General features: G+C 45.9%; 6 protein-coding genes across 8 annotated transcripts; 5 read left to right on the top strand and 1 right to left on the bottom strand.

The window, feature by feature from the left end:
- Positions 1–19189: 19189 nt before the first annotated feature.
- On the top strand, positions 19190–20620 carry LOC138666214 (uncharacterized). Its single transcript, XM_069754729.1, has one exon. The coding sequence runs from the start codon at positions 19190–19192 to the stop codon at positions 20618–20620; it is 1431 nt and encodes a 476-aa protein (XP_069610830.1).
- Positions 20621–41048: 20428 nt separating this feature from the next.
- On the bottom strand, positions 41049–86729 carry NUP155 (nucleoporin 155). 2 transcript variants are annotated; one of them, XM_069745938.1, is made up of 35 exons: positions 86443–86729; positions 81907–82044; positions 81599–81695; positions 81332–81402; positions 81143–81235; positions 80480–80640; positions 77641–77746; positions 77303–77376; positions 77146–77237; positions 73731–73828; positions 69280–69432; positions 68910–69010; positions 68080–68250; positions 67575–67685; positions 67392–67486; positions 67214–67302; positions 66862–66924; positions 66628–66778; positions 66113–66179; positions 65424–65539; positions 64952–65055; positions 64642–64775; positions 63708–63899; positions 63469–63607; positions 61221–61356; positions 60957–61110; positions 60548–60652; positions 60305–60459; positions 47038–47164; positions 46652–46765; positions 45995–46115; positions 44302–44412; positions 43421–43557; positions 41736–41842; positions 41049–41427 (listed from the first exon to the last, which is right to left on the bottom strand). In XM_069745938.1, the coding sequence occupies exons 1-35, from the start codon at positions 86585–86587 to the stop codon at positions 41283–41285; spliced, it is 4173 nt and encodes a 1390-aa protein (XP_069602039.1). In that variant the 5' UTR covers positions 86588–86729; the 3' UTR covers positions 41049–41282. The 2 variants fall into 2 exon arrangements, with proteins under 2 accessions (XP_069602039.1, XP_069602040.1); XM_069745939.1 differs by having other exon boundaries at positions 67392–67483.
- Positions 86730–86963: 234 nt separating this feature from the next.
- On the top strand, positions 86964–431545 carry WDR70 (WD repeat domain 70). 2 transcript variants are annotated; one of them, XM_069745936.1, is made up of 18 exons: positions 86964–87221; positions 178883–178945; positions 179113–179196; positions 182743–182842; positions 209566–209725; positions 226987–227046; positions 239966–240099; positions 257450–257603; positions 269783–269859; positions 330562–330736; positions 357160–357259; positions 360984–361068; positions 362855–362993; positions 381634–381734; positions 385193–385272; positions 399714–399830; positions 417022–417184; positions 431349–431545. In XM_069745936.1, exons 2-18 carry the CDS (start codon positions 178891–178893, stop codon positions 431434–431436), a joined length of 1872 nt encoding a protein of 623 aa, XP_069602037.1. In that variant the 5' UTR covers positions 86964–87221; positions 178883–178890; the 3' UTR covers positions 431437–431545. The 2 variants fall into 2 exon arrangements, with proteins under 2 accessions (XP_069602037.1, XP_069602038.1); XM_069745937.1 differs by lacking the exons at positions 86964–87221; positions 178883–178945; positions 179113–179196; positions 182743–182842 and adding an exon at positions 191307–191425.
- Positions 129527–131735, top strand: LOC138659833 (lamina-associated polypeptide 2, isoforms alpha/zeta-like). The gene is made up of 2 exons (XM_069745934.1): positions 129527–130304; positions 130383–131735. The coding sequence occupies exons 1-2, from the start codon at positions 130278–130280 to the stop codon at positions 131715–131717; spliced, it is 1362 nt and encodes a 453-aa protein (XP_069602035.1). The 5' UTR covers positions 129527–130277; the 3' UTR covers positions 131718–131735.
- Positions 143304–145511, top strand: LOC138659817 (lamina-associated polypeptide 2, isoforms alpha/zeta-like). Its single transcript, XM_069745933.1, has 2 exons — positions 143304–144082; positions 144161–145511. The coding sequence occupies exons 1-2, from the start codon at positions 144056–144058 to the stop codon at positions 145493–145495; spliced, it is 1362 nt and encodes a 453-aa protein (XP_069602034.1). The 5' UTR covers positions 143304–144055; the 3' UTR covers positions 145496–145511.
- On the top strand, positions 154105–156312 carry LOC138659801 (lamina-associated polypeptide 2, isoforms alpha/zeta-like). Its single transcript, XM_069745932.1, has 2 exons — positions 154105–154883; positions 154962–156312. The coding sequence occupies exons 1-2, from the start codon at positions 154857–154859 to the stop codon at positions 156294–156296; spliced, it is 1362 nt and encodes a 453-aa protein (XP_069602033.1). The 5' UTR covers positions 154105–154856; the 3' UTR covers positions 156297–156312.
- Positions 431546–452543: the final 20998 nt, after the last annotated feature.

The raw sequence follows: 452543 nt of genomic DNA, 5'->3' as shown, positions 1-452543 counted from the left end.
CACAATAGGTGATGTCACAGCTCACCTCCCCCTCATGTACAATGACTGATAACACCTCTATATACAGTAGATAACACAGGATCCACCATTCACAATAGCTGATGTTACAGCTCACCTCCTCCTCCTGTACAATGACTGATAACACCTCTATATACAGTAGATAACACAGGATCCATCATTCACAATAGCTGATGTCACAGCTCACCTCCTCCTCCTGTACAATGACTGATAACACCTCTATACACAGTAGATAACACAGGATCTACCATTCACAATAGGTGATGTCACAGCTCACCTCCTCCTCCTGTACAATGACTGATAACACCTCTATACACAGTAGATAACACAGGATCTACCATTCACAATAGGTGATGTCACAGCTCTCCTCCTCCTCCTGTACAATGACCGATAACACCTCTATATACAGTAGATAACACAGGATCCACGATTCACAATAGGTTATGTCACAGTTCACCTCCTCCTCCTGTACAATGACTGATAACACCTCTATATACAGTAGATAACACAGGATCCACCATTCACAATAGGTGATGTCACAGCTCACCTCCTCCTCCTGCTGTACAATGACTAATAACACCTCTATATACAGTAGATAACACAGGATTCACCATTCACAATAGGTGATGTCACAGCTCACCTCCCCCTCATGTACAATGACTGATAACACCTCTATATACAGTAGATAACACAGGATCCACCATTCACAATAGCTGATGTTACAGCTCACCTCCTCCTCCTGTACAATGACTGATAACACCTCTATATACAGTAGATAACACAGGATCCATCATTCACAATAGCTGATGTCACAGCTCACCTCCTCCTCCTGTACAATGACTGATAACACCTCTATATACAGTATATAACACAGGATCCACCATTCACAATAGGTGATGTCACAGCTCACCTCCTCCTCCTGTACAATGACTGATAACACCTCTATATACAGTAGATAACACAGGATCCATCATTCACAATAGGTGATATCACAGCTCACCTCCTCCTCCTGTACAATGACTGATAACACCTCTATATACAGTATATAACACAGGATCCAGCATTCACAATAGGCGATGTCACAGCTCACCTCCTCCTCCTCCTGTACAATTACTGATAACACCTCTATACACAGTAGATAACACAGGATCCACCATTCACAATAGGTGATATCACAGCTCACCTCCTCCTCCTGTACAATGACTGATAACACCTCTATATACAGTATATAACACAGGATCCAGCATTCACAATAGGAGATGTCACAGCTCACCTCCTCCTCCTGTACAATGACTGATAACACCTCTATACACAGTAGATAACACAGGATCCACCATTCACAATAGGTGATATCACAGCTCACCTCCTCCTCCTGTACAATGACTGATAACACCTCTATATACAGTAGATAACACAGGATCCATCATTCACAATAGGTGATGTCACAGCTCACCTCCTCCTGTACAATAACTGATAACACCTCTATATACAGTAGATAACACAGGATCCACCACTCACAATAGGTGATATCACAGCTCACTTCCTCCTCCTGTACAATGACTGATAACACCTCTATATACAGTAGATAACACAGGATCCACCACTCACAATAGGTGATATCACAGCTCACTTCCTCCTCCTGTACAATGACTGATAACACCTCTATATACAGTAGATAACACAGGATCCACCATACACAATAGATGAAGTCAGAGCTCACCTCCTCCTCCTGTACAATGACTGATAACACCTCTATATACAGTAGATAACAGTGGATCCATCATTCACAATAGGTGATGTCACAGCTCACCTCCTCCTCCTCCTGTACAATGACTGATAACACCTCTATATACAGTAGATAGCACAGGATCCACCACTCACAATAGGTGATATCACAGCTCACTTCCTCCTCCTGTACAATGACTGATAACACCTCTATATACAGTAGATAACACAGGATCCACCATACACAATAGGTGATGTCAGAGCTCACCTCCTCCTCTTGTACAATGACTGATAGCACATCTATATATAGTAGATAACACAGGATCCACCATTCACAATAGGTGACGTCACAGCACACCTCCCCCTCCTGTACAATGACTGATGACACCTCTATATACAGTAGATAACAGTCGATCCACCATTCACAATAGATGATGTCAGAGCTCACCTCCTCCTCCTGTACAATGACTGATATCACCTCTATATACAGTAGATAACACAGGATCCACCATTCACAATAGGTGATGTCACAGCTCACCTCCTCCTCCTGTACAATGACTGATATCACCTCTATATACAGCAGGTAACACAGGATCCACCATTCACAATAGGTGATGTCACAGGACACCTCCTCCTCCTGTACAATGACTGATAACACCTCTATATACAGTAGATAACACAGGATCCACCATTCACAATAGGTGATGTCACAGCTCACCTCCTCCTCCTGTACAATGACTGATATCACCTCTATATACAGCAGGTAACACAGGATCCACCATTCACAATAGGCGATGTCACAGCTCACCTCCCCCTCCTGTACAATGACTGATAACACCTCTATATACAGTAGATAACACAGGATCCACCATTAACAAGAGGTGATGTCACAGGACACCTCCTCCTCCTCTTGTACAATAACGCCTCTATATACAGGTCCCATTGCAGAAACCACACCTAGTATGCACTTAGGACAGAAATGCAAGAAAAATCCATCATTCCCGTTGAGACTGACAAACTAAAGCCCTGCTCCTAATGCAGTGTCAGGACTTTGGAGGCAGTGATTGCCGCCTGCAGCTTCAGTGGCACAATATATCATTTTTTTTGCAGGTTCCAGAGTCCTGCCTGGCTGACTGAGCATCGCAGCTGGTCAATGGCTTCCTCTGCTTCCATGCAGGTTCCAAGTAGCAGGAATACCTCCCCACTTTAGACAAAACCTGCATCTGTGGCTAATCACAGATTCTCCCCTGCCTCTGCTCGGCCCCCTACACATACATGTTCAGCCTGTCCATGTTCTCAGGAAAGCAGGTGCATGGGCATAACTATAATAGGTGCAGGGGTTGCAATCGCACCCGGGTCCTGGACCCTAGCGGGGCTTGTAGAGACACGAGGGTCAGTGGGTGCTCTCGTCTGCTGGTCCGAGACCGCACGGACCAGGACTCATCCCACTGAATGGCCACTCTCCTTTCCCATTGGTAGAATACTACTCAGAAAACACAGGGTGAGGTTAAAACAGTGTGGCAATACTTTATTGAACCACAAAACAGGCAAATAACAGACAGATCAGGCCAAGCAAATACACAAGATGGTGCAAATTAGAGTCTCACCTTTATGCTGACTCACCCGGATAAGAGCAGCTGTGACTTCGGGGCTTCCAGGGCCCATGCCCCCACCATTGGCACCCTGCTTTTGGCTGGCACCCATAGAGAGGAGGTAACGACAAGATTAAGAATATTGACAGTCCATTGAGGCTTGTGGCCAGATGACTGGAGGGTCCCAACCTGGCTTCTCCGAATGTATCCATGGGGCCAGGTGACTGGAGGGTCTCGACCTGGTTTCCCTAAATGTATCCATGGGTTCAGTGATGGTCAATGGAGCAGATCTGTATCTCTCCGACTAGGGCCAAGGTCCCCTAAGCTTGCTTCCTGTAGAATTTTCAAATCTGTGTTCCCCTTGATGGAGCTATGGTGTCCTAGCTGTTGTTTTGTAGACTCTCACTGGAAACAGAGGCAGATTTCCTTTAGGCAATTTTCCACAGGATTGAGAAGAAGGTGGCAGGAGGTCAACTCTCATTGTTTGAGTATTTAATCAATCTGCATAATTTGATCCTACACTGTTTTGCATGTCAACAAGCTACATGATACAATGTGTAATCAACATACTAGCAAACATTGATTGTTCAATGACTCTGTGTACCTGTCCGCCAAGGATAGTAACAATAACTTGTAGGAGCTGATGTAAGAGGTAAACAGGAGCCATTCAACAATTCACAAACATTAATTTGAAGAGTCAACGTTCACACTCATATGACAAGTCTATGTTTCTTGACCCACCGAAGAAAAACACATAAATTTAATAGTCAACGTTCAGGTAATAGTTACCGTATGTCTCCTGGCCTGCTGAAAATATACATTTTGCATAATTAACCCCTTTACCCCCAAGAGTAGTTTGCACGTCAATGACCAGGCCAATTTTTACAATTCTGACCACTGTCCCTTTATGAGGTTATAACTCTGGAACGCTTCAACGGATCCTGGTGATTCTGACATTGTTTTCTCGTGACATATTGTACTTCATGATAGTGGTAAAATTTCTTTGATAGTACCTGCGTTTATTTGTGAAAAAAACAGAAATTTGGCGAAAATTTTGAAAATTTAGCAATTTTCAAACTTTGAATTTTTATGCAATTAAATCACAGAGATATGTCACACAAAATACTTAATAAGTAACATTTCCCACATGTCTCCTTTACATCAGCATAATTTTGGAACCAAATTTTTTTTTGTTAGGGAATTATAAGGGTTAAAAGTTGACCAGCAATTTCTCATTTTTACAACACCATTTTTTTTTAGGGACCACGTCTCATTTGAAGTCATTTTGAGGGGTCTATATGATAGAAAATGCCCAAGTGTGACACCATTCTAAAAACTGCACCCCTCAAGGTGCTCAAAACCACATTCAAGAAGTTTATTAACCCTTCAGGTGTTTAATAGGAATTTTTGGAATGTTTAAATAAAAATGAACATTTAACTTTTTTACACAAAAAATTTACTTCAGCTCCAATTTGTTTTATTTTACCAAGGGTAACAGGAGAAAATGGACCCCAAAAGTTGTTGTCCAATTTGTCCTGAGTACGCTGATACCCCATATGTGGCAGTAAACCACTGTTTGGGCGCATGGGAGAGCTCGGAAGCGAAGGAGCGCCGTTTGACTTTTCAAAGCAAAATTGACAGGAATTGAGATGGGATGCCATGTTGCGTTTGGAGAGCCACTGATGTGGCTAAACATTGAAACCCCCCACAAGTGACACCATTTTGGAAAGTAGACCCCCTAAGGAACTTATCTGGATGTGTGGTGAGCATTTGACCCACCAAGTGCTTCACAGAAGTTTATAATGCAGAACCGTAAAAATAAAAAATCATATTTTTTCACAAAAATTATATTTTTGCCCCCAATTTTTTATTTTTCCAAGGGTAAGAGAAGAAATTGGACCTCAAAAGTTGTTGTCCAATTTGTCCTGAGTATGCTGATACCCCATATGTGGCAGTAAACCACTGTTTGGGCGCATGGGAGAGCTCGGAAGGGAAGGAGCGCCGTTTGACTTTTCAATGCAAAATTGACAGAAATTGAGATGGGACGCCATGTTGCGTTTGGAGAGCCACTGATGTGCCTAAACATTGAAACCCCCCACAAGTGACACCATTTTGGAAAGCAGACCCCCTAAGGAACTTATCTAGAGGTGTGGTGAGCACTTTGACCCACCAAGTGCTTCACAGAAGTTTATAATGCAGAACCGTAAAAATAAAAAATCATATTTTTTCACAAAAATTATATTTTTGCCCCCAATTTTTTATTTTCCAAGGGTAAGAGAAGAAATTGGACCTCAAAAGTTGTTGTACAATTTGTCCTGAGTACGCTGATACCCCATATGTGGCAGTAAACCACTGTTTGGGCGCATGGGAGAGCTCGGAAGGGAAGGAGCGCCGTTTGACTTTTCAATGCAAAATTGACAGGAATTGAGATGGGACACCATGTTGCGTTTGGAGAGCCACTGATGTGCCTAAACATTGAAACCCCCCACAAGTGACAACATTTTGGAAAGTAGACCCCCTAAGGAACTTATCTGGATGTGTGGTGAGCACTTTGACCCACCAAGGGCTTCACAGAAGTTTATAATGCAGAGCCATAAAAATAAAACAAAATTTTTTTCCCACAAATATTATTTTTTAGCCCCCAGTTTTGTATTTTCCCTAGGGTAACAGGAGAAATTGGACCCCAAAAGTTGTTGTCCAATTTGTCCTGAGTACGCTGATACCCCATATGTGGGGGGGGAACCACCGTTTGGGCGCATGGGAGGGCTCGGAAGGGAAGGAGCGCCATTTGGAATGCAGACTTAGATGGAATGGTCTGCAGGCGTCACATTGCGTTTGCAGAGCCCCTAATGTACCTAAACAGTAGAAACCCCCCACAAGTGACACCATTTTGGAAAGTAGACCCCTCAATGAACTTATCTAGATGTGTTGTGAGAACTTTGAACCCCCAAGTATTTCACTACAGTTTATAACGCAGAGCCGTGCAAATAAAAAATATTTTTTTTCCACAAAAATTATATTTTAGCCCCCAGTTTTGTATTTTTCCAAGGTTAGCAGGAGAAATTGGACCCTAAATGTTGTTGTCCAATTTGTCCTGAGTACGCTGATACCCGATATGTGGGGGGGAACCACCGTTTGGGCGCATGGGAGGGCTCGGAAGGGAAGGAGCATCATTTGGAATGCAGACTTAGATGGAATGGTCTGCAGGCGTCACATTGCGTTTGCAGAGCCCCTAATGTACCTAAACAGTAGAAACCCCCCACAAGTGACCCCATATTGGAAACTAGACCCCTCAATGAACTTATCTAGATATGTTGTGAGAACTTTGAACCCCCAAGTATTTCACTACAGTTTATAACGCAGAGCCGTGAAAATAAAAAATCTTTTTGTTTTCCCACAAAAATTATTTTTAGCCCCCAGTTTTGTATTTTCCCAAGGGTAACAGGAGAAATTGGTCCACAAAAGTTGTTGTCCAATTTGTCCTGAGTACGCTGATACCCCATATGTGAGGGTAAACCCCTGGTTGGGCACACAGGAGAGCTCGGAAGGGAAGGAGCACTGTTTTACTTTTTCAACGCAGAATTGGCTGGAATTGAGATCGGACGCCATGTCGTGTTTGGAGAGCCCCTGATGTGCCGAAACAGTGGAAACCCCCCAATTATAACTGAAACCCTAATCTAAACACACCCCTAACCCTAATTCCAATGGTAACCCTAACCACACCTCTAACCCTGACACACCCCTAACCCTAATCCCAACCCTATTCCCAACTGTAAATGTAATCTAAACCCTAACCCTAACTTTAGCCCCAACCCTAACTGTAGCCCCAACCCTAACCCTAGCCCTAACCCTAGCCCTAGCCCTAACCCTAGCCCTAACCCTAGCCCTAACCCTAGCCCTAACCCTAGCCCTAATCCTAGCCCTAACTCTAGCCCTAACCCTAACCCTAGCCCTAACCCTAGCCCTAACCCTAGCCCTAACCCTAGCCCTAACCCTAACCCTATCCCTAACCCTAGCCCTAACCCTAACCCTAGCCCTAACCCTAGCCCTAACCCTAGCCCTAGCCCTAACCCTAGCCCTAACTCTAGCCCTAATGGAAAAATGGAAATAAATACATTTTTTTTATTTTTCCCTAACTAAGGGGGTGATGAAGGGGGGTTTGATTTACTTTTATAGCGAGTTTTTTAGCGGATTTTTATGATTGGCAGCCGTCACACACTGAAAGACCCTTTTTATTGCAAAAAATATTTTTTGCAATACCACATTTTGAGAGCTATAATTTTTCCATATTTTGGTCCACAGAGTCATGTGAGGTCTTGTTTTTTGCGGGACGAGTTGACGTTTTTATTGAAAACATTTTCGGGCACGTGACATTTTTTTATCGCTTTTTATTCCGATTTTTGTGAGGAAGAATGACCAAAAACCAGCTATTCATGAATTTCTATTGAGGGAGGCGTTTATACTGTTCCGTGTTTGGTAAAATTGATAAATCAGTTTTATTCTTCGGGTCAGTACGATTACAGCGATACCTCATTTATATCATTTTTTTATGGTTTGGCGCTTTTATACGATAAAAACTATTTTACAGAAAAAATAATTATTTTTGCATCGCTTTATTGTCAGGACTATAACTTTTTTATTTTTTTGCTGATGATGCTGTGTGGTGGCTCGTTTTTTGCGGGACAATATGATGTTTTCAGCGGTACCATGGTTATTTATATCTGTCCTTTTGATCGCGTGTTATTCCACTTTTTGTTCGGCGGTATGCTAATAAAGCGTTGTTTTTTGCCTCGTTTTTTTTTTTTTTTTTCTTACGGTGTTTACTGAAGGGGTTAACTAGTGGGACAGTTTTATAGGTCGGGTCGTTACGGACGCGGCGATACTAAATATGTGTACTTTTATTTATTTTTTTTTTTTTATTTATATGAAGAAATGTATTTATGGGAATAATATATATATATTTTTTTTTCATTATTTTGGAAATTTTTTTTTTTTTTTCAATTTTTTTTTACACATTTGGAAACATTTTTTTTTACTTTTTTACTTTGTCCCAGGGGGGGACATCACAGATCAGTGATCTGACAGTTTGCACAGCACTCTGTCAGATCACTGATCTGACATGCAGCGCTGCAGGCTTCACAGTGCCTGCTCTGAGCAGGCTCTGTGAAGCCACCTCCCTCCCTGCAGGACCCGGATCCGCGGCCATCTTGGATCCGGGGCTGGAGGAAGCAGGGAGGGAGGTGAGGAGACCCTCGCAGCAACGCGATCACATCGCGTTGCTGCGGGGGGCTCAGGGAAGCCCGCAGGGAGCCCCCTCCCTGCGCGGTGCTTCCCTGCACCGACGGCACATCGCGATCATGTTTGATCGCGGTGTGCCAGGGGTTAATGTGCCGGGGGCGGTCCGTGACCGCTCCTGGCACATAGTGCCGGATGTCAGCTGCGATAAGCAGCTGACACCCGGCCGCGATCGGCGGCGCTCCCCCCGTGAGCGCTGCCGATCGCTATGACGTACTATCCCATCCAGGGTCAGATAAGCCCAGGGCACCTCGACGGGATAGTACGTCTAAGGTCACAGAGGGGTTAAGGTTAAATACTGTGTCATCACATTGCTCGCCCATCTTTTTTTTTTTTTTTAAATCAGATATTTTTTATTAAACCATAAATATTGTACATAGACAATAAAAAGGAATACTTTGTTATCAGCAATATACAGATGTATAATACTTTTTTAGAAAACTTATTTAGTCCCAAACCAAACTCCCACCCCCCTTCCCCCCACCCTCTAGAGACCTGTCAAGAGTCGCCCCCCCCCTACTACATCATATATAAAAGTACAAGAAAAGAAAGATGACTTGTCAATAATACTCCCAATGGGGCAAAAGGCCTTTAGATCACATTGATTCAAGCCACGGGTTCCACAACCTGTCAAAGAGGTCCATCTTGTTCCTCCTAGCGTAGATACTCCTCTCCAAAGCAATAATATGGTCCACTTGCTTCATAAAGTCTCTCCTTGTTGGTGGCTCTTCCCTAATCCAGAATTTGGCGATCAACTTTCGTGCAATAAATAACAGTCTAGCAATAAACATTTTATACAACTTATCAGTTATAATCTCCTCCACATAGCCCAAAACACATACCAAAGGATCCCGCGGCACAGTGCAACTGTATGCCAGTCCCACTTTATTCAGCACCACCACCCAGAAGGAGGACAACCTGGGGCACTGCCACAACATATGAAGGATGCCCGCCTCGGACTGCGAGCATCTAGGGCATTCTGAATCAGGTCTCAAACCGGCTTTGAATAATATGTCCGGGGTTCTATAAGCCCTATGAATAACAAATAATTGTGACAGCCTCCCAGGCTCGCTCATTGATATCCTGGGCACATAGTCCAGTACTGATTCCCAGTGGTCATTATCAATCGCCCCCAGGTCAGCCTCCCATTTCGCCCTTGCTCTGATAGGGTGCTCCTCCAAAAAAAGAGAATAGAAGGAATTCATATATTCCCGAGATCACCCCCTTCGTGCCTCCCCCTACAAGGATAAAATCCAGCATAAGATCCACCTGGATCTCCACGGGTCCTCTCCTACACTGTGCTCGGCATGCGTGAGAAAGACGGCGGTATTGAAACATCTCAGAGTCCGGGAGTAAAAACTCTTCCTGCAATGCCTCAAAGTTTCTAATTCTGCCCTGGTGTAAAATCTGGCCCATCCGAAAGATGCCTGCCTCCTTCCAAATATGAAATCCCTCCATCTGTCTAAACTCTTGTAGGAAACAGTTATTCCAAATGGGTGAGAATCTAGTAAGTGCCCGCACTCCCCTATTCCCCTTAACTTTGTCCCAAACCTTGTGGGTGAGCCTAATAGTACAAAATTTAGAGCCCTTCTCTCGGAAATGTCCCCCCTCCAGACCCTCACTCAATACCTTCGTCCCAATCAGTGATTTCAGGCTGCAAGGTGCCCGCGTCCCACCTGACACATCTCCCCATCCCTTGAAATGATGACACTGTGAAGCCAAAAAATACAACCACGGATTAGGCAGTGCCACCCCTCCCTCCGTCTTTGGTCTTTGTAGAGTTTCCTGTTTAAATCTGGGGCTCTTTCCACCCCCTATTCAGCTCGCCAAACAAAGATCTAATCCTCCGAAATCTGTTCTGCGATATCCATATAGGGGAGTTGTGCAGCACATAAAGTAGCTGCGGCATCACAATCATCTTTATCAGGTTTATCCTGCCGATTACTGATAAATGTAACTTTTTCCACGCCTGGACCTTAGTACGTATTTTACGCAAAAGAGGTGCCAAATTCAGTTCCTCAAAACTAGTCAAAGGGAGAGCGATCTGGATCCCCAAGTATTTAAATTTATCAACTAGCCTCAAGCTTGTGGAAGAGTCCCCCCCTCCACCGACACCACAATCCCCATCTATCAACATCATATTCAATTTTTCCCAATCGATCCTTATGCCCGAGTAACTCCCGAATTCCTCAATAATGGCTTCCGTCTTAACCAGGGTCTCCTCAGAATCCTCCAAGAAAAGCAGAATATCATCAGCGTATAACGCTACTTTTTCTTCTGCCTCCCCGTACATAAAACCCCTCACCTCCCGGGACCCTCTGATCTTCGCAGCGAGGGGTTCCACCGCCAAGGCAAAGAGCAGCGGGGACATAGGGCAGCCCTGTCTAGTACCCCTAGACAAAGAAAAGGTCTCAGTGAGAGCGTCATTCACTCTAATTTTGGCCACCGGAGAAGAGTACAACAGCCGCACCCACGAAATAAATTTAGGTCCAAACCCCATTCGTTCCAGTACTGACCACAAATAGCTCCACTCCACGCAATCAAAAGCCTTATGGGCGTCTAAGGATACCACAACCCGTTTACCGACATTATCAGAAGGGATTTGCAAATTTAAAAACAACCTTCTCAGATTGAGTGCCGTTGATTTGTTGGGCATAAAGCCTGACTGATCCGGGTGAACCAGTCTGTCAATCACCCTGGACAACCTATTTGCCAAAGCTTTTGCCAGTATCTTAATGTCGGCCATCAAAAGTGAGATTGGTCTATAGGATTCTGGTAGTTGTGGGTCCTTGTCGGCCTTAGGGATAACGACCACAATAGCCTCTCTCATTGATAAAGGTAGCTCCCCTCTTTCCAATGATCTATTATACACCTCCGACAATTTGGCCAACAAAGTTTCTTTCAGTACCTTATAAACCTCAGCTGGAATATCATCCGCCCCCGGAGCCTTACCCCCAGCAACACCCGCCAAAGCGGCCCCCAATTCTTCCTCCCCAATCGGCTCCTCCAACACCTCACATTCTTCTCTGCTCAACCTAGGCAGGTCAATCCCCTCCAAGTAACCCGTCATGTCCTCAGCCCCCCTCTCCACACTAGAAGTATATAATTTATCATAGAATTTTCTAAACACTTCCAGAATTTGCTCCCCCCGAGTAACCAATGTTCCATCCTCCGTCTTAATGGAGTAGACATGCGAGGAGTCCCTCTGTGCGGCCGCCACTACCGAAAGTAAATGCCCCACCTTTTCCCCCTCTGAATAGAAAGATGCTCTTTGAAAAGCCCGCAATCTCTCCGCCTTTCTCAAATATAATTGGTTGACTTCCTGTTGAGCCTTTCTCATCCGACTCTGAGACTCCCTAGTGCAATGGGCCCCCAATGCCGCCTCAGCTGCCTTCAGTTCCTCCAGGACAGCTTGATCCTGTACTCTAGTCCTTGTCTTGTGTCGTGAAATGTCCCGAAACAAAATGCCCCTTAAATACGCCTTCATAGTGTCCCATACTACATGACATTCCGCCCTACCATCGTTAATCTTAAAAAACTCCTCTATCTCAGCCCCTACCCTTTCCATGTCCAAGAGTTGTAATCAGGAGGGGTGAACCTTCCATCCCATCTTCCGTGATCCAACCTGTTCTGATAGCTTTAATGAGACCTGAACTGGACTATGATCTGATAGAATCCTGGGACTATATTCCACCCCACTTAACAGTTCGTTCATCCCATCATTACCCAAGGCGACATCGATTCGAGACATAGAACCATACGTGGTCGAGTAACAGGAGTAAGAATATGTATTAACATTGCGAACCCGCCATAAGTCAATCCAGCCTGTTTCTCTAAGATAGTTCCCAAAAGGAGTGCCGTTCCCGTCCCTGCGTAGTGGAGCGTGATTACTCTTATCCCAGTGGTCGTCAGCAATGTTGTTCACATCTCCCACCACTAGAAGGGGAACCCCGACCCACCCTCTCATATGCTCCAAAATCTCTTGAATTTTCTTACCAGAATACGGCGGGGGTATATATAGTGAAACAATGCAAATCAAACTGTTAAAAACTTTACACACTAAAAGGACATATTGACCATCTTTATCAGTTTTTACCTCAACTTCCTCAAATGGAGTACTTGTATGGATCAAAACAGACACCCCCCTTGCATAATTAGAGAACGTCGAGTGATACGCCCTGCGCACCCATCGCTTCTGTAACATATCAACTTTTTCCTCCACTAAATGAGTTTCTTGCAGGCATATCACCGAGGGCCTTTGTTTCAATAGGTACTGAAATATTGCCGCACGCTTAGTAGCATCCGCTAGCCCCCTAACATTCCAACTTATAATATTAACATTCCCTCCCATTTCCTTAAAGAAAGATATAAGATGAGAATCGTCTCTCCCAGGTCTCCACCAGTTTTTGCACCGATGCCGAGTAGTCCGGATAAATGGAGATCCGATTTCCGTTTATGCTCAGGCCGTCACTGAGCCTAGCCTTCCTGAGTAGGGTTTCCCGATCCCAGTAGTCCAAAATTTTTGCCAATATAGCTCGAGGGGCAGAGCCAGGCGGCAGAGGGCGAGTGGGGACTCGATGAGCCCTCTCCACCGAGAAATGGTTGGTAATGTCTGCTCCTCCCACCGAGTTCTTAAGCCATGCCTCAATATATTCAGTGGGGTTGTTTCCCTCCACCTTCTCCGGCACCTCGATTATTCTTAAATTGTTTCTCCGAGATCGATTTTCCAAATCATCTGTCTTGAATTCTAACTCTGCGATTCGTTGAATATATTTCTTTTCTCTTTTTAACAGTTCGTTTGTCTGATCCTCCACACTGCCCACGCGCTCCTCCACCACCTCCACTCTTTTCTCCACTTTGCGCATAGCAGAGTTAAGGGACTTCATTTCAACTGTCAGATCATCCACCCTTAGATTCAGCGCGGCCAAAGCAGATTTGCAGTGTATAACAACAGAGAAAATGTCATGCAGCGTTGGTTCCCCCATACTTGGCTGCTGCACCTCATCAGAATTATTAGTCTGCACAGGGCTAGCAGCAGGTGTCACATTTTCTGCACTGTGCACTCCCTGCGCCCTCCCTGGGGAACGTTGCACCTCCACTTCACTGGGGCTAACTTACCCTCCTCTTTTCTGCCTCATCAGGGTTTCCTCCTCACCAAGCCCCTCTGGACCCAGCAGCAGGGCTCCCCCCTCCTCCGTGCGGGCAAATCGCACCAGCTTGGCTATTACCTCCAGCCTCCGGCGGTATGAAGCGCTGGCTCTGGCCGCCTCCTCCTCTGCCACGGCGCCATTTTGGGTTCTCGCGCCGGCTGCAGGCGCCGACTGCTTTCGGCGTGGCATCTCCGCTCCTCAACGCTCGTTGTCTCTGGTGCTTTCTCCCTCTCGCCGGGGACTTGCGGGGCCTCTCTGCCCGGTTTTCGGCGTTCGGCGCACCCATCGCTTCTGTAACATATCAACTTTTTCCTCCACTAAATGAGTTTCTTGCAGGCACATCACCGAGGGCCTCTGTTTCAATAGGTACTGAAATATTGCCGCACGCTTAGTAGCATCCGCTAGCCCCCTAACATTCCAACTTATAATATTAACATTCCCTCCCATTTCCTTAAAGAAAGATATAAGATGAGAATCGTCTCTCCCAGGTCTCCACCAGTTTTTGCACCGATGCCGAGTAGTCCGGATAAATGGAGATCCGATTTCCGTTTATGCTCAGGCCGTCACTGAGCCTAGCCTTCCTCAGTAGGGTTTCCCGATCCTGGTAGTCCAAAATTTTTGCCAATATAGCTCGAGGGGCAGAGCCAGGCGGCAGAGGGAGAGTGGGGACTAGATGAGCCCTCTCCACCGAGAAATGGTTGGTAAGGTCTGCTCCTCCCACCGAGTTCTTAAGCCATGCCTCAATATATTCAGTGGGGTTGTTTCCCTCCACCTTCTCCGGCACCCCGATTATTCTTAAATTGTTTCTCCGAGATCGATTTTCCAAATCATCTGTCTTGAATTCTAACTCTGCGATTCGTTGAATATATTTCTTTTCTCTTTTTAACAGTTCGTTTGTCTGATCCTCCACACTGCCCACACGCTCCTCCACCACCTCCACTCTTTTCTCCACTTTGCGCATAGCAGAGTTAAGGGACTTCATTTCAACTGTCAGATCATCCACCCTTAGATTCAGCACGGCCAAAGCAGATTTGCAGTGTATAACAACAGAGAAAATGTCATGCAGCGTTGGTTCCCCCATACTTGGCTGCTGCACCTCATCAGAATCATTAGTCTGCACAGGGCTAGCAGCAGGTGTCACATTTTCTGCACTGTGCACTCCCTGCGCCCTCCCTGGGGAACGTTGCACCTCCACTTCACTGGGGCTAACTTCCCCTCCTCTTTTCTGCCTCATCAGGGTTTCCTCCTCACCAAGCCCCTCTGGACCCAGCAGCAGGGCTCCCCCCTCCTCCGTGCGGGCAAATCGCTCCAGCTGGGCTATTACCTCCAGCCTCCGGCGATATGAAGCGCTGGCTCTGGCCGCCTCCTCCTCTGCCACGGCGCCATCTTAGGTTTTCGCACCGGCTGCAGGCGCCGACTGCTTTCGGCGTGGCATCTCCGCTCCTCACCGCTCGTTGTCTCTGGTGCTTTATCCCTCTCGCCGGGGACTTGCGGGGCCTCTCTGCCCGGTTTTCGGCGTTCGGCGGCGCCTTCAAAGGTGAATTTTAGGAGCGGTGCGGGGAGAGAGATCCGTCGCACGTCCGCTCACATTACTCGCCGCTCGCCCATCTTTATTAGCCAGACGTGTCTATGGACACCAGTCCCCTGCATCTTCCCGAATGCTGTGTCCGTTACAGAGCCCAAAAGGTGCCTATGAGTAATTTGAAAAGACTTACGCTATTGAAGACCTATGATAGATGTGTGCCTTGTTGGAGATTTTGCATTGGGGTCCACAAGCTTCAAGTTATGTCACTGGCCAGGAATTTCAATTCGCCCAAACTAGTCCGCAAACAGATGGTGCAATAATGGCCCGCTGGGCAAGAGTGATGTCCTCCCCACTGGTCAAATCATCTTAGGTTCCCTGGAAACGTTATGCATGTGCTCAACCTGTTCTTCATCCATGAGCTGTGCACTTCCAAAGCCCCATCGTTGCACTGAACCTAGTCAGTAAACCAGAGTGATGCCATCCAAAGACGAATTGGTCAACGGGGAGGACATTAGTCATGCCTGGAGGTCTATGAGTACAGAATCTGAGGCTAAAATGGTCTGGGTCAAGAACCTCCCCACTGGACTAGACATAGGTCTGATTTGGCACGGGTCTGAATGGTTGGGACATTGAGGACTTTGGGAGGCTTAGGAGACCCGACAGGTTACCATTACCTCCTCTTCCAGTGTCAGTCTGTGATTTGTGTCGGAGTTTAGATCCTTGTCCTTAAGAGGGATCAGTCTGGTTATGGTCCAGGCTGGAGGAAGGAGGTGATACATGAGAAGGACTAGCTCTTAAAAGGACACTCCTGAAAACATAATTAGCGCAATGAGAAGGTCCATTGGGAAGGAGGAAAGGGAAGTTAAAAACAAACAAAAAATGACAAAGTATTGAGAAAACCACATTTTTTGTAAAAATAAAAATTGGCAAAATACAACAATCTAGAAGGAAAACCATTGTACAACCTTCAAGATTTAAGAGGGGTCTGTGCCCCAAGGGATCAGGTGCGGACATTTGGAGAAGAAGCAATGGCTATTAGCTCTTGGAAGAGAGAGGGTAAATTAAAGAACCAGAACTGTGTCCCAAAAGAACAAAGGATAAAAAAAAAAAGAAAAGGTCATTAAGCAGAATTGTTCAGGGCAGTTGTCAGGAGATTTGCTCTGCATGGTCCATGCCGGTCTTATCTAAAGGAGAACATGGGACAAGTTGATCCCAATCCAGTAATGACCACGCTGTTTACTGGAAACTTGTGCAGAACTTAGGTGGGTCATCTGCAGTTTGGAAAATAACCGAACGACCACCTTTTTTGGCAGTGGAAATCCTCCAATATTTTGGACATTTTAAAGCAGCTGGAGCTTAATGAGGAGAGAACTGTGAATAGCTTGTTCTCATAAAGCCTACTGATCGTATTGTATTTGGAGAAAGCTGTGAAGCAGAAAATGGCATTGCGTGTCATCCAACATGAGCTCCATCTAGCTGTAAGTTTTTCGGGAAATCCAGTATTTAGTCAGCTCTGCAAGACTTCTAACTCTAATGTTTTGCCGGTGGCCTCTGATATCCAGGTCCTCTAAGTGTCTAACTAATTCTCCGAGGGAGCCTTTGAGAGTCTGAGGTGCTCTTGCACCCTGTACTTTTGTGAGTTGGTTGCCACCAAATCCTTTGACTTATCCTCTGGCCCAATAGGACATTTGGTTTTGTCGGTAAGATCAGACTAAGGATGGCACAACTTGATTGAAACTAATTGAAAAAGGGACCACCTACATGTTATAGGTCCCGAGCATAGAGAAAAAATAAAATCTATAAAGACATCTCCTGAGAGAACATATATCACCCTCACATCGAACATATGGAATTAGTTATAACTGCAGAAGTGAGAAAGAGCTGACACGTCAATCTCCATTGAAGTAGGGACATCCTGCAGTGACCAGGTAATTACAACAGATCTGCTCTGAGAGCCAGCCACCAAGAAGCAGATTCATTTACTCAGAGGCAGAGAAATACACTTCCAAGGCAAGATCTTCCTCTGTTCAAAGCACTGATCGCAGAACTTTTGAAGCTAGTGGACAGTGCTAAATATTGGAGTTTGCATTGATTCGATATTTATGGGAGATATATCTGCAGCGTTGTAGTGAAGGGACGAATATAACGCATTCACTCACATCACTGTAAAGCCATTCTAACCCCTCCATCTTAATATTGGTCCAATGGATGATGCTATCCTTGCCATGTTTCATCTCTATAGAAAGGTAAAATTGCAATAGGAAACATGACAAGATTTATAAAAATTTAACAGCAGAGTTCTTCTTGTTCTGTAAACCACACCCCTGAAGCCATACACTACCTGTTCTGGGTGTCCAAACGGCCTGTATAAATGATTGGTGGTAGCAGCTACTAGTTCTTTCTATTATTGTGGAGCTGGCAGTGACCGTACCGGGCTACATATATATTCCATGCATTGGAATTGAAGGTGTATGTGCCGTAGGCTCACTGTGAGTTCCTCAATAACCAGCCTAGTAGTGGAAGCAGCCGCAGCCTCAGCCTCGTCCATCACTCGTCAGTCAATTGCATAATTATCCTGATAAATGCAAATGGCGGAGTTGCGTCACTTGATAAACTGGTGACAGCGGTGGGATCTGCGTGATCGCTCCGGTGTCCTCCCTTGACAGTACGTAACAACTGCAGCAGAAAAGGATAATCAGCCCTCAAAGTAGAGATGAACAAGTAAAGTTAAGTCTTTAGGACATCTGTGCGATTTTTTAATCTCAGCCCACCTAAACGATCTGGATATTACTCTGCCCTCTTCTTCTCTACCATCTACTTGGCACAAAAGACAACATCACATCTCAGAGCAAGATGGTTTTGCTCATTATTGATGAGTGGAGGAGCTGCAACGGGTATCTGACTTCTCCAGAAATATTGCAGTTAATTCAATGATATAGCAAAGCTGAGTTTGAGTCCAAAATAGAGCAAATAGAGCCAAATTAAAGTCAAACGCCGGGACTGTGATAAGGCAAGGGTCCCCAGTGATGTAGCAAAGCTGAGTTTGTCACAGAGTCCTCAGGACAGCTGGCCAGTGGTATAGCAGAGTTTCCCAGTGATATAGTAGAGCTGGGTTTGTCACACAGTCCATGGCAGAGGTAACCACCGGTATGGCAGTTGTAGAGCAATTTAGCTTGGCTTGCTTTGTCAAAAAGTTAAATTCATTAATTTTAACAGAGGTAACATTACATTGCATTCTTCTTGGTAGATCATCTATTAAATGTGGAGCAGCGTCCTCCTGCAGTGGTTCCCTCCATTTTATCCCACTTTGAACTGCTCGACCTATTTGGGTTGGATTGTATTTTCACCTACAAGTGCAGCTCCATGACCGTTCTCAGAATTCACGTTTTACATTTCCTTTGTCTGATTCAGTTGTTAATACAAAAGTCTGACTCTTGTTTTGTATCCTCTAAGTGTTATTTTTTTTTTTTTTTTTATAATCACTGAAAATATATATACATTTTATTAGAAAGCTGTGTAACTTTTCACCTATACGGTAATTAGACTTTAGTTTTATAAAACCGGGAAAACACCTTTAATTTGAGGGCACATTTTGGAAACTTATTTGCCAGGTTTCCTCATTAACAGCCTCATTAGCACTTGGACACTTCTCTGATGTCCCAGCTGATATGTGTACAGGAGGCAAAGAACTATCCTAATCACCTACATAGTATCCCCTGGATGGATTATCAATCGGATATACAGATGGATTAGATTTATACGTAGCAACTAGCAACAAATTGGACGGCGCCTTCTAATTAGAGAAGGTCGGTAAAGGTTTCGAATGCTAGGGATGTAGTCAGATACTACTCTTGAAGGATTTCTACATATCAAATATCATCGCGATGAACATGGATGGGTCTAAGCTTACAGAGATTTGCTTCAGAATATTGCTTTGCATATTCGGCATCTTGGGAAATTCGTTGTTATTTTTCTTCGCAATCCCCAGAGTGAATCGCAAGATGGAACCATACAAGATCCTTCTCATCAACCTCGCATTGTCAGACCTTCTCACAAACTGCATGGTGGACATTCCCGGCCTCTTGGTGGAGATGTATGGAACTTGGTTCCTGGGAGACTTATACTGCAAGATATTTTGGTTCACCGCCAGCCTTTCCATCACCAACAGCATCCTCACCACTCTTGCCATGAGCATATTCTGGTTTCAGAAGTTAGTTGGAAGCCGACCCATAAACTGCCCTGCCGTCCGATCAGCGGAGCTACGACTCTTGCGGATATTTGTCTTTCTCAGCTGGGTGGTATCCGTTACTTTTAGCATTCCCTTGTTGTTTTTTTCTAGTGTGTTTATGATGAACACTGAGGATGAGGAGCGAGATCAGCAGAAATCCCAACTAAATATTTGGGGATGTCAAAACACCTTTCCTTCCAGATCCCAAAAACATATTTATGAAGTCCTGTATCTGGTTCTGGCCAACGCTCTTCCCATACTTGGAATACTTTTCATCAATATGCGAGTCATCATATTTTTGATACGCAATAGGAAGCGTGTTTCCGCCCTGAAATGTCCAAAGACTAAAACAGCAATGGCCTCATCAGTGCTCAGTCGTGAAGAACATGGAATGCCCAAGTGTCAACTTCCTGGAGGACAAGTAGGAAATGAGCTTGTGTCTTCGATTTCTCATGGGCTTGAGTTTTTATCGGCACAAACAATCTGGACATCCATGGAAGGTCCTCTTAAAGATAATATCAAGAACATAGACAAGGAATACCTTATCAAGCAAGTCTTACAATTATTGGAAAAAGACACAATAGGCGACGAGGAACATAAACAGCCACCCGCAAGTCTGATTTACAATCCATGTGCCTTTACGGAAAGTACCCAGACCACCGATCTCTGTGTTACTCACTTAGTGCTTGCCCCAGAAACAGATATCATTTGCAGAGATGGCAAATCATGTACGCCAGGTAAAGACTTTTCTACTAACTCTATCTGTTCTCAGGACCTCTGCATAATGGGAAAAAGTGAGGACAAGCTCCCCGAACTTCTTAAGTCCTTAGATACAAATGGTCGGATGGCAGGAAAGTCTCCAACAAGACACCTCGTTGCCACGAAACAGGTCAAAGCCGCCCTAAGCATCATGGCAGTGGCAGGAGTGTTTTTAATATTCTGGGTGACACATCTGACTCTAAGAATCACAGAAGAGGCCAAGGAGTCCGAGCAAGTGATTGATACTGCAAGTCTAATAGCCGCGTCTTACACCACAATCGTGCCCTACATATTTATCTTCGGCATGAAAAAGTGTCGATGTGGGTAGAAGAATAAGCAGTGATCATAAGAAGAAAATTCCCTCCAGGTCTGTCTGCTCCTTGAGAAGCTTGGTGACAACCAATATGGCCTTTGATACAACAACCAATTGGGCTCATCCCCCAGTGTCCTGAAGGCGCGGTCTACCCTGTTGTGGAAGACGTGTATCAATTGGGTAGGTTTCCTATCTGAGAAAAACTTCAGTGGCCGCTCCACTAGGGATTGGCTTATTGGTCATCACCCAGATTTCCAGAAGCAGATACGACTACACAGCTTTGCATAGTTAGTATTTATTTTGTACATTTGTGTTGTTCTTGATACTAAGTTGTATATGCGATGAATAAATGTGTCATGTGATGATCTTCTAGATACTTTTATAGTGCAAAAGTTGTGGATACAAAAGCGATTGATTGTTGATTATGGGTGCAGATTGTATAAATCACAGGAAATGTATAAAAGTTGTTTGGCAGCGTATACTACTGGGCTCATACCCATTACAGTGAAAATAAACGGTCCGATTTCGGTCCAGAAAGATCTGACGAGTGTCATGTGAGTACAATCCGATTAACACCTAGCATCTGATTTACATGCGAATGTGATCCGATTGTAAAAGCTTACTTAGCCTTACTCTTCCCACTTGCCCTGGTGCGGTGGAAAATGGGGTGATAGCTGGGGGTGGGGTTGATGTCACCTTTGTATTCTCAGTGACATCAAGCTCAGAGGTTAGTAATGGAGGTGTCTATAAGACGCCCCCATTAATAGCCCCATAGTCATATTGTTTAAAGGGAACCTTTCACCCCAAAAATGGAAGGTGAGATAAGCCCACCAGCATCAGGGGCTTATCTACAGCATTCTGTAATGCTGTAGATAAGCCCCCGATGTATCCTAAAAGGTGAGAAAAAGAGGTTAGATTATTCTCACCCAGGGGCGTTCCCGGTCCCGGTCCGGTCCGATGGGAGTCGCGGTCTGATTGACGCCTCCTATCTCCATCAGATGATGTCCTCTTCTTGTCTTCACACTGCGGCTCTGGCGCAGGCATACATTGTCTGCCCTGTTGAGGGCAGAGCAAAGCACTGCAGTGCGCAGCTGTCGGGCCTCTCTGACCATTAACGGCGCCTGCGCACTGCAGTACTTTGTTCTGCCCTCAACAGGGCAGACAAAGTACGCCTGCGCCAAAGCCGCAGCGTGAAGACAAGAAGTGGACGTCATCGTAAGAAGATGGGAGGTCCCGGACCGGACCGCGACGCCCATCGTAACGGGACCGCCCCTGGGTGAGAATACTCTAACCTATTTTTCTCATCTTTTAGGATACATTGGGGTCTTATCTACAGCATTCCAGAATGCTGTAGATAAGCCCCTGATGCTGGTGGGCTTAGCTCACATTCCATTTTGGGGGTGACAGGTTCCTTTTAAAAATAACACACCCTGAATATAGTCTTTTAATTGAAAGAATGACACACTCATTTAATTAATCTAAATTAAACCATACTCATATCATCGCCCAATCCAAGGAAGCCAATGTCCCCTGTAAGAATTAAAATAGTAACCAACCATATTCTTCACCTGCCTGCTAAGATAATCCATTTGTCTCGCGACATTTCTAGCTCTGCTACATCTAGATGGCAGGCTGCATTGTTGCATGATGCGACTATACAGCCTGTCATATTGCAGAGACACTGAGCTGTGCATGCTCATTGTCCCGTGGTGAACTCCTTTCATCTCACTGTCACCGTGGGGACGTCAGAAAAGTCCTGTGAGTTCACATCCAATGAACTCAGTTCAACGCACTCATATCAACGTGAGTGCTATTATAACTTTTCCCACAGCGCTCGTGCTGACATAAGTAAGTTAAACTGAGTTAATTGGCTGTGAACTCATAGGACCTTTCTGATAGCACCGTGAGCGTGAACTTTCTCTCGCTCGTGGTGACGTCAGTATGGTAAAAGGAGTTCACCACGAGGCACTGAGCTGAGCAATCATGCACAGCTCAGTGTCTCTGCTGGATGGAACGCTGTTAAAACACAGACACACCAAAGACATTATTCAATTAAAATATTTTAAAAAATGTGCATATGCATAACATCAATCGTCATGGTGCTCTGTGAGACAAAGTGGATGCCACTAAATTAGGAGAACAACCAAAACAATCAGGAACATAGACTGCCAGAAGAATACCAATCAGGAGGTAGATTCTAAAGTGCCTTTATTAGGTAGCAGTGGCAGTAAGTAAAATACGCACACAATTTTATTGTATCAGGACGAAAAATCACATATAAAGATACAAAAAGCCAGATGATAACGGCAGACCCAATTATTTACAAAAATATTCCTCAATTGTTCAATTCAAAATATTGAACACATTCATGGTGGTAAAAAAAAATCATGATATACTGTACAAAAAATAATAAATAAATAATTCAATCAATGTGGTTTTATATATAGGATAAAAATCACAAAAAATGTGCCAAAAAAGTGCAAGGTGTAAGGCAAGGAATAAAACAGGCCGTTATATGGTCACAACATCCAAATAATCCAACAACAAATAAAGTGCTGCGTGCTGGAAGTATAAAAGTATACGAGTATATACCTTTAAGGGTCGAAACGTCTAGTAATCACGCACCCCGATGTGCGTTTCGGAAAGCTTCCTTCGTCCGGGGTCCCTTCGTCCCTAATGAAGGAAGTTTTCCGAAACGCACGTTGTATTCCTTGCCTTGCACCTTGAATTTGTTCAATATTTTGGATTGCACAATTGAAGAATATATTTGTAAATAATTGGGTCTGCTGTTATCATATGGCTTTTTGTATATTTATATGTGATTTTTTGTCCTCATACGCACTTAATTTTATTGTATTTTACATACTGCCACTTCTACCTAATAAAGGCACTTTATAATCTACCTCCTGCTTGGTATTCTTCTGGCAGTCTATGTTCCTGGTTGTTCTAATTTATTTGGATGGAACGCTGTATAGTCGCATCATGCAACAATGCAGTCTGCCATCTAGCTGCAGCAAAGCTAGACGCATCGCGGGACAAATTATCTTATTGGCGGACAGGTGAGGAATATTGTTAGTTCATTCTGTTACAGGAGACATTGGCTTCAGTGGACTGGGTGATGACGTGAGTATGGTTTACTTTAGATTCATTAAAGGAGTCTGTTATTCTTTCAATTAAAGGACTTTATTCTGGGTGTGTTTTCATACAATATTCCTATGAGGCTAGTAATGGGGGCATCTCTGACATCAACTCCCCCAACAATTGTCGAGGTCGTCACGACAATATCCTTCCTTCACCAGTCATTCCAAATTAGATTATGTGAGCATTGGTACCGGATAAGAATGAGTCAGACAAAGGCTGGTTCAAACTCAGTGCATGCTCGTGTGTCTACAAGGTGTAGCAACGTCACAGCAACTGAACTCTTTATTTCCTATACACAGCATTATATGGTCTATTGGGGGAAGGTGTGCAGAGGGCGGGGTTAGGCGGGGTTAAGCAATATGTCTAGTATTCAGTCTTTCTGGTTGGTCCTGACGTCATCTGATGGATCCTCCTTTCTCCACGTCACTTTAAGTTTCGACTTCAACAGAAATGATACTTAGCTTCTGGAATATGAAACTTGCTTCTTTAGCAGAAGCAGAAGTAGGGCAAAAGTGAATACTGGCAGCCATGTTAAATACAGTTACATTTGCATTAGCAAGCAAAGGGAAAAAAATTATTGTTTCACAGCATAAGAAAATATAAAAGTACAAAAGTGTATAAAGATATATATTTTCACCTTGACAATCCCCCCTAAACACTAAGTTTTTTCCTAAAAAGAAAGATCCTTCGAGACTGTCCATGTGATGGGGAAAGGGGAGGTGGATTTCTTCATCCAGACACCTCAGAAGCTCTCCCCTTGCGAGAGGCCTCCAGGCAGCTGAACCCTTCACTAGCTTCACATGGAGTTCTCCCACTGTCCCTAAACTAAATCTCTTAGCAACATCTGAGAATAAGGGGTTTTGTCTAATTTCTTAAGGGGGACATACTTAGGGATCTCCCCTGGATCAGTGCCATCATACTCTGGTGGGTCTACTTCTTGGTTGAGGAAGGTGCCAGTCGGAGTTGCCTCAGTGATAACCTTTTTATACAGGGGAATAACACAACAGAGGATTATCGATCCAACTACAAGAAGAGCAATCAGTACCAGACAAGCTTGTTGAAGAAATCCTTTGAGCCCACCCAACCAACCGGAAAAGAATGATGTGTCTACTCCAGCATTAGTTTTTAATTCTGCTGCTAACCCATTTATCTTTCTAAGGGCTATCATGGTCTTTCCATTTACCCCAGAGTTCTGAGGGATATAGGTACAACATTCCTCTCCCACCATCCCACAGACTCCTCCTTTCTCAGCTAAGATCATTTCAAGGGCTAGTCGGTTTTGGAGGGTCATTCTACTGTTAGGGCTCTATTCCTCAACTATACCCTGGAAAGCATCACAGGTAAAATTGACAAACCTTTGTTCACTGTAATATATATAATTGATCCAATCAACATTTTTGTTAATCTGCACCTGTGGGATTATGGAAGCAAAGCCAGCATAGATCTGGTTCTGGACTTTAAATTGGTCAGGCACTCCCCTTCGCACTCCAATAGCATCAACATATACTAATGGATCTTCTTCATAACTCATGTGGAGCTGATCGAGACTTCTCCTCTTTCTGGTATATTCATCAGGTGTCTCTGGATCCCAAGGTAAAATCTTGAACTGCACAGCTAGTTTAACAAGGGTACATTGACCTGTCCAGGTATTAGGCAACCTAGGACGGAGCTTACCATCTCCACATAACCAATAAATGTCGTACATATACTGTGTATGATTAACTAGCAAATCAGTATCTAGGGAACTGTTCTCTTTGCAGAAACCTGTCTCGAAGACCCCTACTGATGTACCTGTAGTGTCGTGGGAATTATAGCAGGTATAATTATCAGCTAATACGGTTATCCCTCCTAGGACCTTTAGTTTGGGTTCTTCATGAATTAGTGGGACATAATCTGAGCAATCAGTGGACTTTAGGCCCTTCAACAGATTCATAACACAGGCAGTGGTATTGTCATCAGGAAAAGACAATGCATGTGTGTATAGATGTGTATTCGCTGCAGCACAAGCAATACATCCTACAGAGATACTCTGGACTCTTACATTGTATCTTACCCATTCTAACCATAAATTTTTCCTTGGGGCTGTTTGTGTTTCTATGGAGAAGACTTCTAACACATATATAATACTGGATGATTCCCTCTACCACTCGTTGAGTCTCGGGGCACTTGACTACATCGCAGAAATCAAATCGCCAGATATTTACCGGGGCCGTTAGGTTTACCCAGAGAATAGTGGCACCGGAATTCTTATTTACAATAGGGGCCGAAAAGGTAGGGGCGAGGATGACCCCCAGCCCCAGGACCAAAAACAACAACAACATTTTTCTTTAATCACTGCTGCGACTAAGCGCTGGTCCGGTCTCTTTTACAGTGTGAAGCGTGGATCCAGGTGTTCTTTCCTTCAAGTTTTACTGACATAGGAGTGATGAGGAAGACTTGGTAGGGACCGTTGTACAAGGGTTCTAGTCCGTGCTTTCTGACTGGCTTTTCACGACCATAAAACCACCAGGCTTCAAATTGTGACAAGTGTCGGTTTCTGCTGAATCTGGAAGGGAAGAAGAAACTAAAACATGGGTGTTAGCAACATTTTTACTAAGCTGAATAACATATTGAACAGCACGGTCAGTTTCTTTTGATAACTACTGAGACTGAAAATTTGCAACTGAGAACCTAGCACCAAACAATATCTCATATGGGGACAGGCCATGTTTTGCAATAGGGGTAGTATGAATATATAAGAGCCCTGGCCATGGAGCCGTAGTCTCCTGCATCATTTTGGTCAATTGTCCCTTCAGTGTGCCAGTCAGCCTCTTAATTTTCCTACTAGATTGTGGATAGTAAGGAGTATGGAGAGCTACAGTGGATGCAAGCATTGTCAGAACCTCCTGATACAATACACATGACAAGAAAAGGCCGGGCCTTGGTCACTTTCAACGACTTCTGGAACACCATATCTGCATATAACTTCCATCACCAGTTTCTTTGCTGTGGTCTTTGCAGTCACGTTGGTAACGGGGAATACTTCTGGCCAACTGGAGAACATGTCGACAACCACCAGACTATATTCATACCTTCCAGACTTAGGCAACGTGAGGTGGTCCACCTGGAGCTTTTGGAAAGGATAGTCGGGCTTAGCAAGATGATTCGAGGGTACACGTTGAAGTTGTAGGTCTGACAGATATTACATGCACGGTTGAGTGCTGTCAGGACTGTAGAAACACCTGGAGTCCAGTAGAATTTTTGTACCAGGGCTAGGGCCTGTTTTTCCCTCGGTGTGTGGGCCCTTGTGCCCACGTGGCAATAGCAGAGTACATCCGCTTAGGGAAACACACAAGTTGGTCCTTTTTCCAGAGACCATTGTCCATACATGCTCCATCAGCTTCCACTGTTTCACTTCTTCCTTTGGAGACATTCTCTGCATCGTCATTAAGCGGTCTCGCGGGGTCTGGCAGAAAACTTCAGTCTGTCGTGGATCATCAGGTTCCTGTAGAGTCAGTGTTTCTTGTAACTGTTTACGCTGAGAGCGTGTGGTTACCATAGTTGGTATGGTCTGTTCAACGGGTAGGAGAGCAGCGGCTTTTGCTTGCATATCTGCAGAGGCGTTACCAACAGTCTGTGGACTGCTCCTAGGACCATGCTCCTTAACTTTGATAATGGCCACCTGGGTAGGTAATTTGATTGAGTCCATGAGGGTTTTAACAGCTTCAGCATTCTTCACTGGAGTCCCGGCGGCAGTAACAAACCCTAGATTGGCCCATAGAGCTCCGAAATCATGAGCAATACCAAATGCATACTGTGAGTCCGTGTATATATTAGCCCGCCTGTCTTTGGCCAGAACACATGCAGTAGGCAGATCCTGAAGTTCTACTTCTTGTGCTGACAGTGAGGGAGGGAGTGCAGCTCCTTGCAATACAGTATCTTCTGTAGTAACAGCGTATCCGGTGTGGAATCTGCCAAACTCATCATATCTTGAACCATCTTTCAGGGCTTTGTAGAGAGGTAGCATTATGCGGGATGCGTCCGGTATCCACTTACAACAATAAATACATAGTCCAAGGAAACGCAGGAGTTCAGTCTCATCTTTTGTAGCTGACTGCTATTTTTCTTTCTTCTGTGAGGTGTCTGGCACCCTGAAGGAGACAGTGACCCAAAAATATCACTTGACCAAGGCAGAACCGAAGTTTCGAGGCCGAAACCCGACAGTTCAGATCTGCCAGATACTTGAGAAGGCTAACAGTGGCAACAATGGCTTCCTGCTCTGTCTGTGCACACAACAAAAGATTACCCACATACTGAAGCAGCATGACATAAGGATATTCTAACTGTCAGTGTTAAAGACAATCGCCCATATTTTTTTTTTTTTTTGCAAACTGATTGGGACTGTTTTCGGCCTTTGTGGCATAACTGTCCACATCAATTGTCGTCCCTGATAAGTGAATGCAAACAGAAACTGGCAATCTGGGTGTAACACTTTTACTGGTTCTACAGGCATTATTGGGGGTGAATCTGGGCTTATCAGGGCCATCATAACCGTGGAAAGGACGTGTAAGATACAGATCTCATTATATTCATCTGCATAGGGGTTATATAACGTAAATACCGTCAGACCATCATCTTGGAATTATACTCTGGAGCGGAACTGTGATAATAAATCTGCCCCCAGTAAATTTACCGGACATGAGGGAGAGATTACGAACTGAGCAGTAACTTCAGGGAAAGGTCCCACAGGGATGGGTTTTGTGAGAGTATATTTATTGGGTCTGCCATCTACTCTATTTAAAACAAGCTCTTGATCTGAGAATTAACATGGCGAGGCTTGGGAGGGAGATTTCCAGACATAGGGTTAAAATGGATATTGGAGTATGAGACTGGATTTGTGTAAGGGAGGGGGGCTGGAGCTGGAGCCTGGGTCACTGATAACGAAGGGAGCTGTGTCCTTGAAGCTGCGGTTCCTAAACCTTGGAGCTGCGGTGGGGGCTAGAGAGCGAGTAGAGATCACTGCAGCTGCTGATTTAACGTCTAATTTCTCTGCTGATACAGAATGGGTTAAGTTCTTCTGGAAACTTTGTACTACTTTTTTTTTTTTTCAATGCATCGTCCGGAATGGAAATCTCAATATCGGATCTGACTGACATTATTGCCTCTTTCAATTCAGGTTTAAGGCTGGGACATCAAAGCTGCCACAAAAAGGTGTGAATGGGCTTTATTATACAGTGAAAACCCCAGATCTTTAAACACTACCATAAGATGCCCATAGAACTTCTCGTCAGTCTAGGATATATTGGTACCTTGGGGTTAAGGGGCATAGGGCTTACAGTCATGAGAAGAGGCTTAATTTCCTGAGTAGGGACCATATTACCTAACAGGGAGCCCCCCTGTACCAAATTTCTTATTGTTTGCTTTCCCAACACATTAATCTCAGTCACTTTCTCAGTTCCTTCCTGCACCACAAACATCCAGTTTTTTGTCATAGTAATAGACAACTTTCCTTTTTCAACGTGACAAAAACAGATCCGAATTCACTTGCTCTATTAATCCTTAATTTGCTATATATCAACCATTCAACTTGAAGCAGGTGAATCTTTTACCAATCTTTCAATTACACTGATAACCAAACGATCTCTTACAAATTTCCTTCTAAAACAAGACACCATATTTTACTTTAAACTTACAATAATTATTTCTAATTCAATACAATATTGTACTATTGCTTTAAACAAAACACAGATCTCCCAGCACATACTACACAAGGATAGAAAATTCCGAGAGGACGCAGCGACTCGCCCCCTCCATACCAGAAACACAGAACAGATAAGAACATCACAGCATTCCTCAACACAAAAGAAAGCAATAGCGCAGCTGTTTGACTCCCTCCTCCCATCGGGTGTCCTACACACAGTAACAGAATACAGCAGTTCTCAGACTCAATTAATTTCTACGAAACCTTCACACAATTCATATGCCAGAACACCTTAGAAAAACCAATGATTGAGGTATTTTATAAACAAACACGGGCTCTGCATCCTCTGATCCTCCCTCTCCATCAACCTCTTTCCATCCCTCGTTCTTTAAGCCTCGCGCAACTCGCAGATGAGCTTGCGCTTGTTCTAACAATCCTTTATCTTTCAACATGCCCTTTTTGTTCTCTATGAGATTGTGCCATGTAGACAGCTGCAATCTCCCTGACGAGGGCAATCCTACATGCTTGTACAACCTCTCAACATTCTTGACTGCCTTCTTGCCCTCCCGTGACTCTACTATTGTCTTGACTTCCACAGCATCCTCACCTAACTTGTGGAGCACGGACTTCTTCTGCTTTAAGAGATGCAACATGACTCACAGAATACTACGCCCTTCTGCAGCAGGCCGCTGACAGCAACAACAACACTTGTGTCCTAAACACGGAACCTCTCGTTCGACGTGCTATGAATAAAGAGCCTCGCGCTCAATATTTTTCCCTAACCTGAACACCAGTGATTAGTCTGCCCTGTCACGATATTCTAAACGTTGGGAGGCGGTCTCCTAGTCAGAGCCCTCCCCGGAAATGTAGGTGGTCCCCTCTCGGGACGTCTTAATTACCTATCTGGACAATATCACAGAGGCTGCGTCTCCTATCCCTTTCTCTAAGCCGCCCCCAATCTACAACTTTCTCAATCTTTCACTCTATTTCGCTACTAGGCAATAGTCACGGGTGGGGTGGTTGAATGGAGTACAATGACCGGTGGAGGTGTGGTGTACACGAGGACGCGCAGAATGCGACGTCTCTCAGCTGCTGGTTCGAAGCGTGGCAGGGGATCGCACTCGGTCTCACCACTCGACCGGTCACACCTTGGACCCAAGGAGACCACAGACAAACCAATAATGGCTGAAACACTAGCAAGTGTGACACATACATAGTATGTGATTTCCACTTACCGTGTTTGGAGGGTGATCAGTCCTCGAGGTCAGCCACTACGGGTGTCGTCCACGGACGTCCAGGCATGGGTCCAGGGGGTCTCGGATCGCCGGCCACGCCCCACGTTGGGCGCCAAATTGTCAGGGTCGTCACAACAATATCCTTCCTTCACCAGTCATTCCAAATTAGATTATGTGAGCATTGGTACCGGATAAGAATGAGTCAGAGAAAGGCTGGTTCAAACTCAGTGCATGCTCGTGTGTCTACAAGGTGTAGCAACGTCACAGCAACTGAACTCTTTATTTCCTATACACAGCATTATATGGTCTATTGGGGGAAGGTGTGCAGAGGGCGGGGTTAAGCAATATGTCTAGTATTCAGTCTTTCTGGTTGGTCCTGACGTCATCTGATGGATCCTCCTTTCTCCACGTCACTTTAAGTTTCGACTTCAACAGAAATGATACTTACCTTCTGGAATATGAAACTTGCTTCTTTAGCAGAAGCAGAACTAGGGCAGAAGTGAATACTGGCAGCCATGTTAAATACAGTTACATTTGCATTAGCAAGCAAAGGGAAAAAACTTATTGTTGAAAATATAAAAGTACAAAAGTGTATAAAGATATATATTTTCACCTTGACACTATCACCCCACTTGCCACTGCACCAGGGCAAGTGGGAAGAGCGAGGCTAAGTGACAGAACTGGTGCATCTTATGGACGCACCTTTTCTGGTGTGGCTGATTGCTGATGTTTTTAGTCTGGGAGAGGGCCAATATCCATGGCCCCTTCCCAGCATATTAGTATCAGCCCGCAGCTGTCTGCTCAGCTGCATAGAAATACATGCAGCCACATGCTACGGCCCCGAGTGCCGCATATTGAGATGCGAGACTTGTGCGAGTTTCACGCAAGTGTGATCCCGGCCTAAATGTAATTTCCAGCTCAGGAGAGGGAGGCCACACCCCGGCTTGCACAGAATGCAAAAATACAAAGAAAAAACACAAAATTTGAGCTGCAAATTACATTTTTTTAAATAAAAAACAGGATTACTAAGAACCCTGTGTTATTTAGATACAATTTTGCTTGTTACTTATTTAGTTACAGCAGGGTTTTTGCTCATTTTGCTTTTTGTAGGTTCTGTATGCTTTATGGCCAATGTGAACATGTGTTTATGTGCTGCATGTGTATCAACTTAAACAAAGCTCAAATTTTGAGTTTTTACTAATGATATTAGTAGGTGGAAGAGAGAACTATTGATAATTGATCAGACAAAATAAATACGGTGCTGAGAGATAAAGAATCTTCTAGCACTGGCAGCAATCTCCGGAATTATACCTCAGCTGCAACTCAGCATTAATGTTAGAAAGTATCATCACGGCTCTAACGATCATCGCATCACCAGTCTCAGCAACATCACAGATCTGCAACCCAGCTTTCCCATCCTCAGCGGTCATCTCACAACGTCTTATCACAGAGCTGCAACCCAGCTTTCCCATTGTCAGCAGCAGTCTCAGGACATATCACCACCGAGGTGGAACCCAGGATTCCCAGAAAGTGACAGTGCGCTCATTAATTTATAGGCAGCACCTCAAGGTGCATAGAACTTTCTTACATTATTCCAAATGTGGCACAGATCCTGGGAAAGAGGCGATTCTCTAAGTCACTAGAAAACTAATGAGCAGATTGCTGTACGCAGATTCATGATCCGCCCTATTTGTATCATCAGGACAGTGAAAATCAGATAGGCCGAGTCTGGTCACCCGTCACAGCAGTGACACCACTGCGGGCAATGATTGCTCACATCATGGAGTCTTCACCTGGAAGGGTCGGAGACTGGTTGGTGGAGGACTCGGGAGCAGTACAGAGGGACGTCTGCGGGTAGGTTTGTTTTTAAAATACTGCACACCCGCCTTAACAGCATTGAGAAATAACCCTTCATAAAGGTGACCAGACATCAGTTACGGTAAGTTGAGCACGCATGTGTATGGGGGAGGTCAGGAAGAATGACCGTTGGCCAACACCTGTTGAATAGCTGCCTTAAAGGGGATGTCCAGCGCTGCTCACTTCTACAGTGGAAAGTGCACGTGCTTTTCACCTCTCAATGCAAAAGTGAGTGGCGCCAGAAAACTCATTTTATGCCTCCTCCATCTAAACCCTAAACTCTTGAAGCAGCAATGTTTTTTTTTTTTTTTGTCAGTTTACATCCTGATCTTCTTACTGGCTCTTCCCGCTAGACAACATTTCCCAGGAGGCAGCGCTCTATCCACCCCACAGATCACCACCTACCAAGCACCATCCTGAGACATCTGGAGTCTCAAGACGGATAAATTGCTGCATATCCTGCCATGAATAATGTTACAGGTGCTGGATACTGGCCTCACACAGGCTCATTGTACTGTATTATAATGCAATCTACAACTCGAACACACAGTTCCATTCCCTCTGGTCTAAGTCCATAGTTAATAAGCCTACTATTCTCTGTGGATTCTCCTCTCATTCCCAGTGCACAACCCCAGGCCACGCCTCCCATGACATCATTATTAAGAGCCCACTGCACAGCTGCTGGTCTCCTGCACTCAGGGTTCTACTGACCAGGCCCCCCATTACATCAGCATTCAGGGATCACTGTACTGACTACCATATATGGAAATGAAGTTGGAATGGACCAATTACAAAGTGACTAGCTGTTCAGAAGTTGTGCGACCCCCATTTCCTGTCTGTAGCATGGTCTTTTGTTCTGAAAATAAAGCAGTTGTGCGCAAGCCTTTGCTGAGAGAGTGTGTATCTGTCTCTGATACATTCTTTGCCTCTAAGCTAGTACTCGGCTATATTTGGTCAGGTACAGGCAATGATTTAGATCTCCTATTAAGAGATCACCCTCACACCAAGACTTCATTCAGACCTCACTGCAGAGCTGCTGGCCTCCTGCACCAAGGGTTCTACTGACCACGCCCCCATGACATCACGATTCAGGGCTCACTGCACAGCTGGTGGCCTCCTGCACTCAGGGTTCTACTGACCACGCCCCCATGTCATCATCATTCAGGACTCACTGCAGGGCTGCTGGCCTCCTGCACTCAGGGTTCTACTGACCACACCCCCATGACATCACCATTCAGGTTTTACTGCAGAGATGCTGGCCTCCTGCTCTGTGTTCTACTGACCACGCCCGAATAACATCACCATTCAGGGCTCACTGCAGAGCTGGCCTCCTGCTCTCAGCATTCTACTGACCACGCCCCCATGACATCACCATTCAGGTTTTACTGCAGAGATGCTGGCCTCCTGCTCTCAGTGTTCTACTGACCACGCCCCAATAACATCACCATTCAGGGCTCACTGCAGAGCTGGCCTCCTGCTCTCAGCGTTCTACTGAACACGCCCCCATTACATCACCATTCAGGGTTTACTGCAGAGATGCTGGTCTCATGCACCCAGGGTTCTACTGACTACACCCCCCCCCATTACATCAGCATTCAGGGCTCACTGTAGAGCTGCTGGCCTCCTGCACTCAGGGTTCTACTGACCACACCCCTATGACATCATCATTCAGGGATCACTGCAGAGCTGCTGGCCTCCTGCACTCAGCTTTCTACTGACCACGCCCCCCCATAACATCACCATTCAGGGCTCACTGCAGAGATGCTGGTCTCCTGCACTCAGGGTCCTACTGACCACGCCCCCCAATGCATCACCATTCAGGGCTCATTGCAGAGCTGCTGGCCTCCTGCACTCAGCGTTCTACTGACCACGCCCCCATGACATCACCATTCAGGGCTCACTGCAGAGCTGCTGGCCTTCTGCACTCAGCGTTCTACTAACCACGCCCACATGACATCACCATTCAGGGTTTACTGCAGAGATGCTGGTCTCATGCACCCAGGGTTCTACTGACTACACCCCCCCCCCCATTACATCAGCATTCAGGGCTCACTGTAGAGCTGCTGGCCTCCTGCACTCAGGGTTCTACTGACCACGCCCCTATGACATCATCATTCAGGGTTTACTGCAGAGATGCTGGCCTCCTGCACTCAGGGTTCTACTGACCACGCCCCCATGACATCACCATTCCGCTGTCCTTGACTGATATATTCTGTTCAAAGCAAAGACAGGAAATCTTTCTCCTCTGAATGGACTGCAGCAGGAAGTCAGGAGCCGGAGATCACATAGGCCTTACAATTTCTTACCAATAAGTGTGCCTGGAGAACCCCTTTAAGCAGAAGCCAGCAATTCAGTATACTCCTCAGGAAATATTGGCTTTTGCAATGTTTGGCAGATGCAGGAGGAAAACAGGATTTTTGGTTGCTTACCGTAAAATCTGTTTCTCGGAGCCTTCATTAGGGGACACAGGAACCATGGGTGTATGCTGCTGCCACTAGGAGGCTGACACTATGCAAATATAAAAAAAAGTTGGCTCCTCCTCTGCAGTGTACACCCCACCGACAGGAAGAAAGATCTTCAGTTAGTGAGAAAGCAGTAGGAGAAGCAACGTGTAAAAGAGAAAGAATAATAATATAATAATAAACTTTATATAGCGCCAACAAAATCCACGGCGCTTCACAGATTAACAGATTCAAACACCCAAAGAGTGTTCAAAGAACTCAAACGTATACAGTAAACAGAGCTGTTCAACTTGGGAGGGTGCTGTGTCCCCCAATGAAGGCTCCGAGAAACAGATTTTACGGTAAGCAACCAAAAATCCTGTTTTCTCTATCGCCTTTCATTGGGGGACACAGGAACCATGGGACGTCCCAAAGCAGTCCCTGGGGTGGGAAAAACAGACTTCCATCAGGTGAGAGGACTCACCACTGCCGCCTGCAGGATCCTTCTGCCCAGGCTGGAGTCCGCCGTAGTTCGGCGAAACGTGTGGATGGAAGACCAGGTTGCCGCTTTGCAAAGCCGTCGGCGAAAGCCCTGTGACGTACCGCACTGGAAGCGCCGACTGCCTGGGTAGAGTGAGCCTTCATCTCAGGAGGGGCCCTCCGTGCTTGACCCGGTAAGCTTCCAAAATTGCCGTTCTGATCGAGCGAGCAATCGTCGCCTTGGAAGCCGGCAGGCCTCTACGCACGCCATCAGGGATGGCGAAAAGAGAATCCATCTTTCGGAAAGCGGCCGTGCTAGCCAGGGAGATCCTCACTGCCCTGACGAGGTCCAGCCTGTTCAACGATCGCTCCAGAGGATGAGTCGGAGCTGGACAAAAGGAAGGTAGAACGATGTCCTCGTTGAGGTGGAAAGATGAAAACCACCTCGAGAAAGGAAGGAAGGCGGAGGCCTGGGACCACCTTATCCTGGTGGAAAATCAAGAAAGGAGGTCGGCAGGAAATGGCCGTCAACTCAAAAACGCGGCGGATCGAAGAGATGGACCTGAGAAAAGCCACCTTCCGAGATAGAACTGACAGGGAAAACTCCCTGAGAAGCTCAAAAGGGGGAACCCCTAAGAACAACCAACACAACCTTTAAATCCCATGAATCCACAGAGGCCCTGTACGGAGGGACAGCGTGGACTACTCCTTGAAGGAAGGTCTTAACCTGTGGCTGAGAAGATAAAGTCTTCTTAAAGGGAAGAAGAGCGCAGGAACCTGGCCCTTTAGGGAACTGAGAGCGAAGCCCGAATCCAGTCCTGCCTAAAGGAAAAACCAAATGGAAGGCAGGGAAAAAGGACATAAGTGAAAAGCGGTTGGACTCGCATCAACGAAAGTAAGCCTTCCAGGTACGATAGTAGATCCTGGAAGAGGACGAAGGCTTCCTAGCCTGGATTATAGTGTGACTCATCCGGGCCGAAAGGCCGGACGCTCTTAAAACTGTGGAGTCCACAGCCACGCCGTTAAACTGAGCGACCGATATTTCGGGTGGCAGATCGGACCCTGAGACAGCAGATCGGGTCTGTTTGGAAGGCACCAGGGGTGTCCGCGAGAAGAGTGACGATGCCTACAAACCAAGACCTCCTGGGCCAATCCGGGATGATCAGAATGACTGACACCCATCCCGCCTTGATCTTTTACGACAGCTTGGAAAGCAAGGGAAGGTGTGGGAATCAATAGAGGAGCAGGAACTGCGACCAAGGAATGGCCAAAATGTCAACACCACTGCGAGAGAATCGCGGGACCTTGGGACGACCCGATGGACCTTTCTGTTCAATCGGGACGCCGTGAGGACCACCTCTGGAGTCCCACAACGAAGAGCAATCCGATAAGAGACCTTCTGAAGTAAGGACCATTCCCCTGCCGCGAGGCCCGAGGAAGACGGCGGCCAAAATGTCCACGCCAGGGACCTGCACTGAGGATCTCACCAGGACCGTTGCCTCTGTCTAAAAGAGGATCCTGGAATCTCGGCCAAGGCCAGAGAACTCCGCGTCCACCCCTGGTGGTTGACATATGCCATTGCTGTGTCATTGTCTGGATTCGAATTGGCAGGCTGCTGAGAATCCTTACCCAGTGAAGGAAAGATAGAAAGAAGATCCGGAACTCGAGGACATTGATTGGCAGAGAGGACTCCTGTGCCGACCAACCACCATGAAAAGAACAGGTGACAAAGCCCCACGCCTCCGCCGAGAAGGCTGGAGACCGTCGTCACCACCTGCCAGGAAACTGGAAGGAAGGATATGCTGTGAGGTATGTGCTCTGGGATAAGAGCAGGGACCTCGGCCACCAGTGGAGGAACCGTTTGATCCCGGTAGAAAGACGGATCGGACGATGCAGGGAGAAGACAGACCTGTCCTCCTGTGATAGAATAGCCTGCTGAAGAAGTCTAGAATGAAACGGGCGAAAGGAAAAATTGCTTCCGATGTTGCAACCAACCTCCTTAGGACCTTTATGGTCCATCAGAAAGGAGGGGAGCCGAGAACCCTGGAGCAACAAGACGGAACTTCTTCCTGTTGACGAGCTACCGCAACGGCTAGACTGTCGGGGAAGAGGGATAGACTTTCGGGAGCCTGAAACCGAAATTCCTGAGCCTCCATGGAAGTGATTACTGAACGAGGGAATATCAACCTGAAGAGTCTCAGACGAAACTTCCTGTTCAGCAATTTCAGATCCACACTGGGACGAACCTTGTCGTCCTCTTTCAGTACAAATAGGTTCGAAGAGAAGCCTGTGAACCGTTGAACCGTTCCTGTTCAGGGACAGGAATGTTACCCCGGATTTAAGGAGGGAAACAATGGCTGTAAAGAAACCCAGGACTAGAACGGGTTCTCTTGGAGGTTGGGATTAGAGAAAACGATCCCAGGACCGTGAAATTAATCTATTTTGTCTCCAGAGGATACAAGTTCCCTGGCCCATGCGTTCTCTGTTGAGGAGACAAAGACGTCCCTGGGGAACAGGAGAACGGCTGCCCAGCCTAGGAAACGGGCTGGGGCCTAGTCGTGGGTCCTGCCTAGGTGGAATTTCCAGTTCTGGAAATGGAGAATCCACCTTAGGAGTAGCGGGAACGCCAGGAAGGAGTGAGTCGAAGACTACCTTCTTCTCTTAACGTGCCTGTGGCCTCTGCTGTTGCGAAAAAGGGGTCAGATGCCGCGAAAACGACGAAAGAGGGCCGAAAGGACCGAAGTTGCCGCCTAAGGAGAGAACTGGTGCCACCAGTGGCATCCTTGATAATTTAGTCCAGCTTGGAACCGAAAAGACGTGATCCTTGAAAAAGGCAGGCTCGTAAGGGACTTCTTGATGACCCTTGAGCCAAACAGAGCGAGTAATCTGGGTGGCAACTTTCGCCAGCAAGTCTGGTGGAGCTCCAGCCTGAATGCCCCAACGGAGTTGTTTAGCCGCTTCAGATAGACTTCGAAACCCAAATGGAAGCGAAAGCCGGACAGAGGGATGATGCGGCAGCTGCGAAAACCGAATTCACGAAGGATTCCATGATCTTATTGATGGAATCTGTCAGATTCGCCCCACCGGACAGCGTGAGGACTGTGTTGGTGGCAAGTCTAGCAGTCGGCGGATCCACAGAGGGAGAGGTCGTTCTCTATCGCCTCTCGTTCCGGTTGGCGATGAGATCCGGAGGAAGGAAATATGAGACTCCAAGACGCTCGCCTCTTTGAGAATGTCTGGTCGAATTCTCTCTTTCTCTGGCCAGAAGCTCCTCGAGTCAGGATGAGGAGCGAATCCCTTGGGAGGTAGTTTAGACCGTCTAAACGAAACCGCCTGATCTGCAGGTTCCGTAGAGGGATCTTTGATGCCACAGGTCAGATTGGACGCTCCAATGAAGCTTTGAACCATATCCCTCATGCTATGATTTGGTTCAACTTCGGCCCCAAATTATCCTCCGAGGCCTCGCCTGACTCCGGGAAGGGGATCAGGGGGAAGTCGACCACAGAGAAGGACCGTGAGGCGAGATGGACCGAGAAGAGAACTCAGACCGGCGTTCCCGTCTGGATCTTTCGCGGCCTGCATGGAAGACTCGGACGGAGCTTCTAGCGACCCGCTGGCTACTACGGAAGTCTGCAGGGGCAACTAATCGAGCACGGACACAAGGGTCTGGGACACCCGTGTGAGATTCGCTACTGAAAGAGACAGAGGGGAGGCCCAGCCTGGGGAGGGAACTTCGCTCTGAGGCGGAGCAGCAGGGAAGTCTTAGGCGGTGAACATAATGTGGGTTGCTGCGGGCCTGCCTGAGGGAAGCTTGGGGTTACAAGACGAACCCTGAAAGTGTTTCAGTAAGGCACAGGACAAAGTAGGAGGCCGGGAGAGACCACCTTTAAAATTAGCCCGAAGGGGCCCCTGAGGGAAATGTCTGGAGAGTAGGGGACGGGGGGGGTGGGGGGGTGGTCTGGCAGGGGATTAAGTAAAACTGCGGTGTAGAGGTACTCACGGCAGACGCTGCGGTTTCCGGATGGAAGGCTGCACGGCTTGGAAGATGCTCCTCAGGAACGATAGCCCCTAGGAGAACAGGCAGACATCTGATGCACTCTCTTGTCCGATGTAGCTTGCCTGCAGGCCAGTGGGAGATGTGAGGACGCCAGAAAATTGCGCTCTTAAGATGGGCAAAGAGAAACGTTCCTGGCTCAGAAATAAGTATCTGTGGCTGCCTGGGAGTGGTGGGCGGGCTTAACCGCCAGGCCAGGAGCACCAAGATGGCGGCGGTGGGCGGAGCTTGCCGTGATAATCGGGCGGGAGAAAAGCCCGCCCGAGAGAGAGGAAGTGGGAGGGGACGCGGCGTTGGAAGTAGGCCCCGGAAGAAGCCGGGGCCTAAATTTGAGGCCGGTGGCCGCCAGGAAGGGCCGCGGCGGCGGGAAAAACGGCGCGGTTGCCTGCAAGGCTGCCGCGCCGCGGCAAAATGGCACGGTGTGGCCGGAGGAGGAAGCCGGAAGTAGGCCCCGGGAGAAGCCGGGGCCTAAATTTGAGGCTGGAGGCCACCCGGAAGGGCCGCGGCGGCGGGTAAAGTGCCGACGCCAGGAAAAGCGGCGCGGTTGCCTGCAAGGCCGCCGCGCTGAGGCAAAAGGGCACAGTGTGGCCGGGAGAGGAAGCGGCGCGGTGCCAGCAAAGCCGCTGCGCCAGAAGAAACGGTGCCGCCGTAGAAAGCGGCGCGGCTGCCAGCGAGCAGAAAAGTGCGGCCGTAAGAGGGAATCGGCGCGGCTACCTAAGGCCGCCGCGCCGGGGCAGAAACAGTGCGGCCGCAGGTCACACGGCCGCCGCACCAGGCCAGAGCACAATGCGGCCGGGGGAAAAAGGACAACGCGGCCGCCTGTAAGGCCAATAACAGCGCAGCCGCCATAGCGCGGCTGCCACGCGAAAGGGGCGAAGACCCCCGCCCCATGTGAAAGTGAAGGCAGCCTGGAAAAATATCCCAAGGGACCCCCAAATGACTGCCCTGGGACTGAGGAAGGACTCAGAGGTACTTTGGAATACTTACCTAAAACATCCCACGCTGTCCTTACTAACCTCATTCTGGGGAAAATTTCAGACGTCCAGGGAGCTGATGGACGTCCTCGTCTCCTCCAACCGACAGGCTCTGGTGGGCGAGTGGGTGGGGGACGGATGCAAGACCGGACTTCTGAGCACGCTTGTGTGCTAGGATCTTGGTCCTGGTGAGGGGTCTATGAGGATACGGGGTGGCAGTACACGCCGTACTCATAGTCCGTATTGTGGGACTACAGGTGTGACTGCTCACCCTGTATCCCTTCCGGAAAACCTGAAAAGGAACGACGCACATTGAGGTAGATAAGGGTCTAATGAAAGACCCGTGTCCACCTCCTACTGACACTAAGCTAAACTGAAGATCTTTCTTCCTGTCGGTGGGGTGTACACTGCAGAGGAGGAGCCAACTTTTTTTATATTTGCATAGTGTCAGCCTCCTAGTGGCAGCAGCATACACCCATGGTTCCTGTGTCCCCCAATGAAAGGCGATAGAGAAAAGGGAGAGAGATGCACACAAGTCACATTGAGCACTTCCAGGATAATCAAGCTACATCTGGACGACGTTTTACAGGCAATATCAATCAGGTTTATTCCGATCAGAGACGTACATTTCGCCGAGTCTTGTTTTTTATTTACATGACTTATGTTCTTATTGCAAAAAGAGAAGAATACAAAATGCAGATCCATGCCGTCCTCCGATCCCTTTCCAAGTGCTCTCTCTGCTTTCCACCATCATCAATCTCTCAGTTCAAGGTCGTTTTAGAAAACCCAGTTAAAATAAAATGTCATCTCAAATATTAGTTAAAAGCTAATCTTTCTATTTTGGCTTGTAAAGACTTGAAGTTTCCGACGGCCGCCTGTACCGCCAGCGTGGGATCCATCGAATGCAGCTCGACTAGATAGTGTGAGATGGCGTCCAGACACATGACGTTAAACAGCCGCCTGCGGAGATGAAAGACTGGGATTAGAGGGGTCACCTGGAGAGAAAACACTTAGGTCATCAATATCTGATCAGCGGGAGTCCGACACTTCAATGGGCTGTTTGCATGTCCTCCAGCTCCATGTGAAGGGGCCGTTCCTGGGTACTGCAGCTCAGCTCCTATCCACTTCAATGGGAGCTAAGCTGCAGCACCTGAGAACGGCCACTGCATAGTGTAAAAATGCATGAAAACCTTTACCACTGACATCCCGCTGGCTCATAGAATGCAGTGTTGCAGAAATCCACCTCATTTATTAAATGGTGCCTCTACCTTTCATGCCTCTGGACTCTGTTGGGGTCCTGCGCATATCCAGTCAGCAGCACGTGTATACAGTCCAGTAGATGTAAGGGTTTCTTTACTTTGGTCCAAAATGGATCCTGCAAAATTGAGTCCAATAGTTACCCTGACAAAGGTGACGGATACATGAGGAGCTCACTTACTGCCAACAAAAGTGACGGACATGCGAGGAGCTCTTCCAACAAAGTTGACGGACACGCGAGGAGCCCGCTTACTGCCGACAAAGGTGATGGACACACGAGGAGCTCTGCCGACAAAGGTGACGGACACACGAGGAGCTCTGCCGACAAAGGTGACGGACACACGAGGAGCTCTGCCGACAAAGGTGACGGACACACGAGGAGCTCTGCCGACAAAGGTGACGGACACACGAGGAGCTCTGCCGAAAAAGGTGACGGACACACGAGGAGCTCGCTTACTGCCGACAATGGTGACGGACACACGAGGAGCTCACTTACTGCTGACAAAGGTGACGGACACACGAGGAGCTCACTTACTGCCAACAAAGGTGACGGACACACGAGGAGTTCGCTTACTGACGACAAAGGTCATGGACAAGCGAGGGGCTCGCTTACTGCCGACAGTGGCGACGGACACACGATGAGCTCGCTTACTGCCGGCAAAGATGACGGACACACGAGGAGCTCGCTTGCTGCAGACAATGGTAAAAGATACACGAGGAGCTCGCTTACTGCCAACAAAGGTGACGGACACACGAGGAGCTTGCTCACTGCCGACAAAGGTCATGGACAAGCGAGGAGCTCGCTTACTGCCGACAATGGTGACCGATACGAGGAACTCGCTTACTTACTGCCGACAAAGGTGACGGACACGCGAGGAGCTCATTCACTGCCGACAAAGGTGACGGACACGCGAGGAGCTCGCTCACTGCCGACAAAAGGCAACGGACACATGAGGAGCTCGCTCACTGCCGTCAAAGGTGATGGACACGCGAGGAGCTCGCTTACTGCTGACAAAGGCGACGGATACACGAGGAGCTCGCTCACTGCCGACAAAGGTGACGGACACGAGAGGAGCTTGCTTACTGCTGACAAAGGTGACGGACACGCGAGGAGCTCGCGTACTGCTGACAAAGGTGACGGACACGCGAGGAGCTCGCTCACTGCCGACAAAGGTGACGGACACGAGAGGAGCTTGCTTACTGCTGACAAAGGTGACGGACACACGAGGAGCTCGCTTACTGCTGACAAAGGCGACGGATACACGAGGAGCTCGCTCACTGCCGACAAAGGTGACGGACACGAGAGGAGCTTGCTTACTGCTGACAAAGGTGATGGACACGTGAGGAGCTCGCTCACTGCTGACAAAGGTGACGGACAGACGAGGAGCTCGCTCACTGCCGACAAAGGTGACGGACACGAGAGGAGCTTGCTTACTGCTGACAAAGGTGACGGACACGCGAGGAGCTCGCTTACTGCTGACAAAGGCGACGGATACACGAGGAGCTCGCTCACTGCCGACAAAGGTGACGGACACGTGAGGAGCTCGCTCACTGCTGACAAAGGTGACGGACACGCGAGGAGCTCACTTATGGCTACTTTGTGAACAAAAGAAAAAAACAAACTGAAGAATTTCCTCCTCTCCTCCTTAAATTTCAAACATTTAGTCCGCAAGCGCCCCACAGACTGACATCTTACCTTTTCTTTAAACAGGTGATCGTAAACTTCTAGCAACTTGTAAACGGACACATCAATCTCTTGCATGGTCTGGGATACAAAACCCACGTCCCAGTTTAGGGTGCAGACTTGTTTTTCCAGTTGTTTCACTAAAAACTCTGGAAGTGAAAAGAAAACAAGGAAATTTATAGAATCCAAATTCATAGATTCCCCTCATTGTTGGCCCATAAATATACAGAAATCTGCAGCCCTGGAGGGTTATAGTCTGTGTCATGATGGTGCAGCATGTCCTTGTGTGCACAGAACAGGGGCTGCAACAGCAAAGCAATGCCTGACTATTGTATAATCACACCCGAAGTGTAGCGCAGCTTTTCAGCACGAGTTTAGTCTAGGTTTTATCTTCATGAGCTTTTCCGTCTTGAGCAATTCCCAATAAATGAGCTCCCAGAGGAGGGGACCTGGGTAATGCGTCACCTTCTACAAGCCTCTCTGTCCTCAAAAAAACCACTGCAGGAGACGGGACATATTCACTTTGTGTTTGGCAGACCTGTTGGGCTTTTGTGCACCAGATAAAATCCTATGACTGAGTCATGGGGAGCAGCTTTTCACATAAAGTATAGTTGGATCGGAGTGTGTACTACCTATCGCCATATTCCCCATTGCTGCAAGACTGCTTCTTGGAGGAATTGAATGGAGGACTAGTCGCACGCATGGCCAGTCACTCCTGAGAAATCATCAAGCAGTGGTATTGCAGTCAGCGCTGAGAAAATCGTGGAAAAAAAACGGTGTTCCGGTGATCGAAGGGGGTTCCACGAATAGGACTTTCCATGCCATGTAAGCCACATGGAAATAGTAGCACTATGCGGCATATGGCCGATGGCAAAATAAAGGGTCTCTCTTACCGAGAGGGAAGTACCGCGGTGTGCTGGCGTAGATCCTGCCCAACGAGGTCAGCTTCAGATTTAACACTTGCATCCGCTCGGCCGGGATCATTCCTAAGCTGTCGTTTAATTCTGAGGAAACAAAGCACAGAATTATTACAGAAAAGCTCATGTCTAACGTGACTGATGGGCCCCTCAATGTAAATGCTGCTACTTATGTATTATGGCTCATGCAGAGGTCCATGCACATTGCTCCGATCTTGCATGGACTGGACATGGCTCTCCCGACACAAGCGTGACAGCTTAATGTATTTCTATGAGGCCGTCACAATCGGTGGTCAGACTGTACATTAGCTGTCTGAGCTCGGACGTCTGCATGAGCCCTTATCCCTCTTTCACACTTCCGTCTTTCTTTTTCCATCACAATCCGTCGTTTTGTGAAAAAAACGGATCCAGCAAATGGTGCTGCTGGATCCGTTTTTTTCTCATACACTTGTATTAGCGACAGATTGTAACGGATGGCCACACGTTTCATCCGTCGTGCGCTGGATCCGTCGTAAAATTGCTCTCCGTCAGGCGTAGACAACGCACAGAGGAACGTTTTTTCTGCACGTCGGAAAATCGCTCAGCGACGGATCCTGCGCTACCCGTCGTTGGCTATAATTGAAGCCTATGCCGCATCAATAGTAAAAAGACATAATATTAAAAATAATTAAAAAAAAAAAAAAAAATCGTGATATTCTTACCTTCCGGCGTCCCCCCGATGCTGCCGGCAGCTCCGGTTCCCAGTGACCGCTATGTCATCACAGGTCATTGTCTCGCTATGCATCACTGGGAACGGAGCATTGGGAACGCTGCAGGGGATGCGCGGGATGCCAGAAGGTAAGAATATCACGATTTTCAATTTTTTTAAATTATTTTTATCATGGGTTGTGTTGTGTATGTGTTTTCGCAGCGAAAAACCATGGCAAAGACGCATACACAACAAGTGCACATAGCCTTCTAGGATGCACTGGAACCATAAAAAAAAAAAAACTGCCCAGTGCATCCGTTTTTTACAATCAGCACAGGATCCGGATTGTGACTGACTGTAAAAAACAGAAGTGTGAAAGAGGCCTTACAGTCTTACAGTACTGAGGAAAATGATTTGCAGGACCCTAGGTCCAGTGGCCATGTCTGTGGTCTATTGCCACTGGACCAGAGCGCATGCACCTCCTCCTACTTGCAGCCATCTCTCCAGAAGAGTAGGTCTGGCGTAAAGTCACATGTGTTGTACCGGTCCTACTACTCAGAAGAGGGATGCCAGCATTGAGGAGGAGGTTCGTAGAGTCATGGTCCAGCGGCCATGGACTACTGACATGGCAGCTGGACCAGAACTCAATACTACAGTCTTATGATCTTCTTTGATCGCCAAATAATTATAGGCAACCCCTTAAAAAAAGGTGGCTGAAGGGTCAATCATCTGAATGTCCTTGTGTCTCAATCTGGAACCAGCCGGGCATATATCCTGCAGTACTACACGGTAGTCATTCAGATAAACGGCTGGCCATGTAATACAAAGACGTCTTGAGATTTACATACAGGAGTTGCTTCCATTTAGGCTGATGGAGGATGATGTGGAGTGGGAGACTCACCTCCTTGACGGCCGTAAAGACAGGGTTGTCTTTACAAGACGCATTTAACAAATAATAATGAAAAAAAAAAAAAAAGTTACCTCTTTCTATAATTTCTTCCCACAGACTCTGCACCAAGATGGGGTCACAATGGCCGGCACAGTGAATGATTGCCAGCTTGCACTCCGAAAGCTTGAACGGGTCTGCGAAGTCTCCGTACAACTGCAAATAAGGATTGTTACATGGTTTATATCGGAGGAGTAAATATCAAAGTGGTTTTCTCATGATCTGTATTAAGGAACGCTCGGCACCCCTGTCTTCCAGCGGGCGGTGCGCTCTCAATTCGTTGACAGCAACATTGAACGGCTGTGCATAGTCTGATGCTGCCAGCAATGGCAGCTCTCGTCTCTTCAGCACCAGCGGAGCATGGCGGAAATAATCCGGCCAGCTTCAGAGCAGCGCTCTATAGCTGCGCTTATTACCTAGGAGACTGCAGCGGTGGCCGGTAACCTCAGCAACAAGTAGTAAACTATAAAGTCTTAAGTCGTAAAAAGCAGGAAATTGCGTAGTTACTTGTATTTTTTTTTACAAGCACTTTGCAGTTTTAAATCATTAAAGAAATTGAGAACAACTTTTCAGCAGATTTCTTCCAAACTAAAAAAAACCTGGGTTATGTCTTATGTCGCTACGTACATAAAGATCTGTCAACAAAAAAAAAAAAGTTTGTCATGTAAAGCAGCCGTAAAGGGGGGACATACCTTCGTAAAATCCATTAATTGTGAGTCGAGCAGCGCCACGGCGTTCTGTGTTGTCAGTTGGTTGGAGTACCTTCTGATTAGCGTACCCTGGATTTGTAGCTGTATTCTAGCCACCTATGGGGGACACAAATGAGCTTAAATAAATAGTGCGTAAAGGGAAATAAAAAAAAAGTTGCACCCACAAGAGTAAAATTTGGTCCAGATTTGCAACCAATCAATGCATTCTAAAAAAAAAAAATCTAGATAAAAATTTACCATTTGGTATCTACAGCTTTTATTACTGTATCCGCATTGAATGAGAACAGACTTCCTACTGGCCTAGAAGGTAAAATATATTTCTAGTCTTCACCCTTTTACATGTGTTCATCGAATGTGCGGGAATTTACCTCCATTTTCTCTTCAAGCTCATGCAAGAATTCTCCGTCGGAGAGCGTGGAGATGCCGGTGGAACTTTTTGCACTTAGGATGGCTATCGACAAATACTCTATCCTCTGTTTAAGGGATATCTCCGTGCTGGAAGGACAAATTAAAAAAGAAATTACCGTATATATATATATTTTTTTATTGCAAACGTTACATGGTACGGCAAGGAAAAAACATCCCTAAAGTCCACATAATTGAGTTTTCTACTACATCACCAGAATCACTTACTTTACAATTGGCAGTAATTTGGACAGTCGCAGGAAGTGAAGGGGGAAGTTTGCGGCCGTGCTGAATTCTGTGCCTGCCTACATAAGCATCTATTATACAAAGTCCCAAATTGGGTAATCGCTGGTACGGCACGTTACAGATTTACCGTATATACTCGAGTACAAGCCGACCCGAGTATAAGCCGACCCCCCTAATTTTGCCACAAAAAACTGGGAAAACTTAATGACTCGAGTATAAGCCTAGGGTGGAAAATGCAGCAGCTACCGGTAAATGCCAAAAATAAAAATAGGTGCCAATAAAAATAGGGATTTTTGTGTACTCACCGTTAAATCCTTTTCTCCGAGCCCTTCATTGGGAGACACAGGAACCATGGGTGTATGCTGCTGCCACTAGGAGGCTGACACTATGCAAATAAAAAAGTTAGCTCCTCCTCTGCAGTGTACACCCTACCGACAACCGACAGGAAGTAGGATATTCAGTTAGTGAGAAAGCAGTAGAAGAAACGTGTAAAAGATAGAAACTCAAACTTTGACAATATAACACAATAAAACAGAGCTGTTTAACTTGGGAGGAAGCTGTGTCCCCCAATGAAGGCTCCGAGAAACAGATTTTACGGTGAGCAACCAAAAATCATGTTTTCTCTATCGCTTCATTGGGGGACACAGGAACCATGGGACGTGCCAAAGCAGTCCCTGGGGTGGGAACAGCAGAAAAACTCCATTCAGGTCGGAGAACTCACCACTGCCGCCTGCAAGATCTTTCCGTCTAGGCTGGCAACTGCCGAAGAGTAGGTATGAAGCTTATAAAATTTGGCAAATGAGTGAATGGAACACCAGGTTGCCGCCTTGCAAAGTTATAGGGCGGATGCCCCATGGTGTACAGCCCAAGAGGCGCCCACTGCCCTGGGCAGAGTGAGTCTTAACCCCTTCCCGACCTTTGACGCATACGCTGCGTCATGAAAGTCGGTGCCATTCCGACCCATGACGCAGCATATGCGTCATGGAAAGATCGCGTCCCTGCAGGCCGGGTGAAAGGGTTAACTCCCATTTCACCCGATCTGCAGGGACAGGGGGAGTGGTAGTTTAGCCCAGGGGGGGTGGCTTCACCCCCTCGTGGCTACGATCGCTCTGATTGGCTGTTGAAAGTGAAACTGCCAATCAGAGCGATTTGTAATATTTCACCTAAAAAACTGGTGAAATATTACAATCCAGCCATGGCCGATGCTGCAATATCATCGGCCATGGCTGGAAACACTTATGTGCACCCACCCCTCCGATCGCCCCCCCAGCCCCCCGATCTGTGGTCCGCTCCCCTCGGTCCTGTGCTCCGCTCCCCCGTCCTCCTGTCCGCTTCCCCCGTGCACCAATCACACCCCCCGCGCTCCAATCAAACCCCCCCGCACTCCGGTCCCCCCCCCGCACACAGCGACCCCCCCCCCCCGTGCTCCGATCCACCCCCCCGCACAGCGATCCCTCACCCCGTGCTCCAATCCTCCCCCGTGCTCCAATCCTCCCTCCCGTGTTCTGATCCACCCCCCCCCCGTGCTCCGATCCACCCCCCCGTGCTCCGACGCCCCCCCCGTGCCCTGATCTCCCCCCCCCTTATACTTACCTGGCCGCCCGAGGTCCGTCCGTCTTCTTTCCTGGGCGCCGCCATCTTCCAAAATGGCGGGCGCATGTGCAGTGCGCCCGCCGAATCTGCCGGCCGGCAGATTCGTTCCAGAGTGAATTTTGATCACTGAGATATAACCTATCTCAGTGATCAAAATAAAAAAAATAGTAAATGACCCCCCCCTTTGTCACCCCCATAGATAGGGACAATAAAAAAATAAAGAAATTTTTTTTTTTTTCACTAAGGTTGGGGTAAGAACTAGGGTTAGGGTTAGGGGTAGGGTTAGGGCTAGGGTTAGGGTTTCGGTATGTGCACACGTATTCTGGTCCTATGCGGATTTTTCCGCAGCGGATTTGAAAAATCCACAGTGCTAAACCGCTGCCGATTTATGGTGGATTTACCGCGGTTTTTCTGCGCATTTCACTGCGGTTTTACAACTGCGATTTTCTATTGGAGCAGTTGTAAAACCGCTGCGGAATCCGCAGAAAGAAGTGACATGCTGCGGAATGTAAACCGCTGCGTTTCCGTGCAGTTTTTCCGCAGCATGTGTACAGCGATTTTTGGTTCCCATAGGTTCACATTGAACTGTAAACTCATGGGAAACTGCTGCGGATCCGCAGCATTTTCTGCAGCGTGTGCACATACCTTTAGAATTAGGCTATGTGCACACGGTGCGGATTTGGCTGCGGATTCGCAGCAGTGTTCCATCAGGTTTACAGTACCATGTAAACATATGGAAAACCAAATCCGCTGTGCCCATGGTGCGGAAAATACCGCGCGGGAACGCTGCGTTGTATTTTCCGCAGCATGCCAATTCTTTGTGCGGATTCCGCGGCGTTTTACACCTGTTCCTCAATAGGAATCCGCAGGTGAAATCCGCACAAAAAACACTGGAAATCCGCGGAAAATCCGCAGGTAAAACGTAGTGCCTTTTACCCGCGGATTTTTCAAAAATGGTGCTGAAAAATCTCATACGAATCCGCAACGTTGGCACATAGCCTTAGGGTTGGGTTGGAATTAGGGTTGTGGTTAGGGTTAGGGGTGTGTTGGGGTTAGGGTTGTGGTTAGGGGTGTGTTGGGGTTAGGGTTGTGATTAGGGTTATGGCTACAGTTGGGATTAGGGTTAGGGGTGTGTTGGGGTTAGTGTTGGAGGTAGAATTGAGGGGTTTCCACTGTTTAGGCACTTCAGGGGGTCTCCAAACGCAACATGGCGCCACCATTGATTCCAGCCAATCTTGTATTCAAAAATTCAAATGGTGCTCCCTCACTTCCGAACCCCGACGTGTGCCCAAACAGTGGTTTACCCCACATATGGGGTACCAGCATACTCAGGACAAACTGCGCAACAATTACTGGGGTCCAATTTCTCCTGTTACCCTTGAGAAAATAAAAAATTGCTTGCTAAAACATCATTTTTGAGGAAAGAAAAATGATTTTTTATTTTCACGGCTCTGCGTTGTAAACGTCTGTGAAGCACTTGGGGGTTCAAAGTGCTCACCACATATCTAGATAAGTTCCTTGGGGGGTCTAGTTTCCAAAATGGGGTCACTTGTGGGGGGTTTCTACTGTTTAGGCACACCAGGGGCTCTGCAAACGCAACGTGACGCCCGCAGACCATTCCATCAAAGTCTGCATTTCAAAAGTCACTACTTCCCTTCTGAGCCCCCACGTGTGCCCAAACAGTGGTTTACCCCCACACATGGGGTATCAGCGTACTCAGGAGAAACTGGACAACAACTTTTGTGGTCCAATTTCTCCTGTAACCCTTGGGAAAATAAAAAATTCTGGGCTAAAAAATTATTTGTGAGGAAAGAAAACGTATTTATTATTTTCACGGCTCTGCATTATAAACTTCTATGAAGCACTTGGGGGTTGAAAGTGCTCACCACACATCTAGATAAGTTCCTTTGGGGGTCTAGTTTCCAAAATGGGGTCACTTGTGGGGGGTTTCTACTGTTTAGGCACACCAGGGGCTCTGCAAACGCAACGTGACGCCCGCAGACCATTCCATCAAAGTCTGCATTTCAAAAGTCACTACTTCCCTTCTGAGTCCCCACGTGTGCCCAAACAGTGGTTTACCCCCACACATGGGGTATCAGCGTACTCAGGAGAAACTGGACAACAACTTTTGGGGTCAAATTTCTCCTGTTACCCTTGGGAAAATAAAAAATTGCGGGCTAAAATTCATTTTTGAGAAAATAATTTTTTTATTTTATTTTCATGGCTCTGCGTTATAAACTTCTGTGAAGCACTTGAGGGTTCAAAGTGCTCACTACACATCTAGATTAGTTCCTTTGGGGGTCTAGTTTCCAAAATGGGGTAATTTGTGGGGGATCTCCAATGTTTAGGCACACAGGGGCTCTCCAAACGCGACATGGTGTCCGCTAATGATTGGAGATAATTTTCCATTTAAAAAGCCAAATGGCGTGCCTTCCCTTCTGAGCCCTGCCGTGCGCCCAAACAGTGGTTTACCCCCACATATGGGGTATCTGCATACTCAGGACAAACTGGACAACAACATTTGTGGTCCAATTTCTCCTATTACCATTGGCAAAATAGGAAATTCCAGGCTAAAAAATCATTTTTGAGAAAAGAAAAATTATTTTTTATTTTCATGGCTCTGCATTATAAACTTCTGTGAAGCACCTGGGGGTTTAAAGTGCTCAGTATGCATCTAGGTAAGTTCCTTGGGGGGGTCTAGTTTCCAAAATGGGGTCACTTGTGGGGGAGCTCCATTGCATAGGCACACAGGGGCTCTCCAAATGCGACATGGTGTCCGCTAACAATTGGAGCTAATTTTCCATTCAAAAAGTTAAAAGGCGCGCCTTCCCTTCCGAGCCCTGCCGTGTGCCCAAACAGTGGTTTACCCCCACATATGAGGTATCGGCGTACTCGGGAGAAATTGCTCAACAAATTTTAGGATCCATTTTATCCTGTTGCCCATGTGAAAATGAAAAAATTGAGGCGAAAATAAATTTTTTGTGAAAAAAAAGTACTTTTTCATTTTTACGGATCAATTTGTGAAGCACCTGAGGGTTTAAAGTGCTCACTAGGCATCTAGATAAGTTCCTTGGGGGGTCCAGTTTCCAAAATGGGGTCACTTGTGGGGGAGCTCCAATGTTTAAGCACACAGGGTCTCTCCAAGCGCGACATGGTGTCCGCTAACGATGGAGATAATTTTTCATTCAAAAAGTCAAATGGCGCTCCTTCCCTTCCGAGCCTTACCATGTGCCCAAACAGTGGTTTACCCCCACATGTGAAGTATCGGTGTACTCAGGAGAAATTGCCAAACAAATTTTAGGATCCATTTTATCCTGTTGTCCATGTGAAAATGAAAAAATTGAGGCTAAAAAACTTTTTTTGTGAAAAAAAAGTACTTTTTCATTTTTACGGATCAATTTGTGAAGAATCTGGGGGTTTAAAGGGCTCACTATGCATCTAGATAAGTTCCTTGGGGCGTCTAGTTTCCAAAATGGGGTCACTTGTGGGGGAGCTCCAATTTTTAGGCACACGGGGGCTCTCCAAATGTGACATGGTGTCCGCTAAAGAGTGCAGCCAATTTTTCATTCAAAAAGTCAAATGGCGCTCCTTCCCTTCCAAGCCCTGCCGTGCGCCCAAACAGTGGTTTACCCCCACATATGAGGTATCAGCGTACTCAGGACAAATTGGACAACAACTTACGTGGTTCAGTTTCTCCTTTTACCATTGGGAAAATAAAAAAATTGTTGCTGAAAAATCATTTTTGTGACTAAAAAGTTAAATGTTCATTTTTTCCTTCCATGTTGCTTCTGCTGCTGTGAAGCACCTGAAGGGTTAATAAACTTCTTGAATGTGGTTTTGTGCACCTTGAGGGGTGCAGTTTTTAGAATGGTGTCACTTTTGGGTATTTTCAGCCATATAGACCCCTCAAACTGACTTCAAATGTGAGGTGGTCCCTAAAAAAAATGGTTTTGTAAATTTCGTTGTAAAAATGAGAAATCGCTGGTCAAATTTTAACCCTTATAACTTCCTAGCAAAAAAAAATTTTGTTTCCAAAATTGTGCTGATGTAAAGTAGACGTGTGGGAAATGTTATTTATTAACTATTTTGTGTCACATAACTCTCTGGTTTAACAGAATAAAAATTCAAAATGTGAAAATTGCGAAATTTTCAAAATTTTCGCCAAATTTCCGTTTTTATTACAAATAAACACAGAATTTATTGACCTAAATTTACCACTAACATGAAGCCCAATATGTCACGAAAAAACAATCTCAGAACCGCTAGGATCCATTGAAGCGTTCCTGAGTTATTACCTCATGAAGGGACACTGGTCAGAATTGCAAAAAACGGCAAGGTCTTTAAGGTCAAAATAGGCTGGGTCATGAAGGGGTTAAAGGGAACCTGTCACCCCGAAATTCGCGGGTGAAGTAAGCCCACCGGCATCAGGGGCTTATCTACAGCATTCTGTAATGCTGTAGCTAAGCCCCCGATGTTACCTGAAAGAGGAGAAAAAGACGTTATATTATACTCACCCAGGGGCGGTCCCGCTGCTGGTCAGGTCAAACGGGCGTCTCTGGTCCGCTGCGGCGCCTCCCATCTTCATTACATGACGTCCTCTTCTGATCTTCAGCCACGGCTCCGGCGCAGGCGTACTTTGCTCTGCCCTGTTGAGGGCAGAGGATAGTACTGCAGTGCGCAGGCGCCGGAAAGGTCAGAGGCCCGGTGCCTGCACACTGCAGTACTTTGTCTGCCCTCAACAGGGCAGAGCAAGGTATGCCTGCGCCGGAGCCGTGGCTGAAGATCAGAAGAGGACGTCTTGTAATGAAGATGGGAGGCGCCGCAGCGGACCAGAGACGCCCATCCGACCGGACCAGCAGCGAGACCGCCCCTGGGTGAGTATAATATAACGTCTTTTTCTCCTCTTTTAGGTAACATTGGGGGCTTATCTACAGCATTACAGAATGCTGTAGATAAGCCCCCTGATGCCGTTGGGCTTACCTCACCCGCGAATTTCGGGGTGACAGGTTCCCTTTAATCCCAGGAGGAGTCACTCTGTTCTTGACCCGGTAAGCCTCCAGAATAGCAGTTCTGATCCTAGAGAGCAATCGTATCCTTGGAGGCCGGCAGACCTCTTGGCGCACCGTCTGGAATGACAAAAAGAAGGTCCGTCTTCCTAAAGAAGGCGGTCCTAGACAAATAGATCCTCACCGTCCTGACCAGGTCTAGCCTGTTCAGCGAACGCCCCAGAGAATAGGTCGGAACAGGACAAAAGGTGGGAAGGACGATCTCATTCAAGTAAAAGGAGGACACCACCCTGGGAAGAAAAGGCGGAGAAGGCCGTAAAACTACCTTATCCTGGTGAAGAACCAAGAAATGGGGTGACAGGAGAGAGCCACCAACTCCGAGACGCACCTAATGGAGGTGATGGCCACCAGAAACGCCACCTTGAAGGACAGAACAGACAGTGAGGCCTCATAGAAAGGTTCAAGGAGAGGTTCTGAGCTTCCAGAACAAGATTGATGTCCCAGTGATCCACGGGAGTCCAGTATGGGAGAGCCGCATGCTTGAAGAAAAGTTCTTACCTGAGACCGGGACGGATATAAATCTTTGTACCGTGATAGCCAGCAGATAGACAAATATTTAGAATTGTATTAGCCTAAGCCTGATGAAGAGTCCTGAGAAGTCTCGAAGGTTTGTAATTTGCTAACATCTTTTCAGTTAGCCATTAAGAGGTATCAACCACCGAGGACTCTCAATTCTAAATATTTGACCTGAGAACGGGAAGCTAAGGACTTCTGAAAGGGACTTCAGAAAGAGAATGGAAAGGGTTGCTACCTGACCCTTTAGAGATCTAAGGGCAAGGCCAGCATCAAGTCCCACCTAGAGAAAAGGCCAAAATGGAAGGTTCCAACAGCAAAGCTGTTAAATTGAGCAACCAAGAACTCTGGCGGCAGATCGGTCATTGGGACAGAAGATCTGGCCTGTCTGGGGGCCTCCAGGGGGAGTCTGAGAGGAGATTGACGATCTCTACGAACCAGAACCTTCTGGGCCAATCTGGTGCGATCAGAATGACGGGCACCCCCTCCGCATTGATCTTCAACAGCCTGGGAAAAAAGGGAAGGGGAGGAAACAGATAGGGAAGTACAAATTGCGACCTAGGAATGACCAAAGCTTCGGTATCCACTACGAGAGGATCGCGGACCTGGAAACAAATGGTGGAACCTTCTAAGCAGTCGGGACGCCAAGAGATCCGCGTCCGGAGTTCCCCATCAAAGGCAAATCTGAAGGAAGACCTCCTGCTGCAGGGACCACTTTCCCATGCCGTAAGGCCCTCGCGGCAGAGAAAAACACCGCGGCCTAGTTGTCCACGCCGGGAATATGCACTGCGGATATTGCCGGAACCGTTGCCTCTGCCCAGAGGAGGATCTTGGATACCTCCGCCATTGCCAAGAGACTCTGATTCCCTCCCTGGTGATTGACATATGCCACAGCCGTGGCATTGGACGTCTGGATTTTGACTGGCAGACCTCTGAGAAGCCTTTCCCAGTGACTCAGGGACAGAAGAATGGCCCCTATCTCAAGGATGTCGATCGGCAGAGGACTCTTGCTCCAAACAATGCCCCTTTCACTGTCTGATGTCGAGAAACCGCGCCCCACCTGCCATGGGCGAGAAGGAAGGACCAGACCTGGGGAATGACAGCCACCAGCTGAGAGACCGTTTGGATCGTCCGATTTGGCTTTCTGTCCGATTCTGAGACAGCACAGACCTGTCCCACTGAGAAAGGATGGCCTGCTGAAGTGGTCTCAAGTGGAATAGCGCAAAAGGGAAAGCTTCCGATGCTGCCACCATTCGTCACAGGACCTTCATTGCTGAACGGAAGGAAGGCAGCCGAGGGCCTTGCAGAGAGCGAACTCCATCCGGGAGAATTGCCTGCTTCTCCTCGAGAAGAAAAACCTTTGACTGACGGGTGTCGAACAGCATGCCTAAGAAGATGAGGCGCTGACTCGGAACAAGACAAGACTTTGTTCTGTTGACCAGCCACCAGAAATGGGATAGGGAATCGAGGACGATGATCAGACTATCTTGGGCCTGAGAGAGGGGCGGAGCCTTGATGAGGAGGTCTTCAAGGTACGGAATGAGCACTAGGCCCCTGATCCTTAAAATGGCCATAAATGTTGCCATGATCTTTATGAAGACACTAGGAGCGGTCGCAAGACCGAGCAGCAGAGCGACAAACTGGAAATTACTCTTCTGCGCCGCGAAACGCAGGAAACTCAGGTGTGCTGGGAAAATCAGAACATGGAGAAAGGCGTCTTGGATATCTATGGAGCACAGGAATTCCTGTGGTTTCATGGAAGCCAATACCGAACGGAGGGACTCCATCCTGAAATGCCGCAGGCGGAACCTTCTGTTCGCTAACTTCAGAACCAGGATGGGTCGAACTGCGCCGGCTATTCTTCGGCACTACAAGCAGGTTGGAATAGAAACCTGTGAAGTGTTCCTGCTCTGGGACGGAAACGATAACCTCCGAACAAAGAAGAAAGGCAATGGACGCAAAGAAACCTGGGATCAGAGTAGGATTTTTTAGAGGGCGGGATTCAAAGAAGCGATTCCTGGGCTGCAAAGCGAACCCTATCTTGTATCCAGAGGTTACCACCTCCCTGACCCAAGCGTCCTCCACCGAGGCAAGCCAAACGTCCCTGAAAAAAAACAGGAGACGCCCGTCCAAACTGGGAGGAACGCTGAGCCTTTAGCACGAGTTATGCAGAGGAAGATCTGCCAGGTCTGGGCCTGGTGGACGTACCATGGGAGTTGCGGGAACGCCAAGAAGGGGTAGGCTTGAAGGAAGCCTTTTCCCTAGCCATGCGAGTCCGCGGTCTGTGCTAGCCAGAGGAATCTTCCATCGCCACGAAACAGCGAAAGGACAAAAAGGAGCTGAACTGCCATTTCAGGGGAGACCGGCGAGGCTTGGAGGGAACTCGTGCGTCCCATGGCGTCCTTAATAATTTGTTCCAGCATGTAGCCAAAGAGACAGGCCCCCTGGAAGGGAAGGCTGGTAAGGGACTTCTTTGAAGACAAGTCCGCCTGCCATGTCTTGAGCCGAATATTCTGCCGGATGGCCACCATATTACTGGACGCCTGAGCTGCACAAGACGCGCATCTAGGGAGGCTGTTACCAAATATTTCCCTGCATAGGAAATCTGGTCCGTCAGGTCGGCTAGCTCCCCCGGAGGAGCTCCAGCCGAGATGCACTTACAAAGATGTTTGGTCCATCTAGCTATGGTCCTTGAGATCCAGGTAGAGGCAACGGCCGGGCACAAAGCAGAAGCAGACGCTTCAAAGGCTGATTTTTCCAGCGATTCTATAATTCTATCCTTAGAATCCATGAGGGATGCTGCATTAGAAAGTGGAAGGACCATGCTGGTGGACAGTCTGGGGACTGACAAGTCCACTGCCGAGGAATCAGTCCAGTTAGCTCAGGGGAGAAGGGATATAGGATGCAGAGACGCTTCCCTGCCTGAAAGCATCTGGTAGGGTTCACCTTTCCCCAGGCAAGTACCACCACAAATTCAGTGTGTGGGGCAAAGACCTTGGAAGTTGGTTTTGACCGTCTAAACGAAACCGCCTATTCTGCGGGTTCCGTAGAGGTATCCATGATGCCTAAGGTCTGGTTGACCGCAACAATAAGGTTTTGTAAACCATCACTCATGCTAAAGGCCTGTAGTGAAACCAAGTCTGAATCTTCCTCTGAAAACGTGACCGAGGACGCCCATCTGACTCGGGAGAGGAGGATCTGGAAGAGGGATCTCACCGTGCCAGACCAGAGAGCGAGATGGAGCAGGAAAAGGAATTTCGCTCCTGTCTGGATCTCTTGTGGCCTGTGTTGAAAGGGCCGGACGGAGAATCCTGTGACCCACTGGCAACTGCCGGGGCTGGGAGGGACAATCTGTCAAGCACGGACAACAGGGTCTGTGACAGGACCATCATGGGTGCTGCAGGACAGACGTATGAGGATACGGGGTGGCAGTACACGCCGTACTCAGTCTCTGCGTGGGAATACAGGTGTGACTGTTCACCCTGTATCCCTCCGGAAACCTGAAAAGAAACGACGCACATTGAGGTAGATAAGGGTCTAATGAAAGACCCGTGTCCACCTCCTACCGACACTAAGCTAAACTGAAGATCCTACTTCCTGTCGGTGGGGTGTACACTGCAGAGGAGGAGCTAACTTTTATTTGCATAGTGTCAGCCTCCTAGTGGCAGCAGCATACACCCATGGTTCCTGGGTCACCCAATGAAGCGATAAAGAAAGTAAAATTAATTAAAACATCAGTAGGTTAAGTGTTTTTGAATATACATATTGAATCAGGAGCCCCATATGATGATCCATACAGTTCATGATGAGCTCATAAGATGCTCCATACAAAATACACCCCATATAATGCTGCATAGTTTATGACGGGCCCCATAAGATGCTCCATACAGATATTTGCCGCATATAATGCTGCACAAATGCTGATTATGGCCCCATAAGATGCTCCACAGAGATATTTGCCCCATATAATGCTGCACATGGCCCCATAAGATACTCCATAGAGATATTTGCCCCATATAATGCTGCACATGGCCCCATAAGATGCTCCATAGACTATTATGCCCAATATGCTGTTGCTGCGATAAAAAAAAATAAAAAATAAAAATAAAAATCACATACTCCCCTATCGTCGCTCAGGCCCCCGACACTTGCTATATTCACCTTTCCCGTTCCACCGGTGTCTTCCGCGTCCTCTGCACTGACTGTTCAGGCAGAGAGCGGCGCGCACACTAATCGTGTCATCGCGTCCTCTGACCTGAGCATCACTGCAGAGGACGCGGAAGACGGAGCGGTGCCGACGGTGGAACGTGGGAAAGGTGAATATGCCCCCGTTATACTCACCTGCTCCTGGCGCAGTCCCTGGTTCTCTGGGCGCCGGGAGCTTCTTCCTGCATTGAGCGGTCACATGGTACCGCTCATTACAGTAATGAATATGCAGCTCCACCCCTATGGGAGTGGGGTCCATATTCATTACTGTAATGAGCGGTACCGTGTGACCGCTCAATACAGGAAGAAGCTGTCAGCGCCCGGAGAACCAGGGACCTGCAGGGACCGCGCCAGGAGCAGGTGAGTATTATTAGACAGCTGCCGCTCCCCCTCCCCTTCCGACCCCTGGGAATGACTCAAGTATAAGCTGAGAGGGGCAATTTCAGCCTAAAAAATGGGCTGAAATTCTCGGCTTATACTCGAGTATATACGGTAGTTTACTTTTAAGCATGGGAAATGATTATGGCCGAGGAGGGTGCAAAATATGTATTTTTCTAAATACAATGCATTACATTTCAGCACAGACCGGCTGTTTAATATCTATGCATTTGCAGACGCAGCGTCTTGCTCTGTCTCCCAGACTCCTGCATACAGTATCGAAGTCAGTGCTGCAGAATGCAAGGCGATCATACTGCACTGGCTCTCTTACTGGATACAGCAGGCTAGTGTCTCCTAATGCATAAACATGAATTCCCCAGACAGAATCTGCAAAGCTTTTATACAACACTGACTTTCTTATTGGACACAGTAGGATAGAGTCTCCCAATATATAAAGATGCACTTCCCAGTCTGCAATGCAATTTCTTTATACAGCACTACTCGCTTACTGGATTACAGCAGGCTAGTGTCTCCTAGTGCATAAATATGCACTTCCCAGACAATCTGAGATGCATTTATACAGCACTGCCTTTCTTACTGGATACAGCAGGCTAGTGTCTCCTAGTACATAAATATACACTTCCCAGACAGAATCTTCAATTCAATGTATTTATACAACACTGGCTCTCTTACTGGATATGGCAGGCCAGTGTATCCTAGTGCATAAATATGTACTTTCAAACCAGAATAAGCAATGCATTTATATAGCACTGACTTTCTTACAACAGGCTAGTGTCTCCTCGTACATAAATATGCACTTCCCAGACAATCTGCAATGCAAAGTATTTATACAGCACTACTCTCTTACTGGATATGGCAAGCTAGTGTCTCCTAGTGCATAAATATGCACTTCCCAGACAATCTGAAATGCATTTATACAGCACTGCCTTTCTTACTGGATACAGCAGGCTAGTGTCTCCTAGTACATAAATATACACTTCCCAGACAGAATTTTCAATTCAATGTATTTATACAACACTGGCTCTCTTACTGGATATGGCAAGCTAGTGTCTCCTAGTGCAGAAATATGCACTTTCAGGAAAGAATCTGCAATGCAATATATTTAGAGACTTTATTATTGTGCACACTCCCATCTATTTGCACAGACACTATAAAATGACTACAAGGTTTAGCATCGTCCCAAGCCCGATCCATCCCCAACCCCCACCTGTCCATTACTGCCAGTTCGGCCACCACTTTAGCAGCGCTGCTGAAATTCCTGTTCTTCTCGTAGTATCTCCACAGAAGATCCATGCTCCGCACTTTGTTCTGATCGATCTTAGACATCCGCTCAAGATGAGGCTCCAGATAGGGAGAGTTCAACTAAGGGTGGGGGAGAGCAGATTCCGGTTAGGTTATGGTAGGTGGTAGAAGGTATTTCTACGGTTCATCTAGGCCTGTACCCCCTCACCTCTAGCAGCTTGTCTGCAAGATCGGCTTGTATGAGCCAGTTGAACAACGCTATGTTGAAGAGTTCGTCAGAAGATCGCTGAGCCAACTTCAGCATCTGCTCAAACTGGAGAGGAAAATGTGGTGTCAATGAGACATTGCAGTTAGGAAGCGGGCGATTGCAGAGCTGACGTTTTTCCACCCTGGATAGTGAAATATAAAGAATTCAGTGATACAATGCAGACACTAGAGGGAGCTCACTGCAGAAGGAGGTACCTGGTGCACGCACCTCCATGACTACTGAAAACAATGGCTGGTGACGGAATTGCAAAGGTGCCGCCATTTCAGGTAATGTGAATGCACGCTGCTTGTGTGCAAATATGGTGGGAACAATATCAGGAGTGCTGGGGAGAAAAATTAATATCACATACATGAAGTCCAGCCTCTTCGTTGCTGAGCATGTTAGGGTCCGAAGACAGGACTGGAGGGCCCGGCTTTTTGGGCACACTTGGAGACTGAGGAGCAGCTTGGCTTTGGTTTACCAGCTCTTGCAGAGTATCTGTGATGCATTTGTAGCAGTTTAACCTGTCAGAAAAAAAAAAAAGTAAAAAAAAAAAAGGACGTGAGCAGAGCAGCTGTAAAGGGCTGCCTTCGTAAAGGAGAGACCGTCATTTTTAAATTACGAAATTACACACCTCTCCTGAAAAGCTTGTAAGCCGGCAGCGTCCTCCTCCGGCTCCCCATTCTTGTGGAAGTGCAGCCCCAGACCTTTAGGATCCTTCTTCTCGGCTGCAGTTAGACAGAGCTCAACGACGCCCTCGTAAAATCGTACTGGAAAAGCCAAAAAAATAGATATTTAACATATATGAAGAATCATTTTATATTATATATATGTTTTTTGATGAACACCTTTGGGTTCAGAGATGACCATTCGCCTGAGAAGAGAGACCCTCACGACTTAGGAAGTTGGCGGCCCAGTTGTGCAAGGTTGACATTGCTGTAATCCACTGCTCAGCCCAAGACAGGATCCGAGAAACCACTGACATGACTGCTTTGCTCCACGTCCTGCCCTGATGGTTGTATCCTCTTGGATGGCAGGACCATATCCTGACCCAGTCGGCATTCAGGTACTGGTGCAGATAGCCCTTGCCCTTTGTTTCCTATCCCTCAGAGTGTGGCGCATTTTAAGGGGCAGAGATGATCCAGAGTCAAGACTCTTGACGACAGGTGAGTATTAACCCCTTGCCTGCATCCTATTATGTTGTGCTGGCTGTCCATGGTTTTTGGCCCGCGTTCCGTGGTAATGTCACCTGACTTTTTTTTTTGTCCCAGGGCAGCCCTTCTGCTTGTCTTTGGTGGACCCCCCCCACTTCCCCTTCCTCTGCCAGTTTCCTAAATTGCTCCACAAGGTCAAGTCGGAAGGGGTTTCAGTCGTCCTCATTGCCCTAAGCTGGCCCAGAAGATCCTGATACGCAGAAGTAATCAACCCCCTCGCAGACGCTCTGTGAGATAGCGGGATCGTCCAGATGTACTTTACTTTATTCTACTTGTATTCGCGGTCGCTCTCTTTATCAGCATAGCCGAAGAAGGCACAGTTGTAAAGTCTGCAATCTTCTCGATCAGGTCGCTCAGGATTAGAGCACAGAAACCTTCCTTGTCATGAATCTTCGTACTTGGAAGCCCCCTTTTATCTTTGGTAATGCATCCAACCATGACCATGTGCACCTATGTTCTTTTCTCTCCCAGATCTTCTCGCTTTCTGCAGCTGAGTCTTGAGAGTTCCTGTTGAGGGGCCAGTTTTCAGCCCCTTCTATTCCTTTTCAGAATAACCTAGCTTCCAGGCCTCAAATCAGGGCTTTCTTTCCGAGTGTGGGACCCAAAGGATTTCACTTTGACAGATCAGGGACATCTTCCTTCTCTTGTTCTCCTGGAAGGTCGCTTCCTAGGTAGCATTTACTTCCATTAGCCCAGACGGGAACTCTTTCCCGTCACTCTCCATTCCTTGCATCTCTGCAGGATAAGGTGGTCTTCGGCCAGTACCTTCCTTCTCACTAATGTAACCTTCAACCTAAATGAGCAGGTTGTTAAAACTTTCCTTCTGTCCTTCCCCCTCTCATCCAGCTGAATGATCTTCATACAAGTTGGAAATGGTCACTACCTGTCGGTAACGGCCTCATTCACTTTTTCGTCCCTTTATGCCCTTGTAGAGGTCTCCAACTAAGGCTACAGTTCTGCAGTTAGGGCACGGGGGTCCTCCTGTACCGATCACCATCAGGCTTCTATCTGGCAGCTCTGCAAGGCTGCGACTTAGTCCTCTTTCCACATGGAGGCCCACCCAAAACTGGATAGAACAGTGTTGCATTGACTATGGCTCAGGTTTGGGTCGAAGGAAGCTTCCTTACCATCTTTTATCTCTTTGTTCTGGTGTTCGTCGGTTTCCCACCCTTGGGACTGCGGTAGGACATCTCACTGTGTCCCCCAATATGGCGTTTGAGTAAAGAAAACATTTGGTACTTAACCATAAAATCTCTTTTGCATACCCTTCATTGGGGAACACAACACCCACCCTTCTTGTTGTCCTCGTTTAGGTGTGTGTTCTAGTTTCTTATGTTGCTTCGCCTACTGCTTTCTCACCGAGTAGCTTGGTGTCAGTAGGCGGATGTAGAAATTTGGGGTTGAGACAAATTTTTATTTAAGTTTAGCGTCGGCTTTCCTACTAGTGCACAATGACTGCAACCATTTAAATGCCTCTGTCAGAAAATAACTGCGCCATCTAAATTGCTAAACAGCATTAATCGTTGCAAGTGCCGGCTGTATAAACACATCTCCTGACCCCGCTCCATACACCTGCGACCCATGTAGATGCGTGTCCTACATCAGGAAGGGGTTAAAAATTGTAAAAGAAGGTGCAGAAACAAGACAAAAAAGGACACAAGGCAATACCTTGTCTGTACTGGCCACAAACATTAGGCAAATCCACTTGTTGACTTATTTTCTGATATTCCCGCAGAGACTCTTGAAGCATCAACTCTTTATCAAATTTGCTCTGTGCCTGGCGGGACCACTGCAAAAGCTCATTTGCCTACAATGGAAACAAACAAAAACAAAAGACATTGCTTCCTTTGACTATTGTGTTAACAACTGAAAAATAGTAATGAAAAACGCAGGATTGGGTTTTGTACCTTCGAGCATGTGGCATCGTCGGGGCTGTAGAAGAGCGGGCAGACTTCTTGTAGACGAGAGCTGATTCCATCCACGGAGGCGTTATCACGGATGTAGTGATTGATCAGCGATGCCACGAGGGCTCCGGTCAGCTCCTTGTCTCGGGTCACTAGATCCCTAAAGGAAGTGATCGTCAATTGCTCCTGCAGGTCCTGGTAATGGAAGCAAAAAGAATGCACAAGAGTGAAGAAAAAAAAATATCAGGGAAAAGATTTGGTTTGTGCCACCATTTTTTTTTTAAACCCAGAGCTTTAATTTTTCCATGGATGGGCCTGGTTTTATTTCGGCAACATGTTGACATTTATATTGGTACCACTGTGGGGAGAGAAAAAAAGTTTCACTCTGCTTCATTTAATTTTTGTATTCGGATCCCGAAATACCAAATATGTTTGTTTTTTTTAAATTAATAAAAAAAATAAGAGGGCGATTCAAATGTTGATTTTTTTTTTCCATCCCCCTAGCAAATAAGCTTATTTTTTATTAATTAAAAAAAAAAAAGAGGGCGATTCAAAAGTTTATGTTTTTTTTTCCATCCCCCTAGGGGACTTGTGCTTGATTGCTTGTATTGCAATACTTCTAAGTATCACAGAATACAGTGCCATTAACGATCTAGTATGAAGACCACCCACAGGCCTGGACATGACACAAGCTCAAAGACAGCATCATTATTTGCTTTCAGAAGGACCACTCCAAGGCTATGGCAAACAATCAGCGTGGCAAGGAGGTGAGTGATGGGTGCTAAAATGGGAACGCATGCAGTCTGGAACCATTTAAATGTTGCTCTTGCCCTGATGGAGGCAGCCGGCATCCATGCTGTATGGAGTGGGCTTATTATGGTGGGTGTGATAGGGATATATACAAATAACATTGATGCTTTAAGGAAGCAGGACAAACCTTCTGCAGGTCGGACACGATGTGGTGTAACTGGTGCTCGCAGAGCAGTTTCCACAGAGCCAAGGCTTGACACGTCTTTCTGACCAAGAGGTGGATCCCTTGAAGAGACGTCTTCTCTATGAGCTGGGCTTCAGCTGGAGGACAGAAGAGAGACCTGGTGTTACAGCCATGAAGAGGTCATGGAGCACACTGCACTACATCAAGCATTACACCGTGTGCCATCTGCAGAGGTTACATCGTACAGATGGATTCCACATCTAGTAAGAGGCTAAATAAAGTAAAATGGTTGCTAGTCGCTCGTTGGTCTTACTGTGGAACTTTCTCTGAAGTTCTTGCTGGACTTGCTGAGAACTTCCCATGTCATGACGGCCCATGGCACCCAAACGCTGCTGAATATTGACCGGCGTTCCAAAACTGCAAACGATTAGGGAATAGAGAGATCAAGAAATCAAAATCAAACCCCTGTGCCTATGTTACCGGCCACCGCTGCAGTCTATCAGATGTGGGCGCTTTCTTAGGTACGGAGATCTGCCGATGCTACAGAGGCACATGCTTGCTCCATGAGCATGCGCACAGTTTGGACCGGCGGCTCAGCCGTCATCGGGAGCGCACCGTTCCCTGACAAGCAGGAAGCTGATGGGCACGGGGAGCAGCGCGTTCCTGAAGCGTTATATTCAGAGAGTCAGAACGGTGGATACAGAGAATAAAAGTAACCCGCTTGCTCATGAGGTTGTTACTTCAGGGGTTTATTAGCCTCCGCTGCTTATATTATTACACCTTACCTTGGATTTCCTAAGGAACCGGCCCCGAACTGAGAGTTTCTATCCATAAACTCCAGTAACCCTTTGAGCTCCTGTAGAACTGACTGCAAGACGTGGGGGGAGATGCTGCTGTCAATCTGCAGTGTACAGAGAGAAAAAAAAAAAAAAAAATCAGATAACCTTTTAGAAAACTTAAAATCGTAAACCATGTCCCTGGCGCTCATGCGATTTACTGATGTGACCACTTTCCCTTCTGCACCAACGCTGAACGTTTTTGGCGCTTGCGGAAAATGTCTTGTATCTGTGCAATGACGCAGAGGATACGGTCGGTGTAGTGGTCAACACGTGGTTAAATCACATGACGACCGCCATATAGAGCACAATGGACTTTACACATAGACAGCAAAAAAGCTTATAGCTGCATCAAGTTGGTGGCAATGGGCTAAACCATCGGCATCCTGTGAGTGCAATAGCTGGTGATTGAGATGGGCAGCAGCAAACGGAGGTAGCTCCAGTTGCTGCTGTTACAGATAGGCTTTCGATGGATCAGACAGCAAGAACATGCCCTGCGTGGTGTTGGGGTCTTGCAGTAAGGACGAACAGGGGCTGGAAAACCCGTTTACCGATGGGTGGGGGGTCCGATCAATCAGGCAGTTATCACCGATCACTATTTGTTGAGATAATGCAGATGGGGGAACATGCGGCCTTACCCCTATGACGTTTCGGTTTTCAATCTTGTAATTCCTTTCCACAATCATGCTTCCGTCCCAGATGTTACTAGAAAACAACGGCGCCCGTGGGTGAGAATCAAATCCAGATATTAAACGGGGTATTCCCATTTCCAATATCCTATCCTAATATGTAGTAGGTGTAATAATAATAATATAGCAAATACCTCCGATTAGAAGTAGTATAGTTCTCCTGATTCGCTATGTTGCGTTCCCCATGTGCAGGGCATTGCAGTAGCTTAGGTATCCATGGTTACAAGCACAAACAACTAACTCTCACTTTGAGTGGTTGTAACCATGGATACCTAAGCTATTGCAATGGCCTGCACATAGGGTAAAAACATAGTGAATCAGAAGAACTTTACTACATTTCTAATTGGAGGTATCTGCTAATTTTATTATTATTACATCTACTACATATTAGAATAGTATCTTGGAGAAGGGAATAACCCTTTAAAGAAGGTGGAAAAAAAGGGCATTGGGTCAATTAGTCTCACTTGATAATGCGGGTAAAATAGATGCAGATTCCATTGTGTTTTCCAGAAAAGATGATTTCTGAGCCTGGTATTACAGGCAGAGGTGCGGTGGACTGATAGGCCGGAGAAGCAGCAGAATACACCGGGGTAGATATATTGGGTGGATAGACGCCTGAAATAAAAGGGGAGATTGTGACGCACGAACCAACGTGATGACAAGAATGAATGATAACATAGATATACGTGAAGACTTGCCTTGAGCGGGTGTAGCCAGGAAGCTGGGCATTGCTCCCGGACTGCTGATGGGCATGGGTGACCCTGAAAATCAAAGGACACCGTGTGTGAACCAGTGGCAATGCTGCTGTAATCACAGGACTATTCATTTGCTTCCTTAGGTGACAGCAGCAGGTTATGGTCGGCAACAATTCAAATCCCCTCTTATTCTGTCCCACATGAAAATCATTGGCGTGGGCAGCCTACAAGCCAATTAAAGGGGTTCATTAATTGAAGTGCAAACATTTTAATGAAACCCAACTGCAATAAAATGTAATAATTTGTTGCGTTTACTCTTTCCAATTTTCGGTATACCGAGATGATTTATTCTTACCGATTGGCATAGGCGAACCAAACATTGCTCCGGCATTAGCAGGGGCCGGGAGCGAAGGCTGAATTCTCATCTGCGCGTCTCCTCCATACCTATAGCGATGGGGAGTGTTATTTAACCCTTTCAATGTTCACGTTAAATATTAGAAAACAGGACAACTTTATACAAGTGCTGCGACTACCTGAAAAAAGCCCGAGTAGCCCAGACAGAGATTTCGCGGTCAGACGCGGCATGAGAACAAGCGAGTATTAAACAGGTTGCGCACGCCTGATCCTGCTTAAAAAGAAAAGCATAAAGTGAAAATTTAAAGTAGAAAGTATTTTTTTTTTAAAAAAAGCCTTAAAATAATAATAAAAAAAAGTACCTGGTGTAGTTTGAAGAAACGCTCAATATCTTCTCCTTCTCCTCCGGCGCTGCTAACGAGAAGATGTCGGAGCTGGTCTACTGGCCGGAGCTTGTGGAAAATATGACTTCCCTACATATTTAACATTAATAAAGACAGAAACGGGTGTAAATTGAGGCGCACATCCATGACCCCCCTCCATAAGTACTTTAATAGGGGAAATTACTACTGACTAGTGATGAGTAAAGTACGGTCGTGTCCTAATATTTTTGGCATGCTCGAAAAAAAATGCTAGAGTTGCCACGCCTGCTGTTTGACAGCCGCAATTCATGCAGGGATTGCCTGTTTGTTAGTTCTGTTTACTAGGCAACCCCTGCATGCGTTGCAGATGTCGATCAGCCTCGAGACATGCAGTCGCAGAGACGCTAGCACTTTTTTCAAGCACACTGGAAATCCTCGATTAGGACACGAGCATGCTCAGATAACACCTTACCCGAGAGCACGCTCGTTCATCACTACTACTGACCTTCGCAGACAGCAGCACAAACTTCTTGGGTGGAACGACGTGCTGTCGTGTCATCACCGGCGGGTCGGTCACAGGGATTAAATCCATGTTTAGCGGAGTTATAACTTTCTCAACCTTCACTTCATCAATAGAATTGAGAGTCCAAGAATGGCCATCAACGGCGACCGTCACCTGAAAATTTGTAAAAAAATAAATGTCAAGATTTTTCACCACAAATCAAGCGACAAAGAAATGGGACCCCCAATTCAAATGCTCATTGGTGGGATAAAATCAGAAATTTTAAAAAGCGAAAGAGACTGCACGCTCGAATCGGCGCCAATGCTGCTGTGATCACAGGACCACAAAATCTATCGAAAGAACTTGTCTCAATGACTCATGGCCATGCAATCGATGCTCTCCTTGGTAATCATATATATATATTTTTTTTAAAGAACAGCAGCAGGGAGGAAATTCTAGCCTCCAATAATTCAACATGAAAATTAATTGGGTCAGTAACTTGCAAGGGGAAGCTCCAGTGCTTTGTCATTGCTGTTAGGAAGAATTGGGGCTCAGTAGCATGGTCTAGTGGATCTGCGCTGGGACCCTTCCTAACAAACAGTCATTTATATCCCTTAAAAAAAAAAGAAAGAAATAAACCGAGTGTTTGAATCATTGCCAATGCTGCGGTGATCACAGGACAGGAATTTTCATTCTTTGGGAAGAAAAGGGCTACAATAATTAAAATCAGTTAATTTTAGATTAGAAAACATAAATTAACACTAAAAGTGTAAGATCGTAAAACACATATGAATGGACCATCGTAGATTCGAATAAATGGCGAATGCTCTCACCTGCATCTCCATCAGTGGTCTCTGAAAGGGAAAGGAGTCGTGGTTGATGCACCATAAAATGTCATGATCTTCGTTTTCAGAGGCCGCCATGAGCAAAACACCTAAAAAAAAAAAAAAAAAATGGGAACGATAAAAGACTAAATGAATTCAGTATTGGATAAAAGGGAAAAGAATGTTCAGTATTCTGCATTCACAATGCCGGATGTTATGGTCCGAGGCGAGTGTGGTTTCCTGATCCACACGATTAGTCTCATGTGTGGCTAGGAGGTCAGGGCAGGAGATCAACGGTGGACTGGGCATTGCAGCACGATCACGGACCGTAAAATCCGCTGGTGTGAACGCACGCACTGTACGTGTCTCAGCCACTCACCGTTGTTGTACAGGGCTTTGTGAACTTTTGATGGCTTCTCCACTGTGGAAGATGCAGAGAATCCGGGTGGCAAGCGGACATGCACCAAGGACAACATACTGGGGTGGGCTGCAGGCTGTTTAAATGGCCCGGTACTGAAATAAAGACGGACCCCTGGAATAGAAGACCACACATTAAAAAAAAAGTGAACTCCTCCCCAGCAGGAGGAACCAAGCAATCCTGCATAGCTTAGTGTCATGAAGGAGGCAGACCAGGACTAAGGAGGTGTTTTTTTATTTTTACCAATTTTGCCTTTTCCCCTTTAGCAAAACAGATTGTAAGTGACTTATATAACACATACGAAAGGCAGAGAAGAGTAAAGTGACAAGTTGGGTAAGGACACAGCAAGCGGTAGTCACCCAGGTTTTATCAGCTTCAGAGGTAACAGCGGAACCAGCATCTACAAGTCGTATGCAGCAGAGACAAGTGCCATTAAAGAGCTTGTCCCCTTTCAGAAAACTTTTCTCCATAGGCTCAGATAGTTGTAAAATAAACAGCGCTTCACTCGCTCTCCCCAGGTCCAGAGCCAAGTCTCTGCCGCTGCTCCAGTCTTTGATGATAGGATGCAGCGGTGACGTCATCCAACACAGATCGCAGCAGCGGTGCCGACTCAGCGCTGGACCCAGGGAGAGCAAGTACAGCTCTGTGTGTTATTTTACAACGATGCGAGCCTATGGAGAAAATGTTCAGGAAGTAGACAACCCTTTAAAGTAACAAAACTAATAAAGGAGGGTTCAGCAAAGCTCAGGCTATGTGTTTAGGCGCACAAGGCAGGAGTAGAGGAAACTGAGCTTTTAGAAGATGCAGTGAAAGTCGGTAAGGAGGTTGAACGAGGTGCTTCCTTCTCCCGCCCTGTGACCTATGTAGAGGTGCTTCCTTCTCCTGCCCTGTGACCTATGCAGATGTGCTTCCTTCTCCTGCCCTTTGACCTATGTAGAGGTGCTTCATTCTCCTGCTCTGTGTAGAGGTGCTTCCTTCTCCTGCCCTGTGACCTATGTAGAGGTGCTTTATTCTCCTGCCCTGTGTAGAGGTGCTTCCTTCTCCTGCCCTGTGACCTATGTAGAGGTGCTTCCTTCTCCTGCCCTGTGACCTATGTAGAGGTGCTTCCTTCTCCTGCCCTTTGACCTATGTAGAGGTGCTTCCTTCTCCTGCCCTGTGACCTATGTAGAGGTGCTTCCTTCTCCTGCCCTTTGACCTATGTAGAGGTGCTTCATTCTCCTGCTCTGTGTAGAGGCGCTTCATTCTCCTGCCCTGTGACCTATGTAGAGGTGCTTTATTCTCCTGCCCTGTGACCTATGTAGAGGCGCTTCCTTCTCCTGCCCTGTGACCTATGTAGAGGTGCTTCCTTCTCCTGCCCTGTGACCTATGTAGAGGTGCTTCCTTCTCCTGCCCTGTGACCTATGTAGAGGTGCTTCCTTCTCCTGCCCTGTGACCTATGTAGAGGTGCTTCCTTCTCCTGCCCTGTGAACTATGTAGAGGTGCTTCCTTCTCCTGCCCTGTGACCTATGGAGAGGTGCTTCCTTCTCCTGCCCTGTGAACTATGTAGAGGTGCTTCCTTCTCCTGCCCTGTGACCTAGGTAGAGGTGCTTCCTTCTCCTGCCCTGTGACCTATGGAGAGGTGCTTCCTTCTCCTGCCCTGTGAACTATGTAGAGGTGCTTCCTTCTCCTGCCCTGTGAACTATGTAGAGGTGCTTCCTTCTCCTGCCCTGTGACCTATGGAGAGGTGCTTCATTATCCTGCCCTGTGAACTATGTAGAGGTGCTTCCTTCTCCTGCCCTGTGAACTATGTAGAGGTGCTTCCTTCTCCTGCCCTGTGACCTATGTAGAGGTGCTTCCTTCTCCTGCCCTTTGACCTATGTAGAGGTGCTTCATTCTCCTGCTCTGTGTAGAGGCGCTTCATTCTCCTGCCCTGTGACCTATGTAGAGGTGCTTTATTCTCCTGCCCTGTGTAGAGGTGCTTCCTTCTCCTGCCCTGTGACCTATGTAGAGGTGCTTCCTTCTCCTGCCCTGTGACCTATGTAGAGGTGCTTCCTTCTCCTGCCCTTTGACCTATGTAGAGGTGCTTCCTTCTCCTGCCCTGTGACCTATGTAGAGGTGCTTCCTTCTCCTGCCCTTTGACCTATGTAGAGGTGCTTCATTCTCCTGCTCTGTGTAGAGGCGCTTCATTCTCCTGCCCTGTGACCTATGTAGAGGTGCTTCCTTCTCCTGCCCTGTGACCTATGTAGAGGTGCTTCCTTCTCCTGCCCTGTGACCTATGTAGAGGTGCTTCCTTCTCCTGCCCTGTGACCTATGTAGAGGTGCTTCCTTCTCCTGCCCTGTGACCTAGGTAGAGGTGCTTCATTCTCCTGCCCTGTGACCTATGGAGAGGTGCTTCCTTCTCCTGCCCTGTGAACTATGTAGAGGTGCTTCCTTCTCCTGCCCTGTGAACTATGTAGAGGTGCTTCCTTCTCCTGCCCTGTGACCTATGGAGAGGTGCTTCATTATCCTGCCCTGTGAACTATGTAGAGGTGCTTCCTTCTCCTGCCCTGTGAACTATGTAGAGGTGCTTCCTTCTCCTGCCCTGTGACCTATGGTGAGGTGCTTCATTCTCCTGCCCTGTGAACTATGTAGAGGTGCTTCATTCTCCTGCTCTGTGACCTATGTAGAGGTGCTTCCTTCTCCTGCCCTGTGACCTATGGAGAGGTGCTTCATTATCCTGCCCTGTGAACTATGGAGAGGTGCTTCCTTCTCCTGCCCTGTGAACTATGTAGAGGTGCTTCCTTCTCCTGCCCTGTGAACTATGTAGAGGTGCTTCCTTCTCCTGCCCTGTGACCTATGGAGAGGTGCTTCATTATCCTGCCCTGTGAACTATGGAGAGGTGCTTCCTTCTCCTGCCCTGTGAACTATGTAGAGGTGCTTCCTTCTCCTGCCCTGTGAACTATGTAGAGGTGCTTCCTTCTCCTGCCCTGTGACCTATGGAGAGGTGCTTCCTTCTCCTGCCCTGTGAACTATGTAGAGGTGCTTCCTTCTCCTGCCCTGTGACCTATGGAGAGGTGCTTCATTATCCTGCCCTGTGAACTATGTAGAGGTGCTTCCTTCTCCTGCCCTGTGAACTATGTAGAGGTGCTTCCTTCTCCTGCCCTGTGAACTATGTAGAGGTGCTTCCTTCTCCTGCCCTGTGACCTATGGAGAGGTGCTTCATTCTCCTGCCCTGTGAACTATGTAGAGGTGCTTCATTCTCCTGCTCTGTCACCTATGTAGAGGTGCTTCCTTCTCCTGCCCTGTGACCTATGTAGAGGTGCTTCCTTCTCCTGCCCTGTGACCTATGGAGAGGTGCTTCATTCTCCTGCCCTGTGAACTATGTAGAGGTGCTTCCTTCTCCTGCCCTGTGACCTATGGAGAGGTGCTTCATTCTCCTGCCCTGTGAACTATGTAGAGGTGCTTCATTCTCCTGCTCTGTCACCTATGTAGAGGTGCTTCCTTCTCCTGCCCTGTGACCTATGTAGAGGTGCTTCCTTCTCCTGCCCTGTGACCTATGGAGAGGTGCTTCATTCTCCTGCCCTGTGAACTATGTAGAGGTGCTTCATTCTCCTGCTCTGTCACCTATGTAGAGGTGCTTCATTCTCCTGCCCTGTGACCTATGTAGAGGTGCTTCCTTCTCCTGCCCTGTGACCTATGGAGAGGTGCTTCATTCTCCTGCACTGTGAACTATGGAGAGGTGCTTCATTCTCCTGCCCTGTGAACTATGTAGAGGTGCTTCCTTCTCCTGCCCTGTGACCTATGGAGAGGTGCTTCATTCTCCTGCTCTGTCACCTATGTAGAGGTGCTTCCTTCTCCTGCCCTGTGACCTATGGAGAGGTGCTTCCTTCTCCTGCCCTGTGAACTATGGAGAGGTGCTTCCTTCTCCTGCCCTGTGAACTATGTAGAGGTGCTTCCTTCTCCTGCCCTGTGACCTATGTAGAGGTGCTTCCTTCTCCTGCTCTGTCACCTATGTAGAGGTGCTTCCTTCTCCTGCCCTGTGACCTATGTAGAGGTGCTGCCTTCTCCTGCACTCTGATCTATGCATCACAGCACATTTCTGTTAATAATCGGACAGAACGCTTTATGTTGGTTCTGCCAGCTCACTAAGAAAGCATTCAGGATTGTCCGGCATTACACGGCCCCCGTAATGTAGAATATAAGACGCAGGGACATGGACCATGTAATTGCTCAGACTAATAAAAGTCTTGGTGGTGCAAAGCAGCGGTGACAACCTGCTTTGCCTTCTCGCTATGGTCCCTGGCCTCCTCGGACAGGTAGAGACCTGATCTGCTCCTTCTATGAGTTTTAATGCAGTGACGCCAAGACATTGGGCGGTTGAGAGCAAGTTATTAACTTCAGATGATTACAAAATAAATGTGAATATCTGACATAACGCCGACTGTAAGACTCACCGGCATGGGTAATAGCTAGCAGGTGACAGTTCACAGATTCGGATCTCTCGATCACGGCGATCTGGACGATGGGTTTGAATACTGAGCGATCTATTGTTCTAATAAGGAAAAAGGAGAAAAATCAAGATCCAGATGGACGATGTGTACAGAAGGGCCAATGCGCAGGACTGCAGTAGGTAACTAGACTGCGGCTGCACATCAGCCTCAAGTAGCTGCAATGGAAAATGCAAATAAAGGACCATAAAACCGTGATGTATGCAAATGTTGTTTAAACAAACAGTGTTTTTTTTCTTTTATTCTTACCGCATACTGAACACCGCATTGACAAAACATGAAACACAATATCAGACATTTTTTTCTTGGTTGCTTCATTGTAGAACACCGGAACCTAGGGTGTGCGCTGCTGCCACCAGGAGGCCAACACTAAGGATTACAGAAGTCGTCCCCTCTCATGCAGACACCCTAGTGTCACGAGGGAGGCACACAGATCTGAGGCCCAGATCCGTTTTCACATTTGTACTAATGTTTTACTTTTTTCTTCTTTACATTAGGGAAACCAAAGGTGATGTCCTCTCTGTAATCCCAACATAAGATGGAGAGAGCAGTCTGCCCGGAGTCAGGGTGCACCCTCGATTGTCTGGAAGGAAGGACCATATTAACTCGATGCAGTCAGCCCTTGCCTATTGTCTTTTGCCTGACCGCCACCCAAAGAGTGCACGGAGTAAAGATGGATCCAAGACCACTAGACCAAGTGTCTTCAGGAAAGGCGAGTATAACTTGCCTCCTGGATCCCCCTGCATTACTCAGACTCCGACATGCGCTATGTTCCTGGCTGTCTTCGTGCACCGACCTACCTTCTCCTGGCACCATGGACTCACCATCTCTGCAGTCAAGCCCCCCCCCCGTCTGTCCTTCCGTGGTGCCTAGTGCAGAGACCTCCCAGATGGGCGAATGTCAGCAAGTCAGCCCGTCCGACCTCTCCATACAGCACATCACACCAGTGCTCTGACCACCTCCTGAGCAAGTCAGCCCCTCCGACCTCTCCATACGGCACATGACGTCAGTGGTCTGACCACCTCCTGAGCCAGTCCGACCTCTCCATATGGCACATCACACCAGTGCTCTGACCACCTCCTGAGCAAGTCAGCCCGTCCGACCTCTCCATACGGCACATCACACCAGTGGCCTGACCACCTCCTGACCAAGTCAGCCCCTCCGACCTCTCCATACGGCACATCACACCAGTGGTCTGACCACCTCCTGAGCAAGTCAGCCCCTCCGACCTCTCCATACGGCACATCACACCAGTGGTCTGACCACCTCCTGTGCAAGTCAGCCCCTCCGACCTCTCCATACGGCACATCACGTCAGTGCTCTGACCACCTCCTGACCAAGTCAGCCCCTCCGACCTCTCCATACGGCACATCACACCAGTGGTCTGACCACCTCCTGAGCCAGTCAGCCCCCCCGACCTCTCCATACGGCACATCACACCAGTGGTCTGACCACCTCCTGACCAAGTCAGCCCATCCGACCACCTCCTGAGCAAGTCAGCCCGTCCGACCTCTCCATACGGCACATCACACCAGTGGCCTGACCACCTCCTGACCAAGTCAGCCCATCCGACCACCTCCTGAGCAAGTCAGCCCGTCCGACCTCTCCATACGGCACATCACACCAGTGCTCTGACCACCTCCTGACCAAGTCAGCCCGTCCGACCTCTCCATACAGCACATCACACCAGTGCTCTGACCACCTCCTGACCAAGTCAGCCCGTCCGACCTCTCCATACAGCACATCACACCAGTGCTCTGACCACCTCCTGAGCAAGTCAGCCCGTCCGACCTCTCCACACAGCACATCACGTCAGTGCTCTGACCACCTCCTGACCAAGTCAGCCCCTCCGACCTCTCCATACGGCACATGACGTCAGTGGTCTGACCACCTCCTGAGCCAGTCCGACCTCTCCATATGGCACATCACACCAGTGCTCTGACCACCTCCTGAGCAAGTCAGCCCGTCCGACCTCTCCATACGGCACATCACACCAGTGGCCTGACCACCTCCTGAGCAAGTCAGCCCGTCCGACCTCTCCATACGGCACATCACACCAGTGGCCTGACCACCTCCTGAGCAAGTCAGCCCCTCCGACCTCTCCATACGGCACATCACACCAGTGGCCTGACCACCTCCTGAGCAAGTCAGCCCGTCCGACCTCTCCATACGGCACATCACACCAGTGGTCTGACCACCTCCTGAGCCAGTCAGCCCCTCCGACCTCTCCATACGGCACATCACACCAGTGGTCTGACCACCTCCTGAGCAAGTCAGCCCGTCCGACCTCTCCATACGGCACATCACACCAGTGGCCTGACCACCTCCTGAGCAAGTCAGCCCGTCCGACCTCTCCATACGGCGCATCGCATCAGTGCTCTGTCCATCTCCTGACTGAGTCAGTCCCTCCAACGTCTCCAAATAGCACATCTCAGCAGTGCTCTGACCACCTCCTGAGCAAGTTAGCTCATCTGACTGCTCCATACAGCACATCACACCAGTGCTCTGACCACCTCCTGACCGAGTCAGCCCCTCCGACTGCTCCATACGGCACATCACATTAGTGCTCTGACCACCTCCTGACCGAGTCAGCCCCTCCGACTGCTCCATACGGCACATCACATTAGTGCTCTGACCACCTCAGCCAACAAGCAGTGAGAGCTTATTATGGCGATTCCCACAGGCAAACCAGCTTACAGCGAGTCATATCTACCAACAGTGACACCTCAGTATGGAGCATTTGAGCGCTTCGCTAAGTGCAGGCCGGAGTCCAACTACTGGGAGAGACCCCTTGGCTTGGAGTTGCCCCCTAGTGCAGCTGGCCGCCTTCCAGCTTTATTGCTGGCAGACGTTTACTCCCAGGATTCAAGATCCAATCCCAGCATGGACCATTCCTCTAATTAACGCTCACATTACAGATGATGAAAGTTGATGCGTTTCAATTTCTTACACCCTTCTTTTCTATCACTGGGACAGGAGTGCAGAGAAGTCCTATTTGCAGGTCACGTCGTATTCTCTGGCAGGTGCTGTAGTGTCTGCAGGGACGAGCTGACTTTTTTTTTAATACTTAATGCCAGCCTTCTGGATGCAGCCTCGCACACCCAATGGAAGCTACAAGAAAAAGATTTTAACCATTTTGCTCCACTTTATTTTTTACCCTTATTAATACATTACCTGGTGAAGTGAATAATGATATAGAAAACTACAACTCTTCCCGCACAATACAAGCCCACGCTACTGCGTCCCCATGTTATTAAAGAGAGGGGGAGGTAAGGATTAAACACTGAATGGTTCCCTATGGAAACAGTTGACGTCCTCCCTGATAACAGCTGCCCCAGGTTCTGGACAAGGTGTTCTTTACCTGGCAATATTCCCAGCGGCGGAGACGATGGAGTTCTGCGACACGGAGGCCACTCTGCTCATCCCGTTACCATCATACCCCAAGTCATATACCTGGAAATACAAAATGACATTATGTTTTGTGCCCTTCATACTTACAGACCAGCGGTGTACGTTACCTGTAGGACGCCTTTCTCTGAACGGGTGTAAAGGATGTTCCTCGAATTGTCCACAGCGATCTGAACGATGGGGTCTGCCAGGTAAAAAACACGACAATCATTTTGTCTACAAACAACTCTTGTATTGTCAGAAATACATTTACCAAGTGATGGAAAAAAGTCTTCGTTATTAGAGAGATAAGTAGCAATATATTAACAGCCGTATGTCATTTACAGGAGACCAGGAGCAGCCTGAAGGATCTCGGACAACCCGAAATCGTACAGGATGATGGAGACCTGGTGTTGTCAGAGCCAGGAGAAAGTGGAGGAACATATGTAGCACGTAAATCTGGACTTACCATCCTCTGAAAACGAGAACTGAAGCACCGATGGGACGAGGAAGGACAGAGTGCTCTTCGAATGGTTGATTTTCCTGCACCTCGGACTGAACCATCCAGCTTCAGCCTAAAGAAAAGAAAAAAACAACTGCTCTAAAGAACTCGCCGAGTGCCAAATTCATCAACAACTTCTAGAAATGCTGGCTGCTGCTTCAGATAATTGAGATGGCTAGAGGCCTTATAGAGATTCTCAAATTTGGAAGTTATCGCCAGTCCGTAGGATAAGTGTATAACTTCCCGATCGCTGGGGGTCCGACCGTGCCGTGTGCAAGGAGCGGTGATCAATCGTGCACATTGCTGCTCCATCCATCCTTAGTGTGATCGCCGGAGATACAGCTGCGCTGTAATATTCGGTACTGCCATAAGAATTAATGGAGCCTCAGTGCACACAATAGACCACCGCTCATTTTACACCGGTCTTGTTCTTGGGATCATTGGGGATCCCACCGGTTGGGAAATTATTCCCTATCCAACAGATAAGATAATGAGTGTACCAAATCCACTAGAAAAAAGAAAAAGACAACATTTGTATTGGTAATGGCGGATGCAGTTATATCAGAAGTTTTTTTAAGATGTGTATTTCATTAGAATGGCTTTTTAATATGAAAAACAGGATTTTTGATTGCTTACCGTAAAATCTGTGTCGGAGCCTCCATTGGGGGACACAGGAACCGTGGGTGTATGCTGCTGTCGCTAGGAGGCTGACACTATGCAAATAAAAAGTTAGCTCCTCCTCTGCAGTGTACACCCCACCGACTGGCATTATACACTTCAGTTAGTGAGAAAGCAGTAGGAGAAAAAACAACAAGGTTGAAATAACAACCACAAAGATGAGAACTGTAAACATGAGAACAGTCATAGAACACAGAACCACAGAAAACTGCCCAACATGGGAGGGAGCTGTGTCCCCCAATGAAGGCTCCGAGAAACAGATTTTACGGTAAGCAACCAAAAATCCTGTTTTCTCTATCGCCTCTCATTGGGGGAAACAGGAACCATGGGACGTCCCAAAGCAGTCCCTGGGGTGGGAAAAACAGACTTCCATCAGGTCAGAGGACTCACCACTGCCGCCTGCAAGATCCTTCCGCCTAGGCTGGCGTCCGCCGAAGCGTAGGTATGGACCTTGTAAAATTTGGCGAACGTGTGGATGGAAGACCAGGTTACCGCTTTGCAAAGCCGTAGGGGGTGGGGGGGGGATTTTGGAAGCCCTGTGGTGTACCGCCCAGGAAGCGCCGACTGCCCGGGTAGAGTGAGCCTTTATCCCAGGAGGGGGCACTCTGTTCTTGACCCGGTTGGCCTCCAAAATTGCCGTTCTGATCCAGCAAGCAACAGTCGCCTTGGAAGCCGGCTGGCCTCTGCGCGTGCCATCAGGAATGACGAAAAGAGAATCCGTCTTCCGGAAAGCGGCCGTTCTAGCCAGGGAGATCCTCACTGCCCTGACGAGGTCCAGCTTGTTCAACGATCGCTCCAGAGGATGAGTCGGAGCTGGACAAAAGGAAGGTAGAATGATCACCTCGTTGAGGTGGAGAAAGGAAGGCGCAGGTCTGAGGACCACCTTGTCCTGGTGGATAACCAAGAAAGAAGATCGGCAAGAAAGGGCCGCCAACTCGGAAACGCGGCGGATCGAAGTGATGGCCACAAGAAAGGCCACCTTCCGAGATAGAACTGACAGGGAAAACTCCCTGATAGGCTCAAAGGGGGGAACCCCTCAGAACGTCCAGCACAAGCTTTAAATCCCATGAATCCACAGAGGCCCTGTACGGAGGGAAAGCGTGGGCTACTCCTTGAAGGAAGGTCTTAGGACCGGACTTCTAAGCATGCTGGTGTGCTAGGATCTTGGTCCTGCTGTGGGATCTATGAGGATACGGAGTGGCAGTACAGGCCATACTCATAGTCCATAATGTGGGATTACAGGTGTGACTGTTCACCCTGTATCCCTCCGGAAAATCTGAAAAGGAACGACGCACATTGAGGTAGATAAGGGTCTAATGAAAGACCCGTGTCCACCTCCTACTGACACTAAGCTAAACTGAAGTTCATAATGCCAGTCGGTGGGGTGTACACTGCAGAGGAGGAGCTAACTTTTTTTGTGCATAGTGTCAGCCTCCTAGTGGCAGCAGCATACACCCATGGTTCCTGTGTCCCCCAATGAGAGGCGATAGAGAAAAATGTACTTTTATTTAATAACACGTCACAGTTTTTTATCTTATTTTTTTTCTCCAATATTTGTTGGTCCCACAGGGAGAATTGAGCGCATGATCTCATTGGTAATACTCAGTACACTATTAGTGTAACACTGACCGCACAGCCTATTAGGCTTTTATTTCAGGCAGACCTGGGTGGTCTTGCACTGCAGGGAGCGTCAAAAGCGAGCAATCTCTGTCACTCTATTGTTGCTGTGCTTTCTGTGACAAGTATGTCGGTAGAGTGCAAAAAATACGTTCGATGCTCAATTCCCTCTGCTACATCTCTGCTAGCAGGGGATATTGAGTGATGCTAGGCTGCGTTCATCTCGGGATCACTATCTCAGCCCTTTCACATCCTAATGGAAAATGGCCTTGTCCTGTAGGATGTGAATAAGCAAAGCAGCGATGGGAACGGGCTCAGCCGCGCACCACTTTTTACAAGTACAAATGAATGACCCAGTGTTGTAAAATCTCCCGCCATATGACCTTCTAGCAAAGTATTCATAGCAGCGGAGCGTGCAAGCCGTGCATCTATCTGCTTTATACAGTGCCACGTAGTAGATCTAACCCCGTCATCTGCACTATTTGCAGACCCCCTTTAAAATAAACCTTACATGGTATGCTACTTCATACAAGCAGCCATCTTTCCCAGATAGGAAGATGCGCCCGTTGCTGGTGGAGGTTATGCTGATCACATAGGTATTATCTGTGGAGATGGAGTAGAGCGGGTCTGGAAGGAGCTGCATCCCAGCGGACAGACTGTCATTGGGGTTTCCTAGTATCACACGAAAAAGGAAACGTAAACATGGTTAACGGGGTTCATTTAGCACCGTACACCAATACTATGATGACATTTCGTAAAGTGATCCATAGGATAAGAGTTAACGTGCTAATTCGCTGGGGTCAGATCAGCGATCCCGAGAAAGGGGATCTGCAGACTGGTGCTGAATGGAGCAGAGGTATGTGCGCTCGGCCTGTGATCCCTTCATTGTCTATGGGACTGCCTCGCACAGCGCTCAGCTATTTCTTTCTACCCCACAGACAATGAATAAAGCGGAGACGGCACAGCTCTGATTCATTCAGGACAGGGCTGCTGTGATCCATTCTCATGGTTTCAAAGCCCCGTTTTTGTTGGGGGTGACTGGGGGTAATCAGTAAGTCATCCCACATCCTATGAATAGCAGATAACTTGAAAAGTTATTAACAAAAAATAATGTGATTAACCTATTATAAAAAGATCCTTCTAAGAGCAGGGACATTGCCCATTGTACACTGACCTGTCTGCAAATTGGAGAAGCTGACTCCTAAAATAACGACGTCCACAGGAGTTGCGAGAACCAGCAAATAGCGAATGTGAGGCTGGAAAATACCTGGAAGACACAGAAACAGAGGCCAAAGTGGCAGCTGCTCGACCTGTAGTCTACGGAACTCCCCCTGGACACAAGAGCCGCTCATTCCTCGCTCACCTTCCTTCGGCTTTACAAGTCCAACAGAAAGAATCGTCTCGCTGAGTCCATCGAAATAAGCAACGTCGCCTCTAGAAAAAAAATCAATAAAAAAATAATAAAAATCAGGCTTTTAGATATTTATAAGACAAGAAGAGAAACAGACTCAGCTTCAATATCAGTGGAACCTGTGGTAACACTACAACCCCCAGCATGCCCAGACAGCCGTGGCGTCTTTCTCTCGCCTATGTGACGCTTCTCTGGTGTTCACCCGTCCTCTATACGTACCCCTCCTCGTAATTCCACATGAATATATCGCTGTCGATCGTTAGCCACGCCCGGCTGATTTCGGGGAATACCCCCATCATGCAATTGCACTGCATCCCTACAGCTCTGATGTAAGGAGCACTCACAGTGTTGGAAAGACGACAGTTGTCAGGCAGAGGGTCCCTTGCACAGCCCACCCTATCTGCTCGCAGCCGGGCAGTAACTGTGGAGAGCCGGTGAGACCCTGCCAATACTCATTTAAAACTTCAAATTTAGTCATTTTGGGGTCTTTGCTGCGTAATAGAAGTAAGTAGTATATATAAGGATACGTCCAAACTGTTCTACCAGCTCCGGGGGGAGCGGCACTCGGCGGATGGCACTCAGCTCCGGAAGGCTGGGGATGCTCATCAGGCTCGGGCCCTGCAGGGGGTAATCCATCTCCGTCATTCCTGACACCGTGGGACAATCTGCAGTAGGAGAAAAAGAAAAGGAAATATCTGGACGGATGAAGAAGTGGGAGAACAAAGCTTATAATCATAGAAAGTAGCTCAAATACACAATCTCCTCCTCTCTCGTCACCATCCTTCTATAGCTGTGTTTCCCATTACCCCCTCCTCACCTGTCTACCCTCCTGAGTCGCCCCCCCCCCCCCATATCTTATCTATGGCCTCTCTCCAGTACCTCCCCCGTCTCTAGCTCCTGTGTCTCCCCACATATCCATCTTTTATCTCTCCCGTGTGTCTCCCCGTCTCTGGCTTCTCCATTCTGCCTACCGCACCTCTGATTTCCCTCCTATCCTAAGTCTCTTCCCTCTGACCCCGATCCAATCTATGGTCTCTCTTCCCCTGTGTTCCCCACCATCTCCAGCCTCTCTCCCTTGCCCACCCCATCTCCAGCCTCTCTCCGGTGCTCCCCCCCATCTCCAGTCTCTCTCCCGTGTCCCCCCCATCTCCGGCCTCTTTCCCATGTCCCCCCCCATCTCCAGTCTCTCTCCGGTGTCCCCCCTCATCTCAAGTCTCTCTCCCGTGTCCCCTCCATTTCCGGCCTTTCTCCAGTGTCCCCCCCCATCTCCGGACTCTCTTTCGTGTCCCCACCCATATCCAGTCTCTCTCCCGTGTCCCCCCCCCCCATCTCCAGCCTCTCTCCCGTGTCCCCCCCATCTCCGGTCTCTCTCTCTCTCGTGTTCCCCCCATCTCCGGTCTCTCTCTCTCCCATCTCCGGCCTCTCTCTCCCGTGTCCCCCCCATCTCCGGTCTCTCTCTCCCGTGTCCCCCATCTCCGGTCTCTCTCTCCCGTGTCCCTCCCATCTCCGGTCTCTCTCTCTCCCGTGTCCCCCCCCATCTCCGGTCTCTCTCTCCCGTGTCCCCCATCTCCGGTCTCTCTCTCTCTCCCGTGTCCCCCATCTCCGGTCTCTCTCTCTCCCGTGTCCCTCCCATCTCCGGTCTCTCTCTCTCCCGTGTCCCTCCCATCTCCAGTCTCTCTCTCTCCCGTGTCCCTCCCATCTCCGGTCTCTCTCTCTCCCGTGTCCCTCCCATCTCCGGTCTCTCTCTCTCCCGTGTCCCTCCCATCTCCGGTCTCTCTCTCTCCCGTGTCCCTCCCATCTCCGGTCTCTCTCCCGTGTCCCTCCCATCTCCGGTCTCTCTCCCGTGTCCCTCCCATCTCCGGTCTCTCTCTCTCCCGTGTCCCCCCAATCTCCGGTCTCTCTCTCTCCCGTGTCCCCCCCATCTCCGGTCTCTCTCTCCCATGTCCCCCCCATCTCCGGTCTCTCTCTCTCTCCCATCTCCGGTCTCTCTCTCTCTCCCGTGTCCCTCCCATCTCCGGGCTCTCTCTCTCTCCCGTGTCCCCCCCATCTCCGGTCTCTCTCTCTCCCGTGTCCCCCCATCTCCGGTCTCTCTCTCTCCCGTGTCCCCCCCATCTCCGGTCTCTCTCTCTCCCGTGTCCCCCCCATCTCCGGTCTCTCTCTCCCGTGTCCCTCCCATCTCCGGTCTCTCTCTCTCTCCCGTGTCCCTCCCATCTCCGGTCTCTCTCTCTCCCGTGTCCCTCCCATCTCCGGGCTCTCTCTCTCTCGTGTCCCCCCCATCTCCGGTCTCTCTCTCTCGTGTCCCTCCCATCTCCGGTCTCTCTCTCTCCCGTGTCCCCCCCATCTCCGGTCTCTCTCTCTCCCGTGTCCCCCCCATCTCCGGTCTCTCTCTCCCGTGTCCCTCCCATCTCCGGTCTCTCTCTCTCTCCCGTGTCCCTCCCATCTCCGGGCTCTCTCTCTCTCCCGTGTCCCTCCCATCTCCGGGCTCTCTCTCTCCCGTGTCCCTCCCATCTCCGGGCTCTCTCTCTCTCCCGTGTCCCTCCCATCTCCGGGCTCTCTCTCTCCCGTGTCCCTCCCATCTCCGGGCTCTCTCTCTCCCGTGTCCCCCCCATCTCCGGTCTCTCTCTCTCCCGTGTCCCCCCATCTCCGGTCTCTCTCTCTCCCGTGTCCCCCCCATCTCCGCTCTCTCTCTCCCGTGTCCCTCCCATCTCCGGTCTCTCTCTCTCTCCCGTGTCCCTCCCATCTCCGGGCTCTCTCTCTCTCGTGTCCCCCCCATCTCCGGGCTCTCTCTCGTGTCCCCCCCATCTCCGGTCTCTCTCTCTCTCCCGTGTCCCTCCCATCTCAGGTCTCTCTCTCTCCCGTCCCTCCCATCTCCGGTCTCTCTCTCTCCCGTGTCCCCCCCATCTCCGGTCTCTCTCTCTCCCGTGTCCCCCCCATCTCCGGTCTCTCTCTCTCTCCCGTCTCTCTCTCTCTCGTGTCCCTCCCATCTCCGGTCTCTCTCTCCCATGTCCCCCCCATCTCCGGTCTCTCTCTCTCTCTCCCGTGTCCCCCCCATCTCCGGTCTCTCTCTCTCCCGTGTCCCCCCCATTTCCGGTCTCTCTCTCTCCCGTGTCCCCCCCATCTCCGGTCTCTCTCTCTCCCGTGTCCCCCCCATCTCCGGTCTCTGTCTCTCCCGTGTCCCCCCCATCTCCGGTCTCTCTCTCCCATGTCCCCCCCATCTCCGGTCTCTCTCTCTCCCGTGTCCCCCCCATCTCGTCTTTCTCTCTCCCGTGTCCCTCCCATCTCCGGTCTCTCTCTCTCCCATGTCCCCCCCATTTCCGGTCTCTCTCTCTCCCGAGTCCCCCCCATCTCCGGTCTCTCTCTCTCCCGTGTCCCCCCCCCATCTCCGGTCTCTCTCTCCCGTGTCCCCCCCATCTCCGGTCTCTCTCTCTCCCGTGTCCCCCCCATCTCCGGTCTTTCTCTCTCCCGTGTCCCCACCATCTCCGGTCTCTCTCTCTCCTGTCCCCCCATCTCCGGTCTCTCTCTCCCGTGTCCCCCCCATCTCCGGTCTTTCTCTCTCCCGTGTCCCCCCCATCTCCGGTCTTTCTCTCTCCCGTGTCCCCCCCCCATCTCCGGTCTCTCTCTCTCCTGTCCCCCCATCTCCGGTCTCTCTCTCCTGTCCCCCCATCTCCGGTCTCTCTCTCCCGTGTCCCCCCCCCATCTCCGGTCTCTCTCTCCCATGTCCCCCCCATCTCCGGTCTCTCTCTCTCCCGTGTCCCCCCCATCTCCGGTCTTTCTCTCTCCCGTGTCCCCACCATCTCCGGTCTCTCTCTCTCCTGTCCCCCCATCTCCGGTCTCTCTCTCCCGTGTCCCCCCCATCTCCGGTCTTTCTCTCTCCCGTGTCCCCCCCATCTCCGGTCTTTCTCTCTCCCGTGTCCCCCCCATCTCCGGTCTTTCTCTCTCCCGTGTCCCCCCCATCTCCGGTCTCTCTCTCTCCTGTCCCCCCATCTCCGGTCTCTCTCTCCCGTGTCCCCCCCATCTCCGGTCTTTCTCTCTCCCGTGTCCCCCCCATCTCCGGTCTTTCTCTCTCCCGTGTCCCCCCCATCTCCGGTCTCTCTCCTGTCCCCCCATCTCCGGTCTCTCTCTCCTGTCCCCCCATCTCCGGTCTCTCTCGCCCGTGTCCCCCCATCTCCGGTCTCTCTCGAGTCCCCCCCATCTCCGGTCTCTCTCTCCCGTGTCCCCCCATCTCCGGTCTCTCTCCCGTGTCCCTCCCATCTCCGGTCTCTCTCTCCCGTGTCCCCCCATCTCCGGTCTCTCTCTCCCGTGTCCCCCCATCTCCGGTCTCTCTCTCTCGAGTCCCCCCATCTCCGGTCTCTCTCCCGTGTCCCTCCCATCTCCGGTCTCTCTGTCCCGTGTCCCCCCATCTCCGGTCTCTCTCTCTCCCGTGTCCCCCCATCTCCGGTCTCTCTCTCCCGTGTCCCCCCATCTCCGGTCTCTCTCCCGTGTTCCCTCCATCTCCGGTCTCTCTCTCCCGTGTCCCCCCATCTCCGGTCTCTCTCTCCCGTGTCCCCCCCATCTCCGGTCTCTCTCTCCCGTGTCCCCCCATCTCCGGTCTCTCTCTCCTGTCCCCCCATCTCCGGTCTCTCTCGCCCGTGTCCCCCCATCTCCGGTCTCTCTCGAGTCCCCCCCATCTCCGGTCTCTCTCTCCCGTGTCCCCCCCATCTCCGGTCTCTCTCTCTCGAGTCCCCCCCATCTCCGGTCTCTCTCTCCCGTGTCCCCCCATCTCCGGTCTCTCTCCCGTGTTCCCTCCATCTCCGGTCTCTCTCTCCCGTGTCCCCCCATCTCCGGTCTCTCTCTCCCGAGTCCCCCCCATCTCCGGTCTCTCTCTCCCGTGTCCCCCCCATCTCCGGTCTCTCTCTCTCGAGTCCCCCCCATCTCCGGTCTCTCTCTCCCGTGTCCCCCCATCTCCGGTCTCTCTCCCGTGTCCCCCCCATCTCCGGTCTCTCTCTCCCGTGTCCCCCCCATATCTTGCTTATCCCTTGTGCCCCCCATCATTGCCCCCTCCCATCTCTGTCCCCCTCACTTACTATGTGCCGGGACGTTGAGGAGGTCGGACAGGTCGGGGTGGGCTCTCTCCTCCTGCAGTAGCCGCTCTATGACTCTCCCGGCTCCCTCCAGGGCTTCCTGCATGGCGGCGCTGGCTGCCGGGGGCCCCGGAGCTGCACTCGGCATTCTCCACAGACTTTACACTATATGTTAATTAATTCAGTGCTGAACTTAAAAAATCCGGAGCAAGAAGCGAAACCTCCGTTTCAAAACAACGTGCAACATACGGAAACCGCGCAAAGTCAAGATGACGTCATCCTCCAGAGCCGGCAGTCAGCTCTCGGCGCGCACTGATGGCGTCACGTCTCCAAGGAGACCATCCTATCTGGCGGCCATGTTGGATGTGGGCAGAGAGCACTCAGCACATTCTTCAGTGAGTCGCTCTAGCAAGTTTCTGTATTTCCCATTACTGGTGACGCCGGCATTGTGATCAGTAAGCGACGTGTAACAGGACAGCTGGGAAACTATGAATCATTACTAAGTTTGACCCTTATTACTCCCTGTAGCCCGGCCGGTTACCCAGGTGACGGACTGGGCGGCGTACCGGCCATGATTAGTAAGGGCAACCAATTAAATCGTGATGTAGCAAAGTTTCCGCGCATTCGGTGCCCTTAGTGCTGCTGTGTGTGAACGGTGAGCTGGGCTCTGGCATTAACAACAGAAGCGCGGAAAGCGAAGACTGAGTGTGACCCTCACCGCTTCCTGTAGAGCATCAGGAACTGTGTGCAGGGCCGGGAATTCACCGGAGAGAGAACCACAGGTAAGAGGAGGTGAAACTGACCGCAGGGGGCGCTGTCTGCCGGAATTACACCAGTATAGCGCTGTATAGTGGTGTTAGTACAGTACAGTATAGCGCTGTTATGTGGGCTGTATAGTGGTGTTAGTACAGTACAGTATAGAGCTGTTATGTGGGCTGTATAGTGGTGTTAGTACAGTACAGTATAGCGCTGTTATGTGGGCTGTATAGTGGTGTTAGTACAGTACAGTATAGTGCTGTTATGTGGGCTGTATAGTGGTGTTAGTACAGTACAGTATAGTGCTGTTATGTGGGCTGTATAGTGGTGTTAGTACAGTACAGTATAGAGCTGTTATGTGGGCTGTATAGTGGTGTTAGTACAGTACAGTATAGCGCTGTTATGTGGGCTGTATAGTGGTGTTAGTACAGTACAGTATAGCGCTGTTATGTGGGCTGTATAGTGGTGTTAGTACAGTACAGTATAGTGCTGTTATGTGGGCTGTATAGTGGTGTTAGTACAGTACAGTATAGAGCTGTTATGTGGGCTGTATAGTGGTGTTAGTACAGTACAGTATAGAGCTGTTATGTGGGCTGTATAGTGGTGTTAGTACAGTATAGAGCTGTTATGTGGGCTGTATAGTGGTGTTAGTACAGTACAGTATAGAGCTGTTATGTGGGCTGTATAGTGGTGTTAGTACAGTACAGTATAGAGCTGTTATGTGGGCTGTATAGTGGTGTTAGTACAGTGCAGTATAGAGCTGTTATGTGGGCTGTATAGTGGTGTTAGTACAGTACAGTATAGAGCTGTTATGTGGGCTGTATAGTGGTGTTAGTACAGTACAGTATAGAGCTGTTATGTAGGCTGTATAGTGGTGTTAGTACAGTACAGTATAGAGCTGTTATGTGGGCTGTATAGTGGTGTTAGTACAGTACAGTATAGAGCTGTTATGTGGGCTGTATAGTGGTGTTAGTACAGTACAGTATAGTGCTGTTATGTGGGCTGTATAGTGGTGTTAGTACAGTACAGTATAGTGCTGTTATGTGGGCTGTATAGTGGTGTTAGTACAGTACAGTATAGTGCTGTTATGTGGGCTGTATAGTGGTGTTAGTACAGTACAGTATAGAGCTGTTATGTGGGCTGTATAGTGGTGTTAGTACAGTACAGTATAGAGCTGTTATGTGGGCTGTATAGTGGTGTTAGTACAGTACAGTATAGAGCTGTTATGTGGGCTGTATAGTGGTGTTAGTACAGTACAGTATAGTGCTGTTATGTGGGCTGTATAGTGGTGTTAGTACAGTACAGTATAGAGCTGTTATGTGGGCTGTATAGTGGTGTTAGTACAGTACAGTATAGAGCTGTTATGTGGGCTGTATAGTGGTGTTAGTACAGTACAGTATAGAGCTGTTATGTGGGCTGTATAGTGGTGTTAGTACAGTACAGTATAGAGCTGTTATGTGGGCTGTATAGTGGTGTTAGTACAGTACAGTATAGTGCTGTTATGTGGGCTGTATAGTGGTGTTAGTACAGTACAGTATAGTGCTGTTATGTGGGCTGTATAGTGGTGTTAGTACAGTACAGTATAGTGCTGTTATGTGGGCTGTATAGTGGTGTTAGTACAGTACAGTATAGAGCTGTTATGTGGGCTGTATAGTGGTGTTAGTACAGTACAGTATAGAGCTGTTATGTAGGCTGTATAGTGGTGTTAGTACAGTACAGTATAGAGCTGTTATGTGGGCTGTATAGTGGTGTTAGTACAGTACAGTATAGAGCTGTTATGTGGGCTGTATAGTGGTGTTAGTACAGTACAGTATAGTGCTGTTATGTGGGCTGTATAGTGGTGTTAGTACAGTACAGTATAGTGCTGTTATGTGGGCTGTATAGTGGTGTTAGTACAGTACAGTATAGAGCTGTTATGTGGGCTGTATAGTGGTGTTAGTACAGTACAGTATAGAGCTGTTATGTGGGCTGTATAGTGGTGTTAGTACAGTACAGTATAGTGCTGTTATGTAGGCTGTATAGTGGTGTTAGTACAGTACAGTATAGAGCTGTTATGTGGGCTGTATAGTGGTGTTAGTACAGTATAGAGCTGTTATGTAGGCTGTATAGTGGTGTTAGTACAGTACAGTATAGAGCTGTTATGTGGGCTGTATAGTGGTGTTAGTACAGTACAGTATAGTGCTGTTATGTAGGCTGTATAGTGGTGTTAGTACAGTACAATATAGAGCTGTTATGTGGGCTGTATAGCGGTGTTAGTACAGTACAGTATAGTGCTGTTATGTGGGCTGTATAGTGGTGTTAGTACAGTACAATATAGAGCTGTTATGTGGGCTGTATAGTGGTGTTAGTACAGTACAGTATAGAGCTGTTATGTGGGCTGTATAGTGGTGTTAGTACAGTACAGTATAGAGCTGTTATGTGGGCTGTATAGTGGTGTTAGTACAGTACAGTATAGAGCTGTTATGTGGGCTGTATAGTGGTGTTAGTATAGTACAGTATAGAGCTGTTATGTGGGCTGTATAGTGGTGTTAGTACAGTACAGTATAGAGCTGTTATGTGGGCTGTATAGTGGTGTTAGTATAGTACAGTATAGAGCTGTTATGTGGGCTGTATAGTGGTGTTAGTACAGTATAGAGCTGTTATGTGGGCTGTATAGTGGTGTTAGTACAGTACAGTATAGAGCTGTTATGTGGGCTGTATAGTGGTGTTAGTACAGTATAGTATAGAGCTGTTATGTGGGCTGTATAGTGGTGTTAGTACAGTACAGTATAGTGCTGTTATGTGGGCTGTATAGTGGTGTTAGTACAGTATAGAGCTGTTATGTGGGCTGTATAGTGGTGTTAGTACAGTACAGTATAGTGCTGTTATGTGGGCTGTATAGTGGTGTTAGTACAGTATAGAGCTGTTATGTGGGCTGTATAGTGGTGTTAGTACAGTACAGTATAGTGCTGTTATGTGGGCTGTATAGTGGTGTTAGTACAGTACAGTATAGTGCTGTTATGTGGGCTGTATAGTGGTGTTAGTACAGTACAGTATAGTGCTGTTATGTGGGCTGTATAGTGGTGTTAGTACAGTACAGTATAGTGCTGTTATGTGGGCTGTATAGTGGTGTTAGTACAGTATAGAGCTGTTATGTGGGCTGTATAGTGGTGTTAGTACAGTACAGTATAGTGCTGTTATGTGGGCTGTATAGTGGTGTTAGTACAGTATAGAGCTGTTATGTGGGCTGTATAGTGGTGTTAGTACAGTACAGTATAGTGCTGTTATGTGGGCTGTATAGTGGTGTTAGTACAGTACAGTATAGAGCTGTTATGTAGGCTGTATAGTGGTGTTAGTACAGTATAGTATAGAGCTGTTATGTGGGCTGTATAGTGGTGTTAGTACAGTACAGTATAGTGCTGTTATGTGGGCTGTATAGTGGTGTTAGTACAGTACAGTATAGCGCTGTTATGTGGGCTGTATAGTGGTGTTAGTACAGTATAGAGCTGTTATGTGGGCTGTATAGTGGTGTTAGTACAGTATAGCGCTGTTATGTGGGCTGTATAGTGGTGTTAGTACAGTACAGTATAGTGCTGTTATGTGGGCTGTATAGTGGTGTTAGTACAGTATAGAGCTGTTATGTGGGCTGTATAGTGGTGTTAGTACACTATAGAGCTGTTATGTGGGCTGTATAGTGGTGTTAGTACAGTACAGTATAGAGCTGTTATGTGGGCTGTATAGTGGTGTTAGTCCAGTACAGTATAGTGCTGTTATGTGGGCTGTATAGTGGTGTTAGTACAGTACAGTATAGCGCTGTTATGTGGGCTGTATAGTGGTGTTAGTACAGTATAGAGCTGTTATGTGGGCTGTATAGTGGTGTTAGTACAGTACAGTATAGCGCTGTTATGTGGGCTGTATAGTGGTGTTAGTACAGTATAGAGCTGTTATGTAGGCTGTATAGTGGTGTTAGTACAGTACAGTATAGAGCTGTTATGTGGGCTGTATAGTGGTGTTAGTACAGTATAGCGCTGTTATGTGGGCTGTATAGTGGTGTTAGTACAGTATAGAGCTGTTATGTAGGCTGTATAGTGGTGTTAGTACAGTACAGTATAGTGCTGTTATGTGGGCTGTATAGTGGTGTTAGTACAGTATAGAGCTGTTATGTAGGCTGTATAGTGGTGTTAGTACAGTACAGTATAGAGCTGTTATGTGGGCTGTATAGTGGTGTTAGTACAGTATAGTGCTGTTATGTGGGCTGTATAGTGGTGTTAGTACAGTACAGTATAGTGCTGTTATGTGGGCTGTATAGTGGTGTTAGTACAGTATAGTGCTGTTATGTGGGCTGTATAGTGGTGTTAGTACAGTACAGTATAGAGCTGTTATGTGGGCTGTATAGTGGTGTTAGTACAGTACAGTATAGTGCTGTTATGTGGGCTGTATAGCGGTGTTAGTACAGTACAGTATAGAGCTGTTATGTGGGCTGTATAGTGGTGTTAGTACAGTACAGTATAGTGCTGTTATGTGGGCTGTATAGTGGTGTTAGTACAGTACAGTATAGCGCTGTTATGTGGGCTGTATAGTGGTGTTAGTACAGTATAGAGCTGTTATGTAGGCTGTATAGTGGTGTTAGTACAGTATAGAGCTGTTATGTGGGCTGTATAGTGGTGTTAGTACAGTACAGTATAGAGCTGTTATGTGGGCTGTATAGTGGTGTTAGTACAGTACAGTATAGAGCTGTTATGTGGGCTGTATAGTGGTGTTAGTACAGTATAGAGCTGTTATGTGGGCTGTATAGTGGTGTTAGTACAGTACAGTATAGCGCTGTTATGTGGGCTGTATAGTGGTGTTAGTACAGTATAGAGCTGTTATGTAGGCTGTATAGTGGTGTTAGTACAGTACAGTATAGAGCTGTTATGTGGGCTGTATAGTGGTGTTAGTACAGTATAGCGCTGTTATGTGGGCTGTATAGTGGTGTTAGTACAGTATAGAGCTGTTATGTAGGCTGTATAGTGGTGTTAGTACAGTACAGTATAGTGCTGTTATGTGGGCTGTATAGTGGTGTTAGTACAGTATAGAGCTGTTATGTAGGCTGTATAGTGGTGTTAGTACAGTACAGTATAGAGCTGTTATGTGGGCTGTATAGTGGTGTTAGTACAGTATAGTGCTGTTATGTGGGCTGTATAGTGGTGTTAGTACAGTACAGTATAGTGCTGTTATGTGGGCTGTATAGTGGTGTTAGTACAGTATAGTGCTGTTATGTGGGCTGTATAGTGGTGTTAGTACAGTACAGTATAGAGCTGTTATGTGGGCTGTATAGTGGTGTTAGTACAGTACAGTATAGTGCTGTTATGTGGGCTGTATAGCGGTGTTAGTACAGTACAGTATAGAGCTGTTATGTGGGCTGTATAGTGGTGTTAGTACAGTACAGTATAGAGCTGTTATGTGGGCTGTATAGTGGTGTTAGTACAGTACAGTATAGTGCTGTTATGTGGGCTGTATAGTGGTGTTAGTACAGTACAGTATAGAGCTGTTATGTGGGCTGTATAGTGGTGTTAGTACAGTATAGAGCTGTTATGTAGGCTGTATAGTGGTGTTAGTACAGTACAGTATAGCGCTGTTATGTGGGCTGTATAGTGGTGTTAGTACAGTACAGTATAGTGCTGTTATGTGGGCTGTATAGTGGTGTTAGTACAGTACAGTATAGAGCTGTTATGTGGGCTGTATAGTGGTGTTAGTACAGTATAGTGCTGTTATGTGGGCTGTATAGTGGTGTTAGTACAGTACAGTATAGTGCTGTTATGTGGGCTGTATAGTGGTGTTAGTACAGTACAGTATAGTGCTGTTATGTGGGCTGTATAGTGGTGTTAGTACAGTACAGTATAGTGCTGTTATGTGGGCTGTATAGTGGTGTTAGTACAGTATAGTGCTGTTATGTGGGCTGTATAGTGGTGTTAGTACAGTACAGTATAGCGCTGTTATGTGGGCTGTATAGTGGTGTTAGTACAGTATAGTGCTGTTATGTGGGCTGTATAGTGGTGTTAGTACAGTATAGTATAGTGCTGTTATGTGGGCTGTATAGTGGTGTTAGTACAGTACAGTATAGCGCTGTTATGTGGGCTGTATAGTGGTGTTAGTACAGTACAGTATAGAGCTGTTATGTGGGCTGTATAGTGGTGTTAGTACAGTACAGTATAGTGCTGTTATGTGGGCTGTATAGTGGTGTTAGTACAGTACAGTATAGCGCTGTTATGTGGGCTGTATAGTGGTGTTAGTACAGTACAGTATAGTGCTGTTATGTGGGCTGTATAGTGATGTTAGTACAGTACAGTATAGTGCTGTTATGTGGGCTGTATAGTGGTGTTAGTACAGTACAGTATAGAGCTGTTATGTGGGCTGTATAGTGGTGTTAGTACAGTACAGTATAGCGCTGTTATGTGGGCTGTATAGTGGTGTTAGTACAGTATAGTGCTGTTATGTGGGCTGTATAGTGGTGTTAGTACAGTACAGTATAGAGCTGTTATGTGGGCTGTATAGTGGTGTTAGTACAGTACAGTATAGTGCTGTTATGTGGGCTGTATAGTGGTGTTAGTACAGTACAGTATAGCGCTGTTATGTGGGCTGTATAGTGGTGTTAGTACAGTACAGTATAGCGCTGTTATGTGGGCTGTATAGTGGTGTTAGTACAGTACAGTATAGTGCTGTTATGTGGGCTGTATAGTGGTGTTAGTACAGTACAGTATAGTGCTGTTATGTGGGCTGTATAGTGGTGTTAGTACAGTACAGTATAGTGCTGTTATGTGGGCTGTATAGTGGTGTTAGTACAGTACAGTATAGCGCTGTTATGTGGGCTGTATAGTGGTGTTAGTACAGTACAGTATAGAGCTGTTATGTGGGCTGTATAGTGGTGTTAGTGGAGTACAGTATAGGGCTGTTATGTGGGCAGTATAGCGGTGTTAGTACAGTACAGTATAGCGCTGTTATGTGGGCTGTATAGTGGTGTTAGTACAGTACAGTATAGTGCTGTTATGTGGGCTGTATAGCGGTGTTAGTACAGTACAGTATAGAGCTGTTATGTGGGCTGTATAGCGGTGTTAGTACAGTACAGTATAGAGCTGTTATGTGGGCTGTATAGTGGTGTTAGTACAGTATAGAGCTGTTATGTGGGCTGTATAGTGGTGTTAGTAGAGTATAGTGCTGTTATGTGGGCTGTATAGTGGTGTTAGTACAGTACAGTATAGCGCTGTTATGTGGGCTGTATAGTGTTAGTACAGTACAGTATAGAGCTGTTATGTGGGCTGTATAGTGGTGTTAGTACAGTACAGTATAGAGCTGTTATGTGGGCTGTATAGTGGTGGTAGTACAGTACAGTATAGAGCTGTTATGTGGGCTGTATAGTGGTGTTAGTACAGTACAGTATAGAGCTGTTATGTGGGCTGTATAGCGGTGTTAGTACAGTATAGTATAGAGCTGTTATGTGGGCTGTATAGTGGTGTTAGTACAGTACAGTATAGTGCTGTTATGTAGGCTGTATAGTGGTGTTAGTACAGTACAGTATAGAGCTGTTATGTGGGCTGTATAGCGGTGTTAGTACAGTATAGAGCTGTTATGTGGGCTGTATAGCGGTGTTAGTTCAGTACAGTATAGAGCTGTTATGTAGGCTGTATAGTGGTGTTAGTACAGTACAGTATAGAGCTGTTATGTAGGCTGTATAGCGGTGTTAGTACAGTACAGTATAGTGCTGTTATGTGGGCTGTATAGTGGTGTTAGTACAGTACAGTATAGAGCTGTTATGTGGGCTGTATAGTGGTGTTAGTACAGTACAGTATAGAGCTGTTATGTGGGCTGTATAGTGGTGTTAGTACAGTACAGTATAGTGCTGTTATGTGGGCTGTATAGTGGTGTTAGTACAGTATAGAGCTGTTATGTGGGCTGTATAGTGGTGTTAGTACAGTACAGTATAGAGCTGTTATGTGGGCTGTATAGCGGTGTTAGTACAGTATAGTATAGAGCTGTTATGTGGGCTGTATAGTGGTGTTAGTACAGTACAGTATAGAGCTGTTATGTAGGCTGTATAGCGGTGTTAGTACAGTACAGTATAGTGCTGTTATGTGGGCTGTATAGTGGTGTTAGTACAGTACAGTATAGAGCTGTTATGTGGGCTGTATAGTGGTGTTAGTACAGTACAGTATAGAGCTGTTATGTAGGCTGTATAGCGGTGTTAGTACAGTACAGTATAGTGCTGTTATGTGGGCTGTATAGTGGTGTTAGTACAGTACAGTATAGAGCTGTTATGTGGGCTGTATAGTGGTGTTAGTACAGTACAGTATAGAGCTGTTATGTAGGCTGTATAGCGGTGTTAGTACAGTACAGTATAGTGCTGTTATGTGGGCTGTATAGTGGTGTTAGTACAGTACAGTATAGAGCTGTTATGTGGGCTGTATAGTGGTGTTAGTACAGTACAGTATAGAGCTGTTATGTGGGCTGTATAGCGGTGTTAGTACAGTATAGTATAGAGCTGTTATGTGGGCTGTATAGTGGTGTTAGTACAGTACAGTATAGAGCTGTTATGTAGGCTGTATAGCGGTGTTAGTACAGTACAGTATAGTGCTGTTATGTGGGCTGTATAGTGGTGTTAGTACAGTACAGTATAGAGCTGTTATGTGGGCTGTATAGTGGTGTTAGTACAGTACAGTATAGAGCTGTTATGTGGGCTGTATAGTGGTGTTAGTACAGTACAGTATAGTGCTGTTATGTGGGCTGTATAGTGGTGTTAGTACAGTACAGTATAGTGCTGTTATGTGGGCTGTATAGTGGTGTTAGTACAGTACAGTATAGAGCTGTTATGTGGGCTGTATAGTGGTGTTAGTACAGTACAGTATAGAGCTGTTATGTGGGCTGTATAGTGGTGTTAGTACAGTACAGTATAGTGCTGTTATGTGGGCTGTATAGTGGTGTTAGTACAGTATAGAGCTGTTATGTGTGCTGTATAGCGGTGTTAGTACAGTATAGAGCTGTTATGTGTGCTGTATAGCGGTGTTAGTACAGTATAGAGCTGTTATGTGGGCTGTATAGTGGTGTTAGTACAGTACAGTATAGAGCTGTTATGTAGGCTGTATAGTGGTGTTAGTACAGTACAGTATAGTGCTGTTATGTGGGCTGTATAGTGGTGTTAGTACAGTACAGTATAGTGCTGTTATGTGGGCTGTATAGTGGTGTTAGTACAGTACAGTATAGAGCTGTTATGTGGGCTGTATAGTGGTGTTAGTACAGTACAGTATAGAGCTGTTATGTGGGCTGTATAGTGGTGTTAGTACAGTACAGTATAGAGCTGTTATGTGGGCTGTATAGCGGTGTTAGTACAGTATAGTATAGTGCTGTTATGTGGGCTGTATAGTGGTGTTAGTACAGTACAGTATAGTGCTGTTATGTGGGCTGTATAGTGGTGTTAGTACAGTACAGTATAGAGCTGTTATGTGGGATGTATAGTGGTGTTAGTACAGTACAGTATAGTGCTGTTATGTGGGCTGTATAGTGGTGTTAGTACAGTACAGTATAGAGCTGTTATGTGGGCTGTATAGTGGTGTTAGTACAGTACAGTATAGTGCTGTTATGTGGGCTGTATAGTGGTGTTAGTACAGTACAGTATAGAGCTGTTATGTGGGCTGTATAGTGGTGTTAGTACAGTACAGTATAGAGCTGTTATGTAGGCTGTATAGCGGTGTTAGTACAGTACAGTATAGTGCTGTTATGTGGGCTGTATAGTGGTGTTAGTACAGTACAGTATAGTGCTGTTATGTGGGCTGTATAGTGGTGTTAGTACAGTACAGTATAGAGCTGTTATGTAGGCTGTATAGCGGTGTTAGTACAGTACAGTATAGTGCTGTTATGTGGGCTGTATAGTGGTGTTAGTACAGTACAGTATAGAGCTGTTATGTGGGCTGTATAGTGGTGTTAGTACAGTACAGTATAGAGCTGTTATGTGGGCTGTATAGTGGTGTTAGTACAGTATAGTGCTGTTATGTGGGCTGTATAGTGGTGTTAGTACAGTACAGTATAGTGCTGTTATGTGGGCTGTATAGTGGTGTTAGTACAGTATAGAGCTGTTATGTGGGCTGTATAGTGGTGTTAGTACAGTATAGAGCTGTTATGTGTGCTGTATAGCGGTGTTAGTACAGTACAGTATAGTGCTGTTATGTGGGCTGTATAGTGGTGTTAGTACAGTATAGAGCTGTTATGTGGGCTGTATAGTGGTGTTAGTACAGTACAGTATAGAGCTGTTATGTGGGCTGTATAGTGGTGTTAGTACAGTACAGTATAGAGCTGTTATGTAGGCTGTATAGTGGTGTTAGTACAGTACAGTATAGTGCTGTTATGTGGGCTGTATAGTGGTGTTAGTACAGTATAGAGCTGTTATGTGTGCTGTATAGCGGTGTTAGTACAGTACAGTATAGTGCTGTTATGTGGGCTGTATAGTGGTGTTAGTACAGTACAGTATAGTGCTGTTATGTGGGCTGTATAGTGGTGTTAGTACAGTATAGAGCTGTTATGTGTGCTGTATAGCGGTGTTAGTACAGTACAGTATAGTGCTGTTATGTGGGCTGTATAGTGGTGTTAGTACAGTACAGTATAGAGCTGTTATGTGGGCTGTATAGCGGTGTTAGTACAGTACAGTATAGTGCTGTTATGTGGGCTGTATAGTGGTGTTAGTACAGTACAGTATAGAGCTGTTATGTGGGCTGTATAGTGGTGTTAGTACAGTACAGTATAGAGCTGTTATGTAGGCTGTATAGCGGTGTTAGTACAGTACAGTATAGTGCTGTTATGTGGGCTGTATAGTGGTGTTAGTACAGTATAGTGCTGTTATGTGGGCTGTATAGTGGTGTTAGTACAGTACAGTATAGAGCTGTTATGTGGGCTGTATAGTGGTGTTAGTACAGTATAGCGCTGTTATGTAGGCTGTATAGCGGTGTTAGTACAGTACAGTATAGAGCTGTTATGTGGGCTGTATAGTGGTGTTAGTACAGTATAGTGCTGTTATGTGGGCTGTATAGTGGTGTTAGTACAGTACAGTATAGAGCTGTTATGTGGGCTGTATAGTGGTGTTAGTACAGTATAGCGCTGTTATGTAGGCTGTATAGCGGTGTTAGTACAGTACAGTATAGTGCTGTTATGTGGGCTGTATAGTGGTGTTAGTACAGTATAGAGCTGTTATGTGGGCTGTATAGTGGTGTTAGTACAGTACAGTATATCGCTGTTATGTGGGCTGTATAGTGGTGTTAGTACAGTACAGTATAGAGCTGTTATGTGGGCTGTATAGTGGTGTTAGTACAGTATAGTGCTGTTATGTGGGCTGTATAGTGGTGTTAGTACAGTACAGTATAGCGCTGTTATGTGGGCTGTATAGTGGTGTTAGTACAGTACAGTATAGTGCTGTTATGTGGGCTGTATAGTGGTGTTAGTACAGTACAGTATAGTGCTGTTATGTGGGCTGTATAGTGGTGTTAGTACAGTACAGTATAGTGCTGTTATGTGGGCTGTATAGTGGTGTTAGTACAGTACAGTATAGTGCTGTTATGTGGGCTGTATAGTGGTGTTAGTACAGTACAGTATAGTGCTGTTATGTGGGCTGTATAGTGGTGTTAGTACAGTACAGTATAGTGCTGTTATGTGGGCTGTATAGTGGTGTTAGTACAGTACAGTATAGCGCTGTTATGTGGGCTGTATAGTGGTGTTAGTACAGTACAGTATAGAGCTGTTATGTGGGCTGTATAGTGGTGTTAGTGGAGTACAGTATAGGGCTGTTATGTGGGCAGTATAGCGGTGTTAGTACAGTACAGTATAGCGCTGTTATGTGGGCTGTATAGTGGTGTTAGTACAGTACAGTATAGCGCTGTTATGTGGGCTGTATAGCGGTGTTAGTACAGTACAGTATAGAGCTGTTATGTAGGCTGTATAGCGGTGTTAGTACAGTACAGTATAGAGCTGTTATGTGGGCTGTATAGCGGTGTTAGTACAGTACAGTATAGAGCTGTTATGTGGGCTGTATAGTGGTGTTAGTACAGTATAGAGCTGTTATGTGGGCTGTATAGTGGTGTTAGTAGAGTATAGTGCTGTTATGTGGGCTGTATAGTGGTGTTAGTACAGTACAGTATAGCGCTGTTATGTGGGCTGTATAGTGTTAGTACAGTACAGTATAGAGCTGTTATGTGGGCTGTATAGTGGTGTTAGTACAGTACAGTATAGAGCTGTTATGTGGGCTGTATAGTGGTGGTAGTACAGTACAGTATAGAGCTGTTATGTGGGCTGTATAGTGGTGTTAGTACAGTACAGTATAGAGCTGTTATGTGGGCTGTATAGCGGTGTTAGTACAGTATAGTATAGAGCTGTTATGTGGGCTGTATAGTGGTGTTAGTACAGTACAGTATAGTGCTGTTATGTAGGCTGTATAGTGGTGTTAGTACAGTACAGTATAGAGCTGTTATGTGGGCTGTATAGCGGTGTTAGTACAGTATAGAGCTGTTATGTGGGCTGTATAGCGGTGTTAGTTCAGTACAGTATAGAGCTGTTATGTAGGCTGTATAGTGGTGTTAGTACAGTACAGTATAGAGCTGTTATGTAGGCTGTATAGCGGTGTTAGTACAGTACAGTATAGTGCTGTTATGTGGGCTGTATAGTGGTGTTAGTACAGTACAGTATAGAGCTGTTATGTGGGCTGTATAGTGGTGTTAGTACAGTACAGTATAGAGCTGTTATGTGGGCTGTATAGTGGTGTTAGTACAGTACAGTATAGTGCTGTTATGTGGGCTGTATAGTGGTGTTAGTACAGTATAGAGCTGTTATGTGGGCTGTATAGTGGTGTTAGTACAGTACAGTATAGAGCTGTTATGTGGGCTGTATAGCGGTGTTAGTACAGTATAGTATAGAGCTGTTATGTGGGCTGTATAGTGGTGTTAGTACAGTACAGTATAGAGCTGTTATGTAGGCTGTATAGCGGTGTTAGTACAGTACAGTATAGTGCTGTTATGTGGGCTGTATAGTGGTGTTAGTACAGTACAGTATAGAGCTGTTATGTGGGCTGTATAGTGGTGTTAGTACAGTATAGTATAGTGCTGTTATGTGGGCTGTATAGTGGTGTTAGTACAGTACAGTATAGAGCTGTTATGTGGGCTGTATAGTGGTGTTAGTACAGTACAGTATAGAGCTGTTATGTGGGCTGTATAGTGGTGTTAGTACAGTACAGTATAGTGCTGTTATGTGGGCTGTATAGTGGTGTTAATACAGTATAGAGCTGTTATGTGTGCTGTATAGCGGTGTTAGTACAGTATAGAGCTGTTATGTGTGCTGTATAGCGGTGTTAGTACAGTATAGAGCTGTTATGTGGGCTGTATAGTGGTGTTAGTACAGTACAGTATAGAGCTGTTATGTAGGCTGTATAGTGGTGTTAGTACAGTACAGTATAGTGCTGTTATGTGGGCTGTATAGTGGTGTTAGTACAGTACAGTATAGTGCTGTTATGTGGGCTGTATAGTGGTGTTAGTACAGTACAGTATAGAGCTGTTATGTGGGCTGTATAGTGGTGTTAGTACAGTACAGTATAGAGCTGTTATGTGGGCTGTATAGTGGTGTTAGTACAGTACAGTATAGAGCTGTTATGTGGGCTGTATAGCGGTGTTAGTACAGTATAGTATAGTGCTGTTATGTGGGCTGTATAGTGGTGTTAGTACAGTACAGTATAGTGCTGTTATGTGGGCTGTATAGCGGTGTTAGTACAGTACAGTATAGAGCTGTTATGTGGGCTGTATAGTGGTGTTAGTACAGTACAGTATAGTGCTGTTATGTGGGCTGTATAGTGGTGTTAGTACAGTACAGTATAGAGCTGTTATGTGGGCTGTATAGTGGTGTTAGTACAGTACAGTATAGTGCTGTTATGTGGGCTGTATAGTGGTGTTAGTACAGTACAGTATAGAGCTGTTATGTGGGCTGTATAGTGGTGTTAGTACAGTACAGTATAGAGCTGTTATGTAGGCTGTATAGCGGTGTTAGTACAGTACAGTATAGTGCTGTTATGTGGGCTGTATAGTGGTGTTAGTACAGTACAGTATAGTGCTGTTATGTGGGCTGTATAGCGGTGTTAGTACAGTACAGTATAGAGCTGTTATGTAGGCTGTATAGCGGTGTTAGTACAGTACAGTATAGTGCTGTTATGTGGGCTGTATAGTGGTGTTAGTACAGTACAGTATAGAGCTGTTATGTGGGCTGTATAGTGGTGTTAGTACAGTACAGTATAGAGCTGTTATGTGGGCTGTATAGTGGTGTTAGTACAGTATAGTGCTGTTATGTGGGCTGTATAGTGGTGTTAGTACAGTACAGTATAGTGCTGTTATGTGGGCTGTATAGTGGTGTTAGTACAGTATAGAGCTGTTATGTGGGCTGTATAGTGGTGTTAGTACAGTATAGAGCTGTTATGTGTGCTGTATAGCGGTGTTAGTACAGTACAGTATAGTGCTGTTATGTGGGCTGTATAGTGGTGTTAGTACAGTATAGAGCTGTTATGTGGGCTGTATAGTGGTGTTAGTACAGTACAGTATAGAGCTGTTATGTGGGCTGTATAGTGGTGTTAGTACAGTACAGTATAGAGCTGTTATGTAGGCTGTATAGTGGTGTTAGTACAGTACAGTATAGTGCTGTTATGTGGGCTGTATAGTGGTGTTAGTACAGTATAGAGCTGTTATATGTGCTGTATAGCGGTGTTAGTACAGTACAGTATAGTGCTGTTATGTGGGCTGTATAGTGGTGTTAGTACAGTATAGAGCTGTTATGTGGGCTGTATAGCGGTGTTAGTACAGTACAGTATAGTGCTGTTATGTGGGCTGTATAGTGGTGTTAGTACAGTACAGTATAGAGCTGTTATGTGGGCTGTATAGTGGTGTTAGTACAGTACAGTATAGAGCTGTTATGTAGGCTGTATAGCGGTGTTAGTACAGTACAGTATAGTGCTGTTATGTGGGCTGTATAGTGGTGTTAGTACAGTATAGTGCTGTTATGTGGGCTGTATAGTGGTGTTAGTACAGTACAGTATAGAGCTGTTATGTGGGCTGTATAGTGGTGTTAGTACAGTATAGCGCTGTTATGTAGGCTGTATAGCGGTGTTAGTACAGTACAGTATAGAGCTGTTATGTGGGCTGTATAGTGGTGTTAGTACAGTATAGTGCTGTTATGTGGGCTGTATAGTGGTGTTAGTACAGTACAGTATAGAGCTGTTATGTGGGCTGTATAGTGGTGTTAGTACAGTATAGCGCTGTTATGTAGGCTGTATAGCGGTGTTAGTACAGTACAGTATAGAGCTGTTATGTGGGCTGTATAGTGGTGTTAGTACAGTACAGTATAGAGCTGTTATGTGGGCTGTATAGTGGTGTTAGTACAGTACAGTATAGAGCTGTTATGTGGGCTGTATAGTGGTGTTAGTACAGTACAGTATAGAGCTGTTATGTAGGCTGTATAGTGGTGTTAGTACAGTATAGCGCTGTTATGTGGGCTGTATAGTGGTGTTAGTACAGTACAGTATAGAGCTGTTATGTGGGCTGTATAGTGGTGTTAGTACAGTACAGTATAGAGCTGTTATGTGGGCTGTATAGTGGTGTTAGTACAGTACAGTATAGAGCTGTTATGTGGGCTGTATAGTGGTGTTAGTACAGTACAGTATAGTGCTGTTATGTGGGCTGTATAGTGGTGTTAGTACAGTATAGAGCTGTTATGTGTGCTGTATAGCGGTGTTAGTACAGTACAGTATAGTGCTGTTATGTGGGCTGTATAGTGGTGTTAGTACAGTATAGAGCTGTTATGTGGGCTGTATAGTGGTGTTAGTACAGTACAGTATAGAGCTGTTATGTGGGCTGTATAGTGGTGTTAGTACAGTACAGTATAGAGCTGTTATGTAGGCTGTATAGTGGTGTTAGTACAGTACAGTATAGTGCTGTTATGTGGGCTGTATAGTGGTGTTAGTACAGTATAGAGCTGTTATGTGTGCTGTATAGCGGTGTTAGTACAGTACAGTATAGTGCTGTTATGTGGGCTGTATAGTGGTGTTAGTACAGTATAGAGCTGTTATGTGGGCTGTATAGCGGTGTTAGTACAGTACAGTATAGTGCTGTTATGTGGGCTGTATAGTGGTGTTAGTACAGTACAGTATAGAGCTGTTATGTGGGCTGTATAGTGGTGTTAGTACAGTACAGTATAGAGCTGTTATGTAGGCTGTATAGCGGTGTTAGTACAGTACAGTATAGTGCTGTTATGTGGGCTGTATAGTGGTGTTAGTACAGTATAGTGCTGTTATGTGGGCTGTATAGTGGTGTTAGTACAGTACAGTATAGAGCTGTTATGTGGGCTGTATAGTGGTGTTAGTACAGTATAGCGCTGTTATGTAGGCTGTATAGCGGTGTTAGTACAGTACAGTATAGAGCTGTTATGTGGGCTGTATAGTGGTGTTAGTACAGTATAGTGCTGTTATGTGGGCTGTATAGTGGTGTTAGTACAGTACAGTATAGAGCTGTTATGTGGGCTGTATAGTGGTGTTAGTACAGTATAGCGCTGTTATGTAGGCTGTATAGCGGTGTTAGTACAGTACAGTATAGTGCTGTTATGTGGGCTGTATAGTGGTGTTAGTACAGTATAGAGCTGTTATGTGGGCTGTATAGTGGTGTTAGTACAGTACAGTATAGAGCTGTTATGTGGGCTGTATAGTGGTGTTAGTACAGTACAGTATAGAGCTGTTATGTGGGCTGTATAGTGGTGTTAGTACAGTACAGTATAGAGCTGTTATGTAGGCTGTATAGTGGTGTTAGTACAGTACAGTATAGAGCTGTTATGTGGGCTGTATAGTGGTGTTAGTACAGTACAGTATAGTGCTGTTATGTGGGCTGTATAGTGGTGTTAGTACAGTACAGTATAGAGCTGTTATGTGGGCTGTATAGTGGTGTTAGTACAGTACAGTATAGAGCTGTTATGTGGGCTGTATAGTGGTGTTAGTACAGTACAGTATAGTGCTGTTATGTGGGCTGTATAGTGGTTAGTACAGTACAGTATAGAGCTGTTATGTGGGCTGTATAGTGGTTAGTACAGTATAGAGCTGTTATGTGGGCTGTATAGTGGTGTTAGTACAGTATAGAGCTGTTATGTGGGCTGTATAGTGGTGTTAGTACAGTACAGTATAGAGCTGTTATGTGGGCTGTATAGTGTTAGTACAGTACAGTATAGTGCTGTTATGTGGGCTGTATAGTGGTGTTAGTACAATACAGTATAGAGCTGTTATGTGGGCTGTATAGTGGTGTTAGTACAGTATAGAGCTGTTATGTGGGCTGTATAGTGGTGTTAGTACAGTACAGTATAGAGCTGTTATGTGGGCTGTATAGTGTTAGTACAGTACAGTATAGTGCTGTTATGTGGGCTGTATAGTGGTGTTAGTACAATACAGTATAGAGCTGTTATGTGGGCTGTATAGTGTTAGTACAGTACAGTATAGTGCAGTTATGTGGGCTGTATAGTGGTGTTAGTACAGTACAGTATAGAGCTGTTATGTGGGCTGTATAGTGGTGTTAGTACAGTACAGTATAGAGCTGTTATGTGGGCTGTATAGTGTTAGTACAGTACAGTATAGTGCTGTTATGTGGGCTGTATAGTGGTGTTAGTACAGTACAGTATAGCGCTGTTATGTGGGCTGTATAGTGTTAGTACAGTACAGTATAGTGCTGTTATCTGGGCTGTATAGTGGTGTTAGTACAGTACAGTATAGAGCTGTTATGTGGGCTGTATAGTGGTGTTAGTACAGTATAGTGCTGTTATGTGGGCTGTATAGTGGTGTTAGTACAGTACAGTATAGAGCTGTTATGTGGGCTGTATAGTGGTGTTAGTACAGTACAGTATAGAGCTGTTATGTGGGCTGTATAGCGGTGTTAGTACAGTACAGTATAGCGCTGTTATGTGGGCTGTATAGTGGTGTTAGTACAGTACAATATAGAGCTGTTATGTGGGCTGTATAGTGGTGTTAGTACAGTATAGTGCTGTTATGTGGGCTATATAGTGGTGTTAGTACAGTACATTATAGTGCTGTTATGTGGGCTGTATAGTGGTGTTAGTACAGTATAGTGCTGTTATGTGGGCTGTATAGTGGTGTTAGTACAGTACAGTATAGAGCTGTTATGTGGGCTGTATAGTGGTGTTAGTACAGTACAGTATAGAGCTGTTATGTGGGCTGTATAGTGGCGATAGTACAGTACAGTATAGTGCTGTTATGTGGGCTGTATAGTGGTGTTAGTACAGTACAGTATAGAGCTGTTATGTGGGCTGTATAGTGGTGTTAGTACAGTACAGTATAGAGCTGTTATGTGGGCTGTATAGTGGTGTTAGTACAGAACAGTATAGTGCTGTTATGTGGGCTGTATAGTGGTGTTAGTACAGTACAGTATAGAGCTGTTATGTGGGCTGTATAGTGTTGTTAGTACAGTACAGTATAGAGCTGTTATGTGGGCTGTATAGTGGTGTTAGTACAGTACAGTATAGAGCTGTTATGTGGGCTGTATAGTGGTGTTAGTACAGTACAGTATAGAGCTGTTATGTGGGCTGTATAGCGGTGTTAGTACAGTACAGTATAGCGCTGTTATGTGGGCTGTATAGTGTTAGTACAGTACAGTATAGTGCTGTTATGTGGGCTGTATAGTGGTGTTAGTACAGTACAGTATAGAGCTGTTATGTGGGCTGTATAGTGGTGTTAGTACAGTATAGTGCTGTTATGTGGGCTGTATAGTGGTGTTAGTACAGTATAGTGCTGTTATGTGGGCTGTATAGTGGTTTTAGTACAGTACAGTATAGAGCTGTTATGTGGGCTGTATAGCGGTGTTAGTACAGTACAGTATAGTGCTGTTATGTGGGCTGTATAGTGGTGTTAGTACAGTACAGTATAGAGCTGTTATGTGAGCTGTATAGTGGTGTTAGTACAGTATAGAGCTGTTATGTGGGCTGTATAGTGGTGTTAGTACAGTATAGAGCTGTTATGTGGGCTGTATAGTGGTGTTAGTACAGTACAGTATAGAGCTGTTATGTGGGCTGTATAGTGGTGTTAGTACAGTACAGTATAGTGCTGTTATGTGGGCTGTATAGTGGTGTTAGTACAGTATAGAGCTGTTATGTGGGCTGTATAGTGGTGTTAGTACAGTACAGTATAGAGCTGTTATGTGGGCTGTATAGTGGTGTTAGTACAGTATAGAGCTGTTATGTGGGCTGTATAGTGGTGTTAGTACAGTACAGTATAGAGCTGTTATGTGGGCTGTATAGTGGTGTTAGTACAGTACAGTATAGAGCTGTTATGTGGGCTGTATAGTGGTGTTAGTACAGTACAATATAGAGCTGTTATGTGGGCTGTATAGTGGTGTTAGTACAGTACAGTATAGTGCTGTTATGTAGGCTGTATAGTGGTGTTAGTACAGTATAGCGCTGTTATGTGGGCTGTATAGTGGTGTTAGTACAGTACAGTATAGAGCTGTTATGTGCGCTGTATAGTGGTGTTAGTACAGTACAGTATAGAGCTGTTATGTGGGCTGTATAGTGGTGTTAGTACAGTACAGTATAGAGCTGTTATGTAGGCTGTATATTGGTGTTAGTACAGTACAGTATAGTGCTGTTATGTGGGCTGTATAGTGGTGTTAGTACAGTACAGTATAGCGCTGTTATGTGGGCTGTATAGTGATGTTAGTACAGTATAGTGCTGTTATGTGGGCTGTATAGTGGTGTTAGTACAGTACAGTATAGCGCTGTTATGTGGGCTGTATAGTGGTGTTAGTACAGTACAGTATAGAGCTGTTATGTGGGCTGTATAGCGGTGTTAGTACAGTACAGTATAGTGCTGTTATGTGGGCTGTATAGTGGTGGTAGTACAGTACAGTATAGAGCTGTTATGTGGGCTGTATAGTGGTGTTAGTACAGTATAGAGCTGTTATGTGGGCTGTATAGCGGTGTTAGTACAGTACAGTATAGCGCTGTTATGTGGGCTGTATAGTGGTGTTAGTACAGTACAGTATAGAGCTGTTATGTGGGCTGTATAGTGGTGTTAGTACAGTACAGTATAGAGCTGTTATGTGGGCTGTATAGTGGTGTTAGTACAGTACAGTATAGTGCTGTTATGTGGGCTGTATAGCGGTGTTAGTACATTACAGTATAGAGCTGTTATGTAGGCTGTATAGTGGTGTTAGTACAGTACAGTATAGAGCTGTTATGTGGGCTGTATAGTGGTGTTAGTACAGTACAGTATAGCGCTGTTATGTGGGCTGTATAGTGGTGTCAGTACAGTACAGTATAGAGCTGTTATGTGGGCTGTATAGTGGTGTCAGTTCAGTACAGTATAGAGCTGTTATGTGGGCTGTATAGTGGTGTTAGTACAGTACAGTATAGCGCTGTTATGTGGGCTGTATAGTGGTGTTAGTACAGTATAGAGCTGTTATGTGGGCTGTATAGTGGTGTTAGTGGAGTACAGTATAGGGCTGTTATGTGGGCTGTATAGTGGTGTTAGTACAGTACAGTATAGGGCTGTTATGTGGGCTGTATAGTGGTGTTAGTACAGTATAGTATAGAGCTGTTATGTGGGCTGTATAGTGGTGTTAGTACAGTATAGAGCTGTTATGTGGTCTGTATAGTGGTGTTAGTGCAGTACAGTATAGCGCTGTTATGTGGGCTGTATAGTGGTGTTAGTACAGTATAGAGCTGTTATGTGGGCTGTATAGTGGTGTTAGTGGAGTACAGTATAGGGCTGTTATGTGGGCTGTATAGTGGTGTTAGTACAGTACAGTATAGTGCTGTTATGTGGGCTGTATAGTGGTGTTAGTACAGTACAGTATAGAGCTGTTATGTGGGCTGTATAGTGGTGTTAGTACAGTACAGTATAGTGCTGTTATGTAGGCTGTATAGTGGTTAGTACAGTATAGAGCTGTTATGTGGGCTGTATAGTGGTGTTAGTACAGTATAGTGCTGTTATGTAGGCTGTATAGTGGTTAGTACAGTATAGAGCTGTTATGTAGGCTGTATAGTGGTGTTAGTACAGTACAGTATAGCGCTGTTATGTGGGCTGTATAGTGGTGTTAGTACAGTATAGAGCTGTTATGTGGGCTGTATAGTGGTGTTAGTGGAGTACAGTATAGGGCTGTTATGTGGGCTGTATAGTGGTGTTAGTACAGTACAGTATAGTGCTGTTATGTGGGCTGTATAGTGGTGTTAGTGCAGTACAGTATAGCGCTGTTATGTGGGCTGTATAGTAGTGTTAGTACAGTACAGTATAGTGCTGTTATGTGGGCTGTATAGTGGTGTTAGTACAGTATAGAGCTGTTATGTGGGCTGTATAGTGGTGTTAGTACAGTACAGTATAGTGCTGTTATGTGGGCTGTATAGTGGTGTTAGTACAGTACAGTATAGAGCTGTTATGTAGGCTGTATAGCGGTGTTAGTACAGTACAGTATAGTGCTGTTATGTGGGCTGTATAGTGGTGTTAGTACAGTACAGTATAGAGCTGTTATGTGGGCTGTATAGTGGTGTTAGTACAGTACAGTATAGAGCTGTTATGTGGGTTGTATAGTGGTGTTAGTACAGTACAGTATAGTGCTGTTATGTGGGCTGTATAGTGGTGTTAGTACAGTACAGTATAGAGCTGTTATGTGGGCTGTATAGTGGTGTTAGTACAGTATAGAGCTGTTATGTGTGCTGTATAGCGGTGTTAGTACAGTACAGTATAGTGCTGTTATGTGGGCTGTATAGTGGTGTTAGTACAGTATAGAGCTGTTATGTGGGCTGTATAGTGGTGTTAGTACAGTACAGTATAGAGCTGTTATGTGGGCTGTATAGTGGTGTTAGTACAGTACAGTATAGAGCTGTTATGTAGGCTGTATAGTGGTGTTAGTACAGTACAGTATAGTGCTGTTATGTGGGCTGTATAGTGGTGTTAGTACAGTATAGAGCTGTTATGTGTGCTGTATAGCGGTGTTAGTACAGTACAGTATAGTGCTGTTATGTGGGCTGTATAGTGGTGTTAGTACAGTATAGAGCTGTTATGTGGGCTGTATAGCGGTGTTAGTACAGTACAGTATAGTGCTGTTATGTGGGCTGTATAGTGGTGTTAGTACAGTACAGTATAGAGCTGTTATGTGGGCTGTATAGTGGTGTTAGTACAGTACAGTGTAGAGGTGTTATGTAGGCTGTATAGCGGTGTTAGTACAGTACAGTATAGTGCTGTTATGTGGGCTGTATAGTGGTGTTAGTACAGTATAGTGCTGTTATGTGGGCTGTATAGTGGTGTTAGTACAGTACAGTATAGAGCTGTTATGTGGGCTGTATAGTGGTGTTAGTACAGTATAGCGCTGTTATGTAGGCTGTATAGCGGTGTTAGTACAGTACAGTATAGAGCTGTTATGTGGGCTGTATAGTGGTGTTAGTACAGTATAGTGCTGTTATGTGGGCTGTATAGTGGTGTTAGTACAGTACAGTATAGAGCTGTTATGTGGGCTGTATAGTGGTGTTAGTACAGTATAGCGCTGTTATGTAGGCTGTATAGCGGTGTTAGTACAGTACAGTATAGTGCTGTTATGTGGGCTGTATAGTGGTGTTAGTACAGTATAGAGCTGTTATGTGGGCTGTATAGTGGTGTTAGTACAGTACAGTATAGAGCTGTTATGTGGGCTGTATAGTGGTGTTAGTACAGTACAGTATAGAGCTGTTATGTGGGCTGTATAGTGGTGTTAGTACAGTACAGTATAGAGCTGTTATGTGGGCTGTATAGTGGTGTTAGTACAGTACAGTATAGAGCTGTTATGTAGGCTGTATAGTGGTGTTAGTACAGTATAGCGCTGTTATGTGGGCTGTATAGTGGTGTTAGTACAGTACAGTATAGAGCTGTTATGTGGGCTGTATAGTGGTGTTAGTACAGTACAGTATAGAGCTGTTATGTGGGCTGTATAGTGGTGTTAGTACAGTACAGTATAGAGCTGTTATGTGGGCTGTATAGTGGTGTTAGTACAGTACAGTATAGTGCTGTTATGTGGGCTGTATAGTGGTGTTAGTACAGTATAGAGCTGTTATGTGTGCTGTATAGCGGTGTTAGTACAGTACAGTATAGTGCTGTTATGTGGGCTGTATAGTGGTGTTAGTACAGTATAGAGCTGTTATGTGGGCTGTATAGTGGTGTTAGTACAGTACAGTATAGAGCTGTTATGTGGGCTGTATAGTGGTGTTAGTACAGTACAGTATAGAGCTGTTATGTACGCTGTATAGTGGTGTTAGTACAGTACAGTATAGTGCTGTTATGTGGGCTGTATAGTGGTGTTAGTACAGTATAGAGCTGTTATGTGGGCTGTATAGTGGTGTTAGTACAGTACAGTATAGAGCTGTTATGTGGGCTGTATAGTGGTGTTAGTACAGTACAGTATAGAGCTGTTATGTAGGCTGTATAGTGGTGTTAGTACAGTACAGTATAGTGCTGTTATGTGGGCTGTATAGTGGTGTTAGTACAGTATAGAGCTGTTATGTGGGCTGTATAGCGGTGTTAGTACAGTACAGTATAGTGCTGTTATGTGGGCTGTATAGTGGTGTTAGTACAGTACAGTATAGAGCTGTTATGTGGGCTGTATAGTGGTGTTAGTACAGTACAGTATAGAGCTGTTATGTAGGCTGTATAGCGGTGTTAGTACAGTACAGTATAGTGCTGTTATGTGGGCTGTATAGTGGTGTTAGTACAGTATAGTGCTGTTATGTGGGCTGTATAGTGGTGTTAGTACAGTACAGTATAGAGCTGTTATGTGGGCTGTATAGTGGTGTTAGTACAGTATAGCGCTGTTATGTAGGCTGTATAGCGGTGTTAGTACAGTACAGTATAGAGCTGTTATGTGGGCTGTATAGTGGTGTTAGTACAGTATAGTGCTGTTATGTGGGCTGTATAGTGGTGTTAGTACAGTACAGTATAGAGCTGTTATGTGGGCTGTATAGTGGTGTTAGTACAGTATAGCGCTGTTATGTAGGCTGTATAGCGGTGTTAGTACAGTACAGTATAGTGCTGTTATGTGGGCTGTATAGTGGTGTTAGTACAGTATAGAGCTGTTATGTGGGCTGTATAGTGGTGTTAGTACAGTACAGTATAGAGCTGTTATGTGGGCTGTATAGTGGTGTTAGTACAGTACAGTATAGAGCTGTTATGTGGGCTGTATAGTGGTGTTAGTACAGTACAGTATAGAGCTGTTATGTAGGCTGTATAGTGGTGTTAGTACAGTACAGTATAGAGCTGTTATGTGGGCTGTATAGTGGTGTTAGTACAGTACAGTATAGTGCTGTTATGTGGGCTGTATAGTGGTGTTAGTACAGTACAGTATAGAGCTGTTATGTGGGCTGTATAGTGGTTAGTACAGTATAGAGCTGTTATGTGGGCTGTATAGTGGTGTTAGTACAGTATAGAGCTGTTATGTGGGCTGTATAGTGGTGTTAGTACAGTACAGTATAGAGCTGTTATGTGGGCTGTATAGTGGTGTTAGTACAGTACAGTATAGAGCTGTTATGTGGGCTGTATAGTGGTGTTAGTACAGTACAGTATAGTGCTGTTATGTGGGCTGTATAGTGGTGTTAGTACAGTACAGTATAGAGCTGTTATGTGGGCTGTATAGTGGTTAGTACAGTATAGAGCTGTTATGTGGGCTGTATAGTGGTGTTAGTACAGTATAGAGCTGTTATGTGGGCTGTATAGTGGTGTTAGTACAGTACAGTATAGAGCTGTTATGTGGGCTGTATAGTGTTAGTACAGTACAGTATAGTGCTGTTATGTGGGCTGTATAGTGGTGTTAGTACAATACAGTATAGAGCTGTTATGTGGGCTGTATAGTGGTGTTAGTACAGTATAGAGCTGTTATGTGGGCTGTATAGTGGTGTTAGTACAGTACAGTATAGAGCTGTTATGTGGGCTGTATAGTGTTAGTACAGTACAGTATAGTGCTGTTATGTGGGCTGTATAGTGGTGTTAGTACAATACAGTATAGAGCTGTTATGTGGGCTGTATAGTGTTAGTACAGTACAGTATAGTGCAGTTATGTGGGCTGTATAGTGGTGTTAGTACAGTACAGTATAGAGCTGTTATGTGGGCTGTATAGTGGTGTTAGTACAGTACAGTATAGAGCTGTTATGTGGGCTGTATAGTGTTAGTACAGTACAGTATAGTGCTGTTATGTGGGCTGTATAGTGGTGTTAGTACAGTACAGTATAGCGCTGTTATGTGGGCTGTATAGTGTTAGTACAGTACAGTATAGTGCTGTTATCTGGGCTGTATAGTGGTGTTAGTACAGTACAGTATAGAGCTGTTATGTGGGCTGTATAGTGGTGTTAGTACAGTATAGTGCTGTTATGTGGGCTGTATAGTGGTGTTAGTACAGTACAGTATAGAGCTGTTATGTGGGCTGTATAGTGGTGTTAGTACAGTACAGTATAGAGCTGTTATGTGGGCTGTATAGCGGTGTTAGTACAGTACAGTATAGCGCTGTTATGTGGGCTGTATAGTGGTGTTAGTACAGTACAATATAGAGCTGTTATGTGGGCTGTATAGTGGTGTTAGTACAGTATAGAGCTGTTATATGGGCTGTATAGTGGTGTTAGTACAGTATAGTGCTGTTATGTGGGCTATATAGTGGTGTTAGTACAGTACATTATAGTGCTGTTATGTGGGCTGTATAGTGGTGTTAGTACAGTATAGTGCTGTTATGTGGGCTGTATAGTGGTGTTAGTACAGTACAGTATAGAGCTGTTATGTGGGCTGTATAGTGGTGTTAGTACAGTACAGTATAGAGCTGTTATGTGGGCTGTATAGTGGCGATAGTACAGTACAGTATAGTGCTGTTATGTGGGCTTTATAGTGGTGTTAGTACAGTACAGTATAGAGCTGTTATGTAGGCTGTATAGTGGTGTTAGTACAGTACAGTATAGAGCTGTTATGTGGGCTGTATAGTGGTGTTAGTACAGTACAGTATAGTGCTGTTATGTGGGCTGTATAGTGGTGTTAGTACAGTACAGTATAGAGCTGTTATGTGGGCTGTATAGTGTTGTTAGTACAGTACAGTATAGAGCTGTTATGTGGGCTGTATAGTGGTGTTAGTACAGTACAGTATAGAGCTGTTATGTGGGCTGTATAGTGGTGTTAGTACAGTACAGTATAGAGCTGTTATGTGGGCTGTATAGCGGTGTTAGTACAGTACAGTATAGCGCTGTTATGTGGGCTGTATAGTGTTAGTACAGTACAGTATAGTGCTGTTATGTGGGCTGTATAGTGGTGTTAGTACAGTACAGTATAGAGCTGTTATGTGGGCTGTATAGTGGTGTTAGTACAGTATAGTGCTGTTATGTGGGCTGTATAGTGGTGTTAGTACAGTATAGTGCTGTTATGTGGGCTGTATAGTGGTTTTAGTACAGTACAGTATAGAGCTGTTATGTGGGCTGTATAGCGGTGTTAGTACAGTACAGTATAGTGCTGTTATGTGGGCTGTATAGTGGTGTTAGTACAGTACAGTATAGAGCTGTTATGTGAGCTGTATAGTGGTGTTAGTACAGTATAGAGCTGTTATGTGGGCTGTATAGTGGTGTTAGTACAGTATAGAGCTGTTATGTGGGCTGTATAGTGGTGTTAGTACAGTACAGTATAGAGCTGTTATGTGGGCTGTATAGTGGTGTTAGTACAGTACAGTATAGTGCTGTTATGTGGGCTGTATAGTGGTGTTAGTACAGTATAGAGCTGTTATGTGGGCTGTATAGTGGTGTTAGTACAGTACAGTATAGAGCTGTTATGTGGGCTGTATAGTGGTGTTAGTACAGTATAGAGCTGTTATGTGGGCTGTATAGTGGTGTTAGTACAGTACAGTATAGAGCTGTTATGTGGGCTGTATAGTGGTGTTAGTACAGTACAGTATAGAGCTGTTATGTGGGCTGTATAGTGGTGTTAGTACAGTACAATATAGAGCTGTTATGTGGGCTGTATAGTGGTGTTAGTACAGTACAGTATAGTGCTGTTATGTAGGCTGTATAGTGGTGTTAGTACAGTATAGCGCTGTTATGTGGGCTGTATAGTGGTGTTAGTACAGTACAGTATAGAGCTGTTATGTGCGCTGTATAGTGGTGTTAGTACAGTACAGTATAGAGCTGTTATGTGGGCTGTATAGTGGTGTTAGTACAGTACAGTATAGAGCTGTTATGTGGGCTGTATAGTGGTGTTAGTACAGTATAGCGCTGTTATGTAGGCTGTATAGCGGTGTTAGTACAGTACAGTATAGAGCTGTTATGTGGGCTGTATAGTGGTGTTAGTACAGTATAGTGCTGTTATGTGGGCTGTATAGTGGTGTTAGTACAGTACAGTATAGAGCTGTTATGTGGGCTGTATAGTGGTGTTAGTACAGTATAGCGCTGTTATGTAGGCTGTATAGCGGTGTTAGTACAGTACAGTATAGTGCTGTTATGTGGGCTGTATAGTGGTGTTAGTACAGTATAGAGCTGTTATGTGGGCTGTATAGTGGTGTTAGTACAGTACAGTATAGAGCTGTTATGTGGGCTGTATAGTGGTGTTAGTACAGTACAGTATAGAGCTGTTATGTGGGCTGTATAGTGGTGTTAGTACAGTACAGTATAGAGCTGTTATGTAGGCTGTATAGTGGTGTTAGTACAGTATAGCGCTGTTATGTGGGCTGTATAGTGGTGTTAGTACAGTACAGTATAGAGCTGTTATGTGGGCTGTATAGTGGTGTTAGTACAGTACAGTATAGAGCTGTTATGTGGGCTGTATAGTGGTGTTAGTACAGTACAGTATAGAGCTGTTATGTGGGCTGTATAGTGGTGTTAGTACAGTACAGTATAGTGCTGTTATGTGGGCTGTATAGTGGTGTTAGTACAGTATAGAGCTGTTATGTGTGCTGTATAGCGGTGTTAGTACAGTACAGTATAGTGCTGTTATGTGGGCTGTATAGTGGTGTTAGTACAGTATAGAGCTGTTATGTGGGCTGTATAGTGGTGTTAGTACAGTACAGTATAGAGCTGTTATGTGGGCTGTATAGTGGTGTTAGTACAGTACAGTATAGAGCTGTTATGTAGGCTGTATAGTGGTGTTAGTACAGTACAGTATAGTGCTGTTATGTGGGCTGTATAGTGGTGTTAGCACAGTATAGAGCTGTTATGTGTGCTGTATAGCGGTGTTAGTACAGTACAGTATAGTGCTGTTATGTGGGCTGTATAGTGGTGTTAGTACAGTATAGAGCTGTTATGTGGGCTGTATAGTGGTGTTAGTACAGTACAGTATAGTGCTGTTATGTGGGCTGTATAGTGGTGTTAGTACAGTACAGTATAGAGCTGTTATGTGGGCTGTATAGTGGTGTTAGTACAGTACAGTATAGAGCTGTTATGTAGGCTGTATAGCGGTGTTAGTACAGTACAGTATAGTGCTGTTATGTGGGCTGTATAGTGGTGTTAGTACAGTATAGTGCTGTTATGTGGGCTGTATAGTGGTGTTAGTACAGTACAGTATAGAGCTGTTATGTGGGCTGTATAGTGGTGTTAGTACAGTATAGCGCTGTTATGTAGGCTGTATAGCGGTGTTAGTACAGTACAGTATAGAGCTGTTATGTGGGCTGTATAGTGGTGTTAGTACAGTATAGTGCTGTTATGTGGGCTGTATAGTGGTGTTAGTACAGTACAGTATAGAGCTGTTATGTGGGCTGTATAGTGGTGTTAGTACAGTATAGCGCTGTTATGTAGGCTGTATAGCGGTGTTAGTACAGTACAGTATAGTGCTGTTATGTGGGCTGTATAGTGGTGTTAGTACAGTATAGAGCTGTTATGTGGGCTGTATAGTGGTGTTAGTACAGTACAGTATAGAGCTGTTATGTGGGCTGTATAGTGGTGTTAGTACAGTACAGTATAGAGCTGTTATGTGGGCTGTATAGTGGTGTTAGTACAGTACAGTATAGAGCTGTTATGTAGGCTGTATAGTGGTGTTAGTACAGTACAGTATAGAGCTGTTATGTGGGCTGTATAGTGGTGTTAGTACAGTACAGTATAGTGCTGTTATGTGGGCTGTATAGTGGTGTTAGTACAGTACAGTATAGAGCTGTTATGTGGGCTGTATAGTGGTGTTAGTACAGTACAGTATAGAGCTGTTATGTGGGCTGTATAGTGGTTAGTACAGTACAGTATAGTGCTGTTATGTGGGCTGTATAGTGGTGTTAGTACAGTACAGTATAGAGCTGTTATGTGGGCTGTATAGTGGTTAGTACAGTATAGAGCTGTTATGTGGGCTGTATAGTGGTGTTAGTACAGTATAGAGCTGTTATGTGGGCTGTATAGTGGTGTTAGTACAGTACAGTATAGAGCTGTTATGTGGGCTGTATAGTGTTAGTACAGTACAGTATAGTGCTGTTATGTGGGCTGTATAGTGGTGTTAGTACAATACAGTATAGAGCTGTTATGTGGGCTGTATAGTGTTAGTACAGTACAGTATAGTGCAGTTATGTGGGCTGTATAGTGGTGTTAGTACAGTACAGTATAGAGCTGTTATGTGGGCTGTATAGTGGTGTTAGTACAGTACAGTATAGAGCTGTTATGTGGGCTGTATAGTGTTAGTACAGTACAGTATAGTGCTGTTATGTGGGCTGTATAGTGGTGTTAGTACAGTACAGTATAGCGCTGTTATGTGGGCTGTATAGTGTTAGTACAGTACAGTATAGTGCTGTTATCTGGGCTGTATAGTGGTGTTAGTACAGTACAGTATAGAGCTGTTATGTGGGCTGTATAGTGGTGTTAGTACAGTATAGTGCTGTTATGTGGGCTGTATAGTGGTGTTAGTACAGTACAGTATAGAGCTGTTATGTGGGCTGTATAGTGGTGTTAGTACAGTACAGTATAGAGCTGTTATGTGGGCTGTATAGCGGTGTTAGTACAGTACAGTATAGCGCTGTTATGTGGGCTGTATAGTGGTGTTAGTACAGTACAATATAGAGCTGTTATGTGGGCTGTATAGTGGTGTTAGTACAGTATAGAGCTGTTATATGGGCTGTATAGTGGTGTTAGTACAGTATAGTGCTGTTATGTGGGCTATATAGTGGTGTTAGTACAGTACATTATAGTGCTGTTATGTGGGCTGTATAGTGGTGTTAGTACAGTATAGTGCTGTTATGTGGGCTGTATAGTGGTGTTAGTACAGTATAGAGCTGTTATGTGGGCTGTATAGTGGTGTTAGTACAGTACAGTATAGAGCTGTTATGTGGGCTGTATAGTGGCGATAGTACAGTATAGTGCTGTTATGTGGGCTGTATAGTGGTGTAAGTACAGTACAGTATAGAGCTGTTATGTGGGCTGTATAGTGGTGTTAGTACAGTACAGTATAGAGCTGTTATGTGGGCTGTATAGTGGTGTTAGTACAGTACAGTATAGTGCTGTTATGTGGGCTGTATAGTGTTGTTAGTACAGTACAGTATAGAGCTGTTATGTGGGCTGTATAGTGGTGTTAGTACAGTACAGTATAGAGCTGTTATGTGGGCTGTATAGTGGTGTTAGTACAGTACAGTATAGAGCTGTTATGTGGGCTGTATAGCGGTGTTAGTACAGTACAGTATAGCGCTGTTATGTGGGCTGTATAGTGTTAGTACAGTACAGTATAGTGCTGTTATGTGGGCTGTATAGTGGTGTTAGTACAGTACAGTATAGAGCTGTTATGTGGGCTGTATAGTGGTGTTAGTACAGTATAGTGCTGTTATGTGGGCTGTATAGTGGTGTTAGTACAGTATAGTGCTGTTATGTGGGCTGTATAGTGGTTTTAGTACAGTACAGTATAGAGCTGTTATGTGGGCTGTATAGCGGTGTTAGTACAGTACAGTATAGTGCTGTTATGTGGGCTGTATAGTGGTGTTAGTACAGTACAGTATAGAGCTGTTATGTGAGCTGTATAGTGGTGTTAGTACAGTATAGAGCTGTTATGTGGGCTGTATAGTGGTGTTAGTACAGTATAGAGCTGTTATGTGGGCTGTATAGTGGTGTTAGTACAGTACAGTATAGAGCTGTTATGTGGGCTGTATAGTGGTGTTAGTACAGTACAGTATAGTGCTGTTATGTGGGCTGTATAGTGGTGTTAGTACAGTATAGAGCTGTTATGTGGGCTGTATAGTGGTGTTAGTACAGTACAGTATAGAGCTGTTATGTGGGCTGTATAGTGGTGTTAGTACAGTATAGAGCTGTTATGTGGGCTGTATAGTGGTGTTAGTACAGTACAGTATAGAGCTGTTATGTGGGCTGTATAGTGGTGTTAGTACAGTACAGTATAGAGCTGTTATGTGGGCTGTATAGTGGTGTTAGTACAGTACAATAGAGCTGTTATGTGGGCTGTATAGTGGTGTTAGTACAGTACAGTATAGTGCTGTTATGTAGGCTGTATAGTGGTGTTAGTACAGTATAGCGCTGTTATGTGGGCTGTATAGTGGTGTTAGTACAGTACAGTATAGAGCTGTTATGTGCGCTGTATAGTGGTGTTAGTACAGTACAGTATAGAGCTGTTATGTGGGCTGTATAGTGGTGTTAGTACAGTACAGTATAGAGCTGTTATGTAGGCTGTATATTGGTGTTAGTACAGTACAGTATAGTGCTGTTATGTGGGCTGTATAGTGGTGTTAGTACAATACAGTATAGCGCTGTTATGTGGGCTGTATAGTGATGTTAGTACAGTACAGTATAGTGCTGTTATGTGGGCTGTATAGTGGTGTTAGTACAGTACAGTATAGCGCTGTTATGTGGGCTGTATAGTGGTGTTAGTACAGTACAGTATAGTGCTGTTATGTGGGCTGTATAGTGGTGTTAGTACAGTACAGTATAGCGCTGTTATGTGGGCTGTATAGTGGTGTTAGTACAGTACAGTATAGTGCTGTTATGTAGGCTGTATAGTGGTGTTAGTACAGTACAGTATAGAGCTGTTATTTGGGCTGTATAGTGGTGTTAGTACAGTATAGAGCTGTTATGTGGGCTGTATAGCGGTGTTAGTACAGTACAGTATAGTGCTGTTATGTGGGCTGTATAGTGGTGGTAGTACAGTACAGTATAGAGCTGTTATGTGGGCTGTATAGTGGTGTTAGTACAGTATAGAGCTGTTATGTGGGCTGTATAGCGGTGTTAGTACAGTACAGTATAGCGCTGTTATGTGGGCTGTATAGTGGTGTTAGTACAGTACAGTATAGAGCTGTTATGTGGGCTGTATAGTGGTGTTAGTACAGTACAGTATAGAGCTGTTATGTGGGCTGTATAGTGGTGTTAGTACAGTACAGTATAGTGCTGTTATGTGGGCTGTATAGCGGTGTTAGTACATTACAGTATAGAGCTGTTATGTGGGCTGTATAGTGGTGTTAGTACAGTACAGTATAGAGCTGTTATGTGGGCTGTATAGTGGTGTTAGTACAGTACAGTATAGCGCTGTTATGTGGGCTGTATAGTGGTGTTAGTACAGTACAGTATAGAGCTGTTATGTGGGCTGTATAGTGGTGTCAGTTCAGTACAGTATAGAGCTGTTATGTGGGCTGTATAGTGGTGTTAGTACAGTACAGTATAGCGCTGTTATGTGGGCTGTATAGTGGTGTTAGTACAGTATAGAGCTGTTATGTGGGCTGTATAGTGGTGTTAGTGGAGTACAGTATAGGGCTGTTATGTGGGCTGTATAGTGGTGTTAGTACAGTACAGTATAGGGCTGTTATGTGGGCTGTATAGTGGTGTTAGTACAGTACAGTATAGTGCTGTTATGTGGGCTGTATAGTGGTGTTAGTACAGTATAGTATAGAGCTGTTATGTGGGCTGTATAGTGGTGTTAGTACAGTATAGAGCTGTTATGTGGTCTGTATAGTGGTGTTAGTGCAGTACAGTATAGCGCTGTTATGTGGGCTGTATAGTGGTGTTAGTACAGTATAGAGCTGTTATGTGGGCTGTATAGTGGTGTTAGTGGAGTACAGTATAGGGCTGTTATGTGGGCTGTATAGTGGTGTTAGTACAGTACAGTATAGTGCTGTTATGTGGGCTGTATAGTGGTGTTAGTGCAGTACAGTATAGCGCTGTTATGTGGGCTGTATAGTAGTGTTAGTACAGTACAGTATAGTGCTGTTATGTGGGCTGTATAGTGGTGTTAGTACAGTATAGAGCTGTTATGTGGGCTGTATAGTGGTGTTAGTACAGTACAGTATAGCGCTGTTATGTGGGCTGTATAGTGGTGTTAGTACAGTACAGTATAGAGCTGTTATGTGGGCTGTATAGTGGTGTTAGTACAGTACAGTATAGAGCTGTTATGTGGGCTGTATAGTGGTGTTAGTACAGTATAGTGCTGTTATGTGGGCTGTATAGTGGTGTTAGTACAGTACAGTATAGAGCTGTTATGTGGGCTGTATAGTGGTGTTAGTACAGTACAGTATAGAGCTGTTATGTGGGCTGTATAGCGGTGTTAGTACAGTACAGTATAGTGCTGTTATGTGGGCTGTATAGTGGTGTTAGTACAGTACAGTATAGAGCTGTTATGTGGGCTGTATAGCGGTGTTAGTATAGTACAGTATAGAGCTGTTATGTGGGCTGTATAGTGGTGTTAGTACAGTACAGTATAGCGCTGTTATGTGGGCTGTATAGCGGTGTTAGTACAGTACAGTATAGTGCTGTTATGTGGGCTGTATAGCGGTCTTAGTACAGTACAGTATAGAGCTGTTATGTGGGCTGTATAGCGGTGTTAGTACAGTACAATATAGTGCTGTTATGTGGGCTGTATAGTGGTGTTAGTACAGTACAGTATAGAGCTGTTATGTGGGCTGTATAGCGGTGTTAGTACAGTACAGTATAGTGCTGTTATGTGGGCTGTATAGTGGTGTTAGTACAGTACAGTATAGAGCTGTTATGTGGGCTGTATAGTGGTGTTAGTACAGTACAGTATAGTGCTGTTATGTGGGCTTTATAGTGGTGTTAGTACTGTACAGTATAGTGCTGTTATGTGGGCTGTATAGTGGTTAGTACAGTACAGTATAGAGCTGTTATGTGGGCTGTATAGCGGTGTTAGTACAGTACAGTATAGAGCTGTTATGTGGGCTGTATAGCGGTGTTAGTACAGTACAGTATAGTGCTGTTATGTGGGCTGTATAGTGGTGTTAGTATAGTACAGTATAGAGCTGTTATGTGGGCTGTATAGTGGTGTTAGTACAGTACAGTATAGAGCTGTTATGTGGGCTGTATAGTGGTGTTAGTACAGTACAGTATAGAGCTGTTATGTGGGCTGTATAGTGGTGTTAGTACAGTACAGTATAGTGCTGTTATGTGGGCTGTATAGTGGTGTTAGTACAGTACAGTATAGCGCTGTTATGTGGGCTGTATAGTGGTGTTAGTACAGTACAGTATAGTGCTGTTATGTGGGCTGTATAGTGGTGTTAGTACAGTACAGTATAGAGCTGTTATGTGGGCTGTATAGTGGTGTTAGTACAGTACAGTATAGAGCTGTTATGTGGGCTGTATAGTGGTGTTAGTACAGTACAGTATAGAGCTGTTATGTGGGCTGTATAGTGGAGTTAGTACAGTATAGAGCTGTTATGTGGGCTGTATAGTGGTGTTAGTGGAGTACAGTATAGGGCTGTTATGTGGGCTGTATAGTGGTGTTAGTACAGTACAGTATAGTGCTGTTATGTGGGCTGTATAGTGGTGTTAGTACAGTACAGTATAGAGCTGTTATGTGGGCTGTATAGTGGTGTTAGTACAGTACAGTATAGTGCTGTTATGTAGGCTGTATAGTGGTTAGTACAGTATAGAGCTGTTATGTGGGCTGTATAGTGGTGTTAGTACAGTATAGCGCTGTTATGTAGGCTGTATAGCGGTGTTAGTACAGTACAGTATAGAGCTGTTATGTGGGCTGTATAGTGGTGTTAGTACAGTATAGTGCTGTTATGTGGGCTGTATAGTGGTGTTAGTACAGTACAGTATAGTGCTGTTATGTGGGCTGTATAGTGGTGTTAGTGGAGTACAGTATAGGGCTGTTATGTGGGCTGTATAGTGGTGTTAGTACAGTACAGTATAGTGCTGTTATGTGGGCTGTATAGTGGTGTTAGTACAGTACAGTATAGAGCTGTTATGTGGGCTGTATAGTGGTGTTAGTACAGTACAGTATAGTGCTGTTATGTAGGCTGTATAGTGGTTAGTACAGTATAGAGCTGTTATGTGGGCTGTATAGTGGTGTTAGTACAGTATAGCGCTGTTATGTAGGCTGTATAGCGGTGTTAGTACAGTACAGTATAGAGCTGTTATGTGGGCTGTATAGTGGTGTTAGTACAGTATAGTGCTGTTATGTGGGCTGTATAGTGGTGTTAGTACAGTACAGTATAGAGCTGTTATGTGGGCTGTATAGTGGTGTTAGTACAGTATAGCGCTGTTATGTAGGCTGTATAGCGGTGTTAGTACAGTACAGTATAGTGCTGTTATGTGGGCTGTATAGTGGTGTTAGTACAGTATAGAGCTGTTATGTGGGCTGTATAGTGGTGTTAGTACAGTACAGTATAGAGCTGTTATGTGGGCTGTATAGTGGTGTTAGTACAGTACAGTATAGAGCTGTTATGTGGGCTGTATAGTGGTGTTAGTACAGTACAGTATAGAGCTGTTATGTAGGCTGTATAGTGGTGTTAGTACAGTACAGTATAGAGCTGTTATGTGGGCTGTATAGTGGTGTTAGTACAGTACAGTATAGTGCTGTTATGTGGGCTGTATAGTGGTGTTAGTACAGTACAGTATAGAGCTGTTATGTGGGCTGTATAGTGGTTAGTACAGTATAGAGCTGTTATGTGGGCTGTATAGTGGTGTTAGTACAGTATAGAGCTGTTATGTGGGCTGTATAGTGGTGTTAGTACAGTACAGTATAGAGCTGTTATGTGGGCTGTATAGTGTTAGTACAGTACAGTATAGTGCTGTTATGTGGGCTGTATAGTGGTGTTAGTACAATACAGTATAGAGCTGTTATGTGGGCTGTATAGTGTTAGTACAGTACAGTATAGTGCAGTTATGTGGGCTGTATAGTGGTGTTAGTACAGTACAGTATAGAGCTGTTATGTGGGCTGTATAGTGGTGTTAGTACAGTACAGTATAGAGCTGTTATGTGGGCTGTATAGTGTTAGTACAGTACAGTATAGTGCTGTTATGTGGGCTGTATAGTGGTGTTAGTACAGTACAGTATAGCGCTGTTATGTGGGCTGTATAGTGTTAGTACAGTACAGTATAGTGCTGTTATCTGGGCTGTATAGTGGTGTTAGTACAGTACAGTATAGAGCTGTTATGTGGGCTGTATAGTGGTGTTAGTACAGTATAGTGCTGTTATGTGGGCTGTATAGTGGTGTTAGTACAGTACAGTATAGAGCTGTTATGTGGGCTGTATAGTGGTGTTAGTACAGTACAGTATAGAGCTGTTATGTGGGCTGTATAGCGGTGTTAGTACAGTACAGTATAGCGCTGTTATGTGGGCTGTATAGTGGTGTTAGTACAGTACAATATAGAGCTGTTATGTGGGCTGTATAGTGGTGTTAGTACAGTATAGAGCTGTTATATGGGCTGTATAGTGGTGTTAGTACAGTATAGTGCTGTTATGTGGGCTATATAGTGGTGTTAGTACAGTACATTATAGTGCTGTTATGTGGGCTGTATAGTGGTGTTAGTACAGTATAGTGCTGTTATGTGGGCTGTATAGTGGTGTTAGTACAGTACAGTATAGAGCTGTTATGTGGGCTGTATAGTGGTGTTAGTACAGTACAGTATAGAGCTGTTATGTGGGCTGTATAGTGGCGATAGTACAGTACAGTATAGTGCTGTTATGTGGGCTGTATAGTGGTGTAAGTACAGTACAGTATAGAGCTGTTATGTGGGCTGTATAGTGGTGTTAGTACAGTACAGTATAGAGCTGTTATGTGGGCTGTATAGTGGTGTTAGTACAGTACAGTATAGTGCTGTTATGTGGGCTGTATAGTGTTGTTAGTACAGTACAGTATAGAGCTGTTATGTGGGCTGTATAGTGGTGTTAGTACAGTACAGTATAGAGCTGTTATGTGGGCTGTATAGTGGTGTTAGTACAGTACAGTATAGAGCTGTTATGTGGGCTGTATAGCGGTGTTAGTACAGTACAGTATAGCGCTGTTATGTGGGCTGTATAGTGTTAGTACAGTACAGTATAGTGCTGTTATGTGGGCTGTATAGTGGTGTTAGTACAGTACAGTATAGAGCTGTTATGTGGGCTGTATAGTGGTGTTAGTACAGTATAGTGCTGTTATGTGGGCTGTATAGTGGTGTTAGTACAGTATAGTGCTGTTATGTGGGCTGTATAGTGGTTTTAGTACAGTACAGTATAGAGCTGTTATGTGGGCTGTATAGCGGTGTTAGTACAGTACAGTATAGTGCTGTTATGTGGGCTGTATAGTGGTGTTAGTACAGTACAGTATAGAGCTGTTATGTGAGCTGTATAGTGGTGTTAGTACAGTATAGAGCTGTTATGTGGGCTGTATAGTGGTGTTAGTACAGTATAGAGCTGTTATGTGGGCTGTATAGTGGTGTTAGTACAGTACAGTATAGAGCTGTTATGTGGGCTGTATAGTGGTGTTAGTACAGTACAGTATAGTGCTGTTATGTGGGCTGTATAGTGGTGTTAGTACAGTATAGAGCTGTTATGTGGGCTGTATAGTGGTGTTAGTACAGTACAGTATAGAGCTGTTATGTGGGCTGTATAGTGGTGTTAGTACAGTATAGAGCTGTTATGTGGGCTGTATAGTGGTGTTAGTACAGTACAGTATAGAGCTGTTATGTGGGCTGTATAGTGGTGTTAGTACAGTACAGTATAGAGCTGTTATGTGGGCTGTATAGTGGTGTTAGTACAGTACAATATAGAGCTGTTATGTGGGCTGTATAGTGGTGTTAGTACAGTACAGTATAGTGCTGTTATGTAGGCTGTATAGTGGTGTTAGTACAGTATAGCGCTGTTATGTGGGCTGTATAGTGGTGTTAGTACAGTACAGTATAGAGCTGTTATGTGCGCTGTATAGTGGTGTTAGTACAGTACAGTATAGAGCTGTTATGTGGGCTGTATAGTGGTGTTAGTACAGTACAGTATAGAGCTGTTATGTAGGCTGTATAGTGGTGTTAGTACAGTACAGTATAGTGCTGTTATGTGGGCTGTATAGTGGTGTTAGTACAGTACAGTATAGCGCTGTTATGTGGGCTGTATAGTGGTGTTAGTACAGTACAGTATAGTGCTGTTATGTAGGCTGTATAGTGGTGTTAGTACAGTACAGTATAGAGCTGTTATTTGGGCTGTATAGTGGTGTTAGTACAGTATAGAGCTGTTATGTGGGCTGTATAGCGGTGTTAGTACAGTACAGTATAGTGCTGTTATGTGGGCTGTATAGTGGTGGTAGTACAGTACAGTATAGAGCTGTTATGTGGGCTGTATAGTGGTGTTAGTACAGTATAGAGCTGTTATGTGGGCTGTATAGCGGTGTTAGTACAGTACAGTATAGCGCTGTTATGTGGGCTGTATAGTGGTGTTAGTACAGTACAGTATAGAGCTGTTATGTGGGCTGTATAGTGGTGTTAGTACAGTACAGTATAGAGCTGTTATGTGGGCTGTATAGTGGTGTTAGTACAGTACAGTATAGTGCTGTTATGTGGGCTGTATAGCGGTGTTAGTACATTACAGTATAGAGCTGTTATGTGGGCTGTATAGTGGTGTTAGTACAGTACAGTATAGAGCTGTTATGTGGGCTGTATAGTGGTGTTAGTACAGTACAGTATAGCGCTGTTATGTGGGCTGTATAGTGGTGTTAGTACAGTACAGTATAGAGCTGTTATGTGGGCTGTATAGTGGTGTCAGTTCAGTACAGTATAGAGCTGTTATGTGGGCTGTATAGTGGTGTTAGTACAGTACAGTATAGCGCTGTTATGTGGGCTGTATAGTGGTGTTAGTACAGTATAGAGCTGTTATGTGGGCTGTATAGTGGTGTTAGTGGAGTACAGTATAGGGCTGTTATGTGGGCTGTATAGTGGTGTTAGTACAGTACAGTATAGGGCTGTTATGTGGGCTGTATAGTGGTGTTAGTACAGTACAGTATAGTGCTGTTATGTGGGCTGTATAGTGGTGTTAGTACAGTATAGTATAGAGCTGTTATGTGGGCTGTATAGTGGTGTTAGTACAGTATAGAGCTGTTATGTGGTCTGTATAGTGGTGTTAGTGCAGTACAGTATAGCGCTGTTATGTGGGCTGTATAGTGGTGTTAGTACAGTATAGAGCTGTTATGTGGGCTGTATAGTGGTGTTAGTGGAGTACAGTATAGGGCTGTTATGTGGGCTGTATAGTGGTGTTAGTACAGTACAGTATAGTGCTGTTATGTGGGCTGTATAGTGGTGTTAGTGCAGTACAGTATAGCGCTGTTATGTGGGCTGTATAGTAGTGTTAGTACAGTACAGTATAGTGCTGTTATGTGGGCTGTATAGTGGTGTTAGTACAGTATAGAGCTGTTATGTGGGCTGTATAGTGGTGTTAGTACAGTACAGTATAGCGCTGTTATGTGGGCTGTATAGTGGTGTTAGTACAGTACAGTATAGAGCTGTTATGTGGGCTGTATAGTGGTGTTAGTACAGTACAGTATAGAGCTGTTATGTGGGCTGTATAGTGGTGTTAGTACAGTACAATATAGAGCTGTTATGTGGGCTGTATAGTGGTGTTAGTACAGTACAGTATAGAGCTGTTATGTGGGCTGTATAGTGGTGTTAGTACAGTATAGTGCTGTTATGTGGGCTGTATAGTGGTGTTAGTACAGTACAGTATAGAGCTGTTATGTGGGCTGTATAGTGGTGTTAGTACAGTACAGTATAGAGCTGTTATGTGGGCTGTATAGCGGTGTTAGTACAGTACAGTATAGTGCTGTTATGTGGGCTGTATAGTGGTGTTAGTACAGTACAGTATAGAGCTGTTATGTGGGCTGTATAGCGGTGTTAGTATAGTACAGTATAGAGCTGTTATGTGGGCTGTATAGTGGTGTTAGTACAGTACAGTATAGCGCTGTTATGTGGGCTGTATAGCGGTGTTAGTACAGTACAGTATAGTGCTGTTATGTGGGCTGTATAGCGGTCTTAGTACAGTACAGTATAGAGCTGTTATGTGGGCTGTATAGCGGTGTTAGTACAGTACAATATAGTGCTGTTATGTGGGCTGTATAGTGGTGTTAGTACAGTACAGTATAGAGCTGTTATGTGGGCTGTATAGCGGTGTTAGTACAGTACAGTATAGTGCTGTTATGTGGGCTGTATAGTGGTGTTAGTACAGTACAGTATAGAGCTGTTATGTGGGCTGTATAGTGGTGTTAGTACAGTACAGTATAGTGCTGTTATGTGGGCTTTATAGTGGTGTTAGTACTGTACAGTATAGTGCTGTTATGTGGGCTGTATAGTGGTTAGTACAGTACAGTATAGAGCTGTTATGTGGGCTGTATAGCGGTGTTAGTACAGTACAGTATAGAGCTGTTATGTGGGCTGTATAGCGGTGTTAGTACAGTACAGTATAGTGCTGTTATGTGGGCTGTATAGTGGTGTTAGTATAGTACAGTATAGAGCTGTTATGTGGGCTGTATAGTGGTGTTAGTACAGTACAGTATAGAGCTGTTATGTGGGCTGTATAGTGGTGTTAGTACAGTACAGTATAGAGCTGTTATGTGGGCTGTATAGTGGTGTTAGTACAGTACAGTATAGTGCTGTTATGTGGGCTGTATAGTGGTGTTAGTACAGTACAGTATAGCGCTGTTATGTGGGCTGTATAGTGGTGTTAGTACAGTACAGTATAGTGCTGTTATGTGGGCTGTATAGTGGTGTTAGTACAGTACAGTATAGAGCTGTTATGTGGGCTGTATAGTGGTGTTAGTACAGTACAGTATAGAGCTGTTATGTGGGCTGTATAGTGGTGTTAGTACAGTACAGTATAGAGCTGTTATGTGGGCTGTATAGTGGAGTTAGTACAGTATAGAGCTGTTATGTGGGCTGTATAGTGGTGTTAGTGGAGTACAGTATAGGGCTGTTATGTGGGCTGTATAGTGGTGTTAGTACAGTACAGTATAGTGCTGTTATGTGGGCTGTATAGTGGTGTTAGTACAGTACAGTATAGAGCTGTTATGTGGGCTGTATAGTGGTGTTAGTACAGTACAGTATAGTGCTGTTATGTAGGCTGTATAGTGGTTAGTACAGTATAGAGCTGTTATGTGGGCTGTATAGTGGTGTTAGTACAGTACAGTATAGTGCTGTTATGTAGGCTGTATAGTGGTTAGTACAGTATAGAGCTGTTATGTGGGCTGTATAGTGTTAGTACAGTACAGTATAGTGCTGTTATGTGGGCTGTATAGTGGTGTTAGTACAGTACAGTATAGCGCTGTTATGTGGGCTGTTTAGTGGTGTTAGTACAGTACAGTATAGAGCTGTTATGTGGGCTGTATAGTGGTGTTAGTACAGTACAGTATAGAGCTGTTATGTGGGCTGTATAGTGGTGTTAGTACAGTATAGTATAGAGCTGTTATGTGGGCTGTATAGTGGTGTTAGTGCAGTACAATATAGAGCTGTTATGTGGGCTGTATAGTGGTGTTAGTACAGTACAGTATAGTGCTAGAGAACTACTTATGATATTTCATACCATATCGTGACAGTACAGTACAGTATAGAGCTGTTATGTGGGCTGTATAGTGGTGTTAGTACAGTACAGTATAGAGCTGTTATGTGGGCTGTATAGTGGTGTTAGTACAGTACAGTATAGAGCTGTTATGTGGGCTGTATAGTGGAGTTTGTACAGTATAGAGCTGTTATGTGGGCTGTATAGTGGTGTTAGTACAGTACAGTATAGAGCTGTTATGTGGGCTGTATAGTGGTGTTAGTACAGTACAGTATAGAGCTGTTATGTGGGCTGTATAGTGGAGTTTGTACAGTATAGAGCTGTTATGTGGGCTGTATAGTGGTGTTAGTACAGTACAGTATAGAGCTGTTATGTGGGCTGTATAGTGGTGTTAGTACAGTACAGTATAGAGCTGTTATGTGGGCTGTATAGTGGAGTTTGTACAGTATAGAGCTGTTATGTGGGCTGTATAGTGGTGTTAGTGGAGTACAGTATAGGGCTGTTATTGTCACGATTCCCCTGACCGCTGTCACCAATGGGTCAGGATTCACACCGTGACCGTCACCCCTACGTCACGGATTGAGGTGACTTCAGGCCAACAGACGGCTATCACATGTGCAGGGGGCTTTTCCAGGACGTCCCCCTGACAGCACATTGGAGGACGTCCTCCTCCTCCTTGCAGGGACAGGAAACACAACACGAGAGGTTAAAAGGTCCCACTCCACCCCCTTTTCCTCAGTGTTTTTCCTGTCCCTGCATGGAGGGACACACGAGAGAAGGAGCGCTATACTAGCGTGAAGACTCACCAGTCCGGAGGCTCGGGGGATCGTGCGGCTAACGCCAATATCCTTCCCCCGCTCCACTAAGCCCCAGGCAGAAACTTCCCGGTGGGGAGTCCCTCTGCCATAAAGACCAGTAGAGCGGATGAGCTCCTGGGTCGAACCGCTTCCTCCCGGTGGGGGGCTCTCGGTTCGGGCGCCAGGAGAAGAGGCGCCGCTAGAGGATCCAGCAGCGTGCGTTCCACTGTGTGGAACGCGGAAGTAGGACTAATAAGACAGGCGCGATACTTCCGGTGTCAGGCGCAGGTAAGGTGACGTCACATCCGGGGTCGGGGCCATCTCGGCGTGCGTTCCACCTGGTGGAACGCGGAAATGAGCAGACTTAAGAGCGCAAAGAGGGGCTCTCGCAGATGTTTCCAGTGCTTCCTCTAGTGGTAAGAAGCGCTAGAGGGCATCCCTGGAGAAATTGGCTACAGGACACAGTAAGGTCCGTACGACCAGATTGCTGCAGACATGCCGGAGTCTAAGGGTGAGTGCAGCAGTCGCTGCTATATCCCTTTTTTACATCTGTTACCATAAGGATCTCTTACTTATAGTGGCATTTCTCCACAGAAGATATGGAGAACAGGAATGAGGAAATGGGGGTAAGTGCGCAATGCGCAGAGTACTCAAATATACGCCTGCACATACTGAGCCATTCTTGTCCTTATTATTACATTTAGGATAAAGAGGCCAGTCAAGCTCCCCTCCCTCAGTCTAAAAAGTCTGGCAAGGTATTGACTAAATCTAAGAGGTGCTCTCTTTGTAACACAAAACTGTCAGAAACATACAAGAAGGATCTGTGCAGCTCTTGTATTAAGAAAATTGTCAGAGAAGAACAACCATCAATGTTGTCCGAAATGAGGAATATAATCCGGGAGGAGGTCCAGAATTCCTTAGCTTCAATGTCACAACGGGAAGTGTACAGTCCGGGCCCGGCTCGTAAAAGACCAAGGAAAGATCCAGAACAGGAGGTTCAGGATGGTTCGTCGGAGGCGGAATCAGAATATAGAGGTTCTGATCAAGAAGAAGGAGAACTGCCAGTAGAAGAACAAGAAGGGAAAAGGTACTACTTTCCAGTCGAAGAAACAGAAGAACTGGTCCAGGCGGTCAGACGTACTATGCAGGTGAAAGAAGACCCCCAGCCGAGGTCTAGACAAGATCAGATGTTCGGAGGGCTCACATATCAGGAACGGACGGTGTTCCCGGTGAGTGAACACATACGTAAGATGATCTCACAAGAATGGAAAGATGCGGAGCGAAGATTGGTGATGTCCAGAGAGTTTAAAAACCGTCTTCCGTTTGATTCAGAAGAGATCAAGACATGGGAAGAGATTCCGAAGGTAGATGTCCCTTTAGCCAAGGTGGCAAAGAAAACATCCATACCTTTCGAAGATTCATCTAGTCTTAAGGATGCAATGGATCGCAAGGCGGATATCCTTTTACGTCGAGCCTGGGAGACTTCAGCAGCTTTAATAAAAACTAACATCGCAGCTACTTCTGTAGCGAGATCCATGTTCCTGTGGATGGAACAGCTGGAAGAACATTTAATTAATAAGACTTCACGGGCGGATATAATTGCTTCTCTGCCTATCATTAAGTCAGCCACGGCCTTTATGGCAGATACATCAGCTGAATCTGTGAGATTTGCGGCTAGAAATAGCTCCTTGTCCAATGCAACACGAAGGGCTATTTGGCTTAGATCTTGGTCGGGGGATAATGCATCCAAAAATAAATTATGCGCCATTCCATTTTCAGGTTCCAGAATATTTGGTCAGGCTTTAGATGACATCCTAGAGTCAGCAGCTGATAGTAAAAGAGGGTTTCCCGAGGATAAACCCAAGAAGTTTCAGCCCTTTCGGAGGAGGCCTCTCCCCCCTCCCCCTCCCCCCCGCAGATTTCCAGAGTATAGAGAACAATGGAGATCAGGTAGAGGATCCTTTAGGAGTTCCTACGCTCAGAATAGAAGGGGTAGGAATTCCTTGTTCGGTTCTGGCTATAGACCAAGGAAACAATGACGCCATAGGAATAGGCGGGAGATTAAAGGTACTGTCACACTAGACGATATCGCTAGCGATCCGTGACGTTGCAGCGTCCTCGCTAGCGATATCGTCCAGTGTGACAGGCAGCAGCGATCAGGCCCCTGCTGGGAGATCGCTGGTCGGGGAAGAAAGTCCAGAACTTTATTTCGTCGCTGGACTCCCCGTAGACATCGCTGAATCGGCGTGTGTGACACCGATTCAGCGATGTCTTTGCTGGTAACCAGGGTAAACATCGGGTAACTAAGCGCAGGGCCGCGCTTAGTAACCCGATGTTTACCCTGGTTACCAGCGTAAAAAAACAAACAGTACATACTTACATTCAGCTGTCTGTCCCTTGCCGTCTGGTTCCTGCAATGACTGCTGGCCGTAAAGTGAAAGCAGAGCACAGCCACAGCGGTGAGTCACCGCTGTGTGACTCACCGCTGTGCTGTGCTTTCACTTTCACTTTACGGCCAGCAGTCAGTGCAGGAACCAGACGGCAAGGGACAGACAGCTGAATGTAAGTATGTACTGTTTGTTTTTTTACGCTGGTAACCAGGGTAAACATCGGGTTACTAAGCGCGGCCCTGTGCTTAGTTACCCGATGTTTACCCTGGTTACCGGGGACCTCGGGATCGTTGGTCGCTGGAGAGCTGTCTGTGTGACAGCTCTCCAGCGACCAAACAGCGACGCTGCAGCGATCCGGATCGTTGTCGGTATCGCTGCAGCGTCGCTTAGTGTGACGGTACCTTTAGTTTCTTCCTCAAACAATGGAGTCAGATCTCAGACAACGATTATGTCCTCAAGATAATCTCAGAAGGTTACAGAATAGAGTTAATATCCCGCGTACCTCAGAGGTGTATCTTACCAACAATGTTAGCCAAAGATTCCCCTATGTTTCTAGACCTACAAAAACTGTTCGACTCCGGGGTTATAGTTCGGGTTCCTACTCCAGAAATAGGTGCAGGTCACTATTCCTCTCTTTTTTCTATTCCAAAACCGTCAGGGGAATCCCGTACAATAATAAATTTAAAACCTCTGAACGTTTTCGTCAAATACAAACGGTTCAGAATGGAGTCGATCAGGTCCATCATTCATCTTATAAACAAAGATTCGGTAATGTGCACTCTCGATCTGAAGAGTGCGTATTATCAGGTCCCGATACATCTCTCTTCTCAGGAGCTTCTGAGATTCTCGGTAAGTCTCTCGGACATGACCTGCCACTTCCAATTTCAATGCCTCCCTTTCGGTCTAGCATCCGCCCCAAGAATTTTCACCAAATTGGTAGCAGAGGTGGTGGCTTTCTTAAGAAACCAAGGAATAACAATAATTTCATACTTGGACGATTTTCTGGTTGTGGCACGTTCAAGGGCCATTCTGCTACAACACAGAGATCGGGTCATAGCAGTATTAGAGGAAATAGGATGGGTGGTCAACAGAAAAAAGTCACATTTAAAGCCAGAATCCCAGAAGATATTTCTAGGAGTACTCTTGGATTCTACAACCAGGCAGTCCTTCTTACCAAGGGACAAACGAACCTCATTAAAAAAGATGATCTTAGAATTCCAAAGAAGTCCAGTGACGATAAGAGCAGCTATGAAAGTCTTGGGGAAGATGACAGCATGCATTCCGTGTGTCAGATGGGCTCAGGCTCACTCAAGGCCTTTACAAGAACAGATACTCATGGTATGGGATCGACGTCGTTCCACATTAGACAAGAGGCTAGAGCTATCAATGAAGACAAGAAGATCACTACGATGGTGGATCCAGGACTACAATCTAAAAAAGGGCATCCCTTGGATATCAACCCCTTGTGTGATAATCACCACAGATGCAAGTCAGTGGGGATGGGGAGCGCACCTGGAAGGAAAATTCTTTCAGGACAAGTGGCCCGAGGAGATCAGTCAGATGTCGTCAAATTACAGAGAATTATACGCAGTCTGGGAAGCTCTCAGAAGAAACCGTTCATGCCTAAAGGACAAACATGTAAAAATCCTATCCGACAATGTAACAGCGGTATCCTTTTTGAGGCATCAAGGAGGTTCCAAACACAAAGCGCTTCAAGGTCTAGCGCAGAGAATATTTGCCTGGGCAGAAGACGTTGTCTTATCTATAACAGCAGTGCATCTAGAAGGGTCACAGAACATACTAGCCGACTATCTAAGCAGAAAGAAAGTTTCTCCAACCGAATGGGAACTAAGTCAAGAAATGTTCCAAATTCTTTGCCACCGTTGGGGAACGCCCAGGATAGATTTATTCGCCACAAGGAAAAATTCAAAGGTTCCCAGATTTTATTCCCTCAACCCTCTAGACATGCCGGAAGCAGTCGACGCCTTAAGTCAAGCATGGAGCGAACCTCTGTCTTACGCATTTCCACCAATAGCACTTATTCCAATAGTGCTCAGGAAGATTCAGGAAGACCAGGCAACAGTGCTGACAATTGTACCATTCTGGCCAAAGAGAAGTTGGTTCCCATTGTTGGGGGCCATGGCAACGGGAGACCCTATCATGCTCCCGTTATGGAAGGATATAATTCATCAAGGGCCTGTTTTACACCAAAACCCGGAGAGACTGCATCTATCAGCATGGATCCTGAGAGGGACATCTTGAAATCCAGAGGTCTTTCAGATGAAGTAATTACAACCATCCAGGCTAGTAGGAAGCCTGTCACCTCAGCCATCTACCACAAAATCTGGAAAAAATTTTGTATGGGAAGTGGCGGGTCAGCTGTGATTCCGGGGGTCTTGGATGTTCCTAGAGTCTTAAAATTCTTACAGGCAGGCTTTGACTTGGGGCTCAGGCCAGGTACAATTAAAGTCCAGATCTCGGCCCTTAGTACTTTTCTGGATTATCCATTAGCTTCCCATCCCTAGATAATCAGATTTGTGAGGGCTATCCAAAGATTACGGCCTACCTTGAGACAGCTAGCTCCCACATGGGACTTAAATTTAGTCCTTAGGGCTCTATGTAAAGATCCCTATTCTCTAGAGGAGGACATGCCTATTTCAGTTCGTACCTGGAAGACGGCCTTCCTAGTAGCGATTACAACAGCTAAACGCGTAGGGGAAATTCAGGCTCTATCAATTAAGGATCCATATCTTCAAGTCAGAGAGGATCATATAATCCTAAAATTAGACCCAGCTTTTATCCCAAAAATAGCTTCAGCAAAAAATCGAGATCAGGAAATAATTTTACCTTCCTTTTGTGAGAACCCTTCTAATGAAAAAGAACAGGCTTTACACTCCCTGGATGTTAGGCAGGCAGTATTAAACTATCTAGAGGCCACTAGCTCCTGGAGGAAGGATTCTAATCTTTTTATCCTATTTGGAGGTAAGAATAAAGGTAAAAAAGCTTCCAAGGCGTCTATAGCTAGATGGATTACTACTATAATTTCAAAAGCCTACGCATCAGAAGGGATAGCGTGCCCAACAGGGATTAAAGCTCACTCTACTAGGGCTGTTTCAGCATCATGGGCTGAGCGAGCAGGAGCGTCACTAGATCAGATTTGCAAGGCAGCAACTTGGGCCAGAGTAAACACGTTCTGTAAGCACTATAAGCTAGACGTAGTAGCAGCTCAGCAGACGTCTTATGGGAGGAAAGTTCTCCAAGCAGTTGTCCCACCCTAAACGTAGTTTTCTTTGGTATTCTCCAATGTGCTGTCAGGGGGACGTCCTGGAAAATGGGTATTATTACCTACCGATAATTCGGTTTCCAGGAGTCCATCCTGACAGCACCGTTATTTCCCCCCCTATGAATGCCAGTTCATATGCTGTAATATGTTTGGTCTAATAAAGTTTCAAAAGTATATCTATCCATGGTGTGGTACTTGTCAAAACACTGAGGAAAAGGGGGTGGAGTGGGACCTTTTAACCTCTCGTGTTGTGTTTCCTGTCCCTGCAAGGAGGAGGAGGACGTCCTCCAATGTGCTGTCAGGATGGACTCCTGGAAACCGAATTATCGGTAGGTAATAATACCCATTATCTTAGTTATCCCTCCACTCCACGATGTGATGAAAAAAAACCACACACAAGGCTATTGACCTCTTAGTTTACAGCAGGGGCTTATTCTAGGTATCCCACTGCTTTCAATATACCACAAACTGCAGGGATTTATGTATATCCCGCTTACAGTTCCACTTAACACTTGCAGCTCTCTGGCGCCCCCTTACTTTCAGGTCAGATTAGGTACTGCACCCTGGGTAATTAGTCGCCAGAAAGGCTGCCTGCTCTGTACTGGCTATTGGGCACGCTGCAGCGACGCGATAACTACTCCCACACAGGCAGGAACAATAATTAACCCCGCAGTCGCTTCAGCGTCGCTCAACAGTCTGCACACTTTCGCTGCCACCAGCTTCGATTAAACGGGCCCGAAGCTAACCCAACACAACAGTAACAGTAGCGTATTTCCCTTCAGAAGACAGGGTAAGTTTAGAGCATGGATGAACGAACTAATATATAATAGTATATTCCATTGAAATTAATTAGGCAGTGCTTTACCAAAAATATTTTTATAAAGAAGTTACAAATGAGACAATTGCAAATATGTACAAGGGTAATTATGAAATAAACAGGGATTAAATGAGAAAAAAGTATCACTCACATGTTAAACGCATTGCAGGCAATCAGGCTAGGGCAGTTTCCATATATCCCAGTCCATGGGATGCTGCTGGCTTCAGGAGAGGACAAGAAGTCAGGAAGAAATCTAGCAGAAAGTGACTCCTCAGAGCCTGCCAGACAATTAAAACATTAAGGCTGTGACATCACAGAAAGGCTGGCTTATCCAGACCCTCCTCTCTCTACATTCTGCCTAAACTTTAAACTATTCTCTCTGATTTCTATAACTTCACTACAAAACATGTCAGAGTCAGACCAAACTCATCATTCATCTCAGATTAACGTGGGCATTCTAATGAGATCAAATATGTCCTATCTGGGATACATATTTCCAGAGAAATCCCTACTTCTTTACCAGATGGAGTTAGAAGCTCGTGTTTCGCGGGTTGTGTAGATACACCGAGTGAGAATAAAAATATATATTTTCGTATTTCTAGCTTAAATCGTTTGCCTAATATCTAACAAAAACTAAACAAAGAATCTTTCCTGAATCTTGGAGCCACTTTTCCAGTTTGAACTAGAGAATGTGGGAGGGGTGAGGGACTTTCCTCTGAGCCTGGAATTTACGACCCCAGAGCAATAAAACCTCTCTTCCCCCATACTCTCAGAGAAGGAAAGCCAGGAATTTGCAGCTACAAACTGTTGCTCCAAGAAGGGGGGCTTAGCCCACACAGGCTAGAGAACTACATATGATATTTCATACCATATCGTGACAGTACAGTACAGTATAGAGCTGTTATGTGGGCTGTATAGTGGTGTTAGTACAGTACAGTATAGAGCTGTTATGTGGGCTGTATAGTGGAGTTAGTACAGTATAGAGCTGTTATGTGGGCTGTATAGTGGTGTTAGTGGAGTACAGTATAGGGCTGTTATGTGGGCTGTATAGTGGTGTTAGTACAGTATAGTGCTGTTATGTGGGCTGTATAGTGGTGTTAGTACAGTGCAGTATAGAGCTGTTATGTGGGCTGTATAGTGGTGTTAGTACAGTACAGTATAGCGCTGTTATGTGGGCTGTATAGTGGTGTTAGTACAGTACAGTATAGAGCTGTTATGTAGGCTGTATAGTGGAGTTAGTACAGTACAGTATAGAGCTGTTATGTAGGCTGTATAGTGGTGTTAGTACAGTACAGTATAGAGCTGTTATGTGGGCTGTATAGTGGTGTTAGTACAGTATAGAGCTGTTATGTGGGCTGTATAGCGGTGTTAGTACAGTACAGTATAGTGCTGTTATGTGGGCTGTATAGTGGTGTTAGTACAGTACAATATAGAGCTGTTATGTGGACTGTATAGTGGTGTTAGTACAGTACAGTATAGTGCTGTTATGTGGGCTGTATAGTGGTGTTAGTACAGTACAGTATAGAGCTGTTATGTGGGCTGTATAGTGGTGTTAGTACAGTACAGTATAGAGCTGTTATGTGGGCTGTATAGTGGTGTTAGTACAGTACAGTATAGAGCTGTTATGTGGGCTGTATAGTGGTGTTAGTACAGTACAGTATAGAGCTGTTATGTGGGCTGTATAGTGGTGTTAGTACAGTACAGTATAGTGCTGTTATGTGGGCTGTATAGTGGTGTTATTACAGTACAGTATAGAGCTGTTATGTGGGCTGTATAGCGGTGTTAGTACATTACAGTATAGAGCTGTTATGTGGGCTGTATAGTGGTGTTAGTACAGTACAGTATAGTGCTGTTATGTGGGCTGTATAGTGGTGTTAGTACAGTACAGTATAGAGCTGTTATATGGGCTGTATAGTGGTGTTAGTACAGTACAGTATACTGCTGTTATGTGGGCTGTATAGCGGTGTTAGTACAGTATAGAGCTGTTATGTGGGCTGTATAGCGGTGTTAGTACAGTATAGAGCTGTTATGTAGGCTGTATAGTGGTGTTAGTACAGTACAGTATAGTGCTGTTATGTGGGCTGTGTAGTGGTGTTAGTACAGTACAGTATAGAGCTGTTATGTGGGCTGTATAGTGGTGTTAGTACATTACAGTATAGCGCTGCTATGTGGGCTGTATAGTGGTGTTAGTACAGTACAGTATAGAGCTGTTATGTGGGCTGTATAGTGGTTAGTACAGTATAGAGCTGTTATGTAGGCTGTATAGTGGTGTTAGTACAGTACAGTATGGAGCTGTTATGTAGGCTGTATAGTGGTGTTAGTACAGTACAGTATAGAGCTGTTATGTGGGCTGTATAGTGGTGTTAGTACAGTACAGTATAGAGCTGTTATGTGGGCTGTATAGTGGTGTTAGTACAGTATAGAGCTGTTATGTGGGCTGTATAGTGGTGTTAGTACAGTATAGAGCTGTTATGTGGGCTGTATAGTGGTGTTAGTACAGTACAGTATAGTGCTGTTATGTGGGCTTTATAGTGGTGTTAGTACTGTACAGTATAGTGCTGTTATGTGGGCTGTATAGTGGTTAGTACAGTACAGTATAGAGCTGTTATGTGGGCTGTATAGCGGTGTTAGTACAGTACAGTATAGAGCTGTTATGTGGGCTGTATAGCGGTGTTAGTACAGTACAGTATAGTGCTGTTATGTGGGCTGTATAGTGGTGTTAGTATAGTACAGTATAGAGCTGTTATGTGGGCTGTATAGTGGTGTTAGTACAGTACAGTATAGAGCTGTTATGTGGGCTGTATAGTGGTGTTAGTACAGTACAGTATAGAGCTGTTATGTGGGCTGTATAGTGGTGTTAGTACAGTACAGTATAGTGCTGTTATGTGGGCTGTATAGTGGTGTTAGTACAGTACAGTATAGCGCTGTTATGTGGGCTGTATAGTGGTGTTAGTACAGTACAGTATAGTGCTGTTATGTGGGCTGTATAGTGGTGTTAGTACAGTACAGTATAGAGCTGTTATGTGGGCTGTATAGTGGTGTTAGTACAGTACAGTATAGAGCTGTTATGTGGGCTGTATAGTGGTGTTAGTACAGTACAGTATAGAGCTGTTATGTGGGCTGTATAGTGGAGTTAGTACAGTATAGAGCTGTTATGTGGGCTGTATAGTGGTGTTAGTGGAGTACAGTATAGGGCTGTTATGTGGGCTGTATAGTGGTGTTAGTACAGTACAGTATAGTGCTGTTATGTGGGCTGTATAGTGGTGTTAGTACAGTACAGTATAGAGCTGTTATGTGGGCTGTATAGTGGTGTTAGTACAGTACAGTATAGTGCTGTTATGTAGGCTGTATAGTGGTTAGTACAGTATAGAGCTGTTATGTGGGCTGTATAGTGGTGTTAGTACAGTACAGTATAGTGCTGTTATGTAGGCTGTATAGTGGTTAGTACAGTATAGAGCTGTTATGTGGGCTGTATAGTGTTAGTACAGTACAGTATAGTGCTGTTATGTGGGCTGTATAGTGGTGTTAGTACAGTACAGTATAGCGCTGTTATGTGGGCTGTTTAGTGGTGTTAGTACAGTACAGTATAGAGCTGTTATGTGGGCTGTATAGTGGTGTTAGTACAGTACAGTATAGAGCTGTTATGTGGGCTGTATAGTGGTGTTAGTACAGTATAGTATAGAGCTGTTATGTGGGCTGTATAGTGGTGTTAGTGCAGTACAATATAGAGCTGTTATGTGGGCTGTATAGTGGTGTTAGTACAGTACAGTATAGCGCTGTTATGTGGGCTGTATAGTGGTGTTAGTACAGTATAGAGCTGTTATGTGGGCTGTATAGTGGTGTTAGTGGAGTACAGTATAGGGCTGTTATGTGGGCTGTATAGTGGTGTTAGTACAGTACAGTATAGGGCTGTTATGTGGGCTGTATAGTGGTGTTAGTACAGTACAGTATAGTGCTGTTATGTGGGCTGTATAGTGGTGTTAGTACAGTATAGTATAGAGCTGTTATGTGGGCTGTATAGTGGTGTTAGTACAGTATAGAGCTGTTATGTGGTCTGTATAGTGGTGTTAGTGCAGTACAGTATAGCGCTGTTATGTGGGCTGTATAGTGGTGTTAGTACAGTATAGAGCTGTTATGTGGGCTGTATAGTGGTGTTAGTGGAGTACAGTATAGGGCTGTTATGTGGGCTGTATAGTGGTGTTAGTACAGTACAGTATAGTGCTGTTATGTGGGCTGTATAGTGGTGTTAGTGCAGTACAGTATAGCGCTGTTATGTGGGCTGTATAGTAGTGTTAGTACAGTACAGTATAGTGCTGTTATGTGGGCTGTATAGTGGTGTTAGTACAGTATAGAGCTGTTATGTGGGCTGTATAGTGGTGTTAGTACAGTACAGTATAGCGCTGTTATGTGGGCTGTATAGTGGTGTTAGTACAGTACAGTATAGAGCTGTTATGTGGGCTGTATAGTGGTGTTAGTACAGTACAGTATAGAGCTGTTATGTGGGCTGTATAGTGGTGTTAGTACAGTACAATATAGAGCTGTTATGTGGGCTGTATAGTGGTGTTAGTACAGTACAGTATAGAGCTGTTATGTGGGCTGTATAGTGGTGTTAGTACAGTATAGTGCTGTTATGTGGGCTGTATAGTGGTGTTAGTACAGTACAGTATAGAGCTGTTATGTGGGCTGTATAGTGGTGTTAGTACAGTACAGTATAGAGCTGTTATGTGGGCTGTATAGCGGTGTTAGTACAGTACAGTATAGTGCTGTTATGTGGGCTGTATAGTGGTGTTAGTACAGTACAGTATAGAGCTGTTATGTGGGCTGTATAGCGGTGTTAGTATAGTACAGTATAGAGCTGTTATGTGGGCTGTATAGTGGTGTTAGTACAGTACAGTATAGCGCTGTTATGTGGGCTGTATAGCGGTGTTAGTACAGTACAGTATAGTGCTGTTATGTGGGCTGTATAGCGGTCTTAGTACAGTACAGTATAGAGCTGTTATGTGGGCTGTATAGCGGTGTTAGTACAGTACAATATAGTGCTGTTATGTGGGCTGTATAGTGGTGTTAGTACAGTACAGTATAGAGCTGTTATGTGGGCTGTATAGCGGTGTTAGTACAGTACAGTATAGTGCTGTTATGTGGGCTGTATAGTGGTGTTAGTACAGTACAGTATAGAGCTGTTATGTGGGCTGTATAGTGGTGTTAGTACAGTACAGTATAGTGCTGTTATGTGGGCTTTATAGTGGTGTTAGTACTGTACAGTATAGTGCTGTTATGTGGGCTGTATAGTGGTTAGTACAGTACAGTATAGAGCTGTTATGTGGGCTGTATAGCGGTGTTAGTACAGTACAGTATAGAGCTGTTATGTGGGCTGTATAGCGGTGTTAGTACAGTACAGTATAGTGCTGTTATGTGGGCTGTATAGTGGTGTTAGTATAGTACAGTATAGAGCTGTTATGTGGGCTGTATAGTGGTGTTAGTACAGTACAGTATAGAGCTGTTATGTGGGCTGTATAGTGGTGTTAGTACAGTACAGTATAGAGCTGTTATGTGGGCTGTATAGTGGTGTTAGTACAGTACAGTATAGTGCTGTTATGTGGGCTGTATAGTGGTGTTAGTACAGTACAGTATAGCGCTGTTATGTGGGCTGTATAGTGGTGTTAGTACAGTACAGTATAGTGCTGTTATGTGGGCTGTATAGTGGTGTTAGTACAGTACAGTATAGAGCTGTTATGTGGGCTGTATAGTGGTGTTAGTACAGTACAGTATAGAGCTGTTATGTGGGCTGTATAGTGGTGTTAGTACAGTACAGTATAGAGCTGTTATGTGGGCTGTATAGTGGAGTTAGTACAGTATAGAGCTGTTATGTGGGCTGTATAGTGGTGTTAGTGGAGTACAGTATAGGGCTGTTATGTGGGCTGTATAGTGGTGTTAGTACAGTACAGTATAGTGCTGTTATGTGGGCTGTATAGTGGTGTTAGTACAGTACAGTATAGAGCTGTTATGTGGGCTGTATAGTGGTGTTAGTACAGTACAGTATAGTGCTGTTATGTAGGCTGTATAGTGGTTAGTACAGTATAGAGCTGTTATGTGGGCTGTATAGTGGTGTTAGTACAGTACAGTATAGTGCTGTTATGTAGGCTGTATAGTGGTTAGTACAGTATAGAGCTGTTATGTGGGCTGTATAGTGTTAGTACAGTACAGTATAGTGCTGTTATGTGGGCTGTATAGTGGTGTTAGTACAGTACAGTATAGCGCTGTTATGTGGGCTGTTTAGTGGTGTTAGTACAGTACAGTATAGAGCTGTTATGTGGGCTGTATAGTGGTGTTAGTACAGTACAGTATAGAGCTGTTATGTGGGCTGTATAGTGGTGTTAGTACAGTATAGTATAGAGCTGTTATGTGGGCTGTATAGTGGTGTTAGTGCAGTACAATATAGAGCTGTTATGTGGGCTGTATAGTGGTGTTAGTACAGTACAGTATAGTGCTAGAGAACTACTTATGATATTTCATACCATATCGTGACAGTACAGTACAGTATAGAGCTGTTATGTGGGCTGTATAGTGGTGTTAGTACAGTACAGTATAGAGCTGTTATGTGGGCTGTATAGTGGTGTTAGTACAGTACAGTATAGAGCTGTTATGTGGGCTGTATAGTGGAGTTTGTACAGTATAGAGCTGTTATGTGGGCTGTATAGTGGTGTTAGTACAGTACAGTATAGAGCTGTTATGTGGGCTGTATAGTGGTGTTAGTACAGTACAGTATAGAGCTGTTATGTGGGCTGTATAGTGGAGTTTGTACAGTATAGAGCTGTTATGTGGGCTGTATAGTGGTGTTAGTACAGTACAGTATAGAGCTGTTATGTGGGCTGTATAGTGGTGTTAGTACAGTACAGTATAGAGCTGTTATGTGGGCTGTATAGTGGAGTTTGTACAGTATAGAGCTGTTATGTGGGCTGTATAGTGGTGTTAGTGGAGTACAGTATAGGGCTGTTATTGTCACGATTCCCCTGACCGCTGTCACCAATGGGTCAGGATTCACACCGTGACCGTCACCCCTACGTCACGGATTGAGGTGACTTCAGGCCAACAGACGGCTATCACATGTGCAGGGGGCTTTTCCAGGACGTCCCCCTGACAGCACATTGGAGGACGTCCTCCTCCTCCTTGCAGGGACAGGAAACACAACACGAGAGGTTAAAAGGTCCCACTCCACCCCCTTTTCCTCAGTGTTTTTCCTGTCCCTGCATGGAGGGACACACGAGAGAAGGAGCGCTATACTAGCGTGAAGACTCACCAGTCCGGAGGCTCGGGGGATCGTGCGGCTAACGCCAATATCCTTCCCCCGCTCCACTAAGCCCCAGGCAGAAACTTCCCGGTGGGGAGTCCCTCTGCCATAAAGACCAGTAGAGCGGATGAGCTCCTGGGTCGAACCGCTTCCTCCCGGTGGGGGGCTCTCGGTTCGGGCGCCAGGAGAAGAGGCGCCGCTAGAGGATCCAGCAGCGTGCGTTCCACTGTGTGGAACGCGGAAGTAGGACTAATAAGACAGGCGCGATACTTCCGGTGTCAGGCGCAGGTAAGGTGACGTCACATCCGGGGTCGGGGCCATCTCGGCGTGCGTTCCACCTGGTGGAACGCGGAAATGAGCAGACTTAAGAGCGCAAAGAGGGGCTCTCGCAGATGTTTCCAGTGCTTCCTCTAGTGGTAAGAAGCGCTAGAGGGCATCCCTGGAGAAATTGGCTACAGGACACAGTAAGGTCCGTACGACCAGATTGCTGCAGACATGCCGGAGTCTAAGGGTGAGTGCAGCAGTCGCTGCTATATCCCTTTTTTACATCTGTTACCATAAGGATCTCTTACTTATAGTGGCATTTCTCCACAGAAGATATGGAGAACAGGAATGAGGAAATGGGGGTAAGTGCGCAATGCGCAGAGTACTCAAATATACGCCTGCACATACTGAGCCATTCTTGTCCTTATTATTACATTTAGGATAAAGAGGCCAGTCAAGCTCCCCTCCCTCAGTCTAAAAAGTCTGGCAAGGTATTGACTAAATCTAAGAGGTGCTCTCTTTGTAACACAAAACTGTCAGAAACATACAAGAAGGATCTGTGCAGCTCTTGTATTAAGAAAATTGTCAGAGAAGAACAACCATCAATGTTGTCCGAAATGAGGAATATAATCCGGGAGGAGGTCCAGAATTCCTTAGCTTCAATGTCACAACGGGAAGTGTACAGTCCGGGCCCGGCTCGTAAAAGACCAAGGAAAGATCCAGAACAGGAGGTTCAGGATGGTTCGTCGGAGGCGGAATCAGAATATAGAGGTTCTGATCAAGAAGAAGGAGAACTGCCAGTAGAAGAACAAGAAGGGAAAAGGTACTACTTTCCAGTCGAAGAAACAGAAGAACTGGTCCAGGCGGTCAGACGTACTATGCAGGTGAAAGAAGACCCCCAGCCGAGGTCTAGACAAGATCAGATGTTCGGAGGGCTCACATATCAGGAACGGACGGTGTTCCCGGTGAGTGAACACATACGTAAGATGATCTCACAAGAATGGAAAGATGCGGAGCGAAGATTGGTGATGTCCAGAGAGTTTAAAAACCGTCTTCCGTTTGATTCAGAAGAGATCAAGACATGGGAAGAGATTCCGAAGGTAGATGTCCCTTTAGCCAAGGTGGCAAAGAAAACATCCATACCTTTCGAAGATTCATCTAGTCTTAAGGATGCAATGGATCGCAAGGCGGATATCCTTTTACGTCGAGCCTGGGAGACTTCAGCAGCTTTAATAAAAACTAACATCGCAGCTACTTCTGTAGCGAGATCCATGTTCCTGTGGATGGAACAGCTGGAAGAACATTTAATTAATAAGACTTCACGGGCGGATATAATTGCTTCTCTGCCTATCATTAAGTCAGCCACGGCCTTTATGGCAGATACATCAGCTGAATCTGTGAGATTTGCGGCTAGAAATAGCTCCTTGTCCAATGCAACACGAAGGGCTATTTGGCTTAGATCTTGGTCGGGGGATAATGCATCCAAAAATAAATTATGCGCCATTCCATTTTCAGGTTCCAGAATATTTGGTCAGGCTTTAGATGACATCCTAGAGTCAGCAGCTGATAGTAAAAGAGGGTTTCCCGAGGATAAACCCAAGAAGTTTCAGCCCTTTCGGAGGAGGCCTCTCCCCCCTCCCCCTCCCCCCCGCAGATTTCCAGAGTATAGAGAACAATGGAGATCAGGTAGAGGATCCTTTAGGAGTTCCTACGCTCAGAATAGAAGGGGTAGGAATTCCTTGTTCGGTTCTGGCTATAGACCAAGGAAACAATGACGCCATAGGAATAGGCGGGAGATTAAAGGTACTGTCACACTAGACGATATCGCTAGCGATCCGTGACGTTGCAGCGTCCTCGCTAGCGATATCGTCCAGTGTGACAGGCAGCAGCGATCAGGCCCCTGCTGGGAGATCGCTGGTCGGGGAAGAAAGTCCAGAACTTTATTTCGTCGCTGGACTCCCCGTAGACATCGCTGAATCGGCGTGTGTGACACCGATTCAGCGATGTCTTTGCTGGTAACCAGGGTAAACATCGGGTAACTAAGCGCAGGGCCGCGCTTAGTAACCCGATGTTTACCCTGGTTACCAGCGTAAAAAAACAAACAGTACATACTTACATTCAGCTGTCTGTCCCTTGCCGTCTGGTTCCTGCAATGACTGCTGGCCGTAAAGTGAAAGCAGAGCACAGCCACAGCGGTGAGTCACCGCTGTGTGACTCACCGCTGTGCTGTGCTTTCACTTTCACTTTACGGCCAGCAGTCAGTGCAGGAACCAGACGGCAAGGGACAGACAGCTGAATGTAAGTATGTACTGTTTGTTTTTTTACGCTGGTAACCAGGGTAAACATCGGGTTACTAAGCGCGGCCCTGTGCTTAGTTACCCGATGTTTACCCTGGTTACCGGGGACCTCGGGATCGTTGGTCGCTGGAGAGCTGTCTGTGTGACAGCTCTCCAGCGACCAAACAGCGACGCTGCAGCGATCCGGATCGTTGTCGGTATCGCTGCAGCGTCGCTTAGTGTGACGGTACCTTTAGTTTCTTCCTCAAACAATGGAGTCAGATCTCAGACAACGATTATGTCCTCAAGATAATCTCAGAAGGTTACAGAATAGAGTTAATATCCCGCGTACCTCAGAGGTGTATCTTACCAACAATGTTAGCCAAAGATTCCCCTATGTTTCTAGACCTACAAAAACTGTTCGACTCCGGGGTTATAGTTCGGGTTCCTACTCCAGAAATAGGTGCAGGTCACTATTCCTCTCTTTTTTCTATTCCAAAACCGTCAGGGGAATCCCGTACAATAATAAATTTAAAACCTCTGAACGTTTTCGTCAAATACAAACGGTTCAGAATGGAGTCGATCAGGTCCATCATTCATCTTATAAACAAAGATTCGGTAATGTGCACTCTCGATCTGAAGAGTGCGTATTATCAGGTCCCGATACATCTCTCTTCTCAGGAGCTTCTGAGATTCTCGGTAAGTCTCTCGGACATGACCTGCCACTTCCAATTTCAATGCCTCCCTTTCGGTCTAGCATCCGCCCCAAGAATTTTCACCAAATTGGTAGCAGAGGTGGTGGCTTTCTTAAGAAACCAAGGAATAACAATAATTTCATACTTGGACGATTTTCTGGTTGTGGCACGTTCAAGGGCCATTCTGCTACAACACAGAGATCGGGTCATAGCAGTATTAGAGGAAATAGGATGGGTGGTCAACAGAAAAAAGTCACATTTAAAGCCAGAATCCCAGAAGATATTTCTAGGAGTACTCTTGGATTCTACAACCAGGCAGTCCTTCTTACCAAGGGACAAACGAACCTCATTAAAAAAGATGATCTTAGAATTCCAAAGAAGTCCAGTGACGATAAGAGCAGCTATGAAAGTCTTGGGGAAGATGACAGCATGCATTCCGTGTGTCAGATGGGCTCAGGCTCACTCAAGGCCTTTACAAGAACAGATACTCATGGTATGGGATCGACGTCGTTCCACATTAGACAAGAGGCTAGAGCTATCAATGAAGACAAGAAGATCACTACGATGGTGGATCCAGGACTACAATCTAAAAAAGGGCATCCCTTGGATATCAACCCCTTGTGTGATAATCACCACAGATGCAAGTCAGTGGGGATGGGGAGCGCACCTGGAAGGAAAATTCTTTCAGGACAAGTGGCCCGAGGAGATCAGTCAGATGTCGTCAAATTACAGAGAATTATACGCAGTCTGGGAAGCTCTCAGAAGAAACCGTTCATGCCTAAAGGACAAACATGTAAAAATCCTATCCGACAATGTAACAGCGGTATCCTTTTTGAGGCATCAAGGAGGTTCCAAACACAAAGCGCTTCAAGGTCTAGCGCAGAGAATATTTGCCTGGGCAGAAGACGTTGTCTTATCTATAACAGCAGTGCATCTAGAAGGGTCACAGAACATACTAGCCGACTATCTAAGCAGAAAGAAAGTTTCTCCAACCGAATGGGAACTAAGTCAAGAAATGTTCCAAATTCTTTGCCACCGTTGGGGAACGCCCAGGATAGATTTATTCGCCACAAGGAAAAATTCAAAGGTTCCCAGATTTTATTCCCTCAACCCTCTAGACATGCCGGAAGCAGTCGACGCCTTAAGTCAAGCATGGAGCGAACCTCTGTCTTACGCATTTCCACCAATAGCACTTATTCCAATAGTGCTCAGGAAGATTCAGGAAGACCAGGCAACAGTGCTGACAATTGTACCATTCTGGCCAAAGAGAAGTTGGTTCCCATTGTTGGGGGCCATGGCAACGGGAGACCCTATCATGCTCCCGTTATGGAAGGATATAATTCATCAAGGGCCTGTTTTACACCAAAACCCGGAGAGACTGCATCTATCAGCATGGATCCTGAGAGGGACATCTTGAAATCCAGAGGTCTTTCAGATGAAGTAATTACAACCATCCAGGCTAGTAGGAAGCCTGTCACCTCAGCCATCTACCACAAAATCTGGAAAAAATTTTGTATGGGAAGTGGCGGGTCAGCTGTGATTCCGGGGGTCTTGGATGTTCCTAGAGTCTTAAAATTCTTACAGGCAGGCTTTGACTTGGGGCTCAGGCCAGGTACAATTAAAGTCCAGATCTCGGCCCTTAGTACTTTTCTGGATTATCCATTAGCTTCCCATCCCTGGATAATCAGATTTGTGAGGGCTATCCAAAGATTACGGCCTACCTTGAGACAGCTAGCTCCCACATGGGACTTAAATTTAGTCCTTAGGGCTCTATGTAAAGATCCCTATTCTCTAGAGGAGGACATGCCTATTTCAGTTCGTACCTGGAAGACGGCCTTCCTAGTAGCGATTACAACAGCTAAACGCGTAGGGGAAATTCAGGCTCTATCAATTAAGGATCCATATCTTCAAGTCAGAGAGGATCATATAATCCTAAAATTAGACCCAGCTTTTATCCCAAAAATAGCTTCAGCAAAAAATCGAGATCAGGAAATAATTTTACCTTCCTTTTGTGAGAACCCTTCTAATGAAAAAGAACAGGCTTTACACTCCCTGGATGTTAGGCAGGCAGTATTAAACTATCTAGAGGCCACTAGCTCCTGGAGGAAGGATTCTAATCTTTTTATCCTATTTGGAGGTAAGAATAAAGGTAAAAAAGCTTCCAAGGCGTCTATAGCTAGATGGATTACTACTATAATTTCAAAAGCCTACGCATCAGAAGGGATAGCGTGCCCAACAGGGATTAAAGCTCACTCTACTAGGGCTGTTTCAGCATCATGGGCTGAGCGAGCAGGAGCGTCACTAGATCAGATTTGCAAGGCAGCAACTTGGGCCAGAGTAAACACGTTCTGTAAGCACTATAAGCTAGACGTAGTAGCAGCTCAGCAGACGTCTTATGGGAGGAAAGTTCTCCAAGCAGTTGTCCCACCCTAAACGTAGTTTTCTTTGGTATTCTCCAATGTGCTGTCAGGGGGACGTCCTGGAAAATGGGTATTATTACCTACCGATAATTCGGTTTCCAGGAGTCCATCCTGACAGCACCGTTATTTCCCCCCCTATGAATGCCAGTTCATATGCTGTAATATGTTTGGTCTAATAAAGTTTCAAAAGTATATCTATCCATGGTGTGGTACTTGTCAAAACACTGAGGAAAAGGGGGTGGAGTGGGACCTTTTAACCTCTCGTGTTGTGTTTCCTGTCCCTGCAAGGAGGAGGAGGACGTCCTCCAATGTGCTGTCAGGATGGACTCCTGGAAACCGAATTATCGGTAGGTAATAATACCCATTATCTTAGTTATCCCTCCACTCCACGATGTGATGAAAAAAAACCACACACAAGGCTATTGACCTCTTAGTTTACAGCAGGGGCTTATTCTAGGTATCCCACTGCTTTCAATATACCACAAACTGCAGGGATTTATGTATATCCCGCTTACAGTTCCACTTAACACTTGCAGCTCTCTGGCGCCCCCTTACTTTCAGGTCAGATTAGGTACTGCACCCTGGGTAATTAGTCGCCAGAAAGGCTGCCTGCTCTGTACTGGCTATTGGGCACGCTGCAGCGACGCGATAACTACTCCCACACAGGCAGGAACAATAATTAACCCCGCAGTCGCTTCAGCGTCGCTCAACAGTCTGCACACTTTCGCTGCCACCAGCTTCGATTAAACGGGCCCGAAGCTAACCCAACACAACAGTAACAGTAGCGTATTTCCCTTCAGAAGACAGGGTAAGTTTAGAGCATGGATGAACGAACTAATATATAATAGTATATTCCATTGAAATTAATTAGGCAGTGCTTTACCAAAAATATTTTTATAAAGAAGTTACAAATGAGACAATTGCAAATATGTACAAGGGTAATTATGAAATAAACAGGGATTAAATGAGAAAAAAGTATCACTCACATGTTAAACGCATTGCAGGCAATCAGGCTAGGGCAGTTTCCATATATCCCAGTCCATGGGATGCTGCTGGCTTCAGGAGAGGACAAGAAGTCAGGAAGAAATCTAGCAGAAAGTGACTCCTCAGAGCCTGCCAGACAATTAAAACATTAAGGCTGTGACATCACAGAAAGGCTGGCTTATCCAGACCCTCCTCTCTCTACATTCTGCCTAAACTTTAAACTATTCTCTCTGATTTCTATAACTTCACTACAAAACATGTCAGAGTCAGACCAAACTCATCATTCATCTCAGATTAACGTGGGCATTCTAATGAGATCAAATATGTCCTATCTGGGATACATATTTCCAGAGAAATCCCTACTTCTTTACCAGATGGAGTTAGAAGCTCGTGTTTCGCGGGTTGTGTAGATACACCGAGTGAGAATAAAAATATATATTTTCGTATTTCTAGCTTAAATCGTTTGCCTAATATCTAACAAAAACTAAACAAAGAATCTTTCCTGAATCTTGGAGCCACTTTTCCAGTTTGAACTAGAGAATGTGGGAGGGGTGAGGGACTTTCCTCTGAGCCTGGAATTTACGACCCCAGAGCAATAAAACCTCTCTTCCCCCATACTCTCAGAGAAGGAAAGCCAGGAATTTGCAGCTACAAACTGTTGCTCCAAGAAGGGGGGCTTAGCCCACACAGGCTAGAGAACTACATATGATATTTCATACCATATCGTGACAGTACAGTACAGTATAGAGCTGTTATGTGGGCTGTATAGTGGTGTTAGTACAGTACAGTATAGAGCTGTTATGTGGGCTGTATAGTGGAGTTAGTACAGTATAGAGCTGTTATGTGGGCTGTATAGTGGTGTTAGTGGAGTACAGTATAGGGCTGTTATGTGGGCTGTATAGTGGTGTTAGTACAGTATAGTGCTGTTATGTGGGCTGTATAGTGGTGTTAGTACAGTGCAGTATAGAGCTGTTATGTGGGCTGTATAGTGGTGTTAGTACAGTACAGTATAGCGCTGTTATGTGGGCTGTATAGTGGTGTTAGTACAGTACAGTATAGAGCTGTTATGTAGGCTGTATAGTGGAGTTAGTACAGTACAGTATAGAGCTGTTATGTAGGCTGTATAGTGGTGTTAGTACAGTACAGTATAGAGCTGTTATGTGGGCTGTATAGTGGTGTTAGTACAGTATAGAGCTGTTATGTGGGCTGTATAGCGGTGTTAGTACAGTACAGTATAGTGCTGTTATGTGGGCTGTATAGTGGTGTTAGTACAGTACAATATAGAGCTGTTATGTGGACTGTATAGTGGTGTTAGTACAGTACAGTATAGTGCTGTTATGTGGGCTGTATAGTGGTGTTAGTACAGTACAGTATAGAGCTGTTATGTGGGCTGTATAGTGGTGTTAGTACAGTACAGTATAGAGCTGTTATGTGGGCTGTATAGTGGTGTTAGTACAGTACAGTATAGAGCTGTTATGTGGGCTGTATAGTGGTGTTAGTACAGTACAGTATAGAGCTGTTATGTGGGCTGTATAGTGGTGTTAGTACAGTACAGTATAGTGCTGTTATGTGGGCTGTATAGTGGTGTTATTACAGTACAGTATAGAGCTGTTATGTGGGCTGTATAGCGGTGTTAGTACATTACAGTATAGAGCTGTTATGTGGGCTGTATAGTGGTGTTAGTACAGTACAGTATAGTGCTGTTATGTGGGCTGTATAGTGGTGTTAGTACAGTACAGTATAGAGCTGTTATATGGGCTGTATAGTGGTGTTAGTACAGTACAGTATACTGCTGTTATGTGGGCTGTATAGCGGTGTTAGTACAGTATAGAGCTGTTATGTGGGCTGTATAGCGGTGTTAGTACAGTATAGAGCTGTTATGTAGGCTGTATAGTGGTGTTAGTACAGTACAGTATAGTGCTGTTATGTGGGCTGTGTAGTGGTGTTAGTACAGTACAGTATAGAGCTGTTATGTGGGCTGTATAGTGGTGTTAGTACATTACAGTATAGCGCTGCTATGTGGGCTGTATAGTGGTGTTAGTACAGTACAGTATAGAGCTGTTATGTGGGCTGTATAGTGGTTAGTACAGTATAGAGCTGTTATGTAGGCTGTATAGTGGTGTTAGTACAGTACAGTATGGAGCTGTTATGTAGGCTGTATAGTGGTGTTAGTACAGTACAGTATAGAGCTGTTATGTGGGCTGTATAGTGGTGTTAGTACAGTACAGTATAGAGCTGTTATGTGGGCTGTATAGTGGTGTTAGTACAGTATAGAGCTGTTATGTGGGCTGTATAGTGGTGTTAGTACAGTATAGAGCTGTTATGTGGGCTGTATAGTGGTGTTAGTACAGTACAGTATAGTGCTGTTATGTGGGCTTTATAGTGGTGTTAGTACTGTACAGTATAGTGCTGTTATGTGGGCTGTATAGTGGTTAGTACAGTACAGTATAGAGCTGTTATGTGGGCTGTATAGCGGTGTTAGTACAGTACAGTATAGAGCTGTTATGTGGGCTGTATAGCGGTGTTAGTACAGTACAGTATAGTGCTGTTATGTGGGCTGTATAGTGGTGTTAGTATAGTACAGTATAGAGCTGTTATGTGGGCTGTATAGTGGTGTTAGTACAGTACAGTATAGAGCTGTTATGTGGGCTGTATAGTGGTGTTAGTACAGTACAGTATAGAGCTGTTATGTGGGCTGTATAGTGGTGTTAGTACAGTACAGTATAGTGCTGTTATGTGGGCTGTATAGTGGTGTTAGTACAGTACAGTATAGCGCTGTTATGTGGGCTGTATAGTGGTGTTAGTACAGTACAGTATAGTGCTGTTATGTGGGCTGTATAGTGGTGTTAGTACAGTACAGTATAGAGCTGTTATGTGGGCTGTATAGTGGTGTTAGTACAGTACAGTATAGAGCTGTTATGTGGGCTGTATAGTGGTGTTAGTACAGTACAGTATAGAGCTGTTATGTGGGCTGTATAGTGGAGTTAGTACAGTATAGAGCTGTTATGTGGGCTGTATAGTGGTGTTAGTGGAGTACAGTATAGGGCTGTTATGTGGGCTGTATAGTGGTGTTAGTACAGTACAGTATAGTGCTGTTATGTGGGCTGTATAGTGGTGTTAGTACAGTACAGTATAGAGCTGTTATGTGGGCTGTATAGTGGTGTTAGTACAGTACAGTATAGTGCTGTTATGTAGGCTGTATAGTGGTTAGTACAGTATAGAGCTGTTATGTGGGCTGTATAGTGGTGTTAGTACAGTACAGTATAGTGCTGTTATGTAGGCTGTATAGTGGTTAGTACAGTATAGAGCTGTTATGTGGGCTGTATAGTGTTAGTACAGTACAGTATAGTGCTGTTATGTGGGCTGTATAGTGGTGTTAGTACAGTACAGTATAGCGCTGTTATGTGGGCTGTTTAGTGGTGTTAGTACAGTACAGTATAGAGCTGTTATGTGGGCTGTATAGTGGTGTTAGTACAGTACAGTATAGAGCTGTTATGTGGGCTGTATAGTGGTGTTAGTACAGTATAGTATAGAGCTGTTATGTGGGCTGTATAGTGGTGTTAGTGCAGTACAATATAGAGCTGTTATGTGGGCTGTATAGTGGTGTTAGTACAGTACAGTATAGTGCTAGAGAACTACTTATGATATTTCATACCATATCGTGACAGTACAGTACAGTATAGAGCTGTTATGTGGGCTGTATAGTGGTGTTAGTACAGTACAGTATAGAGCTGTTATGTGGGCTGTATAGTGGTGTTAGTACAGTACAGTATAGAGCTGTTATGTGGGCTGTATAGTGGAGTTTGTACAGTATAGAGCTGTTATGTGGGCTGTATAGTGGTGTTAGTGGAGTACAGTATAGGGCTGTTATTGTCACGATTCCCCTGACCGCTGTCACCAATGGGTCAGGATTCACACCGTGACCGTCACCCCTACGTCACGGATTGAGGTGACTTCAGGCCAACAGACGGCTATCACATGTGCAGGGGGCTTTTCCAGGACGTCCCCCTGACAGCACATTGGAGGACGTCCTCCTCCTCCTTGCAGGGACAGGAAACACAACACGAGAGGTTAAAAGGTCCCACTCCACCCCCTTTTCCTCAGTGTTTTTCCTGTCCCTGCATGGAGGGACACACGAGAGAAGGAGCGCTATACTAGCGTGAAGACTCACCAGTCCGGAGGCTCGGGGGATCGTGCGGCTAACGCCAATATCCTTCCCCCGCTCCACTAAGCCCCAGGCAGAAACTTCCCGGTGGGGAGTCCCTCTGCCATAAAGACCAGTAGAGCGGATGAGCTCCTGGGTCGAACCGCTTCCTCCCGGTGGGGGGCTCTCGGTTCGGGCGCCAGGAGAAGAGGCGCCGCTAGAGGATCCAGCAGCGTGCGTTCCACTGTGTGGAACGCGGAAGTAGGACTAATAAGACAGGCGCGATACTTCCGGTGTCAGGCGCAGGTAAGGTGACGTCACATCCGGGGTCGGGGCCATCTCGGCGTGCGTTCCACCTGGTGGAACGCGGAAATGAGCAGACTTAAGAGCGCAAAGAGGGGCTCTCGCAGATGTTTCCAGTGCTTCCTCTAGTGGTAAGAAGCGCTAGAGGGCATCCCTGGAGAAATTGGCTACAGGACACAGTAAGGTCCGTACGACCAGATTGCTGCAGACATGCCGGAGTCTAAGGGTGAGTGCAGCAGTCGCTGCTATATCCCTTTTTTACATCTGTTACCATAAGGATCTCTTACTTATAGTGGCATTTCTCCACAGAAGATATGGAGAACAGGAATGAGGAAATGGGGGTAAGTGCGCAATGCGCAGAGTACTCAAATATACGCCTGCACATACTGAGCCATTCTTGTCCTTATTATTACATTTAGGATAAAGAGGCCAGTCAAGCTCCCCTCCCTCAGTCTAAAAAGTCTGGCAAGGTATTGACTAAATCTAAGAGGTGCTCTCTTTGTAACACAAAACTGTCAGAAACATACAAGAAGGATCTGTGCAGCTCTTGTATTAAGAAAATTGTCAGAGAAGAACAACCATCAATGTTGTCCGAAATGAGGAATATAATCCGGGAGGAGGTCCAGAATTCCTTAGCTTCAATGTCACAACGGGAAGTGTACAGTCCGGGCCCGGCTCGTAAAAGACCAAGGAAAGATCCAGAACAGGAGGTTCAGGATGGTTCGTCGGAGGCGGAATCAGAATATAGAGGTTCTGATCAAGAAGAAGGAGAACTGCCAGTAGAAGAACAAGAAGGGAAAAGGTACTACTTTCCAGTCGAAGAAACAGAAGAACTGGTCCAGGCGGTCAGACGTACTATGCAGGTGAAAGAAGACCCCCAGCCGAGGTCTAGACAAGATCAGATGTTCGGAGGGCTCACATATCAGGAACGGACGGTGTTCCCGGTGAGTGAACACATACGTAAGATGATCTCACAAGAATGGAAAGATGCGGAGCGAAGATTGGTGATGTCCAGAGAGTTTAAAAACCGTCTTCCGTTTGATTCAGAAGAGATCAAGACATGGGAAGAGATTCCGAAGGTAGATGTCCCTTTAGCCAAGGTGGCAAAGAAAACATCCATACCTTTCGAAGATTCATCTAGTCTTAAGGATGCAATGGATCGCAAGGCGGATATCCTTTTACGTCGAGCCTGGGAGACTTCAGCAGCTTTAATAAAAACTAACATCGCAGCTACTTCTGTAGCGAGATCCATGTTCCTGTGGATGGAACAGCTGGAAGAACATTTAATTAATAAGACTTCACGGGCGGATATAATTGCTTCTCTGCCTATCATTAAGTCAGCCACGGCCTTTATGGCAGATACATCAGCTGAATCTGTGAGATTTGCGGCTAGAAATAGCTCCTTGTCCAATGCAACACGAAGGGCTATTTGGCTTAGATCTTGGTCGGGGGATAATGCATCCAAAAATAAATTATGCGCCATTCCATTTTCAGGTTCCAGAATATTTGGTCAGGCTTTAGATGACATCCTAGAGTCAGCAGCTGATAGTAAAAGAGGGTTTCCCGAGGATAAACCCAAGAAGTTTCAGCCCTTTCGGAGGAGGCCTCTCCCCCCTCCCCCTCCCCCCCGCAGATTTCCAGAGTATAGAGAACAATGGAGATCAGGTAGAGGATCCTTTAGGAGTTCCTACGCTCAGAATAGAAGGGGTAGGAATTCCTTGTTCGGTTCTGGCTATAGACCAAGGAAACAATGACGCCATAGGAATAGGCGGGAGATTAAAGGTACTGTCACACTAGACGATATCGCTAGCGATCCGTGACGTTGCAGCGTCCTCGCTAGCGATATCGTCCAGTGTGACAGGCAGCAGCGATCAGGCCCCTGCTGGGAGATCGCTGGTCGGGGAAGAAAGTCCAGAACTTTATTTCGTCGCTGGACTCCCCGTAGACATCGCTGAATCGGCGTGTGTGACACCGATTCAGCGATGTCTTTGCTGGTAACCAGGGTAAACATCGGGTAACTAAGCGCAGGGCCGCGCTTAGTAACCCGATGTTTACCCTGGTTACCAGCGTAAAAAAACAAACAGTACATACTTACATTCAGCTGTCTGTCCCTTGCCGTCTGGTTCCTGCAATGACTGCTGGCCGTAAAGTGAAAGCAGAGCACAGCCACAGCGGTGAGTCACCGCTGTGTGACTCACCGCTGTGCTGTGCTTTCACTTTCACTTTACGGCCAGCAGTCAGTGCAGGAACCAGACGGCAAGGGACAGACAGCTGAATGTAAGTATGTACTGTTTGTTTTTTTACGCTGGTAACCAGGGTAAACATCGGGTTACTAAGCGCGGCCCTGTGCTTAGTTACCCGATGTTTACCCTGGTTACCGGGGACCTCGGGATCGTTGGTCGCTGGAGAGCTGTCTGTGTGACAGCTCTCCAGCGACCAAACAGCGACGCTGCAGCGATCCGGATCGTTGTCGGTATCGCTGCAGCGTCGCTTAGTGTGACGGTACCTTTAGTTTCTTCCTCAAACAATGGAGTCAGATCTCAGACAACGATTATGTCCTCAAGATAATCTCAGAAGGTTACAGAATAGAGTTAATATCCCGCGTACCTCAGAGGTGTATCTTACCAACAATGTTAGCCAAAGATTCCCCTATGTTTCTAGACCTACAAAAACTGTTCGACTCCGGGGTTATAGTTCGGGTTCCTACTCCAGAAATAGGTGCAGGTCACTATTCCTCTCTTTTTTCTATTCCAAAACCGTCAGGGGAATCCCGTACAATAATAAATTTAAAACCTCTGAACGTTTTCGTCAAATACAAACGGTTCAGAATGGAGTCGATCAGGTCCATCATTCATCTTATAAACAAAGATTCGGTAATGTGCACTCTCGATCTGAAGAGTGCGTATTATCAGGTCCCGATACATCTCTCTTCTCAGGAGCTTCTGAGATTCTCGGTAAGTCTCTCGGACATGACCTGCCACTTCCAATTTCAATGCCTCCCTTTCGGTCTAGCATCCGCCCCAAGAATTTTCACCAAATTGGTAGCAGAGGTGGTGGCTTTCTTAAGAAACCAAGGAATAACAATAATTTCATACTTGGACGATTTTCTGGTTGTGGCACGTTCAAGGGCCATTCTGCTACAACACAGAGATCGGGTCATAGCAGTATTAGAGGAAATAGGATGGGTGGTCAACAGAAAAAAGTCACATTTAAAGCCAGAATCCCAGAAGATATTTCTAGGAGTACTCTTGGATTCTACAACCAGGCAGTCCTTCTTACCAAGGGACAAACGAACCTCATTAAAAAAGATGATCTTAGAATTCCAAAGAAGTCCAGTGACGATAAGAGCAGCTATGAAAGTCTTGGGGAAGATGACAGCATGCATTCCGTGTGTCAGATGGGCTCAGGCTCACTCAAGGCCTTTACAAGAACAGATACTCATGGTATGGGATCGACGTCGTTCCACATTAGACAAGAGGCTAGAGCTATCAATGAAGACAAGAAGATCACTACGATGGTGGATCCAGGACTACAATCTAAAAAAGGGCATCCCTTGGATATCAACCCCTTGTGTGATAATCACCACAGATGCAAGTCAGTGGGGATGGGGAGCGCACCTGGAAGGAAAATTCTTTCAGGACAAGTGGCCCGAGGAGATCAGTCAGATGTCGTCAAATTACAGAGAATTATACGCAGTCTGGGAAGCTCTCAGAAGAAACCGTTCATGCCTAAAGGACAAACATGTAAAAATCCTATCCGACAATGTAACAGCGGTATCCTTTTTGAGGCATCAAGGAGGTTCCAAACACAAAGCGCTTCAAGGTCTAGCGCAGAGAATATTTGCCTGGGCAGAAGACGTTGTCTTATCTATAACAGCAGTGCATCTAGAAGGGTCACAGAACATACTAGCCGACTATCTAAGCAGAAAGAAAGTTTCTCCAACCGAATGGGAACTAAGTCAAGAAATGTTCCAAATTCTTTGCCACCGTTGGGGAACGCCCAGGATAGATTTATTCGCCACAAGGAAAAATTCAAAGGTTCCCAGATTTTATTCCCTCAACCCTCTAGACATGCCGGAAGCAGTCGACGCCTTAAGTCAAGCATGGAGCGAACCTCTGTCTTACGCATTTCCACCAATAGCACTTATTCCAATAGTGCTCAGGAAGATTCAGGAAGACCAGGCAACAGTGCTGACAATTGTACCATTCTGGCCAAAGAGAAGTTGGTTCCCATTGTTGGGGGCCATGGCAACGGGAGACCCTATCATGCTCCCGTTATGGAAGGATATAATTCATCAAGGGCCTGTTTTACACCAAAACCCGGAGAGACTGCATCTATCAGCATGGATCCTGAGAGGGACATCTTGAAATCCAGAGGTCTTTCAGATGAAGTAATTACAACCATCCAGGCTAGTAGGAAGCCTGTCACCTCAGCCATCTACCACAAAATCTGGAAAAAATTTTGTATGGGAAGTGGCGGGTCAGCTGTGATTCCGGGGGTCTTGGATGTTCCTAGAGTCTTAAAATTCTTACAGGCAGGCTTTGACTTGGGGCTCAGGCCAGGTACAATTAAAGTCCAGATCTCGGCCCTTAGTACTTTTCTGGATTATCCATTAGCTTCCCATCCCTGGATAATCAGATTTGTGAGGGCTATCCAAAGATTACGGCCTACCTTGAGACAGCTAGCTCCCACATGGGACTTAAATTTAGTCCTTAGGGCTCTATGTAAAGATCCCTATTCTCTAGAGGAGGACATGCCTATTTCAGTTCGTACCTGGAAGACGGCCTTCCTAGTAGCGATTACAACAGCTAAACGCGTAGGGGAAATTCAGGCTCTATCAATTAAGGATCCATATCTTCAAGTCAGAGAGGATCATATAATCCTAAAATTAGACCCAGCTTTTATCCCAAAAATAGCTTCAGCAAAAAATCGAGATCAGGAAATAATTTTACCTTCCTTTTGTGAGAACCCTTCTAATGAAAAAGAACAGGCTTTACACTCCCTGGATGTTAGGCAGGCAGTATTAAACTATCTAGAGGCCACTAGCTCCTGGAGGAAGGATTCTAATCTTTTTATCCTATTTGGAGGTAAGAATAAAGGTAAAAAAGCTTCCAAGGCGTCTATAGCTAGATGGATTACTACTATAATTTCAAAAGCCTACGCATCAGAAGGGATAGCGTGCCCAACAGGGATTAAAGCTCACTCTACTAGGGCTGTTTCAGCATCATGGGCTGAGCGAGCAGGAGCGTCACTAGATCAGATTTGCAAGGCAGCAACTTGGGCCAGAGTAAACACGTTCTGTAAGCACTATAAGCTAGACGTAGTAGCAGCTCAGCAGACGTCTTATGGGAGGAAAGTTCTCCAAGCAGTTGTCCCACCCTAAACGTAGTTTTCTTTGGTATTCTCCAATGTGCTGTCAGGGGGACGTCCTGGAAAATGGGTATTATTACCTACCGATAATTCGGTTTCCAGGAGTCCATCCTGACAGCACCGTTATTTCCCCCCCTATGAATGCCAGTTCATATGCTGTAATATGTTTGGTCTAATAAAGTTTCAAAAGTATATCTATCCATGGTGTGGTACTTGTCAAAACACTGAGGAAAAGGGGGTGGAGTGGGACCTTTTAACCTCTCGTGTTGTGTTTCCTGTCCCTGCAAGGAGGAGGAGGACGTCCTCCAATGTGCTGTCAGGATGGACTCCTGGAAACCGAATTATCGGTAGGTAATAATACCCATTATCTTAGTTATCCCTCCACTCCACGATGTGATGAAAAAAAACCACACACAAGGCTATTGACCTCTTAGTTTACAGCAGGGGCTTATTCTAGGTATCCCACTGCTTTCAATATACCACAAACTGCAGGGATTTATGTATATCCCGCTTACAGTTCCACTTAACACTTGCAGCTCTCTGGCGCCCCCTTACTTTCAGGTCAGATTAGGTACTGCACCCTGGGTAATTAGTCGCCAGAAAGGCTGCCTGCTCTGTACTGGCTATTGGGCACGCTGCAGCGACGCGATAACTACTCCCACACAGGCAGGAACAATAATTAACCCCGCAGTCGCTTCAGCGTCGCTCAACAGTCTGCACACTTTCGCTGCCACCAGCTTCGATTAAACGGGCCCGAAGCTAACCCAACACAACAGTAACAGTAGCGTATTTCCCTTCAGAAGACAGGGTAAGTTTAGAGCATGGATGAACGAACTAATATATAATAGTATATTCCATTGAAATTAATTAGGCAGTGCTTTACCAAAAATATTTTTATAAAGAAGTTACAAATGAGACAATTGCAAATATGTACAAGGGTAATTATGAAATAAACAGGGATTAAATGAGAAAAAAGTATCACTCACATGTTAAACGCATTGCAGGCAATCAGGCTAGGGCAGTTTCCATATATCCCAGTCCATGGGATGCTGCTGGCTTCAGGAGAGGACAAGAAGTCAGGAAGAAATCTAGCAGAAAGTGACTCCTCAGAGCCTGCCAGACAATTAAAACATTAAGGCTGTGACATCACAGAAAGGCTGGCTTATCCAGACCCTCCTCTCTCTACATTCTGCCTAAACTTTAAACTATTCTCTCTGATTTCTATAACTTCACTACAAAACATGTCAGAGTCAGACCAAACTCATCATTCATCTCAGATTAACGTGGGCATTCTAATGAGATCAAATATGTCCTATCTGGGATACATATTTCCAGAGAAATCCCTACTTCTTTACCAGATGGAGTTAGAAGCTCGTGTTTCGCGGGTTGTGTAGATACACCGAGTGAGAATAAAAATATATATTTTCGTATTTCTAGCTTAAATCGTTTGCCTAATATCTAACAAAAACTAAACAAAGAATCTTTCCTGAATCTTGGAGCCACTTTTCCAGTTTGAACTAGAGAATGTGGGAGGGGTGAGGGACTTTCCTCTGAGCCTGGAATTTACGACCCCAGAGCAATAAAACCTCTCTTCCCCCATACTCTCAGAGAAGGAAAGCCAGGAATTTGCAGCTACAAACTGTTGCTCCAAGAAGGGGGGCTTAGCCCACACAGGCTAGAGAACTACATATGATATTTCATACCATATCGTGACAGTACAGTACAGTATAGAGCTGTTATGTGGGCTGTATAGTGGTGTTAGTACAGTACAGTATAGAGCTGTTATGTGGGCTGTATAGTGGAGTTAGTACAGTATAGAGCTGTTATGTGGGCTGTATAGTGGTGTTAGTGGAGTACAGTATAGGGCTGTTATGTGGGCTGTATAGTGGTGTTAGTACAGTATAGTGCTGTTATGTGGGCTGTATAGTGGTGTTAGTACAGTGCAGTATAGAGCTGTTATGTGGGCTGTATAGTGGTGTTAGTACAGTACAGTATAGCGCTGTTATGTGGGCTGTATAGTGGTGTTAGTACAGTACAGTATAGAGCTGTTATGTAGGCTGTATAGTGGAGTTAGTACAGTACAGTATAGAGCTGTTATGTAGGCTGTATAGTGGTGTTAGTACAGTACAGTATAGAGCTGTTATGTGGGCTGTATAGTGGTGTTAGTACAGTATAGAGCTGTTATGTGGGCTGTATAGCGGTGTTAGTACAGTACAGTATAGTGCTGTTATGTGGGCTGTATAGTGGTGTTAGTACAGTACAATATAGAGCTGTTATGTGGACTGTATAGTGGTGTTAGTACAGTACAGTATAGTGCTGTTATGTGGGCTGTATAGTGGTGTTAGTACAGTACAGTATAGAGCTGTTATGTGGGCTGTATAGTGGTGTTAGTACAGTACAGTATAGAGCTGTTATGTGGGCTGTATAGTGGTGTTAGTACAGTACAGTATAGAGCTGTTATGTGGGCTGTATAGTGGTGTTAGTACAGTACAGTATAGAGCTGTTATGTGGGCTGTATAGTGGTGTTAGTACAGTACAGTATAGTGCTGTTATGTGGGCTGTATAGTGGTGTTATTACAGTACAGTATAGAGCTGTTATGTGGGCTGTATAGCGGTGTTAGTACATTACAGTATAGAGCTGTTATGTGGGCTGTATAGTGGTGTTAGTACAGTACAGTATAGTGCTGTTATGTGGGCTGTATAGTGGTGTTAGTACAGTACAGTATAGAGCTGTTATATGGGCTGTATAGTGGTGTTAGTACAGTACAGTATACTGCTGTTATGTGGGCTGTATAGCGGTGTTAGTACAGTATAGAGCTGTTATGTGGGCTGTATAGCGGTGTTAGTACAGTATAGAGCTGTTATGTAGGCTGTATAGTGGTGTTAGTACAGTACAGTATAGTGCTGTTATGTGGGCTGTGTAGTGGTGTTAGTACAGTACAGTATAGAGCTGTTATGTGGGCTGTATAGTGGTGTTAGTACATTACAGTATAGCGCTGCTATGTGGGCTGTATAGTGGTGTTAGTACAGTACAGTATAGAGCTGTTATGTGGGCTGTATAGTGGTTAGTACAGTATAGAGCTGTTATGTAGGCTGTATAGTGGTGTTAGTACAGTACAGTATGGAGCTGTTATGTAGGCTGTATAGTGGTGTTAGTACAGTACAGTATAGAGCTGTTATGTGGGCTGTATAGTGGTGTTAGTACAGTACAGTATAGAGCTGTTATGTGGGCTGTATAGTGGTGTTAGTACAGTATAGAGCTGTTATGTGGGCTGTATAGTGGTGTTAGTACAGTATAGAGCTGTTATGTGGGCTGTATAGTGGTGTTAGTACAGTACAGTATAGTGCTGTTATGTGGGCTGTATAGTGGTGTTAGTACAGTACAGTATAGAGCTGTTATGTGGGCTGTATAGTGGTGTTAGTACAGTACAGTATAGAGCTGTTATGTGGGCTGTATAGTGGTGTTAGTACAGTACAGTATAGTGCTGTTATGTGGGCTGTATAGTGGTGTTAGTACAGTACAGTATAGAGCTGTTATGTGGGCTGTATAGTGGTGTTAGTACAGTATAGAGCTGTTATGTGGGCTGTATAGTGGTGTTAGTACAGTACAGTATAGTGCTGTTATGTGGGCTGTATAGCGGTGTTAGTACAGTACAGTATAGTGCTGTTATGTGGGCTGTATAGCGGTGTTAGTACAGTACAGTATAGAGCTGTTATGTAGGCTGTATAGTGGTGTTAGTAGAGTATAGAGCTGTTATGTGGGCTGTATAGTGGTGTTAGTAGAGTATAGAGCTGTTATGTGGGCTGTATAGTGGTGTTAGTACAGTACAGTATAGTGCTGTTATGTGGGCTGTATAGTGGTGGTAGTACAGTACAGTATAGAGCTGTTATGTGGGCTGTATAGTGGTGTTAGTACAGTACAGTATAGAGCTGTTATGTGGGCTGTATAGTGGTGTTAGTACAGTACAGTATAGTGCTGTTATGTGGGCTGTGTAGTGGTGTTAGTACAGTACAGTATAGCGCTGTTATGTGGGCTGTGTAGTGGTGTTAGTACAGTACAGTATAGAGCTGTTATGTGGGCTGTATAGTGGTGTTAGTACAGTACAGTATAGAGCTGTTATGTAGGCTGTATAGTGGTGTTAGTACAGTATAGCGCTGTTATGTGGGCTGTATAGTGGTGTTAGTACAGTACAGTATAGAGCTGTTATGTGGGCTGTATAGTGGTGTTAGTACAGTACAGTATAGAGCTGTTATGTAGGCTGTATAGTGGTGTTAGTACAGTACAGTATAGAGCTGTTATGTAGGCTGTATAGTGGTGTTAGTACAGTACAGTATTGAGCTGTTATGTGGGCTGTATAGTGGTGTTAGTACAGTATAGAGCTGTTATGTGGGCTGTATAGCGGTGTTAGTACAGTACAGTATAGTGCTGTTATGTGGGCAGTATAGCGGTGTTAGTACAGTACAGTATAGCGCTGTTATGTGGGCTGTATAGTGGTGTTAGTACAGTACAGTATAGAGCTGTTATGTGGGCTGTATAGTGGTGTTAGTACAGTACAGTATAGCGCTGTTATGTGGGCTGTATAGTGGTGTTAGTACAGTACAGTATAGAGCTGTTATGTGGGCTGTATAGTGGTGTTAGTACAGTACAGTATAGAGCTGTTATGTGGGCTGTATAGTGGTGTTAGTACAGTACAGTATAGTGCTTTTATATGGGCTGTATAGTGGTGTTAGTACAGTACAGTATAGAGCTGTTATGTGGGCTGTATAGTGGTGTTAGTACAGTACAGTATAGAGCTGTTATGTGGGCTGTATAGTGGTGTTAGTACAGTACAGTATAGAGCTGTTATGTGGGCTGTATAGTGGTGTTAGTACAGTACAGTATAGAGCTGTTATGTGGGCTGTATAGTGGTGTTAGTACAGTATAGAGCTGTTATGTGGGCTGTATAGTGGTGTTAGTACAGTACAGTATAGTGCTGTTATGTGGGCTGTATAGTGGTGGTAGTACAGTACAGTATAGAGCTGTTATGTGGGCTGTATAGTGGTGTTATTACAGTACAGTATAGAGCTGTTATGTGGGCTGTATAGTGGTGTTAGTACAGTACAGTATAGAGCTGTTATGTAGGCTGTATAGTGGTGTTAGTACAGTACAGTATAGAGCTGTTATGTAGGCTGTATAATGGTGTTAGTACAGTACAGTATAGAGCTGTTATGTGGGCTGTATAGTGGTGTTAGTACAGTATAGAGCTGTTATGTGGGCTGTATAGCGGTGTTAGTACAGTACAGTATAGTGCTGTTATGTGGGCTGTATAGTGGTGTTAGTACAGTACAATATAGAGCTGTTATGTGGGCTGTATAGTGGTGTTAGTACAGTACAGTATAGAGCTGTTATGTGGGCTGTATAGTGGTGTTAGTACAGTACAGTATAGTGCTGTTATGTGGGCTGTATAGTGGTGTTATTACAGTTCAGTATAGAGCTGTTATGTGGGCTGTATAGCGGTGTTAGTACAGTACAGTATAGAGCTGTTATGTGGGCTGTATAGTGGTGTTAGTACAGTACAGTATAGTGCTGTTATGTGGGCTGTATAGTGGTGTTAGTACAGTACAGTATAGAGCTGTTATGTGGGCTGTATAGTGGTGTTAGTACAGTACAGTATAGAGCTGTTTTGTGGGCTGTATAGTGGTGTTAGTACAGTATAGAGCTGTTATGTGGGCTGTATAGTGGTGTTAGTACAGTACAGTATAGTGCTGTTATGTGGGCTGTATAGCGGTGTTAGTACAGTACAGTATAGAGCTGTTATGTGGGCTGTATAGTGGTGTTAGTACAGTACAGTATAGAGCTGTTATGTGGGCTGTATAGTGGTGTTAGTACAGTACAGTATAGAGCTGTTATGTGGGCTGTATAGTGGTGTTAGTACAGTATAGTGCTGTTATGTGGGCTGTATAGTGGTGTTAGTACAGTACAGTATAGAGCTGTTATGTGGGCTGTATAGTGGTGTTAGTACAGTATAGTGCTGTTACGTGGGCTGTATAGCGGTGTTAGTACAGTACAGTATAGTGCTGTTATGTGGGCTGTATAGTGGTGTTAGTACAGTACAGTATAGAGCTGTTATGTGGGCTGTATAGTGGTGTTAGTACAGTACAGTATAGTGCTGTTATGTGGGCTGTATAGTGGTGTTAGTACAGTACAGTATAGAGCTGTTATGTGGGCTGTATAGTGATGTTAGTACAGTATAGAGCTGTTATGTAGGCTGTATAGTGGTGTTAGTACAGTACAGTATAGCGCTGTTATGTGGGCTGTATAGCGGTGTTAGTACAGTACAGTATAGAGCTGTTATGTGGGCTGTATAGTGGTGTTAGTACAGTACAGTATAGAGCTGTTATGTGGGCTGTATAGTGGTGTTAGTACAGTACAGTATAGAGCTGTTATGTAGGCTGTATAGTGGTGTTAGTACAGTACAGTATAGAGCTGTTATGTAGGCTGTATAGTGGTGTTAGTACAGTGCAGTATAGAGCTGTTATGTGGGCTGTATAGCGGTATTAGTACAGTACAGTATAGAGCTGTTATGTGGGCTGTATAGTGGTGTTAGTACAGTACAGTATAGAGCTGTAATGTAGGCTGTATAGTGGTGTTCGTACAGTACAGTATAGAGCTGTTATGTGGGCTGTATAGTGGTGTTAGTACAGTATAGAGCTGTAATGTAGGCTGTATAGTGGTGTTAGTACAGTACAGTATAGTGCTGTTATATGGGCTGTATAGTGGTGTTAGTACAGTACAGTATAGAGCTGTTATGTAGGCTGTATAGTGCTGTTATGTGGGCTGTATAGTGGTGTTAGTACAGTATAGAGCTGTTATGTGGGCTGTATAGTGGTGTTAATACAGTACAGTATAGAGCTGTTATGTGGGCTGTATAGTGGTGGTAGTACAGTACAGTATAGAGCTGTTATGTGGGCTGTATAGTGGTGTTAGTACAGTACAGTATAGAGCTGTTATGTGGGCTGTATAGTGGTGTTAGTACAGTACAGTATAGAGCTGTTATGTGGGCTGTATAGTGGTGTTAGTACAGTACAGTATAGAGCTGTTATGTAGGCTGTATAGTGGTGTTAGTACAGTGCAGTATAGAGCTATTATGTGGGCTGTATAGTGGTGTTAGTACAGTATAGAGCTGTTATGTGGGCTGTATAGCGGTGTTAGTACAGTATAGTGCTGTTATGTGGGCTGTATAGTGGTGTTAGTACAGTACAGTATAGAGCTGTATAGTGGTGTTAGTACAGTACAGTATAGAGCTGTAATGTAGGCTGTATAGTGGTGTTAGTACAGTACAGTATAGAGCTGTAATGTAGGCTGTATAGTGGTGTTAGTACAGTACAGTATAGAGCTGTTATGTGGGCTGTATAGTGGTGTTAGTACAGTACAGTATAGAGCTGTTATGTGGGCTGTATAGTGGTGTTAGTACAGTACAGTATAGAGCTGTTATGTGGGCTGTATAGTGGTGTTAGTACAGTATAGCGCTGTTATGTGGGCTGTATAGTGGTGTTAGTACAGTACAGTATAGCGCTGTTATGTGGGCTGTATAGTGGTGTTAGTACAGTACAGTATAGAGCTGTTATGTGTGCTGTATGGTGGTGTTAGTACAGTATAGCGCTGTTATGTAGGCTGTAAAGTGGTGGTAGTACAGTACAGTATAGAGCTGTTATGTGGGCTGTATAGTGGTGTTAGTACAGTACAGTATAGAGCTGTTATGTGGGCTGTATAGTGGTGTTAGTACAGTACAGTATAGGGCTGTATAGTGGTTAGTACAGTACAGTATAGAGCTGTTATGTGGGCTGTATAGTGGTGTTAGTACAGTACTGTATAGAGCTGTTATGTGGGCTGTATAGTGGTGTTAGTACAGTACAGTATAGAGCTGTTATGTGGGCTGTATAGTGGTGTTAGTACAGTACAGTATAGAGCTGTTATGTGGGCTGTATAGTGGTGTTAGTACAGTATAGAGCTGTTATGTGGGCTGTATAGTGGTGTTAGTACAGTACAGTATAGAGCTGTTATGTGGGCTGTATAGTGGTGTTAGTACAGTACAGTATAGTGCTGTTATGTGGGCTGTATAGTGGTGTTAGTACAGTATAACGCTGTTATGTGGGCTGTATAGTGGTGTTAGTACAGTACAGTATAGAGCTGTTATGTGGGCTGTATAGTGGTGTTAGTACAGTACAGTATAGAGCTGTTATGTGGGCTGTATAGTGGTGGTAGTACAGTACAGTATAGAGCTGTTATGTGGGCTGTATAGTGGTGTTAGTACAGTACAGTATAGAGCTGTTATGTGGGCTGTATAGTGGTGTTAGTACAGTACAGTATAGCGCTGTTATGTGGGCTGTATAGTGGTGTTAGTACAGTATAGTGCTGTTATGTGGGCTGTATAGTGGTGTTAGTACAGTACAGTATAGAGCTGTTATGTGGGCTGTATAGTGGTGTTAGTACAGTACAGTATAGAGCTGTTATGTGGGCTGTATAGTGGTGTTAGTACAGTACAGTATAGAGCTGTTATGTGGGCTGTATAGTGGTGTTAGTACAGTACAGTATAGAGCTGTTATGTGGGCTGTATAGTGGTGTTAATACAGTACAGTATAGAGCTGTTATGTAGGCTGTATAGTGGTGTTAGTACAGTACAGTATAGAGCTGTTATGTGGGCTGTATAGTGGTGTTAGTACAGTATAGAGCTGTTATGTGGGCTGTATAGTGGTGTTAGTACAGTACAGTATAGTGCTGTTATGTGGGCTGTATAGTGGTGTTAGTACAGTATAGAGCTGTTATGTGGGCTGTATAGTGGTGTTAGTACAGTATAGTATAGTGCTGTTATGTGGGCTGTATAGTGGTGTTAGTACAGTATAGAGCTGTTATGTGGGCTGTATAGTGGTGTTAGTACAGTACAGTATAGAGCTGTTATGTGGGCTGTATAGTGGTGTTAGTACAGTACAGTATAGTGCTGTTATGTGGGCTGTATAGTGGTGTTAGTACAGTACAGTATAGAGCTGTTATGTGGGCTGTATAGTGGTGTTAGTACAGTACAGTATAGCGCTGTTATGTGGGCTGTATAGTGGTGTTAGTACAGTACAGTATAGTGCTGTTATGTGGGCTGTATAGTGGTGTTAGTACAGTATAGCGCTGTTATGTAGGCTGTATAGTGGTGTTAGTACAGTACAGTATAGCGCTGTTATGTGGGCTGTATAGTGGTGTTAGTACAGTACAGTTTAGAGCTGTTATGTGGGCTGTATAGCGGTGTTAGTACAGTACAGTATAGAGCTGTTATGTGGGCTGTATAGTGGTGTTAGTACAGTACAGTATAGAGCTGTTATGTGGGCTGTATAGTGGTGTTAGTACAGTACAGTATAGTGCTGTTATGTGGGCTGTATAGTGGTGGTAGTACAGTACAGTATAGAGCTGTTATGTGGGCTGTATAGTGGTGTTAGTACAGTACAGTATAGCGCTGATATGTGGGCTGTATAGTGGTGTTAGTACAGTACAGTATAGAGCTATTATGTGGGCTGTATAGTGATGTTAGTACAGTATAGAGCTGTTATGTAGGCTGTATAGTGGTGTTAGTACAGTATAGAGCTGTTATGTGGGCTGTATAGTGGTGTTAGTACAGTATAGTATAGTGCTGTTATGTGGGCTGTATAGTGGTGTTAGTACAGTATAGAGCTGTTATGTGGGCTGTATAGCGGTGTTAGTACAGTACAGTATAGTGCTGTTATGTGGGCTGTATAGTGGTGTTAGTACAGTACAATATAGAGCTGTTATGTGGACTGTATAGTGGTGTTAGTACAGTACAGTATAGTGCTGTTATGTGGGCTGTATAGTGGTGTTAGTACAGTACAGTATAGAGCTGTTATGTGGGCTGTATAGTGGTGTTAGTACAGTACAGTATAGAGCTGTTATGTGGGCTGTATAGTGGTGTTAGTACAGTACAGTATAGAGCTGTTATGTGGGCTGTATAGTGGTGTTAGTACAGTACAGTATAGAGCTGTTATGTGGGCTGTATAGTGGTGTTAGTACAGTACAGTATAGTGCTGTTATGTGGGCTGTATAGTGGTGTTATTACAGTACAGTATAGAGCTGTTATGTGGGCTGTATAGCGGTGTTAGTACATTACAGTATAGAGCTGTTATGTGGGCTGTATAGTGGTGTTAGTACAGTACAGTATAGTGCTGTTATGTGGGCTGTATAGTGGTGTTAGTACAGTACAGTATAGAGCTGTTATATGGGCTGTATAGTGGTGTTAGTACAGTACAGTATACTGCTGTTATGTGGGCTGTATAGCGGTGTTAGTACAGTATAGAGCTGTTATGTGGGCTGTATAGCGGTGTTAGTACAGTATAGAGCTGTTATGTAGGCTGTATAGTGGTGTTAGTACAGTACAGTATAGTGCTGTTATGTGGGCTGTGTAGTGGTGTTAGTACAGTACAGTATAGAGCTGTTATGTGGGCTGTATAGTGGTGTTAGTACATTACAGTATAGCGCTGCTATGTGGGCTGTATAGTGGTGTTAGTACAGTACAGTATAGAGCTGTTATGTGGGCTGTATAGTGGTTAGTACAGTATAGAGCTGTTATGTAGGCTGTATAGTGGTGTTAGTACAGTACAGTATGGAGCTGTTATGTAGGCTGTATAGTGGTGTTAGTACAGTACAGTATAGAGCTGTTATGTGGGCTGTATAGTGGTGTTAGTACAGTACAGTATAGAGCTGTTATGTGGGCTGTATAGTGGTGTTAGTACAGTATAGAGCTGTTATGTGGGCTGTATAGTGGTGTTAGTACAGTATAGAGCTGTTATGTGGGCTGTATAGTGGTGTTAGTACAGTACAGTATAGTGCTGTTATGTGGGCTGTATAGTGGTGTTAGTACAGTACAGTATAGAGCTGTTATGTGGGCTGTATAGTGGTGTTAGTACAGTACAGTATAGAGCTGTTATGTGGGCTGTATAGTGGTGTTAGTACAGTACAGTATAGTGCTGTTATGTGGGCTGTATAGTGGTGTTAGTACAGTACAGTATAGAGCTGTTATGTGGGCTGTATAGTGGTGTTAGTACAGTATAGAGCTGTTATGTGGGCTGTATAGTGGTGTTAGTACAGTACAGTATAGTGCTGTTATGTGGGCTGTATAGCGGTGTTAGTACAGTACAGTATAGTGCTGTTATGTGGGCTGTATAGCGGTGTTAGTACAGTACAGTATAGAGCTGTTATGTAGGCTGTATAGTGGTGTTAGTAGAGTATAGAGCTGTTATGTGGGCTGTATAGTGGTGTTAGTAGAGTATAGAGCTGTTATGTGGGCTGTATAGTGGTGTTAGTACAGTACAGTATAGTGCTGTTATGTGGGCTGTATAGTGGTGGTAGTACAGTACAGTATAGAGCTGTTATGTGGGCTGTATAGTGGTGTTAGTACAGTACAGTATAGAGCTGTTATGTGGGCTGTATAGTGGTGTTAGTACAGTACAGTATAGTGCTGTTATGTGGGCTGTGTAGTGGTGTTAGTACAGTACAGTATAGCGCTGTTATGTGGGCTGTGTAGTGGTGTTAGTACAGTACAGTATAGAGCTGTTATGTGGGCTGTATAGTGGTGTTAGTACAGTACAGTATAGAGCTGTTATGTAGGCTGTATAGTGGTGTTAGTACAGTATAGCGCTGTTATGTGGGCTGTATAGTGGTGTTAGTACAGTACAGTATAGAGCTGTTATGTGGGCTGTATAGTGGTGTTAGTACAGTACAGTATAGAGCTGTTATGTAGGCTGTATAGTGGTGTTAGTACAGTACAGTATAGAGCTGTTATGTAGGCTGTATAGTGGTGTTAGTACAGTACAGTATTGAGCTGTTATGTGGGCTGTATAGTGGTGTTAGTACAGTATAGAGCTGTTATGTGGGCTGTATAGCGGTGTTAGTACAGTACAGTATAGTGCTGTTATGTGGGCAGTATAGCGGTGTTAGTACAGTACAGTATAGCGCTGTTATGTGGGCTGTATAGTGGTGTTAGTACAGTACAGTATAGAGCTGTTATGTGGGCTGTATAGTGGTGTTAGTACAGTACAGTATAGCGCTGTTATGTGGGCTGTATAGTGGTGTTAGTACAGTACAGTATAGAGCTGTTATGTGGGCTGTATAGTGGTGTTAGTACAGTACAGTATAGAGCTGTTATGTGGGCTGTATAGTGGTGTTAGTACAGTACAGTATAGTGCTTTTATATGGGCTGTATAGTGGTGTTAGTACAGTACAGTATAGAGCTGTTATGTGGGCTGTATAGTGGTGTTAGTACAGTACAGTATAGAGCTGTTATGTGGGCTGTATAGTGGTGTTAGTACAGTACAGTATAGAGCTGTTATGTGGGCTGTATAGTGGTGTTAGTACAGTACAGTATAGAGCTGTTATGTGGGCTGTATAGTGGTGTTAGTACAGTATAGAGCTGTTATGTGGGCTGTATAGTGGTGTTAGTACAGTACAGTATAGTGCTGTTATGTGGGCTGTATAGTGGTGGTAGTACAGTACAGTATAGAGCTGTTATGTGGGCTGTATAGTGGTGTTATTACAGTACAGTATAGAGCTGTTATGTGGGCTGTATAGTGGTGTTAGTACAGTACAGTATAGAGCTGTTATGTAGGCTGTATAGTGGTGTTAGTACAGTACAGTATAGAGCTGTTATGTAGGCTGTATAATGGTGTTAGTACAGTACAGTATAGAGCTGTTATGTGGGCTGTATAGTGGTGTTAGTACAGTATAGAGCTGTTATGTGGGCTGTATAGCGGTGTTAGTACAGTACAGTATAGTGCTGTTATGTGGGCTGTATAGTGGTGTTAGTACAGTACAATATAGAGCTGTTATGTGGGCTGTATAGTGGTGTTAGTACAGTACAGTATAGAGCTGTTATGTGGGCTGTATAGTGGTGTTAGTACAGTACAGTATAGTGCTGTTATGTGGGCTGTATAGTGGTGTTATTACAGTTCAGTATAGAGCTGTTATGTGGGCTGTATAGCGGTGTTAGTACAGTACAGTATAGAGCTGTTATGTGGGCTGTATAGTGGTGTTAGTACAGTACAGTATAGTGCTGTTATGTGGGCTGTATAGTGGTGTTAGTACAGTACAGTATAGAGCTGTTATGTGGGCTGTATAGTGGTGTTAGTACAGTACAGTATAGAGCTGTTTTGTGGGCTGTATAGTGGTGTTAGTACAGTATAGAGCTGTTATGTGGGCTGTATAGTGGTGTTAGTACAGTACAGTATAGTGCTGTTATGTGGGCTGTATAGCGGTGTTAGTACAGTACAGTATAGAGCTGTTATGTGGGCTGTATAGTGGTGTTAGTACAGTACAGTATAGAGCTGTTATGTGGGCTGTATAGTGGTGTTAGTACAGTACAGTATAGAGCTGTTATGTGGGCTGTATAGTGGTGTTAGTACAGTATAGTGCTGTTATGTGGGCTGTATAGTGGTGTTAGTACAGTACAGTATAGAGCTGTTATGTGGGCTGTATAGTGGTGTTAGTACAGTATAGTGCTGTTACGTGGGCTGTATAGCGGTGTTAGTACAGTACAGTATAGTGCTGTTATGTGGGCTGTATAGTGGTGTTAGTACAGTACAGTATAGAGCTGTTATGTGGGCTGTATAGTGGTGTTAGTACAGTACAGTATAGTGCTGTTATGTGGGCTGTATAGTGGTGTTAGTACAGTACAGTATAGAGCTGTTATGTGGGCTGTATAGTGATGTTAGTACAGTATAGAGCTGTTATGTAGGCTGTATAGTGGTGTTAGTACAGTACAGTATAGCGCTGTTATGTGGGCTGTATAGCGGTGTTAGTACAGTACAGTATAGAGCTGTTATGTGGGCTGTATAGTGGTGTTAGTACAGTACAGTATAGAGCTGTTATGTGGGCTGTATAGTGGTGTTAGTACAGTACAGTATAGAGCTGTTATGTAGGCTGTATAGTGGTGTTAGTACAGTACAGTATAGAGCTGTTATGTGGGCTGTATAGTGGTGTTAGTACAGTACAGTATAGAGCTGTTATGTGGGCTGTATAGTGGTGTTAGTACAGTACAGTATAGAGCTGTTATGTGGGCTGTATAGTGGTGTTAGTACAGTACAGTATAGAGCTGTTATGTAGGCTGTATAGTGGTGTTAGTACAGTACAGTATAGAGCTGTTATGTAGGCTGTATAGTGGTGTTAGTACAGTGCAGTATAGAGCTGTTATGTGGGCTGTATAGCGGTATTAGTACAGTACAGTATAGAGCTGTTATGTGGGCTGTATAGTGGTGTTAGTACAGTACAGTATAGAGCTGTAATGTAGGCTGTATAGTGGTGTTCGTACAGTACAGTATAGAGCTGTTATGTGGGCTGTATAGTGGTGTTAGTACAGTATAGAGCTGTAATGTAGGCTGTATAGTGGTGTTAGTACAGTACAGTATAGTGCTGTTATATGGGCTGTATAGTGGTGTTAGTACAGTACAGTATAGAGCTGTTATGTAGGCTGTATAGTGCTGTTATGTGGGCTGTATAGTGGTGTTAGTACAGTACAGTATAGAGCTGTTATTTGGGCTGTATAGTGGTGTTAGTACAGTATAGAGCTGTTATGTGGGCTGTATAGCGGTGTTAGTACAGTACAGTATAGTGCTGTTATGTGGGCTGTATAGTGGTGGTAGTACAGTACAGTATAGAGCTGTTATGTGGGCTGTATAGTGGTGTTAATACAGTACAGTATAGAGCTGTTATGTGGGCTGTATAGTGGTGGTAGTACAGTACAGTATAGAGCTGTTATGTGGGCTGTATAGTGGTGTTAGTACAGTACAGTATAGAGCTGTTATGTGGGCTGTATAGTGGTGTTAGTACAGTACAGTATAGAGCTGTTATGTGGGCTGTATAGTGGTGTTAGTACAGTACAGTATAGAGCTGTTATGTAGGCTGTATAGTGGTGTTAGTACAGTGCAGTATAGAGCTATTATGTGGGCTGTATAGTGGTGTTAGTACAGTATAGAGCTGTTATGTGGGCTGTATAGCGGTGTTAGTACAGTATAGTGCTGTTATGTGGGCTGTATAGTGGTGTTAGTACAGTACAGTATAGAGCTGTATAGTGGTGTTAGTACAGTACAGTATAGAGCTGTAATGTAGGCTGTATAGTGGTGTTAGTACAGTACAGTATAGAGCTGTAATGTAGGCTGTATAGTGGTGTTAGTACAGTACAGTATAGAGCTGTTATGTGGGCTGTATAGTGGTGTTAGTACAGTACAGTATAGAGCTGTTATGTGGGCTGTATAGTGGTGTTAGTACAGTACAGTATAGAGCTGTTATGTGGGCTGTATAGTGGTGTTAGTACAGTATAGCGCTGTTATGTGGGCTGTATAGTGGTGTTAGTACAGTACAGTATAGCGCTGTTATGTGGGCTGTATAGTGGTGTTAGTACAGTACAGTATAGAGCTGTTATGTGTGCTGTATGGTGGTGTTAGTACAGTATAGCGCTGTTATGTAGGCTGTAAAGTGGTGGTAGTACAGTACAGTATAGAGCTGTTATGTGGGCTGTATAGTGGTGTTAGTACAGTACAGTATAGAGCTGTTATGTGGGCTGTATAGTGGTGTTAGTACAGTACAGTATAGGGCTGTATAGTGGTTAGTACAGTACAGTATAGAGCTGTTATGTGGGCTGTATAGTGGTGTTAGTACAGTACTGTATAGAGCTGTTATGTGGGCTGTATAGTGGTGTTAGTACAGTACAGTATAGAGCTGTTATGTGGGCTGTATAGTGGTGTTAGTACAGTACAGTATAGAGCTGTTATGTGGGCTGTATAGTGGTGTTAGTACAGTATAGAGCTGTTATGTGGGCTGTATAGTGGTGTTAGTACAGTACAGTATAGAGCTGTTATGTGGGCTGTATAGTGGTGTTAGTACAGTACAGTATAGTGCTGTTATGTGGGCTGTATAGTGGTGTTAGTACAGTATAACGCTGTTATGTGGGCTGTATAGTGGTGTTAGTACAGTACAGTATAGAGCTGTTATGTGGGCTGTATAGTGGTGTTAGTACAGTACAGTATAGAGCTGTTATGTGGGCTGTATAGTGGTGGTAGTACAGTACAGTATAGAGCTGTTATGTGGGCTGTATAGTGGTGTTAGTACAGTACAGTATAGAGCTGTTATGTGGGCTGTATAGTGGTGTTAGTACAGTACAGTATAGCGCTGTTATGTGGGCTGTATAGTGGTGTTAGTACAGTATAGTGCTGTTATGTGGGCTGTATAGTGGTGTTAGTACAGTACAGTATAGAGCTGTTATGTGGGCTGTATAGTGGTGTTAGTACAGTACAGTATAGAGCTGTTATGTGGGCTGTATAGTGGTGTTAGTACAGTACAGTATAGAGCTGTTATGTGGGCTGTATAGTGGTGTTAGTACAGTACAGTATAGAGCTGTTATGTGGGCTGTATAGTGGTGTTAATACAGTACAGTATAGAGCTGTTATGTAGGCTGTATAGTGGTGTTAGTACAGTACAGTATAGAGCTGTTATGTGGGCTGTATAGTGGTGTTAGTACAGTATAGAGCTGTTATGTGGGCTGTATAGTGGTGTTAGTACAGTACAGTATAGTGCTGTTATGTGGGCTGTATAGTGGTGTTAGTACAGTATAGAGCTGTTATGTGGGCTGTATAGTGGTGTTAGTACAGTATAGTATAGTGCTGTTATGTGGGCTGTATAGTGGTGTTAGTACAGTATAGAGCTGTTATGTGGGCTGTATAGTGGTGTTAGTACAGTACAGTATAGAGCTGTTATGTGGGCTGTATAGTGGTGTTAGTACAGTACAGTATAGTGCTGTTATGTGGGCTGTATAGTGGTGTTAGTACAGTACAGTATAGAGCTGTTATGTGGGCTGTATAGTGGTGTTAGTACAGTACAGTATAGCGCTGTTATGTGGGCTGTATAGTGGTGTTAGTACAGTACAGTATAGTGCTGTTATGTGGGCTGTATAGTGGTGTTAGTACAGTATAGCGCTGTTATGTAGGCTGTATAGTGGTGTTAGTACAGTACAGTATAGCGCTGTTATGTGGGCTGTATAGTGGTGTTAGTACAGTACAGTTTAGAGCTGTTATGTGGGCTGTATAGCGGTGTTAGTACAGTACAGTATAGAGCTGTTATGTGGGCTGTATAGTGGTGTTAGTACAGTACAGTATAGAGCTGTTATGTGGGCTGTATAGTGGTGTTAGTACAGTACAGTATAGTGCTGTTATGTGGGCTGTATAGTGGTGGTAGTACAGTACAGTATAGAGCTGTTATGTGGGCTTTATAGTGGTGTTAGTACAGTACAGTATAGCGCTGTTATGTGGGCTGTATAGTGGTGTTAGTACAGTACAGTATAGCGCTGATATGTGGGCTGTATAGTGGTGTTAGTACAGTACAGTATAGAGCTATTATGTGGGCTGTATAGCGGTGTTAGTACAGTATAGAGCTATTATGTGGGCTGTATAGCGGTGTTAGTACAGTATAGAGCTGTTATGTGGGCTGTATAGTGGTGTTAGTACAGTACAGTATAGAGCTGTTATGTGGGCTGTATAGTGGTAGTACAGTACAGTATAGAGCTGTTATGTAGGCTGTATAGTGGTGTTAGTACAGTACAGTATAGTGCTGTTATGTGGGCTGTATAGTGGTGGTAGTACAGTACAGTATAGAGCTGTTATGTGGGCTGTATAGTGGTGTTAGTACAGTACAGTATAGCGCTGTTATGTGGGCTGTATAGTGGTGTTAGTACAGTACAGTATAGCGCTGATATGTGGGCTGTATAGTGGTGTTAGTACAGTACAGTATAGACCTATTATGTGGGCTGTATAGCGGTGTTAGTACAGTATAGAGCTGTTATGTGGGCTGTATAGTAGTGTTAGTACAGTACAGTATAGAGCTGTTATGTGGGCTGTATAGTGGTAGTACAGTACAGTATAGAGCTGTTATGTAGGCTGTATAGTGGTAGTACAGTACAGTATAGAGCTGTTATGTGGGCTGTATAGCGGTGTTAGTACAGTACAGTATAGAGCTGTTATGTGGGCTGTATAGTGGTGTTAGTACAGTACAGTATGGAGCTGTTATGTGGGCTGTATAGTGGTGTTAGTACAGTACAGTATAGAGCTGTTATGTGGGCTGTATAGTGGTGTTAGTACAGTACAGTATAGAGCTGTTATGTGGGCTGTATAGTGGTGTAAGTACAGTACAGTATAGTGCTGTTATGTGGGCTGTATAGTGGTGTTAGTACAGTATAGCGCTGTTATGTGGGCTGTATAGCGGTGTTAGTTTCTTACTATTTGTCATTGTATGTGGGCACTTTTTGGTTATATCAGTATAGTGTAGCGGTCGCTTTGTTTGTATACTATATAGTGTTATTGTGCAGGTTAGTTTGGCTGTATATAACTATATTGGACAATCTTTGCCTGTATAAATCTTTGTCCTTGATTGTCTTTTTTTTTCTCTGTTTAGTGCATTGATTTGGGCACTGTATGTTGGTATCATTTGGTGTTTTCTTTTGTTGGCCGTATATTGATATTCCAGTGAGGCTGCCGTCACACTGTCAGTATTTGGTCAGTATTTTACATCACGTTGCTCACTGTCTGATGTTGCTCTGCATTGTTCGTGTATTATTATGGTGGCATCATTTCAGCTTATTTGGATACTTTGTGTTGGTTTTGGCGTTTTAGCTCTGAATTTGGTTGTATTTTGGCACAGTGTCAGTTATTTGCTCATTGTTTGATATTATTATAGTATCACAGGCATTATGTTGGCTCGGTGGTTAGCACTGTACGTTGGCGATTAGCCTAATTTTTGTTGTCGATGCAGACACCACTGCTTGTTTTCCCCCTTTATCTCCCATAAATAACTGGCTGATGCAGCCCAGCATTCATGTTCATGGCCATCCTGGTCCTCTAGGCAGGATTGTGTAGGAACACAGTTTTTCAGGGTTTTTTTCTTTACTTTTTATTCCAGCGTCCACAATGGACAATTCTGAAGACCCCAATGTTGCTGCCACTATGGGATTCTCAGGGTTTGGTAAGTTTCTTCTGTTTTCGTGCCATTTAAGCTGAGGACACTAATTATCTTCATGGTCAAGCAAGTGACTAGATGGACAGGACGTCACCGTTTCTGGTCGTGTCGGTGGCCACCCGAGCCTTTTGTGTTTTTGTTTTTTTAACCTAATCTCTTATTTCAACTCTTAGGCAAGAAAGCCAGGACATTTGACCTGGAAGCCATGTTTGAGCAAACTCGTAGAACAGCCGTAGAGAGGAGCAAAAAAACTTTTGGTAAGTTGTTCCTTTTAAGAAACACTAAACACATCCTTAATTAGTCTTGTAGCTACTGTTGATCTCCTGATCTGTGTCACCTTTTGGTTGAGGAACAGCTGGGTCAAAGAGCCCAGGCTCATGAGCAGAGGGAAAGAGTCTGTGTTCTTCTGTGATGTTAGCAGAGAGGGGGGAGGCTCCTGCTGCAGTCAGTTACAGCTACGCACAAGGTAGTTAGGAATATTTCAGATTATGTGGGGCAGCGGGAAAGACTCTCTACTGCTATTTCTACTTACTGCTTCATTTATATATTTATTATTTATTTGGAAGGGAGGGTAGTGGTTTATATGTACAGCTGCCAGAGGTGCAAGGAGACTGACTTTTAACTTGCTGGAAACTACGTTCACGACAGGGAAACTTTCCGAGAACTGTATTTACATAGGACTAGACTGACCAGGAATGTGACAATATTTATAGCAGCCAGAGTGGGAAGGAGATTGATTGATTGGTAAGTATAGAGTCCCTAATACGCGAACAAAGGGATAAGAGGACTAACAGGATAATTACTGAGGACTATATGTACAGCAGCCAGAAGACCAGAGGAACTGGAAATGGGACTTTATTTACAATAACCAGAGATGGCTGGAGACTGATTGGAAACTTACTGAGAACTGCATTTACAGCAGCCGCATTTAGATGAAGAAGGACATTGACTGACTACTATATTAACAACAAACAGAAGGGTTAAATAACTGGATATTTTTTGGGGACTATATTTACAGCAGCCAGAGGGTGAAGGAGACTGACTCAGGACTATATTTACCGCAGCCAGAGGAGGTAGCAGATTGATTGTGAACCTAATGGGTGCTATATTTATACTGGTCAGAAGGAGAAGAGGCTTAGCAGGGAAAATTACTGAGGGCTATATGTACAGCAGCCAGAGGACAAGAGGTAGGAGAGTGATTGTGAACTTACTGAGAACTGGGACGCTGACTGGCTACTATATTTACAACAAACAGGAGGGGAAGACAACTGACTGTTAACTTTCTGGGGAGTATATTTAAAAGAATCCTCAGGTAGACTGACCGGGGACTATATTTACAGCAGCCAGAGGGGGAAGGAGACTGACTAGTACTTATAGGGGAGAGTTCATGGCAAATGTTTGGGAGCTGTTGGCAGGAAAAAGAGAAATGAGTGTTAGTGTTATTACACTGCCCTTGAGCCTGTTCATGATGGTCCATGTAGGTAGAGTGACTGATAGGGGCACAGGGAAAGAAAATATAAAAAGATGTTTTTTTGTTTGTTTGTTTTTTAGTTGAAACACAGCAATGTTGGTAAACGTGGCAATTAATGGCTGTTTGAGACTTTTGATTTATAGTCATTCTTTCCATAGTTAGAAAGTACAAAACTTATTACGTGTGAACCTGTAAAACTGATCTGCAGGTTCTGACTAATTTCAGGGTTTTTTCTTCAGCCTGTATCTAACGTTTTCCCACACTTGGGTGTTTTACCTTCTTGTATATTTAATCCTTGTATACTTATTTGCATTAGTGGGGTCTCAGTACCTGGGTTTTCACAGATCCTGTCTTTTCATTGATCTGGATAATGTCACTGGACAGGGCACGTATCGCCTGAAAATGACATGTGACAGGTGTTTGTTCTCTCTTGATGACAAATTATATAAATATATATATATATATATATATATATATACACACACACACACACACACACACACACACACACACACACACACACACACATATATACACATATATATACTAGATGGCAGCCCGATTCTAAAGAATCGGGAGTCTAGAATCCATATATACTTTATTTATTCAAATGTAAGAATAATACAATTAATAAATAATAGTAAGAAAGAACAAAAGTAATAGGCAGTATATGGAGAAAACACCAAACAAAAGTTCAAAATTGGTGTGAAAATGTCACTGAACCACTTCACAACTAAATATATATAGTTTTGGTAAATGGTATTATCATTTTTTTGACGAAATTCGGCAGGAGCTTGAAGAGCAACGTCACTGGGCCCGCCTCCACGCAGTAGAAACTTGCTGTGAGGTAAAAATTCAAAAATCACACCAAAATGGCGGGTGGAGTGTGTCACAGTACGGCACGTTTCTGATTGGTCGCTCGCAGCAGGCGGCAACCAATCAGACACTGGACACTGTTGACGTCACTTATCTCTGGACATTAGCTCCGGACATTAGCTCCGCACATTAGCTCCGGACATTAGCTCCGGACAGGAAGTTGGCACAAATTGCAGGAAGTAGTACTCTAGGCAATTATATATTAGAGATATATATATATATATATATATATATATATATATATATATATATATATATATATATATATATATATATATATATATATATATATATATACACCTTTTCATACTGACCACTAGAGCACACAGTACTTTGACCCCTAAAGGTTTCTCTATTTCGCTTGTCAGCTTTGCTGTGTAGACTGGGTCAGAATCTGCAGAGTCATCTCATTATTATGAGTGAGGGGATGGTAATGACAGCTCTATTATACTTCTGAAGGTCTAGGTAAGGCCATATAGAAACACTCTGGAGTAGGGATAGTTCTCCATTACTTCCTGCAGACTAGTAATCTAAAGGCCCCTTCACATTAAGCGACGCTGCAGCGATACCGACAACGATCCGGATCGCTGCAGCGTCGCTGTTTGGTCGCTGGAGAGCTGTCACACAGACAGCTCTCCAGCGACCAACGATGCCGGTAACCAGGGTAAACATCGGGTAACTAAGCGCAGGGCGGCGCTTAGTAACCCGATGTTTACCCTGGTTACCATCCTAAAAGTAAAAAAAACAAACAGTACATACTTACCTACCGCTGTCTGTCCTCTGCACTCCTCCTGTACTGTCTGTGTGAGCACAGCGGCCGGAAAGCAGAGCGGTGACGTCACCGCTCTGCTTTCCGGCTGACCGACGCTCACAGCCAGTACAGGAGGAGTGCACAGCGCTGGAGGACAGACAGCGGTAGGTAAGTATGTACTGTTTGTTTTTTTTTTACTTTTAGGATGGTAACCAGGGTAAACATTGGGTTACTAAGCGCGGCCCTGCGCTTAGTTACCCGATGTTTACCATGGTTACCAGTGAAGACATCGCTGGATCGGTGTCACACACGCCGATCCAGCGATGTCCACGGGAGATCCAGCGACGAAATAAAGTTCTGGACTTTGTTCAGCGACCAACGATGGCACAGCAGGGGCCTGATCGTTGGTCGCTGTCACACATAGCGATTTCCTTAACGATATCGTTGCAACGTCACCAAAAGCAACGATATCGTTAACGATATCGTTATGTGTGAAGGTACCTTAAGACATTTATTTGTGGACTGATTCCCTTGTTGGAGCTGTCATGGCCGCTGCTCTGCAGTTTCCACCATTCCTTTTTTTGTGACCTCCTTTTCCTTCTTGCATCACATTTTAGTTTTGCATTAACAACATCCTAAATAGACTTTCCATATCTCATCATAAGAAATAATCATGATTTTATATATATTTATGTATCCTAATAGAAGAGCGAGAAAGAGAAGGGGAAGAAAACAAACCGCAAACCATTCCGGCATCTGGGACTGCGGCCTCTGGGCTGAGGAAGGAGAAAGAGTCCAGCTCCAGGTACGCACTGTTACTGTAATGTCTTGTTTGTGTGTTCAAATTCTTTTTGCCCTTTTTTATGTATATGTATAAGTATATGGTTTTTTTGTTTGTTTTTTTTTTTGTTTTGTTTTTTTAAGTTTGTTACTTATTCATTTTAATCCTTTTTTACTTTTTTCCCCACTTATTCCCCATGACTATCTGATGTTTGGCCCAAAACATCACGATATGAAGTTTTGAGTTCACGATAGCGGCACATTAGTTGTTGGGATCCGGAGTGCCGGCTGGGTTATAGCCACTTAGATCATTGCTGGTAACTCCGTAGATACCGCTATCAATCGCAGAGCATTATTAAGGACGTCTGTTCGGGGGGCCACTGTCCACCCACAACCTGCTTCCTGAGAAGTGAGGGATGCTGATCTGTTGCCAACGCTGCCATATCGGTCCTCATATTATACCGGCATATGCAGTGAGCATCCGACCAATAGCAGGGTTATGTTCGCTAAGGGGACGAAAAAATATAGTATTAACCCCTTCCCGACATGGCTCTTTTTTGATCTTGCGCTTCAGGGTTGTTGTTTTTTTTTTTTTTTTTTTTTTTCCCCCTCTTCCATGAGCCATAACTTTTTTTTTTTTTTTCAAATTTTAATTTCCCTGTCGCATTTGTTGTATGAGCGCTATTTATTTTATTTTTTTTTCAGTTCTCTCTTTTGTATTAAGTGCTGATGTAACGTTTTATTTTTTTTTTCAGCAAGGGCTTTTGTTTTTTTCCTTTTCAGTTTATATACAATATTTGGATCGTTCTTTATTGCATTTTTGCACCACACTGATAAGGGGCAAATACCCCGAAACAGCTGTCTGTGGATGGATACCATGTTTTGGCATAGGTGGTTTTCCTTTTTGGATGCTGCCCTTCCCGTGGTTGTTCCTTCCCGGTGAAAGACCTGGCTATTTATTGCTTGCGTTGAGAAACACGTGATGGTGTCTCCGCGGTGTTGGATGTTTTGATCTCCCAGAGGTCATTCATCCTTATGTTTATAGTAGTATATTGCCCAGTCACGTAGTACAGTCATGGCCAAAAGTATTGACACCCCTGCAATTCTATCAGATAATAGTCAGTTTGTTCCTGTAAATGATTGCAATCACAAATTCTTTGGTATTATCTTCATTTAATTTGTCTTAAATGAAAAACCACAAAAGAGAATGAAGAAAAAAGCAAAACATTGATCATTTCACACAAAACTCCAAAAATGGGCCAGACAAAAGTATTGGCACCCTCAGCCTAATACTTGGTTGCACAATCTTTAGCCAAAATAACTGCGACCAACCGCTTCCGGTAACCATCAATGAGTTTCTTACAATGCTCTGCTGGAATTTTAGACCATTCTTCTTTGGCAAACTGCTCCAGGTCCCTGATATTTGAAGGGTGCCTTCTCCAAACTGCCATTTTTAGATCTCTCCACAGGTGATCTATGAGATTCACGTCTGGACTCATTGCTGGCCACCTTAGAAGTCTCCAGTGCTTTCTCTCAAACCATTTTCTAGTGCTTTTTGAAGTGTGTTTTGGGTCATTGTCCTGCTGGAAGACCCATGACCTCTGAGGGAGACCCAGCTTTCTCACACTGGGCCCTACATTATGCTGCAAAATTTGTTGGTAGTCTTCAGACTTCATAATGCCATGCACACGGTCAAGCAGTCCTGTGCCAGAGGCAGCAAAGCAACCCCAAAACATCAGGGAACCTCCGCCATGTTTGACTGTAGGGGCCGTGTTCTTTTCTTTGAATGCCTCTTTTTTTCTCCTGTAAACTCTATGTTGATGCCTTTGCCCAAAAAGCTCTACTTTTGTCTCATCTGACCAGAGAACATTCTTCCAAAACGTTTTAGGCTTTTTCAGGTAAGTTTTGGCAAACTCCAACCTGGCTTTTTTATGTCTTGGGGTAAGAAGTGGGGTCTTCCTGGGTCTCCTACCATACAGTCCCTTTTCATTCAGACGCCGACGGATAGTATGGGTTGACACTGTTGTACCCTCGGACTGCAGGGCAGCTTGAACTTGTTTGGATGTTAGACGAGGTTCTTTATCCAACATCTGCACAATCTTGCGTTGAAATCTCTTGTCCATTTTTCTTTTCCGTCCACATCTAGGGAGGTTAGCCACAGTGCCATGGGCTTTACACTGCTTGATGACACTGCGCACGGTAGACACAGGAACGTTCAGGTCTTTGGAGATGGACTTGTAGCCTTGAGATTGCTCATGCTTCCTCACAATTTGGTTTCTCAAGTCCTCAGACAGTTCTTTGGTCTTCTTTCTTTTCTCCATGCTCAATGAGGTACACACAAGGACACAGGACAGAGGTTGAGTCAACTTTAACCCCTTTCTGCCATTGGACGTAATATTCCGTCCATGTGGGGTGGGCCTTAATTCCCAAGGACGGAATATTACGTCCAGCGCGATCGGCCGCGCTCACGGGGGGAGCGCCGCCGATCGCGGCCGGGTGTCAGCTGCTTATCGCAGCTGACATCCGGCACTATGTGCCAGGAGCGGTCACGGACCGCCCCCGGCACATTAACCCCCGGCACACCGCGATCAAAGATGATCGCGATGTGCCGGCGGTGCAGGGAAGCATCGCGCAGGGAGGGGGCTCCCTGCGGGCTTCCCTGAGACCCCCGCAGCAACGCGATGTGATCGCGTTGCTCCGGGGGTCTCCTACCTCCCTCCCTGCAGTAAGTCCTGGATCCAAAATGGCCGCGGATCCGGGTCCTGCAGGGAGGGAGGTGGCTTACCAAGTGCCTGCTCAGAGCAGGCACTTGGTAACGCTGCACTGCTCTCAGACAGATCGGTGATCTGTCAGAGTGCTGTGCAAACTGGCAGATCACCGATCTGTATTGTCCCCCCCTGGGGCAAAGTAAAAAAGTAAAAAAAAAAATTTCCAAGTGTGTAAAAAAAAAAAAAAAAAAAAAAAATCCTAAATAATGAAAAAAAAATATATATATTATTCCCATAAATACATTTCTTTATCTAAATAAAAAAAAAAAAACAATAAAAGTACACATATTTAGTATCTCCGCGTCCGTAACGACCCGACCTATAAAACTGGCCCACTAGTTAACCCCTTCAGTAAACACCGTAAGAAAAAAAAAAAAAAAACGAGGCAAAAAACAACGCTTTATTATCATACCGCCAAACATAAAGTGGAATAACACGCGATCAAAAAGACGGATATAAATAACCATGGTACCGCTGAAAGCGTCATCTTGTCCCGCAAAAAACGAGCCACCATACAGCGACAACAGCAAAAAAATAAAAAAGTTATAGTCCTCAGAATAAAGCGATGCAAAAATAATTATTTTTTTCTATAAAATAGTTTTTATCGTATAAAAGCGCCAAAACATAAAAAAATGATATAAATGAGGTGTCGCTGTAATCGTACTGAACCGAAGATTAAAACTGCTTTATCAATTTTACCAAACGCGGAACGGTATAAACGCCTCCCCCAAAAGAAATTCATGAATAGCTGGTTTTTGGTCATTCTGCCTCACAAAAATCGGAATAAAAAGCGATCAAAAAATGTCACGTGCCCGAAAATGTTACCAATAAAAACGTCAACTCGTCCCGCAAAAAACAAGACCTCACATGACTCTGTGGACTCAAATATGGAAAAATTATAGCTCTCAAAATGTGGTAACGCAAAAAATATTTTTTGCAATAAAAAGCGTCTTTCAGTGTGTGACGGCTGCCAGTCATAAAAATCCGCTAAAAAACCCGCTATAAAAGTAAATGAAAAAAATGTATTTATTTCCATTTTCCCATTAGGGTTAGGGCTAGGGTTAGGGTTAGGGCTAGGGCTAGGGTTAGGGCTAGGGCTAGGGTTAGGGCTAGGGCTAGGGCTAGGGTTAGGGCTAGGATTAGGGCTAGGGTTAGGGCTAGGGTTAGGGCTAGGGTTAGGGCTAGGGCTAGGGTTAGGGCTAGGGTTAGGGCTAGGGTTAGGGTTGGGACTAGGGTTAGGGCTAGGGTAAGGGCTAGGGTTAGGGTTAAGGCTACAGTTAGGGTTGGGGCTAAAGTTAGGGTTAGGGTTTGGATTACATTTGCGATTGGGATTAGGATTAGGGGTGTGTCTGGGTTAGAGGTGTGGTTAGGGTTACCGTTGGGATTAGGGTTAGGGGTGTGTTTGGATTAGGGTTTCAGTTATAATTGTGGTGTTTCCACTGTTTAGACACATTCGGGGGATCTCCAAACGCGACATGGCGACCGATCTCAATTCCATCCAATTCTGCATTGAAAAAGTAAAACAGTGCTCCTTCCCTTCCGAGCTCTCCCGTGTGCCCAAACAGGAGTTTACCCCAACATATGGGGTATCAGCGTACTCAGGACAAATTGGACAACAACTTTTGGGGTCCAATTTCTCCTGTTACCCTTGGGAAAATACAAAACTGGGGGCTAAAAAATAATTTTTGTGGGAAAAAAAGAGATTTTTTATTTTCACGGCTCTGCGTTATAAACTGTAGTGAAACACTTGGGGGCTCAAAGTTCTCACAACACATCTAGATAAGTTCGTGGGGGGGTCTAGTTTCCAACATGGGGTCACTTGTGGGGGTTTCTACTGTTTAGGTATATTAGGGGCTCTGCAAACGCAATGTGACGCCTGCAGACCATTCCATTTAAGTCTGCATTCCAAATGGCGCTCCTTCCCTTCCGAGCCCTCCCATGCGCCCAAACGCTGGTTCACCCCACATATGGGGTATCAACGCACTCAGGACAAATTGGACAACAACTTTTGGGGTCCAATTTCTCCTTTTACCCTCGAGAAAATACAAAACTGGGGGCTAAAAAATAATTTTGAGGGGAAATTTTTTATTTTGTTTTCACGGCTCTGCGTTATAAACTGTAGTGAAATACTTGGGGCTCAAAGTTCTCACAACACATCTAAATAAGTTCCTTGGGGGGTCTAGTTTCCAATATGGGGTCACTTGTGGGGGGTTTCTACTGTTTAGGTACATTAGGGGCTCTGCAAACACAATGTGACGCCTGCAGACCATTCCATCTAAGTCTGTATTCCAAATGGCTCTCCTTCCCTTCCGAGCCCTCCCATGCGCCCAAACGCTGGTTCTCCCCCACATATAGGGTATCAGCGCACTCAGGACAAATTGCACAACAACTTTTGGGGTCCAATTTCTCCTGTTACCCTCAGGAAAATACAAAACTGGGGGCTAAAAAATTATTTTTGTGGGAAAAAAATTTTGTTTTATTTTTACGGCTCTGCATTATAAACTTCTGTGAAGCTCTTATTGGGTCAAAGTGCTCACCACACATCTAGATAAGTTCCTTAGGGGGTCTACTTTTCAAAATGGTGTCACTTGTGGGGGGTTTCAATGTTTAGGTACATCAGTGGCTCTCCAAACGCAACATGGCGTCCAATCTCAATTCCTGTCAATTTTGCATTGAAAGGTCAAACGGCGCTCCTTCCCTTCCGAGCTCTCCCATGCGCCCAAACAATGGTTTACCCCCACATATGGGGTATCAGAGTACTCAGGACAAATTGTGCCACAACTTTTGTGGTCCAATTTCTTCTCTTACCATTGGGAAAATAAAAAATTGGGGGCGAAAAGATAATTTTTGTGAAAAAAAAATGATTTTTTATTTTTACGGTTCTGCATTATAAACTTCTGTGAAGCACTTGGTGGGTCAAAGTGCTCACCACACCTATAGATAAGTTCCTTAGGGGGTCTACTTTCCAAAATGGTGTCACTTGTGGGGGGTTTCAATGTTTAGGCACATCAGTGGCTCTCCAAACGCAACATGGCGTCTCATCTCAATTCCTGTCAATTTTGCATTGAAAGGTCAAACGGCGCTCCTTCCCTTCCGAGCTCTCCCATGCGCCCAAACAATGGTTTACCCCCACATATGGGGTATCAGAGTGCTCAGGACAAATTGTGCCACAACTTTTGTGGTCCAATTTCTTCTCTTACCATTGGGAAAATAAAAAATTTGGGGCGAAAAGATAATGTTTGTGAAAAAAAATGATTTTTTATTTTTACGGTTCTGCATTATTAACTTCTGTGAAGCACTTGGTGGGTCAAAGTGCTCACCACACCTCTAGATAAGTTCCTTAGGGGGTCTACTTTCCAAAATGGTGTCACTTGTGGGGGGTTTCAATGTTTAGGCACATCAGTGGCTCTCCAAACGCAACATGGCGTCCCATCTCAATTCCAGTCAACTTTGCATTGAAAAGTCAAATGGCGCTCCTTCCCTTCCGAGCTCTGCCATGCGCACAAACTGTGGTTAACCCCCACATATGGGGTATCAGCGTACTCAGGACAAATTGTACAACAACTTTTGGGGTCCATTTTCTCCTGTTACCCTTGGCAAAATAAAACAAATTGGAGCTGAAGTAAATTTTTTGTGAAAAAAAGTTAAATGTTAATTTTTATTTAAACATTCCAAAAATTCCTGTGAAGCACCTGAAGGGTTAATAAACTTCTTGAATGTGGTTTTGAGAACCTTGAGGGGTGCAGTTTTTAGAATGGTGTCACACTTGGGTATTTTCTATCATATAGACCCCTCAAAATGACTTCAAATGAGATGTGGTCCCTAAAATAAAATGGTGTTGTAAAAATGAGAAATTGCTGGTCAACTTTTAACCCTTATAACTCCCTAACAAAAAAAATTTTTTGGTTCCAAAATTGTGCTGATGTAAAGTAGACATGTGGGAAATGTTACTTATTAAGTATTTTGTGTGACATATCTCTGTGATTTAATTGCATAAAAATTCAAAGTTGGAAAATTGCGAAATTTTCAAAATTTTCGCCAAATTTCCGTTTTTTTCACAAATAAACGCAGGTAATATCAAAGAAATTTTACCACTATCATGAAGTACAATATGTCACGAGAAAACAATGTCAGAATCACCGGGATCCGTTGAAGCGTTCCAGAGTTATAACCTCATAAAGGGACAGTGGTCAGAATTGTAAAAATTGACCCGGTCCATAACGTGCAAACCACCCTTGGGGGTAAAGGGGTTAATCCATGTCAACTGTCTACAAGTGTGATTTAGTTATTGCCAACACCTGTTAGGTGCCACAGGTAAGTGACAGGTGCTGTTAATTACACAAATTAGAGAAGCATCACATGATTTTTCGAACAGTGCCAATACTTTTGCCCACCCCCTTTTTTTATGTTTGTAGTGGAATTGTATCCAATTTGGCTTTAGGACAATTCTTTTTGTGTTTTTTCATTTAAAGGGACACTGTCACCTGAATTTGGAGGGAACAATCTTCAGCCATGGAGGCGGGGTTTTGGGGTTTTTGATTCACCTTTTCCTTGCCTGCTGGCTGCAATATTGGATTGCAGTTCATTCTCTGTCCTCCATAGTACACGCATGCGCAAGGCAATCTTGCCTTGTGCAGGCATGTACTACGGAGGACAGAGAATGAACTTCAATCCAATATTGCAGCCAGCAGGCAGCCAGCGGGTAAGGAAAGGGTGAATCAAAAACCCCAAAACCCCGCCTCCATGGCTGAAGATTGTTCCCTCCAAATTCAGGTGACCGTGTCCCTTTAAGACAAATTAAATGAAGATAATAATGGCAAAGAATGTGTTTGCATTCATTTTCAGGAAGAAACTGAGTATTATCTGACAGAATTGCAGGGGTGTCAATACTTTTGGCCATGACTGTATATTGCACAGCGACTGAGTATACAACACAGAGCCACGTAGTATATTGCCAGTCACGTAGTATATTGCACAGCGACGGAGTATACAGCACAGAGCCACGTAGTATAGAGACTTAAAATAAAAAATAAACATGTACTCACCTTCCGAAGGTCCGTTGAAGTCCTGCTGTACTCACCATCCGCCGCCTTTCCCGCTCCTCCCGACGCTCCGGAGACCGCTCCATTGCAAGCGGCAGCTTCCGGTCCCAGGGTCGGTATTAGCGCAGGTCCTGTGATGATGTCACCGGTGCTCAGGAAGGATATAATGGAACTAGAGAGAGTACAAAGGAGGGCAACAAAATTAATAAAGGGGATGGGAGAACTACAATACCCAGATAGATTAGCGAAATTAGGATTATTTAGTCTAGAAAAAAGACGACTGAGGGGCGATCTAATAACCATGTATAAGTATATAAGGGGACAATACAAATATCTCGCTGAGGATCTGTTTATACCAAGGAAGGTGACGGGCACAAGGGGGCATTCTTTGCGTCTGGAGGAGAGAAGGTTTTTCCACCAACATAGAAGAGGATTCTTTACTGTTAGGGCAGTGAGAATCTGGAATTGCTTGCCTGAGGAGGTGGTGATGGCGAACTCAGTCGAGGGGTTCAAGAGAGGCCTGGATGTCTTCCTGGAGCAGAACAATATTGTATCATACAATTAGGTTCTGTAGAAGGACGTAGATCTGGGGATTTATTATGATGGAATATAGGCTGAATTGGATGGACAAATGTCTTTTTTTGGCCTTACTAACTATGTTACTATGTTACTATGTCGCAGTCACCTGACCGTGATGTCATGGCAGGTCCTTGTCTCATACCATCCTTGCCACCGGAACCTGCCGCTTGCATGGAGTGGTCACCGGAGCATCGCGAGGAGTGGGAAAGGCGGCGGATGGTGAGTATAGCAGATTTTTTTTAATTTTTTTTATTTTTTATATATTTTTAAAATGACCTATTTTTACTATTGATGCTGCATAGGCAGCATCAATAGTAAATAGTTGGGGGACACACAGGGTTAATAGCAGCGATAACGGAGTGCGTTACACCGCGAGACCATTCAGTTACGCGGGATTTCCGGGACAGAAAGACGGAAGTACCCCTAAGACAAATATATAAATATATATATATATATATATATATATATATATATATATATATATATATATATATATATATATATATATATATATATATATATATATATATAATATATATATTAGATGGTGGCCCGATTCTAATGCATCGGGTATTCTAGAATATCCATGTCCACGTAGTATATTGCCCAGTCACGTAGTATATTGCCCAGCCACGTAGTATAATGCTCCATGCAGTTATGGCCCCATATAATGCTCCATGCAGTTATGGCCCCATATAATGCTCCATGCAGTTATGGCCCCATATAATGCTCCATGCAGTTATGGCCCCATATAATGCTCCATGCAGTTCTTTATGGCCCCATAGACGCTCCATACAGCATTGTGCCACATGTAGTGCTGCTGCAATAAAAAAAATCACATACTCTCCTCGTCGCTGCTCCTCAGCGTCCCGTCTCTCCGCACTGACTGATCAGGCAGAGGGCGGAGTGCCCACTAATACTTCATCGCGCCCTCTGACCTGCACAGTCACTGCAAGAGGACAGGAAGACGGAGCTGCGCCCTGCGGATGGAACGCGGACAGGTGAATATGAAATGCTCACCTTCTCCTAGCACTCCTGACGCTGTCCCTGCCTGTCCCATGGTACTGCTGCTTCTTCGCGCCTGCACGAGAAGGACCTGCCATGACGTAACGGTCACATGACCGTGATGTCATGGCAGGTCCTTCTCGCGCAGGCATGCAGGGCCTGTGATGACGTCGCGGTCACATGACCGTGACGTCATGGCAGGTCCTTCTCCCATACCATCGTTGGCACCGGGGAAAGTATTGAAAGCTAGCACTCAATCAAATAAGGTTCACGGTGCCAGTGAACGGGGCACTAGATCCCACAAGTCATAAAGTCAAAGTAATCACTGCACTCGTATATTTTCAAATTGCAAAAAGTTTATTAAATTTGAATTCGTGAAAAGAGGTACTTGGCGAATTGACGTTTCGGCCAACCCGTGGCCTTGCTCACAAAATCGCCCGTTATAACTCTGTTGTTTATACAGAAAAGACCCTGTATGACCGGTGAGTCAGGTAAAGGAATAAAGTTGCACAACCAGACTGAAATCATAAAGAACTCTTGCCAGTGCACTGTAGCCGCAGTTCCGGCTGGAAAGAGACTTGTAGCTGCCCTGCGTGTAATGTCAGAGATACAGCTCATAAAGAAAAAGAACCCAGCACTCAACTGATGCTTTAGTGCAATTTTAATCGTAGTAGTACCCAATAAACGTTTCGGTCCTTGAATGGACCTTCGTCAGTAACTACATGTGAAAACCAAAAACAAGTGTAAACAAAAATTACAGAAAATAAAGTTGCATACAAAATAAAGTATATACAAGGTATTTTGGAAAAGGACAATAGCATCGATACAAAACTCTGGTCAATCTATACATAGAGTATATGCTGGGGAGAAAATAACCCGAATATCTAGGCTGAATTATGTTCCACTCAGGATGAAATAAGAAGAGATACACCAGAAAGATGATAGTGGGAGAGGAGGTACATACCGTACTGTAGAATAATAGAATAGACCGTATGGTCATAGGGTACAAAAAAGCAGCGTCTGTAAGTGTAAGAAAGTCCCATAAAATTCCCATGGACCGGTAAGCACAGGGTGTCAGGGGATATAAGGTAAAACATACCTTATGTGTGAGTCAGATAGGAGCGGTACTGTGGGTGGATAATGAAAAAGAAATTACATACCGAAAAAAAAAAAAAAAAAAAAAAAATATCATACAGCAAAAACCGGCCGATCAGAGAAACGCTCTAGTGCAGGGGATTTACCTGAGGAGACCGAGCTGGATGGTGGTGCTGTCAGACGCGGTGTCCACCGCTAGTCTGATCAGAAGTAAGTGCGGCCGCCATCTTATAAGAAAGGGGCGGGACAAGCCAGCTCCAACAGCCAATCAGCGGCTGGGTGGCAGACAGGAAGTGACGGCGCGCTGTGAGGACTACCTCAGTGTGCAGCTCAATGAGAGTTCCTGTGTATGGTGACCGGAAGTGACATCACGTTGTCATAGGGATAGGGCAATACAATGGAAAAAAAAAAAACACGAGCGCTGCGGAAAGCGCGGCAAGGAGAAAGTAGAAAAGGAATGAAAATACAGGCAACATAGGACAAGTGATATGGAGCTGAAGTGCCTATACGGAGATGATATGCTGGGTGAACAATCTCCATGGTGATAGGTGCTCCTATGGTCTATAGGTCTGATTAGTGATATGATCAGCTAGGTGAGGATAACCAGCTTGGTCCAGTGAGGTGTGCGGGTAGACCGAAGTGATCAGTACAGACGACTCTAGAGGTAAAAGAAAGGAGGAATTAGACAATGGTAAAAATTGCATCAATGACTTACAATGGTAAAAATAACAAAACCAGTAAGATAGAAGAAGTCCGTAATGACCTGTGGGAAAATAACATGATACCACATTGCAGGGCAAATCACCCGATAGTACCATACAGTCTCAGAGAAAAGAGGCTAAATCATAGTCTCTATTGAGTCCCAATGGGTGGAGGGTCTCCAATGTGTGGATCCAAAACGCTTCCCTCCGCTTTAGGCGAGCAACCCGATCACCACCCCGCCGGATGGGGGGGATATGTTCTATTACCTGGAACTGTAGCTGTGAGATATTATGACCCAAATTATGGAAGTGGAGGGGGATGGGTAACAACAGGTTCTTACAGCGGACCGTGGATTTATGTTTGGAAATCCGATCGCGAATAGGTTGCGTTGTTTCACCTATGTATAGAAGTCCACAGGGACATTTGATTAAGTATATAACCCATGATGAAGCGCATGTGAAATACTCCGGGATTCGGAATGACTTTCCAGAGCGAGGATGATGGAAGCGGGGTCCTTTAAGGACATTATGACATTGAGAGCAGTTCAGGCATGGGAAGGTCCCGGTACGTGGACTCTGTAAGAACCGTTGGCGGGGGGATGGAATACCTGATCCCAAGTCTGCCCTGACCAACGAGTCCTTTAAGTTGGGTGGACGTTTGAAACAGGGAAGAAAAGGGTTCTGAAACTCAGTAACGTTGGGGTAACCCTTGGACAGCAGGTGCCAATTCCGGCGTATTGACCTATGTAGAATGTACGCAAACGGGTGATATGAATGAACAAACGGGATCCGATTAGAGGCTCTATTGGGTCGTGGGGTAGGGGGGGCAGCGGCTTTTTCCAGTATCGCTGGCGGGTAACCCCGTTGAGTGAACTTAGAAGCCATTTCCTGGAGGCGGATCGATCTAAGCTCTGTGTCAGACACAATCTTAGAGACCCGATAAAATTGGGACTTAGGTACTGAATTGTTTGTGGCCGGAGGGTGAAAACTCGTAAAATGTAACAAACTGTTACGGTCAGTGCTTTTAGTGTAGAGGTCGGTAGTGAAAGAGCCATCAGGTTGTAGAATGACTAAGGTGTCTAGGAAATTGATCTGTGTAGTACTGTAAGACATGGTGAAAGAGATACCTGGCCAGGCCGTGTTCAGCCAATCGAGGAAGAACGCGAGGGCTTCCAACGAGCCCCCCCATATGCAAAAGACGTCGTCGATGTAACGTTTCCATACAAGGACGTGGTCACGAAATAGTGGGTGAGGGTATATCTGACTCTCCTCAAAATCGGCCATGTAGCAATTAGCATACGGGGGTGCTACGTTGGAGCCCATCGCGGTACCACGGATTTGTAGATAAAAGTCATCCTGGAACAAAAAATAATTACGGGTAAGAATGATGGTTAGTAGGTCAATACACAAGTTGATCTGGTTGGGTAGCAAACCGGACTGGGTCAGGAGTTTATGGACCGAATTGATGCCTTCTATATGGGGGATAGATGTATACAAGTCTTTTTACATCCATTGTTACCAGAATTGAGTGTGGAGGAATGGGACTTATGTCTTTCAGGATGTTAAGGAAGGATCCTGTGTCCAGGATAAAGGATTTTGATGTCCTAATCAATGGGGTGAGAATTTTTTCTAGGTAAATGGCCAGTGGGGAGAGGATAGAGTCGGTAGAGGCGACTATGGGCCTCCCTGGGGGTTTCTCTAAGTTTTTGTGGATTTTGGGAATGGTATAAAATACTGGGGTGATAGGGTGTAGTTTGGTGAGGAAGTCCCGTGTCTTAGGGTCTAAGACCCCTAACTCAATATATTTCAAAAGAGTGTCCGAGATGATTTGACGAGTCACGGATAGGGGGTCATGTGGTAATTTAACATAGATCGTGGGATCACCTAGTTGGCGTTTGATTTCAAGAAGGTAGTCCGATCTATTCATAATCACAAGGGCGCCCCCTTTATCTGCAGGTTTGAAAATGAGGTTGTTGTCGTTTTGTAGGCCCCGTATGGCTTGTCGTTCCATGGGAGAGAGATTGGGGGGAAAAAACAATTTACCCTTTCTGATATCCTCACATAGTAATTTAAATGATTCTTTCACGAAACCTATGAAAGATTCCATGGCGTGTGAGCCTTGGGGAGGTCTGAAATGACTTTTGGTGTAGAGCCCTAGGCTCCGTGAAGAGAGAGGACCGTCAGATGAGCCCGTGGAGGGTAGGGTAGAAGATGATTCGGGAGATGTGGAGAAAAAGGCCTTAAGTCTAAGTGATCGAAAGAATCTCTGAAGATCCATTTCAAGATCAAATGTATGACATTGGTATGATGGACAAAAAGACAAACCCTTCTGCAGGACTTTGTATTCCGCTACACCAAGTAATCTATCAGAGATGTTAATTACCAATGGATTGGTACCTGAGATCTCGTTATCCTCCCTTGGGCCGAGTCTCCTCCTATGTCCGTGGCCGCGCCTCGTGGTCTTCTTCTCGGGAAGCGTTGTCGTTGGCCTAAAAAACGGGGTGGAAGTGTGGCAGGGGTACCCAACTCCTGTTCTGAGCCTGATGTTGAGTAGTCGAGGGAGGTACGCTGGGCCTGGCGAGATGGGTTTCGACGTCCGGCATAATTGTCCTGCCATCTGTATACCTGTTGGCGCTCGTAGTCCTCCGTGTCCCTGTTGAATTTGCTACGTTTTCTGTCCTCTGTCTCCCGTCGGTGCTTCTCGATGTTTCTGGATATTTGGTCCTTGAGGGTAATCAGTTCCTCGGGGGTCCCAGATGAAGACAGTTGAGCCTCGATGGATTTGATGGTCTCGGAGCTTGTGGAGATCGCTTTCTGCAGGTGCTCAATCGTCAGGGTAATAATGTCGAAAGAACATTTATTTAATATTTGTTCATATCTGGTGCAATACTCGGGAGAGTCCCGAAACAGTGTGGGACGTAGTGGAACCCGTAGACCCCTAGGGATCCGTTGTGCTCGAAGATACTCAGAGAGTGTGGCACAGTGAAGTTCGATGTTGGTAAGGTGACGGAGTTCCCTTTCTAGATCTCTCCCCCTTGCTTCCCTAGGAGGGATTTTTAAAAAATCGCTACTGAAAGTGGAACGTGCCAGGATATTCGAGGTCTCCTCAGCATTATAGGAGAATGTGGACATGACCCGTCAGTGTGCAATCACGTAGGGGAAGATTATCAGATACAAAAACCGTGTGCACTACTGGAGAAGAATGGTGCTAGGTTAGGTTCCCACACCTTCATAGACTATAAAGAAAAAGAACCCAGCACTCAACTGATGCTTTAGTGCAATTTTAATCGTAGTAGTGCCCAATAAACGTTTCGGTCCTTGAATGGACCTTCGTCAGTAACTACATGTGAAAACCAAAAACAAGTGTAAACAAAAATTACAGAAAATAAAGTTGCATACAAAATAAAGTATATACAAGGTATTTTGGAAAAGGACAATAGCATCGATACAAAACTCTGGTCAATCTATACATAGAGTATATGCTGGGGAGAAAATAACCCGAATATCTAGGCTGAATTATGTTCCACTCAGGATGAAATAAGGAGAGATACACCAGAAAGATGCTATTGTCCTTTTCCAAAATACCTTGTATATACTTTATTTTGTATGCAACTTTATTTTCTGTAATTTTTGTTTACACTTGTTTTTGGTTTTCACATGTAGTTACTGACGAAGGTCCATTCAAGGACCGAAACGTTTATTGGGTACTACTACGATTAAAATTGCACTAAAGCATCAGTTGAGTGCTGGGTTCTTTTTCTTTATAGCCTATGAAGGTGTGGGAACCTAACCTAGCACCATTCTTCTCCAGTAGTGCACACGGTTTTTGTATCTGATAATCTTCCCCTACGTGATTGCACACTGACGGGTCATGTCCACATTCTCCTATAATGCTGAGGAGACCTCGAATATCCTGGCACGTTCCACTTTCAGTAGCGATTTTTTAAAAATCCCTCCTAGGGAAGCAAGGGGGAGAGATCTAGAAAGGGAACTCCGTCACCTTACCAACATCGAACTTCACTGTGCCACACTCTCTGAGTATCTTCGAGCACAACGGATCCCTAGGGGTCTACGGGTTCCACTACGTCCCACACTGTTTCGGGACTCTCCCGAGTATTGCACCAGATATGAACAAATATTAAATAAATGTTCTTTCGACATTATTACCCTGACGATTGAGCACCTGCAGAAAGCGATCTCCACAAGCTCCGAGACCATCAAATCCATCGAGGCTCAACTGTCTTCATCTGGGACCCCCGAGGAACTGATTACCCTCAAGGACCAAATATCCAGAAACATCGAGAAGCACCGACGGGAGACAGAGGACAGAAAACGTAGCAAATTCAACAGGGACACGGAGGACTACGAGCGCCAACAGGTATACAGATGGCAGGACAATTATGCCGGACGTCGAAACCCATCTCGCCAGGCCCAGCGTACCTCCCTCGACTACTCAACATCAGGCTCAGAACAGGAGTTGGGTACCCCTGCCACACTTCCACCCCGTTTTTTAGGCCAACGACAACGCTTCCCGAGAAGAAGACCACGAGGCGCGGCCACGGACATAGGAGGAGACTCGGCCCAAGGGAGGATAACGAGATCTCAGGTACCAATCCATTGGTAATTAACATCTCTGATAGATTACTTGGTGTAGCGGAATACAAAGTCCTGCAGAAGGGTTTGTCTTTTTGTCCATCATACCAATGTCATACATTTGATCTTGAAATGGATCTTCAGAGATTCTTTCGATCACTTAGACTTAAGGCCTTTTTCTCCACATCTCCCGAATCATCTTCTACCCTACCCTCCACGGGCTCATCTGACGGTCCTCTCTCTTCACGGAGCCTAGGGCTCTACACCAAAAGTCATTTCAGACCTCCCCAAGGCTCACACGCCATGGAATCTTTCATAGGTTTCGTGAAAGAATCATTTAAATTACTATGTGAGGATATCAGAAAGGGTAAATTGTTTTTTCCCCCCAATCTCTCTCCCATGGAACGACAAGCCATACGGGGCCTACAAAACGACAACAACCTCATTTTCAAACCTGCAGATAAAGGGGGCGCCCTTGTGATTATGAATAGATCGGACTACCTTCTTGAAATCAAATGCCAACTAGGTGATCCCACGAACTATGTTAAATTACCACATGACCCCCTATCCGTGACTCGTCAAATCATCTCGGACACTCTTTTGAAATATATTGAGTTAGGGGTCTTAGACCCTAAGACACGGGACTTCCTCACCAAACTACACCCTATCACCCCAGTATTTTATACCATTCCCAAAATCCACAAAAACTTAGAGAAACCCCCAGGGAGGCCCATAGTCGCCTCTACCGACTCTATCCTCTCCCCACTGGCCATTTACCTAGAAAAAATTCTCACCCCATTGATTAGGACATCAAAATCCTTTATCCTGGACACAGGATCCTTCCTTAACATCCTGAAAGACATAAGTCCCATTCCTCCACACTCAATTCTGGTAACAATGGATGTAAAAAGACTTGTATACATCTATCCCCCATATAGAAGGCATCAATTCGGTCCATAAACTCCTGACCCAGTCCGGTTTGCTACCCAACCAGATCAACTTGTGTATTGACCTACTAACCATCATTCTTACCCGTAATTATTTTTTGTTCCAGGATGACTTTTATCTACAAATCCGTGGTACCGCGATGGGCTCCAACGTAGCACCCCCGTATGCTAATTGCTACATGGCCGATTTTGAGGAGAGTCAGATATACCCTCACCCACTATTTCGTGACCACGTCCTTGTATGGAAACGTTACATCGACGACGTCTTTTGCATATGGGGGGGCTCGTTGGAAGCCCTCGCGTTCTTCCTCGATTGGCTGAACACGGCCTGGCCAGGTATCTCTTTCACCATGTCTTACAGTACTACACAGATCAATTTCCTAGACACCTTAGTCATTCTACAACCTGATGGCTCTTTCACTACCGACCTCTACACTAAAAGCACTGACCGTAACAGTTTGTTACATTTTACGAGTTTTCACCCTCCGGCCACAAAAAATTCAGTACCTAAGTCCCAATTTTATCGGGTCTCTAAGATTGTGTCTGACACAGAGCTTAGATCGATCCGCCTCCAGGAAATGGCTTCTAAGTTCACTCAACGGGGTTACCCGCCAGCGATACTGGAAAAAGCCGCTGCCCCCCCTACCCCACGACCCAATAGAGCCTCTAATCGGATCCCGTTTGTTCATTCATATCACCCGTTTGCGTACATTCTACATAGGTCAATACGCCGGAATTGGCACCTGCTGTCCAAGGGTTACCCCAACGTTACTGAGTTTCAGAACCCTTTTCTTCCCTGTTTCAAACGTCCACCCAACTTAAAGGACTCGTTGGTCAGGGCAGACTTGGGATCAGGTATTCCATCCCCCCGCCAACGGTTCTTACAGAGTCCACGTACCGGGACCTTCCCATGCCTGAACTGCTCTCAATGTCATAATGTCCTTAAAGGACCCCGCTTCCATCATCCTCGCTCTGGAAAGTCATTCCGAATCCCGGAGTATTTCACATGCGCTTCATCATGGGTTATATACTTAATCAAATGTCCCTGTGGACTTCTATACATAGGTGAAACAACGCAACCTATTCGCGATCGGATTTCCAAACATAAATCCACGGTCCGCTGTAAGAACCTGTTGTTACCCATCCCCCTCCACTTCCATAATTTGGGTCATAATATCTCACAGCTACAGTTCCAGGTAATAGAACATATCCCCCCCATCCGGCGGGGTGGTGATCGGGTTGCTCGCCTAAAGCGGAGGGAAGCGTTTTGGATCCACACATTGGAGACCCTCCACCCATTGGGACTCAATAGAGACTATGATTTAGCCTCTTTTCTCTGAGACTGTATGGTACTATCGGGTGATTTGCCCTGCAATGTGGTATCATGTTATTTTCCCACAGGTCATTACGGACTTCTTCTATCTTACTGGTTTTGTTATTTTTACCATTGTAAGTCATTGATGCAATTTTTACCATTGTCTAATTCCTCCTTTCTTTTACCTCTAGAGTCGTCTGTACTGATCACTTCGGTCTACCCGCACACCTCACTGGACCAAGCTGGTTATCCTCACCTAGCTGATCATATCACTAATCAGACCTATAGACCATAGGAGCACCTATCACCATGGAGATTGTTCACCCAGCATATCATCTCCGTATAGGCACTTCAGCTCCATATCACTTGTCCTATGTTGCCTGTATTTTCATTCCTTTTCTACTTTCTCCTTAGTAACATAGTAACATAGTAACATAGTAACATAGTTAGTAAGGCCGAAAAAAGACATTTGTCCATCCAGTTCAGCCTATATTCCATCATAATAAATACCCAGATCTACGTCCTTCTACAGAACCTAATAATTGTATGATACAATATTGTTCTGCTCCAGGAAGACATCCAGGCCTCTCTTGAACCCCTCGACTGAGTTCGCCATCACCACCTCCTCAGGCAAGCAATTCCAGATTCTCACTGCCCTAACAGTAAAGAATCCTCTTCTATGTTGGTGGAAAAACCTTCTCTCCTCCAGACGCAAAGAATGCCCCCTTGTGCCCGTCACCTTCCTTGGTATAAACAGATCCTCAGCAAGATATTTGTATTGTCCCCTTATATACTTATACATGGTTATTAGATCGCCCCTCAGTCGTCTTTTTTCTAGACTAAATAATCCTAATTTCGCTAATCTATCTGGGTATTGTAGTTCTCCCATCCCCTTTATTAATTTTGTTGCCCTCCTTTGTACTCTCTCTAGTTCCATTATATCCTTCCTGAGCACCGGTGCCCAAAACTGGACACAGTACTCCATGTGCGGTCTAACTAGGGATTTGTACAGAGGCAGTATAATGCTCTCATCATGTGTATCCAGACCTCTTTTAATGCACCCCATGATCCTGTTTGCCTTGGCAGCTGCTGCCTGGCACTGGCTGCTCCAGGTAAGTTTATCATTAACTAGGATCCCCAAGTCCTTCTCCCTGTCAGATTTACCCAGTGGTTTCCCGTTCAGTGTGTAATGGTGATATTGATTCCCTCTTCCCATGTGTATAACCTTACATTTATCATTGTTAAACCTCATCTGCCACCTTTCAGCCCAAGTTTCCAACTTATCCAGATCCATCTGTAGCAGAATACTATCTTCTCTTGTATTAACTGCTTTACATAGTTTTGTATCATCTGCAAATATCGATATTTTACTGTGTAAACCTTCTACCAGATCATTAATGAATATGTTGAAGAGAACAGGTCCCAATACTGACCCCTGCGGTACCCCACTGGTCACAGCGACCCAGTTAGAGACTATACCATTTATAACCACCCTCTGCTTTCTATCACTAAGCCAGTTACTAACCCATTTACACACATTTTCCCCCAGACCAAGCATTCTCATTTTGTGTACCAACCTCTTGTGCGGCACGGTATCAAACGCTTTGGAAAAATCGAGATATACCACGTCCAATGACTCACCGTGGTCCAGTCTATAGCTTACCTCTTCATAAAAACTGATTAGATTGGTTTGACAGGAGCGATTTCTCATAAACCCATGCTGATATGGAGTTAAACAGTTATTCTCATTGAGATAATCCAGAATAACATCCCTCAGAAACCCTTCAAATATTTTACCAACAATAGAGGTTAGACTTACTGGCCTATAATTTCCAGGTTCACTTTTAGAGCCCTTTTTGAATATTGGCACCACATTTGCTATGCGCCAGTCCTGCGGAACAGACCCTGTCACTATAGAGTCACTAAAAATAAGAAATAATGGTTTATCTATTACATTACTTAGTTCTCTTAGTACTCGTGGGTGTATGCCATCCGGACCCGGAGATTTATCTATTTTAATCTTATTTAGCCGGTTTCGCACCTCTTCTTGGGTTAGATTGGTGACCCTTAATATAGGGTTTTCATTGTTTCTTGGGATTTCACCTAGCATTTCATTTTCCACCGTGAATACCGTGGAGAAGAAGGTGTTTAATATGTTAGCTTTTTCCTCGTCATCTACAACCATTCTTTCCTCACTATTTTTTAAGGGGCCTACATTTTCAGTTTTTATTCTTTTACTATTGATATAGTTGAAGAACAGTTTGGGATTAGTTTTACTCTCCTTAGCAATGTGCTTCTCTGTTTCCTTTTTGGCAGCTTTAATTAGTTTTTTAGATAAAGTATTTTTCTCCCTATAGTTTTTTAGAGCTTCAATGGTGCCATCCTGCTTTAGTAGTGCAAATGCTTTCTTTTTACTGTTAATTGCCTGTCTTACTTCTTTGTTTAGCCACATTGGGTTTTTCCTATTTCTAGTCCTTTTATTCCCACAAGGTATAAACCGCTTACACTGCCTATTTAGGATGTTCTTAAACATTTCCCATTTATTATCTGTATTCTCATTTCTGAGGATATTGTCCCAGTCTACCAGATTAAGGGCATCTCTAAGCTGGTCAAACTTTGCCTTCCTAAAGTTCAATGTTTTTGTGACTCCCTGACAAGTCCCCCTAGTGAAAGACAGGTGAAACTGCACAATATTGTGGTCGCTATTTCCTAAATGCCCAACCACCTGCAGATTTGTTATTCTGTCAGGTCTATTAGATAGTATTAGGTCTAAAAGTGCTGCTCCTCTGGTTGGATTCTGCACCAATTGTGAAAGATAATTTTTCTTGGTTATTAGCAGAAACCTGTTGCCTTTATGGGTTTCACAGGTTTCTGTTTCCCAGTTAATATCCGGGTAGTTAAAGTCCCCCATAACCAGGACCTCATTATGGGTTGCAGCTTCATCTATCTGCTTTAGAAGTAGACTTTCCATGCTTTCTGTTATATTTGGGGGTTTGTAACAGACCCCAATGAGAATTTTGTTACCATTTTTCCCTCCATGAATTTCAACCCATATGGACTCGACATCCTCATTCCCTTCGCTAATATCCTCCCTTAAAGTGGACTTTAGACAAGACTTTACATAGAGACAAACCCCTCCTCCTCTCCGATTTTTACGATCCTTTCTAAACAGACTGTAACCCTGTAAGTTAACTGCCCAGTCATAGCTTTCATCTAACCATGTCTCGGTTATTCCCACTATGTCAAAGTTACCTGTAGATATTTCTGCTTCTAGTTCTTCCATCTTGTTTGTCAGGCTTCTGGCGTTTGCGAGCATGCAGTTTAGAGGATTTTGTTTTGTTCCAATCTCCTCACTGTGGATTGTTTTAGAAATGTTCTTACCTCCCTTCTGAGTATGTTTTCCTGGGTCGTCTTTGTTCGAGTCTAATGTTTTTCTTCCCGTCCCCTCTTCTTCTAGTTTAACGCCCTCCTGATGAGTGTAGCGAGTCTTCTGGCGAATGTGTGTTTCCCAGGTTTGTTGAGGTGTAGTCCGTCTCTGGCGAGGAGTCCATCATACCAGTAATTCACACCGTGGTCCAGGAATCCAAATCCTTGTTGTCTGCACCATCGTCTTAGCCAGTTGTTTGCATCAAGGATCCTGTTCCATCTCCTGGTGCCATGCCCGTCTACTGGAAGGATAGAAGAAAAAACTACCTGTGCATCCAGTTCCTTTACTTTCTTCCCCAACTCTTCAAAGTCCTTGCAGATTGTCGGTAGGTCCTTCCTTGCCGTGTCATTGGTGCCAACATGTATCAGAAGAAATGGGTGGACGTCCTTGGAGCTGAAGAGCTTTGGTATCCTTGCCGCGCTTTCCGCAGCGCTCGTGTTTTTTTTTTTTTTTTTTTTTTTTTTTTTTTCCCATTGTATTGCCCTATCCCTATGACAACGTGATGTCACTTCCGGTCACCATACACAGGAACTCTCATTGAGCTGCACACTGAGGTAGTCCTCACAGCGCGCCGTCACTTCCTGTCTGCCACCCAGCCGCTGATTGGCTGTTGGAGCTGGCTTGTCCCGCCCCTTTCTTATAAGATGGCGGCCGCACTTACTTCTGATCAGACTAGCGGTGGACACCGCGTCTGACAGCACCACCATCCAGCTCGGTCTCCTCAGGTAAATCCCCTGCACTAGAGCGTTTCTCTGATCGGCCGGTTTTTGCTGTATGATATTTTTTTTTTTTTTTTTTTTTTTCGGTATGTAATTTCTTTTTCATTATCCACCCACAGTACCGCTCCTATCTGACTCACACATAAGGTATGTTTTACCTTATATCCCCTGACACCCTGTGCTTACCGGTCCATGGGAATTTTATGGGACTTTCTTACACTTACAGACGCTGCTTTTTTGTACCCTATGACCATACGGTCTATTCTATTATTCTACAGTACGGTATGTACCTCCTCTCCCACTATCATCTTTCTGGTGTATCTCTTCTTATTTCATCCTGAGTGGAACATAATTCAGCCTAGATATTCGGGTTATTTTCTCCCCAGCATATACTCTATGTATAGATTGACCAGAGTTTTGTATCGATGCTATTGTCCTTTTCCAAAATACCTTGTATATACTTTATTTTGTATGCAACTTTATTTTCTGTAATTTTTGTTTACACTTGTTTTTGGTTTTCACATGTAGTTACTGACGAAGGTCCATTCAAGGACCGAAACGTTTATTGGGTACTACTACGATTAAAATTGCACTAAAGCATCAGTTGAGTGCTGGGTTCTTTTTCTTTATAGTCTATGAAGGTGTGGGAACCTAACCTAGCACCATTCTTCTCCAGTAGTGCACACGGTTTTTGTATCTGATAATCAGAGATACAGCTCAGGCTGTGTTCTTCCTGCGTACTCTGGAGAGCCCCAGAGGGAACGAGAAAATATAGTGCTGTGTATTCAGAGGCATAGATGTACTCAGGGGTGTGGTTGCGGAAGAGGACTCCTGTGTAGTGTGGTATGTTACAGGTGGAACTGTGGGTGGCGTCCGTCTCTGTTTTCCCTTTGCAGGCAGGGGGCAAGCGTTGGTGGCGTAGTGGAGGAAGCCGACACAATCCTGTGTCACGGCGGTGAATCAGCTGATCAGCTGATGTCGGCTTCCTCCACTACGCCACCAACGCTTGGGAACAAGATAAAAATATACTTTTGTCTTATGTCATTCCATGGTAAGCATTGCGGCAGGGAGGAGGAGCATATGTCCCAATGCATCAGGCACAGTATCTGCTAGGTGACTTCCCAGGCCAAGAGAGACAGAGGGAGAGAGAGAGGGCTCTAGTCCCGCCTCTGTGTCTTATACCTGTGCTCAAACTTGAGGCACTCCCACTGTGCTGACCTCACTGGGTGGTTGGGGAACTCCCCTTTCTGAACAGTTATGAAATACTCTATTACCCATATATCTTAGGGTGAACCTCGTAGAAGAAAGACAAAATTATCATTATGCTCAGCATGACATGGGGGTTCACTTAAGTATAAACACAAAGTGGATACATGACCTGCTTAAGGAGAAATCCATTCCATTTTGTTGGGTTTGGATCCTAGAGATTTCACTGGGTTATAGATCTATCGGTGGACATTCGGAATATGTAACTTTTATATCTCTATCACTAATTGGGGTCAAGTTATGCCCTACTATTAAGTTTTTAAATGAACAATAGAGCGCATGTTTCCACAACTGCCTTCAGCCAGCTTAGTGGGGGGTGCTGCTAGCACACTAGTGTCACGTTGCACAGAGTGTGGATGGGGGGGGGGGGTCAAAAAGCCCACAGCGTGTGCCTGTAAAGTCATGGAACCTTCTAGAAGTATACTCAGAAGATGGTATGGTACAATAAAAAAACTAATTAATCAATGGAAAAGTAAAAAAAAAAAGTCATTGGTCTTGGAAAATGGCGACACTAGCCAAACTTTGATTTTATTTTTATAGTTAGAATTTTTTTCTATCACTAAAATGTTTAGAAAATAAAAAAACAAACAAAAAAAACAACTATACAATTTTTTTCTGTGGTCTTACTTACCAGAATAGTTAAGTTTACAGGTTATTTATACTACACAATAAACAAACAAACATAAAAACAACCCAAAAAGCAATGGTGGAATTTTTTTTCTCACTTGGATTGTTTCCTCCACTTTCAGTACATTATATAGTAAAGTGAACAATGTCATTGAAAACTACCGTACAACTAGTCACGCAAAAAAAAAACAACAAGCGCATGGTATGTCAACTTTAAAATAGAAAAGTTATGGCTCTTTGAAAAAGCGGCCGAACATCACGTTTTCTTTATCTGTGTTGCCCCAGTTATGTTCAAGGATTTATCTTCAGATTGGGATAATATGGAAGGACTTTCCTAGTTTTTTAAGGTTGAAGGTAGAACTAAGTAAATCTATAACCTGGAGAAAAGCAAAAACCTCAGAAAGCGGATACTTTTCTAGTGAATAAACCATTACACTATTATGCAGCAGATCGTTCCATAATCTCATTGATCATACACTAATGAGGTTGAACATCATGGACATGGTCTCAAAGGGCTTTACTACATGAATACTCAGGCAGCAAGTGGCCACCAGAGCCAGTCTTAAAAGTTCTTGGATGAGGACATCAGAGGTGGTTTCTGGGTCACCAGAGTAACCTGCACGAAGGAAGGAAAGCCCAGCACTGGAGCTGAGACAGGTGAGCAACAGCCTGAACCTGAGGACACCAGTCTGAATGAGGAGAACACAGATCCTTTGCAAGCTCGGGTAAAATGGCACCAGTAGAAGCCGTCTGACTAGTTTAATGCTTTAGATGCTGCGACTGTAGCATCTAAGGTGTTTTACAGAAAGATGTTCTCTCTGTGATGCGATCGTAGGGTGTCAGGGAGCTGTCATGGCCCCTTGGGGCCTAATATAGATTTTCAGGTCAGACACTGAAATGAGTTTATTAAACCCTGACAAAATCCATAATAAACTGCAGCAGAAGAAATAATAATGCAGAGGTAAAGCTGTGAACTGCGTCAGCCATCCAGTGATTGCATAGTTATTCAGATACTAATTTGGCTTTTATCCTAAGTCATATTGCATGACTCGTTAAAGAGTTGATTGTGACTTGTAGGATCGCTACTTCCAACAGGTGGCGCTATAGAGTTTAAGTCCTCTTTTTCTCAGAAGAGGCAATTTGCATATAGTTATTCCAAACATTATCTATGTGATGGATTTATTGGTAGGGATCAGAGTGATAGTGGAGAAGTTTACAATCCATACAGACCTTTCTGGAGATTTGACCTATCACTCACACATTGAACATATGGGATTCATTATAGCTCGGACAAGAGAGAACTAATTATAAGCAGGGAAGAAAAAGAGAGCTGACACTTCTATCTTCATTGAAGTAGGAGCCTCCTGCGGTCTGTTTATGCAGATGCAGAGAAGTACGTTTCCCAGGGATAGGGCTTCTTTTGATCAAAGAATCTTCTTGGATGTTTTGGAGCCAGTGGCCAGTGATGAATATCAGGGATTTGATCAATCCAGTATTTATGGGATATATATTTTCATCGTCATAGCGAAGGGACGAACATAACACATTCACTCACTTTACGGTAAGGTCACTCTAACCCCTCCAACCTAATAATGGTCTGATGGATGGTTCTATCCATCCCATGTTTCATCTATATAGACAGATAAAATTGTGGTAAGAAACATGACTACAATATCTACCACCTGGGACCTCCAGGGGCCAATATAGCCTGTAAGTTGGGAATTTCATGGAGTTTTGTAAGGACCCACCACATCCCACAACCACAACGTGAATTCATCAAGGGGAGGTATGTGAGCGTAGTATTGAGCTAATAAAAATTAAAGTTTGGGTCTATCTTTGTTCATTCTGGAAGACATAGTTCACTGTGGGTTCTGTCCATTTTCCCAGAGTGCTTCCCTCCGCTAGGTTTAGTACTTTTTTTATTATTCCTTTTTATTCTATGTAATTGTATGTAATGTATTGTTGTGCTCCCATTTTGTGTCATCTTAGTATATTTTTATAAACACTGCCTACCTTTCCAGATTAAAATAATAAAATGTAATGCCTCTGTTCCTCTTGTTCTGTAAACCGCACCCTGATGTCATTCGCTACCTGTAACTGGTGTTGAATCGGCCTGTATAAATGATTGGTGGTTCTTTTTGTTATTGTGGAGCTGATAGTGTGTGTGTGTATAGATATCCCATGCTTTGGAATCGGAGGTGTACTAGTAGTGGAAGCAGCCTTGCCCTTGTCCATCACTGGTCGGCCAATTGCATAATTGTCCTGATGATTGGAGGCAGGGGAGTTGCGTTCCCCTGACAAACTGATGGGATCTGTGTGGACCCACCACCTCCTGGTTGTCATTCTTGACTGGGTTTATTGTGTATAGGACTACCGGAAAAAGTAAAGCCCTATACTCTACTACATCCTGCAGTCCCATAGAGAATTAATGGGGTGGTGGCGAGCATCTCTGAGCCCCGCTTTCACAATCAGCGGGTGCACCAGCAGTCAGCGTCCCCTTGATGAGACTGGACATTGGGAATAATGCAACTAAAAAGTTTATTAAAATAATGACTCAAACTTGTTAAGTTCTGCGTTCCTCCAAAAATTGTCTTAAAAAATAATTACATTTAATATACCGTATACATTTCCTCTAATGTGCCGCATCTTTTCTTATTGGTGCAGTGACTCTGATGACAGCTCTGATGATGAATTCATCGGCCCCCCGGCACCAGGCAGCAGTTCTCAAGCTCTGGATGACGAGATGATCGGCCCCCCGCTCCCTCCCGGCTACAAAGACAGCGATGATGAGGATGATGACGAGGATGAAGGAGATGATGATGATGTAAGTAACGGATGATGTAGATTCTTTGCAAAGTGACATTCCGTGACCGGACTGTATTCTATCTGGGTACACGCTGCCACCCCAAAAAAACAGAATGTGATTTCCTGACCTGCTTGATGGAGGAAACTTTAAACCCACTTCATAAATTTGTGTTACAAGAAACAGAGAGGTGCATGAACAAGAAAATTTAAAGAAAGAAGAACAGCCGATGAGACGCGTCAGGAAAGGAATAAAAACTAAAATTGGTTGTGATTTGTAAGATTTAAAGAAGTTTCTCTGTAACTTTATGAAAACTTATACAAAAGTTTGCAAAAGTTTCACATCACTTGCCTGTAGGTGGCGCTCTATATCCAGCGTTTGCACGGTAATGTGATGTACACTTGTTACATGGCAATGTCTCCGGGGCATGCTGTGCATAGAATAATACCGCACTACTGTATATGATGTCTCCGTTCCTGGCCAAACGTTTAGGAACGAGCTGTGTGATGGAGATCTCTGCCCGGATTCCTGGAAATTCCAGCGGTTTTGGGGGGGAGGGGGGATTCGGCTTGTCCCACATCTATAAATACAGCCCCAGTCCTCTGCCAACATTACATGTCATAACATACCGTACAGGAGGCCCGTGATGTACGCGCCGGGTGGGTGGCATTTGTCCTTGTGCCAAGTATGAAGGCTTTAATGTAGGTCCTGGCAGGAGGACCCATCGTCCGTCATTTCTGCCGCATTCAGCGGGACATGCCGCATTGTTATGTCTTCGTTCGGACCCTCTTGGTTTTTACAGATCCCCCTTATTTGGGTTTATCATTCCTGGAGGCGACTAATATTAGATTTTCATGATCTAATCGTCACGTCGCTGTAGCTGTGCCGGTTTACATAAACGGCGGCGTAGTACACAGATTCTTCTTTATGGCGGCCGTCATGTGGCACGGAGCCAGCGCAGGATGCCGCGACTCTATCCAAAACTTTTGGTGCGTATGATATTTCACGAAAGACCTTTTTTTATGTAACATCTAGCCTTAAAGAAAAAAAAAAAAGCGCTGCGTGTGAATTCAGCCTTGCTTCAGAAAAACCTGTCGGACGTGTCACTGATATGGATCTTACAAAGGAAATATGTTAGGCCGCTTTTGTGCGTAGAGATGAGTCCGACACCTCCCCTTTGTCAGTCCCAATTGAGCATGTGTGCTATCTTCCCAACACATTCGAAATAGAATCTGTCACCGGATGCCCGATTTTCTTCTCTAATTTTATTCCCTCTGCTTCTTCTGAGTATTCCCGCTTTTATTTTTTTTAAATCCGCCATACGGTTCAATAGATATGGGTCTTTTTATTTAGTGATTATTATGGTCTTTACAAAGGAGGCGTGGCTTACAGATCATTATGCAAAACAGCCTAAGGACACACCCCCGAGGATCCTGTGAACCGTAGAAAGGTGCATATCTCTGGAACCGTATGATGAATTTAAAAAAAAAAAAAAAAGAATAATCAGGGGGGAGCAGTGGGAATATGATGGCGTTTTAATATCCAAAAGCAGATTTAGAATGCGAGATAATTTGAGTCTTATATATTGAGCAACAGATTGTGTACCCTATTGATCTATTGAAGAGAATAGCGTGCGCCAATATAGAGTCCATTATTTTTTTTATTTTTATTTTTTTATATAGACGTATTTGAGGATAGAAATAATTTTTGCAATCACGGTAGGTTACATTATTATTATTATTATTATTATTATACATTTTTATAGCGCCATTTATTCCATGGCGCTTTATATGTGAATACGATACGTGAAGGCTTTTGCACCGTTTGGCTTTTTCTCTGCACCTCCAACAACCCATTTCAGGCCTTTTGTGCCAAATTAATGTTCTATTCCTATCAATAGCTCAGCAAAAAACTTATTAATTTTTGATGATTTGATCGATCGGACCCCCCAGTGATCGGACGTGAACAGGTGAGGAGAGGATTTCTATCCCAGGACCCCAGACGTCCCCTTGTTTGTGAATTTGGTGCGGTCACAAATTCCGCCATTCCTCCCAATCAAAAATGGAAAAACTATAACTAGAATTGTTCTTTCGGATAGAGGAAGGGACACATTACTGCAGTTGTGTCAGTAGGGGGCGGTAAAGCCATTAAGTGTAAGTTATGGGAGCCTCTGACTGTAGAAAAGTTACAAAAGTCATTTCAAAGTTTACTAATTTCCCCAGCATGCCCTTTTAACCCTTAAATTGGTTGTTTCACCTCGTCCCCCTTAAGGGTCTGGGAAAATGAATAAACCCCAGATTGATTGTCCGTGGATTGTCCCCGGCTCGTGAGGGCTAGTAACTCTTCTCCACTCTCACACTTCTGCATGGAGAGAGAGTTATTTATTTTGGAGAATGCTCTCGATTGGTTCCTTAAAGTGGTTGTCCACCAATTTTTTTTTTTTTTTATATATATATATTTTTTTAACTTTACAGCTAAAAATAATTTTTGCAATAGGATTGTATTCCGAATTTTGCAATTTTTGGCTTTTACGTTCAGCTTTGATGCTGTCGGCTGAGAGAAACACAAAAAAAGATAGATTAAACCGTTACAACGAAAACCAAGCTCGCTGATAGATTCTCAGTTAGCTCCTTCTGCAGCCAGCAGTAGAAGGTGTAGAACAAAGGCTGTAGAAGGCAGGCGACATCGCCCAGTCCTAATGAGCCTTGTAGTATAGACGATGGGGTGCGTCCTGTCATGGAGATATCCCCCGGCGGAGGATGAGCCCACCATATTGCGCCTCGGCCACTTGAGCCGCAGGAAGTGACCTCGGGGTGCCTCCGGGCTTCTCTCATCCTCCGCCGAGCCGGGCGTCTTCCCCGCGATCCTATCACACTAATAAATGGCCTTTTGTTCAGATTCCATTGTGGCGTCGACCGAGAAGGGAAACAACGAAATATTCCTCCCGCCAAGACCCCGCACCCGAGTCCGCCAAATATTACATTTTATATATATTTAGATTTTCTTGGCCTAGTAAGTGAAAAAAAAAATGGTGGGAAGGAGCGTCTGTTTCCTCCACTTCTGAGTGTCTCTTGTTGTATCATTAACCCCTTAGCATCGCACCCAATATTTTATTATTTTTCTTCCTTTTTTTTTTTTTTTTCTCCCATGAGTGTTAACTTATTTTATTTTTCCATCGAGGACTCGAGGATTTTTTATTTTTATTCTTTTATGACTATTTGTAGTTTTGATTGTCATCGTTCATTTTACCCAATAATGTATCGAAAAGCTAAAAAAGAAATAAAAAAATTGCGGTAAAATAAAAAAAAAAACGCGATTGTGACATTGTTTTTGTTATTCGTTGTGGTATCGCGGTTCTCCAGTTCTGTATGATCACGACGGAACTTTTTTTTATTTATATCTCTTTATTTTATTGGCTTAAAAAAATCAAAACTTAAAAAAAAAATGTATGTCGCCTTTTTATTATTATTATTATTATTATTATTAATGTGTGTGTGTATATATATATATATATATATATATATATATATATATATATATAATATTTTTTTTTTAATAATTTACTTTATTATCGGATGAGAGAAAAGCAGTGATTCAAACATATGTTTTTAAATATAGTTTTTACCAAATTTTTCACTGGAGCACCACGATGGTGCTGACGGCTGTTTTCAGCTTCGGCACCCTGCAATTGTTACATAAAGTTTTGTTTGTTGGAGGGGAGAAGGGAATGGATGCCCATAATTGCCGCTGCCATAGACTGGCCAACCTGTGCTCTTCACCGAGAGGCATGGATTATTATCCTGTTTGGGTTCCACTCAGAATTTCTGATTTCCCAATAAATACAAGAATATGGCGGCAAGTCGAAAAGATAAATCTGCACCAAATGTTGGTCTATATTTGCTGCTGTGGATTCCATTCGCTGATAAACTGTAGTAGAAACGTTTGCTAGAAACAAAATATGTCATGTTTTGGAGGAGAGAGAATGCTGAGTTGCATCCAAAGAACACCATACCTACCGTGAAGCATGGAGGGGGGGCAACATCATGCTTTGGGGGTTGTTTCTCTGCAAAGGGACCAGGACGACTGAACCGTGTACAGGAAAGAATGAATGGGGGCCATATATCGTGAGATTTTGAGTGCAAACCTCCAGCGACTCCAGAAATACACGCAGGTAAAGTCAATGAGCTAAATGATACTATTACATCTTCCCACCACTAGAGGGAGCTTATTGCATACCATCATTTATTAGTGAGCTCTGTGTGTATGCAGTGAGCTCCCCCTAGTGGTGGCTGCAGGTAGATAGAATTCTGACATTTAGGGAACTTTGCAGTTCTGAAAAATGTTAAGAAATGAGAACAAAATTTGTTTTCAGATCTCCTTTTCTTTAGTTTTGCCCCGCCATCTTGTGTATCCAAGTGCAGATTTGTTGTTGTTGTTGTTGTGTCCCCAGACGCTTCCTTAGCGATGAGCGGGGCGGCGGACACAGTATAGCCTCTCGTCAGTGTTTACAGAGCGCCGCTGCCTTCCTCATTGTTCCCGGCCATTGGAAGGAATCGGCCGGAGTCACAGGACTGAGCCGTGAAGTGCCTCGTCTCGCTCCTCACACTTGTATGACCTCGGTCCCTCACGTGGGAAAGTCTGACATTATATAGTGACGGTTTCTCTGATTTCTGACACCGGAGATGGGATTTTTTTTTTTTTTCCTGCCAAACCATTATGGTTCCCATGTGATCGCAAAGGGTTAAATCCGCACTGAAATCTGCAGCTTTGCCGATGTTTAGTTTTTCTTTCTTAGCATTTTTTTGGAGATTTCCTGCATGATGGCGGGAATGTAAAAAATAGTGAATTTTTCACCAGCAAATTCCACTGTTTATTTGTATTTTTTTTTTTTTTCTGTGTAGGAATATAATTTATGGACGTGTTTACACCTGCAAGTTCATTGCTGATTTTTGTTGTGACCGTGGAATGTTTGCTTTTTTTTTTCTATAGGTTTTTATGGGCAAAAAAAAAATGCATGTAAAAAGCGCAAAAATAAAGCAGCAAAAAATAATTGGTTTATCTGCGTTCACACAATGCAATATAGCAAACAAAATGAAGAGCGATTACAGCGTCCGAACACCGGGCACTGTGTATTTTACTGCAGATCCCTGCAAAGAAGGGTAAAAATTCAGCGTTTTCACGTGTTGGCTGCAGAGTAAAAAAAAAAAAAAAAAAGTAAAAACGCAATTGTATTTTTAAGTGCAAAATTCGGGAAATATTAATCTGATAGTAAGGGAAGGAAAATAAGAAAAAAAAAAACAAGCTGAATTTTTGGTAATATGGCAGCATAAAAACCTGATGAAACTGATGAATGTTTGTTTAGTCTGTCACTCAATCATTTATTATCGCCCCAATTCTTTCTCTGCAGTCCTATCTGTGTGTGTGTATATATAACCTTGACCAGTAGGTGTCGCTGCGCCCACACACATCCGTGCAGGAAGGCCGCAGGTAGTGGAGGTGCATTACTGTGTCCCTGTGCACTTGGGAAAAGCAGGTCATGGTCCACCATTCATTTTTATAGCAACCCCACCGCTCCTGCCTTTAACATTGTCCACCGCACCGGGTCCCCTCCACTAATGCAATCCACTCCACCGCTCCTGCCTATAACATTGTCCACCCCACCGGGTCCCCTCCACTAATGCGATCCACTCCACCGCTCCTGCCTATAACATTGTCCACCGCACCGGGCCCCCTCCACTAATGCGATCCACTCCACCGCTCCTGCCTATAGCATTGTCCACCTCACCGGGTCCCCTCCACTAATGCGATCCACTCCACCGCTCCTGCCTATAACATTGTCCACCGCACCGGGCCCCCTCCACTAATGCAATCCACTCCACCGCTCCTGCCTATAACATTGTCCACCGCACCGGGCCCCCTCCACTAATGCGATCCACTCCACCGCTCCTGCCTATAGCATTGTCCACCCCACCGGGTCCCCTCCACTAATGCAATCCACTCCACCGCTCCTGCCTATAGCATTGTCCACCGCACCGGGCCCCCTCTACTAATGCAATCCACTCCACCGCTCCTGCCTATAACATTGTCCACCGCACCGGGTCCCCTCCACTAATGCAATCCACTCCACCGCTCCTGCCTATAGCATTGTCCACCCCACCGGGTCCCCTCCACTAATGCAATCCACTCCACCGCTCCTGCCTATAGCATTGTCCACCTCACCGGGCCCCCTCCACTAATGCGATCCACTCCACCGCTCCTGCCTTTAACATTGTCCACCGCACCGGGCCCCCTCCACTAATGCAATCCACTCCACCGCTCCTGCCTATAATATTGTCCACCCCACCGGGTCCCCTCCACTAATGCAATCCACTCCACCGCTCCTGCCTATAATATTGTCCACCCCACCGGGTCCCCTCCACTAATGCAATCCACTCCACCACTCCTGCCTATAGCATTGTCCACCCCACCGGGTCCCCTCCACTAATGCAATCCACTCCACCGCTCCTGCCTATAACATTGTCCACCGCACCGGGTCCCCTCCACTAATGCAATCCACTCCACCGCTCCTGCCTATAGCATTGTCCACCCCACCGGGTCCCCTCCACTAATGCAATCCACTCCACCGCTCCTGCCTATAGCATTGTCCACCGCACCGGGTCCCCTCCACTAATGCAATCCACTCCACCGCTCCTGCCTATAATATTGTCCACCCCACCGGGTCCCCTCCACTAATGCAATCCACTCCACCGCTCCTGCCTATAATATTGTCCACCCCACCGGGTCCCCTCCACTAATGCAATCCACTCCACCGCTCCTGCCTATAATATTGTCCACCCCACCGGGTCCCCTCCACTAATGCAATCCACTCCACCACTCCTGCCTATAGCATTGTCCACCCCACCGGGTCCCCTCCACTAATGCAATCCACTCCACCGCTCCTGCCTATAGCATTGTCCACCGCACCGGGTCCCCTCCACTAATGCAATCCACTCCACCGCTCCTGCCTATAGCATTGTCCACCCCACCGGGTCCCCTCCACTAATGCAATCCACTCCACCGCTCCTGCCTATAATATTGTCCACCTCACCGGGCCCCCTCCACTAATGCAATCCACTCCACCGCTCCTGCCTATAGCATTGTCCACCGCACCGGGCCCCCTCCACTAATGCAATCCACTCCACCACTCCTGCCTATAGCATTGTCCACCCCACCGGGTCCCCTCCACTAATGCAATCCACTCCACCGCTCCTGCCTATAGCATTGTCCACCCCACCGGGTCCCCTCCACTAATGCAATCCACTCCACCGCTCCTGCCTATAACATTGTCCACCCCACCGGGCCCCCTCCACTAATGCAATCCACTCCACCGCTCCTGCCTATAACATTGTCCACCCCACCGGGTCCCCTCCACTAATGCAATCCACTCCACCGCTCCTGCCTTTAACATTGTCCACCGCACCGGGCCCCCTCCACTAATGCAATCCACTCCACCGCTCCTGCCTATAGCATTGTCCACCGCACCGGGCCCCCTCCACTAATGCGATCCACTCCACCGCTCCTGCCTTTAACATTGTCCACCGCACCGGGCCCCCTCCACTAATGCGATCCACTCCACCGCTCCTGCCTTTAACATTGTCCACCGCACCGGGCCCCCTCCACTAATGCGATCCACTCCACCGCTCCTGCCTATAGCATTGTCCACCCCACCAGGCCCCCTCCACTAATTCGATCCACTCCACCGCTCCTGCCTATAACATTGTCCACCCCACCGGGTCCCCTCCACTAATGCAATCCACTCCACCGCTCCTGCCTATAGCATTGTCCACCCCACCGGGCCCCCTCCACTAATGCAATCCACTCCACCGCTCCTGCCTATAACATTGTCCACCCCACCGGGTCCCCTCCACTAATGCAATCCACTCCACCGCTCCTGCCTATAGTAACATAGTAACATAGTTAGTAAGGCCGAAAAAAGACATTTGTCCATCCAGTTCAGCCTATATTCCATTATAATAAATACCCAGATCTACGTCCTTCTACAGAACCTAATAATTGTATGATACAATATTGTTCTGCTCCAGGAAGACATCCAGGCCTCTCTTGAACCCCTCGACTGAGTTCGCCATCACCACCTCCTCAGGCAAGCAATTCCAGATTCTCACTGCCCTAACAGTAAAGAATCCTCTTCTATGTTGGTGGAAAAACCTTCTCTCCTCCAGACGCAAAGAATGCCCCCTTGTGCCCGTCACCTTCCTTGGTATAAACAGATCCTCAGCGAGATATTTGTATTGTCCCCTTATATACTTATACATGGTTATTAGATCGCCCCTCAGTCGTCTTTTTTCTAGACTAAATAATCCTAATTTCGCTAATCTATCTGGGTATTGTAGTTCTCCCATCCCCTTTATTAATTTTGTTGCCCTCCTTTGTACTCTCTCTAGTTCCATTATATCCTTCCTGAGCACCGGTGCCCAAAACTGGACACAGTACTCCATGTGCGGTCTAACTAGGGATTTGTACAGAGGCAGTATAATGCTCTCATCATGTGTATCCAGACCTCTTTTAATGCACCCCATGATCCTGTTTGCCTTGGCAGCTGCTGCCTGGCACTGGCTGCTCCAGGTAAGTTTATCATTAACTAGGATCCCCAAGTCCTTCTCCCTGTCAGATTTACCCAGTGGTTTCCCGTTCAGTGTGTAATGGTGATATTGATTCTCTCTTCCCATGTGTATAACCTTACATTTATCATTGTTAAACCTCATCTGCCACCTTTCAGCCCAAGTTTCCAACTTATCCAGATCCATCTGTAGCAGAATACTATCTTCTCTTGTATTAACTGCTTTACATAGTTTTGTATCATCTGCAAATATCGATATTTTACTGTGTAAACCTTCCACCAGATCATTAATGAATATGTTGAAGAGAACAGGTCCCAATACTGACCCCTGCGGTACCCCACTGGTCACAGCGACCCAGTTAGAGACTATACCATTTATAACCACCCTCTGCTTTCTATCACTAAGCCAGTTACTAACCCATTTACACACATTTTCCCCCAGACCAAGCATTCTCATTTTGTGTACCAACCTCTTGTGCGGCACGGTATCAAACGCTTTGGAAAAATCGAGATATACCACGTCCAATGACTCACCGTGGTCCAGCCTATAGCTTACCTCTTCATAAAAACTGATTAGATTGGTTTGACAGGAGCGATTTCTCATAAACCCATGCTGATATGGAGTTAAACAGTTATTCTCATTGAGATAATCCAGAATAACATCCCTCAGAAACCCTTCAAATATTTTACCAACAATAGAGGTTAGACTTACTGGCCTATAATTTCCAGGTTCACTTTTAGAGCCCTTTTTGAATATTGGCACCACATTTGCTATGCGCCAGTCCTGCGGAACAGACCCTGTCGCTATAGAGTCCCTAAAAATAAGAAATAATGGTTTATCTAATACATTACTTAGTTCTCTTAGTACTCGTGGGTGTATGCCATCCGGACCCGGAGATTTATCTATTTTAATCTTATTTAGCCGGTTTCGCACCTCTTCTTGGGTTAGATTGGTGACCCTTAATATAGGGTTTTCATTGTTTCTTGGGATTTCACCTAGCATTTCATTTTCCACCGTGAATACCGTGGAGAAGAAGGTGTTTAATATGTTAGCTTTTTCCTCGTCATCTACAACCATTCTTTCCTCACTATTTTTTAAGGGGCCTACATTTTCAGTTTTTATTCTTTTACTATTGATATAGTTGAAGAACAGTTTGGGATTAGTTTTACTCTCCTTAGCAATGTGCTTCTCTGTTTCCTTTTTGGCAGCTTTAATTAGTTTTTTAGATAAAGTATTTTTCTCCCTATAGTTTTTTAGAGCTTCAATGGTGCCATCCTGCTTTAGTAGTGCAAATGCTTTCTTTTTACTGTTAATTGCCTGTCTTACTACTTTGTTTAGCCACATTGGGTTTTTCCTATTTCTAGTCCTTTTATTCCCACAAGGTATAAACCGCTTACACTGCCTATTTAGGATGTTCTTAAACATTTCCCATTTATTATCTGTATTCTCATTTCTGAGGATATTGTCCCAGTCTACCAGATTAAGGGCATCTCTAAGCTGTTCAAACTTTGCCTTCCTAAAGTTCAATGTTTTTGTGACTCCCTGACAAGTCCCCCTAGTGAAAGACAGGTGAAACTGTACAACATTGTGGTCGCTATTTCCTAGATGCCCAACCACCTGCAGATTTGTTATTCTGTCAGGTCTATTAGATAGTATTAGGTCTAAAAGTGCTGCTCCTCTGGTTGGATTCTGCACCAATTGTGAAAGATAATTTTTCTTGGTTATTAGCAGAAACCTGTTGCCTTTATGGGTTTCACAGGTTTCTGTTTCCCAGTTAATATCCGGGTAGTTAAAGTCCCCCATAACCAGGACCTCATTATGGGTTGCAGCTTCATCTATCTGCTTTAGAAGTAGACTTTCCATGGTTTCTGTTATATTTGGGGGTTTGTAACAGACCCCAATGAGAATTTTGTTACCATTTTTCCCTCCATGAATTTCAACCCATATGGACTCGACATCCTCATTCCCTTCGCTAATATCCTCCCTTAAAGTGGACTTTAGACAAGACTTTACATAGAGACAAACCCCTCCTCCTCTCCGATTTTTACGATCCTTTCTAAACAGACTGTAACCCTGTAAGTTAACTGCCCAGTCATAGCTTTCATCTAACCATGTCTCGGTTATTCCCACTATGTCAAAGTTACCTGTAGATATTTCTGCTTCTAGTTCTTCCATCTTGTTTGTCAGGCTTCTGGCGTTTGCGAGCATGCAGTTTAGAGGATTTTGTTTTGTTCCAATCTCCTCACTGTGGATTGTTTTAGAAATGTTCTTACCTCCCTTCTGAGTATGTTTTCCTGGGTCGTCTTTGTTCGAGTCTAATGTTTTTCTTCCCGTCCCCTCTTCTTCTAGTTTAACGCCCTCCTGATGAGTGTAGCGAGTCTTCTGGCGAATGTGTGTTTCCCAGGTTTGTTGAGGTGTAGTCCGTCTCTGGCGAGGAGTCCATCATACCAGTAATTCACACCGTGGTCCAGGAATCCAAATCCTTGTTGTCTGCACCATCGTCTTAGCCAGTTGTTTGCATCAAGGATCCTGTTCCATCTCCTGGTGCCATGCCCGTCTACTGGAAGGATAGAAGAAAAAACTACCTGTGCATCCAGTTCCTTTACTTTCTTCCCCAACTCTTCAAAGTCCTTGCAGATTGTCGGTAGGTCCTTCCTTGCCGTGTCATTGGTGCCAACATGTATCAGAAGAAATGGGTGGACGTCCTTGGAGCTGAAGAGCTTTGGTATCCTATCGGTCACATCCTTGATCATCGCACCTGGAAGGCAGCATACTTCTCTTGCAGTTATGTCCGGTCTGCAGATGGCTGCTTCTGTGCCTCTCAGTAGTGAGTCTCCCACCACCACCACTCTTCGTTGCTTCTTGGCTGTACTTTTTGCTGTCACTTGTTGCTGTGTGCCCTTTTCTTTTTTGCTTGCTGGTATTGCTTCATTCTTAGGTGTGCCATCTTCATCCTCTACAAAGATTTGATATCGGTTCTTCAGTTGTGTGGTTGGTGATTTCTCCATGGTCTTCTTGCTTCTTTTGGTCACATGCTTCCACTCATCTGCTTTTGGAGGTTCTCTGACACTTTTTGCACCTTCTGTGACCAGTAGAGATGCTTCTGTTCTGTCTAGAAAGTCTTCATTCTCTTTGATGAGTTTCAAAGTTGCTATTCTTTCTTCCAGACCCCGCACCTTTTCTTCTAAAAGGGCCACTAGTCTACACTTCTGACAGGTGAAATTTAATTCTTCTTCTGGTCGATCTGTGAACATGTAGCACATGCTGCAGCTCACCATGTAGGTTGTCACATCTGCCATGTTGCTCCTAGATCCTGCTGACTTGCTGTGTGTTTTCCTTCTTGTGTAATCTACTCAGCCAAGCTCTCTTGCAATAATGTCCTACAGGCAAAAATTCGTTTGGTGATGCTTTCGAAGCAGCTGGTCCCGGCTGTACCCAACGATCTTCTAGCTTAGGGAGACTTCGCTTCTCCCAGAAGGCACCTGGAATATGCAAATTAGCCTCCTGAAGCTTGAATCCCTGGTTTGGTGATGCTTTCGAAGCAGCTGGTCCCGGCTGTACCCAACGATCTTCTAGCTTAGGGAGACTTCGCTTCTCCCAGAAGGCACCTGGAATATGCAAATTAGCCTCCTGAAGCTTGAATCCCTGGTTTGGTGATGCTTTCGAAGCAGCTGGTCCCGGCTGTACCCAACGATCTTCTAGCTTAGGGAGACTTCGCTTCTCCCAGAAGGCACCTGGAATATGCAAATTAGCCTCCTGAAGCTTGAATCCCTGGTTTGGTGATGCTTTCGAAGCAGCTGGTCCCGGCTGTACCCAACGATCTTCTAGCTTAGGGAGACTTCGCTTCTCCCAGAAGGCACCTGGAATATGCAAATTAGCCTCCTGAAGCTTGAATCCCTGGTTTGGTGATGCTTTCGAAGCAGCTGGTCCCGGCTGTACCCAACGATCTTCTAGCTTAGGGAGACTTCGCTTCTCCCAGAAGGCACCCGGAATATGCAAATTAGCCTCCTGAAGCTTGAATCCCTGGTTTGGTGATGCTTTCGAAGCAGCTGGTCCCGGCTGTACCCAACGATCTTCTAGCTTAGGGAGACTTCGCTTCTCCCAGAAGGCACCTGGAATATGCAAATTAGCCTCCTGAAGCTTGAATCCCTGGTTTCCCTATAACATTGTCCACCCCACCGGGTCCCCTCCACTAATGCAATCCACTCCACCGCTCCTGCCTATAGCATTGTCCACCGCACCGGGCCCCCTCCACTAATGCGATCCACTCCACCGCTCCTGCCTATAGCATTGTCCACCCCACCGGGTCCCCTCCACTAATGCAATCCACTCCACCGCTCCTGCCTATAGCATTGTCCACCCCACCGGGCCCCCTCCACTAATGCAATCCACTCCACCGCTCCTGCCTATAACATTGTCCACCCCACCGGGTCCCCTCCACTAATGCAATCCACTCCACCGCTCCTGCCTATAACATTGTCCACCCCACCGGGTCCCCTCCACTAATGCAATCCACTCCACCGCTCCTGCCTATAGCATTGTCCACCGCACCGGGCCCCCTCCACTAATGCGATCCACTCCACCGCTCCTGCCTATAGCATTGTCCACCCCACCGGGTCCCCTCCACTAATGCGATCCACTCCACCGCTCCTGCCTATAGCATTGTCCACCCCACCAGGCCCCCTCCACTAATTCGATCCACTCCACCGCTCCTGCCTATAACATTGTCCACCCCACCGGGTCCCCTCCACTAATGCAATCCACTCCACCGCTCCTGCCTATAACATTGTCCACCCCACCGGGTCCCCTCCACTAATGCAATCCACTCCACCGCTCCTGCCTATAGCATTGTCCACCCCACCGGGCCCCCTCCACTAATGCAATCCACTCCACCGCTCCTTCCTATAACATTGTCCACCCCACCGGGTCCCCTCCACTAATGCAATCCACTCCACCGCTCCTGCCTATAGCATTGTCCACCCCACCGGGCCCCCTCCACTAATGCAATCCACTCCACCGCTCCTGCCTATAACATTGTCGACCCCACCGGGTCCCCTCCACTAATGCAATCCACTCCACCGCTCCTGCCTATAGCATTGTCCACCCCACCGGGCCCCCTCCACTAATGCGATCCACTCCACCGCTCCTGCCTATAACATTGTCCACCCCACCCATAAGTCTGTCCATTCCACAGCTCCTGCTTATAATTTTGTTCACCCCACCTGGCCCCCCCCCACCCATAACTGTCCATTCCACATCTCCTGCCTACAACATTGTCCTTCCTATCGGTCCCCCACCACTAATGCTGTCCACTCCACCGCTCCTGCCCATAATATTGTCCACCCCACAGGGCCCCCCACCCATAACACTGTCCACCCCACTGCTCCTGCTGTTAGTGCCACTCTTGTCTGTAGGTGGTGTCTGGTATTGCGGCCCAGCTCCGTTCACTTGAGTAAGGCTGAACTGTAACAGCGGACAGTCCTGTGACAGTGGCACGAGAATTGGCCAGCCTGTGTTATAAGCCCTGACCTGAGAGTGTTGACACCTGGCCTCCATCCCCGACTTGACTATTACCGCAGGTCAATAGTGGATATAACCGCGACTTCACTCGTCCGCTGTCACACGGCCGAGGTCAGCTCGTAGCCCTCGCCTAAATCCATGGACACCTGACACCACCGAGGGCGCTGTGCCCCTTTAATCTAACCTTTCCCATCCCTCAGGCGGACGGCGGCGTGCGAGACGTTACTCCATAGGACAGGGCCGCGCTATAATTGTTGGTGCTTTGATGGATTTGTCTGAAACGCGTCTCTACGAATCTCAGATTTCACCCGGGTCGGAATGTGGGCGACATTCAGCGTGAAGTCTCCATTCATCGTGTCCTTGTCATACGCTAATCAGCAGAGCAAACACCACACTGTTTATAATGTGGGCGAGCGGTCACACAGCGCCGGCCATTGCTTTCTAGGGGTTTCCACCACATGTCATGGCGTCATCCGTACCTCATTCATTTCAGGAGAAAGTGTCTGTCTGTCCCCGTCTTCCCAAGGAACAAACCTGACCTCTAATTTTATCTCCCCTACGTAATTTTGGATGAGAATTGGTCTCAGGAGGCTTCACTGCCGGCAGACGCAGGATTCATGGCAGCGTCACCTTCTCTTCTCCAGACAATCGTTCTTCTCCTATAAAGCCCCTTCAGACTGGTTGGGACATCTAGAAGAATGATTGTCCAGAGAAGAGAAGGTGACGCTGCCATGAGTCCTGTGTTTGACCACAGTAAAGCCTCATGAGACCCTTCATGTGTGGGGGTTTCTCATCCATGGAGGGGGTCGATAACAATTTACCTAAGAACATGCCCATGAATAAAGATCGGGATCTAAATCTCCCCCAAGAGAAACGTCTCCCATCATCCAGGACAAGGTGGTGATGATGCTTTCTCTAGCAGGATGACGACAAGGTCACAAGGAAAAGTGACAACAAAATATTGATATTTTGGTTCCTTGGCCAGGAAAGTCCCCAGATCTCATCCCATTGAGAACCTGCGGCCAATCCTCAAATAGTGGCAAAGTTGTGATAACCTGCGAGCTCTGATGAGACCAGAACGGGCGGCCATCAGTCAGGATTTGTCAAGAAGCCGATATCCAGCTGCCGGGGAGAAGTGCAGGAGTGTGGAGAAATAAGGGGCAGGAGTGTGGAGGAATAAGGGGCAGGAGTGTGGAGGAATAAGGGGCAGGAGTGTGGAGGAATAAGGGGCAGGAGTGTGGAGGAATAAGGGGCAGGAGTGTGGAGGAATAAGGGGCAGGAGTGTGGAGGAATAAGGGGCAGGAGTGTGGAGGAATAAGGGGCAGGAGTGTGGAGGAATAAGGGGCAGGAGTGTGGAGGAATAAGGGGCAGCGCTGGTAATATTGAGGCATCACAGAAACTTCATGGATTAGTAAATAAAAGTGTAAAAATGTATGAAATGTTATAATTGTCCATCAGTAACCAGAGAAACATCCGACTAAAAGAGTAAAAAACACTGAAGAGGGAAAATGTGAAAACCAAACTGCGTCAATCTCAAAACTTTAGGCCACGACTGTCCTTCTGACAAGCCATAATGTGGTCAGTTGTGTGTGACTAGTCCTGACAACGTCTAGGCTCCTGTTGAGGCTGTGAGTACAGGTCCCAGTACAGGACGTCGTGCTCCTCATGTCACTGTTATGGAGTCTATTTCTGACTCTTTGGTCACCAGGAGACACTGGAGGTCATTTGTTAGGGCTCCACCTGTCCTGTTGCTGGGTTGATGCCTTTCAGCAGCCCTGTCTGGCTTTCTCTTATGTAATGGCTGGTGTGCTGGGATCTGCTCCATGCTCTAGAGATTGTGATGAGACACAGCAGAGCCTTCTGACCCGTGTGTGCCACCCAGGCGTAGCCTTCTGACCCGTGTGTGCCACCCAGGCGTAGCCGGGCGACCCGTGTGTGCCACCCAGGCGTAGCCTTCTGACCCGTGTATGCCACCCAGGCGTAGCCGGGCGACCCGTGTGTGCCACCCAGGCGTAGCCTTCTGACCCTTGTATGCCACCCAGGCGTAGCCGGGCGACCCGTGTGTGCCACCCAGGCGTAGCCGGGTGACCCGTGTGCCACAGAAGACCTTACGTCCTGTGCCACCTGAATGGCTGTAGATGAAACCTCATCTTACCGGCACCATTCCTAATTTGGGGGGGTTTGTTTTGACATTCCTCTCCAGTTACTTTTATTTGCCCCAGTCTCTCTATCCTATCTATCTAATTATCTATCTCTTATTTATCTATCTACGTATTATCTATCTATATGTTCTCTATCTATTATGCTGTCTGTGTATATCCATTTATATATACACTGTAAAGGTGGACATCGGGGAAGGGGGGGGGGGGGTTACACAGATCTCACCGCTGTCCCCAGTTTATCAGGGATACATAACTTTGCTGCCTCCAATCGTCAGGACAATTGCTCATTTGATGGACGAGGCCGCGACTGCTTCCGCTACTAGGCCGGTTATTAGGGATCTCACAGTGAGCGTATGATATCTATACCTCCGATTCCAATGCATGAAATGTATATGGTGAGCTCATATGCTGGCTGGTTGTGGGATTTGCTAGGTCTTTTAGAATTTTAGGAGATTTCTAACTTACAGGATATCTCCGCCCCTGGAGGTCCCAGGCAGTAGATATTGTCGATATGTTTCCTATTGCGATATTTTTTTTTAATTATTTTTTTCCCCTTCATATAAAGATGAAACATGGCACGGATAGCATCATCCATCAGACTGATATTAAGTTGGAGGTGATAGAATGGCCTTACAGTGATGTGAGTGAATATGTTATATCCGGCTGTCCGAAAATATATCTCCCCCAAAAAATTGGACCGAAGAAAACCCCAATATTCATCAGTGACCACTGTCTCCAAAAAGTCTGGGGACCCGTGCTTTGAACAGAGGAAGCTCTGGCCTGGAAAGTGTACTTCTGCGTAAACAAATTTCAGTCTTGGTGGCTCATTCCCAGAGCAGATCTCCTGTTGTAATTACCTGGTCACTGCAGGAGGCCCCTACTTCAACTGAAGTGTCAACTCTCTCACCTCTCCTGAGACGTCTTATGGATTTTATAATTTTTTCTTTACAGCAGTTATTTATGTCTTTGCCTTTTATTTCAGAACCCCATTAAACGGATCCCGGACTCGCATGAGATCACACTGCAGCACGGCACGAAGACTGTAAGTGATTCCATGGCTTCTATTTCTTACACTTGTGTCTATGAATCTTCTGTCTTTTTTTTTTCTGCTTCTTGTAAATACAAGAGACCTGAGACTTCTGGATCGGTCTTTTTAGGAGCCATGCGGCTTTAGATTGCAAACTTATAATTCCGGAGGATCTTTTACTTCCCTGTGTCATTACTCTGTAATCTCTCTTGGACAGTTATGAATATTTAGACAAGTGGGTGTTGCCATTCTATTTGTCAGAAAGGCGTGTACCCCATTTATGATAAATGTGGACCAGCGTGTTATGAAGCAAGAAACGACTACACAAAGCTCCGATCGGAGCGTCGTGATCTTCCCAGAGACTGGTAGCCTAAACATTTTGGGATATTTTTACATATAAACCTTTCCCTCTTCCAGGAAATGGCGCTTTGTCTGACAAGCTCATCAGTCTGGTCCTCGGAGGACACATTTAGAGATGTGTGACTATAACATACGCCAGCTCTTTTTCATACAGTCATGGCCAAATGTGTTGGCATCCTTAAAATTGTTCCAGAAAATTAAGTATTACTCTTAGAAAGTTATTACAATTACACACGTTTTGTTATACACATGTTTATTTCCTTTGCGTGTATTTGAATAACACAACAAAAAAACAGAAGAATAAAAGGCAAATTGGACATAATTTCACACAAAATCCCCAAACTGGGCCGGACAAAATTGTGGGTTAACAATTTTGTTTCAAACGTGATGCTGGTTCAAACTCACCTGTGGCAAGTAATAGGTGTGGGCAATATGAAAATCACACCTGAAACCAGATAAAAAGGGGAGAAGTTGACTCAATCTTCGCATTGTGTGTCTGTGTGAGCCACGCTAAGCATGGAGAACAGAAAGAGGAGAAGAGAACTGTCGGACGACTTGAGAACCAAGATTGTTGAACAAATATCAACAATCTCAATGTGGTTACAAGTCCATCTCCAGAGATCTTGAGGTTCCTTTGAGTGTCCATGAAAATAAGACTGCACTCGGGTGTGGTCCAAATTTTTTTTTTTTTTTTTTTTTTTTTTTTACGGACCCATGGACTTGAATTGCCGATTTTTGATCCGACCCTCAGATCCTGTCTATTTTCCGCTGATCACTTGATCCGAGGAAAAAAAAATTGACATGTGAATGGCCCCGTAGACCATTACAGATATGAGTGCTATCCATGAAAAACAGGGATGGCACTCATATGCAAAAAACGGACATCTGAATGAGGCCTTACCCCAAGGAGAGGATTCCTCAGCTGTTTGCTATTGTCTAGGCATATAAGCTGAGTATACTCCAGGAGAAAGTAGATGTGATTTATTTTAGTGCCGGAGTGTTACCCCATAAGTCATTGGCACATGACCAAAGATACTGGCCAAACCAAAGGAAATAAGGACCCATCCTTGTTACACACATCTCCCGGACTCCACTCCCTTCTTCTGAGTCCGCTGCCCTCTGTTATGCTCCACGTTGAGTTTTTCCGGTTCCCCGGCGTGGATCAATTACATCATCTCCCCACACATATTTAAGGCCCATTGATGCACACTCCTGTGTCTTGGGATTGAGACTCTTGTGTTCCTTGTTTACTAGTCCTAGTCCCCATGATTCTACTTTTCTACTGGAAGCTGCACCAACACCTGGGGTCTGGGTGCCCACCCAAACCAGAGACTTGGCACATCCACTTCACCCAGTGAGCCCTTACTCCCTCTGTAGACAGCTGTTTCAGGGTTCTTGCCTCTCCTTAGGGCAAGATTTTTGATGCAGTTTGATGGAGAACATCAGCTGGTCTAAGTAAACTCCGAGGCCAGCCAATCCTCCCTGGGAAAAAGTATGCAAATTTGTTACCTTACTAAAGGAAGATAAAGCCGCCTCTCTAGTCCCAACTCCTGCAGGTAGCCACCTTCTAAATGAACGTCTGATCTTTTAACGTGCCACGCCCTATAAATAACGTTCTACACCAAACCAGGGTCTACTCCTCCAAAAGAAAGAAGTGCCTATCTGCAGACGGCTGTTTTGCCGTTCTTGCCCCCTTTGTTGCTGAGCCTGTTGTTCTTGACCTAGCATACGACTTTAGAAACTTTTTGCTTAATTTGCATATTTTTGGGAAAAGTTTTACATCTTGTTCAATAGTTTTGCCCATTATGCGATGTTTAAAAAAAAAATAGTATTGTAAAACTTTTCTAAAGTTGCCTCCTTTTGAAGCATTTTGCTTAACTTGTGGTTTTTTTTAACGTTTTACACCGTTGTTGACTTTAAATAGTTTTTTTTTTTTTTTGTTGGCAATTTACGTCTTTTTGACTAACCTGCGTCTCTTTGAAAACTTTTTTTTGCTTGACTTTAAAATGTTTTGCACAATTCGCACTTTCTGAAAAGTTTGTTTGCGGTTGGTGACTTTTTCAAAAGTTTTCTGCAACTTTTTGTTACTAAAGTTTATGCCAAAAAGTTACATTACACATGTTTGATAAATGTGGGCCATTCTCTATGGGTCTCTTCATGTTAATTTGATTCCCAGATGGGGGGCATTAGATGGCAGCTCTGATGGGGACCGGCACCCAGCGCCGCTGACCTATAAGTGTTACGGGGTCATGTCTCCTAGATGATATGGACTGTGTTATGTCAGGGTTTACTGGTTCTGATGAAATACACTCCCTCCAGGCCAATGAGGGGTAGAGACTACATTATTCCTGCTAAATCGCCCTTTACCGGGAACACAAAAGACTCACATTTGGGATTTCAATTGCCCTTGGATCCTTACACTTAGTGAGTCATTGAAGCAAGACGAAGGTCAGTAAAAAAGTCCTGTTGTCTCAAGCCGAGAGTCTCCAAAGGAGCTCCTAAATCTTCTCCTTGAAAACTTTGACCTCTTCTTGGAAGCGTCCAGCACCATAAATCCAAAGAACAAGGAGTCCTGATTAATGGGTGCAGATAAAGGGGGACACACAAGGCACTATTGATGGACTGGGGAGAGATGCTCCGTGCCCCCCTGGGTATTCCCAGTCATTGAAGTTGGTACTACAAGACTCATCACCTCTTCACTGCTCGGCTGGCATCTGATGGCGATGACCTGGAGATTTGGATTTTGACTAAGGGGCAAGTTAATTATTAAGTGTGACTCCCTTATTCTGTGGGACAAATATGACATGAGTTAATGCGTCCTTGATGCCACATTGGTACAGAGGGTCTCATATCTGCAATGCAAACACATGCGAGTGATGTGCAGATGGCGGGGACCTGATTTATTCTGTTTTCAGTAGTACAAGCATTTTATAAAGCTTTCGAGAGAGGCTAGAGGGACCGTTAACGTCCCAACAACTCGCTTGATTTAATGAATTGTCCCATAAACCTTTATAATCTAACAAAACAATATAGATGATGACTGTATGATCACTGGGGGCGCTGAAATGTCCACGGAGAAAGAGAATAGAGCCGTACTGAGTGTGCGACCACCCCTCCTATACACGGTTAATGGAGCCGTACTGAGTGTGCGACCACCCCTCCTATACACGGTGAATGGAGCCGTACTGAGTGTGCGACCACCCCTCCTATACACGGTGAATGGAGCGTAGTGAGCGTGTGCGACCACCCCTCCTATACACGGTGAATGGAGCCGTACTGAGTGTGCGACCACCCCTCCTATACACGGTGAATGCAGCCGTACTGAGTGTGCGACCACCCCTCCTATACACGGTGAATGGAGCCGTACTGAGTGTGCGACCACCCCTCCTATACACGGTGAATGGAGCCGTACTGAGTGTGCGACCACCCCTCCTATACACGGTGAATGGAGCGTAGTGAGCGTGTGCGACCACCCCTCCTATACACGGTGAATGCAGCCATACTGAGTGTGCGACCACCCCTACTATACACGGTGAATGGAGCCGTACTGAGTGTGCGACCACCCCTCCTATACACGGTGAATGCAGCCGTACTGAGTGTGCGACCACCCCTCCTATACACGGTGAATGGAGCCGTACTGAGTGTGCGAGCACCCCTACTATACACGGTGAATGGAGCCGTACTGAGTGTGCGAGCACCCCTACTATACACGGTGAATGGAGCCGTACTGAGTGTGCGACCACCCCTCCTATACACGGTGAATGCAGCCGTACTGAGTGTGCGACCACCCCTCCTATACACGGTGAATGGAGCCGTACTGAGTGTGCGACCACCCCTCCTATACACGGTGAATGGAGCCGTACTGAGTGTGCGAGCACCCCTACTATACACGGTGAATGGAGCCGTACTGAGTGTGCGACCACCCCTCCTATACACGGTGAATGGAGCGTAGTGAGCGTGTGCGACCACCCCTCCTATACACGGTGAATGCAGCCGTACTGAGTGTGCGACCACCCCTACTATACACGGTGAATGGAGCCGTACTGAGTGTGCGACCACCCCTCCTATACACGGTGAATGGAGCGTAGTGAGCGTGTGCGACCACCCCTCCTATACACGGTGAATGCAGCCGTACTGAGTGTGCGACCACCCCTCCTATACACGGTGAATGCAGCCGTACTGAGTGTGCGACCACCCCTCCTATACACGGTGAATGCAGCCGTACTGAGTGTGCGACCACCCCTCCTATACACGGTGAATGGAGCCGTACTGAGTGTGCGACCATCCCTCCTATACACTGTGAATGGAGCCGTACTGAGTGTGCGACCACCCCTCCTATACACTGTGAATGCAGCCGTACTGAGTGTGCGACCACCCCTCCTATACACGGTGAATGGAGCCGTACTGAGTGTGCGACCATCCCTCCTATACACTGTGAATGCAGCCGTACTGAGTGTGCGACCACCCCTCCTATACACGGTGAATGGAGCGGTAGTGAGCGTGTGCACTGTGAATGGAGCGTAGTGAGCGTGTGCAACCACCCCTCCTATACACGGTGAATGGAGCGGTAGTGAGCGTGTGCGACCACCCCTCCTATACACGGTGAATGCAGCCGTACTGAGTGTGCGACCACCCCTCCTATACACGGGGAATGGAGCGGTAGTGAGCGTGTGCACTGTGAATGGAGCGTAGTGAGCGTGTGCAACCACCCCTCCTATACACGGTGAATGGAGCGGTAGTGAGCGTGTGCGACCACCCCTCCTATACACGGTGAATGCAGCCGTACTGAGTGTGCGACCACCCCTCCTATACACGGGGAATGGAGCGGTAGTGAGCGTGTGCACTGTGAATGGAGCGTAGTGAGCGTGTGCGACCACCCCTCCTATACACTGTGAATGGAGCGTAGTGAGCGTGTGCGACTACCCCTCCTATACACAGTGAATGGAGCCGTACTGAGTGTGCAACCACCCCTCCTATACACGGTGAATGGAGCGTAGTGAGCGTGTGCGACCACCCCTCCAATAGACAGTGAATGGAGCCATACTGAGTGTGCGACCACCCCTCCTATACACAGTGAATGGAGCCGTACTGATTGTGCGACCACCCCTCCTATACACAGTGAATGGAGCCGTACTGATTGTGCGACCACCCCTCCTATACACGGTGAATGGAGCCGTACTGAGTGTGCGACCACCCCTCCTATACACGGTGAATGCAGCCGTACTGAGTGTGCGACCACCCCTCCTATACACGGTGAATGCAGCCGTACTGAGTGTGCGACCACCCCTCCTATACACGGTGAATGCAGCCGTACTGAGTTTGCAACCACCCCTCCTATACACGGTGAATGGAGCCGTACTGAGTGTGCGACCACCCCTCCTATACACGGTGAATGGAGCGTAGTGAGAGTGTGCGACCACCCCTCCTATACACAGTGAATGGAGCCGTACTGAGTGTGCGACCACCCCTCCTATACACAGTGAATGGAGCCGTACTGAGTGTGCGACCACCCCTACTATACACGGTGAATGGAGCGTAGTGAGAGTGTGCGACCACCACTCCTATACACGGTGAATGGAGCGTAGTGAGAGTGTGCGACCACCCCTCCTATACACGGTGAATGGAGCCGTACTGAGTGTGCAACCACCCCTACTATACACGGTGAATGGTGCGTAGTGAGAGTGTGCGACCACCACTCCTATACACGGTGAATGGAGCGTAGTGAGAGTGTGCGACCACCCCTCCTATACACGGTGAATGGAGCCGTACTGAGTGTGCAACCACCCCTACTATACACGGTGAATGGAGCGTAGTGAGCGTGTGCGACTACCCCTCCTATAGACAGTGAATGGAGCGTAGTGAGAGTGTGCGACCACCCCTCCTATACACGGTGAATGGAGCCGTACTGAGTGTGCAACCACCCCTCCTATACACGGTGAATGGAGCGTAGTGAGAGTGTGCGACCACCCCTCCTATACACTGTGAATGGAGCGTAGTGAGAGTGTGCGACCACCCCTCCTATACACGGTGAATGGAGCCGTACTGAGTGTGCGACCACCCCTCCTATACACAGTGAATGGAGCCGTACTGAGTGTGCGACCACCCCTCCTATACACGGTGAATGGAGCGGTAGTGAGCGTGTGCAACCACCCCTCCTATACACTGTGAATGGAGCGTAGTGAGAGTGTGCGACCACCCCTCCTATACACTGTGAATGGAGCGTAGTGAGAGTGTGCGACCACCCCTCCTATACACGGTGAATGGAGCCGTACTGAGTGTGCAACCATCCCTCCTATACACGGTGAATGGAGCCGTACTGAGTGTGCGACCACCCCTCCTATACACGGTGATTGGAGCCGTACTGAGTGTGCAACCATCCCTCCTATACACGGTGAATGGAGCGTAGTGAGCGTGTGCGACCACCCCTCCTATACACTGTGAATGGAGCGAAGTGAGCGTGTGCGACCACCCCTTCTATACACGGTGAATGGAGCCGTACTGAGTGTGCGACCACCCCTCCTATACACAGTGAATGGAGCTTAGTGAGAGTGTGCGACCACCCCTCCTATACACAGTGAATGGGGCGGTAGTGAGCGTGTGCGACCACCCCTTCTATACACAGTGAATGGAGCGGTAGTGAGAGTGTGCGACCACCCCTCCTATACACGGTGAATGGAGCGTAGTGAGAGTGTGCGACCACCCCTCCTATACAAGGTGAATGGAGCGTAGTGAGAGTGTGCGACCACCCCTCCTATACACGGTGAATGGAGCCGTACTGAGTGTGCAACCACCCCTCCTATACACAGTGAATGGAGCCGTACTGAGTGTGCGACCACCCCTCCTATACACTGTGAATGGAGCGGTAGTGAGCGTGTGCGACCACCCCTCCTATACACGGTGAATGGAGCGGTAGTGAGTGTGCAACCACCCCTCCTATACACAGTGAATGGAGCCGTACTGAGTGTGCGACCACCCCTCCTATACACTGTGAATGGAGCGGTAGTGAGAGTGTGCGACCACCCCTCCTATACACGGTGAATGGAGCCGTACTGAGTGTGCAACCACCCCTCCTATACACTGTGAATGGAGCGGTAGTGAGCGTGTGCGACCACCCCTCCTATACACTGTGAATGGAGCGGTAGTGAGCGTGTGCGACCACCCCTCCTATACACGGTGAATGGAGCGTAGTGAGAGTGTGCGACCACCCCTCCTATACAAGGTGAATGGAGCGTAGTGAGAGTGTGCGACCACCCCTCCTATACACGGTGAATGGAGCCGTACTGAGTGTGCAACCACCCCTCCTATACACAGTGAATGGAGCCGTACTGAGTGTGCGACCACCCCTCCTATACACTGTGAATGGAGCGGTAGTGAGAGTGTGCGACCACCCCTCCTATACACGGTGAATGGAGCCGTACTGAGTGTGCAACCACCCCTCCTATACACTGTGAATGGAGCGGTAGTGAGCGTGTGCGAGCACCCCTCCTATACACTGTGAATGGAGCGTAGTGAGCGTGTGCGACCACCCCTCCTATACACGGTGAATGGAGCGTAGTGAGAGTGTGCGACCACCCCTCCTATACACAGTGAATGGAGCGGTAGTGAGCGTGTGTGACCACCCCTTCTATACACAGTGAATGGAGCGTAGTGAGCGTGTGCGACCACCCCTCCTATACACTGTGAATGGAGCGGTAGTGAGTGTGTGCGAGCACCCCTCCTATACACTGTGAATGGAGCGTAGTGAGCGTGTGCGACCACCCCTCCTATACACAGTGAATGGAGCGGTAGTGAGCGTGTGCGACCACCCCTCCTATACACAGTGAATGGAGCGGTAGTGAGCGTGTGCGACCACCCCTCCTATACACTGTGAATGGAGCGGTAGTGAGTGTGTGCGAGCACCCCTCCTATACACTGTGAATGGAGCGTAGTGAGCGTGTGCGACCACCCCTCCTATACACGGTGAATGGAGCGTAGTGAGCGTGTGTGACCACCCCTCCTATACACGGTGAATGGAGCGTAGTGAGCGTGTGCGACCACCCCTCCTATACACAGTGAATGGAGCGTAGTGAGAGTGTGCGACCACCCCTCCTATACACGGTGAATGGAGCGGTAGTGAGCGTGTGTGACCATCCCTCCTATACACGGTGAATGGAGCGTAGTGAGCGTGTGCGACCACCCCTCCTATACACGGTGAATGGAGCGTAGTGAGCGTGTGCGACCACCCCTCCTATACACAGTGAATGGAGCGTAGTGAGAGTGTGCGACCACCCCTCCTATACACGGTGAATGGAGCGTAGTGAGCGTGTGTGACCACCCCTCCTATACACAGTGAATGGAGCGGTAGTGAGTGTGTGCGACCACCCCTCCTATACACTGTGAATGGAGCGGTAGTGAGCGTGTGCGACCATCCCTCCTATACACGGTGAATGGAGCCGTACTGAGTGTGCGACCACCCCTACTATACACGGTGAATGGAGCGGTAGTGAGTGTGTGCGACCACCCCTCCTATACACGGTGAATGGAGCCGTACTGAGTGTGCGAGCACCCCTCCTATACACTGTGAATGGAGCGTAGTGAGCGTGTGCGACCACCCCTCCTATACACGGTGAATGGAGCGGTAGTGAGCGTGTGCGACCACCCCTCCTATACACAGTGAATGGAGCCGTACTGAGTGTGCGACCACCCCTCCTATACACGGTGAATGGAGCGGTAGTGAGCGTGTGCAACCACCCCTCCTATACACTGTGAATGGAGCGTAGTGAGAGTGTGCGACCACCCCTCCTATACACTGTGAATGGAGCGTAGTGAGAGTGTGCGACCACCCCTCCTATACACGGTGAATGGAGCCGTACTGAGTGTGCAACCATCCCTCCTATACACGGTGAATGGAGCCGTACTGAGTGTGCGACCACCCCTCCTATACACGGTGATTGGAGCCGTACTGAGTGTGCAACCATCCCTCCTATACACGGTGAATGGAGCGTAGTGAGCGTGTGCGACCACCCCTCCTATACACTGTGAATGGAGCGAAGTGAGCGTGTGCGACCACCCCTTCTATACACGGTGAATGGAGCCGTACTGAGTGTGCGACCACCCCTCCTATACACAGTGAATGGAGCTTAGTGAGAGTGTGCGACCACCCCTCCTATACACAGTGAATGGGGCGGTAGTGAGCGTGTGCGACCACCCCTTCTATACACAGTGAATGGAGCGGTAGTGAGAGTGTGCGACCACCCCTCCTATACACGGTGAATGGAGCGTAGTGAGAGTGTGCGACCACCCCTCCTATACAAGGTGAATGGAGCGTAGTGAGAGTGTGCGACCACCCCTCCTATACACGGTGAATGGAGCCGTACTGAGTGTGCAACCACCCCTCCTATACACAGTGAATGGAGCCGTACTGAGTGTGCGACCACCCCTCCTATACACTGTGAATGGAGCGGTAGTGAGCGTGTGCGACCACCCCTCCTATACACGGTGAATGGAGCGGTAGTGAGTGTGCAACCACCCCTCCTATACACAGTGAATGGAGCCGTACTGAGTGTGCGACCACCCCTCCTATACACTGTGAATGGAGCGGTAGTGAGAGTGTGCGACCACCCCTCCTATACACGGTGAATGGAGCCGTACTGAGTGTGCAACCACCCCTCCTATACACTGTGAATGGAGCGGTAGTGAGCGTGTGCGACCACCCCTCCTATACACTGTGAATGGAGCGGTAGTGAGCGTGTGCGACCACCCCTCCTATACACGGTGAATGGAGCGTAGTGAGAGTGTGCGACCACCCCTCCTATACAAGGTGAATGGAGCGTAGTGAGAGTGTGCGACCACCCCTCCTATACACGGTGAATGGAGCCGTACTGAGTGTGCAACCACCCCTCCTATACACAGTGAATGGAGCCGTACTGAGTGTGCGACCACCCCTCCTATACACTGTGAATGGAGCGGTAGTGAGAGTGTGCGACCACCCCTCCTATACACGGTGAATGGAGCCGTACTGAGTGTGCAACCACCCCTCCTATACACTGTGAATGGAGCGGTAGTGAGCGTGTGCGAGCACCCCTCCTATACACTGTGAATGGAGCGTAGTGAGCGTGTGCGACCACCCCTCCTATACACGGTGAATGGAGCGTAGTGAGAGTGTGCGACCACCCCTCCTATACACAGTGAATGGAGCGGTAGTGAGCGTGTGTGACCACCCCTTCTGTACACAGTGAATGGAGCGTAGTGAGCGTGTGCGACCACCCCTCCTATACACTGTGAATGGAGCGGTAGTGAGTGTGTGCGAGCACCCCTCCTATACACTGTGAATGGAGCGTAGTGAGCGTGTGCGACCACCCCTCCTATACACAGTGAATGGAGCGGTAGTGAGCGTGTGCGACCACCCCTCCTATACACAGTGAATGGAGCGGTAGTGAGCGTGTGCGACCACCCCTCCTATACACTGTGAATGGAGCGGTAGTGAGTGTGTGCGAGCACCCCTCCTATACACTGTGAATGGAGCGTAGTGAGCGTGTGCGACCACCCCTCCTATACACGGTGAATGGAGCGTAGTGAGCGTGTGTGACCACCCCTCCTATACACGGTGAATGGAGCGTAGTGAGCGTGTGCGACCACCCCTCCTATACACAGTGAATGGAGCGTAGTGAGAGTGTGCGACCACCCCTCCTATACACGGTGAATGGAGCGGTAGTGAGCGTGTGTGACCATCCCTCCTATACACGGTGAATGGAGCGTAGTGAGCGTGTGCGACCACCCCTCCTATACACGGTGAATGGAGCGTAGTGAGCGTGTGCGACCACCCCTCCTATACACAGTGAATGGAGCGTAGTGAGAGTGTGCGACCACCCCTCCTATACACGGTGAATGGAGCGTAGTGAGCGTGTGTGACCACCCCTCCTATACACGGTGAATGGAGCGTAGTGAGCGTGTGCGACCACCCCTCCTATACACAGTGAATGCAGCGTAGTGAGAGTGTGCGACCACCCCTCCTATACACGGTGAATGGAGCGTAGTGAGAGTGTGCGACCACCCCTCCTATACACAGTGAATGGAGCGGTAGTGAGCGTGTGTGACCACCCCTTCTATACACAGTGAATGGAGCGTAGTGAGCGTGTGCGACCACCCCTCCTATACACTGTGGAGCGGTAGTGAGTGTGTGCGAGCACCCCTCCTATACACTGTGAATGGAGCGTAGTGAGCGTGTGCGACCACCCCTCCTATACACAGTGAATGGAGCGGTAGTGAGCGTGTGCGACCACCCCTCCTATACACAGTGAATGGGGCGGTAGTGAGCGTGTGTGACCACCCCTCCTATACACGGTGAATGGAGCGTAGTGAGAGTGTGCGACCACCCCTCCTATACACAGTGAATGGAGCGGTAGTGAGCGTGTGTGACCACCCCTTCTATACACAGTGAATGGAGCGTAGTGAGCGTGTGCGACCACCCCTCCTATACACAGTGAATGGAGCGGTAGTGAGTGTGTGCGAGCACCCCTCCTATACACTGTGAATGGAGCGTAGTGAGCGTGTGCGACCACCCCTCCTATACACAGTGAATGGAGCGGTAGTGAGTGTGTGCGACCACCCCTCCTATACACTGTGAATGGAGCGGTAGTGAGCGTGTGCGACCATCCCTCCTATACACGGTGAATGGAGCCGTACTGAGTGTGCGACCACCCCTACTATACACGGTGAATGGAGCGGTAGTGTGTGCGACCACCCCTCCTATACACGGTGAATGGAGCCGTACTGAGTGTGCGAGCACCCCTCCTATACACTGTGAATGGAGCGTAGTGAGCGTGTGCGACCACCCCTCCTATACACGGTGAATGGAGCGGTAGTGAGCGTGTGCGACCACCCCTCCTATACACAGTGAATGGAGCGGTAGTGAGAGTGTGCGACCACCCCTCCTATACACGGTGAATGGAGCGTAGTGAGAGTGTGCGACCACCCCTCCTATACACGGTGAATGGAGCGGTAGTGAGTGTGTGCGACCACCCCTCCTATACACTGTGAATGGAGCGATATTGAGCGTGTGTGACCACCCCTTCTATACACAGTGAATGGAGCCGTACTGAGTGTGCAACCACCCCTCCTATACACTGTGAATGGAGCGGTAGTGAGCGTGTGCGACCACCACTCCTATACACTGTGAATGCAGCCGTACTGAGTGTGCGACCACCCCTCCTATACACGGTGAATGGAGCGGTAGTGAGTGTGTGCGACCACCCCTCCTATACACGGTGAATGGAGCGGTAGTGAGCGTGTGCGAGCACCCCTCCTATACACGGTGAATGGAGCGATATTGAGCGTGTGTGACCACCCCTCCTATACACGGTGAATGGAGCGTAGTGAGCGTGTGTGACCACCCCTCCTATACACGGTGAATGGAGCGTAGTGAGCGTGTGCGACCACCCCTCCTATACACTGTGAATGGAGCATAGTGAGCGTGTGCGACCACCCCTCCTATGCATGATGTCTGGGGTCCGGCAGGTGGACCTTGTCACGTACTGGTGATATTTATTATGTGACGATGGGTGGTATACACTGTTGTGATATTTGTCTCTTCTAGGTGTCCGCTCTGGGCTTGGACCCTTCAGGCGCTCGTCTGGTCACCGGCGGTTATGATTTTGACGTTCGGTTCTGGGATTTTGCAGGGATGGACGCTTCCCTCCAGGCATTTCGATCTCATCAGCCTTGTGAATGGTAAGTAGAGTAACGCTACGCTGTGGTCCGCCATCTGAGTCCTGTCAAAGGGCTTTAGACTCTTCTGACTATTTTGAGACCTGACTTCAAGGAGTTTGTCTCATGATAGAGATCATACTTGATCAGTTGACATAAGAGCGAAGGCATCATGGCTGTGCTTGGATAGCCAATGGCTCATGATGGATGGACAGAAGCCCTCATTGGGTCACTAACACCTGAATCTATTGATGATTGAGGATCAGGCCATACCCACAAAGTATTGGCTGTGTCCTTTTGACGCATGCTGTATAAAAAAAACTCTGCCCTAAAGGTGGAGTCACCAACAGCATTCGGCTCAATGTGACCTGACGAGCAGTCAGATCAGGAAGAAATAGTGCACCGCATCTGCTCTTCTGCTGCTTCAGTCTCTTCTAGTTGAGATCAATGTAAAAAGTTACATTCTTCTCCTTAAATGGACTCCTTACTACCAAAGTGTGAGTACATGTGATGGAGGAGTTGGGGTGGCTTTTCTGCCACTAATTTTTGAAAGTAAGGAAGTTGGGAGGGTAAAAAGGAGATTATACTGGAGACAGATTAGACGGGGACGGTTCTGGTGTAAGAGGAGGGAGAACCAGCTGTGACTACGGTGGGAGGAGTGGAAGGAGGACCAGCTGTGACTACGGTGGGAGGAGTGGAAGGAGGACCAGCTGTGACTACGGTGGGAGGAGTGGAAGGAGGACCAGCTGTGACTACGGTGGGAGGAGTGGAAGGAGGATCAGCTGTGACTACGGTGGGAGGAGTGGAAGGAGGACCAGCTGTGACTACGGTGGGAGGAGTGGAGGGAGGACCAGCTGTGACTACGGTGGGAGGAGTGGAAGGAGGACCAGCTGTGACTACGGTGGGAGGAGTGGAAGGAGGACCAGCTGTGACTACGGTGGGAGGAGTGGAAGGAGGACCAGCTGTGACTACGGTGGGAGGAGTGGAAGGAGGACCAGCTGTGACTACGGTGGGAGGAGTGGAAGGAGGACCAGCTGTGACTACGGTGGGAGGAGTGGAAGGAGGACCAGCTGTGACTACGATGGGAGGAGTGGAAGGAGGACCAGCTGTGACTATGGTGGGAGGAGTGGAGGGAGGACCAGCTGGGACTACGGTGGGAGGAGTGGAAGGAGGACCAGCTGTGACTACGGTGGGAGGAGTGGAAGGAGGACCAGCTGTGACTACGGTGGGAGGAGTGGAAGGAGGACCAGCTGTGACTACGATGGGAGGAGTGGAAGGAGGACCAGCTGTGACTATGGTGGGAGGAGTGGAGGGAGGACCAGCTGTGACTACTATGGGAGGAAAGGAGGGAGGACCAGCTGTGACTACTATGGGAGGAAAGGAGGGAGGACCAGCTGTGACTACTATGGGAGGAAAGGAGGGAGGACCAGCTGTGACTACTATGGGAGGAAAGGAGGGAGAACCAGCTGTGACTACTATGGGAGGAGAGGAAGGAGGACCAGCTGTGACTACCGTGGAAGGAGAGGAGGGAGGACCAGCTGGGACTACGGTGGGAGGAGTGGAAGGAGGACCAGCTGTGACTACTATGGGAGGAAAGGAGGGAGGACCAGCTGTGACTACTATGGGAGGAAAGGAGGGAGAACCAGCTGTGACTACTATGGGAGGAGAGGAAGGAGGACCAGCTGTGACTACCGTGGAAGGAGAGGAGGGAGGACCAGCTGGGACTACGGTGGGAGGAGTGGAAGGAGGACCAGCTGTGACTACTATGGGAGGAAAGGAGGGAGGACCAGCTGTGACTACTATGGGAGGAAAGGAGGGAGGACCAGCTGTGACTACTATGGGAGGAAAGGAGGGAGGACCAGCTGTGACTACTATGGGAGGAAAGGAGGGAGGACCAGCTGTGACTACTATGGGAGGAAAGGAGGGAGAACCAGCTGTGACTACTATGGGAGGAGAGGAAGGAGGACCAGCTGTGACTACCGTGGAAGGAGAGGAGGGAGGACCAGCTGTGACTACTATGGGAGGAGAGGAGGGAGGACCAGCTGTGACTACTATGGGAGGAGAGGAGGGAGGACCAGCTGAGACTACCATGGGAGGACAGGAGGGAGGACCAGCTTTGACTACCATGGGAGGAGAGGAGGGAGGACCAGCTGTGACTACGGTGGGAGAAGAGGAGGCAGGGCTAGCAGTAACTACCCTGGAAAGAGAGGATGGCCAGCTGGAACTACCTCGGAAGCAGAGGAGAGCCAGCTGTGACTACTGGGGGAGGAGAGGAGGGAGGGCCAGTTGTGATTACCGTGAGAGAAGTAGCCATGTTTTTCCCAATCTTGAACAACCCCTTTAAGGGAAGCACTATTCTGCTTACATTAAGGGGGAGAGGGTCTTTAAGTGAGTTCTAAGCCCATTAGGTGGTTGCAGTGTTTGCTGTGTTTTCTTCTCCTGACCCCATCGCGTTCTGCTGGCTATCCTAAGATCAGATTAATTCTTATCCGTATTAATGATAAAGATGAATATTGGCGTAGAAGAGATCCCCGCGCAGTGACCCTCACTCCTGAGGACCCTATAAGCAGCTGTATGACCTGAATGTCCTGTTCTCAATGAAAGCAAATGTAATATGTCCTACAAAAGACCCCCCATAACTACCATGTACTCCATGTGCCTGTGATTCCATGCAAGAGGATGATTTATTGAGAAAATTGGAATTTTGTGGGTGACCACCCATGAGGAGCAGACCACTGTATTGAGTTTAGTAGTCATAAACTGCTATTAATCAAGGACCTCCCTGCTGGCATTATAAGATTAACGGCTGCCGAAAAACGAATCCCTACCTCGCCAAATCTCCATCCTGCAGATTCAGACCTACTGTGCAGGAAAGAAAAGGTTAATGAGGGAACGATGCAGCGATACACACGTGATAATGAGAAAGAGCAAATAAAAATCTAAAAATTAAATGTGATAAATGTCAAAAATTGGCATCAAACCCTTTCCTGTTATTGTCTCTGCTTGTATGTCTGCAGATGTCAGAACCTGCCTTGTTGAAATGTTGCAGTGAAGCAGAGGTCCTCATACGTTGTTTTTCTCCATGTTTTTCGGCTTTGGGCGGCGCTTAAAGGAGTTGTCCAAGATTAGAAAAACATGACTTCTTCCTTCCGGAAGCTGTGCTACGAGTAATAAAAAGAAATAGAGTAAAAAAATAAAAATTAAAGAGGAGATTAAAAAAAATAGGTAATAAGGAAGTGACAGGTGGCGATTCAAGCGTATACGCCACTGATGTGTATACTTGAGTGTATGTGAGGACCCTCCACTCTCCACACGACCGGCAGAGAAGGAGTAGGCACGCCGTAGGATTCACCATTCATGGCAAGCTCTGACTGCAGAATCTGACTACACTGGGTTTGTTTGTAGTCTGTTGCCATGGAGACATAGAATTTTATCTAGGAGTTGCAGAGAGAACACAGTAGGAGATTTTGCAAAGTTGTTTCATTTTTCACTAACCATGCTTTGGGGAGTTACACAGTTGGACTTTAGGCCCCATGAAATACATGGCATGTCGGTGCTAAAGTTACAGGGATCGTTGTGCCTTGCCTGCTACATATAAGGCCGGTTACATAACTGGTTGTAAGCCAAAGCTTTGCCTTCATGGAGGAGTGTTTTTTTTGGGGGGGAGGGTGAAGATCTGTATGACCATACTTGTCCCAGAGAGAAAAAAAAAATCAACCCGGCGTGTGATAAGGCAGCGTAAAGCAGTTGTATTGCGCTCCCGCCAGCTTACGGGAACATCCGAGCCGGGGACGCTGCCATGCTATTCGGAGAATTCGCTTTCAGGAACATTTTGTTTGCTTATGTCCTGTGAGCGTAGCACATACCATCCACGTCGTCTGCATCGGCCTGCAAGGCACAGCGCTGGCTCAGTGCTAACGTGCAGCTCTCGCTGGCACTGATCTGCAGTAATAAGGGTAACGGATGGTATCGCTAGGATGTATCCTCAACTTGGACCCCGCCAAGGTTCCTATTTGAAGCTCCCGGCCTCGCGCTTCAGTGCCGCTCCAATCACGTGGTTGCACGGCCAGGTGGCCGGGAACACCGCTGTGCAAGGTAAAAGTGCAACAAGTCCACCCCGGACCCCTGTCTATGAGCAATGAATGGGCATGTGAAAAGGAGCAATCATCTCACCTGTCCAGGTGCCCGGGGAAATACTCCAGTAATGGCAACGGTCCAAGCAGTAGCCGGCACTCACATCTTCCTAAAAGCGCTGCCTTATCGATCCAATAGTATAAAAGGCACAAAAAATGGTTCAACGCAACAGCACAAAGATTAAAAAGGCTGAAAAGAAATATCCAGGCAACATGTTTCAGACCCGCATGCAGGGGCGGACTGGGGCGGGTGGCAGGAATGCATGTGCCCCCCGGGCCGGTGCCTGAGCAGCTGCACAGGGCCACTGGAAGACCGGCAATGATTTTACTACATAGCGCACCGGCCCTTTAAATGGTCCTGTATGCGCGCATTCAGTTGCCGGCTCTGACAAGGGCCGCGGCGGCCGGCGTCAGTGCGGGTCATGGGAGCAATGAGCAGTGCACAGCCGCGGTCCTTGTTCCTGCCGCGGTGCTTGTTCCTGCCGCGGTGCTTGTTCCTGCCGCGGTGCTTGTTCCTATCGCGGTGCTTGTTCCTGCCGCCTGCGTGTGCTGAGTGTGCTCGTCTGCTGCTGCCCTTGCCAGCGCGGGCAAGCAGGAGACCCCTTGTGCACACGGAGATGGCGCACGAATAGACTGGCGCGCGAATAGGGCGCCTCCACCTGTGTTTGACGCTGGCTGGCCGGTACCAGCGTCAGAGAAGACTGCTCAGTGCTCACCAATGATGCCTGCGGCCGGGATCCTCTACCGCCGACGCTGGGACCCGACCCACCTCAGCCCTTATCCTACCGACCTCCCCCCATCTCAGGGACCTGGGTAAGTCCCAAGATGATTTTTTAAAATGTGTATATACAGTAGTTGCACCTATATAATGTGTGAAGACTGCTATACATACATTATATAGGTGATGCTGCTATATATAATCACTGTATCACCTATATAATGTATGTATAGCAGTCTATATACATTATATAGGGAATGCTGCTACTGATGTGTATAGATTTATATAGGTGACACTGCGGTGTGTGTGTATATATTTATATACACACATGTATATTTATATACACACCCGTACATACAGTATATACACAGCAGTATCATCTATATAACGTATATACACATCAGTAGCAGTATTCACTATATAATGTATATAGACTGCTATACATACATTATATAGGTGATACAGTGATTATATACAGCAGTATCACCTATATAATGTATGTATGTATATATATATATATATATATATATATATAGCAGTCTATATACATTATATAGGAAATACCGCTATTAATGTGTATATTCGTTATATAGACAATACTGGTGTGTGTGTATATGCACACACACGTACATATATACACGGCAGTATCACCTATATATAACGTATATACACATCAGTAGTAGTATTGCCTATAAAATGTATATAGACTGCTGTATATACAATATATGTGATACTGGCTGCTTCTGTATATAATGATAGTATCACCTATATAATGTATATACAGCAGTCTATATACATTCTATAGGCAATACTACTACTGATGTATATATTCGTTATAGTTGACACTGCGGACGGTGTATGTATACACACACACACACACACACACACACATACACACACACACCCAGCAGTATCACCTATATATAACGTATATACAGTAGCAGTATCTCCTATAGAATGTGTATAGACTGCTGTATATACATTATGTAGGTGATACTATCAATATATACAGCAGTAGCAGTATATATAATGCGTATATAATGTGTATCCAACATTTGCAGTATCATCTGTATAATGTATAGACTACTTCATATTCGATATATAGGTGATACTGCTGTGTATAGTCGCAGTATCTATCTAATCGTCTAAGGGTCACTTACGTCTGTTTGTCTGTCACGGAAATCACGGTCACGGCCGGCCGCGACCAATCATCGACGGGCACAGTCCAGCCACGAATTGGCCCCCTCCCTACTCCCCTCCAGTCACTGGCCCAATAGCGGTTTAGCAGTCCATTAAACGGACTGCGTTACACCGCGGCATAACACGGTGTAATGCAGTCTGTTACCGCTGTTATTAACCCTGTGCGACCAACTTTTTACTATTGATGCGGCCTATGCAGCATCAATAGTAAAAAGATCTAATGTTAAAAATAATTTAAAAAATCTTGCTATTCTCACCTTCTGGTGCCTTTCCTGCTGCTTCTCGCGACGCTCCGGTACCAAGAATGCATTGCGGCAATGACCGGAGATGACGTAGCAGTCTCACGAGACCGCTACATCATCACGTGTTATTGCCACAATGCATTCTTGGTACCGGAGTGTCGCGAGGAGCATTGGTAAAGGCCTGGGCTGGATCTGGGGGCCGCCGGAAGGTGAGTATATAACTATTTTTTGTTTTAATTCTTTTTTTAACAGGAATATGTTGCCCACATTGCTATATACTACGTGGGCTGTGCTATATACTACGTGGCTCTGCAATATACTACATGGCTGTGTTATATACTACGTGGGCAGTGTTATATACTACGTGGGCTGTGCTATATACTACGTGGCTGTGTTTTATACTGCATGGGCTATGTTATATACTGCGTGGCCCGTGTTATATACTACGTGGTCTATGCTATAAACTACGTTGGCTGTGCAATATACCACGTGGGCTGTGCTATATACTACGTGGGCTGTGCTATATACTACGTGGCTCTGTGCTGTATATTACGTGACTGGGCAATATACTACGTGACTGGGCAATATACTACGTGACTGGGCAATATACTACGTGACTGGGCAATATACTACGTGGCTGGGCAATATACTACGTCGCTGTGCAATATACTACGTGGCTGGGCAATATATTATGTGGCTCTGTGCTGTATATTACGTGGCTGTGCAATATACTACATAACTGGGCAATATACTACGTGGCTGGGCAATATACTACGTGGCTGGGCAATATACTACGTGGCTGGGCAATATACTACGTGGCTGGGCAATATACTATGTGGCTGGGCAATATACTATGTGGCTGGGCAATATATTATGTGGCTCTGTGCTGTATATTACGTGGCTGTGCAATATACTACGTGACTGGGCAATATACTACGTGACTGGGCAATATACTACGTGGCTGGGCAATATACTACGTGGCTGGGCAATATACTACGTGGCTGGGCAATATACTACGTGACTGGGCAATATACTACGTGGCTGGGCAATATACTACGTGGCTGGGCAATATACTACGTGGCTGGGCAAATAACTACGTGGCTGGGCAATATAGTACGTGGCTGGGCAATATACTATGTGACTGGGCAATATACTACGTGGACATGCATATTCTAGAATACCCGATGCATTAGAATCGGGCCACCATCTAGTATATATATATATCTATAATTAGTCTAGAGATGTTTATATAGTATGGCGCTATGTATATAGTGTACAATTCACACTATATATACACTGCCACATCTCTACACTATATAATATTTACACCGCTCTATATTCCTTAACACGGTATATAATATGCATCTGTGTATATAATAGAATGTAGTATACTGTATATACTCGTGTATAAAGCCGAGTTTTTCAGCATATTTTTTGAGCTGAAAACGCCCCCCTCAGCTTATACACGAGTCATTGTCTCAGAAAGATGGAGGGGGAGCAGCGGGTCACAGAGGCAGGAGCCGGTGGCTGTGGCTAAAGCCTGTGCCGCTGCTAAAGAGAAATGAATATTCACTGCGCTGGCAGTGAATATTCATTTCTCTTATAGCGTGCACAGCTGCCGGCTTCCAGCACACATCCTACTTACCTTCCTTGCGCGCCCTCGCTGCATCTCGTTTCTGCGCCAGCAGCTCTTCAGGCCGAGCGATCATGTGTCCTCCGCTCATTATGGTAATGAGTATTCACCCCTCTCCACTCCCATAGGTGTGGGTAAATATTCGTTACCTTAATGAGCGCGGGACACGTGATCACCCGGCCACAGGAGCTGCTCGCATCGGAATGAGATGCTGCGAGGGCATGCAGTGAAGGTAAGTAGGATGTGTTTTTGTTTTTTTTAATAGGAACCATGCATACAAGAACAGGGATAAGGAGCCATGCACACAAGGACGGGTATAAGGAGCCATGGAGGCAAGGACGGGGATAAGAAGCCATGCAGACAAGGACGGGGATAAGGAGCCATGCAGACAAGGACAGGGATTAGGAGCCATGCAGACAAGGACAGGTATTAGGAGCTATGCAGACAAGGACGGGGATAAGGAGCGATGCAGACAAGGACGGGGATTAGGAGCCATGCAGACAAGGACGGGGATAATGAGCGATGCAGACAAGGACGGGAATAAGGAGACATGCAGACAAGGACAGGGATTAGGAGCCATGCAGACAAGGACAGGGATTAGGAGCCATGCAGACAAGGATGGGGATAAGGAGCCATGCAGACAAGGACGGGGATTAGGAGCCATGCAGACAAGAATGGGAATAAGGAGCCATGCAGACAAGGACGGGGATAAGGAGCTATGCAGACAAGGACGGGGATAAGGAGGGATGCAGACAAGGACGGGAATAAGAAGCCCATGCATACAAGGACGGGGATAAGGAGCCATGCAGACAAGGATGGGGATAAGGAGCCATGCAGACAAGGACGGGGATAAGAAGCCATGCAGACTAGGATGGGGATAAGGAGCCATGCAGACAAGGACGGGGATAAGGAGCCATGCAGACAAGGACAGGGATAAGGAGCCATGCAGACAAGGACGGGGATAAGGAGCCATGCAGACAAGGATGGGGATAAGGAGCCATGCAGTCAAGGACGGGGATAAGAAGCCATGCAGATAAGGATGGGGATAAGGAGCCATGCAGTCAAGGACGGGGATAAGGAGCCATGCAGACAAGGATAGGGATAAGGAGCCATGCAGTCAAGGACTGGGATAAGAAGCCATGCAGACAAGGACCGGGATAAGAAGCCCATGCAGACAAGGACGGGGATAAGGAGCCATGCAGACAAGGATGGGGATAAGGAGCCATGCAGACAAGGACGGGGATAAGGAGCCATGCAGACAAGGACGGGGATAAGGAGCCATGCAGACAAGGACGGGGATAAGGAGCGATGCAGACAAGGATAGGGGATAAGGAGCCATGCAGACAAGGATGGGGATAAGGAGCGATGCAGATAAGGATGGGGATAAGGAGCCATGCAGACAAGGATGGGGATAAGGAGCCATGCAGACAAGGACGGGAATAAGGAGGGATGCAGACAAGGACGGGAATAAGAAGCCCATGCATACAAGGATGGGGATAAGGAGCCATGCAGACAAGGATGGGGATAAGGAGCCATGCAGACAAGGATGGGGATAAGGAGCCATGCTGACAAGGACGGGGATAAGGAGGGATGCAGACAAGGACGGGAATAAGAAGCCCATGCATACAAGGATGGGGATAAGGAGCCATGCAGACAAGGATGGGGATAAGGAGCCATGCAGATAAGGATGGGGATAAGGAGCCATGCAGACAAGGATGGGGATAAGGAGCCATGCAGACAAGGACGGGGATAAGGAGCTATGCAGACAAGGACGGGAATAAGGAGGGATGCAGACAAGGACGGGAATAAGAAGCCCATGCATACAAGGATGGGGATAAGGAGCCATGTAGACAAGGATGGGGATAAGGAGCCATGCAGACAAGGATGGGGATAAGGAGCCATGCAGACAAGGACGGGGATAAGGAGGGATGCAGACAAGGACGGGAATAAGAAGCCCATGCATACAAGGATGGGGATAAGGAGCCATGCAGACAAGGATGGGGATAAGGAGCCATGCAGACAAGGATGGGGATAAGGAGCCATGCAGACAAGGACGGGGATAAGAAGCCATGCAGACGAGGACGGGGATAAGGAGCCATGCAGACGAGGACGGAGATAAGGAGCCATGCAGACAAGGATGGGGATAAGGAGCCATGGATACAGGAACGAGAGACCCTGATTAATTGTTAGAAAAGTAGCGGACTCTATATTGGCCCATGTGGCAATGTTTTGGATCCATAACTGAACATTTCTCTGATATGGAAGTGAAATGTTGCCACATGGACTAATAAAGAGTATAAAAAAAATTGGTTCCATTTTCTTCCACAAAACTGGTACAATTTTCTTCCCACTTGCTGTCCGTGTGCAGTCGTTTTTTTTTTTTTTTTCTCAGCACAGCAGATGTTGCAGTCCGATACACGGCGAGTCAGACCATTGAGGAGATGGAGAAATGAATTTCTCCTTCTCCTCCACATCTATGCTGCGAGAGCATTGGAGCACGGACACTTGGCTCACGCTCACAGCAGAGCAAGAGCCGGGTATCGTTGGCATATCACATCCGATTCCATATTCTAGTGTGATTCCACCCTAAGCCCACGTTCACATGGTCAGTATTTGTTCAGTATTTTAATCAGTATTTGTAAGCCAAAACCAGGAGTGGGACAATCCAGAGGAAAAGTATAATAGAAACATATGCACCAATTCTGTATTTATCACCCACTCCTGGCTTTGGCTACAAATACTGAGGTAAAATGCTGACCAAATACTGAAAGCGTGGCCTTATCTGTATTGTACTGTATATCTGCACAGTACCACTCCTCCTGTCCTGTATATATACACTGCACAGCACCACTCCTCCTGTCCTGTATATATATACTGCACAGTACCGCTCCTCCTGTCCTGTATATATACATTGCACAGTACCACTCCTCCTGTATATATACACTGCACAGTACCGCTCCTCCTGTCCTGTATATATACACTGCACAGCACCACTCCTCCTGTCCTGTATATATACACTGCACAGCACCACTCCTGTCCTGTATATATATACTGCACAGTACCGCTCCTCCTGTCCTGTATATATACATTGCACAGTACCACTCCTCCTGTATATATACACTGCACAGTACCGCTCCTCCTGTCCTGTATATATACACTGCACAGTACCACTCCTCCTGTCCTGTATATATACACTGCACAGTACCGCTCCTCCTGTCCTGTATATATACACTGCACAGTACCACTCCTCCTGTCCTGTATATATACACTGCACAGTACCGCTCCTCCTGTCCTGTATATATACACTGCACAGTACCGCTCCTCCTGTCCTGTATATATACACTGCACAGTACCACTCCTCCTGTATATATACATTGCACAGTACCACTCCTCCTGTCCTGTATATATACACTGCACAGTACCACTCCTCCTGTCCTGTATATATATATACATTGCACAGTACCACTCCTCCTGTCCTGTATATATATACACTGCACAGTACCGCTCCTCCTGTCCGGTATATATACACTGCACAGCACCACTCCTCCTGTCCTGCATATATACACTGCACAGCACCATTCCTGTCCTGTATATATACACTGCACAGTACCACTCCTCCTGTCCTGTATATATACACTGCACAGTACCACTCCTCCTGTCCTGTATATATACACTGCACAGCACCACTCCTCCTGTCCTGCATATATACACTGCACAGCACCATTCCTGTCCTGTATATATACACTGCACAGTACCACTCCTCCTGTCCTGTATATATACACTGCACAGCACCACTCCTCCTGTCCTGTATATATACACTGCACAGTACCACTCCTCCTGTCCTGTATATATACACTGCACAGCACCACTCCTCCTGTCCTGTATATATACACTGCACAGTACCACTCCTCCTGTCCTGTATATATACACTGCATAGTACCACTCCTCCTGTCCTGTATATATACACTGCACAGTACCACTCCTCTTATCCTGTATATATACACTGCACAGTACCACTCCTCCTGTCCTATATATATACACTGCACAGTACCGCTCCTCCTGTCCTGTATATATACACTGCACAGTACCACTCCTCCTGTCCTGTATATATACACTGCACACTACCACTACTCCTGTCCTGTATATATACACTGCACAGTATCACTCCTCCTGTCCTGTATATATACACTGCACAGCACCGTTCCTCCTGTCCTGTATATATACACTGCACAGTACCACTCCTCCTGTCCTGTATATATACACTGCACAGTACCGCTCCTCCTGTCCTGTATATATACACTGCACAGTACCGCTCCTCCTGTCCTGTATATATACACCGCACAGTATCACTCCTCCTGTCCTGTATATATACACTGCACAGTACCACTCCTCCTGTCCTGTATATATACACCGCACAGTACCACTCCTCCTGTCCTGTATATATACACTGCACAGTACCGCTCCTCCTGTCCTGTATATATACACTGCACAGTACAACTCCTCCTGTCCTGTATATATACACTGCACAGTACCACTCCTCCTGTCCTGTATATATACACTGCACAGTATCACTCCTCCTGTCCTGTATATATACACTGCACAGTACCACTCCTCCTGTCCTGTATATATACACTGCACAGTACCACTCCTCCTGTATATATACACTGCACAGTACCACTCCTCCTGTCCTATATATATACACTGCACACTATCACTACTCCTGTCCTGTATATATACACTGCACAGTACCTCTCCTCCTGTCCTGTATATATACACTGCACAGTACCACTCCTCCTGTATATATACACTGCACAGTACCACTCCTCCTGTCCTGTATATATACACTGCACACTACCACTACTCCTGTCCTGTATATATACACTGCACAGTACCTCTCCTCCTGTCCTGTATATATACACTGCACACTACCACTCCTCCTGTATATATACACTGCACAGTACCACTCCTCCTGTCCTATATATATACACTGCACACTATCACTCCTCCTGTCCTGTATATATACACTGCACAGTACCACTCCTCCTGTCCTGTATATATACACTGCACACTACCACTCCTCCTGTATATATACACTGCACAGTACCACTCCTCCTGTCCTATATATATACACTGCACACTATCACTACTCCTGTCCTGTATATATACACTGCACAGTACCTCTCCTCCTGTCCTGTATATATACACTGCACAGTACCACTCCTCCTGTATATATACACTGCACAGTACCACTCCTCCTGTCCTGTATATATACACTGCACACTACCACTACTCCTGTCCTGTATATATACACTGCACAGTACCTCTCCTCCTGTCCTGTATATATACACTGCACATTACCACTCCTCCTGTCCTGTATATATACACTGCACAGTACCACTCCTCCTGTCCTGTATATACACTGCACAGCACCACTCCTCCTGTCCTGTATATATACACTGCACAGCACCACTCCTCCTGTCCTGTATATATACACTGCACAGTACCACTCCTCCTGTCCTGTATATATACACTGCATAGTACCACTCCTCCTGTCCTGTATATATACACTGCACAGTACCACTCCTCCTGTCCTGTATATATACACTGCACAGTACTACTCCTCCTGTCCTGTATATATACACTGCACAGTACCGCTCCTCCTGTCCTGTATGTATACACTGTACAGTACCGCTCCTCCTGTCCTGTATATATACACTGCACAGTACCACTCCTCCTGTCCTGTATATATACATTGCACAGTACCACTCCTCCTGTCCTGTATATATACACTGCACAGTACCACTCCTCCTGTCCTGTATATATACACTGCACAGTACCACTCCTCCTGTCCTGTATATATACATTGCACAGTACCACTCCTCCTGTCCTGTATATATACATTGCACAGTACCACTCCTCCTGTCCTGTATATATACACTTCACAGCACCACTCCTCCTGTCCTGTATATACACTGCACAGTACCTCTCCTCCTGTCCTGTATATATACACTGCACAGTACCACTCCTCCTGTGTATATATACACTGCACAGTACCACTCCTCCTGTCCTGTATATATACACTGCACACTACCACTCCTCCTGTCCTGTATATATACACTGCACAGTACCACTACTCCTGTCCTGTATATATACACTGCACAGCACCACTCCTCCTGTCCTGTATATACACTGCACAGTACCTCTCCTCCTGTCCTGTATATATACACTGCACATTACCACTCCTCCTGTATATATACACTGCACAGTACCACTCCTCCTGTCCTGTATATATACACTGCACACTACCACTACTCCTGTCCTGTATATATACACTGCACAGTATCACTCCTCCTGTCCTGTATATATACACTGCACAGCACCGTTCCTCCTGTCCTGTATATATACACTGCACAGTACCACTACTCCTGTCCTGTATATATACACTGCACAGTACCACTCCTCCTGTCCTGTATATATACACTGCACAGTACCGCTCCTCCTGTCCTGTATATACACTGCACAATACCACTCCTGTCCTGTATATATACACTGCACAGCACAACGCCTCCTGTCCTGTATATATACACTGCACAGTACCACTACTCCTGTCCTGTATATATACACTGCACAGTACCACTCCTCCTGTCCTGTATATATACACTGCACAGTACCGCTCCTCCTGTCCTGTATATATACACTGCACAGTACCGCTCCTCCTGTCCTGTATATATACACTGCACAGTACCACTACTCCTGTCCTGTATATATACACTGCACAGTACCGCTCCTCCTGTCCTGTATATATACACTGCACAGCACCACTCCTCCTGTATATATACACTGCACAGTACCACTCCTCCTGTCCTGTATATATACACTGCACAGTATCACTCCTCCTGTCCTGTATATATACACTGCACAGTACCACTACTCCTGTCCTGTATATATACACTGCACAGCACCACTCCTCCTGTCCTGTATATACACTGCACAGTACCTCTCCTCCTGTCCTGTATATATACACTGCACATTACCACTCCTCCTGTATATATACACTGCACAGTACCACTCCTCCTGTCCTGTATATATACACTGCACACTACCACTACTCCTGTCCTGTATATATACACTGCACAGTATCACTCCTCCTGTCCTGTATATATACACTGCACAGCACCGCTCCTCCTGTCCTGTATATATACACTGCACAGTACCACTCCTCCTGTCCTGTATATATACACTGCACAGTATCACTCCTCCTGTCCTGTATATATACACTGCACAGTACCGCTCCTCCTGTCCTGTACATATACACTGCACAGTACCGCTCCTCCTGTCCTGTATATACACTGCACAATACCACTCCTCCTGTATATATACACTGCACAGTACCTTTCCTCCTGTCCTGTATATATACACTGCACATTACCACTCCTCCTGTATATATACACTGCACAGTACCACTCCTCCTGTCCTGTATATATACACTGCACAGTACCGCTCCTCCTGTCCTGTATATATACACTGCACAGTACCGCTCCTCCTGTCCTGTATATACACTGCACAATACCACTCCTGTCCTGTATATATACACTGCACAGCACCACTCCTCCTGTCCTGTATATACACTGCACAGTACCACTCCTCCTGTCCTGTATATATACACTGCACACTACCACTCCTCCTGTCCTGTATATATACACTGCACAGTACCACTACTCCTGTCCTGTATATATACACTGCACAGTACCACTCCTCCTGTCCTGTATATATACACTGCACAGTACCGCTCCTCCTGTCCTGTACATATACACTGCACAGTACCGCTCCTCCTGTCCTGTATATACACTGCACAATACCACTCCTCCTGTATATATACACTGCACAGTACCTCTCCTCCTGTCCTGTATATATACACTGCACATTACCACTCCTCCTGTATATATACACTGCACAGTACCACTCCTCCTGTCCTGTATATATACACTGCACAGTACCACTCCTCCTGTCCTGTATATATACACTGCACAGTACCGCTCCTCCTGTCCTGTATATACACTGCACAATACCACTCCTGTCCTGTATATATACACTGCACAGCACCACTCCTCCTGTCCTGTATATACACTGCACAGTACCACTCCTCCTGTCCTGTATATATACACTGCACACTACCACTCCTCCTGTCCTGTATATATACACTGCACAGTACCACTACTCCTGTCCTGTATATATACACTGCACAGCACCACTCCTCCTGTCCTGTATATACACTGCACAGTACCTCTCCTCCTGTCCTGTATATATACACTGCACATTACCACTCCTCCTGTATATATACACTGCACAGTACCACTCCTCCTGTCCTGTATATATACACTGCACACTACCACTACTCCTGTCCTGTATATATACACTGCACAGTATCACTCCTCCTGTCCTGTATATATACACTGCACAGCACCGTTCCTCCTGTCCTGTATATATACACTGCACAGTACCACTCCTCCTGTCCTGTATATATACACTGCACAGTACCGCTCCTCCTGTCCTGTATATACACTGCACAATACCACTCCTGTCCTGTATATATACACTGCACAGCACCACTCCTCCTGTCCTGTATATACACTGCACAATACCACTCCTCCTGTCCTATATATATACACTGCACACTACCACTCCTCCTGTCCTGTATATATACACTGCACAGTTCCGCTCCTCCTGTTCTATTGTCAGAGAGGTGACTTTGGACTTTGGGAAGTTGGGAAGGTCATTACTGGTTTATTACTTTCAGGGTTTTTTTTAATGGGAAAGTAAAAAAAAAAATATTGGAAAACCCATTTAAATGGATATGGGTTTATGTGGCAGGCAGGGCTGCTTTTTTGTCCCAGTCCGGCCCTGTGTTTGTCTCATTATACAGTGGGACTGTGCGTGTGTGTGTCAAAATATATATATTATATATTCGCATGCTTGCAGTAACAAGACCACCTGTTCCCGGCGCTGGCACCAGAGAATCATCACAGTGCTCACGATATGAGGATTCACACATAGTGTCTGTAGACATGTAGCTTAAGATCCAAAAACCCCTTTAAGGATGGGTCGCTACTCATGGGCCACTGCTGTGCGCTTGCCCCCCAGGCTAAAATTTGCCAGCCAGCCCCTGCCCGCATGGTCGGGCTCGACAAAGGACTATGTAGGTCTGAAGCATGTTGAGCGCAGCAAATGTTTATTTTCTACTTTTTTTTATTTTTTGTGCTGTTGCGTTCAACCATTTTTTGTTTTCACAGTAATGAATGGGCACGCGGGAAGACGTGTGCTGCATAACGTCGGTGACCGGCCATCACTTACTGCCTCATTTTTGGTGGCTACGGTCAGGGATAACGTCTGCGCTGAGATGGATATGTTCGTGAAGAAGCTGATATCTGTCTGTTTTATATTCCCACAGTCATCAGATCAAGTCTCTTCAGTACAGCATCACCGGGGACGTCATCCTCGTCGTAGCCGGGAATTCGCAGGCCAAAGTACTCGACCGGGACGGCTTTCCCGTAATGGAGTGCGTGAAGGGCGACCAGTACATTGTGGATATGGCAAACACCAAGGTACTAGAGGATGACCTCCATCATTATCTGTCCTAAGTGGAATAATTAATTGATCTTGTATTGATAGCATCTGAAGCTTTGGTTTCCTGTTACAGAGCTCCATACCCCCCCCCCTTAATAGACGTGGATGGAAAAGCTTACATGTTGATTACCTGCTGCCACTACTGGGGGAAGCTCACCGCGTACTGTTTATACATACACTGCTCAAAAAAATAAAGGGAACACTAAGATTCCAAATCCTAGATATCACTGAATTAAATATTCCAGTTGTAAATCTTTCATTACATAGTGGAATGTGTTGGGAACAGTAAAACCTAAAAATGATCAATGTAAATCACAACTAATATCCCACTGAGGTCTGGAGTTGGAATGATGCTCAAAATCAAAGTGGAAAATCAAATTGCAGGCTGCTCCAACTTCAGTGGAAATGCCTCAAGACAAGGAACTAAGGGGCAACGTTTCTCCTTATGGAGAGTGACATATCAGCTGTGGCTTGTCAAGGTGAGGAGGCTTATTTACCATGCAATGCTCCTCTGGGAAATACAGTGTCTGCGATTTGAGATACTGATTTGGCTTTTATCCTAAGTCATATTGCACAACTCGTTAAAGGGTTGATTGTGACTTGTAGGATCGCTACTTCCAACAGGTGGCACTATAGAGTTTATGTCCTCTTTTTCTCAGAAGAGGCAATTTGCATATCAAGACAAGGAAATGATGCTCAGTATTGTGTGTGGCCTCCGCGTGCCTGTATGACGTCCCTACAATGCCTGGGCATGCTCCTGATGAGGTGGCGGATGGTCTCCTGAGGGATCTCCTCCCAGACCTGGAGTAAAGCATCCAGCCAACTCCTGGACAGTCTGTGGTGCAATGTGACGTTGGTGGATGGAGATGATGTCTCAGATGTGTCCAATCGGATTCAGGTCTGGGGAACAGGCGGGCCAGTCCATAGCTTCAATGCCTTCATCTTGCAGGAACTGCTGACACACTCCAGCCACATGAGGTCTGGCATTGTCCTGCATTAGGAGGAACCCAGGGCCAACCGCACCAGCATATAGTCTCACAAGGGGTCTGAGGATCTCATCTCGGTACCTCATGGCAGTCAGGCTACCTCTGGCAAGCACATGAAGGGCTGTGCGGCCCTCCAAAGAAATGCCACCCCACACCATTACTGACCCACTGCCAAACCGGTCATGCTGAAGGATGTTGTAGGCAGCAGATCGCTCTCCACGGTGTCTCCAGACTCTGTCACGTCTGTCACATGTGCTCAGTGTGAACCTGCTTTCATCTGTGAAGAGCACAAGGCGCCAGTGGCGAATTTGCCAATCCTGGTGTTCTGTGGCAAATGCCAAGCGTCCTGCACGGTGTGGGGCTGTGAGCACAACCCCCATCTGTGTATGTTGGGCACTCAGACCATCCTCATGGAGTCGGTTTCTAACCGTTTGTGCAGACACATGCACATTTGTGGCCTGCTGGAGGTCATTTTGCAGGGCTCTGGCAGTGCTCCTCCTTTTCCTCCTTGCACTAAGGCTGAGGTAGTGATTCTGCTGCTGGGTTGTTGCCCTCCGCATGCCCCCCTCCACGTCTCCTGGTGTACTGGCCTGTCTCCTGGTAGCGCCTCCAGCCTCTGGACACTACGCTGACAGACCCAGCAAACCTTCTTGCCACAGCTCGCATTGATGTGCCATCCTGGATGAGCTGCACTACCTGAGCCACTTGTGTGGGTTGTAGAGTTCGTCTCATGCTACCACGAGTGTGAAAGCACAACCAACATTCAAAAGTGACCAAAACATCAGCCAGAAAGCATTGGTACTGAGATGTGGTCTGTGGTTCCCACCTGCAGAACCACTCCTTTATTGAGGGTGTTTTGATAATTGCCAATAATTTCCATCTATTGTCTATTCCATTTGCACAACAGCATGTGAAATTAATTGTCAATCAGTGTTGCTTCCTAAGTGGACAGTTTATTTCACAGAAGTTTGATTTACTTGGACTTAGATTCTGTTGTTTAAGTGTTCCCTTTATTTTTGTGAGCAGTGAACAATACACTAATGACTCTGTATACAGTCATCTCCAAAGCTCCCTCTAGTGGTGGCTGCAGGTAACGAGCGTAGTGTGTTTTTAAAGGGGCATTCCAGTCTACTAAGGTGATGGAAAATGATCAGTATATGCCACAGTGTAATAATCTATGGGGATGGAAACAAATGGGTTGCAGCACTAATTTAGCATTGTCCCCTCCTCCTTTCCCTGCACAGCAGCATTGAAATACAGCATTCAAGAGTGAAAATTGACTTTAAAGGGGTTCTTCATTGCTGTAATCATAAGAACAAGGGACATCCAAAATCGGTAGCTTGCATGCATAACCACTGCTATAGACGTCGCCAATGCCCCACGTTTCTGCACCCATTAGTCCCCCTGGAACCTTTTTGTGCCTGTTGGATTGCCATTGCAGACTGCGGCCTACTGAAGAGTTATGGCTTTGGGAAGAAGGCGAGGAGGAACCCTTGCCTTCTTCCCAGAAAAATGGCCCGGACCTGAAGGGTTTAATGTATTAAGATAGTCAATTATTCAGTAAGGGAGCAAATCTAGCGACAGACTGGATGCTGGGCATTACTCCACCGTGCACAGCAGTCGCCCCCCCATCCATTGTTGCAGCATTACAACCCCCATCATCCCTTGACCACGTAGGTTGGAGACACTGATATTCAGGGGGCGATCAGCGGAAGGGACAGGCATAGACACATAACTGATCGCCGTCCTTTCTAATGGACCGTGCACCGCAGCCATCGTGACGAGCCTGCAATAAGGGCGCGCCGAGAGCTACCTGTGATCCCAGTCCGACGGTGAAGACGAGACCCCGTCACGGCCGCGGTCGGTTTAGCGAGAAGATGGAATCTTTGTTAGTGTTACGACAAGTTGAAGGATTTCGAGGCCAGTGGAAAAACATTCAGAAAAAAAAAAAAATGTTTTGTCTGCCGCAGCCGGAGAGCTTCTATCACCAAATCCTAGTGGGAAAAGGAGTCAGGAATGGAAATAATAAGTAAGGAAAGGGAAGATTGCCAGTGTGCATGCCGATCCGGGGGATGAATGCGGCCCCAAATCCATGTATGTCGTACACAGCGAGGGCATCTGTATGACCCTCCGTCCCATGGGCAGATTCCCTTTCTTTAAGGAGACGATTGGAAAGCTGTAGATATAAAAATCGCACCTTCTGTGAGCTATCCGCTGCCTATGTTTTGCAGGAAGTGAAGTTTTATCAAGTATACTAAGTAGGTGATCGGTGCACCCGGGGTGTGGCCAACAGGCTCAGTGCGCTGTTTTGCATGCCCCACCTCCCTCACTGCAGATTGACGGCACAGGCAGGTAAGGCAATGCTCTGCTGTCAATCCTCAAAGGTGGAGGTGGGCCAGGCAAAGTTTTTTTCCTATAGTTATTTTTTTTTTGAATCAGATATTTTTATTAAACCATCAAAATTGTGCATAGACAATAAAAGGAATAGTTTGTTTTCAGCAATATACAAATACACAATACTTTTTTTTTTGTTAGAAAACTTATTTAGTCCCAAACCAAACTCCCACCCCCCTTCCCCCCACCCACTAGAGACCTGTCAAGAGTCATCCCCCACTAAATTATCACATACAAAAGTACAAGAAGAGGAAGATGACTTGTCAAAAAATATTTCCATAGGGGCAAAAGGTCTTCAGGTCACATTGATTCAAGCCACGGGCTCCACAACCTGTCAAAGAGGTCCATCTTATTCCTCCTAACGTAGATACTCTTCTCCAAAGCAATGATATGGTCCACTTGCTTCATAAAGTCTCTCCTTGTTGGTGGCTCTTCCCTAATCCAGAATTTGGCGATCAACTTTCGCGCAATAAATAACAGTCTAGCTATAACCGTTTTATACAGCTTATCAGTTATTACCTCCTCCACATAGCCCAAAACACATACCAGAGGATCCCGAGGCACATTACAACTATATGCCAAACCCACTTTATTCAACACCACCACCCAAAAGGAGGACAGCCTGGGGCACTGCCACAACATATGAAGGATGCCTGCTTCGGACTGCGAGCATCTAGGGCATTCTGAATTAGGCCTTAATCCGGCTTTGAACAACATGTCTGGGGTTCTGTAAGCCCTATGAATGACAAATAATTGTGACAGCCTACCAGGCTCACTCATTGATATCTTGGGCACATAATCCAATACTGATTCCCATCGGTCATCATCAATCGCCCCCAGGTCAGCCTCCCATTTCGCCCTTGCTCTAATAGGGTGCTCCGCCAGAAAAGAAAATAGAAGGAATTCATATATACCCGAAATCACCCCCTTCGTGCCTCCCCCTTCAAGGATAAAATCCAGCATAAGATCCACCTGGATTTCAACAGGCCCTCTCTTACACTGTGCCCGGTACGCATGAGAAAGACGACGGTATTGGTACATCTCAGACTCCGGGAGTAAAAATTCTTCCTGCAATATCTCAAAGTCTCTAATTCTACCCTGATGTAAAATCTGGCCCATCCGAGAGATGCCTGCCTCCCTCCAAATATGAAATCCCTCCATCTGTCTAAACTCCTGTAGGACACAGTTGTTCCAAATGGGTGAGAATCTAGTGAGTGCCCGTACACCCCTAATTCCTTTAACTTTATCCCACACCTTGTGAATGAGCCTTACAGTGCAAAATTTAGAACCTTTCTCACGGAAATGTCCCCCCTCTAGGCCCTCACTCAACACCTTTGTCCCAATCAATGATCTCAGGCTGCAAGGTGCCCGCATCCCACCTGACCCATCTCCCCATCCCTTGAAATGCTGACACTGTGAGGCCAAAAAATACAACCACGGATTGGGCAATGCCACCCCTCCCTCCGTCTTTAGTCTCTGTAGGGTTTCCTGTTTAAATCTGGGGCTCTTCCCACCCCAGATCAGCTCACCAAACAAAGATCTAATCCTCCGAAACCTATTCTGCGATATCCATATAGGGGAATTGTGCAACACATAGAGTAACTGCGGCATCACAATCATCTTTATCAGGTTAATCCTACCAATTACCGATAAGTGTAGCTTTTTCCACGCCTGGACCTTGGTACGTATCTTACGCAGAAGAGGTGCCAAATTCAGTTCCTCAAAGCTAGTCAGAGGGAGTGCGATCTGAATCCCCAAGTACTTAAATTTCTCAACTAGCCTCAACCTTGTGACAGAGTCCCCCCCATCACCGTCCCCACTATCCCCATCTATCAACATCATATTCGATTTGTCCCAATTGATCCTTAAGCCCGAATAACTCCCGAATTCCTCAATAATGGCCTCCGTCTTTACCAAGGTCCCCTCGGAATCCTCCAAGAAGAGCAGGATATCATCAGCGTATAACGCTACTTTTTCTTCCGCCTCCCCGTACATAAAACCCTTCACCTCCCGGGACCCTCTGATCTTTGCGGCAAGGGGTTCCACCGCCAAGGCGAAGAGCAGCGGGGACAGAGGGCAGCCCTGTCTAGTACCTCTAGATAAAGAGAAAGTCTCAGAGAGAGCGTCATTCACTCTAATTTTGGCCACCGGAGAAGAGTACAACAGCCGCACCCATGAGATAAATTTAGGTCCAAACCCCATTCGTTCCAGTACTGACCACAAACAACTCCACTCCACGCAATCAAAAGCCTTATGAGCGTCCAAGGATACCACAACCCGTTTGCCAACATTGTCAGAAGGGATTTGCAAATTTAAAAATAACCTTCTCAGATTAAGTGCCGTTGATTTATTGGGCATAAAGCCTGACTGATCCGGGTGAACCAGTCTGTCAATCACCCTAGATAACCTGTTTGCCAGAGCTTTTGCCAGTATCTTAATGTCAGCCGTCAAAAGTGAGATTGGTCTATAGGATTCTGGTAATTGTGGGTCCTTGTCGGACTTAGGGATAACGACCACGATAGCCTCTCTCATTGAAACAGGTAACTCCCCTCTTTCCAATGACCTATTATACACCTCCGACAGTTTGGCCAACAAAGTTTCTTTCAATACCTTGTACATCTCAGCTGGAATACCATCCGCCCCCGGAGCCCTACCCCCAGCAACCCCCGCCAAAGCGGCCCCCAATTCTTCCTCCCCAATCGGCTCCTCCAACAACTCACAGTCTTCTTTACTCAACCTAGGCAGGTCAATCCCCTCCAAGTAGTCCGTCATGTCCTCAGCCCCCCTGTCCACACTTGAAGTATATAGCTTATTGTAGAATTTCCTAAACACTTCCAAAATCTGCTCCCCCTGAGTAACCAATATTCCATCTTCCCTCCTAATGGAGTAGACATGAGAGGAGTCCCTCTGTGCAGACGCCACTACCGAAAGTAAATGCCCCACCTTTTCCCCCTCTGAATAAAAAGACGCTTTTTGAAAGGCCCGCAATCTCTCCGCCCTTCTCAAATATAATTGATTGACCTCCTCTTGGGCCTTCCTCATCCGACTCTGAGACTCCTTAGTACAATGGGCCCCCAATGCTGCCTCAGCTGCCTTCAGTTCTTCCAGAATAGCTTGATCCTGTACTCTAGTCCTAGTCTTATGTCGTGAAATGTCATGAAACAGAATCCCCCTTAAATACGCCTTCATGGTGTCCCATACTACGTGGCATTCCGCACTCCCATCATTAATCCTAAAAAACTCCTCTATTTCAGCCCCCACCCTTTCCATGTCCAAGAGTTGTAACCAGGAGGGGTGGACCTTCCGTCCCATCTTCCGTGAACTAACCTGTTCAGATAATTTTAATGATACCCGAACTGGACTATGATCTGATAGAATCCTGGGATTATATTCCACCTCACTTAACAATTCGTTCATCCCATCATTGCCCATGGCGACATCGATACGAGACATAGAACCATACGTGGTCGAGTAACAGGAATAAGAATAAGTATTAGCGTTTCGAACCCGCCATAAGTCAATCCAGCCTATTTCTCTAAGGTAATTCCCAAAAGGAGTGCCATTACCGTCCCTACGTAGCGGAGCGTGATTACTCTTATCCCAATGGTCGTCGGCAATATTGTTCACATCTCCAACCACCAGAAGAGGAACCCCGACCCACCCTCTCATATGCCCCAAAATCTCTTGAATTTTCTTACCAGAATACGGCGGGGGTATATATATTGAAACAATGCAAATCAGACGGTTAAGAATTTTACACACCAAAAGGACATACTGACCATCTTTATCAATTTTAACCTCAACTTCCTCAAATGGAGTACTAGTATGGATCAAAACAGACACCCCCCTTGCATAATTAGAGAAAGTCGAGTGATATGCCCTGCGCACCCATTTTTTCTGTAACATATCTACTTTTTCCTCCACTAAGTGAGTTTCTTGCAGGCATATCACCGAGGGCCTCTGTTTCACTAAGTACTGAAATATTGCCGCACGTTTAGTAGCGTCCGCTAGCCCCCTAACATTCCAACTTATAATATTAACCTTCCCTCCCATTTCCTTAGAAAAAGGTATAAAATAAGAATCGTCTCTCCCAGGTCTCCCCCAATGCCCTCCTCCCCCCCCTTCCCACCCCCCATCCCACCAACTAACCCAACCTTCCCCATCTAAAACTCAAGATAACTCAGATACTCCGAACTTTCTTTCTCTATATGAGAACCGAGGGCACTTAGTATACCCTAGAACTAAGTCTTTTGCCGTCCATCTCTTCCCCCCACACCGCGACCAATATGAAATATTCATTACGCCGCCGAACATAATACTGTAAACGTTAGGTGCAGTTGAACCATCTACAACAGTAACATTCAGAAAGGACCCCTCCAACGAAGAGAGGCAGAACCAGCAGAGTCACAATCCTTCCGAAACATTCTTAACGGTTTCGCTCAGTGCCAATCTTCTTGGCGTTGGTGTCCAGCCATTGCATCGCCTCCTCCGGATTTTGAAAAAATTGAACACGGTCCAGCGCCACGACCCTAAGCTTAGCTGGGTAGAGCATTGAGTATTTTAGGTCCAGTTCACGGAGCCGTCGCTTGACCTCCCCAAACTTCATTCTAAGTTTCTGCACCGATGCCGAGTAGTCCGGATAAATGGAGATCCGATTCCCATTTATACTCAGGCCATCACTCAGCCTGGCCTTTCTCAGTAAAGTCTCCCGATCCCGGTAGTCCAGAATTTTTGCCAATATGGCACGAGGGGCCGAGCCGGGCGGCAGAGGGCGAGTGGGGACCCGATGAGCCCTTTCCACCGAGAAATGTTTGGTAAGGTCTGCTCCTCCCACCGAGTTCTTGAGCCATGCCTCAATATATTCAGTGGAATTATTTCCCTCCACCTTCTCCGGCACCCCAATTATTCTTAAATTGTTTCTCCGAGATCGGTTTTCCAAATCATCTGTCTTAAATTCCAGCTCTGCAATTCGTTGAATATATTTCTTTTCTCTTTTTAACAGTTCGTTTGTCTGATCCTCCACACTGCCCACACGCTCCTCCACCACCTCCACTCTTTTCTCCACTTTGCGCATAGCAGAGTTAAGGGACTTTATTTCAACTGTCAGATCATCCACCCTCAGATTCAGCGCGGCCAGGGCAGATTTGCAGTGAATAACGACAGAGAAAATGTCCTGCAGTGTTGGTTCCCCCATCCTTGGCTGCAGTACCACATCAGAGTCATTGGTCTGCACAGGGCTAGCAGCAGGTGTCACACTTTCTGCACTGTGCGCTCCCTGCGCCCTCCCTGGGGAACATTGCACCTCCACTTCACCGGTCCCAGCGTCCCCTCCACTTTCTTGCCTCATCAGGGCTTCCTCCACCTCAAGTCCCTCTGGACCCAGCAGCAGGGCTCCCCCCTCCTCCGTGCGGGCAAATCGCTCCAGCCGGGCTATTACCTCCAGCCTCCGGCGGTATGTAGCGCTGGCCCTGGCCGCCTCCTCCTCGGCCACGGCGCCATCTTGAATTTTCGCGCCGGCTGCAGGCGCCGACTGTTTGCGGCGCGGCATCTCCGCTCCTCACCGCTTATCAACTCCGGAGCCTTCTTCCCCTCGCCGGGGACTTGCGGGGTCCCTCTGCCCGGTTTTCGGCGTTCGGCGGCGCCTGAAATGGTAAGTTTAAGGAGCGGTGCAGGGAGAGAGACCCTTCGCACGTCCGCTCACATTCGTCGCTAGGCCACGCCCATGGGCCAGGCAAAGTTAATGGGCGGAACAGTGCCCTTCATCGCCACACCCAGGTTGCACCATGCTCCCTTATTGGATTTTTTAAAAATTAACCTTAAGCTTCTGCAGAGCAGAGGCAGCGATGAGATCACTGAAGATGGAGCTAGACCTGGCTCACAGGTCACTGTTACTAGAAGGGAGTCCTGGGATCACGTTAGGGGGTAAGTACTGAGGACAGGTGCCCCTATATATAGAGATGATATATAGAAAGATATGGCATGTATAGCATCATCTATTGGACTGATATTAAGTTAGAGGGGTTAGTATGTCCCTACGGTGATGCAAGTGAATGCATTATGTTCGTCCCATCGCTACAATTCCAAAAATATATCTCACATACAGTACAGATCAAAAGTTTGGACACACATTCTATTTTAAAGATTTTTCTGTATTTTCATGACTCTGAAATTTGTACATTCACACTGAAGGCATCAAAACTATAAATTAACACATGTGGAATTATATACTTAACAAAAAAGTGTGAAAAAACTGAAATTATGTCTTATATTCTAGGTTCTTCAAAGTAGCCACCTTTTGCGTTGATGACTGCTTTGCACACTCTTGGCCAGGGTTCCCCAACTCCAGGCCTCGAGGGCCGCCAACAGTGCAGGTTTTCAGGATTTCTTTAGTATTGCATCGGTGGTAATGTGATCATCTGCACAGGTGATGATTCCAACCCCTGTGCAATACTAAGGAAATCCTGAAAACCTGCACTGTTGGCGGCCCTCGAGGCCTGGAGTTGGGGACCACTGCTCTTGGTATTCTTTTGATGAGCTTCAAGAGGTAGTCACCGGGAATGGTTTTCACTTCACAGGTGTGCCCTGTCAGGTTTAATAAGTGGGATTTCTTGCCTTATAAATGGGGTTAGGACCATCAGTTGTGTTGAGCAGAAGTCTGGTGGATACACAGCTGATAGTCCTACTGAATAGACTGTTAGAATTTGTATTATGGCAAGAAAAAAGCAGCTAAGTAAAGAAAAACGAGCGGCCATCATTACTTTAAGAAATGAAGGTCAATCAGTCCAAAAAATTAGGCAAACTTTGAAAGTGTCACCAAGTGCAGTGGCAAAACCATCAAGCGCTACAAAGAAACTGGCTCACATGAGAACCGCCCCAGGAAAGGAAGACCAAGAGTCACCTCTGCTTCTGAGGATAAGTTTATCCGAGTCACCAGCCTGAGAAATCGCAGGTTAACAGCAGCTCAGATTAGAGACCAGGTCAATGCCACACAGAGTTCTAGCAGCAGACACATCTCTACAACAACTGTTAAGAGGAGACTTTGTGCAGCAGGCCTTCATGGTAATATAGCTGCTCGGAAACCACTGCTAAGGACAGGCAACAAGCAGAAGAGACTTGTTTGGGCTAAAGAACACAAGGAGTGGACATTAGACCAGTGGAAATCTGTGCTTTGGTCTGATGAGTCCAAATTTGAGATCTTTGGTTCCAACCACCGTGTCTTTGTGCGACGCAGAAAAGGTGAACGGATGGACTCTACATGCCTGGTTCCCACCGTGAAGCATGGAGGAGGAGGTGTGATGGTGTGGGGGGGGCTTTGCTGGTGACACTGTTGGGGATTTATTCAAAATTGAAGGCATACTGAACCAGCATGGCTACCACAGCATCTTGCAGCGGCATGCTATTCCATCCGGTTTGCGTTTAGTTGGACCATCATTTATTTTTCAACAGGACAATGACCCCAAACACACCTCGAGGCTGTGTAAGGGCTGTTTGACCAAGAAGGAGACTGATGGGGTGCTACGCCAGATGACCTGGCCTCCAGTCACCAGACCTGAACCCAATCGAGATGGTTTGGGGTGAGCTGGACCGCAGAGTGAAGGCAAAAGGGACAACAAGTGCTAAGCATCTCTGGGAACTCCTTCAAGATTGTTGGAAGACCATTCCTGGTGACAACCTCTTGAAGCTCATCAAGAGAATGCCAAGAGTGCGCAAAGCAGTCATCAAAGCAAAAGGTGGCTACTTTGAAGAACCTAGAATATGAGACACTTCAGTTGTTTCACACTTTTTTGTTAAGTATATAATTCCACATGTGTTAATTCATAATTTTGATGCCTTCAGTGTAAATGTACAATTTTCATAGTCATGAAAATACAGAAAAATCTTTAAATGAGAAGGTGTGTCCAAACTTTTGGTCTGTACTGTATATATCGGATTCATGCAATCCCCAATATCCGTATCTGGACAACAGAAACATAGTGTTTAACTGCAATTGTCTCGGTTTTCTTTGAGGAGAACAAGAGTTACCTCTGAAGGTGTTAGATTTTTCACTTCTCTGCCTATTGAATATTCAGATGATAGTCTGGGTGTCTTCTTCCTAGCAAATCTCCGTGTTGTAATCACCTGGTCACTGTAGAAGGCCCCTACTTCAAAGGGGATGGAAGTGTCATCCCTTTCTCTTAATTTAATTAGTTTCCCTGTTGCCCAGCTAATTAATCTCATATGTTCAATGAGAGTTGAAGGGTCAGCTCTTCTCCTTTCTCTGTATTTTAGTTTTCATCTGACACTTCTGCTATGTGCCGCTCCTCTGTTATTCCTCCTGGACATTCATGAATGATTTTCTCACTGCAGTGTGTAGGTAACTGCTATCATAAAATTCTGTTCATCTCCATCCACCACTAGGGGGAGCTCCGGGGCGAGCTGTATACTGTGTTATCATTGAGCTCTATGTATTATCAGTATGCAGTGACGAATGTTGTAATTTCTTACCTACGCAGGGATTTTGGCGCTCTGTATCAGAAGTGTGAGGTTAATGATTTATTGTGAAATCCATCATATTTCAGAGGTGGAAATTCGTTCTGAGCACACGAGGTTTTCTCCCCGTACATAAGCTTTGGCTCATGTGGAACTTTTACATTTGTAGGATTTTCCAGGCAGTTTTCATTGAACTGATAGTAGAAAATGGCTAGAGACACAGATGTTTAAGAAAAATAATAATTTTTTGTAGGAAATATATTCAGATTTTTTTTTTTATTTATATATTTTTTATTTTTGCCTTTCAGGGCCATACGGCTATGCTGAACGGGGGATGCTGGCACCCAAAGATTAAGGATGAGTTTCTGACGTGCTCCAATGATGGGTAGGTGGACGAGTGTTCTCTCTCGTGGTCGCTCGGTGAGGGCAACATGGACTCCGGGCTCCAGTGCTGCTCTGCATTAATGAGCTGTAGAGGTTTCCTGCTCTGCCAGCAGAGCCTCAGGCTCTGTCACATAGGCTCTACACACGGCAATGTGTTCTATGCAGTGTCATGAGGTTTCTGTGCAGAGATCCTTTCGCTGCCACTGAGAATCCGTGCGCTGCAGTATGAGCGTGCGCTGAAACATGAGCTAAGTGCACTGCCACTCGGTCTCTGCGCTCTGCAATATGAGCTCTGTACTCGGCAATATGAGCTCTGTTCCCTGCCACTCAGGCTCCGTACACTGCAGTATCAGCTCCATGCACCGCAATATGAGCTCCGTGCACTGCCTCTCAGGCTTTGCGCACTGCAGTATGAGTTCTGTGCACTGTTATTCAGGCTCTCTGCACCGCTGTACGTGCACTGTTATTCAGGCTCTGCGCACCGCTGTACGTGCACTGTTATTCAGGCTCTGCACACCGCTGTACGTGCACTGTTATTCAGGCTCTGCACACCGTTGTACGTGCACTGTTATTCAGGCTCTGCACATCGCTGTACATGCACTGTTATTCAGGCTCTGCGCACCGCTGTACGTGCACTGTTATTCAGGCTCTGCACATCGCTGTACGTGCACTGTTATTCAGGCTCTGCGCACCGCTGTACGTGCACTGTTATTCAGGCTCTGCACATCGCTGTACATGCACTGTTATTCAGGCTCTGCGCACCGCTGTACATGCACTGTTATTCAGTCTCTCCATACCGCTGTACGTGCACTGTTATTCAGGCTCTGCACATCGCTGTACGTGCACTGTTATTCAGGCTCTGCGCACCGCTGTACGTGCACTGTTATTCAGGCTCTGCACATCGCTGTACATGCACTGTTATTCAGGCTCTGCGCACCGCTGTACATGCACTGTTATTCAGTCTCTCCATACCGCTGTACGTGCACTGTTATTCAGGCTCTGCGCACCGCTGTACGTGCACTGTTATTCAGGCTCTGCGCACCGCTGTACATGCACTGTTATTCAGGCTCTGCACATCGCTGTACGTGCACTGTTATTCAGGCTCTCTGCACCGCTGTACGTGCACTGTTATTCAGGCTCTGCGCACCGCTGTACATGCACTGTTATTCAGGCTCTGCACGCCGCTGTACGTGCACTGTTATTCAGGCTCTGCGCACCGCTGTATGTGCACTGTTATTCAGGCTCTGCGCACCGCTGTACGTGCACTGTTATTCAGGCTCTGCGCACCGCTGTATGTGCACTGTTATTCAGGCTCTCTGCACCGCTGTACGTGCACTGTTATTCAGGCTCTCTGCACCGCTGTACGTGCACTGTTATTCAGGCTCTGCACACCGCTGTACGTGCACTGTTATTCAGGCTCTGCACATCGCTGTACATGCACTGTTATTCAGGCTCTGCGCACCGCTGTACATGCACTGTTATTCAGTCTCTCCATACCGCTGTACGTGCACTGTTATTCAGGCTCTGCACATCGCTGTACGTGCACTGTTATTCAGGCTCTGCGCACCGCTGTACGTGCACTGTTATTCAGGCTCTGCACGCCGCTGTACAGCAGCGGTGCCACAATCCTTTACCTAGAATCTGATTGGTTACTGAGAACAACTACTCCAATTTTCCATTGTGTAGTGTGATGATCGCCGCCCTTATTGGTACCTGTAAGGTCATTTATTTGTCTTTCATACCTTATTATTGTTCTTTCTTGGTGCTTTCTGCCTCCCTTTTATCTATGTTTTCCCCATCTCCGTCTACTACTCTCGTCCTCCCCAATCCTCCATATCGGGACCCTCGGCTCCTTCATCACCACTTTATTGACCTCCTTACAAGTTCCCCTCTTCGGTCTAATTCTTTCCTAAATGGTTTTCATGCTGGTAATCATCGGGTCATTACCGGGGAGATGCAGCAGGTTTTTACACCCTGACTGACTGGTCTGTGTAGGGTTCCGGAATCCTCAGAAGTGTCCTACATGGGGTCATGACACCGGCTCACTCAAGTCCCGTCTCTAGTCATTTAGCCCTTTCATTAAGGTCGCTAACCTGCCCGCCTGCCATAACTTATCCTGGCGTTTCCTCTTCTCCGCTCACTTGTCAGGAGATTTCTGCTTTCAAAGGGTCTGTAATTGTTTTCCATTGCTGGGATTTAATTCTTTTCTTATAAGACTTTACTGACAGGTTCCAGCATGTTCATCCATCCATCTACAATGATAGAGGAATCTAAGTGAATAGGATTTGTGTAATACAACAGTATCTGTCCACCTTCATCATAAAATACAATGCTGTTTATCCTTTTAGGCCATTCTAATACTTAAAGGGGTTCTCCATTTCGGATAGTCCCAGATAATGTGTCTTGCACACTTGCCTAGCTCGAGTTTCGCCTGTTCGGCTTCATCTGTGCGGACTATGTGTAATGCTTCATTTTCCCTGTGGTGGAGCTCTTAGGACTTAACATCATCCCAATGATTACAAATGATCGCTCCTGGTCCCAACATCCGGACACCTTCGGATCAGCTGAGATACAATTTATCAAATCACCAATCATTTTTTGATTAAGAGCCCCTGAAGACACCTCCTATGCATAGTTATTCCAATAATTGATTTAGATATTTTTCTTAAAGGGAACCTGTCACCCCGTTTTTTCAGTAGGAGATAAAAATACCGTTAAATAGGGCCTGAACTGTGCTTTACAATAGGGTATTTTTTGTCCCGATTCCCTACCTATGCTGCCGAAATACCTTACAAAAGTGTCCTTTTTCGCCTGTCAATCAGGCTGGTCAGGTCAGATGGGCGTGGTCACAGCGCTGTTTCTCCCCCACATATTGCTTATGTTCCCGTTGGTGGCGTAGTGCTTCTCGCATGCGCAAGTGCATGGCGGCCATTTTCATGAAGCCCCGGGAAGCAAGAGACTCCATCTGCGCACGCGCGGCCTCAGGAAGATGGCCGCGCCCACCGAGAAACCGCTGAATAGCGGCGAGCGCGCTCTTTTTCTACAGCTGCGCAGTGCATTCGGCACTTGCGCATGCGAGAAGCACTACGTCACCAACGGGAACATAAGCAAGATGTGGGGGAGAAACAGCGCTGTGACCACGCCCATCTGACCTGACCAGCCTGATTGACAGGCGAAAAAGGACACTTTTGTAAGGTATTTCGGCAGCATAGGTAGGGAATCAGGGGACAAAAAATACCCTATTGTAAAGCACAGCTCAGGCCCTATTTAACGGTATTTTTATCTCTTACTGAAAAAACGGGGTGACAGGTTCCCTTTAAGACTGTGATCTGTCTCTTTGAGTGGTTCCTGGACTGTCCGACAACTTGATCTCGTTTGATAGAAAATGTGAAAATTAGATTAATTTATTAATGTCGAAAAATCTTCTGACGTACCAACCACTAAGTATCAGCTGTGAAATTTACCATCCACTGCCTGTTGTCAGGTATAATCTCTCCATCAGCAGAGACATCGGCACAGATTACTGGGTCTTTGCTTTTCTACAGGAAGTGGGAGCGAGTCTTTGTCTGTTTATAGGAAATGGGTGGCGTGTCCTAATCTGTGTACAGTAAGTGGGTTGTGTCTATATCACTGTACAGGAAGTGTGGATGTGTCTGTCTTTATATGAAGTGAGGGTGGAGCTTTAGCTCTCAACAGGAAGTGGGGCAGGTCTTTATCCACAGGAAATGAGTGGGTCATTGTTTCTTTCTGCAGGGAGTGGGGCAGGTCTTTTTCTCTGCAGGGAGTGGGGCGGGTCTTTTTCTCTGCAGGGAGTGGGGTGGGTCTTTTTCTCTGCAGGGAGTGGGGCGGGTCTTTTTCTCTGCAGGGAGTGGGGCGAGTCTTTTTCTCTGCAAGGAGTGGGGCGAGTCCTTTTCTCTGCAGGGAGTGGGGCGGGTCCTTTTCCTCTGCAGGGAGTGGGGCGGGTCCTTTTCCTCTGCAGGGAGTGGGGCGGGTCCTTTTCCTCTGCAGGGAGTGGGGCGGGTCCTTTTCCTCTGCAGGGAGTGGGGCGGGTCTTTTTCTCTGCAGGGAGCGGGGCGGGTCTTTTTCTCTGCAGGGAACGGGGCGGGTCTTTTTCTCTGCAGGGGGCGGGTCTTTTTCTCTGCAGGGGGCGGGTCTTTTTCTCTGCAGGGGGCGGGTCTTTTTCTCTGCAGGGAGCGGGGCGGGTCTTTTTCTCTGCAGGGAGCGGGGCGGGTCTTTTTCTCTGCAGGGAGCGGGGCGGGTCTTTTTCTCTCTGCAGGGAGCGGGGCGGGTCTTTTTCTCTCTGCAGGGAGCGGGGCGGGTCTTTTTCTCTCTGCAGGGAGCGGGGCGGGTCTTTTTCTCTCTGCAGGGAGCGGGGCGGGTCTTTTTCTCTCTGCAGGGAGCGGGGCGGGTCTTTTTCTCTCTGCAGGGAGCGGGGCGGGTCTTTTTCTCTGTAGGGAGCGGGGCGGGTCTTTTTCTCTGCGGGGAGCGGGGCGGGTCTTTCTTTAACCCTGCTGTTCTGTTGGTCAAAAATGACCGACTTTGAACTTCAATATTCTTTAAAATATTCAAGATGCGGCTCTGAAACCCGTGGCCCACCGACCCATCCTCATTTAAGTCAATCAACCACAAGTTTCAGAACCGCATCTTGAACACCCCCAAAAATACCAAAGTTCAAAATAGGTCTCCCCAGACCGAACAGAACAGCAGGGTTAAAAGGTCAAAGTGAGGGCAGTTTCAACACTTATAATGCTGGCAGAACGCTGTTGAAAAGGAACTGCAACGATTAACAATTCTATAAACAAACAAATTAGGGAATCGCAGAAGTATAGCAAGCCCTAAAATTCAAAATGTAGTCACTCATGAAAAGCAGGACATATATCAACCCAAGTGAAAATAACTGAGTCACACACAACACTTTATGCACTTTGTCATTTGAGTCGCTTAGTTCGCTCCGTAGGTTCTTGCTTTGAGGTGATATACCGTATGTACCAGGTTTTTGGTAGTCTGCTTGATTTTTGATCCATCTAATTGCTAAGAAGGGTCTTGTAGAGTCGGCCGCTAAGGAGCAGGGGGGCCACTGTCATTTATGTATAGGGTGACAACCTCCACAAATTCGGGCTGGGCACTTATAGGGTGTGTTGCAATGGAGAAAATAATACTCAACTGGTCTGTCCTGCCTTTGATTTCGAGTGATGTGACCCGGCAGTCTGAACACGTCGCTGTCATCAGGGGTGTGACTAATTTGTTTTCCCTTGGGTTGATATATGTCCTGCACTCTATAAAAGAAAAGATGGCAAGTTATAATACATGAAAATCAGGAGAGTTCCCAGACATGTTATCCTGGAGTGCGCACCAAATGCAGTGTGCGATGCGGGCAGCAAGGCCAGGCTTTTCTCCAGGTTCCTGGGATTATGTAATATTAGATTTCCTGCTTCTCGGTGCTTTACAGCAGATATTCAGTGCTTTCTGAGTTGTGATCAAACTTTATATTAGATTTTTATTTTGCAAAATGACAAATTTGCAGCCTTTAAGTGCGGCCTGGAGATCTGCCAGGAGACAGGACAGGATGGACATCAACTCTCCTGCCTGCTGATGGGGCGAGGGACCTGGGGTTATCACAGATCTATAAATTTAGATGGGTCTCTTTATGGACAGGGCTCCAAGCAGGGGGTCGCCTCCTTTGTTTTGGGGTCATTGGCTTTATAAGGTTTGGTAAGGGTCTGTTTGTTTTAAACCACTCTTGTGAAGTTTGACCTCCAGCTATAAAGAGGGAAGAAAAAAAAGATATGAGAAGCATTTAAGACCCATTTGTGGAAGTGAGAAGCTTGAATGGGATTTAATTGCCCGGAGAAAGCAGGCGAGCACTAAGCTGGGGAACTCTACCTACAAGTTGTCACACACATGAAGTGACTGTTATTCATGGTGTTCAACATGGCGTCAAATTCCGCGTGATCGGTCATGTTGCTGGACGTGTGTCCCGACACATTTACAACTTGCACTAATGTGTTAAAGTTTGGAAAAAAAGTAAAAGCGCACCCAAAATGAAGATTGCCGCATCTCCCTCCGCCACTTGAAGACGTCCAGGTGACACGACAGCCACCATTGTTGTTGACAATGACACAACGTCACCCCTGCCGTCATCGGCATTACAGATACTCTTTAAAACTAGTCGTTGAGGGCGTTGTTAAGATTAGAATTATTTTCATACTTCATATTTAGGGAATTAATGGAGGGTGGTTGTCTATTCCGGATCCTCATCTCATGGCCACAGTAGAGGCCAGGTCTCTTGATCTCAGTTACTCTTGACTTATATCTCAATCTCTCCCTTTCGATCCCCTTCTCGCTATTTCTTTTGAGGACCCATCTTGCCCTGCATTACATAGCAAACTCCTTGATGTGAATGGGCACTATGTAATGACTTATTTTTTCCTGTGGTGGCACTGCTTAGAATCCCAACACTTACTGACATATTTCTGAGCAGATGACAGGTGATTTATACTGCCCTGGGCACCTCCGTACTCACCTAGGCATTGCATGTTACACCTGTCCTGGTCTTGATGCTGCTTTCCTCCTCTTGATGCTGCTTTCCTCCTCTTGGCGCAGCCGTCCTCCTCTTGGCGCAGCCGTCCTCCTCTTGGCGCAGCCGTCCTCCTCTTGGCGCAGCCATCCTCCTCTTGGCGCACCCGTCCTTCTTTTGGTGCCCTGTCCCTAATCTAAACCCTGTCCTATTTCTGGTGGGTGCCCCCGACCTTTTCTTTACTCCTTTGTCCTGTCCTCGGCGCCCCATGATTCACCTGTCCTCCTCTTGACTCCGCTGTTCCCCCTCCAGGCGCTCCTCTTTCCTCCTCCAGGATCCTGTGACCTCCTAACGCTTCTGTCCTCCTGGTGCTCCTGACTTGCTTCTGGTGCCTTTGCCCTCTCCTGGGCACTACTGTTTTCCCCCAGGCAACACAAGATGCCCCTGTCCTCCTCTTGGCGCACCTAACTTCATTATGATGCCCCAGTCCTCCCCAAAGCATTACTGTTTTCTTCCAGGCGCCACATGATGCCTCTGTCCTCCTCTTGGCGCACCTAACTTCCTTCTGGCGCCCCTGTTGTCTGTCAGATGCCACATGGCGTCCCTTTCCTGGCGCCTGTGATCTTCTCCTAGCTGGTCTGTCCTCCTGTCGTTCCTGTCAACCTCTGGGGTGCCCATGTTCTTCTCCTAGCTGATCTGTTCCCCATGTTGTTCCTGTCCCCCTCTGGGGTGCCCATGTTCTTCTACTAACTGGTTTGTTCTCCTGTCTTTCCCGTCCCCCTCTGGGTTGCCCATGTTCTTCTCCTAGCTGGTCTGTTCTTCGCCTGTCACTCCTGTCCCCCTCTGGTGTGCCCATGTTCTTCTCCTAGCTGGTCTGTTCTCCCGTCCCTCCTGTCCCCTTCTGGGGTGCCTATGTTCTTCTCCTAGCGGATCTGTTCTCCTGTCGTTCCTATCCCCCTCTGGGGTGCCCATGTTTTTCTCCTAGCTGGTCTGTTCTCCTATCCCCCTCTGGGGTGCCCATGTTCTTCTCCTAGCTGGTCTGTTCTCATGTCTCCTGTCCCCCTCAGGAGTGACCATGTTCTCCTCCTAGCTGGTCTGTTCTCCTGTCGCTCCTGTCCCCCTCAGCAGTGCCCATGTTCGTCTCCTCCTAGCTGGTCTGTTCTTCGCCTGTCGCTCCTGTCTCCCTCAGGAGTGCCCATGTTCTTCTCCTCCTAGCTGATCTGTTCCCCTGTCTCTCCTGTCCTCCTCTGGGGTGCCCATGTTCTTCTCCTAGCTGGTCTGTTCTCCTATTGTTCCTGTCCCCCTCAGGAGTGCCCATGTTCTTCTCCTCCTAGCTGATCTGTTCCCCTGTCTCTCCTGTCCTCCTCTGGGGTGCCCATGTTCTTCTCCTAGCTGGTCTGTTCTCCTATTGTTCCTGTCCCCCTCAGGAGTGCCCATGTTCTTCTCCTCCTAGCTGGTCTGTTCTTCGCCTGTCGCTCCTGTCCCCCTCAGGATTGCCCATGTTCTTCTCCTCCTAGCTGATCTGTTCTCCTATCGCTCCTGTCCCCTTCTGGGATGCTCATGTTCTTCTTCAGATTCCTTATTTCTGGGGGCACTAAAGAAGCTATGCAAGAAAAGTATTGGGCATGCTGACTTTTAATGCCAAAAGTCAATATGCCCAATACTTTTCTTGCATTATGCCTTCTGTCAGGAAGAATATTGGAGGGAACTTTTCCTTACTGTGTATTTCAGGCCATAAGATGAGCGCAGTACATTTTCATCTTCAGTGTGCCTGAAAATATTGGAGAGAAAATCAAACAAACAAACAAAAACAAAACATTTTTGTTATTGGTGTGTAGGACGATGGCCGCAAGGTTTGCACGGTTTGTGGAATCTTCCATTTTTGTTCCGGTATTTGTTCTCTTATCCGCTAATAATGTGCAGAGGAGGCCGAGTATTGATTCGCCCCAGGTCGGCCATCCTCTTCTCACTGTGTCTCTCTTTTACGATCTTCAATTACATGAACTGAGCAGTGTCCTAATAGAAATGTAACCGAGAGGCAAATTAAAGAAGATACGTAAACTGCTACTTACTGTCTAAACATGCAATCCTGCTAATTAGGTGCGGTGCGGCTATCACATTCGCAGCGGCTCGCCTTTCATCCTCGGCTGATGCTCAGCTTGGTTTCCCGGCCGTAGCATAATACCCCCTGCCCATAAATAAGATCCCCTCGGACATCTTCATCCCGGCACACCCTTATTTATTATTCTACTCCTTATTACGTCTACATGGTATGGTGACTTGAGTCTGCCTATGTTTTTTTTCTGGGGGAAAAAACCCAAAAGTAAAACCTCTTGATAAACTGATCACAGTAAACGCCTTCTCCCCTGGAGCAAAAAAAATTGAGCATAAAAATTTAGCATGCCCAATCCATAATCATCTGCAGTTGGGCATCCACGCATCTGTGTCCTGCAGAAGAACGACATGGCTCAGCACGGAGGGGAATAAGGCTGGGGCTACATGGTGGCCTGTGTCACCGACAGCAATTCTTGGACAAAGTCGTACAACCAAATATTTGTATTTTGCAAACTCCCAAGAAAGTTATTGTTGCACAAGACTTGTATTGAAGTCTACGGTGAGCGACTCCCGTGTGACTTACAACCAGCTCCAGAAAAATCGGACACATTTGGACACGTCGTGGTAGCTTGCAGGTCGCATTTCAACACCATCATTAGATGCAACATATCAATGCATCATTGCGATTTTAAGGTCTGGTCAGGGGCTGAGCGATCTGTAACAGTGGTAGCAACAAGAGTCAAGCAAAAAGGTCTACTGGCCACCAAGTCAAAGCCCTACGAACCAGAGCTGTGGAGTCGGTAAGCCAAACCTCCGACTCCTCAATTTCCATGACACCTACTCCAACTCCGACCACTAAAATGGGCTCCGACTCCACGACTCTGACTCCACAGCCCTGGCAGATGTAGTTATAGCCACAATTTGGAAATACCTGGCCACATGGTCATTGCATGGTGCAATACCTGGCCGGTCCTATAGGGGGCACTCTCTGATAACGCGGACCGGCGTTGCACATTAGACAATTGACTGTCTCCACACATTGATACTTTGTAAAAATCCAGTATCAAATATCCCATCTAATCCTTAATAGTCACGGAGAGGCCTATTAGACTTGCAGCAAACAATAGGTAACTAAACTGTTACTTGCTGTCTGAACCTGCAAAGTCACTAATTAGGGATCCTATAACCATGTACATTGAGTTCTCCATTTCCTCCCGCCATGCCTGAGCGAGCCGCTGTGTTTGTTTGGTTTGCATGGCAGCTGAGCATCTCAGTTATCACTGGTAATTGATTAGAGTCCTGGTATAATCTGCTCTTTGTACACGGGACAGAAGTGTTTTCCCATCTGGTTTTACAAGGGGCTTTATCTACAGGCTTGTGGTTCGCTGATCCAGCTCCTAAATGGTCCATGAGGGTGAGGTCGGGCGCAAAAACGTATAAAGTAAGTTACATTCCGCTCCGGAGGAATAAAAGGTTATAATATATAAATTATAATGATTATCCCTACGTTGCATTTTAATGAGCTGGTTGTAACCCCGGTGCTCCTTTCAATATAAAGTAGAAATAACCCAAGTATTTGACGCCTCATTCCTTATGCCCAATCCAAAACAGGTGAGTAATGGGGTTCAGCTGAATCTATGGATGCCACTTACATTTCTACCCTCACTTGTGTCTCATGCGGGTAAACGCTATTCTAAAGCCATCATGATTGTCACTGTAGTCATGTGTATAAAGAAATTAGTGGTGAAATTAAATTGGATAGGTGTCCTCTGCTGCCCTCTGAGAGGGAGTGTGAATTTTGCCTCACTCCTCCCACTCATAGGGAGAGCCTGCGAGTCCTGCTTCCACCACGCCCACTCATAGAGAGAGCCTGCGAGTCCTGCTTCCACCACGCCCACTCATAGAGAGAGCCTGTGAGTCCTGCTTCCACCACACCTACTCATAGCCTGTGAGTCCTGCTTCCACCACACCTACTCATAGAGAGAGCCTGCAAGTCCTGCTCCCACCACGCCCACTCATAGAGAGAGCCTGTGAGTCCTGCTTCCACCACACCTACTCATAGAGAGAGCCTGCGAGTCCTGCTTCCACCACGCCCACTCATAGAGAGAGCCTGTGAGTCCTGCTTCCACCACACCTACTCATAGCCTGCGAGTCCTGCTTCCACCACGCCCACTCATAGAGAGGGCCTGTGAGTCCTGCTTCCACCACACCCACTCATAGAGAGAGCCTGCAAGTCCTGCTCCCACCATATCCACTCATAGAGAGAGCCTGCGAGTCCTGCTTCCACCACGCCCATTCATAGAGAAAGCCTGCGAGTCCTGCTCCCACCACGCTCACTCATAGAGAAAGCCTGCGAGTCCTGCTTCCACCATATCTAGTCATAGAGAAAGCCTGCGAGTCCTGCTTCCACCACACCCACTCATAGGGAAAGCCTGCGAGTCCTGCTTCCACCATATCCACTTATAGATAAAGCCTGCGAGTCCTGCTTCCACCACACCCACTCATAGGGAAAGCCTGCGAGTCCTGCTTCCACCACGCCCACTCATAGGGAGAGCCTGCGAGTCCTGCTTCCACCACTCCCAGTTATAAAGAAAGCCTGCGAGTCCTGCTTCCACCACTCCCAGTCATAAAGAAAGCCTGCGAGTCCTGCTTCCACCATGCCCACTCATAGATAAAGCCTGCGAGTCCTGCTTCCACCATATCCACTCATAGAGAGAGCCTGCGAGTCCTGCTTCCACCACACCCACTCATAGAGAGAGCCTGCGAGTCCTGCTTCCACCACGCCCACTCATAGGGAGAGCCTGCGAGTCCTGCTTCCACCACGCCCACTCATAGGGAGAGCCTGCGAGTCCTGCTTCCACCACGCCCACTCATAGGGAGAGCCTGCGAGTCCTGCTTCCACCACACCCACTCATAGGGAGAGCCTGCAAGTCCTGCTTCCACCACGCCCAGTCATAGAGAGAGCCTGTGAGTCCTGCTCCTCCATATCCACTCATAGAGAGAGCCTGTGAGTCCTGCTTCCCTGGCTACTAATAGAGAAAGCCTGTGAGTCATGCCTACCCCTGCACTCTTCTAGAGATTCGGCGGGGGTTATCCTTATATAACTTATGCTTTAATCATCTACAAAACTGGTAGAATATCCTATAAATTGTTCCTTAATTCCTTAATACTGTGGAAGCAGCTGCCTTCCTTTCCTGGTCCCTGTACATTTTTGCTTTTTAGCTTCCATCCTGCTATGGTTTTTGCAGCTTTTCAGCCTATCTGTTGCCATGTTTATGGAAAGTTCTCATACTCCTCAGCTTGTCAGTACTTCAGATTTCCTGCCAAAATCATTTGTTCTGATCACAGATTATGAAATTCAAAGCCACTTGGCCGCGGTGACCTCCCCTCTCTTCACTGTTCCATTAAAATAAAAAATATGAGAAACCGGTAAAGTCCAGAAATTTGCGCAGTTTGATATTCCCACTGATCTTAAATATCCTTGAGGGGCAGTGGCGACACGAGTCTGGGAGATCTCATCACAGCAGAAAGTTCAGAAAACTTTAGTAAGAGAGTTGTCTTCATCAGAAAATGTAACATTACTGAAAGGGGTTGCTCCACAACAGATACAGTTGTGCTCAAAAGTTTACATACCCCAGCAGAATTTTTGCTTTCTTGGCCTTTTTTCAGAGAATTTGAATGATGATACCAAAACTTTTTCTCCACTCATGGTTAGTGGTTGGGTGAAGCCATTTATTGCCAAACTACTGTGTTTTTTCTCTTTTTAAATCATAACGACAACCCAAAGCATCGAAATGACCCTGATCAAAAGATCACATACCCTGGTGATTTTGGCCTGATAACACGCACAGAAGTTGACACAAATGGGTTTGAATGGCTACTAAAGGTAACATCCTCACCTGTGACCTGTTTTCTTGTAGTCAGTGTGTGTGCATAAAAGCTGAGTGAGTTTCTGGGATCCAGACAGACTCTTGCATCCTTCATCCAACCACTGACGTTTCTGGATTGTGAGTCATGGGGAAAGCAAAAGAATTGTGAACGGATCTACGGGAAAAGGTAGTTGAACTGTATAAAACAGGAAAGGGATACAAAAAGATATCCAAGGAATTGATAATGCCTGTCAGCAGCGTTCAACCTGTGATTAACAAATGGAAAATCAGGGGCTCTGTAAAAACAAAACCACGGTCAGGTAGACCAACAAAAATGTCGTCCACAACTGCCAGGAAAATTGTTGGGATGCAAAGAAAAACCCACAAATAACATCAGCTGAAATACAGAACTCTCTGAAAACTAGCGGTGTGGCTGTTTCAAGATGCACAATAAGGAGGTATTTGAAGAAAAATGGTCTGCATGGTCGAGTCACCAGAAGAAAGCCATTACTTAACAAATGCCACAAAGTATCTCGCCTACAATACACAAGACAGCACAGCTACAAGCCTCAAAACTTCTGGAACAAAGTAATTTGGATTAATGAGACCAAAATTGAACTTTTTGGCCACAACCATAAATGTTACATTTGGAGAGAGGTCAACAAGGCCTGTGATGAAAGGAACACCATTCCTACTGCAAAGCACGGAGGTGGATCGCTGATGTTTTGGGGATGTGTGAGCTACAAAGGCTCAGGAAACTTGGTCAAAGTTGAAGGAAAGATGAATGTAGCACGTTATCAGCAAATACTCCACGCAAATTTGTAATCATCAGCCCAGAAACTGCGCATGGGACATACTTGGATGTTCCAACATGACGATCCAAAACACAAGGCCAAGTTGACCTGTCATTGGCTACAGCAGAACAAAGTGAAGGCTCTGGAGTGGCCATCTTAGTCTCCTGACCTCATTATCATTGAGCCACTCTGGGGAGATCTCTAGCACGCAGTTCATGCTAGACAGCCCAGGAATTTACAGGAACTGGAGGCTTATTGCCAAAAAGAGTGGGCAGTTTTACCATCTAAGAAAATAAAGAACCTCATCCACAACTACCACAAAAGACTTCAAGCTGTCATTGATGTTAGAGGGGGCAATACACGGTATTAAGAAATGGGGTATGTGAACTTTTGATCAGGGCCATTTGCATGTTTTGGGTTGTCATTATGATTTAAAAAAACAGAAAACACAGTATTATGGCAATAAATGGCTTCACCCAACCACTAGCCATGAGTGGAGAAAAATTTTTGGTGTCATCATTCATATTCTCTGAAAAAAGGCCAGGAAACCAAAAATTCTGCTGGGGTATGTAAACTTTTGAGCACAACTGTATGTCACCTGATCACACATTTACCTACAATGACCTGTATTGATCACTAGAGTGGTCCTCAGCTCCTTGTTCTCCTCGCTGCATGACCAAGCATGATTGGAGAAGCAGTTGAGCATTCGCTATGTAGCTCCATTTAGGGAGGGTCTCAAAAGAGGAGCCTCCAGCGATCAGACCTCTTTCCGCTATCCTGTATTTTAACAAAAAAAAAAAAGTCTTGAAATCTTTTGCAATTATCAGATCGGCAAATTTCTTGTTTCAGCTATGCTGTATAGATTAAGTCTGAATAGGTGGAGTCGTGTCATTATTTGGTAGAGAGATTTAAAATGGGTTGTCCACCCCATGTTTAAAAGTGTCTTGGCATTAATTTTGCCTACTAATTTCCTGCCCTTGTGTTTGCTTAATACCCCCACGGGGCTGGGCATTTGACCTCTGCAGCCAATCGATAGCCACAGTAGTGACTTTGACAATACTTTTTCTTTTCATATTGTGCATTTATAAAGGAGCTGAGATCAGTAGTGAATTGGATATTTTTGTCTATTCTATGCTGTACAGTACAGTGGTTGGGAGATGTGTGTGCAGCCCTGGCTGAACACTAGTTCTCATATAATGGGATTGTCCAGTTTAAAAAAATGTATTTTTAATTCCAAAAGAGGGGGGGGTCCTCATATTTTGTCCAGAGCGGCTATAACGAGCATCTCTCTGGCGATCTATCATTTCCTGTGTTACATATTTATACTTTACTAGATGGTGGCCCGATTCTAACGCATCGGGTATTCTAGAATATGCATGTTCACGTAGTATATTGCCCAGCCCATGTAGTACATTGCCCAGTCACGTAGTATATTGCCCAGCCACGTAGTATATTGCCCAACCACGTAGTATATTACACAGCGACGTAGTATATTGCCCAGCCACGTAGTACATTGCCCAGTCACGTAGTATATTGCCCAGCCACGTAGTATATTGCCCAGCCACGTAGTATATTACACAGCGACGTAGTATATTGCCCAGCCACGTAGTATATTGCCCAGCCACGTAGTATATTGCCCAACCACGTAGTATATTGCCCAGTCACGTAGTATATTGCCCAGCCACGTAGTAGTATGTTGCCCAGCACCGTAGTAGTATGTTGCCCAGCACCGTAGTAGTATGTTGCCCAGCCACGTAGTAGTATGTTGCCCAGCCACGTAGTAGTATGTTGCCCAGCCACGTAGTAGTATGTTGCCCAGCCACGTAGTAGTATGTTGCCCAGCCACGTAGTATGTTGCCCAGCCACGTAGTATGTTGCCCAGCCACGTAGTAGTATGTTGCCCAGCCACGTAGTAGTATGTTGCCCAGCCACGTAGTAGTATGTTGCCCAGCCACGTAGTAGTATGTTGCCCAGCCACGTAGTAGTATGTTGCCCAGCCACGTAGTAGTATGTTGCCCAGCCACGTAGTAGTATGTTGCCCAGCCACGTAGTAGTATGTTGCCCAGCCACGTAGTAGTATGTTGCCCAGCCACGTAGTAGTATGTTGCCCAGCCACGTAGTAGTATGTTGCCCAGCCACGTAGTAGTATGTTGCCCAGCCACGTATTATGTTGCCCAGCCACGTAGTATGTTGCCCAGCCACGTAGTATGTTGCCCAGCCACGTATTATGTTGCCCAGCCACGTAGTATGTTGCCCAGCCACGTAGTAGTATGTTGCCCAGCCACGTAGTAGTATGTTGCCCAGCCACGTAGTAGTATGTTGCCCAGCCACGTAGTAGTATGTTGCCCAGCCACGTATTATGTTGCCCAGCCACGTAGTATGTTGCCCAGCCACGTATTATGTTGCCCAGCCACGTAGTATGTTGCCCAGCCACGTAGTAGTATGTTGCCCAGCCACGTAGTAGTATGTTGCCCAGCCACGTAGTAGTATGTTGCCCAGCCACGTAGTAGTATGTTGCCCAGCCACGTAGTAGTATGTTGCCCAGCCACGTAGTATGTTGCCCAGCCACGTAGTAGTATGTTGCCCAGCCACGTAGTATATTGCCCAGTCACGTAGTATACAGCAGAGCCACGTAGTATATTGCCCAGTCACGTAGTATACAGCACAGAGCCAGGTAGTATACAGCACAGAGCCACGTAGTATATTGGCCAGTCACGTAATATAACACTGCCCACGCAGTATATAACAGTGGCCACGTAATATATAGCACAGCCCACGCAGTATATCGCACAGCCCGCATAGTATATAACACTGCCTATGTAGTATTGTTTTGTACTATGTAGTATATAGCAGCCACGCGGTATCTAACACAGCCCATGTAGTATACAGCAGTGTGGGCACCATATCCCTGTTAAAAAAAATAATTAAAATAAAAAAGTTATATACTCACCCCTGGGATCCACCGTAGCTCCGGCGATACGCGCGCGGCTGCCACCATCTTCCGTTCCCAGGATGCATTGTGAAAATACCCAGAGCATCACCGGGAATGGAAGATGGCGGCCGGCGCGAGCAGCTCGTCGGACAACGGAGGGTGAGTATAGCAGTTTTTTTTTTTTTTTAATTATTTTTAACATTACATTTTTTTTTACTATTGATGCCGCATAGGCAGCATCAATAGTAAAAAGTTGGGGACACACAGGGTTAATAGCGGTGGTAACGGAGTGCGTTACCCGCGGCATAACGCGGTCCGTTACCGCCAGCATTAACCCTGTGTGAGCGGTGATCGGAGGGGAGTATGCAGGCACCGGGCACTGACTGCGGGGAGTAAGGAGCGGCCATTTTCTTCCGGACTGTGCCCATCGCTGATTGGTCATGGCTGTTTTGCCGCGACCAATCAGCGACTTGGATTTCCATGACAGACAGAGGCCGCGACCAATGAATATCTGTGACAGACAGACAGACAGACGGAAATGACCCTTAGACAATTATATAGTAGATGAATGAACACTGCAAAATTTCATTTCTCCTGTGGGGGCACTGTAGGGAAATTAGACACCTTCTGGTGATCACTGGCAATTCCAACAGGGGGATTCTTTGTGATCCAGTTATGGTCAAGGGACCCTTCTAGTAGTAATCTAAAATGCAAATTTCAAGGCTGTGGATTTCACTCTTTGTAATGCAATCATTTAATTTTCCTGCATATACTCTGCATAGTTCAAGGCCGAGAGCCACAGTTCAAATCACCATGTGACTCCGCACGTTAATAGCTGGTAATTAGTAGCTTTCAGGGATTTTTTTTTTTTTTTTTAATTTTGTCTTATTTTTCACACATTAGTAAAGATTGTTTGAGACAGTTCAACATTTTAAATACTGGTACGTTTTTTTTTACTATTTCTGGCCAATTCACGCCTCGTTCTTCCGCTAATTAGAGTCTGCTAAGATCTCTTCTGTTCCCTCCCAGCACCTGGCCATCACGTGATCGCTAGGACAGTTGCAAAAGTCCCCGGTAGCACTTTTTCTAATTTGTATACACAGCTCTCATGTATTCATTGATCAAAAAGGCAGAGACTGCAATAAACCATTTCTGCCTTCTCTATGGGAATTCCAGCTGTATCTGCTCCTTCAGCTGCACTATCTCTTGACATTCCAATAAACTAAACGTTTGCAGAGCCATACATTTGCTAAAAACTTTTTTTTTTTGTTTTTCTACCTGTGTTGTGGTCCTTCCTCAAGGATTCCCACCAAGCTTGAGACTCAAGGGCCAATCTTACTTTGGCTAATTTTCTGCACATTGGTTCTTCCCGTCAGGGAATTGTAACGCTGGACGTTAGATATGGGTTGGTCCAAGTCGCTGATTTTGCCAAGACTTGCCACCCTATAAATTATGTAGAGGGTGTCTCGACATTACCCATCAGATGGAACAATGGTTATTTGATGACACCAGTGCCTGATTCTTTGGTCCTCGGGGAAAATAAGCCTCCACCAGAGGTGTCTGGCAACAGCTTACTTCTCTCTTCCGGGTTTATGTTTGGGAAAAGCGCTGTTGACCGATATACTCTAAAGTGCACGCTCATCAGGTGGTCGGGAGTGTCGACGGGCATGGAAATGCTGCGAATGAGCCAAAATTCACCTTGAGTGCAGCAGCCCCTTCATCCCAACTTTTGGTGGGGTCTTGGCTGTCTTATCCCCAGTATGATTTGGGAGTCTTACTTTGGTCTTCATGTATAATTTTTACCATGAATATAACTCTTTTCGTTGCCACTGTGGATCCTGTTTTTATTCTCTATTCTTTTTTAATATCCTGATTTCTTAGGACTAATCCATGTTTTCTTAGTCTTCTGACTCGTTCTTGTTAAGTAAATGAATCTCCAGTTTTATGGCTCCAGTGATTTATTTCTCGCCTCTGATAGGTTCCATTAAACATCTGCGGAGAGTTGATTGCGTTCCAAGGTCACGATATCCATTTCATCATCTCTTCAACCATCACCTTGCGTTCCCAGGCTGTTTCTTCAGGTGCTCTGGGGCACGACGTAAGGAGGCATCACATTAATGTAGCCGGACACGGTGACTTCCACTCCGGCCGGCATTTATGTGAAAGCAATACAACTAATGTGCTTGTTCAGGTGAGGCGCCAGATGTGCTCCTCCTGGTTCCATCACTGCTGATGAAGTGTGGTTAATATGTCCGATAGCAAGACACGTGGGAACGAAGCGTCCCGGGTGGTGGGAAAAGGTGTCGAGACCACCTGAAGGGAAGGATGAGTCCTACAAGACTGCAGGGAACTTATATCTCTGGCCTGAAATCTTAAAATCCCTATATGTATTAGGTAGCTGTTGGTTGTCTGCTATCTGTCCCGACACCTCCACACACGGGAGTGCTCAGTTTGGCCCAGTGTTCCTGTATTGCCTATGAGTGAGCTAATGCCAGATTCCTCTGTTGGCATCTTTTGTTCCAGCGAAGAACAGGATAGATCATGAAAATCCAACGAGACAGACCTTTCTCTCCCTTTAAAGTTGGCAGGTCCCCATGCATATTAGACTGTTGACTGATCCAGCGATATTGTAAAGTTTAGCCAACTTTAGTTAACTGTGCATGGGGCCTTTAGGCTACTGTATACAGGAGTGGCCTTTAGGCTACTGTGTACGGGGTGGCCTTTAGGCTACTGTGTACGGGGTGGTCTATGGGGGCCTTTAGGCCACTGTTATGGGGGGCCTTTAGGCCACTGTGATACAGGGGGCCTTTAGGCCACAGTGTTAAGGGGAGCCTTTAGGCCACTGTGTTATGGGGGGCTTTAGTCCACAGTGATACAGGGGGGGCCTTTAGGCCACTGTGATACAGGGGGGGCCTTTAGGCCACTGTGATATGGGGGGCCTTTAGGCCGCTGATATGGGGGGTCTTTGGGCCACTGTGATACGGGGGGCCTTTAGGCCACTGTTACAGGTTGGACCTTTTAGGCCACTGTGTTACGGGGGGGGGGCTTGACAGGAGAGGCTGGGGAATAGCGGGGGGATAAGTGGATTAGTCGGGCAGCAGAGTTTAGAGTAGATTGGAGGGGTGCGAGTGTGTAAGAGGGGAAGCCACAGAGCAGAAGGTTGCAGTAGTCAAGGCGGGAGATGATGAGGGCATGCACTAGTGTTTTTGCAAATTGTTGGTTGAGGATTCTACGGATCCAGGAAATAATTTTGAGTTGAGTTGAAGTTGGCAGGAAGTGGAGAGAGCTTAGATATGTGGTTTGAAGGAGAGATCAGTGTCAAGGATTACCCCGAGGCAGCGAGCTTGTGGGACAGCGGAGAGTGGGCAGCCATTTACGTTAATGGAAAGGTCTATTGGGGGAGTCGAGTGAGATGGGGGAAAGATGATGAATTCTGTTTTTTCCATATTAAGTTTTAGAAATCTAGCGGAGAAGGATGAAATAGCGGGCAGACGTTATGGGATTTTGGTTAGTAAGATGGTGATATCTGGTCCAGACATGTAGATCTGTGTGTCATCAGCATAGAGGTGATACTGAAAGCTGTGAGATTGTATGAGCTGTCTGAGGCCGAAGGTGTAAATGGAGAAGAGCAGGGGCCCAAGGACTGAACCTTGCTGGACTCCGACAGATAGGGGGCGAGGTGAGGAGGTGGTGTGTGAGCGGGAGACGCTGAATGTCCGGTCTGTTAGGTATGATGAGATCCAGGATAGGGCCAAGTCTGTGATGCCAAAAGATGAGAGGGTCTGTAGTAACAGGGAATGGTCCACTGTGTCAAAGGCAGAGGACAGGTCCAGAAGGAGGAGGACAGAGTAGTGTCACTTGGCTTTGGCGGTTAGTACGTAACTGGTGACCTTACTTAGGACAGTTTCAGGGGAGTGATGCATTCAGAAATTCAAGATGGATGTGTTGTTCCAGTAGCTTTGAGGCATAGGGGAGAAGTGATATGGGGGGGATAGCTAGCTACAGAGGATTGGTCAAGAAAGGACTTTGAGGATGGGTCTGATTGAGGCATGTTTGAAGCATGATGGGGAAAACAACAGTTAGTGATAGGTTGGAGAAATGGGTTAGGGTTGGAATGAAGACTGTGGTGAGGTTTGGGGTGAAGTGGCATGGGATCGGGTCATGTGCACTGGTGGTGAGACGTGATCTTGAGAGTAGAGTGGAGAGTCGATCTTCTGTAACGATGGAGAAGCTAGTTTTGGAGGAGGAGGGCTAAGTAGTTAGGAACAGGAGTTGTAGGCCAAAGCTTTCTCTGATTTTCTGATTTTATCAATCTTCTGCTTGAAGAATGAGGCAAAGTCTTCAGCTGAGATGAGCGGAGAGGAAGGAGCTGCTGGGGGACGGAGGAGAAATTTGAAAGTGTTGAATAGCTGTTTAGGGTTGTGAGACAGGGAGGATATGAGAGATGAGAAGTAGTGAGGGACTGTTTGAATAGTCCAACCAATGTTAAAGTACCGGAGAACCACTTTGCGTTTGTAAGTCGCCTTTACTTTCCTGTGTTATTTTCCTTATTCATCTGATCCGATATTATAGTGAAGGCTGCAAATAGCCATAAGGAAGACGAGTATGGTACGCCGCACAACTCCTTTTTATCTGGTATCATCTATTTTTAATGGAATTTTCTAAATTCTCCCCATTCTTCGGTTCCTCGTCTAATATAAATATCTGCCCTCTTTCTTTTTCTCTTTCTTGGATTTTTCTTTCTTTTCTTGGTCCCAGACATCTTAGTCCAGATTACTGATAAATAAAAGCCGATCCAAGATAAGCAGAATGTAAAATGCAATTAAGTTTATGGATGTGAAAATATTTGCCTACAAAAACAATTTCCTCTCCCAGAAGGAAGAGCAGAATAATCAGTAGACTCGGCGGCCATCGATCTCCGGCTGACGGACCGTCATCGCCATGTCCAAAAGTTGTCAAGCAGAAGAGGCTTCGTTAAAAAAAATGAGTCTGACCTATCTGATCGCTTAATGTGCAATCATATGTGGGGTCACCGGGCGTTGTAACGAATCCGAGGGGAACACAAGTGGAGTTTGCACAGCACAACCGGCGAGATTTATGGATCCATACCGCGGCCGCCATAGCAATCCATTGAGCCTCTGCATCCGTATATCTATGATCTCACGGGATTAGACTCCATTGGAGGCCTTTATGGAGAGCTCTGTAGAATATGCAAGATCAGTCTGATCTGGAGAATGAAGGATGGAAGACCCTTTTGGCTGAGATCTCAGCCTCCCAATAACTGAGTAAGATCGGACTTTGCTCGGCAATACTGGCACTGTTTCCGAATCATTAACATGAAAGCCAAAATAATTTTTGCAATTTGGATTCCATTGAAAATTTGCTTCCTGTTTGCCTTGAAAAAGTATTCGTAGCCCATAAACTGTTATGAACTGGTGATTCAGAACCACAATAGACCTGGTGGTTAAGAGCACACAAAGTGACCTGATAGTTACTAATACATAGGACGAGCTCTGAGACGTGGGAACTCTGCTGACCGCAATCCCTAATCCTATCACACACACTAGAAGCAGCCATGGATTGCTCCTAACGCTCCCTATACAACTCGGCACAGCCTGAGAAACTAGCTAGCCCTGAAGATAGAATGGAAAGCCTACCTTGCCTCAGAGAAATTCCCCAAAGGAAAAGGCAGCCCCCCACATATAATGACTGTGTGTAAAGATGAAAATACAAACACAGAGATGAAATAGATTTTAGCAAAGTGAGGCCCAACTTACTGAATAGACCGAGGATAGGAAAGATAGCTTTGCGGTCAGCACAAAAACCTACAAACAACCACGCAGAGGGCGCAAAAAGACCCTCCGCACCGACTAACGGTACGGAGGTGCTCCCTCTGCGTCCCAGAGCTTCCAGCAAGCAAGGAAAACCAATATAGCAAGCTGGACAGAAAAAATAGCAAACAAAAGAAACACAAGCAGAACTTAGCTTATGCAGTGAAGACAGGCCACAAGAACGATCCAGGAGAGAGCAAGACCAATACTGGAACATCGACTGGAGGCCAGGAACAAAAAACTAGGTGGAGTTAAATAGAGCAGCACCCAACGACTTAACCTCGTCACCTGATGAAGGAAACTCAGAAGCCGCAGCCCCACTCACATCCACCAGAGGAAGCTCATAGACAGAACCAGCCGCAGTACCACTCATGACCACAGGAGGGAGCTTGACCACAGAATTCACAACAATAAACGTCTCCACATTTTTTCATGTTAGGCTACGTTCACATTTGCGTTGTTGGGCGCAGCGTCGGCGACGCAACGCAACCAACAACTCAAATACACAACGCAGCGTTTTGCGACGCATGAGTTGTCATAAGATCCTACAGATCAAGAATTTCGGCGCAGGGAAAACGCTACAAGTAGCGTCCTCTGCGCCCTGTCTTGTGCGTCTATATGACGCATGCATCGTAAAACGCAGTACAACGCATACCGGCGCATGTCCATGCGCCCCCCCCCCATGGTAAAGATAGGGGCGCATGACGCATGCGTCGGTATGCGTCGACGACGCTGCGCCCAGCAACGCAAATGTGAACATAGCCTTACACCCACAAACTTGGAGGGAACCTGTCCCCAGATATTCCCCACCTTCATTAGAAGGGCATATTTACATCTTAAATCCCATAAAAATGTCCCCAAATCCAGTCTGCAGATGCCAAAAAAAGAGCTTTTATTGTGCTCACAGAGCAGTTCGGACTGATAGGCGTCTCTGGTCTGGTGCCTCTTTTCTTACGATCGCCGTTGTCCTTCTCTACTTCATGTGGATAACGTGTCTTGCGTCAAACACCGTGTCCCTCAACTGCTCTCCAGCACAGACGCCCTTCACTCTGCGCTGCCGAGGCAGAGCATGCGCCAGGAGAGGCCAAAGAGCGCCGCCGGATTTAAAGCCGGCACATGTGCACTACAGTGCTTTGTTCATGAGCCCGATGGAGAATGACGTAGGGCAAGTCATCCACATGAAGCGGGGATAGAGGATCGTAAGAAGAGAGGAGACAACGGATTAAGAGCTGCAACGCCAATCGTGCCGGACCGCCTTGTAGGTTACTATAATAAAAGGTCTTTTTGGGGGATCTGCAGTCTGGATTGGGGTAGTGACCGTACTTTATATGGGGGAAACCTAGTGCCAGGTTCCCTTTTTAAATGTATTTCATTGGGATTTTTATGTGATACTGACACAAAGGCAGAGCGGAGTGCATTGCTTTCCCTATGGCCATTTTCCAGAAGCCGTGGACCACCAGAGGCAGCGCTGCCTGCACAGACTGGGATCTCAGCCCGGCCAAGATCTCAATCTCCGCAAGCGCCGCCGGTAGCCACGGGCTTTACAGCCTAGTGTGAAGGTGATGCTTCTAAGACGTAATGCGCACTTTCTTTTTTTTTTTTTCCGACCACTCGTCATTCAAAAGTCCAGAAGTGGGGAAAAAATGCTTGAAAAACTGAACATAAAAGCAGAAAATTGGTTTTAAAATAGAAATTTAATAGGAAGAATATTTTAATATTTTTTTAAAGCAATTATTCCGGTGTTTTTTTGGAAAAGAACCTTCCAAAACGTCAGCGTCCCCATACCCTTCCACGCTCCTTGTCAGAATGCGCTCACTGCCGGATACTCTGTAAACTCCGTCATTAATAAATAGACATCACTTCCAGTCCTGGTTGGGATTCAGACACGGAAGTGTTACTACTTTTATTTTTTTAAGCATTTATTCTTTTTGGCATATTTTTTTTTTGTTTGTTTTGTTTTTTAAATGGTGGAAACCCGCTTTAGTAGGCATTTTCTTTTCTTTTAAAAGAGGCTCTGAAAAAGTTACAACTGTCCACGAATCCAAATGTTGAGCTACAAAAGATCTGTGTATATCGCTGCAGAGCGATATCATGGACCCATGGTTTATGGTAGCACTCTATTGCAAATATTGCTTATCAAAGACCAGAAAAAAAACACGGGCCATATGTAACATGTCATAGACCTTGGCACAAGACTTTCCTGCATGTTTCCAGAACTGGTCTATGGGCATCGTGGATTCATACACCGGAGTCCAGGGCACGGCCGTGTACCCGAGGACTCTCCAGCTCCTTTATGTCTTCCCTTTTCTAAGCTGTTCTCTTAGTTTCTGGCCATAGCGTTCAGTAGACGTTTCTACAATGCCAGCTAAACATGGCAGCCGGACAAATTAGACATCAGCCCATCTCGTGTGCCCCTGCTGGCTGAACCCTCCGCTCTGTATATACACAGAGCTGACACGAAGACGTGTGAATAATGGATCTCCTATTGTGCAGCCTCGTACTAAATCCAGCCTGTTTACATCGGCTATTTTTGTCTTATAAACTCCACCGCCCTGTAATAATGTGAGGAGATCGGCCTGATTACAGCGCACAGACGAAAGAACGGCGACTCCAGACTGTAGAATGCGGCCACCACGTTCAGAGACTGAATCATGCCTGACGTGGTCGCAACGGCCGAGAACATAGACTGTAAAATCTTGTATATAAGAGCTGACACTCTACAGGAGAGAAGACCCTGCACATAAGAGCTGACACTCTACAGGAGAGAGGACCCGGCACATAAGAGCTGACACTCTACAGGAGAGAGGACCCTGCACATAAGAGCTGACACTCTACAGGAGAGAGGACCCTTCACATAAGAGCTGACACTCTACAGGAGAGAGGACCCTGCACATAAGAGCTGACACTCTACAGGAGAGAGGACCCTGCACATAAGAGCTGACACTCTACAGGAGAGAGGACCCGGCACATAAGAGCTGACACTCTACAGGAGAGAGGACCCTGCACATAAGAGCTGACACTCTACAGAAGAGAGGACCCTTCACATAAGAGCTGACACTCTACAGGAGAGAGGACCCTGCACATAAGAGCTGACACTCTACAGAAGAGAGGACCCTTCACATAAGAGCTGACACTCTACAGGAGAGAGGACCCTGCACATAAGAGCTGACACTCTACAGGAGAGTGGACCCTGCACATAAGAGCTGACACTCTACAGGAGAGAGGACCCTGCACATAAGAGCTGACACTCTACAGGAGAGAGGACCCTGCACATAAGAGCTGACACTCTACAGGAGAGAGGACCCGGCACATAAGAGCTGACACTCTACAGGAGAGAGGACCCGGCACATAAGAGCTGACACTCTACAGGAGAGAGGACCCGGCACATAAGAGCTGACACTCTACAGGAGATAGGACCCTGCACATAAGAGCTGACACTCTACAGGAGAGAGGACCCCGCACATAAGAGCTGACACTCTACAGGAGAGAGGACCCCGCACATGAGAGCTGACACTCTACAGGAGAGAGGACCCCGCACATGAGAGCTGACACTCTACAGGAGAGAGGACCCCGCACAGGAGAGCTGACACTCTACAGGAGAGAGGACCCTGCACAGGAGAGCTGACACTCTACAGTAGAGAGAACCCTGCACATAAGAGCTGACACTCTACAGGAGAGAGAACCCTGCACATAAGAGCTGACACGCTACAGGAGAGAGGACCCCACTGACCATAAGAGCTGACACTCTACAGTCATGGCCAGAAGTTTTGAGAATGACACCAAAATTATATTTTCACATGATCTGCTGCCCTCTGGTTTTTATTAGTGTTTGTCTGATGTTTATATCACATACAGAAATATAATTGCAATCATATTATGAGTACCAATAGGTTATATTGACAGCTAGAATGAGTTAATGCAGCAAGTCAATATTTGCAGTGTTGACCCTTCTTCTTCAAGACCTCTGCAATTCTCCCTGGCATGCTCTCAATCAACTTCTGGACCAAATCCTGACTGATAGCAGTCCATTCTTGCATAATCAATGGTTGCATTTTGCCAGAATTTGTTGATTTTTGTTTCTCCACCCGTCTCTTGATGATTGACCACAAGTTCTCAATGGGATTAAGATCAGGGGAGTTTCCAGGCCATGGACCCAAAATCTCTATGTTTTGTTCCATGAGCCATTTAGTTATCACCTTTGCTTTATGGCAAGGTGCTCCATCATGCTGGAAAAGGCATTGTTGGGCGCCAAACTGCTCTTGGACGGTTGGGAGAAGTTGCTCTTGGAGGACATTCTGGTACCATTCTTTATTCATGGCTGTGTTTTTAGGCAAGACTGTGAGTGAGCCGATTCCCTTGGCTGAGAAGCAACCCCACACATGAATGGTTTCAGGATTCTTTACAGTTGGCATGAGACAAGACTGGTGGTAGCGCTCACCTCTTCTTCTCCGAATAAGCTGTTTCCCAGATGTCCCAAACAATCGAAAAGGGGATTCATCAGAGAAAATGACTTTGCCCCAGTCCTCATCAGTCCAATCCCTGTACCTTTTGCAGAATATCAGTCGATTCCTGATGTTTTTTTCTGGAGAGAAGTGGCTTCTTTGCTGCCCTCCTTGAAACCAGGCCTTGCTCAAAGAGTCTCCGCCTCACAGTGCGTGCAGAAGCACTCACACCAGCCTGCTGCCATTCCTGAGCAAGCTCGGCACTGCTGGTGGTCCGATCCCGCAGCTGAAACAGTTTTAAGATACGGTCCTGGCGCTTGCTGGTCTTTCTTGGGCGCCCTGGAGCCTTTTTGACAACAATGGAAGCTCTCTCCTTGAAGTTCTTGATGATGCGATAGATTGTTGACTGAGGTGCAATCTTTGTAGCTGCGATACTCTTCCCTGTTAGGCCATTTTTGTGCAGTGCAATGATGGCTGCACGTGTTTTTTTTTAGAGATAACCATGGTTAACTGAAGAGAAACAATGATACCAAGCACCAGCCTCCTTTTAAAGTGTCCAGTGATGTCATTTTTACTTAATCATGACTGATTGATCGCCAGCCCTGTCCTCATCAACACCCACACCTGTGTTAATGGATCAATCACTAAAACGATGTTAGCTGCTCCTTTTAAGGCAGGACTGCAATGATGTTGAAATGTGTTTTGGGGGTTAAAGTTCATTTTCTGGGCAAATATTGACTTTGCAAGTACAGTAATTGCTGTTAAGCTAATCACTCTGACATTCAGGAATATATGCAAATTGCCATTAGAAAAAATGAAGCAGTAGACTTTGGAAAAATTAATATTTGCCTCATTCTCAAAACTTTTGGCCATGACTGTACAGGAGAGAGGACCCTGCACATAAGAGCTGACACTCTACAGGAGAGAGGACCCTGCACATAAGAGCTGACACTCTACAGGAGAGAGGACCCGGCACATAAGAGCTGACACTCTACAGGAGAGAGGACCCGGCACATAAGAGCTGACACTCTACAGGAGAGAGGACCCTGCACATAAGAGCTGACACTCTACAGGAGAGAGGACCCTGCACATAAGAGCTGACACTCTACAGGAGAGAGGACCCTGCACATAAGAGCGGACACTCTACAAGAGAGAGGACCCTGCACCTCACGTTGAATAGAGAGATGGTCGAGCTTGCACCCTTCTGCTCCATTGAAAGCCCGCGGCAATGATGGACCCCAGCATGGAAAGGTGATAAACGCTTCTGGCTGGACGACCCCTTTAGGAGTTTTTATTTTGTTTATATATATATATATATATATATTAAGTTTCTATTCTATGAAGAGCACAAAGTAGCAATTTTGATTTATCAAAAAACCAACAAAAATTCTATAAAGTGTAATGTTCCCGAATTCTCCAGTATTTCCCTGTAGGATTATGATATTGGAAGGTAACACATGAAGAGATGGATTTTATGTGCGTTCTCCAGGAAGAGAGCCTTTAGGCTCCATCACATCTGTGCAAACAGGCGGAGGAGCTCTGAAGTACAAATGTGCTCAGTGCTAATAATTTGTCTCTGGAGAGCGGAGTTCCATCTACCTCCCCTGAGTGCTCATTTCCCTAGAGTGTGCCGGGGTCGCCATGTCGGATGTGAGCATAAACAAATGTGATCCTGGAGCCGGCCTCAGATGTGACCTATGGAGGCCGTGTTTGTGGAAGGATTGTGTCCGCTCTCCAGTAGACTCACCAGCGCTCTTGTAAATCGCACTGATTTTAACTTTTGATTTTTTTTTTTGCCTTATTTGAAATGTATTTTATTCGTCTTCACCTGTTTTTGTTTTTTATTTTGTTTGACAATGTTGACTTGGTTTTTGTTTCCAATTGTTGGCATCAGATTTGTCAAGTGTGTAAGAAGAAAAAAAAAAAAAGTATTAAAAATAGCTCAAAACAGGTTTAAGACATAAAGAACATTTTTGATTTTGTGCAAGATTCTTGAACCCATTTGAAGAATTGGGTGCAGAATACGTCAACGATTATCACGAGACGAAAAAGCTACATGATGATGTATTGGGCCCTTCCATCTTTATATTTTTCTGCTGCAAGAAAAAAAAGCAGATGCCATCTGAGATCTATTTGATAAGCTTGCCAAATATTTTCACTTAAAATTTGGAAAAATAATTTAATATTTTATTTACTAAACTCCTGACAACTGTGAGTCCCACTAGTCGTGAGATTGCGGCTCTTAAATGCCCCCATTACAGTTTAGTGTTGGGTGCGCTTGCACTGGATTTGGACCGCCGGATAAAGTGGAGTGCTGTACTCGGCTATACCTGGCGGGGCCAATAGATCATGAATGGTGGCTATGCTCCATTCCAGTGTGACATTTCAGAAAATTTTGTAGCCGTTAGACCCCTAATGATCTGCAATTTATTAGCTGTCCTCAAATGGGTTATGTCATGCTGGGTGAGGGAGAGGTAAAGTGCACAACGACAGGGGAGGGAGGGGAAAGCAAAGACCCCTAGGCACATCTAACAACACTGTCTGCCCTAAACGTCCCTAAATAGGTTCTGCACCTATCGCCGAGCAAGAACCTAATCTCTGCCTGACCTTTAGCGACAGACCCTGGATTGTGAGGGGATGGGGCAGCAATAGTCAGCCCCCACTACAACTGAAGACAGAAAGCATGGATGAATGAGGGGATACATTTAGCTTGAGAAGACCACCGAGATGTCACACCAGCAATCCTCCAAGAATCCTCTGAGAAGACACTAACTGACTGCTAGTACTTCCAACAAGACAGGGGCAAATTTGAGCTGACACTAGCACCCTGCTGCAGAAACTAAATGTATTTAAACCTTCAGCAAAGGTGTGTAATTAGCAGCAGAAGGTGGAGGTAACTGTTGGGTCCTAGAGAGAGAAGGATATCGCTCCATAACAGAGATGCAAAAATCAAGAAGGCGCTTGAGCTAATTGCAATGATCTTCTACAGCCGGATCCAGGATGACTGTCTGTTACACCTGACACACCCGTGACAGGTTATCTAGGACTATTTTTTTTTCTTTTACCTTTTTTTTTTTTTTTTTTTTTTTACTATGGGTCATTAATAGGCAGGTAGTTACCAACTACCTGCCTGGTGCCGATCTCTCCCAGCACAGAGAGGTCATAAGATGGGTGTTAGTACAACGAGTGATCCCATTCTGTGAGCTTGTGTGTTGCGACTGCATGGTTGAACTGTTGGAAATATCATGGCTGCGTAACTTTAATTTGTCATACTTTTCCCCCTTGTAGACTCTATTGCTAATTTTCAGTTGTCTCTGGTCTAGTTGGTGAAGACTATCTACCGTGATGTCTCCCAAGCATAGTATAAACAGGCATGAGGGATTCCTGCCTTCCTGTTTCTATGTAGCACATGTTCAGAAACAGCAGCGGCATGGAGGATACTATACAGGAATACTAAGCAGTCTGGCTGTGAATCTAGCACTAGGGTTTGTTAAACACTTACAGGAAAGCAGCAACATGGAGACATTATACAGGAATACTGAGCAGTCTAGCTGTGAATCCAGCTCTGGGGGGTTGTTAAATACTTTACTGGAAAGCAGCGGCAGCTTGGAGACATTATACAACAGTATTGAGAACTGTAGCTGTGAATCCAGCACTGGGGTTTGTTAAACTCTTAATGGAAAGCAGCAGAAGCAATGAGATATTGCACAGCAGTAATGAGAACTGTAGCTGTGAATCCAGCACTGGGATTGTTAAAGGGAGCCTGTAAACAGAATGGCATGGCCAAACAGTACAGTGCACCTTCCCACCTGATAGTTTTCCATCGTTCTTGGCTTTTCTCTAGAAAACCAGAGCTGGCAATTAAAATAGAGGAAGGGCAGAGATAGATGGGAAAACAAGCAGGTGGGAAGGTGCACTGAACTGTTTGGCCACACTAATGGTGCACCGAGTGCTTGTACTGGGTGGGAACAGTCTTTTTGTGATTTGCTGATTTTGGGACATACACTGATGGACAGTTAGCGGAACTTTTATCCCCATTAGAAAATATAGTGGTAGGTCAGATGCTGGACCACTGCACCATTGATTCCTTATGGGGCTGCCAGAAGGAGCAGCGGTTGAGTGTGCATATTGCAGCTCTATTCTAATGGGAATAAAAGTACCCCATTATATCACTGTCAGTTCAGGTGCCAGCATTTGGATCCCCACCGATCCGCCTATCCTGTATATAGGTGATAGCCTGATTTCATCGGATAACCCCTTTAACAGTGTATCTGTGAATCCAGCAGTGGGGTGAGATAAAACCCTTACTAATGAGTAGTATCATCTATATATGTCTCTTTCTACTTTTCTCTTATTCTCCAATTTCCTCTCCATAGACTAATACTGGCAGCTGCAATCTGATCCCTCAGTGATCTGGAAGTCCATCTTTTCAGTTTTTCAGAGTCAATAGAGTTCAGGCAGCTGGGGAAATGGCTCATAAGTGGAGAAAGAAGCAGAAAGTTTCTTATATTCGCTCATAATACTGATTTATGCAAAATCTGTTGAAACCGCAGCGACCATATCATCATATCATGTGCATATGCACATATAAAGGAACGTCTAATACTTTTGCACTAATTCTAAGATGTAATTTCAGTAAATCATATGTTACGGCATCTGCTGCACCATTAATAAATCTGCATCTAATGCTCCTTGGATATTCCGTCTCGGGTCTTTCTTGGATTTCACAGTTGGTTTAGCATTATTTTCGCTAGGATTTTTCTGCTTTTTCTCCCAGCGCTGGAAGCTTTCATTTTCTCTTTTATAGTTTATTAGATGGGGGGGCAATCATTGGCTCAATGGAGGCCGTAAATTATCCTTTGTAGTAATCTCCATGCAGCTGTTAGTGAGAGCAATCCTTAAACCCTGGTGTAACTCAGTACTTTCCACAGTGAAACATGCGGCCCCGGTAATGTATGCTTTCTGTAGTCTCCTGTGGCCACCATCCGATGTCTTACTCCGCAAGCCGCATGTGATTAAATACTGGAGGGTAAATCTTCCGTCTCTACTTGTAGTGGGAGAACCGATTGGAGGTTAAACATTTTAAGAGTTTAACATTTTAATAGAATTATCATATAATGGTTTTCCAGATACAACTTAATGTATTTCTTTTGGCAAATATAAATGTTACTTTTTAATAAGGAAACTGGAAGCAAAAGGCTGCAACATGTGCAAAAGATTTCTGTATTTCGACCACTGGAAACGTTTAATCTCGCCTCCGTCTTCCAGAATTTGGTCTGTATATACTTCTATATGAGATGCAGAAGATGCAATGGACGTCTGACTACTAGGATTCTCACCAATCCCAACTATGTAGATCGCCAGTTTCTGGTGGCGAGTTGGCCACTCGATTAAACTTTATGGAGACGTAAAGACGGCAGATTACGTTGACCGTAGAGCTCGGTGGAGAGTGGACACTTGACGAATTGGCCACTGTTTATTAAACTTTATGGAGACGTGAAAAGGCCAGATTGCGTTGACCGTAGAGCTTGGTGGAGAGTGGACACTTGACGAATTGGTCACAATTTATTAAACTTTATGGAGATGTGAAAAGAGCAGATTGTGTTGACCGTAGATCTCGGTTGAGAGTGGACCCTTGACGAATTGGTCACTATTTGTTAAACTTTACGGAGAAATGAAAAGGACAGATTGCATTGACCGTAGAGCTCGGTGTAGAGTAGACTCTTGATGAATTGGCCATTGTTTATTAAACTTTATGGAGACGTAAAATGGGCAGATTGTGCTGATTGTAGATTGTGTTGTGAATTCTGTTGTCAGGCTCCCTCCTGTGGTCATGAATGGTACTTCGGCTGGTTCTGTCCATGGACTTTCTCTGGTGCCTGTGGGTGTTTCTGAGTTTCCTTCCACAGGTAACGAGGCTAATTCGTTAGTGGGCTGCTCTATTTAACTCCACTTAGATCTTTGCCCCATGCCAGCTGTCAATGTTGTACTATGGCTCTAGTTCGCTCCTGGATCGTTCTGAGTTCCTGTTGCTCCAGCAGAAGCTGAGTCCCTCTGTGCTATTTTGCTTGTTTGCTATTTTTTCTGTCCAGCTTGCTTTTGTCAATATTGCCTTGCTTGCTGGAAGCTCTGGGATGCAGAGGGGCGCCTCCCGCACCGTGAGTCGGTGCGGAAGGTATTTTTCCCTGCACTCTCTGCGTGGTCTTTTGTAGGTTTTTGTGCTGACCGCAAAGTAACCTTTTCTATCCTCGGTCTGTTCAGTAAGTCGGGTCTCACTTTGCTAAATCTATTTCATCTCTGTGTTTGTATTTTCGTCTTTACTCACAGTCATTATATGTGGGGGGCTGCCTTTTCCTTTGGGGAATTTCTCTGAGGCAAGGTAGGCTTTATTTTTCTATCTTAAGGGCTAGCTAGTTTCTTAGGCTGTGCCGAGTTGCATAGGGAGCGTTAGGCGCAATCCACGGCTATTTCTAGTGTGTTTTGATAGGTTTAGGGATTGCGGTCAGCAGAGTTCCCACGTCCCAGAGCTCGTCCTTATTATCAGTAACTATCAGGTCATTCCGTGTGCTCTTAACCACCAGGTCCATTATTTGTCCAAACCACCGGATCATAACAAGATTGTGAGCCTTCGCGGGCAGGGTCCTCTTTCCTCCTATACCAGTCGTGACTTGTATTTTTCAAGATTATTGTACCTGTTTTTATTATGTATACCCCCCTCACATGTAAAGCGCCATGGAATAAATGGCGCTATAATAATAATAAATAATAATAATAATTGTTTATTAAACTTTATGTAGACGTGAAAATAGCAGGTGCTTTGACCGTTGAGCTCGGTGGAGAGTGGACCCTTGAGTAACCAACTCTGTTAAAAATGGAAGACTAAACCCATCTCTGTTAACCATGAAGTCCCCAATCCTGGTAGCATTCTTTCTTAGTGTGGGCAACAGTCCTGGTGGCAGAGGTTGGACCTCCCCCATTCTTACCAAACCTCTGGTGGGTGGCGGGCTACTGGGACCGAAATGACGCATAATTTATGCTGCAGATTTGGCCATTCTGGAATGAACTACATCGATACGTGACCATAGTTGAAAGGACCTGCTTGATGTTTGGAGATTGACCATAAGTAGCCAACTTTCTGCTGACAACAGGACACTGTGCAACCCAATTCTTCTAGTCATATTTGTTTGGGCAGTTGAGTCACAGTGGCCTCTTAGCCTTTCCATCTTGTTTGTCGGTTCGGCCCAACAGACTCCGTAACCCTGAATATTCGCATGGTGTTGGCTCCAGTCCTAGTACAATTATTGCATCTATTCTTAGTGGTCTCCTGACCATTGAGACCCCCACTAATAGAAAGTATGGCAAGATCCCGATACCTAATTTCTGGTGCAAAGTCCACCTCTGTTCAGTGACCTGTAAGTAGTCCTGAAAGTAACACAACTTGACAGTTTCATATTTACTATGAAGTTTATTGTGGAGAATTTGGCACTCGCGGTCATGGGAAGGGAATGGTGATCCACCCGTAGGCCGGTGATATGGGAGCCTTTGGCCTTTGTGTTCCAGTCTACCCCACCCTGCAGTTTGTCAAACTAAAGACCCGTCTACAACAGTCGTTATGAAGCCGCCGAGCCTTATGGATTTTGGATTCTTGATCCCAGTGGTCAAAAAATGCAAAAATGTTCATTGTGGGGAAACCCTCGTTACTGATGGTGAGGTGCTGCTTTGCTCCATCAGATACTATGGAAATTAAAGTTCATGGCCATTTTTGACAATCATTCTGGATTTAAAAAATAATTTTAACAGAAAACAACTACATTCTTGATCTGCAGATTGTAGATGATAAATCTGGTTGTGCAGCGATGGTTTCTCTCTCACTCCGGCTGCATTTCAGGTCACTCTGTAAACACCTCGGCCGCTGATCTGCTGCTTCTTGTGCTAATGGGCGTTTATTGCCTCACTTACCAGAGCCCTGTTTTCTTTGCAAATGAAACATGCAAGTTGTAAAATAGTTCATTGCTAAAGTGCACGTTCCAGCAACTCACACACTAAATCAATTACTTTACCCAACTTGTTATTACTAGCTTATAATAAAAGGGAACAATTAACCCCCAAGTGTGTGGACACGTTGGGGGGCACAGGTAAATGTAAAGCAGTCTACGTTTATCACTAGTCTATGACAAATTCAGTCACTGTTTCAATACAAACTTGACTTATAATATTCTCCAGAGCTGCACTCACTATTCTGCTGGTGCAGTCACTGTGTACATACATTACTGATCCTGAGTTACATCCTGTATTATACTCCAGAGCTGCACTCACTATTCTGCTGGTGCAGTCACTGTGTACATACATTACATTACTGATCCTGAGTTACCTCCTGTATTATACTCCAGAGCTGCACTCACTATTCTGCTGGTGCAGTCACTGTGTACATACATTACATTTCTGATCCTGAGTTACATCTTGTATTATACTCCAGAGCTGCACTCACTATTCTGCTGGTGCAGTCACAGTGTACATACATTACTGATTCTGAGTTACATCCTGTATTATACTCCAGAGCTGCACTCACTATTCCGTTGGTGCAGTCACTGTGTACATACATTACATTACTGATCCTGAGTTACATCCTGTATTATACCCCAGAGCTGCACTCACTATTCTGCTGGTGCAGTCACTCTGTACATACATTACATTACTGATCCTGAGTTACATCCTGTATTATACCCCAGAGCTGCACTCGCTATTCTGCTGGTGCAGTCACTGTGTACATACATTACTGATCCTGAGTTACATCCTGTATTATACTCCAGAGCTGCACTCACTATTCTGCTGGTGCAATCGCTGTGTACATACATTACATTACTGATCCTGAGTTACCTCCTGTATTATACTCCAGAGCTGCACTCACTATTCTGCTGGTGCAGTCACTGTGTACATACATTACATTACTGATCCTGAGTAACATCTTGTATTATACTCCAGAGCTGCACTCACTATTCTGCTGGTGCAGTCACTGTGTAAATACATTACATTACTGATCCTGAGTTACATCCTGTATTATACCCCAGAGCTGCACTCACTATTCTGCTGGTGCAGTCACTGTGTACATACATTACATTTCTGATCCTGAGTTACATCCTGCATTATACCCCAGAGCTGCACTCACTATTCTGCTGGTGCAGTCACTGTGTACATACATTACTGATCCTGAGTTACATCCTGTATTATACTCCAGAGCTGCACTCACTATTCTGCTGGTGCAGTCACTGTGTACATACATTACATTACTGATCCTGAGTTACATCCTCTATTATACTCCAGAGCTGCACTCACTATTCTGCTGGTGCAGTCACTGTGTACATACATTACATTACTGATCCTGAGTTACATCCTGCATTATACCCCAGAGCTGCACTCACTATTCTGCAGATGCAGTCAGTGTACATACATTACATTACTGATCCTGAGTTACATCCTGTATTATACCCCAGAGCTGCACTCACTATTCTGCTGGTGCAGTCACTGTGTACATACATTGCATTACTGATCCTCAGTTACCTCCTGTATTATACTCCAGAGCTGCACTCACTATTCTGCTGGTGCAGTCACTGTGTACATACATTACATTACTGATCCTGAGTTACATCCTGTATTATACCCCAGAGCTGCACTCACTATTCTGCAGATGCAGTCACTGTGTACATACATAATAAATCTACTATATAATTGTCTAAGGCAGGGCTGTCAAACTGCATTCCTAGAGGGCTGCAAACAGGTCATGTTTTCAGGATTTCCTTAGCATTGCACAAGGTGCTGGAATCATTCTCTGCAGGTGATTAAATTATCACCTGTGCAATGCAAGGAAATCCTGAAAACATGACCTGTTGGCAGCCCTCGAGGAATGCAGTTTGACACCCCTGGTCTAAGGGGTACTTCCGTCTGTCCTTCTGTCTGTCTGTCACGGATATTCATTGGTCTTGGCCTCTGTCTATCATGGAAATCCAAGTCGCTGATTGGTCGTGGCTGTTTTGCGGCGACCAATCAGCGACGGGCACAGTCCGGAAGAAAATGGCCGCTCCATACTCCCCGCAGTCAGTGGCCGGCGCCCGCTCCATACTCCCCGCTCCCCGCGGTCAGTGTCCCCGGCGCTCCGCTCCCCGCGGTCAGTGTCCCCGGCGCTCCGCTCCCCGCGGTCACTGTCCCCGGCACTCCGCTCCCCGCAGTCAGTGTCCCCGGCGCTCCGCTCCCCGCAGTCAGTGTCCCCGGCGCTCCGCTCCCCGCAGTCCGTGTCCCCGGCGCTCCGCTCCCCGCAGTCAGTGTCCCTGGCGCTCTGCTCCCCGCCCTGTGTCCCCGGCGCTCCACCCCCCGCAGTCAGTGTCCCCGGCGCTCCGCTCCCCGCAGTCAGTGTCCCCGGCGCTCCCCTCCACGCAGTCAGTGTCCCCGACGCTCCGCTCCCCGCAGTCAGTGTCCCGGCGCCCGCTCCATACTCCCCTCCGGTCACCGCTAACACAGGGTTAATGCCGGCGGTAATGGACCGCGTTATGCCGCGGGTAACGCATTCCGTAACCGCCGCAATTAACCCTGTGTGTCCCCAACCTTTTTTACTATTGATGCTGCCTATGCGGCATCAATAGTAAAAGAAAGTAATGTTAAAAATAGTAAAAAAACAAAAAACCTGCTATACTCACCCTCTGTTGTCCGCTGAGGCACTCGCGCCTGCCACCATCTTCCTTTCCCAGCGATGCTTTGTGAAATTACCCAGAAGACCCAGCGGTCTCGCGAGACCGCTAAGTCATCTGGGTAATTTCACAAAGCATCCTGGGAACGGAAGATGGCGGTAGCCGCGTGCCCATCTGCACAGCGCCGTTGGATCCCTGGAGGCGGAGAGATGGGACGCTGAGGAGCAGCGACCAGAATGGTGAGTATGTTCAACTGCAAGGGGCCCTCGGATCGTTAGGTGAGTATGTTTATTTTTTTATTTTTTAACCTGTGACATACGTGGCTCGGTAATATACTATGTCACTGGGCAATATCCTACGTGGCTCTGTGCTGTATACTACGTGGCTGGGCAATATACTACGTGACTGGGCAATATACTACGTGGCTGGGCAATATACTACGTCGCTGGGCATTATACTACGTCGCTGGGCAATATACTACGTCGCTGGGCAATATACTATGTGGCTCTGTGCAATATACTATGTGGCTGGGCAATATACTACGTGGCTGGGCAATATACTACGTGGCTGGGCAATATACTACGTCACTGGGCAATATACTACGTGGCTCTTTGCTGTATACTACGTAACTGGGCAATATACTATGTCACTGGGCAATATACTACGTGGCTCTGTGCTGTATACTACGTGGCTGGGCAATATACTACGTCACTGGGCAATATACTACGTGGGTCTGTGCTGTATACTACGTAATTGGGCAATATACTACGTGGCTGTGCAATATACTACGTGGCTGTGCAATATACTACGTGGCTGTGCAATATACTACGTCATTGGGCAATATACTTCGTGACTGGGCAATATACTACGTGGCTGGACAATATACTACGTGGCTGGGTAATATACTACGTGGCTGGGCAATATACTACGTGGCTGGGCAATATACTACGTGGCTGGGCAATATACTACGTGGCTGGGCAATATACTACGTGACTGGGCAATATACTACGTGGCTGGGCAATATACTACGTCGCTGGGCAATATACTATGTGGCTCTGTGCAATATACTATGTGGCTGGGCAATATACTACGTGGCTGGGCAATATACTACGTGGCTCTTTGCTGTATACTACGTAACTGGGCAATATACTATGTCACTGTGCAATATACTACGTGGCTCTGTGCTGTATACTACGTGGCTGGGCAATATACTAGGTTACTGGGCAATATACTACGTTGCTCTATCTATCTATCTAGCTATCTATATCTATAATATAACGCTGGGAGCGTCACTCTGTCCGAAGCCTTTATAGACTGCGCAGGCGCAAGCGCCGGCGCAGTCTGACCCCCACAGAGTGACGCTCCCAGGAGATCGCGGTATGCCTAAGCACTGAACGCATACCGTGATCTCCACCGGAGAGTCAGGGACCGTGGACGCGCCAGGAGGGAGGGTAAGTATATTCACCTGTCCTCCGTTCCAGCGCTGCGTGCGGCTCCGTCTTCCGGCTCCTCTGCTGTGACAGAGTCCAGTCACAGGCAGAGGAGCCGGAGTGTGTGTTCAAGAAAATGGCGCCGGAAAGCGCGGACTGCGCAGGCGCCGATTCCTGCTGCCGGAATCGGCGCCTGCGCAGTCCGCGCTTTCCGGCGCCATTTTCTTGAACACACACTCCGGCTCCACTGCAGGTGTGTCTTCAAGAAAATGGCGCCGGAGAGCGCGGACTGCGCAGGCGCCGATTCCTGCTGCCGGAATCAGCGCCTGCGCAGTCCGCGCTTTCCGGCGCCATTTCCTTGAAGACACACCTGCAGTGGAGCCGGACGATAGGTGAGTATGGACATAACGGGCGCAGGATGGCAGCAGGATGGGAGCAGCACATGACAGAACGGGCGCAGGATGGCAGCAGCACATGACAGAACGGGCGCAGGATGGCAGCAGCACATGACAGAACGGGCGCAGGATGGCAGCAGCACATGACAGAACGGGCGCAGGATGGCAGCAGCACATGACAGAACGGGCGCAGGATGGCAGCAGCACATGACAGAACGGGCGCAGGATGGCAGCAGCACATGACAGAACGGGCGCAGGATGGCAGCAGCGCATGACATAACGGGCGCAGGATGGAAGCAGCACATGACAGAACGGGCGCAGGATGGCAGCAGCGCATGACAGAACGGGGGCGCAGGATGGGAGCAGCACATGACAGAACGGGTGCAGGATGGGAGCAGCACATGACAGAACGGGGGCGCAGGATGGGAGCAGCACATGACAGAACGGGCGCAGGATGGGAGCAGCACATGACAGAACGGGTGCAGGATGGCAGCAGCGCATGACAGAACGGGCGCAGGATGGCAGCAGCACATGATGACCATATACCAATATAAATGCTCGCCACCCGGGCGTAGAACGGGTTCAATAGCTAGTGTGTATATATATATATATATATATATATATATATATATATATATATATATATATATATATATATATATATATATATATATATAATCAGGACTATATAATCAGGAAGAGGTCCAGGATGAGGGACATATATTCAGCACTGGTAACCTCTATACCTGGAGGGCCCCAGGATGGGAGACATTGCTACGTAATATGGGGGGGAACAACACTTATATTTAGTATTTAGAATCCTATAAGGGCCCAAACATCTGACCACCATGCAGGGGGATCCAAATCTTGCAGCGCTGCGGGGCCCATCGGACCCTAGTTACACTCTGCCACAATGTTCGCAGATCCTGGGAATTACCAGTGTAATGCAGAGACCTTTGTGGTTCCATTGTGGCAGATGGCAGCCGCTCTCTGTGAGCTCGGTACATGGCGGAGGAGATGTATCACATGGGGGTATTTAATGTGTCGCACCTTGTGGCCGTGATGCCGAGGTCACATCTGTAAGGTCCTGGACACATGTGTCTAACATCATGCGTGCTGACCTTTCCTCTGCAGGATCACCTCTCGCTGTGGTCTGATTGCCCCAGCCTTTCTCCTGCTAATGAATTCTACTTAATTTCTATTAACTGAGAAGGAACCGAAGTAAAATAAGTAATTACCCGTCTCATCGACTCATCACGGGCCGGAAGAAAGCACTCGCTCATACGAAGCTTAATGACACTTTTTTTGCTATTTTGTTCTTGACCTTCTTAACAATAAACCTATAAATTAATTTCTGGGGCATATTTGTTGTCAGGGTCAGGAACGCTCAGTGAGGATCTCCTTCCTGTCCAGACTGCAGATTTTTCTAGCTGTGATTCTCTGCATTTCTACTAATAACTTTCTTCAGCCAAATTAATAATTTTTGTGTCCAGAATTTAAGAGTTCTGCTCTGCGGTAATGTGCGGTCTGAGGGTCTGCTCTGTGGTAATGTGCGGTCTGAGGGTCTGCTCTGTGGTAATGTACGGTCTGAGGGTCTGCTCTGCGGTAATGTGTGGTCTGAGGGTCTGCTCTGCGGTAGTGTGCGGTCTGAGGGTCTGCTCTGTGGTAATGTGCGGTCTGAGGGTCTGCTCTGTGGTAATGTGCGGTCTGAGGGTCTGCTCTGTGGTAATGTGCGGTCTGAGGGTCTGCTCTGTGGTAATGTGCGGTCTGAGGGTCTGCTCTGCGGTAATGTGCGGTCTGAGGGTCTGCTCTGTGGTAATGTGCGGTCTGAGGGTCTGTTCTGCTGTAATGTACGGTCTGAGGGTCTGCTCTGTGGTAATGTGCGGTCTGAGGGTCTGCTCTGCGGTAGTGTGCGGTCTGAGGGTCTGCTCTGTGGTAATGTGCGGTCTGAGGGTCTGCTCTGTGGTAATGTGCGGTCTGAGGGTCTGCTCTGCGGTAATGTGCGGTCTGAGGGTCTGCTCTGTGGTAATGTGCGGTCTGAGGGTCTGCTCTGCGGTAATGTGCGGTCTGAGGGTCTGCTCTGCCGTAATGTGTGGTCTGAGGGTCTGCTCTGCCGTAATGTGCGGTCTGAAGGTCTGCTCTGCGGTAATGTGCGGTCTGAGGGTCTGCTATGCGGTAATGTGCGGTCTGAGGGTCTGCTCTGCCGTAATGTGCGGTATGAGGGTCTGCTCTGCACTAATGTGCGGTCTGAGGGTCTGCTCTGCACTAATGTGCAGTCTGAGGGTCTGCTCTGCGGTAATGTGCGGTATGAGGGTCTGCTCTGCCGTAATGTGCGGTATGAGGGTCTGCTCTGCACTAATGTGCGGTCTGAGGGTCTGCTCTGCACTAATGTGCGGTCTGAGGGTCTGCTGTGCGTTAATGTGCGGTCTGAGGGTCTGCTCTGCCGTAATGTGTGGTCTGAGGGTCTGCTCTGCGGTAATATGTGGTCTGAGGGTCTGCTCTTACATATTGTGCGGTCTGAGGGTCTGCTCTTCCATATTGTGCGTTCTGAGGGTCTGCTCTGCAGTAGTGTGCGTTCTGAGGGTCTGCTCTGCGGTAGTGTGCGGTCTGAGGGTCTGCTCTGCGGTAATGTGCGGTCTGAGGGTCTGCTCTGCACTAATGTGCGATCTGAGGGTCTGCTCTTCCATATTGTGCCGTCTGAGGGTCTGCTCTTCCATATTGTGCCGTCTGAGGGTCTGCTCTTCCATATTGTGCCGTCTGAGGGTCTGCTCTGCGGTAATGTGCGGTCTGAGGGTCTACTGTTCCATATTGTGCGGTCTGAGGGTCTGCTCTTCCATATTGTGCCGTCTGAGGGTCTGCTCTTCCATATTGTGCCGTCTGAGGGTCTGCTCTGCACTAATGTATGGTCTGAGGGTAGTGGAGACATAGTTCTGGTATGTTTCACTTGGGAGGTGAAGTTTTAAAATTGAAAAGCCAGCCCGCTCACCGTATCACGAAATCCCGCCAGCACGGGGTAACGCTCTGACAACTCGGAGACAGTTTGAGGAAGACGAAGATTACAGATTCTGGCTCAGTGGTAAAAAAGTAAGTATTTATTTGAACATTAGCGAGTAAAAAACGCTGGATTGCTTTCCAAACGCGTCACCGTGTGTTTTCCTTCTTCGTTTTGCTGTCATGGATTTTTGATGTTTTAATGTAATAGTATATTTATCACCATTCGACCAGAAGCAGCCATCCACATCCTCCACATGAAGTTGTAAAACCCCTCTCCTGCGGTGTGGACTCTGCACAGGTTATATCCTCACAGTATCTCATATTAACACTCCGGATGATATTTACAGTCTGTGGCACCACCATCAATGCACAGGGGCGCGAGCCACCAAATTCTTGGTTAGGGATGGACCTGCATGCAACAAATCAGGGCTGGTAGATGGGCAGATTCAGGGCAGGCCAGGCAGAGGGATACATGACAGGCAGGTAGGGACATGGGGCAGGGTGGGCAGAGGGATACATGACAGGCAGGTAGGGACATGGGGCAGGGTGGGCAGACGGATACAGGACAGGCAGGTAGGGACATGGGGCAGGGTGGGCAGAGGGATACAGGACAGGCAGGTAGGGACATGGGGCAGGGTCGGCAGAGGGATACAGGACAGGCAGGTAGGGACATAGGGCAGGGTGGGCAGAGGGATACATGATAGGCAGGTAGGGACATGGGGCAGGGTGGGCAGAGGGATACATGACAGGCAGGTAGGGACATAGGGCAGGGTGGGCAGAGGGATACATGACAGGCAGGTAGGGACATAGGGCAGGGTGGGCAGAGGGATACAGGACAGGCAGGTAGGGACATAGGGCAGGGTGGGCAGAGGGATACATGACAGGCAGGTAGGGACATGGGGCAGGGTGGGCAGAGAGATACAGGACAGGCAGGTAGGGACATAGGGCAGGGTGGGCAGAGGGATACAGGACAGGCAGGTAGGGACATAGGGCAGGGTGGGCAGATGGACACATACAGGACTGGGTAGCAGATTGATGCTGGACAGGCAGGGTGACGAAGGCTGGGTGGGTAGACAGAGGCTGCACTGTCGGGTAGACGGATTCTGGACGGGCAGGTGCTGGGCGGGTGCGTAGGGCTGGTCTGGTTGGGTAGACTGAAGCTTGGGCGGTCAGGCAGATGGATGCTGGGCGGGTGGGTACAGTAGGCAGGTATTCTATTATATCACCCATCCCTTGTAGATTGTGAGCCCTCGCGTGCAGGGTCCTCTCTCTATACCAGTTATGACTTGTTTAAGATTATTGTACCTGTTTTTATTATGTATACCCCTCCTCACATGTAAAGCGCCATGGAATAAATGGCGCTATATTGATAATATTTATACAGGTCAATGCATGACAAGCAAATAGTGGCAGGTAGGTGGACCAATACAGGTCAGGGCAGTAAATAGTCTGGATTATTTGAAATGAAATGGTAAACCAAATAATTAAGGGGGCGGGCAGGTGGCTTCGTGGCATGGGGCTTTGTGGCAGGGGGCTTTGTGGCAGGGGGCTTTGGAGCAGGCGGCTTTATGGCAGGGGGCTTTGTGGCAGGGGACTTTGGAGCAGGCGGCTTCGTGGCAGGGGGCTTTGGGGCAGGCGGTTTTGTGGCAGAGGGCTTTGGGGCAGGCGGTTTCGTGGCAGGGGACTTTGGAGCAGGCAGCTTCGTGGCAGGGGGCTTTGTGGCAGGTGGCTTTGTAGCTTTGTGGCAGGGGGCTTTGTGGCAGGAGGCTTTGTAGTTTTGTGACGGGGCTTTGTGGCAGGTGGCTTTGTTGCTGGTGGCTGGCGGCTTTGTGGCAGAGGGCTTTGGAGCTTTGTGGCAGGTGGCTTTGTTGCTGGTGGCAGGGGGCTTTGGAGCTTTGTGGCAGGGGGCTTTGGAGCTTTGTGGCAGGGGGCTTTGGAGCTTTGTGGCAGGGGGCTTTGTAGCTTTGTGGCTGGGGGCTTTGTAGCTTTTTGGCAGGGGGCTTTGTAGCTTTGTGGCAGGTGGCTTTGTTGCTGGTGGCTGGCGGCTTTGTGGCAGGGGGCTTTGGAGCTTTGTGGCAGGTGGCTTTGTTGCTGGTGGCTGGCGGCTTTGTGGCAGGGGGCTTTGTAGCTTTGTGGCAGGGGGCTTTGTAGCTTTGTGGCAGGGGGCTTTGTAGCTTTGTGGCAGGGGGCTTTGTAGCTTTGTGGCAGGGGGCTTTGTAGCTTTGTGGCAGGGGGCTTTGTAGCTTTGTGGCAGGGGGCTTTGTAGCTTTGTGGCAGGGGGCTTTGTAGCTTTGTGGCAGGGAGCTTTGTAGCTTTGTGGCTGGGGGCTTTGTGGCTGGGGGCTTAGTAGCTTTGTGGCAGGTGGCTTTGTTGCTGGCGGCTTTGTGGCAGGGGGCTTTGGAGCTTTGTGGCAGGTGGCTTTGTTGCTGGTGGCTGGCGGCTTTGTGGCAGGGGGCTTTGGAGCTTTGTGGCAGGTGGCTTTGTGGCAGGGGGCTTTGTAGCTTTGTGGCAGGTGGCTTTGTTGCTGGTGGCTGGCGGCTTTGTGGCAGGGGGCTTAGTAGCTTTGTGGCAGGGGGCTTTGTAGCTTTGTGGCTGGGGGCTTTGTTGCTGGTGGCTGGCGGCTTTGTGGCAGGGGACTTTGTAGCTTTGTGGCAGGTGGCTTTGTTGCTGGTGGCTGGCGGCTTTGTGGCAGGGGGCTTTGTAGCTTTGTGGCAGGGGGCTTTGTGGCTGGGGGCTTAGTAGCTTTGTGGCTGGTGGCTTTATTGCTGGTGGCTGGCGGCTTTGTGGCAGGTGGCTTTGGGGCAGGCGGCTTCGTGGCAGGTGGCTTTGTAGAAGGCGGCTTCTTGGCAGGCAGTGAGGCTGGTGTCGCACATCCGTGTTTCTCTGAGCACGGACCATGCATGGACCAGCTGCGAGTGTCCTCATTCCCCGGCCTGTAGAAGGATGTCAGGAGCCCAGACTCTGCATCTTGTTCGTGGACTGAACAGGTTTGTACGCAAGAAAATGTATTGCCTACTTATTATTTTTTTTAATATAATTACAACAAGATAGTGAAAGAGATTTCTTTTTTTTCTGTCTGGGGATCTTGAGAGCCAGTTACACAATTCTGTGATGGTAAAACCCCTTTAATTAACCAATGAATGCATTAGTTTGCAAAACTCTGCTTCACTTTCTCTACTCTGATGTCGTATGACTGAGAACACCTTAGATCCTGGTAACTAAATACAAGCAATGTAATATTTTATCATTACGAAAGTACTTGTTTTCACCTCTTTCAGAGCTCCAGACCCCGACAGACAATGGCGATAAATGATGAGACCCAGATACCTGCTGTCACCACCAGGGGGAGCTCTGTTATTAATGAGATAGATGAATAATCAATGCGCTCAAGAGCTCCCTCTAGTGGGGGCTGCAGGTAGAGAGAATTTTATCATTTCTGAATGATGATTCCTGGTCTCTTCAGTAACTTCAGACCTTAATGCTGAATCCTGGCTCTATTTCTGGATCAGATTGAGCTATGATTTTATTCCTATTCCTATGTTCTTTGGAAAACTTTTGGCTTTTTTTTTTTAAATAAATCTCACATTATTCTAGTTCAGTTATCACCTCATGGGCGCGAGCTGTGTCCATGGACATTACAGTGCTCTTGGCCAGGTCCTACCATGGCTGGATATAAACCCTCATTGACCTCCACCTCTGCTGTTTCTTTGCACATTTTCACTATCGCTCGCCAGGTTTTATTAGATATTTTCCCTGTGAAATCTGTGATACATTGCAGGCAGCGCTGCCAGAATTGGTTCTGGACTCGCAGCATCCCAGATATTCAGCGTACCCCTATCCATCAACTCCGGGCAGACCATAGTCTCCCCTTTGACCTCTCTTTGTATCCTTTGGGAGGTCCTGTCCAGCGTCCGCTTGGCCCCGGGCCTCGTTATTAATGGTCTATAATAATTCTTTACCTTCCACACTGATTACATGATCGCATGGACATTGCTAAACCGGGTACTGCACCCTAAAAAGTGCCGAAGCTTCTCCACCCTGCTTATATGTTGGGGTGTCAACTGGTCTCCAACCCCCCACCCCCCAAAAAAAAAAAAAAAAAAAAATCTATTATGAATATTTAAAAAAAAACAAAAAAACTTTTGATCAGAGGGTGTCTGGGCAGTAAGACCCCCATTAGGCTGGTTTCACATTTGTGTTTTTTGCCGCTGCGTTTTAGCGCAAAAAAAGCATGCTTTTTTTTTCTATACTTAACATTAAAAACGCATGCGTTTTTTTGCATGCGTTTTGCCGCGTTTTGACGACGCATGCGTCTTTTCTATGCTTGCGTTTTGTTGTGGAAATGCAACCTGTAGTAATTTCTAGCGGCGTTTTTTTGCGGCAAAAAAAAGTATTGCTGTCTATGTAAACGCATGCGTTTCAATAGAAAAACACAAGAATACACACTGATAAGCCACCCCCAACCCTAACCCTAAAGGGATGCTATCCCTAACCCTAAAGGAACCCTAACCCTAGGGATCCTAATCCTAAAGGGATCCTAACCCTTACCCTAGGGATCCTAACCCTAAAGGGATCCTAACCCTAAACCTAACCCTAGGGATCCTAACCCTTAGGGTTAGGGTTAGGATCCTAACCCTTAGAGTTAGGGTTAGGATCCTAACCCTTAGGGTTAGGATCCCTAGGGTTAGGGTTAGGATCCCTAGGGTTAGGGTTAGGATCCCTAGGGTTACTAGGGATCCTAACTCTAGCTGTTTCTGTTTATAGTGGGTTTTCTAGTTGATTTTGATGATTGGCAGCTGTCACACACTTCTCATCATGCGTTTTCAAAAACGCATGTAAACGCGTCAAAACGCTGCATTTTTTTACCACATGCAAAAACGTATGCGTCTAAAAAACGCAGCATTTGCACGCGTTTACATGCGTATTTTTGCACCACCTGCGTTTGCGTTAAAAACGCTGCGTTTTTTAATGCAAATGTGAAACTAGCCTAAATTTGGAAACGGAGGGGAAAAGCTCCTTTCTGAGCGCTGTACTATTCTGGCTGCGATCAGCTCTCCCCAGAGAATAAAGAAGTCCGAGTCCATCCTCCACTAACCGAGGAGAGACCATCACACCAGATGGGCCAACGCACTCGACTGAACCCTCCTGACACCTTAGTTTCAGAGAATATTGGGGGTCTGAGCACATGGACCCCCCACCGGTGTAAACTTATGATGTGACACTAAGACATGTGAAAAGTTTATTCTGTATTTGTTTGTCTTAGGCCCAACTATCTCATGAGACGCCTGTCGATCGGCAGCCATCTTGGCCGGCTTTCCCATACACAGGAGCTCTTGTTTGCCCTGTTTTCAGAGTAAGTCGGCACCCCAGAACTGAGAAAACAAGACGATCGGGAGTCCAAAAACAGACATGCTTGATCAACCTCTCCCCCCCAACAATAAATTGTCCGTGTGCCCCCATATACGCTCGATTGCCGGCCAAATCTGATGATTTCAGCAGGTTCGTCCGACATTAGTCTTGTCCCTACCACGGGTTCTACTTGGAGTTGCGATTTGACCTCCGTTGAAGTAAAAGGAGCTGAGCTGCAGTACCACGCACAACCATTGGTCAGGAGTGGCGCTGTTTCTGAAAGAAAGCAGCCGTGTTTTTCTAATCTCAGCAGGCTTGTGATGCCCCATTTGAGAGGAGCAGGATGTAGGGGCAGAGACCCTGAGTCTAGTGATGTGTCATGGATGTGGAAGAGATTTTAGTAAATCCGCGGGAAATCCACCACAAAAATCCATCATGTTTTCTGAATTGTGAAAATCAGATGCAGCGACCACACGGGGGTTGGTGAAGATCTGGCGCCTTCCTATACTCATTTATGTGCGCGCTAAATCACGTTTGGACGTCAGATCCGGCTCATCCGTCCCATAAAAACCTAAAGCCCTGTCTCCATCATGATCGCAGATGTGTTTTGCTGGCAGATATAGGTGCAGCGACGCAGAGGGTCAATCTAAATATGTCCTTTATAGCACTCGCAGGGTAAGCAAAGGGGGGAAAGAAAAGGCTAAAGTAAAGGCCAGTAAAATATGGCTGTGTATATAAAGCTATGGGGGGGACCTGGTGCAAAGCAATAAATCCTCAGTTCCTGGGCTCCGCACTTGGAGAAAGTCTGTTCTGCGTCCCTCAAAGACTCGTTTAATTGCAGGGGATTAACTCAGGTGCTGCAGCGCCAAAGAATGGAAGAAGCGAAGCAGGATGGGAAACGACGGAGCAAGACGACTGGAAACGACGGAGTAGGAGGACAGGAAACGATGGAGCAGGACGGGAAACGACAGAGCAGGACAAGAAACGGCAGCAGAACGGGAAACGACGGAGCAGGACAGGAAACGATAGAGCAGGACAAGAAACGGCAGCAGGACGGGAAACGACGGAGCAGGACAGGAGACGATAGAGCAGGACAAGAAACGGCAGCAGGACGGGAAACGACGGAGCAAGACAACTGAAAACGACGGAGCAAGACGACTGGAAACGACGATGGAGCAGGACAGGAAACGATGGAGCAGGACAGGAAACGATGGAGCAGGACGGGAAACGGCAGAGCAGGACAAGAAACGGCAGCAGGACGGGAAACGAAGGAGCAGGACAGGAAACGATAGAGCAGGACAAGAAACGGCAGCAGGACGGGAAACGACGGAGCAGGACAGGAAACGACAGAGCAGGACAAGAAACGGCAGCAGGACGGGAAACGACGGAGCAGGACAGGAGACAATAGAGCAGGACAAGAAACGGCAGCAGGACGGGAAACGATGGAGCAGGACAGGAAACGATGGAGCAGGACGACTGGAAACGACGATGGAGCAGGACAGGAAACGATGGAGCAGGACGGGAAACGGCAGAGCAGGACAAGAAACTGCAGCAGGATGGGAAACAAAGGAGCAAGACGACTGTAAACGACGGGGTAGGAGGACAGGAAAAGATGGAGCAGGACGGGAAACGACAGAGCAGGACAAGAAACGGCAACAGAACGGGAAACGACGGAGCAGGACTGGAAACGACGGAACAGGACGAGAAACGACAGAGAAGGACAGGAAACGATAGAGCAGGACAAGAAACAGGAGCAGGACGGGAAACGACGGAGCAGGACGGGAAACGACGGAGCAGGACGGGAACGACGGAGCAGGACAAGAAACGACGGAGCAGGACGGGAACGACGGAGCAGGACAAGAAACGGCAACAGAACGGGAGACGACGGAGCAGGACTGGAAACGACAGAGCAGGACGAGAAACGACGGAGAAGGACAGGAAACGATAGAGCAGGACAAGAAACAGGAGCAGGACGGGAAATGACGGAGCAGGACGGGAACGACGGAGCAGGACAAGAAACGACGGAGCAGGACGGGAACGACGGAGCAGGACAAGAAACGGCAACAGAACGGGAGACGACGGAGCAGGACTGGAAACGACAGAGCAGGACGAGAAACGACGGAGAAGGACAGGAAACGATAGAGCAGGACAAGAAACAGGAGCAGGACGGGAAATGACGGAGCAGGATGGGAAATGAAGGAGCAGGACTGGAAACAATGGAGCAGAACGGGAAACGACGAAGCGGGACGACAAAACGACGGAGCAGGATGGGAAACGACGGAGCAGGACGGGAAACGACGGAGCAGGATGGGAACGACGGAGCAGGACAAGAAACAACGGAGCAGGACGGGAACGACGGAGCAGGACGGGAACGACTGAGCAGGACGAGAAACGACGGAGCAGGACGAGAAACGACGGAGCAGGACGGGAAACGACGGAGCAGGACGAGAAACGACGGAGCAGGACGGGAAACGATGGAGCAGGATGGGAAAGGTCATAGCAGGACAATGGGAGAGGTTGGAGCAGGATGACTGGAAACTACGGAGCTCCTGGGAAACGACAGAGCAGGAGGACGGGAAGCGATGGAGCAGGTAGATGGGAAAGGACAAATCTTTTTATTGTTCTGATAATGAGAGATCATTATCAAGGTGCCACTCAATCCCAAACCTTGAGAACCTGAGAGATTTACAGCCCCGTCTTATCACAAGCTGGAATCTCCATTACAGACACACAAATGGATGCTCCAGTCCCTTTTGCCCTTTGCTCCCCCAAGCGAGACCACTTCTGATGGCTTCTCCCATTGTAGTGGATTGTCCGGGCTGCCAGGGGGTTTCTCTTCTTGCTGCTGCCCTATTGCCCTCCATTAGTGGTGCTTTTTGATGTCCAATGATAAGACTTTCATAATCTCTCCATATTAATGATCGGAATGATGGAGGTTAATGTCTTTATTCAGGAAAGCATCCACTATGTATTTCCTTTAAGTAGAGGGCTTTTCGGTCTCTTTCGTCCCGCTACATTTAGCCCAACTTGGGTCTCTCCCTAAGGTGGCTAGCATGTATGTATTATTTATTTGCCAGGACATTTCCTGCAGGTGTTACCTCCATTCATTCCATGATTTCTCTCTAAAGCACCAGCTCGGTGTCAGATAAGAAGATAAGGCTGCTAATCATCCAAGGAGTGATTTTATGTCTCTCAAAACTTGATTGAGCCAGATGCTTTCTTTTTTTGAGGATGAGATGGGATAAGAATTAACGGGGTCTTCCGTACAGGAACCATCATTCTTCTCCGTGTCGGGGCTCTAAATAGGCTCTGACCCATTTGGAAACTTAGAAATAATTGGAGAGAGACTTGGATGCGTTTTTCTGTTCCTGACTTTGTAGATCGGTGCGCAGCTATCGAACATTTGACTCGTATCCTGTCTAAGCCATAAATGGTCCTGATGATACAGCCCCTTTTACGTAATGCTGGGACTTATTTTCATAGTATTTTTTTTTATTCTGCACCTGAGTTTGTAGAGAAGATATGTCTTTCAATTTCGAACATTCATGGTTACCCAAGATGGCGACCTGCACTTTTGTCGAGAACCCAACTTGCTGCCTAAAAGCTGCTCTCTCGCCTCCCTTCTATGTTGCGTTTATCGGACATTTATAGATGACACTTTGCATATTCCATAAAATTGACACGTGAAAGCGTGTAGCAGAATATTTATCAGAGAGGTCTGGACGTAGCGTTTTGCAGCTGCGCCTCCTCTTGTTCTTCTTGTCTCCTAAACTCCAGAATTTGATAACTTTCACACGGTTTGGAAGCTCCACGTTGCTGTTTGGCAGCACAATTCAGACACCTAAGGCCATCTGTGCCTATAAATGTGGCGGAGAACTTGGGAGACGCTGATCTTACGTCCATAGTCAGAGAACTTTGACACCTCAGGATCTGCCGCGTCTGAAGCAGCCACTTGTGTGTGACGCAGGTCCAAGCCTCATCGTTCTTTTTCCCCCAAGTCGTTTTCAAGCCAAAAGAAAAATGCACTGTTTTTCTCTCAACCTGAACATCCCCTTTAAATGAGAATGTTCCCATTCTTTGGCATTGAGAAAATTGGGGAATAGCCGACTCTCTGGAAAGATTTATCATTACCTGGTCGCCCGTGAAATTGTTTTGCACAAGCCAAAATGTTTATTTTGCCCCGACCGTGCATACTTTTCTAAAAACTGTATCCCAACGGATCTTGCAAATCTTAGTATCATTTATGCCAGAAATTTGCATAGATTTAAATATATATCAGGGGAACACACCCAAGTTTCCATCACATTTACATTAAAGCAACACCTTTACATGGTCAGGTCCGTTCCTCTGTTACTGAGAAATTAGCATTTCCTTTGATATGCAAATGAGGCTGAAGAGCTATGGTAGATCCGAAGCCTCTGTCACTCCAGCTCTTTTTTCCCCCGTCCAGTGCCGCCTCCTTTTCCTAAAGTCACACAGGAGGAGGCAGGGAATAGAGCTGGAGTGACAGTGGCTTCGGATCTATCATAGCTCTTCGTTTACATATCGATTCAAGCACTGATTTCTCAATAATAGAGAAATGTACCTGCCACGTAAAGGTATTACTGGACTTGTCTTTGAAAGAGTTAAATAGTTTGGTTGAAATCCTGCTGATTTAAATTCCCTTTAATATGTGAACCCCCAAATAGTTCCTTAACACGACACAACTCGTCACCCCAAAATACAAAAACCTCGTAGAGCCAGGTTAGAGCGAAAAGAAAAGGGAAACCTTCTAGTCTTGCAAGCCTTAAAGGGGTTAATGCAGCTGGTATGAAACTACTACTCCCAGCAGGTTGGAAACCTATTGCCTTGTGTCTGGTTGCTCCTCCGCTGACATCCCATAATCGCTCCCCGGTGGGCGATTGTGGTGCAGGGTTCATTTAGTTAATTCATCCCATCCAAACGAAAGTGAATTTGAGTCGTCTGACTCCAGGAAAAGAGAAATAACTTGTATGACTTTTACAAGCCGTTTTCTTCAGGGAAAATCTCTGTTTTGATATGAGATTTTTTTTTTTTTTTTTCAAAGAGGTCTTAGATCTATAAATAGGAAAATTTGGGCTGTTTATCAGTTTACCTCCACGCTGCGAGGCTTTCCGACACTATTGTTTTGACGTCCATGAACACAATGTTTCCTATTGTGTCCAGATAGAGCCTCATACACACGGCTCTACGGCTGCATTCGACCTGTATGGCCCCACGGACGGTGGGCCTCTACTGTACCTTTTGTGTGATTTAATAACAAAACGCACTCCTATCTGCTGAGCAGTGCGCTCCTGTCTGCCGAGCTGTGCGCTCCTGTCTGCCGAGCTGTGCGCTCCTGTCTGCCGAGCTGTGCGCTCCTGTCTGCCGAGCTGTGCGCTCCTGTCTGCCGAGCTGTGCGCTCCTGTCTCCTGAGCTGTGTGCTCCTGTGTGCTGAGCTGTGCGTTCCTGTCTGCTTAGCTGTACGCTCCTGTCTGCCGAGCTGTGCGCTCCTGTCTGCCGAGCTGTGCGCTCCTGTCTGCCGAGCTGTGCGCTCCTGTCTGCCGAGCTGTGCGCTCCTGTCTGCCGAGCTGTGCGCTCCTGTCTGCCGAGCTGTGCGCTCCTGTCTGCCGAGCTGTGCGCTCCTGTCTGCTGAGCTGTGCGCTCCTGTCTTCTTAGCTGTACGCTCCTGTCTGCTGAGCTGTGCGCTCCTGTCCTCTTAGCTGTACGCTCCCGTCTGCTGAGCTGTGCGCTCCTGTCTGCTGAGCTGTGCGCTCCTGTCTGCTGAGCTGTGCGCTCCTGTCTGCTGAGCTGTGCGCTCCTGTCTGCTGAGCTGTGTGCTCCTGTCCTCTTAGCTGTGTGCTCCTGTCTGCTGAGCTGTGCGCTCCTGTCTGCTGAGCTGTGCGCTCCTGTCTGCTGAGCTGTGTGCTCCTGTCTGCTGTGCTGCACACTTCTCTGGGGTCTATTGTGCAATCTGTGGGGAATGAAATAATGCCTTTTCTTTAAAAAAAAAAAATTACAGTCTTCACATCCCACGAGTGAAGGCAGCAAAATAGTGATGCAACGTTATGCAAAAACGCATAATACTATCCTACGTATAGATGATTTGCCATCCTTTCTGGGATGATAATGAAGAAGAAGTGAACAGGAGGTAACCCCCTAATATAAGGCTCAGTGTGAAAAAGGCAGATCTTCCAAATTACACTTTTATAATACATATATAAAATATTGGACACATACCCCATATTTATACCCACTATCACTTAATGTTCTCCTGTCACTGGCTGCACTGGTGAAGTATCAGCCTATTATGAGGCTCAGTGTGAAAACTGCAAGACTTCAAGACTATGTTTATACGTCCGATATATAATAGGCGCTGTGATTATGACGTACACTTCATATTGAGATCATTAGTGAAGGGATATTAATTTAAATGGATGTCTCAACCTTACAACCCCTTTCCAAAACCCCATACGCTACTCTTTTTTTTTTTATTATTTATTTTTATTTTTTTACAACTCTCTGATGTGGCTGTAGAGCAGGAGAAAACTATAGAGAAGTGAATTGGGCATGGTGGCACTATCTCGATTAGTGGGTGGTCTTTTATCGGACGATCATTTGGGACCTGTGACTAGGACCCCCGTCAACGCCATGCCATTATTCACTGCGGTGGGAAGCCGTAGATGACCTCTCCTTGTGTTTCCCCTCTCTAGCCTCTACAATAAAATATCTCCAGCATCTATTTCTTAATGGGTGGGCTAATTAATGTTCCTGGCGGACGGGGGGGCTGAATATATTTGACATGCCTTAGCAGGTTTCCTGAGCTCCGCAGGACGCCATGTTGTTGATCATCCTTTTATATATATATATATAGGCTTGGAACTGGTTGGGTTTTCTGCTTGCTGGACTCGTCCCAGCTCCCCCCCGACTTCCTCCAGGAATATTTCATTCATTGTAGTGTTTTTAGTGACCGGGAATCGCTCTCGGGGCGGCCGTAAAAGCGGGAAATATGCGGAGCAGATGTGAGCTGCACATCGCAGCATTGTCTTACGGATTCTTCAGCTCGCGCCTCATTCCGCCCGAGCGATCGCTCTTTAGGATTTGACGGTAGGATGAAGGATGTCCGCCATGATGGGACATTGCTAGGCTCCCTACTCCAGGCCGAGCATTTCTGTGTTCTTCGCTGCCAAAATAATCTCCCGCCGAGCATTTGAATTCCGACCATCCGATCCTTAAGTGGTCATGGGACCCCCATACACGTTAGATGGTCGGCCAACAGCGCCAAAATCGGTGGCTTCACTTCATTTTTTACTTATTTGGACCTTTTAATGTAGCAGCTTCTCCTCCCCTGTAAATCTTCATACCCATTTTTGGCATAATTGGCTGGTCTTGGCAGAATCACCAGGTTTGGAGGCGTTTCCTTTGCCTTGCGGTGGGCAGGATGGGAGATATCTCAGATCCCGGCCCTTTAGCGCTTAGTTGTTGACTTTGGTTACACAGAACGGCACTCACCTTTTTTTTGTCTTCCTGACGGCTCTTTTGCAACGTCTATGCGACTGGGGGGGCCCAGCTATAGACCCCATGTCTGCGCTGTATGGAGAAGATTAGGACCAAAGCCAGTGTAATCCCGACCGCCAATAATCCAACTGACCGCCAGTGAATTACATGAGTCTACCAAATGAAAATCAAAAAAAGAAAAAAAAAAGCATAGAAAAGACAAGGTACAATATCACTTTTAAGAAACCATACATAATTGTTTTTCAAAGCGTTTGATACCGTGCCGCACAAGAGGTTGGTACACAAAATGAGAATGCTTGGTCTGGGGGAAAATGTGTGTAAATGGGTTAGTAACTGGCTTAGTGATAGAAAGCAGAGGGTGGTTATAAATGGTATAGTCTCTAACTGGGTCGCTGTGACCAGTGGGGTACCGCAGGGGTCAGTATTGGGACCTGTTCTCTTCAACATATTCATTAATGATCTGGTAGAAGGTTTACACAGTAAAATATCGATATTTGCAGATGATACAAAACTATGTAAAGCAGTTAATACAAGAGAAGATAGTATTCTGCTACAGATGGATCTGGATAAGTTGGAAACTTGGGCTGAAAGGTGGCAGATGAGGTTTAACAATGATAAATGTAAGGTTATACACATGGGAAGAGGGAATCAATATCACCATTACACACTGAATGGGAAACCACTGGGTAAATCTGACAGGGAGAAGGACTTGGGGATCCTAGTTAATGATAAACTTACCTGGAGCAGCCAGTGCCAGGCAGCAGCTGCCAAGGCAAACAGGATCATGGGGTGCATTAAAAGAGGTCTGGATACACATGATGAGAGCATTATACTGCCTCTGTACAAATCCCTAGTTAGACCGCACATGGAGTACTGTGTCCAGTTTTGGGCACCGGTGCTCAGGAAGGATATAATGGAACTAGAGAGAGTACAAAGGAGGGCAACAAAATTAATAAAGGGGATGGGAGAACTACAATACCCAGATAGATTAGCGAAATTAGGATTATTTAGTCTAGAAAAAAGACGACTGAGGGGCGATCTAATAACCATGTATAAGTATATAAGGGGACAATACAAATATCTCGCTGAGGATCTGTTTATACCAAGGAAGGTGACGGGCACAAGGGGGCATTCTTTGCGTCTGGAGGAGAGAAGGTTTTTCCACCAACATAGAAGAGGATTCTTTACTGTTAGGGCAGTGAGAATCTGGAATTGCTTGCCTGAGGAGGTGGTGATGGCGAACTCAGTCGAGGGGTTCAAGAGAGGCCTGGATGTCTTCCTGGAGCAGAACAATATTGTATCATACAATTATTAGGTTCTGTAGAAGGACGTAGATCTGGGGATTTATTATGATGGAATATAGGCTGAACTGGATGGACAAATGTCTTTTTTCGGCCTTACTAACTATGTTACTATGTTACTATGTTTTCTCCACCCATATAATAAAATGAACACATTAATTAGTTAAAATTTCTTGATTGCCTCTTATTGCAATGTTGGGCTATCAAAAAAGCGTAATTCTGTCTCTTTGATTTTTTTTTTTCTCTCGTTGCGCCGTTGACCGATCAGATTAATTGTCTTTATATCTTGATAGATCGGGCATTTCTGAACTCGGCAATACCATATATGTGTATTTTTTAAAAAATTGTTTTATTTTTAATAGGGCAAAAGGGGGTGATTTGTACTTTTTTTTTTTTTCATATTTTTTTAACTTTTTTTATACACTTTTTAGTGTTTTTAATAATCTCCTTATGGGACTTGAAGCTGTGATCGTCCGATCGCTTGTGCTATACACAGCAGAGGTTCAGCACCGATTTGTATATAGGAGAAATCACGTGCCAGGCTCCTAATGACAGGCATGGGGGTCATCCGCAGACCCCCGACCATCATGGTAATCTATAGGCACCCCCCGATTACGTGACAGGGGTGCTGAAGGGTGGGATGAATGGCACGCTTCCTGATGGTGCCTGTTAAATACCGCTCTCAGAGATTGATAACTGTTTGGAAGCTGCAGGCGGAGCACCGATCCACCCACTGCTGTTGGAGGAACATGATGGCTGATTAAATCAGACATCAAGTGCAGGGAAAGATGTGGACTCAGTGTGTGAACCCCCATCCAAGGCAGGGACCCAGCTTTGATGTACATGTGTCAAAGGTAGTCAAGGGAAAACTCCTGTCCCCCCCCCCCCCATTCTCTCCCACCAGCAGTTTGTTTTGCACTGTTCCCTGTGTCTGTCCTTTTGTAAATCGCAGACAGCACTGCAGCCAATCAGAGGGAACCCAGCAGCTCTGCACAAATTGACGGATTAGGCTCTCGGAGCCCCTGAGCTCAGCGATTGGTTACGGCACTGTCGACGGGACGTCAGCACTGCAGACAATAACAGACGCCCGGGAAGGGCGAGTAAAGCCCAGTTTGCTTGTAAAACCCTTCTAAAGGGAATATGTCAGCAGGTTTTTGCTATGTAATCAGAGAGCAGTTTGCCGTAGGAGCAGAGACCCTGATGTGTCACTTACTATGTTTCAATAAAATAAGTGTTTTATCAACAGGAGATTATCACTATAAGACTAGGTGTCTCGTGCCTCCAAGTCCAGCCCCGCAAACTCCACTGATTGGCAGCTTTCTGTCCATATACTTTGTTCACAGAAAGGTGCCAATCAGTGGTGTGGGCGGGGTTATACACAGGAAGCTGCCAATCAGTGGTGTGGGTGGGGTTACACACAGGAAGCTGCCAATCAGTTTTGTGGGCGGGGTTTTACACAGGAAGCTGCCAATAAGTGGTGTGGGTGGGGTTACACACAGAAAGCTGCCAATCAGTGGTGTGGGTGGGGTTACACACAGGAAGCTGCCAATCAGTTTTGTGGGCGGGGTTATACACAGGAAGCTGCCAATCAGTGGTGTGGGTGGGGTTCTGCAGGGCTCAGCATTCTGAGCTCTGCTACAGCAACAACAGAAAAGCTATGATTCCATCACAACTGCTACTATGTGGCATATCGCTGGAATCGGGGTCTCTGCCCCTACATCATGCTGCTCTCAGATTATATAGCAAAAATAACTGCTGACAGATTCCGTTTTAGGGGCTAAAACCAACACTAAATCTAGACCTGAATATTTCTATTACAGAAGGAATCTAGTTATCGCTTCTGCCTGCCAGCTGCTCATCTCTGGTGATGACCGAAGTCCTGACCCCTCTACCCAGAGGTTGCAGCTTAGTGATCTTTTGTGCTACTGCATAGCGGAGGGGGGAGGCTCCTGCTGCAGCCAGTTGTCTGACAGCCAGACAAGGGACATGACTGATCTCCTGAGATTTCTTTTACATATTTCTTAGTTTTGTTTGTAATATAAGACAAAAAAAAACAAGAAAAATGTGATTAAGCCAAGAAATGCTAGGATATTTTTTTTTCTGGTGTGTTTAGTACTCGTGATAAGATCTCGCTTATTTTGCAGACGCTCAGAATCCCGCCGTACGCCGTAGATGTGAGTTTCTGCAGATCTTTTCCGTTCTCGTCAGGTTCTGGGACATTCTTCACTTATGAAGAAATGTAAATCTAATAGAATATAATAATATTTTTCATGTCTATTTTCTGTCCTGATCCCGTTTGCAGCCTTGAACTATGCATCAGCCGGACGTGACAAGCGGCTGCGGTAACGTGTCAGCCTTGTCCGGGCCGGCCCGGCTCCTGTCCACTAGCTAGCCAGTCCACATAGCCCATTATCATAATCGCCTTAATAACAGTGAAATGAAAACACGATTAGTGATAATTACGCGACCGAGAGATGAATGACTCTGTGCTCACAATTCTCCATGAACCCGATGTGAAATCCGCTCCCGGCGCTTTGATGGATGCGGTAAGGGGAGAATAACGACTATCGGGGGCCGTGATACAACCCAGGGTGTCCCAGCTACATGTTCAGACACCATGTGTGCTCCCTACAAACGTGAGAACGGCCGCGTTCCTGCACGGGGTGATGGGGACAGATCAGACAGGAAAGGACGACAATTAAAAGTCAAATATTTTGGAATGTTTGTGTGACTTTTCTGTGCTCTCCCAACTATGTGTGCGTGCCTTTAATTGCGCCAGGAAAGCCTTCAAAAATTGGAAAAAAAAAAATCCTTCTGGGAAATACTAGATATTTGATTGACAAATCCTTTAACCTCCTGCCAATAGTCCTGCCAAAATATATCTGAAATTACAGTATTTAAAGGGACTTATGAGATTAAGAAAAAAAATCTTTTTTTTTTTTTTCTTTTAGAAGTAACATGACTCGTGTGGCCGTATATAGTATTGCAGCTCGGTACCAATCCGGAGACACCGCACATAAAAATAATTTTTTTTGAATCTTTGACATTACCTTTCAAGTGGTTGTGCAGAAAATATTACAGATTTTACAATAAATACCTACCCTCACCGATCCTTTAAATCTCCTGTTTTTGCTTACGGACTCACAGACTAAGTGAGTGGAGATTCATCATCATCAGCAGCAGCAGCAGCAGGGAGGAGGTACACTGGGGAGCTGTTATTCAGGCTAGGTGGCCTCATATCAAATTTACATTTTTAAGAAATGTACTGCCTGTCACGACTCGGTTGTCAGGTATTCCGGGACCACGAGCTCCTTCCCTGTCCCTAACGCTAGGAGCGCCCTAGCTCGCCCTGTTCCCCGGATTACTTCTGATGGTGAAGATGTCGGGGCCACGTACTTTGCCTTAGCTCTTGAATCCGCCTTCAGTCTGTACCCTTTCCGCACCCAGGGAAGAGGGGAGTAGTAGTGTACCGTAATACACCAACCAGACTCACAAGGTAATGCAAACTGGGATAAAGGAAAATACCACTCATACAAATATACTCACCTAAACAGAGATAAACACTGAGGAGTGGAGGATGGGAAATTACCAAAGTAGGAGAAAGAAGGAAATTGGCACACAACCAAAACCTAGCAACGGTCTCAGATAAAGCCACCATATGCCTTCTCAAACAACAATAACAACAAACCACCATCTCCTAACCATGTAGCATGAAGCTATCTCCTCTGACAATGAGTGCTATCCAGGGCCCAGGAGATGGGAGTGGCTAACAGTGAACAGCTGAGAGCCTTAATGCAGGACAGCTTCCAAGAGCGCTCAACTGAGCAGATTAATCAATGCACAGCTAAAGGAAACCTGCACCACTTAATATGAAGGTGAAGTGATTCTAAATAGCGCAGGAGTAGGAAAAATCTGACACTGGTCTTCTGGCTCCTCTCTGTCCCTGTAATAATCTTTATTTTTATATAGCGCTAACATATTCCGCAGCGCTTTACAGTTTGCACACATTATCATCGCTGTCCCCAATGGGGCTCACAATCTAAATTCCCTATCAGTATGTCTTTGGAATGTGGGAGGAGACCGGAGTGCCCGGAGGAAACCCATGCAAACACAGAGAGAACGCTGTAAAGCAGTGACACTGCCATTCTGATGTAATATTTAAAAGCAAGCACACCAACCTCTTCAGGTCTGAGATTTGTGCAATAACATTTGTATTTTTAATGTGAAATCTGGCAACAAATACTTTTTTAGTAGACTATTTGGTTTTATTGTGGTGATTATGGAAAAAAAATCACAAAAAAATTATAATTTATTTTCTTTAAAAAAAAAATCACATTGCGTCGCCAACTGTTAGTTGTTTGTTACACCTGGTTATTGTTTCGTACATGTCATTACGTTTGTACCGATATACAAATTTCCTGTTTTATAATCTATACAAACTCACATGTATAATTGGGTTTATACAAATGACATCGCTCTTTGTGATATATTGAACTGTGAGTTCAATTGTACTTTGTTTTAAAATTCATAAATAAAGAATTTGAAAAAAACAAAAAAAAAATCACGAAAAAAAATTACAATTTATTTTCTTCTTCAACAGAACCGTCCGGACTTGGGACGTTTCCAATGACAAGAAGCATAAAAGTATCTTTAAGCCAAGATCTGCGCAAGGTAAACGTGTTATCCCAACCTGCGCTACTTACAGTAGAGATGGCAAACTTATAGCTGCCGGATGTCAGGATGGCACGATACAGATCTGGGACCGAAATATGAGTGTAAGTTATGAGGCAATATATTTATGTCTGCTTTTGAGTGCAGCATTGATCAATGTTCGATTTATGGGGTGTAGGATATGCCCATTACAGTACCTCATCAACACCCTATACTGTTGCTACTGTTATTGCTACATAAGTGTGCCTGTGGTTAGAAGGGGAACCACTTTCATGCTGTATTTTGACAGTCACAATTTTACATAGGTGTGGGTTCTTAGGCTGACACACCCAGTATCACTAGAAATATGGTGTTAAGGAAGTGCCCATTGCAGTCCTTGACATATAGTACACTTTATACTGTTGCTGCTATTCTTACCACCTTATTTAAATGAGGTCTTGGTTGTTTAAAACTATGAAGTTATCAGATCTTTCCTTTCTATTCATGTTTTTCATGTGTGATGGGACCAGGGTGGATGGGCACAGTGGTAGCTAGAGGGTTTTCAACTGCAGTACCATCCCATCCAGACATATAGCAGTCTTTGGTACCACAGGTTTAACCTAAATGACATGAATTAACCTAATTGGCATTGGCAGACCCAGCGGAGAGCTGCACTCTGATGGTGTAAGGTCTGCTGAGGCTCCTCTGTTATTTGACAGAGGTAATCAGGCTGTAACAATCACTATTTTAGTCTGTGTTATATCCTGAAAAACCTCTTTTAAGGTTTGTCAGGTGAGTCATTTTTATCTATTCTTCGTTAAAGGGGTTGTCCAGTTTCGACAATCTATAGGAACTCCTGGGTTACTACAGGGGGCTAGCCACATAATGACCGCTTTGTAGTACCCCAGCATAAATCTGTCAATAAACAGAGGTGACAACTTATCTGTTTATTCACAAGGGATAAAGCCCAAGTAACACAAAATCTGCCACCTTTATTTAATCCTTGGTATTTCCTCTTCTCTCTACTTTCCAGATTATCAAACTTTCATGATTATCAGTTTCCGGATTAATGGAATTTTGTAGTTTGGTCTCAAGTTTTAAATTTTCTCCTTTGCTTTACTGACCAAATATCCAGTGATTTAATAGCCTTTAGTATATTATCCACCGTAATAAACTAGAAAATGAACGTGTCATAAAAGCTGTTAGTGTCACAGCGTTGTTTGAGCGCGGGGCGGAGGTTTGTATATCTCTGGGATCTCTCACTGCTTCACCCTCTGGTACGTCTCATTATATATAGAATAGTCTAATTTTTTTCTTGCTGTATATAATCATTCGATGCAGAGGACCACCAACTTTTTTTATTTACTTTTTTTTCAGTTTGCGTCAGTAAAGTTTCCATTAGTTTTATAATCTGTCATCTTTTTATAAATTTACATATCCCCACACAACCAAAAAATTAAATGAATGTGGAAATTCTTGCTTCCCGTAGTTGCCACCAGGGGGCATTAATTGTAGTTTCTCTTAGCGTATTGTTCAGTGGTAGTTATATACAGTTGTTTGTGGTGAACTCCCCGTAGTGGTGGCTTAAAGAAAATCAAATGTTAGAATTTAGCTAAAGGAAACTTCAAGCAATAGCTGCAGATCTGGAAGTTTGTGAGATGTAACTTCAACCAATTGCTGCAGAGCAGGAAGTTAGTGAGATGTAACTTCAACCAATAGCTGCAGAGCAGGAAGTTAGTGAGATGTAACTTCAACTAATAGCTGCAGAGCAGGAAGGTAGTGAGATGTAACTTCAACCAATAGCTGCAGAGCAGGAAGTTAGTGAGATGTAACTTCAACCAATAGCTGCAGAGCAGGAAGTCAGTGAGATGTGACTTCAACCAATAGCTGCAGAGCAGGAAGTCAGTGAGATATAACTTCAACCAATAGCTGCAGAGCAGGAAGTTAGTGAGATGTAACTTCAACCAATATCTGCAGAGCAGGATGTCGGTGAGATGTAACTTCAACCAATAGCTGCAGAGCAGGAAGTCGGTGAGATGTAACTTCAACCAATAGCTGCAGAGCAGGAAGTCGGTGAGATGTAACTTCAACCAATAGCTGCAGAGCAGGAAGTTGGTGAGATGTAACTTCAACCAATAGCTGCAGAGCAGGAAGTTAGTGAGATGTAACTTCAACCAATAGCTGCAGAGCAGGAAGTCAGTGAGATGTAACTTCAACCAATAGCTGCAAAGCAGGAAGTTAGTGAGATGTAACTTCAACCAATGGCTTCAGAGCAGGAAGTCAGTGAGATGTAACTTCAACCAATAGCTGCAGAGCAGGAAGTTAATGAGATGTAACTTTAACCAATAGCTGCAGAGCAGGAAGTCGGAGAAATTAAACATCAACCTGTCAGGAACTGTGCAATGGATACACACCGGTCAGTACGTGTCCTGTGAAGTGCGGGTAAGCAGGGCTTGCAGTGTCTGGGGGGAGAGATGGGATGGCACGCAACCGCTGGTGAGCAGGACCTGCAGTCACGTGACCGCAGGGGGAGGGACCGGGGTGCAGCCAACTACAGGACACCGGGAGGAGATAGCAGGATGCGGCGGAGACCAGGCGGACCACAGGGAGGTAAAGCGAGTAGAGAGCAGCGAGGTACGAGAACCAGAAGCAGAAGAGTAGTCAGGGCCAAGCCAAAAGAGTAAGAAAACCGAGAGGGGCAATAACGGAACCAAAGGGACTGACAGGACGGATAGTCACAAACCACGCAGGAGTCGAGAACCAGGCAAGCAAGGAGACGGTACCAAATCAGTAGTCAAATACACAACGGAGAGACAAACCGGGTCAGAACCAAGAGATCCAACACGAAAACAGGCACAAGGCACAGGCACACAGGGGGCAACTAACTTAAGTATAACTCACAAGGAGCAAGGCCTAACAGAGGCTATAAAAAGCCCTCCCATAGCCAAAGAGCGGCTACAAGCATTAACCCCTGGAGCACAGACCAACAACTACCACTACCAAACAGGCCATGACACAACCAATAGCTGAAGAGCAGGAAGTTAGTGAGATGTAACTTCAGCCAATAGCTGCAGAGCAGGAAGTTGGAGAAATTAAACTTTAACCAATAGCTGCAGAGCAGGAAGTTGGAAAATAAAATTTCAACCAATAGCTGCAGAACAGGAAGTTGGAGAAATTAAACTTTAACCAATAGCTGCAGAGCAGGAAGTTGGAAAATAAAATTTCAACCAATAGCTGCAGAACAGGAAGTTGGAGAAATTAAACTTTAACCAATAGCTGCAGAGCAGGAAGTTGGAAAATAAAATTTCAACCAATAGCTGCAGAACAGGAAGTTGGAGAAATTAAACTTTAACCAATAGCTGCAGAGCAGGAAGTTGGAAAATAAAATTTCAACCAATAGCTGCAGAACAGGAAGTTGGAGAAATTAAACTTCAACCAATAGCTGCAGAGCAGGAAGTTGAAGAAATAAAATTTCAACCAATAGCTGCAGAGTAAGAAGAAAGTTTACCTATGAATTGCCAATCCAGATAAACACTTGATGAGTGGGTAAGTCATGCCCGAATTACAGATTAATTTCTATAAGTCATTTTATGAGTTGACTCGCATGAAGAATTATTTACATCCCCACATATTTATTGGTTGTAAATCAGGAATCCTATTTTATCTTCACCCGTTGGTTCATCCCATCAATCATACACATCCTTGTCCAGCGGCCAGTCCTGGCACAGTAAGCTGGACTTGTATCAGCACAGTGTGTCTGCACAGTGTCAGGAAGGCCACGTAAAGCTCCCAACTGCACTTACTTTTATATACGGTACTTTTCTCAGAAGGGAAGGGAGCTGTGATATATGACCCAAGCTTATTAGGCCAAACCTTTGCATTTCTGCATTCTAAACATTGTGAATGTGGAGGTGTTTAGGAGATAGCCGGACCACCAGTAGCTTACTCCGTGTATGAATCCTACACTTCCAGCCAATTTATGTGGCAAGCGCTCAAGCTACCAGCTAGTTTCTCTTCTTCGTTGTTGCTATTACAATGTGTGGTGCTGGGACGGAGGGTAAATATCTAAACAAATGTCTCATCATTTATTTTTTTTATCAGTTTAATGGGTCGGTTAAGAAGTTTCAAGGAATGCAGAAATTATTGTATCTCATATATATTGGTCAAAAAGCATGTATATTCAAATGGGCCATGAAGCGTTTCCATCTCTAGCCCGATCTGACCTCAGACATCGAGAGACTGCAGCCAAGACAATTGTCCCCCTGTAGTTGTATGGAGGCCATGCTCACGTCTCGTGATGATTGTATGGAGGCCATGCTCACGTCTCGTGATTGTATGGAGGCCATGCTCATGTCTCGTGATGATTGTATGGAGGCCATGCTCACGTCTCGTGATGATTGTATGGAGGCCATGCTCGCGTCTTGTGATTGTATGGAGGCCATGCTCGCGTCTTGTGATTGTATGGAGGCCATGCTCACATCTCGTGATTGTATGGAGGCCATGCTCATGCCTTGTGATTGTATGGAGGCCATGCTCACGTCTCGTCATGATTGTATGGAGGCTCATGCTCACATCTCATGATGATTGTATGGAGGCCATGCGCACGTCTCGTGATTGTATGGAGGCCATGCTCATGCCTCGTGATTGTATGGAGGCCATGCTCACGTCTCCTGATGATTGTATGGAGGCCATGCTCACGTCTCGTGATTGTATTGAGGCCATGCTCACGTCTCGTGATTGTATGGAGGCCATGCTCACGTCTCGTGATTGTATGGAGGCCATGCTCACATCTCGTGATTGTATGGAGGCCATGCTCACGTCTCCTGATGATTGTATGGAGGCCATGCTCGCGTCTCGTGATTGTATGGAGGCCATGCTCACATCTCGTGATTGTATGGAGGCCATGCTCATGCCTCGTGATTGTATGGAGGCCATGCTCACGTCTCGTGATGATTGTATGGAGGCCATGCTCATGTCTCCTGATGATTGTATGGAGGCCATGCTCACGTCTCATGATTGTATGGAGGCCATGCTCACGTCTCGTGATGATTGTATGGAGGCCATGCTCATGTCTCCTGATGATTGTATGGAGGCCATGCTCATGTCTCCTGATGATTGTATGGAGGCCATGCTCACGTCTCGTGATTGTATGGAGGCCATGCTCACGTCTCGTGATTGTATGGAGGCCATGCTCACGTCTCGTGATTGTATGGAGGCCATGCTCACATCTCGTGATTGTATGGAGGCCATGCTCCTGCCTCGTGATTGTATGGAGGCCATGCTCACGTCTCGTGATGATTGTATGGAGGCCATGCTCATGTCTCCTGATGATTGTATGGAGGCCATGCTCACGTCTCGTGATTGTATGGAGGCCATGCTCATGTCTCGTGATGATTGTATGGAGGCCATGCTCATGTCTCCTGATGATTGTATGGAGGCCATGCTCACGTCTCGTGATTGTATGGAGGCCATGCTCACGTCTCGTGATTGTATGGAGGCCATGCTCACATCTCGTGATTGTATGGAGGCCATGCTCGCATCTCGTGATTGTATGGAGGCCATGCTCATGCCTCGTGATTGTATGGAGGCCATGCTCACGTCTCATCATGATTCTATGGAGGCTCATGCTCACATCTCATGATGATTGTATGGAGGCCATGCTCACGTCTCGTGATTGTATGGAGGCCATGCTCACATCTCGTGATTGTATGGAGGCCATGCTCACATCTCGTGATTGTATGGAGGCCATACTCATGCCTCGTGATTGTATGGAGGCCATGCTCACGTCTCGTGATGATTGTATGGAGGCCATGCTCATGTCTCCTGATGATTGTATGGAGGCCATGCTCACGTCTCGTGATTGTATGGAGGCCATGCTCATGTCTCGTGATGATTGTATGGAGGCCATGCTCACGTCTCATGATGATTGTATAGAGGCTATGCTCACATCTCGTGATTGTACAGAGGCCTTGATTATCTGTAGTGATTTTAGGAAAGCCTTTATTATCTCCCATGATTATATGGAGATCAGTTTCTGTCTTGAGATTGTACGAAGGCCATTTCCATCTCCCATAATTGTACAGATGCCATGCCCACCTCCCAAGGTTGTATGTAGGCCAAGCCTATTTCCTATGGTTGTATGGAGGCTATTCTCACCTCCTATGATTATATGGAGGACATCCTTGCCTTCTATGAGTATATGGAGGCCATCCTTGCCTTCTATGAGTATATGGAGGCCATGCTCTCCTTCTGTGATTATATGGAGGCCATGCTCTCCTGCCTTGGTTTCATGGAGGCCATTTTCTCCTATGATTATATAGAGGCCATGATCTCCTGTGATTATGTGGAGGCCATGCTCTCTTGCCATAGTTTTAAGGACGCCATGCTCTCCTGCCATGGTTTCTATGGAGGCCATGCTCTCCTGCCATGGTTTCTATGGAGGCCATGCTCTCCTGCCATGGTTTCTATGGAGGCCATGCTCTCCTGCCATGGTTTCTATGGAGGCCATGCTCTCCTGCCATGGTTTCTATGGAGGCCATGCTCTCCTGCCATGGTTTCTATGGAGGCCATGCTCTCCTGCCATGGTTTCTATGGAGGCCATGCTCTCCTGCCATGGTTTCTATGGAGGCCATGCTCTCCTGCCATGGTTTCTATGGAGGCCATGCTCTCCTGCCATGGTTTTATGGAGGCCATGCTCTCCTGCCATGGTTTAATGGAAGCCATGCTCTCCTGCCATGGTTTCTATGGAGGCCATGCTCTCCTGCCATGGTTTCTATGGAGGCCATGCTCTCCTGCCATGGTTTCTATGGAGGCCATGCTCTCCTGCCATGGTTTTATGGAGGCCATGCTCTCCTGCCATGGTTTTATGGAGGCCATGCTCACCTGTGATTTTATAGTGGCTTTGCTTTCCTTGATTAGATAAACACCATTTTTACCTCTCGAGAGGAGATGACCTATGCTGAGACATAAAACTAAAATATAGTAAAAAATACCACATTTTGCTGTGTCTGGTAAGAACCGTCTCTAGGCCTCAACGTCTCAAACTAAGACTCAGTGACATAGTAACGGTATTTGCTTTTATCCAAATAGTTACATAATTACCCCGAAAACAAGCCATATGACATCCTGTGTTTTGATCCCTCTATGAGAGAAGTCTAGAAGGGGCAATGACCTGCCCCCTTAGTCCCTAAACACTCTCCCCGTCACTCACCGTGCGCGGTCCTACATAAAATAAAGCAGAGATCTCGTGTAGTCAAACACTTATGTTCTGCTGCCAGAGGAGATGACAAATGGTCCAAATATACCGTCCTTCGGGCTCTGGGACCTAGACGTACCGAGGAGGCGTCTCGGCCTCGTCTTTAGCTGCCGGTCCCTGTTAGAGGGGAGCGATGTGTTGCAGAACCTGCCATGTTGGCTGGAGCGGTCTCCGCTGTGTGAGTGTATATATAGCAGACTGTTAAGACAAACTTGGCTTTTGACCAGATCCACAAATCTATTTTCCTCCTCCGTTTCTGCTGATTACCATTTATTTATGGTTTGCTTTGACAGTTTTGCTTCAACCTTGTCTTTCTCCTTGCCAAAAAAAAGTCACTATTTTATTATGTAATGAGCCATATACATTGAAATGAGAGGGGTCGTCCACTAATTTTTAGTATTTTAAAATGGTCCTAAACGAAGAAAAAAATATATGTTCAAGTTCCGAACCCCTGATGTTCCTTCATACTACTGTCAACTGTCCCACACACAATCTCTTGGCTTCCTCTTTTTGCCATTAATTTTCGGCAGCCGACCCCTAACTTCCGCCACCCGAAGAGCAAGCCAGGAGAAAGAACTTTCTTCCTGGCTAGCTCCAAAAGTCTGTGCCATCTGCTGTGTTTTTAGGATGTCTTCTTCTGTATACTTGTCCAACGCTACCTTCATAGTTATGTCCCTTGTGCTCTCTTGGACAACAATGGTTAATCGAAATGAGAAGGACGGCTCTGAAGGACAAACCTCTGCTCTGAAAAGCCGTAATTTAACAATCAAATAAAGGAAAGAAGAAACGCTAGAAAATTGTAGAAAAGGAAACTTGAGTGACGGAAAAAAACATCACTCGCATTGATTCCAAAGTCTTCACCAAATCACGATGGCTGCCAGTCTCGGACACTAGACAACTGGAAAGCAAAGAGCAAGACCAATGGTGCGCCAGTCTACTGAATGGAAAGTGAAGGCCTTCACTTGTGAGGAGAACCGATCCTCTGGCCCCCCCATTTTGGGAACCAAACTTCTGGCCCCCCATTTTGGGAACTGATCCCCTGGTCCCACATTTTGGGAACCGATCATCTGGACACTCATTTTGGGAACCGAACCACAGGACCCCCCTTTTTGGGAGCCGATCCTCTGGCCCCTCCATTTTGAGAACCGATTCTCTGCCCCCCCCCCCCCCCCCCCAATTTTGGGAACCGATCCTCCGGCCCCCCATTTCACAGATCGCCGTCTCTCAACAAGCCTCTCCAACATAGATGGTAAGGATGAAGTGGTTTATCCAAAAACTTCTGCAAAAAAAAATAAATCTGATATTAGTAAAATATCAGATATCTACACGTTTTGGGTTTCCCCTTCATCGGGACAAAACATTAAGGCTATGTGCACACGTCCGCAATTCCAGAACTCCCTGCCGCCGGAAATTGGCATGCGTTTTCCCACTAAACACTAGCGTTTTTCAAGCGTAATTAGCTTGCAGAATGCTACAGATCGCTTGGAAAACTGATTGACAGGTTTGCAGCATCAATAGTAAAAAGATCTAATGTTAAAAAAAAAATAAAAAATCATGATATTCTCACCTTCCGACGGCCACCGCAGGCTTCCAGCTCCTCTCGATGCTCCCATTCCAAGTAATGCCTCGTGGCAATGACCCCAGATGACGTAGCTGTCTCGCAAGACCTCTACGTCATCACAGGTCATTGCCGCAAAGCATTATTGGGAACAGGAGGAGCGTGAAGGCTGCGAGGGACGCCGGAAGGTGAGAATATCACGATTTTTTATTTTAATTTTTTTTTTTATTTTGTTTTACAATTATATGGTACCCAGGGCCTGGAGGAGAGTCTCCTCTCCTCCACCCTGGGTACCATCCGAACATGATCCTATGTGTGCGGAATCCCCGCGATTCTGCATAAAGAATGAACATGCTGTGTTTTTTTTCCAGAATGCAATTCCGCCGCAGAAAAAAAAACGCAACATAGTAACATAACATAGTAACATAGTTAGTAAGGCCGAAAAAAGACATTTGTCCATCCAGTTCAGCCTATATTCCATCATAATAAGTCCCCAGATCTACGTCCTTCTACAGAACCTAATTGTATGATACAATATTGTTCTGCTCCAGGAAGACATCCAGGCCTCTCTTGAACCCCCCGACTGAGTTCGCCATCACCACCTCCTCAGGCAAGCAATTCCAGATTCTCACTGCCCTAACATGTGCACAAAAAATGCAGAATGCATTCTAATAATAGGATGCTTTAATGTAAGCATTTTTTTCTTGGTTTTATTGCGTTTTTATAGCAAAAAAAAGTGAAAAATCCTGCACGTGTGCACACAGCCTAATAGTACTTCACATGCTTCTATATTAACTTACACGTTATTCGCACTTACGTCTGTACTGTTCATGCAACAAAAAAAAAAAGGGGATCATCCGACTCCTGGGGAAAAAAGGAGGAGACCTCCTAAACTTTTGGAAATACAGAAAAGTTTGAAAAGTTTTGAAAGAGAGGCACAAATTTTTTCCATCTGTGACATTTCAGGAAAAGTCTGATTATATTCATCTCTACAGCGGGAATATACGTACATGCGACCTATTGACTATATCCGCTCGGGGGGATACCTGCTCCTATGCTGGATTCCTCCCACACATCAGTAGATAACGGAAGCCAATTCTCTGCGGCAAAGAGCGAGCGAGGAGCGGGTGATGGAAAGCAGCCATGCTAGCGAGTGATGAAATTGGGAGAGGGGTGCTCTCCATCTGTACTGCGTGTAATATACGAGTCCACAGCCTGTAACTGGATTCTCTGACCGTCCAGCTGTTCTCGCTGAACCCAGATATTCCTCCCGAGGTAGGAAGCTAGCTTCCGTCATGTAGATTAACAGTGGAAATGGGAGATAATATATTGCTAACGATGTGTAGAGCCATTTCATTGCCGATGATTGCCCAGGCTGAAAACGTTATTGGTTTTCTAGATTTCTTCTCGGCAGATTGGCAACGTGAACTTGGCGGCCAGGATTGTGGCTCGTTCACACGGCCATCTTCCATGCGGACGCTTGTAATCTAAATCAAGATGTTGTTTGCTCTTTTCTTAACGACCAAAGATCTAAATGAGGAAAGTCTTTTGTCTGGACTTTACGACTTGACCTGTCTGAAAAATGGCAGCGAAAATACCTGGTATAAGAAGAACACTGAAAACGTAATCCAGAAAATGACTGAAAGTACAAGACTTTTTTTGGTGATTATAGAAATTAGTAAAATATTTCACGCCGGCCACTATATCATATGATAGGCTGACATTTCATATTTTCTGCTGCTCAAGTGTCAGCCTTGCTGTACAGATTGAGACAAAATGAGCAGAGTCATCTCCGTATCATTAGAGGGCAAGGAAGTTAAAGGAATCGTAAACATAGAAATTGCCCCAAAAATCCAAAAAAAAGAAAACAGAACTTGACTGGTTAGAACCTTTTAGTTACTAGCAATTTTTTCAACTCTCCCTCATACCATTAGTCACGAGTGCGTGGACCTCTGCTACCCATCTGTGCTCTGCGGGCCCTCTGCTAACCGTCTGCGCTCTGCAGGCCCTCTGCTACCCGTCTGCGCTCTGTGGCCCTCTGCTACCTGTCCTGAGCTTTGAGAATCCTAACCCCAATGTGCCCTGCCCAGAAATGTCCCCAAGATACCCACTCTTTGGGAAATCGTACCCTATTTGCGTTTAGGGCATAATCCCGTCAAAATGAAGATTGTCATGACTGCCACCAGACATTGGCAGCATATAAAAAAGAGCCGTGGACACACAGATGCATTACACTGTGTTCCAAATTATTATGCAAATTGGATTTAATTGTTTTGTTTTTCAAATAAACTCGTGGATGGTATTGTGTCTCAGGGCTCAATAGATCACTGAAATCAATCTTAAACACATGTGATAATTAGTTTTCCAGGTGATTCTAATGAAAGGAAAACTACTTAAAAATGATGTTCCACATTATTAAGCAGGGCAAAGGTTTCAAGCAATGTGAGAAATAAAAAGGATCTCTCTGCTGCTAAAAAGCGTTAAATAGTGCAATGCCTTGGACAAGGTATGAAAAAATTAGATACTTCCCAAAAACTTTGTGATCATCATACTGTGAAGAGATTTGTGACTGAAACAGAGCACAGACAGAGTTCATGCAGATAAAGGCATAATGAGGAAGGTTTCTGCCAGACAAATTCACTGGATTAAGAGAACAGCTGCCAAAATACCATTACAAAGCAGCAAACAGTTATTTGAAGCTGCTGGTGCCTCTGGAGTCCCTCGAACTTCAAGGTGTATGATCCTTCAAAGGCTTGCTGTGGTGCATAAACCTAATATTCAGACACCCTTAAACAGTGTTCATGAGCAGAAACGGTTGCAGTGGGCCCAGATATACATGAAGACTAATTTTCAAACAGCCTTGTTAACTGATAAGTGTCGAGCAACCATGGATGGTCCAGATGGATGGAGTAGTGGATGGTTGGTGGATAGCCACCATGTCCCAACAAGGCTGCGACGTCAGCAAGGAGGTGGAGGAGTCATGTTTTGGGCCGGAATCATGGAGAAACAGCTGGTAGGGCCCTTTAAGGTTCCTGAAGATGTGAAAATGACCTCTGCAAAGTAAATAGCGTTTCTGACTGACAACTTTTTTCGATGGTCTAAAAGCAGAAACGTGCCTTCAGGAGCAAAATCATCTTCATGCTGACAATGCACCATCTCATACTGCAAATAATACCTCTGAGTGATTGGCCGCTATGGGCATAAAAGGAGATAAACTCATGGTGTGGCCACCATCTTCCTCTAACCTCAACCCTATAGAAAACCATTGGAGGATCATCAAGCAAAAGATCTATGAGGGTGGGAGGCCGTTCACATCAAAATAGCAGCTCTGGGAAGCTATTCTGACTTCATGCAAAGACGTACAAGCAGAAACGCTCCAAAAACTCAAGGATGCAAGAACTGTGAAGATGATATCAAAGAAGGTTCCTATGTTAACATGTAGCTTGGCCTGTTAGGATGTTTTGGAGGTAAATAGCTTTTTTGTTCAGTGAATGTGACCTCCTAATGCTGCAAATTCCACAAATGATCATTTTCAGTTCTTTAAAACGTATCAAATGTTTAGAAATTCTACTGTGCCTAATAATTTGGAACAGTGCATTGTGAGTTTTTATTTATTTTGGAGATTATACTGTTATCATTGGGAGGTTTCTTCAATAAAATTCGATGTATAATCTAACGGGTGATGACTTTATTAGACTGACTGTCATTTGCACCGACCATTTAGGAAAATCCGAGAAAAATGTCATCTGCATAATAATTTGGAACATGGTGTATATATAAAGAAAGATTTTACTAGAGACCACAGATAAAACATCAGGATATCATAAAAAGCGACAAACGAAAATCTCGGCTCTGCTACACCTGTAAATGCTGAAACACTTGTCATCTCTAATGTTTGCCGTAGCGCAGCACAAGAATCATACTTCTGAGAGTCAAAGTAGGGCTGCAAATAGCCAGCTCCTCGGGGACACACATGGCATGGAGCACTGTGTACAGAAAGCGGCTCTGAAGTGTTTATCTACTGATTAATGGTCGTAGTTTATGAACTGCCAGAAGGCCTCTGCTCGCTCTCAGCGCTCTCCTCCTGTGCTCTCCTCCTGTGCTCTCCCTCAACACTTCCTGTGCTCGCTCTCAGGGCTCTCCTCCTGTGGTCGCTCTCAGGGCTCTCCTCCTGTGTTCGCTCTCAGCGCACTCCTCCTGTGCTCGCTCTCAGCGCGCTCCTCCTGTACTCATTCTCAGCGCGCTCCTCCTGTGCTCGCTCTCACCGCGCTCCTCCTGTGTTGGCTCTCAGCTTGCTCCTCCTGTGCTCGCTCTCAATGCTCTCCTGTGCTCGCTCTCAGGGCTGTCCTCCTGTGTTTGCTCTCAGGGCTGTCCTCCTGTGCTCGATCTCAGGGCTGTCCTCCTGTGCTCGCTCTCAGCGCTCTCCTCCTGTGCTCGCTCTCAGCACTCTCCTGTGTTTGCTCTCAGCTCGCTCCTCCTGTGCTCGCTCTCAGCGCTCTCCTCCTGTGTTGGCTCTCAGCTCGCTCCTCCTGTGCTTGCTCTCAATGCTCTCCTGTGCTCGCTCTCAGGGCAGGGCTCTCCTCCTGTGCTCGCTTTCAATGCTTTCCTCCTGTGCTCACTCTCAGCGTGCTCCTCCTGTGCTCACTTTCAGCGCTCTCTTCCTGTACTCGCTCTCAGCGTGCTCCTCCTGTGCTCACTTTCAGCGCTCACCTCCTGTACTCGCTCTCAGCGCTCTCCTCCTGTGCTCACTTTCAGCGCTCTCCTCCTGTGCTCACTTAATGTCAGGGATGTAAAGAATGTGTATAATAACTTTAACATTACGGAGCATCCCCGTACTACATGGCGGAACAGAATATGGTCTTCTCATAGAGGTGGTCTTTAGGAACAGCTCCACTCTATGTCTAGAATATACAACTATACAGCATTGAAATTGCAGCGCAAAGAAGCACAAAAGTAAGTGATGGAAATCAAGATGTCTCTAATATCTGCAAAGGATCACATTTTCAAGAACCAAGTTCCGATCTTCAGCATGTGAAAGCGTAATGAAGCAAATTTTTTTTAGCCACGTGAGACTTCAAACATTGGATCAAGTCTTTTGTATGATTGTACGATGTGTCTTGTTCATCAATGTACCTTGGTGCAGATTCAGGACAGCCGGCAACAGGTGTTCATTGACCTCAAACCACTGCTCTCATGGTTCAAAACAAGACGGTTAAACAGGTTTGTCCTCTTCAGTGATCAGTCCTTATTTAGTCTTGGACGCAATTATAGCCAGAGATTGGTCTGGAGACAACGTAGATAAAGAGGTCTTCACGAGGGAGCGTCACACCAGTCCTACTCCAGGGATTGGTGGTGTGGGGTGGCTTTGCCAGAATTGTCTCCATCAACTGCACCTGGGATGTCGTTGGTCGGTGATTACACAGGAGCTGCCAGCAGAGGATCTTGATGAATTCTCCAAGTGCATTCAGTGGCAGTAACTTCCTCAGACGACCATTAATAACCTCAGTGATGGCGGCCGAGGCTGGAAGTGCCGGGATTTCTGCACTCACACTCTGTACTGAAGATTATGAAATTTAGTTTCAATTTTTTCAGAATTTTTTTTTTTTTAAATTTGCAGATCAGTAATGTCTCCTATCAGGGATTTCCATAATTACACAACTTTTGCTTCTTGGTGTTGCAATTTCGATGTTTAAGACTGTCTTATAGGTGTGAGATGTCTCTGCTCCAGTTACCAACATAAGTAGTCTGTCTATAGAAAGTGGGGTTTGGTCTTTTTCTCTACAGGAAGTGAGGGCGGGTCTTTGTCTCTACAGGAAGTGAGGGCGGGCCTTTATCTTTACAGGAAGTGAGGGCGGGTCTTTGTCTCTACAGGAAGTGAGGGCGGGCCTTTATCTTTACAGGAATTGGTGGCAGGTCTTTGTCTCTACAGGAAGTGAGGGCAGGTCTTTGTCTCTACAGGAAGTGAGGGCGGGTCTTTGTCTCTACAGGAAGTGAGGGCGGGTTTTTGTCTCTACAGGTGATGAGGGCGGGTCTTTGTCTCTACAGGTGATGAGGGAGGCTCTTTGTCTCTACAGGAAGTGAGGGCAGGTCTTTGTCTCTACAGGAAGTGAGGGCAGGTCTTTGTCGCTACAGGAAATGAGGGCGGGTCTTTGTCTCTACAGGAAGTGGGGGGGTTGGCTTTTTTCTCTACAGGAAGTGAGAACGGGTCTTTGTCTCTACAGGAAATGAGGGCGGGTCTTTATACAGGTATTAGGGGTGAGTCTTTGTCTACTGGAATTTGGGGGCGAGTATTTGTCTTCAGGAAGTGGGGGTGGGTCTTTGTCTACAGGAAATGGGGCTGGATCTTTGTTTCTACAGGAAGTGAGGGCTGGTCTTTGCCTTTACAGTATGTGGGGGTGAGTCTTTCTCTGCAGTAAGTGAGGGCGGGTCTTTATTTCTACAGAAAGTGAGGGCGGGTCTTTGTCTCTACAGGAAGTGAGGGCGGGTCTTTTTCTCTACAGGAAATGGGGGCGAATCTTTGTCTCTACAGGAAGAGAGGCCTGGTCTTTGTCTTTACAGTATTTGGGGGCGGGTCTTTCTCTGCAGTAAGTGAGGGCGGGTCTTTGTCGCTACAGGAAGTGGGGCACGTCTTTATTTCTACAGGAAGTGGGGGCGGGTCTTTTTCTCTACAGGAAGTGAGGGTGGGTCTTTGTCTCTACAGGAAATGGGGCAGGTCTTTGACTCTACAGGAAGTTAAGGTGATATGTGGCTTCTCTGGTATCCTGCTTCGTGGTCATTCAAGGAGGATGTGTAACTAGATAATGGCTGAATATTTACAGGTGTTGTCCCTTTTAAAAGTTTCATAAGTTCATGAAGGCAAAAAAACAAATTGAGTTATTATTCACACTTCCGTGGTCCAGTGCTGCCTATGGCTGCTGTTCCAGTGACTGTGTACAGACTGCAGTGGTGATGTCAACATTACTGCATCCAATCAATAAGTTCATCTCCTTGTCCTGTCTACATCGGCAGAGTTGGTGAGTTCATTAGCATCACTACTCCAGCCTCTACACAGTCACTGGAACAGGAGGCATCGCTGGCCCCCGACAAGGTGAAAAATCGGCACTTTTGACTCTGAGCCTCTGGAGACAACCCCTTTACTAGCTGGCCAGTGGAGACCTTCTGTATCAGCCTGAATGGTAGAACCATCTGTAGGCTTCTAAATTAAAGGATAATTTATAAAATAAAAAAATAAAAAAGTTTCAGTCTCAGGAACTTTTTTAATTGATCTCGGAATGGTTTTAAATAATGGGACTTTGCTGCACATTTCTCCAATGTCCCATTAAAAGCCAAATGGATGCAGCCAACCCAAGCATGAATATTTGTAATCTGTCAGAAAATAAAGTTTAGCGTGAAATGTGAGCACTGCTGTAATGGTCAGGTCTGCCAACCTAGAGCAGTAGGAGGATCAGCCCCAGAGAACACTCTTTTTGAGTGCATCTAAACCAGGAAAAAATACATAAAAAAATTGCAAGTGGTCTTATAGATCTCTTTCCATTTTATGTCTATACCTCCTATGCATATTCCTATGTCTCCATGGTAGCAGACTACAAACAAACACTTTGTAGTCTGTGCCGCCCTGGAGTTAGAAAAAGTAGAAAAAGTGCAAAAAAGAGCCACAAAACTGATAAGATGCCCTGAGGATCTTAGTTATGAGAAAAGCATAAAAAAGTTAAATTTATTTTGTCTTGTTCAATAACTTAAAGGCCCATACAAAAATGAAGGTTGAAAGCTGTTTTATGTAAAACTCTCCGAAATGACAAGGTGGCACTCACTCCACCTAGAGAAAGGAAAGGTTCAATCTCCAGAGGAGACAAGGATCCTTTACCATCATAGCTATTAATCTGTGGAATACTGTACCCGAGGAGACGGTCACAGACAGAATCGGCGATGTCTTCGGACTTTGGGAGGAAACCCACGCAAACACGGGGAGAACATACAGACTCCTTGCAGATGTTGTCCTTGGTGGGATTTGAACCCAGGCCCCCAGAACTGCAAAGAAACCATGCTAACCACTGAGCCACCAATACAGTGCTAACCACTGAACCACCAATACAGTGCTAACCACTGAGGCTAAGCTGCCGATAAATTGTCTGCAAAGACACCATAGAAAATACATCAGGAAACACATCGTCAATGTTTTCTTGAACTAACTTCTCCTGACAAAATTCAGCGGGTCCGCTGGCGTTCATAAGACTCCATGTGCACGTGCCCTAAAGGAGTTTCTACAACTTTCTAATAACTTTGTTTCAATTTTTCACCATTTTCAAGATATCTGTCTGCTTTATTATGACTGAAGCCAATTTTTGGGGGCATATTTTATATGTATTTTTTTCACTACTTACAGTTGTTGTCACCATAACCGTAGAACAAAATTACCAGGTCATTTTTTTTTTTACCTCAGTGATAAAAAAATAACATTGGAATTTCAGGGGGGTTTTTTCTTCTTCAGTTTCTCGAGACTTGAAATTTTGTTTCCCCGTTTTCAAGACATTGTATGGGAAAGTGAATGTTCAGACAAAGTTATGGCTCTTGGAAGTTGATGACGAAGAAAAAGAGAGCGGAAAAAAAATTATTTAAAAAAATAAATAAAAAGTAACCGTGTCTCCAAAGAGTTAAACACTTTCATTGAATGTCTGTTACGGGTTTACCACGACAGAGAAGAGCCAGAAGATTGCAGCATCTGATTTCTCCTACTCCTGCACTGGTTAGAAGAACTTCACCTTCATATTAAACCGTGTAAGGTTTTTTTTTTTAGCAGTGCAGGGGTTAATCTGCTCAGTTGAGACAATGTTACAACTCTGTCCCTAGCGCTAGGGGGCGCCCTAGCTCACACTGCTCCCCAGATTTCTTCTGATGGAGAAGACACGGGGTCCACATACCTTGGCTCCTGAATCCACCCTTAGTCTGTACCCTTCCCCCTGGGAAGAGGGGAGTAGTAGTGTACCAAAATACACCAACCAGACTAACAAGGTAATACGAACAGGGATAAAGGAAAATACCAATCATACAAATATACTCACACAGACAACAGAGGAATGCATCGGGGAGTGGAGGATGGGGTTAAGCCAAAGTAGGAGAAGAAAGGGAATTATCACACGCTCAAAACCAAGCAACAATCACAGATAAATCCACCAAACGCCTTCTCCAATAATAACCAACAACAACCTCCAGCCATGCACCATAAGCTACTTCTGACAACGAGTGCTAGCCAGGACCCATATTATATATGAGATGGGAGTGGCTATCAGTGAACAGCTGAGAGCCTTAATGTAGGACAGCTTCCAGGAGCTCTCAACAGAGCAGATTAACTTCTGCGCTGCCAAAAGATATTTACACTTTTAATACAAAGGTGAAGTGATTCTAATCAGTGCAGGAGTAGGAGAAATCAGACGCTGCACTCTTCTGGCTCCTCTTTGTCGCAGTATACCTGTGACTATCTCTGGAGGTCTGAATCCTGCAGAACTTATTGCTATAATCTTGAGATTTATGGTTGCAATTTGGAAGATAAAAAGCACAGTGCCTCCTGGTGACAAAATTATTGACTTCATACCAAAGACTGGTGAACAGGGTCCATAAATCCTGACGGTCCACCGCTGTGATGTCCGTCTACATGACTGCCGGTCCAGCGTTAGTTTCACTGTTATGTACTACATCCATGTGTCATTAGCGGTCATTCCTGAACTGACTTCATTTTCAAAATAACTTTTTACTATTATTTTCTCCATTTACATATGTACCTCCTTTTAAAATTCTGATGACTTTTTTTTTTTAAACAGCCAGCAATTTCACTCTCCGTACCAGAGCAATATGTCACTTCTTTTATGTGCTTCAGGGTATGGAAACTTTTGAAGCTGTTAAAAGAAGTAACATTTTCATTCTTCGGGCAGTTTCTTTTGGACCGCTCTATAGATTTTAAACCAAAGATAAAAGATGGCTGCGGCACAAAAAGTTTGGCAAAACTGCCTGCAAAGCCCCTTCAGGAAAAAGACCTGCCTTGGAAAACTCCGCGGATCTGTCGACATCTTAAAGACATTGTGTACACATACCCTAAGACTGGTATCTTCTTGTGCAGAGGAGATTTTTTTGGGCCGCTTTAGGTACCAGGACCTTGGTGAAACTGCTTCCTCTTCCTTCTCCTACTTCTCCTGCTACAGCTTCTTTTTCCTCCTTTTGCTACACTTGCTCCTTCTCCTCTTCCTACTAAACCTCTTCCTCCTTTGTCTCCTTTTTTCATCGCTTTTCATCTCTGCCTCCTCCTTCTTCTTCTCCTCCCCCCTCATTTTTCTGCCCCATCCCCTCCTCCTTCTTTTGCTACACCTCCTTTTTCTCCTTGTACTCCTCCTCCTTGTACTGCTCATTCTCCTCCCCACTTTCTCCTCCTTCTTTTGCTAATGCTCCTTCTTCCCCTCCTTTTTCTCCTCCCTCCTCCACTTCCTCCTCTTTCTCCTCCTCCTCTTCTCCCTTATTCTCCTGCGCCACTTCCTCCTCCTTCTTCTTCTACTCCTCCTTTGCTTCCTCCTTTCTTCTTTTCCTCCTTCTTTCTCCTTCTCCTCCTCTTCCTCATTCTCCTGCCCCACTTCCTCCTCCTTCTTTTGCTAATCCTCCTTCTTCCCCTCCTTTTTCTCCTCCCTCCTTCTCCTCCTCTTTCTCCTCCTCCTCTCCCCTATTCTCCTGTGCCACTTCCTCCTCCTTCTTCTCCTCCGCTTCCTCCTCTTTCTTCTTTTCCTCCTCCTTCTTTCTCCTTCTCCTCCTCTTCCTCATTCTCCTGCCCCACTTCCTCCTCCTTCTTATGCTACACCTCCTCATCCTTCTTCTCCTCATACTCCTCCTTATTTTCTCTTTTTTCTCCTCCTTTCCGCTGCTACACCTCCTCCTCCAGTGTCTGACCCGTCCGACTCCGATGACTTGTGTTTGGACTCTACAATGCCAGTATGGTCAGTAATAGAGCTCTCTGCGTATTACATGTAGCGCTGTGTGAATGGCGGCTCCTACACAATAACCCATGATTTGCATCTGACACTGTAGGGGGCCGCACGTTATGTAATTCTTGCATCAGTGAGAAGGTCGGCGGGGCAGACCGGTAATGTGACACGTCCACCGCTGCCTGGGGACGCACATCTGGAATTCCATCCATTCCTGGGACCCACCTGAATCATTGACATCAATGGGTCCCTGCGAAATCAGATGAGTACTTTCCCACCTGAGTCACAAGCCTCAGGAAAACCCGCGGCTGGAACAAAGCAAACTGTCGCCGTCCGCGGGCAGATGTGTCATGTGAAAGCCTCAGGGTTTGTTCACACACAGGGGTAATGCGGCAGTGTAAACCAGAGTGGCTGTTTTTATTCATGCAGGAATTTTAGGTCTGTATTTATCATTGTTTACATAACATCAACCTATTCCGCAGTGTTGTAGAGAAATGGTTACCATTGACATCAGGCCAGAGATTTCACATGCTGCGCTCCAAAAGCAACAAGTGTGAATATCTCTGCAATGGAGCAACACAGCACAAGACGGAAAACAGCGGCAGAGTCAGGGGAGCGCAGAGATTTTTGTTAGGTACTGTATTTATTTGAATCATTTTTGGGCAAGTGACCAGTCCTGTTTAGCTGATGAGGATGTTTTTTTGGAGGAAACAGGAGAAACCTACAAAAACAAGGAGAGGACTTATAACTGTCCTTAGCCGGAATCACTGAATTCAAATCCAGTATACCGCCACTCAAATAAACAATGGTAACCACTCTGACCTGCTGCTGTTTTTAGGTTTTTGTTTTGTTTTGTTTTTTTAAATTACAGCTTCACAAATCAAAAATAATAATTTGGTAAAGGTTCTCCCAACGGCCACTACGGCTCACACAGTAGACTGACATTTCCTGTTTCCTGCACCTAACTTATCAGCTTTGCTGTATACACTGGAACAGAATCAGCAGAGTCATTTCATTATTATTAGAGTGCGGGGAAGTTATTGACCGCTCTGTTGTACTGAACTTTGTGGTTTCTGGAGGATGTAAAACCATTCACTTCTATTTATTACATCTGCTATAAAGCGATCACACTCTGCTGCACCATCTGTAAAGACCACAAAGATGGGAAATATGGTCGCCCTAAATTAAAACTACACCTACACCTACATCTGTGGCCCCAGAGTCTAGTGGAGGCCAAACAGCAAGGGGTGCAATAACAACTATATAACACTAGAGGGCGCCATAAAAAGTACGTAACACTAGAGGGCGCCATAACAAGTATTTTGTTTATTTATTATGCATTGGGCCTCACAATGTAAATTCCCTATCAGTCTGTCTTGAGTGTGGGAGGAAAGTGGAGAACCCAGATGAAACCCACGCAAACATGGGGAGAACATACAAACTCCTTGCAGATGTTGTCCTTGGTGGGATTGAGTATGTAACAGCAGGGTACTCCATAACGTGTGTAATCGCAGGAGGCGCAATAATAAGTATGTAACACCAAGGGGCACCATAACATGTATGTAACACTATAGGGCGCCAAATAACAATTTTTAACACCGGGGGGGCCTTAACAAGTATGTAACAGCAGGGGGCGCCATAAGTATGTAGCACCAGGGGGCACCATAACAAGCATGTAACACCAGGGGGCACCATAACATGTATGTAGCAGCAGGGGGCACCATAACAAGTATGTAACAGCAGGGGCACCATAACAAGTATGTGGCAGCGGGGGGCACCATAACAAGTATGTAACAGCAGGGGCACCATAACAAGTATGTGGCAGCGGGGGGCACCATAACAAGTATGTAACAGCAGGGGGCACCATAACAAGTATGTAGCAGCAGGGGGCACCATATCAAGTATGTAACAGCAGGGGGCACCATATCAAGTATGTAACAGCAGGGGGCACCATATCAAGTATGTAACAGCAGGGGGCACCACAACATGTATGTAGCAGCATGGGGCACCATAACAAGTATGTAGCAGCATGGGGCACCATAACAAGTATGTAGCACCAGGGGGCACCATAACAAGCATGTAACACCAGGGGGCACCATAACATGTATGTAGCAGCAGGGGGCACCATAACAAGTATGTAACAGCAGGGGGCGCCATAACAAGTATGTGGCAGCGGGGGGCACCATAACAAGTATGTAACAGCAGGGGGCACCATAACATGTATGTAGCAGCATGGGGCACCATAACATGTATGTAGCAGCATGGGGCACCATAACAAGTATGTAACACTAGGGGGCACCATAACAAGTATGTAACACCAGGGGGCGCCATAACAAGTATGTAACAGCAGCAGGCGCCTAACAAGTATGTAACACCAGGGGGTGCCCTAATAAGAATGTGGTCACAATACAGGGACAATTTTTAAAATGAATACCCTCTGACCCTTTCCATCCCCAGTACTCTCTGCTATCCCCTCCGGACACAGCTGATGACTGTTAGTAGCTTTCCTCTCGGTTCCTGTTTGCCTATGTGCGGTGTTACTCGCCTCCTGCAGGCGCTGCCTTCTCTCCTGCTTTGTGAAGGTAATGGGATGTGACCGTGTGGTGTGAGACGCTCATTTGTTCTACACGGTCAGCGATTGTTTAATGGGAATGAATGATGAATACATTCCCCCAGCTATTGCTGTAATACGTGCTGGATGTGAGGATGCAGTAGGTCTGGTGGATCAGCACAGCTTCATTCCTGGACCGATTTACCCTTCTACAAAAGATGAAGGATCCGGTACTTTCCTATTTTCCCTGTCTCCCCTGAGGACAGAGACGTTTCCCTTATTTATTGATGGTTTCTCTGATCTCTAACACTGAGAGAAGGGAGTGTGCGAGCAGAGGGAGCGCACATCACACGTCTGCAGGAGCACAACGCTAGAAATATTCCAATGAAGACGATTTAGAAAGTTGCTTAATTCTACACCTAGTTTTTGGCAGCGATGGATATCGGAGTCCTGCACGAGGAATATCGGGGGCGTTCATGTAGACCAGCGGGGAATCTGTAGCATCCATATTGTGTTGTTTCCATTCCCCACCGCGCTCATGGCCTCTCCTCGACGTGTCACCGGGCTCTGCTGTTCTTCTCACACAGTCGTAAATAGCCCTCGTCCGTCTTCCATTTTTATTGTCCTAATCCTCCACGTTCCTGGAAAAGTCTCTCCTCAATAACATATTGTTAATGTCTGAGGGGCCGAAGGCGCAGGAGCGCGGGAGAGCGGTCACGTTCCTCGCCTCGCTCTTGTGTCGCCGTCTGCTATTTCTCACTTACACTTCTCCCGCTGCTGATGGCACATTTCTCGTTCCCGTGTCAGAAAACAGTTGATATATTAAAGCGGCCGCGAGTCGCGGATTTTTTTTTTTTTTTCTTGCGGTACCATAGGTTTTGATTTTTCTCGAAATTGAAATTTTCCAGAATCTGGTCAGGAGATACATCTGGCAGTGGTCCCAAGTCAAGTTTCTGTTACTTTCTAAGTCACAGTAAATAAAGTCTTTGCGCTTTCCCTTTTTATTATTCTTTCCTTTTAAAGGGATTGTCTTCATGCCATATTAATTTAAGAGACCATGGTATCTAATTGGCTGTAGTGCAATACTACCTTTCCCCTGTAGTGGCCGCTGCAGGGAAAACGTCTGGATGGCTCTGACCCGATCCGGGTCGATCAGTGATTAACAAAAGCCAGGCAATGTCTTATTGCTGGGTGTTCGATTACCGGGGCACTCGTAGATCAGGCGTTCCTTGTCATGCCGCTGTGTTCATTGTTAGAGGAAGTGCATAGGATTGGGAACCAGCCATTCCATGGACCTCGGATAGTTGGTCAGACGTAATGTTAGTTATTCTTGGAATATGGGACAAATGTTTTTAGTGAAAATACCCCTTTTAGTAGATAGGTAGTCCTCCACATATTAGTCACTGGAGAGTTCGTTTATTGAAAAGGACATTCTCTGCTGTCTAATGTGTAGGGCGTCCTCCCTACTCTTCCCCAATGGATGACGTCTGGTTAGAGAAGGATCCAGAATGTCGGAATTCTTACTGACAATCCTTTTGTTCTCTGGAAGCTATGCTAAGGACAAAGGTCTTTGGAGGGGCGAGGATGACAGAGGAATCTGGAGGGATGAGGAGGAGTATGGAGGAACGAGAGGGAGTATGGAAGAACGAGGAGAGCACATAAGTTTGGAGGAACATGGAGGACAGAGAAGTATGGAGAGGCGAGCAACACAGAGGAGTCTGGGGGGACAAGGAGAACAGAGGAGTCTGGAGCGACTAGGAGAACAGAGTAGTCTGGAGGGGCGAGGACAGAGTAGTTTGCAGGGGCGAGGAAGACTGGGAAGTCTGGAGGGGCGAGGAGGACAGAGGATTCTGGATAGGCGAGGAGGACAAACGTGTCTGGAGGGGCGAGGAGGACAAAGGAGTCTGGAGGGGCGAGGAGGACAGAGGAGTCTGGAGGGGCGAGGAGGACAGAGGAGTCTGGAGGGGCGAGGAGGACAGAGGAGTCTGGAGGGGCGAGGAGGACAGAGGAGTCTGGAGGGGCGAGGAGGACAGAGGAGTCTGGAGGGGCGAGGAGGACAGAGGAGTCTGGAGGGGAGGACAGAGGAGTCTGGAGGGGCGGGGAGGACAGAGGAGTCTGGAGGGGAGGACAGAGGAGTCTGGAGGGGCGGGGAGGACAAAGGAGTCTGGAGGGGCGAGGAGGACAAAGGAGTCTGGAGGGGCGAGGAGGATAGAGGAGTCTGGAGCGGGCGAGGAGGACAGAGGAGTCTGGAGGGGGCGAGGAGGACAGAGGAGTCTGGAGGGGGCGAGGAGGACAGAGGAGTCTGAAAGGGGGCAATGAGGGCAGAGGAGTCTGGAGGGGGCGAGGAGTTCAGAGGAGTCTGGAGGGGGCGAGGAGGACAGAGGAGTCTGGAGGGGCGAGGAGGACAGAGGAGTCTGGAAGGACGAGGACAGAGTAGTTTGCAGGGGCGTGGAGGACAAAGGAGTATGGAGGGGCGAGGAGGACAGAGGATTCTGGAGGGACGAGGAAGACAGAGGAGTCTGGAGGGGGCGAGGAGGACAGAGGAGTCTGGAGGGGGCGAGGAGGACAGAGGAGTCTGGAGGGGGCGAGGAGGACAGAGGAGTCTGGAGGGGGCGAGGAGGACAGAGGAGTCTGGAGGGGCGATAAGGACAGAGGAGTCTGGAGGGACGAGGACAGAGTACTTTGCAGGGGCTTGGAGGACAAAGGAGTATGGAGGGGCGAGGAGGACAGAGGATTCTGGAGGGACGAGGAGGACAAAGGAGTCTGGAGGGGCGAGGAAGACAGGAGTCTGGAGGGGCGAGGAGGACAGAGGAGTCTGGACGGGCGAGGAGGACAGAGGAGTCTGGAGGGGGCGAGGAGGACAGAGGAGTCTGGAGGGGGCGAGGAGGACAGATGTTATGATCAGGTGGCCTTGGAGCAGCATGAAATGACCTTCGCTGGAGCAGTGGTAACTTTACTGACCGCAAACCCTGATCCTATCATCGCAACTAGAAGTAGCCGTGGGGTGTGCCTAACCAGACCTAGACACCTCGACACAACCGGAGAACTAAATATCCCTAAAGATGGAAATAGGAAAACTCTCTTGCCTCAGAGTAGACCCCCAAAGGATAGGTAGCCCCCCACAAATAATGACTGTGAGTAGGAGAGGAAAAGACACACGCAGACAGAAAACAGGGATAAGCAAAGGAGGGCCACTTCTACCTAGATAGGAAAGGATAGTACAGGATACTATGCGGTCAGCATAAAACACTACAAAATATCCACAGCAGAAAAATACAAAAACTCCACCACCTAACTAAAGATGTGGAGAGTATATCTGCGACTCCAGCGAATCCAACTAGACTGAGAAAAACATCAGGCACAGTCTAGCAGGAACAAAATAGAAACAAGATCAGCACAGAAAATAAACTCACAGCTGTGTGTCTAAAATATGAAGCAAACCACCGGAGGGAGCCCAAGAGCAGAATTCACAACAGACAGAGGAGTCTGGAGGGGCGAGGAGGACAGAGGAGTCTGGAGGGGCGAGGAGGACAGAGGAGCTGGAGGGGCGAGGAGGACAGAGGAGTCTGGAGGGGCGAGGAGGATAGAGGAGTCTGGAGGGGCGAGGAGGACAGAGGAGCTGGAGGGGCGAGGAGGACAGAGGAGTCTGGAGGAGTGAGGAGGACAGAGGAGTCTGGAGGGGCGAGGAGGACCGAGGAGTGTGGAGGATAGAGGAGTCTGGAGGGACGAGGAGGACAAAGGAGTCTGGAGGGACAGAGCAGTGTGGCAGGGCGAGGAGGAGTGTGGACGAGTCTGGAGGTAGGAGAAGAAGGGCGGTGTAGTCTGGAGCAAGAAGAGGAAGACAGATGTTTGAAGGAGGAGGGCAGGGCCTTCTGCAGGATACAGGGGCATCTGACAGCGACCCTTTATTACAGGGGTATCTAAGGGGCAATGTTTCTTCTTGGAGCGTGACGTACTCTCGAATAGAGAACAAATGAGTGGAAAGTTCCTGTGTGTGGAGGAGTCTGGAGAGACGGCTGGTGGTACAAAAGTACACAATTAGCTTGTGCCATGTAGACACACTGGTCTGCAAAGGAGCTGTGTAAAAATATGGTAGAACTGTTATATTAAATAAATAGTCATTTTTAAGATGTAGTGGAGTAATTTAAAATGATAATGAATTGTCTTGAAGTAGAATAAAAGTCACAATTATTGTTTTTGTTTATTTTTTATTTTTTTATCAGGTCCACACAAAATTCCACTGCCGACAGGCTCACGCGCCAGGCACTGACACTACCTGTGTGGCTTTCTCTTATGGCGGTACAGTAATAGCCACACGAGGAGGTAGGTTATATTCTGCTGGTGCAGTCACTGTGTACATACATTACTGATCCTGAGTTACATCCTGTATTATCCTCCAGAGCTGCACTCACTATTCTGCTGGTGCAGTCACTGTGTACATACATTACATTACTGATCCTGAGTTACATCCTGTATTATACCCCAGAGCTGCACTCACTATTCTGCTGGTGCAGTCACTGTGTACATACATTACATTACTGATCCTGAGTTACCTCCTGTATTATACTCCAGAGCTGTACTCACTATTCTGCTGGTGCAGTCACTGTGTACATACATTACATTACTGATCCTGAGTTACATCCTGTATTATACCCCAGAGCTGCACTCACTATTCTGCTGGTGCAGTCACTGTGTACATACATTACATTACTGATCCTGAGTTACATCCTGTATTATTCTCCAGAGCTGCACTCACTATTCTGCTGGTGCAGTCACTGTGTACATACATTACATTACTGATCCTGAGTTACATCCTGTATTATACCCCAGAGCTCACATCACAGGCGATCTCTGGATGTCCTAGCTGGGGACTGTTTTATATTCGATTAATGACAAGAAGAGGAAGACCCCTTTAAGAGCACTGCTGAAAACAGTTTGTACATGGGGGTCCTGCTTATTAAATAGGAAATCCATCTCCTCCCGGCCGGGGATGAGAACTTGCTCCATGTTCCTGGTTTGCGTCTTCTAGTGACTGGAAAACAAAGATTTCCAGAGAGCGGAGGAAGAATTATTGGTCGGAAACCTGTGAAATTTGTTACATCCTGGGATGTTTTTTGTAGTTATGTTCTTTTTTTTTATTTATGGGTTTTGACTGAATTTTTGATGATTCATTTGTACTTTGTCCAAAAACCTGAGCGGTGGAGCAGCGTAAGTCCAGCGTAGAGTAGTTCTCTGGACGGAGACCAAGGAAGCCAGATGTGCAGTGAGTTTTACTGTAACACACCTGCTGAGTGTGCAGCCAGAAAACGGGACACGACTCCCGCGCCGCCCCGTACATGGCTCCCTACATGACGCTAGCCAGGCACGCAGAGCCAGCGAGGGTTAAAGGGACGGCAGCAGGCCAAGTCCTAAGCAAACTTTCCATTACAAGGAATGAAATACGCAGACCCCTCTACACTTGTCCTATTGTCTGAAGAGCAAAATTTCCATTACGGACATCATTGATTTGGGGATAATTTACTGTATTCCTCCAATGCTACGCAGGCAAATCTACCTTAACCAACAAATCAAATGGGTTGAACTCATTGGGGGTGCAGCAGGAGCCAGGGCGTCCGGATGTTGGGTGGGCCAAGATCTTCAGGAGCGCACCACTCCCCGACCTCCCACCTTCCTTTTTGCAATCTCTTATGAATGCCGGCCACGTGCCGACTTTCACAGGAGGATCATAATGACAGACACAGGGGTCATCAGCAGACTCCTAACTAGTATGACAACCCATCAGTGCCCCACGACCACCTCAAGGGCGTGCCGATGGAAGTGTGGAATGCGCACCCCAGGGTCGGCACGTGTTGAATGCCGCTGTCAAATATTTCCAGCGGGATTTAACAGGTTAACAGCCTTGGATGCGGAGCACCACTCCACCTGTGGCTGTTAGTCACATGATGGCTGATTAAATCAGCCATCATCAGCCGGAAAAGACAGGGACACGACATGTGACTTAAGATTGCGTCATATGTCATGAAGGTGTTAAAGGAAAACTACTTAAGAAGGACGTTCCTTATTATTCAGCAGCCATATGTTTCGAGCAATATGGGAAAGAAAAAGTAATGTAAAATAACACTATGCCTCACACAAGGTATGAAAACATTAGATATTTGATAAAGCGTGATCATCATACTGTGAAGAGATTTGTCTCTGATACAACGCACAGAAGACTGGTTCGTGCAGATAAAGGCATAATCATGAAGGTTTGTTACAGAGAAATTTATCAGATTTAAAGAGCAGATGCTAAAATACCATTACAAAGCAGTAAAAAGATAAATGAAGCTGCAACTTCTGCAGTCTCATAAATCTCAAGGTTTAGGATCCCCCAGAGGATGCATTTGTGCATAATCCTACCTTTCAGCTACCTCTAAACAGTACCCACAAGCAGAAACTGTTGTAGTGGCCCAGAGTTACATGAAGACTACTGAGGTTACTGATGAGCGTCGTACAACACTGGATGGTCCAGATGGATGGAGTAGCGGACGGGTTGTGGATGGCCACCTTGTCCCAACAAAACTGCAAGGAGGTGGTGGAATCATGTTTTGTGCTTTAATCATGGGGAGAGAGCCGATGGCCCCTTTAGGGTCCATGGAGGTGTGAAAATGACCTTGGCAAAGTATATAAAGATACTGACTGACCACTTTCTTCCATGGTACAAAAAAGATGAACCGTGCATTTGTGTAATGACCCCCACAAGGGGATTTTATGACCTTATTGAGGTCCCAATATGTACAATAAATTAAAAATTAAAAAAAAAAAAAATTCTACAGTCCATTCAAATCTGTTACCAGCCACGGCCCATAAATAAAAAATATCCAATGTATAAAGATATTTGTTACAGAATGGGGAACACGTTTTGAAATGTATCGATTTTATTGATCCTAAATGCACGAACACTAATTTCCCTTAGTTTTGCACCAATGTCCCCCGATATCAGCTAAAAAAAAAGAGTGTGACATTGACATAAAAATGAAGCTCCGCGTGTCATGAAAAAAAGGCGTAAAAATAACCTGAATATCCGAGCGAGAACATTTTTATGGCTCTTTAAACCGCATGTACGAGAAAGAAAACGAAAATGTGCCTGGTCTGAAACGAGGGTAAATGGCCCAGACTTCATCTAGTTAAAGGGTCCGCCAAATAGCACAGGACACCTTCCGAGGTCTTGTTGCATCCAGTCCTTAAAGGGGTAATAGAAGGTGTAATAATAATGGCAAATACCTCTGATTAGAATTGTAGTATAGTTCTTCTGATTCGCTATGTCTCTTACCCCATGTGCAGGACATGGCAGTAGCTTAGGTATCCATGGTTACAACCACTCAGATAGTGACAAGTGGTTGTTACCATGGATATCTAAGCTACTGCAATGCCCTGCACATGGGGTAAGTGACAAAGTGAATCAGAAGAACTATGCTACACTTCTAATTGGAGGGATTTGCTAATATTATTATTATTACACCTACTACATATCTGGATAGGATCTTGGAGAAGGTAATATGCTTTTAAAGCTCGGAGCTGTTTTTCCTCTGCATTCAAGGTACCATGACCGTCCCGTAGCTCCGAGCAACAGAGAAAGAAGTGATGGGGGGCACAGAAGAAACCAAAACTGCAGCCTCTAGTGAAGGGGGGGAATTCGGCTCTAACTTGCAGCCAGAGCTGAATTCAAAGTTCTGCTGCTGATAATAATGCAGAACAGCCAAGCTTTATACTGAGCTGAAAGGGAGGGAGATGGGAGATATTTCTACCTGGAAGGTAATAGCAGAATTTAGGATGCAGCTCTGGCTGTGATTGGAGCATTGGATTCGACCCAAGATTGGTACAAGATATGGAAAGGAAAGTATTTGTGAGATGGATCCATATAAGTAGGTGAGACCTCGTTCTCAGAAGCTCCCGGGCTGTTGCTGACACTTGTTGCTGAGCTATTGCATTGTTTTACATCGGTGCCCGCTTACACCATGTCTGTGGAGCCTTTTATTCTCACGATTTGGTTCTTTCTACATTCCAGGTGACGACACCTTAAAGACATGGGACATGAGAAACTTTAAGAAGCCGATCCACGCGACCTCCGGGCTGCCCAACTATTTCCCAATGTATGTATTCAGCCCCAACATTGTCCTTTGCTCTGGAAGAAAGATGCTGCTATGTCCCCAGTCTCCACGAGGTGGAGGATCAGCTGCAGCGACCACCATCGATCAGTAGATCATGGTGCAGGAGAGCTGCGTCTCCCCACGGGGTGCAGGGGGCTTCTCAACTTCTCTCCACAACTTTTATCCTCTCCCCCCACAACGGAGCAAGTGGTGGCGCCTTCTTAGCCCCACTAGTTGGACGTTACAGCTATCGGATGTCCGCTGACCAACTATTGGGGGCATATGCCGGTGATGGCCCCCCAATATCTGTGACTGAGACAACCCCCTAAAGAGAGAATTCTGTGTGAGGAGTCGTCCTGCCATATATTAGTGACCACCTGTACAGGAATCATCCCCGGCCACAAGGCTGGAGATTTGGAGAGGTCCGTCACTACTGCCGAGTGCTCCTGTACTCCGGCACGGCTGTCCTCCCTCACTGGCCTCCTATAGAAACCCACCCATATTTATCATTGGGGTCTGCAGTATTGCACAGATTCAGCTTCTACAATGGCCGCCTGCACTGGTTAAAGAGGAGCGTGGAAATGTTGGAGATGTTCTTCCTCCAACAATACCCTTTGGTTATTTCTTCTTTCCTTATATTGTTCATTCCTTCCTTCATACTTTCAATTGTTAACCTTTTTCTTACTTTATTTATCTATACCTTTCTTTCCTTCTTTCTTACTTTTTCTTTGTTTCCTTTTTTTCTTTCTTTTTTCACTCTTTCTCTTTTTGTCTTTCTCTTGGTTTCTCATTCTTTATTTTTCTACCTTTCTTTCACCTCTTTTTGTTTTTTTTCTTTTTTTCTCTCTTTCTATTTTTTTTCTTTTATTCTTTCTTCGTTTCATCATACATGGCTTCCTTCATTTACTTATTTATTTACTTTCTCCCTCTCTTTATAACTTCCTTTTTGTCCTTATTTATTTCCTTAATCTTTGCTTCTGTCATTTTTTCTGCCTTTCTTTTCTTCCTTCTCTTATTAGTTTATTAATTTATTTCCTTCTTCCCTGCCTTCCCTCCATACTCCATTCCTTCCAACCTCCCTTTTGGCCTTCCTTCCCTCCCACCTTCCTTCATCTCTTCCCTCTTGCATTTCTTTCTTCCCACCCTCCTTTAACTCTTCCCTCTTGCCTTCCTTCCCACCTTCTTTTATCTTACTTCTTGCCTTCCTTCCCACCTTCCTTCATCTCTTCCCTCTTGGTTACCTTCCTTCCCACCTTCCTTTATCTCTTGCCTTCCTTCCTTCCCACCTTCCTTTATCTCTTGTCTTCTTTCCTTCCAACCTTCCTTTATCTCTTCCATCTAGCCTTTCTTCCTTCATCTCTTCCCTATTGCCTTCCTTCCTTCCTTCCCACCTTCCTTCATCTCTTCCCTCTTGGTTACCTTCCTTCTCACCTTCCTTTATTCCTTCCCACCTTCCTTTATCTCTTGCCTTCCTTCCTTCCCACCTTCCTTTATCTCTTGTCTTCTTTCCTTCCCACCTTCCTTTATCTCTTGTCTTCTTTCCTTCCAACCTTCCTTTATCTCTTCCATCTAGCCTTCCTTCCTTCATCTCTTCCCTATTGCCTTTCTTCCTTCCCACCTTCCTTTATCTCTTGCTTTCTTTCCTTCCCACATTTCTTTGTCTTCCCTCCTGCTTCCCTTCCCACCTTCCTTCTACTCTTCTATCTTTCCTTCCTTCCGTCCCACCTTCCTTCATCTTTTCCTTCTTCCTTCCTGCCTTCATTCATTCTCTTTTTTTTATTTCCTATAGGACAGATTGCTGTTTCAGCCCTGATGACAAACTCTTGATAACTGGGCTGTCAGTTAAGAAAGGAGAAGGCAGCGGGAAACTCGTCTTCTTCGACATGGTGGATTTCAAGAAAGTTTATGAAATCTCCGTCACGGAAGCCGTGAGTTTATAATCTCATGTTTCATATCATCGCTTTATGTCATTGTCTCGTGGTTTTCAGTGCTGATTTTGCACTCCGGGTGCGCCGTGCATCTTCCCTTTGGGTCAGATTTATGAAAATTATTTTGGATGTTTTCATCTTGCAAAGAAAGCTGAATTTCTACCTAAGTAGATCAAGCCTTGCTTGTCGGAGGAGGGTCATTTTTACCCTTTTAGAACCTTGACCTTTCACGTTAAGCTCTAGTAGGATCTTAGGAGGTTTTAGGATGGTGAAATGAGGACAGACCCTCAGTTGTGAGCCTCGTCCACAAAACATTCAGATGCACTTTCTACTTTTCGACAAGGTTCCTCTTCTCTGTATTCAGGTGTTGGGTTTGGCCTTTCGGTGAACCTCATGGGTAATGGAAGCTTGGAGGAATTGTTTGAAGGATCTCCAATCCGTGTTTGACATTCCTTCATAAATAGGCCTCTCCTGGTCTATCTTGTCCATATTGAACCATTCAAGTTGCCGCAGAAGAAAATCCTTTTGTTTTATGAGCTGACCCAACAGCTTTAGCGTCTTTTATTGAGGCAGCCATATCTGGATCTCTTCTGGGGGGACCTGTCAACAGCAATAAGTCCATTTTTTTTCCTTAATCATTTTATTGCTTTTTTGGTTATTATTTGTTTTTTTTTTTTGCTATTTTCTATGATCCCCGTCATTGATCTTCCAGTAAAGAATCTGCCTCTGTGATTATCATTAAACCTTCCTTCCTCTATGTGTAGACCGTCGCAGGTTTAAGAGTAAAAAGATAATTATACAGATCTCTGTACTGGCTCCTCATATATTTGTACATTATAAAAAGTCGCCCCTAAGTCTTCATTTTTCCAAACGCAATAGCCCCAAGTTTGATAACCCGTCTTCGTCTTCTCCAGCTCACCCTTTCCATTAATATCCTCGGTCGCCCATCTCTGCACCTGCTCTAGTTCAGCTCTGTCCTTCATATACTGGAGCCCAAAATTGTACCCAGTATCTAAGTATGGCCGCACCAGTGACAAAGAGGCAAAGCTTTGTTCTCGTCGTGAGCATCTAGGCCTCTGTTAATTCACCCCATTATTTTATTTGGCTTGGCAGCAGCTGCCTGGCACTGATCAATAAAACCGTTTTCCTTCCACCCAAGTCTTTTTTAGTGACTGTTTTGCCCAGTGTTTTACCATTTAGTACAGAATTGTACATTTTGTTTCCTCGGCCCAAGCGTCATAACCTTACATTTATCTTCATTACACTTCAATTGCCATTTCTCAGCCCAAGCCTCCAGCTTCTATAAACCCCTCTGTAACATTACATTATCCTCCTCTGTGTTGATTATCCTGCAGTGTTTAATATCATCTACACATTTTACTCTGTATGACCCCTACAAAATCATTAATAAATATGTTAAAAAGAAGAGGGCCCAATACTGACCCCTGTGGTACTCCCATGTTAACTGTGACCCAATCCGAGTGTGTCCCATTAATAAGCACCATTTGTTTCCCATCCCTTACCATTCAGAGACACCAACTTACTCACCACTCCAGGCCGTGCAGTGAGTTATCTGTCCTCTGCTTGCTGTATGCTGTAAGCTCTGTGTCTTCTGCTTGCTGTGCATACTTCCTGGCTGCTTTCTTATGGCAGCCGCACCTGCACTTCCTGATTCTTAAAGAAACATTGCACGCATTCCTAATGTGTCCCCAGCATATTGCTGAGAGGCCCCTTAACTACGGTCAGATCAGCGCTAATACTGTGAGAAAAAGTCTTGCGGTGCAGCGCTGAGCTCAAAGAGTTCAGTTGGTGAACTGTGGTGAACTCAGCATTGCACCATGAGACTTTTTCTCACTGTGCTTTCTCTGATCTCAGCGAGGTCACTGCAGTTCAGGGGCCCGGCTGGAAATTCAGCCTCAGTGACCTCTTGTAACTTCGATGACGTCACCGCTAGTCAGTGATGCTGCTCATTCACCAGTGGTTCTCAGCCTGGCACCATCTAGGTTGAAAACTGTTTATCTCCGGCCATGGATTACGGCGTGGGACAGAACGACCGACAGGTGAGGGATACGGTTGTTTTTTATTTTTGTTTTATTACAGGAGACGAGGGCTTCGGTGGAATTAGGCGTTAGGTGAGTATAACTGTTAGTTATTTTTAAATAAAAAAGTAAAAGTGTGTTTTGTTTTATTTCTAATAAAAGACTTTATTCTGGCAGTGTCTTAATTTACCATACAACTATAGGATTAGTAATGGATGGGTGTCTTATAGACGCTTCTCCATTACTAAGCTGTGGGCCTGATGTCACCAAACAATACAAAGGTGACATCAACCCCACAAATATGAACCCCACTTACCACCGCTATAGGGCAAGTGGGAAGAGCCGGGTAAAGCGTCCAAATTGGTGCGTCTAATAGATGCGCCTTTTCTGAGCAGCTGTGGGCTGCTATTTTTAGGCTGGGGGGGGTCAATATCCATGGCCCCTTACCAACCTGAGAATACCTGTCCCCAACTATCTGCTTTAGCAAAAATGGGGGAATACCCCATGCTATTTTTTTTATTTATTTAGGGCACAGGCGCCGGTTGATGAATACTCCTATCAGCCATTCCTGCTCTCGCTGTTATTTTAGGCCTCAGGCATCGGCTGATGGGAGTAGTAGTCCCATCTGGCAATACCAATGACTGGAGGTAAACTTTATACCTCCGATCACAGCTGCTGGCTCACGCTGTAATTTGACAACGTGGGAACCGTGACTGTCTGACCGATGGTAATGACTTTACCGCCGATCATAGGCAGTGTTAGCTGTGGCATCATGCATATGGCAGCGTGGCAAACACTGGATATCGAGCCCCCCATTCAAGTGAATTGGGTCCGGGTACTGTTCTGGTACCCGAACTACACAAGCCAAGTGTAGGCGACGGTAGAATGTGGACAATGCACGCTGGACGCTCCTCCAGGTGACCTTGACCGTGGCTTCCCGGGATTGCTGTTAGCGCTCGATGTGACGCCATCAGACCGCACTGTGTCTATTAGTAAATGGATGGAGGGGCCGCCACTCAGATGGAAATGGAAGATCTGGAGAACTGTCAGTCTGCGTCCAGACTGCATTGATCGGGGATAATGGGCTCGCTCGTAGCTTGCTATTGACCCGCTGCCTCGCCCGGCACCCCCCGGTGCACCGTGCTGCCATTGCTTCATGCTCTTATGGAGATCAGATTTACAGCCAGACCCGACCACAACTAATAAATGCTGAGCTCTTTTATATTTATTTTTTTTAATAAATTTTTGTCTTTTTGCAATATTACTACGTTTTAGTTGTGCAAAATTTTTGATGAAACCCAATGACAAAAATTATTTTTAGCCAAAAATACATTACTTTTAAGTAATTAATGTCACCAAGTTGGAAAAATCCCTTTAATTTCCTATAAAGAGTGTGGATTTTTAACTTAAATGCATGTATTTTAGCCTAGAAATCCAATTGGGTTTTATTTAAAAAATATTGCAACACTAGACGCTTTTGTTTTGGTTTTTTTTCCACATTTCTGGCTGCAGAATGAGTTGACTGAGGTTCCATAAGAGAACTCTTTCTGGCATGGAGGTTGTAACTCATTGATCTGTCTTTATCTGAGCTCCTCTCAGTTGGCCAGCTGTTGTCTACGAGTCATAAGTCGTCACCGAGGAGGTCAGAAAAAGACAAAAAGGGTTATACATCAGAACGAGCTCACTAACAGAATCTCAGTTTACTCATTCTGCAGTAAGTAATGCGCATGGAAGCAAAAAGCCTGTAAAAAGGGAAAACGGTGCAACATTTTTAATGGAACCCAATTGCAAAATTTATTTTTAACCCAAAATACACAAATTTAATAAAATTTAAGATGTTAATGTCGCAGCCATAAAAGGTCACAAATTGCTTAAAATTCTATATTCACTCCCGATGGTGTCCGGTTGTACGACCATGCTTAAAAAAAATTGCGCAAAATTTATCATTAAGTGGCGATATTTGTAGAAGCCGAGGATTTGGGAGAACACAAAACATTTTTGGAAAAATGTGGGGACAATTAGTGAGTTCTTGTATAGCTAGGTCATGGGGGGAAAATAAATAATAATAACAAAAAAAATTTGAGTGCGTTGATGTAAACATTTCTCAATCCTGGTGTGGTCAGACCTTAGGGGGTTAATGGCCTTGGATTGGCCCTTATGAGAGCTAATAAGAGCCGAATTGACGATTCCAGGGGCAAACTCTGTCCTGCTCACACGTAACTAGACCCTTGCTTGCGAAACCTTTCCCCTCCCCGTCTCTGCTTCCTGATCACTTGGTGCCGGCGGGCGATAATCTCGGGGTCATATTGTGTGATCGTCCTGGGACCGAAGCCACCGCACCTGCTGCGGACCGAGGTATGCCGGTATAACATAGGAAGGGAGCGCGGCCCTGTATAGCGGCGGAAATCGCTTAGTATGACTGTAGAATCAGTGCCTACAGCTCATGTTGTGCCATTCAGGGCTGTAGGAAAGCTGGGTGTGTGGCCATACAGGTCTACAGGGAAAAGCCTCAAGCCTTAGGATTAAATCCATTGTGTATAATCGAAATAAAATGTTGATGTAGACAAAGAAATTGTAGTACCACATGCAACCGGTGCACAGGGACGGATGGATCTTTTTTTTTGGAAGAAAGCGGCCATGTTTTCCTTAAAGGGGTATGCTTTTTAGTTGACAGGTCGCCAATGATCTGAAAGGGAACTGGGAAGCAAGTGTTCAGTTCTCCTACAGCAACCCCGCAGGTGAACGGAAGTATTACAGTTCTGGGAGAAATGGTTGGGTGCTCCAGAGGGGCAGAATAGGACACCCATCTAATAAAGGAGTCGAAAAACATGGCTGCCATCTTGCCAAAAGCAGCGGTCACTCCTTGTTCACAGGTGTTGTAGCACAGCTGTGCCTCATTCACTTCCGTTTGCTGCGACATTGGACAGGTGTGACGCTCATTTTTTTTTTGGGTGTAGAAAATGGGTTCTCCAGACCAGATGCCAGCACGTCTGTAGGGTTTGCCTGATCCGCGGCTCACCGTTTCGCCCCTTTTTTTTTTTTCGGCGCGGACCCCACAGAAAGCGCAGCTTTTCAGCCCGTCTTCCATATTTAGCCTCTTGTGAAAGCCTCTCCTGCTATTTCCCTTCACTTCCTTTCCCCTGAAACGTAATCCGTTTTTTGGGATATGGCCCCCTGCCAGGCCAGGAGGAATGCACATACACGGATGAGTGGAAGGTGCGCGTCGGAGCCGCTCGCTTTGATGATCTGCCACTTGTTAGCCGCTTCTAATATGTCCTGCCAAGTGAGGCTGAGCTCGCTGGAGACCTCATCGCAGCCATTCCACCTCTGCTCGCGGGGAGAACCAAACCTCCATCTAATATTGAGTAATGGGTATGTGAGCGGGCCGGGTGCACCCCGTTATGTAGAAGACGGTCCCCGTCCACCCTTCTCGGACGTTGGCCTTCGGAGCAGCGCTCGCCTCGGTTCGGCTCTGCATTAATCTCCAGGAGTCACTTGAGCACCCAATGTGCAGACATGTAATAGCAGCGAGGCGCGCGTCCACATACCATCCCCGGCGCAGGTTTCAGCACTGCTCTGGGGGGTAATAACCGGGTGGATCACTGACACCATATTGCCTCCTTATTTACAGGCTGCATCATGTTCCCAAAATGGTTCGAGCACTAAGCCGAAGTCTCCTGTTTCACAAATATTTGATGCACTGAAAGTACAAACCCGTCTTCAATATCAAAGTGACCTTGGAATGGAAAACTGGAGCTAAAACCTGAACTGCTTGCAATTCAGCGACATGAATCCGTCGTCGTCTGACCGCATGCTGATGTGTGTAGTCATCTGCAGAATGGGGACGCGTGCGGCCGGCTGACTTTAAAAGGGGCTAATCGGCGCAGAACGGAGAGTTCCGCAACTTTCCAAGATACTTAGTTTCATTTTCTTTTTAACCATTTGCCAGATCTCTGCTTTCTGTCAGTGAATTGGTAAAGTCTTTGTTTTACCTCCAGAGATCTGAACTTTTTTTTTGCAGCTGATGGTTTGTTCCAAGAAATCTGCATCCGTACAGGCAGCTCAAGTCTAAAAAGTCTAGAAACATTTCTCCCCATCGATGAGACCCCAATCACTGAGATCCCCAACGATTTGACACTTATTAGCTGGCCAGTAGACGAGTGCTAAGTTTTGCATCTGGCAAAAAAAAAAAAAAATCCCTTTAACTGGGGTGGTTGTCATTCAGTCACAGCAAGCAGAAATGTTGAAATTCGTGAAAGGTGTTTGAAAAAATTGTAGAACTTTTCAAAAATATCAGTGATCTGCCGAAACTGGAATTTCGCTGTGAAGAATTTGCCCACTTTGGTTGCCCCCCATCCAGTTGTGATTCCCCAGGACAAGTACCGCTCTCCATTCTGGTCAGATGGGTTGTGATACTTTTGTATAGATCAGAAAAAATACTTTTTCACGAGTAAAGGAAAGTTTTTGAAACTTTTTTTATACTGTACTTAACCCTCATTGAGAGGTAGATCCTGAAAGCCAATGGATAAGCAGTTGATGCGCAGCACGGACTAATGGCGGTGGTGCAGCCGGTTGGTCCAGGTGGAACTACAGAGACTGATGTAGCAGAATCTCAACAGTTCGAGTAAGCGGGAATCACAGGATCTGATGAAGCAGCCGCAAAGAAGCAAACAAGACTCGATGAGGAGTCAGGGATGAGGTACTGAGTTTGGTACAAGAGGTAGAAAGGCAGAGCTGGTCTGTAGACGTAGCAGAATTCCGCATAGAAAAATGGGGTTAGCAGAGTTAAATTGCACAGTGATAAAGTAGAGCTGACTCGGCAATAATGCAGAGCTGACTGCAATATGGCAGAGGTGAGTTTGTCACATAGTTCAATGCAGAACTGGAGTTCACTCGGCGATACTGCAGAGCTCAGTTTGTAAGCTAGTCCATGGCAGAACTGGCCAGAAGTGTAGCAGAGTTACCCAGTGATACATCAGTGCTGGATTTGTCAGAGATTTGTCTTGATAAAGCTGGAAGTCAGTAGCGTTGCGTACCTCAACTACCTGTATACTTAGGCGGCGTCTCTCTGCTTGAACTGACGTATGAAGCCTGGAAGCAAGACCTTACATCAGTGACGTAACCGGACACACAGAAGAACTGAGCAAACCACATAAGGCAGGAGAAGGGCTCAAAACCCAGCACTGAAGCCAGGACAGGTAAGTCTTGGTAAAGAAGGAAGTCCGTAGCGTTGTGTACCTCAACTACCTGTATACTTAGGTGGCGTCTCTCTGCATGAGCTGACGTATAAAGCCTGTAAGCAAGACCTTACATCAGTGACATAACCGGACACACAGAAGAACTGAGCGAACCACATAAGGCAGGAGACGGGGTCAAAACCCGGCACTGAAGCCAGGACAGGTGAGTCTTGGTAAAGAAGGAAGTCAGTAGTGTCGCGTACCTCAACTACCTGTATACTTAGGCGGCGTCTCTCTGCCTGAGCTGACGTATGAATCCCGGAAGCAAGACCTTACATCAGTGACGTAACTGGACACACAGAACAACTGAGAGAACCACATAAGGCAGGAGAAGGGCTCAAAACCCGGCACTGAAGCCAGGACAGGTGAGTCTTGGTAAAGAAGGAAGTCAGTAGTGTCGCGTACCTCAACTACCTGTATACTTAGGCGGAGTCTTTCTGCCTGAGCCTTCCTTTGAAGCCTGTAAGCAAGACCTTACATCAGTGAGGTAACTGGACACATAGAAGAACTGAGCAACCACATAAGGCAGGAGAAGGGCTCAAAACCCGGCACTGAAGCCAGGACAGGTGAGTCTTGATACAGAAGGAAGTCAGTAGTGTCGCCTACCTCAACCACCTGTATTCTTAGGTGGAATCTCACTGCCTGAGCTGGCCTATGAAGCCTGGAAGCAAGACCTTACATCAGTGAGGTAACTGGACACACAGAAGAACTGAGCGAACCAGATAAGGCAGGAGAAGGGCGCAAAACCTGGCACGGGAGCCAGGACAGGTGAGAAATGCCACATCAGCAAATCTGACGTCTCAGCTGGACATATCGACTTTACCTTGTTGGAAGTGAGGGTACCGCTGATAAAGAGCCCTCGGCTATTTCCGTAGGCTGTAATGAAGAGAGACCACACATGAACCACCACTTGTCTGACAACCATGAGGATTGTGCCCATCACAGCAGTCAGAGCCCCCAGTCATCAGATCATTATGGAAGACCCTTTATACTTCTCCTCTTCCCCAGGCACTCCGTGCATACATTGTTATTATGAGCAGTATGCATTGGTCTCGTGAGCGCCCTCTAATGATGATGGTAGGAGGCAAGAATTTTATCATTAACAGAATTACGAAGACAGTTAGAAAATTATGAAAACCCCTCAGAATGGTGAAAAAGAAAAATCAAAGAATGAATTCTTACCGCCAGTCTCCTGTCCCGTCGCTTCAAAATTTGAAGCAGCCACACCACCCCCTTAATAACCGCACTCCTATATTCTCCGGTATAGAGTAGGGAATTCTAAAATAAATAATACAGTAAAATGGCGCTAATAGTACAATCCTGTGAAAAGTGTCGAGGACCGAGAAAGATCTGCACAGTCTCCTGGGATACTAATGACCATTCTGGAATATTTCCCCTTCCAGCATGGCGGAGTCCTCATTGATCCCCGTCCTGTATAACTGATCTCCTGACCCCCGCGTCTTGCTACAGGTCTGCAGTACGTTGGATTTCGGTTTTTTTTGGCCCCAGTGAATACTTTCCATGTGTTATATATTATGTAGTGTAGTGGTGCTCTTCTGCCTGTCTCACCTAATGAGCTGGAATAGACATCATCTCCGCACCCGCCGCCAGTAACAGTGCGGAGATACAGGAGAATCTGGCTACAGAAGTCCCGGAAACAGCGCCACACCTGTCCGCAGGCCTTAAGTGGCATTGCACTTCAGCTCCATTTCTGAGCAGATTCCATTATTCCATGTCCTAATAATGGGCACTATGACATGGTGAGAGCGCAGCCGTTCTGCAGCGCCAGCCGCGTGCTCCCTCGGACGGCTCGTTACTCGCCCTTTACTCCCGTCAGCTCCGGCTTGTCACTTGCAGAAGTCGTCGCTCCGACCTTTGGCGCACACATGCCTTCTTTATGCCGTTGACCGAGCGCAATTGTTTCTTTAACCCTTTTACGTTTTTTGCAGGATTTCATGGCGGGTAACTGGATATTTTGGCGTTCAGCGGAGCGTTGTGCACTCAGGGGGAAGCAGGGTTTTGCGCAGCAGGTTGGGCACAATTTGCATATTTAACCTCCAGTTCACCAGCAGCGACGGCTCTGGGTCAATAGTTATAATTGTGGCCCGGAGCTAAAAAAGGATCTCGCTTTCTAACTTGATTGATTCTGCGGAGCGAGCGGTTTCTCATATTTGCCGCCTGCATTTTCTCAGGATTGACGGCTTCATATGTGTTTATACTGCGCCATAGTATATCATTCCCCATTCCTGGTGTCTTAACCCCTTCATACCCTGCAAAATTTAAATTTTTGCGCTTTAATTTTTTTTTATTACTCCCCTTTTTCCAAAACCCATAACGTTTTTTGTTTTTTTTTTCCATCTGCCTTTTCTTACGACGGCTCATTTTATGGCAGGACGAGCTGCGGTTTATTTACAGTGCAGGGAAAAGGTGGAAAAAATGAACGTCCCGCAATTCCTCCAGAAAAATGTTCTTTTGTGTCCCTATTTATTGAGACATATTTTTTTTTTTTCTTTTGAATTTATTTTTTGAGGGCTTAGAAAAAGGATGGGGGGATTTAGAGTTTTATATTTTTTAATATTTGTAAAAACTTAACTTTTTTTTATTTTATTTTTTATATATTTTTTATCATTTTGATTTTATTTCATTTTTTAATTTTTTTATCTTAATAGTTTTTTTTTTAATCTCCCCAGGGGACTTGACTATACATTGAAATACTTCAGCATTATTTTTATAAATTTTTTTTTTTTTAGCAATTTTATGTATTTTTTAAATTGTATTTATTATCTTATTTATTTTTCATGTTTTTGGTCTCCCCAGGGGACTTGTCTATACACTGGAATACTTAAACATTATTTTTATTATCTTTTATGATTTTTTTTTTTTACTGTTTTTTGATTATTTAATTTTTGTGTAAGAATTTTTTTAAATTGTTTTAGTTTCTCCAGGGGACTTGACTATACACTGGAATACTTCAGCATTATTTTGTTTTTATTTTTTTTTAATTGTTTCTATTATCTTATTTACGGTATTTATTTTTTTAATTTATTTTCATTTTTTAAAATTTGTTATCTTTTTTTTTTTTTTTTTAGTTTTTTTCCTTATCCATTATTTTTAATTTTTTAGCATCCACAGAGGACTTGACTATACACTGGAATACTTAAGCATTCTTTTTATTTATTTATTATTTTTATTATTATTTTTATGTTTTTATTTATTTTATTATTTCTATATATATTTTTTTTCATTATTTTTTTTTTTAGTCTCCCTAAGGGAGATACTGGAATGATAGCATTACAGTATGTAGTAAAAGTTACGTACGCAGTACTGGCACATCCTGCATAGGGAAGGTTTTAAAGGGACACTCTCATTTTACTTGATAGCGTCACTTTTAGGGTATATGCACACGTTGCGGATTTGGCCCTGCGGATCTGAAGCAGTTTTCCATGCGTTGTACAGTACAATGTAATCCTATGGAAAACTAAATCCGCAGTGCACATGCAGCGGAAAATTCAGCGCGGAAACGCCGCAGTTTATTTTGCGCAGCATGTAATTTCTTTGTGCGGATTCCACAGCATTTTAAACCTATTCCATAATAGGAATCCGCAGGTGTAAAAGCGCAGTGAATATGCACAAAAACTGCACAAAATCCGCAGTAAATTCTCAGGGAATCCGCAGGTAAAACACAGGGCAGAATCCGCGCTGAAAAATCCGCAGTGGAATCCGTAACATGTGCACATACCCTTAGGGTATGTGCGCATGTTAAGTATTTGCAGAAGACATTTGTTTATCAAAAACATGTCTCTTGTTAGAAAAAACATCCTTTTTTGCATGCATTTTTTACCCCAGTCATTTGAATGGCTGAAAAACTTCCAAAACGATGAAATAATTGACACACGGCAGATATGAAACTGCACAGAAGAAATAAGCAGCGTGTGCATGAAATTACAGAAATTTCCCCCACTTTGCTGGGACAGTAAAATGCTGTGTTTTTCGCAGACAGTATGTCAGGAGACTGTGCGGTGATCCAGCTCTGGCCCTGGTGGCACGTCTCGTGCTCGGTCTTGGCGTGCAGTATCGGGTCTGGTAGATGTGCGGTGACCCAGCTCCAGCCCCGGTGGCACATCTCGTGCTCGGTCTCTGGGTGCAGTATTGGGGCTGGGAGATGTGTGGTGACCCAGCTTCAGCCCAGGTGGCTTGCTCGGTCTTGGTGTACAGTATCGGGCCTGGTAGATGTGCGGTGATCCAGCTCCGCCTTTGGCAGCACATCTCTTGCTCGGTCTTGGCGTGCATTATTGGGTCGGGTAGATTTGCGGTGATTGAGCTCCGGCCCCGGTGGCACGTCTCTTGCTCGGTCTCGGGGTGCAGTATCAGGGCTGGTAGATGTGCGGTGATCCAGCTCTTGCCCTGGTGGCACATCTCTTGCTCGGTCTCGGGGTGCAGTATCGGGGCTGGTAGATGTGCGGTGATCCAGCTCTGGCCCTGGTGGCACGTCTCATGCTTGGTCTTGTGCAGTATCGGGGCTGGTAGATGTGCGGTGATCCAGCTCTGGCCCTGGTGGCACGTCTCATGCTCGGTCTTGTTGTGCCGTATCGGGGCTGGTAGATGTGCGGTGATACAGCTCTTGCCCTGGTGGCACGTCTCTTGCTCGGTCTCGGGGTGCAGTATCGGGGCTGGTAGATGTGCGGTGATCCAGCTCTGGCCCTGGTGGCACGTCTCTTGCTCGGTCTCGGCATGCAGTATCGGGGCTGGTAGATGTGCGGTGATCCAGCTCTTGCCCTGGTGGCACGTCTCAGCCTCGGTCTTGTTGTGCAGTATCGGGGCTGGTAGATGTGCGGTGATCCAGCTCTGGCCCTCGTGGCACGTCTCAAGCTCGGTCTTGTTGTGCAGTATCGGGGCTGGTAGATGTCCGGTGATCCAGCTCTTGCCCTGGTGGCACGTCTCTTGCTCGGTCTCGGCATGCAATATCGGGGCTGGTAGATGTGCGGTGACCCAGCTCCAGCCTCGGTGGCACATCTCGTGCTCGGTCTCGGGGTGCAGTATCGGGGCTGGTAGATGTGCGGTGATCCAGCTCTGGTCCTGGTGGCACGTCTCATGCTCGGTCTTGTTGTGCAGTATCGGGGCTGGTAGTTGTGCGGTGATCCAGCTCTTGCCCTGGTGGCACGTCTCTTGCTCGGTCTCGGCATGCAGTATCGGGGCTGGTAGATGTGCGGTGATCCAGCTCTGGCCCTGGTGGCACGTCTCAGGCTCGGTCTTGTTATGCAGTATCGGGGCTGGTAGATGTGCGGTGATCCAGCTCTTGCCCTGGTGGCACGTCTCAGGCTCGGTCTTGTTGTGCAGTGTCGGGGCTGGTAGATGTGCGATGATCCAGCTCTGGCCCTCGTGGCACGTCTCAAGCTCGGTCTTGTTGTGCAGTATCGGGGCTGGTAGATGTCCGGTGATCCAGCTCTTGCCCTGGTGGCACGTCTCTTGCTCGGTCTCGGCATGCAATATCGGGGCTGCTAGATGTGCGGTGACCCAGCTCCAGCCCGGTGGCACGTCTCAAGCTCGGTCTTGTTGTGCAGTATCGGGGCTGGTAGATGTCCGGTGATCCAGCTCTTGCCCTGGTGGCACGTCTCATGCTTGGTCTTGTGCAGTATCGGGGCTGGTAGATGTGCGGTGATCCAGCTCTTGCCCTGGTGGCACATCTCTTGCTCGGTCTCGGGGTGCAATATCGAGGCTGGTAGATGTGCGGTGATCCATCTCTTGCCCTGGTGGCACGTCTCTTGCTCGGTCTCGGGGTGTAGTATCGGGGCTGGTAGAAGTGCGGTGATCCAGCTCTGGCCCTGGTGGCACGTCTCATGCTCGGTCTTGTTGTGCCGTATCGGGGCTGGTAGATGTGCGGTGATACAGCTCTTGCCCTGGTGGCACGTCTCTTGCTCGGTCTCGGGGTGCAGTATCGGGGCTGGTAGATGTGCGGTGATCCAGCTCTGGCCCTGGTGGCACGTCTCTTGCTCGGTCTCGGCATGCAGTATCGGGGCTGGTAGATGTGCGGTGATCCAGCTCCAGCCTCGGTGGCACATCTCGTGCTCGGTCTCGGGGTGCAGTATCGGGGCTGGTAGATGTGCGGTGATCCAGCTCTGGTCCTGGTGGCACGTCTCATGCTCGGTCTTGTTGTGCAGTATCGGGGCTGGTAGATGTGCGGTGATCCAGCTCTGGCCCTGGTGGCACGTCTCAGGCTTGGTCTTGTTGTGCAGTATCGGGGCTGGTAGATGTGCGGTGATCCAGCTCTTGCCCTGGTGGCACGTCTCAGGCTCGGTCTTGTTGTGCAGTATCGGGGCTGGTAGATGTGCGGTGATCCAGCTCTTGCCCTGGTGGCACGTCTCAGGCTCGGTCTTGTTGTGCAGTATCGGGGCTGGTAGATGTGCGGTGATCCAGCTCTGGCCCTCGTGGCACGTCTCAAGCTCGGTCTTGTTGTGCAGTATCGGGGCTGGTAGATGTCCGGTGATCCAGCTCTTGCCCTGGTGGCACGTCTCATGCTCGGTCTCGGCATGCAATATCGGGGCTGGTAGGTGTGCGGTGACCCAGCTCCAGCCTCGGTGGCACATCTCGTGCTCGGTCTCGGCATGCAGTATCGGGGCTGGTAGATGTGCGGTGATCCAGCTCTGGTCCTGATGGCACGTCTCATGCTCGGTCTTGTTGTGCAGTATCAGGGCTGGTAGATGTGCGGTGATCCAGCTCTTGCCCTGGTGGCACGTCTCTTGCTCGGTCTCGGCATGCAGTATCGGGGCTGGTAGATGTGCGGTGATCCAGCTCTGGCCCTGGTGGCACGTCTCAGGCTCGGTCTTGTTATGCAGTATCGGGGCTGGTAGATATGCGGTGATCCAGCTCTTGCCCTGGTGGCACGTCTCATGCTTGGTCTTGTTGTGCAGTATCGGGGCTGGTAGATGTGCGGTGATCCAGCTCTGGCCCTGGTGGCACGTCTCGTGCTCGGTCTTGTTGTGCAGTGTCGGGGCTGGTAGATGTGCGGTGATCCAGCTCTGGCCCTCGTGGCACGTCTCAAGCTCGGTCTCGTTGTGCAGTATCGGGGCTGGTAGATGTCCGGTGATCCAGCTCTTGCCCTGGTGGCACGTCTCTTGCTCGGTCTCGGCATGCAATATCGGGGCTGGTAGATGTGCGGTGACCCAGCTCCAGCCCCGGTGGCACGTCTCAAGCTCGGTCTTGTTGTGCAGTATTGGGGCTGGTAGATGTCCGGTGATCCAGCTCTGGTCCTGGTGGCACGTCTCATGCTCGGTCTTGTTGTGCAGTATCGGGGCTGGTAGTTGTGCGGTGATCCAGCTCTTGCCCTGGTGGCACTGCATGCCGAGACCGAGCAAGAGACGTATCGGGGCTGGTAGATGTGCGGTGATCCAGCTCTGGCCCTGGTGGCACGTCTCATGCTTGGTCTTGTTGTGCAGTATCGGGACTGGTAGATGTCCGGTGATCCAGCTCTTGCCCTGGTGGCACGTCTCTTGCTCGGTCTCGGCATGCAATATCGGGGCTGGTAGATGTGCGGTGACCCAGCTCCAGCCCCGGTGGCACGTCTCAGGCTCGGTCTTGTTGTGCAGTATCGGGGCTGGTAGATGTGCGGTGATCCTGCTCTGGCCCTCGTGGCACGTCTCAAGCTCGGTCTTGTTGTGCAGTATCGGGGCTGGTAGATGTCCGGTGATCCAGCTCTTGCCCTGGTGGCACGTCTCTTGCTCGGTCTCGGCATGCAATATCGGGGCTGGTAGATGTGCGGTGACCCAGCTCCAGCCCCGGTGGCACGTCTCAAGCTCGGTCTTGTTGTGCAGTATCGGGGCTGGTAGATGTCCGGTGATCCAGCTCTTGCCCTGGTGGCACGTCTCTTGCTCGGTCTCGGCATGCAATATCGGGGCTGGTAGATGTGCGGTGATCCAGCTCTTGCCCTGGTGGCACGTCTCATGCTTGGTCTTGTTGTGCAGTATCGGGGCTGGTAGATGTGCGGTGATCCAGCTCTTGCCCCGGTGGCACATCTCGTGCTCGGTCTCGGGGTGCGGTATCGGGGCTGGTAGATGTGCAGTCGTCTTCTCCGCCTGTCAGAGCGGCGCTCAGCTGTAATGACACGGGCCGGCCGCTGCTGTCAGCATGTTGTTTGCACGCTCGCGATCTGCACAGCTGACAGGTCTCTCGTCTCCTCTGTGACTGGTCAAGTGCAGCAGATGAGACGCGCAATTCAAGCAACACATCAGTAAGCAGCGGGGCAGACATGACGCCTGGCTCTGCATCAGAGAAAAGACGCTTTTATTTTTTTTTTCTATCACTTTACTTTTATACCATTTCTTTGCTTATTTTAGTAGTCGACGGGTCACATCCTGACCTTTCAGATATTGACGGTGCTTAGAACAGATCTGAAATGAAGCTGTAAAAATGTTTTTCCCTTTTCTCTAGAATGCTTTTTTATTTTTTCACGATCTCTGCTTGCTTTTAGTGTATGACAACAGTCGTGTTTCCATTCAGACGCAGTAATCCTTTACAATGCTCTGTGAGCGAAACATCCCGGACAAATACATTGTAATAAACCATTAGAGAGGATCTGTTCGGTTTTTTTTCTTTTTATAATGGGTCCCCAGGTTACTCTTTAGGTCATGGAAATGGCAAGTAATATAGGCTAAATTACAACTTTTAATAATTAAACTATTTAATAAACCGAAAAATTGTGAATTATAAAATGACATCTGTCATTGCCGTCTCCGGTTATATTGGGACACTGTATTATTATATTGTGTGCACATCCTTCATATTAGAGTCACTGTGATAGCATCATATATGTGATAATTAGTATAACCTTTTACCCCTATTCACAAGGCACAGTAAGCTGATACCCAAAAATGTGCACCGGGTCAGTAATAAGGTGCAAAAAAACAAACGAATGGAACAATCTCACCCCTCAACTGGCAACATATTCATTACTATTGTAGTGCCCATCTCCTTTATATTCCCATATCGCTAATTGATAAAAAATAACCTTATTATCACTGCTATTTTTTGTCATTCTTACCTTGCAGCATTTTTTTCTGCAACTGCCTAGAACTTTTGCTTATCTTTTAAAGAAAATTTTCTCTGACGGCTGTTTCCATGTACATCATCCATCTTATCCCTAAAGACAAAGGTGTGACAGTGATGGCGGATTATCATGGCCGCAGAGCCTCTCTGTCCTGTATCTCAGGCTCTTTATACAGGGGGATTTCATCTAATGCAAAAGAGAGAATGATAAAATCCTCCCTGATGCGGTTTCCGTGTTCATCATCTATCGTATCGCTCCGGAGAGAGGTGATCTTTGAGTAATTGGACTTTCTCCATGATCAACAGTAACACGGACTTCTCTCCCAGGCCCGATTCCGTGTGTGTCCTCGGTACACAGCCCGCGGTGTCCGGATGTACTGTACCGAGGCATCATAAACACTGTAGCCTAGTGCTATTCTCGCTCTTCTGAGGATACATCAGGGGCCTGTTATATCTACATATCTCATTCCGAGCCTTCATTTTCTCTAGTATTTGGAGCAAATACTTTGAGTTTCTCCTCCTCTCAAAACAGATACAATTCTTTTTTTAAGGTTGGCTCAGGAGGCTTTGTGCCGCCTGAGTATTCGGGTAGCTAGTGCACACTGCTATCGTGTGCCTTCACTCACAACATCTGCTGTTCCTGTCTGCTATTTGCACTCCAGGAACAAGGTGCCTGCCTACTTATCTCTGCTGATTCTAGGTGCTGTCACTCTGCACCTTTCACACATCAGTTTTTCGCCATCAGTCCCAATCTGTCGAATTTTGAAAAAAAACTGATCCGGCGACTGATGCCGCCGGATCCGTTTTTTTTCTCATAGATTTGTATTAACACGTTTCATCCGTCGTTCGCCGGATCCGTGGGAAAATTGTCCGGCGAACTTTGGCGGTCGGAGACAAAGTAGCGTTTTTTGTGTACGTCGAAAAAACAGACAGCAACGGATCCATCGCCGTATGTCGTTTGCTAGAATGGAAGCCTGTGGCTCCAGATTCCGTTTTTTTTTTTTTATCTGAGCATGCTCCGATCCAATTAGCCAGATCCGCTAGTCGGATCCGTAAAAAAAAAAAAATGGATCCATCGCATCAGTTTTTCACAAACTGCGACGGATCCATCGATCCAATGGATTGTGACTAACGGCAAAAAACTGATGTGTGACAGGGGCCTTAGGTGGCACTTTTTAGAAGCTATGTAACACTTTTCTGTAAAGTTAAAGTTAGTTTACAGTTTTCCAGAACTATCTGTGAAGTCTCCAAAACTGTTTAAATATACCAATTGTCTCCACAGACAGGTAGAGGACGTGGACTTTAACAAGCATTGCCACATGAGTTAGGATAAAAACCAGAATCTCACTTTGCAAACAAGTGTTTCAGGGGGGTTGCCCCTCCTCAGTGCAAAGCAAGAGATCTGATTTGGCTGTATGAGAGGCATCTAACCCGAAATGAAGGGGTGAGGTTTCTACTTGTGGAGAGTTGCATGCCATACCTTTGTAAGGAGACTTATAAACCATGCAATTAAATGTGCAAATTGCCTCTTCAGATAGGAAGAGGATTTGAACTCTGGTGCCACCTACTAAACTACTAAAACTAAAAAAATTATTAATATTTTTATTTCTTTTTTTGAGCACTATTGAATTGCAGTGAACAAACTAATAGTGACAGACAGGTACAGAGGGGAGGGGATCCTGCCCTTGTGGGTTTATATCTCTTGTTTTGCACTAAGGAGGGTCAACAACCCGAAACACGTCTGCAAGTAGATATTCTGGTTTGGCTTTTATCTAACGTCATATGGTAATGTTTCGACATTGACTTGTAGGATTGCTACTTCCAGCAGGTGCACTAGAGTTCAAGTCCTCTTCCTCGCCATTTCATTTCCCAGGGAAGAATTGCATGGCTTATAAGTCTCCTCACACCGGCATGTCAGGCAAGTCTCTCTCCTTATTACTTCTTAGCCCCGAAAATTATTTAAGAATTTTCTCCAGAAACTGTACTTTCCCCAGATTGGAGAACTGCAGGAACAGTGCTTTCTTCACGCAATAACGGGCATCTTTTATTTTCTGCAATAATTGAGAATTTCAGTTTTCGGATCCAACAAATTTAGGGTTTGTTTTTTGTTGTTTTTTTATTCTATTGATTGACAACCAGGGGTGTATTGGAGGACCCCTTTGAAATTGAAGTAGTGATTTTTCATATTTGGCAGTGTTGGTCTGTACTGTACAGAAGCATCCTGTAAACACATGTCATGGTGGTGGGATACTGCTCATATTGAGTTTCTCACCACTTTATTGCAGTCTGACTTATGTATTGAATTTCCGTTTTGTTTGGTTACAGAGTGTCGTCCGATGTTTGTGGCACCCCAAGCTGAATCAGATCATGGTGGGAACTGGTAACGGATTGGCCAAAGTTTATTATGACCCATTCCAAAGCCAGAGGTAGGAAATATCTAATTTCTGAATCATTTTGATTTATGCAATCACGTGGAAAATGTGTCTTCACCTCCAGTTAGAGAGACTTTATTGCAATGTTTCTTGGGAAAAGACGCAAAATTGCTCTCTTTAGAGACATGTATATGTGACTACCAGGGGCATACATAGAAATCACTGGGCCCCATAGCAGAAGGCAAATTGGGCCCCTCAACCCCCAAAAATATTAATATTCGGCAAGGTCTCAGAAAAGCATATCTCACAGCTTTGCAGCTCCTACAAAGTAAATTTGCCTTTATTGATGATCCTTAGTCCCACACACTGAACCCATTTAATGGCCCCCATAAAGTATGATGCCAACAAAAGTGTCCCCTATGCACCGTAACCTACCCCAACATTGAATTTCTCCACACGCACAATACAGTATGATGGCCCCGACATAGCCCTCCATACAGTATGATTCTCCATAAATTATAATGTTCCTCCATACCTCACAGTGGCCCTCCATACAGTATAATGGCCCCCACACAACCCTCCACACAGTATAATGGACCCCACACAACCCTCCACACAGTATAATGGACCCCACACAACCCTCCACACAGTATAATGGACCCCACACAACCCTCCATACAGTATAATGGCCCCCACACAACCCTCCACACAGTATAATGGACCCCACACAACCCTCCACACAGTATAATGATCCCCACACAACCCTCCACACTGTATAATGATCCCCACACAACCCTCCACACAGTATAATGATCCCCACACAACCCTCCACACAGTATAATGGGCCCCACACATTATAATGACCTGCTAGCCCTCCACACAGTATAATGGGCCCCACACAACCCTCCACACGGCATAATGGGCCCCACACACATTATAAAGACCCGCTAGCCCTCTACACAGTATAATGTTCCCCACACAACCCTTCCCTTATTATAATGGGCCCCACACAACCTTCCCCCTCATTATAATGGGCCCCACACAACCCTCCACACTGTATAATAGGCCCCACACAACCCTCCACACAGTATAATTTGCCCGATACAACCCTCCACACAGTATAATGGGCCCAACACAACCCTTCTCACAGTATAACAGGCCCCACACAACCCTCCACACAGTATAATGGGCCCACACAACCCTCCACACAGTATAATGATCCCCACACAACCCTCCACACAGTATATTGGGCCCCACACACATTATAATGACCTGCTAGCCCTCCACACAGTATAATGGGCCCCACACAACCCTCCACACGGCATAATGGGCCCCACACACATTATAAAGACCCGCTAGCCCTCTACACAGTATAATGTGCCCCACACAACCCTCCCCCTCATTATAATGGGCCCCACACAACCCTCCCCCTCATTATAATGGGCCCCACACAACCCTCCACACTGTACAATAGGCCCCACACAACCCTCCACACAGTATAATTTGCCCGACACAACCCACCACACATTATAATGGGCCCAACACAACCCTTCTCACAGTATAACAGGCCCCACACAACCCTCCACACAGTATAATGGGCCCACACAACCCTTCACACAGTTTAATGGGCCCCACACAACTCTTCCCACAGTATAATGAGCCCCACACAACCCTTCACACGGTATAATGGTCCCACACAACCCTTCCTACAGTATAACAGGCCCCACACAACCCTCCACACAGTATAATGGGTCCCACCAAACCCTCCAGACAGTGTAATGGGCCCCACACAACCCTTCCCACAGTATAATGGGCCCCACACAACCCTTCCCACAGTATAATAGGCCCCACACAACCCTCCACACAGTATAATGGGCCCACGCAACACTTCCCACAGTATAGTAGGCCCACACAACCCTCCACACAGTATAATGGGCCCCACACAACCCTTCCCACAGTATAATGAGCCCCACACAACCCTTCCCACAGTATAACAGGCCCCACACAACCCTCCACACAGTATAATGGGTCCCACCAAACCCTCCACACAGTGTAATGGGCCCACACAACCCTTCCCACAGTATAATAGGCCCCACACAACCCTTCAAACCGTATAATGGGCCCCACACAACCCTTCCCACAGTATAATAGGCCCCACACAATCCTCCACACCGTATAATGGGCCCCACACAACCCTTCCCACAGTATAATGGGCCCCACACAACCCTTCCCACAGTATAATGGGCCCACACAACCCTCCACACAGTATAATGGGCCCACACAACCCTCCACACAGTATAATGGGCCCACACAACCCTCCACACAGTATAATGAGCCCCACACAACCCTTCACACAATATAATGGGCCCACACAACCCTCCACACAATATAATGGGCCCCACACGACCCTCCACTCACTCCTTTCCAGAGCCTCTCACCTAGCCAAACCAGGCCTCATACTTTGCACTGATGATGGCCAATAACCCGAAACACCATGACTGCAATTTGAGATTTTTTTTTGGCTTTTATCCCAAGTCATCCAAAAGGAGGAACGTTACTCATCTAATCCATGACAGTTGTGGCCCGAGGTCATAACTTTGGTTTTTTTGTTTTTTTTTATTGCAGAGTGAAAAAGAAGAGTTAGAGCAGTTTATAGAGAAAACCTGATCTGTTTTATGACGGCTTTTCTTTTCGGATTAGGACTTCTGCTCTGTGTGTTAGTAGCTTAATCCGGATCACGTGCATCGGAGGAGAACTCCGTCCGGCCGTAAAGTTGTTATATAGCAATCATCTATGTGTAATAACTTAATGAATACTTGCAGCCGTTTAGAGAGTTTCTGTTCTTTCGCTTCTGCCTTGTTTTATTTGCTGTTCTTGGGCCTTTTTTTATGGGGCAGTAAAAAAAAGCCTCTTATCCCTCAGTAATTACTATGTATCACTGACATAAAGCTGTAGAACGGTAATGTTTGCAGAACATATTCTTATCCCATGATAAACGGTCATTAGGAACAATGATATTACTCAAACCGCAGACATGTCTCGCCAGGCCAACCAGAAAATTAAGTTACTCAGCCAAAACTGTGCTGTAAAGAAACGTCCGGGCTTACAGGTGCGCTGATGTATGTGGTTCGCCTACCTGCAGATATTGGCTTTTTAACATATGTTTGCAAAAAGGAAGGATTAGCACATTTCTACCTTTCACATCAATGTCTTTTTTCAGGTGCAAAATTCAGTGCAGGGTAATTTCTTAACCTCTTAACTCTGCTGCCAATTTTCTTTTTTTTCCAACTGTTCTGTTCTTTCGTTTTTGCTCCTTTTTCTTCCCAGAAGATTTTGGTGTTAGAGCCCTCCTAACTCCAATTTAAAAGTTTTCTGGGATTCAGGTTACAGCCAGTAAAAAATGTCTAATATCTCCAAAAAGTTCTGGAGTGTCCATATATTTATACCCTTCCTTGAATATAGGTGTTCTGTACATAAATTTACTATTTGCTTTTATTTTTTTTTCCATCTAGAGGAGCAAAATTATGTGTGGTGAAGACAAAAAGGAAAGCACGGCACGCCGAGACCCTCACCCAGGATTATATTATCACTCGTAAGTATATAATCTGCGGTGTGAAAATCAAATGTAACCTATGATAAAGGCAAAATGTGTAGGCTGTTTAATGGGATCTTCTCCAAATATTGGGGTATGAGAATAGAGTTGTATATTAGATGGTGGACTGTGTAAGGAGATTTATGTTTGTGACCTATAGTGCTTGCTGTATTGTCATTGAGATCAGTGTATACAATCGGCTCCTGAGCTCCCCCTAGTGGTGCCTGCAGGCAGACAGAATTTTATTAAGTAGCTCTATGGCTGTGTAGGGCTATGGAACTCTGGGTCACAAAATCAGGAGTAGCACTGCTACAATACGTTACACTTTATTGATCCCTGGGGAAATTACAGTATTACAGCAACAATACAAACAGCAGTACATAAAAAATTAGGATACAAATCTTGCACAAGTATACCAACATTACATAACAAATAAATGAGGGTAGTTCAGGTCTATAAGTCACTGTTAATTGACATTAGTACACCAGCAATTAGTCATTGTTGTCTACCACCCTTAGGAAGTTATTAAACACCCCAATAGCAGTAGGTACTGATATATGATGAATGATGATATATGATGAATTTGGGCCTAAAAATTATATGCAAAAAGTAAGTGATTTTCTTTAAGCAGGTCATAAATTATTATTATTATTATTATTATTATTATTATTATTATTATTATTATTTATTGTTATAGCGCCATTTATTCCATGGCGCTTTACATGTGAGGAGGGGTATACATAATAAAACAAGTACAATAATCTTAAACAATACAAGTCACGACTGGTAGATTAGGAGAGAGGACCCTGCCCGCGAGGTCTCACAATCTACAAGGGATGGGTGAGAATACAGTAGGTGAGGATAGAGCTGGTCGTGCAGCGGTTTGGTCGATTGGTGGTTACTGCAGGTTGTAGGCTTGTCTGAAGAGGTGGGTCTTCAGGTTCTTTTAAATGAGGTAAGCAACAGCCTAAAACTCTTCTGTATATAGTTGTTCTGATGCTTCCATAAATGTAGAAACTAGGATTGGTTCATCGGTCATGCTTCAATAGGTAGATGGAGAGAGGCTTCTACCAGATGGCTATGGTAGAGGACAGAGGAGTCTGCGGAGAGGGACAGAGGAGTCTGGTGGAGGGGGACAGAGGAGTCTGGTGGAGGGGGACAGAGGAGTCTGCGGGAGGGGGGACAGAGGAGTCTGCTGGAGGGGGGACAGAGGAGTCTGCTGGAGGGGGGACAGAGGAGTCTGCTGGAGGGGGGACAGAGGAGTCTGCTGGAGGGGGGACAGAGGAATCTGCTGGAGGGGGGACAGAGGAGTCTGCTGGAGGGGGGACAGAGGAGTCTGCTGGAGGGGGGACAGAGGAGTCTGCTGGAGGGGGGACAGAGGAGTCTGCTGGAGGGGGGACAGAGGAGTCTGCTGGAGGGGGGACAGAGGAGTCTGCGGGAGGGGGGACAGAGGAGTCTGCTGGAGGGGGGACAGAGGAGTCTGCTGGAGGGGGAACAGAGGAGTCTGCTGGAGGGGGAACAGAGGAGTCTGCTGGAGGGGAACAGAGGAGTCTGCGGGAGGGGGGACAGAGGAGTCTGCGGGAGGGGGACAGAGGAGTCTGCTGGAGGGGAACAGCAGAGTCTGCTGGAGGGGAACAGAGGAGTCTGCGGGAGGGGGGACAGAGGAGTCTGCTGGAGGGGAACAGAGGAGTCTGCGGGAGGGGGACAGAGGAGTCTGCTGGAGGGGAACAGAGGAGTCTGCTGGAGGGGGGACAGAGGAGTCTGCTGGAGGGGGGACAGAGGAGTCTGGTGGAGGGGGGACAGAGGAGTCTGCTGGAGGGGGGACAGAGGAGTCTGCGGGAGGAGAACAGAAGAGTCTGCGGGAGGGGGGACAGAGGAGTCTGCTGGAGGGGGGACAGAGGAGTCTGCGGGAGGGGGGACAGAGGAGTCTGCTGGAGGGGAACAGAGGAGTCTGCGGGAGGGGGGACAGAGGAGTCTGCGGGAGGGGGACAGAGGAGTCTGCGGAAGGGGGACAGAGGAATCTGCGGGAGGGGGACAGGAGTCTGCGGGAGGGGGACTGAGGAGTCTGCGGGAGGGGGACTGAGGAGTCTGCAGGGGGGAACAGAGGAGTCTGAGGTAGGGGGACAGAAGTCTGCGGGAGGGGGACAGAGGAGTCTGCGGGAGGGGGGACAGAGGAGTCTGCGGGAGAGGGGACAGGAGTCTGCGGGAGGGGGGACAGAGGAGTCTGCGGGAGGGGGGACTGAGGAGTCTGCGGGAGGGGGGACTGAGGAGTCTGCGGGAGGGGGGACTGAGGAGTCTGCGGGAGGGGGACAGAGGAGTCTGCGGGAGGGGGACAGAGGAGTCTGCGAGGGGGGACAGAGGAGTCTGCGAGGGGGGACAGGAGTCTGTGGGAGGAAGGCAGATAAATCTGGGGAAGGAGGGGAATAGGGTTAGGGGACTTGGAGGAGAATGGGAGTGGAGAAAAGTCTTGGAGAGGATGTGGACAGATGAGTGTGGAAGAGGACTAAGATGGAGGAGTCTGGAAGAGGACAGAGGAGTCTTGGGGACGATGGGGGACGGAGGAGTATAGAGAAGGATGGCGACACAAGAGTCTGAAACCAATTGTGCATGTACAATGGGGGAAATAAGTATTTGATCCCTTGCTGATTTTGTCAGTTTGCCCACTGGCAAAGGCATGAACAGTTTATAATTTTAAGGGTAGGTTAATTTTAACATTGAGAGAATATAAAAAATAAAATCCAGAAAATCACATTGTATAAATTATATAAATTGATTTGCATTTTGCAGTGAGAAATAAGTATTTGATCCCTCTGGCAAACAAGACTTAATACTTGGTGGCAAAACCCTTGTTGGCAAGCACAGCAGTCAGACGTTTTTTGTAGCTAATGATGAGGTTTGCGCACATGTCAGGAGGAATTTTGCTCCACTCCTCTTTGCAGATCATCTTTAATCATTAAGATTTTGAGGCTGTCGCTTGGCAACTCGGAGCTTCAACTCCCTCCATAAGTTTTCTATGGTATTAAGGTCCGGAGACTGGATAGGCCACTCCTTGACCTTAATGTGCTTCTGTTTGAGCCTCTCCTTTGTTGTCTTGGTTGTATGGTTTGGGTCATTATCTTGCTGTAAGACCCAGCCACAACCCATTTTTAATGTCTTGGCGGAGTGAAGAAGGTTATCACTCATGATTTTACGGTACCTGGCTCCATCCATTCTCCCATTGATGTGGTGAAGTAGTCCTGTGCCCTTAGCAGAGAAACATCCCCAAAACATATTGTTTCAACCTCCATGCTTGACAGTGGGGATGGTGTTTTTTGGGTCATAGGCAGTATTTCTCTTCCTCCAAACACTGCAAGTTAAGTTAATGCCAAAGAGCTAAATTTTTGTCTTACCTGACCACAGCACCTTCTTTTGCATGGTGCCCCAGATCGATGACAGTCATATTGTATTTCTTCCATTTACGTACTATTGTACCAACAGTTGTCTCCTTCTTACCCAGCGTCTTACTTATGGTTTTGTAGCCCATTCCAGCTTTGTGCAGGTCTATGATCTTGTCCCTGACATCCTTATAAAGCTCTTTGGTCTTGCCCATGTTGTAGAGGTTAGAGTCTGACTGATTATTTAAGTCTGTGGACAGGAGTCTTTTATAAAGGTGACCATGACAGCTGTCTTTAATGCAGGTAACAAGTTGAATAGTGGCATCTATCTGGTCTGTAGAAGCCAGAGCTCTTAATGGTCGGTAGGGGATCAAATACTTATTTCTCACTGCAAAATGCAAATAAATGTATATAATTTATACAACGTGATTTTCTGGATTTTATTTTTTATATTCTATCTTTCATTGTTACAATTAACCCTTAGAAGTATAGACTGTTCATGTCTTTGCCAGTGGGCAGACTTACAAAATCAGCAAGGGATCAAATACTTATTTCCCCCACTGTATATGGCAAGTCGAGAGAGAGGCAGACCGGTGTCTAAAGTTTAGGGGCCTCCTTACTCTCGCCTTACAATCTCTCATCCCATGAGATACGAGAAGCCCTTTATTATCACTTTAGGATGGCACCTTCTTTGCTGACGTTCATTGCGAGGTTGTCCGGATCGGCCATGGGTGGGTCACAGCACGGACACCTTTGTTTGCCCCTCACTGCAGTAAACTAAGCCTCGTCTGCCCTTTTTCTCCATGAAATGTTTTTCATTCCTGATGCTCCATGGTAAGTAGATCCATGTGGCCGTGGACCGTTTAAGTCAAGGAGCCATTAAGCTAAACAATATCCAGAAGTGTTTGGCGTCCCCAGACCTTGTCTGGACTCGTGCGAAACGTGGAGTTGCTCTGAGCACTAAACCCATTAAATGGAAATGTAATAATGCTGAAGCGCTGGAGACGTCCTCATCGATAATGCTGAGCCGCGTAGTACATCCATGGAGGGCGCGGCGAGGAATTGCTGCATTTCCTACATTTCTCTTACCCAGCTTGATCTCCGACAACGAGGTTAGCAGCAGCGTGCAACCTGAGCCGCCCCATCCGCCTCGCTATCATTTTTATTGCAATTTAATATGGCAGGTAAGCGCCCGCGCTCGGCGTCTTGGCAGGATACGATAAATGAAAATTGGCAGATGTCGTGTACAATTGTAACACATGCCGAGACCGTAGCGTAGACCACCCGGCCCCTTCTAGGAAATGTCAGGAACTAGCCTATTCCAAGCCCCATAAAATGTCTTGTTTTATTGCGGGAAATTTTGATAACTTTTCCAGAGCAGAGATAACGTAATCTTCCAGGGTTTGATTCTTGAATATCTATGCTCTAAGCCAGTGTTCCCCAAGTCCGGTCTTCAAGAGACAGGTCATGTTTTGAGGATTTCCTTAGTATTGCACAGGTCATTGAATTCTTGCCTGTCCAGGTGATGCAATTATCACCTGTGCAATACTAAGGAAATCCTCAAAACATGACCTGTTGGTGGCTCTTGAGGACCGGACTTGGGGAACACTGCTCTAAGCAGTGGTCCACCCCCCAAAAATAAGCTGAGTGCATGGTGTTTCTATTCCGAGACCCCCAGCGATCAGTTGCGATCAGTGAACAAACGCTGTGCAACAATTGTTTAGTTTTTCTGCAGCGCCTCCACAGGAGTAATAATGCATTACACATTCCACTATGGGAGGAGCCTGGAATATATGGACTTGTCCCGACCCCCAGATAATAGATAAGGGTCCTAAATGATGACTACTACTCTATTTCGCCAGAATTTGGGGGTATTTAGTTTATTAAACCCATTTTCAGACATCCCTTCTAAAGTCGAAAAGAACATTTCCACCTAAACTAATAATGATAACACATTTGGAAAATACTGCGCACGGATAAGACTTGTATACGGGCGTCAGTTACCCAGATACAATCCATTAGTGGCACCCATACTATTCGATTGGGTGACTGTCCAGCTCTTTATCACTGCACCCCACCGGAACAGGTGTCTGGTTTTGTGGGGTGCACTGGGACTAGGGCTAATATGTCAACCCCAGGTACAGGGAAATCAGATATACAGGTCCTTCTCAAAAAATTAGCATATACTGTTAAATTTCATTATTTACCATAATGTAATGATTACAATTAAACTTTCATATATTATAGATTCATTATCCACCAACTGAAATTTGTCAGGTCTTTTATTGTTTTAATACTGATGATTTTGGCATACAACTCCTGATAACCCAAAAAACCTGTCTCAATAAATTAGCATATTTCACCCATCCAATCAAATAAAAGTGTTTTTTAATAACAAACAAAAAAACCATCAAATAATAATGTTCAGTTATGCACTCAATACTTGGTCGGGAATCCTTTGGCAGAAATGACTGCTTCAATGCGGCGTGGCATGGAGGCAATCAGCCTGTGACACTGCTGAGATGTTATGGAGGCCCAGGATGCTTCAATAGCGGCCTTAAGCTCATCCAGAGTGTTGGGTCTTGCGTCTCTCAACTTTCTCTTCACAATATCCCACAGATTCTCTATGGGGTTCAGGTCAGGAGAGTTGGCAGGCCAATTGAGCACAGTAATACCATGGTCAGTAAACCATTTACCAGTGGTTTTGGCACTGTGAGCAGGTGCCAGGTCGTGCTGAAAAATGAAATCTTCATCTCCATAAAGCATTTCAGCCGATGGAAGCATGAAGTGCTCCAAAATCTCCTGATAGCTAGCTGCATTGACCCTGCCCTTGATGAAACACAGTGGACCAACACCAGCAGCTGACATGGCACCCCACACCATCACTGACTGTGGGTACTTGACACTGGACTTCAGGCATTTTGGCATTTCCTTCTCCCCAGTCTTCCTCCAGACTCTGGCACCTTGATTTCCGAATGACATGCAAAATTTGCTTTCATCAGAAAAAAGTACTTGGGACCACTTAGCAACAGTCCAGTGCTGCTTCTCTGTAGCTCAAAAGTGGCTTTACCTGGGGAATGCGGCACCTGTAGCCCATTTCCTGCACACGCCTGTGCACGGTGGCTCTGGATGATTCCACACCAGACTCAGTCCACTGCTTCCTCAGGTTCCCCAAGGTCTGGAATCGGTCCTTCTCCACAATCTTCCTCAGGGTCCGGTCTCCTCTTCTCGTTGTACAGCGTTTTCTGCCACATTGTTTCCTTCCAACAGACTTACCATTGAGGTGCCTTGATACAGCACTCTGGGAACAGCCTATTTGTTGAGAAATTTCTTTCTGGGTCTTACCCTCTTGCTTGAGGGTGTCAATGATGGCCTTCTTGACATCTGTCAGGTCGCTAGTCTTACCCATGATGGGGGTTTTGAGTAATGAACCAGGCAGGGAGTTTATAAAAGCCTCAGGTATCTTTTGCATGTGTTTAGAGTTAATTAGTTGATTCAGAAGATTAGGGTAATAGGTCGTTTAGAGAACCTTTTCTTGATATGCTAATTTATTGAGACAGGTTTTTTGGGTTATCAGGAGTTGTATGCCAAAATCATCAGTATTAAAACAATAAAAGACCTGACAAATTTCAGTTGGTGGATAATGAATCTATAATATATGAAAGTTTAATTGTAATCATTACATTATGGTAAATAATATATATATATATATATTGAAACGCCCCTGCCTCCCCCCAAGAGCCTTTAATGACCCTACTGGGGGGCACCATGTGTGAAATAAATTAATAAAACAATTAAGAAAAAAAAAAAAGGGGTTGTCGGTTCAAATTTTTTCAGCTGAAAAAAAAAAAAAGAATGAAAATATCATAAAAATTAGACACCTTGTACTATGATAAAAGGAAGCAAATAGTGTTTGAACATCCGAACGGGCAAAAAAGTTTTAGAGCTCTAAAAAAAAATACTTTTACGAAAAAAAAAAACTAATAATGTGACTGTTCAGAAATGTGAGGAAAATGGGACCGGTCTTGAACTGGTTCATTTGACAGTCCCTGGCTGCCCATGCACCACAACCTGATGACTGTTCTAGATAATCTATGGCAATTTCTGGCATATATTAAAAAAAAAAAAACATCAGAAATTGGTACAACTATTTTAATAACGTCTCGTTTTTTTCTTTGAAAGTGTCCAATGCTTTGCAAAACTGATCACAGCCCATCAGAAGTTTTCTTTCGGGATAGGGATTGATTCTAGCGCATGAGTTTAGTTTATCCATTGATTCTAGTACGAGTTTACTTTATGATAGGAATTGATTCTAGAGCATGATTTTACTTTAGTTTATCCATTGATTCTAGCACATGAGTTTGCTTTGCGACATGGATTGATTCTAGCGCATGAGTCTTTAGGGATAGGGATTGATTCTAGCGCATGTGTCTTTAGGGATAGGGATTGATTCTAGGACATGCGTTTTTAGGGATAGGGATTGATTCTAGCACATGCGTCTTTAGGGATAGGGATTGATTCTAGCACATGCGTTTTTAGGGATAGGGATTGATTCTAGCACATGCGTCTTTAGGGATAGGGATTGATTTTAGCGCATAAGTCTTTAGGGATAGGGATTGATTCTAGCACATGCGTCTTTAGGGATAGGGATTGGTTCTAGCGCATAAGTCTTTAGGGATAGGGATTGATTCTAGCACATGCGTCTTTAGGGATAGGGATTGATTTTAGCGCATAAGTCTTTAGGGATAGGGATTGATTCTAGCGCATGAGTCATTAGGGGTAGGGATTGATTCTAGCACATGCATCTTCAGGGATAGGGATTGATTCTAGCACATGCGTCTTTAGGGATAGGGATTGATTGTAGCGCATGAGTCTTTAGGGATAGGGATTGATTCTAGCGCATGAGTCATTAGGGGTAGGGATTGATTCTAGCGCATGCATCTTCAGGGATAGGGATTGATTCTAGCACATGCGTCTTTAGGGATAGGGATTGATTCTAGCACATGCGTCTTTAGGGATAGGGATTGATTCTAGCGCATGAGTCTTTAGGGATAGTGTCACGCCGTAAGCGGCGATAAAGGTGCAGGACGGAATACTGGGACCCGCACCTGTCCCTACCACTTTAATGGGGCCCTGGCTTTCCCTTATCTCGGGGGTACCTATGATGGTTAGGAGGCCCGAGCCGCCGCCAGCGTATCCCTGTCTCCTGTGCAGGCCCTATCAGTGGCCCCCTCTCCCCCAAAGGAGGTGGACTGCACCAGTGTAATAATACAACAAATAACAGGGTATACAGACAAGGTAACTAAAAGACTCAAACTCACCAAATGCTCACACAACCACAGAGGAACACAGAGAAGGGAAGAGAATGAATAAACTTAGGAAGGAAAACAGGTTTAACAAGCAACCAAAACAGCAGACACCAATCTCTGTAAATATACCTCCAACACCAACACTACGCTCCATCAACCTCCAAGCCAGGCAGTAGAACTGATCACTGACACTAGCTGTAGTCAGGACTGGGTCTATATAGAGGATCAGTTTAAGAAATCCACTTCAGCTGAGAGAGACCCAGCTCTCAGCAATGAGGTTAACTCCTGCACTGCTGGCACAAAGCAGCCAGGTCAGAATACAGATGAAGAGCTTCTGTTCACTGTGTGTGAACGAGGCCCAGAGCACTGCGGTTCTCTGGAACCTCTCTGTCGCGGTAGTCCCGTGACAGATAGGGATTGATTCTAGCGCATGCGTCTTTAGGGATAGGGATTGATTCTAGCGCATGCGTCTTTTGGGATAGGGATTGATTCTAGCACATGCGTCTTTAGGGATAGGGATTGATTCTAGAGCATGAGCCTTTAGGGATAGGGATTTATTCTAGCGCATGACTTTTTAGGGATAGGGATTGATTCTAGAGCATGAGTCTTAAGGGATAGGGATTGATTCTAGCGCATGCGTCTTTAGGGATAGGGATTGATTCTAGCGCATGCATCTTTAGGGATAAGGATTAATTCTAGCTCATGAGTCTTTAGGGATTGATTCTAGCGCATGAGTCTTCTTTAGGGATAGGGATTGATTCTATAGCGCATTAGTTTTCTTTAGGGATTGATTCTAGCTTATGAGTTTTCTTTAGGGATTGATTCTAATGCATGGTCTGCTTTCATGTATTTAACATCCCCATGAGCTCCATGCTTGTGGAGGCATACAGAAGGGCTAATTTGCATTTATGGACAAATAGTACGGCTCCCAATCGCCATTTTTAATAATTTTTCATTGTTTCATCTTATATAATAAGTCTAGTGACAAGATATTTCTGCTATATTCAGATCTCATAATACCGCCAAACCGTGCCAATTCATGCGCTGGTTATTTTAGTGTCTGTCTTTTGAGAGCCTCCAGTTTATCACCCCCAAACCCTGGCGGTATTGTTATCCCTAATGGGGGCTGTATGTCAGGCGACACTGTGACAGTCACTGATTGGGGGAACCGTGACTGGTAGTGCCCAGTACTGTGATCCAAGGCTGAAAGTATTTTTTTTCTAGAAGATATTTTTTACTTCGTGTAGACAGTTATGCCATTAATCCCGACGTATCGTGAGAACCATAATTTGGAATAAAACGTTTTTCCAAGGTCTGTACACGGCTGTTTTTCACCATGAGCCCTTGTTAAATCCTTTCATATTTCTCAGTAACTGCTCAGACTTCTTCCAAAATGTTTTATTTTCCTCCAATTGATGTAATAAAAAATAGATTTACGGTAAAAGGCAATAAAAACTATATTTATGCAAAATAAAATATTGAAAGGCTGAAATTAATTACAATGTATTAAATTAATAATAAAAAAGTACACATATTGGTTTCTTTTTAATTATTTTTAGAAAATCAATGTTTTAATCTTATTTTTCAGATCATAAACTTTTACAACTCTTTTCGTAATAATTATATACTTAACATCACCTTTGTGTGTTACATGGTAATTTGAGAGTACAGATTATATACTGAAGATTATGTATGGAGGTATCAGGAGATTAGGACAGATGTATGGCAAGGACAGGTTATATACTGGAGATTATGTGTGGAGGTATCAGTAGATTAGAGCAGAGATGTATGGAGAGGACAGGTTATATACTGGGGATTATGTATGGAGGTATCAGTAGATTAGGGCAGAGATATATGGAGAGGACAGGTTATATACTGGAGATTATGTGTGGGAGGTATCAGGAGATTAGGACAGAGGTGTATGGAGAGGACAGGTTATATACTGGAGATTATGTGTGGGAGGTATCAGGAAATTAGGGCAGAGATGTATGGAGAGGACAGGTTATATACTGGAGATTATGTATGGAGGTATCAGGAGATTAGGACAGAGATGTATGGAGAGGACAGGTTATATACTGGAGATTATGTGTGGGAGGTATCAGGAGATTAGGGCAGAGATGTATGGAGAGGACAGGTTATATACTGGAGATTATGTATGGAGGTATCAGGAGATTAGGACAGAGATGTATGGAGAGGACAGGTTATATACTGGAGGTTATGTGTGGGAGGTATCAGGAGATTAGGGCAGAGATGTATGGAGAGGACAGGTTATATACTGGAGATTATGTATGGAGGTATCAGGAGTTTAGGACAGAGATGTATGGAGAGGACAGGTTATATACTGGGGATTATGTATGGAGGTATCAGGAGATTAGGGCAGAGATGTATGGAGAGGACAGGTTATATACTGGAGATTATGTATGGAGGTATCAGGAGATTAGGACAGAGATGTATGGAGAGGACAGGTTATATACTGGGGATTATGTGTGGGAGGTATCAGGAGATTAGGGCAGAGATATAATCTCCAGTATATAACCTGTCCTCTCCATATGTGTGGGAGGTATTAGGAGATTAGGACAGAGATATATGGAGAGGACAGGTTATATACTGGAGATTATGTATGGAGGTATCAGGAGATTAGGACAGAGATGTATGGAGAGGACAGGTTATATACTGGGGATTATGTATGGAGGTATCAGGAGATTGGGGCAGAGATGTATGGAGAGGACAGGGTATATACTGGAGATTATGTAGGGGGTATGTGGGAGGTATCAGGAGATTAGGATAGAGATGTATGGAGAGGACAAGTTATATACTGGAGATTATGTATGGAGGTATCAGGAGATTAGGACAGAGATGTATGGAGAGGACAGGTTATATACTGGGGATTATGTATGGAGGTATCAGGAGCTTAGAGCAGAGATGTATGGAGAGGACAGGTTATATACTGGGGATTATGTGTGGGAGGTATCAGGAGATTAGGGCAGAGATATAATCTCCAGTATATAACCTGTCCTCTCCATATGTGTGGGAGGTATTAGGAGATTAGGACAGAGATATATGGAGAGGACAGGTTACATACTGGAGAATATGTATGGAGGTATCAGGAGATTAGGGCAGAGGTGTATGGAGAGGACAGGTTATATACTGGAGATTATGTATGGAGGTATCAGGAGATTAGGACAGAGATATATGGAGAGGACAGGTTATATACTGGGGATTATGTGGGGAGATATCCGGAGATTAGGACAGAGAGATGAGGCAAGGACAGGTTATATGCTGGAGATTACAAATCTACGGTAACTAAACACAAAATTGCAATTACCTTTCTTGGCTCAACCATAAATCTCAGCAGCACGCTCGCTGTCTTGGGGTCATATTTGGCTCAGAACTTTCCTTTATTCCCTAGATGTGATTACTCGCACATGTTACCCGCATCATATAAACATCTCCTGAACCTGACCTTTTCACACTTTTGAAACTGCAAGAACTCGTCCTGTTGCTCTTATTCTTTATCGTCTGGCCTACTGCAACTCGCTTCTGATCGGTCTCCCTCTTACTAAACTCTCCCCTCTCATTCCATCCTAAAAGAGTCAGCAAGGGTCATATTTCTGTCCAGCCACTACACCGATGCCTCCACCTTGTTGTTTCAGTCATTGCACTGGTTACCCACCACTACAAAGTACAATACAAATGTAGCGCTCCACTGTTGTACACAACCCTATATCTCCTCCCTCTTCTCTGTCACATTACCCACACTCTCTATTCTGGAACTGATCTAAAGGTACCGTCACACATAGCGACGCTGCAGCGATACCGACAACGATCCGGATCGCTGCAGCGTCGCTGTTTGGTCGCTGGAGAGCTGTCACACAGACAGCTCTCCAGCGACCAACGATCCCGAGGTCCCCGGTAACCAGGGTAAACATCGGGTAACTAAGCGCAGGGCCGCGCTTAGTAACCCGATGTTTACCCTGGTTACCATCCTAAAAAGTAAAAAAACAAACGCTACATACTTACCTACAGCCGTCTGTCCTCGGCGCTCTGCTTCTCTGGTCTGGCTGTGAGCGCCGGGCAGCCAGAAAGCAGAGCGGTGACGTCACTGCTCTGCTTTCCGGCTGACCGACGCTCACAGCCAGTACAGGAGGAGTGCAGAGCACAGCGCTGGAGAACAGACAGCGGTAGGTAAGTATGTAGTGTTTGTTTTTTTACTTTTAGGATGGTAACCAGGGTAAACATCGGGTTACTAAGCGCGGCCCTGCGCTTAGTTACCCGATGTTTACCCTGGTTACCAGCAAAGACATCGCTGAATCGGTGTCACACACACCGATTCAGCGATGTCTGCGGGGAGTCCAGCGACGAAATAAAGTTCTGGACTTTCTTCCCCGACCAGCGATCTCCCAGTAGGGGCTGCTGCCTGTCACACTGGACGATATCGCTAGCGAGGACGCTGCAACGTCACGGATCGCTAGCGATATCGTCTAGTGTGACAGTACCTTAAGACTAACATCCTCCATAATCCAAACCTCCCACTTCCATCTCAAAGACTTCTCTTGTGCTGCACCAGTTTTCTGGATTGCACTACCCCGGACAATCTGATTAATACCTATCTCCTAAATTTTTAAGTGTAACCTGAAAATGCATCTCTTTAGACAGGCCTATCACCTCACTAATCTAACTCTTTCCTGCTCCAGCTTTCTAAATTTTCCTCATAATCTTGCTCTTCTAGTCATCTTTCCCCACATCCTTCATGCGCCCATAGTACTTGGCAACTGTACCTATATGTTGCTTTGTAGTCTTTGTCAGTACAGGTCCCCACTTAATTAAGTGCTGCATAATATGTAGGCGTTATATAAATAAAATGTGCCTATAAAGGGAAGGTAAGAATGGAGGAAGTTCCGAGAGACTCTGAGGACATGCAATAGCATTTTTGTTTGTCAAAGGGTGCTATCAGACGCCCAAACAAATCGGTCCAAGATCGACCTCAATGCACGGACTGACCACGGCTTTTCTAACCCAAGCATATATGACGCTGTCTCTGTCCAGTCGGGAATCCCAAGGCCAGTCTGTACATTAAGGTCCGATCTCGGAGTGATTTCTATGGACGTCTGGATGCATCGTAAGGTTGCGGAAAGGGTGAATTGCAGCAAGAGGTTCTGTATTGTTAGATGTCGCCATATAATGCTCATGTAATACTACTGCAATACACTGCTACGTAATACTGGTCTGTTTTGGGGGTTCCTGTCCTTGGGAACATCTCTGGAAACATCGGCACTTTACTTTTCTACTCTGCAAAACATTCCTGCCTATAAGAGGTCTTTTCTGCTGTACGAGGGTCGGGCATAAGTTATACGTAAAGTCAACAGAAGGGGAAAGTTGGAGGACTGTGAAGGCGATTCTCTAATTTTAGGTAGAAGTATTTCATAAATGATTTTTCTTGGCGGCTCTGCGACTCCTCCGCTCGGTGACACACTGACGGAGAGCAGAGTTTGGTTCACCACGCTGGGGAAATCCTTCCTCGGGAACATTGTTTCCACAGACAGCAGAATATATATATTTTTTTATTTCTGTAGGATTGATCCTTCTGGTCGTCCCCGTTACCGTAAGTAAATGTTAAGTCGCTTATCACTTCTGTTCCTCCATGTTCTCCGTGAAAGGTCAGCGAATAGATCTTCTGGTTGGCCTCCGACATTCTGTATACAGGGACGGACGGATGGTTTCCAGTTGAGTCTAAAGTCTTGTGTTTCTCTCCCTATAGCTCATGCTCTTCCCATGTTCCGAGAGCCCAGACAGAGGAGCACGCGGAAACAGCTCGAAAAGGATCGTCTGGACCCGTTAAAGTCGCACAAACCAGAGCCTCCCGTCGCCGGGCCAGGTAAATGTCATGTGTCGTACCCCGTCTCCGCCAGCAAACATTGGCACAAATGTATTATCCACGAAATTCTGGTGCTAGATCAGGAAAAAAATGACGGAAAAAATGGTTTGCACTATGCCAAAATTCAGGAAAAAAAAACACCCCGGTCTGGCAGGAGGGCAGCATGTCGTAACAACACGTGGCCAACAGCAGCAACCAGAGCAAGCTCCAGTCACTGCAGTTTCACTCCTTAGCTGCCCTCATATAATGGTTATAAATGGAAAAATTAAAAAAAAAAATTGGGAAGAAGGAAAAGAAAAATTAAAGAGTGCAAAAACGGAAAATTTGCCCCATCAGTAAGTGGTTAAAGTAACTGTTCACGGCTTCTCCTGGTGAAATTCAGGGTTTTTGGGTTTCGTGTCCATCGCAAAACCTGGACCGACGCAACACTGAAAGTTCCTGTTGAGTGACAGCAAGCGGAGATCTTATCAACTCTGAGGAATCGATTTCATGTAAGTATACTAAAAGAAAATATCAAACATTCCTTTTTCGGAGATGGGAAGGTTCTGTTCAGTGTAAATATTTGTTGGCCCCCGGCATTGTTTCTGGATGCAGTGTCGGTACAGTGTACGACCAGAGCGGTTATGGCGGAGTCTTTCTGAGATCTGTGCTCGGTGTATTTTGGACGTGCCCTTTATGGGGGTTCAGACCTCATGACAAGGGTCCTTTGTGTGGTTCTATAGCTGGAAGCAAAATGACTGCATCGACCATTACAAGTGACCGGAAATGAGAACGAACAAGGCAAAAAGATTTCCCCCGGCCGTCGTCGGAGCTTAAGTGACGCTTTCCTCCTCATTATAGTAACCACCTCTGCAGACTCCAAACTTGGCGCTCTTACTGGTCCACGCGAGTGTGCCGAAAATGATGAGTAAGGATCATAGGGCGGTTCAGGCTCTCACAATGGAATTTGGGGACCTTTCAGTAAAAAATAAATGCATCATGGAGATTTGTCCAATTATTTTTTTTTTTTAATTAACCCAATAATTTCAATATAGAGATAATGGACAATGATGTCACAGTACAGGGATAATACACACAGTGATGTCACAGTGCAGAGATAATACACACAGTGATGTCACAGTACAGGGATAATACACACAGTGATGTCACAGTACAGAGATAATACACCCAGTGATGTCACAGTACAGGGATAATACACACAGTGATGTCACAGTACAGAGATAATACACACAGTGATGTCACAGTACAGTGATGATAAACACAGTGATGTCACAGTACAGAGATAATACACACAGTGATGTCACAGTACAGAGATAATACACACAGTGATGTCACAGTACAGGGATAATACACACAGTGATGTCACAGTACAGAGATAATACACACAGTGATGTCACAGTACAGGGATAATGCACACAGTGATGTCACAGTACAGGGATAATACACACAGTGATGTTACAGTACAGGGATAATACACAGTGATGTCACAGTACAGGGATAATACACAGTGATGTCACAGTACAGGGATAATACACACAGTGATGTCACAGTACAGAGATAATACACACAGTGATGTCACAGTACAGGGATAATGCACACAGTGATGTCACAGTACAGGGATAATACACACAGTGATGTTACAGTACAGGGATAATACACACTGATGTCACAGTACAGGGATAATACACACAGTGATGTCACAGTACAGGGATAATACACACAGTGATGTTACAGTACAGGGATAATACACACAGTGATGTCACAGTACAGGGATAATACACAGTGATGTCACAGTACAGGGATAATACACACAGTGATGTCACAGTACAGAGATAATACATACAGTGATGTCACAGTACAGGGATAATGCACACAGTGATGTCACAGTACAGGGATAATACACGCAGTGATGTCACAGTACAGAGATAATACACACAGTGATGTCACAGTACAGGGATAATGTTCACAGTGATGTCACAGTACAGAGATAATACACACAGTGATGTCACAGTACAGGGATAATGCACACAGTGATGTCACAGTACAGGGATAATGCACACAGTGATGTTACAGTACAGGGATAATACACACAGTGATGTCACAGTAAAGGGATAATACACACAGTGATGTCACAGTACAGGGATAATACACACAGTGATGTCAGAGTACAGGGATAATGCACACAGTGATGTCACAGTACAGGGATAATACACACAGTGATGTTACAGTACAGGGATAATACACACAGTGATGTTACAGTACAGGGATAATACACAGTGATGTCACAGTACAGGGATAATACACACAGTGATGTCACAGTACAGAGATAATACACACAGTGATGTCACAGTACAGGGATAATACACAGTGATGTCACAGTACAGGGATAATACACACAGTGATGTCACAGTACAGAGATAATACACACAGTGATGTCACAGTACAGGGATAATGCACACAGTGATGTCACAGTACAGGGATAATGCACACAGTGATGTTACAGTACAGGGATAATGCACACAGTGATGTCACAGTACAGGGATAATACACAGTGATGTCACAGTACAGGGATAATACACACAGTGATGTCACAGTACAGGGATAATACACACAGTGATGTTACAGTACAGGGATAATACACAGTGATGTCACAGTACAGGGATAATGCACACAGTGATGTTACAGTACAGGGATAATGCACACAGTGATGTCACAGTACAGGGATAATGCACACAGTGATGTCACAGTACAGAGATAATACACACAGTGATGTCACAGTACAGGGATAATGCACACAGTGATGTCACAGTACAGGGATAATGCACACAGTGATGTCACAGTACAGGGATAATACACACAGTGATGTCACAGTACAGGGATAATGCACACAGTGATGTCACAGTACAGGGATAATACACAGTGATGTCACAGTACAGGGATAATACACACAGTGATGTCACAGTACAGGGATAATACACACAGTGATGTTACAGTACAGGGATAATACACAGTGATGTCACAGTACAGGGATAATGCACACAGTGATGTTACAGTACAGGGATAATGCACACAGTGATGTTACAGTACAGGGATAATGCACACAGTGATGTCACAGTACAGGGATAATGCACACAGTGATGTTACAGTACAGGGATAATGCACACAGTGATGTCACAGTACAGGGATAATACACAGTGATGTCACAGTACAGGGATAATACACACAGTGATGTCACAGTACAGGGATAATACACACAGTGATGTTACAGTACAGGGATAATACACAGTGATGTCACAGTACAGGGATAATGCACACAGTGATGTTACAGTACAGGGATAATGCACACAGTGATGTCACAGTACAGGGATAATGCACACAGTGATGTCACAGTACAGGGATAATGCACACAGTGATGTCACAGTACAGGGATAATGCACACAGTGATGTCACAGTACAGGGATAATGCACACAGTGATGTTACAGTACAGGGATAATGCACACAGTGATGTCACAGTACAGGGATAATACACAGTGATGTCACAGTACAGGGATAATACACACAGTGATGTCACAGTACAGGGATAATACACACAGTGATGTTACAGTACAGGGATAATACACAGTGATGTCACAGTACAGGGATAATGCACACAGTGATGTTACAGTACAGGGATAATGCACACAGTGATGTCACAGTACAGGGATAATGCACACAGTGATGTCACAGTACAGAGATAATACACACAGTGATGTCACAGTACAGGGATAATGCACACAGTGATGTCACAGTACAGGGATAATACACAGTGATGTCACAGTACAGGGATAATACACACAGTGATGTCACAGTACAGGGATAATACACATAGTGATGTCACAGTACAGGGATAATACACACAGTGATGTCACAGTACAGGGATAATACACACAGTGATGTCACAGTACAGGGATAATACACAGTGATGTTACACGATAGGGATAATAGTAACAATGATGTCACGGTACATTTCTAAGTGGAGCCCTAATGTTTAGAATTGGTGGAATACTTTGGCTCTGCTCCCACATTTGGGCTGACATTTGTTTGGCCATAGACAGGTACCTTCCCCGCCGTCTTCTGGCAGCGCCGTCCCTCACATTTCACCTTTTACCTCCTCTTAGTTGTGCGCTGTTTATGTTACACAGACGTTTGTACATTTTCCGCATTGTTGCAGCAGCCGGGCTGTTTTCCTTCCTGACTCGTCCACGTTACCACATTGTTGTTTCTTTTCTTTATCTCGTCTTGATAAATCTCCAGATGAAACATCACTTCCAGCCGTCCTGTCGATTGCAAATACAAAGTAAATCTGTCTTTGACTTCCAAATCCGTGTGTGCAATGGATGGAGCGTCTTTCTCCTGCATTTACATGGCGACACTATTCACTCTGCTGATTTGCTTAGATCAATAACGTCTTCCATGCGTGCAGTGCGGATTACCAGGGGGTCCTCCTCTTACAGCCACTCTCCCACTCTGGGTATGCAGGGGTTAAGTTATTATGGCATGAATTATTTAAAAAAAAAAACTGGTAACTTTGCAAAAAATCGCCCTATGAGCTAATTTTGTATTCAGGTTGCTGGCTTATGGTGGAAACTATAATTCATTCCTTCTGACAGTTTCCATTCTTCTGAATTATTATAATTTTTATTTTTGCTCTTTTTTTTACTTTATTAAATTATGTATTTTTTATTAATATTGTATTACCGGTATATTTGTGTTTTATTATTTTTTTCGGTTTTATGTTATATTTAATGTATTATTTTGCATATTATATTTTATTATTATTTAATATTTTTAATATTACTATTTTATCATTTGTTTTATTATTTTTTTATACTATGTTCACTATTTATTATTACTATTTTATAATATATTTTTATTTTATTTTTTTTTATTGTTATTTAATGAAGACAATATTGCATATTGTTAATTTCCTAGTTATTTGCAAATCTTTTCTATATAGATATTTTCCAGAAACCGCTATTGATGGATCTTATTTTTATTTTATTTATTTTTTTAAGTATATTTCTACTTTTTGAGTTATTTTATAATTGGGCTGTGAGTTAAATATTTTATTTGGATTTTTATGTACACAATTATACCAAATAGAATAATTTAAAATTGAAAAATGGCAGTGATTTTAAACTTTTTTTTTTATTATTTTTGTTTTAAACATTTTTTTTTATTTTTTTTTATTGTATTTTATAATTTTTAGCTACCTTAGAGGACTTGACCCTGCAGTCGTTTGATCGCTTGTGTTGTATACTCCAGTTTTGCATCATATTGTAAAATTACTAATATCCTAAGAAGCTAAAAAAACGATGTCGGAGGGAAAAAAAAAAAGGCAGTGGGCGCCCGAACGATTGCACCAAGCTTTTCTGGCATTTTAATGGATAAATGGTAGCTATTGGAGCTTGCTCCGGTCGCTGCTGTTAGCTGCAGGTACCGGCTATATAACAGCGCTGAGCCCGCTCCATAAATTTGCATCTATTTTATAGGATGTACGTTTATGTCCAATGTCAGGAATGAATTATTAAAGCGGAGGTCTTAAGTTTTGGACCTTCATCTATAATTCAGACTCATGTAATACTTGGCTTCACCTGTAGGAGTGCTGCAGGGGAATCGCACGCTTGCTGCTGCTTAGTTGAAGGGTTTCTGAGGGATGTTATTCTGGATTATCTCAATGAGAATAACTGTTTAACTCCATATCAGCATGGGTTTATGAGAAATCGCTCCTGTCAAACCAATCTACGGTAATCAGTTTTTATGAAGAGGTAAGCTATAGACTGGACCACGGTGAGTCATTGGACGTGGTATATCTCGATTTTTCCAAAGCGTTTGATACCGTGCCGCACAAGAGGTTGGTACACAAAATGAGAATGCTTGGTCTGGGGGAAAATGTGTGTAAATGGGTTAGTAACTGGCTTAGTGATAGAAAGCAGAGGGTGGTTATAAATGGTATAGTCTCTAACTGGGTCGCTGTGACCAGTGGGGTACCGCAGGGGTCAGTATTGGGACCTGTTCTCTTCAACATATTCATTAATGATCTGGTAGAAGGTTTACACAGTAAAATATCGATATTTGCAGATGATACAAAACTATGTAAAGCAGTTAATACAAGAGAAGATAGTATTCTGCTACAGATGGATCTGGATAAGTTGAAAACTTGGGCTGAAAGGTGGCAGATGAGGTTTAACAATGATAAATGTAAGGTTATACACATGGGAAGAGGGAATCAATATCACCATTACACACTGAACGGGAAACCACTGGGTAAATCTGACAGGGAGAAGGACTTGGGGATCCTAGTTAATGATAAACTTACCTGGAGCAGCCAGTGCCAGGCAGCAGCTGCCAAGGCAAACAGGATCATGGGGTGCATTAAAAGAGGTCTGGATACACATGATGAGAGCATTATACTGCCTCTGTACAAATCCCTAGTTAGACCGCACATGGAGTACTGTGTCCAGTTTTGGGCACCGGTGCTCAGGAAGGATATAATGGAACTAGAGAGAGTACAAAGGAGGGCAACAAAATTAATAAAGGGGATGGGAGAACTACAATACCCAGATAGATTAGCGAAATTAGGATTATTTAGTCTAGAAAAAAGACGACTGAGGGGCGATCTAATAACCATGTATAAGTATATAAGGGGACAATACAAATATCTCGCTGAGGATCTGTTTATACCAAGGAAGGTGACGGGCACAAGGGGGCATTCTTTGCGTCTGGAGGAGAGAAGGTTTTTCCACCAACATAGAAGAGGATTCTTTACTGTTAGGGCAGTGAGAATCTGGAATTGCTTGCCTGAGGAGGTGGTGATGGCGAACTCAGTCGAGGGGTTCAAGAGAGGCCTGGATGTCTTCCTGGAGCAGAACAATATTGTATCATACAATTATTAGGTTCTGTAGAAGGACGTAGATCTGGGGATTTATTATGATGGAATATAGGCTGAACTGGATGGACAAATGTCTTTTTTCGGCCTTACTAACTATGTTACTATGTTACTATGTTAAGGGTACGTTCACATTAGCGTTGCGCCGCTGTTGCGTCGGCGACGCAGCGGCGACGCAGCGGCGACGCGCCCCTATGTTTAACATAGGGGACGCGTGCGTTTTTTGGGTGGCGTTTTTCGCCACGTGCGTCGTTTCCGACGCTAGCGTCGGACGCAAGAAAATGCAACAAGTTGCATTTTCTGTGCGTCCGATTTTTGTCAAAAACGACGCACGCGTCGCAAAACGCGCGCGTTTTTGCGCGCGTTTGCGCGCGTTTTAACATGCGTCGCGCGTTGCGTCGCCGACGCAGGGCGGCGCAACGCTAATGTGAACGTACCCTTACTAGTTCCTCCTGATCGCAGACGATCATGGAGGTTGCATCAGTAGGACACCTCGTTATCAGCTTATCGTTGCTGATACTTTTAACAAAAATCAATTGTCCGCTGATGATGAGATTATAAGTTATTTTAGATTCTTCGTCCTCGGTCCGTCCCTTGCCGCCCGGTATTCCAGGAATATCCTACTTTACGTAACCAGAGAAATAGTGAAAGGTGCACTGACATAAAGCAGGATGACAAGTATATTACATAGGGGCTAAGGTCAGGATAAACAGACATAATTTGCCCCCTCCGCCTGCTCCTGTGCGGAGGCCTGGTACTTATACTGATATATAGCAGCAGTTATAGGGCAGGCGGTGATACGTACGTGCTGTACGCACTATGTGACATGTCGCAGATGATCAAGACTGCAGAGGAAAATATAGAAAAATCACCAACTGTAACAAGTCTCATACCTGGATAGATCTCCTTTCATTCTTCTGTTTCTGATTAAGGGGCAAGACATTGATAGGGGATCTGAGTCCTAAGACCTGTACGACTTACAGTATGGAGCTCCATAGAGTGACCGCCCTTACAGTAGAGAATTCACAGTATGACCGCCCTTACAGTATAGATTCCACAGTGTGACCGCTCTTACAGTACACAGCTCTATAGTGTGACCGCCCTTACAATAGAGAATTCACAGTATGACCGCCCTTACAGTATAGATTCCAGTGTGACCGCCCTTACAGTACACAGCTCTATAGTGTGACCGCTCTTACTGTACAGAGCTCTATAGTGTGACCGCTCTTACAGTACAGAGCTCTATAGTGTGACCGCTTTTACAGTACAGAGCTCTATAGTGTGACCTCTCTTACAGAACAGAGCACTATAGTGTGACCGCTCTTACAGCACAGAGCTCTATAGTGTGACCTCTCTTACAGTACAGAGCTCTATAGTATGACCGCTCTTACAGTACAGAGCTCTATAGTGTGACCGCTCTTACAGTACAGAGCTCTATAGTGTGACCTCTCTTACAGTACAGAGCTCTATAGTGTGGCCGCCCTTACAGTACAGAGCTCTATAGTGTGACCGCTCTTACAGTACAGAGCTCTATAGTGTGACCGCTCTTACAGTACAGAACTCTATAGTGTGACCTCTCTTACAGTACAGAGCTCTATAGTGTGGCCGCCCTTACAGTACAGAGCTCTATAGTGTGACCGCTCTTACAGTACAGAGCTCTATAGTGTGACCACTCTTACAGTACAGAACTCTATAGTGTGACCGCTCTTACAGTACAGAGCTCTATAGTGTGACCTCTCTTACAGTACAGAGCTCTATAGTATGACCGCTCTTACAGTACAGAGCTCTATAGTGTGACCGATCTTACAATACACAGCTCTATAGTGTGACCGCTCTTACAGTACAGCGCTCTATAGTGTGACCGCTCTTACAGCACAGAGCTCTATAGTGTGACCTCTCTTACAGTACAGAGCTCTATAGTGTGACCGCTCTTACAGTACAGAGCTCTATAGTGTGACCGCTCTTACAGCACAGAGCTCTATAGTGTGACCTCTCTTACAGTACAGAGCTCTATAGTATGACCGCTCTTACAGTACAGAGCTCTATAGTGTGACCGCTCTTACAGTACAGAGCTCTATAGTGTGACCGCCCTTACAGTACAGAGCTCTATAGTGTGACCGCTCTTACAGTACAGAGCTCTATAGTGTGACCGTCCTTGCAGTACAGAGCTCTATAGTGTGACCGCTCTTACAATACAGAGCTCTATAGTGTGACCTCTCTTACAGTACAGAGCTCTATAGTGTGACTGCCCTTACAGTACAGAGCTCTATAGTTTGACCGCTCTTACAGTACAGAGCTCTATAGTGTGACCGCTCTTACAGTACAGAGCTCTATAGTGTGACCGCCCTTACAGTACAGAGCTCTATAGTTTGACCGTTCTTACAGTACAGAGCTCTATAGTGTGACCGTCTTTGCAGTATAGAGCTCTATAGTGTGACCGCTCTTACAGTACAGAGCTCTATAGTGTGACCGCTCTTACAATACAGAGCTCTATAGTGTGACCGCTCTTACAGTACAGAGCACTATAGTGTGACCGCTCTTACAGTACAGCGCTCTATAGTGTGACCGCTCTTACAGTACAGAGCTCTATAGTGTGACCGCTCTTACAGTACAGAGCTCTATAGTGTGACCGCTCTTACAGTACAGAGCTCTATAGTGTGACCGCCCTTACAGTACAGAGCTCTATAGTGTGACCGCCCTTACAGTACAGAGCTCTATAGTGTGACCGTTCTTACAGTACAGAGCTCTATAGTGTGACTGCTCTTACAGTACAGCGCTCTATAGTGTGAACGCTCTTACAGTACAGAGCTCTATAGTGTGACCGCTCTTACAGTACAGAGCTCTATAGAGTGACCGCTCTTACAGTACAGAGCTCTATAGTGTGACCGCTCTTACAGTACAGAGCTCTATAGTGTGACCGCTCTTACAGTAGAGAGCTCTATAGTGTGACCGCTCTTACAGTGCAGAGCTCTATAGTGTGACCGCTCTTACAGTACAGAGCTTTATAGTGTGACCTTACAGTACAGAGCTCTATAGTGTGACCTTACAGTACAGAGCTCTATAGTGTGACCGCCCTTACAATACAGAGCTCTATAGTGTGACCGCTCTTACAGTACAGAGCTCTATAGTGTGACCGCTCTTACAGTACAGAGCTCTATAGTGTGACCGCTCTTACAGTACAGAGCTCTATAGTGTGACCTCTCTTACAGTGCAGAGCTCTATAGTGTGACCGCTCTTACAGTACAGAGCTTTATAGTGTGACCTTACAGTACAGAGCTCTATAGTGTGACCGCCCTTACAGTACAGAGCTTTATAGTGTGACCTTACAGTACAGAGCTCTATAGTGTGACCGCTCTTACAGTACAGAGCTTTATAGTGTGACCTTACAGTACAGAGCTCTATAGTGTGACCGCCCTTACAGTACACAGCTCTATAGTGTGACCGCTCTTACAGTACAGAGCTCTATAGTGTGACCGCTCTTACAGTACAGAGCTCTATAGTGTGACCGCTCTTACAGTACAGAGCTCTATAGTGTGACCGCTCTTACAGTACAGAGCTCTATAGTGTGACCGCTCTTACAGTACAGCGCTCTATAGTGTGACCGCTCTTACAGTACACAGCTCTATAGTGTGACCGCTCTTACAGTAGAGAGCTCTATAGTGTGACCTCTCTTACAGTGCAGAGCTCTATAGTGTGACCGCTCTTACAGTACAGAGCTCTATAGTGTGACCGCTCTTACAGTACAGAGCTCTATAGTGTGACCGCTCTTACAGTACAGAGCTCTATAGTGTGACCTCTCTTACAGTGCAGAGCTCTATAGTGTGACCGCTCTTACAGTACAGAGCTTTATAGTGTGACCTTACAGTACAGAGCTCTATAGTGTGACCGCCCTTACAGTACAGAGCTTTATAGTGTGACCTTACAGTACAGAGCTCTATAGTGTGACCGCTCTTACAGTACAGAGCTTTATAGTGTGACCTTACAGTACAGAGCTCTATAGTGTGACCGCCCTTACAGTACACAGCTCTATAGTGTGACCGCTCTTACAGTACAGAGCTCTATAGTGTGACCGCTCTTACAGTACAGAGCTCTATAGTGTGACCGCTCTTACAGTACAGAGCTCTATAGTGTGACCGCTCTTACAGTACAGAGCTCTATAGTGTGACCGCTCTTACAGTACAGCGCTCTATAGTGTGACCGCTCTTACAGTACACAGCTCTATAGTGTGACCGCTCTTACAGTAGAGAGCTCTATAGTGTGACCTCTCTTACAGTGCAGAGCTCTATAGTGTGACCGCTCTTACAGTACAGAGCTTTATAGTGTGACCTTACAGTACAGAGCTCTATAGTGTGACCGCCCTTACAGTACAGAGCTCTATAGTGTGACCGCCCTTACTGTACAGAGCTCTATAGTGTGACCGCTCTTACAGTACACAGCTCTATAGTGTGACCGCTCTTACAGTACAGAGCTCTATAGTGTGACCGCTCTTACAGTACAGAGCTCTATAGTGTGACCGCTCTTACAGTACAGAGCTCTATAGTGTGACCGCTCTTACAGTACAGCGCTCTATAGTGTGACCGCTCTTACAGTAGAGATCTTCTTAATTTCACTTCTGTTTTAGTAGAAAACTCCATAATGTGATCTCTCTTACAGTAGACAATCCATAGTGTGACCACTCTTACATTGTGCACAATATTCCATCTGGTTGTTTGTCTAGATTACATATGTCAAACTCCGGCCTGCATTCGAGTATATTTGGGCTTAAATTCTGGGCAGGTCCCCCAAATATTTTTGACCCAGCATCACACTTTCAACTGTATCAGCATCCTATATTCCCATGTGGTTGAAAGCAATGATGGAGGAGTGAGGCCAGCTGACGCTCTTTCCCAGCAGTCCCTCTCTCAACGGGCGCGATAATGTAATCACAATGTGCCCGTTCTACCAAGATGTGCAGAGGATCAAAAGACACCATTAAGAGGTCGGATCAGACAGAGGTGAGTATTTCTTTGTTGTTTTAATGTGAGGCACGTTATACTGTATGGAGCTCTGGGGCGATTGGATTCCCACTGGCTTCTCTTGTAAGTTTCCTTCGTCTATTACAGTGTCTATATAATATAAGATAGGTGTGATCAAATTGTGGTGCTTTCCCACTGGCTACACATATATTACTTGTTAGTCAGTCTTTATAGTGATGAAGCTATGAATAGTGGTATCATTTGCATAAGTTTTCCTGCTTGATGGATTTAAGGTGTGTTGCACCTTCTATAGACTCCTCACTGAAGGAAATTTAGTGTTCATTTGTTTTTGCACAATTAATCTGTGATATTTTGAAGGAAATTAAATAGCAATCTGCGTTTTTTGCACATTTACAGTTTACGGTACTTAATTTTGCACTTTATTTTTTCAGCCAGTGTGTTCCTTATAGTGTAGCTTTGCAGCCTCTGTATTCCATTGATATATAAAAAATTTTATGTGATTAATAAAAATTAAATATTTAGGATTACACTCTCGTTCTCTTTTGATTGAATATTCATGTATGGAGCGCTATCTGCAGCCATTATAATGTATAGAACACTATCTGGGGCCATTATACTGTGTGTATCACTATGTGGTCCCATTCTACTGTATGGAGCACTATGTGAGGCCATTATACTGTATGGAGGACTTTGTGGGGCCCATAATACTGTATGGAGAACTATTTGGTTCCCATAGTGCTCCATACTGTATTATGTGAAGCCATTATACTGTATGTAGGATTTTGTGGGGCCCATTATACTGTATGGAGCACTTTTTGTTGCCTGTTATACTATATGATACACTATGTGTGGCCTATTATACTGTATAGAACACTATGTGGGTCCAATTATACTATATGGAGCAATATATGGGGCCATTATACTGGGTGGAGCAGTATATGGATCCATTATACTGTATAGAGCACTATTTGTAGCCTTTATACTTAATGGAGCACTATGTTGGGCCAATTATACTGTATGGAGCACTATGAGGGACCCATTTTACTGTATGGAGCACTATGTGGGACCATTAAACTGTATGGATGACTATGTTGGTTTCATTATACTGTATGGAGTATTTTGTGGGCCCATTGCACTGTATTTAGGAATGTGGGCAATTATACTGTATGGAGAACAATGTACTATATGGGACCATTATGCTGTATGAAGTACTATGTGGGGTCATTATACTGTATCGAGCACTTTTGTGGCCATTTTAGTGTATTGAACACTTTTTGTGGCCATTATACTTTATGGAGCAGTTTTTGTGGCCATTATACGTTATGGAGCACTTTTTGTGGCCTTTATACTATATGGAACAATTTTTGTGCCTTTATATTATATAGAGCATTTTTTTTGTCCATTATGCTGTATGGACCACTATGTGGGGCAGTTATACTGTAAGAAGCTCTATGTGAAGCCATTTTAGTGTATGGAACACTGTGAGGCCATTTTATTGTATGAAGCACTATGTGGGGTAATTAGGAGCACTATGTGGGCCGATTATTCTTTATGGAGCACTATGTGGGGCCCGTTATACTATGTGGAGCACCTTTTGTGGCCATTATACTGTATGGATCACTATGTTAGGCCATTATACTGTATGGAGCACTATCCAGGGCCCTGTTATACTGTATGGAGCACTATGTGGGGCTCATTATACTATATGGAGCACTATATGAGGCTATTATACTGTATAGAGGGCTATGTGGGGCCATTATACTGTATGAAGCACTATATGGGGCCCATTGTACTGTATGGAGCACTATGTGGGGTAATTAGGAGCACTATGTGGGCCGATTATTCTTTATGGAGCACTATGTGGGGCCCGTTATACTATGTGGAGCACCTTTTGTGGCCATTATACTGTATGGATCACTATGTTAGGCCATTATACTGTATGGAGCACTATCCAGGGCCCTGTTATACTGTATGGAGCACTATGTGGGGCTCATTATACTATATGGAGCACTATATGAGGCTATTATACTGTATAGAGGGCTATGTGGGGCCATTATACTGTATGAAGCACTATATGGGGCCCATTGTACTGTATGGAGTACTATGTGGAACTTTATACTGTATGGAGGTCTTTGTGGGGCCTAATTTACTGTGTAGAACACTAAATCGGGCCCATTATTCCGTATTGATCACTATGTGGGGCCATTATACTGTATGGAGGGTTTTGTGGGGCCCAATATACTGTGTAGAGGGCTATGTGGGGCTATTATATTGTATTTATCACTATATGGGGTACATTATACTATATGGAGCACTTTTTATGGCCATTATACTGTATGGTGGGCTGTATGGGGATTGCAATTGAAGAATCTTACTGTGATGGGGTCACCGTTCTTTTTTGGGGGATTGAGAGAGGGGGATAGAGTAGGATCATCATACTGTGTGTGTGGAGGGTACTGTGGAGGAATTCACTGTGTGGGTACCCTACTGTGTTTGGGGGCACTTTTGTTTACATCATATTTTATCTGTATTGTTAAAGTTTTTTTTTTTATTACATATTTAAATTAGACCATTGGGCCATGTGCTTTTTGCTTCTCTTACATAAAATCTTATATTATTGCAATATTTCATTCTAAGATCTGTTTATTAAAATGTACTTTGGTCGTGGGATAACTCCTTTGTTTGATTCCATATGAAAAAATGTGTTATACTGTATTTGATAACAAAAAGCTTCTTCAATTGTAGACATTGTTTGTTAGCCTTCATGTGTATTTCAGTTTGACATCTCTGGTCTAGACATGTGCTTAAAGTCCCACATTTTAATCACTCCATTTCAGTTATATTTCTGACTGCTCACCGCAAGGGCCAGATGACCACAGGGGTCCAGTCACATCGTAGTTGACCCTTCCACTGGCCGGACACAACATTCCGGTGATGTACTACAATGCAGGGCAGAAGTCTACACCATTGAAGGTCACATTTCTCACCAATGTCAACTTCTTGAACTATCCGGACGCTCTCTCAGCGGCTTTCCGTCTTGTTTTCCAAAGTTCTGCACAAAACTTTATTATTAACAGCTTTTTATGACTTCTTCAGGCGTTAAATAACTTGTGACCACAACTATTAAGTCTCGGCCATTATCACTGACTGGCTTTCCCTTCTTGGAATTAAACAATTTTCGTATCATTCTTTTTGACATTTGTGGTTAGGGAAACTTGAATTATGCAATTCAGTCCCAGCGGCCCATGCTCCGTGCGGGAGAAGTGCTTGCCCTACCAAAACAGATACGTAATTCTAGATGTGCTAGACTCTTTGATGCCAAGTGCCAATGTGTCACAGAGGAAGCAAGTGTTCAGAAGAATGCCGTAATAGAGATGTCTGTAATTACTGGGCTATGAATAGACGGGCTCACTGCTCCGAGTCACAGGGAGGTTGTAGAGGCCATGGATGCTGATTTTGCTCCTCTTTTTGGATGGGGTCCAGGGCAAAGCACATAACATGCATTGCCCCTTCTGTGCAGGTGTATGTCTACGGATGGTCTACGTCACATCCTGATGACAACTTTCCTCACAAGCCTCAATTTGGGCTGTTTTCTACAGTTCTGTTGCAACAATGTAGCCAGGTTCATTGGTAACACCGAACTTCTCTCGTGCTGCACCTATTCTGTGAAACTCACTTCCCCAGGATATGTAGAAGGTTTACACAGTAAAATATCGATATTTGCAGATGATACAAAACTATGTAAAGCAGTTAATACAAGAGAAGATAGTATTCTGCTACAGATGGATCTGGATAAGTTGGAAACTTGGGCTGAAAGGTGGCAGATGAGGTTTAACAATGATAAATGTAAGGTTATACACATGGGAAGAGGGAATCAATATCACCATTACACACTGAACGGGAAACCACTGGGTAAATCTGACAGGGAGAAGGACTTGGGGATCCTAGTTAATGATAAACTTACCTGGAGCAGCCAGTGCCAGGCAGCAGCTGCCAAGGCAAACAGGATCATGGGGTGCATTAAAAGAGGTCTGGATACACATGATGAGAGCATTATACTGCCTCTGTACAAATCCCTAGTTAGACCGCACATGGAGTACTGTGTCCAGTTTTGGGCACCGGTGCTCAGGAAGGATATAATGGAACTAGAGAGAGTACAAAGGAGGGCAACAAAATTAATAAAGGGGATGGGAGAACTACAATACCCAGATAGATTAGCGAAATTAGGATTATTTAGTCTAGAAAAAAGACGACTGAGGGGCGATCTAATAACCATGTATAAGTATATAAGGGGACAATACAAATATCTCGCTGAGGATCTGTTTATACCAAGGAAGGTGACGGGCACAAGGGGGCATTCTTTGCGTCTGGAGGAGAGAAGGTTTTTCCACCAACATAGAAGAGGATTCTTTACTGTTAGGGCAGTGAGAATCTGGAATTGCTTGCCTGAGGAGGTGGTGATGGCGAACTCAGTCGAGGGGTTCAAGAGAGGCCTGGATGTCTTCCTGGAGCAGAACAATATTGTATCATACAATTATTAGGTTCTGTAGAAGGACGTAGATCTGGGGATTTATTATGATGGAATATAGGCTGAACTGGATGGACAAATGTCTTTTTTCGGCCTTACTAACTATGTTACTATGTTACTATGTTATTTGCTCAGACTTAAACATTTATGTCACTTGGCAATGTCACTGTAGTCCATGGCCTTAACATAATCTGACTTGGACTGCGATATCTCTTCTCCACCCATTCTAAAACAAGCTACCCACAATGTATCACTCCGAAATGTATATATGTGTTAGCTCAGATACAGGCAAAGTTATGCATCCATGCAGCTTTCTCTATTAATATCAGAGTTCTTTGTTTCGTAGAGTGTCAGCTCTTATGAGCGAAGTTCTCTCTCTTGTAGAGTTTAAGCTTTTATGAGCAAGGTCCTCTCTCCTATAGTGTCAACTTTTTTGAGCAGGTCAACCCATAAAATTATGACCACTTTTTGAAATTATCTGCGTATATGTGTGGAAAACAACTTTAAGTATCATAAAACCAATCTAAGAACAATTAAAGCAAACATCTTACTAAAAAAAAAAAGGAGTGTCCCAATGTCTTCCGATTATCCTCATGAAACATCCACTTTAGATAGAGTTATGACAATAGTTTCCAGGCTAATAATGATCTAGTACTTGACGAATGAGGTTGTCCCATGATTTCATCACCATTTTTTATTTGAAATAATGTCTATTTTGTCCTCAGCATTCACTAACGAGTCCTTTCCTGATGTTGCAGGTCGTGGTGGGCGTGTAGGTACCCATGGCGGTACCTTGTCTTCTTTCATCGTAAAGAACATTGCACTGGATAAAACTGATGACAGCAATCCTCGAGAAGCAATTCTTCGCCATGCAAAGGATGCGGAAGATAACCCATACTGGGTGGCACCAGCATATTCCACGTGAGTTTTGGGTCTAAGTTTCTATATTACATCTTTTCCATTCTCTGTTATTTCTTGTAGTCAAGGTTGTCCTAGCTTCCGGATTCTGTTGGGGTCTTGGGTTTGAATCTGGTCGTGGACAACATCTGCTTATTCTCATGCGCTTGGCGTTTTTCCCTCTTTCTACTCCAAAAACTTCTTGATACGTTAATAATATAGAAGGGTCACAGCACATTCACTCCAAGTCTGTGGGGTAAATGGATAAATTTTTACAATTAAAATAGCTAATTCCTTAGTTAAATCCGGTGCCCATCTTGTTACTTTGTATTGGCTTGTCTGCACATTGCAGCGTAACAAGGGTTAACCCAGCGATTCATGCGGAATCGATGCACATTTATTGAGCCACATTCACCAGGTCTGACAATAGCTGTCAGGTTCACAAGCTTCCAGCTATTGTTCAGCCGGCCTGACAAGCGTCCACATAAATATATGTATCTTCTCCGGTGTAAGCTAATAGCGACCATTGCCTCCATCCTGCCCACTTCAAGGCCCGGCTCCCTTTCCCCCTGGCTACGCTCTTTACAAGAAGCTGTAATGCAATCAGCCCACGTGTGGGACGTCGGCCCTCCCGGGATCAGTGTCTATTAAATCTTTCATGACAGTAACATTGCAGGTGTCATGAATGTAACCCGATAGGTGGAGTATGAAGTTCATGGGATGAGGCCGTTACCAAATTACCTTTGTGTCCTTGCATCTGGGATGGAGGGGGGCTCGAGTTCATTTCTTACAAGTAGGAGAGGGGGGATACATGACATTAGTCCCTACTATGTATGCATGTGCTGTATAGTTGGTAGCGGTGGTATTTATTACATGCATAGTAGGTGTCAGTGGCATACCGTGCATGTATAATAGGTAATGGTGGCATATCGTGCATGTATAATAGGTAATGGTGGCATACCGTGCCTGTATAATAGGTAATGGTGGCATACCGTGCATGTATAGTAGGTAATGGTGGCATATCGTGCATGTATAGTAGGTAATGGTGGCATACCGTGCCTGTATAGTAGGTAATGGTGGCATACCGTGCATGTATAGTAGGTAATGGCGGCATACCGTGCATGTATAGTAGGTAATGGTGGCATATCGTGCATGTATAGTAGGTAATGGTGGCATACCGTGCATGTATAGTAGGTAATGGTGGCATACCGTGCCTGTATAGTAGGTAATGGTGGCATACCGTGCATGTATAGTAGGTAATGGTGGCATATCGTGCCTGTATAGTAGGTAATGGTGGCATACCGTGCATGTATAGTAGGTAATGGTGGCATATCGTGCATGTATAGTAGGTAATGGTGGCATATCGTGCCTGTATAGTAGGTAATGGCGGCATATCGTGCATGTATAGTAGGTAATGGTGGCATATCGTGCATGTATAGTAGGTAATGGTGGCATATCGTGCATGTATAGTAGGTAATGGTGGCATATCGTGCATGTATAGTAGGTAATGGTGGCATACCGTGCATGTATAATAGGTAATGGTGGCATACCGTGCATGTGTAGTAGGTAATGGTGGCATACCGTACATGTATAGTAGGTAATGGTGGCATATCGTGCATGTATAGTAGGTAATGGTGGCATACCGTGCATGTATAGTAGGTAATGGTGGCATACTGTGCCTGTATAATAGGTAATGGTGGCATACCGTGCCTGTATAGTAGGTAATGGTGGCATACCGTGCCTGTATAGTAGGTAATGGTGGCATACCGTGCATGTGTAGTAGGTAATGGTGGCATACTGTGCCTGTATAATAGGTAATGGTGGCATACCGTGCATGTATAGTAGGTAATGGTGGCATATCGTGCATGTATAATAGGTAATGGTGGCACACCGTGCCTGTATAGTAGGTAATGGTGGCATACCGTGCATGTGTAGTAGGTAATGGTGGCATATCGTGCATGTATAGTAGGTAATGGTGGCATACCGTGCCTGTATAATAGGTAATGGTGGCATACCGTGCATGTATAGTAGGTAATGGTGGCATATCGTGCATGTATAGTAGGTAATGGTGGCATATCGTGCATGTATAGTATGTAATGGTGGCATACCGTGCATGTATAGTAGGTAATGGTGGCATACCGTGCCTGTATAATAGGTAATGGTGGCATACCGTGCATGTATAGTAGGTAATGGTGGCATATCGTGCATGTATAGTAGGTAATGGTGGCATACCGTGCCTGTATAATAGGTAATGGTGGCATACCGTGCATGTATAGTAGGTAATGGTGGCATATCGTGCATGTATAGTAGGTAATGGTGGCATACCGTGCATGTATAGTATGTAATGGTGGCATACCGTGCATGTATAGTAGGTAATGGTGGCATATCGTGCCTGTATAGTAGGTAATGGTGGCATATCGTGCCTGTATAGTAGGTAATGGTGGCATACCGTGCATGTATAGTAGGTAATGGCGGCATACCGTGCATGTATAGTAGGTAATGGTGGCATACCGTGCATGTATAGTAGGTAATGGTGGCATATCGTGCCTGTATAGTAGGTAATGGTGGCATACCGTGCATGTATAGTAGGTAATGGCGGCATACCGTGCATGTATAGTAGGTAATGGTGGCATACCGTGCATGTATAGTAGGTAATGGTGGCATACCGTGCATGTATAGTAGGTAATGGTGGCATATCGTGCCTGTATAGTAGGTAATGGTGGCATACCGTGCATGTATAGTAGGTAATGGCGGCATACCGTGCATGTATAGTAGGTAATGGTGGCATACCGTGCATGTATAGTAGGTAATGGTGGCATATCGCCATCTCACCTTCCCCTCAGAACTGTTCCTCCACATACAATCCTTTTTCTCCAGACACACACGGCCACATCATGTCCTATCCTGCTCCCACCTTCTAATGATCTGTCTGTTACTCCTCATTGCTGGTGACATATCCCCAAATCCCGGCCCTCCCCAATTCATCCCCACACTCGTTTCTAACCCCCTGCCACGATCCTCCGCACGCTTTCCCAACCACGACAACCTCATACCCATTCCTCCAGCCCCCACTCCCCCGCTCCCCCTACTTGGAGCACTATGGAACGCACGCTCCATCTGCAACAAACTGCCATTTATCCATGACCTCTTCATCACCAACAAACTCTCCTTCCTCGGCCTCACTGAAACCTGGCTCACCCCCTCTGACTCGGCCTCTCCAGCTGCGCTCTCCTATGGCGGATTCCACCTCTCTCACACCCCTCGCCCCAGCAACAAACGCGGTGGAGGAGTTGGCTTGCTCCTGTCCGACACCTGCTCCTTTACTCCAATCCCGCTACCACCCTCCGCTACTCTTCCCTCGTTTGAGGTGCACTCTGTCCGCATCTATTCCCCTTCCAACCTCCAGCTGGCTGTCATCTACCGCCCCCCAGAACTAGCCATCTCCACCTTTCTCGACCACTTCACCACCTGGCTACTTCATTTCCTCTCTGTTGACATCCCCACTATCATCGTGGGTGATTTCAATGTCCCCATTGACACTTTCACCTCAGCTACCTCTAAACTTTTATCACTGACTGCCTCCTTTGGCCTCACTCAATGGTCCTCTGAGGCCACTCACAAAGATGGCCACACGCTGGACCTCATCTTCACCCGCCTCTGCTCCCTTACTAACCTCACTAACACACCCCTCCCCCTGTCTGACCACAACCTACTGACATTCTCGTCCCTCTCCTCTCCTAGTGTGCAACCCCCACTCCACAAACTCACTCACCCTCGCAGAAATCTCAAACATCTCAACTTACAATCACTCTGAGTCCCTTCTCCCTCTCACAGACATAGCCTCCCTTCATGACACAGATGCTGCTGCCACTTTTTATAACACCACAATAACAACAACACTCGATTCGGCTACCCCACTCATGCATAGTAAAACTCGTACAATTAACAGGCAGCCCTGGCTGACCAGCCTGACCAAAGAATTGAGACGGGCTTCCAGGATTGCTGAGCGGAGATGGAAGCGATCCCACTCTGCCGACCACTTCACTGCATACAAGCAGTCCCTCGCCAGCTTCAAGTCTGCGCTCACTGCCGCAAAACAAACTTACTTCTCATCCCTCATATCCTCCCTGTCCCACAACCCTAAACAGCTTTTCAACACTTTCAATTCTCTACTCCGTCCCCCAGCACCTCCCCCCTCCCCCCTCATTTCTGCTGATGACTTCGCCTCTTTCTTTAAACAGAAGATCGATACGATCAGAGAAAGCTTTGGCCCACAGCGCCCACTGCCCCTCTTAGCTGCTCAACCCTGCTCCTCCAAAACCAGCTTCTCCACCATGACAGAAGATCAGCTCTCCACCCTCCTGTCAAGATCACACCTCACCACCTGCACGCTTGACCCGCTCCCGTCCCACCTCATCCCTAACCTTTCCACGGTCTTCATCCCAACCCTAACACACCTCTTCAACCTCTCACTCACAACAGGTGTCTTTCCCTCATCCTTCAAGCATGCCAAGATCACACCCATCCTCAAAAAGCCCTCCCTCGACCCATCCTCTGTGTCTAGCTATCGCCCAATATCTCTTCTCCCTTATGCCTCCAAATTGCTGGAGCAACACGTCCATCTTGAACTGTCCTCCCACTTCTCCTCCTGCTCCCTCTTTGATCGGTTACAATCAGGCTTCCGTTCCCATCACTCAACTGAAACTGCCCTAACTAAAGTCACCAATGACCTACTAACTGCCAGGAGCAAGCGACACTACTCTGTCCTCCTTCTCCTGGACTTGTCTTCTGCCTTTGACACTGTAGACCACTCCCTTTTGCTACAAATCCTCTCATCCCTTGGCATCACAGACTTGGCCCTTTCCTGGATCTCGTCATATCTGACAGACCGAACATTCAGTGTCTCCCTCCCCCACACCACCTCCTCACTTCGCCCCTTGTCAGTCGGTGTTCCTCAAGGCTCTGTTCTAGGACCCCTACTCTTCTCCATCTACACTTTCGGCCTGGGACAGCTCATAGAATCCCACGGTATGCAGTACCATCTCTACGCTGACGACACGCAGATCTACCTCTCCGGACCTGACCTCTCCTCCTTGCTTACCAAAATCCCGCACTGTCTGTCTGCCATTTCAGCCTTCTTTTCTGCTCGCTTTCTACAACTGAACATGGACAAAACAGAATTCATCATCTTTCCCCCATCTCACTCTACCCCTCCACCAGACCTATCCATCAATGTCAATGGCTGCTCACTATCCCCAGTCCCACACGCCCGGTGCCTCGGGGTGATCCTCGACTCTGCCCTCTCTTTCAAGCCACATATCCAAGCCCTTGCCTCCTCCTGTCGTCTCAAACTCAAAAATATTTCCCGGATCCGTGCTTTCCTTGACCGCAACACTGCAAAAACGCTAGTGCATGCCCTTATCATCTCCCGCCTCGACTACTGCAACCTCCTACTCTCTGGACTCCCCTCTAGCACTCTGGCACCACTCCAATCCATCCTACACTCTGCTGCCCGACTAATCCACCTGTCCCCCCGCTATTCCCCAGCCTCTCCCCTGTGTCAAGCCCTTCACTGGCTTCCTATCGCCCAGAGACTCCAGTTCAAAACCCTCACACTGACATACAAAGCCATCCACAACCTGTCTCCTCCATACATCTGTGACATGGTCTCCCGGTACCTACCTACACGCGACCTCCGATCCTCCCAAGACCTCCTTCTCTACTCCCCTCTCATCTCTTCTTCCCATAACCGCATCCAAGACTTCTCCCGTGCTTCCCCCATACTCTGGAACTCTCTACCCCAACACATCAGACTTGCGCCTACCATAGAAACCTTCAAAAAGAACCTGAAGACTCATCTCTTCCGACAAGCCTACAGCCTGCAGTGATCCTCAACCTACTGAACAGCCGCACAGCCAGCTCTTCCCTCTCCTAGTGTATCCTCACCCACCCCCTGCAGACTGTGAGCCCTCGCGGGCAGGGTCCTCCCTCCTTATGTACTCGTGTGCCTTGTTATCTGCTCATGTTTAATGTATTTGTCTATATTTGCCCCGTATTCACATGTAAAGCGCCATGGAATAAATGGCGCTATAAAAATGTATAATAATAATAATAATAATAATATCGTGCCTGTATAGTAGGTAATGGTGGCATATCGTGCCTGTATAGTAGGTAATGGTGGCATACCGTGCATGTATAGTAGGTAATGGCGGCATACCGTGCATGTATAGTAGGTAATGGCGGCATATCGTGCATGTATAGTAGGTAATGGTGGCATACCGTGCCTGTATAATAGGTAATGGTGGCATACCGTGCATGTATAGTAGGTAATGGTAGCATACCGTGCATGTATAGTAGGTAATGGTGGCATACCGTGCATGTATAGTAGGTAATGGTGGCATATCGTGCCTGTATAGTAGGTAATGGTGGCATACCGTGCATGTATAGTAGGTAATGGTGGCATACCGTGCATGTATAGTAGGTAATGGTGGCATATCGTGCCTGTATAGTAGGTAATGGTGGCATACCGTGCCTGTATAGTAGGTAATGGTGACATACCGTGCATGTATAGTAGGTAATGGTGGCATACCGTGCCTGTATAGTAGGTAATGGTGGCATACCGTGCATGTATAGTAGGTAATGGTAGCATACCGTGCATGTATAGTAGGTAATGGCGGCATACCGTGCATGTATAGTAGGTAATGGTGGCATACCGTGCATGTATAGTAGGTAATGGTGACATACCGTGCATGTATAGTAGGTAATGGTGGCATACCGTGCCTGTATAATAGGTAATGGTGGCATATCGTGCATGTGTAGTAGGTAATGGTGGCATATCGTGCATGTGTAGTAGGTAATGGTGGCATATCGTGCCTGTATAGTAGGTAATGGTGGCATATCGTGCATGTATAGTAGGTAATGGTGGCATACCGTGCATGTATAGTAGGTAATGGTTGCATACCGTACATGTATAGTAGGTAATGGTGGCATACCGTGCATGTATAGTAGGTAATGGTGGCATATCGTGCCTGTATAGTAGGTAATGGTGGCATATCGTGCCTGTATAGTAGGTAATGGTGGCATACCGTGCATGTATAGTAGGTAATGGTGGCATACCGTGCATGTATAGTAGGTAATGGCGGCATATCGTGCATGTATAGTAGGTAATGGCGGCATACCGTGCATGTATAGTAGGTAATGGTGGCATATCGTGCCTGTATAGTAGGTAATGGTGGCATACCGTGCATGTATAGTAGGTAATGGCGGCATATCGTGCATGTATAGTAGGTAATGGCGGCATATCGTGCATGTATAGTAGGTAATGGCGGCATACCGTGCCTGTATAGTAGGTAATGGTGGCATACCGTGCATGTATAATAGGTAATGGTGGCATATCGTGCCTGTATAGTAGGTAATGGTGGCATACCGTGCATGTATAGTAGGTAATGGCGGCATATCGTGCATGTATAGTAGGTAATGGCGGCATATCGTGCATGTATAGTAGGTAATGGTGGCATACCGTGCATGTATAGTAGGTAATGGTGGCATACCGTGCATGTATAATAGGTAATGGTGGCATACCGTGCCTGTATAGTAGGTAATGGTGGCATACCGTGCCTGTATAGTAGGTAATGGTGGCATATCGTGCATGTATAATAGGTAATGGTGGCATATCGTGCCTGTATAGTAGGTAATGGTGGCATACCGTGCATGTATAATAGGTAATGGTGGCATATCGTGCCTGTATAGTAGGTAATGGTGGCATACCGTGCATGTATAGTAGGTAATGGCGGCATATCGTGCATGTATAGTAGGTAATGGCGGCATATCGTGCATGTATAGTAGGTAATGGTGGCATACCGTGCATGTATAGTAGGTAATGGTGGCATACCGTGCATGTATAATAGGTAATGGTGGCATATCGTGCCTGTATAGTAGGTAATGGTGGCATACCGTGCATGTATAGTAGGTAATGGTGGCATATCGTGCCTGTATAGTAGGTAATGGTGGCATATCGTGCATGTATAATAGGTAATGGTGGCATACCGTGCATGTATAGTAGGTAATGGTGGCATACCGTGCATGTATAGTAGGTAATGGTGGCATACCGTGCATGTATAGTAGGTAATGGCGGCATATCGTGCATGTATAGTAGGTAATGGTGGCATACCGTGCATGTATAGTAGGTAATGGTGGCATACCGTGCATGTATAGTAGGTAATGGTGGCATACCGTGCATGTATAGTAGGTAATGGTGGCATATCGTGCCTGTATAGTAGGTAATGGTGGCATACTGTGCATGTATAGTAGGTAATGGTGGCATACCGTGCATGTGTAATAGGTAATGGTGGCATACTGTGCCTGTATAATAGGTAATGGTGGCATATCGTACATGTATAGTAGGTAATGGTGGCATACTGTGCATGTATAGTAGGTAATGGTGGCATACTGTGCATGTATAGTAGGTAATGGTGGCATATCGTGCATGTATAGTAGGTAATGGTGGCATATCGTGCCTGTATAGTAGGTAATGGTGGCATATCGTGCATGTATAATAGGTAATGGTGGCATACCGTGCATGTATAGTAGGTAATGGTGGCATATCGTGCATGTATAGTAGGTAATGGTGGCATACCGTGCATGTATAGTAGGTAATGGCGGCATACCGTGCATGTATAGTAGGTAATGGTGGCATACCGTGCATGTATAGTAGGTAATGGTGGCATATCGTGCCTGTATAGTAGGTAATGGTGGCATATCGTGCCTGTATAGTAGGTAATGGTGGCATATCGTGCATGTATAATAGGTAATGGTGGCATACCGTGCATGTATAGTAGGTAATGGTGGCATACCGTGCATGTATAGTAGGTAATGGTGGCATATCGTGCATGTATAGTAGGTAATGGTGGCATATCGTGCCTGTATAGTAGGTAATGGTGGCATATCGTGCATGTATAATAGGTAATGGTGGCATACCGTGCATGTATAGTAGGTAATGGTGGCATACCGTGCATGTATAGTAGGTAATGGTGGCATACCGTGCATGTATAGTAGGTAATGGCGGCATACCGTGCATGTATAGTAGGTAATGGTGGCATACCGTGCATGTATAGTAGGTAATGGTGGCATACCGTGCATGTATAGTAGGTAATGGTGGCATACCGTGCATGTATAGTAGGTAATGGTGGCATATCGTGCCTGTATAGTAGGTAATGGTGGCATACTGTGCATGTATAGTAGGTAATGGTGGCATACCGTGCATGTGTAATAGGTAATGGTGGCATACTGTGCCTGTATAATAGGTAATGGTGGCATATCGTACATGTATAGTAGGTAATGGTGGCATACTGTGCATGTATAGTAGGTAATGGTGGCATACTGTGCATGTATAGTAGGTAATGGTGGCATATCGTGCATGTATAGTAGGTAATGGTGGCATATCGTGCCTGTATAGTAGGTAATGGTGGCATACTGTGCATGTATAGTAGGTAATGGTGGCATACCGTGCCTGTATAGTAGGTAATGGTGGTATACCGTGCATGTATAGTAGGTAATGGTGGTATACCGTGCATGTATAGTAGGTAATGGTGGCATATCGTGCATGTAAAGTAGGTAATGGTGGCATACCGTGCATGTATAGTAGGTAATGGTGGCATATCGTGCATGTATAGTAGGTAATGGTGGCATACGGTGTATGTGTAATAGGTAATGGTGGCATATCGTGCCTGTATAGTAGGTAGCGGTGGTATACTGTGCCTGTATAGTAGGTAGCGGTGGTATACTGTGCCTGTATAGTAGGTAGTGGTGGTATATCTTGCCTGTATAGTAGGTAGCGGTGGTATATCTTGCCTGTATAGTAAGTAGCGGTGGTATACTGTGCCTGTATAGTAGGTAGTGGTGGTATACTGTGCCTGTATAGTAGGTAGCGGTGGTATATCTTGCCTGTATAGTAGGTAGCGGTGGTATACTGTGCCTGTATAGTAGGTAGTGGTCGTATACTGTGCCTGTATAGTAGGTAGCAGTGGTATATCTTGCCTGTATAGTAGGTAGCGGTGGTATACTGTGCCTGTATAGTAGGTAGTGGTCGTATACTGTGCCTGTATAGTAGGTAGCAGTGGTATACTGTGCCTGTATAGTAGGTAGCGATGGTATACTGTGCCTGTATAGTAGGTAGCGGTGGTATATTGTGCCTGTATAGTAGGTAGCGGTGGTATACTGTGCCTGTATAGTAGGTAGCGGTGGTATATCTTGCTTGTATAGTAGGTAGCGGTGGTATACTGTGCCTGTATAGTAGGTAGCGGTGGTATACTGTGCCTGTATAGTAGGTAGCGGTGGTATACTGTGCCTGTATAGTAGGTAGCGGTGGTATATCTTGCCTGTATAGTAGGTAGCGGTGGTATACTGTGCCTGTATAGTAGGTAGCGGTGGTATACTGTGCCTGTATAGTAGGTAGCGGTGGTATACTGTGCCTGTATAGTAGGTAGCGGTGGTATACTGTGCCTGTATAGTAGGTAGCGGTGGTATATCTTGCCTGTATAGTAGGTGGCCATTATATGCCTGTACAGTAGGTAGCGGTGGTATATCTTGCCTGTATAGTAGGTGGCGATTATATGCCTGTATAGTAGGTAGCGGTGGTATATCTTGCCTGTATAATAGGTAGCGGTGGTATATCTTGCCTGTATAGTAGGTAGCGGTGGTATACTGTGCCTGTATAGTAGGTAGCGGTGGTATACTGTGCCTGTATAATAGGTAGCGGTGGTATATCTTGCCTGTATAGTAGGTAGTGGTGGTATACTGTGCCTGTATAATAGGTAGCGGTGGTATACTGTGCCTGTATAGTAGGTAGCGGTGGTATATCTTGCCTGTATAGTAGGTAGCGGTGGTATACTGTGCCTGTATAGTAGGTAGCGGTGGTATACTGTGCCTGTATAGTAGGTAGCGGTGGTATACTGTGCCTGTATAGTAGGTAGCGGTGGTATACTGTGCCTGTATAGTAGGTAGCGGTGGTATATCTTGCCTGTATAGTAGGTAGCGGTGGTATACTGTGCCTGTATAATAGGTAGCGGTGGTATATCTTGCCTGTATAGTAGGTAGTGGTGGTATACTGTGCCTGTATAATAGGTAGCGGTGGTATACTGTGCCTGTATAGTAGGTAGCGGTGGTATATCTTGCCTGTATAGTAGGTAGCGGTGGTATACTGTGCCTGTATAGTAGGTAGCGGTGGTATACTGTGCCTGTATAGTAGGTAGCGGTGGTATACTGTGCCTGTATAGTAGGTAGCGGTGGTATACTGTGCCTGTATAGTAGGTAGCGGTGGTATACTGTGCCTGTATAGTAGGTAGCGGTGGTATATCTTGCCTGTATAGTAGGTAGCGGTGGTATATCTTGCCTGTATAGTAGGTAGTGGTGGTATACTGTGCCTGTATAGTAGGTAGCGGTGGTATACTGTGCCTGTATAGTAGGTAGCGGTGGTATATCTTGCCTGTATAGTAGGTGGCCATTATATGCCTGTATAGGGGCGTATTATTGCTGTTGGTTTAATGTTCCTCAGTGTCCCCTCTGTGTCGGGGATAACTTCTTGTGATGTCGCATTGATCCCGGGGAATACAGAGAGATCTTCTACAGGAGACCATTCCCATCCTCAGAGGACGGAGGGTTCTGATGACGAGTCCCAGTGCAGATCTCTGGTCCTGGGCGAAGGCTCAGATGTCACCACTGTGACGGATTCCCTGCTTTCTCCATGTTAGCTTGTTGGCTCTGTGACACAAGAACCGCAGTTTATCCCCCGGTAATTGACCCGTGACTTTATGTGATTGATAATCTTATTCACAGCAGGATCTGCTCTGATTCACCGGTGATGCACAGAGCCCAAGGACTCAGTGAATATTGGAAAAGTGACGTAAAGGGGTTGTCCACCTTTAAAAAAAAAATGTTTAAAGAAAAAAAACAATGTATACTCTCCCTACTGATCGCCAGCCGCTCCTCTTCCAGCACTGCCCGGATCCTGTGAAAGACTCTTGACATCCTACAGATGTACGCTACAGGCCATGATGGGTCGCAGTGGTCACATGTACCCTGAGGGAAAGAAAGACGACTGTGTAGAACTAGAAGAGAAGCGGAGGGATAACGTTAAGAAGAATATACATTGTTTGTTTTTTGTTTTTTAAATACAGGTAGACGACTCCTTTAAGATGCCCATATACATTGTGCATTAGATGAATGTCCGCATCAGCGGACTGTCTAAAGCTGCGTTGACATCTGCATTATCATTACCGTTTTTCTACTTCATTATATGAGAAAAACAGTGGAAGAAAACACTAGTTCTGGATCCGTGAATTAATGGATCCCAATGGTGCCACATGGAACCATTGACAATAATAGGTTAGGTATAATAGGTTCTATCACGCTCTCCATTGGTGGAATCTGCAGTGGAGGCTCATAACAGAGATGTGAATACAGCCTAAGTACATGACTGTGATGACAACACGGCCTAATGTGTATGGTGGTGATGAGAACACAGCCTAATGTGTATGGTGGTGATGAGAACACAGCCTAAGTACATGACTGTGATGACAACACGGCCTAATGTGTATGGTGGTGATGAGAACACGGCCTAATGTGTATGGTGGTGATGAGAACACAGTCTAATGTGTATGGTGGTGATGAGAACACGGCCTAATGTGTATGGTGGTGATGAGAACACGGTCTAATGTGTATGGTGGTGATGAGAACACGGCCTAATGTGTATGGTGGTGATGAGAACACGGTCTAATGTGTATGCTGGTGATGAGAACACGGCCTAATGTGTATGGTGGTGATGAGAACACAGTCTAATGTGTATGGTGGTGGTGAGAACACGGCCTAATGTGTATGGTGGTGATGAGAACACGGCCTAATGTGTATGGTGGTGATGAGAACACGGCCTAATGTGTATGGTGGTGATGAGAACACGGCCTAATGTGTATGGTGGTGATGAGAACACGGCCTAATGTGTATGGTGGTAATGAGAACACCGTCTAATGTGTATGGTGGTGATGAGAACACGGCCTAATGTGTATGGTGGTGATGAGAACACGGCCTAATGTGTATGGTGGTGATGAGAACACGGCCTAATGTGTATGGTGGTGATGAGAACACGGCCTAATGTGTATGGTGGTGATGAGAACACGGCCTAATGTGTATGGTGGTGATGAGAACACGGCCTAATGTGTATGATGGTGATGAGAACACGGCCTAATGTGTATGATGGTGATGAGAACACGGCCTAATGTGTATGATGGTGATGAGAACACGGCCTAATGTGTATGGTGGTGATGAGAACACGGTCTAATGTGTATGGTGGTGGTGAGAACACGGTCTAATGTGTATGGTGGTGATGAGAACACGGCCTAATGTGTATGATGGTGATGAGAACACGGCCTAATGTGTATGATGGTGATGAGAACACGGCCTAATGTGTATGATGGTGATGAGAACACGGCCTAATGTGTATGGTGGTGATGAGAACACGGTCTAATGTGTATGGTGGTGATGAGAACACGGCCTAATGTGTATGGTGGTGATGAGAACACGGCCTAATGTGTATGGTGGTGATGAGAACACGGTCTAATGTGTATGGTGGTGATGAGAACACGGTCTAATGTGTATGGTGGTGATGAGAACACGGTCTAATGTGTATGGTGGTGATGAGAACACGGTCTAATGTGTATGGTGGTGATGAGAACACGGCCTAATGTGTATGGTGGTGATGAGAACACGGCCTAATGTGTATGGTGGTGGTAAGAACACAGTCTAATGTGTATGGTGGTGGTGAGAACACAGTCTAATGTGTATGGTGGTGATGAGAACACGGCCTAATGTGTATGGTGGTGGTAAGAACACAGTCTAATGTGTATGGTGGTGATGAGAACACGGCCTAATGTGTATGGTGGTGATGAGAACACAGTCTAATGTGTATGGTGGTGATGAGAACACGGCCTAATGTGTATGGTGGTGATGAGAACACGGCCTAATGTGTATGGTGGTGATGAGAACACAAGCTATTGTAACCGTAAAACGATGCGATAGCTACAGTGTATCCAGCGCCCTCCACAGATTTCCAGTTCATTGTCTTGCGTCCTTTGCCAGAATCCTTATGAATGTGATCTGTCCTGTGTCCGCTTTGCCCAATGATTTCCATGTGTTGCAGGACGCAGCCTACGGCTGTTTTCGCCGAGGTAGATTCTGAAGAAGACGAACCCGACAACGAGCCAGAATGGAAAAAGCGCAAAATCTGAAAAGATGAAGTTGTGTAACAGGAAGCTGAAGAGTGAATTGTCGTGTGATGTCTATATTTTATGACCGGGGTTCTTTGTTTTTTTATAAATAAAGTACGCAGCACCTGCCGAGTGGAGTCAATGTACGAGGCTGCTCTATTAAAGGGAGACTGAACCTTGCAAGAAATATGGAGGCGACTTACCTTGTCTTATCTCATTTCAACATGGAAGACGCGTCTGCTGCGACCAGCAGCTTCCCAGAGATGAAATAGCATCTTGCTCCAGCAGTAATCTCCTCCATTTCCTGACCTAGGAGATTTCTGCCGCAGCAAACTGCTTCCCAGCCAGTGATGAAAGTCTAAGCTCCGCCCTTATTTTATGCAAATGAGACTTCAAGGGATTGTAAAAGCCTATGACATTTTTCAAAAACCTCTTACAGTGGTATAAAATGATGAGGTTCATTATCTTATCAATCTCCTGCCGATCCTGGGCCAACATTTCCCCAGTGCCCTAACAGTTTTTGTTTACCGGGCCGCAAGAATGACATGTGCATGACAAGTGACCGCTGCAGCCAGTCATTTACTATTATGGTGACATCCCAGCAGCACTGAGGTCACCACTGTGGACATTAATTGTCTGCAGCAGCCACATGCCATGTTGACATGTTATTGTTGAAGACGGGTGGACTCAAACCTGCAGGGGCGAGATAAGAAACGGCGTGGAAGAGGAAACATCCACTCTTTTATCAGAAAAATTCTAATCCTTACTTCATATTAGTTCCTCATATTTTCCCCAAATCCTTACATCAAAATTATTCCTTACATCCTCTTCTGGTCCTTCCATCAAAACGATTCTTCACATACTCCTTTTTCATCAGATTGATTCTTCATATCCTCTTCTGATCCTTTCAGCTGAAGAGTTATTCATATCCTCCACTGATCAGAATGATTCTTTAATTCCTTTTCTGATTCTTCCACCTGAACAATTCTTTACATCCTCCCCTGACACATTTCGTCCCAGCGATTCTTCATATCCTCTTCTAACCATTTCAGCAAAATGACTCTTCATGCCTTCCTCTTACCCCTTTCATCAGAATGATTGTTCACATCATCTTCTAACGTTTTTTTCGGAACGATTCTTCGTGTCTTTCCCCTGACCTTTTTCTCTTCAGAACGATTCTTCACATCCTTTTCTAATCTTTTTATCAGAACAATTCCTCTGACCCCCTTCATCAGAACGATTCTTTATATGCTCTTCTTATCCTTGCGTACCTCCGATGAATGCCTTTGACGTGTGCTATTGTAGTGGTTTACTTAGCACATATCCTCCGGGAGCATACACCATTTTGATGATTTGATTTGCTGACCGCCACCGTCTCTTCTTCTATGGATGTGTCTATCCATGTAAGCTGCTGAACAAGGTGGTGCACTTCTATTTGTGGAGGTTGTAAGCATGGCTGCATTTTTCCCGAAACAGCGCCACACGTGACCACGTGTCGTGCCAGGTATTGCAGCTGTGTTATATTGATGTGAATGTGGCAGAGGCTTTGGAGGAGTAAACCATCCAAGTTTTTCTCGTTTTGAGCTTTTTAGTGACTCCCGTGTAATCTCCCCTTAAGGCTGGTTTCCAGTAAAAACAGAGAGGTACAAACACGTCCAAGACCTTCAGTCATCGACGACATGTGTCCATGAATGATCATCATCTCCTCCTCGGCCTCCTGTAGTGGGCGCTGTTGCTCAGCCGTTCTAATTTGCAGCATGTAACATCTGCATGATGTTTAGATGTTCTCCTTCTGTTCATGTGTTTTCTACAATGCAGAAGCTCAAGGACGAGGACTGGTGTCAGCATCCAAGATCCTGCGCAATAAATATGTAGCAGACTTTAACTTATTATTTAGTGTCTCTTCCTTTCTTGTAGACTTGTTGAGCAAAGTAATTTCATAATATATCTGTACAGTGATCAGAGTGCCTAGTTTTCTGATACAGAGCTCCAAATTGTATAGACTGAGTAATATATACTATGTGTATACAGTATATATGTGTGTATGTATGTTATAGCTACCTGCAGCTGCCACTAGAGGGAGCTTCCTGCATACTGTGTTATCATTGAGCTCAATGTATCAGTAGTATGCACTGAGCTCCCTCTAGTGGTGACTACAGGCTGTCAAAGACATATATTTGCTTCTGATTTTCTTTTTCTATTTTGTTATTCTTGGAGGAGGTCGGAGTATAAAAGTCAGTAAGGGAGCCAAGGGTCATTACTAGTAGAGCGAGCAAAATGTAATCGTTCAGATGATAAGTCAGTGTTCGAGCCAAGGGTCATTACTAGGAGAGCGATCAGGATGTGATGGGTCAGAGAAGGATAAAAGTCAGTATTGGACCAAGGGTCATTACTAGGAGAGCGATGAGGATGTGATAGGTCAGAGGAGAATAAAAGACAGTATTGGACCAAGGGTCATTACTAGGAGAGCGATCAGGATGTGATGGGTCGGAGGAGGATAAAAGTCAGTATTGGACCAAGGGTCATTACTAGGAGAGCGAAGAGGATGTGATAGGTCTGAGGAAGATAAATGTCCGTATTAGACCAAGGGTCATTACTAGGAGAGCGATCAGGATGTGATAGGTCTGAGGAGGATAAAAGACAGTATTGGACCAAGGGTCATTACTAGGAGAGCGATGAGGATGTGATAGGTCAGAGGAGGATAAAAGACAGTATTAGACCAAGGGTCATTACTAGGAGAGCGATCAGGATGAAACAGATACAGAACAAACCAAAGGGCAAGACAGAATTGATTTTAAGAACAAGGTCAATGTCAAGATCAGGGTCAATAAAGAGTGAGCAAACCGTAGAACCTCAATCAGGAAGCTAAGCACTTGGAGCTGATTGCCTATTAATAGGCCTCCAGGCTGATTGCATGGGCAGACACTGCCAGCCAAGGTGCGGAGGAGAGCCGCAGCCAGATCCAAGAAGACCAGAAGAGGAAGCATCCATTTACCTATCCAGGACTCTGAGCTGGAACCGCCCGAGGTGACGAACACAAAGATCTAAAGATAAAGCCAGCAGACTCGTCTAATTCCTCGTAAAGTAATTCACGAATTGGTTTGCAGGCTACAGAACGATTCATGTGGCCGCTCCATGGATTTCTGCACAGGATCAAATGCATAAGTTATACAGCGCTCGCAAACTGTTTACCTTCATGTGATACCCAACAGTGCCGGGGAATGGTTTACTTTTTTTCTTTACAAGAACACGTGCTGACAGAACAGTATGTAATGGAGAAACCCTATAAAACGGAGGAGGGGGATGTGCCCCGCACACTCGGTCACCGATCCTTCACTGTATCTTTTGCTGGTTCCTCCTCCTCTCACCTTCCCCTTACTGTTGGGGTTCCTCAAGGATCAGTCCTAGGCCCCCTCCTCTTCTCGTTGTATACTGCCCCTGTTGGACAAACAATCAGTAGATTTGGTTTCCAGTACCATCTCTATGCTGATGACACCCAATTATACACTTCTGCTCCTGATATCTCGCCTGCCTTATTAGAAAACACCAGTGATTGTCTTACCGCTGTCTCTAACATCATGTCCTCCCTCTATCTGAAACTAAACCTGTCAAAAACTGAACTTCTTGTGTTTTCTCCCTCTATTATCCTACCTTTGCCTGACATTGCCATCTCCGTGTGCGGTTCAACCATTACTCCAAAGCAACATGCCCGCTGCCTTGGGGTCATCCTTGATTCTGACCTTTCATTCACCCCCTACATCCGATCATTGGCTCGCTCTTCTTATCTGCATCTCAAAAACATTTCTAGAATTCGCCCTTTTCTTTCTTTCGACTCTGCAAAAACTCTGACTGTTTCACTTATTCATTCTCGTCTGGACTATTGTAACTCTCTACTAATCGGCCTCCCTCTTACCAAACTCTCCCCGCTCCAATCTGTCCTGAATGCTGCAGCCAAGATCATATTCCTCACCAACCGTTACACCGATGCCTCTACCCTGTGCCAGTCATTACACTGGCTACCCATCCACTCCAGAATCCAGTACAAAACTACTACCCTCATCCACAAAGCACTCCATGGCTCAGCACCACCCTACATCTCCTCCCTGGTATCAGTCTACCACCCTACCCGTGCCCTTCGCTCCGCTAATGACCTCAGGTTAGCATCCTCAATAATCAGAACCTCCCACTCCCGTCTCCAAGACTTTACACGTGCTGCGCCGATTCTTTGGAATGTACTACCTAGGTTAATACGATTAATCCCCAATCCCCACAGTTTTAAGCGTGCCCTAAAAACTCATTTGTTCAGACTGGCCTACCGCCTCAATGCATTAACATAACGATCCCTGTGTGGCCTATATAAAAAAAAAATGAATGTTCTCATTCACTTTAGGCAGTTAATAGCCCTCTGTGTCTGTACTGTTACATACTTAGGCAGTTAACTGGTTCATGCAGCTTTACATGAACACCTGAGCCTTACACTATGGCTGGTCCGAATAACTATAGCATTTGTTACCATCCACCTCTCGTGTCTCCCCTTTTCATCATAGTTTGTAAGCTTGCGAGCAGGGCCCTCATTCCTCCTGATATCTGTTTTGAACTGTATTTCTGTTATGCTGTAATGTCTATTGTCTGTGCAAGTCCCCTCTATAATTTGTAAAGCGCTGCGGAATATGTTGGCGCTATATAAATAAAAATTATTATTATTATTATTAATGGTGGGCAAGTCGGGAAGAGACGAGAAGATTTCGGAACGTCATTCCTTGTAGAGGATTGATTAAACATGAGTCGATAGATAAGAACCCGAGGGTAACAAGAAGCTGAACTCCACATCCGTCCACAAGTCTTACACCGTCCATATGGTTTATTGGTTCTGTGTAGTTTACAAGCTTTGACACACTCACAACCCCCCAAAAAACAATCCTGTTTCGCCTCCCTGTGTCCTCCAGACTTCTGAAACCAGTTATAGTAAACCCAACGCGGAAGCCAAGAATTCATTAAAAGCTTAGAGAGGCTTCTACAAAATCAGCAGATCTTAAAGAAAGAATTCATAGGGATCTCATTTCCAAAATTCAACCCCCAGAGCCTTGATTTCTCAAATTGCTACTATGGAGGAAAAAAAGTGAGTTGGAATGGGAGGGTGCCCAAATTTAAAGGGGTTAAACCGTACCACACACGTCTTATGACCGGTTTTACAGTTTGGCACTAGTGATGAGCGAATGTGCTCGGATAAGGTGTTATCCATGCTCGGGTGCTAACAGAATGTTTTTTGGCGTGCTCGCAAAAAATACGTTTGATTCCCGTGACTTTTTTGACAGCCGTAACACTTGCAAGGATTGCCTAACAAACGGGCCATCCCTGCGTGTGTTGGCGCTGTCTAACAGCCATGAGACATGCAGCTGCGGGGACTAGGGTTGAGCGAAACGGGTCGAACATTTTCAAAAGTCGCCGACTTTTGGCTAAGTCGGGGTTTCATGAAACCCGATCCGACCCCTGTGCGGGGTCGGCCATGCGGTACGCGACTTTCGCGCCAAAGTCGCGTTTCAATGACGCGAAAAGCGCCATTTCTCAGCCAATGAAGGTAAACGCAGAGTGTGGGCAGCGTGATGACATAGGTCCTGGTCCCCACCATCTTAGAGAAGGGCATTGCAGTGATTGGCTTGCTGTCTGCAACGTCACAGGGGCTATAAAGAGGCGTTCCCGCCGACCGCCATCTTACTGCTGCTGATCTGAGCTTAGGGAGAGGTTGCTGCCGCTTTGTCAGAAGCAGGGATAGCGTTAGGCAGGGTCCATTAACCACAAAACCGCTTGTGCTGCAGCGATTTGCACTGTCCAACACCACCCTCGGTGTGCAGGGACAGTGGAAGTTTTTTTTTTTTTTTTTTCCCCTCAGCGCTGTAGCTCATTGGGCTGCCCTAGAAGGCTCCCTGATAGCTGCATTGCTGTGTGTACGCCGCTGTGCAAACCAACTGCTTTTTTCAAAGCACAAATCCTCTTGTTCCTTCCTTTCTGCACAGCTATCTTTTTTGTTTGTCCACACTTTTTATTTCATTTGTGCATCAGTCCACTCCTTATTGCTGCCTGCCATACCTGGCTGAGATTACTGCAGGCAGGGAGATAGTAGCTGCCTGCCATACCTGGCTGAGATTACTGCAGGCAGGGAGATAGTAATTGTAGGACATTCCCTGTTTTTTTTGTTTTTTTTTTTTTGGTGGGAGATTAAGATTGGCAATTTGGCATTTCTGCTAGAGTGCCATCCCTGTGTGTGCCATCTCTCTCACATAGTGGGCCATAGAAAGCCTTTTCATTTTTCTGTATTTTTTTTTGTGGGGTGTATAAATTCTCCCTGATAAAAATACAGTGGGAGATTAATATTGGCCTTTGGGCTTGTGTGCCAGTCCTGAGTGTGCCATCTCTCTCACAAATAGTGGGCCATAGAAAGCCTATTTTATTTTTTTTTGGGTTTTATAAATTCTCCCTGAAAAAAAGGGAGATTAATATTGGCCTCTGGGCTTCTGTGCCAGTCCTGAGCGTGCCATCTGTGCCAGTCCTGAGCGTCCCATCTCTCTCACAAATAGTGGGCCATAGAAAGCCTATTTAATTTTTTTTTTGGTTTTATAAATTTTCCCTGAAAAAAGGGAGATTAATATTGGCCTCTGGGCTTGTGTGCCAGTTGTGAGCGTGCCATCTGTGCCAGTCCTGAGCGTGCCATCTCTCTCACAAATAGTGGGCCATAGAAAGCCTATTTAATTTTTTTTTTGGTTTTATAAATTTTCCCTGAAAAAAGGGAGATTAATATTGGCCTCTGGGCTTGTGTGCCAGTTGTGAGCGTGCCATCTGTGCCAGTCCTGAGCGTGCCATCTCTCTCACAAATAGTGGGCCATAGAAAGCCTATTTAATTTTTTTTTTGGTTTTATAAATTTTCCCTGAAAAAAGGGAGATTAATATTGGCCTCTGGGCTTGTGTGCCAGTTGTGAGCGTGCCATCTGTGCCAGTCCTGAGCGTGCCATCTCTCTCACAAATAGTGGGCCATAGAAAGCCTATTTAAATATTTTTTTGGTTTTATAAATTCTCCCAGAAAAAAAGGGAGATTAATATTGGCCTCTGGGCTTCTGTGCCAGTCCTGAGCGTGCCATCTGTGCCAGTCCTGAGCGTCCCATCTCTCTCACAAATAGTGGGCCATAGAAAGCCTATTTTTTTTTGGGGGGGGGTTTTAGAAATTCTCCCTGGAAAAAAAAAGGGAGATTAATATTGCCCTTTGGGCTTGTGTGCCAGTACTAAGCGTTCCATCTCTCTCTCTCTCTCTTAGTCAGTGGGCCATAGAACGCCTATTTTTGGTTTTATTTGTTTTCTAAATTCTCCCTGAAAAAATCATTTTATTTTATTTGGTTTCTAAATTCTTCCTGATAAAATCATATTTTTTTTATTATTTTTTTTTCTAAAGTCTCCCTGAAAAAAAAAAAAAAAAAAAAAAAACAGTGGGAGATTAATATTGGCCTTTCTGCTTGTGTGCCAGTCTTGACTCCTGGGTGTGCCATCTCTCTCTCTCTCTCTCTCTCTCTCTCTCCAATTGTGGTCCATAGAAAGCCTATATTTTTTTTCCTTGATTTGGGTTCCAAAATCTACCAGAGAAAATAACTCCATCAATCATTGGTAGAAAAATATTGGCCTCTGGGCTTGTGTGCCACTCCTGATTCCTGTGTGCGTCATCTCTCAGTCAGTGGGCCATAGAACGCCTATTTTTGGTTTTATTTGTTTTCTAAATTCTCCCTGAAAAAATCATTTTATTTTATTTGGTTTCTAAATTCTTCCTGATAAAATCATATTTTTTTTATTATTTTTTTTTCTAAAGTCTCCCTGAAAAAAAAAAAAAAAAAAAAAAAACAGTGGGAGATTAATATTGGCCTTTCTGCTTGTGTGCCAGTCTTGACTCCTGGGTGTGCCATCTCTCTCTCTCTCTCTCTCTCTCTCTCTCTCTCCAATTGTGGTCCATAGAAAGCCTATATTTTTTTTCCTTGATTTGGGTTCCAAAATCTACCAGAGAAAATAACTCCATCAATCATTGGTAGAAAAATATTGGCCTCTGGGCTTGTGTGCCACTCCTGATTCCTGTGTGCGTCATCTCTCAGTCAGTGGGCCATAGAACGCCTATTTTTGGTTTTATTTGTTTTCTAAATTCTCCCTGAAAAAATCATTTTATTTTATTTGGTTTCTAAATTCTTCCTGATAAAATCATATTTTTTTTATTATTTTTTTTTCTAAAGTCTCCCTGAAAAAAAAAAAAAAAAAAAAAAAAACAGTGGGAGATTAATATTGGCCTTTCTGCTTGTGTGCCAGTCTTGACTCCTGGGTGTGCCATCTCTCTCTCTCTCTCTCTCTCTCTCTCTCTCTCTCCAATTGTGGTCCATAGAAAGCCTATATTTTTTTTCCTTGATTTGGGTTCCAAAATCTACCAGAGAAAATAACTCCATCAATCATTGGTAGAAAAATATTGGCCTCTGGGCTTGTGTGCCACTCCTGATTCCTGTGTGCGTCATCTCTCAGTCAGTGGGCCATAGAACGCCTATTTTTGGTTTTATTTGTTTTCTAAATTCTCCCTGAAAAAATCATTTTATTTTATTTGGTTTCTAAATTCTTCCTGATAAAATCATATTTTTTTTATTTTTTTTTTTTCTAAAGTCTCCCTGAAAAAAAAAAAAAAAAAAAAAAAACAGTGGGAGATTAATATTGGCCTTTCTGCTTGTGTGCCAGTCTTGACTCCTGGGTGTGCCATCTCTCTCTCTCTCTCTCTCTCTCTCTCCAATTGTGGTCCATAGAAAGCCTATATTTTTTTTCCTTGATTTGGGTTCCAAAATCTACCAGAGAAAATAACTCCATCAATCATTGGTAGAAAAATATTGGCCTCTGGGCTTGTGTGCCACTCCTGATTCCTGTGTGCGTCATCTCTCACTCAGTGGCCCATAGAAAGCATATAGTTTGTTACATTTGTTTTCTAAATTCTCCCTGCAAAAATCAATTTTTTTTTTTTGGGGGGGTTTCTAAAGTGTTCCTGAAAAAAATAAAAATAAAAAACAAATAATAGTGTGACATTAATATTAACATTTGTGCTTCAGTGACAGTCCTGCGTGTGGGGCATCTCTCTAATTTGCAGCCACCAAAAAAAGAGTGTGTAACATTGTGCCTGATTTTCGCGGTGGTCTCACCAACCTGTAAAGGGGTAGCTAAATCATACTGAAGTTATAGCTCACCGTGTAAGTTGTGTGACTGCAACAAATAACGTTAGTTTGGTTACGTTTTTAAAACAATGAGGAAGTCTAGTGGAAGAGGTCGTGGCCGGGGGCGTTCATTGTCAGCTGGTAATGAGGGTAGTGGTAGTGGTGGAGCATCAGGTGGTCGTGGGGAAAAAAATATTGCACCTAAGTCTGGAGCTGTGGAGCCAGGTTCGTCGTCCGGCTACACAAGGCCTCGAACGCTCCCTTTTCTGGGATTAGGAAAACCGCTTTTAAAGCCGGAGCAGCAAGAGCAAGTTTTGGCTTATCTTGCTGACTCAGCCTCTAGCTCTTTTGCCTCCTCTCGTGAAACTGGTAAAAGTAAAAGCAGCGCGTCGTTAGTGGATGTTCACGGTCAGGGACAAGTCACTTCCTTGTCCTCTTCAGCAAAAACAACAACAGAGAAGAATGCAGCAGGCGACACAACGGGTTACTCCATGGAGCTCTTTACACATACCGTCCCTGGCTTAGAAAGTGAAGCAGTTAACAGTCCATGCCCATTACAAATTGAATCTGACATGGAGTGCACTGACGCACAGCCACAGCCAGACTACTATGCTGGTCCTTTGACTCAGACCACAACATTGCCCTCGCAGGGTGCTGATCAAGAATCAGACCCTGATGAGACTATGTTGCCCCATCACGAACGCTATACCACCGAACGACACGGTGACACAGACGAAGTTGCGCAGGAGGTACAAGAAGAGTTATTAGATGACCCAGTTCTTGACCCCGATTGGCAGCCATTGGGGGAACAGGGTGCAGGCGGCAGCAGTTCTGAAGCAGAGGAGGAGGAGGGGCCGCAGCAGGCATCAACATCGCCACAGGTTCCATCTGCCGGGCCCGTATCTTGCCCAAAACGCGTGGCAAAGCCAAAACCTGGTGGAGGACAGCGTGGCCATCCGGTTAAAGCTCAGTCTGCAATGCCTGAAAAGGTATCCGATGCTAGAAAGAGTGCAGTCTGGCATTTTTTTAAACAACATCCAATTGATCAGCGCAAAGTCATCTGTCAAAAATGTTCTACTTCCTTAAGCAGAGGTCAGAATCTGAAAAGTCTCAATACTAGTTGCATGCATAGACATTTAACCACCATGCATTTGAAAGCTTGGACTAACTACCAAACGTCCCTTAAGGTTGTTGCACCCTCGGCCAATGAAGCTAGTCATCAACGCAACATCCCTTCCGGCAGTGTAGGACCACCATTTAGCGCACCACCTGCTGTATCTGTGCAGGTATCTTTGCCAGGCCAAAGCAGTCAGGGTCAGGGAATCACCAGTTTCGTAGTAGGAAACACTGCATCTAGGGCACCGGCGGCAACAATACCATCTCCCACCGTCTCTCAGTCTGCCATGTCCACCGGCACCCCCGCTAGTTCCACGATCTCCATCTCTCCAGTCCAGCTCACCCTACATGAGACTATGGTTAGAAAAAGGAAGTACTTAGCCTCGCATCCGCGTACACAGGGTTTGAACGCCCACATAGCTAGACTAATCTCGTTAGAGATGATGCCCTACCGGTTAGTTGAAAGCGAAGCTTTCAAAGACCTGATGGACTACGCTGTACCACGCTACGAGCTACCCAGTCGACACTTTTTTTCCAGAAAAGCCATCCCAGCCCTCCACCAGCATGTTAAAGAGCGCATCGTCCATGCACTCAGGCAATCTGTGAGCACAAAGGTGCACCTGACAACAGATGCATGGACCAGTAGGCATGGCCAGGGACGTTACGTGTCCATCACGGCACACTGGGTAAATGTGGTGGATTCAGGGTCCACAGGGGACAGCAAGTTTGGGACAGTTCTGCCTAGCCCACGGTCTAGTAAACAGTTGTCTGTAGCCGTTCGCACCCCCTCCTCCTCCTCCTCCTCCTCGTCCTCCTGCAGAAGCAAGAGCTCGTCCACAGACCGCAGTCGCACAAACACTCCATCCGCACCTGCCACTGTTGCACACCAGGTCTCCCATTATGGGGCAGCTACTGGCATACGTCAGCAGGCTGTATTGGCTATGAAGTGTTTGGGCGACAATAGACACACCGCGGAAGTTCTGTCCGAGTTCTTGCAGCAAGAAACGCAGTCGTGGCTGGGCACTGTAGATCTTGAGGCAGGCAAGGTAGTGAGTGATAACGGAAGGAATTTCATGGCTGCCATCTCCCTTTCCCAACTGAAACACATTCCTTGCCTGGCTCACACCTTAAACCTGGTGGTGCAGTGCTTCCTGAAAAGTTATCCGGGGTTATCCGACCTGCTCCTCAAAGTGCGTGGACTTTGCGCACATATCCGCCGTTCGCCTGTACACTCCAGCCGTATGCAGACCTATCAGCGTTCTTTGAACCTTCCCCAGCATCGCCTAATCATAGACGTTGCAACAAGGTGGAACTCAACACTGCACATGCTTCAGAGACTGTGCGAACAGAGGCGGGCTGTTATGTTTTTGTGGGAGGATACACATACACGGGCAGGCAGTAGGATGGCAGACATGGAGTTGTCAGGTGTGCAGTGGTCGAAGATTCAAGACATGTGTCAAGTCCTTCAGTGTTTTGAGGAATGCACACGGCTGGTTAGTGCAGACAACGCCATAATAAGCATGAGCATCCCCCTAATGCGTCTGCTGATGCAAAGTTTGACGCACATAAAGGATCAGGCGTCTGCACCAGAGGAAGAGGAAAGCCTTGATGACAGTCAGCGATTGTCTGGTCAGGGCAGTGTACATGACGAGGTACCGGGCGAAGAGGAGGTGGAGGATGAGGAGGATGATGGGGATGAGTATATTTTTAATGAGGAAGCTTTCCCGGGGGCACGGGAAATTGGTGGCGTGGCAAGGCCGGGTTCTGGTTTTTTGAGGGACACAAGTGACGTAGATTTGCCTGCAACTGCCCCTCAACCAAGCACAACCGCAGATTTGACAATGGGAACTTTGGCCCACATGGCGGATTATGCCTTGCGTATCCTCAAAAGGGACACACGCATTACAAAAATGATGAACGATGACGATTACTGGTTGGCCTGCCTCCTTGATCCTCGCTATAAAGGCAAATTGCAAAATATTATGCCACATGAGAACTTGGAACTAATATTAGCAACAAAACAATCAACTCTTGTTGACCGTTTGCTTCTGGCATTCCCTGCACACAGCGCCCGTGATCGTTCTCACACGAGCTCCAGGGGCCAGCAGACCAGAGGTGTTAGAGGGGCAGAAATCAGAAGTGGCGTTGGCCAGAGGGGTTTTCTGACCAGGTTGTGGAGTGATTTTTCTATGACCGCAGACAGGACAGGTACTGCAGCATCAATTCAAAGTGACAGGAGACAACATTTGTCCAGTATGGTTACAAACTATTTTTCATCCCTTATCGACGTTCTCCCTCAACCGTCATTCCCATTTGATTACTGGGCATCCAAATTAGACACCTGGCCAGAATTGGCAGAATATGCATTGCAGGAGCTTGCTTGCCCGGCAGCTAGTGTCCTATCAGAAAGAGTATTCAGTGCTGCAGGTTCAATACTAACAGAAAAAAGGACTCGTCTGGCTACCCAAAATGTAGATGATCTAACCTTCATTAAAATGAACCACAACTGGATTTCAAAATCTTTTGCCCCACCCTGCCCGGCTGACACCTAGCTTTCCTATGAAAAGGTCTTGCCTGTGGACTATTCTGAATGACTTTTCCAATCTCGTAATTTTCTTCACCTGATTGTCCAGCATACGACATGTTTCCACCTCACGAAATGGCCAAACTCCCCACACGGGGTCGTGCTATCGCCACTTTGCGCTTGGACCCTTGAGAGTGCTGTTTGTCTGAAGAGGTGGGTGTGGCCGCTTTTGGTCGACGGCACTGCCACTGGGTCCCTCATAGTACAATAAAGTGTCTCTGGCGGTGGTGGTGCGCACCCAACGTCAGACTCACCGTTGTAATATGAGGGGCCCTGTGCCTGTACCGCCGGCCACAAGCCAGTTCCCCCCCCCCCCAGCTCAAACAGTGCTCTACCACTAGCAAAATTATCTCTCACAGCTTCACCAATGTGTAGTCTAGGCGCTGACATCCTTCAATGCCTGGCACTGACAATACCATTGTTTTGACATTTTTGTTATGTTAGGCCTTCGAAGCCTGTCTGCGGTCACTCCTTCCACTAGACTTCCACTGACCAGACCACTGCTGCCCGTGTACCCCTGGAACCAATTTAAAATTGCCTACAGCCATGTGTGATTATTTTAGGCCTTCGATGCCTGTCTGCGGTCACTCCTTCCACTAGGCCTCCACTGACCACACCACTGCTGCCCGTGTAACCCTGGAACCAATTTAAAATTGCCTACAGCCATGTGTTATTATTTTAGGCCTTCGATGCCTGTCTGCGGTCACTCCTTCCACTAGGCCTCCACTGACCACACCACTGCTGCCCGTGTACCCCTGGAACCAATTTAAAATTGCCTACAGCCAGCCCAATTTTTTTATTTTAGGCCTTCGATGCCTGTCTGCGGTCCATTCTTTCAACTACTACTACACTGACCAGGGCACTGCTGCCCAAGTACCCCTGGAACCAATTTAAAATTGCCTACAGCCATGTGTTAATATTTTAGGCCTTCGATGCCTGTCTGTGGTCACTCCTTCCACTAGGCCTCCACTGACCACACCACTGCTGCCCGTGTACCCCTGGAACCAATTTAAAATTGCCTACAGCCATGTGTGATTATTTTAGGCCTTCGATGCCTGTCTGCGGTCACTCCTTCCACTAGGCCTCCACTGACCACACCACTGCTGCCCGTGTACCCCTGGAACCAATTTAAAATTGCCTACAGCCAGCCCAATTTTTTTATTTTAGGCCTTCGATGCCTGTCTGCGGTCCATTCTTTCAACTACTACTACACTGACCAGGGCACTGCTGCCCAAGTACCCCTGGAACCAATTTAAAATTGCCTACAGCCATGTGTTAATATTTTAGGCCTTCGATGCCTGTCTGTGGTCACTCCTTCCACTAGGCCTCCACTGACCACACCACTGCTGCCCGTGTACCCCTGGAACCAATTTAAAATTGCCTACAGCCATGTGTGATTATTTTAGGCCTTCGATGCCTGTCTGCGGTCACTCCTTCCACTAGGCCTCGACTGACCACACCACTGCTGCCCGTGTACCCCTGGAACCAATTTAAAATTGCCTACAGCCAGCCCAATTTTTTTATTTTAGGCCTTCGATGCCTGTCTGCGGTCCATTCTTTCAACTACTACTACACTGACCAGGGCACTGCTGCCCAAGTACCCCTGGAACCAATTTAAAATTGCCTACAGCCATGTGTTAATATTTTAGGCCTTCGATGCCTGTCTGTGGTCACTCCTTCCACTAGGCCTCCACTGACCACACCACTGCTGCCCGTGTACCCCTGGAACCAATTTAAAATTGCCTACAGCCATGTGTGATTATTTTAGGCCTTCGATGCCTGTCTGCGGTCACTCCTTCCACTAGGCCTCCACTGACCACACCACTGCTGCCCGTGTAACCCTGGAACCAATTTAAAATTGCCTACAGCCATGTGTTATTATTTTAGGCCTTCGATGCCTGTCTGCGGTCACTCCTTCCACTAGGCCTCCACTGACCACACCACTGCTGCCCGTGTACCCCTGGAACCAATTTAAAATTGCCTACAGCCAGCCCAATTTTTTTATTTTAGGCCTTCGATGCCTGTCTGCGGTCCATTCTTTCAACTACTACTACACTGACCAGGGCACTGCTGCCCAAGTACCCCTGGAACCAATTTAAAATTGCCTACAGCCATGTGTTAATATTTTAGGCCTTCGATGCCTGTCTGTGGTCACTCCTTCCACTAGGCCTCCACTGACCACACCACTGCTGCCCGTGTACCCCTGGAACCAATTTAAAATTGCCTACAGCCATGTGTGATTATTTTAGGCCTTCGATGCCTGTCTGCGGTCACTCCTTCCACTAGGCCTCCACTGACCACACCACTGCTGCCCGTGTACCCCTGGAACCAATTTAAAATTGCCTACAGCCAGCCCAATTTTTTTATTTTAGGCCTTCGATGCCTGTCTGCGGTCCATTCTTTCAACTACTACTACACTGACCAGGGCACTGCTGCCCAAGTACCCCTGGAACCAATTTAAAATTGCCTACAGCCATGTGTTAATATTTTAGGCCTTCGATGCCTGTCTGTGGTCACTCCTTCCACTAGGCCTCTACTGACCACACCACTGCTGCCCGTGTACCCCTGGAACCAATTTAAAATTGCCTACAGCCATGTGTGATTATTTTAGGCCTTCGATGCCTGTCTGCGGTCACTCCTTCCACTAGGCCTCCACTGACCACACCACTGCTGCCCGTGTACCCCTGGAACCAATTTAAAATTGCCTACAGCCAGCCCAATTTTTTTATTTTAGGCCTTCGATGCCTGTCTGCGGTCCATTCTTTCAACTACTACTACACTGACCAGGGCACTGCTGCCCAAGTACCCCTGGAACCAATTTAAAATTGCCTACAGCCATGTGTTAATATTTTAGGCCTTCGATGCCTGTCTGTGGTCACTCCTTCCACTAGGCCTCCACTGACCACACCACTGCTGCCCGTGTACCCCTGGAACCAATTTAAAATTGCCTACAGCCATGTGTGATTATTTTAGGCCTTCGATGCCTGTCTGCGGTCACTCCTTCCACTAGGCCTCCACTGACCACACCACTGCTGCCCGTGTAACCCTGGAACCAATTTAAAATTGCCTACAGCCATGTGTTATTATTTTAGGCCTTCGATGCCTGTCTGCGGTCACTCCTTCCACTAGGCCTCCACTGACCACACCACTGCTGCCCGTGTACCCCTGGAACCAATTTAAAATTGCCTACAGCCAGCCCAATTTTTTTATTTTAGGCCTTCGATGCCTGTCTGCGGTCCATTCTTTCAACTACTACTACACTGACCAGGGCACTGCTGCCCAAGTACCCCTGGAACCAATTTAAAATTGCCTACAGCCATGTGTTAATATTTTAGGCCTTCGATGCCTGTCTGTGGTCACTCCTTCCACTAGGCCTCCACTGACCACACCACTGCTGCCCGTGTACCCCTGGAACCAATTTAAAATTGCCTACAGCCATGTGTGATTATTTTAGGCCTTCGATGCCTGTCTGCGGTCACTCCTTCCACTAGGCCTCCACTGACCTGTCTACTGCGGCCCGTGTACCCCTTGAACCAACCTAATAAAATATTTAAAAAATTAATTTGATTATAAAAAATAAGATCGTGTTGAGATCTCAAATGCAGACATTTTAACAATCAAAACAAACACACAACAAATATCTGGAACTGTACTACAAAGGTCCAACAGCTACAATTTCTTTCTCCTGCAAGAAGTTAACTGAAAGTTTTTTGGAGTTGTTAACACAGATATGGCATCCACCGAGTGTTGTCCTGTCGCGTCTCCTTTAAATTATTTCCAATAAGATGTTAAACTATTAATTTAATAAAATCAATAATTAAAAAAATAATTGAGTAAGTCAAAAGCACATTGCAAATAAACATTAATTACAAATCAAGAAGCATGGCGCGTCCGAGAGTGAGTAGATACCGAATAAGAATATAATCACCCTCGGACGCGCAATGCTTATTTACAACAGCCTTCCTTCCTAAGAATCAGCCCTTCCGTGGTGTAGAGAGAGGTTGTTGTTACACTCCAAGGTGTTCCCCAGGTTGCCTTTCCTGAGCTTCGATCTTCCGGCTCTCGTTTAGTAGCTGTTGGAAACTACGCTGCATTAGGCCTACTAATTGTGTATGGGTGAAACAGTGGCGCATCTGCGGTCCCTCCTTCCACTAGGCCTCCACTGACCTGTCTACTGCGGCCCGTGTACCCCTTGAACCAACCTAATAAAATATTTAAAAAATTAATTTGATTATAAAAAATAAGATCGTGTTGAGATCTCAAATGCAGACATTTTAACAATCAAAACAAACACACAACAAATATCTGGAACTGTACTACAAAGGTCCAACAGCTACAATTTCTTTCTCCTGCAAGAAGTTAACTGAAAGTTTTTTGGAGTTGTTAACACAGATATGGCATCCACCGAGTGTTGTCCTGTCGCGTCTCCTTTAAATTATTTCCAATAAGATGTTAAACTATTAATTTAATAAAATCAATAATTAAAAAAATAATTGAGTAAGTCAAAAGCACATTGCAAATAAACATTAATTACAAATCAAGAAGCATGGCGCGTCCGAGGGTGAGTAGATACCGAATAAGAATATAATCACCCTCGGACGCGCAATGCTTATTTACAACAGCCTTCCTTCCTAAGAATCAGCCCTTCCGTGGTGTAGAGAGAGGTTGTTGTTACACTCCAAGGTGTTCCCCAGGTTGCCTTTCCTGAGCTTCGATCTTCATGCTCTCGTTTAGTAGGTGTCGGAAAGTAGGCTGCATTAGGCCTAAAAAATGGGGAATGGGGTGGAGAGAGATGGTGTGTTACACTCCAAGGTGTTCTCCAGGTTTCCTCGCCATTGCTTCGATCTTCCGACTCTCGTTTAGTAGTTGTAGAAAACTACACTGCATTAGGCCTACAAAATGGGTATCGGGTGGAGAGAGATGGTGTGTTACACTCCAAGGTGTTCCCCAGGTTTCCTTGCCATTGCTTCGGTCTTCCGACTCTCGTTTAGTAGTTGTAGAAAAGTACACAGCATTAGGCCTACAAAATGGGTATGGGGTGGAGAGAGATGGTGTGTTACACTCCAAGGTGTTCCCCAGGTTGCCTTTCCTGAGCTTCTATCTTCAGGCTCTCATTAAATTGTGGTTAAATGGAACAACTGCATTTGGCGTACTAGTTGGTTTGGGGCCTACTATCGGTGTCTGCCACTCCTTGCTGTTCTCCTGGTTTCCTGTCCTGAAATTCCATTTTCAGCCTCTCGTTAAGTAGTTGTTAATGTTAGACTGCATTTGGCCTACTAGTTGGGTTGGGGCCTACTATCGGTGTCTGCCACTCCTTGCTGTTCTCCTCCACTGAACAAAGCTGTGCCGCCTGTTTACTACGGTTGCCAATTTTGAACTGCATTTCGACTACTTACTGATTTGGCCCTACTCTCTGTGTCAGCCTCTCATTCCAGTTGTCCTCCACTGCAATGCCCCCTGGTTATTCCTGTGTTACCAATTTTGAACTGCATTTAGCCCACTTTATTCTTTGGGCCTATATCTGTGTTTCCACTTCATCGTGCCCATTGCCCAGCCAGTGATAGATGAGTCTGCTGGTACATTGACCCATAACGCAACATTCCCCGTGCACGCTACACAACAACATTGTGACCCTGCTGAAAGTCAGGTTGCTCTTCCCGCATACCATACCACCTTACACGGGGACAAAGAGGAAGGTGCAGATGAAAGTGCAGGTTCCTTCATCAGGTGGGGGGAGGAATACTAGTTGGCGACGTCACTGGCACAGGGCCTCTCATAGTACGCAAAAGTGTTGCTGCCGGTGGGAGGCGCCCCCGCCGTGCAAACACACCGCTGTACTTTGAGGGGCCCTGTGCCAGTGCCAATGCCAACGAGTGGGCCCCCCCTGCTTGCTCAGGATCACAGCACTTGCAAAGTTGAAATACTTACCTCTCCCTGCTCCACTGCCGTGACGTGGTCCAGATTTACTGGGCCCACTAATTACTTGAACCAGCCCTACCCCCCACAACTTTAGCCAAATGACCCCCAATTTCAAATGCCTTCCAATTATTTTAAGGTAAATTACGCTTGACAAGCTTCATTAAGAAGAATGGATGGTTTTGACATTAAAATGGGCACTCTAGGTGTTTTCCTGGCCCCCACTCACTGCCGACTATGCTGCCCCATTGACTTGCATTGGGTTTCGTGTTTCGGTCGATCCCGACTTTACGTCATAATCGGCCGATTTCACTCGACCCGACTTTGGACATAGTCGGGTTTCGCAAAACCCGGCTCGACTCTAAAAAGGTCAAGGTCGCTCAACTCTAGCGGGGACTTGATCAGATTTTTCGAGCATGCCGAAGACACTCGGTTAACACCCGGGCATGCCCGGAGAAAACCTTATCACCATTTGGCACTATTGATGGGGCTGCAGTTTGACATATAGTCTGTGATGCTGTAATTTGGAAGAAAGCAGCCATGGCTTTCTAACCCTGAACAACTCCACCACACTTTTGGGCGATTTATGAAAAATAGTGCAAAGAAAATGTATAGAAGTTCCAAAAAAAAATGTATTCCAGTTCCCATTTTTCAATAATGTTCAAAGGTATAAAAAGGTGAAGGCATACAATAGAAGACACTTCTCAGATGAGAGCAGGATTAGATCCTTATAGGGTTACTTCCTTTGGATGGAAACAAGAGCGTTCCCATTCACTGACCGCAAGCACTGATCTTGAAAATAGACAAGAAACTGAAAAGTAAAATAGCGCAGTCACTACAAAGTCCTAAGGATTAAAGACCAAAAGAGAAGTGGAATTTGCCTCTGTGCAGTTTGGCTCCACTGATAAAGTCCACACTTATATTTCCGTTTTTACTATATCTCTGTGACCGATCTGGTTTTATCATGAGGTCTGCACCTGCTTGTGATTACCATGGAGCATAGTTCACATTACTATGGCTTGTTAAATGGGGAGAATGCAATCAGAGCGCTTCCGAAATACAGAATTCTCCGTTATTTTATCTTTTTATTATAAATATGTTCCAATAAAGAAAAATGCACAAATGTCATATAAAGAAGTGCAAAGACCACAGAGGATTCACAAAATAAGGGTTCGCCTAGTGATGTGGATTCTCGGGGTGGACAAGACGGACCGAAGGTGATGGCACAGAGGGTAGGACTCGTCGGGTGGAACAGTGAGGAACAGGACAGCAGGGAACACCAGGCGACGCAAAGCCAAAAGGGATACACACAGGAACTAAACATGTAGAGTTCTAGTCAGTTCAGGGCTTCCACCAGTGTTAATAGTGTGAACAACTTCAGGGAAAAGGTTTGTAAGACTTATGGCAGACGAAGAGTTAATCGGCAAACAAATTAATTTCCTCTGTCAACAGTGGTGAACGGGCAAACTTGTTTGTAGAGATTGTATACTCTGTTGTAGCAGCATTTGTAGTGTGAACAAGTCCAGAGATGAGTTTGTAAAACTTACAGCAGATGAAGGGCCGGTTAACTGCATATCTGAGCCAGGAAGGAGAAGCAGTTTGAAGGAACAAGAGTTTGCCTAAGATTGTCCGCTGAGATCTGAGGGGCAAACTTCAAAACACAAGGTAACTGAACACAAAGCTTCTTGATAGTCAGACACTCATGAGTGTTCGAGCTGGTCTTGGGTGATGAAGTCGTTGGAGTTCACCAACTGTTCAATGTGGAGCACAGCAATGGGCAGCGACAATAGAGGAAGGGAGCAGATCCAGATCCTGGAGCTGGGGCAGGTGTAAAACAATTAGAGGACTCGTGAATCTCGTCCGCACAGTGACCATTTGTGACGCAATCTGGTCCTGTCATATTCCATCCTTTACGCAGATCGAAACAGGAGACAAGCGTCTGCTCCGACGACAGGCCTTGAGGGTATGTGCAGTAAAGTGAATAAATGCAGTAATGTCATTATTAGCGACCTCATGAACATATTCAGGATGTCTGGAATTATTTTAATGTTCAGTTGTTTCTTCATTACTGGGTTCTGACTATATGAAATGTTTTGTGCACATTTTCTCCTAGGGGAATGTAGTTCCAGATGGGAAAGCAGAATACAGAACCTGCCGGTCCTGGAGCAGGAACCTTAATCATTCAATTTTCAATGTAATAATAATAATCTTTATTTTTATATAGCGCCAACATATTCCTCAGCGCTTTACAGTTTGCACACAATATCATCGCTGTCCACAGTGGGGCTCCCAATCTAAAT

This window comes from Ranitomeya imitator, chromosome 1 (assembly GCF_032444005.1).
Source record: "Ranitomeya imitator isolate aRanImi1 chromosome 1, aRanImi1.pri, whole genome shotgun sequence".
NCBI lineage: Eukaryota > Metazoa > Chordata > Amphibia > Anura > Dendrobatidae > Ranitomeya > Ranitomeya imitator.
Note: the sequence above shows the minus strand (reverse complement) of the source record. Positions and strands in the feature narration are given on the sequence as shown.

Bases quoted from the DNA above. Each gene is read 5' to 3' on its own strand.
- LOC138666214 (XM_069754729.1), top strand. From the start codon at position 19,190: ATGAACATGGATGGGTCTAAGCTTACAGAGATTTGCTTCAGAATATTG.
- WDR70 (XM_069745936.1), top strand. From the start codon at position 178,891: ATGGACAATTCTGAAGACCCCAATGTTGCTGCCACTATGGGATTCTCA. The intron at 257,604-269,782 runs GTACTAGAGGAT...TTTGCCTTTCAG, and splicing joins TGGATATGGCAAACACCAAG to GGCCATACGGCTATGCTGAA. The intron at 399,831-417,021 runs GTAAATGTCATG...CTGATGTTGCAG, and splicing joins GCCTCCCGTCGCCGGGCCAG to GTCGTGGTGGGCGTGTAGGT.
- NUP155 (XM_069745938.1), bottom strand. From the start codon at position 86,587: ATGCCGAGTGCAGCTCCGGGGCCCCCGGCAGCCAGCGCCGCCATGCAG. The intron at 77,747-80,479 runs GTAAGGTTTATT...TCTTTTCTTTAG, and splicing joins TGTATGAAGTAGCATACCAT to GCTGAAGCTGGATGGTTCAG. The intron at 69,011-69,279 runs GTGAGTGGCTGA...TTTTTTTTTTAG, and splicing joins CAAAGCCCTGTACAACAACG to GTGTTTTGCTCATGGCGGCC.
- LOC138659801 (XM_069745932.1), top strand. From the start codon at position 154,857: ATGGAGAACAGGAATGAGGAAATGGGG. The intron at 154,884-154,961 runs GTAAGTGCGCAA...TATTACATTTAG, and splicing joins ACAGGAATGAGGAAATGGGG to GATAAAGAGGCCAGTCAAGC.
- LOC138659817 (XM_069745933.1), top strand. From the start codon at position 144,056: ATGGAGAACAGGAATGAGGAAATGGGG. The intron at 144,083-144,160 runs GTAAGTGCGCAA...TATTACATTTAG, and splicing joins ACAGGAATGAGGAAATGGGG to GATAAAGAGGCCAGTCAAGC.
- LOC138659833 (XM_069745934.1), top strand. From the start codon at position 130,278: ATGGAGAACAGGAATGAGGAAATGGGG. The intron at 130,305-130,382 runs GTAAGTGCGCAA...TATTACATTTAG, and splicing joins ACAGGAATGAGGAAATGGGG to GATAAAGAGGCCAGTCAAGC.